This window comes from Cinclus cinclus, chromosome 8 (genome assembly GCF_963662255.1).
Source record: "Cinclus cinclus chromosome 8, bCinCin1.1, whole genome shotgun sequence".
Lineage (NCBI taxonomy): Eukaryota > Metazoa > Chordata > Aves > Passeriformes > Cinclidae > Cinclus > Cinclus cinclus.
Genome location: NC_085053.1, coordinates 22,731,436 through 23,308,151, shown reverse-complemented (window position 1 = coordinate 23,308,151; position 576,716 = coordinate 22,731,436). Strand labels below are relative to the sequence as shown.

Below are 576,716 nucleotides of genomic sequence, written 5' to 3'. Positions count from 1 at the left end.
GAGATCAGAGGGCAGGAAAACTCAAATAAAAATATTAGACTTCTTAACATGATATTTTGCTTTAAGAAGCATTTACTAAGATAGCATGGTAGTAATTAGAATTTGCGCTTTATTCTTCATTTAAACACATTAAAAGAAACACCATCAGAAAATTAAAAAAAAATGAAAAAATGAATTTGTTACATTAAATTGCCACCAGTGGAATTTTGCAATGACCTGGAGAGAGCAATCATTTTACTTTAGGGGCTATAGGGCAAATGAAGGGTTGTTCTCGGAATGGAGCCCTCAGACTGGTCAAGCTTCATTTTGTAAATGAAGGGTCCCTGTAAAATTTCTCTCAAAATGCTCCATCACGCTCTGGCAGAGCTCTTTGCAGTGAATCCTGGAGGTAGAAACACTCACCAACTTTAACCCTGAAGCAGGAACTGCTACTGTGTGAGGTAAAGCAACAAAAGTTACTTGCAGCTTCTCCCCAGAATGAGACTTCTCATTTTCATCCTTTTCTTTCTCCTGAACAAAAAAAACAAAAAAAAAAAAAAAAAAAAAAACAAAAAAAAAAAAAACCCCAAACTGTTTAGTGAAATATTAATAGATACTGGTAAAGAAAAACCTATATGAACTGTTCTATAAATTTCATATCCCAATGCATGCTTTCAAAAATCACATTTTCTGCTGTATTTGTAGACATGCTGAAGGCATAACACTCTTTCTCTGAAATGAAAATGTCAGGACACAGCAGAAGAGGTTCAGAAGAGCCTGGGTATGACAACAGCTTTGATTTCTTCCTCCCTCTCAATTCTGAACAAACACAGCCAGTATTTTCAGCAGGGTTAAGTATGCAGAAGCCAGGCCAGGTTGTGAGCAGACCTAACATCTCATTCATGCATCAAGGAGAAAAAAAAAGAAAAGCATTGTATCCTGAAGTCTTCGAAGTGAAAACGCACTTCAAGGTTGGACTTTGCACAGCCACGTGCTTCTAACTCACTTCAAAAGAAAAAAGCTCACATAATGGTTTTCACTGCAAATACCATCCTATAAGTAAGGCAAGTCCTCACACTCTGAGCTCTCTGTGCATACCTCAGTGAGATACTGGAGCTGAAAACCTCTAAGGACTCTTCTCTCACTTAATTCATTTTGTAAAGGTGTGGAACCATCTGCTTTTATTCCTTGGGGAGCAATTGAATTAATTGCCATGACGAAGATTCCTTGCCTACAAGATTCCTTTGACTACAGAAGAGGAGGAGAGACAAAAGGCTACAATTAAAGTGGGCACACTACATGAGTTACTTCAACTTTTAATCTCCCCTGGTAGCTCCTGTCCCCTCAAACCCAAATCAGGTGTCACTCAGCATGTTCCTCCTGACATGATCTGATGATCCCTGGAATATTGTCTTCCCCATCAGTTTCAGAAGACAAACCCAAGGGTGTGTGGAGAGTAGTACAAATGAGTGGCCAGTCCCAGAGTTCCTGGCTTGGATCCTCAGTAGTGCTGGCATAAGAGCTGACTTTATACCTTGGATCACTACAGCTTCCTAAGAACTGGCTCTAAGACACATTACATGACAGGAATCTCCTGAAATATCACTATGTATTCTTAACTAAAAGATTAAAGCTAAAAGGGTATTTTTGGGACATTCATCCTCACACATTCAATTCCAGACACATCTAAAGAAGAGCAAGGACTGATATTAACCCTAAATTCCCCTTTCTTGAGGAGACTAAGCTCTTGGTCATGGATATCCAGGTGCAAGAACCCAAAGCCTCTGCACAGTCACAAAGATAATGTCTACAAAATCACATGAACCACACCATGGTGTGCAATATCCTCAGCTCTCTTCCACCCTTAGCTCTGTCTATCAAATATAAGTTTGAGTGAATAAAATACATCAGGGAGGCATCCAAGATAGAAAATAATCTGTCTCTATACTGCTGTAAATCTATATATGCTACTGCCCATCTCCCTTTGTGTCCTCTACCTATCAGAGCAGTGACTTGGTTGTGACCAAATCCTGCTTCAGTGACTTATGGTGAGGCTCTCTTACTCACCTCCTTGCAAAGCCCATAGTCACTCTTGAGGGGGTTAATGGATCCCTCCTTTCTTTTCCCATACAGCCAACATCTCACACTGTTCACAGGGGATTTTTCTCCATCCAGTCCTACGGTCTGATATCCCTTTCTCTTCACCTTGTCGATCATTTCCAACAAAGGCTTTGGACAAGTAGCAAGGGAAGGTGTTTGCACAATTGCTGCCCATGTTTAAGATCCCGGTTAATTTCTTGGATTCTTACTTCTGAGTCCTTCAAAATGCCAGGGACTTACCTCACTCTCTCAGGCACTGGTTGGGATGGAAAGAGTATTGGGTCTGATAGAAAGCTCAGGCTACAGACTGGCCGGAAATAAATGAGATGAAAACCTTTCCAGCTCCCTCACCTGGCTGAAAGATACTCCAAAGAACTAGTTTACTAAAATGCACTGCTTCATTCAGTTTCTGCTAATCAATTTACTGGCAGTCCAGACTTTTTTCTGCCTTCCAGTTTTGCCTTTGTTGTTGTGTTTTTAAGAAGTCTGCTAGACATGAGAAACAGTATCTCTCAGCACGCAAGTGTGTAGGGGTGCCAGGCCAGAAAGGGTGAGCTAACCACAAAATGCTCGGCTGATAATTTGTTTAACTGCTCCTGTGGTCAGAAATGTGGTCAGGCTCACAGCATCCAGGAGCTGTTACTCACCTGTCAGCAGGCTCTTGCAGTCCTCTGCAATTGCAGCCCTTGTTGTGTGAGACCCTGTCAGCAAGGGAAACGAAAAGAGCAATATTAAAAAAGCTTTCAAGAGAGAGAGAGAGAGAGAGCAAAGCTGCAGTTGATTCTCATCTGTGGTATATCTCATCTGGGAGTGAATTTAATTTGCTAATAGAAACCCCAATTCCTATGGCAGTAAGGGACCATGCAATTAACATTATTTTGCAGCTGGAGGTTTAATGATTCCATACAGCTTGTCTTCCCTCTTCTGTTACTCCATGCCACGCCTTACAACATCTGAATACATGAGCCAATATCAACAAAACTGGACACATAGGAGAAGTCCTGTATATATTGTGTTCCTACATCTCACTAAATCAGGGCAGAAGAGACACTGCCATCCTGGGAGAATCCTTTCAGTGCAATCTCAGCTCCTACGTACCTGAGACAATATCTGTCTCCTGAGTGGAGTACGAGTGCCCCAACTGCAAAAACACACCGGTCACATCTAATTAAAGACATCAGAGAACACAGTGTCAGGACAGAGTCCCAGGCTAAAGGAGTCCCACATGGTCCCTCAGACAAATGCCCTGAAAACCAGAGCATACTTTCCTGAGGCTCAAATAGTCCTTATAAATGAGCCAGAGTTGAGTCCTTTTCTCTATCCTTAACACTGGAAAATTCAGGGCCAAACACACAAATCAGAGAGAGGAAAAAAGCAGTGCTGGCCATGAGAACAAAGAGCAGAAAGGGGGACTTCAGCATCAGATCTGTGTGAGAGTGTGTTTTACCCTTTCCCTGAGGAAAGAAGAAAACATGAAAAATCAAAGTAAATGCATATTTCCAAGAAAAATGCTATATGATTAAGTGGTATGTTTTGATCACTAGTGGTGGATATTTCATCATCCAGGAAATTACTGTTAAGGGTCACTGTGCACTAATTAAGCTTTTTTTTCTCCAAATCACCTCATCACACCCAACAGCATACACTCTGCCTTTACTCTGGCTTCGTATGTCCAGTTCTAGGCACGCACACACATAGAACTGCTGGAAGGACACCCCATGTGCTGGACAGAGCTCTGCTCCTGCCCACACTGGCTGGAATACGCTGCTCCTCACTGGCACCAGATCACCACCTCACCTCTATCCCAGCAAGAAATGCCTGGCTCTGCTGGTTTCTAAGGCAGCCTTTTAGGGCTGTGAGTTGCCAGATGATGTCTGCACATTTTTGAGAGCCCCTGGGAATCCACAGGTTGATTTTGATGGTCTTTAGGCTGGGCTGTTACGCTCTAGCAGGCAGCTAATGCAGACCAGCCATTCCAGCAGGGAATACTCCAGCACAGGGGGTGTGTTAGTGGGGAGACTGAATCAAAGTGACAAGGAATAGATAGATGGGGAGTGACTTTGGGGGTAATTAGATGCAGCAGTGATGTGGGTTTCAGACTGGTGCTCAGTGCGCCTGTCTGCATGAGGAAATCCTGTTTGGCTTCCACCTGGATTCAGGGGTATCCAGGTTCTGGAGCTGGCAAGTCTGGGCGAATATTTTTCCAGGCTAGACATCAACTCAGATACGTTGATTGCTTACTCTGCTCTGGATACTCTGGACTTAATTTTCAGAACAGCCAATAAGCACAGTCATGGGAACCAGATCCAGTCCTGCTCTGCTGGATTTCAAGCCCATGAGGGACTTACAAGCCTTTTGGTTGACCTGCAGCAAAACTGAGTCCATAAACCTCACCCGGAGTTTCCTGCAAGTGGGCCAGGAAGATGTGGGAATGAAGCTAAGTCTTCAGAGGGGCTTGGCTGGATTTCTGCTGGACTTCCTGCCAGGTACAGCTACAGCACCTCTCAGGCTTCAGATGTTCTGCACCACGGTGTACATATAATATCATCTGGCTTTGCCTTCCCATGCTGTATCTCAGTTAAGCCCAAATATTTATGCCTATTCAGCACTCAGTTTATCCTAAATGGAAAGAACTGCTGCCAGCATGTAAAAGATACATGTAACACGAACAGGGATCTGCCAAACCTGGACACTGGCAAAGCTTTCTGAGACTGCAGAGCAGGGCATATGCCTACAAGCAGGATTTCTGTTTCCTTGCTGCCAAGGGACACATGTCTATCTCAGAGAGTTTATTTGTGGGAAGGAAAAAAAGTGGCCCATAAACATAAAATGTAACAAAAGAAAATGCCGAAAGAAATCTGACAGGCTTTTCTCATACCACTTCGTTTTGTGGAAAAACAGCATCTGTCCACTTAAATTAGACCAAAATACTGAGATGTGTTCCTAATGAACTGGCAAATACATACGCCAAAGGGGTGAGAGTTGAAATCTGGAGAGGATATTAGCTTTTTCCCCCTGATCCGAATATGATCTTTATTATTATTATTTTTGCTTCTTCTTTCAATTTAATTTGGCAATGGACTTATAAAAGAAGTAAGTTTTTTTGTGTTCTCCCTTCTGTGAACTCAGACTGAACACAGCCAAAATTAACTTCTCCCTGGGAGGTGAAGATAGAAGAAAAGGAAACTAATCTTCATTTCCTACCTCCATCTCCCTGACATTATATCCTTTATTTACAAGACCAGCGCATCATCTGCATATAAGAAAGAAAGAAAGAAAATAATGTCTCAAATTGGAATCTGGAAATATTTATTCACTTTATAATGGCATTGCCATAACAAGTTTGATTTTTTTTCATCTACTCCAGATTGCACTTATAGGAATAGTAACCTCTTTAGCCCACCACTGAATTCTGTGATTCATCACTGTAACAAAAGTCTTTTGGAGGGTTCAAAGTATTTCCTTTCTTTTCTGACAATACACACTGGAAAAATACATAAAATAAACAAGGGAAAAAGGAGTTGTTTCTGAGGAGAGGCCAAAGAGGGGAAGAAGAAGTTTGCTGGTCAAAGTAAAGAGTCTGATGAAAAAAAAAAAAAAAAAAAAAAAAAAAACCCCAAAGTGGAATAAGTGGAATAAATAGGCTTTGATGAGTTTTAGACATACACTTTAGAAAGTGTATGCCTTTAGGAAGCAAAACAAATACTTAACTAGCATTTAACTAAAGTACTAACAAGTATCTCTGTTGCACTTAGGACTCTGGTAGGGAGAGATAGGAAAATTTGTAGATTCTGCTGGCAAATGCCCTGACTTCCGAAGTGTAACACTTGTGATTTTATAATGCAACTTCTACAGGTTATCTTTCAGATGTAGACAGTATAAGTCTGTCATATTTTTGTTTATGCTGCAGTTAGATATAAAAGTTGTAAATTTGAGTTGATCACCAACCTTGCCTAAAGCACGTGTGCCCTTCCATGACACTGTTTATCTTCAGTGTTTGGCCAGCTGAGATAACAGGCTGGTGTGTCAAACATGTGACATGTGTTATCTGTACACCATGAACACTTTTGTTGCAGGGACATGTTGACACAGCACTTTTGAGGAATTGTAGACAACATGATGGCTCCACTTATGCTAAGGAACAGGATGAGTGGCCTTATGTTAATGGGTGTGTTTCCCCCCATGCCTAACTCTGTCATCTTGGCTCGCACTGTGGAATGACTCCGATGAATTCAACAACAGAAACGTTAAAAAAGCACAACACTTTGTTTTAGGTATAAGAAGGATTTCATTTTGTTATTGTGGGATCAGAGAGCAAAAGGTAGCCAGTTCTTTTCCACAGAGCACATGTACCCACATGGGAAACTTGCCTTTGGGTTGTTTTTTCAAAAGTGTTATTTTCCTTTGTTAAGAATAAAAACATAGTATTTGAGACTGATAGGTTTGAACACATTTGGAGAGAGAAAAATTAAGAAGTGCTATTATTAAGGTCCTTCTCAATGGCTAGTACAAATCACAGCCTCACTAAATATCACATGTCAAATTCTGTGGTGCCTGTATCCTTGAAAACTGCAGTTTTTCAGGGTTGCACCTTTGCTTAGGGGACTGTAAATCCACTCTGCTCAATCTACCAACACCCTTCGATGTGCAAGGATGTCAGAAAGGACAGATTTTAGCTGGGGAGCTGCATTTTTGAGGTTGCAGGGAGAAATTTAATTTCATAGCAAATAGTTCTTTATGAGCATGTCTACTCCCATGACATGGAAGACAGCACAGAAAGGCAGGAGCTGGTAGGGATCTGAACTGGAAGTTCATTGAGCCCTGTGTGAAGGCATCAGATTAGATCTGCAAGTATGACTGCCACATCTGTGGGATACCAGACAATGGCAGACCTCTCAGCTCCAAAGGCAGCACTGAAACAGGCTGATTTCTGCAGGTAATACTACAGAAAACAACCTGGGTGCAGCTGCCTCCCAGGTTCCCTCCCGTACAAACAATTTCAGGGGAGGTGAGATTGCATGACAAATTCAATTAGAGATGAGCCTGAGGGGAAAAGAAGCTGTCAAAACAGATGATTAAAATGAATGTAGTTTGCAGCCAAGAGGAGTAACTAGCATTAAGTCATGCCCACAAGCAAGGGAAAATAATGTGCTGGAAACTACAAGGTAAAGTGGACTTGTTTTTTTTTATTTCATTGTGTTCCTCCTGTTTCTCCTTTTCCTCCCCTCCCACTCTCTATAATGCTACTGCTTGGCTACACATTAAACACTTTGACAGTCACACAAAATCATCTAACATTTCCATGGCAGTGAAACACTAAAGCATAAACAGTTTATTTCTCATGAAATTTGTAAGGAAAACAAACATTTTACAAGGCTCCGGTTCCCTCTGCCTTTTCCTTCCCTGAAGCCCCCAAAATTATTGCCAGTGTAAAAGACAAGAGAGAAAACAGATCTTAAGTAAACAGAGTCATGAGTGTTATTTACTATCCCCTGGTTATATGCCAAGGAGATATCAACCAAGCAGACATTAGGAAAATATTTATCCAAGCATTAATATATTCTTTGCACATGACACATTGCACATCATTATTTAGCTGGGCTGATAACACGGAAGCTTTACTAACAGCATATTTCTTCCTGTGCTTAGAAGTCTTTAAAGCATTTTTAAGCCTCATAGTAAATCACAGCCCAGTCTGCAGATATATTCTGTATACACATGCAGACTCTACTTCAGCCCTTATAATCACATGGTTGAGTGTCCATATCTTTTCATCCCTGGAACCTGAATGTCATTTCAGTGATTGAAAAAGAAGGGAAGATCAATATCTGCCTTATCCTAAGCTCCTACTAAAATTCCCAGCAGCATCTGCTTCCACTGCTTAATAAGGGCACTGATTGGGTGAATCAGATCAGAAAATGCAAAAACTGAGACAAATCTGGAAAGATTCCTGAACAAATCAAGAGAGCCTTTAAAATGTCTAAAGCACTCTATTGTTTCAGGGCTGGGAGGTCATGGGCTTTTTCTGGTGATCTGTCAATATGTCTCCTCAGGATAAATCCTAAGAAGCCTTATTTTTGGTCTTATTCTCATATTTTTTTATTAAGTTTGGCAGATGAAAATGTTTAGATAGTTCCCATCTGTCCTAGGCAAGAAAATGAATCTCTCACTGTTCTGACTGTTTCTGTATAATAAATATGAATTCCAAAATGTGGAAATTACAGCAAACCTGACTGTATTGACTGAAAATGGAACTAATGGACACAGAATTAGAAGCACAGATTTCTTAACTGTTTAGTCAGCATTAAAGGTGTAGGATCCACTGACCAGAGGACACCATGGACTGAGCTCTGAAGTGGAGGAAGATGAGGGTCAAGGCATGGATGTGGGTGGATTAGGCGGTGGAAATTGCTGAGTTTCCTTACATCAGACCTCACAACAATCCCACCAGGACTCTGAGCCCTTCACTGTGTCATTTTCAGTAACAAGCCTAGGGAGACAAAGGCGTAGATACCAGTGTTCTGTAACTCAGCATTGATCTTTAAAATTTCCTTACCATTTAGCTAAGCCTTTCTCTAATTATTAACAAAATATTAAAATATTCCAGATCTTTCTATACCTGCTTTACATGGAAATCTGGAGCCCGGAGAACTTTAGTGACACAATGAGAGTTGGTGACACTCTCAGGAACAGAAACTGAGTCATAATTCCTCTTGTCCTGTCTGGACTCCCAAGCCCTCATCAAAAAGCTTTCTGCACAAAAGATTTGTGTAGAGATCCATAGGGACTCATAAAGACTAAATCTGCCTTTAAAAATTACTTCTTAGGCATGCAAAGGCATAAAGTTAAAACTTTCTGAGATAAGTTGTAACTTACAGCCACAGCACATGCCTGCCTGCTAATCCATCTTTTCAGTGAAAAATGTCACAAGGAATTGCATTCATTCTCTTTAGAGCAGCAAGATCCACAGGCCACTCAGTCCAGCAGCATCACACTTCCACTTAGTTGGGGATTTATCATGCTCTCTAACAAAGGGTTCACTTAATAATGTTCAAATAATGTACCATGTTAAGAGGAGAAATAAAGAAGGGAATTGTTAACACAGTGAGATTTCCCACACACACTTAAGGGCTTGAAGCCTAGGTCCTGTGACCTCTCTGTGCTATTGGCTGCTGACACGTGCAGTCACTTGCCTCTGGGACCTGGCTTTCCAGCTCTTGACTCATAAGGGAAACTCCAAAAATCTCCAAAATTTCTAAGAACGCTGCATTGAATGAATTGTTCCAATTAGGACTATGTTGGTTTGCAGTTTAGCAGTTGTGGAGCACTCTAGCCACAGGTTTGGCAGAAAGGGAGGGGCAGTGGGGGGGGGGGGAATGTCTGCACATTATTTCACAGTGAGAAACTTAGAAGAGATAAGAACATTTCAGGAATAACTGATAAGATACATCCTGCTGGTGTTTGTTTTTACTTATATTAGTGGATTAGCTGAGCTGAATCAAGGATTCTGGGTGAGGAATGTCTCCAAGATGAATGGGAAGATGACGCTCATGGGAATGATGCTCAAAACAGACTGAGTGTTGCCTATTGGTTCAGTGGCAAGAGTGAGATTTGCTTAAGGAATTGAGGTTTCATCTCAAAATTCCATAGATTTTTTTTTAAACCTAGATAGGATTATTATCTTCAAGCTGTTCTCTTTTGTGGTAAAGTTTCTGCAGCACCTCCCACAAGCCCATACCTTCTGTTTAACACCTTTGTAAACAGTCTGGATTGAGATATTACAAATCAAAGGGACTACACCTTCTCCCAGAAAATGCATTCAATCCAACATCAATAGTCCAGCAAGATTTGTACTTGAACTTGAATTACAGGCAGCAATAAATATATTCCAGCATGGCTAATCCAGTTTGTTTAGAAAGCCCACTCCTATATGCCTTGCTAGTATCTTTCCCATGCTTAAGCTGGCACTAGTTAGTTCTGACTCTTACATAACTCCGGGATATCCATCTCTAGCCTAACTGGTGGAAAATTGGTTGTTGATGCTCAGGAAATAACCGATTTTCCATCCATTATATTGCAGCCTTACTGAGAGTATTATGCTGGTGATACACAAACCACTGATTACAGTTTTTATTTAACAAATAGGTTTTGTCAATCGCCCCAGGCACTGCCTAAAAAAGTTGTGCTTAATGGCTAAGGAGGCCGATTTCTGTGGGGATATTGCTTAAATGGAGCACAGATCTAGAGTACACAACAGTTGCTATTCATCAGGCACTGGGAAAAAAAGCCTGGCAGCAAGCCAGAAATGTAAAGCAGCTCTGAAAGTTGGCAGAGTAGTTTATAATTACTGCTATTAAAGCATACACACACACACACATATATATATATATGCATACACACACACACGTCAGATTTGCTGAGATACAAAATGCTGATACTAACTTCAGGGCAATATTTCTGTGATGATTTCATTCTGTGATTAAGTATTTCGGAAGGAAGATACAAGATATTAATTAAAGCAGAGGATGAATACCTTCTTAATTAGCTGATGAAATGCAATTTGCATGGAAGTGAATTCTTTTTAATAACTGCTGAATGTGCCTGGGGCAATGTTTCAGCACATCTACACTTTTTCCTTTCTGTCATCCTCAAGGAGTTCTAAATAAATATTTGGATACTAATTCTGATCTTGCTCACTGTGGTGGAATTACTGTGGTCTGAGAAATCAGAAAGTGAAATCAGGCCAGCTGATTTGCTCCTTTTTCTTTCCCTACCTCCTGCATAGCAGAGTGGAAAGAAGCAGTCAGACCCATATGAGATATTCTGGGTTTGCACAAAGAAGACAGTAAATGAGATGCTACTACAGGGATTTCCTACACTGACAATATTATCATGTAAATCTTCACATGGGGTTTTTTGTTCACCCTCTAAGTTTTCTGACCATTAAATATTCCCTGATTATATAGCAGTACAGAAAATCTGAAGAAGGATATTCTGGCAGCTATGGAATTGCCATTGTCTGAAAGATATCTTATTCATTTGGGTTTTGCATGGTTTTGGTTTTGGTGACAACTTTGCCTCATGTGACAGCCTGTGAATACTAGTTTAATATGGAGATCCTGAATATTTTACTCTAATATCCACAATCAACATGTGGTCCCAAGGTCATATCTTTTCATCACACTACTCAAACTCTCTTCTGAAGTTGGAATTATTCATTTCCTTGTGGCCTCTTCTATGTCATTTATCACAAAGGAATCCAAGCATTTAGTAAATTTTGATGAAAATGGATTTATTTTCCCAACTTGCTGGTGAGGAGTTAGTTTGGCTGGTGTCACTGCTGCCTTATGGATGGGTAAAGGATAGAAAGACACATTAAATCCCATATTTCTCCCAAACCTGAGAAATTCAAAAGGCCTGTGACTTGATTTTTTCAGCTCACATTGCATCCTGCTTTCTTCAGAACTGCTGGATGAGCTTCTGGCTGTGTGTTCCTCAGCCCCTTCTTACACTTGTACCTTACCAGACCTCTGCATCTGCCACAACAGGCAACTCCAAAACTGCAGAGAAGGCAACTGATGCCTGCTTTACAGGAGACATCTACTGATTCCCCAGGGCCTCCTAAGGAGTACTGGATGTGGACCACTTTCCTGTGCTAAGAAATCCCACACTGAACCTCTGACCTTATGAAGATTTCAGGTTTTTTGCTCTTTCACCACTTCATCCTTCTAATGCAAGTAGTGCCTGGCACCCAGGAGGGAACAAGCCTGTGGTTTTGGAGGACTTTTTGACCTTGCCACTCAAGGCTTTGCTGGCAGAAGAGGCAGATGTATCTTGATGATAACTTATTTCAATCTGCAGAGTGAGACTTTTCCATGTAAGAAAAGGACAAGAGTTTTGGGTTGAAAAGCCAATGTATATAATTAACTGAAATAGTAAAAACTGTCATAGAAAGTGGCTGAATTAATGTTTTCAGGGGTGATTAGCTTCACTATTAAATGGCTAAAAAAAAGAAACAGAGAAACTGGATGGTCTGTATGGGATGGACTTCAGCCCCTTGAACAAAGAGCAGATCAGTCAGTTCCATAAATTGTCACATCAGCCATGCATGTGTATAAAGGCAGTTTGTCCCTGGGACTAAGGTCTCTGCTGATAGCTGAGGATTGGAAAGAGCCAGGTATTACAGGTCCTGTTTTAAGGTTGTATATGGTTTGTATATAAGTATATATGTATATGGTTATGTATATGAGTAAGGTAGTGCAAATTCTTCTTCCTCACAGTCTTTCCAGGGACACACAGAAGTTCAGAACAAAGGAGGAGTTGGAAATGTCAAATTAGCTGTTTCTTTCACCATGCTGTAATTAGACAGGGGAAGCTTTACAGGGAGGCAGGGAGGAAATGGCAAAGGTATTCACAGGCCATAATGTGTCAACTCCAAACAATGGGCCCAAGTTTATGTTTTTCAGATTTTTTGAGATGAATATTTGTGGGTTTTACTAAGCAAAATAATATACTTTTTCCCTGTACGTACATTCTCTTTGGGGTTTTTTTCTTGTTTTCTTTTAGTGCAATAAGACCACTGCTGACACCTGACTTGTTAGATTTCAACCCAAAGTTCAACTACAGTACATAATTTTATAATAACAAGGTCTGGCCCATCCTAGTAATATAGCTGGGCTCCCCCCTCAACCTGTACTAAGCACAGGGTAGGTGAAAGTCTGTTGTTCTCAAGCAATATTGAAGTCTCAAACACAATTTCAGCCTTGCCAGGCAAACTGACAGGGAATTCATAGCTGCAGGCTCATTTAAAAAAAATCTCTTCACTGCAGGCATCAAAGCCTCAGAGCCAAATTTCCCCTGCATGCTCCCACCCTGGCACTGATACGCTCCCAATGCTGCAGAAAGCACAGTCTCTCTCCCAGGCTATACCTCTTCCACAGCCCAAGTACCAAAGGGCAGCCTCTTGACTGGGTTACTAAAGATATTCTGGTTGTCTGTTCTGCTTTATTGCATCAGCAATTTCCTTTCAAAAATCCACCCTTTTCCCTTGGCTTCTTATTTAATTTTCCAAAGAATTTCCACCTTGCTATCAGGAGAAACTTCATACTGAACCCGCCCATGTTCCCTCTCCAGGGCTGCATTCCTCCTTGTTGAGGATGGACAGGTGCTTTCAGATGCACCATAGAGCCACAGAAGGCAGGAAAACCTCTGTCCAGCTGAGGATGGCATATGACATATCCTGGCACATGACCCAGCTCCAGAGTATGATTTTGGAAGGGGAAGGGGAATAATCATACCGGATTTCTAATGAATGTCATCGAAGGCAGGACCTTACACTGACGTCACATGAGGACAACACCACAGGGTTTCTCAGGAAATATCTAATACGGCATAAAGGGAGGAATATGATATTTTTGTGTGATTTGTTTTTAAATTCTGGGGGGAAAAAAAGGGGAGGAGGCAAGGAATCCTATTCAGAACTAGAGAGTTCAACAAATGATTTCTGCAAAGAAAAATGCTATTCTTTTTATGCCAGCACCTTTTAGTTGTAGGACTTAAAAGAGTTTGGGGTTCTTTGTTAACCACTTGGACTAACGCCCAACAGTTGTTTTCATTTATCCTCCACATTCTCAACTGCTCCTATTGAAGTGAGATAAAGTAGCAGAAAGAAAAACAAACGGGGCTTTGTCCCCTCTTTGCCCAGCAGCTTGGGTCAGTGTTTTGTCTTGATCCCTGGAGCTCTGCAGGGGTGCCACACAAGGTGTGCAGGGAGAGAGAGGCAGGAAGGACAGGCTGTGGCTGTGGCTGTGGATGTGGATGTGGATGTGGATGTGGCTGTGGATGTGGATGTGGATGTGGATGTGACTGTGACTGTGGATGTGGCTGTGGCTGTGGATGTGGCTGTGGCTGTGGATGTGACTGTGACTGTGACTGTGACTGTGACTGTGGATGTGGCTGTGGCTGTGGATGTGACTGTGACTGTGGATGTGACTGTGACTGTGACTGTGACTGTGACTGTGACTGTGGATGTGACTGTGGCTGTGACTGTGACTGTGGCTGTGGATGTGACTGTGGCTGTGACTGTGGCTGTGGCTGTGGATGTGACTGTGACTGTGACTGTGACTGTGGCTGTGGCTGTGGATGTGGCTGTGACTGTGGATGTGGCTGTGGCTGTGGATGTGACTGTGACTGTGACTGTGACTGTGACTGTGGATGTGGATGTGGCTGTGGCTGTGACTGTGACTGTGGATGTGGCTGTGGCTGTGACTGTGGATGTGGCTGTGGCTGTGACTGTGGCTGTGGCTGTGACTGTGGCTGTGGATGTGACTGTGACTGTGACTGTGGATGTGGCTGTGGCTGTGACTGTGGATGTGGCTGTGGCTGTGGATGTGGCTGTGGCTGTGGCTGTGGATGTGGCTGTGGCTGTGGCTGTGACTGTGGATGTGACTGTGACTGTGGATGTGGCTGTGACTGTGGCCAGGGGCTCCCAGTGCTCGGCTGCACCTCCTAGCTCTGCTCCAGCCTTCCTGTGATGCTTCTGCCAAGTCACTTCACCTCCCCGCACCTTGGTTCCTCATCTGAGAAAGATAATATTGCTTCTTCTTCCTCATCTTGTAGCTTTTTCTCATCTCTAGCTCTGAGTCTGTAGACAGGAAGATTTTTTAAGCCAGGCTAATTTCTTTCTACCTGTTTCTTGCCCTGCCTAAAACAATGGGGCTTTGGTCCGTAAGAACATTTAGGTAATAGAAAAATTTAGCTAATAGCAAGAGTACTTGTCCAGATCTGCATGTCCTCTGGGTTTGCCTTACCTTCCTCATGGCCAGAACTGTTGGAACAGTTTTAATCACTCTGTGAATATGCTTGACAGCTTTGAATCAAACCCAAACCCAAATTGAAAACTGATTTAAATTGTTATTTCTTTTCAAACCCAGAACTGAACCCACACTCTTACTTTGAAGACTACGTGGGACTCAAAAAAACCCCAACCAACAGAGCAAAACTTTCTTTGTAGCTGGACCAAAACTCAACCAAAAAATGACTGGTTTGAGTCTATAACAGATTTACTTCCTTGATGATTTCAGTTCCCTGTTATTCATCATGTCATGTTATCTGAAGTTATTAGGAAATACACCATTATTTGTGTAAAAATTAATAGTTCCTGAAAGCTTTAAAGTCTTGGCATAAATGGTTACTTGGTAGAAACTTGTTGCAAAAAGTCATGGTCACTTGTAGCCAGTCTTCCATTTAGAAAACTTTGATCAAGTGATTGCAGAGAATGCTCAACTAAACCAAGAAACAAGTTGTAGGTGGAAAGCTCTTACCTGAAACCACCAAAAGAGAGAAAAATAACAAAGGTCAACCTGACAGAAATGGTGTTTGGTTCTGGTTTTCCAGCTCAGTTCTGGCTGCTGACCTGACTAAGTCGCTGTTCTTGGACTTGAATACTTCTCAGTTTTGATCATAAAAAAGGAAAAGAGGTGGTTAGGATGTTGTGTTCCAGATAGTGAGCTGAGCAGAGACAATAAAACTTGGAATTTCTTCCCTCAGTTCAGTAAAACTTTTTGACCAAATCTCATGATCCAGCCCAAACTACACATTATATTTTGTCTTCTGGTTTTCTAAGTTTGACTTTTAAATGAAAAGTCCTGCAAAAAAAAAAAAAAAAAAAAAAAAAAAAAAAGAAGAATCCAAACATTTTACTTTTATTTTCATGAGGTGTTGGTGTTACTTACCAGTAAGTCTGGTGTATTTAGGTATCGTTTCTTTATGGTCTTTGATCTGTGCAACTGCAGAGAGCCACTGTCAGAAGCCAAAATCATTACAGATCATCTCACACAACATAGGTGTGCATGCAGTAGTGCTCTTCTTGACATCTCCTGCTTGCTGCTGTTTTCATAGCCCTAAAATTGAGGCTGTGTTGAGTGAACGGGACAGCCTTAGTTTTGACTGGACACAGAGAGAAAAAGAGACAGAAGAAACAGGCCTGGGAAAAGCCCAGGTATGCCAAGTATCTGCAATTACCTGTCTCTACCCTTCCTTTCACCATCTATGAACAAGTAGTGACGGATGATTGCAATGACTGGAGCTATTAATCTACAGCTCAGATGAATTAAGTCCATTTTAGTGGGGAAAAATGTTCCAAATCATTCAGGGCTAGGCCAGGAAAATTAAGCAAAAGCAGAAGAACCAGGGAGAGGGGAAAACAGCCAAAAATCCTCATATCTTCTTCATTCTTACTCTCACACCTCTAGGGAATGTCTGCAGTCCCATCCCTATGTGAGCCTCTTGCAGCCACTAGAACAAGCATCTGGATGATGGGACAAGACACCAGCAGGTCAGGAGCAGTGAAGCAGATGTGTTCCTGTGAAGATTAACTCCTGAGTAATATTTGAGATTTTTTCCCCTAGATGGGGCTGTCAAACACATTGCCCACCACACAGCAGGTAAAGAGAGGGAACAGCCTTTTTTCTACAGGAAGCACTTCATGGACTGCCCTTTGTGAGCACTGTGTTATGTTTTGTTTTGCTGTGCCAGAAGAGACACTTAGAGTGCATGCGTGCACGGCATGACAACACAAGCTCATTTCCATTTCCATTTCCACTGCTGAAGAGAAGACTGACTGAAGGTGAATCCCTGCTCTGCTGTTGTTCATGGCTCATGTGGAAAAGCAATCAGACAAGATCATTTGAGACACTGTCGTTGGGAAATGGTTTTGTAGAGGCAATAACAGCTGTCTGTTTCCTAAGGAAACCACAGCCTCTGCTGAAAGCATAAAGCCCATCTTCCCCCCACATCCTTTCATCCTGCTCCCACAGCTCCATGGCAGCCAACCCCCTGCTTTGTACAGGGCTGACAGACCAGACCCAAAGTGCTCTGCACACAGTCAAGTGACAGAGATAAGGCAAATGATGCTGGAGCCGATGTCTTCTGTCTCTCTGGCTCCCATCTTTATTTGTTTGTTGCCATGACCTGTAAGCTGTTTCCACTCCACTAAGTGACTGGTGAGTCAACACAACCCACTGTGTGGGGAAGATAAAGGCACCCTGTGATCAAATGCATCCAAACACCTGATAAAATCCCCCATCCCTCTCTCCTCCTCATGGGGGTCTGCAGGCAGTCCCTCCTGCTTATGTGGTCATGTTTGAAACCATCTTCTGTGACACCTATGTGGAGACTGGCTGGCTTGGACTAAGTCCTCTGCAATAATTATCTGTATCTCCCCCTCTTCTGCTTTGAATGGTGAAGATGGGGCAGTGTCTTGGGAAAATAAGCCAAATCGGATCAGGTGATGGTGCAGGATTAGGTGTGGTTCCCCACTGGGTGTCAAATCCCAGCACACCCACTGCTAGCCCATTATATTTTAATGGCAGGAGGATGATAAGTTTATGCTTCAAAGAGAGAAAGAAGGCTGTGGGAGCTTCCTGGATTCCTCTTTAAGGTGAAGAAAGAATCAGCCTTAATTGAAGCCACTTCTTATCTGTTTCCATCATTTTTGTTTCAAGAAAGTGGGAGGTTAAAATGGACAAGAAGAATAGCACAGAACGAGTCTGAGGGAGAAAACAGTTTTCCCCTGTTGCTGCATGTTTGTGATTTTCTTCCTTTACCCTTCATGGATAAAATGACACTAACCTGCCAAAACCTGCGCAGAGTCAAATTCTTATCTCCACCCTCCATTACTGGAGCTTTGTCCTTCACAATTTACCAGACCCTTTGTTCTGTCTTTCATAAAATGATAGAATCATTTAAGTTGGAAAAAACTTTTAAGATCACCAAGTCAAACTGTTCACAACAGTTGTTCGACTTACTTCAAGTGTAAGGAATCTGTACAACCATACAATTAAAAATCATGAAAGCTGACCTTTTCAGCTACCTAGAATAATACAATCTGGCATTTATGTCATTGTGCTAAAAATCAGTCATCATTTTCAGGCTTAGATTGTACCTCAGATAATTTTGCAAGGATGTCAGCTGAGAAGAAAAAGCATTGGCTTTACCAAAAGCAAAAGTAATATCAAAGGAAAGAATTGCATGGATTTATGTTGCACAAGTGTTTTGCCACAGCCAGAGAGGTTTTTTTCACTGAGAGAAGAGGCTCATGTCTTGTTGAGTTTGATGGCATGGGAAACAAAATTACAAAATTAGAGGAGATGGAGCAGCAGTTGTAAAAGTATGTGGTGAGAAGTAAATGTTGGCTTCTCCCCATAACCTTTATTGTGGCCTGCTCACACTTGTTCACACAACAAACTTGTCTCCACTAGGTTTTCACCTCAGGCCAGGTGCCTCATGACAGTGAACCTCGAGGAGGAACACGATGTTTTCCTTCAGTGAAGGCATAGCCTGAACTTCTGTGTTCCCTCCCTGACCTACTACCGGATACAGCAGTCTGGGCAAGAAAAACAGGAGCAAAACCCAAAGAGGCAACAACCTTATGTTTCTGCTGCTAACTAAAGCTTCAAGCTCATCACCACTTTCTGTTTCTATGACAGTAAAGCATGGTTTGACCTTTTTTTTTTTTTTAAGAAAAAATCTTTCCCTTAACATCCAGATACAGATTCATGAACAACTATTATACCCTAAAGGTGCTTGTTTTTATCCTGTCATAAACACAGATGGTGTGATCATGTTACTGTTTCTGGGTTAAGAATTGTTAAACAAGATATTTTTATATCTCTTGTGTCTCCCTCCATCAAACACAGAAACCATGTATTTTATGCTACTTGGAAGAAATGCAAATGTCAGGTCCTGCAGCTCCTGGGATAAAACTTCTGGTATGAGGAAGAGAAACAGGATGGTAAAAAGGTCTGGACAAGGTGGGTTAAATGTGCAATCAGCATAGAGAACTGGAATGCCATCTTGGTGAAAACTGAGGCACCCCTGCACTTCCAAACAAACATAGAATAAACAAAACATGACTTTCAGAAAGGAAGCTGGATAAAGGACAAGTCAGCAAAAATGTAAGAAGGTTTTACTTCTAGCTTGGTTATGAAAAGAAATCAAACTTGTGAGCCTGTCATTGTTGTATGTCGCTGAACATGGCAAGAATTCCATGACAGCATTTCTCAATAATGTTGAGGTCCAACCAAATTTAGTACAGATGTGGAAGAGTGAAGAAATAAGTTCTTGCCTATTTCTTGAACAGAGGTCACTGGCAAATTATTCATAGAGGGCCTGCATGGATATTTCCACCTTACCCACTGGAAAATCCACATTAGTGTGCCACCCTTGAATGACAAACTCATAAGACGTCAATGAAAGTGATGTTCATGGCACAATCTGTTTTCAACACAGATCATGAAGCAAGCTCTCCATGTCAGGGGTTTTCCCTCAATGAAGACACCAAAAAGTTGGCGTAAAGTTCCAGATAAATGGAAATGGGAAAAAGGATGCATGAAAGCAACACAAAGTGAATCCTCCAGATGAGGGAAGAGAAGCACCCAAAAAATTCCCTGAACCAAGTAGAACATGCACAGTGGGGAAAGAGTTATTTCATTGCTACGTACTTGAGATACAGCTGCATCGGGTTTGGTATTGCAAGGAGCAGCTGCATGCATTCACACACCCAGGTTACACACACTGCTTGGAAACACTACAGGTCTTACAAACTCTTCCACTTCCAGAAATAAACTGCTAAGAATGAAGCCACTCCTGACCCTACACCTCCTAATCCAAGATGTGCTTTTGCTCAAATCTCTCTCCCAGAGCAGCTTGACTGATGATGGTTACATGGGGCGGTTCCTTGCAGCTGAAGAGACCTCTCACCAGTTTTGCAGTCACTCCCGAGACTGAAATGGTGATTTGTATGAAGTCTACTTGTTGGACTGAGAAAAACCAACAGGTATGTGCTGCTCAGAATATTGTAGGTGTTGGGTGGGCAGAATCCACAGTGACATGGAAGGGACAAAGGAAAAGGAAAATTAAAATGAAAATGAAAGGGGCAGAGTGTTCTGATATTAAGTTATTCCACTTTATGCTGCTGATGCAATCTGAGCAATTTCCTCTTGGCCTCTGTTTTATGAGCAATCCTACTCAAGCTTTGATAATAAAAGGAACACAGGTGGGTAATTAAAGAGGTGTGAAACACAAATGAGTAGCCAGTTTTCTGCTAGTGCTTTTCACAATGTGCTCTGGAAGGCTCTCCTCATCCAAGTGCTGAGTGATTGAGTGACCTCACAGACTGACCTGGGGACTCATTTTCTTCCAAAACAGAATGAAATTCAAAAGGTTTCTGTAAAAATTTTGCTCTAAAAATTGCTGACAGGTTTGCCATTCCAAGAACTGTTTAGGAACAACACTACCTCATTTGCAATTATGCTTTTCATGGATTGCAGCAGAACACAGAGACAGCCATAGCAGGTCAAAGCAAAAGTGCACCGAGCACAAGCTGCGTTTGACAGTGGATGTTCAGTGAAGAGTGGAATACAGCATGTATGGAGAGATCCTGTCCCTTGCACTGCCCCTCAGCTCCTGGTTTACAGACTCACTGGACAGTCACTGGTTATCCTACCCTGCAAACAGCCTTCCATGGAGCTCTTCTCCACAGCTCAGTGGTAATGTAACATCTACAAACTGCTAAGGACAAGACTCAGAAACCTTCCCTCCAAAAATACAGATCACTCATCAGAAGTATTGTAAGGCCTGCAGCATAACAGCAGGGAAAGCCTTGCTGAAAGCTGAAGTTCTATCTGGTGTGAGAACACTCTTTACACGGGAATAAACTATGCAGTTAACCTTTTGATTTACCTAATCACACAAATGCATGTATTTTAAACACATGCAATATGCTTTAATATATATTAATGTATAAAATTCTATTAATGTGTTTAATTATATAACATATGCTACCTAAATATTGCTTATTCACATAGGTGACAAGAGAGTGATAACTGTTTTAGCTTTTCTGAGAAGGCTGACAACAAAAAATATATTTAATCCATCTCAGACATCAATTTTCTTTCATGTTAATTTTTCTAATATTCAAGCCCAACAAATTTAATTTGAAAGTATTCAGAGTCAGCAACAGAAAACTTTCACTTAGAAAAAACTGGAATTAAATTAACTGAGGATTTTTTTCCTTATTCCTGTTAAACAAGTGGCAATATGCCCATATATGCTTTCTTTCTTAAAAATACCCAGCCTGCTAAGTCAGCCAGAAAATCTTATAGAGGCCAAACACAGAGGATATGAGTCACTATACTGAGTCACAAAAGGAGGTCCTTTGGGCCAGTGCTCTGCCGTTATAGCAACCAGTAGCCAGTGCTCAAGCAAGGTAGAAAAAGCCAACTACTATAATGTTTTCCTTCTGCCCTTCCAGCCCTCAGAAAACAGCAGTTCATGGTCTTCTTAAGCAAAAGCTGCCTTTGGATACATCATGTTTAACAGTCTGTGCTGAAATTCTCCCCTGCTAACTTGCCCAAACCCTTTTGGGGATGTTTACCCTTGAAAATTGTGTGTACAGCCAGGTGAATGACAGGAGCAAGTTGATAGAATACCCTCCAACATCAGCTCCTGGGTTTTATTCTTCATCCCATTACACTCAAATGAATTTCATGATGTCCATACACACCACTATTTAACATCAAGGAGGAGCCTTCCTACTTCTGGAAAGGGCAAGTTTGTTTAGTTCTCTTCCTTAGTCTATTTTAGTCTATGTGAAAACAAATCTAACATCACTGGTGCTTGGCTTAAACCCTCCCTAACCATTTCTCATGTTCATGGGCACCACGGGACACTAGAAAAAGAAAAGAAAATCTGAACATTTAGAGAGCTAGATCCTTAAAGGGGTTTTTTTATAAAAATAAAACTCCATATGCAGCTTCTAAATGACTTATGGAACCAAAAGAATTTATCTCTTCTTATTTTTTGCCTGTACAACTGAACTTCCATGTTCTTTGTATGTTTTACTGGAAATCATGATCCAAACTCTGCTTTGTTTTTTTCCGTTGTTATTTCAGATTTTATATTTTTGGGTTTTTTTCTCTGATGTTTTTTGTTTGTTATCCTGAAAACTACTTCCGGATTCAGCAAAGTTTCTAAGCCACAGGAATAAAGCTACATTGCAAAGCAGGTACCTGGATGTTACTTCTGGTTGCAGTCCCACTTGCTGACATCCTTTCCCAGGAATAAATCTTAAGGCTAGATGATCACAGTCAGCCAAAATTTTGCTTTATGTTCTATCACTTCTGTTCATGCCTTAGGAGTGATGGTTTTAAGAGAGGAAGTCACAGTTGTAATGAAGCCAACCAGGCCACAGTGATACATCCAGAGGAAACACAAGTTCATAGTGCATACCCCTGTTCCCAGGGATCACTCTCAGGACTTCTAAAAATGTATGGTTTTCTGTACTCTGGTCTTTCTTCCTAACCCCAGTCCTGGCAAACTGGCACCTCCTCCATCTCTGGAAAGGTCCCTCTTTTAACAAAATGAGCACAAGAATACTGTTCCTGTGCACGTCCTTCTCATCACCTGAAGTGTGGAAAGCTGGGCAATTACAAAGTGACCCAAATGGCTCCACAGAGAAACATAATCTGAGATTAAATCCATTTAGGAAGCCTGATACCAAACATCCAACTGCAGCACAGTAAAACCAAAATTCCCTACCGACAATCTCTGCTCATAAAAGTGATTTAGATTGGTTCTCCCTCTACATGAGTTCTCTGCTGGCTGTCTGAAACAATTAACAGAGTAAATAAGAGATTGCAATGTTTTTCTTTCCATCCAGGTTTGTGCTTTATATGAGCGAACAGTTAAAGCATATATCTTAAAATGTAAAATCCAGGAACCTCAGAATTCCCTTAGCTGCTGAGTGAAAAAGAACCAGCAAAGCTCACTTGCAGGGAACAGCAACAAAACTCTTGTCATTCTTGCTGGACATGCTCAGTTCAGGGTAGGGACTGTAAACTGAACTCTTCATATCCTCAGCTCCTGTGTGATCATCCCATCTGACCTTACTACTTCAATGTTTTTAATTTTTCAAGGGGAAAAATATGGGAAAGACACCCAGGCCATGGACTTTTCCTGTTTCAGCCTGCCATGTAGGAAATCCTGCTAAGGACACAGGGTCTCTGACTTCTCTACAGGTATGCAGTATCACCCAGATCCACAGCAACATACAGAATCACCATGTGTTTGTTCATGGCTTCTACAGAAATTTAGCAGACAAATTAATGCTAGGAAAAATCCCTAAAACATATACAGGTTGCTTGATATATCAGTTAAACCTCAAAGGGCAAACAGCAGAGACTGTTCTCCCCTCCAGAAGCTCTTGCAAGAAGTGCAGCATCACATTCTTTTGGACACGAGGATCTCTTCACAGCTGACATACAGTTTTGCTGCAGGGGGGAAATCCCAAAATGAGTGACTGCCTTTTAGTGCTGAGAAGAGCACAGGAGGTGCATGCAGGGGACTCAGACATAGACATAGTTGTACTTTATTTCCATTCTATTTGAAAACCAGAGGCTTCCATCACCTAGGAAAGAATCTGAAAAATTGTGGGCACATCCCTGTCACGCAAAGTCTTCACCACCATGAAATCTCCAAGATCTTTATTCTTTGGCAAATGCCCTGGTAAAGTTATTTTGTCAATGGACCACTGTAAACAAAGCTGACTTGCTGTGGAGCAAGATAAATATGAAATGTAAGTTAGGTAGATTTCTGCTGGCTAAACCTGAGTCCTAGGAGAGAAGGGGGAAATGCAGAAAGGAGGACCTGTGTCAGAGCAAAGATGAATATCTTGCATGTGAATATGTCAGATGCTTGAGAATCCAACCTAGGGACTATCAAGTTTCCAGTCACATCATCAGTGTTGACTCTGAAGTAAAAATTAGTAACTTTTTCCATTAAATCCTATTGATCTATTTCTTCAACAAGAAGCTTCTTCATCTAAATCACCAGTTTATTGTGCCTCTGATTGTTTCAGAGGATGTCATGGGAGCCATTGAAGAGTCACTTAAAACACCATTTGTCCACCACACATAGACAAGTTGTGTTTCCATCTGAAGCTTTGCTCTGTGAATTAAATTTTTAAACATAGAGTGGCCTTTGTTTGCAAAATTAAAATAGTATGTATATGTATTTCACATGTTCACAGACTTTTTCAGCAGTATTGCCAGATCACTCTGCCCTTCAGCTATTCAGGCCTGAAATGCAAAGGGAATAGTAACTGATGGAATCCACATACACTAGTTACAGCTTTCTAAATGGGATACAGGTACATGATGTTTTTTGCATCAGTAGGTGTAAATAAGGCTTGACTGTTTGCCTGCACCCTGACAGGTGACTCACTCAGGGCCTACAATAAAATATGCTTTGTATTCCTAACTCCTTGCTGAGGGACAACAAATTAGCACTTCTGCCAGCCTAATTAGCCTAAGATTTTTGCTTTGAGCTTTGAGGTCCTGGTCCATTCTCTGACGGTGAGTGATACCCACAGTGTATTATGAATATGAAAAATAAATGATGAGTCAATCCTGGCAGCAGGGACAGTTGCCTGTTTCTGCACTTCATCATAGGAGGGTATGTGAGGTACTTCACTGTTTGGAAGTGAGTCCTTTCCAGAAAATGTCCCTGAGCATTTGGGATGAGAAGGCAGTTCAAATGAAATATGGTCTGAGAGACAGTCCTCCAAAACCAGCACACAGATCCCTTACAATGCCCTGCTTTCTGGCAGCATTACCACAAAACTTTGACAAAAAAAAAAAATTTCTGGTTATCCTCCACTTAGCAAGCAACAGAACACAGTCCAGTGTATATTTTGGATTTTGAGAGAGACACTGATATCACAGCCTTAGAAAACTGACATTACAGAAAATAGAAATAGTCCCTTCTACTCTAATCCTTCTATCCCAAGATGTCTGAACTACATTATATTATTTTACTGTCCAAAAATATTTAGAAGTGTTTCAGGCATTCCAGTGAGCAACTAGAAATAGACATTCCTTCCCCACATCATCTAATATCTGTGTCCCAAATATAGCATAAAAAAGCAGCCGGGTCATAGAAAAAGTAAGGAAAGGAACAAAAACTGTCTTCTAGTCTAATGGAATTTTATTCTGGAGAGGAATATGTTCAGAAGCCTTCAGATCTGAGAGAGTAAGAGTCCACATCTTTCTTTCAAAGTAACATGTTTTTTTTGATTTTTAAAAAAATCTTACATTCTACAGATATTAAGAGTCAACATGGATATGAAATTGTGAAGTAAAAGATTCCATTTGTCCCTAAAAACCTTGCTTCTCAAATTCTTTCACAAAGAATTAGGTATTTCAAACCAGAATTAACAAATCTCTGAAACTTTCGCTTCTCTGCCTGATATTACAATGTAAAATCTGGTCTCCTGCAAGAAGAGAAGGAGAACATGTCTCTAAGGGGAACTGCAGCTCTTCCACTGATCTAAGAGTCAGTCCCACCAAGAGTACCAGAGCTCAACACAAAAAGAGGGAGAATGTTCACTTTTTCCACTGTTCAGCTTTTCTTAGATTGTTATGCAGATTTTCATTAGGCTTCCAAGTTTGGAGAACTTTCATTATTGTTATAAACTATGCTAGTTAAGTGGATTTTCTAATCCTTTCATGCTAGATGTTTGGCCAAATTCAAGCATAGAATCAGTATGATATCTGACACACAGTCTCATGGGAACCATATCCTGCCACTGAGACAGCAATAGCTGTTGTCATCAGATAGATCCATTCCTCCTCTATGCTTCTACCAGAGCTACCTGTTTTTAATAATGATGATATTTGGGAAAAACATCTGTGTTACCTTGCCATGTGACCAAAGTTCAAGTGAACAAGCCACATGCTGCAAACATTTCTTGGAATTGCAAACTACTGTTCTATTCAGCATCCAGCTGGAGGTCAATATTCCCAAATACTCAGGAGTGTAGGTCAGCAAAAAGCTATCTTTCATCTAGAAAATCTGATTCCTTAGTCAACAAGGCCAGGCAAGATTCATGACCATCTCCCTGCCATGTGTGGGTTAAGAATTCAGATGGCTATGAGGCATCCTCTGCTTAATGAGGAGGATAATTAGTATATGACAGAACCATCACAGCCGAATGCAGAAGTTATTAATTACTCTGATTTTGGCCTGTTTAGTAATATTCCCAGCGAGTTGTGTAATGAATCTACTGTGTAACTGGGGACACAAAGGAGTGTCAGCTCATCCCAACATTAACCAAGGCTTAATATTTTTTGAACTGACTATCTCCAGAACAATGACAAGATTATTCAGCTCATTTAACAGAAAGCAACAACAATCAACACCATTCTGGGAGAATCCAGAACTGTCCAGGACAGAACCGTACAGCAGCTTGCAAATTTCTAATTGACCGCTATTGAAATTCAGAAATGTTCTGTTTCCTAAATTATGACAAAGGGAAGGTCATGATTTAGCATCTGTCCTATTTCTGATCCTCTCTTGGCACTGCCTAGACTTACACTCAGGCAGCATCTCCATGGAGTTTGTTTTCCTTTCAGTCATGTGCAAAGGAACAACAGAAACTCGGGATAGTATTATTGTTATTTCTGCATTCTTCTGCAACTCAATCTTCTTCCTATTTCCAAAGCTCTTTATAAAACAATGGATTTTCCAGTACATTAGGACTTGCCACTAGCCCAAGGATTTTCACTGCTCCTGGCAGCCCGCTGCATTGGCAGAGTTCCCTCTGCATCCTCGACCTGCTGCTGATTGATCCCCGTAATCCAATCCATTTTCAACAAGCCACTTCAGTGCCAATAAAAACAAGGGGCTTTGCTGATTTCTGGTTTCAGCTGCAGCTGTTGGAGCCGCAAAACTAAAAAGAAATATTTTAAGTCTATTTGTAAAAAAAAATCCACTGGTAAAAAAAATTTAAAAAACCCTTTTATTCAGTTAAACTCACGGGGAAAGTAATTACTGCTTCTCTTTATTCATTATATCTTCTTTCTTATTTTATCCCTGTATACCTCTCTTGGTGTGATCATAGTGATCCTTTCAGCAGATAGGTGAGGAAATGTTATGACTGAATTCCTCCAGGGTTTGGTAAATGTAAGAATCAACAGTTTGCATAACATGGCTGCCGCGAGCATTTCATAGACTTTAAATCTTTGGTTTAGAAGAGACTGTTCTAATTCGCCCTTTCTACAAAGCACCAGCCAAGTAAAAATCCCATGTCATTCAAGATTTCTTGCACTATAACTATAATTTTTATCTGAATTGAGAGAAAAAAAAACCCAAAACACTGCAATCCTAGCATCCATACACCAAACTAGAGACAATTCCCAATGCTTTCAGATACATTATTCCAGTTCTGCAATTACCTGCAAAACAGAAGTTCTGCATTTTACTTTTAGACTGACTTTAACAAGTTACAGCTTCCAGTCATGGAATTTAGTAAGCAGTTTTGATTGTGTGGTTGCTGTAAAGCAGTTATTCCATGTTGTTAATACAAGAGAAAATTTAGATAGTTTATAGATCAGATAATCTATTTTGGGAAAATAGATGTTGGCTCAGAGAAGAGCCAAGCCTTTCCCTCCCCTCTGTAAAGAATGTTCTCTTTATTCAGACCGGTGTGGTTCTTCTCATACCTCTCACATCCTTCTATACCTGAATTTCTGCTATTAACATTTATGGCCTCAGTGGTTTGTCTAAGGTGGCTGACACAAATAGGGATTGTGATGGAATCTCCCAAAGCAGTAGTCATCCTTTGAAGACAGCATATTCCACAACCACTTTTAGCACTGTAAGTCATAAAAACAAAACTATCATAGGCTGATCTTCCCTAAAAATAGTAGTGCAGAGAAATCTGCAATGGATAATTGAAAACTATGGAATAATTTGTTAAAGTTATATTTTTTTTTGAAATTATTTGTGAATTACTTAAGTTCACTGCAGTAGTTAGTGGCTTTTGGGGTAATGGTTTAGCTGTCCTTTTGTTTACAACTGTTGTCTGCAATAGCTAATTTTACTATGAAGGCCAAGGAGGCAGTAGAAATAGAAAGTACAGGCCAGAGAATTGTACTGGGAAAACTATGAGAGCCAGCAATTTTATTTTTTTTTTCCATTGAGCCTTATATGCTACATTTGGAACTGCATTGGTTTAATGAAATTTTATTGATTCCAAGGCAAGCGTCCAATGGAAATCTGCCCAGATTCCTGGGGGTCTCTGCTGAGGCTGGAGACCTTCAATGTGCTGATCCTTGGCTGTAACCTTCCCGTTAATGGCTCTGTCCTACAGACAGGGGATCAGGAGAGCCCCAGAGAAGCTGCTCTGTAAAATGAGACATCTCTCATCTCTCAGACAACTGCTGCTGCCATTTGCTCAGAAAATAGAGAGATGGTAATTTCCCACAACACTTGAAGATCTAGGGAACTTCTGGTGCATTAAAAAAAAAAAAAAGGAAAATAGTTTCAGGTCCAATTTATCCAAATATTTGGGGATAGAAGGGGGAAAAATGAAATCCTTAAAAGCTGAAAAGCCCTGTCCCTCAACATCGGCATAGTTCAGAGAAATAATAACCCAAAATATAAAAAAAAATATGTGTTTGGGAAAAGGTAAAAATATGGAGAGCTCGTCACCCAAATACACAAAAAAGACCACCTAAGGCAGTTTTCTTTCAAAGGAGAAGATGTTCACCAATTTGCAGTGAGGAGAAATGGAGCTATCTCTACCAGATATATTAGAGCAGAAGAGAAGGCTATAATATTGCCTACTCAAGTTCACAGTCAAGAAGGTCTTTTAAAACATTGGGAAGCTTTCAAAAGAACACCTGTATCAGTAAAATAGTTAGTTTACAATCCTGAATTACACTCAGTAGATGCCAGCTGTACCCATTCATGAACAGAAATTTATAGTAGAGATCTCAGGTTGCCCAGAGAAATTAATCACCAACAGCCAAGTGCTCTCAAAGCCAGAAACTGCTAAACAAGTTCTGTTGCTTTTAAAAACCAAAAAACTCTCAAGGGCCCAGCCTGAGGGGCTGGGACACTGTTTCCATTTGCATCTTTGGGATCGACCCAAGGCTTAGCTCCCTCTGACCATAAAATGAATGTTTATTGGGCAGGGGAAGGAACTCATCAGGTCACACTGACCTCAACTACACCTCTCTTATATCAAGAATTTCTCTAACCCCCTTCTGAAGCAAGATTAGTGTAATCAGAATGGGAAGAGCAGTGCATAACCAGAATAATGGAAAGAATTTTCAATTTAATTTAATATCTTCTCTTTTAATGAGTTTTAGCATAGGGGACAAGCTTTTGAACAGAAATGGCAGCATGGAGGTTTATGGTTATGCAATATAGTTTTATTGTAGCATGTCCACAAATTTTCATTTCTCTAATGATATCTTCTCCATGCTGGGCTCAGAGGAACTTCTTTCTGCAGACCTCATGAAGTTTAAAGGAAAAACATGAGTTCAATTTCTTGGAGAATTGCTGTTCTCCTAAACTGAATTCTTCTCCTTGAGAAGAGTTTAATCCAGCAGACAGATAAGGGAGAATGTGCTACTGTGGAGAAAGTCACCACAGCAAATTGTCATCACTTAACATGTAATTCTCAGTTCAGATACATGAATCATTATCAGATGAATCAGATACATATCATTAGCTGAGATACAAATTAAGGCTTACCCTTGTCCCCCACCTCCCGTGTAAACAGAAATGTTTTCATGAGATTTTTTCATCCAAGCAGAGCATGTTTCCATGCTAAGGGGTTTTCAAATATTCCTTGCTCTAAGCCTCACAGGAAAAGAAAAAAACAAAAAAAAAAAGCAAGCAAGCAAACAAACAAAAAAAACACAAAACAAAACAAACAAACAAACAAACAAAAAAACCAAACACAACCATTCCATTACAGGGCAGATCCTGTTCTAAGCTAAAACCCCCACCTATTAAAATAAACAGCCACAAAGAAGCAGATCTCCAAAAGATTTTGCTTCCCACATTTACTAGATAAGAGCCCTCTATCAGAAAGCAGAGAACCAGGGGCTGAGTAACATCCAGTAGGAGAACATGTGAGTCTTCATAGCACGGGCTCCTGAGAGCTGGCAAGGGAAATCGCTGAAAGGGTGTTCCTGGGCAGCCCTGTGTCACACAGCTCCCAGAGCAGGGTCAGCAGCCCAGAGCACCAGCCACACTTACTCTGAACTCATACTGCCTCCATTCTCAGATGGGGTCAACTCCCCGCACCTCTGTGACCTTGTAATCTTGTTTTCACCTTGTCTGTGCTTCTTTAAACTCCAGATTTTAAAAAACAGCTGCCCGTTCTGCAGCAGAGGGAGGGAAGTTAAGCAAAGCTGAGGCTGGAGCAGTGAAACAGCCACATGGGCATTACCACTTTGTCCCGCCAAATTTTAAGAGGCAGCACTGTCTAGCAGAGCTTGAGAGAAAGGGCAATGTTCCCACGGCTGATTCAGCAGAGCTGCAGGTTGGGTGGACCAGGAAGCAGGAAGAGAGAAATGTCAGACTAAACACTGAGTGCAAGGCTCTCCTGTGCCTGCACACCGGATTCTGCCCAGTTTCCCGGCAGATCCTGGAGATCTGAAGAAACCCAATTCATTTAAGACCAGGAAGGGAAATACATTACTCTTAAACAATTTATTTTATACCATTGCTGTGGCATAGCCAGCTCCTTGCTGGTGTGGATTCAAAGAAAGCCAACTTTGACAGAAAGCACCTGAAAGTCCCTATATGTTTCATACTATTGCCTAGTGCAAACTGCAGGCCACAGTGCAGCTTGGCTACCAGTGGGGCTTATTCAGAGGTGGAAAAGTGGATGAAATTAACTCAGGAGAGCTACACCAATTAGGTTGGAGATGCCCATTAATCATATCAGTCTGTACCAAAAACCTACAGGTTGTCCTCATAGATGTGATAGATGAGAATAATTAATAAAGGCAGGTGGTTTAGGCATAGACTCAAGGTCCCTACTGTTAGAGCACCACTGTATTCAAGAGTTACTTTAACCCTTGAGATGGAGAAAGACAGTTTCTTTTTCTTCCCAATAAAAATTGTTAGAAAACAATTCCATCACAGGTTTCACAAAACCTGGAAGTTTATGTTCAATATTTGGTCAAGATGTACTATAGGAAAAGCTCACAAACAGTGGTGTAGAAGTTGCTATAAAACTGACAACATTACTTCAGTTCTGGGCCCTACAGTAATGCTTTCAAAAGGGGACTGACCATACAGCATGGCCCATCAGCACTCCATATTTTAGGAAGAAAGTCCAATGGACTTCCTAATTCCTGGTTCAGTGCAGCCTATGATTTCCACATTATTTGTGCTCTGGCAATCACACTTCTTTTCCTCCTGAAACTCACCTCTTCACCTCTGCCTTTATTTTTTTTTATGTTTTCTTCCTTCATACTAATTTCTCCCTCATCTTGTGGTTTTCCTGTAGGTAATGAGCAGTGCACAATCCCCAAAACCAGATCCCACTGTGGTGCAAAGCCAGGATCATGCTTAGCTTCTAGATGGATTAATTAGTCTTATCCAATCACATCACCTATCAGAATACCAGCACTGTACTCAGTATATCTGTGTAGTGTTGCCTCGTATGGTGTGGGTATGTTTAATGGGACCAAAATATTTGACCTCCTAAATGGCCATGGTGGGGATGAATTTCATTCATCTGCCACCTCAGAGAAGTTAATATCATTCACAGCTTCAAATTTCAGTTGTAAAGTAAGAACAGAAGTTGCTTAGGAGAAATTGCTTGAAAAGTAGAAATCAGAGAGAAGGGATGGAGCACAAGAGAAGAGAGCAGAGTCACGAGATGGGGTAGGTTTAGGTATTACTGCCCGTGTTGAAAACAACAGCATAATGGGTGTCACACAATTCAGAGATGAAGCCATTGCTTGAAAATCAGAAGATAATTTATGCAGCCCTACACTGCAAAAATCAATCTTCCACCTTTCCTTGGAAAAAAAAATCCCCACACACTATGATTTATGGCAGAGGAAGGGAATCTTAGATTTTCTTTGACTTCATGCAATACTCCTTCCACATGTCTAATGTACTGCCTGCAGCTATGCTTCTCATGGAAGGTGAGTGTGTGTTTCAGCACTGTCCCTAATAGACTTAGAGAGACTGATGAGTTTTTCTTATGTTATGAGCTTTTTCATTTTTTTAAATTGCTATTTCTTGTTTTTCCCTTTTAATCCATTTATTGCATTTGCTCTTTCCATTTGCGTGCAGTTTAATTTGCATTGATTTAAGATGCTTGGACACTTTTTTGATGATAAATATATCTAATGAAATACCCAGGAAGAATGGCTTAGCTTTGTGGCAGGACCCATGAATGTTCTGAGTTTGACCCCAAGGGCAAGAATAAAGTCCTTAATTGTAGAAAATTGCATCCTTGATCTTTCTACTGTGCTGGCCCACAAAAGGGCAAATGATGACAACTCTGATGATTTTTGTACTGCAAATAAGCCCATATTTGTGGGCATTTATAAAGTATTCTTTCACTGCCATTTTGTCACACACACCAGCAGGATTTGTAATATAGATGCCTGAATGGCCTTCCAGTAGCACTAATAAAAATAACATTTTGCAAATCCTCTCTGTGACTATGAAAGCAGACATGTAATCACTGCTGGTCACTCCTGATCTGGAATGGGTTTGACCTGCTGACCTCGGGGTGAAAGGCTCTGTACTGCATTACCATTCCCAAGGGCTCTCTGACTCTCTCTGAGGTTGCTTTTTTTATTATTTTGCAGTTAACCTCAAGACAGCATCACCAACAATGGATAACATCTGCAAAACACTGGCTATCCGAACATTTTCTTGCTTTGCAACTAATCATTGGCACTCAATGAATCTGAAGGTCAAAAAGGAATTGCATGCCCAAATACTCAGTGAAGAAATAGTGAAATCAGAATGGGGTGGGGGGGGGGAAACCCTTAATAGCTTCTTCCTGACACTGGCATATTTTTTCATTTATTCATATGGTCTTGACATTTCATTTAAAGTAATGGAAGATGTCATGATTAGGGGGAAATCATCCAAATTTTTCCTTTTAGCAAGAAAGAACCCATCAACCAACTGCCCTCAAAAAATAGATGGACATAAAGGAAGTCTTCATTACTTCTGGGTTCTGTCTTTTACCATTCATTCAGATGTTCAGGTACTTCACTCATCCATGCTGATGCCATCCCCTGTAGAATCCTGATGTATAAAATAGTGCCCAACCTTACAGAAGCCTTAACCACACACTAAAAAAAAAAAAATTACAAAATGAAACAGAACTATCCTTTACCTATTACCACTTTCTGTCACTGGCAAACAATATTCAAACAAACCCCTGGATTCTGTGTGGAGGATGTGACCTCCCTGGGGAGTTAGCCACAGCAGGAATCCAAAAAGACCCACTGTCAGTGACACCAGGACGACCATCCAGGACTTACATGGATCTCCATCCACAGCAGATCTGATCTCTGGAAGCCATTATTTTGCCCTGCTAACAATGAGCCTTTATGAATTCTGATTATTTGGGAAGCTCTGCTTATGTACCTCTGTATACAAATGTCAAATCAACCCTTAATGAGCATGAAGTGATTTCACATTGAACTGTCCATCTCATAAGCATCAACATGTCCAAGAAGGGAAACTCATTTGTTTATTCCCAGCAATACTTTGGGATACAGCCTTCACAAGCAGTGGGAATTAGACATGAGGAAGCAGCAAGATGTTTTCCCAATTACATATTCACCCATCAATCATAGCTCACTTTGAAACCTGGCTACTGGCCATTGGTCCCTGCTGGGAAAATGCTGGAAATGCAAGAAAAAGGGGCATTTCTCCTTTTGTGCCAAATTACAGTGTAGAGTTAACTTGAAGCTGTAAGTAGCACAGCCCAGCTCCTCTCTGGCAGATCTCTGAGAGGAGATCCATTGTGGAATTTCACAGCTGGATCTCAACATCTCAGCCTGCTCCATGGTTTGACATTTTGGACATGTTTCACCATTGTTTCCCCAAATTTTTTATCTCCAACTTTATTAAAAGAATAAATTTAAAAGAAATTCCATGCTTTGGAGAGTGTGTTCTGGTAAATTTCTTTTTCCCATTACAACAGGATGCCAAGAAACAGAGAATGAGGCTGGACACATTATTATAGATATGGTATAGAAGAACAAAATAAATTTAGAGAAAACTTCAGCTGATTAAGCCAGCTGGCATTTTCAGGTCCATATTTCTAGGATTTCATAAAACAGTCTGGTTCTTTTGGAGAAGAAGCTGACTCTGTGGTGGTCATTTTTTTTTGTGGTAGCAAAGGCAAAAGCAAATATCACTACCTCTTGAGTGAATGAAACTGCTCCAAGGGACACAAAGCCAAGAGTACTGTGGGGAGACTTGGTGTATGCCCAAGCTCTGATCTCCTTTTTGTCACTGAGGAACCAGGAGGAGACCAGGCCACAAGTCATATGGGAAAATATGACCCCAGGAAGCAGTAAAACCAAAATAGTCAAGACAGAAGAATGTTTCTGTGGAAATAAGGAATACACAATGTGAGGATGACAACTTCTAAAATGGCCCCAAACCAACATTTTAGAGCAGCCAGATGTTGAGTCTGCAGGCAGAGAATCTCTCTAGGGTAAGTCTAACTCATAGGCAGAGACATTTTCCCCTAAATTCCTTGCTTTTCTTTTCCATTTTGAAGGTTTATCATGTCTGACAATGTCTCTTTTTGCACTTACTTGTCACTTAGACACAATGACTTTGGAGCAGGTGAATTTCCACGCTCCATATTTATCATTCAGACATCCACATGGTGCCGGGCTCAGTGGTGAATCTGGGGAAGCATTTTGAAGGAAGATTGAAGGCCAGCCTTAAAAAACCCGTTCTCATATGACAGATATTGATTATTCATCATGCAAACAATTTTCTACTAATGGCAAACACAAGGAATTCTCTGTATTCCTTCCCATATCATTGTCATGTAGACATAAGGAACTCTGAAAATCAATTCCTAGGCTTTCAGGAAAAAGGAGGGGGAAAAAAATAAAGAAATAAAGAAATTGGCATTCAAGTTGATTGTGCTTTCTTCAAAGTCCTGGACCAGCTCTGACCATCTCCTAAAAAATCTGCACTCTCTCAGTGGAATGGAATTTTCCAATATGCCATGGTCATTTTGGCACCCGCTTCTCTGCAGCAGCTATAAATCTCCTGCAGGTCACGGGAGTCTGTAAAAGGAGAAAAGGTTACCCAAGTGTTCTTGGACTGGGCCTGGAGATCAGGAAAGGGACAGAAATGTATGTCTCATCCAAAGAAAACTCCGCCTGACTTTAGACTACTAATAGCTCAGTGGGAAAGTCTGATTAACTGTGCATATCCTTCAGAGGTTTCTGGGATGTAACCTGTTAGACCCTCACCTAGAACACATTTCCTCAGCTTTTGAAGGCTTGCTTGTCTGCAGAGTGTCGGCCAAGCAAAAGAAATGAACATTAGGGAGCAAAGAAACCCAGTGGCAGCTGTGCATCAGGTCCCAATTAAGACATCAAACTAAACCCTTCAGCCCTAGTTCTCAAACATCCATGTATATAATATTTCCCATGAGGCTGGAATTCTCCTGCAAGGGTTTTGCTGGCTTTAATGTATAGCATCAGTGTTCAGTAAGCACTCAGGGCATTCATGTTGCTGTGTGAGACAGCAAGGTATGTTTTGTCACCCCCACACCTCCAAATAAAAGATAAGAACAAGCTGTGTGTTACAACATGACTTGACTTGGACCAAGGGAGCAGGTCCCTACTTTTTAGCATGATGCTGCATTTGTATTCACCACGGAGTCATGCTGGTTCTGAGCATTCTTATGTCCTAAATCTAGCCTCTAATTTTCTAATAGAAATTTACTGCATTGTACATGCAATCAAAGGGAAATTCAACTGCCAGGATCTCTCTCCCCTAAGAAGGGGTGAAGAGGGCAGCTCATTGTATGAGGGGATGAGAAGTCTGTGAGGTAGAAGTCCACTCACTGTGGCTTTGAGTGACAACAGCCTGATTGTGTCTAAGTACAATTATCCTGTGCAATTCCTTTGTGAACTCCAGTTCACTTTGGACCAAATGGCCTCTTCAGTTCTAAGATGAAGTTTATAGGTCAAGACTTCTCCATTGTGGCATCTGATTTCAGCTCAGGTCCCAAAGAATATTGTGCCCTGATGTCAGTGGAAGTCCCATCTGTACATGCCCTGCATTATTGCAGAAAATCTTGTATTCCCTACCATTTTTCTGCAGTCTTTTGGAAGCACAGTCATAGGATCACTGCAGAGTCTCACCACAAGTGCAAAGTGCCTGTCTTACAAGCAGAGTGAAATCATACATTGCTCCCTGCTGAGAGGACCTAAGTCACCCAGCTGTCCTCACCAAAAATTAACTGAATAATCCTTCAGATCACTTAAAATTCCCCTTGCTGTACTTACGAGACAGCCCTGCTGTGAACGGGAGCAGCAGGCCCAGAGTCATCTCCCACTGCTCCACAACACAGAACAGATTTGGTTTGAAAATAACAGCAGTAGGAACATCTATGCTGCCAAATAGCTGAGCTCCATGGTTTTTTGTCAGATCCTGATTCTTCAGTTGTCTGTGGTGCTTTCCCTTGAGATCCCTTCGGGACTGGACTAGCTAAGTCCTTCAGAAAAATCTCAGTACATCTCCAGAAGCAGCTTGTTGCAGCAACCCCTGCCGTTAAGAAAGTAAGAGCATGCTGTCCAGCTCCCTGAACACTCTCCAGGGAAACCTTTCATTCATTCCAAGCCCCAAGACGAAACATCCTTAATAAGAAAAAAACATGGTGACTGTTACTGGCAGCTTTTTTCATGCAGAACTACCTGAAATAATCATATAAAGGAATTATTGTATCTCAAAGTTATTGAGATGTTACACATGGCTCAGAAGGGACCAAGAAATTATTGTGAAGTACTGGACAAGGCCCGGTGACTTTGGAGAAGGATAGATTTGAGCTTGGTGGATGAAAACCACTTTTCTCTCAGCAGTGCCAGGAGCCACTCTTTGGAGTGAAAGCCTTTAGAAGCAGAGATGTAACTGAAGAAAAGCCTAGTAGTACCATGGTTTCATCCATCTTGATGCCCACTACTAGGTTCCCTATCAACAATACTTCTGATGGAGAGCAAATACAGGTTCATGATTGCACAGGCACACAATAGGATGTTTAACCTGGCAGGATTCCATTTGAAGACATAGCTGAAATAACTTGGTTTTAAAACTTGGAACTTAATGAAAGTACTGGAGCCATATAAGTCTAAGTTTCTGCATGTTCTCTAGGACCAGTAAGCCAAATAGCCAAACAGAATGTGCATAATTCCCCTGCTATTGCTGAAAAGGCACTGAAAAGCCTTCCTGGAGGAAGTTAGCTATCCAAAGCTGGGGATGACAAACCAAAATGGTTCTTTCAGAACTAGACTGAGGTTGTGAATGACAAAAGTTCTATGAAAACCTGCACAGTGTTGTAGCCAAAAATGAAGAAGAAACACCCACCAGGATTTGGAGTAGATTGATGTTGAGAGGAAGTCTTAGCACTCCTGGTTTCTGGCTGCAAATTGAAGTGTCGACAGTTGGAATTAACTTTTAAACATAAGCATGATAGCAAAATGTGATCTCTGGGCATAATTGTTCTCCATAATACAAACATGTACTTCTAGGAGCAGCAGAATTAGTGAAGCCTGGTTTCCTACAGATGAACATCTAAGGCTAAATCTCTTTGCTGTCTAACAAGAGTAAGTTTGTACTGTAAATTGTCTGACGTTATGCAGCCTCTGATTTCCATGACATTTCTAGCAGCTTGATATTTTTGGAAGGAGGACTCCACTGTTATACTTGTGGTTAAAATAAATCAGCAGATTTTAGCACTGTTGGGGCAGGCGGGGGGCGGGAGGGGATGACAAAGAAAAACAGACATATGGAGCACGTAATGTCATATTTCTCACTTTCTTAGAAAACCAATCTGAAAAGATAAAGATGGCAGAGCCCTACCACATTATGCTGGAGTGGAATTTTAATTGGTGGGATGAGTGTCAAGAAATTCCCCTTTCTAAAGAATTGCAAGAGAAAGAGCTTATTGCTCTGAGTCATCTCTACACAGACCCTTAAACTACACAACAGGTAACACCTTTGTTGGAGGCAGAATAAGGAAAAGATGAATTACCTCTTAAAATGCAAGTCAGATGATGAGGATAAAGTTTTAGAGTGGATAATTCCTCTTTTCAACATGGGATTCAGGCAAAATTAGTGGTTCTGAGTATGATGTAAGTTTTACCCATCAAGTTACCTCCTGGGATTAAACATATTACAGAATTGGAACAGTTAAGGAAAGACCCCTGCATATACTTTCATAATCTGATTTATATTCTCTTTTATCTCAGACTCCACCTCTTCAAGTCATCTTTTGACAAACCTACTGAGAAGAAAAAAAAGAAAAACAGGTATTGGACCATTTCTGAAATTGTCACCGTAGGACACACGTTAGTAATTTACCTGGCAACACTTTCCTAGGGAGCTCTTTGGTTTGGAGAGAAGAAAACAAAATCCACCTCAAGCAGTATGGGTTTTATCAATAAGTTAACAGTAAGATATATATCAGAGGCTCGTCAACTGGTTTGATGAAAATAGGTTGTGACTTACAGTCCAAACTGAATTTGCATACACTTTTCAAGGATTAAATTTCCTCAACTGAAGGGGGAAAAAAAAACTGAAGGGGGAAAAAATATTCTAAGTGTGATGTGAGCATTTTTAATTGGCCAAGCACAACAATGGCTCCATAAACATATTGATAATATTTATTTCTTTACTTTCACATTTTATGGTATCTGTCTGTGCATGCTGGACATTCACGTGACATTTAGGAGACCTTGCTGTAGGGTTCTGTCTGATTTTTAAGCTTCTTTTCTTTTAAGACTCTGGTCTGGGTGACCTGCTGAATCTCAGGGCCTCTTTTGAGCACTCTTACAATGCAAATGTGGTTGTTGAGCTCCTCCTTCTTGTGGTTCAACTGTTTATCCCCAAGCTCAGTCCTGACCCCAAAACTTCTTAAGCATTTTCTTTCCCTAATCAAAGGAGGGAGTTCAGCTCTGAAAAGAGCAAACTAACACAAAAAGGTTTCACACAGACTTTCTACTCACTGTCACTTTAACCTCAAAACATAAAAGCGATTGCATATTACTAGAAAGGAAAATCACCAGATTGTTTCATCCTTTCCTTGGAAGTCCTTGGAAAAGACAGCCAGTGTGCAAGGGGACAGGGCTAGCAGCAAGACAGCTGCAGGCTGTTTCATTTATCACCCATTTATCACTCAAATGATGCTTTGATCAGCCTCTGAAGGGACCACAAATTCCTGCCAGGAGATTTTATTTCCACAGAAACCATCAGGTCAATTCCCATGTTGCCCAGCCCTCCTGGGCAGCTCCCATGTCACCTGTGTGGGATCACTCCCACTTTTTGGTGTCAGCAGTAGATCATTTATGCCAATGCCATCCTGGTGCCAGCACCTGTGGGATCTGTACACCAAGAGGAGCAGAGGCAAAGCAAAGATCAGGATTCAAGTCAACAGAAAACAAGTGGGCTATGGGTGTTGCACACTTCTTCCAGACTAACATCATTACTCCTGAGTGGAACCCCAATCTACTCCCAAATTGTTTGCTAGGGAATGATTCAGACATAAATGGGCAAAGCCCCATTTTTGCAGGTGGGGGAAGAAAAGGAACAACCAACAGTAAATCACAAGGGGGAAATGAGGTTACGAGGAACTTCTGATAATTTGTTAGTCCAGTTAGTGATTTCCCATCTGACTGGGCCTGCTGTACCTGTCAGTCTAATACTGCTAAAAGCACTGTCAAACACCCTTTGAGCTCTCACCTGAACTGGTCTGGGTCCAGTCTCAGAGCCAGTTCACTCCTTAACAGAAGGAGTAGGAAATAAGGGTGAGGTACTGACTGATCTCTGGATCTCTCTGACCTCTGGCTCAGAGGTAGTGGGAATCTTTCAAGGAAATTCCTGGGAGTGGTCCAGCTCAATTCTTAGACCAAAGACATCCAATTTGGAATCAGCTTTTTTTTTTTTTAAGCCAAATGTGCTTGGTGAAAGGACCATCTTTTCCCTCTCTCTGAGCATCCTGTCTCTTATTCCATGCCACTGCCGCACTTCAAACACTACCAAACACATTCCCAAACATTCTCCCATCTTCTCTCCTCTTGGGAGAAGTTCTCAGTTTTCCAGCTTAACCTTGCTGGCTTGCTATTACCCCAGAAAAATCTTGGGAAAACACAAACAATGCACAGCTTTTTTGATGAGGTGAGATAACGTTATCCTGGTTCCAGGGAGATTTCTGCGAAATGCCCCAGCTGTGTTGGACATCGGTGCAGCCCAGGCAGAAAGTGCTCTGCATTGATTTCTGACACTCCTCTTGGCTGATCTAGGCCTTATCCCATGCAGATGTCCATGAGTTTGCCTATGCTGTGAAGCACAATCCTTCAATTGCCTAAATGCTTATTTACACAATGTTCACAAATCTGTTATGCTGAAAAAGATCGATCCTTTAATTATCAAATAGTCAACCACCTTTATTGGGATCCTGCCCAAGTTTATATAAGAGAACAAAAAAGTTATTATGAAAATTACCACTGATTTTTTTTTTTCTTTTTGCAATGAAACATTTTTGTATCAATGCATAAACCACAAGAATGATCATAATAGTTTCCTGCGGGTGAGCCCTTTCAAGTTGAGCTGTCAGGAGGATGGGTGGGGAGCCCACTTGGAGGAGAAGTGAGAATAAGCCCCTTTCACAACACTCCCTGAGGCAGACAAAGATCAGAATAACTCTGGGACAACTTGCTTCACCCTCCACATGTTGTGGGCAGGTCTCAGCCTTCAGCACACAGAGGCATCAGCCTGTGCTGAGGAAAAGCCATTTTTTAGCAGGCTGACACCTCTGAAAAAGGGAACATGATGTTCTGTGATCTGCAGGTGAGCAGAAAAACATTACACCTGGATTTGTGCTGTTGCCCTGAGTGCTGAATCCTTTGCATAACTTGCAGAAAGTGGTGTTATGTGGGCAATGAGGATACAGGAGAGAGCTGTAAAACAACTGTTTTCTACATGTCTGGGATTCTTAGATGGAAGTCACATAACACAAAACATGAAGCCCTTGTAAAAACAGATATTTTTTTTTTCAGAAAACCTGATTTTGTTGGATTGTATGCACATATAATCCCTTTCTATATTGCAGATGTTAATTTAAAGCATGTAATTAGCAAAACGATAAATTCTTGGGGACAAGGGAAGGAATTGTGCTGGTGAAATGAGATATTTACCCTTCATCTTCCAATGTGATAAATTACTCCCTTCTGATAAAGGCTTTGGATGCTTGGGAATTTGGATAGCCAAGTCACTTCCAGCAGGATCTTCTGCTGGTCTTGCAAAGACTCATCTCCCAGCCATCATAAATGGCTTCTAATCTTGTCTACAACTAACTGCCATTTTTCATTGCAAAACCATATATTTTTTTTTAATATTTGAAAAGAAAAAAGGTTGTATTAAGTGTTCTTATTAAAAACCAGTGGCTGAATTTAGGGTGTTGTGATTTTTTAAAAATTTCAAACATACATTTCAGCTTTGAAGATGTTTCAGCACTGGCACTGTTTCTTCTTTACCTCTGAGATTTTTACAGGGGATCTGGACAGAAATGAACATTTTCTCATGTTTTCTCATAAAAAACAAATGGTAAGTAAAATTCTAAGCCACTACAAGCTGAGGTTCCTGATTTCCAAGTTGTTCATTTTCAGAGGTATGAGTGGAGCTGATGTTAATGATCTGAAATCAAAGCCCACTTTTTCAGATGTCCACATGAACTAACCCATATTTTATAATACCACTGTGACAGTAACATTTGCCCATTATAACTTAGACTAACATTGCACAAATATGTTCAATCTACATTGAAAGAGAGAGATGGGGGTGGGGAAAGTTCATTAAAAATCAAAACAAAATAATGATTTAGAAGCTCAGACAAATCAGAAAGTCTGATGCAAGAAGTGAACACATGACAGAGAAATCAAACTTCATGATTTGGTATTCTAATTTGTGTAGGATCAAGAATTCATTTTGTGTTGCCTGGGGTGCCAGGATGCCAGGATACTTTCTTGTGGTGAAGTTCACAGGTGTTTTGCCTCTCTCTCCCCTCACACACATTACTAAGGTAGCTGAATACGTCTCCAAAATAGGCAGCAGGTACAGAATAGTCTGTCCATCCCTGCTCCTCACATATAGAATGACCTTGAGTGAAAATTCCTGCACTGCCTTCACCACAGCTCCTCAAGGACTTAACAATACCTACAGAAAAGGTAAGTCATGGTGTAGTTATCAGCAGTTTAAAGAAGATCTGAGATCCTTTGATGGAAGAATGACAACTAAACCTTCATTTGAAATAAATTTTCAAACACCTTTTTGCTCACCCTTTTTTTCTACTTCTCTGTTTCCTAAGCTATAAACAAGGTTTCCTTTGTGGTCTGTGTATTAAAAAGGAAAAGTGAAAGGTCCCTTAGTAAAGTCTCTTATCGGCACCATAATTGGCAACATTAATAAACAATGCAAATGCTAAATAATCACAGATCTTTACTCATTCCTTAGATTAAGCATTACCACAACCAAATGTAATTTAAATTATTGCTGCAGAAATAGTTTTGTTCAGGCTTGGGAGGAACAGGAACAGAGATCTGTATTGTTTCCATTCTATTAGACAGAATCTTTCAACCTTTTCCTTCCTCAAGACCCTGAATACTTCTAGTACGGATGAGGAATGTTCAGAACTTTCACACATGGCATCCTGCATCACACAATATTTCTACTGCACAGGCTGAAGATCGCTGACCTATATGGTCTTCCCCTGCATCTATCCATGCACAAGCCCCTGAAGCTGAAGCCAGCACCATGATAAGGAGTGTGATGCTGAGACATCAATTTCTGGTACTGGAAGTGCCATGCTCTTCTCTCTGATGGGTGAAAACGATGCTAGAGAGTGCTTTAGACCTCCAGAGTGGCCCAGAACCTGGAGCTGCAAAGACAGTTCAAGGTTTATCAGTGGGTATTGCTGTATTGCTCTTTTACGGGTAGGGTTTGAGCTTTCAGAGGGGAGCACCACAGGGAAGGTAGCTCTCAGTAGCTGAACGTACTGGGGTTTATTGTATTTGTTCTTCGTCTTTCAGGTCAGCAATGCTGAGCTCTTTTGGGAAATCCTGTCATCTGCAGAAAGTGAGACAAAACCAGAAAATCTCCCTTTCTCTCACTCACCACAGAAGCATGGCAGACATGGTCCAATCCTCTGGCACTGGAGCAGATACTGAAAACTAATTAATTACAACATGATGGGGATTTGCCAGAAAAATCTGTCCCAATTAAAATCTGTCAACACAAATTTGCAAAGGAGTAATGATAATTACAATTGCACATTGGGTGGAGCTAAAAAAACATGTTACCTGTATCCCCTGAACATGACTATACAATTGCTGACTTGCTGTGGTCCCAGTAAATCTGAGATCCTGTTGTGTCATGCGTTTTCTGAAGGGATGATACAGATTGTTCCTGCTCTGAAGAGACGGGGTCTATTCACATTTTACACTGAAGTCTCCCCTCTTAGAGAGATCATCTTCCTGCTCTTGAACAAGCAAACACACCCTCCTTTGCTATGCATCCAACCCTGAAAGGGATTTCATGCCAAGTATATTATGTATAGAAATACTAAAATCACACCTGAGAGATGTGGCACACAGTCTGGCGTGTTTAGGAGAGAGGCTGAGGTTTGTGACAGGGAATGGAAAGTCCCCTCCTTTGGGAGTGCACACACAAGTGACAACACACAAGGTCTAATGTACTACATCATCCAAGCTTCTGCTGTATTGGCTGAATTTCTTCCCACATCATGTTGTCTTGTTGATTATGTAAGTTGCCCAAGCATCTTGATATTTGCATTTCTAAAATCATACATATCACATGTAGTCCTCTTTCACTTATCTCCTGTCAGCATGGCAAGCCAGGCCACTAAGCAATTGAAGGAAAGGTATCTCTAGATGAATTAAGGTGTTATGAGTTCCAGGCCTCCATTTTAAGAACTCCTTTCTGAGTAGAGGAATTCAGGTTTTATGCAGAGCTGAAAACACATCTATAGGATATCCTCTGTTGGAAGGGGCCCACAAGGATCATTGAAGTCCAACTCCCTATTCCTGTTTCTACCTCTGAGTGAGCCCCAAGTACATCTCAGACCTAACCTGTATCCTCCAGAGGAGATGTTTGGCTGCCCCCATCACACCCCTGTTCCCTTTCCCCACTCATTTTTCTGCTGCTCTTCAAGAAACCCTGGGACACGACTTGGAAGAATGCAAGTGTTTCACTGTCAGCTGCAGTCCAGAAACTCACATTTTGGGATTATGAGCCTGCACAATTCCACAGAGCAGCCTAATTGCTGGCATGGAGTCAGGGATAAAACTATCATTGGCATGCACAGAAGCTACGTCAGGCCAAAGCAGGGAGCAAAGCACACTTGAACACTTCACCTGCAAGGTCTTCTGGCCATCAGCAGTTTATGGCAGCACTTCATCCCTGTCTGGTTGCCGTGTGTGAGGCTGGGGTTGGAACTGGCTTTACTCTGACTCACTTTTTCCATATAGTTCCCCTAAAAACAGAGATCTATTACAAAATTAAAGCAAGTTTTCTGTAGATAGAAAACCCAACCAAACAAATCCATGATGAGAAACAAAATAATGCACACATGAATCACTGTGAGGTTGAAACAATGGAAGCTTCCATATCAGCCTAAACAATGGGAAACATTCAGTTTAATTGAGGTATCTCCTTTTAGATACTGCAGGCAAACAGAGGTATCTGGTTATTGTGAGTAATGAGAGGAGGGTGGGGAAGGGCTGGGAGTCTTCATGCACCTCCAGAAAGCATCCAAGAGACAGGATCTCTGCAACAGCCAGTTGCTCAGTGCATGGAGTTGCACTCAGTTGCTCTGCAGGCTGGACAGATGAGTTTACACACAGTTTTCTCGAGCTTGGGCTCCTTCCAAGATCAAAAATTGAATCCACCTGAAGTAGGAAGACTCACAAATCACCTTATCTTGCATGACATGACAGACAGATGTTTTCCTGTTGCACTGAACTGCACAAATGGGACATGTTCTCCTCCGGTCAGGCTCCCAGGTTAACGCCTGGCACAAGGAGATGCTTTCTTGCCTTCCTTTGGGGAAGGCCAAAGGTGAAAAGACCAGAAGGTCCCAAAGGTACTGACAGCATTGAGTCACAGCTAAAATATTCCTTGTGTGGTGTCATTTGGACTTTAAGATAGAGAAGCAGGGACATATCCATTGATAGATGTTCATGTAGCAAGGACTGATGTGCAAAACCCAAAGTCTATCCTGCCATGAGGCTGTACACAAACTGCTTCCCCCTTCCCTGTGATCTGAATTGCTGCACGTAAGAGCACTTTGGAGGCCAGATGAGCACAGCTGTGTTCACAGCAGTTGAGACAGAAGCTTGCACTGAGACATAGCAATGTTTGTAGTTGCTTTTGTGCCCACTTGTCACCTCCCACCTGGACACTGGTCCCCAGCCTGTGGAGCACAGGTAACAGCATTCCATCAGGGCATCCTGCTGCAAAGATGTGTCCAACCTGGTCCCTACAGCACAGCAGTGGCTATCAGGCATCCACTCTCCATCCCCCAATCAGCAAATTGCCTTCTAGAAACTTAAAAATGCACCCAACACAGTAAACCAGAAGGTTTTACAGTGTTCATTTAGGGGAACCTTTTGAGCAGCAGGGATATTCCCATCAGCAAAAGGCAACTCCTCATGTAATAATTCTACAGTTTTATCCTCCTAGCACTGAGCTCTGGTGAGTGATGTTAAATATTTAAATTATTGCTCCCTTTAGCTTCTCCCTCTTCAGAGACTAAACAAGCTCTCTGAATGTGGTGATGCATTTAAATTGCTCTTCTTCCTCATATTTCATCCCACAACAAAATACTATGGAGCACTAGGAGCTTCCTCCCTCACAGAACTCGAGGCAAAGCCTTAGTGATGTTCATGACTTCAAGGTGTTTGGTTTCTTCCAGAGCAGAGCTTTAATTTTGCTCTTTCCAGAGAATTATAGTCAGGACCATAAACTGGCATTATGAGTTATGAAGTCTCAGATGATGAACTAGGTCTCTGAACATGCTTCTAACACTTCTATCAAAACTTTGAACTTGCATTTTATGTTGTCCAGCTTTGTGGGCTCAGTCTAGGCTCTTTCATTGGACAATCAGAATTGCATGAAATATTGTACAGTGCAGTGAAACAGCTGGCACCAGGCCAACTGGAACAAGGATTTGCTGAGTCAATTTGGTATTTCTTCATCTGTTTTCACATGTACAAGAAATCTTTGAATTTCTGCACAGACATGATTTGCATATGCAAATTCAAGTGCCTATCCACTATTGGTTTGAAAGAAGGATGCCTGAACATTGCGGTATATAGCCTTCAAAGAGATAAGAACTAAAGAACTAAGAACTCAAGAACTAAGGCATCCTAAGCCAAGATAGAGGAAGAATTTAGAGAATCTCTCCTCCCTGTGTATATGTTTATAAAACTGTTGGTACAAGCATCTCCCACCAATATGGAACATGGCACTCAGGTAAAATGGCCTCTCTTGCTTGTCTGACTTTCTTCCACAAGGGCACCCCTCAGATCCTGCTGGGCGTGGATGTGGGTTCACAGAAACCTTGGAACAAAACAAGGAGCAAAACACATTCAAGTGGAGAGAGACAAGTGAGGAAACTGATCATCATAGAGATCTTTGCAGAACACCAGGCTGGTGCTACCAGCTTGAACCTAAACTTCATCACCCAAAATTTATTAAACCATCTCATCTTCATCCACAGAGCAGTTCACAACCAAAAGATTAAAACAAAAAACAAAATAACCAAACAACCCTCCCAAAACCCTGTTCCCATAAAATCATTAATGTTTAATTTTTAGACACATGGGAAACATTTTTATAGAAATTATTTCAACTTAAGCATAATTTTTAAGAAGAAATGAGACAGCAAAGGTTGGTTGGTTGAATTAATAGATTTTCTGTTTGAAAAATCCACCTCAGTTCTGAATTCTACATTGAAATTCAATTATGCTTTATAGATTGACATATTGCAGTATTTTTATATTTGTTCAATATTTTCCATTCATATTGGCACAGAGGATTAGCTAATGGTATGTGGAGACTGAATCACCCAATACCTTTAGCCTGCACCCTGTACATTGCATTAACTAAAAGGAAGACACTATCTGAATGGCTAACTTACAAATTTCTAACAAAATGCAGGATTTGGCAAGGTATTGCTGAATATTTTGGAGATGCTCAGGAGAGGACACCTATTAGTTGTACTTTGTTCTAGTTGTGTGATTTTTCACTACTCAGCTAAGTTTAAAATCTTTCCATGACAATCTGTCATCTCTGGAAGCATGTTGTAAATTAATTTGCCAAAGAAAGAGAGTAACAGTTGTGTTTTTTTTAAAAAAATTACAAGTTTCATTAAAGTTCAAGCTGAAATGTCATTTCTAAAAGATCAAAAAAGATAAAACGTGCCGTTCAAGAAATTGCACTATTTGAATACATTTCCTTCTTCCTGAAGAGTGTTTTTTAAATTGATATAAACCAGTTTTACTAACTCCAAATATTACTATTGTTTGCTGAAACAACAGTTTTCCTTATGGATTGATGGCAACAATTTTAAAGCAATTATTTGATTTCTTGAGTGGTTGAAATACAGTAATTATTTTCTGATTCTCATTTATGATAGCAAGCATTCAAGCAGATAGTCAACATTTTCAAGGTCAGATTAGGAGTTGTATTAGCACATTCCTGCTTTCAAGTTAAGCACGTGCTTAAGTGCCTTTCTAGGCTGAGATCTGACACCTGTTTAAATCAAAACACAACTCCACTGAACTCAGTGGTGTTGCATCTGTATGTGAGCAGGATATGTGAGAAGAAAATGAGACCCATATGGCTTTGAAAAAAATCTCAGCAAAATGTTGGACTAGTGCTTTGGATTAAAAGGAGGCCTAAAACTCACAGAATTATTGTTATTTTAGTTGTCAGTGCTGTATTCATCTGGTATTTCCTGGCTGTCTATTATATATTTAAGATAACATAGCCTCATAATTTTATAGCTAAGACTTTGACCCTAAAAGTGAATTATAAATATATTATGCACTCCAGAAATCAAATAATGAGAATTATAGTCCTTTAATCAGGGAAAAGAAGTGATATCATACACTTATCACAGCACAGCTCAAATTTCAAATACTTCACTGTTAGGAACAATCCAGCTGAGAGAACAAATAAGATCTTCAGGACTGAAAATGACATCTGAAAAAACCATGACCATGCTGCCTATAAAGAAAATAATAGAATTCATTCAATTAAGTATTTCTTTCCAGAAAAATTATAGGTCCAATACACACACACACACGAGTACAGCTACACTGTAATCATGAAAGGCAATAACACACGGTAAATGTACCTTGAATTGAGCTCCACAGTCCACATCTAAATTATTATTAGGTAGACTAGCTCAAGCTGTATTTCCATGAGTCCCATACAGAAATACATTCATTGTCACTTGACAGAATTTGTAGATAAATGTCAGTCCTCCCACTGCTTCTATTGCTTGTGTTATACTGTGCTTCCTTGAACTCCTTGTGAAGGCACCCTGAATACATCAATACATCTACAGGCCATTAAATAAAAGTTCATGTTTTCTCCCTGAAAAAGGTCTATTTCTAGCTTGACCTATTCATTCAAGGCCACAAGTAACTGATGCCTAATGATAAAGAGTTGGCCTAGATTCCCAGCAGATACATCTTGGCAGAGATCCACCAGTGTCCACACAGCCGAGGTAAACATCTGTTACTCTCTTTCTTTAAAGATAAGACTGGAAAGTGATACAGAAAACTGTTGATGAAAATTTTCTACTGAAAAGAGCATGGCACTTACAGGTCCCATCTCTTGCCATGAAGGCTTCAACCAAGGAAATGTATAACACAATGTTCATAATTCCCATTCATTTCCCCTTATTTGTTGGAAAGGAAATTGCAAAGTGTCCTCAAGATTACACAAAAAAAAAAAAAAAAAAAAAAAAGAAAAAAAGACAATGGCTTCTGCAGTTCTCTTTCTGGTGTTCCAGCACAACCCTGGGAAGCCCTTCTGATTTATTTATTTTCAGAATGATGCACACTTCAGAAAGAATCAGCAAAGAGTGAATATCATATCTAAAGCTGGAGAGTGACTGTGGTCACTAGGACAGTGCTACACAAGTGTCTTGCAGACCTATTATGGGCAGCAAATATCACTTAGCTAATATGAAATCAGTTGTCTTTTCTTGTGGCTGGGTGATCTGGAGGGGTAAACAGTGATACCCCAGAGTAGATTTCTGTGCAGGTGCACATCGCTGGTGTGTCACTGACTTGTTACCCAGCGGAGTACAACACTACAAACACTAAAGGACAGTAAATGTCATTATTAGAGGCAAAGAGAAAAATGTCAAAAAAGGTTTCTCTGCATACAGAAGATAGATGAACTACAGGGCATTGCAGACGCTGGGAATTACAGACTCAAAGGGAGGGTGGAAACAACTTTATAGAAGAGAAATCCACAGAGGTTGCCACCAGGCTGTGCCTGACTTAGCAAGATCAAAATGACAACAGTTGGAGGTCAGGAATGCATTAGGGGGAGCTGTATTATGCACTCAACCTTTTTCTCATATCCTTTACTAGTTCTCTTCTCTGAGCCACGACTGGAAACAGAATCCTGGAATTGATGGAACTGTGGTCTGGTCCATTGCAGCCATTCTCATGGGACAAAAAAAATCACAGAGCTGCTGGCCTGCAATCTGTCATCTTCTAACAATCATTTGTTGGTTGTAGACACACTCAGAAATGTTCTGATCATTATTAGTTGCTAAGTAGGCTGAATGCCAGCAGCAGGGGAAGAAAGGTCTTGGTGGCAAGCATATAAAGGCAGTTGACAATGTTGTACTGCCATGGGTAAAGAAACTGCTACCCTGACAGTGTGTTGCCCTGGAAAGGCATGAGTGCCGAGCAGCAGCCAGGACAGCCCTGGGGAGAGGAATTCAGTGTGTCTGGAATGAAGGCAACATCCGACTGAACACAAAAGAAAATGCCTACAATACAGTTGTCACTGCTCTTTTGTCTGCCTGAAAAGACAGGACAATTTATAGCTGTCATGGCAAGTGGTCTGGTCAATCCTTCTTGCAATGCCTCTGAGTCTTGGCTGGCACAGAAGGGCATGATGAGATCTCCACAGCTGAGATCCCGGAGTGCTGCCAAATCCTCCTCTGCTTTTCAGAAAATCTAGGCATGTGTCAGTTAACAGCAAATTCAAAGCCATCCCTGATGGCCCACTGTGACACAGCAGAGCTGAAAGCCTCTGAAGAAATCCTATAAACCCCTGCTTAAGGCAGACATCAGCTGTGGGGCACAACGTTGACAACTTTGGCTAGGACAGAACATCCTGAGCTGTCCCAGCCTAAGAGTCACGATAAAGTGCAGTATGAACAGATGTAACAAAATCAGGAAAGCAGGTGCAGGTCAGAATGAGTATTTGCTGTCTTGGGGGATTATAAAACTCAGTCTTGTTTCCTGCCTATAAGGCTACTCCATACTGACTCTCCAGCCTTGCAGAGAAGTCAGGGAATATAAACCACCAGACTCTCTAGGGACCTGCAGATTGAGCAGTGCCAAGGCACAGCTTACTGAAATAAAGGAAGCAGATCCACCATCCTCTCCTGGTAACTCAGAATCCTTATCATGCCATTTTAATAATGGCATTTACTCCTTACCCTTTCATTTCCAGGAACGTCCATCCCCTGAATGCATCATGCTATCAGGAAACCTTCCCATGGAACAGCCTTTGATACCTGTATTTCTGTAATGCTGTGGACTGGAGGTTCACTGGCTATAACGCTGGCCCAGGACAGAGAGGAACAGCTAAATGGGCCTGCAAATGTCTTCTGTGCATGGAACTAAGGACTCAGGAGGAGAGGACAGCCCCAGGCTGTGGTCTCAGTCAGTCAGGGTATGAATACACAGTAACTGCTGGACTCAGCATGGGCTATTAGTCATGTAAAACAAATTTGCTCCTTTTATAGGTTTTTTTTTTTTTCCCTTGATCTTCTCTGAACCGTCTCCAATTTGCCAATATTAAGAACTCAGTGTTTGGTCCCAGTGCCAGACACAGCCACAACAGACTCACAGAATTGTCAAGCTCAGAAAAAACCTTTGAGATCAGAGGAGCTGACTACTTCCTTACTCCCTAAGATGATGCCTTTTGGACAAGCAGCCTCAAAATTTCAGTTGTGAGACTTTTCTTTGCATCCCATTGGATCATTTTATGTGTCAGAACAATCCCTCTAGAAACACCCTTATGCTTCCACCAGACTTGCTTCTGCATGGGTTTATCTTCCCTATGTTTCCTCCTAAATTTTCTCCACAGCCTGCTTCCTTCCTTGCTTGCTTCTTTCCCTCCTGTGTTATTTTCATTTTTAGTAGCACATGTCTGTCTTTACCAGCCATGATCCCATCTCCCAGCTGAAGACTGCAGCAGAATTCACGACCAAGAACACATAATGATATTGAACAATTTTTTGTTTCTTTTAAAACCAGTTCTGCAATTTGAGAACCTGAATCTATACTGATCTATTCAGTGACCGACTAAAAAACCTGCTTGCATATTAAAGATTTTTGTTTTCATTGCTCCCATAGAGAGCATTTCAGCCCAGCAGCAGTACCTTTCTCCAAGACAACTTTGCATTGATTACCTAAGCAGGTTTCATTAAAAGACACTGTGATTTTACACTTCCCTAAAATCCAAATACTCTGATTAAAAAAAAGTACAGGTTTGTCAGACAACATTAACTTCTCATAAACCTGTACTGCTGATTTGCATTATTAAAATAGAAGTAAAAATCCACGAAGAAGGTCCACTTCAGGTATGGCAGGTCTGGAACATATTAGTTGTTGCAGTTGCAACATTTGCAATTCTTTTGTTTGAACTTGAAGATGGACTGTGCTGCTTTCCTCTGTTCTTTCACTGCCTCCCATCAAAGGCTTATGTTTATTAAGCTATTCCCTAAGCAACCTGGGATGTGCAGTAACTTCTTATCTCTGTATGTTCACATTCTCCTAACACAAGTTATTGAGACTGGGTCTTTCTGACCTGACTCCACATATTTTTCTTGGCACAGGATTTATTTTTTAAGGGGATCACTGTTTCAGCCAATTTTTGCATCATTAACCACCTCCTCCTTTCTATTTATTTGTATTTTAACAAGCCACTAATTTCCCAATCAAGGAACAAGGCCAGTTTGGGCTAAAATCCAAATTCAGACAAAAAAAAAAAAAAACAACAGTAGTAATAGAAATAGCTAATGAAGCCACGTTTAGAAGAAATAATGTCAGCATTAAATATCAGTTAGAAGCTGTGAACTGCAGGTAACTGATAAAGGAGGCAAAAGATATCAGGAAAGTTACTGCTAGCAGATTGGAAGCCATAGACAAATGCTTAAGAAAGACTGTGATAACAGAATTTCTAACAATTGTCTGTTACCTGACCACAGAGTGTAAAATTGCTGATAAGAGACAGCTGAGAGAAGAAAAAATATTTAGCAAGTAGTTTAACTCTGGATTTGGAACACTTCAGAAGGAGCACAGCAATATGGAGAAGGAGGATTCACCTAATGTCTGGTCTATGTGCACATGTAAACTCCCAAAGACTCAGCCAAATGTCAGTACATGATTAGCATGTCCTGAAAAGCTAAGAAATTCAAGAGGACTGACATGGTAAACACAGGGAAAGTTTCAGAGAGAAAAAGTGGCTTACCCTGCCAATTTTCATCCAGGGAGCCTGAAATCAGCACAGGCAAAAAATGCAGAAGTTGATAGATGATTCAGCTGAAAGGCAAAGAAAAAACGGAAGTCTGAAAATAAAACTAATGCCAATCAAGAATGCTTTATGGAAAAGAGAGTTTGATAAGCAAACCTGCAATCAGCTGGACAGATGGTTGGCAAAGGCAATGTGCAAACTCTGGGTATGTATTTGGTATTTGACTGTGCACAATGCAACATTCCACATACAAACTGCCATTACAACACATCAATAAAGCCATGTTTTAGGCAAAGCTTAATTATTTGAGATCTGTAGAAGAGTCAAGAAAGGATGCACTGACAAAACAGAAAGAAACTTAATATATCACTTTTACCTGACTAGATCAACAGAGGAACAGACAGCCATGAAGGCAGATGATTCTCTCTTTGTGTGGTCCTGGTACAATACCAAGACCAATTCTTGTGTGAATAATTTATCAATTTGTAGGGGTTTTTTTGGGAGGGTAAAACACAATACCAGAAGTAAAGGGATAGACAAAACCCTTCTTAACAATGAATTTACAGCCTGATTGGTTATCAAAATGTATTGAGACAAGACAACTAGGGAAAAAAAATCTTCACCCAGTGAAAACACCTCAGGTCAATAGACCCTTTCAGGCAGCAGAGAAAGGCATAGTTACAGTCTGTGTCTGAAAGGCAAAGCCAGAAACTGAGAAATAAAAGACACATTTTGAAGGGAGCGGATGATTAATTTTAGGACAAACTACCATGGGAAGTGGTGAATTCTCATATGATTCAGGTCAGCAGAAGGTGGGATCTACCAGTCAGTGACACACGATGGATCTGATTAAACCATCTGCAAACCATTCCAGGCACTGAGATGTGTGCATTGCAGAAGAAGCCCAGTGCTGAGCTGCACCATCTGACCCAGTAACCTGCGATGGGGAAATGTCTCTGGTCAGCTGCATGTGGCAACCTCGCTCTTCCTTTCTCCCTCTCACAGAATGGATTGCTCCCTCCTAAAGTGCCCATCCTGGCAACACAGGAGCTTGAGATGAACAGAGCTTGCTTTGAATTGGAGGGAAATTCATATACATACCTTACCAGCAGGGAAACACATACTTTACAAGGTAAACCGCACCTAAGACTTTTTTCCCTTCCCTCTCTTTTCAAATCAATCAGGCCCTGTAAGTTTGACTCTATATGCACCTTTCTTGCTTTCTGTCAAATTTAAAAAATTCAATTCTAGGTGAATATACAATCTGTCCCATTCAGGACTGGTGCTGGCAAAGCATGGGATGATGGGAAGTTGCTGCTGGCAACATGAAGATGGGCTGCAGCCACAGAAATTCAACAGGATTCCCACATGCTGACAGAGCTTAGATGCCATCAAGAGTTTGGTGATTTGGGCCACTTTGCAGTGAAAGCTTTTCTACAACTCAGTCAGGAAAGAGCAGCCACCGTGAGCCCAGTCAGGGAACCCTCTGCTTGCAAGAGACCACTGGGCCCACCACTGTCACTGTCTTGTCCCTTCTCCTGCCCAAGTTCAGGTCCGCGCTCTGCCCTTGGCCTCCTATTCATTACCTTTCCACAACCCATATTTTGGAAGAGCCTGGTTGACCCACAGACCCTGAATGTGGCTGGGAACCAGTGAGATTCACAGGTCTTAGACCCGCAACTCAAAAACTGAACAGAGAAGATTTTATACTTGCTCATAATTTGGGCTTTGCCAGATCTGAGCACAGAGACCATCAGTTTTCCAGTCTGCCCATTAAATTTCCCATGCCAGCTCCATATTCACAGGAGGAAACAAATGAGAAAGAAGGGATGGGAGAGATGAACTTTGTAACAAGCCGCATGGGTGTACGGAAGCAGGGAGGGGTAAGTAGAGTTTATTTTATCAGCACTACACAGGAAGTCTCAGTCCCAAAAATTGCTCTCATGCCAGCCACCACTCCATGTTATTTCTGGCACCTCTGTAAATTGATTTGCAAAAAAAAAAAAAAAAAAAACCCTTAGGAGTTCCTCGGTATCTCTCAGCTCACATGTTTCACTGCAAAGCAGAACTGCTCCTACCCTGTCAGGCTGCAGCAGTTCTCAGGAGCAGCTAAATACAAAAGGCTGCCCTTGGGCACAGCCTGCTCAGAAAGCTGGGTTTGTCACTGGCTCTGCCCAAACGAGGAACAGAAGCCAGCTCAGGCAGGCATATAGAGGGACTTCACACCTTCTGTACTGGTCTAGTTTAAGATGAATATCCTGAGAAAGACCCTGCTCCTATGTTTCCCTGTGAGAGACCTGTCTCGTTTCATTCTTGCCATATTAAAACTGATTAAGAGACAACAATTTAATATTTTATGGTTTTTTTTAGCTCTTGTCTTCCAAAAAAATAATGATCATGCATTCTGGGGCAAAAGACACATTTTTAAAATTCAGTTGAAAATTTTATTTCAAGAAGGACTTGCAAATCATTCATAGATTTTTCTTGTTCAGAGGGGTTATCTGTTTAATTCACAATCGGATAAATCTGATTTTCAGACACAAAAACTGGTATTCGGGGGTCAGACTCAGGCCCACAGGTTTGACGGACCCGTAGAGGGCACCAGACACTCATTTTTCAGTGAACTGGCCAGGTGCTTATCCTGTCCTCCCCAGTAACTGTGCAGAGGGCTCCGGACACCTGGGATGAGGAGTGGGAGCTGCACGGAAATAGAATATTTGCATTCTAATCTGAACTGTTGGAATGGTGGGTATTTCATTTTCTTGACTCTTCCAAATTAAATATTGAAATAAAATGTTGGCTTGATCTGAAATTACTTTCTCAAGTATCTGATGAAATGGGGAAAAAATCAGCTAAAATATTTTCTTTTCCATTGCAAGATTTCAAACAAGAAATAAAAAATAATCTTTGACATGAAAAGTCTTTTCACAAGGGAAAACGCAAGCATTCAATTTGGAAACAAAAAGAACTGTTTTGACTTCTCTTCCCCCCTCCCCCTTCTACAAGAGAAAATGAAATTAATTTACAGTTTGGTGTCACTGAATCTGCGCTTTTCACCGAAAAGTTCAAAGAGGACACTTCCTCCCCCTCTAGCCGCAGTTGTCTCAAATCAGGGCTCTCCGGAGGAAGTGTTGCAGTGGGCTTTGTAAAGATCACACCCTGAGAATCCCATTTCACTATTTACTCACCGGCAGCGCTAAATGAGAGCTAAATGAACGCGAAGAAAACAAGCCCCGAAAGTGACTCAGTGTCATGTGAGAAGTGTGCTGTCTGCCAGAGCCACAAGTCCTGCTATATTATCACGGTGGTTTATTTAATCTGGGAGTAAACTCTTGATATCATCTAACACATCTGCTCCCATCTTCCTGCCCGTGGATCTCTGTCCTACAGAGAGAGCCTTTTGTGGGTACACCTCCACATCTGATGGGGTAAAGGGGCTCAGGCAGTCCCACCCCAGCAACAGCCTGATACACCCCATGAGACAGGGCACCTGAAGCACCTACCAAGGCTGAAATAGAGCTGCACAAGGGCTTGCACAACAGTGGATGTGGCCAGTTAACAGATGGGGATCTAGGAAGCTGCTCTCAGTAAACCTAAATAAATCTGGGAAAGGGAGGGCAGGCACACCAGACCTGGAAGTAAGATTATGACCAAAATATTGAGGCAATTACTCTCTCTTGATAACTGTCCAAACTGGTATCCTCAATTCCAGACCCTTCAAATCTCTTCAATTTTGAAAACTTTCTTAGTTCAGGCTTCTCTCTTATTTTCACCAACCTTTACTCGTCTCTCATTTTTAAAACAGCTTTTCACTTCTTGCAGCAAGAACGATGCAACATTCACAAGTTCTCAATCCACTTTAGTGGAGTTGGATTAAGCCCAAATTCCTGCAACAACTGGAATTCGGGTGTCTTTCTAAGACCACTTATTTCTTATTGCCTAGGACAGACTTTACTCTGTGTTGCTTCTCTATTTCTCTTCCTTAAGAGATTAGATTATCCTTAAACAATATACTTCCCAATAGTTTTGTGTAGCAAACCCTCTCTGCTTCCTGCATTGTACATGGTTTGCATTCTGTGCACATGGCCTAAGAGATCAGTTGTTCTGCCTCAGGGGGCAATTAATCCCCAGCACTGTAATCTGCACAGAGGCATTTAATCTTTCACAAAAGATGCACCTGAAAGGAACTTTCTGAGAAGCACATGGCTGATAGAAACCACTGAGTAAAGCCAACAGTTTAGCCAGAGGCTGGGAATCTCCTTTCTGCTCTGATCAAGTTTCCCCAGCAATTAAATGCGGAGCCTTCCAACGCAAGTGTTTTTCTAAGGCTGATGAGCAAAAGTCTCAGGGATTCAATTTCAGTACCTTCTCACAGGTCCCTGTGGTGCAACTCAGCTTCTCCCATGAGAGGGTTTGGTTTTGCCCCTGCTGGTTGGGAGAATATTGTCTGGTATTGGACTGACCTTGCCCCAGCCCTCATATAGAAGTCCAGTCCCTATATAGTGGATTTGCAGGGCAGAGACTCTTCCTGTTGCACAAATTTCAAGCAAGCAGATGTCCTAATCTCTCCTTCAGCTCTGGAAGTGTAACTAAGGCCACAGCCATTTGAAAGCACTTTGATGAGGTAATTACAGAGTGATGCATCCTTCATTTTGTCACCTTGTTCTGCACCAAGACATTCTGGATTATTTTTTCAGACTTTTCAACTTCAACTTCTAAGGGAGCCAATACCAAACCTTTTGCCAGGGATTTCTCTGGAACTTGGCTGAAATTCCAAAGCTCTCTATTTCTAGTTTGGCTTCCCAGCTTCTTTTCCATTTAGGCTGTTCCTACCTGTATCCTGGAACAGCTCTACCTTTTTTCTGCATATAGGGTTAGCTGAGGACAATGGGAAACAACACAGGAATCCTAATTTTAAAGTAGTAGTGGACAGGCACTACAGCCTCTTATGGCCTGCACTGCAGTGTCCAGATATGAAGAGAGCAGTCAGATGTGGACCTCATCCTCACCTGCAATACATTATCTGCACACCCAGCAACACTTAACAGCCATTCAAAACTCAGATTTATGATTTGGGAGACTTGTCCAATTTAACTTGCTGGAGAGCTGCTGGCACTCCATGTTGGGAACCACCACACTATGACATCTCTCAAAAGAGACGACTCATCTGCCTTCCATTGCTTTCCCTGTTTCCACTCATTTTGCTTTGGCCTCAGTCAGGAGTTTTCATAATTTTGATCAGCTACAGACTCTCAAGCATGGGTGGAAAGAGAAGGCAGGTAGCCTTGCTTTCCTGATTTATCCATGCTCAACACATCCTTTTGTTCCCAGTCCACCAGAGCCACAGGTTCTGCCTTCAGGCCAGCATGGCCCAGCTGCATCCCCCAGCACCCTCTCATACAGCTCCTCTCCAGTGCTGGCTCGACTGAGTGCAAGGAACAACACTCATCCTTCTCCCAGCCTTGCAATAGAGCCATGGGTCTTTCCAGATGGCTCATGTCCCCATTGCCTGCAAAACTGCCCCACTGAACCTACGCTGGGATAAACCAGCAGCTTTTATCTGCCGGAGTGGAGCTGGGTCTGGTGCCTTCCCTTTGCTTTCCCTCACCTACAGAACTGGTCTGCCAAGAGTGCAGGTGCAGGGATGCCTTCATTGCAAGAGGTGGGGCTCACAGGTCAGCAGCACACATCAAAAGGGCCACATAAAGACCTACATTCAGAGCTGTGCTTTCAAACCCAGGACACAGGCAGATGGACAAAAAAGACATTAAGCAGATAATAAGTTTCAGGCAAACATTTCTTCTGAAAATGGCTCCCTGAAAGCCCATAGACATTTCCTGCCAATAATGAGGTTCCTGCTCTAGGCTAAGGGATGCCTGTAACGCACATCACATATTAATATGCTCAGAATAAGGGGTCTTTAACTCAGCAACCGGTGCTGGACAAGTATAGGATGAGGTCAGTCTTAACTAAACTAAAGTTAAACACTTTTGAAGTGGTATCAGACAAAAGCTCATCTTCTAGGAAAAGTGGAAGGGAAAAAAAAACACTAAGGGAAAAACCAATCTATGAGCCATGAGGTTGAGATAGGTTATTCAGTCACAAGGTCCTACAGCCACATTTCCCCTCCAGTAAAATGGGTTTGAAGTCTGGAATCCCATTAAATATTTGTGAAAATGAGCTCAGCAGGATGGACACAGAAGAGTCACCTTGTCAGACCAGTGTTTTCCATGAATTCCCACCCATCTTCGATTGCTGCTGTAGCTACTTGGACACTGTCAGGGAGTGATTGTTGCTGCATAAGAAGTGTCCCCTTTGATCCATTATTTAATTTATTATCTCTGTCATTGGTTGTTTCTCCTCAGTTTCTCTTCTTTAAACTTTCTTTGTAAAGTATCACTCTCAGGTTTTGTAGGGATGGGAATGAAGTGTGACAGTTCTAAATGGGAATAGACCTTGAGGAAAATAAGAACAGAGAACAAATACAGCAACACTTCTGAAGCTCCCCAGCTGCAAGGATTCCCTGAACCAGGCTTGGCTGCTTTGCATTTAAAAGCTCTTTTTAGATTTTTTTTTTTCCTCATGGACTTGTCCAGTCATTCTTTGAACCCTTGGAGGCTTTTAGCAAGCACAATTTTCCCCAACAAAGCGTTCCAGACCTTCCCTGTGAACTGGGTAGTCTTGAAAAGATCTCCTAATGCCACATTACACTCCTCAAATGTTTAGTAGCTGAATTCCTGGTGGACTCTCTGATAGATCTAATATGCACACTATGAGTAGGATACAGAACCTGTATCCTGAACTCCTGCTGTAAGATATTTCAGGTGAAAATTTACCTAAATGTAATTACTGATGTCTGTATTAGTATTTTTTTAATCATCTGAAGGGAAATTGCCTGTGTTTATAAGAAGAAATATAACTGAATATCCATTATGAACTGATAACATATTTTATAAGTTTGTTGATTTGAATCAACATCAACAGGTATTAGCTACTCTGAGAAAGTTTTAGAGATCCAGTCTGAACCCTGAGAAAATAATAGGACAAATCCAGTTCTAGAAAGCTCCTGCCACAAATTAGGCAACAAAATGAAAGCATAAAGAAAATAAAAGGGAATAAAGAGGACTCAAGTTTATATTTAACTGACTGACCCCTCTCCTCATCCCCCAGCATCGTGAACAGCAAGAAATCAAAAGCTAACATTTAATTGCCTCCAAAATAAAGCAGGGTGGAAGCAAGCTTCAGTCTGAGCTTCAGGCAGAGGCTTCCATGGCTCTTTTATGTTAGTTGCTTTGCTCACTGGTAAACGATACATTCAGGAGCTCCTTCCCAACACATTGTCCTTAGGGATCGCAGGGAAGAAGAATGCCGTGATTTTTATCAGCCCTCCCTCGGCGGCATTGCAACTGTAGGGAAGGATTGGCTTCCCTGGAGAGTCCTGCACCCGGAGTCCAGCCCCGGGTGAGTCAGTGCAAAGGCAGACTGTAAATCACTGCACCCTGTGTTGCACAACTGGCTTCTGGGGAGGCAGGAATACGGCCCCCGGGGAAAAGGAGCAGCCAAACAGCCTGGAAAGTAAAAGTCACCTGCAGGGACCACAATCCCGAAACCCCAAACTGAACTCCGCAAGTTTTTCATCAGCGTTTCCAAAGGAGAGGTTAGCAAACTGTGGATTGAAATGTGAAATCATTGGGCAAACTGACTGAACCACAAAATGAGTAACTTCCTCCGTGAGCTCCCCCCGGAGGGGTCGGGATTGCTTTAAGGTGCACGGCTTCTGTGATGTAAATCGTCTCGAACCCTAAGAGGTTTTGCAGATTTACATGATAAGGAACTGTTTTCTCCCCCAACTTTTAAGCACGACGTGGGGGAGAGATGGAGTGGGTAGGAAAGAAGAAAAGCAGAAGCAGAAAGCTGGAAGGACGCTGTAGGGAAAGAAGATTCTTGCAACACACCGATTGAAGAGATTTCAAGAGATTTCAACTTCACTGATAGAAGAGATTGAAAGTCAGTGGGGTAAAGAGAGCAAGAGAAGAATTTGGGCAGGATTAGTGCAAAAGGGACTGCAAGTGGATATTGCACCTGGAGCTGCTCAGGGCTGCTGCAAATTTACCAATACTTGCTTTCACCCACAGCACTCATCTAAGAGAGCTACTAGGTAGTCATGGAACAAAACAAACATAGTCCTGATTTTCTAAAACATTTCTCCAAATACCAGAAATCATAAGTCCAGGTGATTCTGGAGCTGTTGATAATGTCTTTGGGTTTAAAAGGACTTGGTGGATTTTTCTTCCATGAATTTTGCTCAAATCTTTTGCCAATATACAAACCTTTCACTTCTATAGAATCACATGGCAAGGAGTTCCATTATTTAATCAAATATTTAATTTAGCAGATGTGCTCTTTCACCTAGGAATGGTGTCTTGGCCAGATCCTGCAATGCAGGAGGAGCTGTGGGCATTGTATGAGAGAACTCAGTGATCTTTTGAGTCTGGATAACCAAGAAAAAAGGGCTACAGTGACTTCCAGGGACTGGAAAGTTCAGGGAAGCAGAACAGAAGTTCTTCATGGTGATAAGAGCAAGAGTAGTCTAGGGAGCAGAGCACACAAGTAAAGCTTTTGGAATTGGAGGCCATTTCCAGACACTTCATATATCCATAGAAAGAGATGAATTGGCATGAGACCACATCTACAAATGCAGCAGTGATTTGAGGATGGAGAATAATTTGTGCCTTAGGCTCTCTTCCTACAAAGGAGCAACAAGTCAAGCCTGGGAGCATGGAGTGGCTGAAAGGGTAAGATAAAGACAGGAGATAAACAGATGTGGGGAACTACTAACATTCAATGAGGGGAAAAGGAGAAGAAGGTTGACATAGAAGTGATTTCTCTGTGTCTGAAGGAAATTTTCAATTCTTTCAGGGAACATTTTTCACCTCCTATTCCTCCAGGTCTTGTCACAACAGAAAGCTTCATTCTCTTCATGTTCTCAGTGGTACAACTCCCTCTACATCAGCAAACTTACATTAATGGAAGGCAGCAGAATGAATCTCAGGGCTGGAAGAAGAAAATTCCTTCATCATGGGTCCCTCGGTACAGCATGTGAGAAGGCTCTTTCCTTTTAGCCTTGGAGAGGATATCAAATTGCTTTTAATGTTGCATCTATCAATGCTGGGCCACAAGACGTTTGTTTGCTTCAGGTGTCATGGGAGCTGAAAAATCTTTTTGCAAGGAATGATATTATCCCTCTAAAGCCTTATCTTAAGGAAAACATACGCAATCTTGCAGGGAAGCCTCTCCCAGTTGCATTTTAACTTAACAGGAGGTTCCTTTCCTGACATATCTGTTAGCACAGGAATATCTGCACACACACATCCACACAGCACTTTAGCAACCAAAGAATGCGAAGCCCTCCTCAGATGGGCTGGGGGAGGGAGGCAGCAGGGGGAAGAAGGCTTCCCATGCCATTCCAGCTTTGAGATATCCCTGGAACGAAGGGCTAATCACACAAAAGCCAAATATGTTGGTTCTGAACTGCTGCCAGCTGGAGGCCTCAGTGTCAGCAGGGCCGACCCCACCATCCTCCAGCCACCACCCTGGAGTATCTCGCTGCCCAGTGCTGCAAAAAGGATAACTCATCTGCTGGCCTGAGGATCCTAAATCTTGCTCTGAAAAAAACCTTACTGGGCTTTTTACAGGGCAGTAGAGTGTAGTGCTGTGGGCTATGGCATAGGGAATAGGACAGAGAAAGTAGCTCCTGCCTTGCTGAGGCTGCCCGAGAGGGAAGGAATGGATTATGTACTCTGAGATAGGGACAGAAGAGGTTCAAATTAATAGCAGATTTTGGAAAGTTTTCTAAGTGGTATCTTCAAAGGGTATGTTACTGGTCCTAACTCTGATGGTGTCAAAGAATATTTCAAAGGGGGCATTGTTTGAGCACTTTCAGATGTCGCACCTTTAATGTCTCTGAGCTTCTGCTCCTCCAGTATAAATGGAGTTGCCTGCCTTCCCTGTGATTTACTCTAGAGGGGAAACTTTTACCCTCTGGAAGATTCCCATAGTCCCTGAGATTGTAAGAAGCAGCATAAATAATCATACCAAGAGTGTCTCTTGAAGTCTAAATGTTGTGGTTGTTAAAAATTGAATTCTTAGGTTGTTAGCACAGTTCTGAAATAAACTGCTGAATTCCCTTATGCCATTATTGTCTCTGTTACTGTTTATATTTCCCGGTATTTATTTCTATGGAATAACTTTTTCTCTTTTCAAAACACATTTTCATTTTAAAATGTTCATTGTTTTTACCCATTGCTATCTTATTTCATTCTAAGGAAAACAAAAATTTAAGTAGAAATATGATTGTGGCAAGAAAATCTCTGAAGTCAAGATACAATGAGCTAGTAAAAAGGTAGACGTCACCATCATGTTTCCAGCTCATCTGGGCACAGTTATCTCTGCTTGGGATGGGTTTGTACAGCAGCTTGCTCAGTGCTAGAGCTTGCCTGAGGTTTGTGGGCTTCCCTTTTAGACAAACAGAAGCAGTAATACAAAATCCAGTAGCATTAGTTCAGTCCTATTGCCAAGGACCCCCACTCCTCATCCCTTCCAAACCCTTAAGAGATCGATTGATTACATGCTGGTTTTTGGAAGTCAGCAGTTTTGGATGGTTTTGAACTGGGAGGTCTCTTCTAAAGCAAACATAAATCAACACGTGTATACACCCTCCTGCACACACAGGCCCCATTTCAATAAAACCTACTGAAACAAGAGTCCACTGCTCTCAGAGAATTCACTTCCATAAGAAGATGAAAAGAATGAACAGTGTCAGAGACAAAAGTCATCTCTACTACCAGAGGTCTAAAATTCTGTGGTCATAAGAATGGCATAAAAACATGGCTATAAAGAAAGCATTTGGAAGCAAGGGTGTTTGCATGGCTAATGTGGCTAAAGAAGGAACAGTCAGTGTTAAATGGCAACAGGGATGAAAAAACATAATGAAAATTTTGGCCTTTAGAGGATTTGAAAGGGATTGTGGCATCTCAGGACAAATGCTTCTGCCTTCCCTGCCTCCTACTTGAATACTTTGCTTGAAAACAGGAGGTGGGGTATCAGGCAGAGGGAAATGTGTCATTTACTGGCTATGCTTCCTTCTCCAGCACTCCCACAGCTGCTGTGGTTTTACTCACTGAAAGTAGGAGGAAGGCCCACTGAAGGTAGGAGGAATTCCATAGCCAGTCTGGGAACACCAGCAAGGAATGAAGCAAAGAAACCCTGCCTCTGAACTCAGCCAGTGGGCTATAAGCAGAATTACTGTGGTGACTGCACAACAGCACAGACCACTTCTGTTCCTGCCCAACAGCATCTTACCTTATCCATCAGCCCAGGCTTGGACTGCAACATGACTGGAAACTTCTAGCCACAGTATTTTTCACTTTTGGGTCAGGTTTCTTTTTGGAGTAGCTGGCTGTACACTCAAAAAAACAAAAACAAAACAAAACAAAAACCCCACCCCCCCAAAAAAAAACCTCCCACCTCCCCAAAAAAAACCCAAAAACCCCAACATTTTTTTGCATTTTACATCCCACAGTGGTCTGAATCAGAACAGCATTCTCCAACATTCCAGCCTTTCTCTCAGTGCTGTACTCTGGCACTGATCCCTTTCCTAGAGATACTAAGACAAGACAGCAGTTTGTGACTGGCTCCTCTTTCTGAGGGATTAAAAAGATCTCCATTTCTTTGCATTTTGACAGAACATTTTCCCTCGGACTTTCTAGGTTGATGGTGCAGTCCTAAGGCTAATCACTACTTTAAAAACTGCAACAACAAAACCATATTTTTCTGGCATTCATTTCTAGAAGAAATGAGAAGAGCCCAATTTAATATGCATGACTTCAGTAGGTCCAGTAAAATCTATTCGTTGTATACAACCTAATGCTTTTGTCGTAAATTCAGATTTGTTCATGACCACAACAAAGCCCTTCAATGGTTGAGGAAGATCATTACAGGATCTTCCTTGTTATTACAGCCCAGCAGAGAAAGCGGTTTCAGCACAGCTGACAGAAGTTTCCATCTAACAAACTGTGCAGAAGCGTCACAGGCTTCCAAAAAGTGTATCAACCAGAGATGAATTGGATTAAAGATAATCTGCAATGTGAAATCCTGTTAGAAAAGGGGTTTCCACTACTTCCAGAGTTGAAACTCTCCTGGATTGAAAAAAGGCAGCTGATGTTTGTTTTGACAGCTGTGCGGAGTGAGAGGTGTGTGTGTGCGTGCTGGGGAACAACACATATGGTGACCATGTGACACGACCCACAACCAGATGAAAGAAAACTGTCCAATATCTCCAGCAGTGTGGTTCAAATTCCACTTCAACCAAATTGGCGGGCATGACAAATGCCAGCTAGTCCTTCTTCCCCACATTGATTTAGGAGGCAAAGTACTCCGTTTGATCACCTGCATGCTGTGGTTTTCATCTACTCCTAAAATTTTTGGGACACCAGATAGGGAAAAGCTGCTGGTTGTTAAATCATATCATTGCCTCTCCAGTTCAAGCTTCTTACTCTTCCTCCTCCCTTTTTAAAAATTGTGGTTTTTTTTTCCTTCAAGGCTTATGTCATTGTGTCAGCTCAGGGAAATGAAACTCTGTGGTCCTGCAGAAGAGGAGGGTGATGCAGCACCAGAAAATTCACCATCAGGGGACAGGACAGAAGCCCAGACTGGAGCAGAAGGAATCTGACATAAACAGACAGGTACAGAAAGGGACTGGACAAATTCAGGGAAGATAAATCCATCTCCAGCTATTAACCAAAAATAGTGATCTTTGTTCTCAGATCTTTGCTGTAAAGGACTGAGGGGAAGAATTGCCCAGCCCATGCTGTCTGCATTGCCATTAATTCTGAGTGACAGACAGATGTACAGGCTTAGGACTCTCCCTGACACACCACTGCCATTGGAGATGGGGCTTCTTTAGCAACCACCACTTAACATCCTCCTTGCATCCATACAAATAATTACGGTCTTCTTTTATTTTCATCAATAACACTGAGGACTGCTTCATGCCCATACGGAATTCACAAATATTACTGTGTCCAGAGGAAAAGATGGTTCCTCCTGCCAACCAATCCATGGATGACACAAATGCTGAGACATACCAACACCAATGGCACACACCCTTTTAAAATGTTTTATCTTAGGTCAGCTTTACTACTGAGGAGTCCTTGGTGTGCTTATTCCTTATGCCTGTCTGCCTATGATAGGTCACAATAAATTCATGCTGTTGCATGATGCTTGGGAATGGCAACATCAATCCAAGGGACTGTTCTACTGAGGTGGGAATTTGATGAGTTACAATTCAAACCTTTCTTCTGTAACTGGCCTTGCTTGTGGCACAGAACAGATCTCTTCTCTTCCCACACTTAGGCCGACACAGGCATGTCCCACATTATCCAGGTGCCCAACAAACAGTGGCTGCTCAGGGTCTGGGCTCAGCTGTGGTACATGAGGTATCACACAATAAAGACTCAATGCTGGACAAGTCATTCTGCTCCTGCAGCAACACAGTTTGCATCAGTGGTAACTCTTCACTGAGTTATGAAGCTGGTAAGATTCAATTTGTAGCTTCACTTGAATTTACAAAACTGGCCTAGGAAACTCCTTCAAGCACAGTATCTTTTAATGAAGTTCCAGATGGATTTGCCAGCAGCTCCAGGGAAGGCCTAAGGACTGTTTTGCTTCCCAATCTGTTAATGTAAAATATTGAAATACAACTGTCTTAGCAAGAGAAGGATTTAAAGATGCTCACTAAGAACATACATAGTCCAAGCTGAGGATACACCCACTCTAAATTTGACTGTTAAAGCTTTCTATGAACAAACAATCCAGCAAAACCCTGACTGAGAAGCTGGAGAAGCTTGTTGAGTTATTGTGGAGTGACTTTCCCAGGAGCTGCTCTGTTTGCATGTGTCCCAAAATATTTAGGGCAGAAATCTTAACAGAAGGATCAGTGGATTTAAATGAGATTAATACTGCACACTGATGCTGGTAGAAAATGTCTTGGTTGTTGTGGATTGCCCAGTAGTTAATGCTTCCTCCCTGCCTTGAATGAAATCTTGAGATTTATTTTAATTCTTAAGCTGACTTTTTGAATGACCAGAAAACTACCTAAAATGAGCACCTGGTTTAATTAAAAATTACTTTTGTTGATCTGAAACTTTTTCCTAACCACTTAAGATTGGCATTACCAGAAATTTGTTTATGTAAACCTGTCCACACAAGCTTTACATTAAGTCCATTAGGGGAATAATCACACCTCTAATTCAATCAGGTCGGTGTTGATTGCAAACCAACAACCATTAAGTGGCTGCAAATAGCCTATAGTTCTGTGAAAAATACCTGTTCTGTAGGGAGCTTTGCTAGAAAACAAGAGTAACTGGAAACCTTGAGCAGTGGAAACCTAAGGAAAGGTACTACCATACTCTCTGCTTTTCTGGTCAAACTAAAAATTCCTTCTGCAACTGGTTGCTGAACATCACATTAATAAGATATGCTTGAGAAATAAAGACTGTTCCCGACAGTAAAATGCGGTGTTGGGTGGGGGGGGGGGAGGGAGGGGAAATTACACATTACTCAACTATTTCCTTGCTTCGATTTATTAGATTTTAAATGTGTTCATGTTGTACCCATCAGCCTCTCTGCTGCTATAGAGTCTGTGCCAGAATTATGACAAATGAGATTTTTCTGCTCACTACAAGTTCTATCTGAATTATCTACCATGTTAGAGGTCATGGGTATAACACTTCATTTTTCTCAGTACCATAGATATACTGAATGTGGATGCCAGGTCATGAACCATTTCACAGGCTTGCTATCATGAACTCATGTGAAAAAAAACCGTAATGCACAATTAGGCTTATCTTCAAGAGTTCCCAAGAATGAAGTCCAGTCTATACTGATTTATCTGATCTTTCCTATAAATTGGAATGAGAATAGTGTTGAGGCACAAAAACAGGACTACAGGAACAGTGAGCAGAACCTGGGGAGTGGAACCCTGACAGGTTTTAAAATGATCTGGCCTTTGAAAGAAATGGTCTTCTTCTAAACAATGACTTGATAAATACAAAGCACACGCGGAGATAGCCACTGACTCTCACAGAGGAATCTGCCACCCGTGTAGAGACAGACCTTGAGGGAGAGCTTTCTGCAGCTGTTCTTGACCCTTAGATAGCACTAGAATGACCAAGTTGGGAAAAAGCCCAGTTAATATCTTTCTCTTAAAGACAGTGGTGGTGGAGCTTAGTCAATGTTTAGGCTTACAAATAACTCCAAAGCGCTGAGAAAACAAAGCAAGAACATGAGAAATGTGGGATTATCCCAGATGTTGCACTTTAACTTCAGTTGGCAAAACCACGACCCGAGTAACCTAGTGAGATGGATTGCAGTGCAACTGGATGTATATTATCCATATTATTGGCCTAATATTTCAAGCTGATCTTCTGCTTACAGTTCATGTCAGCACATAGACTGGCTTATTCAACCTCTTGAAAACATCTTGCAGAGATAAAACACATGTGTATATATTATAATCTTTGGTAAGTCAGAGTCTTCTTTTATGAAACAGTGACGTTTACAGGGGGGGGGACTGATCATTTTCAGATGTTTTGCTTAATTCAACTAAGCAGTTAGACAGATAGTAACAACACAAGAACAGTCGTAAACATTTTAGAGCCAGAATCTCTTCATCACCCTGGACCAATCACTGATCTTCAGTCCTGTGGACTACATTTACACTTTGAGTTTCCTTGTCATAAATTGGGATTTGGATGTGCCACCAGTTTTAAAACCTTCTGCAACACTGTCCCTTTGAGGTGCTCATGGGACTTGTGATTAAGTGAGACATCACTTATTTGAGCTAAGCCTTATTCTTCCCCGTACAGTTCTAATTTTTAATAGGTGGGAACCAGAAGTAGAGAAAGGGACCAGGGAAAATGCAAAGCTGAGCAACGAATTAGAGCAGAAACACTAGAGACACAGTCATCTGAACACACGCTGGTTACGTACATTGCCTGGTGAATAAAAGCTTCCAACCCCCTGTAATACAACACCTGAAAAACCACTTGATATCCCAGAAGCTGGCCCCACTATGTAACAGGAGATTGCTTGTAAATTTAGAAAAGAAATTGCCAAGCTACTGAACTACCGTGGGAAACCTGCCAGGGTATCACCTTAAGGAAGGCAGTGCTGGCTACTGGGACTGTGGTTGCCTCTCATTAAATGCACAAACAGTTTCTGGAGTAAGACATTTCTCTGTAGTATTACTCTGGCAGACTGGAATTAAGGAGTCAGAGAGGACAAGACCTGCTCTCAGCTAGCAGGAACGTGACAGCCATTTTCTGGTCCTGCTTTCCCAGCTGCTGTTTGGAAAGGATCACCAGGCTTCCCCTTACAGGGAATGACTTAAAAAAGCAGGTCTTTTGTCCATATATTTTCCCTGTGCAGTTTATGCATGACAGCAAATCAACTATGGAGAATACATTAGTAAATATATTATGATGAGAGAAACTATGAGAATATTTTACTCCTCAGCCTTTGGGGCAAGTCTGCTGACTAGTTTAAATGGCACAGATATGTTGATTTCTAAAGACTGCTACAAGTGGGAAAGTTCAGGTGACACTCAGACACCTCCATCCTGTTGATGACCCTCCAGAATTCCATAGGGAACAGAAAGACAAGGACTCAAGACTGCTACAAAAACCTCTCAGGACAACCATTCTTCCCAGTTGCCCCTAATTACAGTGGAGAAATCTCTGATTTCAAGGCTAGGAAGATGCACCTATTGCACAATCAGGATTTGGCTGGCGGAGATTAGAGTGTGCAAATCTTCACATATAAACGTCATTCCTTTGTGATGAATGTCATTTGATGAATGTCCCAATTTTTTTTTAAGGACTGAAACAAAGATTGCAATTGCTCAGCAGTAAGGTTGCCAAAAGATCCCTTTTGCTCTCTTCAACTAAAAAGATGATTCAGACTTGTATAGTATTTAAATATTTAATGTTGACAAACACTGAGAATCAGCTGCAGAGAGCTACAGAGTAAAATACCAAAAATGAAAGATACTTATTTGCACTTTTCCACAAGGTAAAATGAGCATTTATAGCAGTGACTTTCCTGAGCAATTTTGGGTGGGATAAACTGCACTCTGAAAAGGCCCATTTCTTTCTGAGTTCAAGAACGTATTTCAGAAGAGCTGAGACATTTATCTGCTATTGAAGTTGAATTCTTAAACCATTAGAGGACTGCCAATGCAGTAGGCTTTATCTTGGTTCTTTGCAGGAGGACAAAGTTTTCCTCTAAGGAAAGAGCTATTTCTATTTGGTATTTCAAATATTTTCTAATAAATTATACAGATCTACATGCCCAGGTTTGGAAGGAGCTGCCATGCAAATTCTTTGGTACTCCTGACTGTCCTCAAAAACATTGAGTTTTTATGCTTTATGGACTCTACAGATATTGATGGGAATGCAATTTCTTCTGTTGGCATTCAATGACTCAGCTTAGCTTTGTCCTCATCATCTGAAGCAGCACAGAAATAGCAAAAATAAAGAGAAAGAATTCATTAAACAGACATAAATGCAAAGACAAAGTGTGACAAAGAGCTGGAAATTTGACAACTAAATAGAAGAGGTGGTTCCCAACAGCTTTCAGACACTTTCCTCTCTTTTCCTATACATCCTTTTTCTTCCCTGTACAACCTTTGATCTAAAGCCTTGTGCAGAGCTACAGAAGAAAGGATATTTGCTTGACTGTTCTGCTGTCACCTTGAAGAGACAAGAGAGTCTCTACGAAATGCTGCAATTACTCTGACAGAGCCAGAAGTGCACTGTGCTCACTCCCCAAGTCTAGACATTGCTCTTGAAAAATCTGGAGAGACATCCATCAACATGGCTGCAAACATTTGCATTTGTATAGGACAGCAGAGCCTGAATTTTATCACACATTACAGGATGGATGGTTAAGCTTATTTAAGTGTGGGATGAAAAAACATATTGATTAGTCAAAACAAAAATGTTTAATGTTTTATATTTTATATTTCCTATAGATGACATGAATGTGAGAGAGCAGCTGAGGCTTGTGCAAAATGCAGTGAGAAGCTTTTAAGACTATGTGCTCCAGAAGGTATTCTGTGTTTCTGACACACTAGCCATTTTCCTCGTCTCTCGCTCTCTTCTTTATCACACTGTGATAAATGCTATTGTACAGTTGGATTTTTCTCTGCCAAGAGTCATAAAATGTTGCTTTTCCTTTGTTTCAGGATTTCTTTCCCAGAGATTCTTTCTACTCTTGGGTGAGCATGAATATGTTATGACATGTATTTCCCATTTATTTTGAGACCCAGAATGGGATCTGGATACTGATTACCATGACAACCTGTATACAGTTTTACTAAATGGAATGGATGTTGTGGGGAAGACTCTTGGGTGAGGAGTGCAATGTACACAATGTATTGTGGTACTAAAAGGCTTGAAACTGAACCTTCAAGCTTGTCCTAGAATGAAAGGCAACTACAAGCCCTGTGGGCAGCAGTCTGACAGACACAACTGTTCTCTTAGCATGCACTTTTAAAATGTAGCCCTTCTCTTTGTGTTCACTTAGTGCCTTCCTTCGTTGTGTTATCTTTAAACAGTTTTCTGACTTTTAACATCCCACCTGCACCCTTCCTCATATTCAGTGGGATTCAGCACGGGATTTTCATTAACATGGGTTTTCAGTATGTTGCCACCATGCTAGAGAAGGCATTTCCCAAGAAGCCATAGAGGCAACTTGTTGCTTTCCTTCAAAACATCAATGCATGAAAAAGCTTGATAACAGACTGACAGACTGAGGCTGGTGCCACTTATGATGAGGGAACAAAGAAAGTTTATTTCATCAACTGTATCTGCTGTTGTCTCTCATCTCACTCTTGAGCAGGAACTGCAGCAGTTAGCTTTTCTCCAGGACAAAGGTTTCTGAGAGTCCCAGCAAGACAAACAAAATTATATGTGACCTCTCTCTCCTAGCACCTCTGGCCTTCTGCATAGCATCCTGCACCCACCAGCACACACAAGCCCTCAGAAGTGCTGAAAGCAGACAAACTTGTATAAGCCATGTGGTAGCTGCCTGTAAGCACCAGTGCTTCAAAGGCAGCCAAAGTCACAGCTTTCATTTCTGTTACGCTCACAGTCCACCCTGGAAAATGCTTTTGATTTTGCTACAGGTTTAACCGTGATGGCATACTCCCTTCAGCATCAGTATCAGAATGTCCTGTACTTTCTACTCTTAATGAAATACTGCACACCCAAAGTGAGTGAGTTTTCCACTAGTCCCATCCCAGGACAAGGATGGCATCCTGTGACTCAACATCCTTGCAGGCTGTAAGTGGTCCAAGTGTGGCTTTCTATGTTATAGCTGCTGGGTAATCCAAATTCCTAGCTGTGGCAGGAAATGAACCAGTAGGGATAGCTGAATCTGAAAAAGATGGGTTACTTCAAGACACTTCCCAGTGGGACTCTGAAGGGAGACACTGTCTCTTGCTGAGAAGCAGCCCTGTTTCCTGAGAGGTCTACTTTGAGTCTCATGGCTCCTGGCTACACATAAATTTTGCTGTGAAGCAGAGAGGGTTGGAAAAGTAGGCCACTCCCTCAAAGAAGTCTTGTGCTAGTCTAGAAATATCATTAGATATGAAATCACATTCTTAACTTATGCTGGCAGGTGATTAGGGCAGACCCAGCATGAGGCTGCCAATTGCAATATGTCGGAGTTCGTATGAGTAACTTGGGTAGGTTTCATTTCTTTAACAATGCACTGCAGCCCACGGGTCATGTGTCTGCCAGACTCCAGCATCTGAATCTGCATCCCTGACATCTGAGCAGCCACTGGCTGACATTCGATACTGCTCCACTGAGCTTACTAACTCTCACTACTTGTCCTGCTGAACTTTTCATGGCCACTCCATCCATTACAGCTACCCAAAGGGACAGGAAATCAATGCTGGTATCAAGCAAATGCAAATTCTGAGTCAGCCACATGGAGTAAAAGAATCACAGCTTCCAAATATGACAGCAGGCACAACGTGGAAGCAGAGAATTGTGGTTAACACAGCCTTGACTATTTCTGGGCATTTTACCCAACACAGCAGGAGCGTCTTTAGATGAATGAACTGGGCTCCTGACACTGTGTGTATAAATTTTCAAGTGGGTTTTACTGTCTCCTTTCTCTGGAGGAAACAAGGGCCACGATAGACACACAACATGCACAAACACACACACACACACCCCTCCAAAAAGAATCCATAACGGAAACACACAGAGACACAAGTCCCCAAGATCAGCCTGTTGATGTAAACCATAATAAAAAACACACTCTAGTTTGAGGAAGGTTCTCTGGAGACTTGCATGAAAAAAAGAGTATGACCACTTTCTGTCTAATTTTAAACCTCAATGTCAAATGGATACTCAAGGTCACCTAAGCTGAGCTTTGACAGACGTGATATTTAACTGACTGGAAAGAAAACGGCAGGGCGGGGTGTGGTGGCAATAAAATACCGGCATTCCCTCGTCAGGCCTTCAGAATTGCTCAGTGGTTGTGGTTGGACCATGCACTTTGTGCACCAGCCATCTGGTGGAAGAGTCCTTGGATTTAGGAGGATGTCTCAGATTATTGGTTTCTCCATGCTCCTCCTGGGATCAGGAAAGAAGATGTTGACAGCCCATGGATGCTTTGTGCCAAAATGTAGCGTTTCATTGGTAATGATCATGGTGAAGTCCATCCACAGAGAGCAGAGAAAAGATTTGGAAATTACACTTGGCAGCTCTGTTATCCCACCAGCCCCTTCCCCTTCTCCATTGAGACTGGGTTTTCCTGCTGCTGGGGTTACTGCCAAGGTACAAGGCATAAACTCAACTAATCAAATGATATCCCCATACAGTTGGGCTGCCTTTCTGGCCATGTTTGAATTCAGAAGGTTGAAAACATGTTCTCAGAGTTGTAAAATCCTATTTTTATGGACAGTATTAGCAAATCTCTTTTTAGGCTACTTCCTTAATTGGGATTTTTATTTTTTTTGCCATTTTGCATCCTCAATTAAAATGCTTGTGGAAAACTTAGGAGAAAATGATATTTCTGCTAGAAGTGCCACTGATCTTACAGAATGCTTTACAGCCACCACTGCCACCACAAGGGAAATCAGTGGTGAAATATAGACCCAAAACTGAACCTCCCGAAGTCCAGGCTAGCATACTGTCATGAAGAACTGTCATGTCCTTTCCTCAGGACCAGTCTGATATTCTGTATAACTGCTGTAAAAAGTTTAAAAAAAAAAAAAGGAAAATTCCAACCTCCTTTAAAACTACAAAAGGCTTTTTTTGTTTGTTTGTTTTCAAACCCAGATCAAAAAATTACTCTGTGATTGAAACATTGCATTTTTGTAACCAGCAGTGAAAGCATTCAAATGAGAATATTTCTGTCCTGAATGTCTGTGAATTTACCATCTGCAGAAAGGCAAAGGCTCAGTTGCCTTCACAGTTCACATACCAATGGCCTGCTCCTGCTTCAAACTGAATTCCATTGGATTTCCACCACTGTCCAGTGAGGCTAGTATTGTTCCCTAAATATCTATCCAACATGGAAAAGTCAGTCAAAAATCTACTCAGTACAAAAACAAGTCTCCCCCTGCCCTACAGTGCTAAACATTTACTATATATTAAAGGCTTGCTAAATCCAGAAACCGTGGATTTGAACATTTTCCTCGCTATGAGGGATCACTATGATCTTTTTCCCACCTCAAACCTCACACAGTATGTAGAAGATCTTTGGTCCATAAACTGAAAATTATATTTGTTAACATTTTTAATCTCCTTCCAGCAGGTGGAGGTAGATGTGTGTTAGATTTTCCTTAGGGAAAACAAGTGAGATCTATAGCTCAGAAAGCAATTTTATGTGCATCTAAACAACTGTTTACAACATCTATATCATTCCTTTACCTATGACTCCCCATTGTTTTCTTCTCAAAAGGAGAAGAAGTTGAGGGAATGAAAAGGAAAATTATTTCTGCATTTGGAATGTGAAAATACCTTGTCTCCCTTGAAACTTTAAAAATCCTGTGTGTATGAAATTAAAAACTCATCACAAAGTTGAAAAAGTTCCTATTATCGTTCATTTGTTGCCTCGAACTCAGTTTTTCCCAGAGTCTCAATTTGAAGATGAAAAGTCAGCACTGTGCTGGAAAATGCCTTTTTCCAGAAGCCTTCTGCCTACAAACAAGATCCAAATGTTTGAGGTAAGAGACTGATTATATTGGAAAGCCTGTGTGAAGCTTTCTTTACAGGCTCCTTCCTCCAGCCTCAGCCTTTGCTTGAAACACTGATGAGAAGGAAGAGTTTCAGGAAATATTCTCCAAATGGGCTCCCTTAGACAGCCTTTTCTCAGGGCTTCACCAGAACATTATGTGTCTGGGCACATGCAAAAGAGAAGTCACAAACCTTGTAGGGAGCACACAAGGGGAGCTTTCTCTGAACAGAATTCACTGGATATGGAAGGGCATCTCCACTTATGACTCAGATGCCCAACTCCAAACATTCTTATCCCATGTTGATCAGATAATGATCTTTAAAAAATTGTAGCTGCCATACAAATGGAGAGCAAAGGAAGATGAAGATGCAGATCCCTGGAGGATTTGTGTTCCAACCTGAAGGAATCCCTGGCTTGTCAAAGGGATTAGGGTGAGCCTAACAAGACTCATCCACATCTTCTCATGGAAGTTACTTGGGTTCATTTGGGGCAATGAGTATTTTTCTCATTGAGTTTCATTTGCAGCCCCCTTTTGATAAGGGCTTTCCCTGGAAAACTTCAGTTGTCAGGGTTAATGGCTTAAGCAGTGTTGATAGATTCTGTTTATGTTGGGTGAGGGGGTTCAGGTGGCCCAGTCTAATGTAAGCTTTCTGTTAACTGTAAACAGCAGCTTTTTATGTCAAAGCCGTGTTTCTGCTTTTTGACAAAGCATTAACAGACCTATGAAAAGAAGAACTCAGGGTGAGGACAGTAGGAAGAGCAAAGAGGTTTAATAGGTCATTTCCACTACAAGTTGTGATAAATTGACAAAGGAGTTTGTCTTCTCTGCCCAGGTCCCAGAGAGAGTTCACATTCACCATATTCTGGCTCCTGTTCTGCTCTACCCCAGGAGCTGAAGAGAAATTCATAGTGGTGTCTCTGCCAGCTGGGAGGAAAAGCCTGCTGTCACTGCTTAGATCTCCCCAGTCTTATGGTGAGCTAGGGGAAGTTCTGCCTTTGACCACAGCCTTTTCCTGAGGCACTCATTTAGAAATGGATTGGCTGAAATGGGTCCTGCCTGGGAAAATATTTCCTGTATGGATTCACAGGAAGCTTCCCATGTGTTGTCTGTAAGCAAAGCTATTCCTAGTCTGACAGCTCTGTGATGACATTTGAACTAAATTAAGACTTACTCTATGCCTGTGGTCTGGCATTAGGACGTGACACCTTGGGCGGTATCTTCATTATCTGGTCCCACCCAGAAATGAGACAGATCCAAGACTCTTTGGCTTACAGGGAGGAGGATTGGCCACTGGCCCAATCTAAGAGCGAGTGAAAGTGGAGCTGTATGTACATCACGTGCTGCAGGAACACCAGCTTTCCTCTCACATTCCCAACCTTGGTGACTGGCTGTGCAGAGAGGGAGAATGCTACAAGGCACATGCTTTGCACCAGGAGCCCAGATGAAGTTGTTTCATAGGCCAAAATATTGACTCTTCTGCCCAAGGAACAGCATTCAGTCAAGAAAGGCAGTATGAGCCTAAAGGGTCCTCCTAGGAACAGGAGAGAAAGGCCACTGTGGGAGATGAGATCAACTATATCCAGAACAAATTAGAGGGGGTAGGATGAGGAAGAGGGTCTATAGGAATTATAAGGTAACTTACTGAAATTTGTGTCCTATAAAGAGATCATCCATACTCAAAAAAGCTTGTGATGAAAAGCCAGGTTGTGAGCAACATAATTTACTCTTTTTCCACAGCCGCCAGTAGAGATAAGCATAGTCCTGTTCTAGAGGGAACTATGGAGAATGCGTGGTGCAATCCAAGAACCCCAATACCTTTAACCTGTAAGCATCTCAGAAACTTCAACACACAGGGACCTGACTCAACGGATGATGACTTTCAAATTCTGTTTAAATGCGTAAATTCTGTGATAATATGTAAATAACTTGGATTGGATGTGGCAAAGTAAAAAAGTACTTGGGTCTACTCCAGACTTCCTGTTGTGCTGTAGCAAAGATCTCAGGAGGGAAATGGGAGTTGTGCAGTGTGAGACAGTCTTCATTTACTGGGTGCAGCTACCAGAATTAGGGAAAAATCATAGACAGAAGGGTTTTACTGAGCTTACAAATCACAGACTCACTGACTGTAGAGTAATACTGCTTCCCAGAGAGGTCTTGCCTACACCTGCTCTACCAAAAATGTCCCAAGCCAAGAGTACTCTTGCATCTCTTTCTCTTTGCTGGGATCTTTTCTATTACCTTCAGGATAAGATGGAATTTATCTTTATAACCATTTATTAATGTTGTCAACTGATGAACTGGCAGGAGAACAATCTGGTGGAGCAGTGAGTCTGCTGAGAAACGACCAGTGGGATGCCTGCATGAGACAGCAATGGACTGTAATCAGGCTTGCAACATCTGATTTTGCTTCTCTTATGCTGACAGATTCTTGGCTCAGATCCAGTGACTCACAGAGGGTAAAGGATGGCAGGGAGTATTTTGGCATGGGAATTAGCAGAACATTTCAGGATGTCAGAGAGCCCTCATCTCAGAGGGGCACAAGGTGGTAAAAATGTGGCTTACAAGGTTAAATCATGTTAGAATGAACTTGCTCCTCCAATCCAAAACAGCTGAGAAGTCTGTTATCTCCATTTATTAGTTTAATCCTTTAATCCACCTTGCTGTCCAATCAGATTAATGAAACAAGAATCCCATTTACAGCTTGACCTGTGTTATCACGCTTATAACATGGGAATAAATGTATTTATGAAAGGAGTGTGGAAGTTCCTGGGTGAGGACTGCCATAGTGTTTATTTGAGGGCTTATTTGTCAGACGGCTGAGTAGCTCATTAGTGACCTGAAGAGTAGAGGGCTCGTGGGACTAACCCACCATCACAAGACAAGGTGATTTTCTTGCTATGATGTTGCCTAAAAAATATTGTAATCATCCAAAGGAGAATTTATTGCTTTGCTCAAGTGCTCCTGAACTCATGTTTTTTAATTTTTCTTTTTTTTTAATATATATAATGGTTGGGACTAAACTTTATATATTAAGAAATGGATCTGCTTGCAAGCAGGATCTGTGATAACTATTTAATGGAAACCAGCAAAATGCTTTGCTGGTGTGTCTGTAGGACTTCCTTTAAATTGCTAGAGGTGTTCAGATGAGTTTCCCTGACAAGCACTGACACACTTTTTCTCTTTTCTTGGGCCAGATTCTGGTTCCACATATTACTCTCCAGAGCATTTTGACTTCAATAGTTCTCTCTATATTGAGACTACTTACGGAGAAGGGCCAATGCTGAACCACCCTTAACACCAGGAAGTTTTGGAAGTCAACAGGATTGAAAAAGTAAGTATCACCAGAGAAGAGACTTTTCTGAAAGGAGTCCCATGTTCCATTTCATGCAGTGCCTGAGGTGCTTTTGCCTATCTCAGCATCAAATTAAAATTTGCCCTGTGCTAAAATGTACTAGATAGGGAGGTGCATATGGTTAAGGCATTCATGAGGATTTGGAAGGGCTTTGTTTAATTCTCTGCTCTAAGAGAATTCCCTGCATGACCCTGAGGCTGTCCCTCAACCCTGCGGTGTTTCATTTGTAAAATGGGCAGGGTATCACAGAGTTCCTCCACAGGAATGCAAGGAGAAAGTGTTAGACATTAGATTGTCTCTACTGTCCTGCTGAAGATAAGATACCATGGAAGCAAGAAGAGCTTATCATAAATTGAAACAAAGTTCTGGGAATTCTCTGTGTTTCTTTATTTCCCTCTGCATTAATGGGTGAAGGCACATGAAAGGTGCACTATTTTTTACCAGTCCCTCAAATTTTGCCACTTTTTCTTTGGCCCCAAAGTCCTACTACTACATCTGAAATACTACATGTTAATTCTACCCTGAACCACATTTTTTTAGTCACTCTGTACCCTGTGATCTCTGAACTAACATCTGTCAGGACTGTTGCTTTGGTCAAAGCTACAGGAACATGAGGTAACACACAGCTTTCTCATTCTGAAAACCTGGTATGGAAATGACATGAGCTCACCCACCACTTTTTCACTGAGTAAACAGCCTGCAAATGGAATTTAAAATAAAATTTTAAAAAAAAGGGCTTATGGTTGCAAGGGATCCTGGGAAAAGCTTTAAAAAAGCCATAGTGGTGAACTGTTTCTAGCCAAGTTTTTGGCAGTTGCATTATTGCCCCTGCAGACTTTAGTATTCTGAAACAAGTATTTTGCGGCCCAGGAAATTTCTCACAGAGGCTGATTAGATGACCCTTAGCCTATAAAATCAGAGAATAATTTAGACCCGACGGCACCTTTGGTGGTTTCTGGTTCAGTTCACACCACAAGGCTTTGATGGGTTCTGCCAGGACCTGTCTGGAGGAAAAGGAAAGGTAATATGATGGAGATAGCTCTGGAAACTGTAAATACCAACATCTTTGATGATAAGGATGGTTTTATTGCTTTTACTGTTAGGGAAATTACTAAGGGTCTTCATAAGACATCAGCATCCAGTGGGCTGGAAAAAAGGTATTAACAGTCTTGGCTCTGCTTTGAATCTACATTATTTTGCTATATAGTACTGAATAGAACAATTGTTCTTTTTGAATTGCCTAATGAAAATGCTATTATCCTCTTCAACAGTAGTAACACAGATCTGCGTTCACTGCATAAGAAACTTTCCAGGAGTCAGGGATTCTGACTCCAGCTCTGATCCTGACTTGCTCTGTTACCTCAGACAAATTTACTTCCGTGTCCTCTTTTTCCTCTCATCTGCAGGATGTCCTTTGAAATGTTCTGATGAAGACCTCCATGAGTGAACTTTGAAAATAAAAGTTACTATAATAATTGAGGGTACATTTAGTCCTGCTTGAATAACTGAATGCTTGATTTTAAAATTCAGGATGTTTTCTTTGAAACATAATGTTTTCTTTAGAAAACATAATGTTTTCTTTAGACAAAGTCTGGTGAAAGCTGCCAGAGAAGAAGCATTTTAGTTTTCAGGAGGTATTTACCTGAATTCTAATTGATGGTAGGTACTTGAGGGCAGGCTCTGCTCTTTTGAGGAAGCTGGACACAATATCAACTTACTTAAGTTCTGTTTTGAAGCTAATTCCACACATGGCAACAGGACGATCTCTTGTTAGGCCTGAGTGGGCACAGAAATCCTGAGCAAAGAAATGGGAGATCTCCTCTGCCCCATGTAAATAAATTCTTAGCACTTTCTCTCAGTCCAGGTGGAGGACATTGCTGCAGAGGGACTGCACACCCAGGTCTAGAACATGCTCCTTTTCTAGAACATAAACCAGCCATTTTCAGATGGTGGAAGAACAAAGAAGCAAGACCATAATTGGATCTCACTGTTTGTGGTTTTATTTTCTCCCCTCCCTTTGCTTTCTAATGAGAGTCAGCAATTTGGAGACTTTGTGGACACAGTGTTCACTGGAGGAGCTTTCATTTCATGGTTACCCATTTGTGCTCACTGCCAACTTTACAACTAATTGAAACAAAACTGAGCTTGTAGATTAAATGGCAACCCCTGGGATTTGTTTCTGCAATTACCAGCACTCCTCCTAGACAGATTCTAATTCAATACTAAATTCCTAGACCCACATGCAGAAAACACTGGGAAAAATCCCACTGCCTGGATGACATCAGAGTTAACTCTGTCCAGTCCAATTCAGCTCCTGCAGTCCATGACAACTCTAGGTGAAATCATGGCCTGTTCAAATCTGGGAAATCTGCCACCAGCTTTGTATAGCTAGATGAAGGCTAGGATTTCACCTTGGAAGACTGTAGGAACTCTTTTTTTCTTGACAGCACCACATTTCCAGCTTCACAGCTTGCCTTGCAATGGCTGAAGTTTTACAGAGGGTATTTTCCCTCAGTGTGGTCAAAGCTATTAATGGATTTCATAAAAACACATGCTCAGCTTTGGAGTTTAACCTTTTGTAAGCCCCTTGCAGATACTCTGTACCCAGACTGAATTCCCTGGATGAGAAAAGGGGGCTACAAAATGCAGCATTTGCAACAAAAGGCTTTTTGGAAGCAGTTTCAAGGGGTTAAAAAAGTAACCAGTCACCTCTGAACTATTTTCACTAACAGATATTTGACCTGAAAAGAATTTACAGACCAGGGGATGAACACGTGGTTAAGCAGATTCAAAATGTGGTACCAGGCAAGCAAATGTTGGCTTTTGCTGTATCTTCTCATTGGAAGAGAGAGCTGGAGAGAATGCACACTGACTAGCAAGGATTTCTACTACCGTATCTGTTTCCATGGTGTAAAGCAAAATTTATCTGCCAACTCCCTGACAAACTTTCTCCACTTCTAATTCAATTGAACCTGCTTTCATTCCAGACAGTGCATCTGCAGAGTAAACATGATAGAGCAGAAACCAGCCATATCAGGTTCTGGATCACCTTTTCTTGCCCTCTTTCAGCTCACCAATAAGAATTCAAGCAAATGCTACAAATGAACAAATGCTAAAGTTCTCTAAGTGATGCTACAAGCCAAATAACCCTTGGCTTGGCCCTGGGAAACCGGCAGTTTTCATCCTGAACAGCCAAGGATATAGTAAAATTGGAATAGGAGATACAGGAGAAAATGACTGTTTTGTGTGAGAATGCACTGAGATGCTTGAGGGTAGAAAAGAAAACATGTATGCTCAAGCCCTATAAAACTTGAGGGAGAACTGTGTGAGCAGTGAGGGATGGACAGTGCCTTGTGGATTCCAAGAGGTGTTTGATGCCAGCTGGAATAAGCTGGAGGTCTTAGAGCAGAAGAGGGGGAAGAGGTTTTTACACCCTCACAGAGAGGTTCTTAAACTCTGGAGCTCTCTGCCACATGTCAGCCCTTTACATAGGCTCCAAAGTTAGTTAGAAAAAGGCATAGAAGAAATATCAATAAATCAATTGCAGAGGTACCAAAACACAACAGATACCACTTCTGGCTCAATGTGTCTGAATCATGATTTTCCAGAGGCTGAGAGAGAACACCCTGGGGAACTATGGATATCATCTGTCTTGTCTTTATACTTTTCCCTGGACATCTGCCACAAACTACCAGTGCAGACAGCACCCTTAAAAAACTGGGTATAAGAACACAAAAACTGTCACCCTGGATCCATCTGTACTCAGAACCAGACACTTACTCATGCTACAGGAGGGAGCACAGGAAAGAAATACAGCCTGGCTTCCCTGAACAACTGCCCCCTACACTCAGGGTCTCACCACCTCCAGTGTAAAGACACTCTGAGATGGAGACTTAGAGGTGTTTTCCTTGACAGATTTTAGAACTGACTGAACAGCTCTAGTGAGAAGGAAATGCACCTATGATTTCTCTTGTTACGTGAGTTAAGCTGCCTGAGCATTTCTGCCTTCCTATCTCCTTTCTTAAGATGATCTGACACAATGAAGTGCAATGATAATGGACAGCACAGTGATACCACATTTCTCCACATCTTGTGGAACTAGTCAGGTAGAAGATAATAAAAACTTATTAGCTCTCCCAGGGAGAGAAATCGTGCTCAGCTTAAGCCCTATTAGACATCAGAGAACTCACACAGGGCAGTGTGTATTGGAAAGGTGGCAGTATCTGTTCTGCCCTCACAGGGTAATTAGTTTTCTTGTCAAGTTGGCTGCTGAGATCTGATACCCTTGCCCAATTCAATCCACAGTGTGCTTTCCATATCTTTACTCCAAAGCCCTGTTTATGAAGAAAAAACAATCTTAGTAGCTGCCATGCAAATGTCACATTTTATGAGCAAGACAATTTCTCTAAGAAAGGCTTTTCTTTTTTTTTGCTTTTTTTTCTTTTTTCTTTTTTTTTTTTTTTTTGGCAGGCTTTCAGTTCATGGCCTGGGTCTCCATGCCCCCAGTTCCCCCTCCAAACAGTACAGAAATGGACACTGCAAATTTCTGTCTGAGACCAGCCTTGGCAAAGGAGCCAACAAGAAGAGAAACAGCCTGTGCTCTAATAAGTAAAATATTTATGTCTTGCTTTGGCTAACATACCCTCTTTCAATAAAATATTTTTCCCATGAGGAGTTCTGTGAAAGGGAGGGGGTTCTTTTATTATGTCCTCAAATAATTATTTTCTGCTCCCCTTCAAAAGCCTCAAAATCAAAGGACACTGTACTCTGAAATTTTTTGTTGCCATTCTTGACTTTGTTATCGTTAGTTATTACAACCATTATATTGATTTCAATTACGAGCTCTCAGGAGGCCCTGGCTAATCAGCACCCCATTCCAGGAAAGGCTCTGACAAATCTCTCACAGCATATGCATACACAAAGCTTGTAGTCTACAAAGACCAGCTAAATACACTGTTAACACATTCCCATGCCAGGGAACTGCAGCATGGAAAATGCCAGCAGTTCAGCAACAGCCCTGCAGAGCCCAGGACAGAAGGGAACAAAGCTCTTCACTGGCTCTGGAAATTTCTCGCTGTGTCTCAGGTGACCACTCGGACAGGAGGAGATCTTCAAGAGACTCTCCACTCACAAGAGAGCCATCAATGGCTTCTGCACTTCAGCTCACAGCTCACCTCACAGCCAAACACAGCTCTGACAGCAATTTGTGTGATTTAGGGCATGTCCAAGCTCAGGTGGAGGGTCACTGGCCTGACCTATTTCTGGTCACATCATCTCCAGCTCTCTGCAGTGCAGATGACAAAATCACTCCTGGCAACTGCTCTCTCTCACTAGTGTTATATTACAGATGCTTTTGGTCTGTCCCAGTTACTTGTAACATTCATCTTCCTTATTCAAGGAAGGAGACAGAACTGTACCCACCCAGCTGAGAAAGATGACTCTCAGTTTTGATGAAGCATGATTTTACCTCAGAAAGCTATGTGCAGACAGTAAAATTTCAGTTCTTAGAAAGATGTGCCTATCCACTTAGAAACAAAGCTGGGCTGTCAGTAACCGCAAGACTCATCCTGATCCTCCCCTCAGTTTTGCTGGCAGGGGTTTAACGTGAAGGGAGGGAGCAGACACCTCTGCTGTTGTAGAGATCCCTCCCCCTCAGACTTTTTGCTGACTGCTTACCCTCATTTCAGACCAACCTCACATGCACTTACAAGTCATTCTTTGCCATGTATCTCTGGGGCACAAAGATATGTTTATATGCTGACAATACCTTTGTGTCAATGCAGGAAGCTGAGTCCTTGGAATGAAAACTCATTCTCTTTACCTGCCTTCTTTACAAAGATCCTCTCCCTTACCCTTGAGTTGCCAATCCAGGAACACAACTGGGATTTGAGCTGGCCCTTCTTAGAACCTCAAAAGTATGTACGTGACAGAGCTACTAGAAATGTCTCAAGCTTGAAAAAGGTTTCAGTAGTGACTCTCTTTATTATATTCCAGAGAGTCCAACTCGGTCATAAATCCCTAGTAACCTGCCATTATCATGTTTTTGTGATGGAAACTGATCTACCAGCTCTCAGACCGCGGAACACTGCAGATGCCACTTCATATCTCTTTGAACTAACGACCAAAAAGCAAAGTGCTCTGCTTAAAGGTCCACTTATGACTCTGCAGGCTCACCTGGCCTCTCCTTCTCAGTTACCACCCTCCTAGAAACTGTGGTTTGGTGGGGAGAAGGAGAAGAAACAAATGAAAAAAGCTCAAAAAACTACCCCAGGCTGTTACCTCTTAAGGAAACACAAGAGGAAAAGTCCCATGGATACCAATAGCAAAAACACACACAACCTGGAAGGCAGAGAGAAAAGAAAACCCTATTTGGGATTTTAAAAGAAAAGTCGAGCATGCACACACAATACCCTTTGGCAAAGAAGCCCAAGCTGGAAAATGTTGCAGCTCCAACATGCTGTGCTCGAGAAGGTGTTAATGGTCCAGCCATCCTGTATTATTACACACAAACAGGAGAGGCCCTGCAGAACTGTAGGGGTCTTTTAAGATCCCCGCCCAGATGGAAAGAGCAGAGAGAGTTATGTAGGATTAACACAGGAGGAGAGGAAGGAAAGAGGTGAAGGAAAGTTAATGTCCCAAGTACTACAGCTCTGAGCTATCAAGGCAGGTCTGCTGTCTCACACATTGAAATGGGGATGCTGTGGCTGCCCCCTCTTCCACACCTCAGCCTCTGCTCCATGCACTCACTGCAGCATGCCAGGAATTCCCTCCTCTCTGGGACTCTTGGCCAGAACTGTGATTTAATGACCAGCTTCATTTAGGGTCACCAGTCCCAAACTCCTTTCAACTCCCAGTTGGAGTCAGAGGTTTCAGGCACTTTGTCTGTCGGGGAGGAACCACCCAAGATGTGTTTGCAGCTGATGTCTGTAGCTGTGGTCTCTCCTTACTAGCATCACAGATACGGATGGCTCTTGTGCTTTGAGGAAAGAAATCTTGGAAAGGCCTATGTGTGTTTGCTTAATGACAGCTGAAGAAATCTTCACCCAAGTGTCAACCTGGCCCCACAACCACACACCAAAATCTTGATGTGGCTATGAGCTCCCAGGCACAAAGCTCTGGGTGAAAGCCTGGAGTCCATGTGCTTCTGGTCTGGGAATTTACATGCAGCATGGAAGGTGTGGTGTCTTTCCCTGCCACAAACACAATGGGATACCCGAGGGCTCTTCGCTTGAACAGGAATGCTGCGACAAAATTTCATGTTCAGAAAAAAGATTGGTCATATCCAAGTACAAGCTAAAGCTTTGCAAGAATCAATATTGAGGGCAGAGCCATTATTTGACTGCACAGGACCACAGGGGGAGGTTGATTCTTCAATGTGCAAATGTTTTAATAAATAATGAAATTTTCTAAATCAGCCATAAATTAGATGGGCTAAGGTGAACGAGAAACTTGATGAAGTTCTGCAAGCTAACCTCTAGAAGAGCCAATTTTGACAGCATTGGACACTCATGAATCTCTTCTGCAAAAATAACCAGCTGCTATGGGAGGTGAGTAATGTCCAGAAGAAAATACTGCTAAAAATTCAAGCAGTAAACTGAATTTCTGGAGACACCAGTACTGGCTTTCACATTTGTAGACATGATTCACTGTCATCATCTTTAAAAGAATTCTTAGAAATGTTTGGAGACCATTTTTGACTGGTCTGTGGAAGAATAAGTTCAGAGTTACAATCAGCTGCACACTACTAGCAAAATGCTGGACTGTTGAACTCATGTACAATTTTTCTGTGGATTAGATCAAATTCCTCCTGTAGGAAAAACTATTAGAGCCTCCATTCTGTTTTTACTTCTGAGAGCTTAACACACATGTTACTGACTTCAACCAAGTGATTTCCAACATATACCTGTGAGAATGCAGGATCAAACCACAGTGTGTTATGTTTCAAAATATTTTTTCACAATAAGTTGGTTTAGTGAACTCACTTTTCACCCCTAGAGAGCTGACTGTAATAAGATCACACAGAGAAAGGATATGGAGTTTCACACTAATCTCCAGGAGACAACATGCCATATCCAAAAATTCTCTCTCAAATCAGTAGTACTTCCAGTTGTGGAGCAATACCATCTGTGGAGATAATTTGAAGGAAGCAGAGAGGTCAGAATTTCAACTGTCACATGAAGATTTGGAGTGTACATATCAGGGATATTGTGAGGATGTGTTTGCTCTCAGCTTATGAAATTCTTCAGTCTATGCTTTACCTAAAGCTTCTTTTACCTGTCTTGTGAATATCTGTGGCATTTTTTTATATTGTAGAGGGGGTTTTTTTTATTTTTCTTTTTTTTCCTCTCTTCCTACATGCACTTAGAAAATAAAAAATTCTTTGAAATCATTAGGAAAAAATTGTTCCCTGTGAGGGTGGTGAGACACTGACACAGGTTGTCCAGAGAAGCTGTGGATGCCCCATTCCTAGAAGCGCTCAAGGCCAAGGATGGGACTTTGAAAAACCCAGTCTAGTGGAAGGTGGCAGTGGGGCTGGAACAAGATGATCTTTAAGGTTTCTTCCAACACAAATGGTTTCATGATTCTATGGTTTTCTAATGGGGTAACCTCAAAATCTATCACGACAGCAGAACAGCATTTGATATCTTACTGTGAATAAACCTGCTGTGAGTTTTCCTTTAGCAAAAGAAAGCAGCATGACAGGTTGAATTCAGCATTAGCTAGATGAGATCTGAACTCTATTGCTACAAGGAAATGAGAATCAAAAAAGACACTCTGCTCTCATAAAATCACATTGCACTAATCCCAGTCTAACATTCAAGTTAACAAATCTGTGAAGGGAAATGTTTGTCCCTATCGTCTCTGCATCATTCCAAGATTTAACTGGTGTGTTTAATCCTTCATTTTCAATGCAAACATTTCAAATTCTAGGGGCAAATTCATGGTGTTTGTCAGTTCTAATTAAATTACATACTTTATTTTGTAAATTAAATAGCCTAAAAGGAAATAAACTGCAAAAAATACTCTAACAAATTATTTAGAACTATTTCATATGTATCTAAGAAGAGAGCCAAATATAAATTGACAGTTTAGTGCAAGAGAACTTCAATCTGGGTTTTATTGCAATAACAAAAGTGCATATTTAAAAGCCTTCACACAGAGCATCAATTCAGAAACAAGCCTGAAGACAGTCAGGGAATTAAAAAGAGGATAGTGTTTTGAATTAATCTAGAACATTTTTGTGGATTAGTTTACAAGCACAGAATGCCTCAGGGGCCTAGGGAGAGCACAGAGCACTGAAGTCAGAGGGATCTGTCTTTTTCCTGTTGCTGGTGATTAGTTCATATCTCTTTGACACCATGTTTACAAGCCCCTAATTGCCTCATTAATACCTCATTATTACTTAGAAAGTGAAGAAGCTTTTAGCTTTGAAGCTGCTTTGCTGCACTAGAAGGCAAATATACGGTGAATTTTGAATGTGTTGGTACTAATTAAAGTTGAAGTCTGTTTCCTGTTGCTTGTGGGTGGGTGTTAATGGCTTCAAAGAAAAAAATTAAGCTTCAATTTATATTACTTGCCCCTTAACTTACACACACAGGAATAAGTGCAAGTAAGAAGTCCACTTCTGCAAACTGGATTTACAAAGGGACACAAACCCACAGGTCTATTTTCTTTCATGCTTTTTCAGTGTGAACCACACTCTGTGAAGGCTCGTTCACTATTAGACTGTCTGGAACAGACTGATGCTGGTCAGTTCAGTCCACACAGATCCAGCACATTCCTTCCCACGCTGCCACTCATGGACATGGCCCCATATTCTCCTTTTGCAGCAGAACCTGAAAGCAAAACTGAGTCATCACCATGTAAAATTGCCTTGGGTCTCTCTCTGTCCTGCTCTGCATGGACATCGTTTCCAGGACACCGTGGAAAAGTTTGGTTCAAAGCAAAACTAAAATCAGGCACAAGATATTGTGATTTATCACTTCCAACCACATGCACACGTTTCATAGATATGTATACATTAATAAAAACATACATGTGCACATATGCATAACAACACACAGCATCTCACTGCATCCAGTAAGCACATTCTTCCTGAAATGTGCCGGAGGCTGAGACCTTTGGAAAAAGATCCAGTTTACAAATGACTGCACACAACTGTTTCAATATAGCCAGTGCCCACGATTATGGTTACTGGATTATCATATAAGTGAATAAATGAGATGTTTAGAACCTCATTTGGGCTGTAGAGATGCACTGCCTGATAATGTTTCAAGGAATTTTCTTCCAGACAGAAGACAGAAGAAGCAGACATTAACCACAACAAAATCAATTTCATGGGAATTTTTTTAAGAGAAATGTGCTTTCTTTAATTTAGCTCGCTTTCAGAGGATGCAGTGAATGGAGAAGAGGGTAAAGGAGAAGGAAAAGATGCCCATTTTTGGTAAAAGCATTCCGTTTCTTAACAAGACTTTTGGATGAGAAAAACAGTAAAAAAGTGTCTTTGCTGAAAGCGAATGGAAAACCCTACACAGACTGGAAGATTTGGAAACAAAAATGAAATGTTTTCCATACAAACTAAATTCCCAAAGAGGCATTTTTCACCAGCATTGTTTTTCAGTGGTAGGGGCTGGGGGTGGGCGCAGAAATAAAGCAAGTCTAGAAGGCTGAACATTCCTTGATGAAGGAGTCAGGATTTGGCTGAGAGTCCCCCAGACTCAGGGTTTAGCTCAGGCTGCTCAGAGTCACCAGTGATTAACAGGCCTTGTCACAGGCTCAGGACAGCAGGTCTTGGCTTACCATGAGCACTCCTAAGGCAGAGCTCAGAACAGCTCAGCCTTTCATGTTCCTCTCATACTTCACATCTCCTCTAAGAGGAGGTAAATTGATACAATTCTGACTTCCTTTGATTTCTGCATTAAAAATGTCAATAGCATTAAATTACACACATAGCTTGACATCACCCCTTTACATACATGACTGTAAAGAATACATGTATGAAACAAAATTTGCTTAATGTCGTTGGACAGAAACCCAGTCTAAAATATGGATAAGGAAGGAACCCGCTCCTTCTATGTTATATTTACAGTATCTTTGATTTATATCAAACAATTTTTAAAAGTATTAAAACAAAAATAATTAAGGCAAGCCAAATCCTTTCCTTGCCAGCACGCAAAGCTTGTCTGACTGGACATATTGAGGCTATCAATCGGTGGTGTGTATTTATAACCCAGTGCTCAGACAACTTGGAACGACAAATGCAAACAGCCACAAAGAAGTTACTTTGTTCGCTTGGCACAAACAAATCCCTGAGATGAAAAGCAGCCTGGCGTTTATTTTGGGCCAAGCTTCCTCATCTGACGATCCACAACGTGGCACGGAAAGGGCAGTGTTACCAAAGGACACGAAGCACATGGAGATGCATCATTAGAGCAAACACAGACCAGGGTGCCAGATTTTGTTATTCTTGCTTCTTCCTTCCCAGAATGGATGTCACTTTCCCTCCATTCCTCTCCTCAAAGACACTCAAACACTGTTTTGGAGTTTGGTTGTTTGTTGTTTTTCTTTTTATTTTTTTTTTTTAAGGATCAGGCTTGTCGGCACAGCCTGAAAAGCTCTTAGAGCTATAATTTAAAACTGAATTGTGTTGATTGAAAACACGGCAAGCATATGACTGCAGACATGTCTGAAGACTTCCACATGCATAGTCAAACGAGGACTAGTGAGGACATGGTGGCATTTGCCAGCAATATTAAAGCAAGCTCTGCAGGCACATGATCCCTAACTGTGCCCTAGCAGGCAGCCTGGGAAATACCCATCTGGAGATGTGGTGGATTCCCTTAACTACTGAGCCACTAAGATCTGAGATCTGAAGATCTGAGCGGTCCAAGAAGGCAAGACACTGTGATGGTCAGTCATTCTTGAGAAGCTTCTGAGATCAGAGAGCTCAAATCCAAGACTAGGGGAAGAAACCTCAGTGGGGTCCAGGCTGGTTTGATACTGATACCTCATTTATCCTCCAACATAACCAAATCACAAGAGAAGCAACGGAGGAGAATGGACAGAGCAAAAGAACTACAACAGAGTGTTTAGCCAGTGAACACAGGGCTTCCTGGGAGGAGAGCACAGTGCCTTTTGTAGGAAGGTGGCTGAGAGAATGGCAGCAAGGAGACAGCTAGCAACAGGTAATGAACAGAGGCTGCAGGAGACCAGGGACAGTTCGGTTTTAGCAATGATGGTGCTGTTCCAGTTCAAAGGGAGTATCTTGCCATCTTCCATGGCTCCTTCAGGGGAATATCTGGTCAGGTTTCTAGACATTATCTCCACAGGCAGACATGGACACTGAGCCTTGAGTCACATTGTCCCATGCATGGATAATGGAAGTCCCACTGTTTGATCCTACAGTGTCTTCACTTTTCTCATACCTGCATCCTCTTAAGATATGTCACGGAGCTAAAAGCATGAGAAAGTCTTAATAAAGTTTAAACTTCTGACAACACTCAGGCTTTAAAAGGAGGGTCATAGGTGATTTGGGAGACTTTTCTCTCATTTCACTTAAGAAAAGGATTTCTCACAGCTCTTTAAACACCAGAATAGATATGCATATATTTTTCAGAATACGGATTCAAATCCTTGGCTGCTTTGGCAAAAGGCCATATAAATTCTCATGGATTTGTTACTGCCTGGTATAAATTTACTACTCAGAAAGAATAATATTTCATTTGCATTATCATTGGTGCCTCTAAAGAAGGTGAAAATAGATTTAAGTCTTTCATTGAGTGTCTTGATGAGGGCAGAGAAGGAACATAAAAAGAAGCCAAAAGGACACTTAAAGAATTGATATAAGGCTCCATCAGCTATAATTCAGTTGATAAACTTAGGTCTCCTTTGCAATGAATTACAATGCCAAGAAATTTGTTCTGTAAATTCTGTCCAGAACTTGGCAACACCATTCCTAAAAACAAAGAAAGCAAACTCCTAGGGGACTAGAGCAATACTTTCCATCTGAATAAGCAGAGATTGCTCTTAGTCATGTCGGCTTTTAGGCACTTCCTATTTTACACAGAGGAATAGGGGCTGTAGAGACAGTTCACCAGCACAGGTAGGAGCAGGACCTCAAACTCTTCAGTTTGCAGATTTATGGGCATATGCATGGTTTCACAAAGTTAAATCCATCAAGCCAAAGCCATTTCCTTGGCAGCTCTACTTATTCCATGACTCTTTACTATCTTCACAGCGACCTCATTCTGAGAGGACACTGCAGGGACCTTACCTCCCAGTACCAGTCCCCAAATGAGGTAGGCTTGGGATTCAGAGAGCAGGACCTGGACTTCAGCAGTGGCAGAGATCCAAGTGTGCAGAAAAGTGTGCTTAGCTTTTTGTGACAGTGTAGAGTGACATCAAAGAGTTGCGCTGTTTGCGCTCTGGAGCTTCTCCAAAACTCATGTTCAGACCCAGACTTGCCTCCATTTATCAAACTTACTTAGCTTGAAGAGTCTGACCATGTGGTTACCACCATATTAGCATCTGAGATATTAAGTTTATGCTACTGAACAAATTTATGACTTGAAAGCCTGATCCTTGTCACTGGGGATTCAAGATGTGGACAGATGAAGCAATTTGCTCAGAGTCAAAAAAGAGGATAGGTTACAAAGTTGAGGACTAAAGGAGAACCCCTGAGTCCCATGTTGTTGGCCAGTGCCCAGGAGATCCCTTCTCCTTTCCAGAGATTGAAAGATCAGTGAATTGCTCTCTAAATGCTTCCAGTGGGAGCTCTCCAAAACACAGCAAATGGGATTTTTCACACTTTGACTAATGAAAGCTTGGCACATGGCATGACAAATGAAATCCTCGCTGCCAGCAGTACAGATATATATGAAATGATGTTTATTTCTACAGGGCTTGTGAATAAGCAAGACATTTTCCACCCATGAAAGGCAGTTTCTGTGTGCATGTGTAAGTTAGCAACAACAACAAAAAGTGTGACTGATGATCCCAATGAACATCATCCCAATGAGATTTAAATAGTCATAACTTTTTGCTTCTCAAAAAAAGTCTCTCTTTTTACTTCACCCTACAAACTTCTAGGTTTATTGTAGCTATATTTCTCTGTTCTTGACACAAATATAGACATAATTCATCCTTTTGTTTCATGTTTTGAGAATACTTATCATCACAGAGCTAGGCATGAATAGAGAGATGCAACAAGAAGCTGTTCTCAGAAAGCACAGTGCCTGTAAGATCTACTTCCACATGAAAACAAGGCTACTTTCTAATAAAGGGGGAGAGCTCATTCTTCTTGCCAAATTTTGACATTTCTTTTTCCCTGTTTTCTTGGTATTTTCCACATGACCAGTGCTAACAAGAGGAGAGACTACTCCTAAACTCCTCATGCAGGCTGACTAAAAGTGATGAGACAAACTGGTACTGACCAACATGCACTACAGACACACTTCCAAAACAGTTTTCTCTCTTTGTCTGCTCAGACTGTTTGGAAAAGAGTACACTGAAAAAAAGCCCTGAAAACAGTAACTTCTGTGATAGACTGATAATGGGATCCTAACCATTAAATAAAAGATGACCTGGCCATAGCTTTCCAGGTCACAGCAAACTTGATATACCTAGGACAGCTTAGTAGAGGAGTCCTTGTAGGCCTTTCAGGGACTTGCCATAGTGTGAAATGTTTATTTTTTCTCAAGTCCAAAAGGATTACTGGGACTATTTAAAATTTGTTTCAAAGAAACAACATAATAGCTTTATAGCTCTGCAGTAATCAGAAGATATGTAAGAAGAGATAGGTAAGTTGTGATGTGCTTTAGCACAGCAGAGCATCAGGCTTTATTCGATTAATTCTTCTCTGCAGCCAGTAATGGATATACACAGTGTGAGTTCAAGGCAGGAGTAGCTTCAAAGTACAGGCTGAGTATCACAGATTCAAGTAAGCACAGCTGGATCTCAAATGTATAAGCCACTTTGACTTGCACATGAGGAAGGAAAGAGGACGATTACTATGATCTGAAATGTCAAAGCTTCTTCCACATGATTAACAGCATTTACATGTTCTACTCAAAACAGCAAAAGATGTTTCCAGGCAACAGAAAGAAATGAGTAGGACTCCACAGTACCTATGTGGCTGTACAACATACATATGGACTGCTCTTCACCTGAGATCTCCTAATAGGACAAAATAATGATTTAGACAGAGATCTGGCAGTGTTACAAGAAAATTACAGGTGTTGAAAAAGCTCCCTGACATTTTCTTCATTTTCCTCCTGGGGGAGAGGACAAGGGATACATCATAGATAGAGATGGTTAGTATTCCCTTCTTATAACCACAACCGGATTTCTCATAGAAGGAGGCAGCCAGATTTCTCCTGCAGCAGGTGCCCTAGAAGGCCATGAGCAGGTAGGACATACTGGCTGTAGCATCCCCAGTAGCCCCTTCATCAGGAAACACCATCACAGACTGTGTTGAAATCCAGAGAGAAGACCAGCTCCATTATGACCTTGCAAAAGCATTGCTGCAGTGCTGGCATGAACTTGGAGCCTCATAGTCTCTCAGCACCACTAGCACTAAGGCAGAGTCCTCCTCCTTAGCCTTACTTAGAAGTAATTTCATAACTTTGCAGGCAAATTTGTTATTTACACTTTTTAATGGACTCAGGATGACTTGGCAAGTCTCACCAAGTATTTGCACATTGGTCCAGAGGAGCAATGGCTTTGTGCTGGACTGCTATTAAAAGGCAGTAATGCAGGTGACCTGAACCAAAACAATGGATGGCACAGGATGGATGAAATGAGGTATTACAAAGTGCTACCCCCAACCTCCACCCCTAAATGAGATGAACATCTGGTTGGGATGGAGGAGGTTCACCTGACCCAGCTCTGGCCAGGCTAGATGAGATCCCTTCTAAACCTACTTGCCTAAGATTCATGAAACCAAGTATACACAGTCATATGGCATTCTGAGATTAGGGAAGTTTAGATTCTGGCCAATTTCTATTGTTAAACTCATGAAACACTGAGATAAATAATGGAAAATGTTTCATCTGCTATTTATTTGGGGCACTCTTACCATGTGACATCAGAAAATATCCCATGGTGGAATTTATTAATATAAAAATGGACTCAGTGAGACTTTGTGATCTATTAAACTTCCAGCTAACTAGACTTTTGGTTATCCAATCAACAGATGGCGTTTTTCCGAACTGGTTATGTTGATTCACAGCACTGAAGTAGTTACTGGAAAAAAGGAACTCAAGTTTAATAAGGAGCAGGCCCACACACATGCAGCAAATGTGAGCCATATTTTACCAGCTCCAAAAGAAAAAAAAAACAAAACCAAAAAAACCAACAGTTTTTACACCAAATTACCAAAGTATTGGCACAAGTATTGGCACATTTTGCACATTTATTATGTGTTCCAAGCCACCAGAATAGGAATGCTGCCGGCAAATGAGCTACATCAGACATATACACAAGGTTATTGGATTTGCTTGGAACATTCTGCTCCAGGTTAGACCAAAGATGCAGAGACTCTCTTTCAGAAGTGCTGCCTTGGAGGGCCGGTTTAGCTGCCTTATAATAAAGACTCATCCCCTTAAAAAACCTTCTGAGGTTTCTCATTAATAAAGGCCAATGAACATAATATGATACCCAGGTTGTATAAATCAATGGCAATCTAGAAACCAGGAAAAGAAAATAGAGTGAATAACAATAAAGAGTGGAGCATTTAGAGGGCTCTTGAGCAGCTGAACTCACAATCATTCTGCAAACATAAAAGAGGCTTCAACTGTTTATGAAATTAAGTGAACCTTCTGGAACTGCACAGTGAACTATGTTGAACAGGAAGAAATCTCTTTGCTTATTAGGTCTCAAGGAGGTAATCTGTAGTGCTATGGAAACAGCTACAGCCTTTTCTATGCAGCAGGGAGATTATTTCTGTTCAGCTGTATGAGCTGCTTTCAGATACTTTTTTCACAATCTCTCTGATTTAATGTGCTTTAGGAATGGAACAGCAGTGTTACGCTTCAGGTGCAAAGAGAAGATCTTGAAAAGACAGGCTCCACCATACTTGTGGTAGGACATCAGAGGAGAAGCTTCTGCCTCCATAGGCTAAAATTCAGAATATTTTTGAGAGGAAGGGAAAAAAGGACTGAAAAGCATATAAGGGTGCATTAATAGCACTCACCTATCCCATCATTTTGTGTGTGTGTATGGATATATATATATGAATGCACTAATATATATAAACACACACACATAGCTACACAGATTTTCTTAGAGGTGTGCATAGGTAATAATATAGACACGCACAAGAGCAGACTAAACTTTATACAGAGAGAGAATGCATTCCAGAGTCTGACACTGGGAAAGGTTTTCTTCAGCTATTTACACGCCTAGTCTCAGGCAGGATGTGGTCTGTCATTGCAGAGGCCACAGCACAAGGTGAGACTTTGCAAAATGTAATACAAGCTATTAATGCTGGTTGGTCTGCAAAATTCATACCTTGTTTTTAGAAAGGAGGATGTCAGGATTGAAAGGGGATTTTCTTCAAGAACTAGACTGGTTGTTTTTGCTACACTGAGACAAAAGACACTGAAATGGACACAGAAGGACAAACAGGCAAGAAAAGGTAAGATCAGCTACAGTGACTACATTTTATTGCTTGCAACACACATGAAAATAAAGATGTGAAACATGTGAAACACTGAAACAGTTATGATAATTCAGCAGTTACAGCGTGGCAGCCTTAAGTAGTGGAGGCTTGCTCATCTGACAACTGCATGTTTCAAATCATGAACTGCATGACTGAGTAACGAGTTTTATGTGACTACAACATCAAAATCAATCTTCTGCAGGAAAATCTATTTGCCAGACACATCACAGCACAGGTATCACAGCAAATAACAAGTCATGGCATGACAGCTATCGGTGCAACTGCTTTAGGCTTAATACTTTTTTGAGTCCAGGACAGCTACAGAGAATGCCACCTGAGTATAAGAGTAAAGAAATCTAATTAGCATATTTAATTGAACTTCAGCAGCATGATCTAACATTGAAATGAACCCTGCTCAGAGTGGTTGTACCAGAAACCTCAGGAAGTTCCTTTCAACCTAAACTGTTCTGTGATCTGTAGCACACAAGAAGATTGAATCTCGCCTGCCATCTCTGGCAGAAGACACCTTCAGCTTTGTTCATAGGAAAAGCTGGGTCCTTACTCTTCCAGTTTTGACAGAGGACACAAGTCTGGGGAGAGCCATTGGCCAGCAGAGTTCCTTCCCGCAAAAAGGTTTTAAGAAATGCAGAGACTGAAATCCACCAGGTGCCTTCAAATGAAAGTACACCACAGGGGAGATGGGGAAATACTGCTACATCACAGGCCAACAATATGGTGTTTTTCCTGAGAGGAAGGTGAGTAGAGAGGAGCACATTCTCTTAAAAAAAAAAAAAAGTTATATTTCCCTGCATGCAAATACTAATGCCTTACAAGCTGTTTTCTCTCAGATCTAATAATCTTCTTTACCTGTTGGAAACTCACTGTAATTACAAGTTCCAATGCAAGCTTCTCATTAACAAAGAAATCTACCCTCTATTCCATGGGGTTTTGTTTTACCTCATTAAAGATATTGTTAAAGCCTCCACAAATATTTTTTATACCCACATGGACTCCTTATTGAATCTGGCTGTCTTCACTTCCTGTTTTAGCACAACTCACTTGGTAAGTTGTTGCCTCACCGCACCCTGAAAGTGGTTGCCTTTAAGTGGTTGGTGAAATGATTAATATTTATTTAGTAAGTTTCTTTGAAAATGATACATGACATAAATAACAGCTATAACTATTTATTATGCTTCCAAAAAACATAATACAGCTTTTGTAAGATTAAAAGCCAATTCCCTCAATAATTTTCTTAAAATTTGTTAAACCAAACTAACATAGTCTTCCATTTACAGCTTAGCCCTCTTTTCTCTTCACAGTTTTTAACAGCCAGTATTTTCCATCTGATTACTTCTAATCACACTGTTATACTGCTTTTACAGCCTTGGGCTTTATTACAAAGCTTCTGTGTTACTCCACATAGGCACAAAACGGTAGCAGGTAGGGAGCAATACACATTTTCCAAAGATCAGCACCATTATTTAATGTTTTTCTAAATATTTACTTTAGACGCAGGCTAAATGTTACTTAAGATTTGCTCTAAACTGCTGTGTTTAAAAGTAAAAAATCACGAGGACATATGGAACTCATCTGAAGGAGAAAAAAATGTTACGATTTCACAAAAGAATTAATTTCTTTACTGTTACCAAAGAGTTGCCTTCATAAAACTTGTGGCATGCTTTTGTATCTTAGGTGGAACATTATGACACATATTATGTGGTTTTGTGGTCTCCTCTTCCTACTGCCTGAAGCTCTGGCTGCAGTTTCCCCAACCTGACTGTCCCACCAAATCTGTACACACCCTCATAGTGCTCCCACTGGGATTTCTGTTCCTGTTCCACTCTCTTTTTTTTTTTTTTTTTTTTTTTTTTGCCCCCTTCGTCTTAGTCATCTTACCCACAAGCAGCATAAATCAAGGCGAGGCCGTGTTTTCACAGCTAGACAGTTCTTGCAACATCAGGGCTGAGTTCAGGGAAACGGCTGGAAAACTTTCTATCCACACACACACAAACACACACACACACACACACACACACACACACACACACACACACACACACCTGCCTTTTGGCTCATGGAAGACGAGCACAGTGCCAAAGATGTTTGTTTATTCTTGCCCTGGGTGCTTTGATATGTACGCTATCGATGAGGGCAGTCGCCTCCCTCACAGCACAGCACAGCACAGCACTGAGCAGGGCCTCACATCCTCACAGACCTCCCAGGGTCTTCTCCAGGGCGTGAGATTCTGGGTCACGTCACTCCTGATGTCCCTACCAGCCTCCTGACCAGGCCCCTCTGTTTTCGGGAGATTTGGGAAGGAGCTAGAGAAAGGGTAGACCAAGTCAAAGCCACTAAGCCAGGCAAACATCACTTTGGAAGTGGCACTTGCTGAATGCAAAGGGAGTTTGATCCAGGTGGAGGAAATACAGCTCCATGTTACAGTGTTGTGACAGCATCAAGCCTGTAGCTTTGAAATGGTTTGTGGCAGCTTAGGGAAAAGCAACATGATCCTGTGTCTTGACTCTGCTTAGACCTTGTTGTGTGATGTCTGCTGGGACATGGACTGCACAGCTTTCCTGTTCTGGACCTTCACTTCAGTTCTGGGCACAGCCAGCTACAGTGACCAGGCAGCACCCTGCACTTTTGGGTGGGTGGGCTGGGAGTGTGTGCTGAGACACACTTGGGAGAAAGGTGGGGCTGCTGCAGAGAGAAAGATGCCATGGGCACATGAAGCCAGGCCTTGCCCTCCCCATCCTCGTGGGATTGTGCCATAGCAGCAATGCCAGGGAAGTGAGTTGGTGGGGAAGGCACGTGAGCAACACACACACAGCTGCTGCCACTCCATACCCCAACAGCACAGAGCCACAGGTGACTCCAGGCCACCAGCACCGAGTGTGGCCATGGCTCAGTTGTCTCACTGAACCATCCTGTGCTGCAGCGATGGGACAACCTGCGTGCTGAAAAAACCTTCTGTCCCTCTATCCTTCTCTATCTTTCCCTTATCTGAACCATACCTTTCAGGGTGGAACCAGAAAATGAAATATTTATTTGAAATATTAAAGAACTAGAAACACAATGAGGAAAAACTAGTCCCTTTCTCTGCCTGATTTTTACCTGTCTGGGAGATCTGGGAGGAGAAAGAAGAGGATGAGTGGCAAAGGAGCTGCTGGTTCTGACACTGTGGTGAGGAGGACACTCTCCTGCCAGGAGCAGTGTGCAGGGGATGCACACCCAGCGGTTCCCAAGTGCCTTTCAGCAGCATGTGTGGCTGCTTTGGTCCATCAGTCACCACAGCAACCTCTGTCCCTCACAGTCTCCACGGGCCTTTCTGGAAGCCACATTTATATCCAGGTAGCCCTGAATTTGTCACTGTCCTTGGCAAAACTCTGCTGGCTCCGTGCATTATAATAGAAATGACTGCATTTCATCATGTAAATTTTGTTAGTTTTGGTCCTTGTCAATACAGTGAGCAAGTTCCCAGTTTTGGACAGGGTTTGCAGTCAGGGAGGTGATGGGAAAGCCAGGATACGGATCAGCTCTGATGCATACAGCAGGGTGAGGGTGATACCTGGGGCTGGGCAGTGTCCAGCAGGGAAAATGGGCTATGTCCAGCACCCTGACTCCCATATCCCAGAGCGGATATGGAGAGGCAGGAGCTCTTGCATATGACGGTGACAGGCACCGTCAGCCTGTCCTCTGCTCCGAAACCCTTTAAACAGTGAGTGATGTTGAGTTGGAGCCGCTGAACTCAAACGCCTTCTGCAACCATCTCCACAGAGGGCTCCAGAACCCCAGGGACCCTGATAGCGCTCCCGTCACCAACAATCACCTCAGGTCGTGTTGCTGAGGCTTTTCGGTCCAAGTGGAAGCTGGATCGCTAATGGTGCATGTTTGAAAGCTACACAAGTTTCCTTCCTTCCATCCTCCCGCGAAGCTCAGGAAGCGGGGGTCGCCGTGAGAACAGCTGAGGTACGGGGAACGGCGCTGCCCGCACCATGCCGGGGCCACGTCCTTTTCCTGCCCTCCCCGCCGGGCTCGGAGGGGCCGGGGAGAGCCGGACATGTCCTGACCGCGCGGTCAGCGCCGCCGGCGGGGGCTGAGCGGGGGCGCCCCCCGGGGACCCGGCTGCCCGCGGTTCCTCGGGTCGGACCGATTCTGTCAATTGGCCGAGTCTGGGGACGTCCGAACTCCTCGGTTTCGCGCTGCCGGTATTTAACGCGCGGCGCGCAGGTGCCGCGGGACGGGCGGGCAGCGGGGAAGCGCCGCCGCCCCTCAGCCGGGGCGGCCGCTGGGGCGCCATCGCCCCCTGGCGGCGGGAGGCGCGGGCGGGCCGGGGCGGCTGCGCGGAACTTTCCGCCGGAGCGCGGGTCCGGCCTCCGGAGCGGAGAGCGGGGAGCGCGGAGCGGGGCCGGGCCGCGGGGACCGCCGCCGCCTTCGGCAGGGCGCCGCGGAACCCCCTTCTCTACCGCCGAATTAAAGAAAAAAAAAAAAAAACAACCAAACAAACAGTCCAAAAAATCTTGGGTTTTAAACTTTTTTACTTTCTGGCTGCTCTCTCCCCCTTCCCTCCTCTTTCACCCCCCCCCCCCCCCCCCGCCCCTCTTCTCCCAACCTCCTCCCGAAGCGGCGGGGCGGGAAGGAGCGTCTCCGGTCTGCAACACCAAAGCATGGCGGAGGCTGGCGATGAGAACCGTCCTCCCCAAAGCATCCAGCGCCTCTGACAAGCCCGGAGCCAGAGGGGGTGGGGGTGGGAAAGGGCGGGAGGGGGGAGAGCATGGGAGGGAGGGGGCAGCCAGTCCTTCCCCCTGCACTTGTCAGATGCAGATGGGACTGGCAAAGTTTGTTTGAATAAAAAAAAAAAAAAAAAAGGAAAAAAAAAAAAGGGGGAAGAGCAGGAGGAGGGGGAGGAAAAAAAAAAAAAGATCCTAGAAATCCAAAAAGGCTCATCTGGGAAGGAGAGAGAGGAGACCGAGAGGAAGCGGGATGCAACTCAACCTGACGCTGATTTGCTTCGTCTTCGGGGGGTTCCTGCCCGACGCCGCGGCCCGGCGGGAGCAGATGGACACGGGGCAGTGCGACCTGCCCCGCTCGGTGAGCCGGGCCGGGCCGGGCCGGGGGCGCGCCGGCCGCGGGGGATGCGCGCGTGTCCGCGGGGGCCGCGGGGCGCGGGCGGGACGGGGGCGCGCAGAGGGACGGACCCCCTGCCCCGCGCGCGCGGCCCCGCAGGTGTGGCGGCGCGGCCCCGCGTGTCCCCGCGCGTCCCCGCGGAGGGGCCCGGGGCCGCGGCGGGGCCGGAGGGATGCGGGGGCGAGCGGGGGGTCACGGCGGGACCCAGCCCCGCGCGGGCCTCATGGTCCCCGTGGGCTTTGCTTGCTGCGAGCCCGCGTGGGGCTTGTGAGAGGAGAGGGGGAAGCGAGCGGGACCCCCGCTCCTATTGCCCTGCGGGCAGCCCCGAGGGTGGTGGCATCACTGCCTCTGCCTTTGTGCCCCTCCATCTCTGACCAGCCCCCTCTGTCCTCCCCTCAGCAAGGAGAGCTCAACTCCTTCCTCTGGACCATTCGCCGTGACCCCCCCGCTTATCTCTTCGGCACCATCCACGTGCCCTACACGCGAGTTTGGGACTTCATCCCTGACAACTCCAAGGCCGCCTTCCACGCCAGCTCCAGCGTCTACTTTGAGCTGGACCTCACGGACCCCTACACCATCTCGGGGCTGGCCAGCTGCCAGATGCTGCCTCACGGGGAGAACCTGCAGGACGTGCTGCCCCGGGAGCTGTACCGCCGCCTCAAACGCCACCTGGACTACATCAAGCTGATGCTGCCCCACTGGATGACCCCGGACCAGCGGGGCAAAGGGCTCTATGCCGACTACCTCTTCAACGCCATCGCTGGGAACTGGGAGCGCAAGAGGCCCGTCTGGGTGATGCTCATGGTGAACTCCTTGACGGAGACGGACATCCGCTCCCGAGGGGTGCCGGTGCTCGATCTCTACCTCGCCCAGGAGGCCGAGAGGATGAAGAAGAAGACGGGTGCGGTGGAGCGGGTGGAAGAGCAGTGTCACCCGCTGAACGGGCTCAACTTCTCCCAGGTAAAGAGGCTTCTGGGCGTCGTGTCTTATCCCAGGATACGGGGGCTGTTCTCCTCGCACTCCCATCAATTGATGGGGTGAACCCCAAGCCTGCTGCGGTGGGGTGGTCACTCATGGTCACAGCAGCTTTTGTGTTGGGCTGCCTGTTCTCTGTCCCACCGATCCCTGCTGCCTGCACAAGCCCCATGATGTGCATGGCGAGCACTGCGCGTGTATCATGTGTATAATTTATTTGAGGGGCAAATGTCCAGGGTGTGAATGTATGTGTCTGCTTGCTTGCCACTTGTGAGGGAAACTTCCATGCTTCCCATCCTGTCCTGGAGCTGGGTAAAAAGTGATTTTTTGTTTGTTTGTTTGTTTGTTTTGAAGTAAAGCAGCTCTGTGGTACTTGTCAGGAAGAGGATGAAGCATGAACAATGAAAATAGAAATTTCGACATTGTTCAAATTGATTTGAGTGCATGCAAACTGTCAGTCGTCTTTTTCATGGTCACTCCGGGTCAAAACAAAGTGGCTCATGTTGCCCTTGTACGGGGGGATATTAAGTGTGCAATATGCATGGGTTTATTTCATTTTAGAGCCGGTAAATATCAGCAAACAGAAAAGGATGTAGGTTAAGAAACAAAAGTTATTGGTGTAACTGGACTCTGGAATTCTTTCAATGGATTTAGCTTTAAACAATCAAATACTAAGCCATGAGATCTATTTCATTTCAGTGGATTAATCAGGAACACAGTAACAGCTATTGACTTTACTTTGTGGAACTGTTTATGTGAAATGAGATTTACTAGAAATTGAGGAAATGAATGTGTGTGGAAGAAAACAAATAATCCAGGGGAGATTTAAGATGGTGTCAGTTACTGCTACGATATTTCATTTTTAGTTTCCTTTTCATCATTGGTTTTGGATCAGTCTATTTCCAGCCTTATCTTACTGTCCTACTTTGACCAAAAAAGTTCTTGGTGATGTAGGAATAGGGATTAAAAGACTAATCTTTGGTGTGATTAAAATGTCCTTAGAGTGCCTTCACCCCCTGCTTCCCTGAAGTCCTGTAGGAACTATTTGAAGGGGAAAAGGTCTGGCTTTCACTAACATTTGCTTCATCTGACATTTCAGCTAGGAGTCTTAACTGCACACAGCCTTCAGAGAAGATTTGTTGCATACACTTTTGAATGTGTTTTCTTGTTTATCATCAAAATTAATTAGAAGAAAGCCCCTCAGAACCTTTGCACTATTTTACACGCATCCAAATCAAGGAATTCGTTTTACACTGTTCTGTTTGAAAGATTTAAGTGCCTATACTCTCTGTTGAACCCCTTCTTTAAGGTGAGGTAAAGATAATTAACCATTCCAGTCATCCTGTAGTGTTTGGTTGTATTAGGTCAAAAATGGCAGTCAGAATCAAGCATGTGAAAGCACCTGGTTAAAAATGTACCACTTGGAAGCCTTTTAAATGTGAATCATGCTACATTTTATTTCTTTCTAGAGAGAGTGAGCAACAGAGAAAGGAAAAGGGACAATACAAAACTCGCTGCTGCTTTTAACCATAATTGTTTCTCTGTCCAACTTTTAAACAGAAACAAAAATTTCCCATTCATTTTGCTCCAAAAATAAAGGAACAGTAAAGGAAAAGGATAACAGTAAATAAAAAGGAACAGTAAGGGTATTACTGCTATTGGCAAGCAAAGCACAGTCATTTATGCAAAACATTTGTGCTGATTAAAAGTATACATTCCATTTTAATTGTTAGAATTGACAAAGTTGCTGAAATAGATCAGTGTTCAGGAGGAATTTTCCTAGATTGAAGCTTTTTCTGGGAACAAGGCCACCAGAACAACAGGAGACAAATTAAACAAAACAAACCAGATATTTATTTTCTTGCTTCCTCTAAATTTCTGTGCATCCTGACACCTGGCTAGTTGTTTAACAATAGTAATTTGTAATGTTATCACACCGTCTGGCATTCCTACTGCTTGGTGTATTACTGTGCTAATTTAGTGGAGTGGATTACTATTGCAAGGTTTCACCTCCCAGCTCCAGGTCTTAGAGCCTTCCTTAAGCAACACGTAATTAAAACACACTAAAATGGAAATCAGAAATTGAGCAGCTTTTGTCTTGCAGGGTGTTTGCACAGTTTGATGAGAACATCTGTGATAAATTATAGTCCCAAATCTGCTAAGGGCATCAGTGGTTTTTTTACCTGTTTTCAGCATTACTATAACAGGAACACTGCATATTATTTCTGCATTCAGAATTCAGGTTTTAGGACTGTGCCTTGCAGAATCATGTCAGTGCTTTTTTTTCCCCACGTCCCAAAAGTCCAGTATTTTTGCCCAAAGCAAATTTAAAAAAAAAAAAGACAAGAAAAGCTTTTTTTCGCTACTTCTTTTCCTCAAAGGCAGCTTTGTGCTACTGCAAATATTTAATCTGACTACATACACCAAATCTGTTAATCTGATACCGTGAGGAGGAGGAAATCTAGGAGTGGTCCCGGTGTGGTACTTGGTTTTGATCTGCTCTGAAAGAAAGTGGATACACTTGCATTTTTGACCAGGAACGATCTTTGAAACGTTCTGTTCATGGCTTTGAAATGTTGATTGTCTTAGCTGGATAAAAAGATTAAGGTGGCTCATATAATTAGCTGCTTCCTGGAGAGCCAGCTCCTGCAGGTAGGGCAAGGATTATTGTTTTCTATTGTAAACCCCAAAACTTTATAGTTTGATGCTCTGCTTCCTCTGAAACCCTTGCACAGTGTTTCCTGCTGCTTTTCTACATCATTCCCATCCTCCTGCCTCCCGCTGACCGGCTGCTTTCCTGCTTGGATGCTAGGGGGAAGTGTTATCCCACCTCCTGGGACTCTGGCAGCTGCTGGTCACTCCAAGGCTGGGCCCCGGGTGTGGTAGAGCTGGTGTCAAGGTGTCTGAATCCCAGCAGAAGGCAGTGTTGGGAGCCTGGATGCAGAGGAGTTCATAGCAGGTTTGGGTCAGGTTGAAATTTCACTGCTCCTTTGTATTTTAAGTTTCAGGGTTTTTGTGGAAGGTGTGACAGAAAGAGCTGAGGCAAGTGAAGAAGAGGAAGCAGACAGCTCTGCCTGACAGCACTGATGTTTATGTAGAGAGTGGCCAGGAAAGGGCAAAATCAAATTAGCCAGGTCTGAGATCTGGTGAGGAGCAGATAACATCCCATGCCTTCTTGTGGAATCCTGGCAGAGGCACTGCAGCTACTGCTGTCTGTGAGGACTCATCTAGGTGTCCTCTCAGGGCCAGGTAGAAATAGGGCCAAGCTTTCTCTCTTCTTTGGGATCCTTTTAGGGGGGTCTATGATGGGAAGCTTCCCTCAGGTTGTTGTCAGAGTAAGGAGAATTGTGCTGGTGGCTCCTACAGCTGCTCAGGTCTGTTGCATCCTCCCTGATGGCCCAGGGCTGTCATGGGACCCCCATCACCCTGGAGTGATAGCAGTGTGTCCCCACTGAAGGTCTGTACAGTCAGCAAGGGGAAGGTGTCACTCCTCTACCCAAACTGCTGTTCCCTGGGGAGGTGGGTAGCATCTCTTCCTTGTGTTTGATCCTGTTTCTCAGCTGGATCCCCAGTCCCAGACAGTGTTCATAGCCCTTCCTCCACATTAGAACTAAAATCCCTTTCCCATTCTGAGCTTGCTCTCCTCAGGGACAGTCTGCATTCAGCTCATTGCAGATGCTCTGAATCCCAAGGTTGATAGGGGAAATTTTGTGTCAGGGTCCAGCTTCATGCTGTCCTGTTGGTGGGAAAGGTGTCAGGCTATTGGGGAGCTGCCAACACCCCCTTTTTTACCCTTTGGCTGTTTGGGAAGCCCTTACTCTGGTCTCCTCCAGCTGGTATAATTTCCAACTGCAGGGGGAGATGTTAAATATCAAACCAGTGTTGATTGGATCAGAGACGGCCTCAAAGAAACAAACCTCAGACTGTGCCAGATTAAACTTCACACTTCACCATTCTCCCCCTTTCATTTCTTTGCCGCCTCGTTCTCTGCACAAATAAACCTCATCTCCCCGCTTTCTACCAATGAGACAGCATTCATGGGGCAGGAATGACTTTGTTAACAAAATCAGTCTTCATTTCCCAGATCCTGCTGTTCCATCAAACCCTGGGACGTGGCAGCTTTGATTACTGTGGTGATAGGATTAGAGGGGGGAACAAGTGCTGGTTAATAAAAGGCCAATGGGTGGTCCATCATGTTTGGTCACTGACAGCTCTGCAGCCTCAAAGCTGGACCTTCAGTGGCAAAACAGTAATATACATAGTAATATGCAATATATAGGCAGGGCCACGTCCTGGACTCTATTCAATCTGCCTTGTCCCCTTGAAAAAATGAAACATTTCTGTGATCGCAAAGCTGGGATTCTCCAAGCTGACAGGACCAGTGTAACTGACTTAAAGAGAAATTTACTTGTTTGTCCTAATGAAAGATCCAGGCTCAAACTTTTCTGAACTGACTCACTAGCTGAGTTTTGATAGTCTGTATAGTTTATATGAGAGAGTATTACTGATTTTTAAATTAAAAAAAATGAAATAAAAGTGTTTTTTTCCGAGTAGAAATGGCACCTTCTTGCTTTTATAGAATTTCAGGCTTTGTGAAGAGAGCAGGAGTCATCAAAAACAGCATTACCTGCTTTGATTGCTGAATGTTCTTGAAAGAAATGTTGTTAAAGGGTTTGATTTCACTTAGCTGTACATAGTGCACATAGTTTTCAGCTTGCTGCCTTTTGTTAAACTATCACTCCCTTCACCCCCTTATGCCTCAGGGTAAAAAAAATTCCCCCAGCAAAATTAGCCTCAGGGTAGAAATTAATACAGCAAAAATAGAAATCCTTCCATTAAATTCCCTTTAAATACTAGTGGGAGCTGCTTTATGTCTCCACCAGGGGAACTGTTGAGGATGAAACTATGCGAGTATTTAAACTACAGTAGTGGCAGTAACACCTGGAAGGATCAGCAGCTGACATTTGATAGCTGTACCCACCTGTAGGTGTTGCTCTGTACAGTCAGTGGCTGTGTGCTCCTGCCATACATCCCCTTGGAAGGCTCACCCAGGCATTTGAACGCCTATTAAGAAAACAGCCACTCACTAATGATGGCTCAAGAGGCAGCTGGCAATTCAACTGTTTTATTTATTGTGTGTATAACTGCCAGAAGTGTTTGTACAACAGGTCAGGTATGAGTCCTTCCTTTCTCTGTGACCCTTCACGTCTCCCTTGGTAACATCCAAGCCCAAGGCAGGTGTACCTGCCTTCCATGAGCAGGTCTGGAGGATTCTGCAGGTTGATTTGTTTGCAAAATTATGGGTGCTGCCTGTGATTGGTATTAGGTAGCAATTACACATTTGTAAGATGGGCCTTGAAAGAGAAAAATCCCCAGAAGACAGGCTGAAAGACACTCAAGGGAGTCCCTACTGTACCTGAGGCAGCTTAGCTTTACCAGTGTATAGAAGTCAAATAGCAGAATTGTGCCATTTTGTCCTGTGTGTCTTTGCCGCCTCAGAGATGCTAACCCAGCCAGTACAAAGGCCCCTGTTCAGTAAATGGTATTTTCACAGTGATGATTTTCAATCTGTTTGTTATTTGCTGTCACTCTGTGATGCTGTTGCAGCAGCAGTCAGGATCCTCCTCCAGGCTCAGAGTTCTTTGCTTATAAACAGAATGAACCATTGACCTTAAAAACCTCAACTTCAAGTATAGTGCAACCTACAATCCTCAGAAAATCTTTAACAGCCTCCCTTCAGCTCCCTAGTGAGTAGCAATCCATGTTAAAAAGCCAGCCCACATAATTCAGGCAAGTCAGAGGTTCCTGGATTGCAAAGGCCAGAAATGATCTTAAGCAAGGGCACTCACTCACCTTGCACTCCTGCAGGGAGGAGATCAGTGGCAGGGCTCCTGGCAAAGCATTCTTAGGGACTTCAGAGGGACATACTGTAAAATAACAGGTTTCCCCAGTGCTAGGCTTTACACTGCAAACACTTATTAATCTTTTCACTGCCGTTAGGAGTTGATGAGGCAGGTAAAAGGCAGAAGAAATCACAGTGTTACTGCTTGAGCCATGTGAACTTGGTGTGATTTCTTTCATCTTCTGCTCTTATTAGTGAGGTTCCCTGCCTGCTTGGATGAGTAACTGTAAGCTGGCATCCTCAGAGCACAGTGCTTAGGTTGTAGCACAAAAATTGAGATTTTCAGCAATGATTGGTATTTTAGAGACTTCATTGTTTTTAACTTTCAAGGATCTGAGTTAGAAGAGCCCTGTTTTGCAGGGAAACATATCTGGTTTGTGTTCTCACACTTTCCCAAATCCCTCTTCCAAGCAGACAACCAGTACAGATCTTCATGTCACTAGACTTAAAATCTGCAGAAAGCACTGTGGGTTGATGACAAAATTTCTTAGTATCTTTGTAAAGCTGTCAAATTATTTCTATGTTGCAATAACTAAGACTTTTCTTTCCTGAACATTGCAACAATTTTTGAACTTAATACTCCTTCTGTAACCCCAAAAGCATTATAGTTCCCAGCTTGCTTGAGACACCAGAAATTAAACTGTTGCTTGCAGATCTTAAAACTGTAGATATTAGTGTTTGAACTTAATACCTCAGTTCTTGGGCTGGAATTGGAGCAAGAGTATGCCCTCTGCAGAGTGGGAACAGACATGCAACTAAACTGTAAGACTGGTTGTATCCATCACAACAACTGGTAGTTATGATGTCTCAACACCTCCATGAATTTGTTTTTTCTGGTGTTTAAGAGAACACCACAGCTACCTTATATTATTGTTGCTGTTTATTTGATCTAATTGTCATTTAAAGGCACAGAGAACGAAAAGTGACCTGCTTAATACCTGTCAGAAGCTCAAGCAGGAATTCACACTCATGTCTGCTGCTTTTATCACTAGTTATTCCAATAGCAATCCTTCACATTTGGATTTCCAATATTTTAGAGCTTCTGGTGCAAGTAATTTCAGGACTTCTAGCCCAATATAAATGAAAGTTGCTAAAAACTGTAAATGAAAACCATGTGCTCAGCATTTTGAAGTGGATGTTGTATGACTTGAGGAGGCTCATTAGCAAAAGTATTTTTAGTTTGAGTGAGATCAAAGACCCAAGATTTTCCACTCTGAGGGTCATTTAGCATACTCCTGGACACCCCATTTCTCATCATGCATAGACTCCCATAGGCCAGTTATGCCTGAAGAAATTATCATCCCTGAAATATTGTAATTAGATTTATTATCAGTGGACCACTGCTGATCACCTCTGTCCAGGCACTGCAATAATGCTGAAGGGTTGAAGAGCCTGCAGCTGTCAAAAGTGAATTTTATTCCTGACTTCCTCAAAATCAGGATTGCAGCCCATGCTAGTGGGTAGCAGTGTTAGAAGTGACAGACCAAATCCTGCATATTGTACCCATTCCAGAGAGTCCCTTGAAGCCAGGGAAAACACTGAATCATTCCCAGAAGCTTCTTGTAGCACACAGAGAAGGAATTGTAAAACAAGGAAAAGAAACTAATCTGATTTCTTTTTTTCCTAGGCTCAATTAGTGTGGAAGTTATGAAGACTTCCACATGAATTCCAGTCCAGAAGTTCTTCATGCTTGGGTAATAGGAGCTAGCTAAGATGGGACAAAAAGCTAGGAATTCAGTCATAGGCAGCATATTAGGTGTATCAGCGTAATTCATAATTAAGGAAATAGCAACAAATGCTTTATGTTTCCCCCAGATTTAATTAAACTTGTTTGCTGCTTCTACCCTAATTCTTCCACTGGGGCACTTGTTAGGAGACACAGATATCTCCAATATATAAAACAGAGAAGAAGCTGCCTTCATAGAGCAAAGCAATATTCATCAGACTCCCTTAGTGAGCCAGGGAATGAGAGAAAGGAAACAAATCTTACGGTTATTTTCTAACCTCTTTCCATTTTAATAAAAGTCAAGTTATGAGGAACACAGGCAAAGTATTTCTTTCAAGTAGATGGTTGTGTCTTGAAAGTATCCCCTCAGTATTTTAGAGACCATACTAAATCCAAGGTCTCCATTAGACTCCCTCACTTTTGTTAACAATCACAATGAAGACTGATTATTCTCTGTAAGCTTTCTGCCACCACACAAATTTAACTCTCCTTTGATTTCTTGCAGCCTTTTCCTATTACAGGTGACAGCATAATAGTGATGGGGAATATTTATTTAAATGTGAGACCAAATGCTCACAGTGCAGGAGTTTGCAGAGTCAGCAGAGAGGGAGACGCCAAAGGGTGATTTGAGAAACATGCCCAAATTTTTGAAGATCTTTGTATTCCTGGCATGTACTTGGTTTAGAAATGATTTTAGAAATGATCACCGAGATAAATGTCATGCCAGAAGGAATTGTGATGGGACATCCCATTATGTCTCATTGGTTCTAAAGCACAGGTAAAATCGTCACAGCACTATTAATTGTGAAAATGCTAAGCCTTATACCATGAGAGGAAGTGTCTCTGGGAGTCAAATGGGATGCTAACTTGCAGTTTGCTGTCAAGCTGAGGTAATTCTTTATTTTGGGATATCTTAGAAGCAGGAGAGTTGCAAGTGTGCAAAAAGGGCCTAAAATATTGTTTACATAAGAGTTAATGATACAAAAACCCCTTCTTTTTCATAATGAATTTCTTGATTAAGACAGGAAAAAGCTAGAAAAAACATTCTGAAAAAAATCTCATTATTTTCTTGCTGGAGAAGGTAACTCACTGACAACCAGAACTGAACAAAGACAAGTTTCTAATACAAAGTTATGGCCAAAACAATTCTAATATGGCTGTGCCTTCAAACAACTGGGATGCAGTTCAGGTCCTTCAGCATTTCTCCTTTCCATTTACAGAATACCAGTGAGAAAATACCTCCTCAGTCCATGAGCCCAAGTTATACCATCCTGAAATAATCCAGGTCTTTTGGTGGCAAGATGAAGTTAAGAGGCTCAAGGCCTCTACAGGCATGAAACATGGTCCAGTTTTATGGATCAGCTTTTCCCTGTCTGCAGACTGGCACTGGCCAGCTTTTTACCCAGCTAATTGTGTGAGGCCAGAGAGGATTTTCTTTATTAACTTGAATGACTTGGCTGTGAAATGAGACATGCTGTACAGTATATAACTCAAGCTCGCTTTCAAAGGCATTTTTGTTGAAACTGGGTATCCAGAGAGATCTGAGCCTTTAACATGTATTCATCTGAAACACACTCTAAAAACTTCGTAATTTAAGGTCAGCATTTGCACTGGTTCAGGTTCCAGTAATAGAATAGTGCTTGCTTTTAAAGAAATACTAGATTTATATCTATATGTATAAAGATGGGTTTTTTCCCCTGAAAATGAAACTGACTGCTCTGAGCACTTGCTGTGTGTTAACTGTGGCTGGATAAGCTTGGAATGGCTATACCCTGTAGGGACTTCAGCATATTATGGCTCTGAAGTGGAAAGAAAGCATCATTGATGCACTTGTACATTCTCAAAGCTGGAAGTATTAGTTGTTGAGAATCACTTGTAGTGATACCCTTTTGTATTTTAGGAAGTACAGAGAACTAAAATCTCCCAAAAGGTGTCGTGTTTTGGCACATTTTGGATGGGTTTTGTCATTACTGACAGAGAGATTCCAGTGGAAGATATTCCTAAGAATGCAAAACACAATCACTAAATCCACACAAGATCCCTTATCATACTCTTTCTAAAGTTGTTGCAGATTCATTTGAATTACACTGGAAAGATTTATCTCTTATTAATGGAGCAGTCTTGATTTTTTAAAATTGAGTTGTTGTGCAACACATCAAATAACAATGTCATAACACACCATAAATCAGTTTGTTCACTGAAGGATTCCACATGAGTTAATCTAACATCCTGGACACAGTTCATGAACAGTTAATTTTAGCAGTTCTCTTTGATACATATCAGTTAAGGAAAAGCAACTCCAGCCATTATGGAGTAGAGACAAAACTGGTTAACGGCAAAGCAAGTACAGACAGAGATTGTTCACAGATAAAGCCTTTGGCAGATCATTCAAGGAATCTTTGCTTTATATATAGAACAATTGTAGCTCTAATACCAGAAGTGTAGACATTGTGGGACAAAGAGAAAACACACACACACACACATACACACCAAACCACAGAATAAAACCACACACACCACTTGGTACTTGAGTCTGACAAGAAAGTCAAGCTAAAGTTCACCAACCCTGACGTAGCTACCAAAGAGCTCCGTGGTATGAGATGGGAAGAACCACCCCCAAAAAAGCATTCAGGAATTATTCCTATTGTCAGTGTGGGAGAAACTGAGAGTGTTTGATTTGAAACACAAAGTCATCCGGCCGCCTGCCAAATGCCATTTATCTCAAGGTCACGCAACGTAAATAACCCAAGGGTTAGCTCCAAAGCAGGAGGTAGCTGAATGAGAGTAGGGGAAGGGATTCCTCTCTCTTCCCTGTGGATGTTCAGCATGCTACTGACAACATTTTGAGGCCTGGCACTCCTGGCTAGTCTGGTATATTCAGAGCAGTTTAACACAGCAAAAGCAGAGAATAACAGCTGAATGTAGCATCATGGAAGGGACTGTGGTTTGAGACTAAGCCACTAAGCTGTCGCACATTTTCTGCAAGAATTAATCAGGGACACTAATTAGAAAGGAAAACTTCAGCAGAAAAGAAAAATTCTCTTGGATGCTTAAGTCTGAAAGGATTAATCCGTGTTATGCAGTAGGGACAACTAATGTTTATTTACTGTTCAGCCGAGTGGTCGCATGAATTTTTCTGTTCTTCTAAAACACGAAGAATCACAACCTTCTTGCACTTTTTAAGAGAACAACAAGTTTAGCAACTGTCACACCAATAATCCATCATTATTAGTCAGGGGAGGAAGAGGTGTGTTTTCCCATGAGTGCTTAGACCTGAGGGTGTATCTTGGAATATAACTACGGGAGAATCCGAAAACACTTGGCACCTGTTCCTCTGTTCTCTAGGGCAAAGCTCAGTGTAGTTCCCATTAAAACAAATCAAACAAGTTGACAATCCTTGTACTGAGAACCCAAAACTGAATCTCTTGGAACCAGGCAAGGTGGCTTTCCTCCTGGTTTATGCAGAAAGGAGTTTCATGTAGACAAATAATTTATTAAGAGAATTAGGGAGAAATGTTGGTCAATAATCGTCTAATTTATTTGTGATTTTGATAGGCTTAACAATCAGACTGAGTAGAGTTACTTGTGATTTCATGTTGAATTTTTGATGCCATGAAAAAAAAGTGAACTAAACTCTTTAAGTCAGAAGGAGAGTTTAAAACTAAGTGTTTTGATTCAGCCAGCACCACTTGAGGTGACTCTGCAGAGTCCTATACATCTGTATGGCATGTGCACAGTTCCTTCCAAACAGAAGGGAAGAGAGCTGGGCATGTGGGTAAGGAGCCCTGAGTCTTTGTATGCACAACACCAACAATTTTAGACCTGTAGGCCTTACATAACATGCTGGAAACTGAGGCATGACTTCAGAGGTGAAATACCCCAAATATGTTACTACATCTGGGGCTAAGACTATGATTTTTCCATCTATAAATTTCTCTCACACCTTTCAACTTATTTAGTACTCTTAGAAAAAGAAATATTTGTATGTGGGGGGCTAAAGTTGATGAGATGGTGATGTGAAGGGGACATCTGGAGAAGTCCAGGCTGATTGTGAACTCCATTACCTACAGCTCTTTGGGCAAAGGATTATGAGGGACATCTTTATCCCTTGGTGAATAGAGTGGCTCCACCCCTCTTAGCTATTTGAGCCCCTAATGGAACTGATTTTCTCACATGCAAATGGTCTTGAAAAATGGCATAGAGCATAGACTTGCATCATTAGCAAAGAACCAAGGGCTTGTGTGTTGCAACAACTTTTGTTGAGGGATTGTTGTATTGAAAATCCACTGATTTTGGCACAAGCTGAAGAACTCAGCAGTTCGCTTTGTATGTCCTGCCATCATTCAACAGGCAGACCCTCTAGCTAGACATCGCAGTAGGGCAGCCAGTTGGCTTCTCCCAATCTCCTTAGGTTTCCAGATGTCATAACAAAATGAGAGAGAGAGACTTAGCCATCTTCCATGTGTTTATGCTGGAGCTGCTAGGCAGAGACCAAGCCACAACACTGCACAGCTTTTCAAAAAGGACTTAATAGGCCTCTCTGTAAACAGATCTAAATATTTGCTCCAGTGACATTTATCGCATCACACGTCTGGCGCGAGTGTTTCGTCCTTGTTTTGCTTGCGTGTTTGGATTCTCTTACAAACATTAATGAAGTGCTTGAATACAAATGAATAATCCTCCCCCTTTCTTCCTACCCTGGAGGGGAGGGGAATGGGAGGGCATGAAGTAATAATAGTTCAACCTTCAACCCGTAATTGCTCAGTACATTTTGATGACAGTTTTCTTTCTCACATGCTTTAAAAGACTTTATTCGGCATGTACATCTATGCAGAAGGCATTGCACCTTTCTTCAAAGGCAGTGCAGCTGGAGTTGGAGTGAGGGGCACTTAGCAGGCAGAAGTGTGTCATTTGATGTTTGAGCAGTTGTAGCAAGTTGACTTGCTCCTGGGTTCCTAGCAGGCTGCCAGAATTCTGCCCCATCTACAAGTTTTTTAATAGAGGATATATTTAATATATACTTTCCGAGGTGTCTGGTGCTGAGCTGGACAGAATAATGGACCTTAAGCACCTAAAGTCTAACTCCATTTGACAGTTCATCTACCTTTTGCTGGAGAACTGAGGCCATTCAATAGGTATTTTCCAATTACCTACAGCCTCAGTGACTGGCGACAATGTGTTTCAAAGTAGTCCCTTCTGATCTTTCACTGCCTTTAATAAAGGCCCTAGAAAGTGGTTGTCTTGGTCTTGCTTTTAATATTGTCACTAAAGAAGAAGGAGATCGTGGGGTAAGGAAAGACTGACCAAATCTTGTTTCCATAGATGGTTTCTGTGGACAGAACCTTTAGATTATTCTGTTGTCTAGGCTATGAGAACATAAACCAAATGTATTAAAAGCCTGTTTCCTGATCCTAAGAGGAGTGAAGTTGTGAAACAGATCAAGGAATCATCCCTGAACCTGTTCCAGACTGAGAAAACATTGAGTATCTCATTCCTGTGTGGGAGCAGTTATATTACTGCTCCATTCTCCCTGTGCAGTTCAAAATGTCACAATGTCTTCCATGCACAATAAATTACCATCATCTCCTGCCAGGTGGGACAGTGCTTTGCTCAAGACTTTACTTAGTATCTTTGGTTTCTGCAGCTGGGCTTTTAGGAGCAGTGGTTTGGCTTGCTTGGAAGCCAGTAATAGAAGAAATTTTTTTTAGCCATGAAAGTCCCTTCAGAAATTCCCTGAACTCATGCAGCTAAGCTCTCAGCTCTTCGTTAAGTGCAAAACTGCTGTATTTAAGCTGTGGGACATAAAAGAAGTAATCAATACCCAGAAAGTAATCAAAAGTTCATTCTTCAAATGGTCTTTATGAAAAAAATCATCCCGTACAAGACATCTGTGTGTTTGTTGTGTGCAATAGTACTTAGTGCAGAGGATTTATGTCCCAATAGTCAGGCTTTGGGAGGTCAAGACCAATTACCCGAAGGAAAAAAATGCATGTGGTTCCTTCATCTGAATGATTAGGTATAAAACGGGTTAAAAATTAATACTGTCTTTGGTTTAGCTTGTATATGAAACCATTCAGTCTGCACATACTTGAGTACTATTAGAAAGTGCCTGTCAACTCCATTAATAATCAAATTGCTTATTCAGTGTATGCATTCCTTGCATAAATCCATATCAACTTTGCCTCTTGTAACAGTGTTTGTTTATATGAGCCGGAGCTCTCAATCCTGAGCAGTCTGAAATGCGTCTCAGAAGAATTTCTTCGTCTGCACCTACAGGGACCCAGGCTAATTGCTATTCAGAGGATGCTCTGTGGGCTACTTTTTTGGTGAGGAATTGGGAGTCACAGAATTGTCTGGAAAGGTGTTCTTTTGTCACTTCTGTACATATTGATAGTTCAGGTGGAGTACACTAAAATCGTTACAGTTCTCAGCAGCTGTGAAGTGCACCCTGGAAAAAAAAAAGCTTGGAGAAAGGGATAGAAAAAAGAATTTGCTGATATTTTTGTCATCCTCTTTCTTATGTGCTAGTATTAATGGAGGTTTTTTTTTTTTTAATGATCTTGTAGTCCAGTGCATCCCTTTGCCCTATCGCTCAAGCATTCTGCCTTTTGCTCATTAGTTGGAACACAAATATGGAAGTGTATTTGGAACTTGCTGGAGCCTTAAAAAAACAAAATTAAGGCAAGCTGCCAGATCAAAATCTAATACACAACATATGTTTACGGGGTTATAGTCTCTCGCCATGCTGGCTTTAACAGCACTCCAGTGTGAAGTAGAGTTAATGCCTTCCAAGATCTTTTATCGTCCATCGTGCTTATCAAAACAGTAAAAGTACTGGTTTTATTTCATCAAATGTGCCTTCTCTCTTGTGTCAAGTCCTTTGAAATCCCTGCTACATTTGGGATCAATGAAAAGTATGTTCTTGGTCTTCTTTGCCCAGTTCTCCTCTTCCCAAGACTTTACACACCTCAGGGGTGACCAGGTTCATCCAGCAGTTTGGCAAGCAGCCCTGAATAGCACCCCTGGTTTGAGAGAAGACAATAGTGTTGAACCCCATGTGCCCTGTGCATTTGAAGTGTAACTCATGACACTTTATGAGGAGTCTGTGAAGGGCAAAGGGCTGTCCAAGTGTGAAAGATAGGATTGAAGAGAACGAGGTGTTTTAAGCTGACTTGGGCTACCTCAGCTTGTCCACGTGTAAGAGGTGCCATTGTGTTTGCTCAGATTTAGCCCTTTCTTGGCAGCCTTCTGCACTAGGTAGAGGCTGGCATTTGGTGTGGCCAGTGAGCCCCACTGAGGCTGTGTGGTTCCTTTTGGGCTGTGCCTCACATGCTGCTGGTGTCTCTCATCCCATAGTGCCTCCAACCATCCACAGCACAACGGGACCATTGCCACTGGAGTCTGCTGCAGTGGAGAGCTGCCAGCTCAAGACAAGGACTTGAGTGGCAGTTCAACATGCAGGAGTGGGGTGCAATGGACAGTGGTGCAAGGCAGTGGGAATGGGAAACAGGGACAGCTGTGCCAGACTCCTGTCACCCCCTGTGGCTGCTCTGCCCTCTGTGCAGTACACACTGCCGAGCCCCTTCAGCGACAGCTGGATGCAGCCTGAGTATGCAGAGTCCAGGGAGAATAAACTTCAAGGGTCTGAAAATGTTGTAGGATGGGAAAAAGCCTTGGTGGGTATATGAGTCTCTGAAATAGCAGCAGCCCCTCACTATTTCTTCTGCTCATTCTCTGTATGTGGGATATACCTGTCTGTGATCCATGAAGCATTCTAGGCCAGCTGGACTCCATGAGCTCTACTATTCCAAGCTTATCAGGAGAGCTCTATTAGGAGGAGGCAGGAGTTTTCTGAGCCCTCAGAGACAATCCTGACGTGGCCTTTTGTGTTTCAGTTCTCTGCGTGCAAGATGGGCAAGATAATAGAGTTATTTATTTTTGGAAAATGCTTTTTTTTTTGGTTTTTTAAACAGAAACAGTGCTCATGTAATTCTTTTTGTATTTGAGGAAAGAAACATTCTTTGAAATGTCTCAATTTCAAATTTAAAGAGAAGTTAGAAAAACCCATGAGTCTCATCAGCAAAAAAACAATCTGATGAGTGACCCAGTTGGAAATTTTTGTGCTATTAGTGCATAACAGCACATTAATGATAGAAAAGGCTGAATTAGTAACTTTTTATTGAGATATTATTGTTTTTCCTCACTGAACTGTAGATAGAAACAGAGTTGGAAATCTTGTAGCAGCTTTGGATGAACTTGCCAAGGGAAAAGAAAGTTCTCCTGTGCCTCCTGGGTGGGAGCTCTCTAACACAGTTCCAGGATGCCTGACTGGCAGGTTGTTTGAAATAGGGTGACTTTACCTCTGCAGAATATAGAAAATTCTTTACAAACATCAGGAAAGTAATAGTGCTTTACAGCTTACTTAATATGTAATTGTACCTGATTTGCAGCAGGTCAGACCCCTGCTCACATCAGTAATGTTGTGCTGTTCATGGTCATTGAAGTTCTTAAAGTATGGTTGAATGACATGGGAGGCAGGACATGGCAGTTTCATCTTCTTATTTCATCAAGGAGGTTTCTCTTGGATTGTCTTAGCTTGAAGTTCATTTCAGAAATAAAAATCACATACATGGAAGTCACATAAGCTCTAGTATAAATAATGAGTTTGCATCTCTTGCAGCTCCAGGGCTACATTCTTTGTAGCTCAGATGACCCAGATCTCACCAGACAACCAACTTACCCTTTCACTCGATGAAAAAGATAGAAAAGATGGTCATGGTTTGGACTTTGAGAGTTTATATTTTTCTTTTCTCCTAAGAAATGTCCCCTTTCTATCACTCAGGAGATGAGCTGCCCAGTTAAGCTTTTGAGTCAAAAGTTTAGCCTCCTGCTTGCGATCTTCATTTGGCTTTGCTGTTTGGTTCTAAATAATTTCTGTATCTATTCCCATTCTGTTATGCCTATTTCTGTTTGACTGGTCAGTGCAGAGTAATGTTTAAGAGATTCAGTCAGTAAAGGCCATCTTGGCTGGTTCCTTGGCCACAATGACTTTCAGGACAATGACCTCTCCCCGACAAAGGCTGTTTCCTGTATTTCAGTAATATTCTAGGTCCTAACCACTTGCTCTGTGCAGAAAGCATTTGCTTTGCGCTTTGCTGCTGCCCAAGTGCAGATGTAGGTTTTGGATTATGAGATTTCAAGTTCTGAGAATCAGCATGGGTTTTAATGCTCTTGATGACACAGCCAAATAGTGTTGTTATGATAAAATTCAAAACTCATCTCTGAAGCACCTCTTTCTAGTGTTGCCTCATGCATTCTCAACTAGCAACGTATTCCTTTGTCTAAGTGACTTCCACTGTTGGAACTTTTTCCTAACATATCTAAGGTTTTCCTTTACTGCTTCCAGATGTAGAGCCTTGTTTTACCATTCTTTGACGCCGTAAATATATTTTCTCTGGTTCTAGTACTGCACAGTTATTTGATAGACAAGATCATGCTCTCTCTTTTAGGAGTCATTTATAAAAGAAAGTTTTCATAACTGCAGACAAAAAACAGGCTTCTGCAGAGACTGGATTTCAGGTTTTGTCTTGTTGGTTAACCAGGATTCAAACCCCTTCTGGGACAGTTCCTAGAGACACCTCATGGCTGTCAGGAGCTCTATAGAGTGCATCATGCTCATGTCAAATTAATTTGTTCTAAGCCTCAACATCCAGAGTTATTTGAGAAAGAGTTAAGAGTGAGGCTGCCAACCTGCTAATTAAAAGCTAGAAATATTTTCAAGTTCTTTTCTGATGGAAACAATTAAGCAAATCTGTTCTAAAGTGGAATTACCCCCCAAACCCAACACCAACATGTTGTCTGCCTGAGTATAATTAAAACTATCAAAGGAAATTTTCTATTCCAAGATGAAAGGAATAGTTGGTTAGTTCCTAGATTCCCATACTCCAGTTTATACTCCTATTTTGTAAGTACAGTAGGCAGACCAGACTACATGGATGCAGTTTGTTGCTGGGATTCTTAGCTTCTCAGTCAAAACCACACTAGTCTGTTAAGAAAAGTAACAAAGCAAACCCCATTGCTTCAAACACATGAGGCCAGAGGGAGTTAGATGATAAGCTTTGTGCAAGAGAAAGACAGACTGACTTTTATAGGTTTCAGGTCATCCATTAATGTAGAAATTTAAACAAGCTGAGTCCTGGTCAGATTGTTCACCAGGCAGTAAGTCTTTCTAATGGTAAGTGAGCAAGACCTCAAATTCACTATCTATCAGAACTGGCAAAGTTTGCAACCTTTCTTGTGTTTGATATAAACTCTATGAAAATGATATTTTAAAGAACAGAGGTTTTTAGAGGAATAAAGTTTATATATAAACCAAGTAGTTTTACTGGCAGTTTTACCCAGCTGAATAGAGGTCTTGTGATTACATTGGTCTTATGTGTTTAGATCCAATTATTCAAGATTATACTTACCATTATCTAATCACAATTTCATGTGTATATGTATAAATCAAAATGAAAGGTAGGAGGTGGAAATAGTGTTACCTCCCTTTTTCTCAGCGAAAACTGAATGATGGAAAATGCTGGAAACCATCTTTCCATAGCAAAGGAGAATAGTGTCCTACATACGGTTTGCACAAGGCTTTGCCTGAAATTAGAAGGCCCAAAGAGTCCCTTAAATTCAGGGGTTAGTTCCTAATGAGAGCTGGAGTAAGGAGGTAAAACAGTAACAAGAACAGTTATGGAAAGTATGAATTCAGAGTGTTTTGCTCTTAATGACAAATCCCTATCTTCATGAATTCAGAAACATGAAAGCAATAAAAACTGTTTGTCTGCTTTGCTGATTTTTAAAACATCCAGGTTGAGTAGTAGAGTCTCATTACTGAAGATTAACAACTCCAAGTCAGTAGTAGTACTTCATAAGGATGTTTTTTCCTTAATCGGAACCTAGAAACACCTATAAAGGGTTAGAGTTAGGTGTGTGTGTTATCATGCTTCAGATGAGATTGTTTCTAGGGGTACTTCCACACCTTTTCCATAAATGCCTATGCAGTCTCCTTGCACTGGGCTGTGTATCCAGCTATTACTTCTTTCTATTCTATGGAAAGCATACACTAGGTAGGGTAACATTCAGGTCTTCCAAGCATTAAGGCTTAAAAAAAAGTCACAATGTTTACTTCAGCTCTCCCTTTCTAAATTGCTTTGACAGCCCTGTGCTTTTTTAACTCATTTTGGGGAATATCCAGTCTGCCATTGGAATTATTTGAATTGTACAGAAAGAAAGGAGGGCCTGTTTCCCTCCGAATTCCATATATTGTGTCGCTGGAGCTTTTCATGTTCCATAAACAATGCTCTCTTTTTCTAACCCTCTCCCCCTCCTGCCCATAGCCTGACTTTCTATAATTTTCTTGACATGGACAACTCAGCATTTTTGTGAAAGGCTATGACTGATTTTCTGCAGCTTTACAAACAGGAGCTTGCTGGTGATTTCTAGAGGATCTGGTAGTTTGATGCAAGTGAGACTGGGTCAGGTCTCTGGGACTTCAAACATGTCTCAGCAGTGCATCTAGTTGTGAGTGATTGTTTTCCCTTAGAGCATTCATGATCTCCAATTGGCAAGTCTCCTCTCATAACTAAGGAGACATTTGGAAAAAAAAAATGGCATTTTTAAATATCTTCTTAATCCCTGAAGAACTCTAGCCACACACAAGCAAGTGGCTTCATTTTTCCACACGCTACTCTTTTTTTAGTTAATAATTCAGTTATTATGTGAGTGGAATCTCAGGAGGTACTCCAAGTTGCAGGCACTCTGCCATTCAAGTTCATTTCAAGCTTCTTATGAGTCTTTTAATACTTGAATGGTGTTTCATGGTCTATCTTGGATGACTCATGAAGCTGGATCCCAGGAGAAAAATCACAGTCTAGATAAGCAGCCGTGGTAGATACTGCAAAAGCAGTAGTGCTTGTGTAGCACTTCAGTGGCTTGATGCCTCAGTATATGTTTGTTTCTTTCTTTACCAGGAAGATGGATAATTTCCAATCTTAACAACCATGCATAGGAAGGATGAATAAGCATTATTTGGGAATGGAGTCTGATTGGTCACACCCTTGTCTGGCTGTGCTTGCTGGTGCATTTTGCATAGCATTTCTGGAATACTTTCCTGTTGAAGTCAAAGGGTTATTGCAGCATTTTATTTCAGCCTTATAAAGGCTTTAAAAGAAGTGCCAAGCCCCTGTAGTCTGGAAGCGGCAACACTGACCGTGTGCCATGTCATGGAGAGGGAAAATAACTCCCTTCCAATGTTTGCACTGAACATGAGTGTCACCATGAAGCTCTAGGTTCATCTTAAACTGCCTTGCAGCCTGACAGCTTTGTGGTGGACCTGAGAGGTCTTGGGTTAATGTCATCTAATGCATGCTAATGGGTAGCCTAATTGTAACTGCCATTCCAGCTGTCCCTTGTGGGTTTAACTCATGTAAATGAAAACCACAGGTTTCCAATTTACTCTTAGGCTTGAAATATTATATTCTCCTTAAGTAATGTGTTTTAATTGCAGAAGCAAAATATAATATATATATATATATATATATATATATATATATATATATATATATATAATGGAAAGAGTGGGTGAGAGCATACAGGTTGTATATAAATAGCAGGGCTTCTTCTCTGTTTCTTTTCTTCACTAGTAACCTGTCTTCCTCACCTGGCTGTTGACTTCACAGACAGGAAACAGTTCCCAGCTGATCCCAAGGGGTGAGGCAGCAGGTTGAAATGTGTGGTCACCTCTCCCAGCTCCCATCTGCTGCAAGGTGTGCAGATGGTTGGACACAGCACCCTGAAGCTTGCACATGCCCACTTGATGTTAGTCTGGATTTACACGGATTTACACTAGCAGAGAAGATCAAAACTCAGCTTAAAAATTTGGTGACAGAGACATAAAAAGAAAAAAAGAGAAGAAAGAAAAAATATAAAGAAGTCAGTAGACACTCAGAGGCTGGGAAAGGCTGCCAAACAAGCATTCCTACTCTTGCTTACGATTCTCCACCACATACAACTGGCTGTGTACGTCTGGGAGCAGCCAGCATAGTGATCTATTCATAAAGGGCCAAACTCAGGAGCCGACCTGCAAGGCTTGAGTACACTGACTGCACATGGGGAAGGTGGAGGGAGGGTTCCTAGGGGCTTCTTGGAGTTGTGCAGGACAAAAATCCCCTTCTTTCAGCTAGCTAGAGAGCAGGCACATCGGGGGAAAGAATGGTGTGCTTAGGGCTTTACACTGGGTTTTGAGAGCAAGGACCGATTCTCTAGTTGAGCAGAGAGTGTAATTTCTGTAATCTGAAGCTGTCTGGGTCCTTGTGAGGGTCCTTGTCACTGCTTGGAGCTCCTGCAGGGATGCTCTGATTTAGATGCTGCCCAATGCTCACTACAGGCCTGAAACAGAGACTAGCCAACACAGCAGGGCAATGATTTTGTCTTCCCTGTACTTGACTGGTTGACCTTTGATATGTCCTGTTCCACCAGGTCCTGACAGAGAGAGATACATTCATGGAACACATGAACTGCTGTTTTCTAATGGAGATGCTTTTTATCTATGCCGTTATGGAGAACTGTATTGAAACCCACTCTTTGCTTGATGTGGAGCTTCTGAGTGGGGCAGGACAGAGGTTGTGAAGGAAACAGAATACTTCTCTTCAAAATGAACAGCCATAGGTAGTGTTTTTAGGACAAGGATTTGTGTGTTCTCATTGTGGGTTGCATGCTCCTAGCCTCACCTCGTCCATATACCAGGGCAAAGAGCTTGCAATGCCACATATTTCTGTGTCTCTTCTCAAGTGCAGATGTGAACTCCCATGTATAATCCACACCATTGGAGCTCATTCAGGAAATGTTTCATTTCTCTTGTTATTTGTGGTGTGTAATTGTAATTAGTAAACAGTCACAGGGGCAACACCTTTAATCTTCCTAGTGAGCCATTCCTACAAAGGGCCAGAAAGACACACAGTGAATGACAGGTACTTTTTGCATGTGCTTGAACAGTGTTTCCACTAAGCCTAAGATAGACTGGGCAGTATTGCTGCTCTTGGGTATCCTCTCATTAGTATCCTCTTAACATCTGAAGGAATCTTGGATCAGCATCTGAACATGAAAATCAAATCAAGTCTTTCCACAGAAAACCTACTTGCTTTTAGCTCAGTATTGTCTTTTCCTCTGCTTTTCTTACCATGTGTTTTATGTTGACTTACCTTTGGGAAACAGAGCTGGTTGTGGCACTGAGCAGGTGCTTCTCAGCATTTCAGCTACTGGCTGTTCATATCGAAGTGGCAGCTACTTTTAAAATGTTAGGTTATCACAGGAGTGTGAGTATAATCCTGAGTCAAGGTTTGCTCCTGGTGTATTTAAGAAATAGCCTACGAGGTAGATTTGTGGCAGCCCTAGATGAGTTGCTTCCAATATGCAGGTTCTGTCAGCATTCCTGATTTCCTCTCCCTAAGGTAAGTCAGGCTCTGCCAGGTTTCAGCTTTGGGTGATAGGAAATTCAGAAGTCAGTTGCTAACAGTCACAGCTTGCTCGCATCTGTACACACAGAAACACACATGCTGAGGGACAGCAGAAAAGCAAAGCTCTACAAAAGCAGTTATTTATCTGGTTCTTTGTTTTCCTCCTGCCGCGTGTGAGCACAGCTGGGATTTGTGCTTGGCTGGGGGTTTCCAGGGGGCAGACAGCTCTCCTCTGAGCTGGGGGTCTGGAGCACGGCTCCTCCACAGAGGCAGCTCAGTGTGAGGAGCAGAGCTGCACTGACCTCACACCATGAGAAAACCAGGCTCCCAGTAAGTGATTTGGCTAGGAAAAAATGATAGAAGGACAGAAACTAAAGAAAGCTTCTGAGCGGGGGGTATTTCAGTGGTCTATTTTCCACTGATCATTACAAGATTAACTGCTGGTCATGTTCCCAGTTAGGCACTCTCGGAGCTTTTTTGATCCTGGACAACAGGTTTATTTGCCTAATTTATTGTTGCTCTTAGAATTTTAAACTCAAATATAAATTAAAAGCTTTTGTTCTGTACAAATTTAAAAGCATGTCTGGGATGGGGAGCCAAATATTTGGCTTGGATTCATGCTCTGAGATGTATTTCAAGAGCTTCTGGGCATTACTGGGATGAGTTTGGGACTGGTGTTTGTTTTCTGAATTATTTTGGTGCTTGATGTTTCTGCACTAAGAAGGGTCACTGCCAGCTGTTAAGCAATGAAGAAGAGCAGTGGTTGTAAGGAGCTTATTTAGGCAAGCCAGTTGTTGGAGTGTAGCTTCTAAAAGAGGACAAAGTTAGAAGCTATTTTGTTATCACAGCTGATTTCTGCAACCATTAGGAATAATACTCCAGTTTGGAAAGAAAACTTCCAAAGAGGTAGAGAGTATGCAAAACCTAATGAGTTACAGCTACAAGATCTGCTGATTATCTGTAAGACAACTGAGAATGTATCTGCATCCAAGAAATTGAGAATCCTTCTGTAAGTTTAATATATGTATGGGGAATGCAAGCAAGCTGGCCATCAATACAAGCTAAGATAAAAATATCTCTAGGGAAAAAAAAAACCAGAAAGAGTACAATCCATGCTAAGGGAAAAGAGCATCATAAAGAGTTTCTCAAACTTTATAGAAATGAATCTCTGCTGACTTGAGGTTCAGTGCAGAATGGAAGTGGGCTCCGTTAAATAAGTTTGATTTTAGTGACAGAACCTTAGTGTTTTTTGAGCTATCTCAACACTGAAACATGGAGGACCTTACTTCCTATGTCAAAACTCTTGGATGGAGGTATGAGTTGGTTTGGAACAAGTGCTAGTTTGGAGCTTCCGATTTTCAGCAGTGGTTCATCATTATCCTTGGTGTACTGACTGACCCAGGGCAAGTCACTTAGCCTCTCCAGATTTTGTTTACTGAGGGACACACTGAATTGTGATGGATGGTAATTATATCCCCTCCCTGTAGGGAGATTGTGGGCAAGGAGATCACATCTTCAAATCACTTCCATCCAAGTGCCTCTGCGGTGCTGTGCCTGAAAGATTTGCTAAGCTCTTCAGGGTACCATGCCTTTTCTGCCTTTGAAACTTGTCAAAATACCCTATCCCTCAAAAAAAAAGATACAGTTGGGATGTCAATAATTGGAATATATTGTTCTTGGCCCACAGGGAGTCTGACACAACAGCTCTACCTTAAACACTGCAATCAGCCTGCAAAAGCCAACAAAATCCCACAGACCAAGTGATAACAACTGTTTCACTTTCTTAAATCTCCCAGTAATCTGGGGGATGAGTGAGCTTCATAGCTGAGAATTGCTCCTAAGTACAATTTACTGGGGTTTGTTTTTTAATACCCGCATTTATTACAATTTTTTTTAAAGAAGTCTTTTCACAAGATTTGCCAAAGAACATAAAGGTTTGTTGTAACAGATCAAATCACTTATCCTTATAAATCCACTACCCTCTATCTGCCAGTGATGACTTAGCTCAGCTTGAGAATCAGCTTGTGTAATACAGCTGGGTGCAGGCAGGACTGTCCTGTAGGGCTGAAAGCCTCCATCCTCCCATCCTTCATTCTGACTATGGCAGCCTGGTGTTGGCATCCCCTTCTTCGTGTTGTCAAGGCTCCCTCTGGTTGGGAAAGGCTCAGAGGAAGCAGGTAGACTCCAGAGAGGCTTTGTACTTAAAAACTGTCCTCTGGCCAGGTAAGCAGGACAGAAAATTTGATGTAGAGGTTTTTTTTTGGTTTTTTTTTTTTTTTTTTTGTGGGTCCAGTTTCTTTGGAGGTTGGAGTGATGGGAAAGAAAAATCCAAGGTCTGAGAAGCAATGTGGGGATCAAAAACATGCATAGTAACTGCCAAAAACAATAGGGTCTTGTATTCTGGGTAAAAACAGAGACTACAGACTTCATCAGTGCTCAAAGGCTTTGAGCTCCATTTCCATGTGCATCACTGTCACAGATGCTCCCTGCACTTTCCAGAGATGAAGCTGTGGCAGGTAAAATGAGGTGTCACTCATAGGCTAAAGGACACCTCATGCTTTGGTTCCTAAGGTTTCATAAAGCCTGAAAGTAATTTCTTCCCTAGGATTAGATATTTGGGATTTTTTTTCCTTGCGTGTTACAGATCTATATACTATTATAGAAAATTCAGATTCCTACTGTAGTGAGGCACTGTCTAAAATCCATCTGTCTTGGGACAATCACTTCAAGCCAGTGGGTGAAATATTGTTCTGAGGGGAAAAATCCAGCTGCTCTCTACCCTGAATAGGCCATGTAACCTTGGGACAGCAAGTTGTGCTTGGTTTCCCTTTTCACCCTGTAAAGCTGTAACCATGTGGTACAAGACAGTTGCTTGTTGAAGGAAGGGCTCAGCTTGCCATCGTGGGCAGATGTGGGAGAAGAGGAAGAATTGAAAACCCTCATGTTTTGGATAGGAAAAAATATCCCGGCTGTGATCTACTGTTGCATGCATAGGTCAGGGAAGGATTACCCTGCGGTTAAGGAAGAGGATGGTATCAAGGGACAAGTGCTGTTCCCAGCTCAGCCACAGACTTCCTCTCGGACCCTAACACTTAATTCTTTGTGACTTTGTTTACTCACCTGTCTGATGGGAATAATACCGCCTACATCAGAGGCAAGTTGTGCTACTCTCTGTTGATGCACGTGGTGTTAGTTAGGAACATTAAAATGGTTTGTGATCCATGGATTTTAAAAAAATGCACTGTAAGTGATCAGGGCTGTTACTTGAGATTTTAGTTCCAGACACTGTACCACAAATCAAAATGTCTTCTTTTATTTCTTACTGTGGAGTGTTGTAAAACATCCAGTGGGCAAAATGTTACACTTCAGAAAGCAAATGCAAGTTTTGGGCAGCCCACCTAAAATCTAATTTCATATGTAAGCTTTATGTATGTTCTAGTTTCCACAGATATTTGTCATGCTATTTTAATTTTATATTTACTGGCCAAATTCTCCTCTCAGTTTGTTACTGTTAGATATCCATTGTTCAGTACCATTTGCTTCCATGTTTGGTATTTCAGGTTTTACTTTACATCTCCCTTGGCTTTAGAGAACTTAACTATTCCTGTGCTCATTATTCAGTTGAAATTTGGAAGGAACTTCAGATCCTTTTTTTCTTTTAAGTCTGTTTTTGTTACAGGCTTCAGTAGCTCACTGAAAAATCCTTTAAGGAAGACACCAAACAGGAAGGTGGAAGCTTCAGTTCACTATTCCTTTCTGATCTCAAGCTGTCTGATTTTATTCAGGAGACATTCTATTGTATAAAAGGTATAAGGTTTATGTAGTGTATTAAGGCATGTAAAAAAACTCACAAAACCTTAAGAACAGATTGTCTGGGATCACTAGGAAAGGCTGTAGCTCTGTAGCTTCCACAAGGGCCACCATTTTAAAGATTTGTAGTGGGGAGCAAGGCCCTGTCCTCAACAGAGTGTTAAGTTGCAGCTCCATCAGCCAAGGCTCTCCATCAAGGCATGTCTTACTAGCAGCAAGTGCTTTCTTCTGTGAACTAACAACAGAGACGCCTGGCGGGGAGCAGCCTGGCTCCCAAGGCTACCACAGGGTCACCTCCTGTGAGCCCATGGTGGTCAGACAAGCCCAGAGCTGGGGAGGAAGAGTTGTGTTCCAGCTGAGCTGTCTGGAGGCAGCCTGAATCCAGCAGCCCTGACCAGACTACTGGGATGCCTCACTGGTGTGCTGGAGAAGAGTCAGGTCAGGAATAATAACTGAGGAAGTCACGGGTGCTGTAGTCTCTCTCCCTGCTGGGATGTGGCCACAGCAGCAAGAATTCCCTCTTTACCTCTTCAGGGCTGGCACAGCTCCTCAGCCTGGGGGTCAACATTGTACTGCAAGGTGCCTTTCATTTGGGAAGACACAAAGGAGTTTGGGTATGCTGAATTTACTGGGGAAAAGAAACACCTCTACAGGTTTGTTTAAAAAAAAACCCTAAAACCAAGGATCAAGCCCCTTTCTCACCCTATTATTTCCCTTTCAGAAGAAAGCACATGGAGAGCAAGGATTTGTGATTCAGTGTTAAGAGGCAGCCTTGTACTCCAGGAACAGTGAAAGTACAGCAAGTGTGTGTCACTTGGGCAGGGAAAGCCTTGAACATCCCTGTTTGTTGCATGCTAACAAGCTGTTCGTTTGCCACAAAAAGAGAAAACCCCAGTTCCGTTTCATTTGAGATCAAGGCAAATATCAACCTTGGCAAACTTCATCCCCAGCTTTCATCCAGCTTTAAAGTGAAGAGGGACAGAGTTTTGTATCTAGAGTGTAGGACAAGGAGGAAGCCAAAGGGACAGCTCCACAATTTCTTCTCACAGCTACTCCATGATGAAAGACTGTAATGTCTTTTTCACACTCTGGTCGAAAACTGGATTTCTTTTTAGTACTATACAAATCCTTACTTCTAGACTCAAGACGTTTCATTTTCATTCTTTTTTTATCAGATGTTTTCCTGGATGTAAAACCAGGGTTTCTGGGTTAATGTATTGTCCCTCCCCCATTTTTTTTTTCTAGCTTTGGGGTCTGTAAACAGGGTTCACAACTTTGTCCACTTCTGCAGTTGCAGGGGTCCTTTGCTTATCCTCTGGGATGTTGCTGGAATTTCATACCTCTGATATCTGTAGTCCATGAAAATTAGTCAAAGCTACTTGCGTCCTGCCCTTGTCTGTAAGAGACACTTCCTCAGGAGTGGAGACAGGAAAACGGGGGAGGGATTGGAGGTGATGAGAAGGAGCAGGGGTCCATCCCTGTGGTGCACGTCTGGATGCGGAGGCAGGAGCTGAGGGAAGGGGGAGGCACAGTTTATTGTGCTGAAGGGAAACAGAGAGGACTTTCTGCCGGTGCTTATTGACACAAGGCTCGGCGGTGACTCTGCGCTTCCCTGCCAGCCCCCAGTGACAGCCAGAACAGGCTGGCCCCTTGTTCACTGGCATCTTGAGCAGACAGACTCCTTGTGGAGGGATGGATCCTCCCTGGGGAGCTGGCGAGAGGACAGAAATGCAGGATCCTCTGGCTGACAGTCTTCCTTCAGAGGACTGACATTTTGGGAAGGCTGCAACTATTAAATCATGGGAATCTTCCCCAAGGTCCTGCTTCTGAATTGTCCCTACAGCCAGCTGCTCTAGTGCTCAGAAGTAATAGTTATTTGTGTCTGGGCTGACCTTATGGGACACTTCCAGCTTCAAGCCCATGTTCATGGTCAGTTTGAGTGTCCAGGTTGCCTTCTCTTGGCTGATGCCGTTCCTGGTTGGGAATGATGGGAGTAGATTTACAAGCTCAGCTCAGGCACAAGGCAGAAAGTGGCTCATCCACAATGTACTGATTTTGTGTACAGGCTGAGCCTGTTCCAGGGACCCCAGCCACGGATGCATCATGTCTTTGGTGCGTGCTGTGCCCTGGAAATACAGCCAGAGAGTGCTGTTGTTCATTTAATTGTAATTTAGGTGAGGATTTGTGTTTTTATTCTTGGAAACACCCCCGAAAGAACCCTGTGTGTCCTGGCAATTTATCTTCCCCATCATGAGCAATAAACATGCCATTATAGATTGAGGAAGGGGTGTGAAAATCTTGCTGTGTTTCACATAGGCAAGGAAATCAAAGCACCAAAGGAGTTGATTCTTGCATTATCATAGGAATTTCTTTCAAGTTGATGGCTCCTGCTCAATGTTTGGAAGGCCAGACTGGACTGGTTTGGTTCTAGATGCACCTACATCCTGCCAGAAGGAGGGGAAAAGAGGATATCTGGATAAGCAAGCATAAAATATATAGTGAGATGAGAAGAATGGGGAATTAAGGAAATCAAGATAAATAGGAGAAAATGTTGGAGAAGGCACTTGCTGTGGCACTGACTGTGTGTTCAGGACTGTGTTAATTAATTAGTGCTAAAAGGAACTGATAGAGATGCAGGTGAATGAGATGTACATCAGCTGGAATTTGAAGGAAAGGTTTTGCCATTAAGATTGCTATTCTCCTCTCTTGGCAAGGATGTTTGGAGGTGTGAGGAGCTCTGATTACAGGTCTTTGTGTGTGGAAAGGTTTCTACATTCAGCTCAAAGGACCATTAATCAACAAATCCAATCCCTGTTTATCACAGGTCATGGAGAAGGACAATTTATTATTCCAGCAGGAAAACCCATAGTGGCTGGATGGATGAAGCATATTTTCCAGAGGATTGGCCAGTGTCTCTCTGAAGAGAGAAAAAGATGATCCACGTTTTCTCCTGGGAATTGAATGGCTAATTGCAACTTCCTTTTCAGATTGGTCCCTCTGATGCCCGTTTGGATTTTGCAGACATTAGAAGCTATGGGGCTGCTTCTTTGGGGAACCTCAGGCAGAGGGAGGCAGGCTGAGAGCAGCTGATGGCATGGAGAATTCCCTTGAAGGTTGAAAAATATAGGCAGCTGACTTTCAGGGAGAAATGTTCCTTTACTAAAGGTAAACTTGGGTGTTGCCATCCCTGTGAACTCCAGCTGTGTGGATTAGGAGCAATAAATACGCTGCTCTGCCAAGGTGTGGGCTAACTGAGGGAATGCTCAGTGTTGTTTGCTGACCTTGAGGGAACACAAGCCCATTTAGAGTAGCAGAGTGCTGTAGGTATTTGAGATCTGGGGTGACTGAGGTTTTGTTGTAACCAGCTTGGAGTTCCTAAGTGTGCCAAAATGTCACCCTGAAGCCACAGACATGTGGAGAAAACCCCATTGTACCAAAATCGTGGTTAGACAGGACAGTCGGTGAAGGTCAGCTGAATACAAGGCAAATATTGTGCTTAGGGGAAAAAAAATAATCCATGTTTTCTGGCAGTATGAAACCGAGACCAGGGTGGTTTTTTTATGAAGAGAGCCATTTCCAAACAGGGAAAGGCTGCCAATGGTATGAGAAACTTTTGTGATGTGTAACAGGTGCTCCTCAGACCTGAACAGAGAATGCCACAACTGGGAGGATTTTATCTGCACATTGTGAACTAACAGAAGACAAACATGTTTCTAGGTCTGCAGGATGCAGTGGGAAAATAGATGACTGCACTGGAATAAGCCAAGGGTTTCAGCCACAGGATGTGGGGTATTTATCCAGGGGTCATGCAGTGGGAACATGTAGGAGTTGTGAAATGGACACAGACCTGAAGCTGAAAAAAAAGCTGCAGAGAAAGAAAGTTTAGAGGGTCATCTCTGGGCGTGAGCATCAGGGTCATGACTGTTTTCGTGTGCTGTGTCCTACACACCAAATTTTGGCAAGTTATGGGTGCTTTATGCTCAGCTTGTTGTTTCTTTTTTCCTTGCATAGGGAATATCAGTATTCCTAAGTAACTCTCCTAATAAGCACAGGAAATCAGAATAGTTGCCAAGGAGGTGGAAGATGCAGTGAAATGAAAATTTCAGGAGCGTTTTGAGTTAGAAAATTTGTGCTCAGTGTATTCAACCTAAGCAAAACACTTAAATTTGACAGGACAACATCATTCTTACACAGACAACAATTCCTAATGAAACATGCCAGTCTTCTGGGACTAGCAGGATTGGAACTATTCTAGTTTCAGAACTGTGGATAGGAAAAATAAATTAGAAAAATAACCCCAGTCATTTGGAAATGTACATTTGTCCTGCTTACTTACACTAGGTGAGAATTTGGCTCAGACTACAGGTCATGTCTGGTCTTATGGGGGTGTTTAGGACTGAGAGCCTCAGAGCACGGGACATATTTGAATTGAGGCCACTTGCAGCCTAAGCTTTGAATCCAGTAGTGCTTTGCAGCTGCAGATAAGGATGAGGTCATATGCCAGATTGTGGTCTCCACAATACATTATTACCAGGATAATCACATCTGCAAGAAGGACTGTTAGCATCATGCATTATTGAATTAGATCAGGTACTTGTATTTCTGAAATAAGTCCAAGACTGTGTAATTTGCTGGCTTATTAGTTTCCAGGGTGAGGCTGCCAAGAGACCATTACCAGGAGTTATGAGAATTGACAGGGAAGGCTCAGAGGACAGTTTGAACCCTGTGATGGACAGGCAGAGATTTTGCAGTCAGTGGGCTATCAGTCTAGCTAAAAATGATGGTCTACAGACATCTCATTTCTGGGATATTTCCTATATCTTTTTCTTCCCTTAATGGCCTAATATCCAAATGCAGCTATCTCTGATACTGACATTAAGGATCAAATCTAACTGGTTTAACTGGATGCTATTAATTTAAGACAGTCTTGGTCCTCTGCCTGCATCCACCAACAGACACTGCAGAGGCTCCTCTGTGATCTTGAGGCAGGACATGGTGGCTTTCAGCATGGTACACCTAGATTTGTCCTCACAGCCAGCGCTTGTTCTGGAGCTGGCTCATTTCTAAACAATTGAGAGCATAAAGGAAGTGCAAGACCATATCTGGTGGCCTGTTCCATCTGGACATGGAACACAGAACAAATTTGGTGCTTTTTTAGATTGTGACACTTCAGTCTGGAAAGTAGGGTTTGGGATTTATTCTTCAGCTGGGAGCAAGGAGACTGAAAATGGGATGCCCAAGCTCTATGCAGTTGAAGCAAATTGAACTGACTGTTACAGCTTGAATCTTTTTTAGAGAAGTCTTCAATTCTTTTCTTAATGGCTGATTCCTGGCACTTCTTTCAGGTCGGAACTTCTGAGGTATCCTAAAGAGAGCACTTCAAAATGCCTAGACTCTTTTCAGGAAAGTAGTCCTAAAAGCTATCCCATGGGCTCTGAATGAGTGTCTGGAGCTGCACAAATACATAGTTTTATAATCCACAAAGAACTTTCTGGTCCAACCTTCTGCATAACTGGTGTGCTTTACTCAGGAATTTAGCTCATCACTTTTTTTTTTTTGAGATTTAGCAGAGTGTTTGGAAAGTCTTGATTTGAAAGACTTTGCTAGAAGGAGGATGTATCCTGGTTCCAGTGATGACAGTGACACATTTGATCTTCGCTACTTCCTTCTCCTGGCAAATTGCAATTGTGACATTTGGTCTATCACCAGAGGCTCAAACTATAGGATTTTGGGATCTGTTTTGTGGCCTGGGGGAGGGGTGGCATATGGAACAAATGTTCTTCATTCAGTTGCTCCCCTGGGCTTCAATGCAGGCTCATCACACTAGCAGATCTAGACAAGGGAACATGGTATTTCTAAATTTTGAGACTCAAAAAACTATTACAGTCTGTTTTCCCACTACTATATACAAGAATTTCTGAAACAAAAATAAGATCCTGTCTCTGCCACTTACCCAGAGCCTCAGAGATGCAATCAACCCAGCAGTCATCCCCTCGCCAGAAATAAAAATATCCGTGGTGGGATTTTATTTCCTTCTTCTGGAGACCTGGGATAGCAACACATGATTTGGTGCTGCTGACATCTGGCAGCATCGTTCCTATTTACTGTAAACACGAGTCATCGCCCATGGAGTGTTTTATTGCTTGTGGTTTCCATCTTGTTGTATGCAGCAATTATGCACATGGCGCAATCTTTCCATGTCAATAAAAATGTTTCATTCTCAGCAAGGAGCTTAAGAATGAACCCAGCAATTCTTAGGGGCTACTGTGCCGAGTTAAATGGGATGTGATGGGGAGGGGCATGGCAGGGGGTCGGTGTGGAGGGCAGGGGTGGTTTTTGGGGTCACTTGGTGGGACTCACAGACTCAGGGCAGTGCACAGAAAGTTGTTGTGAGCGTTCACTTATCAAGCCTGGGGCTGAGAAAAGGCCTCACAGCTTTTGTTTGCTTTGCTGGCAAAACGTTGTGCAGCAGGATGCCTTGTGAGTGCTGCTGGAGACTTTCCTTCATGCTAATTTTTGTTTCTGTCTTTCCTTTTTTTTTTTTTTTTTTCCCTGGTTATCCAGGAGTTTGGAGATGTTTTCAGTGAAGGATTCATGAGAGAATCTTCAAAGGGGACCACAGCCAGGGGAAAATCATAGGCATGACTGGAAAAATAGTGTTTTAAATTAGTGTAAAAGCTTGGGGGAAGTCACTTAGGCCTAAATCCACAAGTTGATTTAAGCCCCTTATTGCTGCTTAGGTGCCCCGTGTTCCCTTTGGAGTTGCACATCTAAAGGTCTTTATGATAAAGCACTTCCCACTTCATTCTTCTCTTGGCTTGTTGGGAGATGGAGTCCAATGTTTGCCGGCTTTGGTGGGAGCAGGAGTGCATTTGTCTGGGGCTCCAGACAGCAGGGCTGGTCTTGGCAAGTCACCCCACTCCTCTCTGCAGTGCTGGGGAGGGACAGGCCCTTCTGGTAGGTGACTCATCTCCGCAGAGCAGAGATGTCTGAGATACGGGGCAGGAATCGCTCTCTGGAGGTGCCAGCCCCTCTCCACTGGCTCTCAGTGGAGCTTAGCCAAGGAGTTTAGCCTTGGCGCCTAAGTTTTAGGCAGCCGATGGTATGGGAGGTGAATTTCACCCCCGGGAGCTTTGGGTGGAATTTAAGCTGTCTCAAAATGACAGTTGTGCAAGCAATAATAAACAGTCTGTATGGTTCCACGTCTGGAATCTCCTCATAAACAGGGGCATGCAAATCAATTAGATAAAAATCTGAGCAATTCTGAATTTCTTGCCCAAACTCGAACAGAATCTGCTTTTGGATTTGATAAAAATCCCCTTTGCTCTCCAACCTATATGTAAGTCTGGTTCTGCCCGACAGGCTACCTTCCTATTTCACACAGGGATGGAGATGCCGTAGCCTTGGGTTGCTGTCAGAGTGACCCATCTCTGGACATCCCTAACTTCACCAGGATGGTGAGAGTCAGTGCTGGGAACCTTCTGGGAAGAGCCCAAAGATGTGGCATGATTCCTGACTCAGTGCTGCTGATCGAAGTGCTCCAGATAAGCTGAGATGTAGATAAGCACCACAACTCCCAAGTACCTATCCAAACCGAAGCTTTCAACATTTATCCACCTTGACTGTACACGATTTTGCCCTTAGCAACAGAGATTACACACACTTTTTTCTTCACTACTGTCAGTGGAGGAGCAAGACCCTACTTGAAGACAAGTAAAACACCTTAGGCTTTTAGGTTCCCACACCTTTCTTCCTCCTTTTTCAGAAACTAGTCTGATTATGTATTCATTTCTCATTGTAGTCACTACCTGAGAAACCACAAATTCAGGTAGGAGCACTGGGCAGCTCCTTGTGAAAGGAAGTGCTCCCTGACTCTACCAGAATGGGGAGGGCTTGTGGGGTCTCACTGTCTTCACTTGCCCTCATTTGATGTGCATTGGTTCTATTAACTGCTTACAAAGGGCAGGATTTCATTTATTTGTTGATTATTATTCCCTTCTAAATTTAAATGTTTTTTGTTTGTTCTCTTTCTCTTGATTCCTTGGAGAGAAGAGATGTGACCCCCATTCATTGCTCCCTTTGGTGTATCAAAAATGCTTAGGTGCCTTGTGGCTGTGTCTCACTCATGTACTCAGAGTAAAACCAGTGTTTGACTTAGGGAAAAATTCCTAGGAGTGACAGGAGCCCTTCTTTTCCTCCATTTTATATGTTTGCTAAGCAGGATTGGGTATGGGCCACTCTTCTCTGACCAGTAGGCATTATCACCTAACAAATTACCTGTTCTTCCAAGGATCAGGGTTTCTTCTTTCTGCCTGTACTGCATTGTAATTTTTTTTGTGGCTTCTGGTTTTTCAAATTAGAGATTTTAAGTTGTTATAGATTATGTGGAAGTGTTCTGTGGCTTGTGGCATGTCGAGTTATGTGGAGTCAAGTTTAGTGGACCTTTCTGAATAAATGTTGTTATACATTGGCTGCAAGGGGCTGCATGTGATGAACCAGAGATTTGTGTTTGGGTCCAGGGATTCTCCATTCATTTGGACACATGCAAGTAAATGTTACTGCACTTTCTTTCAAAAACTGCCTTAATCTTTATATTTATGGGGAATTCAAACTGTCCAGAGGTGCTAACTCACCAGGCAGCCTTAGACATTCTTGTTCTCTCATTCCTTATTAATGGGTCAAGCAACTCATTGGCAACCTTATAAGAAGCTTCAGTTCTTACTTAGAAGGTCACTTCTGAAAAGAAGCCTTTCTTTTCCCACCTATCTCTTCCCTCAGCCTTTCCGTTAGGGAGAACTGGGCCAAGAACACTTTTTTTTTCACAGAAAAGTAAAATAAAATTATTTATACTATTGGAAAAATATAGTTTTATTTATTAAGAAGGAAAAAATATGTTGTATGTCTTCTATGTATACATATTATATTGTAAGTACTAAGTTTCCATTCTGCACCCTTCTCCTGCCTTTTTCTTTAGAATAAATATTTTGGTTTCAGCCCCTTTTTTGATGGATTGGACAATTCTGATTTAAAAAAATACTTTAATCCCATGAAGTGTTAATTTTGACAATCCTGGTCCCCTCCACTTTTCATCAAGCAGAATCACAGAATGATTCTAGTTTGAAAGTTTGAAAAGACCTCTAAGATTGAGTCCAGCCATTAATCCAGCACTGCCAAGTCCACCACAAAACCTGTCCCTGAATACCACATTTACATGTCCTTTAAATACCTCCAGGGATGGTGACTCCACCACTTCCCTTTGCAGCTTGTTCAATGCCTGATCACCTTTTCAATGAAGAAACTTTTCCTGATACTGAATTCTGTTTTAAAACATTTCAGATACCTGTACTGGATGCCAGGCACAAAATGCTAACTGGTAAAAATCATGGCATGTGTATACGCAGCAGGTTATTTCCTGAAATTCTCTGAACAGGTATCAGATGGAAAAATCTTGGAGCAGCAGTGATGTGACCTGCATTTGACCATGGTATCTAGAACCCATGGGTCCATATCCTGTGAGGTATGCAAAGGGCTATATTTGTTTTTAAAATATTGAAACAGTTTTCTGATTAAGTGAAAGCTCTTCACTGGCACAATGTGCTGAAATACACATGAACATGAGAGTCTTGGACAAACACCTTGAAAATAATGATACAGAGTGCAGTTGTGTTGTGAAAAGTCAGAAAAAAAAGTCAGGTCTGGTGTTGCTCCAAGCTGGTCCAGTTGAAGTTTGGAAATCTGCAAGATAATTCACAGGACCTCTCTGGATCCTGGTTTCAGTGCTGGACCATTCTCCCTCTGAACAGTTCTGTTTCATAATACCAGTTTCAGCCTATCTTGTGCTTTCTGTGTCCATTGCCTTTTGTAATTTTTTTCCAGGAACCTCTGAAAAGAGCTCAATTCCATCTTCTCTGTAACTCCTTTCTAGACAGTGTTTAGCTCTCTCCCTTTGCCTTTACTCCTGGGTACTTTACTGAGAAATAGTTTAGAAAAACTGACTGAAGCACCTTGTGTTGGTTTGAAAAAAAACCAAAAAGCAACAAAAAACAAAAACCCAAGCACAACTTATTAAACAGTGTTGGCAGTTTTATCAGTAGTTTCCAGGAGAGCAGAGTTAGCCCAATAGTAAATCCTTTCATGAGTCCTTTCCTGCATGTTTTTAGTGCACTTTCCAAACCAAAAAAGATTAAATGCTGCCTAATACTCATCCTAACCAAACAGAAGTTCTGACCTCTTTAAGCTGTGACCTCTAAGGTCAATATTTGCAAAACAAAGCTGTCTGACCAGAGATGTGAGGTGTTGGTAAATGTTAGTGGTCATGCAGACATTGGCCACAACTCTCTGTTGGACACTTTTGGTTTTGGGAAAGTTTGCTTGAGTTGCTGTCTTACAAATGACAACAAAATGTGAGCTTTTGGTGGTCAGCCTTCCCGTTTTCTGGGGACAAACTTACAGAAACCAAACACACATTTGGGTCTCCGTTTGGAAAACATGTATGGCACTCGGTCCTCGTGAGATGGCCCCAGACAGGAGAACCCAGCCAGGGCAGCCAGACACTTGCACAGATGTGGGAGGCTGCTGGGTGGAGATGTTTACCCTCCTGGCATGTGGCATTGCAGTGTGTTTGCATGCTCATGTGTGTCTTTTCTCCAGGCAGACTTTACCCTGCATGCCCCAGGGAAATCAGACGGGAATGTCCCCTCGTGTTTTCCACTGGCTTTCCATGGGGCAGGAGCAAGTGCTTCGTAGGTAAAAAAATGATGAGCATTGAGGAGTGCTGAGGTACTCAGAGAAGCTAAAAATGGCTTCCTCAAGTGCAGCTGGATGGTGGTCAGAAGGATCTATTTTTACTTGCCTTGTGTTTGCACAGAGGCATCCATGCAGGACTTTCTGTTGTTCCTGGAGTCTTTCAAGCATATGGTAAATAGACTTTCAATGGGTTGGAACCTATTGCTTCAGGAAATGTTGTTACAAATTGTTTTTCCACTGCAGTGCATTGAGGGTTTTTCATGCCACCCCCAACATATGCTCTGAAATCCAAGTGGTCTGCAGAAGGGAGTGGCCAGGAGTTTTCAAGGCATTGTGAAACCCATTAGGCCTGCAGAGAAAGTGGTAAAAGCAGCACAAAGCATATCAGAGTGTAGAAAAGCAGGGGCTGTTACTCAGAATGCAGTGAAACCATGTTTCCTTAACTAGATTAGTTTGCATCCTGTGGTATATAAAGAAATAAAAATTACGTAGATTGCAGTAAGCCATGTTTTTCTAACTAAATAGATTGACTTACATTTTGTGGCGGGGGAAAAAAAACTGTCGATTAAGAGACTGGTTTGTTTTTTTCCTTAGTCCCCCTTGACAAGCTGGATTTCTGATGCTTGTGTTGTTTAGTGATAATCTTTGACTTTGGGGCATCTTTTTTGGCTATCTCTTTTCAAATGCTTCCGAGCAGATGTTGCCCATAAACACCTGTGAGAAAGGCACATTTTTCTTCAACCATCACTCTTCAGCCATGACAGCTCCTCTCCATCTCTCTTGAGCCTGAGCCTCACAGGACTCTTTCTATTATGTAGGAAGTCACTTGACCATAAGATCCATTTTTTTCCACATCAAGTGATCTCATCTATTTTGCTGCAAAAACTTTGTTTTGAGGAGCTCCTTCACACAGTGCAGCCTCTGTGATGTCAAGGTCTCATCAAGTTTTCCTCCAAAATTAAAAAAAAATATAATCCAAACCACTAATATGCATGGGCACAATGCCAAGAGTTCCAGTGTGTTTTCCATTTATACGAGCTGGCAGATCACATTCTGTGAGTGAAAACGTGAGAAATTGAGCTGAATACTCAGCACAGCAAATTGTCATAGGTAGAACTGATAATGATGGAAAAGGAGGATAGAGTTGTTTGCATTTGGGAAATGGGCAGATAACTTGAACAAAAAAAATTGTCCTGCTTCATGGAGAACCTTTAAATCCACAGCGCTGGGATAGGACTATAAAGATGACATCACGGCATCAAACTTAAATGTAAAACATTTTTGGGAGAAAATTCTACCTCCTCCTTCTGCTTGACTAAGATACCCTTTGACTTTTGTGGCATCACACCTCTGACCTGGGTTTGGAGCATGGCAGTTAGTGGACTGTTGGAGAATTATACATACTCTATATACATTATGTATGGGGTTTTGTTTTGGATAATAATCTCTGTTAGCTCAGCACTACAGAAATCATGTTTTTTTTCTCTGAAGCAGCTGATACTGCTTGTGACAAGATACTGGATTTAGAGGCACCACTGTTGTGGTATATTTGTCAATTCCATAGGTTAGTAGAAAGAAACCAAAAAAATGTACTCCTCCCCTTCAGTGTGTGCAAACTCAGCAGTAATTACCTTCTGGCAGAATGTGGTGCCTCCACATTGTTCTTTGCATTTTGCTGAAATGCTGTCTTACAGGAGTCAGCGTTACAGAGACAGGGTATGCACCGCACATCAGCATCTGTGGAGCACAGTTTGAGGGGCAGAGACTACTCAGAAGTAATGAAACTCAGAAAAGTGGGTACTTGGCTTATATCTGAAATGAAGAGCAGGCAGAGAAAACCTGGGGCAGCAAGGTATCTCTGTGATGAAGTAATTAAACAAAACAAAGGAATGTATCTACCTTGAAAGCCTGCTCGAGTCAAATCAAAAGCAGATGGAAGGCATTTAGAAGAAACTCAGGCTGGCTGAATTGCATCCAGGCAGATAAAAGACTTTGCTAAAGAATATATCTTCCACTTAACACAGAGAGGAAGTCCTACAACTCATGTGGGCTTCAAGTGATGACATCTGGTTCAAGTATCATGGTCCTCTTCTGAGGAAACAGCACAAAGGGTTGTCACCACCCTGGTGAAACATTCAGAAGGCTGCAGCAGGGCCCAGTCTGTTCTCTTGGAGCAGAAAGCAGAGCCAAGCTCTGATGGCAACAGATGGACAGAGCTGATTTATTTTTTATTTTTTTTTAAGGAAAACAGCTTGTAATTAGAGGCCTTGAACCTCTCACCCATAAAGGATTAGTCCTTCTAGCACTTAGATATGGGGCAGGTATTTCAGCTTATTGAAAAATACTTGTTTTCTTTGAGTTCCATGAAGGAAGATTTGGCCACAGATGTCTTTGAGTCCCTTTTTCTTGGTGTGAAACTGCCTCCTTCAGAAACACATGCAACAAAATAAACCACATTCATGAGGAAATATATTTTCTTTTATGCATTGTTTTTGTGAGACTGTAAATAGTATGTGCCCTCTTGTTGGAGTTGAAGATGAACTCTTCTGAATGTGTGAACCACTTTTGGGTTCACTCTGATTACTAGCAAGTCTCTTTGTTAGAATAGCAAAATTTGTGACAGCTAAAAGATGCTTGTGGATAACCACTTCCAGATTTGAAGTGGCACCTGCTGGTGTTGAAATGTGAGCCAAAATGTACAAACATCACAGTGCAAAATCATAGTACATAAGTCACAAGAAGTACCCGTCAAAAAAATGTCAGTTCTCAAAGATAAAGCATAATGTAATCAAGCCTCCCCCCCATTATTCCTGGCCCTAGTTACTAAGGAGGAAATTTTAAGTACTTGTAAGGCAGTTGGAGGGAGTGTGCTAGTCACCCAAAGAATAAACAGGAAAGTTAATTAAAATAAAATGATTCATTATAAATTATTCTCCCAGCTACACTTGTAATGATGTGAGAAATATTCCAAATACTATTAGAAAAGCACTCCCTCCTCCCCTAGTATTTCTGGCACCTCTAGAAACAGCAAGTGCTGAAACTCCCACGTGAGGGATGTTTCCTGTGAGCTGTACTGCCAGATTGTACCTGTATTTTTGGATAAGTGCTTGAACATTTGCCTGCTTATGAAAAAGAGCCTGGAGCCTGAACTGGAGGGTAGCTGTTACCAGGTGGATCCCCCCATTTCTGTGCTCAGGCCAGTCACAAGAGGTTGTTTGGAAGGAGTGTGAAGCAATGCCTAGAAAAAGGTGAAATGTGAGCAAAGGCAGCTCTTCAGGATGTGGCCCTGGAGAACTGAGATGGGATAGTCACCACCCCTGCTTATTAACTCCTGGAGATAGGAAGAGCCCTTGCATTGATTTCACCTCTGGCTGTTTTAAAGGGCAGTGACTTCTTCCTTACCCACTGGGCTTTCAGCTGCCCCACGGCCCATCACACCAAGGGCTGCTTCCTTATTGTAAAAAACAAAATATACTTCCTCTCCCTGCCCAACAAATCAACCCCTCTTTCCCCCACTCAGTTACTGTCAGGGTCTCCTAAGGTGCTCTGAGTGTGTCTGTCTGACTGTTACACATGTGTTTAATTCACATATTTTCTACTGGAAGGGATGTGAAAGTGTGAGTTTAGAATTTGAAACAGAACGTTTGGGGTTATAAAAATTTAGCTTGGCTCAGAAAGGCTATGTGTAAGCAGAGACTTAATTGACTTCTGCTGCCTCTGATGGGTCTCTGCCAGTCATTCAGGCTGGATCGACGGGCTGTCACACAATTCCTGCACTGGGGGACTTGGACCAGCAGCTCCACAAACTGGGCATTTATTTTAGGCATCCCAAAGAAATCTTAAAACGCCAGCTCCCAGATCCATAGCCTTTCTTGGGACTTCATTTGTGAGAAAGACATTCACCTGCTCTGCCATCATGACTTTGCCAGTGAAAAATTTGCATCTGTTGCCTTGCCTTGCCCTTTATTTCTTTTGCTGCTGTGTCTTGAAATCTCCTCTCTCAAAATGCTAAACAAACACTATACAGCAGTGGCAGAAGTTCCTGAAGAGTGAGCTTACCACAAGCCATCGAAGAAGATGTTTGCAGTACTGCTGGAGGTGGAAAAGAGTGCCTGGTATCTTCACATTGACTTAAGCAACAAAGCAGAAAAGGCTATGAATAATCTTTGTTCAATTCCTGTGGGAAGTTTTATAGCACCCCAGAACTGTTTAGCAGTACCTTTCCAGAGTCCTTTTCTGCTCAAAGTAATCTTTACATCCTCAAGCTCCTCAGACCTTGTGGTCCTGCATTAGTGGTGTCCAGCTCCCAAATCCCTGCCAGCAGGAAGAGTGTAAGAAGTAGTTTCAAGCCAAGCCTGAGGTCTGGTCTGGGCTGTGTTTCTGGAGAGAAATCCCTCCAAGGTTACTGAAGAGTTTTGCCATTCACTGAAACACAGTGTTCATTGAAAAACAATGTTCCACCAAAACACTGAAGGGGAAGTTTTATTCTCTTTTCATTTGTTTAAGACCAGGGATTTGGCTTGGGAATTTTGTTTATTGAAATATCGAAAGAAAGTCTGTCTGGCCCCATCTTTGTAGTATCTGAACTCTTTCCAAGTGTTTGAGGGTGGGGTTGCAAATTCAGTTTTCTCAGGCCCTTCCTAGTTTCTCACCCTAAAAGTGGTATGACAGTATTTTTTACTGCTTTTTCACTGCATAATGGGCTGTGTTTTTAGTCGTGGTAACTCGCACATTGTAGTTACGTGCTGTAAAAAAGCCAGCAGTGTGTTGTTGTAGCAGTGCAACTCCCCAAGATCAGACAGGGATGCTTGGGGAACTGAACTTATCATCTCATAGGAGAAGATGGCAAACAGCCTGGTCTTAGGTTAGGGTGGTTCAGATATATTTATTATCTATTAAAATCTCAAAGTACCTTAATACAGTGTCATAATCTGTTGAAGGGGTGAAATTTTGGTCTCATAATGTGGGAAAAACCAAAATTATTATACAGCACTTGAGAGAATGTATCTTGTGCATGTTAAGAAGCAGCTAGAGGGGAAGCAGAAGGGAGAACTTTACTTAATCTTGAAGTGCAAAAGCTGATGCCAACTTTGGTGAGAGTACAGACGACCAAAAGATGCTCATTTACTTATGGTGGAAAGTACTGTATAATTTTTATTTAGTCTATAAAGTGTTGCTATTTAATTTCTTCTAGTTTTTGGTTTGTCTTTTCAGTTAAAAAGGAACTTCTACTTTCTTTTCTTCTAAAATAGTTTGATTTACAATTATGAATATACAAACCTATTTTTTAGGAGATTTTTTATCATTGATTTTAATTGTAACAGTAACTTTTTCACACTATATGAGTTTTTGGTGAGAAACTGCCCCTTTTCACAGAAATACTTTAGTGAAAATACATTGCCTATCTCCTTTTTGGCTCATCCATGTTTGTTCCATTTAATTTAATATGTAATTTAATGATTACAAGATTTTTTTTATAGATAAGTGAGATGTGGTTTGTTTTAAAGCTACTAGAGGAGTTTGTTACTCAGGTTCTGTGAAATTAATGAGAAAAGTGTTGATTTTGAGAAGTACAAACACCAGCTTCCCTGGACTTTATTTTGACACTCTGTGGGAGAGAGATGTAGCCTTGATTTACTTCTACTGGAAAGGTGCTTATGTTGCACGAAAAGGGCTTCCCAATCCAAAATTAGACAAGAGACAACTGTAGGAAAAGAAAAACCTGCTTGGTCAGGAAATGAAGAGACAATTATTTCTCATTTCACTAGTTTATTAGAGTATTTTAGGTGCATTGTAGCAGGGAGATCCTCTCCTGCTTGCATGAATTCAGGTGAGGTTCCTCAGGGCCCCATGAACCTCTCAGCAAACCTGCATTTGGATGTATGAACACTGGAATGAGCTTGACCTGCAGTTGGCCTGGAATGAGTTAGTGTCTCCAGCTGGAAACCATGTGAAGTGTGATGGTTTCATATGTCTCTGGATATGACCTTAATCCCAGCAGGATTGTTGCATCTGAAGTCAGCATCTGAAGATGCAAATGTTTCCTCCAAACCACCTTCCTGTGCTTCCTGATGCCCATCCAATCACTGTTTAGGTGTAACAACTCTCAGTGGTGTAAATTAGTGGCTTTAATGAAGAACAAAGGTTCAGTTTGATCTAATTTGGTACAATTTGAGTTAGTACAAGTCAGTTTGATTAATATGACTGAATTTTACCAGAGTTAAACTGCCATGGAAGTTGCAGTGATAAATAAGAAGAACGGGTGATTCCACATGTAGAGTTCCCCAGCTCAGAATTTTGGTGAGAGTGGGTAAACCTGACGTGCCCATGGTGGAAGTCTGTAAGTGTGGATTTATGCTGTGTTGCACCACTGGATCCCTTCTGGCCCTGTGCTTAATATCCATGGGATTATGGAACAAAAGCCCATCTACATCTCTAAGTGGAGACAGAGCACATGGTCAGTGTGACCAACTTCAAGGTGTCACAGATCACTGAGATAAGTGAAGCTGCAGGTGGCAGACCTGCAGAGTAATGGCAGCAGGGCTAGGTGGAGCCAGCATAGACTATGTGGGCTAAAAGCAACAGTCCTCAGGAAATTAATCTGTAAATTATTGTTGAAACAGCCCAGGGCAAAGCTGTAGAACAGAAATGGCTGCTGACTTTCTTGGGTAAATGGTAAGAGCTAGAATGAGTAAGTAGAATAAATGCATAGTTTGGAGACCAAAAATTTCTATTTGCTCTGCCTCATAATGAAAGGAGAAGGGGACATCTGATTAAAATAGAAAGGTGATGAAAGAAATGCTGATAAAAAAGTACTTCTTCACAGAGTACATAATTAAAAAGGAGAGCTCATTGCTTCAATATGCCTTGAGATCAAGAACCTAGCAGAAACTAAAAATAAACAAACACAAAATCCCAAACCTGAGATATTTCCATGGATAACAAGAATATCCAGTTTTGACAACAGTTCTGCTTCAGTAGATAAATTCATGTCTGACTCATCAGGGTTAATACTCTGTTCCTCTGACAAGGATACTGGAAGTGCTTACTGCTCACAGCGCTTCTCTGGAAGTGCTGGCATCACCAGGAGCCAGGCACAGAGCAGGGGACATGGCTGACTGCTGAGGTGCTGCAATATCCCCGGGCGATGCTTTTAAGGTGTCTGGCTCTTGTTCTGTCCTCATCAGGAACATTGTTCTGACTGGGGGCCACTGGATCACAGACAAACATTATTGCTTTTGGAAGCTGTTTTCTGGGATAATGAGGTGATAAACAGTCTCCATGAGAAATGCTTAAAGGATGCTAATCTCACCTAGTGAGGAGGGACTGCAGAGCTGTGGCACATACCACATAATTAAATAGCTCATTGCTACAGGATATTGTGAAGGCCAAGAGTACAGATGGATTTGAGAATGGAGTAGACACGTTCGTGGAAGGTAAGTCCATGAGTAGCTCCTGGTCCTGGTGTGACCTCTGGGCACTCCTTGAAGTGATGATTTCCAGACACCAGGAGGATGTGCCATGAAAAGCAACCGTTTTCCATGTGAATCTTTTCTTTTCAGTCAACTTGGAAGACAAAACATATAACTAGACAGATGTAGGTTCTGATACTTCTTTCAGTTTTATCTTTATTACTTAAAAGGACTTAGAAATTCCTGAAGGGCAGATGAATCACATTGGCAAGGGGTTCAGAAATTGGGGAATAGTCTGTAAACTCTGGGAAGCTAGATGGGAATAAGGCAGACATATTATGCTCAAGGAGTACTTAAGCATATGGAATAAGTTACTGGGGAATGGCAAGCAATGTAAAGACATTACACTAAGATTTTAAGATGATACTTTAAGGCGATATGTTCTAAGTTCAAGGGACACCTCCATCTCTCTTTTGAGGAGGGGCTTGGGAGAAGAGCAGTGTTACAGAACACAGTAGGATTAAGAAGATTGCTGGGAAATGGCAGGCAAGTAGTGCTGGATGCCCTTTCCCTGTTCCTAAAGTTTCCACCATCCTCCTGAGAGGAAGAGAAAACAAACGGAGGAATGGCAATGCCCGGGGTTACACAATCAGGTCGGAGGCTGCTGACCTTGCCACTAATGGTTTATGGGCAGCCATAGGCATCCGCTGCTGCCCCTTGTTTTTGTTACACGTGGTATGACAGTTGCCAAATGACTCGGTCCCAATATGCAGGAAATTATTTGAGAGCTATATTAAGCAAGATGAGCCCATGTCTTGATTTGGCTGGAAGCTGAGGCAGATTGAATTAATCTAGGGAAAAACAGAGTGTGTGGGGTCTCAGCAGAACATTTTTCCCCAAGTTTCCTGGGGTCCTCTTCCCTCCCTGGGGTTTCTGTTGTGGACCAGCCTGAGGGTCGTCAGTGAAGGCTGAAGAAAAGGGGGTTTATGGATTCTTGATGCAGGATATTGCAGCACAGCTTAAGGTATATGGTCCAATCTCTGCTACACAGCGAGGACATCTGCAGTGTGAGTGAGTCCTCCTGAAGGAGCACAGCGTGGGCTTCATCCCCCTGGGGTGGCCCTGGGACTGCGATCTCATCCAGCTCCTCTGCCTAAAGCTGGACATGATCATGATGCTTCCCAGCACTCTCCCACCTCAAGCTCCCTCACAAGCTCCTCGGCTGTCACACAGCTCTGCTTTCTCAGCCTCTTTCCCACCAGAAACTGGAATTAGGAGGCGACATGAAGGATCATCCTCTGGGTGGTCGCCACTCAGAAAAAGACAGTCAAAAGTCACATTCTCCAAGAGCAGCCCTTGTCCCTCCTTGTCCCTCCTGGCAGTACATCAGGCAGATCTTCTGCCAGGGGGCAAGCCATGGCATTGGCTCAGACCCAGGAGAGAATACACCCACAAGCCTTGAGTTCTGCTCATGGAGGTTTTCCTTCCATGGTCCCAGCTCTCTGAAGCTGTGCAGGAAAGCTCTCCCTGTGGTTACCTGCCTTTCATACAGTTGTCTTATTGAAGGTGTGTGGGGAATTACTTGCAGCAAGCCTGATTCACAGCCCACAAAATGAGATTGGTTTTGGATCAGACCCCGCAAAGGATTTGTATTGTATTTCAGCACACAGGAACATAAAAGAGCGGAGTTTGGTTATTTGCTCAATAATTAGCAGCGTTGTCCCCTGAGGGGAGATGGATCAGTTCTGCGATGAGTCTCTAACCAGAGTGCCTGACGTTACCCCGCAGCTACCACACAGCAGCCAGGTGTGGGAAAGAGGGATTTTATCAGTGCTACGCACCATGAAGGAGTATTTACTGTGCAAGAAGCTCTGTGAGCTATACAGTTGAGGTGAGGAATGCAGTGTCTGGGCAAACTTGGAGCTCTGGAATTATGTTCAGCATAGCAAGGTGTTTTGCATGGCCTAAATACACAGTGGAAGTTACCTGACAGCAAAGAAATGACATGATAATAGTGAGATACCTCCCAGAAAGAAATGCTAAGAGAAAGCTTTTTAGCTTAAAGACTTACTGAAATATCAGCATTTATTTCCCACCCTTTCATGTTTTCATTAAAGACTCATTTTGCAGATCTAAAAACCAAAAGCTAGTGTCATGCAAATGGAATGGTTCATGCAGAAGGTGGGCAGTGAGGGTGCTGTGCCATGGCTATGGCTCCAGCAAAGCCCTCAAGCTCTTGCTCGACATCCTTCACCATGAAGGATGACAGCATTCCTGCCACTGGAGCTGGGCCTCAGGGAGGAGGATAGTGTTGGCTCCCTCACAGTCAGCAGTTTCTCTCAGTTGGGGCAAGTAAATGACAGTCTGGGTCCTGTGAGCTGTTCAGGAGGTGTGAGATGGATGTCTTCATTCAGAGTGGTATTTAGGGTGTGCTGAGTTCAAGGAAAACCCTTCTTGGGTGCTTTTGTGAATCAGAGCTACCCTGCCTATTTTTATTCTTACCAATTTAATTGACAAGTTTCTTTATAAATGTTGTCCCAGTATTTGGGCTTCTGACATCCACCCTTTCAAATGGTCAATGCAATGACTGAGTGAAACAGTTCCATAGATTTATGTCTTGTAGGGGATTCAATGCAAGCAAAGCATTTCAAAAGTTGGCAATGCTAAAACATGGATGGCTATTGGCATTCCTCTGACTCCAGCTCACAGAGAGCCAGTCCTGTCACCCATTGTCAAAAACATCCCTTAGTTTCAGCATTCATCACCATTTATCTCTTGTAATTGCATTTTCCTGAGTACGACAAATTAAATCAGCAGTGACAGAATATTTACGGCTCAGAAATATTCGGGATGATTCCTAGAGAAGCTGTTTCCAGCTTGGTTATTTATGTCCTTTTATCATGGATTTTATAGTGGGACTGGGGAACTAAACAGCAGAAACCATATGAAACATGCTGAATGATTTCATCCTTGAGCCCAACATAAATTTACTGTAGGCAAGGAGATGCTGGTGAGAGCACACGTGCAGTTTAGGGCATCCATCCCGTGGCCAGTGCTTCACCTCCTGCCATCACTGTGCAAAGAGGTGCAGCCTGGTTGCTGAGCTCACCTGGCACATTTTCTTCATCTGGAGGTTGCCACCAAGCCCTGGAGAGCGGCTGGTGTGGGTGGAAAGGCTGGGCTTGAGTGGCTGAAATGGTTTGATCTGCTCCCTGCTGTCCGTCTCACTCATGCGTGGGCATTGTAGGTGAAACTTGTCAAGGGCTCTGACCACTCGCCACTGGGAGCACCATGGAGCCAGGCTTTTCCTTGTTTCTCACAGTGAAAACTGAAACGGTTAAATTTTTAAAGATTAAAAAAAAATGGAAGAATGCGTGAATGTGTTCAGGAAATTGAGAAGTGAATTTGTCAGGTCTATTTCTGTGGCATCAAATTGTTCAAGACTGACTCGCTTCTTGCAGTGTTCCACTCTTGTCCATAAGACTCTTTGGCTTTGCTGAAATCAAAGATTTTGGTAATTTTCCCTGCTAGAAGTTTTGCCAATATCAGCATACTTCTGAGAAACGCTCTTGTATTGGTATTTTCTCATATAAAACTGTTCCTTATGCAAAACTGACTATTCTCAGTGATAAAATCTTTTTACAGTTCCTATCCTGGTCTCAGCTTTATCCTCCCTGTGATACTGTAAACTTTTATCACATGCTATACATAAATAATAATCATGTGCAGAAGGAGCCTTGATCTCACAGGGGTGTGTCACAATTTAGCCAAGATGATGGTGTGCTGCCAGCTGAACTGCTGACCCTGTCACTGATTGCCAGTGTGCACACATGGCTTAGAAAAGGTTAGAGATAGCGGTGGTCAGTCCTGCAGGATCCCCACGTTTTCTCCATGAGCCACAGGATAGATTGCACATCTGAGAGAGCTGAGGGAAGGAGTGGCTGTTGGGCTGGATCAGCAGCAGGAGGAGCAGTGTTTCTCTGGCCCTCTCCCAGCCTCAGGCAGGGTACCACTGTGGAGACAACCGTGGCTTCTTCCTGCTCCCATCCACGAGGGACAGAATATATAAATCACAGCAACATCAGTGCTGACAGTCCTGTTCAGATTTTCTCCTAGATAGCTTTTATGGACAGAGCTTTCAAAAAGCCCAGATTGCTATTCTTGAGATACTGTAAAGAAATCCTGTGCGGCAAGCAGTGCACATAAAATAAAAAAAATGAAAAGGAGGACCTTTGTTTGCCTTTAATAGTCCGAGTGTTTCCTCAGGCATTGCAGGCAGCCTGCCCTTCCTGTTGGGATGGCTGGCTGCAGCAAAGGAGATAACAGCCTATCTTTTTATAGGATGATACAGAGTGTAGGTGAAGAGCCCAGTTCAAAGTGCAGGCCACTGAGCTCCTATAAATTGTTCCTGACATCCCTGATAAAACCCATGCCCTCCCTTCCTCCCTGCTTCTCCTTTGAGCGAGGGGAAAGGGCTGCTAGTAAAGATACCATTTTTCCACTTCAGTCATTACTTTGATGTTTAAAGCTGTTTAATATTCATTAAAACTGCTCCTAAAATGTAATTGCAAGAATTACAATTCTGTTTTTATGATTGTCTATAAGCATTACAGAGCAGGCAGTTAAAACCTTCTCTGTGATGGTTTGATGATAGGTCCAGCACAGGGCTCTTGTCCCAGAGAAGAGCAGGATCAGGCCTGAGTTTCCCCTGCCCACCAACAGAGGTCAGGTGTATGGGAACAAATGGATTCTTTCCTGGGAAAAAGTAATTTTTGAGTTAATTGAGAGTGTTTGGAAATCTGTGCTGAGTGGTTACATCCCTGCCCTCCCCTCGCATACTCCAGTCCTGGGTAAAGGTCTGTTTTGAAAATTTCTGAAAGAAACATTTAGATTTCTTATTTCAACACAATATTAATTTTGAAATTTGTTGAAGTTGTGTATACATACTTTTCTTTAAAAGGGCTTTGTTTAGGGGATGGAAAATCTGTGAGAGATGAAGTGACACATGAGTTTGAGAATTATGAAACAAAAAGTAGTACTTGACTAAAACTAAGAAAACTAGAAGGGAAAAATAAAAGTCTATGTAAGGCAACCTAAAGCAATATTTCTCATTACTGCTGACAATGAGTTAAAAAAAAAAAAAAGTCAACTATTTGGCCACCTTGGGCTGAGTTGTTGTGTATCTTTGTCAAGCTCTTCCTTCAACTGCAATTACACATCTGTTCCCTGAAGAACATCTCTGAAAATCCTTTCATGCCTCACTATGACAAAGCATCTAAGCATTTCACAATGTTTTCATCAGAGTGTGCTCACAGGGAAGTGCTAATAGCTCTATTTTTTCAATGGGATAATGATGAGAGTCTGATTTATCTCATATAATTCTAGTTATCTAAAAATGAAACATCTCATCTAAGCTACTTGTCTAAAGCCATATTGTGGTTGATTTTCTCCCACTGTTAGATCTTCTCTTCGGGACTGTGGAATGTGGGAGGAAGGCTGGTTCTGCCTTTAGGAGATTTCTGAACCATATTATCAGGGGAGGAAGGAAAGAAAGGAATTGATTTGTTTCTAGTATGGTAGTGGAGTGCTCCAAGTGCCTTCCTTCATACTGCAGCTGTGAGAAATGCTGCTCCTCTGGCCATCTGCTTTCAGTGGATGTGTGGTTGATGAGGCTGGGGAGCCATGAGTGCTGAAAGGGAACCCAGCCTCAAGCCACCCTCTTTGGGAATCTTTTTGGCTGGGAAATGTTTGCTAAGGTGACCAAGAGGCCAGAGAGGCTCAGAGGGGCCTTTTCCTATGGGTGCATTGAGGAGAGAGGTTGCTTACACATGCAAAAGCCTTGAAACATTTAAAATCAGCAATTAGAGCAGGTGACAAGACCTTTCAGGAGGCTATTTCCACCTGTGATGTTAAGCTCCACTGGGATTCCTTGTCGGTCCGACTCCATGCTTCAGGGACTGTCATTCAGCTCCAAATGCACTCCAGGAGCTACAAAAGAGCCACTGTCCTCTGCTTAATCCATGGATTGTATCTCTATTGGTGCCTGGCTGAATTATAGTACACACAGCCCTAACAGAAGCAATTAATGTCAATCAAATGATACCTCCTCCCACACAACATTTGAACTAATACAGCCATCTTAATTGCCCGAGTTCCTTTGCTTTCTAAAGTATGTTCTGCTTCATGATGCTTCTTCTAACACTGGAACTCTGTTGTAGCAAAAAACATAAATTTGCTGTTTCTACCAAAAATAATTTTTCAGCAACAATTCTCTCTCTCCCTGCTCTCTTTGAGTCCTGTAACTTTTTCTCCCTTCCTCCCTGAGCTGTGCACAGACCTGCTGGCTCCAGCCAGGACTAATTTCCTCAGCTGTCCTGGTGAAGCTCTCACGTAAAGCTCCAGCATTTGACAGGGTGATATTGTTCTGGTTGTGATAGTAAAGCTTCTGAGTTGTACAACAGGGTTTGGAAATGCTCTTCCTGAGTCAGGGAGACATCCTGAGAAAGGAGGAGAGAACTGGAATACAAGGAAAGTGCAATTGCTTGGTCACATTAAAACTGAGACAAAAAGTTTCTTTCTAAAGAGCTTTAAAATAGTCCCTAATGTAAAAGCTTAGCAGCTGCAGCAACACAGAGCCTGATTAATTTCCGTTTATTTGCTGCAGCAACACAGAGCCTGAATAATTCCCATGTATTTATGGATGTGCATGCTCACATGTGTATCCTTCTTTCCCAATCTGTTTGCTCCAGTGCTGTAATAAACAGTGCAAGGTCATGAGCTCTCAGTCCAACACTGCTTTGTTTGTCACTCAGGTGTGAAGAGCAGCCCATTGCACTGTGTCAGTCCAAAACAGGCCATCTGATTTAGATTCCAGCTTCTAACAATTAATGCCTGACACACAATTTCAGCACAATATCCAGCTTATGGCTTATTACGTTCATCATCATTCCATGAAGTAGTAGTTATAGCGAGCCAAAATATGTCAGGTACCCATGGCTTTCCCCAGAATTCTTGAGAGGGAGTTAAAAAGAGAATGTTTCTTCTGTGAGCTGGAAAACTGAAGCTTGGAAACCCTTGAATGCACGTGGGCAGTCCGTGAAATCCAGCTTCAATTCTCCTTGCCAAAGTGGCCATAATGGATTTCGGAGAGAAATCAGATTTCCAGCAATGATTTAGGAGAAGAATGGTGTATTCTGTGCGATGGATGGAAACAGGCGGACATCTAGGTGTATGATAGGAATGTAAGATAGGGATCACAAGGGAATTGATTAATTCTTTCAGGCATGGGAATGCAGAAGTTTCTAGGCAAGACATAGGTTTCACAGTATTCAGTGAAAATGAGACTCTTGGCTTAAATTTACACATTAAGTGACATATAAAGGGAGTGCATGCTGGTATCATGGACCAAGTGAGATGCAGATTGAGCATCATGAGTGGGAAACCTGAGAAGAAGGATGTGGACTTGTTCTGCATCTGTTTCCTAAGAGATGTTAACATTCTGACAAAGTGAATTTTCCTGAAAGCTCCTTCTTGGATATATTATTTTTATTTTATGCTTGCTTTCGGAATTTCTAGGAATTCATGAACTACAAAGTCCTGATTTATGGGTGTGCATGTGTTCCATGCTCCCTGAACCTCTTAGATACAGCATTATAATAATTACAAATAATTATATATAATTATAAACTATAGCATTATAATGCTAGTTTTCCCTATGCTTCATACTATGAAATGAAGAATTATTTTACAAGTCCTAACCTTTGGCTTGTATTGATAGTGATCCCATGGTTATAAGGGAAATAATATAGTGTACATAGGTAGGTAGTCACGTTTATATGGTTTTAGTGAAATGGTTGGAAAGCAGAACACTGCTTGCATTTCCCTTCCATGTGGAGGAGCCCAAACATGGTAGCTGCTCTCCTATACAGATTTTAATCTCTCAGTGTCTCAAGGAAAACTTAAGAAGAGCGTATATTCACTTGATAAATGTGTTTGTTAGTATCTCCACAGATGAAAAAGGAAAATAAAATTCTGAAATGACTGGCCCATGCAGTAAGAAAAGAATGAGTGACTTACCAGGGCTAAGTGTTTGTTTTGTCAATGGAAGTGGAGGAAGATTTCAGAGGTGCTGCCACAGTCCTGAGAGTATTAAGGGTGACATAAATAACAGGTATTTTAGAAATAATAATGTGGGCAATCCCAGCAGTGTGTGTAGGGTACAGAGCTCACATCAAGAGTGGGTGATTGGTGTGAGTAGGAAGGATTCTTACCACCCATGTGTACTCTTCATCTTATTGCATCCGTTTTTATTGTGTCTGTAGGTGTAAATAACCTTTGAGTAAGCAACTTCAATTGAGGGGCCTTATGACACCTTAACTCAACTTTACATATTCTGGTAGCTGTGGTAGGATCTACCAATCTCCAGTTTTTCACTACAGAAGATTTTTGAAGAGATTATGTGCCATGCATTGGGTAATAGTTCTTGAATGGATCATTACCATCAGAAAGCGCTCTTGTACCGATACACTGAGAACGAGTGCTGAGCTACAGAAATTCCAGATTCTCTCCTGTATTCTTGTATTCTTGTTGTGCTCTGCAATCTGTCCTAGCAAATACTCACAACCTGCAAACAGGAACATCTGTGGGACCAGAACTCAGCCCTGTTGTATTGAATCTGCAAATTTTGAGGAACATGTTTTCTTTTGCAAGTCACGCATTTTTCAAAATTGATCAGTGCTTTTAGGTCATATTTTGACACTGTCTTAAAAAGTCCAGATACTCAGACGGTACTACTTGCTTTCAGCATATATTGCCCAGATTTTATTGCTTTATTGAGGTAAAAAAATACTTCAGCAAAAGCTGTGTGGTGTTTTTAATTTCAGTTAAATGCATAGTGAAAATCAAGAAGAGAAGAGTGAGAAATTTGAACATCTATTTCTATGGCTTCCATCATCATCAAGCCCAACCTCTTCTCAGTCACTTTATGATTTCTCCTCAGCAATGTTCATGGCAGCAGGGAGGTGTAATCCTTGTTATAGACCAGTAGGCACCATCTAATAATAAAACAATAGAATGATTTAGGTTGGAAGCATCTCTGGAAGTCCTCTATTCCAAATTGCCACTCAAAATGCAGCTTCAAAGTCAAGTTTAACACTGAAGTTAATGTCACTCAGGTTACCAACAAGTCATCTTGGCAAAACCAAGAATTAAACCAATTTATTATATCCTGGTGGGGAACTAGGGTAAGATTACACCTCTAACCTAAATTTTGTAAGTAGTTAAAAAAAAAAGTTTGAAAAGCAGGCCAATCTAATGTAGTTTATGAGTTGGTAACATCATCTGTACATGGGCAAAGGGAGCATTCCATGACAGGAAACCAAATTTTAAAGACCAAGTGCTGGAAAGTTTGTATGGAAAAATGGGCATTTTACTCGGAATGCTTTCAGGAAAAGGTCTGTGATGTGCAACTGAGGTTTTAAGAAAGGCACCCAAATGCTTTTGTTTTATACAGCTGATTACCTAATGCAGAGCTCCAAAATGTCAGGTTTTACTAGCTGACTAATATCTAAAGACCTTGTCTGCTTGTTTTCTCTGCAAACCTTGTTACACTGACAAGAAATACGTTGTCCATATGGGGCGAAGAATGGCATTTAAGTATCGTGTGTTGAAATCCCACTCACTTTTACACATTATGCTTCAAAGCCCTGCTTCCTGGATACAAAAGTGGTTGTGTTCCCAGCAGAAGGTTTACATAGTTTAGCATGAAATAAAAGCACCAGGGTATGAAGCCAGCCATGTATATAAATCATTAAACAATTTAAGCGCAAAGCTGCACAAAACGTCTATTAAATTTAACAGTACTATTAAAAATCCACATTTAAGCTTTCTTTGTTTCTAGCAATGAGGCCTTGAAGGATGGAAAGGTCAGTTAAAAAATCCCCAGCAATAAACAACCAAACCCTAGCCTCTGCTTGGTCTGTAATTTCATAGCAAAGAAGAAATGTCCACGTCCCAATTCTTACCAATTGGTTTGCTCCAATCCTGAGCTACTTTTAAGTTTTCTGCAGTGTAAATGTTCCCTTTATGAAGTGGGCTATAGCCAGTGCCCATGGAAGCCTCTCCTAAGGAGGTGTTATTTTAATATATGAAGGGCAGTCATTTCATTCCATAAAGATAGCTTGTTCCACAGAGGAAATAAACATCACCCTTGACAGATGCAGAGACGCACCATGATCCTCTGCCCCTGATCCTGCCCTGTGGGGGCAGGGGAAAGCCTATAAAGCTGTTCTGTGTTTCCTGCATTATGCTGCATGGGGCTTTCGATGTCTTCCCTGAAAACCAATTCTGTAGTATAACTGTAGCCACCTAGTAATTTTATTTTACTTTTAAATGCCATAGAGTTCAGTGAGAAGCATGGTATTATGTGGAAGGGTGCTAATAGCAAATGGGGAAGGGTCCTGAGTTATGAACATAATCTTCTCTGTGTTCAGTTGTAGTGAACATGCTATGAACTGGCATCAGGCAAGGTGTGAGTGGTTCAAAACCAGCTTACTCATGGCCACTTTATGGGAATTGCATCTCTGTTGGCATAGGAGAGTGCAGGTTAATGGTCTGCAATTCTTGTTTCGCTCAGCTGTTTTCTCTCGCCATCAGTCCCAAACATGTAGGAGTCCAAGATGATTGATAGCAAAAAAAAATTAAATTTAAATTCCCTAGGTTTGAAGCTGTGTTCCCAGCATGTTGTGGGTGATAGCCCATTTTCAAGATGAGCACAATCTGTGTGTTTGATTTAATTATTTTTGGATGTTGTTTTGAGCTAATGGACGACTATTTCTAATGCAAGGTCTAGAGGCCAAAACTCTGTCTTAGCTGCTGGAAGGAAGAGTTCAGATGAAAGGGATGAGAAACCTCCTGCCTTATCTATTCATCCAGTGCTGTATTTGTTATCCAGAAATTCTGGAGAGCTGGCTGCCAAGCTGAGGTGAGGCTTATCCAGAGTTATTCCAACTGCATTTCTCAACGTCATGTTTGTTGTGCTTGGAAGGAGCTGGACCGCTCTGTCGTCTCTCTCTCTCACTCCCTCCTGCTGAACATAGTAGCTATACTATGTTCTTACTGGAGACCTGTGGCACTTCATGGTGAACCAAAGTTGCTTCGTTTTTCCCTCACTTGATGAATGAAGCTGGGGTTGAGGCAGGCAGCGGGAGTGGAAGTAAGGAGAGGAGGAAAATTCGCCTTGAGAAAACCCAGGTTCCCTTAACAAGTGAAAGATGTTATGCTGGGAACAACACATATTGCCGGGACTTTGTTGGCCAAAAGAAGGAAGAATACTCTGTCTGTCTTACAGTGCCTTTCTGCTGAATGCAAATTGTATTGGAAAAATCTGAAAGTGAGCTTAGGTAAAATTCCCTCTCTGTCATTCCAGTAACCTGGATAATGCCATTCTGTCACATGGCATCACTGCTGCTTTGAATGGATGCAAAAGGACACTCTGCTGAAATCCATACTGCTTTCTAAATCAGGCTTATAGTACAGGGAAACACAATTTAAATCTCAGGATAGATCCCCCAGAATTTGAAGAATTTGCTTTTTCATATGCACGATATAATACTTCACATGTAAAACAAATAATAATTTCATCATCAGTAAATACTGTTGTTGGCACTACTTTAGCATTGTAGTGACAGTTCCATGATGAAACAATATGTTATTTATTTCAAGTTTTCATTATTTCTATGATTGATCATATACTTATGCTCCAGCCGTGGTTCTTACCAGTAAAAGTTGCTGTGGAAATGACCTCTCAGATCAGTGCTGTGTGATGCTGTGTCCACCAGTGCCAGGGAATTTCTTAGGGAAGAAGGAGATACCACAAAATTAGTTGTATAACATTTCAATTAAACTTCAGTTTGTTGTTTTGTTTGTTTTTTTTCAAAAGCTTGCAGAAATGGCAACATATACTGTACATTTTCTCTTGCAAATTTTTATTTCCTCTTTGGGTTTTGCTATTCAAAACTTTTTATTTTTATCTAAATTAATTCAAGATGTCACCAATTACTTTTTTTGTATTCCACACAGCAATGTTCCCCAAGACAACAATGGTTAATTCACTGCTTTGCGTTTTTCTTATACATTTTGCTTGTATATATCACATTATTTATTTCAGCAACCACCAGACAATACTGTTGTAAAGGAATTTTGTCATCATGGAGGACTTTTTGTGGGGGTTGGGAAAAATTTTGGGAGAAGCCAACCAGTGTGATTTGGCAGCTCCATTCTACTTGCTTTTATTCTCCCTACACCAGATGGGTTTCTTACTTGCTCCTTCCAGTGGGACTTTTTGTGGGGTAAAATCCTGTATAACGTCAGTGAAGTTATTACAATCTATCTGGCTCTCCCAGATGCAAAGAGATATTAAAAGCCCACGCCTCTAGGGACAAAGAAAATTATAGAATCTGCTAAATAACAACTTGTAAATGCTTTTTTCCTATAGAAATGTGGTAGTTTTGAATAGGGAGTGGAGTTTCCTGGACTAACTCCAAGGGCTGATGCAGGAAGGAGAGTGGTGGTCCTACACAACCAAAATTGGACAGCTCTCAGCCATCACAGCCTGGCCCCTTGGTTAGTCACTTATAACCGTGAAAAATAAGTGCAAGGTGGCTGCAGAAAGATCTGGTTTTGTTCTAGTGGTGCATTGAGAGCACTGTGTGTTTATTTTGTCCTGACATGAGCAACAACACAAGATGTGGGGCACAGTGAAGCAATGCCTGGGAGTTCTGCCACTGATGCTAATGGTGTTGGTCTCTAATACTTTTCCAGCAAAGGTGAGATGATGCATCAGCAAAATGACTGCCCACACTGGGAGAGACACCAGCACCATTCATAGTTGCAGAGACAGTGAAACAGTATTTTGGGGAGGAAAAAAAAAGAAAAAAAACCCTCATTCCTTAATATACAGTCTTATAGAGTAAATATTTATCCACCCATCTAAAGGCAGGAGTAATCACTGCAGTTTTTCCTTCACTCAGAGACTGGAGATTTTTCCTGACTGAAAAAAAACAAAAAACCCAACCCAAAAACGTCCAATTTTGTGTATGTGAAGAAATCAAAGCATTGCCCTTGAAATGGGTTTTTCAGCTGTCTCCTGGGTATTCTGGGGTTAGTTTTCACCACGTGAGGTTCTGAAGTGCATACTCAAAGGTTCAAACACAGGAAAATTGGCTATCACTGCCAGCTCTGTTGGGTGGGGAGAAAAAAGTTTCTTTATAGAAAAAGGGAGAAAAGGAAAGACTTTTTTTTCCTCTTCTTCTTTCAAGGGTCTATATGAGAATGAGCAGGACTTTGACTTTTATTATATCCTGTAATCAAATTTGAGCATCTTACTTGCTTCTTTTCTCAAAGACCACCCTGGCAGCAACAGTCGACACACACACACACACAATTTTGGTATGCATAAACCTATAAATTTCATAACAAAATATAGAAGCTGAGGTTGTAGGAGGACTGCAAGGCAGAAGGTGCTGAAATGTAAAATCTGTGTGTGTTTGAAGGGATGTCATTTATTACATACTTCTGCCTTTAAAAAAAACCAACAACCTTTACTGTTACTACACAGACTGTGTAAATATATATTGCTTAATGCAAGATGGTGTGGTGTAAAGATTTTATTGGCATGCAGTAGCTTAGCTTGAGTAGCAAAGGCCTGAGCAAGCTCTGTATCACCTCAGATGTGTGCCAAGAAAGCATGTTCTTGGCATGAGCAATGAGAACATCCCCGGTGACGCTGCAAAGGTGCAAATCTAATGAGGATAATAACCTGTGTGCTCCAGGGCACCAACCCATTACTGGCTGCATGGGATTAGGGAGGAATTTCTCCTTTGTGTTGTTCTAAAGCCGTTTATTGTGGGGTCCACACACTTCTCCCTGAAGCCTCTGCCACTGGCCACTGTAGGAAGAGGATGAGGAATTTGATTGACTACCTGGAAGGGCCTGATTTGGGAGCTCGTGTGTTCTTCTGCGAATTCTGTAATGATACCTGTTTTATGTGGCTTGGAAAACGTTCTGCTGGGGCACTTCTCTCTGTAATGCCAGCTCTTCTAAAGCTTCTTTCATAAATGCATGGAATGATTTAGGTTGGCAGGGTGCTCTGAGATCTCAGTCCAACACCCTGCTCCAGGCAAGGCTGGCTTCAAAGTCAGTCAGATTGTGCAAGGGACTTGCTCAGTTCAGCTCCGAAAGTCTCCAGGGGCAGGAACTTGGCCACTGCTCTGTCCATTCCTCCATGGGAAATTTCCAGCAGCTTCAGAGAGACTGACACATGTAGAACACCCATCTTGAGCTGCAGAAAGGTGGAGTGTCTCCAGTCACAGAATTTTTTTCTTCCTCCTGCAGTCGAAGGAGAAAAATACAAGTCCTGATGGAGCTCCTTTCATTTAAAGATGAGAAGCTGAGACCACCCTTGGTCTGAATTATTTCTGGCAAGGTCTGTCTCTCTCCACTGAACCTGGGAAGAACACAGATGTCCCCCTCAGATTTAATACCCAAGTACTCAGCAGCAGTGGTTACCTAGAGCAAGCCTCAGCCAAAATATAAAGTCATCCAAGGTAAAGGGAATAGTAATATCATGTTATGAGGTGACCTTGAAAATTTTAAAAAAGTGCCCCAAAACACAGATCAAGTAGTTGCTTTGATTTTTCATGATGCAGAACTATAATTTTGAACAACAGAACCTTAAAGGCAGCAAGTTTCTTGATATGGCTTCATATAAAAAAATCAGGAGGATTTATCCAGTTGAAAAATGGCTTTGGATTTCAACAATGTCAGCTGATATTTGAACTCTGAAATTTTGATGTGGTCTGCCCTTATTACAGCTGGTAGGAAAAAACCAGACTATTAGTGTTTATTTGGAAGTGAGAAATGCATTTCAAATAAGATATTGTGAAAAAATACATCTGTGTTTTAAGTGGAAAGGAAAAAACAGTGGGAGGAAAAAGTAGGAAATTCCATCCAATAGAAAAGCAAGCAAAAAAATCACAAAAAAATTTAAAAAAATTCTGGCAAGAAATCATTGGCAGCTCCTAAAACTCCACTGAATTCTAGACTTCCCTAACAAAATCTGCTTCCCTGGAACTGGATCCGGAAAATGCCTGGACACAAGTGCTCTCCAAACAGAAAACAAAACCCCAGGTGCTGTCACTTGGGGAGAAGAGTCCCCAAGATTTTGGAATGAGATTATTCCAGTACATTCCTCCAATAAAGTGCCGCTCATTTCTTTTTCTACTTTATGATCAGAGGCCTAGTGCTTGTCATAGTCTTTTATATCTCAAAAAGTTCCAGTGAATGTCTTGAGAATGAGTAAGTTTTTGTATTCCAGCCTGAAGGACAATTGAAAAATCACTTTTTCCCCCCATCTAAGAAAATTCCATGGCTTTCATTAGCAAATCCAATTGAAGTCCTTCCTGCAATGCAAACCCTTTGCAGAGGCTCTCATTTTCAGGATGCCAAGGGAATAAATGGAGTGATGGAATCTGGACAGATCTTGCTGCAATTTTGAAAAGTAACTTTCTTCTTCCTTTATCCCCACATATTGCCACAGCAGGGGAAAATTATGGGAGTGAAAAAAATAAAGCCTCTGCAGTGTTAAGGCTTGCTGCTCTGTCAAATAAAATTTTCTATATTTTTCCCTGAATTAAAAAAAGGTTGAAAAAAAGGATTCATGTGCAAGTATGTTGCCCAAATACTCTGCCAGATTAATGTGGGCAACCCACACTGAGTCCAGAGCTGCTGCATTCCTCACTGAGCCCTGGATGGGAAAGGAAGCTCAGAGGAGCAGCAGCTTTGGCTTCCCCAGCCTGGGCTCTTTTGCCTCTCTTCTCTGGAGATGGATGAGCCAGGACCCAGCCAAGGGGGCTGCCCCCTCTCCCCAGAACCAGCGAGAGACCCTGAAAATGGCACAACTAAACACACATTATTTTGCTTTCTTTAGTGTGGGAAAGGGTCTGCTTCTGGAAAGCAGTAGGGAAAGATTGTTTGTCTTCAAAATCCTAGAAAAGAAGATGTTTCAGGAAAAAGGAAGGGGAAAAAAGAGGTTGTGTTTCAATTTGGGTACATTTGTATAATATCCCCTCTGGAGCTGTAGTTTGGTTAACCTCTGTGGGTTGAGCTCCCGGCTACAGAAACCTCTCCTCAGGCTTGCTGGCCAGGGAGCTTCAGGAAACAACCACCACCCTGGTGCTTTGGGAAAGATTTAGGGAGGGAATTTAGTATCTGGAGAAAAAAGGAATGGAACACACCCAAGAAATCATTGCACTAGGATTATTTTTTTTTTTTTAAATTTTCATAGTTAATTTTGCAGGAATAATTTTTAGTTTCCAGTTAACTCTATATGGAATTAACATTCAGTTCCTCTGATTCATCCCCAGGCCACTGCAACTGTGTTTGGCCTTTTGTTTGAAGGGACACGAAATTACGGTCAACAGGGACTTGGTTTTTTAATAGGAGGAGTCTTCAATTCTGTGCTTGCAGATTGTTCTTCAGTTTTCCAGTTTGTCCTGCTGGAGTCTCTGAATGCTGCCAGTGATCCCACTGATGTGTAATGTGTGTGTGTGTGTGTATACAAAACATCAGTTTATGGTCACCAACCAGCTGGTGAAGCTCATTCATATGTGAGATGTCCAGGTCATGTTTGTATCTGGGTTGTGTTTGCAGTCCTGCCACATGGTGGTCCTGGGCAAATCAACCTTCCTCTTGTGGTGAAGACAAAAACAACTTTCTTCCTGAGTTCTACTGAGGAAAATACATTATCAGAGTTAGGAAGATGATAATAATTGCAGTAGCAGTTTAAGTTGGACCACTCTTTGGGGAGTTTTAGGGTAGGTCAGTTGGGGAGTTAATGCTAAATTTTAACACTATGTGGTTTAAATATACAACTGTATGAATATCCAAGCTGTTAATGAGTGGTGTATCTTTTCAGCCCCTTTCCTCTGTACTGTCTGTCAGTTGTCTGGAGCCCCTTATGGAGCAGCAGACAATGTGTTTGGTCCCAGATACTCTCAATATCTGTCTAAATCTTGGACAGTTCATGAGTAAAAAGGGGATCATCAAAACTGGAGTAAAATAACACAGCAGCCATCCAGCATGAAGGGATGGGAGTCTGTGGGTGAGAGAAGCTGAGTTGCTGCTGCTGCTGTTGTGGTTTTTTTTCAAACACAGAGGGCATGTCACTGTTTCTCAGTTGTCATTTGCTAAGTCACACCAATCTGTGGCTCCAGAAAGCTGTGATGCTTTCAGAATAGAAAGGAAATATTTTGTCAATTGCTGAAATTGGCCATATGTTGCAATCATATGTGCAAGAATTAGGAAAACAAGAATGAGGAAGATTTGTGTGTAGCATCAAAGGCAGCATTGGCTCACACTTTGAAGAGCACAAGTGTGGCCCATATTGTTTGTTGAATTTCTCCCAGTTTGTATGCTTGAAAGCTCATGGGCATGTTAAGGGTGTGTTGACACTGTAAGGCACAACGTGTGTCTCGTAGGTTCAATGAGCCTGGTAGGCAGCTGAGATGTCAAAAATAGGTTTATTAGGAGATCCTGAGTACCTGGAGCCATGACAAGGATACATCTTTTAAAAAAAGGAGGGAAAAAAGAGGCAACAACCCCCCCCCCCCCCCCCCCCTAGGAAAGTGTATTTTGAATGAATTGTACAGAATCAGAGCTGATAGTCAGAGCCATGTGGCTATTACAAGTTGTTAAGATTTTTCCCCTGGGCACAGTGTATTTACACATATCCATCCAGGACTATGTTTGTAGATGCTGAACAGAAACCTTATCACTCTTTTTGTTCTGTATCAAGTTGTTATTCTTTGAAGGTTTGACCCACTGGAACGAAATTTCTGCTGGAAGTTATTTTTGGCTGGATTCTCAGTGCTTCTAAGGGTTGATTTTGTGCTGCAGCCATGCTATTTCTTCAGTGATTTTTAGCATATTTTTTTGTCCTGTGTTTGGTTATTTTTCTTCATGAAAGATGTAGGATTTAGTGGCCTTATGCTCCCATCATTTTAATGAAAATGAGCCTAGGGAGTTAAAAGGTAATGAAGAACTACTGTGACAGGTAGATCCAAAGGAAGCACAGTTGGGTAGGACAAAGGAAATTGGGCTATAAAGAGCATTGAATGAGAAGTTCAAGTTGCCTGGGAAAAAAATATCGTACACAAAAAATTGCATTATGATTTGCTAGAAGCTGGCAGAGCGTTTCCAAAACACGATTGAGGTCTTATGCTGGGACGTGTCTGACAATGTTGACTGTTGACTGTAGGCTGATGCAACATCTGTGAGAGTGTGTTAGGAATTCAGGCCCAACATGCACTTCATCTCTCCTTCTACCTAATAATCCATATGTACTGTTTCAAACGTTCCCATTCTTCAAAAGTGATCTGTTACAAAATGCTAGTCTTTGTGCTCACCTGCAGCTCAGGTTTCTCTCCCAAACCCGTATGCTCCTAACCCATAATGGATGAGATGTGCTTGTGTCCATCCAAATGTCAGACATGCTCCAAGGGATGGTTAGTCCTGAACTATCTTTTTGCATATCAGGAACAAAGCAACCTCCCCTTGATTTTTTGCTGAATGATTTGGATCTTGACATAGACAGCTTCTCTTTTTCATAATGCCTCCAGCACAATATGAGATCTTGGGTCTGTGTCCATGATTTGAGGCGCTCAGCTGCTCTCCTGTGTCTTCTCTGGAGAATGGATTTTGTGTTTTGTGATCATGGACACAGACTTCAGAGTTCTCTGTCAGAACTGAGGATCTCAAATTAATGGCGGTGATTGAAAGCATTGACATTTCCTGAAGTTACAGCAAAGGAAACAATGCTTAAAGTGGGAAAAAGAAAGGGCACTCATTGCTTTTGATAATTTTTAAGAAATCATCAGTTTTACTTAAGACTAACAAAAGAGATTTGTATCTAACAGAAGTGGCATTAGTGTGCAGAGCCAGATAATTTACATAATCAGTCTAATTTCAGTATAATTAGCATGCTGTAGTTAGAAACATCATTAGTATAATTAGAACATGTATAAAATTAGCACAAAGGTATTTTAAGTGTAGGGTCTGTTGTACTGTTCATGAACCTGACCTGGTCAGTACAGCGGTTGTCACTCTGCATTTCAGGTGATTTTTGGTGTGTGGTTCATGCACTTGCATGGCAGAGGAACTGATAGAGCTTGGCAGTGGAATTGATACAGCTGGAGTTCTCTGCTGGGAATTCTTTGCTGATGGAGAGTGTGTTGTCAGGCTAATAATTTTCATGAGAGGATGCTCAAGCATATAAATTAGCCCTGTGTGGATTAGCAAGATTTTCCTGCCTGCATCCAGCAGAGAGCACATTTTGGGAATGGCCGTGCTGTATTTCCCTGGGTAAGCTCCTGGAGTCTTTGGTGGGACTGTGTCAGTTTTCACCAGCCAAAGGTGTGGTGACCTTTTGCATTGGTCTGGACATTTGTTACTGGAGAGGTTAAGCTGCATGAAGGCTATTTAATTACAGACCTGCAATGGTTTCTGCATGCTTTCCCTGGAATTCATTGTACATTCAGGAAGGTGTATAAATCAAACAACCAGCACATCAGGCAGGGGGTGGGGGCCGAGCAGGAGGAATTATTGGATGCCCTCATAAAACTTTAAAAGGCTTGAATGTCAAGTTTAAACTCTTGGGGCCTTAAAACTTGAGTCTCAAGGCACTTCTACCTGCTGTTTCATCACATAAGCTTTTCACTGTTCATGAGCTGCAAACCCAAGATGATTATGACTTCTATTTCCCTGCAGTGTATTTAATTTCCCTTTACTGTTGTCATCATACCCATGTCTGAACCACCTTTCATCTCCTCCTACCACTCATCATCCTTTCAGTCGGAGCCAGTGATGCATAGGCTTTTTAAATAGAGTGTTCCTTGTAGGCTCTTATATCAAAATCTGTTTAACCTCTGGTGCTTTCAAGCTTAAGGCAAAATCACTGCACATTAGCAGTTCTAATGCATAACTGCACTCAACAGGAGAGTTAGCAAATCTGCAGTGATACTGCAGCGCAGAGAGGATAAGCCTGCTGCCAGATGTGGCCAGATGTTCAGCTCCATGCTCCTGCCCAAGCCATTGGAGCCCTGTGCTGACCCGATGCTGCTCTTGTGTCCCATGGCTGTGGATATCCACACTAGTTGACCTGTCCATAGGGTGACAGAAGGTCCTAAACTCACCTGGCAGAGTCAGGAAAGCTCTGGGCTCTTCCCTGTCACCATGGACAGACTTTCCAGGCATTTCCTTGCAATGAGGAAACACCAAGTGTCTCATCCTCTGCTGTCCCTGCGTCCCAGGGAGCCCCTTTGCATCCTGTCTCCTTCTTCTTTATCTCTGTGTGAGCTGTCTGTCCCTGGGGTAATCTGAGACACTTGGGCCTCTTCCCTTCTGTAGCATTTAAGAGCAGACACTCTGCATGCCTCATCGAAAATACTTTACATGATACCCTGAGTGACAGGGAGATTTACACTCAGATAAAATAGCAGCATCCACAGCAAAGCAATTAAACTGACAGCTCAGTGTCTCAAATTGAATTTAGAAGAAGTTTAGGACCATGTGAAGTTGAATTTCTCTTTTGAAAAGGTTTGGCTGGAGCAAAGCAACAGCAAGTAACGGTTCCTAATGCCTCTGCCAGAAACCAGCCTGGGAACACTGGGCTGTGTCATCATTTCTGGTTGGCAGCTGGGGTTGCTTCATACTGGGGTTCCTTTATCACCCCACAAACCAAACCCTTCAGTAGCTGCAGAAAAACTGATAGAAAGTGTGCCTGAGGAGGAGACCCTGGACTGTACTCCTGACTCCCCAGTTAGCTCATACATTTTTGAGGTCAAAGCTACAACAATTGTGACAACAGAAGAACTTGTAGATAATGGCTCTGTGTAGTAAGTTCCCCATAAAACATCCACTTAAGGCAAGATGTTTCAGTTAACACTCAAATCCAAGGAGAATCTTATCGCTCCGTGATTGTCTTGCAAGGAAGAAGAATTTTGTGCTGCACAGTGCTCGTTTCTGGGGGTGAATGAGCCTCTTGGCTCAGTTTGAGGCTTCTTGCCCAGATATTTATTCTATCAGTCCAGTTTTATAACAAACTAGGAATAATTCACTCTATTTTCTTTCTTGCAGAGTATCAAAATGCTTTGCTAATGAGAAATGGGCAAATGAATCTAAGGAAATAACTCCACTTTCCCTGAATATTTCCTCATGCCTGGGATCAAACCCAAAGCCAAGTTGAGCCTTACTACTAGGATGGATTCGTGCTTTTCCAGTGTTGTTTTTGATTGCTTCTCACATCCCATCCCAGCCTTAGAGTTTGGGTTTGGATAGAAGCAGCAGTGCTGAAAGGTTATGAAATGGTTGTTTCCGTCATGTCTCTGGCCCAGTCAGCCACAGAAATAGTTTAAAGTTTTGGTGGAGCCTTGAAAATTAATCTTCATCCATGAACTTTGGGGGAAATCTATGGATGGCTTGGGAGAGGCTGCATTCTGAGGCTTTCAAAGCTGACTTTAAAAGCAAAATTATTGCTTTGGAGATAGTGGGAGATAATGGCAAAATATAGGTTATATTTCAGCACTGCTGCTAAGGTGCAAGGAGTAAATGGCTGGAAAAAGATTCCTCTTTTATCTCACCTTTGTGATGAGAAAAGAGAGGGTGCTTTGGTTTAGTAAAACTTCATCAGTTGTTATGATTTGGTTTTGCAGACCTACAGCCAGGGTGGTTGGGGTCTGGCTTCCATTACATCCTAACCAGAAAGTTCATGCAAAAGAGCTTTTGTGCTCAGAAGTCCTCCTGAATTTGTTCTAAATTCAGTTTAATCACAGCAAAACCTAAACTCTTGGTCCTTTAGGGTCTGTCTGTCACTGTTGTTAATGTGTTACAATGTTCTGTGTGGGGTTTGATAGACAAATGAGGGCATTTATCACACAAACACACACAAATGTATATATGTCCATATATATATTGCAGCATCACGAGGTTCTCTTTAGTCTGACCACAGTGGTTTCTCCTTAGCCACAGAAATCCCATGAGTTCACGAGGCAGCTCCTATTTTCATTTGTGTTGGGGTGAAATCAAAATATACTTGGCATGCTTCATATGACAGCAGACAGCATGCCAACACCGTGCCACCAAAGCAGACAGCTCTGCTGGGTTTTGTCTTCTCTGTATTTATCCTGCAGCCTGAAGTGGACCAGGGAGAGCAAAATGAACACGGGGATTATGTGCTGGATGTACGGGATGGGAACAACGCTGAGAAATTTTAAGATCAACCCTTATAAATACACTTACAGTGTGTGCGTGTGTGTGTGTAGAACTAAATTAATAGCAGGCATAACTCTTTTAAAAGTCACTTGACTTTAATTGACATATCATTATAATTGGCAATTATCTTAATTGATATACATGGCATAAATATTGTGCTCTGGAAAACTTCCAGTCCTTCTTTATTAGAGTATTAAGCCACAACACATGCAGATTACATGGAAATACCACTGGAGCATTTGTTAAAAGAAACTCTTTTCTTGTATTTTTATATCCATGTGTATATATGTAAATATGAAGAAAAAAAGTCACGAGGACATACTGAGTATTGTCAATACAGTCTTTTAAACAATTTCAAGTGATTCCACTAAAGGGTTTCTACAAGTTTCACACTCTGCTTTTGTGGAAATCAGCTTTCAAGTCAGCCAGGCTAGAGATTAGATCCAAAGATTTAAAACCCCTATAGATCAAAAGCAGATGCTCTTAGAAGACATTTCAGCCAAGACAAGCCGTCTGGGGACATTGTTACAGCGGGAGAAGACAATTTATCATTAAAACATGAAAGCCTCTGTTCAATAATAACCAGATGTATTAAAAAAAAAAAAAAAAGGAAAGGAAAAGAAAAGAAAAGAAAAAGAGAGAGAAAGAAAAAAATGGGGGTGTCAAGGTCTTGATTCATTTGTCTCCCACTAGAAATCATCTTTATCCCATACTTAGGAAATGAGTGCTGATTCTTTGATGCCAAGACATAATATAAGAAAAACTGAAACATTTCACATTGTAAATCCTTGGCAATTGTCAAGGAAATTTTAATTATATAAAATTCTGTGATGCCTTAGGTAAAGATAAGGAGCAGTCAAGTTAAAGAGCAGTTTCCGTGACTTAAAATAAAAAGGAGGGGAAGATCTGACAGGGGCATTTCAGACCCTTCTGCCTTTCTTTGCACCACTTTTCACTTTTTCCTATCTACACTCCAACCTAATGCAACTTGGCTGCAGTGCTTGTCTCTACCCTAAAACCTCTCCTCCAAACTTTTGAATGCGTCCTTTAAGCCTTCCCACATAGCAGAGGGATTGTTGTCACCCACAGGCATGAAGGGACACACCAGGGCACAGTGGGATGGGATGAGTTGCCTCATCATGCACAGGATAAGGAGGGGAGAGACAGGAAGTAAAACTTTTAGGATCCAATTTTCCCGTCTCATAATCTAACCACTAGAGAGCATCCCTTCCCAGTGAAATGTATAGCTCTGGAGCACAGGAAATGCATCTGCTGCCAGGGTATGGGGAGCAGGAAGACCTCCTCACTATTTTGATTTTACAGGCCATGCTATAAGAGAGTGGGTGTGATCAACAACTGCCGTTATAGTGTATTTGAAATAGTTTCTAGGTCTGTGGTTAGATATTTCAGGCTAAAATTCCCGAGGGAACAAGTACATTTAAGGACTCAGAGCAAGTAATGTGATGTGAGGACACAAGTTCTTGGCCATTGCCACCAAGTGGGTCACAGAGCAATCTGCCTGAGCTTGCCAGCCATCCCACAAAATGAGACACAAACCTCTTTGCTTCTCTCATAGGAATATGGGAGCGAAATGCACTCAACGTGAGAGATGGGAGGGAGCTCATTGAAAAATGTTTTGATTGATGTTTCCGGAAATTGCTCGTGCTTAGACAGAGAAGCTTTTGGGAGAAATATGTTGGTTTTGATAAAGCTCTGGGAAAAGCTACTCTGATTCTGGACAAAATTTTTGATGAGTCAGAAGGAGAGACTTGAACACCCTGCACAAGATCAAAGGGGAACACAAAACTTGTAGGTCTCTTTTGGCGCCTTTTGACGCACACAGATTTAAACTAAGTTGTCTGATTTGTTGGTGATCCTGAAGAATGAGCTCCCCTATCTCTTGACTGTGAAGAAAACCCTTGTCCTGGCCCTGAGGAAACTTCTCAATAAAACTGTTGTCAAAACAAATAGAGAGATTGCCAGACACAGTAAAATGTGACTCTCATGTCACCTGTCATTGACTATCTCACATGTGAGGCTGTGCTGCCATTGGCTTTCTGCCTAAGCTCCTGCCTGTGGTGTCCTTGACAGGGGATTTGGAAGAAAGGACAAACTGATTAGATAGGCAAAGGTGATGATTGGCCCCTCAAGAGGACAGGGAGGATAATTTGGAGAGTGACTCCTGGATCTGTGATCAGAAACCCTGGAGATGTATGACATGGGTGTTTGTATATTTGTACAGCTCTTTGAGTATGGAGCACAAGTCAGGTCACAGTCATGGAGCTCTCTGGTCTGGAGGTGGCTTCTGGGTTCTGGTCAAACCTTGCTGCAAGACTGCAAAACCAGAAGACTTTGTCAGGGGGAAAACATTTTCCAAGGGAAGTATGAGGAAACTCCACCAAGATCTGGAAAGCATATCAGCATGCTTGCCCTTTAGGAACTGGAAGGCTTTAGCAAACTAATTCCATTCCTTTTTCTTTGAATAAGAAAAAAAAGGCTTTGCCATCTTTTAGTCCAACAAGAACAGTTATGGTAGAAAGTACTGAGCTTTCTGGAAAATGCAACTTGGGTGAGCTGGAGAACTGGAAAAAATGAAAAAATTTTTTCACCATGGAAAAAATGAAATTAATTGTATTTTTATTTCTCTCTGTGTGCCAAGCACCATTCATTTCAAACAAATCTGTTTACTGTTCTGAGCTCAGTTTGGCTGATGTAAAGTATCAAGGAAGCATGAGATGGATGCTGTTTTTTAGCTATTCTCTTGGTGTCTCTGGAGCCACATGTGACACTTTGGAGACCTACAGACCCACTGGTGACGAAGGCCCTTTAGTGGCACATTTTCTACATGCAGCTGTTGGCTGAAGGTCTATGGTCTGGTGTGGCAATTTCTGCTGTTTCAAGCGGACTTCACCTCCTTTTCTTCATTTGGGAAGAAATCTCTTTACATCTGCCTTGGAAGTCAAATGTTTACAAGCAGAGTGGACTGAAGCAGAGAAATCAGGTCCAGGGCCAGATTAACAGCACTGCTGTCATCAGAAAGCCGAGTACTGTCGTTCTTGTTCTGACTCACAGCAGAAGATCTGACTTAATTGGATCCAGACCAGATCTGCACAGGGATTTGGAAACCCCAAGAGTTTGGGAATTCACATTTGAGTTCTCAGCATAGGTTGGCAACTATGGAAAAATTGAAGAAAAGGCACTGCTAAGCAGTTGGTGGAGGACAAGATCAAGGAAAAATGAACTTGGAGAATGACAGGTAGAAAGATTCACACTCCTTCTTTTCACAGTGTTGTTCCAGTTGTACGTGTATATCCCACACATGTACAACCTCCCCCGTGATCTTAATCCCTAGCTCTTGGGATCTGGGAGAGGGAGTTCCACTAGCACGTGGGAGCTGGTGTTCCACCACACTGACACTGTGGCTGCTGTCGCTGTGCCTGAACAGAAGCTTGTTTGGGGCAGAACAAGTGGTTCATGTGGCCACAGACACCATTTACACAGTGTGGGAGATCACACACATAAAAGTCTAGTGCAGAAGTGCACAAGCACAGACTCACACAGCCCTCGGGCCTTTTCTGTTAACAATCAGACCCATAAAGCACATAAAAATAAACCTATTTTTACAGCTCTGCACTGCTGTTCGACCAAGCATTTCAAGAAGCAAAGAAAAGTATCCACTGCTCTGGAAATACAAGACTTCATTCCCATCCAGGAGCACAAATTGTACTCAGGAGAGAGTTGTGAAACTGTATTTAAGCTCAGATTTGTATTTAGTTTTGCATATCTTTGATTCACCCTTCTGTAGGAAGCATTTTTAACTTTTAGCATTTGATAGCCCTATAGTTTTGTGAACAAATCATTTCCCAACAGTTTTCCACAGAAACAAATGAGGTTTTTGTATCCCCCTTTTCAGGTGTATATAGATAGAAGAGGCAAGTATGCTGAGGTGCAGAAAACCTTCTCTCCTGCTGTTTCATGGCTGCTCCATGGTGGGGTAAAGAGGGCATGAAAAGATGCTCTCAGTCCTCTTCCACTGTCAGGCAGGGCAGAGTTTAGGGTCTCTGCTGATGGACCATGCTGATGAACCATCCTGATCTCTCAGGCAAGGACTGAGTTTCTCATCTGGCACCAAAACATGCTCACTAGGGAGCTCTTACTTGCATCAAGGGTAGTCTTTTGTGGACTTCAGGGGTGACTCTTGGGTGGAGAGGAGGCTGCTCTCAGACAGGCATCCTCTGAGAAAGAAAAACAAACAGCAAAAGCAATGATGCTCTGTCTTCCAAACAGTCTTACATCATCCAGAGCAAAACATTTTTCATTTTGCTTGGAGATCCAAACCCAAAACAAAGGAGCATTTATAATAATTGATTATAAATGGAGAATTGTTTGTTCTCCTTCTAATTTTTCTTTTCTTTTCTTTTCTTTTCTTTTCTTTTCTTTTTTTTTCTTTTCTTTTCTTTTCTTTTCTTTTCTTTTCTTTTCTTTTCTTTTCTTTTCTTTTCTTTTCTTTTCTTTTCTTTTCTTTTCTTTTCTTTTCTTTTCTTTTCTTTTCTTTTCTTTTCTTTTCTTTTCTTTTCTTTTCTTCCTGCAATTCTTTCAAATAACATCACAAAGCCATTTGCATTTGTCAAGCTAAGTGAGCCACTCATTTTTCCCAATCTTTGCTTGCCTGCAAGGATTTTAAATATTACAACACTTGACATAAAGTAAAGATTTTTGCTGATAAGTGTGCGTAATGGTTCAAAACTGTTCCAGGGAGCAAATCTGGTTTCTCAAAGGTAAATGATACAAAAAGCTGGCCTTTGATTAAATATTCCAATCATTACATGCTAATGATGCATGAAGCTGTGATTTATCAGCCAAAACTGGAAAATGAATATGATTCATTAAGCCTGAACCAAACTTCACTTGATCCTTCCACTCATAATAACTCTTGGCCAACAGCAATTGGTGTCATGCAGCAGAGGACTGTTTGTAGTAGACTTCACACTTTTTATTCTGTTGTGCTCTTGAGGCACGAACTCCACCACCTGAGCATCCATGCAGGAGCAGTGTCCTAAACTGCTTGTAAGGAAACCAGGGGCCGTGAGGGATTTATTTTTCTTGCATACCTATATTAAGCACCAGAGTGCAATCTCAGGGGCTCATTTGGCCTCAACGATCTCTTCCATCTTGAAGATGACAAAGAGTTGTTTAAACTCATGCTGAGCAAGCAGAGAGGTAAGAATTTGTGCTTGACGTTGGCAGGACACGGATTCCCCTCCTCACTGCTGCTTCCATCTCTGTGCTGGGGAGCTGTGGGAAGATGGACTGGTAGCTGATCCCCTTGACTTGGCTTCCTGCCTCCCCTCCCTGTGAGAACAGTGCTGGGTGCCAATCACATGTAATTACTCCTCAGGCTGCAACTTGTTTATTTTCATGCTTGCCAGTGTGAGCTGGGGACACGGGCTGGTCAGGAGAGGTTTGTGCTCTTTGCTATCTCCAAAGAAGGGAGTTTGGTAGTGCTGAAGTGCAGGGCTGCAGCTGGTGTGCCTGCTGCTAGCAAGACATGTTGTCTGTTTTGCTAACATCCTGGGGTTGGTTATCATGTAGTAACAAGGGCTATTAATGAAAAAAGATGTCTGTTTTGTTGCTGATTCCTTGCTATAAAAGCAGTTGGGGAAAGGAGAGGAGATGATGCCAAACTGATTGTTGGTGTAGCTGCAGAGGGGTTTCATCATTATAGAGATACTTGTTCCATTAGATTCAACTCTTAACGTAAATCAGGGTCAGGAAGCAGTTTACTCTGTTCCCCATAGTCTCAAAACCTCAAAAGCACCATGATTAAGTTCCTTCTGACCCACTTTGTACATCCAGCTGAACACCAAAGATGTAAACCAAAATAATTTTCTGCTTCTCACATCATGTTATTTCACACACATGCTAGAGAAATAACAAAATTATTTATAAAGTTTAACCAAAACCAAATCATCAAGCCCGTGAAGCTCTAGAGGGAGACAAGGAGAGAGGGAAGCAGGTATTTTTGGCTGGAGAGGTGAACACAGGTGTGTGGAATTCATGCCCTGGCTGATTATTTGGTCTTGGGGCTTGGGCAGCAGCAGCAGCAGCAGGACTAACCAGCTGCACCACTTCCCAGAGCAGCTGCCCCAGAGGGCTCCCAGCGCTCCCAGTGAAGCCAGAAGTCCAGATATGAGTGCAGAAATGCCAAGGTATTCCATGATACCATCATGCTGCAGGTCTGCTGTGCTTTCTGTCCATGTTTCTGCAGCATGAGGTATCCAAACTGTGCTGGGCACCTGCTGTGTGCTCCACTCTCACAGGACTGAGCCAACAAATATGGCCTTGGGGTGTCACATCAGCTGCAGTTTTTCTGCTTGGAGACTCCAGGGCTGGCCAAAGAGGCCTCTTTGCTGAATCTTGGTGTTTTATGTCAGGGATGATGGATAGCTCTGCTTGAAGGAGTATGTTACACCTGCAGTTCTGGGAAGCTGAGGTGCCACTGCTGCACTAGGGGTGTGATTGACTAATTTGCCTCTGCTTTGATCTAGCAGAAAGCACTTGACACTTTTGGAAAAGGAAGATGGGAAAAGCCCTTTCAGTTGGGCTGTGTTGTGTAAGCGGAGTGCCATGGGCTGTGCTGGCATCCTGCTGCTGATGCAGGCAGAGGGAGGTGAAGAACAGGGCTGAGTCCATCTTCTCAGGTATGGATCAGCATTTGGCCTCTGCAGGTGGAAAAAAAGGTGGGGTGCTAATCCAGGGAGTGTGAAGGATGAGCTCCAGGCTGCAGTTTGGCTCTGGGAAATTGAAGGATTTGAGGCACTGGAGACATGCTGGCAAATCATTGTGTGGCTGGAGAGTTCATGGCAGAACAGATTCAAGGAACACAGGGGCTGGGGAGTGAATTGCTCTCACTGAAACCTGAAAGTGTGCTGGGTGTCCTGTAGCTATGTTATGTGTCCCTTCTCTTTCTGTGTTCCCTCTGCCTAATTCTCTTGGAGCTCAGATTAGGTTCCAGGACAAGAGCTGTGGTCATACAGTATGGCCAATAGTTTTAGGAACAAGACCTTATAAATGGACAGAGCACTACAGACTGTATCATGGAAAGGAACGAGTGCAAGGAAAAGGGTGATTAAACATTTAGGAGTTTTTCCAAGGTCTGCCACAGACTCTCCATCCCTGGGAATTCCTGCATCATCTTGGCCCACCTTCAGAGTTCTGAGTGCAGCCCCAAAGAAGTGCTAATCCTTCCTTTCATCCACTCTTTATTTAAATGATGAAGTCTTCTGAGCATGCATTGTTTTCTCTATGAGTTTGTAGAGTACCTGCCAATAAGTACAATGCCACAGCAAGTTGTGAACAGAGGCTCTGACCTTAGAAGATACTTTGGTGGCAAATTTCTGTACAGCAAGAGCTCCTGCTTACTTTGGTGGTTTGGCTTAGCATACAGTGGTCCAGAAGTAACACTCTTGACACACTTCATATTTTTGCAAAAGAATAAAATAATTCTAAAAGCCTATGTGTCTGCATTTCTAACCTCTCAGACACATTTTAATTTATTGGAGGATACAAATTTTAACCTTGAGCTTCTTTCTCAATACTCATTCATTACTTTACCATTGTAGTTTACATTCCCTGTTGCTAAAACTAACAAAATGTTCATTTTACCAGAATGCCTTCTCCCTGCTGGGCCCCAAATGAAACATTCCTGGGAAGGCAGGAGGCAGTTGCTTTATTCTGTGTTGCGAATTAGCATGTTTGCATAACTTAATGGTCAGTGCATCAGACAGGAATTCCAGAAGAGATCAATCTTCAGCACTGTGTTTGACTTCATGGGCCAAGCATCCTCCTCTCTGTATGGCGTCACTGCTGAAATGTCCTTCTGGTGTGGGCTATCCATCATGGTTTCTGTGAGGAAACCACAGAGAATGGGAATTTGTCAAAGAGTTTACTGAAAGGCAGACTTATCACTGCTCAAAGCAGAGAGCAAGCACTCACACATCCCATTGAGAAAAACAACTCCAGCTTATGAAGAAGACGACTGAATTCTTCCACCTTCTGTAGACACATGTTGAAAAACCATCTCTACCTCCATCTGTAGCTCTCTTATAGTGCTGTAAAACCCCATTTGAGGGATCTGGGCAAACTCCACTCCAGTGCCACCACGTGTGTTGTCTCAGCTGCAGTGTATGAGCTGCTCTGGAGGAGGAAACCACCCATGAGCACATTATTTCCTGTTCTGTGCTCTGCAGAATTTTCTTCTTTGCGAAAACAACTCAGGATTCTTCCCAAATGTACATTTTTTGTGTGTGCTCAGTGTTTCCCTTGCCAAGTTGAGGCCTGATTCAGGCAAAGCAAGATGAAGGGAAAAACTTCCCTAGACCTGCACAAGGGTGAAGGGCTAAAGGATGGTGTGGGCTTGAAAGAATGGAAGGAAAGGTTGTGCTTGTGGAAGCTACATGGTGTAGGAAGTAGCATCACCATTTCTAAAATCTAGGGTGGTGACCAGCTTTCAGCTACCAAGCTCACAGGGTGCTGATTGAAGTCATGGCTCTGTTACCTGACTACTGCCATTTATTTGTGTTAGCAAATTCCTGAGGCAGTCATGGGCCAGGATCCAAATGGCTTAGATGCCATCCAAGCTAAAACCCCCAAAAAAAGCCCTGCCTGGGGAGTGGACAGTCTCTGAGCAAGATTTGTCCACCCTTGTTGCTCATGAGCGCTGTCTTACCCTACGTGGTGAGTTATTGTGAGGTTGGCAACTACTCATGGTTAACACTTGTAGGGAAAATTTGGCTTAGTAATAAAAATGTGAGCACTCTTGGGAACCTAAGTAGGTACCCCACTGATGGAGCTTCATGTTGCTATCTAGATCCACCCAAAAACTCAGGACATATTTCTCATAATATTTTATGGCAGTCTGGGAATATAGAAGGATGGGTTCCTGTAAAGTTGACAGAACAGTTGTAGAATGGCCTCTTTTCTTCCTCCTTAGCAGATTTCTTCAAGATTTTGTTTTTTAAAAATCCTAGAAGTGATTAAACAAACATTTTTTGCAACAGAAATATTTGTCCTGGTTTCTTAGAACTGATAACACCTGTTTTTAAAAAATGCAGCAACATGCAGGATGTTAATATTTTAAACATTTTTGCTAGTTCTGCTTCTTAGAAAATTGGCAGTCTTTTTGCATATTTATCTTATCGCCCATGTGGTGTTTCTCAGACCAAGTCCAGAAAATCTGTTTCTATTCTAACTCATTCTGTTTCATTCTACTGCCACTTCAGTACTTCCTTCCAGCTGGTACCTCTTGCTCTTATCATGCTGTGTTCAGCCACCCCTTCACAGACAACCAAGTTCAAATACCAGCAGTTTATCACTCTCTGGCAATATTTTCTTACTGCTTTTTGCTTTTTTGGGTCTTTTCTTTTGAAGACACAATGGTGGGGTTGGCAGATGGGCAGAAAGCATTCTTGTTTTATTGTTCAAATAAACGTAAAATCATTGTAATATGCTTGAAGATTCTTTTTTAGGTACGTCAAAAAAGAATTTAAGCTATGTATTGAAATCTACGGATAGGCAGGGGTCATGCAAAACTTGTCTTGTCTGCAATCAAGTATTGGAGTTGACAGTCTAAGTTAACAAAATCCTCAAATATCCGGAATGTGTCATTAAAAAACAGATATCTCATTTTCTGAAATACACTGCATAGGACTGATGAGTTGTTTTTAGTATATGGTCGCATTTTTTTCACCTTATGTATTTAGGAAATATGAAGCCAATACATGTGATCAATGCATAAGAGCTCTCCAAGTTCTCCTTTCTAAGAAATTCCCTCCTTTGTTGAAGAAAAGGATTTGTTTAGCTAGATAACCACCAGCTCCTCTCTGCTATATTGCAAATTATGAAGTGTTTTTTGGATGTCTGCTTTCTAAATGAGTGTGCTTGATGCAATAAATGCCCCGATGTAACTGTTGACTTAAGTTGGTGAAATTCTTCATTATAAAAGTACTGTTTTGTAATAACATTAATTCTCCTCATACCTGTTCAGTGGACAATTTTTGGCACTGTAGGCCATGCCACAGTTTAATTTATAAACTATAAACTATGCTATGGCATGCTTTTCATTATTGATTAATTTGAAATTTGTTGCTTGAATTATCTGATGTTGACTCTGGGGTTTTTTTTGGTTGGACAACAGAAGTGTGATGAATAGAAGAATAATGAGTTGAAAATTCAGATTTGTAGTGCAGCAGTATCCATCACAAGTGCATAGAAGCATTTGTAAATGAGAAGGACAGTCCTTGCCCCAAAGGCCTCCAGCAGATCATCTGCTGAGATGATGCATTCCTGTAGAAAAGTATAAGGGAAATGGACTTTTTCCACCACTGTAGTGCCCTTGGTGTCCTGTCAGCCAAACCTCTGTCCAGTTTTATTTTAGGTGAAGGGGAGTTGAAGACAGTCACCAAATGCAGTGACGTGAAGGAGAGACGCTGAGACAATGACTTTGAAAATGTAACCAGGGGTGTGGAAGGCATGGTGGGACAGCTGGAAATGTAAATTAACCCTGTGATACCTGTTATGATCCCATTCTAGGAGGTGACTCTGACTGAACTAAGGTGCAAACAAGACCATATGCTGAAGTCAAGAGTACAGATTTTATTGAACAGTAAATATGAGGTAGAGAGCTGGAAGGAAATAGGAGGAGGGGCAGGGAGTCAGAGGAAAAGAGTCTTTAATAACATCACTTAGAGATATCTCAGTGATTAAGGGAGATCATTCAGTTGAGGTCTGTTGTCTCAGAATTTGGAGAGGGTGGTACTACAGGGTGAATTTTGATACAAATGCCAGAAAGCTGAAGCTGGCAATGTCCTCCTGGGCACTGCTCAGCTTGAGGCTGACTTGTCATGCATAATGTGCAGGTGTGAAGGTATATGTGAAGGTTTACTGACTTTGCACCTTCATCTTGCATGTAAGGATGTGGGATCAGGGTGGATATAGACCTTGCAGTGCCTGTAATGAAAATATTTATCCTAAGAAATTCAACTTGATTAGGAAGCAAAAGTTGGGTTCTTTAGTTGGACAATGCACATTCAAACCAGCACAGACAGCAAAATATTCTCAGTATCTGCTGTTTGGCCAGTAATACAGGAGAAGGTTTGAGCCATTCAACAGTATCTGTCATGAAACTGCTATTTATTCATCTTTATATAATAAAGTTCCATGTGTTTTTGCTATTCTATGAATATACTGGTCTGGCAAAGTTCTTACAGATCCCTCAAAAGGTGACTGTTTTTAGAATTATGTGTTGTTTCTGGTCGTTCTCTTTTTCTAAAATTTAATTTTATTGTATTTTTCAATGCCTAGAAATCAAATGATCTTTCTGTAACTGGCAAGCTGGGGTAAAGCGTACTTAGAAAAAGCTATATCACATGGAATTTTTGGCTTGCTTTCTTAAACTGTGGCAGGACATCCTGATGCTATGAAATTAAATGGAAAAAAAAGTCTTGGAAGAAAAGACTGGGATTAGTATCTTTGTTACTGAATAGGTTTGATGAGTTCCTTCTTTGATAGGAACATCATGATGTTGAAAAGTAGCAAAATCTTTGAAGACCTCTGGTGGATTTCAAAATGAAAATTGAATGCAAAACTCTGGAACGTTTTAAAGAATAGGCACTTCATGTTTATTAAGCCCCCTCCATGACTTACAGGTATTGAGCTTGTCTTTACAACAGAAACATCTGGCTTCTTTGCTTAAATTATTCCAGCAATTCAGGGAAAAAAATAGTACAGAGAGAAAAGGGAAGGAAAGGGAGAAAGATACATTTGTGGAGAGGGACGGTGAATAATGCAGTAATTTCCCTCTAGTTGCACCCTAGATATTGTATGGAATGAGACTGACACAAGAGAGAGGGAAAGGACATCTGGACTATCATTTTTTCAGATTAACAGAAATTTGAGACATGTTACTTGGGAGAGACGTAATTAAGATTTATTTATTTTCTGAATGCTCTGCTCTTTTGTATTGTTTCAGCACACATGGCATTTATATAAATCAATTATAGCCATAATAGTCTATGAACACAGAGTCTCATCCACAGCCCACTGAAGTCCATGGGAGGGCTTTCCATTGACTTCACTGGGCACTGAGTCTGTCTCACTGAGGGCCTTTGATCAGCCACTAACAGCCACTAAATTCCCCCAGTAAAGTCCCTCTGTGTGGGAGAGGTGACAGTTTTCCCTGAACATTTGGAAGGGTGTGGGTGGCTGGCTGGCACTGCAGGAGCCGGAGCTCCTTGGTCTCCTCTCCTCCACTGCAGACTGCCCTGGTTCCTGCTGTCTGGGAGCATCAGGGCAGGTTTGTGTTTTTTGGGCCTGGCAGGTTCTTTTAACGGCTGGGAGGTTGAGAGTCGTAGAGGTCTTGGAATGTGAGTAGACACATATCGCAAAGGAATGGGAGTCACTGGGATAGCTACTGAAGCCTGATTACAGAATCAGAGAATTATTAAGGTCTGAAAAAATCTCCAGGATCACTGGCTCTACCAGTTAACTTAATGCTTCCAGACCCACCACTTAACCATGTCTCTAAGCACCACATCTACACTTTTGTTGACACTTCCAGGGATGGTGACTCTGCCACTTCCCTGCACAGCCTGTTCCACTCTATCACTGAAGAAATTTTTCCTAATATCTAATCTAAACCTCCCTGGTGCACCTTGAGACCATTTCCTCTTGTCCTATAACTTGTTATACCTGGGTGAAGAGACGAACCCACACCTCATTACAACCTCCTTTTGGATAATTGTAGAAAACTATAAGGTCCCCCGAGCCTTCTTTTCTCCAGGATAAACAGTTCCCTCAACTGTTTCTCCTAGGGCTTGTCCTTCAGGCATACAGAGCTCTGCTGGAGAAACCCAGCAGACCACTGGATCTGAAAAGGACCCCTGAGCCACCACTACTCTGAACTGTGGGACCCCTGTTACCTCCAGGGAGGTCTGAGTGACAGAAATGGTTGTGAACCAACACCTCTCAATGTGCTGAAGGCATGCAGCAGTCTGCATGGCAACTCAGCTGACAGCCACAGTTGCTCTAGTGGTGAAAGACCATTCTTTTCTGAATGTGGGATTGTGTGTAAGATAAACAGGGGGACTGGGAAAGCAGTATGACAAAAGTGACATTATCTGCTCAGTTTTAGCCAGCAGGAAAAGCTATCAGCTCATCTCCAGCTCAGCTATGGCCTCTGTAACTTACTGTCATTTTCCCAATAAATATTTCATGAATGTAGAACCAGGGAAAGAGTCTATTGTTTAAGTCAAACAATTCTATACCACATTAAAGATAGAGGTTTATGCTTTATTATCTGTTAATGAAAATATGCCTTCCCAAGAAAAACTTTATTATATTAAAATATGACGGCAAAGGAATCTATCACATATCATATGTAGCAATATACCAGAAAAGAATTGTCACTTTCCAGTGGCTCTCCATCACTACTGAAATCCAAACTTCTTGGAGTTACATGTAAGTTTTTACATTCATAAGTAAAGAGAGAAGGAATAATTAATTTGATTTTGAGCAATTGTCCTCCAAATAAATTCCGTTTCACAGTGCTGGTAGTGACTATTTGGTAAAAGAGAAGAAAACAAAACAAATGAACAAAAAACAAGAAACCAAAAACCAACAACAACAGCAACAAAACAAAAAAAAACCCCAAAACAAACAAACCCCACAAAAACAAAACCAAAAATATTAGAACCAAACCCTGCTCAGGCTCTGGGCTTTTGAGTTCATTTTCTGAAGTAATTTTGTTTTCTGTATCTTGAGCTTGGAACAAACAAACCCAGACTTGTCTAATGTAAAAGATACTGCACTAATATGCTGTTGATCTGCCAAAAATGCCATAATCCAGTGGCTGTTAACATGGGTTAGTGAGACAGTGTTGACTCCAGTGGGCTTTGGAGCAGACCCAGAGACAGTTTCATGTGCTAGTTAATAATCCTACTACAGGGTGGAACCTGATTCCTGGCATTCAGCAGGAATTTCCAAATGTATTTCTCTAGGCTTTGAATCAGACCGATGTGGTGATATTCATCCTATGTTAACAATCTCAGGGTTGGTATCTCATCATCTAGGATCACTTTTTTATCACAGGCTAACAGGGACACCTTTGGAAAGCAGCTCCCATCTCCTTTGGCCCAGTAGGATGGAAGGAGCTGAACTGCAGAGATGAGACAGCCAACTATCAGCTAAATTCAGATCAAATCATTCCTACCTCTCTTGATGCCTATGCAGCTAATTTATGGTTCATGAAGGACTCAGATTAAATACTTGGCACTTGAAGGGCACTGAGATTGTAACAGGGATTCAAAACCAGAACTTTAAATAATTTCAGGTATAATACAAAAAAATTATTAATGCAGTATGTCCTCTATTCAACCAAAAAGCAACTAGCCCCACACACATAAGGAGGAGGACAGGACACAGACAAATCTTTAGCATTTACAAATAGTCTGGAAGTACTGCTATCCCAAGAATTACTTTGATTAGCAGCAGTATCAAATTTGAAATGAGATCAGGACTCACTGCAGAGGACACAGTAAGCAATGTCCTCTAAGGGATTTGAACACCAATAAATAAAGAGTTAGTGTTAGGAGAAACCAAAGTTAGGGACTGCAGAAATTTGCTCTGTTAGTGAGTGAGAGAGCCCAGACCAGAACTCCATTTTCATTGTTGCTGTTGTCTTCTCCTACCTGCCGGACAAGTCAATAATACAGATTTCAACCCAAACTAAAATAATTACTTGAAATAATTAACACAACTTTGAGGAGCAACTTAGACTTGTTTTTGCAGTAGAAATTATTTGTGCTTTTTGTAAGGAGCAACACATTGTGCCACTCTTCTTGAAATCCCTTGAGCTGGTTTTGCCAGCTTGTGTGACTTCTCCCTGGCCTAGAGCCATCCCTTCTGGGGTGTGTGCTCACTTTATCTCACTGGCTGATCAGTCTGGGGCAGGATCAGCCCTTGCACTGGGAACTGCCAGGGAGAACACAGGGTGCCAGAGATGGAATGGTGAAGCTCCCCAGGAGGGTTTTCTCTCTCTGAGTCAGTGCAGAGCCACTAAGTCATCCTTGTTTTTGGGGGTGGCACATTCCCTCTGTGGCCATGAGTAATCTGCTGTTCCTGCTCAATATCAAAAGGATGCAGTGAATTAAAACCAAAACAAAAAACAAAACCAAAAAGCAGGCCTTGGTTTTTTAAAAAAATGTTTGGTTTACTGATAGGTATCTTAAATGAGCAAGGAAAGCCATGATGAAATACAGTGAAATATGTATGCTGGGTGGGGGCTGCTGAAGGTCTGCTCAGCCTCTTTACTCTAAACCCTAGGAATATTCAGGGAAAGCAAGACTGGAATGAAAAATAATGGAGAGTTTGCCTTTTCATGTAGAATGTCATCATTAGGCAGCAGAGCCCATTGCTGTAGGAGGGCAGCTGGAACATGACATGAGCTGGGGGGCTGCAGAGATCAGCGTGGCCACACCAGGCTGTACCCAAGGGCTGTCACACTGCAGTGCTGCTCAGAGCCCTCTGCATTTGCAGACAGAGCACTTCAGCATTGAGCACGATTTTTGGAGAGGGATGAGGGGTGCAGGCTGTCCCAGACTGGGAGGAGGAGGAGGTGCAGGGGTGTTGGAGTAGCCTCCTAAAGCTGTTTGAAGGTCTTCACAAAGATGTCAGCATGAATCTGAGGAAAGCCACAGAGTAAAGCAGTGACCCGTGAGCAATAACAAATTGCAGCTTGGGAGGTTTGAACTTGACATGAGGAAAAACTTTTCACTAGGAAGGTGGAGCAGCACTGGAAGCACTTCTGGTTACCCAGGCTGTTGTGGTGTCTCTGTCCTCGGAGGCTTTCAAGGCTTGGCTAGACAAAGCCGTGGCTGACCTGACCTGCTGTCAGCAATAGTCCTGCTATGAGTGGAAGATTGGACTGGAGTCTTTCAGAGATTGCTTCCAACCAGCATTTCTGTGATCTTATGATGTCCAGTGTGGAATTTCCTTAAAATTATGTCATTAAATTTGAGTCGCTGGAACTTACCAGTCTCCGTTCCAAATCCCTTGTCCTGATTTCCCTTCTGCTGGTTTCTTTTTTCATCTGCACTGCCAAATCACAGCATACACCCTGGCAGGGTTTGTCAGCCGGTGCACTGACCTGAAGAGTATCTTGGTGAAGAAATATTTGCAAAACAAAAGACATGGGTTTGCTTTTTGTGGTGATTGCATCACCTTCTGCAAGTGCATTTTCTGGCCAATAGCCTGAAAAAGCTTTTTTATCCCTCAGTTGCATTGCTTGTGCCAGCTTTACTTGTAGTGAAGTCTTGAAGTACTTCTGGATTTTCATGTGAATCCTTGGTTACCAGCTTCATCCAAAAGAAAGGCAACTCCAGCTTTAACCAACACTTAAAAACCAGAACAGGTTACCTAATACCACTCTGTTATCAAGTCTTGTGACAAGAAGATCAGTGAAATAACAAGAAAAGAAGGAAGATTTGAGGCTCTGCAGGTCTGGCTGCCATCTCTAATTACTACTGCCATGGACATATATCCACAGTAAGCCTCCACCCAAAGCTGAGCCAGACATATTTTACATAATACGAAGAAGATATTTTGAAATATTTAGGCAGATAAGTGAAAAGCAAGTGGCAAACTTCTTTTTTGTTTTTTTTTTTTCCTTTGTCACTGGCTATTTACTTTCTGAGCTGGAATAATTTATTGTTCCTTTTCTGTCCAATAGGAGCGATAAATAAGGGTGGATTTTTCAATGAGTAAAACATACATTTGGAAACATCATTTTAATATCAAAATGAGATTTCCATATGACTTTTCTGAATGAAGCTGTAGCAGTATGTCTTGATCCCTCACTAGGAAAGGAAAAGTGGCCAGAAATTTCAAGATTAAATTGCCTTGTAGTTCATCTTCTTCCTTTGTTTTTTTTTTTTTTATAGAAAAAGTGAATTTATTGAGCATGGAAAAAGACCAGATTGACAGCTCTGGAAAATGAAAGCCTCTCTTAATCCAGCATGCAGATGTGGCACAGTCAGGATTAATGCAGAATGCCTCCCTGAGATCCAAAGGAATCATTGCAAGTAGTTTGGCAGGGACAGGCTCTCTGCCCCAGCCCTCTTCCAGTGGGATTTCAGAGAGCACAAGTTCTGGCCAGAGCTGCAGTACTCAGAACTTAGCAGTGTGTTTGCATTTCTCTGTGCCACTCTCACTGCTGAGCCACCCTGCCAAGGAGAGTGGGGTGTAAGAGGGGGAGGAGAAGGCCAAAACAGGGAGGTCTGTGCTTATTAAGAAGTCATTTAAGTCACCAATTCAATGAAACAGAAATGGATGGATGTCCAGAGTGATGCCTTTGCACCTATATGGATATGGGTGTGGTGCATGGCACTACAGACCCGCAGGGAGTCAGGGAATTCATGCTGTTAAGAGCAGAGCATCCAGCCTATTGCCCAAATTTTCTTCTTCACATAACAGCCTGGGGAGGTCTGTAAGTGGTAGAGAATTGTATTTGCATTTGGGGTATTCAGTCTTTATTGTGCAAGCTTCAGGGACACTCTGTTGTGTGTGGGGAACGTTGTTTTTATTTTGTATTTTTACTCTGAAGTATATGACTTTTTCATCAGGGTGAAAATCTGTCAAATGGCCATTTCAGACTTCCTAGAAATTATGAGGTTCTGGAATCTATTAAAGCATAAATGTCAAAAGAAAATTACTGCAGATTTTGTCTGGCCTTTCTTGTTTTACTCCTTGATGTTAACTTTCCTTGCTTGCTGATGTATGCTTTTTGTGCAGGGGTTACAGGAAAAAAAAACTTAAAAAGATGCTGCAGTTAGTAACTACTTTTGCATGTCTGCAGTCTGCAGGCTCTGTATGTGTATATATGGCTTCCCATCAAGATAAAACCTGCTTAGAAAAATGTTGTGGTTAAAAAAAAAAAAAGGGAGGAAAGAGAGACTGATGCCAGAAAACCAGACCTGAATAATTTTCTTTTTTCCCTGTGAATATTTCTGAATTATACTTGTAATGCACCATAACAACAAACAACATGTTTTCCTAGTGTAAGTAGATTTGCTGTTGAGTAAGTCTGTGCCAAAACTATTTTTGAGCAAGCAGATGTCAAGGCCCTAAACAAGGCCTGAAGTGTGCATGGGCATTATGAGTTGCATTTGCTTTCAGGGACAGAGGACAGAGAGCCTGTTAAATTTGTCTGTGGAAAAATGTCATTTAGGTGACTACGTGGTATTTGGCATGGTATATGTACCAGCCCCTTCCAAAGGTCACCCTGTAATCCTTGATTGTCTTTTCAATCACTTTGTACTCCCAAAATGCAATTGAAATAAAATGCAAAGAAGGGTCAGATGCTCTGCTGGTTAGCATAACTCCTCAGCTTTATTTCTGCTAGCCCTGAGGACCCTGGCTGGAAACTTGGTCCAGAGTAGGTGCCATCAGTGACTGAAATGTGCCAAGGACGAGGAGACAAGTGGCACCAGGAGCAAGTGAGGTGTGTCAGCAGTGTATCTATTCTTCTCAAATGCTAGGAATCACTTCCAGGAGTCATCGGGAGTTACTGGTATATGTCCAATACTGGGAAAGCAGTCTGAGCAGTGAAAATCCCAGAGCTCAACTGCCTTGTGAGCTTTTTTCCCCTCCAGTTTCTCACTGCGTAGATGTGTTCAGTTTATTATGTATGTGAGTATAGCTCTGGGAGGTTCCAAGGTTTTAAAAACTGGAAACCTACAATTAACTTTGGTTAAGGAATTGCAATGGGTTTAGATGTTTTAAGCAGCAAAGAATGAGCTAAGGCCCTTGTGCTGTTCAGCAGGGCTGGAATAAGTCCAGGCGCAGTTTGCTTCTGGGAGGGAAGTTATGACAATAGCATGTCTGGAAGGACAGAACAGCCCCTTGGTTGGGTTTAGCAAAGCCTGGGAGCCTGATGCACATTCCCACAAGTGCTCCCTTGCACTGTGGCAGGGGTGTTGATTATTGTCAGCAGTCTGCAATGCTGTGAGTGAAAATCAGACGTATTTTACAGGGAACACTGGGAAGGTTGGCAGGATACCCTTTTTCCGTGTTTGCAAATACCGTGATGTGAAATTCAGCAGCTTTGTGGCTGCCAAACAGGGCCACAGAGAGTCTGTTAGGGCACATGTGTTTCCAAAACTTACCAGTGCCGAAATACCTCCCAGTAGCTATGTATCAAGGAATAAGGCAATACTTTTCCTGAGTTTAGTGTGGTATAGCACTGAGCTGCACCAGAAGGGAAGTTTATGGAGTTCAGCCTGACCCAAGATCTGCACAAGGGATCACTAAACCTGACTAAAATAACACTGGGGTCCTTACAACGTGAGTTGGGTGAGGCTGCAGTGCTATCACATCTCAGGGCTCTCCTCCATGGGGCCATCACAAGAAAACGCATCTTGTTGCCTAAAACACTGTCCAGAACTTGCTACAGGTTTTATTATTAGCTCACCCATTATGTCATAGTATATGCTTCATGAAATGCTTTGGGGAAAAGGTTTAGTAATTTCAATATGTGTGCAACACCTTCACTGTACTGTGTCTGTCACTGGTCTGTGATCCACCAGCATCCCATGTGGATAATGTTGGCCATAAAAGCCTTGAAGGCCAGAACCTGGCTGCAGATATGCATGAGAGGTTAAAAAAAAAAGTGATATTTTAATTTACTTTAGCTTTATGACTCTTAAAAAGATGTTGAGATTCTCTAAGCATCTCTGAGTCTGGTTAGCTGTGGAAACAAGGTTGATGAGAGATATAATGCTTGATTATTTCTCTGTCTTGGGAAATCTTTATATTTAAAATGCATAATAGTGTTGTTTTTTTTTTCCGTAGAATCTCTGAAGTTCTGGAGAAAGTTGCAATCAAACGTAGAACTAGAATTTTATCCTTTTAGTACTCCTTCTCAGGGGTTCAATTAGCTGGAATTAAAGCAAGTAATTTTTTTGTGGCATTGTTACCAGCACTGAAAATTAAGTAATTTAGGGGTGAACTCCAAAAGAAAATGTTTTTATATTGTCGATTAATTTAACCAAAATTGTGTTTATTTAAAACTCAACATGTCCTTAAGTTGTGTCATTTTAAGAAAGAAAAATGTATAATGATTTATACCTTTGTATAAAAATGTTTTAAATAATTTAGTTTTTCCATTGAAACACCTCAGCAGGTACTCTAAATTTATTTATCTTTTAGGTGTTAATTGAAACAAAGATCATATAAGTAGATCCATACAACATACGCCATGTTCACAGTTTCTCAAATTTCTAGTCAGCAGACAAGGAAACACAAAATTTTTCCTTATTTCCTAGAAACTGTATAAAAGGACAACAAAATTCTTTGATTAGATTTGGGCAGGATGTGACATAAAAGAGGCTTTAATAAAGTCCATGTACCTCTGAAGGCCCAGAGATTGTGAAGTGGAAGCCAGCCACAGTGTCTACATATTGTACACCCTTACTGCAGCTGAGGTGGTTGGGGCACACTGACATCTTCCCCTTGTACAAGTGACCAAGGGAAAGGCACAAATAAGCTGAAATTATGATTGCAAAAGGAAATGTTCCTGAGACATCTGAAGTTGGCTGGAAAGGGACCTGAGTTTCTTCTCATAAGGTGTCAACAGGAGTTAGCAAGAAGATGACAAATCCATATTATGGAAGGGGCAACTTCAGCCTCTGTGAGGTCAAGCAGTGCAAACTGTACAGGTGATTACAGAGCTGTGCAGGCCACTGCCAGGTCCTGGGCCTCTGAATGAAGGAGGGCGACACTCAGAAGGCAGTCTGTGAGAACATAATGACAATAACAGGCCATGTCCTACGTTTGTGAGAGGAAACAAGAAGATTACCTCAGAAAATAAATATTACTTAGGCGATTGACTTAAGAAAGGAAAGTTAATGCCTAGGCATCATGCCTAAATGTAAGAGATTTATCCTTCTCTTAGAACTGTGCTGATTCTGCCAGAAGTTCTGCATTAGTGCATGAGGTTCTCCTGTGGGACTGCTCGACCATCTGGCTCAGCCTATTGTTCCAGGGCTTCCAAGGCCATGTTGAAGTGTGTGACCCACACTCTCTGCAGCTCCGTGTGCAGTTATTTACATGTCTGCATGTGTGCATGTGCTGTTTATTGAGGAGAGCTGAGGTTTATGACATGTCAGCAATGCCCTGCAGGCCGTAGTGAGTGTTCACAAGGCTTCCAGCCAAAGGCACAATGGTTCCCCTTATAAATGAAATCCCCAGTCAATATGTATTTTATTACACTCTCAAAGAATGCATTTTCATCTCCAAATATGGTTCACTTTCACTTACTGTCTGCTGAAACATCTCTTTTCTGTAATTCAGGGGGACTTACAAGACCCATGGCCAGTAGAAGTGCTTTAATGAAATCCATCTTGGGTAGAGAGGGAGAGGCTGTTGCTGGGGGCTTTTTCCCAGTTACAGTGACATGGGCAAGAGTGGGTATGGCTGGAGATCTGTCCTGAAACAGGTCACCATGGGATCTGCAGGCCCTTGTGTGGAAACAGGCTTGGTAAAGGTGAACTTGTCTGGAGCACTGAAAGGTGCTGAGGGGGTGCTGTGTGCTGGTGGGAATTGCACTGAATCTCAAGATGGACCTCATCACTGGGTCAGGATCAGTGCTTTGCTGTCCTTGGGAATAAATGTTAAAGCCAGGGAAGTCTGGAGTGCTGATGTCTCTCCAGGATAATTGCATGTGTTCATAGGCCATGGAATGGTGCAAAAGCTCAGGAAACCCAAGTGAAATGGGCAGTCAAGTGGTGCCAGGGAAGTATGGCTGCTGCTGGGAACACATTTTTCTCCTCACACACACCAGTGACTCTAATAAAGCCCCAACCCATCCTACACCTGTGAGATCCTGGCCATACATATCCAACAAAGAAACATGTTATTTGTTAGCTTTCCTTGGACCTTGTTCTGTGTGCTTAGAGTTCACTCACTGATGCAGAGAGTCTGATGCAGGAGGTGAGGATGTTCAGCACCTCCCTAAGTCGAGACTTCAGCCTGGAAATCCAAAGGCCTTTTCTCTACTGACACAGAGGTGCTTTCAGCCACACATAATTGTTCTTTAATTATGCAGTTTAACTGGAGTCAAGGAGCTGTTACTCCACTGCAAAAGACAAAGTGCTGGGGACATAGCTGCTTATAGAGGATTTATCCCTCCAGGTATAGACTCAGTAGGGTGGCCCTTTGGAGGTTTGCACAAGGCGTGTCCATATTCCTTCAGACCTTCAGGGAGAACTTTTCTTTCAGCTTCAAACCAGTGGGATATGAGCATCATCAAGAGCCAGGGTGTATGAACATCATCCACAGCCAGGATGGAAGTGTGTTAATGATCTGTGTGTGCATGTGCGTGCAGGCTGCGAAAGCATCGCTCCATCATCCCCAGATGGCTGTGAGGGGAGTAACCACAGCTCTGCAGAGATCCTCTTAACGCTGTGGGCTGGGGCTTTACAAGCAAAATAAAACCCCAGTGAAAACAAACAGCCCTTGGGCTAATGATCTGCTGCTCCTGTTTTGTGAATGGGACTGTGGGACCAGGATGCTGGGGAAAGGCAGGGTGGATATGGAGCTGTTTAGTGTGCTCAGTAGCTGGAGCTCTCTCTGCTATCATGGCTCCGTCAAACACAACCTCAGGTTTCAACAGCTGGTTACCCACATCCATTCCAGGGTCTATTTTACTATGTTTTATTTTTATTGTTATTGTTGTTTTGTAACCAGGAGGGCTGCAGTGGCTTCCAGCATGCTACATCTCTGCAGACCTCATAAGCCTCTCCTGTATGAAGTGGGAAAGAAGGAGAAAGACATGTTTGAAATGAAAACAAAATAGAGAAAGAAAGAAAGAAAAAGAGAGTGCTGGTATTTGCTGAGGAATGCTCCCCACAATGCTGAAATTGCATAAGTGCCGTCTTTGTTTCCATCAAAAAATCTGCTTTTTTGGGTTGAAACAAGGCCACCACTAACAAGGCCAGAAAAGAAATTCCTAATGGTTTGAAGTGAAATTAAGATTTTGATGGAGCATTTGATTCTGGGTATGGTTCATGTAGCTGAAGAAACAGAAATGCAGCCCCTCCACATCAGCCAATATATATACAAATGCTGCAGCACAGACCCAGCCAGCCACCCTCACCACACAGCTAATGGGCTTGAAGGGGAACCCTACTCCTCTATGAGCAGGGGAAATGATGAAGTGGCAGACAAAGGAACCCAAAGGGAATGACACCAGGTAATTTGCAGCATTTGGGATGAATTTTATGGTGAGATGGATTGATTACAGGCACTGTTATTGGGCCATACAAATCCTCAATGCTAGTGAACCAGCCCAGATTGAATTTGGCTTAGATAGTGCATTATAGAATCTGAAGTTTGCTTGGACCGTATTTTTCTTTTGATATTTGTTCCCCTCTTGAATTCCTTTGTTTCTTTGGTGAGCTCCTGAAACATTCCCATTTTTCTCTTTTAACATTCAGCACTCTGAGAAGTAGGTAATGAATGATGGGGCAGCCTGTCCCAGGTAGTGTGATGGTTTTCCTGTCCTGTTCCTGTCTCAGAGCACCTTTCTGACATTCTAGGAGAGAAGCAGGTGATACCGCCATGAAATACAAGCGATGTGTCCCACACATTCACTGTTCTGTCTCAATCTCTTCTAGCCGTGGGTCCATTCTGCACCCACCATTCCCCATGGGCAAACCACATCATCCCTCATTAACCCGTAGCTGCTTCTCAGAAATGGAAATGTGCCCCCATCATGGTGTTAGTCCATAAGAACTGGTTCAGACCCCACCCAGCCATCAGACAGGGTTGATGGTGAATATTCAGCATGCAAGTGCAGTGACCTTTTCCCATGTGTTTCTGGCTGGTTTGGGGCAGACAGGCATTGTGAGGACTTCCTGAGTTGGAGGCTACATCTGCAACAGATAGGTCAGGCCACTCTCAACAGTAAAAAAACTAGACAACTTCATCCTGAAGAGTCTCTGAGTAGCCCAGGTCGGCTTTCCCAGCAGCTGCTAGTGAAATTACACCACCTGAAAGCAATGAATTCCAAAAGGAAAGAATGGAGAGAGAGCAGAAAACCACTATCCATAGCTTTCATAAGCACCTCACCTTTTCTTCCTGTAGTAATAGTTCTTTCTGTCCCAAGTAATTGAATTTGACATATTTTAGCCATGCTAACCTTTGGTTTTCAACACATCTCTCATATTGTGGTCAATTATTTTCTAGCAAGGCAAATACCATCTGCAGTTACACCGGGGAAAATAAATCACATGGCCCATCAGTTCCCCTGCTCCAGGCATAAGTTCACAAGAGCTGAGGTCAGGAAGGAATCACACCACTCACAGCAGATGGATGCTTTGACACCTTCTCCTGTAGCATCTGGAAGCAGCAGCAGCTGCTGGAAGCAGGGCGATATCTGGACTGGACCAACTCCTGCTATGATCAAGAACAGGAGGCTTTTCCACTCCTGAATATTGTGCTGACCACTCTGTGTTTCTGCCTTGGGAAACTAAGCCTATGTGACTGGCACTGATAATTTTCATTCTTGGCTGTGCAGGCAGTTGTAGCAAGAGTTAGTCACACTGGAAATGTGTGGTACAGCCAGATTTAAGAACCCAGCAGCCTTACCCAGTCATAGGCAGAGGAGCCAAGACCAGATCTCTGTCACACACACGCGTGCACACACACACACACACACACACACACACACACACACACACACACACACAAAGTGGTTTTAATGAGAGCGTCCCAGAGGGGTTTGCATGGGTAGCAGATGAATGGTGCAATGTGCGTTCCAGTACACAAATTCCCGGGACCATGAAGCCCGAGTGAGGATTTCCTATTGCTTGTCATTTGCCAAGAGAAGTTGTAGATTGTTCCTGGAAGTGTTCAAAGCCAGGCTGGATGGGGATTTGAGCAGCCTGGTCTAGAGGAAGGTGTCCCTCTTCGTGCTATGGGGTGCTGGTACTGAATAATCTTTAAAGTCCCTTCCAACCCAAACCATTCTGTGATTTTATGATTCTAAGCTTTGTGCAAATTTCTGCCTCTGTTTCCTTACCTAATAAAAAGCCTGATGGTTTTTCCATTCTGTTACTCAGTTAATTGAGATCTCTAGTTGAAACCTTCTGAAGTTGGTTTCATTGGGACTTTCCTCCAAGGGTTGCATATTGTGATTTCCTTGGTTTACTGCAGAGAGGAAATATGCCTCTTCCTCTCCCAGCTTTGTGTCCTGACAGGTTGTGCCATGGCCAGGAGGAGCATCATTACATCCTCAGCCACACCAGAGACTTTTCCTCTTGGAGAAGGCCAGGTGGACTGGTGAGGTTCTGCCTGCCTCTAATGGCTGCCCTTAGATGACATTGGCAGATTTCCTTCCCCTTAATCACATAGAAGGGATTTGACAGTCTGTAGTACAGATTTACAAGAATACAAGCTTGCAGGGAATTTTATGGATGAAATAAATCTCTTTAAAGGAATGCCAAGATTCTAGGACACCTGAGACTTGGGGTTTGAGTGTGTACATATTTGTTTGTATATATTTATATGGTTCTCTGTTTCCATGTCTCCCTCTGTGGAATAGTAATGATCCTGCAGATTCCCTGCTCTCATGACCACCATGAAATGTTGATATATTAAACTGCCTGAGCAAGATGCTGATGCCCTCCATCTTCTCCTCTGGGGAAGCTGAAGTTAATGGGGCAGCCAGCTGGTGTGCTGGTGTGAAGCCATTGCTTCCCCACAGAGAGAAGGTTCAGGCCTAACGAGCATCCAGCAGCAGAACACGGATCTAAGAGCTTCTGGGTGGTAATATTAACACTTGGGTAATGGCTTAGAGGAAAGCCCTAAGTCCTCTTGGACCTGGCTTCTGCCTGGTTGAGAAACCGCGGAGCTCGGATGAACATTGTTCCAGCTGGAACAGAGCCTCCAAAATGCTCCGTCCTGGAGAGAGGGACAGGCAAAGGAGGGAAGTGAACACAAACAGGGAAGGCAAGATGGAAATATCGTAAGGCTCAAAGAGAGGCATGAACCTCTTTTGCTCTCTGGATGCTGCTGAGCCACCCCTTTCACCTTCAGCTGTTCTCAGGAAGAAATGGGAGGGAATTCAAAGCTGTGCTTGTGTCTTCCCAAAATTTCCCAAAGGGCATCTCTTCAGTTACAGACACAAAGACACACATGCAGATTTCCAGATCCCTGTCTTGCATGCTTCACATGTTCAGGAATGTCTTTCAGGGTCGAGCTGTCAGCATTTGCAACAAAGCCAGTTAATATTCCTGTTCTTGCCAAGCAGTGTGTGGATATAGCCTGGAGAACACGTTTTTGTTTAAACAGCAAAACAAGCGAATAGGTTTCCCACTCCTTCCCTCCTCCTGTCTGAAATTCAGATGGACTCCTTGTCCTTGGGTATTATTCCTGGCTGAGAGGGAAAGTTTATGAGTCCTTTGTTACTGGTCTTGGCAGCTCATCACACTGTTCCAATACTGCAGCACAGGTCTGGCCAGGGAGCAAAGTGCAAAAGAGGATGGGAATTTGGGAGAACCAAAAAATGCTTCGGGTCAGGAGCAGCATGCCATGAAGGAAGATGGAGACATGTAGGTGTGGTGTACAGATGAGCTCCTTCAAGCCTCCAATTTTTGCCCTGAGCTAGAGAAAGAGGCACAGAGCAGTGAGAAGTCAGCAGTCACTTCATGGAGTGTTTTGCCCGGAAAAATCCTCCTTATAAACCTCATTCCAGGTATATCTATTTTCAAATGTGGAAGTCTCTCCAAAAACCCAAAACAAACAAAAACCCCAAACAAAACCAAGACAGGAGGTAAATTGTCCCCTGGATAGAACTTGAAGTACTATGCCTTAAGCACAGCCAAGGAGAGCCAGGTTTGACCTTGGTGAGGTCTTTTCTAGCACTTGGGTGGGAATAGATTGGATTGGACAAGATGTGGTGCTTCCACCATGAGAGATTTTTCAGGGGAAGTCAGACACAGATTTTCTGTACTTGGTTTGAAGCACTGATCAAGGCTGCTCAAATTCTGCTCTGCCCGTTACAGCTTTTGGTGTTGCTGCAGGAAGTCTGGAGTGAAAATAACCTCTAGACCTTTGTGTGTATGTGAAATGTTTCCTCATCCTGAACACATCTGAAGTCCTAAAAAAAAAAAAAAGTTTATTATTTCCATTCCCTACAATCAGGGCCAGGATTAAGACAGAGGTTGTCAGAGTAAATCCAAATAACCCCATTCTCCTTAGCCTCATGAAAGGTGAAAAGGAAAACAGGGACACTCATTTGCTAGGGGAGCCACAGTAATCATCCAGCCCCATATGCTAGAGATGGTTTAACATGTGCTTTCTTGAGAAGGTACCTGCTCCTAAATTTATTTTTTTTAGTGTTAAATACACAAGACAGTAACTCCCTGACCATTCAGATTAGCTGCATATTTCATGAATAATGCAGACTTGAGACATTTTCTCCCAAAGTGTTTGCCTCTGTAGTCTATGAGTCATCCTGTCTTTAACTGGCATAACCTAAAATCACTCCTGTGAAGAATTCGGCCTGGCTTCCATGCCTGTCATGTACATGGAGTTGCTACTTTGGATAACACAAATGGGAACAGAATTTTGCAATGCAGGGCAATCACTGAGTTTTGGAAATGTTGCCAACAGAGGTCTTAAAGCTTCAGCTTTCTACCACCCAGATCTCTCTTCTGTGTCTTTGGGAAGGATGCCTGACATTCTGAACCTCTGTTTTATAAGGGAGGTTCGCCTGGAAATAATCCTGTGAATTTGTGGGGCTTTCATGCTAATTAATTTTAATACAAGCACCCCTGGGTATTTGCAGAGCTGTAAAAATATGGTCAGATCAAAAGCATTTTCCTTTGGACCAACGCTGAAGACAGCACATGTGGGGTGTGCTCTGTGCAATATATGTCCTTGAATAAGACACATCAGAATAATGAGCAGTAAAAGGAACAGCTTCTCCCCTCCAAATTTCACTCCCATTTATGTGGAATGGTTTCACTTGTGCTCATGAACCAGGGATGGAGAATGAATGATCCTTCCTTCCTTCCTTCCTTCCTTCCTTCCTTCCTTCCTTCCTTCCTTCCTTCCTTCCTTCCTTCCTTCCTTCCTTCCTTCCTTCCTTCCTTCCTTCCTTCCTTCCTTCCTTCCTTCCTTCCTTCCTTCCTCCCTTCCTCCCTCCCTCCCTCCCTCCCTCCCTCTTTCTGGGGAAGGAAGTATTACCTCCTGTCCCATGTCCCTCTTTCTGGGGCAGGACCATGGCATCCAGGACCAGCAGAGATTTGGGATCCATCACTGCATTCAGATTCCCGCTTTCTTCAGCCAGCAGACTAATTTTTTTTTTTTTTTTGTAATGGCCATTGAAGTTTTTATTATTATCATTTAAGTGTGTGTGTGCTACATAATTATGCAATGAATTATTTAATGACATTAATAACAGACCCTATAACACTGCCATCTCGCCTTCCACACCTGGTTGAGAGAAATGAGGCAGGTCCTGGATGGCAGAGGAGGGAAAGAACAGACCTTGCTCTCTTCCTCTTTCTCTTCAAAATCCTGTGTCGCAGACACCTCTGTCTGAGCTTGGATTTTCCACCCTAAATCCCATTAAGCCCCTGATCCCTCTAGCAGGGAGCAGTGGTGACACCGTATCCCAGGGCAGCGGAATGGCAGCTGGGAGCTTCAGGCCTGGGGTGTGGAATCAAAGCTTTCTCTCTGGGTGTAGGTAATCCAAATGGGCACCATTCCCTTTTGTTCACCAATGGGCCAGAGGAGGCCAAAGCTCAGTTATTTTACTGGACAGGGTTTAAAAAGAACTAATAATAGATGTACTAATAACACATCTGGACACTATGTCATGATTTAAGACACTGAATGGGTTTTGAGTGTGGCTCTTGGCCATGTGAAAATTTCTCTGTTGCCTTTCTTTCTTTGAAGGATAGTTTATGCATTTGAAATAAAAATTAAAGTGTTTCCTGCTAGGAAAGAGGAGTGCAGAAACCACAAGAATCCCAGCAACTCATCCTTCCCTTCACTGCAGCAATGGGAGGCTGTCTGTTAAAACCTCAAATCTCACTTGGGGCTGGGAGGAGGACTTAAAGCCATCCCTGGAGAGGGACACATCCATGCTACCACCCCCACTTAGGAGGTTGCTTGAGGCTATTTCTGAATGAAGACCCAAATCCTGCATTACTGGAGCTCCATAAGAATCTGAGGGTGTTGTTCTTGGATTGTTTGTTTTTCCTACACATGGTGATGAGCTTCACCTCCCAGATGAAGGTCACTCCAGCAGCCACATATCATATGTACCCATTTACATTCAGGCCACTTGGGGAAGACAGGTGATGTTAGGCTGAATTTGGAAATGTCTGAAATTAATGTTCCAGGAAATTCAGTTGTTTCATAGACAAGGCTTAGACACTCACTGAAGGAGACCTTACCTCAGTGTGGATGGGGAGTAGGGTGGGATTGACATTTCAGGCTCCTTTGCACTGGTATCCAGGCTTCTTGTCTTCCAAAAATTCCTTGGGAACTGTGAAAGAGTATCTGATGGAAGACTGGCATATTCCATGTCTCCAAAAATCTTTCCATCCCACAAGATGCCCTTAGCCAACACCACTTCCTGACTCCTGATGGGTCCCTGGGTGGGAGGGATGTCTGTCCAGACAGCTATGCTGCACGTGGGTGTATTTGATGTGCTGCCACCAAGTGCCTTCTGATCAGGAGCCAGCTGGGGATCTATAGAGAAGTTTTGGCTTTCTTTTCTAAGGCATCATTATACAAAAGGTCCGCCCAGTGCTAGAGCTGGACCTTGCCTCCAGCTGGATGTAGGAGAAAGGAAAAACACAGGTGATGATGGTGACAAGGCAGACGTTACTTCAGGACAGACTTATCTCCCTGAAATGTGTCAGGGGAGAAGATCTGCTTGTCAGCTACTGCTGTAGTAGAGGCTCGGGCTGGAAGTCTCACTCAGGCTGCAACCAGGCTGGCTGGAGATGATCCATCTGTAAGACAAAGGTGGAAATTCCCCCTCCATCCCAGCTCAATTCAGCTTGGAAGGCATTTTCAGAGGTCTGTAGTCCAGCCTATTAGTGAGAACAGGACAGCTTTGAAGTTACAGCCCCTCTATGTACTCCCAGGAGTGTCTGAGTTTCTTGTGGGCCAAGTGAGCTGTGAGTGTGTGCTAGCTCCGTGTATTTGGAGAACAATGGCTTTGGGAGAGCTTTAATGCGTGGCAGGGCTGGCCAGACCCAGCCCTGTCCAGCATGGCTGTGCATCTGCAAGGAGGTCAATGGGCTGGAGCAGCTGCAGCTGGAAAGGAATAAGTGAGCACAGTGCCCTCCAGGGACTCCAACACAGACAGAAAATGTGGAAGAGCAAAAAAGAAGTCAAGTCAACATGCACAAAATCCACAAAGAGCTGGGGACTAGAAAGAAACCCAGGATTTTAGAGTTGTGGGCCAGGAATTACCCAGTTGGCAAGGTTGCCTCTACAGTGTGGCATGTTCTGGCCATGGTGTTCTTCATGAGCCCTGCCCTGATGATCAGCCTGCCCATGCCCAGCTGCATTTCAACACACAGCTTGATGGCTTCAGTCAGTGGGCCTCCAGGGAGAAGGGAGGCACTTCTGCTGGAAAAATCCCATCTTGTGGTCCAGAAGATTCTTCCTTTTCTTTAGGAAGAGGCTGACAAGATTGAACAAAGAAGATGGGATGCATGGGAGAACATTATCTGGAGCAGTGCTGGTTGGGCTCAGCAGAAGTGGTTCTGACTGACCAGGCATGGGCACATTGCCTTGATCTCCTGTGCCTCAGTTTCCCCATGTCTGAAAATACCACGCAGGTGTGTTCATATTCACTAATGCTGTGCGAGGACCTCACATTTTATGACATTCAGGACCCCTCAGCTCCCCTGAAGTCCCCCTGTTGGCTCTGGGCAGCAGAGGCAGAGGAGAATCTCATAAACCTTGATGTTGGTGTTGACTTACAGTCATTGGTTCAGTTGTCAGATAGACATTAACAGCAATACAGGTGAATTAAGATGAGTTTTTTGGGAGTTTTCCTCCATGACAAATGACTTTGGGCTAGGACCGAGCATGGAGAGGAGAGGGTGCACCAGAAGTGATCAGCATTCCTTCAAGTGGAAAGGAGAGGACACATCTGCTGGTCAGTGCTGTGCTGGCTGTCATGGGGAGGACAAATTGGTACCATTTCCATCAGAATCAGCTTGTTACTTTTCCATAATGGAGACAAACCATTGCAGTGCGCACACTTTGCCAGGCTGGCATGCTTTGTCTTCCAGCATCTCTGCTGGATGCCCTTCCCTCATTCCTGAATGTTTTTGCTGTTCTCCTTATGCACAGGTGACACCTGGAACTAGGAGGGGTGGCAGCAATCAGAAAAGAAAGTCCCTTCTCACTGAAATCTGATAATATTACCAGCCCCACTGATGGCAAACCTTCAATATTACCATAAGAGCAAAGACATCAGGCACCGGTCACCTACAGGGATTTAAAAATGAAAATACAGGTGTTTTCTTTATTTTTCTCTATGCATGTACTGTTTTTCTGCAATGCCTGTTTTTCCCTGGGAGCACTGAACAGCGTTCACAGCAGCCCTTTCTGACGGCTGTGCTGCTGGCAGTGCCCTGAGCAAACCCAGAAACCACCAGCACTGCTGGGTGACCCTGGCTGTGCTTGACCCGGCGGCTCGAGATGTCTTTGGTTAAAGTCTGCTATGTGTTAGCAAGTGACTGTTCAAACACAGATGCTGTCTGTGTCAAGGAGGCCTTTTCTCACAAAGTACAGACAAATATTGATCCTCTATTGAGCCTGGAGAGCAGGCTGGAGCAGCTCAGGGATGTGTGATCGGAGCTGAAAGAGGTCCCACAGCACAGGAATTGAGGATACTAAAGGGCCTCTTATTTGCTGATCGGGCAAAGCTTGACGTGCATTTAATCCCCCTGGCCAGTGTGGTCACGGGGGTTTAGCTTTAACCAATTTCTAATTAAAAGTGTTTACAGATGAGCGCTTTATTTACCCAGCATTAATTATAAAGGGCTTTACTCTAGCGGGGAGCAAACGAGTTTCCTGTCTGCTGCAGCAAACCCCTTGCTGGGAGCTGGCTTTCCCCAGAAGGTCCATAATAAAGTTATTATAACGACAGTCTTTGTGATGAGATCTTGAGCAGATGGGGGCAGGAGAGCTGGGAGTGTTTCCACCACACAGGCACCTACCCTCACAGGTTTAGGAGCCCTCTGTTCCCATGTTTTCTGCCTGGATGTTTGCCAGCCACCATCCAAGGTCTTGCGGGTCCACAAGTCATTAGTTTAAACGCCGATGTAATCAGGTATTAAGTTATACATACCTAAAATGAAAGGAGGAGGATATTGGCTGGTTTAAGATGCTCTCTGTGGTTGGAAAAGGGCTGAGTGCATGGAGGGAACAGCTCTGCAGGTCCGTGCGTGTCCATAATAAACAGCAGCGTGTCTCCCTTGAATGGAGCCAAATGTTAAGTATTATTTAATGTTTATCTGGTTTAATTTCTTGTTATAAACCCAAGATTTTTTCCTCCCTGCCATGCTCATTTTGACAAGATTTGTCTGAAGGAAATAAGCTAGTTGGGAAATTTTCATTGCAGTGCAATTATTATGGTTGGTTCTGAAGAAGAAAAGATCATTGAAAAATATCAGGTTTAAAAAATTATTACTTTTAAAATAATTTTCTATAGTTTTTTGTCCAGATTTTTTTCTATACATCTCTACTAGTAATATTTTATTGTGTGTTTTAACAGCCCATAATTCTATACACATTTCCAGCAAAAAAACCTTCCAGAACTGCTGTTCTTGAGAGATTTTGGTTCCTGGGAATGCAGCCCCTGAGATGTTGACATTTCCCACACAATTTGCTGTTCTGGCAATTCTAGTGGTAGTCACCACTGCGTGCAGATCTGCTAACAGGGTACTTGGGAATAGGTGATAAGGTGGCAAGAGCCAGCTTCAACCTCCTCTCTTCACAGTGATGTTCAGTGGTTCATTAAATAAGGAAATTCCTTGGAATTTTGTCCCTTAGTCAAACTTTTTTGGTGCTATTCTTTAGCAAGTTATTATTTAACTTGTAAAAAAAATACATTTCCTTATAATTCAAATAAGAAACTCCAGGTACTTAGATACAGATGTAGCCAGGGGAAGAGGAGAAGACATAGAGGAAAAAAAACACATTCTATACATGGCTTGTGTACATCTATATTGAATTCAACTTTGTTTTTAAAAAAAAAACTGTCAGGGTAATAAAATAGTTATTCCCATCACTGGTGCAGTGTTGTCAGATGGCTTTTCCTGAAAGCACTGAGGAGCTTGAGACAGAGCCATTCTGGTGAAGAAATGTATGCAATCGTGCACAGGACACACATTTTCAGAGCAGTCTGTAAATCAGACATCTTCTGCCTTGCATTTCTTTCATACCCTACATAGCATTTTGTTCTTGCCACAACCCAGTACACAGCCTTGCAGTGCTTATGTTTAAGCCCTCCCAGTCTTGCTACAAAACATCACCCATGGTAGTAATATGGGAAAAGTAGGAAAGGGACCCAGAGCTGTCGTGAAGAACCTCATAAATCTATGGATCATGGATCATCTGGGCTCCCTATCCATCAGCTGCATTTGCTGTGCTGTGGGCCAGCTCCTCCCTGTGCCTTCTTCTCCCAAGAAGGATGCTTCTGGTGATAATGCCAGCCTGGGTGAGAATGTGGCTCTTCCTTGCTTCCACACATCTCCCTGGGCACACCTGAAGAGGGATGCTGGCCAGTGGTGACAGAGCACTGTGTCCGAGGTGAGCTTTTCTCCAGTCTTTACCTGGCTGTGAATTTGCATTAGGCTGTTATTCAGCTTGGCAATTCTCTGGCATCCTTAGGGTGAAGTTGTGTTCTAGTCTGGTGCCCTGTCTCCAATGAAAGCCCAGTTAATGCCAAATTATACTTAGGGGAAATCTTTACCTTCGGCTACGATACTGTAAATTATTCAGTGCTGCAGAGAAAATTAATGTACGGTCCTTCTAAAAAGACCTACCCCTGTCATAGTAATGCAGACCTTCAAAAGGTTTATTGAGAAGGACTGGGAGATTAATTTCCATTAAATATGCAATTTCCTTATTAAAAAATATTAACTTAAATGGTGCTGTATAATCTAAGTTAAAAATAAAGAGGAATTGCATGAATTCAGGGTATGTGCTCAGTGCAAGAATTGCTGGACTTGAGCAGCTCCAGAGCTGTCATTTTGCATCTATTGCAAGGCCTTCACCATTATCTGAGTTGCAGTGAATTGATCATGTCTCCCCAGAGAATTGCCCATCTGGTGAAATGTGCCCCATGAAGTATACCTCAGGTACTGCTGGCAGCAGCAGACAGCTACCAGGATGGGTTTGGGAGAGGAGTGGTTACCAGTGGGACTGTGCTGAGCACTGATGGCAAGGGAGCTGTTGTGCCTGGCTGGTTTTCCTCTGTGAATACCAAGCACCAGCTCTCCATCCCACATGGAAGGCAGGCACTACTCACTCACAGCTGAGTGAGCTGCCTGGAGCCTCCAGCTGTGACAAGACTCTAGGTGGATGAGCAGAGGTAGCCAGAAGCACCTTTCCTTTAGTCAATCCCTGATGTTTTGTTAGCAATGAAAGATCCTTTATTTTTACCTCTGTAGGAGCCAGGAATATGGGCTTCTTGAAATGGGAGTCGGGCCTCAAGTCCCTGCGGTGAGCAAAACCCCCAAAACTCTCATTCCACCCATCTCAAGTGGCCTTTTTGTAATTTTAATCGGATGTGGAAGGCCATTAGTCCGTTATGAGCCTGTGGTCTTAAAGACTTTCCACACCAATTTGCAGACTGTAAGTAATGGTTTTGTAAGTCCTTGGCTGTGGGACCACAGTGAAAAAAACATTTCACAAACAGGTCCATCATACACCCCAAGTGTCTCCTGAGCCTGGACGCGTTTCCTCAGCTGCCCTTGCTGCGTCCCCTGCTCCCTCTCACTCCATACGTGGTTTCATTTAAAACAATGCTGAAAGATGTGAAAGAAGATACACGGGGCAAGATGTAAACCCCTCCAGTCTGTCAGCATGCCTCAGGGAGAAAAAAGCAACCCCCACGGGCTGTAACCTGAGAGTCAAATTCAGTATCTTCAAAATTAGGGGTTAGCTTTGGGGGGCAGAGAGAGGCTTGGATGGTGATCCAAGGTTTTATTAACAGGCACTCTCCCTGACGATGGCAGCACTGAGATCTTGGCCCCAGCCCACATCAGGCTCCCTCCTTCCACAAAAACAGCTGGAAATTTGAAGAGGTTCATAATGCTTTACATTTTGACCACACTTCTTCAATTCAGACACCACCTAGGCATTAAAAATTGGACCTCTTGACATTCTTGCTCTGAGTAGAGCTACATGGCAAATGGATTTTCCAATTTGTTGAGGTTTTGGGAAGCGAGCAAAAAAATTTTGTTCCATGTTGGAACAAAAAAAAAAAAGGTAGAATTGTTTTTGGGTCATTTGAAACATTTTCAATATATTCAAAGCACTTCATTCAGATTTCAACCCCTTATACTGTAATAGAAAGTAGAGTCTATTTTAAATAAAGTAATTTTGCAGGAAGAAACCAAACTTCTTGGTGAATGCATGGAAACAGACCATTTGAATCTTTAAAAAAATATTTCTCTGAATTTTTCCAGTAAAGAAATATTTTCATAATGACTATGATTTTATTTTTAAACTGTTTTATTAAAACAAGAGCTTTTCTAAAGAAAACTAGAAATCCAGTGGATACCTGGTACAAGCTCTGTGGATTTCTTGACTTCTCAGGTTGTTCCCCTTCTTATTCAATTAACTACCATGGCTAAATGCAATCCCATGGTTTTCCTTTCTTTTTTTTTTTTTTTTTTTCCCCAGGGAAGCATGTTGTATCCAGCACAGTTAGGAACATGTTCTTAGTTTTCCCTTTTTCTGAGGGACAGGCATCAGCCAGTGACTGTTGAGATTCCCTGGTTGGCTTCAGAATATTTTGTGATGAAAGTTAAATGAAAACTGATGCATTTTTATGGAATTTTTCCAATTTTAACCAATTGGTATTTTCTAACAAAGAACATTTTGTCAAAGCCGTTCCTGTCCAGTTTTCCTGCCTCCTACCTCGATTAGGTCATTAAAAACCAGAGACACAGCACCTGCATAACTGGATAACAGCATTTCAATAGTCTAGTACACAGATGAAATCTGAAAAAGATTAGGAGAAAACAGGGGGATGGCTGTTATTTTTGAATGAGGTGGAGGAACACATTCCCAGCCCTGAAGATACAAGATCTGCTCTTTCCCGTGGTGTTTCAGTGGGGGCTGCCACATCCCATCAGAGAAATCACCCAGGTCGATGAAATTTGTGAAGCTGCCCAGTGATGGGTCTGCATTGTGAGTAAAAGCAAATTAGCTGGCAGTGTGTTAGCACATATTTCACTTGTGTAGTGGTGTAATAATGAACCTTGTATCAAAGCCTGCAACACCATCTGAGTTTTATATGCCCCATTTCCTACATGTTCTGAACAGTGGAACCAATTTATAATGTAATGATTTTTCCATACATAATTTCTTTCTTATGATTTCCATAACTCAGGAGTTTTTACTACAAGTACGGCTGAGGCAGCCTCATAAAGGATATGAAAAGAGGGCTGGCTAAAGTGTCTCATAAAAAAGTAGCTCGAGTGATTTGCTAGTGGCTCTCTGTGGGTTTGATTGTGCCTTGGATTTTGGGCCATGCCAGGAACCAGCAACCTGCACTCCCAACCGCTTTGACACCGCCAGCCTTTCACACCAGGCTGATTGCAGGCAGGACACGGGCAAGTGGGAACTGCTGGGCTGCAGGAAAGGGGGATCTTGGCTACCTCTGCTCATTCACTGGCCAACAGGGAGGAATAGAAATTTACTCCTGCTTTAAGCCAATCTGAGGCTGTGTTGATGAAGTGGCTGGGAAAGCTTTGTGCAGAGCCAGAAGTGAGAGTACATGCCCTGCTCTTCTGCTGGACTCCATCTCCTGTCAGAGATAAAAATAAGCTGTAAAAGCTGCTGAGTCTTAAATCGGGGTTGAAGATGCTGTTTGCTCTGTAGCTTTGCTGGGTGCTGTTAATACAGGAGCCAGATTGTCTTTTTTGTGCTACACAAGTGGCTGGGGTGGATGGGAGGTGAGGGTACCTGCTCCTGTTCTCTGATTGACATCCCTTTGTGAGCATCTTGGGGTTGGTGGGTACAAACCCACCAGTTTTAGACAAGTGAGACAATTTAGCTATAAAAGCTCACCTGTTTGTCTCCTTTTATCTATGGAGAGAATAATATAGGAGAAGAAAAGAAAGGGTAAACCTCAAAATTTTCATCTCAGCCATTTCAAGACAAAATCCTTCCAGTTTCCAGTTTAGGTGGAATTTTAAATTAAACAAATTTTAAAAAGGAAAACTTTCAACACTGAAGTACTTCATTTTAGGCTTGAAAAAAAGGTGTAGTTTTACCCCAGTGAAAATTTTGCTTATGTCTTAATTCCTTTGTAGCATCTTGATTAGCTGATGCAGGTCTTTTGCCTGATCTCTCCATCCTTGTGCAAAAGGATGCTGAGGAATTAAGTGGAGGAGGGTAGAAGCAGATAGGGAATAGGGAACACCTGGCCTAAGAAACACCAGTTTTATGAAACTGTGACATTACATTCTTTGATCTCTGTCCTGCACATCTTTGCATATCTTCCACTAAGGTCAGCTTGAGAGTTTGCTTCTCTTCTCCCTTTACTTGACAAGCATCCCTACATATAGTTAGGCTGAAAAAAAAGTTTGAAGTTATTTTTCTGAATAAGTTATTTGAAGTTTGTACAACTTCCCAGGTCCTAGTGACTGTATATCAAAAGTGTACCCTGCCAGGACTGCAATCTGATCATGTCACAGGTAGAAGTTAAGAAACTCTCCATTTAACACACCTGATGATTCAGGTTTTGCCCACACCAACAAGCATCACAGAAAACAAGATTGTGGCAGACACGTACTCATAAATATTGCTTCCTGTTGCTGTCTCCATCTTTTGTTTCCAAAGTTTCCTTCAGAAGAGGGAAGACTTTAATCCAGGTTCTTACTATAAGGTTGTTTGTTCAGTGAAGGAGAAATTACACATTGCTAAGAGCCACCTTTTGGGAATGGATGTGGTCACACAGTGATGGTGATGTGCCCTGGCAGCCAGTGGAGCTCCAGTTTTGCCTGAGCAGATCTGGAGCCCCAACAGACCCTGTGTAATGGGTGAGTAAAAGCACAAGTGCCTTAGAGAAAATACAGGGTCCTAAGTAATGTTCTCTGCTCTGTTTAGAGGTGTGAACAGTGTGCCTGTCTAAATCAGGAATTCTTCCTAATTTACACATCTGTTGGATGCTAATGAGGTTCTTTTCCTAGAAATATATTTATTTTTATCTGGAGAAATCAGTATTGAGGGTTCACGCCACGTGGCTTCTGTCTCAGCTGGATAAATAGCGTGAATCACTTTTCCCTTTCAGAGCCTCTCAGCCACTCAGCTCCAAATACCCATTTAATCTGACTTTATATGTTAATAAATCACTCAGGATAATTAAGCATTAGCTCCACGTGCCAGCAGAGTGCTGGGAGGGCGAATGGGTTGATGCAGTCCTGTGTCTTACAAAACCTTTCACACTAGAACCACTTTTCCTGGGGCATTTAGAGCTCACCACTGCTGTGTTTGCTGGGGCTGAACTGGGATCCTGTGTAAGCTCAGGACTGGCTGATGAGTGAGGATGTATCCCCTGGGATTAACAATAAATAACTGTGGCTGTTTGCAGGATGAAGAGCAGGTCCCTCAATGTCCTGAAGGAGGGAAAGCCCTGGGCTTGAGCTTTGCTGGTCACAGAGGTGCCTGGAAGCCTTGCTGTAGCTCAGGCTTGAGGGCACAGTTGCTCTTTGCTGAACACAGGTGAGGTCTGGACAGCTAATGCTGTGTGTCCAGGTTGTGTTTATGCAGAGCCACGCTGGGGTCATGAGCCTGTGATTCAGAGATTCAGAAGCTCTCCAGCCTGGCACTGTAGGAGTGCTCAGGAGCTGACTGTGTGGGTTTATGTATTTCATAGCTGTCCCAGTCCTGAGTCAAGATGCATTTGCAGAGGCACAGTGAAGGTCTGTAGGATACAGACAGGTTTTTGAGTTACCTGAGCTGCCCTGATGAGGAGATTTCCCTTCTGTATTTTAGGGTGCCAGGAAAGCTGTGCACACCTTGAGCTCTGGCTGTAGCAGCCAGTTCAGTGTCAAACATGGCTTGGCAGTCAGTAGCTCCTGGCCTTCTCTCATCCTGCATCTTTGCCACAGGTATTTGAAAAAGGGCATAACCTACCCTTGAACTCTGCCTTCTCTGTTAATCTTATGTGATGCCCTGTTTAGAATGGGGCAATCGATGAAACATTTTTCAGAGATTCTGTGCACTCTGCTTCATCTCATGTGTCTGAAGACTCAAGCTGTAACTGGCCACAGCAGCCTCTGGATTGGTGTGTCTTACCTCCAGCCCCAAAAGCTGTGGGTGCACAGTTGTAGGTCGCTTTTTAATCTGAAAACTTTTTCTTTGATATTATAACCCCCTTGCTCCTACCCCATGCTCTTTGACTTTTCTGTGAGCAGAGATTTATACCCAGGAAATGGAGAATATGACATTTTGTTTGTGCCTCTGTGTATGTGTAATATCTTTAATATGAAACTAGTTGCCACTTAATTCTACAGGCTAAAGACCTCCATTCAGTGTGTTGTATACAATTTATGAGTCTCAGGTCTCCCAGACACGCATTACAGCCATGTGGCAACACCCAGGTGACTAACATTACTTTTTAATTTAATTTCCTTATATAAATAGCTTCATTAAGGATCAGTTATTTGGGCAAAGAAAATGCTATTAGAATAGGTCAGACTAAGCCACCAAATTTAGGACCCTGCTACTGTTCCTGCTGAGAGCAGCACCAGACCTGGGTGTGTCACCCTCCTGTTCCACTGTTTGCTTTCACCTTCAGACCAGGAATTTCTCCAGCAGAGGTTGTAGACTTAATTCAGATTTAATTCAGTGTGCAAGGTAGGACTGAAGCTTTTATGAGAGCAACACTAGGGAGGATGTTCTTAGTGTGCTAGTCAACATCAGCCCTTTGCCAAATTTCCAATTTGTTCGTTTGTCTCTTTAATAAAAGAAGTTCAGGTGGCTTGTGAAATTCATTCACACAGCACCTAGAAAATCGTTTCCCATCTTTGACTCTCTAGTTTCACGCCTGGAAAGAAATGGAAAACAATTGCTTAAGTCCTTGGGAAGCTGCTTGGGTCTCCTCTAGGCATTGCTATCCTGCTTTCCCTTGTCATGTGGTGTAGTTGGCATAGGACTCATGGGACTCAGGTCCTAGACTTCAAGCATTAAAAAGGAGGGAGAAGCCATGGCAATGAATGAGGAGGTACCTTGTCATTCCCTGTACCCTGATTTGAAACAATTGACTGCATTGCTGCTGTGAAAATACTTGCTCTGTCTGTGAAGGCACATTAGACCAAGTTCCTAACTGATAATGGAAGAATTATTTTCAGGTTCTTATGTTAGGGATGTTTTCCCTGATGCAGCATTAACTTAACCCTTTCTCATGAGCAGAAATACAATTTACATCTCCAATTATCATAAAGATTTTCTGAGGTAGCCAAAAGTTTTCCCCCCCGAGCTGCCACCACACTGCCAGCCTCCAAACTTCTCTCTTCTGCCGAGGCTGTCAAACATTGCCAGAAAGGTGAACATCACTAAGGCTTTGGCATTTCCAGGCTATGTCCACAAAATATCATCAAAAGTGCACTCTGAGAGCAGAGGAAGATGTGAAGGAACTTGGACATTTATAGCTCTGCTCGCTTCCATGACATTGAGTAAATGTTTGCAAGTGGTATAAACACTTTGTCCAGGACATGAGCCAAATCCAAACTGTCTGCAGGTAGGACAGAGCACTCTCAGCAGACACACTGTTCCATCAGTATCTATTATGCAGAAGCATCTGATTTTTATTACTCTCTGGGTTAGTGCATGGGGCTCCCAGGACTATCACCCTGAATGTGTGTGCAAGACGTAGGAATCGCTGTTTCTTAAAACACCGGCCAAATGTAAATCTTACCAAACCCTTTCAAGATGGGTGGTCTTGCCTTGTTGGACACAGGCTTTTGCTTTTCAGCAGGGAAAGGGTTGAGTGATGATTATCTCTTGCTTTTTCCCATTCCTTTTCTTTTCGTGATAAATAAAAAGAGCCCTGCATGAAGTGATTGCTTTTTAATGATGCATGTCCGACGTGAAAGCAGTATCGCTCCTGTTTGAAAAGAACATGTAATGTAACAAGCTGGCTGAGTTTCATTCCCAAATCACCACCATTCCCTCTATCAGCGTAGAAATAAATAAGTTCTCATTGCCTGTGGTGGCTGAGGGGGGCCATACCTTGCTGGATATTACCTCGTTGTTCTCTGTGGGGAGAAAAGGTTTATAAAATAGCAGACACCCTCCCTCCCATTTTTTTTCCTGATTGCCAGACAACCTCCACATAGAAAATATGTGTGATCCCTGAATACATATCAAGTAATTAAATTTCTGTGGGGCTCATAAGGCCATTAATAACTTTGCTTGCCCCCCATGGGGTCTGAGCTTTTGTTTGGGTATTGCTGACCCTAAAGAATAAATTGAGCCATGTAGAGAAGAAAATCCTAGAGGCATCTGGGCCTGTGAAGAAGCTCTGAGTAGGTGTTTTGTGTTGCCTCATGGTTATTTATGGTGGACACCAGTGACCGAGTCATTGGTGACCAGTGACAGTCATTGCCAGTCTGTGGTAAGTGGGGATTAAAATGAGTTAGTAGGAACTGCTGTGGAGGGCTGTGAAATGCAGCAGCCAAAGGGAGGAGGTGAAGGCTACTCAGGGAGGTGGGGATGGTTAATGCAGTATGGATGGTGAGCACATTTATTTTCTCCAGTAATTGCCCTGTGCTGCAGGTGGAAGATAAGCCTGGGCTTGATATGAACCATGAGCTATTTGGAGAGCAGGTCATGGAAGATGTCCATTCAAAGAGGCAGAAATGTGCTGTACCCCTTCATCTTTCACATTCAGTGCACAGCCTCCCAGAAACCAGGATGCTTTCCAGTGCATTATCCAGTCCAGTTTGAAATTACCCAAGCAGTGAACCAGCACTTCCCCTGGCAGCTTGTTAGGATGTTTTCTTCTCCTATCGAACTCATATTTCCCATTTCGTTATTTCAGCTCATTACTTCCTTTTGCCTGGCTGAGGGCAAATGTGCTTCACCATTAAACAGCCCACAGAAATCAGGGTTTCAGTCATGTACCATTAATCCCTAGAGCACAGCATTGCTTGTTCACCCTCTGCTGCATGGTCCAGGAAAGAGTGAATGATTGACACTGGTCGTAAATGCTTATAGTGTTAATTCTTTAATATCTTGCTAATTTTAATTTGCTGTGTTCAGATTGGGAGGGGTGTGGTAACAGTTGCTGGACAGAATACTGCTGCTTATCACTGCTGGAAACATGCCTCTCCTATCATGGTTTGCACAGCCTCAAGGCATGGAACAAAAATGAAGGCTATTTTTGTACAAATAAACACCAAATTGCAGAGAGTTCTGCATCTTTGGTGGCCAAGGAATCTGTATGCTAGAATCTGCTCCGTGAAGTAGGCATAACCTTTCTCATGCCCCTTATTATATGCAAAGGTTTTGCCTGGCTACTTAAATCCAGCCTCATTTTTAGAATGCCTTTATGCACTGCAACCCTTTGGCATTTGAGCCTCAGCCTTTCCCAAGCACTTGGGCAGGTGGAGCATGTGAAGGCCACGGGCTTCCTTACACCAGACAGTGCCTGTCCTCATTTTTGCTCTGCTGGAATATGCTCAAAAGAAGCCCAAAGAAGGTGGCTGTGTTAGATTCACCTGCTCCCTCAAAATAAAACAGACACTGCTTGCCCTAAACAATCCTTTGGCTAATGTATGATGTCCCGTGCTTGTGGGAAAGAGTGGATTGGGCTGAATAGCTCAGGTGTTGATTGAGGTAGAGTTGATGAGCTGGTGGAAGCTGGAACAATCTCATTGCAGCTTTTGTTTTGGACTCGTGTTGGACTGGGCTGCATAGTTCAGTCATGGCATTTCTTCACAAACAGCTCAGTGATGTTTAATTTTCATTTTCACAGTGGTCTATGCCACCCTTGTTGGGCTGATCTTGTCAGCATTGCACTCGAGACATGGCTTTCTGCAGATTCCGAGCCCTGTCAAAACCCCAAACTTGTGCCAACATTTTGAATGTGGTGCTTAGATTTGAGGGTGTTTCCAGGGAGGGCAGTGGTCAGCAGAAAGTTCAACTCATGGTGGTTTGAAGTGAAATTCATTCATCTTGATGAGATGCTCAGTAAGATGAGTACCCCTTACATGAGTGGAGAGAGCCCACTGACAGGTTTACGGAGATGAAAACACGTATGAGTTCATGCCTGGCAAGTTGGATAAAGAAATCATTCTTTCTGTCTCTATTTTTGCTCCCAGTTTGCAACTAATCATAGATTTCCTTTGTATTTTTAAAAATATCCATTTTTAGCCTAATTGCATACAATACATCAAACCCTAAAGTAAGCAAGAACATCTGACTGTCAGCAGTTTCAAGGGGGAGACATGACAGCAAACTGGCCCGGTTATCCAAGCTTATATTTTTAAAAAAAAAAAAAATATGGAAAGTGGTGGGATGTGATGAGAGATGAATTCCATGGGTGATCCTGTACTTTTCTTTCCCTTTGAACAGCATCTTGCAAGCACCAGGGTTAAAGAAAATGTTATTTAAAAACCAGGCAAGGAAAGAAAGACCCACTGGGCAATGCTGCCTTTTAGCTAACTGGGCTGCAAAACTTCAGGAGGTTATTTTGTCATCTGACTGCTTCAACAACAACTGAAGACGACTCTGATTGGAGATGCTGGGGCTTGTTGGAATTTTGCTACCCAGACATTGTGGCCACCGATGAACAGAGCAGAATCCAGGGGAAATCTTCTGTTCCTGAGCCCAGGTGGCAGTAAATTGTACTTAGCAAAGTCTGCAAACCAGATACCTACAAACCCAAGGGGCAAGCCATGAAATATTCATGAAGCCTTTCTTATGAAAGAGGCTTATTCATGTGTGTATATATATATGTATATATATAAAATATATGTGCACACTTTTGAAATCTATTCAAACCAAATAAGACTTTCTTAGTCACCTTGCGTAAAATAGGAAAGCAGATGACTTTGGTTCTCCCTCCATTACACAGTCATCAGGAGACTGAAATAGCTCTGGAAAAGGAGTCTCTGGTGCTCTGCCTTCCAAAGGCATGTGCCTTTCTGGGGCTCTGCTGGTGTTTCAGCAGAGCAGCTGCTCTGGGGGAAATCACTTGCTGCTACCTTGATGTAGTAAATCAATCAGCCTTGGTAATTTATCACCCTCTTTGCAAAAATAATGAGTAACTATTCAAACGTATCGAGGGACAAAGCTTTTCAATACCTTGGGAATGGCAGTGGAGGAGACAGGGCTGTGACCATGCACTTGCTGCCTGTGTCTCTGCTCTTTCCACGTATGCCATGGGAGCGTTGTTCCCATCTCATCCTGTCCTGCCCATGCTAGGGATGTGCTGTAAATCAGACTGGTGACTCCAGGACAGCTGGGAAACCCAACAGAAAATGCATCCCTTGGTAGTGGGCCCAAACCATGCAAAAATCCCAGTTCCTTTGCCAAGAATGTAAACTCAGAGACAGCATCTTCTGCGCCTGCCATGCCTATACTCCATCCGTCAGTAAATACTTCAACTTTTTCACCATCATTAAAGACCTTTCTGGAATCAAGAAAGATGAGAAAGAAGACTTCAAATAATATACTGCAATGTAATCTAAATGATGCAATGTAAATAATAAGATTAGTCTAGGAGTTTTGCTTGGTGCCAGAAAATAGCTTTAATTAGACTCACGCTTGTCTTTTGAAGTAAAATCATTGAATTTAGAAAAGAGCCTTTTATTCTTTTACATATGAAAACATACAAGAATCTTTGTGGTTACATTTGCCAAATTGGCTTTGGCATTCTCTTTTCTGAGAAACTTCTGAGATGCTGAATGCTGTCCATATTACGGTGACAGAAGTAGTAAATTAGGAAGTGAAATCACTGGTGATATTACTTTAATAGGGAAGAAACAGCTTTTTTTTTTCTTTTATGTTTGGTTCCACAGAGAAATTCTGCCCTGCTACCTTTTATTCCCAAAATGCTAGGTACAAAAGTGTACATTTTCTTTCTTGATCACCAGTTTAAAGGCCTATTCTCTCTATTTGGCATCATTCCAGCCTGGCACAGGCTGTCCTTTGCACCTCTGTTAGTGGTGAAGAACTGTGCATGGGGGAGAAGAGAGAAGGAGCTTCTTCTCAGAGAGTTTGGCAGGGCAATTTGCCATGGCCCCACTTAACTGAATTTCTTTTTAATCTGTGTTTCTTTCTGGCCCCTGTCTTCATAGACCTCAGCTGGTAAATACTTGAGGAGTTGTTTTAATGTGTGCTCGCCAGAGACATGTCAAGTTGCTCTCTAATTAATATATAGTAAATTCTGCAGGAAGAAACCATTCCTTGGTGTGTTTGATGCAAGTTCACACAGAATTTTCAGTTCCCATGGGAGCTGCCCTGCTCACTGCAGAGACATCTCGGCTGCGCTGCTCGTTTGGTTCCCCTCCCTAAAGCATGGCCAGGGAGCAGAAAGCTGCCTGCTGCAGTGAGAGGGTGGGCAGAGCTGCCAGCTGGGGTCTCTCCTGGCTCAGGTTAACTGTGTCAAATCTGGCTGATCGCAGAGTCTGCTGGCACAGCTCATGGGGTTTATGCTTTTGTCCTGTTTTTCAGAGAAAGCTCCCTGAAATGGTGCTGTCGGGTCAGGCTTGGTGAGGGTGTGAAGGTCTCGGGCAGGTTTAGGGTGTCATGGTGCTTCCCTGGGTAGGGGAGCAGAGCTGGCTCACAAATGTGCAGTGGAGCCTTGTATCAGTCCTTGGCCCAAGCCGGAAAGGGGTTTTAGTTTGGGCAGAATTATTCCATTTCAAGAAATCCAGAATGCTTGTTCCCAGTGTTTAAAACCACACCTATCCCCAAAGCAAAACCAAATGCTACCAAAGCTCTATCAGATAGAGATGCTTTCCTTGAAGTTTCCATTTCAGTGGGAAGCAATCTCTTCACTTTTACTTTTTGTTGCTGCTGGCAGAAAAAGGGTTAGAATTAAGGATATGCAGCTCCCACAATGTGCAGCCTGACTTGGATGTGTCTACACAGAACTGGAGAATAGCAGGGTCAGGGAAGAGCATAGTAAACTGAATTTGTGAAGTAAATTCTTTGCCTCACCAGATGGGATCAGAGCTTTAAGGATCATGCTTGATGTGGCTTTAGAAGTGAATTTCCTTGCACACCTCCTCATTAGCTGACATCAGGTACTTAGGTAGGGCTCTCAATGGCCATGGTGATTTCCTTTCCCTCCCCAGGTATTCTTCAGTCACATTCCAGTCCACAGGCTTAATATCTTCATCATGTTTTATCTGTGGCCAAGTTTGGCAGCCAAACGTTTGCTCTCACCTGGTTCTTCATTTGTTTCACGTGCACTCCTTTTGCAGAGAAAATATCACTGGCACAAGGAGTGTCTGACATCACCGTGCCTGGGGTCTGTTTATTTATCCCTTCATCACCTAGTAAGTATCTAGGACAAACAATACTGAACTGGAACTGGCATACACACCTTTCATAACCTCTTCATTTTCTTTCAATGCCCCAGCCTTGGGCTGTATTTAACATGAAGCTCTGGGAACTGCATTCATAAACCAGATACTCAGCTGTTGTAAGTTACTGTAGCTCCATTACATACAGTCAGTGATACTGGGCTGATTTATAGTAGCTGACCTGTGCAGGAGCCAAGGAGAACGCATATAAATGGCAGACATTCCAATAACTAAATTAAGCATGGGAAAATGCAGGCTAGCTCCTTGGAAAATTTTCCTAACCAGGTCCGTAAGTGCCTGGAACAGGTACCCAAGCGAACTGTTGGAAAATTTGCCTTTTGTGTGTGTTGCAGTATGGCAGGGATGGAGTGTTTGGAGAGCTAGGAACTACCCAGAAATATATTAACCAGATGCTGCACATGCCTGGGTAAAGCATAGTAATAAAATTACTTCACTGCTGAGAATAGTGCTCATACTGAAACCTGGCCAGTTCATGGGTATTTCTGCCCCAGGTGACATCATTTTCTGTGTGCACCTCTGGGTGCTGTTGGGCAGAGCTGATGACAGCATAAATACAAGATAAAACTTATCAAACAAGGTCTGGGCATGGACCTGGCTGGTTCAGCTCCCAGTGGCCAGAAGCACATGACTAGGCAGATTCACAGACACTGTCCACATCCCCACCTACCCTCTGATGGTGTGCAGCTAACTCAGATGAAGGCCATGCTTGTATTTAAATAAAGCTGGATGGCTTTTTCCTGAGATCTGAGGGTTAAGATACCTGCTCAGCCTCCCAGGCCACGCTGGCACATTGCTCCAGCACTGCACTGTGGGGCTGTGTTCAGCTGCCCATATGTTGCATGCCCATGAGTGGTGGCAGCCCTCTGGCACATCACACAGCTCAGCTGTCATCCCCTGGTGTGACGTAAGGGCAAGCTTGGTTTGTCCATCTCACACATCCTCAGTTGCAGTTTCTGCTGTTGTTTGAAGTGAACACAAATTCAGAACTCACTCCTGCTGAACTCTGTATGTTGTATTCCAACATCACTCAAGTAGATGTTGGAATTGAATGCAGAAAATGGTGTGAGGATGCCTGAAGGTGATTCTTGCCTGGGCACTGCCTCATGACAGCAGCTATTGCTTCCATCAGGATCCTTGCCATAGTCACTACCTTGCTGAATCTTTAAACCATTCAGTGTGGGCCCTCTGCTTGTGTGTCATCATCCATCCTGCCAGGAGGAATTTTGGCGCTGGGAATTTCTCACATCAGTCACTTGTGTGCCTGAAGCGTGTCCCAGGAGTGCTGCAAGGCTATCCTGCTGCTTCTTTACAACCTCCCAGGGTTTCTTGAAGGAGCACAACTTCTTTGGTGCCAGCACTAAACACGCACTGTTAGGAGGAGGACTTGGGGGATTTTGTTCAGTGTTCTTCATTGAAAAGTCTGCTGATGCCCAGACATGGTACAGAGCTCATTCAAAGGGCTGAGCCCACCAGGACTCAGCCTGGCCAGCAGCATGTGCATGCCCAGCCTGTCAGGCTGCTGTGCAGTTAGTAAGTGATGCTGACCAGAAGCACCACGCAGGGGTGTTCACCTGGCCCTGCTCCCCACCAGGGTGAGTTGTTCCAGGGGCACTCCATTTTTATTCTTTCTCTCAGATGGGCAGCGCACAGACAAGTTCTGGAATAACAAATGGTGAAAGAGCACTGGGCTTTTTGAGCTTTAGGAAGTAAGGCAGAGAATAAAACATGGCCCATTAACCTGCCAGAAAAGATACATGGAAGACATAGGAATGACTCCTAAACCACCCTGCTAGAACATGAGAATTTTTTTTCCTAAACTGATTTCCTTATGAATTATTTTTTTACTGCAAAATAACTACCAAGAAAAGTATGTTTTAGTTATTCACAGTGACCTTTTAAACTTCCAAGAGAACTGCATATTTTCTGAGGCCCCATGTAGGGCCTATTAATAATTATGCACTCCCACTGAGCTCCATTGATTAGTTTGGGTCCTATTTCACACTGTAAAATGAAAAAAAAAAAAGTCCCTAGTGTTTGTGTATGTTTTTTTTCTTTTATGTTCAGCTCTCCTCGGCTATAGATCAAGTTTTGCTCTTAGCACAGGTTTCGGCCTATGTTGATGCGTTGTTTTGCTGTGGGCCCCCAAAAATAGGGAGAGAGGCAAGACTGGAAGGCAGAAAAAAGGGAAAAAGGTTTGACCTGTGATCCAGCAGCAACATCAGAGTTCAGCCGGTGGGATAAGGGGCAATGTGAGTGACAAGACCATGCATTAGTATGCTACAGCCCCACTCATGCCTACGCTTTCATTTCTGCTAGCAAACATTTCTTTGTGAATAAATCTACTTTCTTGGCAGTGCTGTGTGAGTGCTTTAGTTTCATTAAAGAGCCTGGAAACACCCCAGTGGTTCAGGCTGAGATATATAATACTGCTAACACAGATTTGTTTCATAACCCACAAACTATTAAAAATATTAGTGTCCTCTCGGGAGCTGCCTTTCAAGATTCCCTTTCTCTTTCTCACTTTCAGAGCTGGGCTAAGACAGCCAGCAATAATGCAAAGCAAGCTCAATTTATTCAGCTAAAAAAAATAGATAACACCATATTTTACTACTTCTGAGCACTTTCTTCATCTGAATGTTGCTTTGTGTTGCACTTCTTATCCAATGTAAACAGCCATAAAGGAGAGTTGCTGAGACAACATGTGGACATTTCAAAAGGTAGACTTTACCCGTCCAAAGGGAGATGACTTTTTGTTAGTAGTGAATTTAGTCTGGGACTTTGTAATGGGATATGTTGGTCCCTTCAAGACTGAGCAGGGAGCTCCAAATCCCTTCAGGACTGAACAGATCTGTGTATGTGTTAGGGATCTTTATTCCACCCTGCTGACAAAGAAAGTAATAACTGAAAGAAAGGTTAATGGTCCCTGGAGGGAACTCGGAAGGTGAGTAGGTCCAACGTCCAAGGTGAGGGCTTTGGGATATAGGGGAGGAAAGGTCTCCTGGGGGCCACAGCCAACAGGGCTATGAGTCTGGGAGCAAGGACAGGAGGCTGGCTCCAAAACCCTCTGTTCTGTCAGCCAAGCTTGCTCAGGAAGATAGAGGTGTCAGCAGTTTCTCCTTGGTGGCAAGACCTCTACCAGTTTTTCTGTCCGTGCCAAAGCTGTGTTGTGGGAGGGAGTCTGGCATGCTGATAGGGACATAAAGAGGAAAAGCACTCCAGGACATATATCAGGGTTTGGTGTTGAGTTTTGCTAATGCACTTTTTGGGGCGTTTGTTTGGGCTTTGCCACTGGACATCCAGGGAGGAGATGAGCCAAGGAGGACAAGGAGGCCAGAACTGTGGGGTGTGGGTGCAACTTTGCTGTCTGGAGCATCTGACAGCATCTGAACTGCAGCACAGTCTGTTAGAGGGGGACAGAAAGGCACATATTTCAGGAACTAACAGCCCAACCTTTAACTTAGAGGTTCAGTTAGGCACTGTGAACATATGTTGTCATCTTGCTCCTCAGAGAGTCAGAATTGGGAGAAAATTGTTTCAAAGAGCTCTTCTTACACAGCTTGTTATTAATGTCCATCACAATGAAACCAAGGTCTCACTGCCATCAGAGCACCCCAGCCCACCATCCCCATCTGGTTTCTGCTGACTGTTCACGTAGCACAGAGTACTTCTATCTAGTTAAGGAAGAGTGGAGGCAAAGCAGGCTCTTTGTTTTACAGAAAGGGGATGAAGCACAAAGAGAAGCAATAACTTGCCCAAAGCCATGCAGGGAGCCACAGACAAAACTGGGAACTGTGATGTAGCTCTCTCTTTCATCCCAGTCAGCATCCTACCCACAAAATAATCTAGTTTAGTTCTGCTGAAAAGGCAAAATATATAAATATTTGCTTAAATCTACCTACTTTGCATAGCAACCTGATTCATGTATAAGTTTTTATATAAGATTGGCAAGTCAGAGCTTGAGAGTTTTTTTTCTGGGTCATTTGAAGAAAGTGTGAAGAAACTTCTGAACTGCCGAATCCAAATCTGAATCAAATTTTCTCCGCTTTGAACTCTGCTTATTGCAGACTGTAATAACATTCATCCACATTTCACAGGGTATCCTTGCAGATGGGAGGAAATACAGTAGCGCTGTTTGACACAGAAGAAATTAGATTTACGTGAAATTCCCTTTCCCTGTGTCCCTCACTTTATTTCCAACAGACCTACAGTTAACAATCAGCAGTGTTTCACTTTCAGACAGTGTGGTTTTCATTACAGAGGCTAAGGGAGTTTAAAATACTCTCGGAGCACACAGCATACACAACATCCTACCCTGTTCCTTTTGATTTCCCTTTGCGGCACTTGCGTTACAGATGCTGTGCAGAACATGTTAGAGGACAGTGCTTTTATTTGCCATCATTACAAGGAGGAAATATATTTAGAGACATCTGTCCAGGCTCTTTGATTTCAGCTGAATGTAAGACATCCTTGATGAAGAGTTGGTTTTGGGGCACGGTTTTGTCAAAGCTTGGCAGGCGTGCACATTGGGGGAGTATGGCACTGCAACAGGCCCCCAGCTAATCGGCAGGTGTGGACAGCACAGCTTCAGCAGGAGGAGGAATTTCAGCTCTCACCTTGTCAGAGTTACCTTTCTCCAATGGGAAGTTCAGCTCTGTGTCGTTTTCATGTGGGGTCAGCTCCAGAGGAACCTCAGTGTGGGGAGTGATTCTGAGCACTGGAGGATTCCCTGTGCACGGTGGCACGGCAGTGCCTTCCCTTTGCCATTGGAAGTATAGGCATCCCTCTTTTGCTACATTCAGAGCCCAAAATAAAGTAGAAAAGTGAAGCATACTTTTCATAGGAGCTAGGGTACTTTAAGAGGTGCTGCTGAGACTGAGCTGAATAGAACTCTGGGCCTTCTTCCAAAGAAATGGAAGAATTTTCATAGACAATACTGGAGTTCTGGAGGAGCTGAGAGGGTTTTCAAGTATAATCCCTGTCTGTTGGCTTTTAGATCCATGCTTGGGTAAAATCTAGGAGCAGTTGTTTTTCTCATGGGAGCTGAGACACGTTCACACACTGCTTTATACCTTGTTTCTAGAACAGCTTCTTACATGATGCCAAGACTTGTAATGGTGAATCAGTGGGGTTTCTGTGGCCATGAAGGGCTTCTTGTGACTCTGCTTCTGCCCACCTGATCTTTAGGCTGCATTACTGTCAGCTGCTCTCAGCCTGATGGAAAAGGGCAAAAAGAAAGATCTTAGAGATAAAGTACTACATAAATGCACTTAAATGCATTTTTTCTTTTTTTTTTTTTTTATTTCTACACAGTTTTAGTGTATATCTCTTTTAAAAGAAAAAGTTATGTCTTCAAGAATTTTTGAAAGTTCTGGAAATATAGGTTTGCATCTTTAATTACCACAGGCAGGAAATACTGGAAGCTTCATAATTCAGACTTTGCAGTGACCAGGGATGATCCAGCTCTTCATAAAGCTGTCTTTTACTCTCTAAAGTGCTAATATCATATATAGTTGCTTATAAAAGCAGGGAAATCCTCCATTAAAATTTAGAACCACATTAAACAGTTTCTAGAACACTTCTTTATAAATAATACATTAAATCCAACACATCAAAGTAGATAAATAAATGTAATATATATAAAGATGGATATATATAAAAGTATATGTATGTAATATATGTGTATTTATGTGCATATATGTGGAAATCAGCAACATTACAGCAAACCAGTATGGGTTGCAGCATTCTCTGGAAAATCCTCATCAGCAGAATGCCAGGCTGCATGATGGATCAGGAAAGTTCCCTGGTGTTCTCTGTGCTAAATGCTCTGCAGTGGAGTGAATTCATTGACTTTAGTGTCAATACCAGTGACCTACTCAACACAGCTCTTTTAAAAAATGCTATCAGAACTTTCCTTGTGATCATCTGAGTGCTTGACAGTATAACCTGTTGGGATTTTCTCTCTTTAACCAAATCTGTCTGCTGTGGATCCATATTGAATACCCATTGGGCAAACCTAATTTTGTTCATTCCAAGAGACTTTGGCGAGTGGCCAAAGGATTAGGGATTTTCCAACAAAAGTGCAATATTTTCCATTAGAAAAATCCCTAACGATTTTCTGGGAAACTCTGGCACTTAGCTTCCCATGTATCTTCTCTTTGTCATCATTGTCAGAAACTAACTGGCATTTCTCACTGACATTTTTAAAAAAGAATATTTATATAGAAACAATGCAAATAAAAATTTGTTGGCAGAAACGAGTGACATTTACAGTATGGTATAACCTTGACATTTTTATGCTACCAGTGGGAATTTTGCCTGTTTGATGACTGATTCTGTCATTCCTCCATCATCCAAGTATACCCGTTCAACTCAATACAACTGCTTAACTAACATCCCCAGTCTCTCTCTGGTGAAACTCTTGTCTGGGAAAGGAGGTAGAATGAATCCCAGTGTTGTGGATAATGAGCAGTGGTGTTGACTGACTGCACTGTGATGAACCTCAGTCAACACCTTGGTGAGAACAGCAAGGTTTGAACTGCTGAGGTGCTACTTTGTATGTAGTTAATTATGTCTTCCCATTCAGAGGAATAATTCATTCATAATCTCTAAAGAATAGTAGCATAGGATGCTATAGGATATTGTTACTGCAGGATTGTCAAAGCCCATCTTTAGAGATTAAACTGCCCTTTATGACAAGGATTAGCACAGGTCAACGAAGAAGTCAAGATCTAGAGGTGGGTGAGAAAAAAGTGTTGGTCCAGAACAATTCAGAAAAGGTCGAGTTGATGTTCCTTGGCAGGTGCTGAAGAACATTATTTTCATGTTGCCTTCAGTAGAGAGAACTGCGTGTTCAGGCACAAATTTCCAGAGGAATTAAGTTTGCTGCTTTTGACTGGCATGTGTTCTGGGAAGAAAAAGATAAATAATTTGCAGGTGTCAAACTAGTTAGGACAGCCAGGTATCCGTCAGAAAGAAGTACCCCTTTCAAGCCAACTTCTAACAAGCCCAACCTCTTGGTCTATAAAGCAACCCACAATTTCTAGTATACTAAATTTTATAGCCCTTAGGAAAAAGAGAAACACAAACACAGGAAGGGAGGAATGCCACAGAAACTGTTTTGTTAGAAAGAGGTTGGATTTCTCTTCCTATGAAGTGTTCTGTATTTTGTTGGTTAGTTTTGACTCTTTTTTTTTTCTCCTTGGGGTAAAACGGCACATGTAGCTGGTTTTGTTTTCTACATGTCAGGTAGTAATTAAAATTAGCAATCTGGTAATCAGTATCTTAGCCTTGGGCACTAGAAACAGATATACTAAATAATGCCAAAAGTTGTTTCAAACCAAAGGAGGCTGATGTGAGGAGCTGTGCTAAGGCAACCCTGCTGAATTCAGTGCATCCAGGTGACTCATGTGGGAGGGGATGAAGCCAAACATTTCAGACAGTTTTTGTCACCTGTTGTCCCTGGCAGAATGTTTTGTGAACTTTGTCATGGCTTGGCCTGAAATAGTATGAGTAGCATCTGATCAAGATCCTGCAATCTGTCCATGGAGATGAACCAAGCCACCAAGCCACACACAGTGCAAGCCACCTTCTGCTGCTCAAGTCAGCTTTCATTTAATTCTTCTGCAGTTCAGCAGAGTTACCGGTAAGGAAGCGCTGGGAAGATTTTGTTTCCTTGAGAGAAAGTCTGATTGTCATTAGCTTCACCTCACTGAGGAGAGAGAGTGGAGGAAGAAGTACAAGCCCCACCTTCCCATCCTGTTCGATATCTTTCTTGAAGAGAAAACAGGGACAGGGAATCAGCCCCAAAACATCTTCAGCAACAGGAATTCACACTAGTCAGCTTCATACATATATCACCTCTGGAGGAAAGCCTACGAAGGGATACAAATTTGATAGTGTCCCTGTATTTCTCCTGCCACTGGATTCATGCAGAGGCTCACAGCACAGGCTCAGTCTGCACAGGCAGTGATGGCTGTCAGGAAAACTGCTGTCACACAGGCACTGTCCCTCCACCCCCTGTAAGCACAGATGTCCTCCCCACTTCTTCCCCAGGAGCCAAGAGCTGGTCCAGCGAGGCCAGCCAGCACTCAAACCAAACTCTGCTTTTTCTACTTCCTGTCTTCCAGTACATGAGAGTGGGCATTGGCTGTGAGGCAACTGTGGTCTTAGCGGATTGTGTTTGTGGTGAGGCACTTGGGATTCCTGATTTCTAGTCCTGGAGCTGCTGTTTGCTCGTTGTGTGGCCTTGGAAGGCTCACTTAGCTCCGCAGCTCAGCAGCTTTTCCTTCTGTTGGATGGGAAAGTGACACCTGCCAAGCCACAGCTGAGATAAACAGAAGTGTCCTGCTGAGGAGTAGAACTTCTTACACTAGCAGCTAAGGGGGAAGACGCTAAAATAAAGTGAATAATAATGTGAACCCTGCAGCAGTTACTCTTTATCCCAGACACAAAGACGGAGTTGTGTTTTGCCAGTTCTTTGAAAAGAAGGTGTACCATCGAATTGCACCAACCACTGAAAGTTCATATATTGGCGTATTTCTTTCAGGGCAGGCATAGGGCTGATCCAACTAATAGAAAAGTGTCACATTAATACAGCGTGAGAATAAAGGCGATGAAGCTCCTTGGCTTCCCCTTCCTGTCTCTGTAGTGCTCAGAGCTGTGCTCAGAAGTTAACCTGCTTGAGACGCTCCTAACTCTGTCCAGAGCTGGTTCTGGTACTGGGGATGTGCATTTTGATGGTGGAGGACTCTTGGATATTGGAGCTGCACATTGTAGTGTTGGGGGAAATGTTACCAGAATCTGGCTTGCTCCCTTACTCATAAAATTTCAGGGAAACTAAACTTTGGTGAGACAACCTCTGAACATCCAGTTTAATCAGAGACATCATGGTTTCCTTGAGATGATGAGAAGGGCTGCATATGCTGAGTTCTGTGCCTGTGTTTCCCCAGCTGTAAAAGCTAGGGTATTTTTTCATTGCTCTAATGAGAAGGGATGAATTACTATAGCTTAGACATTGCCTAAGCCATATCCCTAGAGGGAAACCTCTTTCCCTCTGCATCGCCCCTACAAACCTAGTGTCTGAGCAGCCAAGGGCACCAGAATTCCTGAATTCCTGCTGTGAGTAGCAGATGGTGCTGCTGTTCCCTGAAGTGGACCGAGGGCTGAAGGATCCAGGCTTGTGTTCTGCTTGGCTCCCTCCATGCCTGTGGCAGTGAGATCAGCAGAATGCACCATCAGCTGCTCCAACAGGAGATCTTTGTAAAGTGTGAAGGCATCAAGCTCAAGAAGTATATGGTAAAACAATACCACATGTTGAAATCACAATAGGGGTAAGTCCGTTTTGGCACAGTCTTCCATACGAAATCCCCTTTAATTTCAGTAACGTCACAGTCTCGGTCTCAGGGAACCTACAGCAATATACTCTATGCCATAAATAAATCCACTTGGGGACTAATAAACTAAACTGTTGCTAATTTGTAATGTGCCACTTTTGCAGCAGTATCCAAAATTCATGTGCACTAAGATTCCAGGGCTGGAAAGAATGAGGTGGCTTGTCCCTAACTGCTGCTTAACTTTTTAAGTTACACTGGTGAGTCGGGTGCAGTTTGGCTTTTAGTGAGACCCCTGGGGAAGCAAGGCCATCTTAGCCTACAGTCTTAAAAAAAGGCTGTTTAAATAAAAGCCTACCTATTAAAAAAAATGCAGGGAAATGATGTCTTTGTGACTGAAGCAGGAACACTTGTGCCATTCAGGGATGACTCTCACACTTCTGACTATGACCACTGATAAGCACGAGTGGCTTTGCCTCAGTGTGCTTTACAGGCACAGGTGGACCCTTTCATTTCATGTCTCTGCTTGCTGCTCAGTTCATGGAGTTCTTTCTGTCTGGATGTGAGCAAAGGGGAAGGTGGTAGCTCAGCAGGGCAGGGTGATTCTTTCTGGAGTAGTGGATCACGGCTGGTTATTGTTCACATTGAGGGGGTTCCATTGTGTGCCTCCATTTCACTCTTTCAGTCTGTTGTGTCTTCTTGTTGGGGATGGGTTTAGATTAGGCTCAACCTTTTCCAGACTAAAAGTAATAAACTGGGAAACCCAGGGATGCTGCTTGTCCAGGGAAAATCTGTGAGAGCTGTCAGGAGACTGTTCTGAATTTTCCTCTTTTGTTGGCACCAAAGAAAGTGATGGTCTCTGTTTTTGTCACACTTGGGAGTTGAAAATTCTGCTCTTTCAACTTTCTGGGCTCATATCAACATGAAAGCAAGTGTCAGAGGACTGGGATTTCTCTCAGGACACAACACCTTTTTTCTGCCAGCTCTTTGGGTGGTTCGTGACTAGGAAGACATTCAAAGCAAACTCAGCTGAATATCCTGCTGTTATCACAGAAGCATCAAGCTCCTGTGTAGCTTTGTCTCCTCCTTGGAAACTCTTTCTGGCCAGAATTGGCCCCATTCTCCCATTCTGTAGATAGAATGCAGCATCTCTCCCATTGAAGTGGCAGCCTCTCCAAGGATGAAATTGATAGATCCTCCTGCACAAGGAAAACCAAGAGTAAATAATCAGATACATTGAGACTCTAGTTTGAATACTGTGAAAATAAAAATTTTCCAGTTCTGTCCTGAAGAATTTATGGCTTGTCATGGACTTCCTGTGTGGTTCTGAGTAAGTGGGTTGCAGTATGTCTCTCTTCTGCAAGAATGGACCCCCAGATCATGTTTTCAGCCTCATGTTGTCACCAGAAGGCTGTATGGGACAGCTGAAGTGGCAATGGGCTGGTTCTTGCAGATCGTAACAAGTGCACTGGGCAGAGCCAGTGAAGCCCCTCAGGACAGTATCAGCCAGGCACTGAGAGAAACACTGATAGTGAAGATCATGTAAGCACTGTAGATAAACAAAACTGACAGCATGAACTTCTGCAGTGTTGGTTTTGTTCTGTATCTTCACTAGATAAGAGAGCTTGTGCCCTGTTTTTGTGTCCTTGGTGCTGTGTGTCAGCCCTGAGATTCTACCCCATTTGTGCAGGGAGGGCTTTGCAGCCTCCCCAAAGGCTGAAGGAGATCTCCAGGTCAGACAGTTCTCCAGTGTTAGCAGTTTCTCCAGCTTGCTGTCTGTAAGTTAATAGCTTGCATCTATCTGAAAAACCTTCTTGTATCTTCTATCATGATCAGACTTGATCTTCTCAGAGAGGACCCAACAAATGTTAGGTGGCTCAGCAGATAAACCAGCAGAAGTTTAACTAAGTCCTAATAGGAAGAAGTATTGTTGAGTGTTTATTGCAGGGTCAGGATCTCTCATATTAATCTTTCCTTCAGCATTGGCAACCCACCCAAAAGTAACATCTAGGAGTTCAGGTATATGGGACCTTTGGGAGCTCACTGAATTCCTGCCTGCCTTCAGAGCTCCCTAGCAGGCTGCATGAATGCTCTTAAATGATGATTAAGTCAAGTTACCTCCCAGTGCCATTGTGGCAGGCCAAAGTTCAGCATGTGGAGAGCTATTTACACTTTATCTGACATCTAACTTGCTTCAGCACAGTAATTTCAACTGTGGTATGCATGCTTAGTACAAGACTTCTACCCCATTCTTCCCCAAAATGCCTATAAATGATAGCCAGATTTAATATAGTCCACACATGAAAATAAACTTGAAGTTGTCCACATCAGCATTGAGTTTGTATTAGGAGCTTGCTTTTGAAATATATCCCTCAGTGTTACCCCTGTTGCACCTTGGTGCTTATTGTGGATTCAACAGACATTCCGTCCATGAGACCAGCATAGTACTAAGCCAAAATAAACCTCCTGAAATGTATATAATGTTTATGTCAGGCCCTACCTCTCCCCGATCCATTCCTGTCGGGCCACACTACTTGCCAATTTAGCCAATTCAGACTTTGAATTTTTAGCAGTTTCCCCCCAACCCCTCCTCCATCTCACTCCTTACAAGAAACCCTTTTCACTCAGTTTCCCTGTAGTCCGTGTGAATTGGTGCAGCTCACAGGGATGGGACTTACTCTCTTGATTAGAAGCTGGGAAGTTGGACTGTGAGCTATGGAAAATTGTCATTATTGAGTCTTTTGACTGTTTTTAGCTGACCTAGGCTGACTTGTACCAGCTAAGTCTATTGTAATTTGATTAGCTGTATTTTTGTATTCACTCCTATTTATCTATCAGTTTGTTTTGTCCTAATAACATTATTGTAAGGCCAAAGGATTATATTATTCAGGATGTCTGAATTCATCACATCTTGCAATGTTTTTAATTCCTTCCTCATTAGCAAAGGATCCTGAGTGATTAGCTAGAATGTGGTTGCCATGACCAAAGTAAGACTTCTTTCTCTGACATTATTTGGTGCACTGAGTGGCGGTAGAACTTTTTCCTTTCTTTTATCTTTTCCCTTTCCCTTTCCCTTTCCCTTTCCCTTTCCCTTTCCCTTTCCCTTTCTCCTTCCCCTTCACTATCCCTTCTTCCCCTTCACTATCCCTTTCCTCCCTTTCCTTTTTTTACTTTCCCCTTCCTTACTTGCCCTTTCTTCCCTTTCTTTCTTTTCCCCCCCAGCCCTGCTTCCTGATCCTTGCTTGGCTGAAAAGTCACAGAAGCTGTTTTCTGTCAATTTGTTGATATCTTCTTTCCCTTCTAGCCTGGCACAGAACTTGCTTTTGTTAGTTTTCCTTTGAGGAATACATGTGCATTTCAGCATGAGGTCTGACAACCTTGACCCTCCAGGCATGACTAATTCCCATTTACAAGACCACTACAAAATTCATCAGATCAGAAGTGTCAGGGAGTCAGGAAAAGCCTGGTGTGTAAGGCTGGCTGGAGCTGCTCTCCCTGTGCTGCACGACAAGCTTCGTGCCTTTGGTCAGCCAGGCTTGGCTGGGATGAGGTCGAGGAAAAGTGGTGCTTGGAAAGAGCAGGAGGTGAAGGGACCAAAGGAGAGTTTTGCAAGCAGCCAGGGATGGATTAATTCTGCCCTGCTCGTGGCCAGAACCATGGGTCTGGTGACAGCTAGTTAACCAATGATACAGATTGAAACTTAAGGAGTTTGAGATGTCTCCTGGTGTTTGAGAGCCTTGGGATGGAGACTTCTCTGGGGTTGAGTTTGTAAGTAGGAAAAGAGCAGCAGAAAGCTGACAAGTTTTTTGGAAGTTGCCTTCAAAGTTTCATGTTTATACTGTCTGGGAGTGATGTAGTGGTAATTCCAAAAGTTTGTGGGGTTTATGTGGGTCAGGGGTTTTGTAGTGTCTTTTATACAAGCATGCTGTAATTGAGAAATAAGGTGAGTAGAGTGTCCCAAAGATGTCTCTGGGGTTTTATCCAAACAGCTTCTTCTCAACCAACTCTGGATGATTTCAGCTCTCTGTGAGGCCAGCTCTGAAAGCTCCTCAGAAATCCCACCCAAGGAGACAGAAACATCTAACAGCCTGTGGGTCACTATCTTGACATGTTCAGTCATAGCCCCAAAACCAACACAGAAGAGGAACAAAAACTTGCACAGAAGTGAGCTCAGAAAGAATGGGAGCTCTCCAAGAACAAAAGCTCAGGAGTGAGGAGGCATCCTTGCATCACTAAACTGAGGTTTTTATTTAGTTGCCCAGAGGGAGCTGGAGAAAAGAGTCAGAGGAAAAGAGAGCGTCTAAGGGGAATAAACCCAGGAGAGAAGGCAATACTGAAAATAAATTATCTCAATTTCTGTTGTTGGCTGTAGGAAATAGAGTTTGGTTTTATGGACACACCACTCATACAGATCTAGGCTGGAATGTAGGAGAGATCTATAGAGAGCTGATTCAGCAGCTTTGCCAGCTTTTTCACTTGGAATTGTTCAGTTTTCCCCTTTGGATTTCAGGAAGGGAATTTCAGCATTGCTTGAAACCTTCTCAGTCACACTTCCGAAACCTAAATCTTGTATGAACTATGGTAAGGTATTTTTGTAGAGCTTCTCTTCTAACCTGGAGAGTGCTGAATTCCATGTGAGGCTTGATCCAAGATCCATAGAAATCAGTCTTAGGATTGCCATACATTTACTTAGAAATTGGACCAAAATACAGAAGAATTCCTATTGCTCTGTCCCATTTATGTAGATTTTAGCCCACTCAATTTAAAATAATAATTTATATAATGAGGAACAAGCTGGTTTTGTTGTGCTTTTATTTGTATTTGCAATTTTTTTTTGCTTAACATTCTTCCCTTACTGTTACTGACAAAGAAACGATGGCTATTACTCTTTTATGGTTGTAATGTGTCACGAGGAGGGAAAGTGATTCAAATATTTGCTAAAGGAAGTTTTCTCATTCAGCTTGAAAGTGGAGAGATTGGTGTGAAGGTTGCTCCACTTGAGTACTTGGGAGAAATGAGATGTCCACCATTTGAAGACCCATTCCTGTGCAGTGACTGAGGTTTTAGCCCAGAATGCAGCAATGCCATGACAGCAAATGCCACGCTAATTGAAGACAGCTTCTGTTTGTGATGGGCCCTTCCTGCCCCTGTGCACCACAGCCCTTTGGGATGTGAGTTCATAAGGCTGTAACAAGTGACTCACCTTTGTATTCCTGTCACCCCTTCAAAGAAGAAAACCCTTTGTGTCGCACTCTCATCTTACCCAAGGGGATTTATCCAAACCAACATCAGGAAATCTGATCCACATTTTTTAAACACAAGTTAGTGTGTTACCACTGGCACAAGCCTTCTTTCTTTCTTTCTTTCTTTCTTTCTTTCTTTCTTTCTTTCTTTCTTTCTTTCTTTCTTTCTTTCTTTCTTTCTTTCTTTCTTTCTTTCTTTCTTTCTTTCTTTCTTTCTTCTCCATTACAAGTCACTACTGAGACACATGACAGAGAGCTCTCATGTGAACTTAGTCTGAACAGCAGAACAATTGTAGGGCTGGTTGTGCTAGAAACCTGCTTGACCAGACTTCTAATTCATCCCAAATCCAGCTGAGGCCCAAACAACTTTTCTGTGTAAGGAAGAGCAAGAGGAAGCATCATCTCTCTAGGGTTTGCATCTCAAGGATGAAGTCCTGTATGGATTCCTTGAGGCTTCCCTTCACATCATCTCTGCCCCATCATCTTTTTCCACAGATCTTGCAGAAACACAATTGTTTGCAGAGCAGTACCCTGTCCATCAGATGTTGTAAGAACAGGCAATAAATACATGGAACAAGGAGGTTGCAAAACTAACATGGGGACAAATGTAGTCTCATCCCTTCAGGCTTCCACTGCCTCATACACTTTATTTTCAAGGGTAAAGGAGTATGACTGAAATCATCCACTTACTGCCTGCGGGATGAATGCCCAGTGATGGAAGTGAGAGGCATCCTTTACATATCCTGTACAAATGTGAACACTAGCCCCAGAGCCTCCTGCTCGGCCTTTTACTGAGATGCCCGTGTTGTTTCTTGGTTTGGGTTTAGGGTTTGGATTTTTATTTTCCATCTTAACATACTAACTCAGAATTAATAAACATTTTAGATCATAGTCATGGAGCGGCTCATTTATGGTTAGATCTGACCGTAAGCCTGTGATAAATGGGCTTCAGCTGAAATGCCAGTGCTTGGGAGAGCAGTAGGTGGTGGCTGCCACTTGAATCCTACACCATCCACATGTTCCAGCTGCAGGGGACCTCATTTTTTGGCGTAAGTTTAGTGGGGATTAAGCCTGGCCTCAGAGGCTACATTTAAGAACCCTCACTAAGGAGAAAGGAAAGATGTCTATGTAAACATGAATGAAGGAAGTACCTCCAACACCCAGTAAGAAAGTGTTAAAATTAGTTCTCATTTTGTCCTTTCAGTTGATCTTTGCAGTCCACAGGCAAAGATGGTAGGAGCCCCTTACTTTGTGTTGTAATCAGCTGAGTAGTGCAGTTTGGTGCAAATCCATCAGTTTGAAAGAGTTATTACTGGATTATACCAGTGAACCCCCCCCGCAAAAAAAAAAAAAAAAATACCACCTGTAAACTGCTGGAAAGGCAGATCTTTGAAAACCTCAAGGATACTGATATTTGATTTACACAGCTCAATTTCAACCAAGCCAGTATTGGGCTGAGGTGAGTTTTATTGACAAGAAGCTGCTCTAGTGAAGCAGATTTCAATTGTCCTTGCTGACAGCAAAGTGAGGAAGTGTCTTTGAGCAATGGGCTCTGCTAAAGTGTGGGTGGTGGCATTTCTTGAGTCTCTTCAAGGACATGGTGCTGGGTTTTATGTTCCAAGTCCTTACAATGCTCATCTGACCTTGTAATAATCTTCCTTTAAAAGGGTTGGGTTGTGCTGTACCACTGAGCTGGGAGGGCACAGGATTGTTCCCTGGCTGTGTGTCTAGTTCAGAATATGAACTGCCAAGTGTGCTATTATGAATCTATCATTATTATGAGTTAGCATATTAATCATCAAAGTGATGATACTGGACAGCAAATTATCTAGAATGTAATATTCAGTGATTTAGTGCTTGTTAAACCAACTGCTGGAGGAGCATGAGCACTTCCTGAGCCTGGCATGGCCATTTCCTATTGAGTAAACATACTTTCTACTGTTAGCCTTTCTTAATTCAAGCCATGTAAGTCTTTTGGGAGGTAGAGGGGAATCCACCAACTGTAGATGTGTTAGAGAAAATAGACTGTCATCTGTTGCAGCACTGTCACATTGCTTTCCATTTAACACTGGAAAAAGAAAGAGGCTAAACACTGTTTATTCCTGTTATTTTCCCTTTATTTGTTTTTTTCTTTCCTTGCATGGGTGGGTGGGTTAAGGTTTTTGTCTTGCTTTGTTTTGTAACATTTTTGTGGTCCACATTCTGATGTGCTGCAGCTCACAGTCTGTGAGGCTGTAGCAATGTTTTAATTTCTGCTTGTAACTCAAACAGGTAGTAAGTGGGTAGGTTATAATCTAGGGAGTAGGTGGAAGATAGTGAAACTGCATGTTTGAGAAATTTTTTAAATGTCCACTGACCACAGTTCCTACGTAGGAGGAGATGTCCTTGTCATCCCTATCCTCCTCCCATTTCTGAATAATTTTGCAGAGCAGTTTTGACTAAAGATTTGCTGAACTGAAAGTGCCACAGCCTGGGATGATAATAAAAAAAGATGCATGCTGTTATAAACACTCAATTATTTTCCTTCTTTCTTGTGGAGTTGTTATTAAGCCAGGAGGTTCAGAAGTTCAAAAATATAAAGGAATAATTTGTACAAGAAAAGAAAGGAGTCTATTTCACAAGCTATTGATGCTTCCACTGGGAATTAGCAGTAGCTGTTAGAGTAGCTGGGGTCATACGGAGTGACCATGCATTCTGCTCCCACTTAGGAAACCCCTAATTTTTAACTTTTTCACAGCCACAAGCTTATGTTTCTGGCAGTAAAAAGTGGGGGGAATATTTGAGGAGCTCTTATTAAAAAAATAAGCTTCAAATGATGATTGACTCCCCTTTTATGTCTCTAGAATGGGGCCCATAAATCTCAACAGTTTTCTCTTCAATGGCTACTTGTTCTTTTTGGTTGGTGACAACTTTTATTTTAAGCAAGCTCAGTTCTTAAATTAACCCCTGTGTTGACTCAAGCCTCCTTGTTTGTCTTTGTCCTGCCTCTCACAGATGGAGAAAAGCTTAGCATATGGTAACAGATCCTTTCCCATTTCATGGTGGACATGAAATGGGCTCATCAGTGAGTGCCTGGGAAAGGGAGCATCCAGACTTCAGGAGATTTGCTTCCAAAGAAAGCACTGAGCTCACAGTTACTGAGAGTCCCCTCTCAGTCCTTGACACTGCATTTCTGACAGGCAGATGGGCACTGAGGATTTAACTTATTTAAGCACAAATCCTGAGGTTCACATGTGGGCACTCAGACTTCCAGTCCCACCCAATGTGGATGGGTTCTGTCACTCCCCTTTGGCATTCTTTTAATAGCAACTATAGGGGCACAGCTGTCCAGTGCTCCCTGGATCTTTCCTGTGTTTAGAACAAAATCCAACGTTTGCTACCTAGTAAGGAAACAGGATTCACAGGAATCTCAGGCAGCATCATCCACTGGACTTGCCTGAAGACTCAGGTGAAAAATGGTTTGCTGAGGGCCCCGTGATGTCCATCAACCTCTGAGTCTCCCTCACAGGTATGCAGGCCCTGGGAGCCAGGGACATGAATGTCCCAGTGCCTGCCTGTGTGTGGCCAGCCAAATTTGGAAGCTCTATCTTATATCTTTCTGTCAGTGACCTGTTATACAGTCCTGGGGCCTAATGCTTGTGTCAACAGGAGGTTAGGTTTCATGGCATCCTGAGCTAAGCAGGAATGTCCTGCCTTATATTTGTCTCCCCAGGAGAGCGAGAGGGTGGGAGAAAAGAATTCGGCAGCTACTGGGCAATCTTCTGCCATTTCTTGACAGGTAGTGATATAAATCAGAGCCTTCAATGGGCTCTGCTTAGATCCCTATCAGCCGTGATTAATTCAGTGCTATAGGTGGAAGGATAAACGTGGCTTCCTCTAATCTTAATTGTTTCCACCAGCCTTTGAACTGATGCTTCCATCTGGTAGCATTTAGTTGTGAATACAAAGGGTCAAACTCTGCCCAAGACTGCAGAGTAGGGAGCAGAGCCAGTTCTGAAGAGTGCTGCTGCCAGCCAGGAGTTGGTCTCTTGGTCAGGCAGTATAACAGAGGCAAGGGCACTTGAGTCAGTTCTCAATAGGTGGCTTGCAGTATCATCTGGAAACTTTTAGGTGACAGAGCTTCTAAATTTATTAGAGAAGAGGCTGGCAAAAGTGCCTTAAGATGTCTAGGGCTGGGCTGGAGCCTTCATTCCGTGCTACAGGGACATCTGCTCTGCCATTCCCAATGCTCTTATGAAAAGTCCAAAGAATAGACAATGGGATTGCTTTTCTTGAGCAACTCCCATTGTAATTGAAAGGGATTTTGTGGATCTTTTCAGATCCTACTATCTTCTTGCATCAGGAATCCTTTCCCTCCTCTCAAGACTTTAATGACTCTGGTCTGTAATCTTTTCAAGTCACTGGCTCGTACACTCCATCTACCTTCCAGAGCTCTGCACAGGCTTGGCTTCACTCTGACATTCTTGTGTACAAAGCATTCCCATGATAATAGCTTGAGAAATGCCATGCTGGTTTTGTTCCCTCCTTAACGTCACCATGTACCTGTGGGAAATTCTGAAAAGGGCAACAGTCTTGCTGTGTTTGGTGAAGGGGGCATGTTTTAAAAGCAGAAAGATCGTTGGCAAATGTATCCTGCAAGGAACAGAACCAGCTTATTTCAGCTGACAGCTCTGGAGAAAAAAAAGCATTGCTAAGTTTCAAGTTAGTGTGGGTGGACACTAACAAGAAAAATGTAGAGCTAATAATTTGGAGGGAATAGTTTATTGCTTTTCGGTTAATCCCTTTTCAGTTTCTATCAGCATAGAAAGAGCAGAGCTTGCAGTCATTTGTGCCCAAAGCAAAATGTGATGAAAACAGGAAAACTAAAGTGTAATTTAGCTTCCTAAAAGCAAAGAGGAGAGGTCACCCCATCAGAAAAAAGAGTCAGAATTTGCAATTTAAACAGGACTCCACAGTCTGTGTCTTAGTAATGCTTGTATCCTAATACTTTGAATCCAGTAAGTTCTAGTTACCAGAGCTCAGTAAAGACATGTTTCCTGAGCAGCTTCTTTTGCAATCTATTAAATTTTTGCCTCTCTATATAAACTCTCTGACATTTTTCTCAGATGTGTTCATTGTTTGTGCCTTCACTGAATAATTCCAGAGCTTCACCTCATCTCTAAGTGGCCCAGAACATTTGCTACTCAAAATCCAAGATAAGTTTCTTAAAATTTTATAGTTACATTTCAAATTTGAGGAACAATTACATGGAAAGCATAGATGCTCTTGCACAAAATATGAAATATAAAACGCAAAATTCCCTGCCAAGTGAATTAGTAAAGGATGGTTGGGGCAAGTTAATGTGATCAACTCTCATCTGAAAAAAAATCGGCCTATAAAGCCACCTGAACCTACTCCCCCATCCTACCTGGTTTGTGGAAGGTAAAATGACCAGGAGCAGGGAAGAAATGCAGATCAGCTCTTATCTTCAAAATGAGCTGATCCCCCACAAGTTTTGGAGGATGTAATTTCCTACCCCCTGCACCATCCTCATCTTCTCCTCCAGGGCATGCAGGCAGGATTTCAGGGGGTATCAATCATCAGAACAATGCTAAATTACACTGGGTGAGCCTCTTTGTACTCCTTGGAGTCAGCCTTAGGAAGTGAACTCGAACCTGGAAGCAGTGCTCTGTGCTGTGCTCAGTACCCACACCACTGCTTTGGGATTTCTCCTTGGACCTCTTCCCTTCTGTCCTGAGGTAGAATAACAGACTGCAGCCCTGAGCTCCAGCCCCACTGTCATGATTGTGCAATAGGCTGTTATCCATCCATATTATTCCAGGGCAAGAGCAAGGACATTTGCTTTTGGGATTTGCTTTTTCTCCTTTTGGGGGTCTTTAGGACTTGTCTGAGCTGTGTCCTCATGTTTCTGGGAATCTTCCTGGTGAAGCACAGCTGGAGAAGAGAAAACCTGCTGGACATTTATGGAGTGTCTCAGGGGTTGGCAGTGAGTGCTTGCTTAGTTGTGGGTGTATTTGTAGAGCATCAGAATTAAACAGGCAAGGAAAAAGGAGTGGGAGGAAAGAAGGAGTTTGCTCAACTCGTGTGAGTGCATATAAGGAGTGAGGAGATACAGCTAAAGGGGAAGAAGGTGAACCTGAGGCAGATCTCTATCAGGTATTCTCTCTGCTGTTTATGTGCATAGACCAGAATGGTGACTGAAAACAGTATTAATTACACTTTGTATTATTTGTTTATGTGAGGAAATATCCCCTCTTCAGTAATATATGAAGCTGTATGAAGAATATTCTTCTACATCCTTTCTTAGTTGAAAGAAAAAAGAAAATGAAAAAACGAAAGTGTTACTTGAATGAAGTACTTTCTTCAGAATTTGCCAATTTAAATAAATGTATAGCAGCAGCATCTGGTTCCTGGCTCTGCCAGGAGAGCAAAAATCTGAGAATACTCTTCTTGGTTCTTTAGCAGCATATCCTCACTGGTAGCTGATTTCATAGGTGTTCTCTGACCGGAGTGGAGACTGTTTAGGCTAGGCTTAAAAAAGTGTAAAGCAAAAAGATCTTTTAGTTCCAATGATAATAAAAATATAATAGTTATCTTTTAAGAGACAGCTGTAACCTCCCATAATACATAAACAGGACCATTAGATTGAGGGAGCCAATATATAGTAGAAAATAAAGTGTCTGAATTTATCATTCTGACTTTGAAAGCTAACAGAGAAGTTTGTTGAAAATAATTAATTTTATAATTTTCTTCAGGCTTGATAACTTGACTGTGAATAGATTGCAGTTTCCCTGAAGCTATTTGTTAGCTGAATTTATTTGCTGAAAAATTGATGTAAATATCTCAGTGAATAGTAAGTAATTATTCTTGGCCTCTGCTTAATTTGAAGGCAAGTGCTTGGCTGCAAGTAGATGATATTAGAAATTTGAGCTGCTGTGATTTGATGGGTAGATCACCTTCTTTCCCTGGCTAACTGAATTTTGAGTCATTTTTATGTAGACTGCACCAGGGCTGCAACACTCTTGAGGGAAACACCAGCTTCAGTCCTTTCCATGCTTTGATGCAGCAGCCCTGGGAGAGGGAGGAAGCACAAGGGGTGAGCAGTGCACTGCCCATCCCCTGTGCTTTACAAGGTGTGCACTGGAACCCTGCCCCTGAGGATGTAACTGTGAATTCCCAGGAGGAAAGAGGGGCTGCCCTGGTAAGGCCACCCAGGGACCTCTGTGCTCTGTAGCAGATGGTGTCTCATCATCTGTGCTGGTTTAGGTTTTCTCCAGGTGGGGAAGACCCAAAGAGAGCAGCTGCCTGATCAAGCCCTGTGCTTCTTAACAGACATGGGGTGCTCCATGCCTGGTCACTATGTACCCCAGTGGCAGAAACATCTTGCATAATAAAATTATTTCATCTTGAAATAATGCTAAGATAAAGGAACAAACAACAGTTCAAAACAAGTGCTTATCCCTGATGAGTTCACTTCCTCTTGAAGTTTTCCTTTTCTTATGCTGCTTTGAATTGTAATTTCTATTTTTTTTCCCCCTTTCCCTGCTGGACCTCATAAGGATTCAGCCCCTTTCAGGCTTAGGAAACATTCCCTTTTCTACAGCTGTCAACTCAGTGGTTCTCACGTGGAGACTAGAAAGCTGAGACAGTTGTTGCCCTAAAGTTTTTGTCCTTGGCCAGAGGTTGCAGCTCCAGCTGGCTCCCTGGAAAGCATTCCCCTTCCAGATGGGCTGTGATTTACTCTCCAGGATAGATGTATATTGAAATTGGCACCTGCTTGTGCTGATACCCCAGGCTGGGGGCTGGAAATTCAGGACATAATGATCTATGTCCCCTCCAGCCATTCCTGCTGCAGGAGCAGAAGTCTGGAAAAGGGCCGTGGTGGCATCGTGAGGTGTTAAGCTGGGATGGCTGAAGGAGTTAATCTTCTGCCTCACTGTAATATAATAGAAAGAAAAACATGCCTGTGGGGCTAGTCCATTTTACTATGTAGCTTCAGCTGGTAATTAAAAAGCAACAGTTCAAAATTAAGCAGTAATATGAAAAAAACCCAAATTAAATATACCCAGGACAGGTTGCATTTTTCAGTGGGTGGATGCTTAGCATATCATGAAACTAGACTTTTTTAAAAAAATGTCTCGGGCTGGGTGTCTAAAGCTGGGAGTTCCCCAAACCGCCCCAGAGCTTTACTTTTTTCCATGAGGGTGCCCCTTTCATTGCAGCTCACTCGTCACTGGGGCCAAGTGGTCCACTCCACTCAGGGCACGTTCCCACATTCCTTCTGTTACACTGGAGACAAAAAAAAAAAGAAAAATCAAAACCCCAGAAGGGCCCGGTAACAATTTTACTGGTGAGCCGAGCGCAAACGTGGTTTCAGGTTCTTGGGAAAGATTTCATGTGCCCCCTCTGAAGGTGAAGGGACAATGTGCCCATTTAAGGTGGAGAAAAGTGATCGTGGGTGCTGCCCTTTGGGCGTCCTGCCAGGCTTCCATTTGGGAGTGAAATTGCTGAGCAAAGCAGCAGGCTGAGAGCTCCTCTCTGCGTAGAACAGGCAGAGGGCTGCTCTTCAGAAGAGTGGTGCAACCAAGCACGGGGGTAATTTTGAGGTGAAGGCATGGGGAGCAGGGAGGTGGGTGGGAAGGAGAGAGAGATAGAAGAGGTATTTTCATCCACAAGGTCCCCAACTGGCGGATTTCCAGAAGATGGGAAGTGTTGTCTGAGAAGTGTTCACACTCTGCTCACCTCATTTCTTACATGCTTTCCCAAAGTATCTGCTACCAGACACTTTTGGGGATGTTGGGCTTATCTGGCCTGACTGTTCTTGTTTCAATGACACCTTTGAGCAACGTGCTGCAGACGCTGCAGCACCTCTCCTGGAACACTGCTCTTCTCCAAAAACCTCCTCACAAACTTCCAGTGCCCACAGAGCTCTTGTGTTACATGGAGTGTGTGTGTGTGGGGGGGGGTGTCCCTGACAGTGAGGCAACATTTGGGGTTTCTGAATACAGGGGGTTTGCCCTTGACTAGTAAATGGTGAGGTACCCCCAGGGCAGGATGGCAAAGTGGAGCTGGAAACCAAGCAAGGCTTGATGGGGTGGTGGCACTGGGGGAACCTGTGGGGACCCAGAGATGTGCAGGAGCCAGGCTGGCAGTCAGCCCAGGGCAGCCCCAGATAGACAGCAGGGCCCTGTCCAGTTTGTCCCACTGGAACACTGCCTGCTTGGTTTGGGTGAGAAATTTCTGTCTCTGCCTTCTTCTGTGCCTGTGGGTTTCACATGATCCAGGGCTGCTGCTTTGGTCCTCCAGTGTCACACAGTCCCTCTCCTCTGTCCTCGTGGAGTTGGGTCCATTCACACCTATTGAGCACTCCAGCCTTTTGCCCTCATAATGATCTTTCTGATATATTTTATGGGTTGTTTAAAAATCAAACCCAGTTGCCAGCTCCTCAACCCTGTGAGACCTGTTACTGCTTTGCCAAAAATTAACATGAAGGGTGTAAAGAAAGAAGCCAAAGCAATTTACACCATCGTGTCTGACTTGAATAAAACTAATACAGGATTTTTTTAGGTTACTGGTCAGCATTTCATATGCAATGTTTTGTTATCTAGTATGTCCTTTCTTTAAGTCACATAACTGAATAGCTGAGATGAGTTCTAGGGAAATCACTAGTTCTAAGGAGAAGGAATTTTCTTTAGAACCACTCTGAGTTCAACCTCCCTTCAAGAGAACTCTCTCATGCCAGAAGTATGAACTGATTTTACTGACTGTTTACTTTTTTGTTTACAAGATCTAAGACTCCAGTGCAGAAGTCTAAACAGTGACACTTGGACCTGCAAGCCATCACTGCTGGGCAGGCTGCTGGTTACTGGAACTAGTTGCACTTCACTGTAAAAACATTTGCAGAATTAGACTGCTCAGAGTATAACTCATTTGGTGAAAATATTTAGCCTTTTAGATAGGTTTACTTACCAAAGTAAATCTGCTGAGCTTAGCACAGCTGAGAAACAAGAGTGATGCAGAAGTACTGGATGCAAATAAATCCTGCATACAAAGTCCACACAAGTCCTACATTTAGATTGCAACTTTTACAGAAGTAATTCTGTCCCTTCCAGGGTTTCAGTTCTGATTAAAATGCAAATCTGTCTTCCTGTTGTTTCTTCATTTCTTTCCCTAAGCTTGAATGTGGGCATTGACCAAAGCAGAGTTTATCCTACAGAGTCACTGCTCACTCACACTGTGACTGGTTGGACATCAAGCTGAGCTACTGGCAAAAGAGACCCTGCTGATGATGTGGTGAGGGCATTGAAACTAAAACATCCTTCCATCAGTGTGGTGGTTCACAAAAAGGGAAAGGATGGAAATTCCATATCAAAGCTCTTTCCCCACCCACCCTTTCTTTTATGTTAATCTGGACTCTAAGTACCTTTAGCAAGTAACAGAAATCTCTGCCTTTAGAATAAAAGTTCTCAGATCTTACCCTTGTTCCAATACTGCCTTTGCTACGGCTGCTGCTGATTTCTGATTACATATTTAAGACTTTTATGAGGTTTTTATTGACCTATTTTGAGTGGGTGTGGTATTTATAGTGTATTATAATATAAGTTTTAGAAGTGCTTTCAGGACAGAAATTAATTCCATGTCTTTGTTGCCTTAATGACCTTGTGCAAGAGAAGACATGCATCTAAGAGTCCAACTGTTGTTGTCTTGCCTTTTCTATCACATAACCCACCAAAACCCCAAACAGCTGCTCTCCGGGGTCTCACTGAGCCCTGTGCCTGCCGCAGCCCTACTGAAGCCAGGAACTTGAAGCAGAAGCAATAGTGTAGTAGGGTCAGGCCAGGGAATGTGTGAGCTGCCATCAACCAGGAAACTCTTTGTCTGACTTGGGGAACTTAAGGCTGAGAGAATGGGGTTCTCATGCACTCTTCAGTGTTTGATGTCTAGAAATTTTCTGTTGGTTTCTGATTCAATCAAAACACAGTGAAAATAAAATGTAAAATGGAATTACTTTTGCCTGTGCAAGTTCATCATGGAATATTTGCATAAGGAGAAAAGTCAGGAGGCTAAAGTCAAACTGTGTGAGTCAACTTCAGCTGGAGCTTTGGGCATGTAGGGCTGAAAACTGGGGCCCCAAAGCCCCTGCAGTTTTCCTGGCATCAAGAAAACCAATCTTATTCCTGTGGCTGCACATCAGGAGTGTGAGTGCCCTGCCCTGGGCCGTACCCCTGTGTCACTGTCACAGCTGAGCTGTAGGATGGGTGGTGGTTTGGGGTTTCTCCATGTGCCTCAGTCAGATGCAGACTGGTTTATTAAACTGGTTAATTGGCAGTTTGGAAGTGAGGGGGGAAAGCGAGGTCCGTGGGTCTCCCTGGTCAGTGCCAAGCCGCAGACTGTTAACTACTCCTGCCTTTCAGAAGCAATAACTGCGGATTTGGGGAACATATGGAACTAACTAGCCAAAAGGCTTTTATGAGCAGCTTTAACAGGGGGCACGGTTTGTGAGTAGAAATTCCAGTGGATGAGTTAATAGTTTCACTTTCCTTAGCTGTCCCTTTATAGGAAAAACAACAACAAAGCTGGGCACGTTCCTCCCGCAGCCACGACTGTACAATGCGCCGATGCATCCAGGATTTCGTTTGGATACTGGGGGAGTCCTTTAGTAGCTCCCCCAGGACCTGTTTTTCCAGAGCCATTTCCTGATGCTGACCTCATTAGGTGAGTTTCACAGCTCACTAATTCCTAGCAATAGCACATGAGATTCAAGGAAAGGGGAAACCCGTCTTCTGGAAACCAATGGAACTGAACAGATTTGGGCAAGCACTTTTATTGCTTTTCATTAATCTGGAAAATCAGGGAATTGCATTTTTCTTTCTTCTACTTTTTTTTTTCCCCCAGGTAACTATTTTGACCTGAAACTATATATTTGGTTTTGTCTTTGATTACAGATTAGGATAACTACAAAAGGATAACCCCTGCAGAACTGTATATCTCAATATTTATGTTGCAGTTTGTTTTGAACCAAGTAGGAAAGTGGGTATTTGTTTTCTGGAATTGCAGTCTGGGCACTGACAGGATATAGTCACTCAAACACTTCCACTAATGCTTATTTAGTGTTCGCATTGTGGTGGCACATATCCAAAAGAGAGAGCAAAGGAAAACAACAAGTTGCCTGCTCAAGAGCTGACATCATAGTGTGAAATTTAAGTACTTGTTTTTGTGGTATTGTTATTAATCATGGGTCTGTTCAGGGGTCATCTTATAATTCCAGCTACTGGAGTCCTGTAAATGCAAAGCTTGGCCTGAGAGTTTTCCTAGGGCTTCCTTTCATCTTCAAGTCTCCTGTATAGTAAACGCACCAGAAGAACACAGCTCAAATTTGTCTTAAGCTTAACAAAAAATGCGTTTCTTCTGTTGTAATTCCTGAATTTGTTGTATGTTTTATTAGCAATATATTTCATAGGAACGTTTGGGACCACTCAAACATTTTATCTGTGAAAAAGGTTTCCGTGTCTTATTTTACAGTTGCTTATTAAATGTTCCCACAAAGCTTTTTTTTTCCATTTTCACATTATTTGGAGCTTAGTTAGAAAAATTGAAGAGGTGGACCTGGCAACCTTTCCACTTGATTCCACAGGTGAGACAAATGTACAGAACACGGATAAGGCACAGAGGCTGTGATTTCTCCTCCTTAGCTGTCACATACAGCACTAAGATGGTGCTGGCTTTCAGGAGCCTTCAAATGTCCAGCCTGAAGCTGCTGGCCTGGCACAATAGAACATAATATGTGAATGGTTGTGAAAGTATCTTGGAATAAATGAGATTTTCATCTAGGTTTACTCCCAAACCCAAGTTCAATGAAGAAAATTATTTCTGGTGGAAAGGCTGGAATGTTCCTAAGCCCAGCCCTAGTACACACTTACTCACTTCTCTCTCTTAAAAAAGGTGGCAGTGGTTCTCTAGATCTGTTTCTGTAGATTAGGTTTACTTCCCTAAAAAAAACTACTCTTCCTATTTTAATAAACTCGTATTAAATTATCACATAAAATCAAACCTCCAACCTCACCAATGTGTTTGCAAAACAAAACTGTTCCAAGGACATCTGCTGACACCAACACTTCTGGGCAGTGCCATCCTCAAGATCTTAGGACCCACTGCAGTTGTGTCTGCTTACTTCATGTGTGGTTTGGAGGTTTTATAATGCTTTATCTTTTTGGAGGTGAAAGTTAAAGACCATAAACATTCAAGTTGATTTATATGGGATGTTAGCTTTTGTAACCATTCCTTCTGTTCTAGTGTGACTGCTGGCTCTGTAATCCAGAAGCACAGAGAGAGGGAATACTGTTTGGGTGTCAAGGTGATCAGTAAACTGTTAGTGAAGGTCCTCACTGGTCCAGTCCTTGACAGGTCCAAAGGCTGTGCAAAACATTCCAAACATGTCTGGACCAGTGTTCCCTGGCACTGTGTAGGACTAGTGGGACCCACTCTCACTGACAGTAGAACAGGACTGCCCTGAGGGCTGAACTAGTGACTCCAAACACCCAAATAAAATCTCAGTGTTGGGGGAATGACACCACCCAGATTAAAAGGCTGGTCAGTCACAAACGGTGGGGCCAGAGACGGACATGCAAAAATGTCTTTAAAGCACACCAGGGTGAGGACCATAAATTGTGTGAATAAAAATGCACTTCCCAGGAGCCAAAGTCATAACTTCCCATTGCTTACCAGAGCAAATCCCGTCTGCTCTGTTTATTAGGTGGGACTGTGTATAGGCAGTCACTCTAAGTGTGTTTATTTTGAACTCATCAGTTGTTCAGTAATCTCAGGCAGCTCTGGGAGATTTAACTCAGATAGAGGATTAGTCTGGGGTCGTGGGGTCACTGATATTAAGATAGAGAGAAGGGAAGGAAACAGCGTTGTTTTTGTGGCATTATCTGAACAGTGAGGAAAAATAAATTTCGGTTTTAAGCTGGCTTTAACCTGGCTCTGAAGGAAATGGTCTACAAATCCAGCTAGGAAACAAGCAACTGTGATGAGACCCCACTTCTCTTTAAATTTGTTTTGAATCACCCAACCAAAATCCATTATGGTTATAGCTTGATTAAGCAAGACTTCTCTAGAAATTGGTTAACTACAGTTTTCCTTTAACATATTCCAACTGTTCGAGTTTCTAATTTTCACTTTCTTCCTAAAATAAAATCTTTGGAGTAGATTTTGGGGCAGCAGTTTGAACCCAATGCTGAGCTCCCCACGGTGAAAGCAGAGTGTTGGATGGGTTCAGATGCTGGCCAGCATCACCTCTAGTTCCAAAAGCTGCTCTGAGGCAGAAAGCAGTGACATGAACATCCTGGCACTTAAGAAATCATGGGGAGCCATCTGCCCAAACCTGCAAATAAACTCATTCTCTCTCATTTGGAATATTTGGTATCCTATAAGAAGTGAACTTGTACTGTGAACTTCTCTGCAGGCTGATTTTTGAGGAACACAGACAATTTTCTTCAAGATCTCTAACCCCCTGCAAATGTCACTGAAATAATATAATAGGTTCCAAATTTATTCAGAGGAGAAAGACCCACAGCATTAATGCACAGGACTTGTTTCCCCACAAAACAGGAAAAAAAAAAAAAAGAAAGGAAAAAAGAAAAAAAAAAGGTGGGAAAAGGCATTGAAAGTAAAATAAGTAAGGATTTGTTTATTACCTTCTTAATATTTTATCATAAAACACACAGTCTTGCCCTCAGGGCTTGTTGGTGGTTTGTATATATGTGTGTGTGCCTGTGTGTATGCATATTTTTGTATATAAAAATCCAGTAACATCCATTGTTTAAAAAGTCAAAAATGAGAAGGATTTTGCTAAAAGCATTTTGGGAAAACCTCTGCTCTCATTTTTCCTGTCAATGTTTTTCTAAGCTTTTATTTTTATTAGTCAAAATGTTTAGAATCCCCAGGAAATCCTGGGATGAACCATTTCCTCTTCGAGCTGTAGCCCTTAGGGGAAAACGTAAAAGCTCAGATCCTTTCAAACGTTAGAAATTTTTCAAACTGTGTTTTTTGCATATTTTTTAAATTAGAGAAAAACTGAGTTAGGAAGATGCTTAACTTCAAGCTGTGGTTCTGGGAAAGTTTGATCTCTTTGTAGAAGAGCCTGAAGAGACCCTTAGATCCGGGCAAGGAAATCTTTTAGTCTTGGCTCTTAATGGGGAACCGATTGCTGAACTGAGGTACAACAGGTTCAGTTGAAAGACCATATTTTTTTTATTTTTCCTAAGTAAATTAAAAAATGGCATTTGCTTTTCCTCAACCCAATTTGTGTATGTTATTCAGCATGTAACAGCTTTTTATTGAGGCTGTTAGTGCTCTGAAGATCCGTTGTTATTATTACTGTTATTAACATTAACAATGTTATTATTAATAATTAAATATTCAATACTCGTTATTTTATATACATGAGATTTTGCAACTTCGTTTCCCTCACCTTCAGATAAACTTCAATGGGAATCATAATTTTAAACTAAGAAAAACTTCTATCCTGCGAATACATATGTAAATTGCTGATTTTAAACTCTTCCTAAGTTCACTCCTTGAAGTGGGTTCAGTTGCTAAAATTTAAGAAGGTAAGAATTCAGGTCCCAGACTGCAGCTCAGCAGGGATTACCTTACCCAGATTTTGAGATGATTGTTATTCTCTGGGAAGGATGGGGCACTGCTGTTAAAAATGAGAAAAGCTCAAAAAGTGGTGAAATACGAGACTGAGAGGTGCAGGAGTCTTTTCATGAAAAATGACACATCAATGTAATTTTTCAGAACTCTGGGTTCACAGTCACCACATTCCACTTTATTTTAGGAAAAGTGTGTTTGTTTATTTCTGTAGTTCATTACAAGAGTCTTGACTGCTGTTCTTCTGATTTATTTGTCTAGTTTTTATCAACTTTCTTCAGAAGGTTCTTGGAAAGCAGAGCATGTAGAGCACAGACTTGGTGGTAGTGGTTCAGTAACTGGTATATATTACTCCCACAGTCTGTCTAAAAATCTACAAAGGTTTTTGGTAGTTCATGTGAAATTTAGTGGTTCTATTTTTGTTTGACCCAAAATTACACAGTAAATAGCACTTTTGCTTTTTTGGTGGTTTTTTTTTTTTTTTTTTTTTTTTTTTAGGTTTGGGTTGGGGATACTGGACCAGTCTATTGGGATCTGTGTTGCAGATCTGTATCTCTGTTCTCACTTTTCAAATGGGTGGATGAAGGGGGAAAGACAAAAGGAGGGAGACTAATAATGAATTTCCTAAGGTTTCTGTTACTACAAGTGTGCACAAAGTCCCAGTGCAACACCTTTGACTTCAGGAGTTCAGAAAATTTTTAGTCTTTTCTCAAAATCCTTTCAACTGAGCTGGGGCTTTGTATTTAAGCTAGGGTACAGGAAACAGTGAGAGGCAAAGAAGTTTCCTCATTTAGGGGCATTTCCATTCCAGTGTCTGTCATGCAGCAAATTAAGCAGCACAGAGAGCCCAAGAGTTCTGAGACTGTGACCTCTGAGCAATATGTTTCTGTTGTGAGGTTATCCTCTATGGAGACTATAATAGGGTCTTGCACCTGAGTGCTTTTCCATTTGGGAATACATAAAGACCATCCCATATTGCTGTGGGTCACAATGGGTCAAAGGAATAGACTTCAGGTGCAGGAAAGTCAGTTTTGTCCTTTAGTCCTTGTTGTTTTGATTCCTACTATCTTTAACTTTTTCTTTCTTTTCCTGCCTGTGTTTCTGCAGGTGCTGTTTGCTCTAAACCAAACTCTGCTCCAACACGAAAGCCTCCGAGCAGGGAGTTTGCAGGCCCCTTACACCACTGAGGATCTCATCAAGCACTACAACTGTGGAGACCTGAATGCTGTGATATTCAACCATGACACTTCTCAGGTGGGCAGAATTGTTCCAGATGTGCCAGAGAACTGAGGAAAAATCAGCTGCTTTAATAGCAATATCCCAGTCATCACTTCATATTCTGACTCCTCTTCCCCCTCTTCCTTTTAATTCCCTGTGTTTTCTTTCCACACGTGCCTCATTTGCCTGGTGAGAGAGTGGAATTTCCCTGGTTTTGCTCAGGCTCTGGGGAATCATAGAATGGTTTAGACCATAAAGACCTCCAAGATCATCAAGTTAACTGCTAAGCCAGCACTGACAAGTCTGCAGCTAAACCGTGTGCCCAAGCACCACATCCACACATCTTTTAAATACCTCTAGGGATGGTGACTCCAACACTTCTCTGAGCAGCCTGTTCCAATATTTGACAGCCTTTTTGATGAATAAATTTTTCCTAATATCCAATCCAAACCCCCTCTAGTGCCACTCGGGGCTGTTTCCTCTTGTCCTATTGCTTGTTACTAGGAACAAGGAATGGGCTGCCTGGAAAACTTTCCTAGGGATGTTCTTGAAAGAAGGTTAATTCTGGATGTTTGGGGCTGTTGAATGCAGACCCTCATTAAGGGTGGAGGGGGGATATTTGTAATGTTTGAGCTTATATGTGAAGAGGAAGTGGACCTTATGTAAATACTCTATAAAGTAAATAACCTCTCAAACATGTCATAATTCAATAATTTTGTATGTGTCTCAGCCAGCCGTCCAGGCTCTGTTTATCTTAGTTATCCAAAGCTATTAAAAACTCTCAAGGGAGCAGAAATCTGCTTTCCAGACCAGTTTGATGCATCATGGCAAACTGAGATTCCTCTTTCTCCTTTCTAGTTTATTCTATCAAAACGTGGTCTTTGGATGTCATCTCCAACATCTCCTTTTTTTGATCAATATTCCCAGATTCCAGTCTCAGGTGCAGTGACTCACTTAGGACAAACCTGTGTAAATTTGACAGCAACAGTATTGTATGTGCCTTACCAGTGAAAGAATAAAATCATGATAACAGTCTCCCATTAGCAAATGCAATTCAAGGAGTACTGTGGGATTTCCAGAGAAAACTGAGAATCCACTCAGTCCGTGGATTAGGGCAGAGGTCTCTGAGACATTTTTATCTTGCCATCATTATCTTGGGTTACACAGGGCTCTGTGGGTCACTTGTTCCTCAGCAGAACAGCTGAGCAAGCAAGTGGGACCCCAACAGGGGATAAAACCTCTTTGGTGTCCCAAAATTGACTCAGTCCTAGAAAATGCAGCATTGTTTTAGCGTGGCTGAGCAGGACATACCAGGGTGCTTAAAGTGGGAGCACTGAAGCACAAGAGTGTGTCACACCAAAGATGCCAGAGCTGTTCATTCTGGTCAGCCTTGCCCTGAGAAGTAAGTGGAGAAAGGGAGAAAGCAGCTTGGCTAGGAATACAGCTTTAAAGATGGGGAATATGAGTTGGAAAAGGTAGAGAGTTCGTGACTTTAGAGGATCCTGGAGAAGTCAGTGGTTGTAACTATTCCTGAAATGCTGAGGCACAGCACACACGATAAACAAGGAATTAACAAGCAGGATGTAGTGGAATATTTGCCATAGATTCTTTGAAAGGACTGCTAGTAGTCAAACTGATGAGGACAGTCCTGATGGCTGAATGTCCTGTGTCACCTTTTAATCTCCACCAGTGTAATTTCTCCTAAGTAAAGCCTTTGTCCCTAAGATGAGTTGTGGTCATTCATAGCATTTGCATGGACTCACAGACACATCTGATTTATTGTCCTATAGCAGACCTGTTGATTAGACTTGAGAGGAACTGTTTGCTGTAAACACTTCTTTACTCCTGCAAATCATTGGAGCAAGTATGGGTTTCAAAACAGTGTTAAAGACAGAAGAGAGAAGCCAACAACCAGTCAGGGTTCAAGCACGAGTGTTAGTCATGGTCCCAGAGTGCATGCAGTTGATGGAGATTATAACACTTACAGGCCATGGAAAATTAAAATGCCTCTACATATACTGGTCCCTGCAGATTTCTAAATATTGTGCAGTACTATTGGGTAAAGAGTTTTTTTGTTTGGTAGTGTTTTTATAAACCAGCTCTGTACCATTTATTTTAACTGCAAGCAGAACAAAATAGAAAATTAAAACGTAAAATAAACTCCCTATTCAAGTCAGGTTTTGCCAGTTGGGGTAATTCCAAAGTTTGTTCTGTGTGTTTTCTCGCAAGGATGAAAGAGACTGTCTCTCATAGAGAGTTCTTGCCATTTGGTTACCAAATTAGATTAGCCTGGCTCAAATATTACACATGAAAGATCCCCCATGGGATCTCTCTCTGGAGGCACTAAATGTTGGCACTAAACAGGGATTTATCATGTACTGAGTCTGTTGCAGCTCAGGGCAGGTACCTATGCCAGTCTTGGGAGGCAAGAGTGTCACAGTGATTTTAGAAGGTGTGTCCCTTCTTCCATGATATCCAGCAGCTGGCCCAGCTCTTTAGAGCTCTGAAAGGAGTTGAAGCTGTTACTGTTAACACAGCCTTGAAATGCCCCATGGGACAAAAGATCAGGAATGGGGTTGTAAGAATCAAGACCTGTGTGAATGCTGGAGGCCAGGGAATTCAGGTCCATCCAGTGCAGCTCAGAACTGCAAAAGGATGGGACTAACTCTTTGAGGACTAATTTGGGGTGCTGTTTAAGGTTATTCATGCCTGCTTGTCCCTTGAAGGTAATCAGGAGCTGCAGAATAAAGGTAAGGTAAAGGTAATAGAGGTCCATCAGTTGACTCAGCTCAGAGCTGATGGTTGAGGTGGATGTCATGGACTGGGAAGGAGGTGACGAAGTCCAAGGTCGCTGTGGGGTCAGTGGCAGGGGAGGGAGAGTATTTATGTGGGTGCAGAAACTTGCCAACTGCCTCCAGTGTGACTCTTCAGAGATGAAGCAGCTTCAGTAGCTGTCTACAAAATGCTGAGGTGCCTTTAGAGCAAAAATCATCTTGGAGCAGAAAGGACGGGAAGAGGAGATACCAGCACTGTTGACCTGACATGTTACAGATTAGTTCCTTGAGCCTCTTCAGCCTCCCCAGGAGAGTTTGGGAACTGTGAAGTTTCCTACAGATTCCTGCAGCAGAGTCCTGCAGCATTTGGGAGGGGAGGGCAGAGTCCTTCTGGGACCAAGACTGTGCCAAGGGTGTGCACAGACAGGATGGTGCTGGGAGGAAAGGTGCAAGGAAAGGTACTTCCTAGTCCAAAGCAGGTTTTAGGTCAGAGGACAGTTCCTTTGTCACCCCTGGGTAGGGCCAGGACCACCCCAGGGAGATGCTGCTCACCTTGGGCAGAGAGTCAAAATGATACCGAAGAGAAAGTATTCTAAGCTAAAGATAGAATGGGTGTATTTTCTGCTCTTTCTCCAGACCATTTTTCCCCTCAAAGAAGTCAGTTTCTTTCTCTGCTTTTGTAAATGTTCCCTAAAAGCAAAAATGGATTGGATTTAATCAGTGGTTTTAACTTCTGTAGTCTGTCTGAAGCTCTCACTAGGGAATTGAGGTCAGTGTGTCCAGAACTATTCTAATGCAAAAAAATCTGTTAGTTCAAAATTAGAAAATTATCTGTCTCCAGATGATTATTTTTTTACCTGAGACAGCAAAGAAATTGCCTAATGGCCTGAATCCTCCATGAAGAAAAAGTAGAATGCAGAACAATTTATTGTATAGGGGTTTTTGCACCAGTTACTTCCCATGGTGAGTTTTGAGCTATTCAGTTTTTAAGGACAGTTCTGTAAAGCAAATTCATCTTTGCCAGCATTGAATTAGCTGGTTCTATGATTCCTTGCACTCCTATGTACTTTTAATAAAGAGGAAAATTGAAAATCCAAGGCTAAGATTTTTGTCCCTTAGCCTTTCCCAAAAAATGTAGCTGTGGTCTCCAGCTACTGTCCATCTTCTGTCCCCAGCCATTCTCCTGAGGAGAGGCTTCTGTACCAGCAGAAGATGCTTTTTCCTCTCTCATTGCTGATCTGGCATGTCAGTGACCTGCAGCTTTGCTGATCACTTTGTAGACAGTTCTACTGGCCCAGCTACCCAGGTTCCATATTTATCTACCTGTCCCATTTAGGGTAAACAGCACAGGGCAAGAGTCACACCTGACACTTCCAAAGCATCTTTTATCCAGGGAGCCTTTATGATTTGTGTGTTAGATTGTACTGAGAGCCCGCTGAAGTAATGGAGAATATTTCCATGCCTTCAGCAGATTTTGTATTCATCCCAGCAGGCCCAGTCTTCACTGGATATCAAAGTGAGTTAATCAAGTGAGAGACTAACCCAGTTTACAGGCTTTGTGCTCAGCTCAGCATGAGGATCTTCTCATTGACAACAGGTGTAAGGTCTTGACTTCATCCCACATGGTTAAACAAACTGTGCAGTGAAGTTGTTTGGTGGTCACCACAGTTTGCAGACAGGTCTCAATCTCTTCCAGGTGCTGTGCCTGGAAACAATGATGCCATCCATAACTCGACTTGCCTCTGCAGTTCAAAATGCCATGGGTGGATTGTTGGTGTGCATGGTAGCACACCATGCTTCCCATGGTGGCAACATGTGGGTGTTGCCTTCTGAAAAGCATATGATGATCTTGATAACATGACATTAGAGATTCATAAACTAAGCCCATGTCAGTATCAGCCTCCCTAAATTAAAGAAGAAAATATTTAGTGCCTCACTTCACAAGGCACTGGTTGTTTATAAATCACTAGGTTGTGTTACATACCCCTTTAAAAATGTTATCATCCTTCACTGAAACCTGTTATTTAAGATTTAAGGGGCCTGATAATTCTAATTACATCATTAACTTGCCCCATTGTCATTTTAGATAAAATACAACTGGATTTCTCAAATCAATGAGAACTATCTGTGGAATGCTCCAGCTTCAGTAACTGCAGAAACACACAGCTGAGACCATTAGGTAGAGTGTTGAATGACAAGCAGACCTAATTTGTCCAAGGAATGGAGTTTTATCTAGGGCAGAGGAAGATAAATCCATGAACTGAAGGCACAGCTTTTGTAATGCAGCTCTCTGGAAGCATCTTATCGTTCTAAGCTGTAACAAAGTGCAGGCGAGCTGGCACAGCCTCTCGCCTTCCAGGGAAAATGACTGTGGGTTTTCCAGAAAAGCCAGTGCAAGGCTGTCTCCAGCACCTGGGGAGCCATCCCACGAGTTTCCCACTGTGGGTCCAGGCAGAGGGTCAGTCAGGAGGACACTGGTGCCAGCCCAGTGCTTGGTGACACCAGTGCTCAGTGCTGCCTGTGCCCACAGCCAGCAGAGCCTGTCCCCCACATTCTCCTCTCTGGAGCTGCTGCTGCAGAGGAGCTGCCTTCCCATAGCTCAGAACAGCTCTTGCTCTGCTGCTGTGGGATCATAATTTCTTTCCTTTTGCACCTGAGTTGCAGCTCTGTGTTTTGGTACACTGTGAACATTTGGAAATAAATGAAAAAACAGAAGTGTAGCCAAAATTTTCAGTCTAATTTTCATATTATGTCAGAACAGGATTCCAGATTGGAGCAATATTGTATTTTGGCTTATGTGTTTCAGAAAATTGGTTGCAGATCCAGACTGAGAGTGAAGTCTACTTGTTGATGACAGTGCTGGGGAAAACATTGCAGAGATTGTTTTTTTATTAATAATCTGGAACATGCCCAGATAATTTTCATGCTGCAGGTTTTGAAAATAGGTTATTCTTGCTTGAACATTGTCATGACATCTTTGCATTTGGAGTTGTTTTACCTTGGAAGTTTTTTCCCTCTTCTTTCCATGAAGAAAGCAATGTGAGAGAAGAGAGAGTCATGGAGAAATTGGAACAAGACATTTAAAAGCTAAGATTTTTCTTTCAGACTGCTGCATTATTAGAAAAAGAACATATTCACCTGCAGAAGAGGCCTGATTTACATTAAAACATTTAAGGATTGTTGACTATCTGTAATTCTTAGTAGGGGAATAGACTATAAATGAGTATGAAAGAGTGATTAGTGACAAATATTTGGACTTGAAGGTACTGCTTTCTGTGCAGTGCTCTATGTTTGCTGTAAAGCATTTACTTTCCCTTCTTTTTAAAGAGCCATGTTTATGAAGTGTTTCTTGGAAATACTTGTTGAAGAGAAATAAAAAAGACTTGTTAGTATTTTAAATAGTATCTTGGTTGAATGTAAGAAGTGCTTTTTCTTTCTTCTTGTTTTAGCTAGAAGATATATTTTCTCCTCATTATGACTGTGAGGGAGGGAAAAGTGGGACAAGGGTAGCTTGGTTGGTTTGGCAGGACTTGGCAGAGTTAGAGTTGAACGTTATTGAAAAGACTGTTCTTGGGTGCTCCTGGACACATTTCCTGATCTGATGCTCTTGGTATGCATTAGTAAATGGTGAATACCATAGATCAGTCATCTCCAGTGTAAACTGCTTGAGCTGTCTGATGGTGACTTCAGACCCAGATCTTCTGTCCTCTGAGGGAGCTGATGCTGATAAACCCAAAGGTTTGTAGAGTTCCACCAGCTCGGATGCGAAGAAATCCATTTCAAGGGTAACTTAATCTGTATCATTCCTTATTGTTCTCACTGGTCCTTGTTGCATTTCTAAAGGATTTCTTGGAGATGTTCTCCATCTTTTCATCTGATACTAGACCTCTCAAGTAACCCCACCTTAAGGAAAGTTAAACTCAAAAGCTATCATCCAGTTTGTTTCAGATGCCAGCATAACTAGAAAACTGGTTGAACTGGGAGAAGCCTGGACTTTTTCCAGGACCAAACAGGAAGACAGAGCCACCTTTGCAATGCACTCCTTTGAGGGTCATCTCCAGAGGTCCCATGTCCAACCCAGCTTCTGTTGTGTTATGAACCAGATTTCTGCTCCTTGCTAAGTCATGTGCAAATCATATATTTTGGATCAGACTTGCCTCAGGTTAAAATAATATTGCAAATTTCACATTCAGGCTTTTCCTAAAATCTCACTAAACAGGGATAGAAAGAAACTCATTGAAGAGCCCTGAACAATGCATATCCAAGACAACCAAACCTGAGTTTGTACCCACTACTAACCAGCTGTTCTCCCACTGTGTAAAAGAAGACAAAATGAAAAATACCTTTGGAAAAAGAATTGCAGTTCTTTAATAAACCATCCCCAAACCCAAACCTTCTGGCCCAGTTTTTTCACTTTATTGTCCTGCTTTGCCCTTTGATCAGTATCTTTACTTGGGTGTCATGGCAATATAATAGGTGATGGTTTTAGTATCAGAGCAGAAAAAAATACTCTTTGTCAAAGAAAAGAAAGCATTTGGAAGGGAAATAGAAATACTTGAACTTTTCCATATGTTTGCAAGCTTTTGAAAGCTGGCCTCAAAAAAATCCCAGTGTTAAAAGGGTTTTAAGTGTGGCAGGAGTATCATTAGGTTGTTAAGATTTACCCTCCTCTCCAAAACTCAAACCTTTATTTGCATACACTGCAGGTTTGTCATCCTTAGTCAATTAATGAGCAGGTCCCCATAATCTGGTCCCAAATATACTCCACATAGTTGGGTGAAGCTTACAGAAAGGGGGCCGGGATGATTGTTCTGACTGTGTTTTGTTAAGACTTCTTTAATCAAAACATTCATTCAGATAGAGAGGCCGGCTGCATATTTTGGCATCGTGAGCAAGGGGAGCAGGGACAGGGTTGGGGTGGGAAGGGAGGCCTTGGAGGAGGGGTTGGTGTTCCTTGCTTCTTCTTTTCCTTTTTTTTTCCCAAGTGCTTGGAAAGCAGTTATTTAACCGGTGTGGAAAAACAAATAGAAAACATACACGGAGGTCATGACTTCTCAGGGATTTGTTGAAAGTCCTTTTTAGCAAGGATAGAAGTATCACACCTCCCCCCGCCCCCCAAGCTGTGAGTATGTGAGATGCACAGCCCAGCCCTGTGGCCTTTCTGCCTTTTTTTTTTTTTCTTTTTTTACATGTTTTCTGTTGGCCCAAATGGACAGAGAAGGTGGAACTATGCAGGACACACAGCTGTTGTTTGGCCAGGGGCCACCTGGAAGAACAGCCCTGGCAGGATGGTTTTGGTGCTCCCAGGGAGGGTGTCCATGCAGGTGCAGCGGGGGCTGAAAGTGCAGATGCAGGAGTGTCCAAGGTCTGCAGCCCACCCTGCCTTCAGGCAGCATTGCACTCAGGCCAGCAATGACTCTACAGCTTTTGTGTCACCTGCAGAGCTGGTTTTTAAAGTGTCATTCACTGTCCATAGAGACTTCACTGGCATTCAGCTTGTTTGTCCCCTCCACATCTTCTCCTATTTGTAATTTTCCTGCACTTACAAGTTTAGATGCTCCAGTGGCCCCTAGGTCTGAGGTAACCAGTTTGAAGCTCAAAGACCCCTGTTTTCACTCTCAAATTGCCATGGCATGCTGGGGGTATCCCACTAGCTTTCAATCAGAGAGGCCAGTTACAGAAATCTCACTAACATGAGCTGTGATATAACTGCAATATCTATGGACCATGAGCCCTGATGAGAGATGGGCAAGGATTAGCTCATGGCCAGAAGTGGCTCCCCGGAGCTGGTCCCAATAAATGTTCTTGCTTGTGTTCTTCACTTCCCTTCAAGCAAAAAGTATTTTTACCTTTCCCCTCCTCCAACTCCAGAAAAGGGAAAGGAGTGATGGAACTGAAGTTTACTCCAAAGATGAAAGACTCCTTTTACAGTCCACTCAGACTTCTAATATATTACTTTAAATTTCGGTGCTTAAATGAAAGCCATAATGGGTTAATCACATGCTTAAACTGGAGACTGCTCCTTCCTGGTTTCCCTTTTCCATAACAAGCTGGAAGCTTATCTTCTTGGCTGCTGCCAACTTTGGGCTTTGGGTTGAATCAGTTTAACCCAACACTCCCTCCTTGGCCATTGCAGGTCTCCCTTATGATGGAAGCTTGGGAGTGCTGGAGGAAAACCAGTTGAGTTGGCAGCATCCTTTTCTTTTGTGGCAGCCACATCCTCCTCGTGGAGATGCTTCTTCTCACAGCCCATTCACTTTATACTGTTTCAATCCTTCCTATCAGAGGCTGCAGTAAGAGGATATTGCTTCCCCAGATGCCAGAAGGGTCCATAAATCAGAGGAAAGCAGGTATCTTCCGAGTCCAGAGCAGTATATTTTGCAGCCCTGCAGTAAAAGCCACAATGCCTTGTCAAGGCTGGTTAACAGGAGGGTATCCTCCCTTCATAAAGGAATGATAACTAGAGCTCAGATGTCAGCCTGTGACCCAAGAAGGGCTGGTGTGAATTTAGGGCCGTTCAGTTTGCTGGAGAATCCAGTGGGTTTTGGGATGCTGCTCTGGCTCCCTGGCAGCCCCCATAAGCTGCCTGTCAGTTCTTGAGATCCTTATCTTGCCTAGTGCTGTCGACTGTGTAAAGGTTCCTGACCTGCATGGTGCAGGGAAATCCTTCATAGCAGGATCCCTTACTTGTTTTCTGGCCTCTGCCCACATAAAGCTCATAAACCAGAAGAATAATAAAGCAAACCCCATCTTTATAATGTTTTTTGAAAAATTAATGTAGTTGTCGTGATCTGGGAACAAGTCCCTACTCACAACTGGAGATAAGGATTATGAGTGTGGAGGTGGAGCCCTCTTATCAGGGAGGGATGGATGGGGTTTGTAGTGAGGGGCTGGACTGGAACTCTGGAAGCTGATGGCCATCTCCCTGTCCTGCCATAGTTGTCCCTTTAGACCCGGGGTGTGCTGCCTGCTGTTTTCTCTATTTAGCCTTCTCCGGGGAGAGAAGGAGAAATGTGAAAATAAGGTGTTTGCATTATTAAGAGACCCCCTGCAACTGTTGGTGATGATACTGTACCTGCAGCAATCTGCAGTTTGGCTATTTGTCAGGAGATGAGGCTGGAAATCCTTGAGTCATGTGCTGATTAGGACAGTGAGAGAGAGGAGTCTCAAAAACTGAGAGGATTGACCAAGACACAGGAAGATAATAGTTGGAGAGGTTTTAGGATCACTGTATATTTCATGACAGGGGCTGGCTTCCCATTTCCCTATCTCAGCTTCCTCTTCTCCATCTGCAAGCAGAATTATGGTTGAAGATCACCTCTGCCCACAAGCAGGGGAGGAAAGGCACACATCTCTTTATTCTAGTGTTGATAACATTGTTTTTTGATTGATAGAATATTACGATTTGAATGCACATTCCAGAAATACACTCTCGGCACTGGAACAGAACAAAGATAAACAAGGTTATCAGAGGATTGGGAAACATAGTGCATAGGAGTAGGAATGATAACACTGTTACTCTACATATGACAGTGATTTGATACGTAGAGCTGTTCCACTGCAGTCTATAAATCCAAAATAGGACAAAAAAAGGTGATCAAAGGTGAGGGTGCTTGTGTCTGAAAAAATGATATGCAGATAGATATTCACAACTCTGGCATTGTGCATCTGCCCAGAATATTTGGCCAAATATTACAAACTAGTAAATAAAAAATATGTACTTTTAATGTAGTCCTGTGTCTGTGCATTTTCAGCTGAGCTTTGGCAGTAAGCCATAAATGTGATAAAAACTCTGCACCAATATATTTTGCTTTTCTGTTTTTTTTCTCTTGTTGTTGTCTTTTCTTTCCCTCTACAAACAAAGCTGAAAGCATAGCATAGATCTTGAGTTATGGCTGATGTGTTTTTCTGTGCTAAAGTATCTTGTTAGCTGTTATGCTAATGATTGCAGCAGAATCCAAGCCTCTGTGGAAATTTATGGGAAGAGAGGTTACTGCTGAGCATCATGTTGGACTTTGAATCTTCCTTTGGGTCTCTCCAGAGCCAGACTGAGCCAGTGCCTTGTATGTAACACCAAGGTAGAAAGTCCTGCTGTCCCCATTTTACAGATGGACTTTTGAGAGACAGGAGGAATAAAGCCAAATGCTTCAAAGACACTTAGTGGAGGTTAAGTGTTGAGTTTCCTTTGAAGGTTTAAATCCAAATGACATGCTTGTGATCATGTAAGAGATTTGTATCACCCATGGGAGCACAACCATTTTTTAAGGCTAGTGTCATAACCACTCCACAATCCTTCCTCTTTCTTCTCCCTAAAGCTCCCACTGACTTCAAAGGTGAAGAATTATGGCCCACATCCCACAGCACTGTGAGCTCAGACATGTGTACAGTGTTTTATCCACTCATATATTCCATCAGGGATACTGATTCAAGTAAAACTACACAGACAGTGGGGAGGGGAAGAAATTTTTGCAAGGCTGGGATTTCTTCTTTACTCTCATAGTGCCTTTCTTTAACCTCAAAAGTTTTACTGAGAAATGCAGGGTGTACCTAATGACTGAGTTTGTGGTCCATCTGTATTATCCATAGGAGAACTGTAACCTAAAGGAAATAGGAATAGAAAAAAGGATGAGTGCTACCTTATTAAGTAAAACAAAATATTCTTTATCTTGAACACCTCAATGAGATACATTATTGAGTTTCCACTAGAATTATATATGAGTTTGTTTGGTCCTCAGCAAACTGTACAGCTTGCAGAAATTGGATATAAAGAATCTATTTATCTCTTGTTATGTGTATCCACTAGAAGTGGGCATACCCCAGGTGAGGTGTTTTTCTACTGATCCAGCACTTTCCACTCTCCTAGGTGAACAGCAAAAATAGAAGTTTGGATTTTTCAATAGGAGCATCATCCATTCCATTGTGCATTTAAATACTGGTAGCAATACTCAGTTATTATTATATCAGTCCCTCACCCAGGGGCACAGCAAATGTCTCATCCATTCACTCTCAGCTCAAAAACAACAGATTAATATCATTAAAATGCTAATTTTTTTTTTTTCTCAGAATGAACACACAATAACAGTAGAAGGGGGAAGGTGCATATTTAGCCCATCCTTTTAAAATAAGAGATCTTCTCTTTTCCAAAAAACCCCCAAACTTAAATTCTGGCTCCAGTTAAGAGTTTCCTAATTCCGTGTGACTGTTTCTTGACTTCCTGATCCCTGTCTGGTTTAAGGGTTTCTTAAATCAACAGGGGCAGTTGTCTCCCTGAAGCCAGGCATGGTGTGTGTCACTGACTGTGGAAAGGACCTGGATACAGGGAGGAGCAGAGGTGATTAATGGGGCAAGTGTCACAGCTCAGAGTGTGGTTGCACTACTGTGTAGGGGCATACTTACTGAGTCATTTATCTTCTGTTCTCTGCCACACACATGCTGAAACACATGTGAAGATTTTTTATTTGCCAGGCATCAGAAATGCAGGAATGCGCACAGTGCAGCAGGACCTGTACCTGATGCTGTGCCTCTCCAGGTGATGCCTTCCTTTGTCTTGTTGCTTGGGCAAGCAAAAGAAAGATTGACAAAATCCAGTCCTTGGTTTTAAATTTATCTCTCTGTCATTGGCAAACTTCTTCCCACAAAAGAGAAGGAAAGAAAGGGAAGCCGGGGGGGGGGGGGGGGGGGGCGGGGGGGAAGTCAAGTAAATGGCTCTATTTTGTGTATTGTATTTTAGGTTGGATAAAGAGATGGAACAAACTATAGGTTAAATGTGGATGTAGGATTACAAGTGATGAAGTTGCACAAGGAGGTGAAAGGTGCTTCCCTTACACAGCATCTGTTTTTTGGCTATGTAGACATTCATCACCAGTGGGATGCACAAAGCTGCTTGGTTCCCCAGCATTGCTGCTCTTGCTTTGTGTAGGAGCAGGCTCTGTTCACAGGCAAGGCTGTACCTTCCTTTCCCCAGAGAAACTCAAATGATTCAAAACCAGGTCCCAGCCTTCACTTCAGCCAAAAGCAAGGAAGAGAGACTTCTCTTATGTAGGTGTTTAGCCTTCAGATGCTTCCAGAAAATGTCACCTTCCACTTCAGTGCCTAAAGGCTTCCCTGGCTCCTGCCTGAGAGCCCCAGTATAGAGCAGATGCAAAAGTTTGTGATATCTCCATGGACCAGTTGATTTGCAGCTTTGCATTACAGAGGTTACTGCAATGTAAAACTGCTACTCGTTCTTCAGACTTTATTCCTACAATATAAATCTCTCCCTATTTTTCACCACGAATGGAAAACACTGTGTCCTTTGCTGCTGCGGCCAGCAGCATTTTATCTCTTTGACACCATCAGTCTGCTCCTCTATCCCTTTGAGACAAACACATATTCTTGGCAGACATGGAGGCAACTTCCTTGGGTTTTCACAGGAAACTGGTGTCTCCAATAGGTCTGACTTAATAGGACTTATTTCTTGTTGAGTGCTGGCTCAGGGCTAAACTCAGAACAAGGTGCAAAGTACTTTCATGCTCTGAAGAGTTCACAAGTTACACTGGTGATGCCAAGCCATGCTGGAAAGCCAGCAGGAAGGAATGACTCAGGGTAATGTGACTGAAACCTTAAAGAAGGACATGCTGTGATGAGCACGGTGATTTGGCAAATCAGGCTGAGAAGCAGTTTGGAAAATCAGAGGTCCAGCTGGTCTGTGAGATCCAATGGGTTGGGCCAGGGTTCCTCACATGGAGTTTTATCTCCACCCCTTTGGGATCCCCTGGTTCAGGAGATGTGGTCCCCTTTCCTGTCTCATTCAACTGGGAGCAGCTTTTAGTGTGAATCCAGAGTGAGGTGCAGACTCATCCTGCATAATACATGGTGAGAAATCTCTGCTGCTTGGTCCCTCGCATCTATTAGGAGTGATGCAGATGGGGCTGCAATGAAAAAGCTGTAAGGAGAGTCACTGGGAAGATGGAAATCAGTTTTTCTCCCTAAGACTTGCTGAAAACTTTTGGAGAAGCATTATGAGAAAAGAGAGTGGGAAGAGACAAAAGTTGTGATAAAACCATGTGACCAAGTGGAACGGGAAGAGGTGGGTGGAAAAACAAAAGCTAAAGGCAAGTTTTAGAAAATGAGTACAGGAATTTTGTATAGTAAAAAACAGAGATGGGATTAACCCAAGTAACAGAGTCACTGCACTGAGTGTTTCAGCACAGAGAGTGAGGGATGTTCCCCTCATGGGCTGTGCATACAATGTCATTACCACTGACTCAGATTAACACTGGAAATCCTGGCAGTTTTACATGTACCTAGGGACTCAGAAATCTGAATCTGGGGTTTGCAGCTTAAGCTGCTTTCCAGTGGTGAGGCACAAAAAATCACCAGAATGTGCTTGGGTCCTGTTAGCACTCATGAAACACTGCCCCTTTACAGCTCTTCTCTCTGCAAGGCACGTGGGCTCCCAAGCCCTTGTGGTACACCTGGGACTTTCACTGTGTCAAAACAACTTGTTGTCCTCATAATCAGAGACTTTTGGTTTATCTGTCCATTACAGCTTGGATCTTGGTTCATTCCTGGCTCTGCTACCTTGACCAATGTCCTTGGGGTTTCAGCCTTTCTGCTGTGTCTGTGAACATCTCTCCTCACAAAAGCAGGGACTGAAGGAGCAGTTCTTGTTTGATATATCAGGAATGTTCCAGGGATTTATGTGTTGCAATTCATGGCTTTCTCTGGTGAGACCTAATAGCATGTAAGGATAAGGGGGTTTACTTTGTGTACATCTTCCTGTATCTGCATGTGCTATCCTGTCCTCTTCTTAATTAAACTGTTAGGTTCTTAAAAAGCTACATCTACAAGTCAAATACTACAGTCCTTACTTAGTTCATGGTGACCTCACCTGAGAACAGATCACAGGAATTTGGTATTAAACAGCCAAAGATTTTTTTTTTTAATGAGCAGAGAGTAAAGGTCCAAGTAACTCTCCCAAATGTAACACCTGAAACTATATTTTGATGAAGGGACAGATAAAAATCAAAATTAACTAAAGTAGCCTTTAGTAAAATACTAGTTTCCCTTTTTAAAGGAAAGTATATTCATAGGGAATTTATTTCATTTTTTTTTTTTTTTCTTGAGAGAGAGCTCCTAACAACCTCCCATGCTCCGATCCTCTGCTGGGTTTTTGTGTGATGGGGGTGCTCAGGTGGCCTAAAGAATGCTGGATTAAAACTTGCAGTGTTTTGTGGGTTTCTTGACCAATGCCACCTGGACTACGGCCCCTCTCTCTCTCTCTCTCTCTGTGTTTCAGGTCCCAAACTTCATCAACACAACACTCCCACCCCACGAGCAGGTGACAGCTCAGGAAATAGACAGCTACTTCAGACAGGAGCTCATCTACAAGAGGAATGAGAGGATGGGGAGAAGAGTGATGTCACTTTTAAGGGAGAACAGAGACAAGAGCTTCTTCTTTGCCTTTGGAGCAGGTATGGCATGATTTTTTCTGTTTTACTCTGTTACCATGATTGGAAATGAAGTGTTTGGAATGCTTCAGGTCTCTGGGCGTGCAAGAATATTTCTTATGAGGCTTCCCTTTGAAGCAGAAAGACTTTTGTTTGAGCAGACTCACTTCTAAAATGGAGTGAGTTGTTGTAGGAGGTGGATCTAGGTCCAGCCAGGCTGCACACAGGCTGCACTTACTTTGTTTTCCATTTCTCTGTAGAAATATGAAGCTATAAACACTTTTCATGCTGTTGTGTTTGTTCCCTTTCCAGACCTGTGGGCTACTTGGCCACAGGTGTAGAAAACGGTTCAGGTGCCTTTGAAATTGCAAGCCCAGGTACTGCTGGCAGTCAGTGGCAGAACACAAACCCTTTGGTGACACAAGCACGTGTGTGTGGATTTCAAACCTTCTGGAGTTGCTGAAGTTAAACCTTCTCAATGAGTGACTGAGCTGCTTTGGTGGTGTGTCTGTACAGACTGGCTGGTTTGGGGCTTTGCATAAGTGCATGAGTTGTGTGTTTATCTAAATACCAGCATATTAAACCATTAAGTAAAAAATCCCAAGTGTCCCTCTTCCTGTGCAAGAGCTCTCCCTGAAGCCTGCAGAACAAAGATGTCTGCAGTACTTCTGTGAGCCTGCGACAGTACATGCTACTGTCCTTTCTCTCCCTTTTTTATTTCTTTTCCCTTTTTCCAATGGAATTCACATTTCTGTGTGATAAGAGTATAAATAATAACCATTCAGGCCCCAGCTCAGCAGAATCCTGTGCACCAGCTTAAGTGTCTCTTTGAGCTCCCTCGACTTCAAGGCAGCCTGATATTGCTGTGTTGAGAACCGATCTGCTCCTCCTGCTCCCTCTCCTTGGCAATTTCTCATTTTTGACAGAACTTTGCTTCTCATCCCATGGCTCTTGCTATGAACTTTGGCAACAACTCAACTTTTGCTACTCACTTCAGTGGGAATTTTGATTAAAGACTGCGGGTTTTAGCAGAGACACGTGAATTTTGATGTATTTATTTTTTGAGTGTATCCGGGCTGAATTTTCCCAAGCTTATTTAATCTCAGGCTTGGCTGATATTTCTGGCCAAGGAGTTTTGCTTAACTGTTTTTACAGTAGAAAAATATATCATGATGGTTCATAATTGGACAGGCATTCATAAAAAAAACCTGTCTAACCCAAGGAGAGAGGTTCATTGGAGATTATCAAACATGATGGCTTGGATAACAGTTTCCAGTTTTGGAAATCCCTTAACCAGTACATAAATGGAGCTGAGAGGTTAAACTGGGCATCACTGCCCACTTGTGCTCTACACATTTTTTCAGGGCATCAGCAACAGACCATGAACTAGGTGGGTCATGGATCCAACCCACTGCAGCTATTTGTGCTAATAACAGAAGTGAAAGTTGTGCTAGTAAGAAAAGTGAAATTAAGTCAATGGATGCTAATTCCACTTTACATTCTTTAGAAAGGCACTTTAACTTCTGGGAGGTTTGAGCTTTCTTTCCCTGTCCCCATAAGAGAGCACTTACCTGAAACGCCCAGGGAGCATCCCTTGGGAAGGCTGGCTCATAAAGAGCAAGTCTAATTTTGTCTTTTAGTCCTTTTTCTGGTGATGTTGAAAACTGCCTTTGTTGCTGGGTTGTTTTGTTTCCCCAGCACTGAGCGTGGCAGGACAGAACAGACACACACAGCTGGACTTATTGAAAACTGGGATGTGGGAGATGATGAGGAAAGCTTTTTGTTTTGGGTTCTTTGTTCCAGCAACCCTTTGGCTTTTCTCACCAAATTGGGCCAACCCTGCAGGCTATCCCTACTTTAAGTACAATTAATTCCTGCTTTCTTCTCTGGGGTGTTTTTTTTTTTTATTTTCTTCATGCAGCAAACACTAAGAAAATTATTAATTTTTTTCAATGTCAAAACTTTTATGTGACGAAAGTGCAGGCAAGTTAATTTCCTCTTATGATTCAAATATGTTTGTTTTTTTTTTTCATGAAGGATTTTTGTTTCCTCTTTTCCCCCATGCACTGAGTTAGAAGAGTGGGGCTTACTGACAAATTTTTATTTTGCATCCTTATATCTAGTTCATTAATTTTGAGAGTTTTCTTTGGTATATTGTTGGGTCATGAATTCAAATTGTTTTATAGAACTTTGAGGGTTTGGTTTTGCCTTTTATAAAAGTTAAGGATATTTTTGATGAAAGTTGAGGCTTTCACATATTCCCATGAATACTCAAGTGCAAAATTTTATAAATGCACTTTTGATTAGGATAGGCATGATAGAGTCTGTGGGAGTTTATTTACTCCCAGAACAGTGCAATTTAGGATTCTACATCTCTAAGATGATGAAGTGGAAATAATTTGAAAAAAAATATTCTGGACAGTGTGCTTCAGAAGATATTGCCCTTTATGCCAAGCATGATCTCTGCATTAATCCCTTAATTCTGAGGCTATTAGAACTAATGAATGAATAGTAATTAAATTATATATCTGTATTATGAATTGTTTTCCAAATTTCATAATCTCCATCATAGTTTCTGGGAAAGGCAGAATCGGATAAAACTGTGCTGCCAAATAAAATTAGGAAAATAAGTATTTTCCTAAGTAAGAAAATAAGCCTGTTATGAGAAAAGCACCTTGGAAACACTTCAACAAATGCAGTTTTACAGACCAGGACTGCTCTAGGACTGTGCCCCAAGCCCTGCAGGATGATTCCCCTGGACTCAGAGGTATCCTGTTACTCCCAAATATAACTAGAGCCAAGGGGCTGGGAAATAGGATCTCTCCCAGAAAACAGCCCTCCTGAGGCAGAGCCCTGCCTGTTCCTCTGGTGGCCTTCCTGCAGGGAGCTGTACCTTGTGGATGCTGCTGTCAGGAATTTTACCTGGCTTTTGTACAGCTGCATGCAGCAACTGAGGCTCTGTTGCTCTTTTGGGGCATCATCCTCACTTTAAGATTCCATGGATGGGTAATTCTGTAGCATCTAATATTGAATTTGTATGATAAGCCTGACTAAGGCAGAAGGCACCACACAGGTGTCTTTGCAAATTGCAGTGAGACTTGGCTCAGTGTATCCTGCTTCATGACTGTAGAACCAGAAAAAAACCCACAAAAGACCACAGACAAATCCAGTGAGTGGCTTCAGATTAAAAACAAGGTGATCATATCCTGGCAGCTTGGTGTTGCAGGAGCCTGGTGCCACTGAGCTGGAGGATGCAGGTGTCTGTCAGCAGAAAGTGGTGTGGAAAGAAATCCCTCCTGGGTAGAAAGGTGGCAGAGTACAAAGCCCTGTCTCCACAACAAAAAATGCACTTTACCATCAGAAAAAGCCATAGTTCACCCAGGTGGAGGGAGATGTGGCAACGCCTCTGACCAGATCCAAATAATCTTCCTGTAAGAACAGATTCTACAGCTGGTCCCAGCAGATCTGGAGGCCAGGTCACCACTGGAAACACCCACTCAGCTCTCAGGTGGAAGATGTGGCCATTGAACTGATTGGAATACAGCAGGCAAATTAATTTAGTTGGGCAACTGTGCATGTTTATGGGCTGGTTATTAACTATTTTACACATAGATTTTTTCCCTTCTTCATCCTGTCTTCCTGTTAAAAAGAAGACTGATCAAAATCTTTCAGCTGATGGTCTTTTGGGCATTTGTGGAAAACAGAAATTTTGTGTTTTTTTCTAGAAAAACAAGTCCATTTTTGCAGATGTCAATCAAAATCCCAGGTGCTCGGGTGTCATTGCTGTCCTGTAAACTGGGATTCCCACTAAAAGTTTCACTGTGTGCCACTTAGAGCTGTGCTGGAAAGACCTTGTGGTGCATCGTAGGAGAGCTGGTTCTGAGTCTGGCCTGTAACAGTACAAGGCTGTGAAACATCCAACAGACAAATCCTGGGGACAAAGGAGAGGGCAGGGGACAGGCATTTGAATATCCAAGCCAGCCAAGATAGAACAGTTTTTCATAAAGTGAAACAAAGTTTTATTATGCTTTTGAAAGATGGGGGGGGGGTTTGCTCCAGTCAAAAGTATTAAAACAACAACAAAAAAAATTAGACAATTCTGAAAGGAACTTTTCAGTCTTCTGTCATTCTTAAAAATAAGAAATAAACTTTTCAATAGATTTCAGCCTTTTCCGTCTTCCATGACTTTACTTATTATTTAAATGTGTTGGAGTAATTCAGAAGTTTAATTTATTTCTTTATAAAACACGTAGAAGTGAAAATAGCCATTTATTCTTTACTTTCATTTCTTTCTCTTCTCCAAGAAAAATACAGGCTCTGGATAAAAGAGACGCAGCTCTGTACCCAGTTCTGTAGACTTTGTTCCACTCCTGCCAGCATTTACCATTTTCAGATTTAATATGAAAATCTTACCATACCTGTATTCACAGTAACTGTACCCTAGGAATGAAACAGAAGTTGTTGTTTATGCAGTTAAATGATATTTTTCATTTAATGGGCAGGGTAACATTTCCCTTTGAATGAGTACTAAATAGGGTACTTCCCAGTAAAATTTGGGCATTTGCTTGGGTTTTGTGTTTTGAAATCATGATGGTTTACTTGGAATTATTGATCTGTAGTAACAGTGAAGCGCCTTAAACATCATTTATACAGACAATTTATAAAGGTCCATTTACAGTCAAGAGACACACTGCCAAGAGCACACAGGCTGTTAAAAAGAGTTAATATTTTGGCAGCTAAGACCATACACATGAAGTCAATGTTTAAGAAAAAAACCACTCTGGTTTATTTCATTTTTATGGGCAAATAATTTTCAAGTAACACTTATGATAACAGATGGATAAATTTATGTCTGCAGTTAATTTGAACGATAATTTCCTTAGGATGTTTTACTTGCATTTTTTTTTCTTTCTTTCTTTTATGAGAGCTGTCAGTTTTGTAGCTGAGAGCTGGATTTACTGCTTCAGAAATTCAGATGCTGCTCCAGTTCGCAATGTTTATTAGCAGCCAAATCAGTAGGCTTTAAGGCAGTGGGTTTTGTTTCTTAAAATAATAAATATATCATAGAGAATATTCTTTTACTGAGACAGAGTTGAAATGCAAGTATCATAACATCTCCCACAGCAAGAGGGGAAGCAAATTGTCTCTGGACCACTGTTCTGGTGTGGAGGAAAGCACATGTTAAATCACCCCACCTGTCCCCACAGCATCTGAGAGGTCAGAGAGGACCCAGCTGTTGTCTGTGGTGTGGTGGGAGCCAGGCTGCCCCCAGGTCCTGATGAAGCTGGTGATAACAGAGATCTGTTTGTGTGAAAGTCAGAGCACTCCTGCTCATCTGCAAGCTTAGGTGGCTGAGTTTAGGTATATATTTGTTGATGGATTAGGTTTAACTTTCTGAGATGTTCTGCAAGGAAATAAATACAGGTTCTGCTGCCGATGTCTGTGTGCTGCCATGGAAGCAGAAGAGTCCATCGCAGAGCAGCAACAGCAGAAGTAGAATTTGATCATTTCCATGCTCAGAACAGGTGAATTCCCTGCCCATCCTTCAGAGTTCTCTCAGTCATTACGGGATGGGCAGCATCATCAAGAATGATTCTAATATCATAAATTAGACTGTTAGCAGGAACCATTGAACAGTTTGCGTTGAAAGAAGCCCTTAAAGGTCATCTAATCCAAGCTCTCAAAGAGCAGTTACTTGCTTTCAAAGTAAGTGTTCTCTGGTGGCACTTCATAATGGGGCTCAGAAGTGGGTTACACTTTGTTTTCAGTAGGGAAAGAGAAGTGTACAACTTTTCTGTAGGATGGGGCTGGTACAAGAGCACAACAAGAATATAAAATCTCCTTCCTGTAGTCCTCAGCTCTTTCCCTTTTGTCCTGTCTGCAGAGGATTCCCAAGGGAGTTTCTGCACATGTCATTTTAGATACTTGGTGTATCTAAAGAAGCATACTAAGACAAAAGCATACTGTCTTTTTTTCACCTTCCGCAATGAGCAGGACTTACAAACATCTCCAAGGTGACAAAAGTCTGCAATAGTCTTGTTCACCACTGATATATTCATACTTTTCTCTGAGAACTAAAGCATGTCTGAGGAGATATACAGATGATGTAGCTTGAACATGCCTCATCTACGGGTAGCAAGCTGGCCATATCTGAGCTGGAACATTATGGATGCTGAATTTTGGGGGAATTGGCCAGAGGAGAGGTGGCAGTGGGATTTTGTTGGCAAACCATATTTCTACTCAGTGGTTTGGAAAAGGAAAGGAAGTGATCGATACTATGAGCAACTGAAACTCAATTAAAATCCTGAGAGCCTTTGTGATAGCCATTAACACCTGCCATGGGATCTCACACTGGGGTCCACATGTGTTACTAGGAAGTTTTTTTTCAGGAGGGAAGTACCTTGAAGCCACTGTGCAACTGCACACCGAGGGAGGAGGGACGGGGATTTACAGATGTTGAATATGCAAATAGCTGCTTTGCACTCCTAACTGAGGCAGTATTGAGTGCAATATTGACTCTTCTGTCACTGGGAGCCAACTCATTGGAAGTCTGGACCTCTCTCCATCAGGATTGTGGAGCTCTTTACGATTTTCACTCATCATCTCAGATCCCCTGTAGAACACAAAAGGGAATAAAGGAGGGGGGGGGAAAGAAAAAAGAAAGCACTTGTAGGCTGGAATATAAAGAGACTTTTACCCCCAGGTCATGCGTCCTGATCCAATGCTGATTAGTGGTGCTACTGACATCACCAGTACAGTTCATCAATGGGGTTGTCTCGGTGGAGCAAGAAGTTGGCGACCAGGAGATTGAACTTGGCCAGCCTACAAAAGAGAAGAAAAGGGTGAATTAACGGTTTGCAGATGCTGGAATTCCCTCTGCTCGTGTTTATTTGGGCATCCAGATGCTTGTAGTGAGGTCAGCCTGTTTTTGTGTAGGGACTTCTTTCACTATTAGTTTTTAAGGCAAAATATCACTTTGCTTTTAGAAATAGACGTGCATGCTAATTTTAACCAAAACCATGCAACTGATTCATTTAAAAGTCTTCGTTAAAGAGTCAATGCTTGATTCTCTTTTCAGACACTCTGTTGTAAATCAGGAGATACTCCGCTGGGGAAAAGCTTGTTCCAAGTGTAAATCCAGCCTGCAGCCTTTAAACAAAAAAAACAAAAAAACAAGGGAACTTTTTTAATGTACATTGATCTTGTATAATACTGGGGTTTTGAAGTCCCTGAATATTTGCTTTTCACCTGAAGCCTAAATCAGCAAAGAGCACCTCAGTTAGGGAGGCCAAAGTAAACCTGCCTGTACCACCCTTTTGTGAAAAGGGAACTTCTGTTCTGAAGGCTGATTCCTGCAATTTTGATTTGAGAAACTCCAGTTGTATAACAAGATATTAATTGTAGAAACATAGCATAGTCTGTGCAATGGTAAGAGCTGTGACACCTTGAGAGCTTGAGACCTCTGTCACTTGTACCAATCAAGGGAGGCAAGACACATAGCAGGTAGAAGAAAAGACTCCAGTATTTGAGGTTGCAATTTGTTTTTTCCTCTGGTATGTCATCAACCAAACTATTGAGGTAAGCTGAACAAGCCCTGGACTGTGTTTGGTGGTCTGGTGGAGAATTCATTATGCTCAACAGGGAGTCCTGCCTGGCTGCTGCCCACCTCTGCTTTCATTGTTGCTCTGCTGAAAGTGTGTGCAACCCCAGATCCGGGTCTTTGCCAGTTGTAGATATTCAAACAAAAGCTGAAAGATACTAAAATGGGTCTTGCAAACTTCATTGTGTACATTCACCACCTCTGGTATAATTTTGCCCATGATGAATGGGGAAAGTTGCCTGTATGCTGTAGGATTTGGGTTTAAAGAAGCACATGAGTTAATTTCAGCTCCTCTGGGTCCCTGACATTTTCATATCATATTTATTATTATTCCTGTGCCAAGTTCTACTGTATAAGCCTAATTCTGCCTCTCTGTTCTCAAAGGAAAGAAAACTCTATTGGCCCCTCCTGCCCTGTATTATAGGGATTTTGGCTATATCCTTACTGTATTTCTCTTCAACATCTGAGATGTAAAAAATGTAGACATAATTTGGGAAGTTTTCTGTTCAGAACTAAAGAAGCATGAGAGTCTTAAACACTCTGCTGAACAGGAATGAGCTTAAGCATGGGATGAAATACTTCTTCACCACCCCCCCCCCCCCCCCCCCCCCCACACACACAAGAGCTTGCTGTGGATCCACAGGCCACCCTGTAAGCTCTCAGGAGACCAGGCAGAGCTCCCATATAACTCTAGATTTCATAATGGGAGTGTTGAAATCAATATATGGATGCCAGACAATTCATCACTTCCCATCCCAAAACTCGGCTGAAAATTCCCATCCAGCTCTAACAGTGCTGTTGGGAAGATTTTATAAGAGCAGTGAGGTGAACCCAAGAACTGGCAACCTTCCTCTAACACTGAGATTTCTGTGGGATGCTCCTGTGAACAGCAAGCAGATTACAAAAGATTCAAGGATCTTGTCTTGGCTCGGATACCTTTGTGTGTTGCCTGCACTGATTAAAATATCTCTGCACCCAAGTGTACTTCTAGTCCCCCTACTCTCTGGTGCTGTCCCAGAGCAGAAAGCAATCTGGAAACTCCTTTTCCTTGAATTCAGAGCCTGGAGTGCAAGCAAAGATCCTTCAGTGGTGTTTCAAATTAATGCAAGTTGATGGGGCTGGCCTGAGTTCACGTTCCTTTCTTCTGCCCCTCCTGCCGGGGTGCATACTCCGGAGGGATGTCCCAAGGCATCCTGGACCACCATAGCTGAATTCCCTGCAGCTCCACTCTTGGAGCCTCCAGCTGTTGGAGCAGAAGCTGGAAAGGGAATTTAGTAAAACCAGACATTAAGGAACCAGTTTGTACTGCTTGTGGTGAGGGTGTCTTAGAGGTTCACGCCATTTCTGACCAGTTTTAGAGCCAAGTTGCAGGAAGACTGCATATGGAGAAGAACCAGTGGTAGTCTTGGTGCCTTGGAAAGGCAGGGCACAACTGTTGGCTGGAGTCAGTTGTTTTGCAAAAGTGGATTTGAAACTGAAAGCTTTAGAAAGCCTGGCTGTAATTTATGTGGATTTCTTGAGGATTTTTACTGGTGTGGAAACTGGGACTGGAAATCTCATTAAACTGGGCGTTCTTGTGAGAGTTTCAGGTTTTCTTAGTCATGGTTGTGCCAGGAATATCATCAGAGAAAACTTGCTGAGAAAGGATTTATGGATTTGGGATCAGATCCTATTCTCATGGAATTAATGGTAGTTCTGCAGCTGACATCAAGGTGACAGGCATGTGCACCTGGATGAGACATTATTTATTTGTCATTCCAAGTCTTTAATCTAAGCTGCTACTTTCACATCAATACCCTCTTTATAAGCCTATTAAATCCAAGTTCCATTGTTATTTTCTCTGGTAGATCAGAAGAGATGTGTCAAGGAAAAGAAAATGTATGCGCAGTAAACCTCTGCCCAAAAACAATATTTAAACATCAGAAATGTAAAGTGAAGGTAGAATTACTTAGAGGGGCAGAAGGGAAATAATTAAAGCTCCAGCCGGCAAGACAAGATGTCGTAAACTTCAGTTATTCACCTCTCTTAGACATTCAAAACACAAACTCTGCCACTGTTCAGGCATTTTATAGAGGCCTGCAGAAAGCAACAGAGGTCTCTTGGACAAAATTGCTCTGGTGGCAACTGAAACTGGGCTCATGCCCAAGTCCAATAGCTGAGCTGCCATCTGAAACTGGAAAACGTTCAGGTTCGTGCCTGAATCTCAGCTCCCTTTCTTCTGTCTTCAGTAGAAACCCTGGATCTGGACTGGACTGATGAGGAGTGAGAAGAAACTTCAATCTGTGGAAAAGTGTTGCTGTTTCAAATTGGTTTTTGAAGAGAATATTCACAAAACTGGAAAATATGGTAATTCTTGGCAAAAATGGACTGACTTGCAGGTAGACAAGCCCTTCTTCCTAGAAACGTTTGCCAAAGAGTTCTGAACTGAAATATGGCAAAATATGATTTCAGAACTACCAGGCTTTGCTCCCAGTCAACCTCCAGGCAGGCAGTGGGAATGAAGAGGTAGGTGAATAAACAAAAGGCCAGATCAATCTACCTTGGAACTTCTAGTTTGCAAGAGATAATCAATGAGACCTAACAAATGCTTAGCTTTACATAAAATTTTGCTCATTGCCTGACAATTACTCTGCCAGAGAACTTACAAACACCTTTTTAATCTAAACACAACTTTTTGGTGGAGTTCAGCTTTGGAACTCTTTGTCAGAAAAGTGAAATCTCCAATCATTTTCCTGGAATAATGTTGCAGGACTAAAGCCTACATGACTTGTATTTAAATTAATAACTTAAGTATTTTTTTAGTATTTTTCTGTGCTTTATTATGGGAAATACCTTAAATACTGAGGTTTGCAAACTTTTTAAAATAGCATTTATACACTGAAGGTAAATGGAGAGAAAAATCAAATACCACCACTGGGTTAACTCAGTATGAAATTCAGCACCAGTTTCAGTATTTATACAGAATTCACATTCACTTTGTGTTTTTCCTTGAGGTGTTTGAGGTACAGTGAAACTGCTGTGAGGTTCTTATCACTTAGCAATCTGGTCTGGTTCCAGTTGAAAATTCTGCAGTACCTCTCACTGGGAGGATTGGTTTAAAAGGAACAGAGATCTGCCAAAGAAATAAAGACTTTATTATTGACATCAATGCTATTTTTAATCCGGTTTCCTAAGGAAATGAGGCTTAGGCAATGGCAGTGTTTGTGAGTATGCATGTGTGTGTATATAGGTGTGTGTGACTATGTCCTTCGCCCTCGTAAATTTTTCATCTGTTGGCTGATTATAACCAAACCTGACAGATGGCTGAGTCTCCAAGATACCAAGTTCTTGCATGCATCATGAAAATAAGTGATTGGATAGAAGAAAAAGACATTCATAGTGTGCGTCCACTGAAAGGACACAGCATGAGCTCAACTTTTATTAGACTTCAGAAAATCCCAATGGGAGACAGAGGTGAGCCACATCCCTATAGACAACAGCATTTTTCTTGTTTCTCTGCACATGAGAGGGTTTGGTGTGTAGTAAATAGATCAGACATGGCATGGTTTAAATGTAATGATGATGTTTACAGCAAATAGTTACTATTTAGAATATCTGAGGAACCACATTACCTCTGGGCTTCCCTCTAATGAGGTGCTCATTCTCAAAGCCAGAGCAGTAGCAGGGAGCAAGTTAATAAATGTGACCGAGGCATGGCTCCAGGACTCTATAAACCTAATGAGTCGTGGGCACTCAAACTGTGCAGCCTCACTACTGCTAATTGGCCAAGTGTGCCATCAACCATGCCCAAAAATGTTCTTAAGTGGACAAGGGGTGAAAAGAGCATCAGAAACTCCTGTGAGTCCAGGAGGAAGCCTGGGGCAGCATTCCTCTGTGCAGAGTTCAGGAACACTTTCCCCAGAGCCAAGGTCATTCCCTTGAGAGCTGAAGCAGCTCACTGGCAAGGGGGGAACAAAACTAAGAAACAAAGGAAAGAGTAAAGCATAACCAGGAGGAAAGGGTTTTGCAAGTTTAGCTTTTCCAGCAAGGGGATGGTTGTCACGTAGCAGTTGGAGAAGATGCTCTGAAAACATTGTGATGAGGAGAGTACTTGAAACCTTTCCAAAGAAAAATACAGATGGGGATCAGAAAGGCCAAGCCAGGGTTAGTGCTTAATTTTACTCTTTTTTTTTGCTTGAGATTAAAAATTATGTATTTAGTGTCTTGGTAATAGTGGCAGCTGTTGGCTCCCTCTTGAACTCTAGGTGTCTGAAAGTTCAGTGTGTGTTCTATATAAGACCATCAGTTCCTTTGAAACCCTCAGAAGACAAATCCTCCCACTTACCTCAGATGCATATTTTAAGATGGAAGGAATTGCCCTCTGGAGATATCTTTCCACTGACCACAGGGGAAACCTAAAAAACTGGCCTCCAACAGATGCCTGACTTTCAGATGTGTGGGATTTGCTGAACCCTGAGAGCAGGAGTCAAGAATTCAGGGTGTTCTGTCCTTACCTCTACCTGACCTTGAGCAAGCTGCTTGGTGCACTGAGCACTTTCTGAGCAACGTTTTGCATTGCTGCCAATGGTAGAACATTGTTAGTCCTGAGGCAAATTTGCAAGCAGAAGACTGACACAGGGTTGGTTTCATCATGCCTTGGACAGCATCTTGGTGTGGTCTCCAAGGGGAGAAGGAAGTCCTCTGCCACCAGCTCTGGAAAACTCATCCAGGGTTAGGTTTCTTTGGGGTGGAAGGAGCTGTAACACCCAACCATGTGCAACTTTCTTATCCTGTAGTGTGATGTGGTTGGAGCCCAAGGTTCACAAAACATTTTGTCCACTGTGCAGATGTCCCTGTGAACCCCATGCTCAGACCAATCTCTCCATCTCTGCGGTTGCATGGAAGAGATGGATTTGGACATGCAGAAATGTAAAAGTTTCCATCTTTTCTCTCCTCTTGGCTTGAGAGAACAAAAGCCACTTCAGTACCAGCAGAGTCATTCACAGCCTGGTCTGCCTGAAGACAAAACTGAAGACAGGAGAGCAGGCTCTCATTTCTGTTCATCTTCCTTTTGCTAGGGAAGAAACAAACAGTCGAACCAAAAATAAATATTTTGACATCCCATGTGTCTGATCTTTCACTGTTCTCTTACAGCCAGACCAAATCCATGTAAGCGCTGTCAGTGAGGACTGATTTGGATCTGGAGACTCTCTGAAAAAGCCTTCTGATATCTCCTGGTTTTTTGCATGCAAGACTCAGATGCAAATAAGAAGGCATGTGGGTGGGTTTTCTGTTTTGTTATTTTAGCATTATGGAGATAGTCTCCTCTGTGGGGTCACTCACTGGGTCTGTAGTATTTACTCAGCATTTCTCCGAAACACCAGCATCTTAGAAGTTATCTTCCTGAATTTACATTCCCAGTTCAATCATCTCCCACACAATAAAAGCCCCAGTGTTGGTTTTGTTTTAAGTCCTGCTTTGCACAGCGCTCCCGTCGAAAGGGAGCTCTTGGTCCTGGCGCTTTTGTTTTCCTTCAGCCCTGCCAATCACCCTGCTTGCCTTTGCCCAAAGTTTGTTGTCTTTGCAGTTGGTCCCAGCTTGAGCTACCAGAAGCCTGGCTGAGCTTGATGGGGGATTCTGTCAGCCTAACCCCAGCACACGATCCTCCACCTCCCTGCCTCACAAAGAGCCTTTTCACCGGCCCACCACAGCCCCAAGATTCCATTTCTTGTGCTACAATTAATCTGTATTTATTGCCACTTATCCTAAATGGCTAACAATATCAAGAGTTTAAAAAGTGCTTTTAATGTCAAACTGGGTCAATTAAAACTCTATTTAAAATATTTGCAAAACTCCTCACCTGAAAGTTACCCCCTCAGTCTACTGTTAGCCAAAATGATTTAAATAAATACACGCAGCTTGAGGAGAGTGGCATTTGGTAAAGTTAATCTTGATATTTTAGTAGAATCCAGGATTAATTTCCTTATTCCTATATTCACTTGCCTTTTTATTTAATGAGAGGAGAAAAATTAATGATATTTTAGATGGTTATAAGTATTTGAAAAACTGAAACAATCAATTAAAAACCCTCAAGAGATAGCCTCAAAATTTTTAATGCCAGAAGAAACTGTTAGATTAATTGGTTTGGTCTTCTGGAATTTCATCCTGTTCTTTTGTGGACCCTGACACCATGTGTTTAACTGTGAACTTCAAACCATGGGCCACAAGTACTAATTTTTAACTCCTTCAGTATTGAGTGAGAGCATCAGAAATAAAGAAATAGAACATAAAATAGTAAGAAGTTAAATAATGAAAAAGTGGCTTTTACTTGTATAAGTTGGGTTTTACTGAAGGCTGAAGACCAGAGGAATCTGTTTTTCCCCTTGCAGGAAAGCCCCCAGTTCTGCCTTGAACATTTATATTAAAGCTCAGTTTACAAGACAGTCCTAATAAATGGCATTAAATAAGTGCTGCTGTACTGCCCATGAGGACTCAGAACTTTCACACAGCTCACCCAAGGTTGCAGTTTGTTGGGGCAGTGGCACACATCAGGTGGAGAAGCCCCAAGAGGGACCCCCAGGTATGACTTATCTGGGTTGGATGCAGAAGATGCACAGATTAAGTGAGATCCCAAGGTGAGGGCATTAACTACCTAAACTTTGGTTCACATGAAAGCACTTGGACTTAAACCTCTGTTCCTTAAACACTTACTGTGAGGAGCAACATTAATGAAGGCTGGTTTCTATGGATATAGGTAATTTGCTTGGATTCCCAGCAGTCTAATAAGGTTTGAACTGTAGCTGAGTCATTTCTATTAATTAGGGCATTTGTATTATCTTTATGAGTCTCTGATGTCCCTAAAAAGTCTCACTCGGCAACTTTTATTTCCACTGGAGAGATCAGTGAGTCTCTATCCAGTCATCTGTATTCATAAAATATATAAGAAAGGGCTTTCTTGGAGAGAGCTGCTTTTCTATCTAATAGATTTGAAATTTGCCCGTGGGTTCAGAATATTTCAAGGGAGATCATAAAAACAAAAACATAGACAAAAAGACAGAGCAGGATCCTGTAAGCATCGTGGTTTTTGGAAGCAATGTTAAAATGAAATTGCCATATTTATGTAGTGTAAATATTGCACAACATGAGGATACCAAATGGTTTCGATCATTTCTTTAGTAATTTCTTCCTGTAGAATATTTAATTAAACAAATCTGACTTTCTCAAAGGTTTTGTTTTGGTTTGGTTTTTTTAATTTTTGTATTTTATTGACATGGAAACACATCTTGAAGAATTTCTTTCTTGTAGGAAGCAACATTAAAAAAATTATTTTTTCTTCTTTTGGTCTTTGCCAATAATAAAGAGAGTGTGATTATGTCACTTCGTTGGAAAATAATTATTCTACAATATCAGTCGGAACACAAAGATACTGGCTTGTGGATGTGCTTTTATTGCTCATTAGTTCCTGTTCTATTTGTTATTCTTTTTGATTTTGTTCTTAATCTTAGTCACTGTATGAACAAGCCAAGGGATGCTGACGTCTAATTGCATCCCAAGAATGGCAAACAGCACAAAGCCAACAGCTTGCAAACAAGGCAGACTGAAATATGTTTGCATAAACTTCTCCTTCTCCTTTTTCTAATGCTCTCAAGCAGGAGTGCTGTAAGTTTCCCATTACAGTTTCCATCCCCAGGTTATCATGTCCTGTCAGCCTGGTTGCAGACCTGTGTGACAGAGCCTTGAGTGACCCTGAATAGTTTATTTCTCCTCTTTGGATGTGACAAAAATGTCTTACTTGAAAAGGTCAGGTTTGAGATCTCTTTGAAGACCATTGTCTTTAGCAATGTTGGCTGAGGTCTTGACAAGCTCTTACCCTGGACAAGGACTGCTGCCTTAGACTGATTCTTGTTAAAATCTGTGATTTCCTCAAAAAGCCTTTAAGGAGTTTACATGTGTTGATTTTGGGAGGTTTCTTGCACAGATCTGGGTACCAAAGTGCCCTGGGCAGCTTCAGGGGGAAGTCAGTGATGACAGACTGGGAAGTGTAACAGCAGAGGGGTGACAGCCCTCAAACTTGGTATAGTCAGGGTGGAAACTTGGTTCCAGTTTCCATCAGAGGTACTAGCCTAGCTCTACTCATCTCTGCTAGGAACTCTGCAACTCATAGGCTGTTTTCCCTGGAATTTTGATTGAAGGTGGAAGTTCCTGTGGTTATGTTCCTACTTGGAAAGAGGTGACTTTGGCAAGAGGAGGAAACTTCTGGTAATGTTGCCATTCAGGAAAATATTGTGATATAAACTGAAACTCACTTTTTCCTAGGTATTGGAAAAGGAGCTTGTTCTCCAAGCATGGATCTGTTGGAAAAACACACTTTGCTTGTTACACTGATCAGGAAGAAAAAGACTTGGATTTTAATGATAATTTCTACTAAAATTATGTGTTTAGGATTCTCAGGCCAGGCAGGCTCTCAGCTCCTCGTCTGCTTCCATTGGATATCGAGGACAAAAAAAAAAGAGGCTTTGCCAAAATTTGGCTGAAATGAAGGAGATTCCTGATTGGGTCTCAGCAGGAGGGCAGCAGGGAGGAGACTGGGTACCAGTCCAGTATGGCAGGGGCACAGGTCTTGTATAAACGAAATACAAACACTGTTGTGTTCAAAATCTCTTCCTCGTGGGTGAGAAAGGGAAATGAACACAGGAAAATAAAATCTGAGTCTTAAAAGGCAAGGAGCTGTGCTAAGTGCAGTCTAGTTACAGCCTTGGATCACTGTGACTGTGGGAAAATGTGATGAGACAGTTTACCCAAGCACATTTGCTTTTTTCTTCTTTGTTTTGGGTGGGTTCATTCTATGCTGTTGTGTATAAGCAGGCAGTGATGGATTGTCCCACAGTTCTGTGCACAGTATCGAACAGTGCTGGATTTAATTGTCCTGCATTTATTGTGCAAAAGAAATGAATTATGAGCCACTTTACAGCATCTCCAGTGAAAGTGATTATCAGCACTGCTCCTTGCCAGAGATATAACTCTGTCAAGAAGACTCCCTCCTCTCTTGGGTTCCTTGGAAAAAGCTCGTGAATTTACTGTCTCTTGCCAGTGAAAGCTCAGGGTAAAACACAAAACCAAAAGCTGCCAACAGCTATATATTCAGTTCAGATGTTGTAGGAATTTCTTACTCCATTTTTTTTTCCTTCCTAATCCCCTGGGTGAAAGATCAGTCAGGATTGCTGAAACATGCAGCCGAAATAGTGCAGCAGAACGTGCTCTCAACCAATTGCTCTTTTGATATTGTGGGTGACCTGTGTGGCTGAGAAGACTTGGCTGTTGGCTTCAGTTAGCTTTGTCCAGGGCTCAAGTGAATGCACAGCACAACTGGTTGTGATGCCAGTGAAGGAAACCCTTCATCCCTCTGCACCCAACCATATCCCACAGCTGTTTTCACACTGCTCCTCCCTGCATTGCAGATAACCCCAGGAACAGGTTTAAGCTGAGGTGGATCTATAAAAGGAATGTTATGAGCTCTGCCTGCGAGACCCTGCACAATAACTCATGCGCAGAGGAGTGGGGAGTTTTGGTATTTTCTTTTTCTGTTGAATACTGCAGCATAATAAAGGACAGCAGGATGAATTTCAGGGACTGTAACATTGCCTGTCAGAAAGATATTTGGGGGTGATACTTCCCAGTGTTGCAGAAGAACAGCTGCAGTGGAGATTTTGTGCTGGGGTTTGTTTAGATCTGCAGAATTACTTTCAGTACCTTCAGGAGAGCTGGCACACACTCTGTGGTTTGGGGACCTGTGGGTCCTGTCCCCTCTCTAGTAGGTTTTTCATGCTGATACTTAAACAAGCACAAGATTCCTGTGTTCACAGATATTTTTATGGCTGGGATAACCCAGATAAACAAGTGAATCAGCACATGGATAGAGATAACACTGTGTACTCAACTGTGAAAGCTCTTACAAAAGGTGCCTTTCTGCACTCCTCCCCATGAACAGACTTTGCATGGTTTTATCAACAGGTCTACAACTGCCAGAAAGTCTGTTCTTGAGAAGAGGAAATAAAAGGGAGAGAAAGCTGTAAAAAGCCCCAGACTCTAATGGCACTACCAGGTAGCATGTGCAATTCATTTAACTATGAGTCTCCAAATGTGTTAGCTCATAGCTGTGGTAACACTCATGGCAGCAGTCCCCAGGCTGAAAACTGTCCTGCTAATTAATAACAGCAAAGAACAGAGGTTGTGTGGAGTGTCACAGCAACAGGTCGTGAATTAGGAGAGGAGTACTGGTGATCACGTGTTCTGTAAACAGAGAACTGTGTTTGAAATTATTCCCTGGGTGTGATCATGCATTTTGGATAATCAGGATTCAGATTAGTGATGATTCTATGATTTCTTCCACTGTCATTCAATTGACTTACAGTCCTTTTTAAGTCAGGTGGGTATCAGCTGCAACAGAAAAATCAGGAAAGAGGGCTTGTAAGGTTGCCTTATGTTTTGTGCGCTGAAAAGATTGTCCAAACGTAAAAAGAGTTGCTGAGAAAAGTTGTGCAGTTAAATGGAAGGATGAGCCTTCCACAGTTTAGGAAGTCATGGGTGCCCACTTGTCCATTAAGGACCAGAGTCTCCTGGGAAGAGCTGAAAGATGACCTTGTGACAAGATGGTCCTTCACTCCAGAGTGCCAATGCATGGTGTCTTTTTGTAGGAATATAAGGGGCAGGTTCCCCAGGGGAAAAAAGAAACACAAAATCACAGAACTAACTAGGTTGGAAAAGACCTTTGAGATCACCGAGTCCAGGCTTTGACCTAACACCACCTTGTCAACCAGACCATGGCACTGAGTCCCACATCCAGTCTTTCCTTAAGCCACCTTCCAGTGTCAGTGACTCCACCACCTCCCAGGGCAGCCCGTTCCAGTGCCAAACACAACACAGTAGTATCAGTATTTTATGCCATGAGACTTTATACTTTTTCCTTCATAAATAGGTCTTTGCCTGGTGGTGGCTAGATTCATTTGTGATGTGGAAAACAGAAGCTCAGGTCCATTTCTGATGCCCAGGTTAACACAGGGAAATAGAGTTCATCACTTGCTTTTGGAGTACTTTCTGCAGGAGTGTGGTGATGGCTGGCTGGAGCATGGACAGGAAGAGTTATTCTGGAAGCATTCTCCAATAGCAGATTACACTGCGTTATCTATTGCAGCAAATTTAATTGAGGACTTTGCTCATAGGGTTCAGGACATGCAGTACCAAGGGACAGATTTCCATGTATCCAAAATCTTGAGACAATCTGACTCTTTGATCAAATAGATGTTAAGTGCTCTGTAACCAGAGGCTGAGGGCTGGATTTTCCAAAGGCTTGAACCCTTAGACAGCAGTTTGGAAAACCTGGTTGAATTTCAGTGCAGGCCTGGCTTTAGAGACTTTTTAGATGCTCGTTGAGCACAAAGGGACAGTCTGTCTTGAAAGTTCATGCCTTCATTAGGAGGAACTGAATCCTATTAATTCCCATGTGCTTTATGGTGGGATCAGACCTCTTCAGCGTGTGACCTGTCAGCACCACACTAAAAAGCTCTGCCATGGCAACCAATGGCACGAGGTGGAGAAGGAACATCCTCTTCTCATTGATGGGAGACTTCCTCATAATAGAGAAGGGGAGGGAAAAAAGCTTGATAAGTCAAGTGGCTTGATTGGTAAGGGAGCTTACTCTAAAGTAAACACAATGCCGTATGTGTCCCATTTGCCAGTGAGATCATCAGTTTCTTTGTCAGGGAAGAAAATGTGTTTCCCTTCCAAGTCCAGGGCTACTCAGGCAATTTACATGAACAAATAAAGATGAGGTTTAACAGCACTATATAAATAAAATACAACTCTAAGTGGCCACCAAAGAACTGAGCTGCTCAAATGGAAGAGCACTGGGACATGAGCCAGGTGGCTGTTGTTTGCCATGGCTGCTTACAATTCCCCATCCAAGCATTGCCCAGATGCTTCTTGCTGAGAAGAGGTGATATTTATGGCTGTTGCAAAGCATACTTTGGGAGATAAACAAGCTATGCCACAGATGAACAGCAGGGCAGAGAATGTAGCATCAATCTGTGCCTTAGCCACGGGCTTCGCAGAAAGTATCTGGGCTCTTGTTAGAGCAAGAGTTTGTGCAAGAGTGTGTAAAAGTGTGTAAGGGTGTGAAAGGATGTGTATGAGTGTGTGAGAGAATTTAAAAAAACAAACACCTAGATTGTATGTATAGGATTTGACTGTATGTATCAACTGGAATGAACCTAAGCTGCACCAGAGTGCTTATTTAGAAGTATTATTAAACCAACAAAAATCTTTCAAAAGTTGAGTTATTATAATATAAATATAACTGATGTGGAAGCTGCAAGTTATAACCTCTATTCAGGGCAGAAGTTTGATGGGACTGTCAATGGGAAAGTCAGTGTGATGCTGGAAAGGCCAGTGTTTTGCATCTGGATGCATTTGGTTTGTGGGTTTCACATCTGCTATCCTCAAGCACTGCCATGAATGCATTTCCAAGTGATAGTTACCCTGGGCTGTTGCTCAGCAGGTGGGATGCAGTTGTTCCATGCTGTTGTTGGAAATTTTCTTGATATTAGCTCGTTGTTTGAAATGCTGAGACCTGGATATTCATGGTAGCTGACTCCAGGTACTTCAGCAAATTATATTAGTTATTCAGACATTATAGGATTTCTCCTGAATAAGGCAGGTAGGAAGTAAGGCTGTCCAGAGAAGACTACATCTCTCTTAGGAGATTGGTCTCACTCTCACAGCATCTGTCTCTCTGCATTGACTTTAATGGAGCCTTAGGTGAAGTGCTGTGGATAAATACCTAAGTTAGGCAAAATCTGGGCTGGGAATTGGTACACCCCATGGACCTTATGAGGGGAACAAACCAACATAATTTTTCCTAGTTGACAGATGAGAGACTCCATTAATATGCCCAAAGCAAACCAGAAAATCTGTGGCAGATTTAGGAACTGATCGTGTGTGTGTTCTGTAGTCCAGTTATGGCCTTAACTGTTTCCATGCCATTGCTGCTGCTCACAGATGAGGATTTGCACCCCTCCAAACAAAACACATATTTCTAGCATGTTGTATGATATTTCTGTGTGTGTGTGTGTGTGTGTGTGTATGTCTACATACAAATTAAGATACACCTGCATTTCCTAATGCCACAGTTACCAGGTGTTATTGAACTGTACAATTTCTCACAAAAAAAAAAAGAAGAGTGTTAGGTCCCACACAGCTTTGGCTGGTGTTGGATTGGACATAAATCCACTGAGAATTACTGGAACCGAAGATTTCACTTGGCTCAGGAAGCCTCTGAGCTGCAAAAGGCTGGAGGCTGGGAGGGGATCCGGGGGAAGGATCCCTACAGGGCTGCCCTGGTGCTCTTCTGGTGGGCTCAGCCTATTCCTGATGGCGCCTTCCCATGTACCCAAAATCAGCTACAAGCTGACAACACAACTTAGCCCAGAAAGAGAGAGAAGAGCCTGGGTGGGCTCTTGCAGTGCATCAAGGAATATGAACCCAAACTTCTATTCAACTTCCCAGTAACTGCAGTGCCCTGAATTCTCAAGAATCCAACATTGACAGTCTCGTGGGATATTGTGATGCTGCTAAATTTAAAAGAATAACACTATTTTTAGCATGAACATTTAACAGAGTTCCCACAAATCTTGTTGAGAGGCATGGTTGTGATTATAGATCTGTAACATGTTTGCTGTGATAAAAAACAGACCTGAGTCAGGTGATCTTGTTAGTACAATGTTTGTACACTTGGGTAATAGATGCAGCTGTGGCAAAAAAAAAATAAATAATAAAAAAGAACCCCAGCAGTTCTATTTTTGGTAGTAATTACTCATTTATAAACTGTAGCTAAGTAGGGTAGAGGAGTAGCTAAAATCCTAGGCAAGACCTACAACTCTAGATGTTGGGAAATACTATAAAACGAGAAACATTCCACTCCCAGGACAGATGTCCTTTCCCCTTTGCTGACTCTCCTCAACACCTGCTGCACTTCAGACATATGCTTACCTTCGACTTGGCTTCATTTTGACATAAACATCATTTAAAGTTGAACTTGTGTTCATGGGCTTTGCTGGATAAGATGGATTATAGAGACACAGAGTGGTTTAGGTTGAAAGGAGCCTTGAAGATCATCTTGTCCCAAGCTCCCTTGCCATGGGCAAGGACACCTTTCAATAGACCAGGTTGCTCAGAGCCCCATCCAACATGGCCTTTAACACTTCCAGGGATGGACGTAGATGTACACCTGGAACTTCCTTAAATTGCAATTTTAAATGGTTTCCTGTAAGACTAGTGAGAGAACTGCTGCTGTCAGACTTGCTGATCTCGATTTTATAAGGGGCTGAATGTGCTGGAAGTTTAGCCCCTTCTCAGCCTGGTCACCCTAGAAAATATGTCACGTTTATGCTGTGCATTATTGCCAGGGACCAGGTTCTGAGCCAGTACCTGTGCTGTTGGCTCTGTGGGGCAGTTTGGTGAGACCCAGCATTGGCCCAGGGAATGCTCACAGGGTTCACCATAGCCACGGATCTTGGGATTCTTCATGGCATCTGTTTCCAGCTCAATTTGTTCTGGTTCCTGTTGTCTCCAGTCAGCTGTTTCTGCAGCTTTGTGTGTGTCTGAGCTATCTAAGAAGACTGGGAGCCCTGAGGTATTCTGAGTTTGGGAAACATGGTGAAAAATTACATGAAAAAACCGCATGCTTATTACTTACCTCACCTGTCCAGTCCCCAGTAGGTTTAAGGATTTACAAGGAGCTCTCCCAGGAATAGATATCCTGGCTTTTATGGAGCTGAGTTCAGCAGTTTGTGAGATCAGACAAGGAGCACTAAGTCCTGAATTTGCTTCAGATACTAAATTTAAAGTCTAATGGGGAACTTGGGAGTTTTTAGTAGTTTTATTTTTTTTTCCTTCTAAAAATTATTTTTTGCAAACTGAAAACGAGACCTGATGCATAAAATTTCAGGTAATAATTTTCTCTAGGAAAATTTCATTCATTTAAAATTCAAATTATTTATAGGTAAAAAATTTATTTTATGAAGGAAGTTCAGTTAAGAGTTTTGCATTCCTTTACTGGAATACCAGCATAAGCAGGCTTAGTTTATAACTGTATGGGGTTTTTTTTAATCATAAACTTCAATTTTACAGTATCACATTTGAAAAATTAGTTACAAATCCACATGAAAAGCTATTTTTCATCCTTTTGGGCCTGTGAGATGCTTGGCATCCAGACATCAGTCTGGTTTCTTGGCTCTTCATTATCAGCCACATGGCACTGTTTAGCTGTTCCCTTCTGTGATACATCCAAGACAAGCTCGTGCCTTGGAGAGGTGAAATAGCATGAATTCCCACCATCTTGGAAATGCAGCTTGTTTTTTTAATCTGAACTTGTCTTGACTCTACTGGGCAGTGTCCTCAATGTTTGTGTAAGAAGTTTTTCCATAAATGTACCCACTGCGTGTTTGTCCAGATCACACCGAGAGCTTTCTGCCTCTTTTTTCTCTTTTAAAGATTCATCTGTATTCCACTTGTATGAGCCCTAGTAGGGTGATCTGTGCCTTATCTTTGCTTTAGGATAGCCCTAATCTTGGAGCTGCAAACCTGAGCACCCTCAAGCTGAGAGAAGCTTGAAGCTGAGCTCTAGAGCCAAGTCCTATTTTCACAGGAGGTCCTTGAGGGATGCAATGAGTACTCCAGGTTGTAACTTTACTGTACAATGTCTCCTTGCCCTGGCAGAAGTGTCTGGAACTAAGGCCCAGGTGTGGTTTTGGGGCCATTTGCAGGTGCTCCTTGAGGTGCAGGCTGTGTGGCTGGGGGAGATGCTGATGCCCCCACAGGTCTGTGACTTCCCATTCAGTAAGTTGCTACACCCTCCAACTGCAGGGCTTCTTTTCATCTCCCCTTGTCAATGGCCTGGAGAGATGTACTGGAAGCATCTAAAAGCTTTCTGGGATGAAGCCTGGTAGCTTTGCATCCCACCCTGCAAACAGAGGCTGCAAGCCAAGCTCCACCTGAAGGCGGTGCTGGTCCTCCAGCGGTAGCCTGCCCGTCCATGGAGAGCCCAGTGATGGGACTGGGTGTGAAAGGAGATGGATGGGACTGGTTGGACCAACAGCAAAGTGTCCTGGGGTAGGAAGGGCTCCATGGAGCTGTTGTCTTTTGTTCAGGATGCTCTGGCCCCTCTCCATCAGGCAGTGGTGTGGTGCCAAGGGGATACAGCGCAGGGCCCAGCAGCTTCCATCTGTTGAGACAGAACATGAGAACACACAGTGAAGCCAGCCTCTTCCCCTTCCCATTTCTCCTTCCAAAAAAAAGGCTAATGTAAATAAATTGTCTATTCACATGTGTTTTGGCATCTGAATGGGAACACTTGTCTGTGTGCCCTCACCACCCCTGCTCCCTCCCTCCCTTGGCGCTTTTGCTAAATGAGCTTTTCTTGCTCAGTTGCAGCTCCAGTCAGAGTTCCCTCATTGGCATTTCCCTGCAGGACTGATAACGAGCCCAAGGAGCAGGCTGTAAAGCTGGTGACATAGACCAGCCCCAGTAGTGTCCAGGAGCTAAAAGGTCCCCAGGCCCTGTCTCGTGCAGCAGATAAACACTGGGCAGGGACTGTCCCAGACCTGAATATTGGGCTTTGCACATACCACTCCTTTCTGGTCTCTGTAGGAGCTCAGACCTGTTAAAAACTCCTCCCTGGGTGCCAACAAAAGTATGGCAGCATCTGTGATGTTCCCTGGAGAACCAGACTTGCAGGGAAGCTCTTGAATGTGGCTGTACCTTAACATTACTGATAATAAGTTACTGAAGGGGAAAATAGCATACATTTAATAATAGAATTTCATTAAACAATAATGCAAACAGGTGACTGGAGGAGAAAATACTCATACAAATTCATTTTGACCAGGTCACTCCAACTTCAGGTTGTTTTGAACAGACAAGGAGAAGAGAGGTGGTAGGTCACATGTTGTAAAATGTTTCAAACGCTTCCTGTTGGAAAAATAAATATTCAATAACTACAATGCCCCTTGTTAAAGGAGGAGATGGAAACATATTGTCATCCTCCTCACAATGTGCATTTCCTGTGCTGCATGGTAATCAGCCACCCAGACATCCTTAATCCTCTTGGATTATTTGCGGCTGCACCTGCCTGAACTTTTTCTCTCCTGATTAACATTTGATTAAATCCACTTTTAAAATGCCAGCCTGACTGCAGCACTGGGGAGGGGGGTGCTTGCAGAGTGTGTTTTGCTCTCCATCCTGATTGCATCTGCATTAATTATGCTAAGTGCAGTGACAGGAACAATATTGATGTAACAGAAGTTTATTAGGTTGATGTGGTCATTCAGACAAGAGGGCTGTAAAGGGCTTCATGCGTAGGCTCGGCCTCCCATGAGGAGAAAATGTCATCTCATTATTATTCAGATTGACCTGATTTGGGTAATTTCTTTCTAGGAGCGAGGTAGTTTTGGAATCTCATTAGTTTACTGACATTTGCATGTGTTAATAGAGTTCTTGCTTGTTTTTAATCCCCTCTTCCTTCCTTACCATTGCAAATGAGCGTTTGGTGAAAGTCAGGGATTTGGGCTGTGGGGCTGAAAACTTTCTAGGCTTTGTTTTGGAGCTGCTGTGCTGTCTTCTGTTTGTGGGCCCAGTTGTAGTGGTGCAGGAAGGTGTTTCCTCTCCCCAGGGAGCAGACCCCACTGTATGAGCCTTTGCCAGAGGGGAAGATGTCCCAATGTCATTGTAAGGACACGTGATGTTCATCACATTTGGGATTTTTACCTTCATTGTGCACATCACCGGTGCCTCCAGCCTCTCCGAGCTGGTCTGTCCTGTTGAGTGAAAATCAGGGGGGCAAATCCTGCCAGGAAGAAATGCCTTAACCACACTTGAACATGGATTATGTTCTTATCTCTGGCAGCAGTTGAGGGCTCCCTTTTCACCAGCCTGTGGTGTGGTAGAAGGAGTAACCACAGCTCTGCAGGGCACAGGCACCCTGGGGCCACGGGGGCTTCTCAGGCTGTGCTGGGAACCTCCTCCTGGAGGGAATGGGAAGCCCTGCAGTGGTCTGCAGCAGCGTGCTCTGGGCTTGGCAGGGTTTCCCAATTCCCTCCGAATTCCCGTCACTGCGCTGACGGCTGGATCAGGTGCAGGATCACATCCTGAACAGCAATTACAGTTCACATTTTATGATTCAGCCATAAAATTCCAGCTCTGTGTTACTGCCCTTGCACTGACAGTCACTGGCCCAAACCAGTTAGTGTGCCTTGATGGCCTTTAGTGGAGCGTGCCATGACTCCAGCCTCTCACAGTCTAATATACAACAGATAAGTGCTTGAAAATCCCAGGAAAGAAGAGCTTTAAAGCAAATTTTTTCAGGCCTCGTGAAGATCCTTTTGCCATGGTTGGTTTTATTTTCTTGCTAACAAGTGTTAGTGCACGATTTGCTTCAAGAAGCCACTTACCTGCCAGGCAGCCCGTCATGGGGATGTCAGACAGTGAGCAGATACCTTGTCTTGCTCTGGGATTCATGCAGATCCTGCAGCCCCATTAGCATACAACCAATGCTTTCTCTGGAAATCATACAGCAGCTTTTCTGCCCTGTCAGTTGATGTTTTGAACCTACAATATCAGGAAACGAGAAGAGAAAGATTTTTTTTTTAAATTTATAAACAAATTATTTTTTTCTAAATGAGTAACAAAAATCTCTTTTTACAAATAATTTAGATTTTTTTCCCCCACTCCCCTTTCTTAAAATGAAAAATCCTGTAACTCATTAAACAGAAACTTAGGGGGAGATTCTTGGGGAAGCTTTCATGAGGGGACAGGGAATATCTCTAAAATCTTTTCCTAAAAAATGGCCTACTCTGTAACACCTGTGCCTGGAACTAAAAACGAATATTTGTTTGTTTAAAGAGTGCTTGGAAAAGGTTGGGGTTTGAGGTTTAGTTGTTTGTGTTTTTTTCCTCATAGACTTGTTGTTTCTTTGCTGTAGACTTATTTTCCTTTCTGCAGCTTCTCCCTCACTGCTTCACCACACCACTTGAGTTCCTCCCAACATCTGCTCCACACTCTGAAAAAAGGGGCTGCAGTGGGAGCTGTCCGGATCTAATTTTGTAGGGTGATGGCCAGTTTACTCCTGCAAATCTCCATGGTGTCTCTACATGTGTTTCACCTTTTCCCCAAGAACCCAATGAACTCTCTGGACTTTCTTTTTTTCTCTTTTTTTTTTTCCCCCTCTTTTTTTAAACAATTTTAGATGGGATTTTGACTAGTTTTTTTGTTTTGTTTTTGTTTTTGTTTTTTGGGGGTTTTTTTGTTTGTTTTTTTTTTTTTTGTTTTTTTTTTAAGTTTTCTTGCTTGATGGCTGAAGGCTGAGTGGGTGAACAAAAACACCTGGACCAAAAAAAAATTTTAAAAGTTAACAATAAACCAGATAGGGTTGTTTATTGACCTATGGGTCTCTGGCAAATAGCTGACTGTAGCTGTATTAAATTACCCTCTGCAAGTATCTAATCTTCATTTGTAACTCAGCCTCATAATTTGCTCAGTCTGTACCAGTTCCCTTTCCACAGTTCCCATTTTGAAACACAAGCATTATACTGAGTTTTTTCCTGTGGTGAGATGGTTGATAATAAATTTTATCACCCTTTTACCTCTGAAAGGGACCATTTGTAAAAGGCTTCTTATTTTTGCTGTATTCACCACAGGTATTTTCCTCCTGCGTAGTCAAGCAGTGTGATTTTTGCAGTGGGTAGGGTGTTCAGGGATGTTTCTTTCTCACCAATTATATGAATTATTGAAAAGACAATCAGTATGACATGAGAAACACTATAAGAGAATAAAGCAGGTGGCATGTCACAGCATAATTTCTATGTTTGTTGCACTTGCAACATGAAGGCAGCATCACAGAAGGTTTTCTTGGAGCTGCTCTGGAGTTTACTCATCTTCTGTCACTCAGGGTAGCAGCTTTCAGATTCATTCACGGACCCTTTCTTTACATTTATGAAACAGCTCTAATGAAATGGTAGAAGAGAATGTCAAGGCAAATAAAGAAATTGGTAAGCTCTGCCTTGGTTGGATAGTTGTGTAGTTTCATCACTGTCTGAATTAAAAGTGCTGTCCATGTTCATTTACTCTTTATTGTCCCCAACTTTGAGATGGCCACTGTGGTTTCCTCAGCCTTGAAGGCAAAGAGAGTTCATGATCTGGTGATTTTCAGTAGGATATGACGGGAAACTGCTTCATCAAAAGGCAAAGCCTTGTTCTTCTGTCTGTCTGTCTGTTCTTCACTGCCTGTAGCTGGACTTGTCTGCCAGGGCTGCCCATGGTTGAACTCTCCTTCAGGGGCTGCAAAGCCTGAGGAATCTCACTTTGAAGCATCTAACACATGATGCAAAAATTCAGTGTGAAGAAGCAGCCATAATTCCCACATGCCTGGTGCTGGGATCCCTATGCCCAACTGCAGAAGCTTGTCCTGAAGGGGATGCACCTCCATGGAGAGACAATTTAGTCAACAGGAGATGTAGGAAGGGTTCCTGTGTTTTGGGCAAACCCCCAGGCCATGCCTGCTAAAGGAGGTGTCCAAAACTGCAGGTGTCCATTACTGTGCTGGCTGTGGCACCAGAGGAAAATTCTCCTCATGGGTTTTTTCCGACTCCTTCCAGAATTATTGAAAATCAGTGGAAATGAATGCTGTTATCATCACCACACGCACGAGATGTTGAAAAGTGGGATTTCTCTTCAAGCAGGGAAAAATCCTGCTTTCTCCAAGGAAAGAAATGTGTTTGTACTCTAGGATGAATCAAAAAAAGCAATGCTTAAAAGGTTTTGGAACAAAAATTCCAGCCTGTTCCAAAATGAACCTCAGTGGAAACCTGACTTTGTTTCCCTCTTGACAATGACCAAACACTGCCAAGCACTGAACATAGCAGATTGGCCATCATGCAACAGTATGATCTGTGGAATTATTTTTATACTGATATTAATATTTTAAAATAACATGCCATTCAAAAGTGAGCGCTATTCAGAAAGTAAATGAATGCTATTAGAAATTATGAAAATTCTAACAGCGATGCTAGGATCTCCAACTGATTGAAATTGAATTTTCCCTTTCAATAATTTTGTCACAACCAGCATCATCTGCAAAATGTTTTGGAGCTGTGACAGCATTTCCCAGAAGAAAAATATTGCTTTAAAATTATTTAATTAGGCAGATTCAATGCGCATTGTTAAAATTAATAGCTGTTTAGGTCTGCAAAAGAAAAGCACTGTGGAATTTAATAGCAAATTGTTTTAATGAAGTGCAACTTCTAATCAATAAATTACTGTTATTCTGGTTCAGCATATTTCTCCACGTCCTCCAGCAGCTGAGTACCAGCTGGGCTGGAAATGCTCTCATTGATATAACTGGATGCAGACAGCTAATTTGGGAATGTTTTAACCTACTTTGTACTTGTCTCTACATCTTTACTCTCATTTTCATGTGGTCTCCTGCTACAAACCATCCCCTGGATGATAGGACAGAGTGATCTGACAAACACACTTTCTTTTGTGGGTTTACGAGGCTGAGCAGTGAAAGGATTGTTTTCATTATTAACATCCTGGTGTAGTAAAATACCAAATTTAATACATATGACGATTGTTATATTACTTAATCCACCGTTTGCCTTCTAATTTAGTTTGAGTTTGCCTTGTTATTTGGGATGTTAGAGGAAGGCTACAATTCAGCTATTTGGCACACCCTTCTGTACCATCAGATGTACTTCAGCATCACATGCTGACAGAGCCTCCAGCTGTGAGACCTTGCAGATAGCGATCCCATCAGTCTGTCCTGGCTGACCTGGGCAGGGGAGGCATCTGGTGGCAATTTCATCAGACCTCTCCATCAGTCTGGCAGCTTTTTGTTTCAGGAAAGGCAGGTTCACAAGATGACACCAAGGAAGCACAGAGCTGGAGCTTTTCTGTGGCTTTTGTGCACCTGATGTGGCTCAAAGCTCAGGGAAAGCCACCAGACCCTGTGGTAAAGACCAGAAGTGTGAGCACCGTGTGTGGGGAAGTCAGTTCATGGGTCTTCTGTGATTCTTGGGAGGCTGCTTTCTATTAAAATGGCTTTTATTGTGCTACACTGCCAAACCTGAGAGCAATAGAGATATGTTTTCTTTCATGCTTTAGAGGGTGTGAAAAAGCAGAGCCAGGCATTGCATTGCTCATCCCAGAAGGGCAAGACACTGTCCAGCAGCAGGATATCTAAGTAAGCTTTGCTCTGCATCATCATCATCATCATCATCATCATCAAGATGTATAGAGGCCTTTCCCACCCAAACAAGCTCCAGAGAGTGTTAATTTATCTGTAATGTTCCTCTCAGGGCACTGAGCATCCTCCAGCCTATGCTGAGACAAGCCTGGCTACTCCTGGTAGGATAAATTTCCATGGAATAATCTGTGGTGTTGTAGATCTTGGTGAGGTTGGTGGGGCTTGGTATAATGAGTTGCAAGAAAGGTTTTTAACTGTGTTGATCCTCTGGTTCTCATCATTTTGGAATCAAATAAGCCAGTTGTCTAATTGTAGACAGTCAAATTCTGGATTCATTGAAGGATTGAGCTCCAGGGTGGTGTCCTGGCTACAAACCAATAGGCAGTAGAACATCACTCCAACTCAAATCACATCCAAATATCTTACATGTGTGTGTTCAGGGAGGGAGTGGTTTTTGGTTTTTTTTGTTTGGTTAGATAAAGGAATGTTTAGTAAATAGCTGCTGAGTTCCAGGATAATGTTGTGGTGTTTTCTTTGGTTTTTTCTGTGGGATTTTTTTGTGGTGGACAAAATCATTCCAGTGTCATTTTTGAAAGAAATTCACATTGCAGAAGTGAGGATAGGATGATTAGACTCCCTTTTATTTTAAGGATAAACAGGATTCAGCCCATCAGAGATGAGATGTTTGCATGTGGCCATTCAGTTTGTGTCCCACACATGTGATCAATTTAACCAAGGGAGGATTTAGGCAGGGTGGGGAGGCCAATGTTTCTTCTGACATGTGGAATGTTAAGCCACAAAAATGCAACCACAAAATCAGCAGATTAGAATTCCCATTTGTAAGGAATAAATAATCATTATGGTGAGATAGTCCATGAGGGATTAACACGGCTGCTTCCAATTCTGTTGTTCTGTTGTTCGATCTGCTATGACATTTTTTCCATGCATATATATCCTTTTTTTTTTTTTTTGCTGGTTGGTATTGTAGTTGTCACAGTGATTTATGGGAATGAATGTAACTTTGGGAGGTTTGTCTGTGTACATACCTCTTGTTTTCCTCGTTGCTTGTAATTATGTTATGCACCTGTTGTTCCCCATCAGGGCCCACGTGCTCGGGGAGCTGATGCTCATGTTGCAGTTGGTTTATTCAGTTTTACAACATTTGTTAGTCACATCTGATAGATCTGTCCTGGCTTTGTGCCAAGGAGCTGCCTGGCAGCATAAATCTTCCTTGCATTGAAAAGAAGAGCATGGTATCTATTTCAGGTCCCCACCCACCAGAGCCTCATAAATCTACACAAATGTTCCAAGAAACAGGTTTGATTGTTTAGAATGAGCTAATGCTGCAAAGACCTTCCTAGTCCTGAGTTGAGTCTGGGACTCTGGCTCCCCAGGCTTATAGGGTTAACTCAGATTTATAGGAAATGTCTCCATCACTCTTAAAAAGCAAGCTGAGAGGAGTGAAGGGCATGTTGGCTTCTCAGTCTTCCTGAGGTCTCCCTGAGCACGTCCTGATGCTGAGTACCTGATGTCCTGTTAACTGCCCTGTTAACCTGCCTGGCATGTGCAGGCGTGGCTGCAGCCTCAGAGAGGAAGCCTCCAAACAGGAGTGTTGAAAGCATTCCCTGCCTTTTCTCAAAACTCAGTGTGTGTGTGTGCATCCCTAGTTTTCCTTTTACTCCAAAGGCTTTCAGAAATTTTCCAATCATCCCTCAGTCAAAGATTTACTTGATGGCAGAGTATCTCCACTCTCAGCATTTGACAAATGGGCATTTTTTTTTTCTCTTCTGATATGGTCCATGCAGCTGATGGTGATAATGCCAAACAAGGAGGCTTGGTTGGATCTGTGACTTTTTTAAAGGAAAATATTCTCAGAGTTGTGAACTTTTAAGTAGGTCCTCCACCAGAAATGATACAATTAAGTTATTTATATTTGAAGAACTGGGTCTGCCGTACATTCATTAGGGTTGGGCAAGGGGGTCAGGGGTGGTGAAGCATCCTTGGACTTTGCTATAGCTGTGGGACTGTGTTGTGAGTAACCAGGTGACCACTGTAGGTGACAGAGGGAGCTATTGCTAGATATGATACCGTGTAACATCTTGAGTCTTAAACAGAAGAGAATAATCTTTTCAGAGAACCTGAAGTTTTACGTCTTATGCTGTTGATGCAAAACTCAGCAAAAGAGAACATGCAGTCACAGACTATTGCTGCTTTGGGACAGTTGTGTCAAGAAAGGAGGAAGCTGGTGAACCCTCTTCTCTTTCTATTGACTCCACAGAAAGTTCTGACACATGCACAGAAGATAAGTTCACCAGTGGCTCATTAAAGTTATAATTGAGGTGTAACCCCTGGTTCAGCAATTCCCTGAAGCAGGGAGAGTGGAAAGATATGCTGAGAAATGCTCCTCTGGGACATATGTCTTTTTTTTTCTATTGTTTCTCTAAGTGCCGAGATACTGAGTCAATCATGAGCCAGAGTTACTACTGGGGAAAATGGCTTGCTTGTTGAATTTAAAATATAAAATCCTTTGGGTGTCATTTATATCCCTAAATGTAGTAAAAGAAATGCTGGCTATCTCTGTATACAGTCTCTCCCGTTTACAAAGAGATGTGGTACTGCCTGAAGTCAGAATTGATATAAAATGATCAAAAAAGGTCAAAATTACCCTTGTAAAATTCTCGTAACAATTGCATGACAGAAAACTGGCTGAGTACCTCAGCAATGCTCTCCAACCTGTGATTTCAGAGGTGATTAAATGAAAATGCAGCCTGGCTTGTTTAAGTGTAGAGGGCTCTTTCCTCTGCTTGCAGTTGTTGCTATGTGAGAGACGCTGTGGCTCTGCCTCTGAGGCCATGAGGCCAATTTTTAGGCTCTCTAGTAAAATACTTCATTACTTAAATATGTATTGTCTTTGGGGAGCACGTCTCTCCTCTCCCCTCCCTAACATACTTCATCATAAACTTCTGCAAAAATGTATAAATAAATAAAATAATCCAGGTTCCTTTTTCTTAAACAAGAATTTAATTAAATGGAAGTTAGATCCCTTTGGAATACAGAAAAGCAACTTTAAAGACACTCTAGACATGGGCTTTAAGGATTTCCTTTCCTCTTTTTGCTTAATAGACTCCAATCCTAGGACTGTATTTCTCTGCTTCAATGCTAAAAGACTCCTTAAAAGAAGCAATATTCAAAGGCCTAACCCAGACATTTTATGGGATGTCATACATTTTCAGCTGTTCATAACATAAAAAATAAAATAAAATACTGCAGGTTACTTTATCAAAGAGAAAGTTGATTTGTAATTCCCAGGGTAGAATTATGAAAATACCTTGAGAGCGTTACAGGAACAGACATTTATGAGAAGTAATAAAATTAGCTGACCGCAGTACAAATTTGCTGAATGCTTTTTGGAGGAGAAACTATGTTCCTTCCCCCACTGCCCAGAGAAAATCTGACTAAAACTGTCAGTTTGTGAGGCCTTTTCTGTGACAAATCAGAGTCATTCTTTAGCAGGGTTGTGTTTCTGCAATGTTACTCTGGAAAAATTTAGAGTCGATCTTCCTCCCTTTGAAACATTAGAAAAAGAGGTAATGGTATTGACAGGAGCAGCACTGAGTATTGGCAGGGCTTTGTTTGTGGCAGTGGGGATGTTTCTCAGCTGCCTTCCATCCCCAGGATGATGCTTCACTCGTCAGGTTGCTTTGAGGATGAAGGGGGCAGGATAGAAAGACTTAGGAAGGCATCAAAGACCAAATGTTGGAGGGTCAGCTCCAGAGAAAATCCAGTTCTCCTGTTGAACTGCCTTGAACTGCTGTGTTCAGAGAGGCACTGTAGAGGCTGTCCCACTTTCTTCACCCCCCTGTCCCAGTCCACAACAGGGAGAGACCCTAAGAGTCCATGGGAGTCCCCTGTGGGGCTTCATCCTGTGTGATTCAGGCAGACAGATGTCACAGCACATACCAGAACCAGGTGGGACAGTGGCATCTGCTCCTGCCCTGCAGATAGCCAGTAGTGTGGAGTCCATTAAAATCTGTCTTCATGGCATCTGGAGTCATCTTACGGGCATGGAGGGATCTCTCTCCGCCTACCTTTTGATGAGCTCTTCCAGTAGTTTTCACTTGAAACTGGCTAAATAAATAAATAGATGGAGTAGCTTCTTTCTGTTTGGCATGTGTCTCATCTCACTTCTGACTGAGTCGTGCTTTGCTAAACTTAGGAATCTGTCCATTTCCATAAGTTTTCCTTGTGCACAACTGCTGTCAGTCCATCTCCATATCACACTACATTGACCAACCTACTTAAATCTTCTACTGCAAGACTTGTTTTCTGGTCCTTGAATTATCCTGTTGGTCTAATTTCTATTTGTGATTTCTTAGGAAATCAAGGCTTATTTACTCAAAGTGCATTTGTGTGTCTGCATGGTGTCCCCCGTTCCCCCCCCCCCCCCCCCCCATTAATTTCATAAAGCCAGGAAGAGTCTTAAAGGTCTTTAAGCTGCACTTTACCTGAAGGCACACAGCCAAGAAGAGGAGGGAAATCCTGTTAGTGCACTAATGAAGGAAAAGCAGGAGCATGTGTGCTCAGTTGCTATTAGACATCAAAAAATCCACACTGAAGAGACCTGCCACAGCAAGTTTTCTTGAGTCACATTAACCTTCCAAGAGCTCTACCTGATATCCCCCTTCTGCAAAAGTCTCTCTGGGTGTTGGTGTGTTCCTGCCTGCTTCAAGAGGCAAATCTGTTCAGATAGCTCCATGTCTTCAGAATTCATCATGCTGACAGTCTGTCTCGTGCATGTGGATTTTATTGGCAGCATTTCAAGAACTTCCAAATTATGGATGAAAATGTTGACTAATGTTGGGCTCGCTACCAATCCCTATAATTTTTTTTTTTGCTAGAAAAAGCTCCCATCACATATGGTTCTCCATTTTTACAGCTACTTTTTGACATCTTTCAGTATAGTAAATTTTCAAACTGTTCTAGGTGTTTTCCATTACTGTTACATATTTCTAGTTCCATAAGCAAAATTTAATCTCTCTTGGCTTACAACTGTAAATAGCCATTTTACCAACTAATGCTGAATAATGTCAGAAAGGAAACAACTCTTTTTTGACATTATTATTTTCTCTAATGATGTATTGACTGCCACAAATTATCTTACTCCTTTCGTAAGTATCTCCTCTACTCAGTGAGTAATCTGTAACATATCCTGTTCTTCTTCGAGGATCTATTCCAAACTAGTTATTTCAACCAAAGTCACCTAACCTGTTAAAAGAACTGACTTTAACAAACTTTTCCTTATGTTTCCCCTGTATCCTGAGCACTCTATAATGCTGTAGATGACACTGGAAAAAAAAAAAAAAAAGAGAAGAAAAAGAGTATTTGTGATGCCAAGTGCTTTAACAGCAGAAGGAAACTGAAACTTAAATGCATTTCCTTTTCACATGTCCAGATTTAATCTTCTGATTCCATGCCTAATTTATCGCAGAATCTCTCACTTGTTCAATTAAATTTTTTGAGTGTTTAGCAAAATTACTTTAGTGAGTGAACATACACCTTCAGGATATGTTTCCTGGGCTAAATGTGATTTCCTTTTTGTCTTCCTCTGATTAATCATTTTGGTTGTCCCTCTACCTAAATCTAGTTAATTAACCAACTTTCTTCACATGAAATTTGCTGTATGTCCCATCAATAGCTTTGTTCATAAATCTTATGTTCCCTTATAGTTAATAAGAAACAATATCTCCATGATGGGCTGGAGCTCTGGCTGGAGCAAATTTCCAAATTTGCTTTTTCAAATTCGGTTTTCCAAATTTTTTTGCTCTTTCTCAGAATGATCTTTGCATCTTGGTGGAGAACTTGGACTTCGTCTCTGCAACCCTGCAGTGTAGCCTGTGGCATGTCCAGTGTTTGTGAAGGGTTCAAACACTCAACCCCAAGAGCATGTTCTGATGGATTGCACCCTGAAGGACCACTAAAGTAATTCTTTGGTGGTTAAGAAACAGTTTTGTTAATCTGAAAGGCTTATTCCCCTTGAAATAGAGCCCATTTTTTAAAGGTTTTCCTTGCTCAGATGGAAGAATCATAAGGTATTCTCTAATCTTCATCTGAAACTTTTCCACCTATTCTTCAGTTTTTCTGCCTTTGATGTCTGTGTAACTTAGAATATTTTAGAAATATCAGAAAAGAGAAGCTTGTTTTCTCTTTCATTAGCAAAATTATAGCTAAGGGAAATATCTGAAAAAGTTGCTGTTAAAATTCAGAGGCATCCTTTCTATAAACTGGGGGTGTGTACATACATGTATATAAAATATGTCTCTATACCTATATGTGAATAGTTTGTGTAAAATATATATCCATGCAAAACCACTTGTAGAATAATATTCCCACATTTGTATGGCTCAACCTTGTCAGTTATCTCACCCCTTCCCCCAAAAAAGTCCAAAAGATCAAGTTCTTATTTCCTGCTCTTACTACTCCTTTGCTATTTTGCTCCTTTTTAAAATCATCTAAAGATTTTTCTGCTTGTCTTTCAAACACAAGGCAATAGTAAAGCTTTTCTACAGAACAGCAAAACATAATCCTAACATTTTCAGGCAACCCTGTTGAAGTTCCTAATGTAATAGCGTGCTTGTTCATTTTTTAATATGTTGGGGGTTTTGTTCCACAGTGTCTTTAAATGATTCCCATCAGTTCCAGATTTAAGGTGCTCATTATGTTTTATTCTAGACACACAAAGTCAGTATTTTAGGTAACTTATATTTCCCCTTTGTTCCAGAGAGAATTCCTGAAAGCAATCAGATTCAATTGCAGTGCTACTCAATCAACATAATTATACTAAAAGTAGAACTAGTTCTCTTGCCTAGAAATACTGTTTTGCAATGCCATAGTAATTTGAGTGGAGTTTGAAAAAAATCATGGAAGTATCTTCCTTCTCCCGTGTTTTCTGTATCTCAGAAAATTCAAATATGCCTTAAGATGTATTCAAAGCGAGGAACTTCGATTGTTATTAGTTTATGAAAGAAAATTTCTGAGTATATTGCAGGAGAATATAGAAACCCAAGAAAAAAATATTTAATCTATGATTTGACTGCTGAAAAATAATTTTGCAAATACATTTCAAAATATTTGTCCTGGAGAAACAAAACCAGTTTTCTGCTTTATTTTCTTTTTTAATTGTTTGCTTGTTTAGGTTTTTTAATTCATTTACTAAAATGTTTGTGAACTGGAAAAAGCAGAATCAGTATCTGCACATTTGTCAGGGTACACAATGCACAGTGTATTTTCTCCTAAAAGAAGCAATTGGGATATGACAAATGCTTTTCCTTTTTGGCACTCCTCTTTATTATTTTTATTGATTGACATGAAGGCCAGACTGGTTCCTGGCTCCATTGAGCTTGGTATCACACTATGCTAATTAAGATGTGGCTCCTGTGTTAATATGCTTTTGAAAGACTTAAAGCAGAGTGTGTCAGATTTTGCAATTCATTTCAGTGAAATAATTATTGCTCATTCTGTGGTCACAAGGAAAAGCATTTAAGATATACATATAATCATACATATTGCTTGATCTAGAGGCTGCAGAAGTGAGACCTTAATGCTGTTTATCATCTTGGGGGACATTAAAGTGATGGGAGTGGAAGGGCTGTTTAGGTTACAGCAATCTAATTATACCCAGAGGAGAGAGTACCACAGCATTCAAAACCAGCTGGTAGGAGAAATCTCCTGGTGATCCAAATTACTTCTTTTTCAGTTAAAGAATCAGCATCTTTCATTAGCTGAGCAACCAAACTGTTTTAAATACAGTTCATACCCACTGAAAGTAGGAGAATTTGTATTGGGTAAGTGTGTTCATACTCTTTAGTATTTTAAAAGGGAAAGTCCTTGAGTTTATTTATTTTCTTCTCCTTTTCTGTAGCTGCCAGCAGCACCACGGGTACTGAATTACTCCATCTCAACAGGGGCAGAAGGGGTTTGTGTTGGATCTGCTCAGTGGTGCAAATTTTAGATTGTAGATCACGTTACATGGTGCATCTTAAAATACCCATTCACTATTCTCTCCACAAGCACTTCTTGTTTGTTTATTCTCAAATTCAGCTGTGGTGACGAGGTGGGAAGTCTGAATGAAAGGTGAGAGTGTGGCATAACTGTTTGGTGTTGGATCAGATAGGAGACACTTAAAACACTGGATATTGTGCTCTAATGAAAATAATTAAATACTTTAGATTTCTGGGGGCAACTAAAATAAAGGAGAAATAATGATTTATTGCCTCTAACATGTTTAAAATATTTCTGATTTGTTTCTAAAACTTACAAGACTTCATTTGTAAGTCTAAGTAGCCAAGCTTAGATTTAGCTCTGTTTTCAAATGCTTGCCAGGCTTTCCTTGGGACAACCACTGCATTTTATTGTGTGTGTTTGTACATGTGCATAGATACAGATACAGATTAAATGTCACCAATACCTAGTTCTCCAGGTCATGGCCTGCTTAACAAAATGACTGTTCAATATGGGAGTGCTTTCTTTAGGATAGAGTTTCTGCCTGTTTTCAAGGTAAGACAGAACAGTCAAATATTTATGAATGTTACAACATTCCAGATTTCCTTTCCAAGGCTACTTGAGGCCACTTGAAGAAGTAAATCTGTCGTGGTGATGGAGACAAGCTTCATTTGCACTCTTCCTTTCATCTCTCTCCAAACAAATGGTTCATTCACACTTCCTAGGTCAGTGGTAGCAACCAGGCTTGGTTTCTCCATGGAAGGAGCAGGACTGGTTGTGGTCATTTACACTATGCTGTGTATTACTGAGGAAAGGATTTGCACAATCCAGGCACATGTTATCTTTGCTCCTTTTTTCATGCATTTGATATGCTCAAGAGGACTGATAGTCCCTGAAACCCTGTGTCCACCTGGGAATCATTCAGACTGGGGAGCTGCCTTTCTTGCACAACTGTTCTGCAGATGTTTCTCCATTACAGATTATCCAGAGGCTTTTCCCAAAGGCACTCACAACTACAGCAATGGCTAATGAATGGTGGTTGCCCTGTGTAAGGCCAGATTTGGAGCTGTGACTTAGAGCTGCAAGATGACCTTTTTAGTCTCTTGCCAGTCCTCCCACCTCTATGCCTTTTGCGCTTATATTGGTGTTTTCTTTAGTCCTTAATGAATCTTAGAATCGTTTTGGTAGGAAGAGACCTTTGAGATCAACTAGGATACCTGTTAATCCTTCAGTGCCAAGTCCAGCTCTAAACCATGTCCCCAAGGGCCACATCTACACATCATTTAATACCTTCAGGATGGTAACTCCATCACTGCCCTGGCAGCCTGTGCCAGGGCTTTACAACTCTTTGAGTGAAGAAATTTTTCCAGTATCCAATCTAAACCACCCCTGGCACAATTTGAGGCCATTTGTTCTTGTTCTATTCCTTGCCACTTGGGAGAAGGGCTTGATCTCCACCAGACTTCAACATTCTTACAGGGAACTGTAGGGAGTGATAAGGTAATTTAAGCACTTGTGTGTGTTGAAGTGGTGTTGCAAGTCACTGACCATTCCCCTTGCCTTAAGGAGGCTTCATTCTGCTCTCCATCCCTGTCCTCCAGCTCAAGGGTCTGGATACCTACAGACCAATTGATCTTGCCATTAAAGCCTGGGGCAAGGAAGGCACTGAGTACATCAGCTTTTTCCTTAGTCACTACATTTCCCCTCACACCCAATAAAGGCTGGAGATTCCCCTTAGCCCTCTTGTTGCTGCAAATGTATTTATGGAAAGCTTTTTTAATTGTCTTTTATTGCAGTAGGCGGATTAATTTCTAGTTAGGCTTTAGCACTCCTAATTTACTTTCTGCATAACCTCACAATATTATTGTAGTTCTCCTGAATTGCTTGTCCCTTCTTCCAAAGGTCATAAACTCTTCTTTTTTTCCTGAATTCCAGCCAAAGCTCTCTGTTCAGCCAAGCCAGGTCTTTTTCCCTGCCAGCTCATTCTTTGATGGTGAAGATGGAGTGACAACTCCATGTATTCCAGACATTTTTCTCTTGACCTCCCACAGTGGCTGTCAGGGTCACTTTGACTTTGCTGCAGATGGGGCTCTTTGCCTAGAAATCTCTTTCTAGCCCTAAAAGTTAAGTCCCACAGCTTCTGCTGAGGAAACTTGGCTGGATGGTGGGAAACTCCTGTCAGGGCTGGATGGAAACCTTTCTCCCAGCTGCAGAGAGGCAGCAGGCTGGTCTGTGCCTCCCATTTCAGGCTTGGAGTCCCATCCCTGCTCTTCTGGCTACCCAGGAGGAGTTGATGACTGTCAAGACCAGCCTCACACTGCTGTCCTCCCAGCCATGGGATGTAAGGATCCTTGTGCTGACATAAAAGAGTTGCCTCTGGTCTTGACCAATTGCTCCTCAGATTTTTATGTTCTAGTCAACCATTTATTCCTGTTTTTGACCAGTCCTGTCCAGCCACCCCTGGGTAGTGTGGAGACCTCTGTGGAGGCAGATACGCGCTGGATCTGCTACAGGCAGTGCCTGAATTTCTGTGGATTTGGGGTCTGTAGGGTTTAACCCTTCCTGATAAGTAGCTGTCAGTGTCCCACTCAGTTGTGCTTTCTGGTTCATTGTTAGCTTTTCTCAGCAGGGGCTGCTGCCTCCTTGGGGAGCACTGGAGCTCATCTGGAAGGCACCTGATGTGCCAGGCTGGAGTGCATGGACAGATGGAAAGTTATGATGTGATTTGGGAGCAACCCCTGTTCTCCGGTTGTCTGATGAAATAGTGGGTGGAAAGAGGTTGTGGCTGAAGCCATAAGGAAAACTCCTATGCGTGTCAATCGTGCGAGTTCCACATCCAGTACATTCCTCAGGGAGAAGGTGGCTGGCTGTGTGTCCCATCAGCTGTAATGAGAAGTGAGGAGATAAATGGTGGAGGCAGGGGCTGTGCAAGCTCACCTCCTGGCCTGCCCTCAGTGAAAGCAGTTGAGTCACCTCTCCCTGGAGGTGTCTGATGGATGTTATAGCCAGGACTTGGCACTGAGGAGCAAGCTGGGCCTTGCTGCCCGGGCTGTATCCCCAGCTGAGGCTCAAAGTAATGTCTTAGCCAAATGTTCGCTTGAGCGCACCGTGGTTGCTTAGCTTCTCCTGTGCAAAAGAACTTCCTTCCCTTTGGGGTATTCCCTTGATTTTTAAAAAGTCAAGCAAATATTTAAGAGTGGATTAGAGTCTAGCTCAACATATCCATCATTCACCATCAATTACCCAGGCCATTAGTATGATTACACTCAGCTCAGGACTATTCTGTGTCTGAATGTACCAAGAGCTAGGAGGAACTAAAGGTGGAAATTTATGGCAAGAACCTTTCCCTCCCCCTCCTTATTTAATGGCACACAGGCTTTGACCTGAAGTGTAATTTTCTGCAACATTTAAGGCAGATAAAGTGTCTTTAGCAGCCAAAGGAAAGCTCAAAGGTAACATTATCTAACTAGCAAACAGATGGAGGATTTAACATTCTTGGTAGCTGAAATTTTGGACTCTGGCCAAACCATGCTAATGGATTTTTTAGCAGTCCTTCTTTTCCTATGAAAGTGCTGGACACAGTTTAAAAAAAAAAAAAATCCAAGGGAAATACCTAATGGTGCAGGCAGAAATAAGGAAAGATTCCCATTTGATCACAAGCAGTATGGGGAAAAAGATAAAAGTATTTGTACAAAAAATATGTATGATTCAGTTAAATAAATAAGTTAAATCACCTCAGAAGCCCCAAATCTTTGCCTTGATGGAGAAGACAAGCCTGTTGAGTAGTTGGAGGGATTGTCATTCAGTGTAACTTTGCCTTGCTATGAAAATTGAAGAGAAAGAAGTTGTGCTTTGAAAAGCTGTTGTTCCAACTGAGTTGCAGGAAACAAAACAAAGGCTCCACTCCCTGATGCACAGACACATCCAGCTACTTGTACGCTTGTGGCAAGCTCCAGTGTTGTGTTACTCCCCTGGTTTTGCTGTGTGCCAGAGGGCTTTCCAGATTACCACAGCCATAAGCTTTCTTGTTCCATCACATAGTCTCTCTAGGTTATAAACATGACAGATTGGGCCTTAAAAAAGCTATGTAATGGAGACCACAGAGCTCAGGAGACAAGAACGTGTTTTCCAGGAATTACTGGTGAAGATTCTGTGGTGTGCAGAAGGCAGCTGAGAAGGCAGGGGGCCCTGATGATTTTTGGATTCACCAAGTCCTATAATTTACTGTCAGTGAATCTTCAAAACTCGTTGAACTTGGTGAATTTTTCACAAAATGTCTGTATTTCCTGATCACAGCTTTCATCTCAACACCTGTTGGATTAAGTTTGGCTGATATGCTCAATAAAAAATGTCAGTCTCCCCAGCAGGGAGCTGGCAAACATCATGTGGCTGAACCAATTAGTAATCAATATGAATAAGAAATACTTATAGAGGCGATAGGATTAAACTGCCAGGCAACTCTGCAGAGATCTGGAACCACTCATTTCACAAAGAAAAGAAGCTGGCATTAGAAGGTTTGGAGCCATTTGCTTTGACTAGCCTTGCTCTTTTCTAAGCCAGGGTTTGGGAGCAAATGGATGACATTAACACTCTACACTGATTACAAAACACAGAATAAATCACACAGATGTCTAATTCCACTAGATCTCATTACCACTGGATTGAACTTTTCACTAACTTTCTTGTCTCAAGTGATCTGAGTCAGCACATCAACTCTGACCATCCCAGGATTCGGGTATGCTGGAAACAGCTCTGGTTCCAAACACTGGCACTAGAGAGCATTCTTACAAGTCATTTTCCAACAGGCAAACGCTAAAATATTGCAAAGAGAGAGTTGGAGGCCAGCAGAAACTCCAGCTGAGAGCTAGGAGCTGGTCCAATGCCAGAGCATCCATCTTTCGAAAGTTTAATGAGATGAGTTTCCATCAGGCATTTTCACAGCCGGGCCACCAGCAGTGGCCTTGGACTTGGTGTCTCGCTCCCCATGGTGTCTGGACAGCAGGAGCTGTAGTTCAGACCTCAGTGAGAAAGCTGGATGGTGAAAATTTGTGAGAGCTAATTAAACAAGACAAGATTTTTGCCTGGCAGGGATTCATGCCAAATATACGACATCCCGGGAAACCGTTTCAGGCTTTGCCATAAAGTACTTGTGGAGAGAGAGCAGGACATCTTGCCAGGCTTTGCTTCAAATATAGTACTGCAGCTTTTCCTTTTCATTTTTGGAACTGGTATAGCCATAAATTATCTGCTTAGCTCAAGGTTAAACACAGGACAGTGAGACTGTGAAGTCTCAGAGACAAAAGACCCCAGCATAAGCAGGGAAATGGTCATACATAATGTTATGAGGCCATGCTTCATGTGAGTGTGCAGAGCATCCTCTGAGAGCTCAGGACATCAGTCTCAGGAGAGCTGTATTCCTATTCCTACTCTGCTACTGGCCACCTGTTGGTCCTGGGCCAAGTTTTTAACTTCTTTATGCCTTGGGTAAATGAGGATAGTTCAATTCCTTCCTCTGCTGTAAAATGAAGGAAAAAAAAAATTACAAAATAAGCATAAATGGCACAGTAATGTTTGGAGACTGTGTTAAGGAGGGTGGCAAGGAGCTACATAATGCTGCTTTCCTGCTATGGAGCCCTCCCCACCAGCAAGTCCCACCTCTGATCTGGAGGTTGCAAGGTCTTGGGCAATGACCCCAGCAATGACTGGCAGGAGGTGAAAGGCCAAGTCCTTTCTTCAGATTCAGCCTGGTCCTGGCATACTGACCAAAGAAGAATTTGCAGGAGCATCATCAGCCAAACCCAGGTGAAAGAACAAGCCATTAGTGGGAGTTGGTCTCTGCCCTGACACCCCAGCATGCCTCTGGTGTTGTCTCAGAGGAAGAACAACTGCCTGATGGCTTTAAGTTGAAAGCAGTAGTGGTATGTGAGCAGTAGGTGATGTTCCCTCAGAGCTCCTGGGGTACAGACCAGGATTTTTCCAAACCCAGCCTCTGGCCTGGCGCCTGCAGTCTGGAAGTGGGAAGTGATAGTGTTTGCAATTCAGGTCTATTTTCAATATCTCAACAGATCTGGGACCTAGGGACTTAGGGAAGGAATCACCAAAGCGATTCCTTGGCTCAAAGCTGAGCAAAGATGTAGCTGATACTAAGGATTGTTTCCAGTGTGGTATATAATAACTGAGCTTTCCAGAGAAATGACGCTAATACTAGTACAGACTCTTAGAGTTAGATACTACTAAAGATTGGAGCAGTTAAGGATAAAGCAGTTGTGTTTGTATCATCTGGATATTGTTTCTGTGCAGAACTGTATCACATTCCTCACCTACATTAAGCATTTAGAGATTGCTGTAGATCCTGTCTTTCTCTGTTAGAGAGTTAAGTTACCTTAATTACTATATTTTTAACTTCACTTGTTTCTACATCACATATTATACAACTTAATTAAAGTCAGAGCTAAGAGACTTCCAGAGAAAGAAACTTGAATACTTCTGAGTACTTGAGTACTTCTGGACTGTATTTCAGAGGGAGCGGTGAGCAGGTGTCAGGAAAAGAGATGAGTTCTGAGAATAAAAAAATTAAGAGCATTGGTCTGGAAGAGTAGTAGCCTACAGATGTGTTCGCCGATTCATTGGAAATTAAAAGCAGATAGAGCAGTTTGGGGGAAAAGTTCTGCATCACCAGGTCTGCCTCCATGTACAAACACTTAAGATATTGTTCCCCAGTTCAGGAAGGAGATTTTGGTGTTGCATGCCAGCCCAGTCTCATCCAGCCTGGAATTTAGTCTCTTGTGGGTAGACATCAGTCGTAAACAAATTGGAAAACGTAGACACTTTTCTTGGAAGGAAGCATAGGGATTTTTTTTTTTGTTGTGTGGGGTTTTTTTTCAATACACCACTGACTTCAAAGCTGTGTGGTTTGGGCAATAGCCCAGAATTCTTGGTTTTTTCTTCTCCTTGTTCATCTTATAAAGCATAAATACCATATTTCCTCTACAGGAAAATATATACATGCTTTTTGTATCTGTATGTATAGTACATCTGCAAATGTGTGGATGTGGAATTGTTAGTGTTATTAGTTTTCAGGACCCAGGTATTGGATGCTGAATAAAGCAAAGCAGTGTTACAAAAAAGGAGCTCGTCAATGGAAAGGAAACAAATCCTTGTTGTGGCAGTCCTGTCCTTGCTTCTCACTTCTGCCACTCCAGTGCCGCAGACTGGCAAATCTCTTTCATGCTGTTCATTAACTGCTCTCAGTTGGCACAAGCTACAGATGGAAGCAAACCATGGCAGGGAAAACCAGGTGCTGGTGGAGCTCTTGGCAGCTGGGGAGTAGTTCTTTACTTTGTACATCTGCACTGGCCATCCCGCCGTGTGCTGTCAGGGGATGGTGAGGTCCCTCCTCTCTTTGGTGGTGATTCACAAGCCTTGGGCAGGAGCTGATGTGAGTAATGCTCCAGTAGCACACTTAGCAAAGAGACTCTGTATACTGTGATGTCCTGGCCAAATTCTTTCCTGGAAAATTGGATGAGATGCATTTCCACTGCGATTCCAGATGCACAGAGTATTCCTTGCTGTTGACTGTCATAGACTGCCAGCTAGTCAACGTTAAGGTGTGCTGTCTTTTCTGTGATCAGCTAAGGAATTCCATGAATATATCAACTACAGTAATAATGTTCGGAGACAAGAACAAAAAGGAATCTTGATTTGCTGCTGCACAGTAGTACTGTACTCAGGATCTTTTGATAAAGTGTATGTGTTGTATTTATTAGTTATTGAAAGACAGTCTCGTTCCTCTCTGTGAAAGGAGCATTTTGCAGGCTGCGTATTGAAGTTCCCTGAAATGAGTGGGGGGGAAAAAAAGGGGGTTCTGATCTTTCCTGCAAGACTAGTATTTACTGAAAAGCTCTATGTTCGTAAAAGGACCAATAACCAGACAACTCACTGACTTTCAGCTGAAAACTGAACTGGAAAAGACCATCTTTCCTTCTTTGACTGTGTTGTGTGCTTAGAGAGGGCTGGAGTTGGGCTTTGTCCAAATGGCAGTCAAGTGATCAGAAAGTGGGCTCAGTGAGTGATGGGCAGGGGTGCCCGAGCAGGGTGTAGTGTAACGCACAAGTGCAATGCAAACACTCTCACCGAGCCCTTGCTCTCGAGGCAGACTCCAGATAACGCGTTGACAGCATCAGTCAAAGGAAAATAAAATTGCTGAGGGGCTGTGAAAGGCACTCTCTGTTCCAACAGAACCGTGTATATAACCTCTGCTTTCTGTGAGCAGCCTCAGTGACACGTGAGGGAAGGGATGGGTGATAATACCAACAGAAAATCCCAGCAGCTCTGGTCACAGCAGTAGTGATAGTGAACAGTAGCCTACTACAGCCCATTGCTGTAGGGATTTCCTTAAAAGGTTTTAGTTCAAATCCATCTCTTTCTCACGAGTAAGTTGCATTATCTGTTGTTTCAGGTGAGGTTGTGTGCAGCAGAAATTCTGGTTCAGCTATTGAGTTGTGGGAACTTAGGCCACTTACCAAAACATAAGTGTATTGTAGGTTGCCTGAAGATCTGGAGAAACGATTATTTGTTGTTTCCAAAGTAACTGTGTTACTGACCTGGAATGGGGTTTTCTTGAATAGAAATGCTCCATATTTCTGTTACTTTAGTACAGCACCAAGCGGATATAATAGAACTGTGGCTTTGAGAAACACCCCCAGTGTTAAGTAATACTTTTATTTTCATTTTTTAAATTGTGCAGCTGCACATTAAACAGACTTCTTTGAGAAACTCTGCTTATTTCAATGGGACAGCTTTCTAATTAGCTAACACTTGTTAAGTAAGGGTCGCAGCTTTGGACCTGATTTCTGTCCTTAAACTGCTCTGAGATCTTTGGGGGCTGCACATGAAATAACAGTGCTATGTATAATTTACAGGGTGTTGTCAGTTGAAAGCTTCTCTGTGTTTCATGTATCCAGCACCATTCAGGCCAGCTGGCACTCAGCTCAAGATAATGATGCCATGATAGGAAAGGTAGTCAGAAGTTGCCAAAACTATTAGACAGCACATCTGCCTGTTGGCTGCCAGGATCAGCACTGAGCTGCCAGCATCAGTCTCTTGGGTAGAGATGGAAACACCTTCCAGGGTAATCCATGTGTCACAGCTCTTCAGAGACACAGACAATGACTTCAGGTGGAATCAGGGTATTTCCACTGTGTTTCATCTTGTTCAGGTTACTGTCCATAGTCACAGGAGAAATAATGTGCTAGATGCCCCAAAAGTGATCGAGACTGTGGCAAACCCAAAATGCAGATTTATTCTTAAGGGTGTTTCCTTCAAAACATTTTGATATTTTGATGTCTTCTGCTTGGCTGTTGGCTCTGAGAGCAAAGCAAATGTAAGGCACTGAAGGAGAGCAGGTTTTCATAGAGAAAAATAGCTGTTTTCTGCTTTTATGCTGATAATACAAGTTCTCAGCACTGCTTGTTAGAATAGTACTGCTGGCAGAGTGAGAAACATGGAGAGACAAGAGGGATCATGTTTCAAGGGCCATAAACTGGGGCACACTAAAATAATCCTCTCAGATATGGTCAACTGAATATGAATCCGTGTAATCTTGAACACACTCTACGTGAACTCGGAATTAATCATCAGAAAAAATGAACTCATGAACACAGAGCTAGATGTCAGGAGGAATATTTTGTTCTCATGGTGAAATATCCAAGACCAACTCGTGGCATTGTCCTACAAAGAGTGTCATAAAAACTAACCCAAAAGATGTCATTATGAATTATTTGCTGGGAGCCTGACTGTCCCTTGCTCAGTATATTAACATGCCATGTGGCATTTATTTTCCAAACAGATTAGGAAGTGCGAAGTCTGTCATTAAATAAAGCTCAGCTGGAAATCAGTGATGTTTTCCCCCCTATAGATGCCTTATTCCTTCTAAGACTGATATTTAGCAATCCTTTGAATTCATACTTCAAACAACTTGAAAGGTGAGCTTTGGTTCTAATATTGACAAGTCTGTGAATCTGATGTCTCCAAGTCTGGAAAAAAGAGGTGTCTGCTGCTCTGGTTGGGCTCCTCATCCTGGATGTGGAGTCAGTGATGAGCATTGTGGTGATGGTGGGAAAGACAGAGGTTACAGCATCCTGAAGTTCATTCCAAAGTTCAGTCATCACCAAATTTATCAACATATAGGCACATAATGGGACAAATATGTCCTTCTGGGAGGAAGACAGACATGCTTCTTCTAAGGATGGAGCAGCAGGGGCACAAAGCAGTTACTTAGCAAGGAATCCAAGTGAGTGTTTCCTGAGAGAAGGAGTCCAAGTATCTCATCCACAAAGAAAATATTATCAAATAGAATTTTAATTCCTATTGTTTTCCCCTCAAAAATATGAGAAACTGTGGAACATTACTGTAGGAGTCCCTAACCCTTGGTTCATTGTGACTTCGAATGTCTGGGGCCACAGTACAGACCTCTTATCATCCTCTGTATAATAATAATGGGTGGGTGATGTACAGACTTATCCTTCTTCTTGAGTCCATGATGTACCTCAGAAAGGAAGGAGTGACAGAGGGGAGAGTGAGACTTCTTAATGTGCCTTGGGAATTCATGACAGATCTCAAATCTCTCATGGAATGTTTGTCTTGTTTCAGTCCATTGGGAATTGGCTCTGACACAGTCAAAAACATTTTCAGAATGAGTCCCTTTCATTTTGCTGGCCTCACTACTTCTCTTGTCACTGACCCAAAGCCTTTTGATTTTTTTTTTCTTTTGACATTCTTGAGCTAATTGGCCACAATGAAAAGTGGTTTGTTTCCTGCAGAAACTTGGCTGTGACAAAAAGTGTGGAGGTTGGGAGAAATCTGGGATAGACCAGTGCCAAAGGGCTTATATCATAGCCCAAAATAGTCAGCCAAAATATAGTGTGAGAGCATCATAGGTGGAGTTCAGTTGAATGAAAATTCTGCAGGGTTTGGGCACAAAAATGCCAATGGGGCCAGCAATTAATTTCTTATTTAGTTAGGATTATCTCAGTTTCATCCACTGGAAGGGGCTGATAATTATTTAACTGGAAAATTATGGGCTGGATTCCTTCAAGAAGGCACAGTTTTGCAACAAGAGGCAAGTGGCAAGAGGCCACTCTTTAGGCAAGAGGATCTTGTCTGCTGCTCACCTTCTGCTCACCTGTAATTGAATGTGCTCAGTGCTCTGGCATCTTCAAACCAGCTGGAATTAAGGACCCCACATTGCACAAGAGATGCCTTCTAGGCATTTTTCATTGAATTCAATGAGCTTCTGGTGAGGTTGTGCACAAGGAGAAACTCTAAAGCATTGTAAATGAAAGCAAAGAACTAGACTGGACAGGTTTGCAGCCCCAGAAGCAAATTGAGTGCTGTGAGTTGAAGACAGAAGGAAGCACAGTTTCCTCATGTAGTTTTCTGTAGCATAAGTCTCTGATCAGCTCCCTTGGATTCAATGGGAGTCTTGTTACTTACTTTAAGGGAAGAAGATGGGACTCTGCACAGTTGTATTTTGGCTCTGAAACTCTTGTCTGTGGGTCTGACTTTAACAGCCAGGGAAGGTCCCACCACTGTGTTCAGGCTTTAAGGTACTGCAAGCAGATCTCAAGAAAAAGAGTGATGCCGAGGATCAGGAATTCATCCACATATTAGCAAGACCTGCACTCAGTCTAGGGCAGTGGGGATGATTTATGTCTTGTTTTGTCAGCTGAACCAGATGATTGAAAGGAAAATTATGTTGGGTCAATGGTGAACAAAAACGTTTTCATTCTCTCACCAAAACAAAAACGTGGAAGAAAATTCAGGCTCTGCAAAGTGCTTAATTTAGTGTCAGTGTTTGTGGGTGTTTTGAAATTAAATGTATGCATATTCCATTTCAGTAAATCATTGCTGCATGCTTTGAAATTAAACTGGGATTTTAAAAAAATTTGTTATGTTTTGGAAACAGCAAAGGACGTTATTCCAGTAGTCTTAAATTCCTCATCAGTATTCCTAATGTAATTTGGGAACTATTTTGGCTAGCAAAAAAAATTGGTTTTTGACAGATGAATTACAGAGTCTAGACCATCCCCACCTATGTACATGTAGATACCAGCTCCATCATGAACTCTCAGAGACCCACTGATTTATCTGTAGAGCTGGTGCTTAATACACAGACACTCAGCTTGAGGGAATAGCCAACAGAGATGAGGGAAAGAGAAGGTGGAAATGTTCAGTCTGTCCTTATGGAAGTTTTCCTTTTCAAATTAAAGTCTTAATTGGAGGGATAATTTTTCTTTTAGATAGATTTTTTTTTTCCCCCAATAAAAATTCAGTTACTCCTCTTCCTCTGAACGATTTCTTAATGAACTCTCTTTTGTAATCTTTGGGTCGTTTGCAGTGATGGTTTAAATCAGTATGATTCAGCCAACACTATTTAGCTGCTAACCCATAAAGCTTCAAAACACACAAGCCCTGACTTATCTCAACCAAAACACTGCTTCCCTGGAGCTGGCTGAGGCTGCTGGTGTTGTTAAAGTTGAGCAGGAATCTCCGTGTTCTTCTGTGTTCAAATTTAAACAGTAAGGTGATGACACTTCTCTTTTGCTTTTGTAATTTCTTGGAGTTGTTCTCCTTCCCTTCAGTATGTGTGGTTTAAAAGCAGTCCATCATGTTGCAGACTCTATAAACTGTGGGTTGCTTAATTTGTGTGATTCATAACACAGGAAAATAAAATAAAAAAAAGAGCCATCATCATTCTTGGTATTACATCCAGCTCTTGTTACTCAGAGCATTGACCTTGACCAGCTAATGATAGGTATTTAATATATGTGTGTGTCTGTATATATAGATATAAATATTCATTATGTGAGGTCTGAGATGGTAAGGGAGTGCTGGCAGTGCCAAGTTTTGTTCGATGGTTCAGGCCTCCAGCTGTGCCAAACTCTGGGTTCCCTTAATGTACCATTAAAAAAAAAAAAACAACCAGGCTTTGCTTGAATGTCATCCAGCTTTATTAAGAGAAAGATCAAGCATAATCTTATTAAGCTTGTCACTCACAAACCATAAGGCTGCAGCCTTGGTGTGTCTGTTTGGTTCACATGTGCGAGCAATTTTGCCTCGTGATACTCAAGCAGGGGCTGTTATTCTTTAATGAAGGCTGTGAATAACAGAGCTACAAATTGCAAGCTTGGTGATGTGCTCACACACTCGTGTGTTAACAGAAAGGGGTGAGGGGCGGGGATTGTTTGTTTGGATTTTGACATGTTCCTCAAGCACGCTTGAACCCACACAACCACAATGTTTTTCAAAATCTGTTGTGTATATTTTGAGGTTTCTGAACTTCCATAATAACTTAGTCAGCTTTTGAATGTGACCATGTGTCAGAGTGGACAGCTGTATCAGGAAAACTTCACAGGAGCAATGAATCTCCCTCTTTTTGGTCTCACTAGAAGTCTTCTCCCTGGGCCAATATTATGAGGGGATGTTCAGATAAATTGTGCTTGCCTTCATTGTTGCTCCTTTTCCCCAGTGTTAACAGCTGGGCAGCAGGAGATAACAGTGGAAACCACTAGTGTTTACACCAATGTAAAACCAGAGTACTGCAGTGGGAACTCAAATAAAATATTTTTGCTTGCTCAAAACATGGATGTATATAGAAATTCTGTGTATTTATATTAAAAAAAACCCCTAAATTGAAACTAGTCAGGATGTTTGGCCATGTTGCTGAGAATAGATCTGTGTAGGTGAAACTCACAAAAATAACTAGTAGTAAGTGGAATGTAGAGACATATTTGATAGTCTAATACAGAATAGATTTGTAATAAGAACTTCTCCATAGACATAACATATACTAATTAGTACCTGAGGAATAGAGCTTTCCAAGACTTTTAGTTAGTTAAATTTTATTTTTTTGAGCAAGATATCCTTTGTTCATGGGGAAGGGGGGGCTTGATACAACTGTTTGCATGCCCAGAGTAGCTTACAAATGGAAATATTTGCAGGATGAACCCCATGTCTGCTGGGTTGTTACAGGAATTCATACAGCATCTTTGCAGCTGAGAATCTCTAACTACTGCAGGACTGTGTTCTGTTCTTTTCCCACTACACAGATGGTCTCTCTGACAGATAAGATTTACTGACCCTTGTGGTAGAACATTTGCCATTGCTTGCTGGAAACTCCCCATCCTTCCACCACAGGACCTTTAGCCAAAGGACTGTCTGTCCTTCACAGAGCATTTCTTTCTTCTGTTTTGCTTTTAAAGAAACAAAAAATAATTAAGAAAATGCATGGCCATGGAATCTCCTAATGCTGTCAGTGTCCCCTGGAGGTCCTTTTTCTTTACCAACAATCCTTAGTGTCAAATCTGATCTGATCTGTCATGCCCAGGTAGAGCTGATCCTGGTTTATGACGTTTAGATGCACTAAAATGGGTACTTTCTAGCCCAGTTTTCTATTATTCCATATCTTTGGCATGCTTTGCATTTCAAAAGAGACAGAGCTCCAAATGTGGGTGCTCCAGATGTCTTCCAACACCACGTGTATCTCAGGGTCTTGTAATACCATATTCAGCAGCTTCAGAAATGTCTGTAGTGAGTTTCTGCCTTCCTTTTCTCTGCAGGGGCAAGGATTTGTTGGTGTGATCTGCCCTGTTTTGGGGTTTGCTTCCCAATGACAGGCATGAATCAAGCAGCAAACCTTGGTCTTGGAGTGTAAGGTAGGAAACAAGTCCACATTTGCAACTCCTGGAATGCCACAGCAGCAACATCTGATCCTAATCTGATAGTGTTTTGTGGACTCCTGGGGCTTGTTTCTCCTGCTTTCCCTCTGTGGGAAGGACCTCAGCCTTGGGCCTCAAAGCACTCCTTGAAAAAGCCCCTTGCCTACACTGGCAAGGCTCATTGTGATGCTGCAAAGGAATCCTTAGCTGAATTATAAGGCTGAGGATGGTCTTCTAGGGCAGGTTCCTGCTGTGTGGTCGAACGGATTTGGAGATGTCTGGTGTAACTTGTGAGGTGGCAAATGACCTACGTAGCACAGAGCAGTTTTCATGGAGCAATTAGCTCAACCCTTGCAAGTTGTGCAGCTGTGCCAAACTGCCTTTAGAGCAGCGCCAGCTAAAACCACAGAGCAGCACTACATGTAATTGCCTTTAATCCATGATCAAGGACAAGCTTGGAATCATGCCTGATGCAGTATGTTCCTCTGTATGGCAAAAGGGTTGAGCCCAAACTGGAGACCAGGTTAGATTTGTTGTGCTCAGCAAGGACATGTCTCAGCTAAAACAGAGGAGATCCAGCAAGAGGAGGGGACACACACCTGGGCACAGGTGTATCAGGGTCCAGGAACTCCCTGGAGGATTTGCCCTCAGCTGCTGATGGAGACCATGGAGGGTGTCCAGCCTCCAGGTGTTGTACTGGCTGGGCAGCCTCCAGATGCTACCATCAGTGCTGAGCTGATTAACCTGGAGGAAAAGGCCATTTCCAGGTTGGAGTGACACCTCACCTTATTCACAGCCTCATTTGTGAACTTTCGGGGAGTTTCTCTGCAACAACAGTGACATCCAGTGGCCAGCTGGATTTTTCTGGGGAAAAAACGAACTACAGACTGTCTTAACAATGTGAAGTTTTTTATAGATAACATAATCCTGACTAAGGATGCTCAGTTTTGGTTTCCTTGAAGAGTTTCCTTTTTTAAAAAAGTCTGGTGAAATGGTTTCTGTTTTTCCATGTCTGCAGGGTAGAAAGCATTAGTGCTGTTTGCTCCAGCAAGGAGTTTGTCCTGTGTCCATAAACTCCAGGGGGCTGGCAATTTGCTGAGGAATCACTCTGTGCTAAGACATCACCACGTTTTTCACTTATTAGACATCCACAACCCAAATAAACCACCAGAAAGGGGCTCCTGGAACAGACGAAGAAAGCAATATAGCCTGTAGAATAATTAACTGAGAGGTCAAAACCCGAAAGGACAAGCAAGGATCCGGGTCCTGACAACTGGGAGCTTTGATTTGTGGTTTTCAAACAGAAAATAACAGCTCATCTTGTAGTCTTTTGAAGTAATTTCACAGATTCGACTGACATTGTCCCCAACTAACTTTCCTGGAATGGCTTGATCTCACACTAGAGCAGATTACAGTTTTGTTTAATTCAGTTTAGAGTTGTCTTGTGCAAACTAGGGGAACTGGGGGAAACAGGTTCAAAGCAAACACAGTGAAGTGCAGTTTCACACCAGGCTTGATTGCATTGTGGACACAGTATATTGTAGGAACCAAATGCATCCATGAGAGCCCAAAAAAGGACACACTCAACAGTCTAGCTCACTACTGAGCCTGCAATGATAGACCATGACCCTCACCCCTATTTATTTCCTATAAGAAGCCATTTAGTTCATCCTTACTACCTGCCAGAAGCCTTTGTAAAGTCAAGCAAAGGCACTGCATTTCTTAACACTGTGTGTGTGCTGAGAGCAGCTGAGGTCCCACATGGTCCGGTCCTTGCTGGGTCTCCACAAGTTCCAGTGAGATAGTCTGCTTGCATCTGTCTTCCTGACTGAGGAGCTTTCCAAAGCCCAAAGCTGCCCTGAGCTCAAACTCCACCAAGTCCTTAAGGTGTTTTAGTGTTATTTTCACAATCACCTCTTTTGCAAAGAAGGCAGGAGTTAGGGAATTTAGTTTCTCCCCGATACCTCGACCTTTGCCTGGCTTTGGCAAGCAGGTCCACGTGCATTCTAGACCAACTGGGGATGGCTCAGGGGATTTGTGATGGGATATGAAACACTTCTCTCAGAGGCTGCTTGCCCTGTACTGGCTGTCCAGGGGGCCAGCAGCAGCTTACGAGGAAAGAGCTGATAACTGTGGTTCAGGTGGGAGAGGGTTGTCTACTTCAGCAAGGCTGTCCATGCACTAATAAGGCACCTTGGGTAAAAAAAGAGGCTGCATTTCCTCACCAGTTTCCTCATTGCTTGAGGCGTTGATGACAACTGGCAAAGAATATTAAGACAGTTCATTTCACACCAGGCTGTCTGCACTTGGGGGATCTGATGGTCCCAGAGATTCCTTCAGCACTCTGGGAAGACTCAGAGATGCTGGGTTTTCTCTAGATTTTCATCAGACTCGTCTCCTTCTCTTCTGCTGCTGTGTTTGGGATGGTGAAGTTCCCAAGATTTTGTACATTGACCCTGTCCATTGGCGAGTGTCCCATCTGAGTGCCTCAACAATAGCTCTGTACCCTTAACAGAAGGGCTGCACAGAAAGAGAGATCAGAAACAGAGAGACATGGAGGAGTTCATTATACTTGGGGGCAGCAAAGAAGTAGAAGTCTGTGGGAATCTGTCTGTCCTTCAGATTGAGATGCTCCAAGTATAGAATTGCACGGCAGATCTCAGAGACACCCCAGGGAAACACAAATCTGTGCTCTATTAGCCTGGAGTCAATCTGGAATATCCCCCTCAACTTTTGGCCCCTCATCTCTCCATTCTCCCTCCAGCTACGGTGTGGCCCTTCTCCAGAGCTTGTTCTGTAAGTGCACTTGGGTGAGAGGGGACAGAGGTGATTACATGCAAGAAAAGAATGAAGGGGAGCCATGGGAGGATCGCTGGACGTTGGAAATGCTGCATGCTTTGGCTTTTTATGTGTTATTGCTCTGATTCCCGTGATTGTCCAGAAGTGGCTGAGTCAGTTCCTCACAACTGCATAGAATAACAACATCAAACAAGAGGGAAAATGATTTCTCCATCTGCTTGGAGAACGGGTGGCATGATGTAAGGATTCTATGATGAAAGCCTGCTTTACAAGACCGTTGAACGTGGATTGTGCAAAGTATTTTTTAAGGCATGCTTTGGGCTCAGACACTCCTGCCAAACAGGGGAGGAGGAAAGTTCATTCTCTGCATCTCCAGCTCTCCTTCACAGCTTTTTGCATAATGCTGCAGTTTCCAAGTGCAAAACCATGTCCTGAAGCAGAGAAAAAGCCAACAACCTGGGGTGACAGACTTTTCTGGAAGGTGGGGCCTTTAATAGTCCCTTTCTCTTTGGAAAGCTCACAGAGCTCGTGTTTCAAACCTGAACACCAGCCGCTGTTTTGTTACATCTGGTCTGGTGTGGTAGGGCTGCATGTCTTGTACTCTGGCATGGTATGGCTCACATTATTTCATTCCAGCTGGGTAGACTGGGGTCCTTCAAGCCATTTCCAGAAAATTCCCCTGTTGGATTCCCACAGGCATGAATTTTGTTCACATTATCAGTAAAATTTAAAATCAACAAATTCAGGCTGTCCTAAGATCATACTTATGCCTAGGTGCTGCATATCACCCACCTAATCCATTACCTGGAGTCATTCTGTGATAAGACACTTCACATCAGAGGGGTACTCAGGCTGGTGGAATCTTTAAGATACATCAAGATCCAACTTGCAAAAGCACAAAAGATCTGCACAAATCCAGCATTGATTCCTTGTCAAAGTGCATTCAAGATACTTATTCAAGACCATCCTTACCACTAGAGTGAAATTTCAAGGAAGGAAGTGGTTCAAGAACAAAGAGGAGCAATTGCCTGGCAATGAGAATCATCATGAAGAAGGCTGAAGAACCTCCAGTTTTTAAAGCATGTTATTCATGATGGACAAGGAGCAAAAGGGAATTAAAAATCTGGAGGGTTTATCCACAAAACTGATTCCCCACCATGGTTCTGGAACATCTGTCATGTCAGAAGAGAGTTATGTGGGATGGCATGTGGTTCCCAGTAAATTCCTGCTGTTACCCAGAGACCTCTGGGTCAGACTGGAACGCTGTAGTGGAGAAATCAGCAAACTCATATAAAAATCATTGCCTGGAGTGTTTGCTGTAGCTCCTAACTACAGCCTCATCTTGACAAATTCATCTTTCAGCTTCCAAAATACTCAGCTTTGACCATTGTAGGGTAAGAGGAATGGAGATGCAGTTTTGGAGGCAGCGGGCAAAGGAACCACAAAGTACCCTGACTGTGAAGGGGCAGCTGTCAGCCCTTTGCATTTTTCCCTACACTAATTCTTGTGAAGCCTTCCTACCATAAACACGGTGGTGCTGCCAAAGGGCTTGAGAATCAGCATCGAGGGAGAAGGAGGAACAGAGGCTGCCGCCTCCTGATTGCAGAGCAGCCCAAGGTCTAAATGGCAACAAAACGTTATACATAATGTCTGATTCACTGTGTGGAGAATGTAAAGAATTGAGACCTCCCGACACAGTTTACATTGGCCCTTTTTATGACTAATTGTGCAGAAAATAGCTCTGCTTGTAGTGTGCATGGAAACAGTTCAGATTTCTGCTGTGTGTCAGCTAATGGCTAGCAAGGCTTTTTTAGCATGACTTCAAAGGCTCTGGCAATGGAAGTCCTTTGTGAGGGAATTATCTCCTGCTCCTTTGTACCCCGTTATCCTTCTAAGCCATGGAACAAAGAATTGCGAAACGAATAGACAAAGTAATTTGTAGTAGATCTCTAAACCTAGATAAAGAATATAACATTTGCTTAAAAACATTTTTTCTGCTTCAGTCATCCGAGGTTATAATTTTTCTGTGTAGGAACACCCAAGTTCATCTAAATTTTGAGGGATGCAACCTGATGCTTAGATTATTGATGAGGGTCATGAGGATGTCTGAAACGGAATAGGAGAACTTTAGCTTATGTGGTCAGTTAGAAAATACATGGCTGTCAAGATTTGGCTGAGAAGTGTCTTTCTGTCTGCCTCGGGATATTCCACTAAGAAAGGAAGAAAGTGCATTCTTTCAGCAGTGTGTTTGTGCATGGACATGCTTTAGGGAAACCACGTATATTTTTTTACATAATTTTTAGTTAAACCCAAACTGATGGTTTATTCTTTCTTTCTTCCAGTGAAAAATGAAACCTTGGGGAGATAAGGGAACACATTACATGGATCTGCTTTGTGTACTCCAAAGCACAGCTCTTAATTAAAAATAAAAAAGCAGACCAGGGGTGGAAGGTCTATGATTAATGTTAGCAACTATGCTGTATAATGTGTTCCTCCACTCTCTCCAGATCCTTGTCTCACAAAAACAAGACATGAGTGAAAGGAGAATAGTCTTGGCCTCATCAAAGTTAGTAAGAAACCCCCTCTTAAGTGCAGCAGCCACACTGACCACTCCACTGTGTTTGTGATTGTGTTCAAACTACAAAATTACTATGTTTAGCACTGGGTCTTGTCCCCAGTGAGTAGCTCCCTTTCCCCAGAGGGTGGAAGGATTGCATCCACACCTGGGCATTTTTAATCTTAAACTGTTAGGGATGGCTGCTCTGTATATCTCCATGCCCATGTACAGATTTTCTCTTCAGGTCCCTATGTAGAAAATCTTTTATGTCTGCTTTCTCTCCTTTTCCACTTCCATGGATTTCCCAAGGCAGCTGATGTTCTGACCTCTCCGATCCAGTTTTCATCAGCTGTCAAGATAAATTTGGTTAATACTTCAGGAATGGTTTATTCAGGTTTAGACTGAAGAGGGAATAGTGATGGAAATGCAAGATCATGCCCTTGCCTCTCTAACCTGTCTGATATGTCTCTAGATGCACTAAATTTTCAGTAGTTACACTTTCTTGAGGCTTTTCCCAGGTCAGGAAGAGAAATTTTTAAAATATTTAAGCAGAAGCATATATGAACACACACACACACACACATATATAAAGCTCATTTATTTTATATTTATAAATAAAAATGAAATCCACTGATGTTATAAAGAATATGACAGTTACTGTTTACTCTATTTGCACATATGAGCAGCAGCCAGAGGCAGAATTTGTATGTTTTTCACTGATGCTGAGCTCAATTGTCTCTAATGTGCAGGTTATTTTGTTTTCATCACATGCCATAGGCTGTCGAAGTATTCTATTGTTGTCAATATCTAACAAACGAGTCCTTAACTCAAGTTGTGGGTGACTAGGGAGATTTACTTTATAAAAGGTATTTCCCACATGGAAGATTTTCCTAGATTTTAAAACTGGAAAGGATAATTATGATGGCCTTCACAGCAGGAGACAGGCCAAGAAAATCCTTCCAGGAATTCTTTAACCTTTCATGTTTCACATTACCTACCTACACGGGACCTCTCAAGTGTCACTTTTTTCCTTAAACCTTCCTCTTCCACATCTCTGATCCTGGGGAATTCCTTGCCATGGGATAACATAGATCACTGCTGGGAAATGTCTGTGTTGTGTGGGAAATTATGTCATGCTGAGCATGCATAATTTATGTCATAATTTCATGTTTTCAATCACTAAAGTAGAACATGCTTTCAGGTTGCTTGTGGTGTGAATGAGTTGGCTACAACAGCATTACCATGATGTGAAATGAACAGGTGGATACAAAACCAACCTTAATATGAGAATTCTGACTGGACAGGAAAGTTAAGACAAATATAAGTCAGAAATTTTTAATCAGGTGGAGAGGATGTATTAACAGGGCAAGCTGGTGGTGAGATGGGTGGTAATTTTCCCAGATGCATGGGGGATAATACAAACAGGTAAATTTTAAGCAGAGTCTAAAAGTTAAGGTTTGCAAAGACTTACTCATGCCTTTTCCTAGTAGTTGAAAATATTTCAGTATATGTTGGATTGTGGAATGCAATGAAATTACTATGATGTCCGCATGGATATTTGTAATTAAGATTTTAATTTATTTGGGAATTTGAAGTTGAGGGATTTTAATGGAAAAAACTCCTTCCAGTTAGGAAAGGCAAAATTAAAAGAACAAGCTCTATTGCCATGCTGCCCAGCAGATCACCAGTCCCAGACTGGCAGCCTTCAGCATGGCATCCACACAGAGAGCAGGAATGGAAAGTCCAGGAAATGTTATCTTTTGGTCTTCATCCATCACTTGAAAGGACATGCAGGATCTACAGAGGAGCTGGCATTGTTGACAGACCTACCATTGTGTGGATGAGGAGTCAGAGCTTTTGCATAGTTACTTCTTTCCCTGGGTTTGAAAGAGTTAAAATTGGTTTCTCTTGTGCTGTCATGTTGTCAAAGATTTGCTGGATTCAGGACAATTATTTACATTAAGAAATCTTTTGGCATTTAAGACTCTGGCTCAGGGAAAATGAAGTGGACTCAGAAGCATCTCAGACTCTGATACCTTTGACTTTGGTTCCTCAGTGTCACTTTGCCAGTGACAGAATGGGGACCTTTGTTTGCCTTGGCCACTGCATAAAAAAACAGGATATGATCAAATCCAGTTAATCATTCACAAATGTCTCATTTCTTGACTCTCTGAGGGTGTATAATGCATTTTTGGGACTGTTATTTGCTGCTTTGGCTTTTGTTATAAGCAAGTTAGAAGGGGGAAAATCAAATTTTGAGTTTTCTTAAAAGGAAGTGGAGGAATCCTGGAACACACTAGGGCTCTGCAAATGTACATTTAATCATTTAAAGAAATTTCTTTTGGCTAAAAGCTCTTACCAGTACTTGCAAGTTGCACTCAAAGCCATAGAGCTACATCATTCCAACAACTGAGGCGAGTTAGCGCCCTTGTTGGCAGCAGGAGCAGTGGGGTGCAGGCTGAGCAAATCCTGGGGGTTGGATGCTCTCAAATTCATCAGGACTTTGTGCAGTGTGGTGAAGAATCCCCGGGGAGACTCTGCTGCACCAGAGTCACCCCGGTGCAGCAGACCAGACCACAACCACTGCTGGTGGCTGCACCAGCTCCTTGCACAGCGGTGTCCTTGGAGGGGGTCTCAGGCACATCTTGCCTGACTTGGATTTTTCAGTGCAAGGCATTTGGCTCTGCTGTGGTGCCAGGCAGTCAGACACAGCTCCTGCAAATATTTTCTCTGTGCTTCAGGCAAGCACACGCTCTCCAGGCAGCAGCAGCAGCAAACCAGAGGAGTGAGTTTTTACACCCCACACCGTGGTGGACCTCCCTCCTTGGAGATGCCACAGGGCACAGAGCACATGGAGGCTGGAGCACATTCCTGGTGATTGGTTTGTTCAGGGCTGGCAGTGAGATGCAATGACCTGTGTGTAAATGGGGGTCACCCAGCCCTGCAGAGCTGGAAGTTAATGGATATAATGGATATAATAGAGGAGGATTGTTCTGTCTTCCTCAGTCATGACTGCTGTTGGAGACAGGTTACAGTGCTATATGGACTTTAATAAACCTGTTTGTGGACTTCTTGCTTCCTTACTTTATATATCCAACCCATCCTGCAAACAGTGTGGGACTCTGACAATAAGTGGAAAGCTTTGGCTGGATTACACTGCCTTATTGAGTCTGTGCCCAAAGCCCTTTGAGAGTTCCCATTGACTCCGGTAGGATTTCGTTCAGACTTCAAGTATATGGGACTCCCTTAAGTAAACTCTTTCAAGGCCTGTACACACTGCAATACTTACTGAGCTCCTTGTTACTTCTGTGAATAGGAACGTGACCTTTACACTTCTAACAAAGAGCCCTGAATTACAGGACTAAATCTTCATGCTTTGAGATAAGGTTACCATCCCAGCTCCTCCCAGCCCCGCTGTGCAGGTGGCTGAATGGCTGATGAGGCAATTCTGAACCACTGTGGTTTTAGTCAGACAAGTGCTCAACATGCAGTACAGCAGCTTCAGAGTCTCTTCATTAGCAGATGCCCATGAACAGAGATGGCCAGGGTTCTAAGTTGTTCCATTTCATGAGTCTAAGCCCTGGTAATATCCCTTTGCCACTGCAGGGTCATTCTGATCTCCATGATGGAAATTTATTTAATCAATGTACATACTAAAAATGGTCACAATGGAAGGCAAGACTAGCAACCCATCTAGGTTTCCTATTATCCACCCAATGGCCACGTGAGGGGAGGGAGGGATAAATAAGATGGGAGAAGAAAGTGTTTGGGCTGTATGCTCTCCCTTCCTCTGGTCTAGTTTTTGGTACCCTTGCCCCCCAAAACTGTTGTTCCAACAGGAGAAACTCAAGTGAGTGAGAGTAGTAGTTTGATTGACAGTGCTATTTTCTACCTGTATTTTAGGTCACTTCCTGGGTAACAACACTGTGATTGATGTACTGAGACAAGCAGGATTTGAAGTGGAGCACACCCCTCCTGGACAACCAATTGGAAAGTAAGCAGCTGCCCACAGATTATTAATCACTTTCTCTCCTTTTTTCTCTCCCTTCTTCTGTGACTAAGCAAGATTATTGCATTAGTATAGGAGGTGGGTGAAGAACCTCCCTTTCCCACCCAATTTCCAGACAAAAAGTTCATTGTAAAGCATCCATTGTGTGAGTTTGGAAACATATGGAGCCTGAATGGCTGGTGTTTTTGTGGGTTTTTTCCACTTGGGGACATTATTTATATCACAGCTGCTTCATTATACCAGCTCAGAAGTGCCATGGTTTCTTTAAAGAAACATCTCATTCAGCTCATTTTCCCCCAGAGCTGTTTTTCCTTATGCTCTCCATGGGGTTTTTGTTGCTTCTCCATTGCAGACCTCTCTGTCAGGCTGCTGTTCTTCAGGTGGAATTTCAGTTTTTCCTGAAGGACCACATTTAATGTAGCAGATGCACCTTTGAAAGTGTGTTGGGCAGGTAGAGAGCAATTCAGTATTCCCTCAGCTTCTCCATCTATCTGGTCAAGTAAAGCAAGCAAGAAGGACTGATCAACAGGCTCTTGGCAATTTCATTAGTGTAAAATAAAATATGGCACAGAATTGTCCTTAGCTGGTAAAACAGACTTTCTTCATCCCATAGATTTTTTTTTTTCTTGGCTGTTTAAATGAGGTCTCTGTCTGAAGAAATCACAGACAATAAAAGCATGAGGGCTGGTGAGAGACCTTCTGGCTTTGCAAAATCAGCCTTTCCCCTACATTCTGCAGATAAAATTTGGCCAAGGCTATGCTGTCATAGGATTGTTATCCTCATTAGGAGAAAGTGTTAGCAGCATGCTCCTGTCCCTGGTGAGCAGACATGACATGGTCCAAAACTGAGGTGAGTCTCAATGAGGAGGATTAATGGCAGAGGTAGTAAACCATGTCTGAAAAAGCTGTGTGTAATCTAGTTGGAAAATCTGGCTGATCTAACCTTGTTTGGGAAACATCCGCAGTGATTCATATAGAATATAATATGGTTCAACTGTTCATAAGTGTTCTTTGACAGAGCATTTATCCTAAATGCTTCTTGGAATCTGTTGAGCAATAAAAGCATCGTCTTAAATAACAATAGGGGGAAAAGGAAGAAAAGGCTGTTAAACACCACCAGTATGAGCATATATTCAGAAGAGATTTAAGAAGCACTTTGGCAGGGGGAGAAAAGTCAACATGGTGCAGGGAAGAGCAGTAAACACTGTAACAGTCTGGAGCTGGAAAATTTTTACTGAGACCAACAAAAAAAATAGCAAAACAGAAAAACCAAGCAAACTATAGCAGAACTCCCGAGCTGTACCATTCCTAGGTTTCTGACAAAGAAACTTTCCACTCAGGGAAGCAGACACTTTCTTCAGCAATTTTCATTTAGTTGAAAGTATCATCTTCCCATGAAAAGTGTTTCTACTGGAAATTGTGAAACTATTAATTTATTGGCTGTTGCAAGCCCTTGAGAAGAACTAAAGATGCAGTAGTGTGAGAGAAGTCCAAGAATAGTCTCTGCTCTCTGGTGTTAGGCTATGTCTGTACACATCATCGCAGACTTGAAATAAAGGATGGGGCAGGAAACTTGACTTAAAGCCAGTGCTTAATGTTGACTTATTTACACAGTGGGACACCTCTGTGTGTGCACATTCCTATACTTTGGCAGCAGTGTCTCAGGTTCATGGTGTCTTCCCTAAAATTCTCAGTCTCTGGGGGAAATGCACCCGAAAGCAAGAGGGCTTGGGCTCTGCCTAGATGGATGTGTGTGTCCTCAGTTGCATGGTCCCAAACTGGGTAACTTCTGTTCCCAGCTCCAGAACATTGTCTTGGGCAGGTTCATCTGGACTATAACCCTAATTCCAGTAGGGTCTGCTCTGAACATTGAACATACAGAGCTTTATTAAAGGGTAAATGGTTGTGCAGGAATACTGTATGGAGTCAAGAGAGAACCCATGGTTGCCCCCCACAAGCATTAGATGCTCTGTGAGTTTTCCTGTGGTCTGATAATGAGGTAGATCTGCCAGTTCTAGATGAGAATAAAGAAAGAAAAATAAATTCCATAGAAAAAAGTCCAGCGTTGCCACTAGACTGAATTACTCAAGGTGCAAAAACAGCAGAAAACCATAGAAATTGTAAATAAAAAGCATTTAAATATATTCACAAGAAACAGCTTTCTGCCTTTAGAAATAAAAAAAAAGACTCTCTAAACTGCATATCAGGGACTGTATTGTTATTTCCCTGTAACTGGGGCTGTAGCTATCAGAAGACCTTGGGGCTCCCCCTTAGAAATGAGGAGGCTGGTGCAAACCATTTTTTTTTATAGAACAGCTTGTATTTTATGGTTTCTGGGTGAGCTGCAAAAGACAGTCTAGCCAAACACAGTACAACGTGATGGCACAACTTAGTAGTTGTTGTGTTGTTTATGTTTATGTTCATGTTATGTTGTCATGTTGTTGTAATTGAGCGTCTTAAGGAACCTTGCATTTTTGTTTAGCCTTCTTTTTTTTACTCTTCTCTTTCCTTTTTAAAAGATTAAATAAAAACAGTTGAAAGGGCCAGAAGAGGAACCATTTTGCTACAGTGACTGTAGTAACAAAATATATACGCAGAATAAAAAAATAGAAGCTCAACAAATTTTGAGCTGCTTGGAAAGCAGAAGTTGTTTTGTGGGTTACAGAGGTGCAGGTGTTTTCATCTTGATTCTTGTGGAGCCATACGTGAAGAGGTATTTCTGTCCTGTGCTCAAGCCCAAAAGAGATATTTCTGCTTTTCTTCCAAATAAGTTGTATAAGGGAGTCAAACCCACTGCATTGCATTCTGGCATTGACAGTTGAAAAATTGGATAGTGTTCAGGGAAGATCAGCTGGATTCTAATGTGGAGTTTGGGGGGGGTGGGGGTGGACTGCGCATGGAAAAAATGCAAGGGTTGGAAAAAAAAACTGAAGCAGCTGCATGCTTATGTTTTGGCAAAGGAAATTCAAAAAAAGTGTTGTGGACAGAGTGTATGCAGAAGAATGAAGAGGAACATTTTGAGCTGGCACATAGGAATGTTTGAAAGTATATCAGATTGAATTTGAGGGTGGTTTTGGATTAATATCAGTGATTCCTTGACAGTGATTTGCAGGACAATTTTTCTCAGGTTAAGTAAGAAGCCCCATTATATGAAAGTAACTTTAGCAAAACACTCGTGCTATGTCCTACTTTCTACCTTGCCAAAAAAGCAAATGGTCATTTTCTTTAATGTCTCTGTTCCCAGAACAGTATGATTATTGCTGTTATTGACATGATTAGCAGTCTGATCTTTATTGTTCAACAATAATTCAGCAGCATTACCATAAATAGGTGGAGTATTGTCTGGTATGGTGTTTAAACTCTGCGATCCATTTTGGTTTTAGAAAGGACAAGAGAATCCCTTTTGTAGAAAATAGGTAGCACTGTTCCTATGTATCAGAAAAAGAAAAGCCTTGGGAAGAGTGAAACAGGACAAAGACTAAAGCTGTTAATGCTTTCAGTTGCATACAGACTGGGTAAAGCCAGAAGATTGCTGGCTTTCTCTGTCCGAAATGCTAAGCATGGGTTGTGAAAGGGCTGCTCTTTAAGCCAACCAAAGTGAATACCTAGAGTCTCACATTTCTGATGTCTAGTGACAAGCACAAATTTGAGCCAAATCCTCCCTTTCCTAAGGTAATGGGGAAAAATAAAGTGAGATCTTGTCTGATAAAGGGGTCTGATGGCTCCAGAACCAGTGAACTGGCAAAGAGAAGTTTGTATAAAGTACATTTAGCTGGTGTGAAGCTATTTGGGAACACTGAGTGGGTTTCTGAAATCTCCTGGCTCCTCCTGTTGATCTGCTTGGTGGCCCAGTGTTGACCTTCCTGTGCCTCTTCCAGAATTCCACCAGCTGACTATTGAAAACACCTTCTTTAAAGCTCAATCCCTTTCTGTAAAAGAAACCCTGTTCTATTCATCATGCAGAATAATGCTATAAACACTTGAGAACTTATTCTCACACTGGCGTAATTTGTTCATTTTGTTGCCTGAGGGATGTGTCCTGAATCTGTTTGCGTGACAGCCTTCAGCAACATTCATATTTGTTTCTTATTTTGCTGGCTGTCATCCTTGTCCCCAGAAAAAGGCATTGGAAAATTAGTGGCTGAATCAATATCTCATTGCTTTGTCCTGAGATAAGAAAGGCAACTTTTTTTAACTTTTTTTTTTTTTTTTTGTGGAATTTTGCCAACTGGCTGTCCCTACTCCTCCCTGTCTTCAGAAAACAGAGATGCATGCTTGGGGCTGGGAGAAGGAGGAGATGGGAGAAAGTTTCCCCTTAGATGGATTCCAGTGACTTGAGCAGATAAAGGGCCACAGCTGCTTCACATTTAACTGGAAAAAGCCAAACTGCAAGATCAATCCAGGAAGCACCTGTGTCCACGATGACTCTATTGTTGCTGGGTTCTCAGAATCAGCTCTGACCTTCTGCCATGTGCCAAGCCCTGACGTGCTGCACTCCTTCCATCCTCTTGGCCAGAAGAACATGCAGCAGTGCTCACTTCTATCAGGCTGCTCTCGCCGAGGATGGGATCCTCGGAGATCTTTCTTTCTTTCTTTCTTTGGGAATCAGGGACTTCAGGATGAATCGAAGAATTCGGCACAGGTTTTTATGTCTGCCTGTGTGAAAGTTTGAGAGCTGATTGGAAACTCTCAGGGTTTTGCTGGAGAGATTAATTACCCTTGCACTTCCTGTCCCAGTTGTAGCAATGTGTCTTTACTGTTGTAACTTACTCCTGTCCTCCTGTCTGAAGCAAAGAGCTTCCTCCCTCCCTTCTCCTGTAGCATCCTACAGATGTGATTTTGGCTCTGCTACTCACTGTTGTCTCAGAGTGGAAGTCTCTGCTCCCCTAGGAATGCTCTCTCCTTCCCCATGGAATGAAGGCACACTCCATCCACACAGTGATGCTGCCATTTCACTCCATCAGGATCCCTAACCCTCTCAAGGTGATGGACAGAACTGAGAAAAATATTTGCTGTAACAATCCCAGTTTGGTAAACCCAGTTTAGGAGACCCCAGAAAATTACAGATGCCCTCAGAACTCTCAGGAATCTCTCAGTAGTTGCCAAGTTCCTTGGGATGCCTACACAGCTTCAGCTTTCTGGTGCCTGCTAGTCAGGGTTGTTCCACTCTGCATAGTTGTTAATTTTTGGGATGTGTTAAGGAGAATGTCAAAATTGTTGTGAAGTCATTAAAAGTTCATTTAGAAAATACACAAGTGAAAAAAATATTACAAGAGCTTAAGTTTAATTGGAAACAACTGAATTAATTGAGGGAAAAAGAACTGAGAAAGGTAGATGCTGGATCCTATCTCTTCTGATACAGGGAAAAATGCACCTTTTTTTTTATGTGGGTGGAATAATCTCCCCACTGGGATGCAGCAGTTTTTCTTAAACCTCTTGTAAACGTTTGGATCTTTCACTTGATTGGTGCCTGAGGATGATACTCCCATCACTAGCTCTCTTCCCTGAGAAGAAAAGTGAGTCCATTATTCAGAGGGGTTCTCTGACAGCATCATTTGCAGTAAGAGGTGCATAGGGATTAAAGAGGGTTCATGCATTGGTGAATTTATTGCCTCATCTAACATTGGAGAATATGACTACTCAATGCTTAAAATACTTAGCCATGAAAATATGCACATTACATTTTCATGTTCCTGTGTGCCTTTAAAATACCCTCCTTTGCAATTTAATTGTCTCTCTGTCTACCTTAGAGCCACAAAACCTGAGCCAGGAAAAGTAACTCTTAGGGGGAAAAATGTGGAAGAAGGTCTCCAAAACGTGGTAGAGAAGCAAAGTCAACTTAAAAATTTTCAGCTACAGAAATTTAATTATCCTGTCACTTCCTGAATAGTACATTACTTAGGGACAGTGTATCTGTGTGTGCTTTAGGCCACCTTTAGACACTGAACACCTTCAGAGAGAATGGAATTTTGAAACTTGCTACAAAAAGGAATATGGGAAAGAACAAGATAATTCATGGTGTTGGAGTAAGAATACAGAACAGAACTTCTCAGGAATTTCAAGCTTGACTAGTTCTCCCAGTGGGACATTCACTTTGCTGTATAATCAGATTTTATCCTTGGCAAAAATTCTGGTTTCTTTTGAAAAAATTGTTTCATATTCCATATAATTCTGTTCCTTGGGAGCAGGGCCACTGGGGAAACCTGGGCTTGCTTCTTTTTGCTCAAGGGCAGCTTGCTCGCTGAGCTGTCCTGAAGCCAGTGCTAAGGTTTCTAAGGGTTTTTGCTGATCTGCAGCCTATCAGTTTAAGGAGATCTGTATCTCATACTCCATAAAGTCTCTAATAGTAAACTTACAGAGCCTTGGAGACTTCGAAAGTTCAGAGCTCGTTCTTACCTTTTGTCCTAGCCAAATTTCAGAGTTCTTGTTTCCACAGGAGAAGCTGATTTTTCATCCTCTTTCTGCTTCCAGCCAACTCTAAAGCAGATTTTTTCACCTCAAGTCATGAGTATGAGATGAAAATTTTGGTTTATATTTATTAGAGATAGATCTTATCCAACTTGCACTGAAGTTGTTGGCTTCCATCAGTGCCAGTAGCTTTTAGAGGTCATTGTTAATCTGAGATGGTTGCTGATCCTCTCCCATCTTCAGTTGTGAGGGAGGGTGGAGAACTCAGAGTGTGTTCACACAGTTGTGCAGGTGCCTTCTACAGTCCAAGTAAAAAGACTGGCTTTTCCAGAGCAGTGCTCATGGGCATCTTCAGACAGCTGGCCCAGCTTGCTTGCTGGTGTCTGACTGGTTTTAGATGGCTCATTAAGTTTTAGACGGTTAATCATTTTGTGAGATGTGCCACTAGAGTCACTTAAACCTTTGGAAAAACTGCACCATCCCCTCCCCAGCGCTGAAACAGTGAGGCTGTGTGACTTTGTTCGTGTGTTCAGCCTGCGCTTGCCCTGTGGATCAATGGCCTCCACCCTGGGTGATATCAATCTGGGCTGGAGTGCAGCTGCACTTTGTAACAGCTCAAGGGGCACAAAGGTATCAAGTGGTATTGTGTGGTTGGAGAGATGTCCTTTATCTGAGGAAGTTTGTGGTCTGTTTGCTGTCACTCTGCCTTTGCAGTGCCGCCTTCCCTTACCTTCACTATCACACTGTCGGGCAAAGAGACCTCACACATTAGGACAGAGAGCTTTTCCACATCCAGAGCTGACTTCTTTTCTTTCAGCAGGAGATCTGTGGATTGTGCTGCAATCGATAGAGCTGCTGGATTCAGCATGAGTGTTTTGATTCAGCTTTCAGGGAACTCTTCACAATGCACAAGTTCCTAAAAAAGGAGCAGGAAGAAAGGAAGTCAGTGACTTTTCTCACTGACACTCTCACCTAAATTTCCTTCAGTAACAGCCCCAAACAATCAAGGATACAGTGTTCTACAGAGAATTTTGCTGAGAATACTCTTTCATGAGTGATCAGGTGTTCATAAGAACATTCTTTGGAGTTTAAATGGGGTTAGAAGCCCTCCACAGCACTCTTATGTGACTGCTGACATGACCAAATGACTACCTGTGGGTGGATCTTTTTGTGGCAAGCTGTGAAATTTACTGAAACCTTTTTGAATTGCCCCCACAGGTAGAAAGTCACTCTAATGTACTTATGGGGTGTGGTTTTGTATAATTTCTTGCTCATTTTGGTGCAAAAATAGTCTCACTTTCAACAGCTCATGGTATCTCAGCCAAGCCAGGTGACTTCATGCTGGCCACAACCCAGCTTTGGTTCTGAAATGACTGTGTGGGTGTCCCTTTAGGAGAACATGGTGAAGTCAGGCTGAGATCCATGTTTATCTGTCCCTCCTCCTAGTTAGGTGCTAGTAGAAGGAGGAGGAATGCCAAAAAGAATAAGTTCTTATAGCAGTAAATTACAGATGGTGAATTTATGAAGCACTTGTCACAGTAAATACCTCAGAAGCCAGAATGCATTTTTGTGTCATGATCATTGAATCATTTTTATGAGAAGTCAAAGTAAATTCATATGCAATCTGTATAAGCTTGTAAAGAGTTTAATTCATCCAGGAAATCATGTGTTGGGAATACAGTACCCAGATCCAGATCAGATACACTTCAGAGAAGCGTTTAGGTTTTAAAATCCTTCTGCAAGCTAAACTGATCTCCAGAATCTTTGGAGTTTCACCCTTCTCTGGACCTCATGCTCCATGCAAGTGAACATCATGCCAATGTGTTTCCCATTTCCTGGGGATTAAACTGCTGTGTTTGATGAGTCAGGACTTTCCAAGGAAGCAGCTCAGCCATTCATTCTGTCTCAAGTGGCCTCAGGTGCCTCAGAGGACATGTTTTCTTTTCACAGTGATTCATGATTTCAGAGCAGAGGATCAGCTCTCCCTCTTTTTTTTTTTTCCCACAAAGTTAATTAATAAAACAAATTTCTATTAGTGGGTGGTGAAAGATTTTGGTTTCCCACCTACACTCCCAAATGCTCTGCATTCCAGGAAGAATGAAAAATGGACCTGTGAACAGAAACAGGAGGGAGGAAAAATGGATCGGATGCTGTAGATGGATATAGGTGCAGTGGCTGTCAAGTGGTATGGTGGAAGAACTTCCTGAATAAAGACAATTTCTTGCAATCACGATTGCTAGAAACACACCATTACAGTAATCCTGTTTTGGGATTTATAAGTGAGGTGAAAATTTAGAAAGTTTGGGTCACAGGTAGTGCCTGACAGAAACTGAACTGTCTGGGCCTCCCCAATGACCTATTGCTTAGGCAGGCAGCAACATGTAATGCAGTTGTTCTGCTTGTGAAAATTGGATCTTCTGCCACTGTCAGAGGCTCTTGTTGGTCAGGAGAAGCACCTGGAGGATTCAACCTCTCGTGGCCACTGTGGACCTGGCTATGGCCATCTGTCTGCCTCATGTAGCCCCACCATAGTACAAGACTTTCCATCAGCATCAAGAATTAAGTGTAAATTAACACCCACCATGTTCGTAACTTTTGTCACTTCAGCAAGAAAACATTCAGTTTTACTGGGAGTTAGAGTAGACAGTAGGACTAAATTTGGGATGTTTCCCATTCCTACTGCAGTATGGGACATCAGAGCATTTCACAATTCCATAGTGTCCCTCTCTGCTGGTGGCAGCTTGCAGAGGAAGAGACCCAATTTGGTGCTTTCACTTGTCGGAAAGAGCACACTGAAGTCTTTCTCCATTGATTTGCAGTCAACTCAGGAGTAGTAACATTTTCCTGCTAACCTCTAGCACTTCAGCAAAGTCATAGACACACTCCAAGTGCTTTAGTACCCAGTGCCCTGTCTGGCAACTAGATTTGCATCTCCTGTCATATGGCCCCAGCTTCACATTTCCAAATTACTCTTGCAAAAATAAAGGCAGTCCCAGAAATTCCTCTGTTGGGACAGCACATCCCTGTTTATGTTTGAAGGGCTGACACCAGTTTGGAGTCCCCAGTGATCAAAGTGCACGTTCAGAGATGAACCTTGTGTTGTGTTTGAAGCGAGCACAGCACTTTGAAACAAGGATGAAGCAGGAATAAATCAGGGTGAAGGATGTGGGGCACTACCTACTTTACATGAAATCCCTGCTGGAAAGACATGGCCAGTGTTCCGAAGTTTTCCTTGGAGAGTGCTTGGAAGTTGCACACCAGCCTATTTGTGGAAAGCTGGACAGTTTCCTATTGTCCATGATGTGAAACGCTTCCCAGATAAACACTTTCCCCTTCCACTGAAGAAAAACGATAAAGCCTCAGCAGAGTTGCTGGTTTCTGTTGGCACTGAGCTCTGTTAAAGGCTGTAGTTCATATCCATGCCAGAGTCATTAAGGAAAGATTCCATTATTGAGTGAGACTGGGATAATCTTCAAGGGTTTAATAACGTCGTGCGCCCACATCTTTGCGTCTCTGGGTTCATTATACCCCTGGAATGTAAATCCCAATCCACAGTGGATAAACAAGGTTCACATGGATCTCAAATAGTTTTGTGGTATTGTCTCCTCCTGATTTCTGAAATGGAAAGAAAACATTCCTAGAAATAAACTCACTGGCGTTGTTTAGCCCAGAGAACAGGAGGCTCAAGGGAGACCATATCGCTTTCTGCAGCTACCTGAAAGGGCTTTACTGAAATGTGAGTTGATCTCTTATCCCAATAACAAGCAGTAGGAGAACAAGAAAGGACCTCAAGTTGTGCCAGGGAGGTTAAAATTGGATATTAGGATAAATTTCTTCACAGAAAGGGTTGCCACACATTGGAACAGGCTACCCAGGGAAATGGTGGAGTCACTATCACTAAAGGGATTTAAAGGGCATGTACATGTGGTACTTGGGGACATGGTTTGATGGTGAACATTGCTGTGCTGGGTTAACAGTTGGACTTGATGATCCTAAAGGCCTTTTCCAACCTAAACAATTCTGTGAATCTACAAAGAGAGCAGTAAATCTCTGCTGCTGCAGTGGGTTTAAGTTGTAACACTGTCTGCATTTGTGGCATTTTAAGTAATTTTAAGGAATTATTCCTAACACCCACAGAATCAAGGCATCATATTCCATCACAAGGAAGATACAGAAGTCCCTCCATGAACTTTGGAGAGGAAAAGCTGATTTTTGAAATCGGCAGTGCTAAGAACCAAGGCTGTGTAACACTGGGGTCACAGTGGTGGTGATTTGGTCCAGGTCAGTGGGTGGCTCTCCCTCTGCTTTTCTTGTCCTGGCAGGTGCCAGTCTGAAGGACCTCGTTGTGTCCTCACCTCTTACTCCTCATTCTGGTTTTGTTGGGTGCCTCCATCCTTCCTCCATAGTGCCTCCTAGGCTGAAGACCTTTTCCCAGGAGCAGTGTGTGGTTCCACTTGCTGGCCTACAGTCAGTGAATTCAGCAGACACAGATTCACTTTTTGCCACCATTTTGTCAAAACAAACTTGGCTTTGAGTTTGTGACAAAAAAATCTTTCTTCCTTAGAGGCATGGAGTTTCTTGCTAATGTTAAATGGTAATTTTGCACTTGTATCAAATTTGTATGTAGATTAAGTTTTAGGTGGGAATTGCAGCTTCTGTTGACATTTAGCAGGCACTGAGGTTTTAAATCACTGAGGCAATTTTAGAAACATTTCCCTTAAAGAGAAAGGACATAGACTTGAAAGAAAGCAGAGGTAACAAGGGTTTCATTTGTTTGTTTCACAAATGCAGCCATGAATTTAGGGCAATTTCTATGTATTCAAGCATTCATACGGATTGCAGGCATTGCTGAATGGTCAGCAATTTCCACTCATGTCAGAGGAAGGCATCAAATGAAATCCACAGGCAACCAGAAGTGGTTCAAATTAGATGATGGATTTTGTTTTCTTCCTCTTTCACTACTGGGGTGCACTGTTGCACTTGCCTCCTTCTTTACCTCTCCTGCCTTTCTAAGAAGCCCTGATCAGTCTGTGAACAGCAACCCTGATGAGGTCTATAAGTCCTGTAGCCCTAATTGTTCTGTACTGTGGTGTACAGAAAAGGGCTGAACCTTTCCTCATAAAGCCTGACTCCATCATGCTTCTTTTCATAAGGACATACACTTTTTTTATCTGTGTGCTACTTGGGACAATTCAGTTCCGACTGGCTGTCAGATGAATTCTTACTAGAAAAGGAAGGCAACAGAGGGACAGAGTAGCCTCCCCTTCTGTTCAGAATTAACAGGCTTGTGCACAGTTTTAATTAAAACATCTCACATGGGCATCATTTCAACAGCACTGACCTTCCTGCAGTTTGAGCTGTATTACAGCACCACCTCATGAGAAGTCCTAGTTTGGTCACTCTCAGTGGTCAGCTTTGTGCAGTGGCAAGAAGCTAACATGACTGCTGGAACCTTTGCCAGATGCCAGGCATAATTTTGATGAGTCTCTGACGTCTGTTACGCTTGTTGTATTACATGTTTTTCCGTAGCCAGGCAGTGCTACAAGTACTCAGAAGTGATACCCTCTTAGACAACTGGCACTTAGATAAAGCATTTCAGGGCAAACAAACAAACAGATATGCACATATAATGGAGGTAGGTGAGCCCCTAGAACTCCTGTGCAATGAGGTCTCCAACAGAGTTAGGGAAGGAGGCTGCAGGGGCTGTCACCTTTGTACTGTCTTGTCATTGTCTCACGCCCTTTGCCTCTCAGCTTGCTGAGGTGGAGCTCTTTAATGAATTCATAATTTAGTTCTGGGATTCTTAAATATTCCAATAAAAATAATGATCATGCATAATTTAATTCTGGGATTCTTAAGTGCACAATATAAATAATAATCATAGACATTTCAGTGAAGGAGAGATATTTTCTGGGGTCAGTGCAAGTTTTCCTGTTTTAAGGAAGGAAGACCTGGAGCCTGTTCTTTATAACAGTGAGATTTGCCTGAGTTCATTAAAAATCAGTCTTTCATATGGCCTCACATGCCTCCTAGATATTCAAGGTCTGGTCTCATAAGTTTCAATTAGCAAACTCAAGAACAGACTATAAAACCTTCTTTTCCTCCTTTAGGTTTCAGCAGAAATGCACATGCTTTGTTAATGAAGAATTTTAGTGAAGGATGCCTTTGTCAGACAGAAATGAGCATTTGATACAAGCAGTTTCATCAGCATGACTTGATACAGAGAGAGAACCCTCTGTGATATGAGGCTGATATATAGAGAGACATTATGTGAAATCCATTAGCATTAGAGTTGACAGAACAGCACTAGACATTAAAGCAAGTGGGGTTTGGAGGGAGAACTCTTCTGCCTTCATCACATTTTGAGGGCTCTGTCCATTCATGTGCAGTGAAAATGCCCACAGACAGGCTGAAGTGTTGCCTGAATAGGGACTCTGACAACTGTCTTGTTCTTTTCTTGGAAACACTCAGGCACTGTGATACGGGCAAGGCCAATGGGCTCTGACAATATTTTTGAGAAAGTCAGAGTGTCTCTGTGTTCCTTTTTTTAGCTCAGCAGCCACCAATGACTGAGCAGATCAGATGTTTTGTAGTGTTGGCTGCAGAGAAGAAAAGTGGATTTAGTGTCACAGAAATGTGGAGTCTCTTGCAGACATGGTCTTCTTATGGCTCTTTAGTTCCACACTTAAGCCTGCTGCTGGATTTAAGTGGTCTGTGTCTCTCTCCTTCTGGTGATAGCAGCTTTATGAACCCACGTTATCTGTGTCTTGCAACTGTAAAAGCCTTGGCTGAACAAGGTACTTCAGGAACACAAGTTGCTGTGGTTGCACAGATCTGTGATCCACCCAGTACCTCACTTCAGGCAGGACTCAGCTTCCAGAGCATCAGAGGGAAGTGCAGGAAACAGCACCAGACAAATAGTGAATAATCTGCCCTTATTCAGTCTGAAGTCAGTGAAAATGCTGTAGTCCCTCAAGCTAAGCATTTGGTGCCTTGCTCAGCTGTCTCTGTAGAGAGTTTTTATTTTTAAGATATTATAGAGAATACGGACTTCTGTAGATAGATGTTCTCTCTGGAGGATCCAGCAAAGAAGGGAAACTAATTCCCAGTGAAGACAATCTGGGAGCAGAACTCAGTTTGGACTGTAAATGAGCAAGGTACGAACAGTTGTATATTAGCTGTAATTCTACTGTGGAATCAAATGGAGAAGACAGTTTAGTTTGGTTTTTTGTCAGTCAGCTTCTTAAAATTCATTGCAAATGGCAGTCAAAATCTTATTATAAGACAATAAAACATTTTAGTCAACTTTATGTAGCAAGCCTTGGGGTGCTGCATGGACAGAGTTGTCATCTCAGTGTGAAGACCTCTCTCTCCTCTGTGAAGGACATTTCCAGGTGTCCCAGGACAGCTGCATATCTCTGTGTTCCCATCTTGAACCTGGATGCCTGAGCAGGAAAAAGCCCATCTGGACCTATGGGGTAGGGATTCTATCCAAGGAGCTTTAAGTTCCACTTCCATAAGACAGCGAGGCACCAAAGGTATTTATATGGTGAATGTTTTGCTTAAACTGAACTAGCCAGGCATAAATAGCTTAGCAGTAAATTGGTATGTTGGTAATAAATTGGCTGTGGAGATTTAGGGAATAGAGCCTGAGGTGAGGTTTGTGTACCATGAGCAAAGGAGGTTCTTACTTGCCATTAATGTGGAAAATGGAAACAAGACTGGAGGGTCAACCCATCCTTCCTCTGAGGGCACAGCCCATCCTCTGGGGCTGGAGTGTGCAGCTCTCAGAGTTTTCATGAAAGATGCATAAACAAAGGATTATTCAGTTCAATAACTGAACCAAAAAATCGAGAAGGGAAAATGAGTTCAGAGCAATTTGAAATGGAATATTTTAAGGTTGCTTTTAAAGGCAGGAATTGGGTTTTGTTGGGTTTTGTCATTTTTATGTATTAGTTGGGTTTTTCTTTTTAATTGAGATCAATTTCTGAACAAAAAAGGGCATTTTGTAGCATGTAAGTCTTTGAAAGCAGAAGACTAAAAAAAATTAGGAGCTTTGTTCAGAAAATGCTGAAATGAAGCATTTTGAGTTTTCTGAAAGAATTCATATGAAAGTGTGGAAATGACACATTACAAATGTTACAGCTGCCCTCTCTTTTTTCAGGAAATTCAGCCTCTCAAGTGCAGAAAGTTGCATTTCTTCTCCTGTGCCTTAGACCAGCTGCACTTCTAATGAAATAGAATAGATAACAAAAGTTTTACTTGTTCCTCTCACTTTATAGTTACTCAAAGTGGGAAGGAAAACATTAAGGTCCATGTGAATATCTTCACATCACAAACTTTTCATTTCATTTATGCACAGAGTTATACATATATATGTGTGTATGCTGAGGACTAAATTATCTTTCAAACTAAGGTTACAGTTCTTGAGCAGCAGTGATTCTTCCCAGAGAAATAGTCTGACATGGATTCAGAGCACAGAGATATCATCCAAGTTTGGGGTGGACTGTAATCTAATTTAACTACTTAACCTAATTTGAGTGCTCATGAGATGTAGTTGACTATGGTGCAAAAAAATGAAAAAACAACTTCGTTTCCAAATTCTGTTAAGTTTTAACTTTAGTGTACAGGCCTTAGGCAACTACATGCTAAATAAAATAACCTCATTATAATTAAGCTGATCAGGTGAGTGAATAATCAGGGATATTACAGGAGTAACCAGGGATTTATCTTTTGCTGTCTCTTGAGCCCAAATTCATCCTGAGTAATTTACAGCACTTAGCCTGAAGCAGCTCAGATAAAGTTTAAATATGGGGAAAACCTAACTCTCTGATCACTGCTTTGCAGTTACTCTCTTTTGCAGTAAAATGTATTTATGCTTTTCATCTTGGAGGATGTTATGTCCATGGTGTCACCTGGTTATGTGAGTCTTTGCTCTCAATCCACACTTCCCACCACTGGAAAGAGTCCCTATAAACCATGCTGGGGCAGGTTAGGATTTCTGCCTGTTCTCTGTTCTTTTATTTGTTTCTCTCCCAAGAGCTTTCAAAGTCTGAGCTTCATCCTAGCATGAAAGAGGGGGAAAAAAACCCCAAAAGCCTTTGTGGGACAGGACATTGTGGTGCCCATGTTGTGGGTGTGCATGACTGTCAGAGAGTTGTGTAGGGAAAGCAAAGCCAGGAGCAGATGTCTCCGTGGCCTGTGGCGAGGGGAGCGAGGGTGCGTGCGAGGGGCTGACGAATTCCTGCCTTCACAAAGACACCCCAAGTGGAATTTACAAGAATCCATCCACAATAAAATGCTTTTAACTCTCTGTCTGGCCGTCAGCCGGCTGCGTCCCAGGAACGGTGGCACAAGGATGAAGCTGCCACATCGCACATTCCTTGCTATCACCGCAGTTTCTCTCATGATGAAACAAAATCTCCCCTTGTCTGACAGTTCTGAGAACTGAAGCAAGAAAACCTCAGTGATGTTGCTGTGCTTGGAAGCCCGTGCAAAGCATGGCAGTCTTCTGAGCAAAGCTTTTCCATCGCTCGTGCTGCAAAGTCAGGATGCAAATAACAAATCGGCAGGCTGGGATTTCAGAAGATTCTGCACATATCTGAGGGAACAGAGATGTTACCACAAGATTGCTGAAAAAATTTAGATAGATGATTTAGTTGTCTGGAAGATGTGTATCATCAGCAGAAGCATACAGCAAGGGCAAGTCCCTCCCTGTCCCTGTGGAAGCCCATGGGGAGGCTTGATGGGACTCGATCCAAATGTTGCTGGTGTTGCTCTGGTAGGTCAGGGGCAGAGGTGTTACTGGGGTCTGCCCTGCCTGATCTGTGCAGTTTTAAGCCTGGGAATTATAAAAAATAATACATTGCAGGACATCATGGTGTTAACGTCATTTTTTCTGACCAGATCCACTCAATAACCCTAACAAATCCCAGCAATGAGTCAATTTTCAATGGTCAGTGCCAGCACAGAGTGACACTGCAGAGCACAAGGCAGAGAGAGAAATGCTGAGACAGCCTAATGGAACATCCATCTCAGTCCAACAACTTACATGTTTTGTTTTGTTCTTTTAATTCTTGAAAAGAATTAGAAAAGGATGGAGGATTTCACCAGAAGTGAAAGAAAACCACAGAGGTCTTTGTCTGTGGATTAAGCATTTTCAAGAATTAGCAAGAATAAATGTTTTCCTGTTTTCACTGTTTTCTGTACCTTAGGACCAAGCCACATAGGATATTTGTTGAGACTCCAAAGTTTTCTTATTTGGACTTGATTTTTTCGGAGAACTTGTTTTGCAGGACTGTACATCCCAGGGAAGGAAATTAAGGTCAGAGATGAGAAAAACCCACCTAAGGGCCTGAAATAATTTTCATTTCTCCAAGACCACCCTGTGTGGGAATGATGCATTTAAAAATGGGTGGAACCTCTAAGCCTGGAATTGTATCAAGTTATTCATGAAAAATCTCTGAGATCTTTGTGTGGACCAAGATATTTGGGTGGTACATTCTCACTTTTTCTTCAGAAAAGGCACTGTGGCCTCACAAACTGAAAACTCGCCTTGCTTTTTCCCTGGCTTTAAAAATAACTATGTATCTTGAAAAGCTGTCTCAGCAGTGGTGAAGGAATGGAAAAAAAAGTCCATTATATCCCCATGGTTTCACACAGTGCAGCTGTGCTAACAGAGTACACAGAGACTGAGACCAGGGGAAAGGCACGAAATAGTCCATGAAATGAGTGGTTGAATTTAACAGTAAAGCTTCACGTAATGCAAAGGTCGATTGTCCAAGTATCTGATTGCAGATGGCAGGTTTTTGCCTTAATTTTTTAGGGGAAAAAAATCCAGAATATCAGTAAATTCAAGCTTTTCGTATTAATATTTTTTTACTGAAATCAGTGGGGTAATTATCATTTTATAGGAAATCTTTCTTACATTAAAGTAACATCTTTAAATATTCTTGCAATATATTCAGATGAAATATCCCTATTCTGTTTTGATTTTCCTTCTGATAGACTGTCTGTAGGATGACAGTCATATTTGAAAAGAACAAGTTGATTATTAATTAATTGTATTTTTAGAATATTTGTTGTTTATTTTTATTGTAATTATTATTTTTATATATAATATTGTATAAATATTGGAACTGATTTATTAAATCATTTTAAAACTAACTTTCCTTTCTTATAGAGGAGCAACATGCATCAACGTACAGCTTTCAGAAGTCCCTCTTAGGTCTTGGTGCAATTATTAGCATTTACTAATAAATAAAAAAAAATACTAGTGCAGGCATAATGGAACAAATATCAACCAAATGTAATATGCAGTTGCCACAGTGGATCTATTCCCCCTGACTCAACTCTAACATGCTGGTGGTTAGTTTATAACCCTCTTAAGGTTACAGCATTTTAACGTTTCTCCAGTGTTTATTTATTCTCTTCCCAAAGAATGTTCTGAAATATCAAGTTTACAACCTGTGGCTCATGTGACAGTAGTGGAAACAATTAAGGCAGAAACTTTCAAAGCCACCACTGGGATTTTGATGCCCAAAGTCATTAATTTTAATAAGAAGGGAGCTGCTAGTCGTCTTAAGTGGTTTGTAAAATCTCAACCCATAAAAACACCTCTCTACTGGTTCCAGTTTACAGGGAGCTCAGAGCAAGGTAAACACGTGTAAGAAAAATAGTAGGTGTTAAAAGGTGGAAAGCACGTGTTCAGATATCCCTGAGACCACTCAAGGAACCAAAGAGCAGTCCCAGCCTTGAGCTGGCACAAGGAGGGCTGCTCCTGCCTGCAGCATCTCAGGGAGTTACTGACTGATCAGAGCATGAGGCATGGAGAAGGAAGTCAATGGAAACTGAAATCTTGGCTACAGCTCTGTTCCAATGGCTTCCTGCCATCCACTGGTCTCTGCTGCCATCTCAGCACCCACATGGTGTCTGTAGGTGCTTGGTCCAGGTCCTTCCTACCTGCCTAAACTCTCCTGTCCAACCTCACACTTTGTTATTCTCCAAGCTGCTGAATAGCTGCATTTGGATGTCGATACTTCACTGATCCACCATCATGTTTGGATAAAAATTAAGAACTCTCCACTGTGGCCTTAGAGGTCCCCCCAGTGCAACCCTGTGAGTGCCTCTTCATTTACCTGAGTCTGGAGATGGCTTTGCTTCAGCCATGAGCCTGTGCCACAGCTGAGGAATTCTTAAAGGCTTTGGAGAACACCAAGAACTCTCAAAGGATATTGCTATACTGGGTAAAATTTGCCCTCAACATGAAACATGAAAGAAAATTTTAATGGGGAAAAAGCTTCAGAACCGCAGATCTATCTGTGATATGAAATAGAGCACGGAGTGACTATGAATGAGTTTGGAAAGGACTCACTGGGAGTCTGAATGCTTGGGAAAAGAAGAAAAAAAAATGGATTTTCTTGTATGTTTTATTAATAAAACCATCATGAAGAATTTTAAAATTAGTTTTAGAAAACTTTTTTTTTCTCTATCTCTTGTATGATCTCTGAAGAACTTCACGAATGTTGGCTACAAGTGACAAAGTTACTGTAGTATTTGCCAGTGAATCTCATGGTAACAATAATTAATTATCAGCAGGTATTGGAAGGACTTTTGGATGAAACACAATGCAGTGGAAATAGAGGTGACCATCAAGAGTGGTGTTGTAACAGACTTCAAGAAAGTCAAAAAGAAAAAAGCTTCCATTACTAGTAGATGTGACTTTTTTGGAAGAGAACAAAATGTTCCATAAATGAAACATGTGGTTTCACTTGCGGCACATTTTGTACATTGTCACCAATGAAGTTTAGGATTTTTTATTACTTTTTCATTAAAATGTCTTACTGGTTTCACTCAGGAGGCAAAATCTTTCACGTGGCTTTAATTGTTTCTGTCATAAAAGTCATAGCATTCATGTAATAGAAATAGTTTTGCAGACCACAGCTTCATATTGCCTATTAATTCTCTCCCATTTTCTGTACGTACAACTCATTTGCCCATCCTAGGGACAGGAAAACTTCTTGCAATTAAGGCTCAATATGAACTTCTGCTGAAGTTATGTCAGTCCTGGTTTATTAGATTTTTGTTTCAGCTATCTTAGATCGCAGTAAGTTCACATGGCTACATACCAAAGGAGAGAGTTTATATTGACTTTCTTCTAATATCAGCGGAACTCTAGAAGATGAAAATAAAAGATCTTTTTCTGCATCATTCCAATCATGTACAAGGGTTGGTAATACTTCAAACAGGATTGAAAAGCTCTGGCAGAATTTTTTTCAAGGAGGCTTTGGACAGGTCATTTACGCCTTTTTTCTTCATTACCTGCAGGAGTTCAGGTCTCACATATCCCATCCCAGCTGCCAAGCTTCCATCCTTCTGTCATCAGCCTAGGCTTCCCTGTCCCCAGTCCTGACTGGATGAGGAGACATAATTCTTGTTGCAGTTAAAACAATTGTTTGTTTTCTATAGATGATATCCAAAGCTGGGAAAAAAAAAAAAAAGAAAAAAAGAAGAGATAACTGTCTCATTAATTTAAGATCAGCTTCTCTTCAGGTATCTGTTTTCCTCAAAGAGAGTCATTTGCCATCTCAGACAGAATTTTGTCATTCAACCCTCAGCCCAGGAGAGAAGGCAACATTAACCCCTACCACAGACTCTAATGCCTCTAAGAAGTCATTAAAATGCCAGAAAACAGCAGTAGAGTATCTGTTGCCATTCCCTGTTTTTCAGTTAAGTGTTTACTTGAAAGCTTCCTGGGAAACGCCAGCACTGTTTTTACCTCCTGCCCCAGGGCACAAGCCTTGTGCACCTTCTCAGCAGTCAGGGGCACACACCAAGCAGTGCAGTCTCCGGCTTTCACCTTTGTTTTGGCACCCTTCTTCCTTTACTCATATTTAAACGTTGTGTTTTGCAGTTCAAGAACGACAAAGACAAGCCCAGCCTTGGAGGGACCCTCGGTGACAGCCCTGCCTCCTGTCCAGCTTTCTGAGCAGGTCCCACTGGCATCTCCTTCCCTGAAGCCACAGCAGATGGATGAAGGAGACAGCCTGTCTCCTCACCTCCTGCTGCCTGACAGCATCAGCCAGCTGGAGGAGTTTGGCAGGCAGAAGAAATGGCACAAGAAGCAGCACAAACACCATCGCCAGAGGCAGTTCAATGACCTCTGGGTTCGGATAGAAGACAGGTGAGTCATGGCTGCTGTGGTCCCTGTCCTCTTCCTGCTGGCTCCTAACTCGATGCTCTTTGCAGATCCCAGCTCTTGTTGATTAGACCATAGGAAGGCTAACTGGGAGATGCAGGGAGTGAGATCATGTTTTTGCAGCCTAATGAAGAGCTGGGAGGAAGACAGGCATGCTCATAGGCATGTTTTATCAAAAAGTAAAAAAAGAAAAACAATAGAAAATATTCTGTGCTTGTCCTTTTTCTTCCAATGATTCTTTTCTGTACATCTGTACCAGCAGTTTTCATCCCAAAGGCTTGCCCGTTTTCCAGCCCTACAGAATATTCCTTAGAGTTTTTAAGGTTCTGACTAATCTGACTTTTAACCTGCTTAACTATGTTGTGGGGCTGAAATGTTTTAATATCTCATACTTCATTGAAAATAGCATACTGAGGCAAAATGAAGTAATTAATTAAATCCTCTATGTGAAGAGGATGGAGGTAGGCACTTTTCCATGGCTATTCCAGTCTTGGTCTGAGGTTAAAAACTCCCATTCAGTGTTTGAATAAGAGCCTTCATGTTTGACCAGGGCTTCTCAATGTGTGCTTTTAGGATTCCTGTGCAGTTTATTCTCCCACGTCTAAAGCTCTTAGTGCCTTTATCCAGGCCAAGTCATGGGCAGATAAACAGCCACAATGTTTATTGATCTTCCAACAAGTAAAAGGAAATAAGTAATATGTTGGGAACTGACTGCTCACCTACACATGTAATGATTGTCTGTGAGCATTATGTATTCCCATTTTCACAGCACCTAAATTCCTTTCAAGTCTCTCAGAGGTTTCTCCCTTTGCTAAGGGAAAAAAGCTTCATGTATTTGTGTTTTCAGATTTTTATTATTATTACTATTATTTTTATTCATTATTTTTAATGGAGCAGTTACCTCATATTTTGTAGTTTATTGTTTTCTCAGGGTGCATGATGTAAGGGTTGCTATTAAGGTGATGCATATTAATCTTAATGTAACAAGGCTGTTTCTGAGGTCAGTGCCAGCCTGGTAAGAAGGATTCATGTATTTTCTTTTCAAAGTGTGTTCAGTTGTTGGATCCCCTACACAGAGGATGCTTAAGCATGTACTAGGTGGCATTTGGTTCACCATAGATGATTGCTTCAAATACAAGGGACTTTTCTGTCCTTCTGCCTGGGGGCTGCTGACTTGTGGTGTCCCATGATGTTCCAACATTTCACAGGGGTCTGTGATCCAGTTCCTCATGTGTTGTACAAGTGAGGTGCTTAAATAGATCTGGTGGGAGCCTGGCACTTGGGCACAATCCTCCAACCCCTATCCTTTCTATCCAGAAAGGATATTGGATATTGGCAGTGGAAATGTGCAACTGAGATCTTAAAGTGCTGCTTAGGGATTTTTACACCTTTTTCAGGTTTTATTAAATGTTCTTAGGAAAGGTATATAAGAGGTAGTTCTGAAGGTTAGAGCTAAATTACTTTCTCTGTGCTCCTGTAAGTTTTCATCTGAATCAAAGCCTTTTATCCCTCTATTTCTATTTCATAAGGGTGGAGATTGGGGTGAGGAAACACAAGTTTCCGCTCCCACCACACTGGTGATGAAGCAGACACTGTGTGGTGCCTGCCTTGCTGAAAGATCCCAGGGAGATACTAGTGGGAGATCACAGGCCTAGAAATGAGGAAAGGCTGGAAGAAGGGAAGCCTGCCTTAGTGCTTTTGGATGGTTTTAGTGCTTCTACAGTTCTGGAGTAACTTCTGGTATTTTCCTGGAAACAAAGCTAAACAAAAAATGCAAAACACAAAAAATACGAATTCACTAAATCAGAGACTCACAACCAGCTCTGGTTTCCCCATAAATTGGATGGGGTCTCAACTTTCATAAACCAGCTGCTGCATATTGTGCTTTTGGCAGTTGGGTTTCATCAGCATTAATTGCAAGCTGGACCCTGCACAAAGCAATAAACAGTGAGTTCTCTCCAACTGGTTCCTTTCTGATTGGCAAGAATAGAGCAGAAATATGTGTCTGTGACCAGACCTTGCATGGTGATCGTTTCTGGGAGGAAACAAGCAGGGTGGCTGATCGTACAGGCAGTAGAGTATTAACCTGTGCAGGAAAGAAACATGGACTTCTTTACATTGCCTCAGTAATGTTTCAGCAGTGAGGCTTAGCACTCATTTTTGAAGGGTAATTGGTGTACTAGGGAGTTCTTGCTCTGGCCTGTCCCAAAAATCCATTGTACATTTGCATACGCTTCAGTTGAATGTTCTGTATGGACTGAGGTCTCTGCATTTAATATTAACTTGAGCTATGGCCTGTCCTTCCAAATAGCTGTTCTTCCAGTTCCCTAACTCACCAGTTGTCACCTGAAACTTGAATTGTTCACCTTTGAGACAATGCAGAGGGATTTAGGTCTTTGCTATGGCTTTTGGGGGAAAGCTGCCTAAAGCTCATTGTTTCCATGCAAGGTCCCCAGAACTCAGTTCTTGGAGCTGCCTTTCAACCTGGAAAGTCAAAGAGAAATATACAGGTGGAGGACAAATCCAGGCAAATTTAAACCAGGTTATTGATTCCTGTATGAACCTCATTGAACTGTGAAATGCCTGTGGTTCATACAGCTCTTTTCCAAAGCTTTATTGACCGTGGATTAGAGGACTTTATGAGCCATGAATTGCAGGGCTTTTATGGACTACGCATTTCTAGGCGATTTCATACACTTCCATGGAAATCTTGGGGTGTTTTCTTAAGCTACCAACTCAGAAACAAAGGAAATGAACACAGGAGAACAATCTTAAAGGAACATCAAAGGTCTGAGTCCAACCTATAAAAGCCAGGAAATCCATAATTAATGGTTCCACTAAGACTTCAGCTCTCACAATCATTCGGGTCTGATCCAAGGTTATGGCTACAATCTGAAATGGCCTCATCAAAAATGAGTCATCATTTAATGCCACACATCATTATTAGTATTTGCTTTCAGTTATACCTTGGAGATTGTCCTTTTCTTTTTGTTCTGTCTTAACAGCTGAGGCATTTGAGTTGGCACCCCTGGGTGGACAGTTTAGATTTGTGTGTTGAGGGTTAGTACTGCTGTGGAGGATGAGAAAGCTTCTGCTCTGTCTCCTCCCTGTCTTTGACAGAGCTAAGATTTGCTGATCTCCTGGGTAATCGGCTGCACTGAAGGCTATTAAAAAATAAAAAATGCTGATGAAATGTGTGGTTTCCTCTCCCTTCTGCCTCCTTCCCCCAAAATCTAAACAAACTGAAAAAGTCCTGCCTGACTGCAGTTTCTGTTTGAAATGGCTTGTCAAGAATCAAAATTAAATGGAGATTTCAAGTAGCAAGATTTTTTTTTTTCTTCAACTACTTGATTTTGCAGAAATGTGCAGATCTGAAGTCTGTCCTTGGGAGAAATTCAAACTTAGACAAAACTCAGACCCTGGCTATCTCCCATAGCCAAAATTCAGCTAGGGTAGCAGGGAGGGGAGGCAAAACCCTCAGGCTGCAAGGCTGCAGTTTGGCATACAGAGTGTCATTGTTCCTGTTGACACTGTGTTAGCTAGGCTTCCCCATGTAATATAAATAATTAATTACAGATCATTCACTGGCTTTTCATGACGAGATGCTCAGTTAATTGAAAGAATAGAGAAATGCCTGTGAGGTTTCAGAGTGGTCAGTGAGGAGCAGATCAGGATTACACTTTTGTTGTAGCAGGCAAATGGTTCAAGGCTACCAACAAACCCAGTCCAGGAGAAGAGAGAACCTCTCCCAGGTGCTGGGGGGAGTTATCCTGGGACCTAAGGTGAGGAGGGAGGAAAGATCCTGGGAAAAAGGAGGGAGGGGACCTAATAACTGGGAGGGTGTTGTGGGAGGGGTGAGGTTTGGAAAGAGCAATGGCAGCTAAGGGATGTGAAAGAGAAAAGTACAGTGGTGGGAGGAAAAAAAGAAGAAAGGATGTAATGGGCAAGTTAATTCCCATTGCTAAGGAAGAGATCTGGGTGAAGGTGGTGTTTGGAAAGAGGTTAAGGACACACACACTTCAACAGGAAAGAAATTAATGGAAAGGAGTTGTTCTCAGAAGAGAAAAAAAGGAATTCTAAGTCGCAGATGTAAGCTCAGCCCTGCAGAAGCTGCCATTAGTGGGAAATGAAATTAATTCTTCCTGTAAGTAGAAATGGCAGCTCTCTGATAGCCTGTTGCAGACTATTCAACCTCAGATGAATGCAATAACATCACAAATATCAATTTATTTTGGAAGAAGCAGTTATTTTAGGGGGGAAGAATGTATAGCAGTGATGGATGAAGGGAGACAATACATAATAAACTACACTGAGTTTGCCTGTACAGAGTGAACCTTATCAGTTTGGATGGAATTTAAGCACTTAGCCTGTTATCCTTTCTTTCAAGACAATGCAGTGATGGAAAACAGAACTCTGTCAACTCAGACAAACTTTTAATTCCACTTAACTGCATCTGAAAGGTAAATTTCAGTAAATTAATCCAAATTGCTTCCTTTTCACAACACATGGTGCTGAAATACAGTACTTAACTTCATTAAAGAAAAGACTGCTTTTATTTAGAGGAGACCTAGACACCTTTGAAGTCTAACAGGTAAATTGTGGTCAGATGATTTCCCTCCATATGGTAGCTTTGAGGTTGAAATTTCCATCACTGGGGCCTTGTTTGTTTAAATTACCCTGTCTGCTTCCCTGGTCAGGACACTGCTCAGGGAGTGCCTCCTGATGCTCCTGGGGAGGGGGATCGCTGCCTCTTCCAGCCTGTGCAGCCAAGGAAGCAGTGTCACCTTTGCATTTATTTGCCCTGTGTTCAGCCAGGGATGAGGACACATCTTCAGGACCTCTCCATCTTGTGGTGAACCTGTCTCCCTGTGGGATTGCTCCAGCAGCCAGGAGCAGCAAGAGTGTGGGTGTGTTGGGAGTCCCACCTTCCCTCCATTGTCCCACCTCACTGCTGACTGGGGCTTCACTGGCTTGTGTGGTTTGACTTGACTTCCCCTTGACTTCCCTCCAGCACTTCTGTCTGTTTCCTTCACGTTCTCCCCGCAGGATTTCCTTCCTGGGAATCTTCCCTGATCCCAGTCCCTGTCACTGAGTGTCCCCAGGCTCCAGGGAGTAGCATACAAATATCTGCAGTCATCAGAAGAACCTCAGGGTTCGTCAGTTTGGGTGCAAGAGCTTTCTGTGGCATGGAGTGGTCCCAAAACACCTCCTGGACAAATTCTGTCTCCTGGTTCCTTTGTGGAAGGTGAACCTTTATATTTTGAACTGGCCTAAATTCTGCTTTTAGTTTGCCCAATATTTTTTGAACCCTGGTGGATATACGTGTCCAGAAGAAGACATTTTGGGCAGTGTAGCAGTGCATCAGCTGGTTCTTTCTCCCAGCACTGTCTGCCTCTCTCAGACATGCCATCTTGCTTCTGTGAAGTTATCCTCAGCTCCTCCTGAGCAGAGAGCCAAGTGTAGGGAATACTGCATGTTCCCCTCAGTTTTTTCCTGTTTCTGTTTGATCCCCCTTTAAGGTGAGCAGATGGCTCAATGCCTCCTTTAAACAAGCACTGGCTCTGGCAGTTCTTTCATTGTGCCCCTTGAACAGCCCCAGGTACACGAGCCCTCCAGTGAAAGTAAAATTGGAGCACGGTGTAACTCAGTGCAGTAAAAACAAGAGGTAAATCTCCTGACTGTAACAAATGATATGGTGATGACATATCCTCTCTCCCAAGATGGTTTTTATTGAGGCTTCTTGGATTATCAGGTTGGTCAGAGTGCACAGAATATATTAACTAAAGCTGTGGAACCCAGCTTCAGCACACAGCTCTAATGCATCTCAGTAATGACAGGAAGTCCTGACATTCATGTCCAAACCTGTAGCATCTCTGTGCTAATAGACCTTCCCTGTCAGCCGGCCGTGACTGATAACTACTTTACCCTTGTAAAGTCAAAGAGTTAATTTGTTAACCTCCAGATGGGGCTGGATAGATGTGCAGCCTCACTTTTACCTGCTAAACACACAAAAAGAACCATGTGTTTTACTTTGTTCTGTTATTCTGAATAGTGTGCTGCCACTGTGGGATGAAACAAATGCAGATAAAATTAGAGAAAAACAAGAAAAAGCCTTGCATGTTTACTTCCACTACTGCTTAAGTGTCTCACACCAGTATGACCAATTCATATGAAGCAGTATGCAAATGCTGGTTTAATGAAAGTTATAAATACCTGAAAGTAAAATCATTAAAGTACACAAAAGCCTTTTGGAAATGTAATTTGTGTATAGATTTCAGTTTTGTTTCATTAAACTAAATTCTCTATTGGTAATATGTTAGGTATTTTATTTTAGTGAAATTTAAATCCATCATGAATATTAAATCCATATTTCTGAAGGCGAACGAGTAACATAATTGGAGCACACAAGTTAGGATTTTTGAACCATGAGGTATTTTTCAGCACTGGATATCCAAGAGCACTTTCTGCTCTTTCCTCTTCTATGCTGATTAAGATTGAAAATACAATACAAGATGTTTTATGGAGCCTATGAATAGGTTTATTTTCCTTTCTCATTTTCTAATTCTTATTTGATATGCTTTGAGTAAAGATAGTCTATAATATCTTTTTATATCTGTCCCAGTTTGATGTATTTCTGACTGGGGCTGAACACAGTCCTACTACTGCTAACTTTGTAAAGCTGCCGAAGATCTGTCTAAAGCAGCACAAACAAAATGTTTTCTTAGGATTCAGTTTCAAGAAGCAGCAGCAGCTCAGTTTAGATGATTCCTTCCTCTGTGATCTCTACTTGTGCTGTTTCTCAGACAGTGCAGCCTCATTTCCTCATCCACGGCCAGGACTTCTACAACCTGTTATCTTTACAGTTCCATCTTTCTCCATTTCCTACTTAAATATTCTCTTTCTTCAGTGCTCTTTCTACCTGCCCTTTTAAACTCTGGCTGCACATGCTTGTATGGGCCCTGGAGAAAGGATTAGGGAGGGACCCCTCCTGCATCTCCATCTGCTGCACTCACCTCCACCTCTCTGAGCTCACTTTGCAGGAGGCTTTGATCACATAAACACTGCACTTTGCAGTCCATCCATGCCAGTTAAAGTGGGGTATTTTGGAGCCTGCAGCCTTCAGCTGACTCTCTTTGAGATGGGAACATGTCTCCCTTGTATCTCATATATCCTTGTCACCTGACAGTAATGCAGACTGCAATAAGTGGGAGGCAGAGCTAGGCATCCTTCTTCAATTTTTGACCAGGAGGTGCATCTTCTCCATGTTACTTCATCATCTTTGCTTTTCCTACCATTTTCATACAGGTGTGTGTGTGTACAGCTCTACTGCAGACTGGACGGGCAGCATGGAATCCATTCTTTGCTAAATTCATGGATATCATAAAGCAGTCCAGGCTCTTTCTGCTAATGCTTTTCCTTCTCTTGACAAATTGACAGCCTTGTGGGCAGCCTCTGTGGTGGTGGCCAGTGCCAAGAGCGTTGGGGTGAACTGTGGTCTATACACCTACAATAATAAGTCATTACAAAAACATTTATGCTCATGCATTGGATCAGTTTTCTATTTCTCAGACATCAGAAATGAACTTATTTGGCACTAAGCTGAAGAAAAGGTGCCTGTGGTTACAAATGTAGGATCACATTTCTTTACCTGTAGTTAGTTTTAATGTTAGGATTGAGCTACCATGGTCAAATAGGTCAGTCTTTGTTTAAAGTCTTAAGATTCCCATCCACAACTACTCAGGCATAAAAACAAGTCTTCAGGATTAGATTTATAGTACAAAGTGTCTTCTGTAGAGTGAGGCAGAAAAGGAGGGAGCTTATTTCACTGAAAGAGTTAACTCTGAGTTTGACTGTCTTCTGTGTTAATGCAAGGCTTTTTCGTAGCTATTTTTAGCCTGTTCCAGCAGTGTGTGTCCCACTGTGGTCTGGTATGCAAGAGCTTTGCTGTGAGGTTTGCAAACACTTGTATTTCTGTGCTGTGAGAAGAGAGCATTTGTGTGCTATTGGAGTGTGTGTTCCTGAAAGGAAGGGCAGGCCATGCATGTGATCCATGCACGTTTTTGTTGTGCCTGTGAATAACCATGTACAGCAAATGGGCTCTGGAAGAAAGCTTGTTAGCAGATGTCGTCATGGCCCTTCCAATTTATAAATATGAGCCTTGACATTTATATTTTCCATGTCCAGGGCTTTCACTAGCCAGATGTTCTGAGCATTGGCTTCATGGAATCTTTACAATGATTCCTCATGGCATATTATCTATTGCACACACACACACACACACACGCAAAATAAAAGTTATCTGGCTCTTATCAAACAGATAAGATGGGAAAATACACTCAGTACCCTCAGGTAATTCCTCTAAACATGAACTGCATTTTAACACAGCTCTACAAAACTCTTTATGTTCACTCAGCTGAAAAATCTGTTGTCTGGTTTAACAGGCAGAGAAAATTCAATACCCAGTAGCACATCTACCCTGCAGTTTAGGGTGGGTGAGGAGTGTGGTTTGTGTTAACTCAAGGCTGACTGCAGTTGCAGGCACTAAAAATTGCTGAATGGGCTCATGCCCAGGCTGAGTTGGATTCCTCAAACACATGAATGGGTAGTAAAGTACCTGCATTCCCTGTATTGCAGTTCTGGATACAGAATTTTTTCCTTCAGCGAGGGAAAAAAAATGCCAGAATAAACCTGCTCAAATGCCACAACCCCAAGCTGGATTTTTTATCTGAGTGCCCTACATATCTAGCAGTATCTAAGCCCTGAAAATTACAAATCTGCTGCTCCTCAAAGTTGCATATAATCCATAAAATATAAAAAATTCCATCTTCCAGTGAGTTACTGTAAAGAAAATGTCTTTAAAATTCACTGTCAGTGCTAGTCCAGAGGAAAAAGGTACAGGATACGGGATTTGTTTCTGATTTTGCTGTTCCCCTTCTGACTAGTGAGTTTCATGCCCTGGAAAATGAAGTGAGGAAAAGTATGACAGGGAGTAAGGCCACATTACTATTGTGGTGGGCAGCTGCTTTATGGGAGGGGTTTAACCACAGTTATATTGTGGTATCTAATAAGACAGATTCATTGTGGAGTGAATCAGGAGGAAATTGAATTCCCTTACACTCCCAGGAGCGTGGGGTGTGCTGCGGGCTGGAAACCCAGCAGGATCCCAAAGGGCAGCTTTGGTCTAAGTCCAGTTACTCACTGGGATGAAGGAGAAGTAGGATCTATTTGAATTCATATGGTTTTAATGTTGTAAAAGCCAGATTCCTGCAATTATGAAAATGCCAGGCCAAATTCAGGTTTTGCTCAGATCAACCCTTCACAATTCCTGAATAAATTAACTGAACAAAGTGAGCTTTATACCTGGGGCCTGAGCCCAGGCTGAGAGAGCCAGGCTTAGTGGCTGGGAGCTGCTGGGTGCCAGGGATGCCTCATGTGGCTGAACCATGGAGAGATATGCTGCACACCACGCTCTCAGAAGCTCAGATCTGCAGAGACACCTCAGGGTCTGGACTATGACACCTGGCAGGGAAAGGTTTCTCAGTCCTTGCAGTCCTGCAGGCCAGCAAGCAGCTTTTTGTGAGCCACTGATGGCATCTTCAGGCTTTCAGAGGGTTTGGAAGTTCTTGAGGAAAAGTAGCTTGTGCTGTGACTGCTGTCACCATATTTGCTTTGCCAGCAGCAGGAGGAACACAAACCTTGTGGCCAATGCAGTGCTTCAATGTGCCTGGTAGATGTGCTCTGTGAACCTTTTTTTTTAATTTTTATTTTATATGTGAGTCTATTTGCAAGAAAAAGAGGCCAGTGCTTTTATTCAGTGGTACAAGCTTGAATTCAATACTGCTCCAAATAACAGGCTCGAAGATCTGACCCAGCTTTAATTATTCTTACTAAGGGAGACACTGGAAAAATACAAGCAGCAAGCAAGAAAGGGAGCTCAGTGAATTAGAAAGAAAAATGTGATACAGACTAAGCAAAGAGAAAAACTGTTAAGTGGAGATTGAAAAAGAACAGGGAGAAGGAAAAAGAAAATTTAAATCAAGTGGGAAAATGCAGTATATTCGACATCCATTTAAGCTAGTTTATATTTTGGTTGTTCATTCTGTTCCTTAATACATTGCACAGACATCTCTATAGCTAAAATAATTTTATCTTAGAGAACAGTCTCCGAGAAAATACTTAATTTGACAGGATGTGTTAGGTATTTCCCCACTACCACCTATTCTAAATAATTTTAAAATCTGGAGGTGAAAGTCGATATCTTTTACAGCGTTTAACAAAAAAGTGACAGGGTCAAGTATATACATCTCTACGAATGTATGTGTTCCCCAAGCACATCTAAACATGTATGGTTAATTCTGTGCATCTGCAAAAAATATTTGAGCCATAGGGCCCACACAATGCCAAACAAACACTTGAGTACACAGAGGAAAGGGCAGAGCGAGTCACTCTGGTTCTAATTAATTGAAAGGTTGAGCCTGAGATGTAAAATATGGATTACAGTTTTGACCACCCCAAAAACATAAATTCTTTAGCATGTGGGGCTTTATTGGTGAGAGCAGGCAGTTTGCAAAATAGAGGTAAAAAACAGATATTCTGCTCATGCTTGGGATTTGGTTCAAAACCACCTGGTTGCAGCTTCATCAAATTAACTCCTTATGTGTTGTGTATCAGCAGGTTGCCCAAAAAATCTTCATTGGCTGGGTTTTTCCAATGCTAAGCCCATCTGTGTTTGTGCCCTTGATGTTCTTGCTTACTTTGGCTGCAATAATACAGTCATTATCTGTCCAAGGAGCAGTGGAACAAGTCCATGGTTATTTGAGCTGTGATGATGAGTGCCTTAATCACACACACAAATCAGGTACACAGCCAGATGTGTGCAGTGGGTGGGGGTGAGTTTGGGGATGGTTTGGAGCCCACATCACTATTTAGACTATGGTGAGCACATCCTGGCTCAGATGTCAGTGCAGAGCTGGTGGAACAAAGGGCTCTGAGCTATCCCCTCTTAGCAAGGGCTGGGGTAAAACTGGGATGCATTATCCCAGCTCTGTGATTGCCTCGTCCCATTGCAGAATCACAGGGGATATTCTTAGGATATTAGAGAATCATCAAAGCATTTCTTAGAAGGGCAAAGAAAAGAGCTAATGTTGTCATCCTGTCTCAGGACCACCCAGACACTACTACAAATCACAGGTCTTCAGCTACAATATCTTGAATTACTGTTCACAGGGATTTTAAAGAATTTAATTTCTTTTTTTTACCTTTGTTTGGGTTTTTTTGGGGTTTTTTTGTGGTTTTTTTTTGCTTTTTTTTTGCTTTTTTTGTTTTGTTTTGTTTTGTTTGTAAAGATGACATGTAGTTTCCTGATGGGCTGGTTTTAATAAGGTCAAAAGCTTTGTTGTTGCCATATCAGAGAGGAATATAACATCTTTTAGTCATTAGATGGGAATGGGGTAATTACTCAAAGGGTGTGCTTCAAAGGTTGTTGTTTTTTACAATACTCTTGTGTTTTTACACCTTTCTGCAGTTGTTTGGAAGGGAGCAGCAGGCCTGATTCTGCCACAGCCACAGGTGTGGGTGTAGGATTTGTATTCACTGGGTTTTCCTAAAGGACTTTGGGGTGGGACATTGAGAAGGGCCATGTACAGTCTCTTCTGGGGGTGGGGAAAGCTAAATCTGACCGTGAGGTGCAGGAATCCTTCCCACAGACTGGAAGTTCACCTCAGAAAAAGGTCCTTGGGCTGTGCTGGAGTTGTTTCTCACCTGCTCATTCCCTACCTGCTGGATGCATCCTCCTGTCCACCTTTGCCTCACTGTGTTCCCCAGCCCTGAGGCTGCATTGCTGTGACAGCAAACCCCCCTTTCCCTGTCTCAGACACAGCAGTCCCCACTGCCCCATCCATCCATCCCTGTCCCCTCCTCTGGCCCCACAGCAGATGATCCACTTTGCCTTAAGGATGTGACCCACCTGTGGCTTTAGGATGCCCCTGCTCAGCCTCTCTGCAGGTCAGTGTCTCTCCAGGGCTCAGTTTGTCATCACAGAGATGTTTTGCAGGTGGCCTGAATCATTGGGACCTGCAGATCAGAGCGAGAGCCTGCAAAACACTTCAGGTTGTGTTAATGCTGGTGGTGTCACACCAATGCTCCAAGGTCCTGACTCAGAGCAGAGTCAGGGGAGTCGTAGCAGTAAAGTGATTTAACGAGGTTTTGATGGTTCCTCAGTGGTGACTCGGGGATAAAAACCAAATCTCCTGGCTTCCAGCCCACAGCCCATCCTGAGAGGGCCCCAAAACTGCACCAGAGGAATCTCAGCTGCATTTCAGCATTGAGCCTCCTCCTGCTTACACCACCACGGTCCCCCTGGAGCCCCTGTTCCAAGTGAGCCCCCTTTTCCTCCTTCGTGTCAAACTCCAGAGCCAAGACCCCATGGAAGGGACAGCAGCTGCAGCCCTGCTCTGCCTGGTTTTGGACAGCTGCTGCAGGGTTGCAGAGGGGAGCTGTGTCCCACCAGCAGCTGCTTTTTGCACTACACAATCAGCAGTTTTCCTCTTACCCACCCTGCTGTCCCAACCCAATTTGGGATCCCATCCCTATCAGTCAGAGCCCCCAGTGGGGCCAGAACTTGGTTTGGATTTAGGAGATCTGAATTCCAGAAATAGAGACCTTTAGAAGCAGCTCATCTCCCCAGCCTTGGAGACATGCCTTAGTGGGGAAAGGGCTGTCCTCTGGAAATGTCTTATTCCCTATAAACTGTAGCAGGAAGATGGCTGAATAGCTCTGGCTACAAGCATGCATGACACAGCCACAATTAATGCCACCTTTTAAATCCTACTGAAGTCTGGGTCAGCTGAAGGGCTGCCTGTGTTTCTCTTTAATGGCACATGTGAGTGTCCCATCCTTGTGTGCAGTGTCCTGCTCCCCAGCTGCATTTCAGTACCTGGTGACTGTGGCTCGTGATCATGGCATGCTGCTCACAGCTTTCAGAGCCACTGCCTGGTGAAAATTGTGCTTCCCTTTCCATCTTTTCCTTTGGCATCCTATTCTTTCTCCTGGAGATGAGCCATGGCAGGGGTGGGGGATTAGACCTCTGCCAGGGTATTTGCACAGCCCTTTCCCTCTGCACAGCAGGGAGGTTCACAGGTGCCCATTTCAATGAGGAGAATTGCTCGTGTCAGTCTCCAGAGGAGCCAAAGCACTGAAAAAAGGCAGAATCAGAACTTGACACTGCTCTCAGATGGAGATTGTTCCCATTTGAGTCTCATCAGATGGACAGTGAAGGGCTGTGGAAATGCTCCCGGTGCTGTTGCTGACTCCTCTGTCCATCATGTGGCTGGGGCTGTTCTGCTCACAGGGAGGGTGGTGCCTGCACTGTGGGACGTGACCAGAGATCCAGGCTCCCAGTGACACTGGGGTAACCAAAAAATAGCAGGATGAAGGCTCTTCTTTGGCTCATGCCAGTTCTCTGCTGGCCCCAGACCAGTGTGTGATAGTGCTTACTCACTCAGTCATGCTAAGGCAGTTTATTACACTACTGCAAATAAGCAGTGGCCTTCTCTGGACCAAAAACTGGGTTCCCTAATCAGATCCAGTTGGACTTTTTTTTTTTAATGAACTGAACCTTGTGAAAGCATGAGCATCTTGGCCTTAGTCCCACCAAGGGCTTTAGGATGTGCTGAGTTGTAGGTATGTGAATACTAGTGCAGGAAGAACTTGTGTGCTCACACTCCTGCTCATCTGGGACCACAAGACTCAGCATCCTGTAGGATTTATCCCTCAGGCTGCAAGAACAGTGTCTGTAAGGAAGGTAATGATGAAGAGAGAGATGGGGGGAACAGAGCCTGTGTTAATCTAAAGAATCCCTTCCAGAAACATTAATATGAACATTATGGGAGGTGGGGATTTCATGTTCCCTTTAAGAGTCTACTCTAGTTGTCTTCAAAGTTATATCCTTATCACACTTTTCTAGTGGATTTTTTACCCCCCAATATACTCATGTTAACTTTTGGTTGAGCACCTATTCTTTTCCTTCAAATGTGTGGTCAGATTTCTTGCCAGCCAGCTCGTTTACAGAATGCAACGGGTTGGTCCCAGTGCTTTAAGCAGATGTATTTTTCAAATCTTGATGACTAAATTTTGGTGACATAAATAGGCCTGGTTAGTTCCAAGAATAATTGTCTTCACTTGCAGAACATTATTTCTGATCACCAGAAAAATAATGTGATCGGTCCTTTCACATCTGTTCATTAAATAAAAGGCGGGGGGGAAAGTAGGGCAAATTTTGTTTGAAAAGAAACAGGAAGCATATGCTTAATATCACTTAAGAAAACCCCTAGCCATCATAAGGTTAACATCAAATCACAAATGCAAAACAGTCATTATTGTATTTACTCAAAAATTTTCTTTCACTTTACTAGCTTTTTTAGGTTTTCAATAGAAACATGCATTTTTCAGGTTTCAATCTAGCTTCTTTCATCAGATGCTATTGTAAGAAAGGCTGTCTGAGTCAACATTTGCTTACATTTATTAAAAATAGTTGTCTTGTGTTTACATAGCTCTTTTGATCTAGAAAAATCCCCAAACACTTTGTAAGTAATACTTGAAAGGGCTACCCTGAACAGAACCACGCTGGGACCAAAGCACAGGAGCAGATTAAAAATGGATAGAAATATCATGATAATTGGGTTGGTCCTCACCCCCTCAGTTTTCCATGGAAAACCATCAGTTTTCCATGAGCTTCAGAACAGTTCCTGGGATCATAATGGTCGTTTGGATTTTAAGGGCAAAAAACAGTGCCAATACTGTCTGTCCTCTTGGAGGTTGCCTGTTTTTCATGCACTTTGCAGATACAGAGGCAGTGGTACCTACTGCACCAAGCACAGGGCTGGTGGGATCTCACCTATGCCTACTGTTTGCAGTTTGGAGCATCTCATTCCAGAGAAGACATGGATCAGAGCCAGAGCAGAGGAAAGGATAGAGGGAAAACACTTGAGGACTTTCAAAGAAAGGTGGAAGGAATTGTTTGTTTAAAAAACAGAAAGGTGAGGTGAAACAGGGTTAAATCTTCAAAATATGTGAAAGGCTGCTGAGAAAAGGAATGAACCTGTCAGTGGGGACAGGACAAGTCCTGACCTTACACTGTAGCAAGGGAGATTTGGTGAGATATTAAGCAATAATTCTGGGCATCAAAATGGTGAAATGTCGGAATGAATGACTGGACAGACTCTGGAATTATCAGTGATAATTGCTATAATTATCAGTGTTTTTTTGAGGCTGGATGAGGCATAAATGTCAGGAGGGGTTTAGATCTTGTTCCTGTGTCTGGAGCAGATGGGCCAGAAAGACTTTCCTGGTCCTACCCTGTGTCCTTCTGCTGTGGTGTCCCGTGTGATCAGATGAACCCTGCTTACATGGATGAACTGAGTCATGCTAAAAATCAGTTTGTGAGCTCCCTTCAAAGTCCTCACATGATAAACCAGAGCAGAATTTCCCTCAATGGGTTGCTTGTGTGCTTGTTTTATTTTTCAGCTTTCAAATGCTCCCAAATCGTCAAGGTGCTTCAGCACACCCCCATCTTAGAGCACTTAATTCATGTAATTGCATTCAGTAGAATCTGTGCACAAAGCCTGTGCCTGAGGCCCCATTTTTGGTGAAAGTATTACCCGTTCTAATGATGGCAAGACAATGTATGAGTAATGCACTGATTTGAAAAACTGTCCTATTATCTGATCAAAAGAACAAGCTCATGAATATGATACTGCAGGTCATTTGGCTAAAACGTACCTGGAGTCTTCCAAGTTTTTAAAACAATCTCATACACAGAAGCAAAAAAAGAGAGGTATGAACAGCAAAGCCAGTGGTTGCCTGTTAACCACAGATCATGTGGAATGTTTTATTAAAGATATTTTTATCAGACAAAAGGGCTGAAATACAGAATATCCTGGTCTGGCAAGAGAAGACGTGATAATAATTTAGATTATTATCCCACAGATCTGTGATTCATTTTTATTATTCTCTATGTTCATTTCAGGAACGCTCAAATCCTCCCCAAGGAAGGTTTCTGGTTGAGTTCAGGGGACTCTGCTTCATCCTTAGGGAATGTCCAAGGGTCAGTGAGACCCTATGTGCACATGCAAACGTGCTCAGAGGGAGTTTGCAGAAGTCATCTCCTGACACCACGGCCACCTCTAAGATTAGGTTATAATCCAACCTGGCTGTCCAGGGCCCCTCTGTAATGCCTAGGAAGTGAAAGACCCCGAGCAAGAGTAAGAACCCCTAGAGACCTGCACTGGATTGAGGTGGACCAGCTTCTGGAAAGGTTTCTCTCCCCATTCACTGCAGAAACAGCCTAGTTACAAACTGGGACCAGAGGTTTCACAAGGACTTGTAGCGTTTGGTAAAAGGGATCATTCTCTTTAAATATCTCTAAACTGCCTTGGCAGTGGTTTAAGAAAATGTTTTGTATGGATAAACTGTGATTCATTTTCTATTAGCAAATGCTTTGTACACGTTAGTGGAAACACACTGTTCTTCTCTTGTAAAGTACTCAAGGAGTTTTTGAAAACAAACAACCCCCACCTAACACTATTTATCTTAACAAGAATGCTTTTATACAAATGTAATGTCTTGAAAACAGAAAATAACCTCATTAACTGAGGAGAAGTGGTCAGCAATTCTCAGGTCTTTGAATCAGGGAGAAAATAAACAAAAAAACAACCAAACAGCAACAACAAAAAACCCCATCCCTCCAAAAAAAACAAAACCAAAACACTTATGGAAGTTGACTAGAACACAGAAACATCCTACAGAAGCATAAAATGTTGATTTAAGGCTGCTTTATGAATCCCTTAGATGTAGCTGGCTGATGAGTGGGTTTGTGATGCTTTTACAGATTCCCTGGCCAGCCTGTGTGCACACAACATCTCTGAGGAGTAGAAAGACAGTCTGTGCAAGGGAAGCTTTAAACTCACTGAAGGATCAAGCCCATAGAATGTGTCAAGAGCAGAATACACACAAACTGAAGTCTGAATGGCATTTTGGTGATTTTTTTTTTTTAACTGGAATTTAAAATAAGACCCTCCTTGTAGCTTAAAATTTAATTTAGGGCAAAATGTTGTAGTTCTGTAACATGACAATCAGTACCAAAAGATGAGGACAAACACCTACCCATGCTTACTTTAGGGAAACCAGGTATAGGGGAATAACCAGAGTTGTGATCCCACTGTTAGTGCTGCCAGACCCGTGCACCACATCATCACTCATCAGGATAAATGAGATCTGGATCAGAAATTGAAGCATGACTGCATTTGTGTTGGATTACTCAGAGCATGTAGTATCTCTTCTTGCCAGAACTTTGCTTTAATGGTGCATTGTGTTCACTGTGGGAAGGCTGTTCATGCTGATATTGCTTGTGTTACAGGAGCTTGGCCACACAGTGCCTAGTCCAGTGCCATTCCTGCCAGGCACATTGGAAGCAGCAGCATTAGTTTATCACAAATCAGCTCTCCGTGTTCAGTGACTGCAGCAGTTTTGATGCAATATAGCAGAAATTCTAAAAGCTGGGTGTCTTATATCATCGCTTCATGACATAAACCAACCACACACCATGGGAATCCAGAGATCTTTCTCCAACAGGCCTTGATTTCAGAGTTCTCTGTTCACAGTTTGTTGCTCTGAAGCAAGCACTGCTGCTCAGTATAAGAATCCTAATACTAGCTAGATGGATTATCTGCTCCCATGAAGTAATTCCAGTGTCTTTAATTGAACTGCCTTCTCTTTTTACTCTAATTTGTTGCACATTAGTTAAGATCACTTCTAGCTGCAGAACAGCTATCCCACCCTGAAACTGTGGTGACAGTATAAAGGATGAGGCAAGAAATGAAGTGACTTCTCCCAAAGCTCAGGATGAAGTGCAATGTGCAGGGATTGTCCATGGGATTTGACATTGACCAATGCCCTCTTCAGGGTGGGCTCAATCTTCTCACTTTGTGATTGACTCAGCACATTCAAAGCATCTCAGCTAAAATCTATCTTGCTATTGCTTAGACAGAAAAAGACAAAAGCCTTTAGTCCTTCTAAATTCTGTTTCTGTGCATGAATCTGAAGTAATATGTTATTCCTTTTATCTGATATTATACAAGACACAACCTTTTTCTTCCAAGGTCAAGACCTTGGATACTGTAGCTAAGTATTTATAGGACTGCATAGCTTCTTACCCCAGTAAAAATTATTTGAGGGTCATTTCCAGTGCCTCAAAATCCCCTTTATGAAGGATTTAAAGAATCTGCAGGTATTAGTGTCACATCTTTTTTTTTTTTTCAGGGGAGTTTGCCATTTTTCTCCTCACTTCTCAGCAGAATGTCTTGGGTTTAAGTCCAAAATCCAACCTATGCAGTTTGCATGCTTGGCTGTGCTGCTCCCTGACAACTGGTGGATTATGGATCATCCAGTAATGGATGAAATGGGGGCATTTTAAGAAATGGAGATTACAACTTAAACTTCCAAATCAATTGGAAATGGACCTTTTTGACCTCCAGTGTCATGGGAGTCATGATAAATTCCAACCTTCAAATTCAAATCAAAGTACTAACTCAAGCTACAATCAATAAGCAATCACACTGCTATTGAGGCAAATCCACAGCCAGGGAAACCTAACAGTGACCAAGTCTGGTTTTGGCTTTGTGATTTGATCCAAGATGGCTTAAAGCCAGGAAAAGAAATGAACCTGCTCAGCCTCCCGTGCTCAAGGTTATCAGTTATATAAGGGGATCCTGGTACGTTCTCTAAGGCTTGTGAAACAGGGAAGGGAAGTATTCTGTGCCCTCCTGGACTCAGGATGTGATCTGTGGTGAATAAAGCATGTCACTGAGGCATGGCAAATTTTCAGACCTTGGGTGGGAAGAAGGGACATAATAGCAAGGTCATCTGGGTCAGCACAAGGATGCATTTAACACAGTCTCTGATGCTGGCCAGTAATGGATGCTTAAAAATGGAGCACAGTAAGTCAGATACATTAAGAGCAATCCCTACTTTGGCTATATTTTGTCAGCAGCCAGAAGCTGAGGGACATCCTGGATCAGATCTGTTTCCACATCACCACAGTTATCAGTCTCTGGCTCTCCCCTTGGTGTCTAATGTGTGTGAACAATAATAATAACAACAATAATAATAATAATAACTGGAATTGGAATTGCCATTGTGGTTCCTACCAGGGATACGAGTTCTCCTGTTTAATTCCCTTCTCTTGTGCTTTCTTTTAGCACCACCACGTTGCCTTCCTATATCAGGATAACCAATGGCTACATCACAGTCAAGCCTCCCATCTGGATTTCCAACCAGCTGGATCAGAGGCCACGTCCCGACCGCCCAGCCCAGCCCCAGCCCACGGGCTCAGCCCCAGCCAGCCTCTCATGGCCATCTGTAACATTTCCTCTCTGCATGGCCATAGCTTCTTTTCTCCTGAGCCTACTGCAGCCCTCCTGACCACTTTAGTATTACATGCAATCCCTTGGAGTAGAGAAGAGAGATAATTTATGAACCAATTGTAGTTTAAGACAACAACAGTTACAAGCTGGACCCTCTCAATGACTCAGTAGTGCCTTCTAGCTGATTTTGTCTCTTTGCCCAGATACATTTTGAAACTCTAAAGCTTTATTGTAACACTGACTTACATCTTCTTTTTGTAGAAGGATCTTTATTTCCCATAGTGCTATGGGGTTTTGTAAAATAGACATGTTCATATAAAGAAAAAAAAAAGAAAAAGAAAAAATGTATTTATTCGACTGGTAAACTTATTTTTCTTGTTGTATATGTTAATAACATCCCTATTAATCAGTAGTGATGGTGAAACAGATAAATTAATATTTTCTATATTTGTTTTCTGACAACTCTGCAAATGTCTGAACTGACACCAAATGAATGCTTTCTTTGTTTCTTTAACCATAATATTTTACAGCAACCGTCCAATAAGTAAATTTCTGCTGAACTTCTTTATTTTACTTTTTTTATCTCATTAGCACAGCTTACACTGAATAAAGCAGATCCTGCTCTCTGGGGCTTGTGCCCATTAGAAGAATAAATGCATTCTTAACTTATTAGCCGCCACAATCTAAAATACCAGTTATTTTTACATGATTTAGTAATTCCTTATTCAGAATAATCCTCTACATTCCCCCTGTTTTCTTTAACTAAACTATTTAACATCTTTGGAAATTACCAGTTCCCCTCTTTGCCCTGGGATTAGTTCACCAGCTAACATAAATTAGGACACCTTTTTCTTAATAAAAAAAATTGCTTTTAAAGTCTGGAATAATCCTACTTGGAATTATTTTCTTATCTCCCTCATTTTATATAAGCATAAGGCTAAAACCCTTTCGAGCATAAATGAGAGGAGAACTTGGTCTGTCTCTAGATTATAAAGATGTAGTGTCCTGTTAATCTTTAGAACTCCTTTGTACCAATTGTATTAATTCCCATGGACAACTTGGAGGCAAAAAAAAACATCTACAAATCCCTCTTCCTCTTGCTGCTATGAGCAGATAGAGCTGATATCTCTGTACTGAAATAATTATGTCTTGTCCAAAATCTGCTCAACACCACAGGAATCAAACTAATCTCCCTGTTATGGATTCATACAAAACATTCATCCATTTTTAGACTATGGTACCTGACTTAGATGGAAAAGTCATGACACCTTGCCCTCACTGACAAACGTGCTCCCTGTCCAAACAGCTGTGGAGGAATGAGATTTACAACATCTGTGAGGAAAAACCCCAATGCCATCTTGAAAATTATTATGTTTTAAAAGGTATGTCGATGTTTTTTCACCATCAGAACATCATGAAAAGCATCTTGGATACAAGAGTTTAGAAAATGAGTTTTAGTTGAAATAGTGGGGTTTTTTTTGCTAAGTCATCTACAAACCAAAAATCAAAACTATATGATGAAAACATCTTATTTAAAAAAGGAGTCTCAAAATCAGAAAAATACAATACAATGCCTCTTCCACTTGGAAAAAAGATAATGGTGATAATTATAATAACATTGCTGATAGAATTCTGGCTGAAAAATAACGCTGTAATATTCCCAGCAGCCCTACAGCCTGGTCCCTGGAGCTGCAGGTGATTCCATGCAATCTGCAAGACTCTGCAGTGAGAGAGAGTTCAGAATTCACAGTTTGCTTGTTATTTATACCAGTTATTTATCGAAAGTAAGTTAGAAAGTAACTAGACTACAAAAATCACAGGATTTCAGGATGAAATACTGAGCATTTCCATCATGCATCTCAGCCCATTGCCTTGCAAAGGCCAGGGACAAAATCAGGTAATTTCCTTTTAACTTTGCTCTACTTTTGACAGCAGGTTGTGTAGGTTTCTGGTCAGTTTAAGTGGCTAATAGCCCAGAATGCTATAAGCTTCTCCCCCATCTTTTTTTTTTTTGTTTTGTTTTTTTTTTTAAAGTACAACAGTTGATAAGGCTGAATGGAAAACTTTGAGCTTTGCCCCAAATGTGAGATTCAAACAGACCTCATGCATACTTTCATATTGTGCATTTTGGCTAGCAAAAGATTAGAGATGTTAGTTTTGGACAGAAGCCATTCACCTTGCATAATATTTATTGCACAGAGATGGATATTGGAAACATATTTTGAGAACTTTCATTTTGGTTTTATTTGAGCTGTTACTCTAGAAATGCCTTCATTTAAATATAATGGTTTAAGAGACCTTCAAATTCAACGTTAATGCATTTTTAAAAGATTATTGGATCTCCTGATGTGTTCAAGGCAAAGATGAAAACTGAATTATAATGTCTTATTTACAAGAATGTAACTGGAAATAAGGAAGGTAAATATTAAGAGTGATGATAACTTACATATTAAAAGTGAACAGCCAACAAACCAGAACCCATTGAATTTTATTTGTTGTAATTGGATCATATCCAGAAAATATTCTGTGGTACTATCCCAGGAATAATTCCAGGTGTTGGAAAACCTACAGTAGATATAGGCAAGATCATGTAAAGATAAGGGAGAAAAAAAAGAACAGAAAACAGAAACAACTTCTCCAAGACTGCAAGGAAAACCCAAGAACAGGACCAAGACTAGAAATCACAGTTCTGAAGTTTCCCAATCTGTGGCTTTCTCCATACACCTCTGGGGCTTTTTTTTTTTTTTTAATAATATTAGGAACACACAAATCTCTCCATGCTCCCAGCTGTCATTGTGCTGCACAGAATAGTCACTCTTTTATCACCAGTGAGGTTTTCTGAGTCACTCCTGCACTGGACAATTATATTCAATATTCATTAGCTCAGATACTGTGGTATGTTTGGCTATCACAGGATGTGAATGGCTTGGCTATCAAAGTTTTATATATGTTTTAACATCTTTGCACTTCCTGGATTTTTTTCTGTAATTCTGGGAAATTAATGAATTTTACTGGAACCCTTGTGCTGGTGACCCACATTTGTGCAGTGCAGGTGTCCAAAAAAGGTGTCTCTTGGATTTGGGGTCTACACACCTGATTTTTGCCACCTAGAAGCAGCTCCTTCAGTCACCTGAGCTCTCTCTGGCTCAGGGGGGAGACATGACTTAAAGGTTAAGTAGGTTTCTGTAGATCTTAGCTCAGGAGCCCCACGTGAATGGCTTCAGCACAGGTCTCTAACCAAACACTTCTTTTATTCTCTTGTCTTACCCTAAAGTACCACTTAGGATCGCTTTCTTCAATACAGGACCTGCTTGCAGAGCAGTGCTGGATAATGAACCCTCACTGTGGTTGATAAAATGGGTTGTTTACCAATCAGCTATGGCAGCCCAGAATTAATTAAAACACAGTTGTAGTGGTTAGCACAGACTTACACACACTGTCACAATGGATCATGATTTCTGAATTTCTAATGATTTTCTAAACCACGAGTTTAAAACCTGGACGAGATTTGATACATGCTCTGGAAGCAGCACTGACTACCAGCTTCAGGGGGCTTCAGTTTCCTCTGTGAGTTTCTCAGAAAACTAAAAACTGACTCGACTCTTTCTTCCAAAGGAAAGCGCAGATTCCAATATTATCACAAGATTCCAAGAGCAGGAGATTTAGCAAAAACATTCATGCCTGCCACATATAATAGCAAGCACTGATGATCCTGCTTATCTCTGAGAAACAGAATCAAGAGTCACCCAGTGTCTGGCAGTCCAGGACATCACTTTGGATGAGTCCAAAGCTCAATGGTCGCTGATTCATCTTCTCAGCTACACAGGACACGGACATGGTTCACATTAAATGTAACTGTAGCATTATAAACAAATGTTGAGTATCTGCCAAGATCTTGCCCTGGTGGAATAAATAATCTCCTATCATCAGCAACAAATTTAATCTCTCCTCTTTCAGTGTTTTAATACTTTTCTTGCTTAACTACAGATATTATATTAACATGCACTGCCACTTGAAGAACCAGTCAGTAAGCTGGGACAGAAGGTATTTTATATTTTATGACTGATGTAGTTTCTCTTCAATCCCTCGAGCTGTTGAATAAGGCAGTATGTCTTCTGACAATAATGATGAACATGATTTATGAGAACTATGCTTTCTACAGGTGTCAAAAATCTGCTTTGTTGAACTTCCCTTCCCATTCCTTCAAGCTCCACTGTAATTTAGGATCACCCAAGGTACAGAGTTGTATATTTATCTAAGTACTTCAATATACAGTTGTGGAGAAAGAGAGAGATGGAAAGAAGGAGAACTTAATCTATGTTTAGTGCATTGATTAGTCAAATGATATGACTCAGTCATTACCATATACCACTGTTAGGGAGGAATTTCCCATCATATATTTATGTTAGAGAAACCAAAGTGCCAAAGTTATTATCTCAGCATAAGTGTTACCATGCCAAACTTTGCTTAGTACCGTATTTCTCTATTATATCCAAAAATTATATGGTCTTGTCATATCTCTGAAGTGATCAATGTTCCATGGGGTATGCTAAAACTCAGCTTCAATTTAAGCATGTTTCAGCTTAACTGAAGCAGAAAGATAACTCGCTGAAGTTTGAGATCATAGGGTGAGTGTGTATGGGTGTGTGTGTGTGTACATTTATGTGTGTGTGTGTGTTGTCTGTGCTCTGTCCCAACCCAAATTCAGCCTTTCCTGTGACTAACATTTCAGGAGGCACCTTAATCTAGCTAAAGGCAGAGAGGTCTTTGCAATAAGTAGGCAATACTTTCCTTCTACAGGACTGATTAACCATCCTGCAGATTCATGCTGAATTCACACTGAAATTCAAACTGCATATTTGTCAGTTTTCAATTCAGATGTATTTCAGATATTTTTTCATGTTCTGCCTCCTGCTTTTGTGAACTGTTTTGAAGAGTGTAATAAAAAGATGCTTTCTAATATTATTTTATCAAAATATTTTTGTAGCATAATATATTAATAAAATGTTATTATAAATCCATAGCACAATAATCTTGTGTGTCTTGATTCTTTCCTTTGCACTAAAAGCTAGGGAATCACTGAAAAAAAGGAACATTCTGTCTGTGGGGCTTAGGTATGCTGCTTCTTTTATGCCCAACACCAGCAGGAGATGAGACATGGAGAAAGCAAAACCAAGCTTTTTCCTTTTAACTACTCCCTTCCCTGACCACTAAATCCATTTGCTTGGGTACTGTAAAACAGCACTGCAAGCCCTGGAGCTGTACCAGCAGCACCTGCTCCTGTCACTGGTGTTAGACCTCAAGCACTGGTGCTAGGAAGTGAGGCCAGCAGGGCCAGGAAATGAGCCCTTCCACACAAACCAGATGGAGAGTGTGAAAAAGGCCAGGTGGAGCATCCATGCTCACTCCTGGTGGCTGCAGGAAACTCTTTTCTCCCATTGCTGTCCTTTGAACCACTCTTGTTGGCACTGGCAAAACAAACAAGCAAATAAAACCCATTGAACTGGGTTCCCCCTCCATCGGGGATGGAGCAGAAGCTGCCTCTCCAGTCAAGATACAGTCACAGAGTCACTCATTTTTCTTGGCATATTGCTTTTTCTTGCATCCAAGCCATGCCTTGTAGCTGACACTGCAGACTTCTTGCTGTTCATTGTTTACTTCTTAATTATGTGCTAAATCATTTGGTCTTTCACACACCATTTGGAGAGGACTCCACCAGCAAAGCTGGTTTAGAAATATCCACTGTAGGAATTGCAGTGGGAGGTAAAAACACTGGAGCTGGGTTGAATGAGCTAAACATGGCACAGGAAGGGCCTGTTGCAAAATAGAAGGGTAACTCCTGAAAAACAAAGCTAAAAAGAGTCCATCTATTGAAATACCAACCAGACTGTTAAAGCTGCTTGCCATCCTATCTTTGGAGTCTCAGCCCATCCGGACAGTCTGTGTGGTCCAGCCACAGGCTATTCCTGGCCCTTGCAAATGTATTTGAGGCAGCACATCTGAAGGAAAACACACCATTGCTTGTGCACTGAATCCTCACTGGAGAAGGAATGAGCTGCACCGGATTTGCGGAGGGACTGAACACATCGTGCTAGACTGGGGGAAAGCTGGAGTTCAGCTCAATGTTATGGCAGTTGTCTGCTCCAGACTCATCCCAGAGATGTGTTCATCCAACACACACAAAGGGGCTCCATAACATCTCCAAAGGCTCGACTGGAGCAGAGGGAACCACTGAAAAAATGTATTAAAATATCTGTGCCCAGTTAGATGCACACAGGGGGTGTCCAAAGACAAAAATAACCAGACAGCCACAAGTGTACTGCCAGTACTGGAAACAATAGTAATGGGGGAAATAGTATGTGTTCAGATTGCTAAATAGCTGGATGGTGGGAATACAATTACTGAATAACACTGGGGTCTTAAAATGAAAAACACTGGAAGTATATAAAGCATTGACAATTGTGTATTGACTTTTTTAACATGCAGGTTTTCCCGTTACAAAGAAAAGCAACGAGTCCTGAACACCTGATTCATTTGAACATCAGGTCCCAGTCCTGCAGTCTCAAACATCTTGCTCCAGAGCATGCCAGCACTTCTCTAGCTAAGGCTGCACCTTTGGGTGCAAGCCATCATGCAAAGCACTGCACTTCATTCCACTTTCCACATTTTCATTCCACTTGCATTCCATTTTCCACATTTAACAAGGATACGGTTAAAACAGCAGAACAAATTCCACAGAGCCAAACCTCCACCAGGCTGGCTTTCAGAGGAATGGTAACAATAATAACTGTGACAGGGAGTTCATGTCCACAGCCCTCATTCACACCTGGAGCTCCCTGCCTTCTTGGAATGAAATGCAGCTTGAACAAAGGGACCAAGATAATGTGAAAAAACATCAACAACAGGCAGATAGAGGCAAAGCAAATCAAAGACAGATGTAGGAAGGAGAGTGAGAGTTTTCTGCTTTGTGCTCATCCCTTATCTCCATTGTCCTATGGAATATCAGTTTATTGTCCTAATTATATCAGTTCTCCAGTCCTCCTGCGTGACATATGATGTACCTTTTCTTTCTTCATATGAAAGCCATTGGTTTTCTTTATGAATTGATGGATACACAGCCTCAATCAGCCCTATGTGACTGAATCATTTTGAACAGCAGTGCCCTTTTTCTTTCCTGCAGCTCTCTGCAGCTGTTTGTCTTGGCAAAGGTAGGTTTGTCCCCAGATTCATCCTGTTTGAAGTCCTTTCCACCCACTCATGTTAGCCTGAGCATTCACCTCATTTTTAATAGGAGCATTATCATCTTCAGTTTTGCACTGGTGAAAACAATTCTCAGAAGGCAAAGAGACAGAAGTTCACACCTACCCATCTGTACTGAACAAACTGTCTTCATCCAAACTGGAGGAGGCAAGCACTGCGAGGAATTTGACAAGAATTGTTTCTCTCTTAGCAACGGTCCAGACCTAAAGTGGACACAGATACAATCTGTGACATCATCTCTCAACCAGAAGGATCGTATGAAGAGCCATTAGTTCAGAAAACGTGTGCTCTGCGTGGTGGCTGTGGGCTGAAGGACGGACAAGGCTGGCTGAGTTCTCTGGCTGTGCCTGGGCCAACTGTGGCACACCCATTCCATGTAATAACCTTATCCTGCTGCTGTCTTTTCCTCCAAGCAGCTCATGGACGACCAGGCATTTGTTCTAGACCCTGTTTGTGGCACTGAGTCTGATTTGCCACTGCTGAGTCCCCAGGAGACATCTCGGTGTGCAGGGAGGAAAAGCTGGGCTGCCCATCGCTGAGGGTTTAGTGATGGCACCAGCACCTGGGTCCCTCCTGTGGCTGAGCAGGCCTGTAAAAAGACACATGAAGTGAGCTCATGATGCATGTGAAGAGAGTGGAATTCTGAGCCCTGCTTGGTTTATCTTAAAAATGCCTAACTTTCCCTGGAACCTCACCCTTCCTGGGCCATCTTTATCCAAAAACATTAACACCAAGGGGGGTGGGAGGTGAGGAGAAGGTTAAAGTATTGGTGTTAATGGAAGACACAGACATTAAAAGAGTATCCCATGTTTGGAGCCTCTGTTGCCTGCTGCCAGGAGCAGGTCCTGCTTGAAAGGAAAGTACCTATCTCAGCATGCAGTCAAGAGGAATAATAAAACTCTGGTCATTCAGAGGCAGGAAAGAAGAGAAAAACACTCATAAATGTGCAGGCTTATGTTTCTCTTGAACTTCCAAAATAATTTTCTCTCCCACCCGGAGATTAGTCACAGAAGCAAATGATACCATATCTGGGAAAGAAGTCAGGTGGATGGAAATCATCTTTGGGGAGAAGGAGAGGAGGAAGGGAGCAGACATTTACTTTTCTGCTTTCCTTGCTCATCTTCCTCTTTCTCCAAGACTGAACATACAGATGAAAGAGCTGGGAAAAAGTCAAGTGTTTGGGTCCAACCTAAGGCCAGTGGGGGCTTTAAGTCCATCCTCAGGCCAGTGGGGTTTTTCTATTTCTGTCTGGTGGTTTCATGGAGCTGACTTTGCCACTACATGATCCCCTAGAGCTCCCACTCTGCAAGAAGCTTCATTTCTCCCAGAGGCCTCCATGAAATGATTTTCCACACATTTTTCCAGACTCAAATGAAAAAGAAAAGGCTAAGGGACTAATGAAAGCATGCTCATAAACACCATTCCCTGGGAAAGACTAGCATTTGCTATGGTTTTCAAAATAAAATTCCAGGTCCTCCAAGCACTTCTGAAGCACTGAGTTGGGCTTCACAACACCCAGAGGTTACTGGTAAAGAACAACCTCAGCCCCCTCTTAATAAGGTGGGAAAATGAAGCAGCCAGTGGCTTTTATGACATGCCTGAAATCACGAGGGACATCTATGGGAGCAGGATTCAGAAGGCAGACCTTCCTCTATGGTACACTGTTCTCCAAAGCATGGCTCATTTATTTCAATTAATAGAGCTTTATAAGGGCTCCCCTGCCACCTTTTTTTGGCATGAATTACTGTGAAGACAGTGAATTAAAAGCACCAAAGGGCATCATTTTCTTTTAGTGTTTAAAGAAGCTGTTTCCATAAAAGCAAACTATGTGAAATTCGCCCAAAAAGAGTAAACTTAGGAATAACATAAAGGATTAGAACTGAAAAATAGATGTCTTAAAAATCTCCTTTTAGAAAAGCCTGACCTGGCAGTTCAGCTCTGGAGTGGTCTCTCTGTGTAATACCACTCAAGTGGTTCAACCAGACCTGGTTCCTGTCACAACATTCACTCAAGGGTTGCAGGATTAGGGGCTTCTCCAACCACAAGATGAAATTCTTTAAAAAGTGCAAAGCTAATGCATGCAGCCCACTGTGCCCCCATTTTCTCTCTACAAAAACATGCAGGTAGGATTCAGTTCATGTACCATGCACTGTCTGAAAGCTGTCACCCAAACTTGCCTCCTACAGTGGTGCCACCCAGACTGACTCAGCCCTCACAGAAATATTTCCAGCTTATGTGACTTGCCAGCTATTTTAACAGAGGCTCTTGTGCTTGGTCCCAGTCACTTCCCGTCCTCAGAATGCAGTTATATGTGTAATGTTTGCAAAGGCATTTCAGTTTGTCTCATATAAAGGACAACCAGCTTCAAAATAATTTTAAAACAAAGCCAGAACTCAACAACTGACTCATATCCACTGTTTGCTGTGACCACATAAAATATCCCTGATGTGGCAGGCATGTGGCAGGATGCTTGCAAGACAAACTGTGAACTGGACAAGGTGAAATATGAGCTTTAATCTCCACCCAAAATGCCTCCACTGCTTGACCATTTCAAAAATTACCATTTCATCATCATCATTATCTGCATAACATATTTTGGTCAAAACTGCAGGACTGAGTGATGCTGTGACATTCAGTGAATGTTTTGAACCTTGGATGGCTTGTCTATTTTTTATATCTAGCTGATACCTATATCTCAGGTAAACACTAAGTAGTCCACTATGAGAAAGAAATGTGCAGTTTTTAACTTTAACTTGAAATGACTTCTTCTTACAAAGTGCTTTCATAGCGTAAGTTCAAAATTAAAAAAAAAAAAAAAAAACCACATGGTTTGTACAAAACATGAAACAACTAAATTTTAAATATTTTTAAAGTTCCCAAATATTAATAACACATGTCAATGATAAACAGCTGAAAGGTTTAAATGTCAATAAATGGAAAAAAAACAGTATTTCTGCTCTAAATGAAAGTGTTGCTTACACTACTGATAGCTGAAACTATAGTTTCATTGTTGACCTGCACCTCTTCTCTCTCCTAACAGCATCATTCCTCTTCTCATCCTGGTTTTGAGGTCAGGAACTGAACTTTGATTTGTCCAAATAGACTTTGAGGTCCATGCTTTTGCATGGGGTACCTTTTTTTTTGAGTACTCCTTAATTCAGAGTTTATAAGGCCTTTTACTAAAATAATGTATGGTCTCTATCTAAATCAAACTTCTTGCAACCCTCCCGTACTTCAGAAGTGCTGAAGACCTCAACTCAGTTCTCTGTTTTAGCAAACATTGTTTTGAATAAAATCACTGTGTGAAGAAAAATGTCATTGCAATGTGATAATTTGATGATGATGATGCTGAAGTACTGAACCAAAGCAATAATCTTTGGTCAAACCATAATCACAGCTTTGAAATCCATTGGTTAATCATGGAAACTTCATATTCAGTGTGGTCTGCTGAGCTGTTCTGAGGCATTATGAGAAATGGCCATAAGGAGGATGACAGGAATGTACTTATGCTGTCATTCTCATCGTGTGGTGTGCACACACCACACGTTTTGAAAATCTGGGTTAATGAGTAAGACCCAGCATTTGAAATGAAGTTGCATGCATCCCCTGTTCTCTTTATTGTGAGAAATGAGGCACCATCTCCTCTTTCAGCTCTGTAAATTGTACTCTTTTCACCCATGATTTCTTTCATGACAAGGGTCTGTGGTCACACCTAGAACAACAAACTGGGTGAAAAGACAAGGTGCTGTGCTGCTAACATGTGCTACAGGTGCTGAACAGACTACCTGGCTGGTGCAGAGGCAGCACAGCTATCTCAGAAGGAGGCACCAGTGGGTGGGGGAGCTGTGATGAGGATCTATCAGCTGCAGAACATCTGTCTTGTTTAACTCCGAGGTCTCTGCATACTGACACTGAGCTTTTTTGAGGAGCCATGTGAAGGGCTGTAGGTGGCCACGCTGTCCTCACTGGGGCTGTCAGCTCATTCCATGGCTGACACCAGCAAGGCAGAAGCCGTGGGCCAGCAGTTGTGGGGAAATGGCTAAAACTTCACCCTGGATTCCCTGCAGAGGGTGCAGAGGGTTTTATGCTTGTGTAAGAACAATGTTTTGAAATCCATGGAATGGTCAAATGTGCCAACTCTTCCCACCTTGAAAGAGAGGCAGGCAACATGCACTGTGCACCAGCTCTCAGTGCCTTGCTGTGGAGTTTAAACCCATCCACAGGCATTCCCTGGAATACTTTGGGAGCTGGTCATGCTTCCTCATGCTCCTCCTCTGTGCTGGGACACACAGATGCACCGAGCCAGCTCATCTCTGGAAAGGCAGCACAGGGAACTGCTGCTTGCTTGGGTGGTTGCTGCACAGCTGTTTCAGCTATGACATAACTGCTTTGAAACTTCAAAAGAGATCTATTTCTGAGCTGAAAACATAGGGATTGCTTCATAAAAGCAAGGGTGAGATGTTAGCAGGCCATGGAGCGGGCATTGGACACAGCAGCCCTGCAGAGCACACATAACCTCCTGTCAGCCCTGTCTTCTGCTGACTTTTGCTCCTTAGGGGTCCAATCCTACAATTTTTTCTCAAGCAATAACCTTATCCATGCCAACAGAGCCTGTTATTCCATCTGCTGGTATTCACAGTGGAATGTGTTTGCTTTGGGAGAGATTGTGTGCTTTGCTGGTGGGCTCAGAGGACAGATAAAAGCCAGTGCCCAGCTCTGCAGAGTAGTTTCCAGTGAGGTGAATGAACTCATTAGTAAAAGATTCCTTTAAAAAGTCGGGTGCTATGCAAACCTGATGAGGATTAGACTTTTTGTGGGAGTTCAAGTATGGCCAGATACAGCTCAACTCTGTTTCATGCTATTTCCTGCCCCTGGGAAAACCTTCTGATGCCATCTGGGAAAAGCTGAGAGTGCAAAAGCCATACAGACCAGGCTTGGAGGGGTGGATATCTTACAAAATGCAGAGAATGCCCAGATTTTCAGGTAACTGTGAGGCAACAGGTCACACAGATTCTCTGTGACGCTGGAACTGCATGCAAAATTCTGGCAAAAAAAAAAAAAAGATGGAAATGTTTTGCCACAAAACCTTACTGATATATGCAAGGAAGAAGGGAAGGGATTATATTAAAAACTAACTAACAAACAAGCAAGCAGATTCCTGTCTGGAACTACATCATCAGTCTGCCAGACCCCACTTCTCTTTCACTGCCATGGGAATCCTTCTGTTCCCATGAATGATGACTGAAAGCTTCTTCTTGCAAACAGCTCTCTGAATTCAATGGATGACTTTAGATTAACTTTAAATTTAGAATTTTAACTTATTGATGTTGGCAGCTATAACATGGCCAGGAAAGAGAGGTAGGAGGAAGAAAAGGAGGTGCTATGTTTAAAATAAAGAAAAGTATGCCAGCTGCCAAAATCACGGTCAGTGGAGGGTTGTGGTGGTGGTTCCAGATGATACAACATCCTGAGTATAGATGGACACAGTTTAAAGCCAGAATTGGGGGTGCCAGTATGTATTTAACACTTTAAAATCTTTGTGTTAGGAACCACGTTAGAGACTAAGAGAGCTTGAAAGAAGACTCTGACGTGAGTCATCTCAGTACCTGCTGAAATCCTGGTGCTGGCACTGATCAGCACTCAGATTTCTAAGGGAAGATTCATGAGCCTGGCATCCAGAGCTCTGCTACCAGATGAACAAGTGAAGAAAACCTCACCCAACCAACACAGTCTTCAGGAACAGCACATTTCAAAACCACGCTGGGAAATATTTCCACACCGCTGAAAGCATTTGCTTGGAGGTCTTACTCTGGGTCCATGACTGCTGTCAGGTATTGCAACTCCAAAATAAATGTAATAGTCCTCAGTTAAATCATCCTGCCTCTAGATTAAGGGTTACACTGAGCAGCTCTGTCCTGTAGACTAAATATCCTCTCATAAATGCATTCTGGCATCGGAGATTTCCGTAGGTGGGTGGCTTTGACAGAAATTCATGCTAAGTCCAGAGCCAAACACTGTGAGAAAAGCTATCCCAAACACCCATTGTCCTTTGCAAAAATAACAGAAAATGGATCACTCTCCACCCCAAAACCACAGCGTTCCTCAAGCCTAATTCCCCAGGGCAGCCCAAGTGCTGCTCTTTAAGCGTGTGCTGCTCAAAGACAGGTCAAGGACTGCTGCTGGGAGGGCTGTGGCACCACGGCAGCTTGGGTGCTGTCCCAGGGGCTGCCAGGGAATTTGGGTCCTTGAGGCACAAAGTGAGCAGTGAGAGCTGATGGGGACAGCAAAGCACATGGGTCCCCAGCCCAGGTAATAAGGCTGAAACCCCAGAGCACTGCCCTGAGGGTAGCCTTTAACCTCTGCATCTCTCATTTTTCACTTGTGCTGTAGCAGTCCAAGCAGCAGCAGCACTCCAGCAGAGATATCAGCCTCTGCATTCCCACATGCTCGGGTCTGGCACCAGGGCTGCAGCAGGTCAGGCCCAGATGTGATCTGCAGCATGGCCTGTGACAGGTTATTTATCCTTTAGGCTGTCAGTGACTGGTATAATATTAATTCTCCCTAAAAGTCGTGTGCTTTGTGCAAGGATGGGACTTGGCTGTTGCAAAGAAATTGCTTTAAGTTACAGCAAAAACAGTAAAATAACTCCAAATTTATCCCAAGAAACACACTGCTGATATACAGAAAGACATTATTTGTGTCATGGGCAATTAGATTTGTTTTCCACCTTTTGACAGGAGCATTTCAGCCCAGAGTAAGAATGAAAGACACACAAGCAGCATGATGCCACAGCCAGAAGCACTCCCTTCATCCAGGAAAGAAAGAGCTCTTACATTGTGAAAGGGAGCCTCCTGTTGTCTTCTGATTGGCAGTCTCTGGCCAGCTGAAAAAAAAATAACCCTTCCTTTATGCTTTCAATACTGTGATCTAATGGCTAAATGGATTTGTAGTACAAAGTATAATTTTCTCTTTTGGTTTTGCTCATCACTTAATGGAAAGGCCCCATAACATTCTGCCTACATGCCAAACAGTGGCTGCTCAGCAGAAGTGAAGAACATGTTGTCTTATGGCCCTGCAGTTATATTTTTCAATAATAATAATAATAATAATAATAACAATAATAAACATTAACTATTCTTAGTGGTGGTGTTATTACTATTATTGGTTTATTATTATTATTATCATTATTATCATTATTATTATTATTATTATTATTATTATTGTTATTATTATTTCACTGCAGCTGGCTACCTGCCTGAAGCTGCTGTAGGCTCACACTGGACAGGCAGTTCCCAAAGTCCAGTGGTTGGAAGGCAACATCAGTTTTCACTCAAAGCATGTTTCGTCCCTCCTCACGTTTTGCTGACAGGAGGGTCCCAGCTCCCCAGGGTTCAGGTCCAGACCAGTAATTCTCATTGCACTGGGCAGCAGCACTGCTGCAGGTGACCTGAGAGCAAAGCCACTCTACCCCAAAGGTGCCATGTACCCTTTTGATCACTCCCTTCTTGCTTTGCATTAGGCACTTGTGGCACCCTGGACCTGGCTTCTAGATGACTGATTCTTGCAAGAAATCATGTGTAGCTTTAGGCACGGAGCACTTTGGTGCACTGAGGTCACAGTGAGGGACAAGAGCAGCAAAGACCCTGACAGGGGCTGAGCTCTGCCCTGGGGTGATGGCCACCAAAGGCTGAGGAGCAGCAGCAGCAGCAGGGTATGAATGTAAAATGGAGGAAAGAAGATTTGGGCGCTCTGGGACATCCCCATGAAAACAGAACCTCAAACCTTAACTCACGTACACAAAGGGATTCTATAGGGACAACCTGTAGTGCAGAGTGCAGCTGCCAGGGACTGACACACATCTGGGCACAGAGCAGGCTGGTGGTGGGGACAGACTGGGGGCTTATGAGGACACAGGTCCCAGAGCACCAACCACTTCCACACATGCTCTGCACATGCTCTTCAATTGTTTAGGGCTGTCTTTTTAATTTTCTTCAGCTGTCCCCATTGTAGCAGAAGCCTCCTTGCTCTGAAGGGGCAACTGAATGTTGGAAGTGCAACACCACTGAAAGGGAAGATAGAGAACAGCACTTACCTTGGAAAATTCAACTGACACATCTGGAAAGGGAAGCTGCTTATTACATGTGTTTCATTATGGAAAGAAAATGCCTTTTAAAATCTAAAATCAAGAAATTGGTGGAAAGGTAATTCCTGGAAGTTGGCCGAGTCTGTATCTTCCATCACTGTTCCCCATAAAGAAATGTTCTTGTTTCTTTTCCCCAGTAATCATGGGTTTCAGGCCAGCTTCAGCATGTGCCTGTTGACTTTTTCAGGTGGACTGATGGGTCAGCTGGAACTGAGTTTATGGGCACAACCCTCCCCTGGCCAAGGCTCACCCCCTCAGATGGACCCAGGTCAGCAGCTCCCAGTGAAGTACAAGGGATGGGAGGCACTGAAGTAACCTGTGAGGATCTCCGTGAGGAGGATAAGCCATTTTTACCTAAAACACTGAATTTCTCTGCTTTCACCCACTCTCTGGAAGCAGCTACCTGTGGACAGTGATGGCCATACTTCAACTGGATTCCTAAAACTGGGCTGAGCACCCTGGGAAAAGTTCAGCACCCCAAAGCTTGTCACAGGATGCTGAAACTAAACCCAGCCCTGCTGCTGTCAAATGAAGTTGTTTCCTCCTCTGCTGCTAAAGGGCCCAAGGCAGCAAACACCCTGGGACAGGTCTGCTCATCTGCCCAAAGCCAGGGCTCTGCTTCGGCTTCTCTCTTTATCCACAACTGAAGCCAGCAGCTGTGAAGTAAGACTGCTTCCTTTTTTTAAATTGCAATTATTAAGAAGGAAGTAAAACAATTCATTGTTCTGGGGAGAATATCCCTGGAGTCTAACTACTGAAAAATCAAACAGCATTTGAAAAGCAAGACAATAAGGCTAGCTTGAACTCACAGAGCATTAGAATTGGCCTAGCAGGAACACAAGTGATTCCCTGATAGATGAAACAACAACACTGCAATTACATGAAACAATATGTAAACTGAAAATGCAGTGCCACCCTGCTATTTGTACACCCCGTGTTCCACTGTCATCCTCTTATTGTTAGCCCTTTAAGTATTGTGTCTCTTAGGCTTTTAAATACTTCATTAGCATGATTTGCCAGCAATCTTTTTGTCTTAAAGAAGAATATTTTCTCCCACCAGGACTCTAATTAAGCCAATTTTTAATGTAAGAAATTCAAGCTTCAGTGATATTTGAGGGTTTAAGTGGGAATGTCACAGAGAAGCACCTGATACCAACAGAAAAATAAGAGCTGAAAACCAGATGTAAGGTGAGAAGCATACAAAAATGAATCTTTCCCTGTAGGCAACAGTTTATGGAAAATTTGTAAAGGATGATGAAGGTGAAATGGATTCACTTCTGTGCTCCCACTTACGAAGGACATAGAGACGCTTTAAAAGAATTAATCTCTTCTGGATCATAAAACTAATTTTAACCCCTGAGAAAGAAAAAAGTTTACTTGTTTTGATTGACGTCTTGAGGGGCACTAAATATATATATATATATATATATATATGATCCCATTCACCTGCAGCAGAAGAACATCCTGGCAGAGGGCAGGAGCCTGCAGCCTCCTGGCTCCTGCCTCGTTCCCTTCAAATCTCCTCGCAGAACTCCTACGGCCATAGTGCCATCTAGAGACAGTTACAGAAATTAAAGTGGGCTTGTTCCGAAAACTTTTAGTGTTGTTTGAGGGTTTGTGGGGTCATATCCCAGAAAGGATTATTGCTTGTTATTCTGGCAGCCCTTAATTATAAGCTTGGGCTCCAACGCCAAACCCCACGGAGCCCAGCGCAAAGGCTTCTGCTGGGTTCAGCACAAGCCAGGATTTGTCTTGCCCCACTTCCCCAGGAGGAGGATTTCATCGTGATTTGCTCTTTGTTAACATAGAAGTACCAACAGAGCATCCAGCACAGCAAACAGCTCTGGACACTTGTGTGTGTGTGACTTCAGGGAGAGTGGTGCCCCACAAAATCAACACTACACTGTTGGAATTCTGTCTTTTACTTAAAAGCCAGTGTAGGCAGAGATAGTGAACACCAACACTTCTGTGATTCTATGAGTCTAAGTACTTTGAAGGAGTGAAAAACTGAGTTTCACAGAAGTGCAAATATAAAAATTAGTCACATAGGAGAGAAAAATAGCATGTTGACATTTAAAGCACTGGCCTTGTAAGGAAGATACATCCAGATTTCCAGCAGTATCATGGACACTGCTGAACCTGGGGTTTACAAAAAGCTGACAGTGATCAGCTACACACTCTCCTTATCTCTTTTATTTTATTTCTCACTTTTCAGATCTCTGTATGGCTGCTCTACCTCAGCCATGGCTTTCACTTGTCATAAAAGTAATGAATAATATTAATAAAAAATATTGCAAGTGTCTCTTCACATAAGCATTATTTAAAGATTTTTTTATAGTCCCTGAAGAACAAATTTACAGACAAATTTAAGCTACTGAATAAAAGGCAAATTATTAAAATGTCATAAAGCTAAGGACAGAGAAATTACAGGATATAAAATTCATTATCATCTTGCTACCACTGAAAAACCTCTTCTTAGTCATAAAGCAAGTGGCCACTGATGGCAAAATATCTATATTCCACTCCAGCTGGATGTCCCAGGAGAAAGCTGGATTAAACAGAAGACAGTGAAATACAGACCTCACTCAATGTCTGCCTGAGAGCAAAATATGCATCTTTTGTACATCCCTGAAAGTTTTCTCATTACTCATGGTTATAAATTTCCTTGTTGTGGGGGTTTGAATGGAAAAATATCTTGTTGGTCACTTGAAAAGAAAGGACAGTAACATCATGATGAATATCCCACTGGTAGGCTGGTTTTGCCAAGGAAGAGGGAGAACTGTTCTAGAGCTGGTGTCTTGTCTTACAAAAAGAGGTCCACAATTAAGCACCTCTGCACCTCTGTAGGTCAGAGCACATGGGAACATGGTATAAACACCTGGAGATGTGATGTTTGAGCTTGTGAGCCCCACATGGGTGGACCCTGCTGTCAGATGGACATCTTGGACATACAAAGCTGGGCAGCTGAAGGTGGCTGGACCTGGTAGTGGCAAATCACCCTCCTGAGAGACCTTGGCTGGTAATGCTGGTGTTGTGGAGTCCACAATAAAGCAACAAAAGGCTAAAAGGAGCAGTATTCAACATTTTGCTTTTCAACGTTTTTCTCATTTTGACTACATCTTGCAAGCCATAGCTGAACAAATACTCCTTTTTGAAACATCTCTCACTAAAATTCAATAATACAAACCATCTACTTAGCAGTAACAAAGACTGTAATGAAGACTTTTATCATTTGCTTGGGACTGTGGGGGTTAAAGTGTGATTAAAAACCACTGTCTAAACAGAGGTTTTGGTCTGTCTCTTAGACAGTAATGTGAGTTATTGACCTCCATGTGTACATGCATTGACTTTGCTCCAAAACCCACAAGGCATATTTTACAAATGTAAGAAATCAAGCAAACAATACTTCCCCAGGTGCAGACAGGTGATCCACAAAGAGCAACTCCTAAGTAGAAGCCAAGCTACAGAGCACATGCTGCTGCTCAATCTCCCCTAAACTGAAGAGGAGCTTGAGACCCCCCAGGAGACTCCAGAGCATGACCCAGAGATGGGTCAGAGGGACTGACAGGTCATAGAGAGATCCAGGGATTGTCCTGCTGTGACACGGGGGCTTCTTGGGTTGAATCCTGCATGTTAGGTACAAGGAAGAAGTTTTTTACAACTGAGAGTGGTGGCACACTGGCACAGATTGCTCAGGGAGGCGGTGGATGCCCTGTCCCTTGCAAACATTCAAGGTCAGGCTGGACAGGGCTTTGAGCCACCTGATCTAGTTGAAGATGTTCCTGCTTGTTGCAGGGGCCTTGGATGAGATGACCTTTATAGGTCCCATCTGACCCAAACCATTCTATGATTCTGTGCTGTTCATGAGTCCTACAAGAGGAGGGCTATGAATAAAACAAGCACAATGTACTTGCCCATTACATCCTCTAGGGTGAAGAGCCCAGGGTTGAAGATGAGGGACCTGGAGGGAGTTAAAGCACAGTACAGTGAGAGGGAGACTGTCACTATCCTCTCCCCTGGTGGTCTGAGCCCTGGCAAGAAGAGCTGTCACACTGTCCCTGGTGAGCAGGCAGGCCCCCTGCCCACAGCACTGCTCTCACACCTTCTGCAGCCAGGCAAGGACCTGCTGCAGCCCCCAGAAAGGCTCTGCCTTGCCTCCTCCCCAGCTCCCCTGGGAAAACATCCCCCCAGCGCTACTGGCAGTCAGATCCACAAAAAGGAGCATGGTAAAGAATAAATTCCTGCCACGTAATTTCTCCAGCACAAGGAACTAATGCGGGCCACGGATCTGACACTCTGCCTCTCGTACTGGAGAAGTGAGCAGAGAGCTGTGTTTTAACATTAGCTCCCGAGTATAATTTCCTGTAATTGTAAAGTGGCTTAGAGGTACTTGTGAACTTGGGTGGATGGCTCCTAACGAAGTTGATGAATAACCCAGGACTGACTCAGCTCCTAAACAGACCCAGCACGGAAGGAGGGAATGTGCAGAAAGGTTTTGCCTTCCATTAGCAACACTATCTAAACAACTGACCCTCTCCCTGAGAGATTAGTTCACAGCAGGTGAGCTATAATCTGCTCTGATCGGCAGGCAAGGAAACCATTTATTCCAGCTGCATTACAGCCACAGCTTTTCTTCTTTTCTTTTTTTTCACACACTGTGAGTTCCCAATGAAGGGTTCCAGCTACAAGATCAAACAAATATTTTGCCACTTATTTGCAGAAATGGTTCTGGTCCCAGGTTGGGATGGTAACCAGCTGAAGACTGGGTGGTGGGTAACTTTTTCCCAGCACGGCCATCAGCACTTTCTCATCTGGAAAATGGTCATTTGATAGGGATGAGGTCTTGCTCGGGGGCAAGACCAGCAAATTCCAAAAAATGCTGGGAATTTGTTGTCAATTTATGATGCTAGAGATAATCTACCAAAAATTATTATTTGGAAATTATATGGTATTACCTGTCATCTGAGATAGTTACCAAATGGAGAATATTTTCAGAAAACAGTCACACAATTTCTGGCCTTTTGGTCCATGGGACTCATGGGACACATACAAGATAGAGTTAAAAGATAAGGTTAAATGCCCAGATCTGCTACATATTAGAGCTCATAGACTCACTTGTTACTATGGCACGTGTATGTCCCTAAAACCAGTAAAGCCATCAGTCCTGCAGCCAGTAATCACCCATCTCTTTGTTCCTCTCTTTCTCTCTCCCTTTGGCCAAAACCCAAAAAGGCCATTGCCTTTTCTCCACAGGTATCAACCACACTTTTCTCCTCCACAAATCTGAATAACCAACAAAATCCAATTACACTCAGAGAGAATGTTCTCAACTAAGACTCAGTTTGAAGATGGTAGTTTTTGTTTTGGAGTGGAAAACACCTTGTTTGTTTGAAAGCTTAGCTCTTTGGGCTTAAGGTATTTTTTTTCCTCTCCCACCTACACCTGCAGGCCTGATAAGCGGTATCACCTCTGCCTACACAAATGGCTTTGCTCTCCAATCCTGTTAACTGCAGCAGGGGGGTGTTCACCAGGGATGGTGCCAACCACTGGCCCCAGAAGCTTCTGAAGAGCTTGTGATCCACTGGGGCTCCTGTTTCCCAGGCTGGAGTCAAAGAGACATCTCGTGGCCACAGCTTATACTGCAAAGGAGTTACTTTGTGCATGGAGCATCCCCTGCATGCAGAGGGCCAACAACTGTCTGCGATGACCAGTGCTATGACTCCATTGGGCCAAGCATCAGAGGATGCCAAAATACTGTGCACCTGATTCAGCCTCCAGCTGCTCTCCCTGGGTGCCTTCAGAACATGAGGAAATTTGAAATACAGGCATATGCTGTCTCTGTGCTTTTTGTTCAGACTTGTAAGTATATAACAGAGAAACAGCTTGGCAGGGAATGGCAGAGAGCTACAGCTGAGTCACTGGGAGAAACCAGAGTGAGAAACTGCTCGCTGTCTTCCAGCACAGGATTCAGAGCCACCAGGTGAAGTTTTTGATAGGCATGCTGAAGCAGGGAGATGAGGAAGAGATTCCTCTTGGGCAGTAGAGGATGCAAGGGAGGCTCCTCACTGAAGGAGGCTGGGAATGTATAAAGTCCACCAGGGTTAAAGGAAAACTTGCACAAACATCAGGAAAACAGAGCTCCACTGAAGACAAGTAGCAAAAAAAAGGTGTAGCAGTGCTGGAAATGCCCTGTGCTGCAGTTCTGGGAAAGCACTCAGGAATACAATGTCCTTTCTCCAAGGCATCAGCCCATGGCTGCCACAGGAGTCCTACACAGTGCAGGGCAAGCCCAGGTGTGACCCAACACTTGTGGGTTTTACACTCACTACAGTTCCAGAGAAAACTGGGAGCATCCTAGGAGCATGGAGCAAGTGATCCTGACTTCCCATCTTTGAGAGCTGTGTGGAAGGTGAACAGTGAGAGCACATCAGCAGTGGGGAGCCTCAGCTCTCAGTTTAATATGGGTAAGGTCAGGCTCTGCACTGGGGTTTTTGAGTGAGCTTGGAGATTTTCTCAAGGGAAACACTCCTGGTACTGCACCATCCCTACCTACCCCAAAAACATTGCTTAGTCTTGGCTTGCTATGAGGCATGCCCTCCTGCTCCCTTGCCTGCCGGGACCACATCCTGAAGCCCCCATCTCTGCGTAGGGGAGGCCAGGAGGCTGAGGCTGATGTCTGGGTGTACCTCCTGTACTCCTTGACATCCTCTTCTGTGTGAGGTGAAATAACCCAAAAACATTCACTTTCCAGGGTTGGAAGACCTGGCCTACCACCCACAGCCTTTGGGCTTTTACAAAGATTTGTCCAAGCTGCTCATTCCTTCCTTTAAGGAGTGACAAGGTTGCTCCTGACAAAGAGAAACAGGATGAATGCTGCATGAGTGGTGTCTCAGAACTTAAGAAATAACCACCTCTGACCCACAGCTAGCTAGGAAAGGAGTTTAAATTAATCTTTGTTGGCTCCTGCTAAATGCTTCCTCCATGATTAACACCAGAGGTGATGTTGATAGCAGGATTCATTGTCAAAATAGCTTATAAAACAATTCCATAAAACCGTGTAAATCTTGTGTTGATCTTATTTTTTACAAGGAGCCTTAAAGCCATATATCCCAGCACCATTTACAAGGTTGTTGCAGGTGTGGGAGCAGCCTTAGAAATATAGCTACTACTTAAACTGTGTATTTTACGAGCCTGGGGAAACATCCGTTTGAACTGTAAAAGGAGCTTTCCAGCCCTCTTTGTGCAGAGACCAAGCCATTGCCCATCAGACTTCAGCACCACCTGAGCCACAGCCAAGGTGCAGGGACAGGATTCCTTTGTCAACAAACCTTAGCAAAGTTTTCCAAGATGTTGAACTTTGCCTTCAGGAGGAGCTGGTCTCCCCAGGCCCAGGTGTCACTGCAAACCACTGAGCACCCTAAAACCACTTGCCATTTGCAGCTCCTGTGGGGTTGTTTTGCTGGGGGCTGCAGTCATTCCTCTGGTGAAACTAACAGGCTGTTTACTGCTGCTCTGGAGCACGAAGAAAGAAATGGAAAGGGGAAGAATGAATAGCCCAATCATGTGAATCAGATGACAGAAGGTATTTAAGTAGGCACTACATACCATAATTATGTAATAGCTATTTAATAGACATCAGGGTGAGTTTCCCGGGGATAAAGGAAAAGCCTTTAGAGACATTTCTCCCGTGAGATAAAAAATATCAGAATTTTAACCCCATATTAACACTCAAGATTACATCCCCTCCTCCACATCCTTTGAACTCTCCTTTCAGCTCCCAGTGAAACAGCCCTGAGATTGCTCAAACTACTGTCCTGATCCCTCAGTGACCACAGAATACAGGATTGATTTGGTCCCAAGCTATCACATATCTCTGCTTTTCAGGGTACATGGGCAACCAGCTGCCCCACTGCACCCACAGAACTCTGTGCTGTGCAGCTGGATACGTGGGGTCTACACTTACAACCCTGGGAGGGAAAGGGTTGCACTTGGGTTTGAAGTTCAGGGGCTCTGGGTTTTAGCAAGGATTTTAACTCTGACCTTGGCCAAGCTGCTTATTCCTTCCTCTAAGGACTGACAAGGTTCCTCCATCTACACACAACAACAAGAAATATCAGGGAGCTGCAAGGCACTGCCACCATTGCCACATGGGGCTATGTGAAGTCCTCTGCCCCTCTGCCCTCACCTTCATCCTCCTCATCAGATGCCTGGCCTCACCTTCCCAGCGGATGTGTCTCTGTGCCCTCTTATCTCCTGCTCATATCTTCTGTGTAAGACCAAATATTGACACGGTTCAGGAATGGCCCTTGGCTGTGAGCTCATCTCCTAAACTTCAAGATAGCCCTTGACCTCTCCCCTGAGCCCTGAAACACACTGAATAAATGCAGGAAAGAGTCACAGTGATAAAAGCTGGTCTACAGCAGCTGGAGGGATAAGCCCAGCTCATGATGTCTGCTTTGCAACAGCTCATTTTGGGGACTCTCAGTGACACTGAGTGACAGGCGTTTGGAGAGTGCTGTAGCATCATCCTCTGCTGAAATGAGTTTTTCTCTAGCCCTGCCAAACCTCCAATTCATGATGTTCCTCGGATTTAACACAAAATAGAGAAAATCCTTCCCTATTTTTCTAAAACAGGCCTTCTAACAAGTATCCAAATCCTGAATTTTACACTGTCCTTAACTATGTGCAGTGGCTATGAAGTTTTAGAGTTATACACTAAGCAGCAGAGAATCTGAAAAATATAAAAGCTAAAACCCAAGGCATCAGGATGACTGAATAAACACCACAGTGGAGGGGCCAGGATCATCTGTGGGTTATGAGCTTGTACAGCACTTGACACACTGAATCTCCTAATCAGGGGTTGTGAAGATGCTGTTGTAATAATATAACATCGTATAAAATGTTTTATATATTTAATCTACTAATTAGCCATGATAATAACAAGTAACTTTATAGTTGAATGCATGAATCCTCATTATCTGAATCCATTTTTTATGTGGCTTCACTTGGACTTTATGAAGTGCTGGGCTCATTTAACAACCTTCCCTTCAGCCAGAGCAGTGAGCTGGGATTCTTCCCTATTCCTTGATTATTTATTTCTAGAAAACACTAAGGATTCTAATAGGAGTCTACTCCACACACACCTGGCTGAAACCTGCCTGGTTTGAGTGATTAGGTAGAGACTGATAGACCAGTGTGGTCAGAGTAATCACACAATTCCCCATTTCCTTTGGAAACCAGGCTAAAAATAGGGGCCAGGCAGTAGAAAATGAGACAGGAAGGCAGGAATGAATCTATCAATAGCTCCTGCCCTGCTTCCTGCTCGTTAGTGTCTCTCAGCAGATGTCAAGTAACCTTTAGAAACCCCCTAAAGCAGTGGTCATTTATCAGACATTTCTTCAATTAAGATAAAGGGAATTTGGACCCTGTACAATTATGGGCAACCCAGAAAGGTGGGGGGGAGGGAAGAAAAAAAAAAGGAAAAAAAAAATGACAAATATATTAAAAAAATTTTAAAAGCCCCTTCTCGGTGCATGAATTGTAATTCACAGAAATTTTCTGTTTCTAATACAGCCACAGACCAGCTGTGGACTTTGCACTCCATCTGTAGTTAAATGACCCTATTGCACCGAGCTGACACCCCTTCCCCTTGGTGCTCCCACTGCTCTGACTGCAATCCCCAGCAGAGCAGCAGAGGAAACACGAGCTTTAGCAGCAGCGCTCCTCCCGGGAGCTGAAATGCTTGAACTCTAGGTAAGAACAATCTTCTGCCTTCAAAAACTTGTCAGCAAGATACTACTAGTGGCGGGAGGGAGAGCACAGTGCAGGTTCTAGCTCGGCGTGTCAGGGGTGAGGAAAGGATTTTCCATCCGAGCCTTGGACCAGCCCTCCCTGCAGCGGCAGGAGCGGTGATGTGAGTGCTGCTCACTAGATGGCGAAGGATGCCTTCCTCCCTGCAAAGCTCCGACAGCTGCAAGGAGGGATGGACGAAAGGGCTGCGATCACTGAGGGGACACTAGAGGAGACATCTGGAGCCTGCTAAAGCCACGGGAGAAGGAAGGGTGAGTTATCAAGGTTGAGGAGGTGGTACAGTTCTCCTTGAAGAGATGGTGTCACATATGTGATTTGAAGCAAACCTGTAGGCAAGGCCACAGCTGCCAAAGCTGTGTGGCACCTCCACGCATTCCTCTGCTGTGCCTGGGGTGGTCAGGATTGTAACAGCAGGGACAGAAGTGTGTCAGAGCCAGATTTAAATCCTTCCAATGAGCCTGTGTTTGTTTGACCTGAATAAACCTCATGCTTATGGGAGACCGGGCTGCTCCAGGTACCTTCAAGTCTCAACCACAGCCAAGGAAGCACAAGAAAGGACAGTGCTCTATCTAGGGTGCTCGGCTATAAGCAAACCTTTCACTCTCAAACAAATAAAACAAAACAAAGCAAAGAAACAAACAAACACATAAATTTAAAATACTCAAGTGAGACAAAGCTCTGAGCCAAGCAAGACTGTTTTAAAAGTGTTCAGCTGCACTAGTGAGTCATAAACCAATGCAGCAGCTATGGCAGTGACTTAGAGGAGAGTAATTTCAGCCACATTTTTGCAGCAACTGAATCCCAGGAATGTCCTGCTCTTGCAAATCATCAGTGTTTACAAAGCAAATTCTGCACGATTTTAGCCAGATTCCCTTACACAGCCTCTGCTATTTGCAAACAGCTCCTTCTCAGTGATGCTGGAAACTTCATCCCAGGTGTGCTGAAATTTGTGCCTTCTCTGTCAGCCCAGCCCAATGTGAACCTGTGGCTGAGGCTGCAGACAGGACCAGAGGGTGTGTGTGCTCTCCCAGTGTGAATGTGGTGGTCATGGCACACAGATGCCAGCTCAAGCATCCAAAATGTCCCTTTACATAATGGAGCATCCCCTATTTCTCCCTGTGAGATGCCCTCCTGAAAATGAAAGCCCATCTGCATTAACCTCCAGGCAGCAGCACCAGAAACTTCACACCTGAGTTTACAAATATGAGATAACACACACACACATAGGGATGAGTTGATATGTGCCCAGACATGAATATATAAAGCAGCAAGTAGATTTTTGAACATTGCTCACAACCCTTTGGAATAAAATGAGTCTTGAGGGTAATATTTAGCAGCCTGAATTTTTTATTGCTTCCTCCAGCCCCAGATTCATTATCCCCACACTACATTTTTTGCAGAATATTTCAGAAAGCCAAGGCTGTTCCTGCCCAGATTGCTAGGATATGAAAATACCTGGAAGGTGGTACTGACATTTTTTCTGAATCTCTTTTCTATTTAACAGAAGCAAAGTCACGTTGCTGAGAGACCCCTTAGTAACAGGAAGCAGTTGTCCAGTTTAAAGAACCAGCTAGAAAGCAAACAGCTTTGCCTCCTTTTTAAAGCCCCTCAGGACAATATTTACTTTTCTAAAATATCATTGTGCCATGGCTTTGGGACTTTGCTTGACAAACTTGGGGGTCTCTGAGCAGTTCAAAGTGGGCTTGACCTATAGCTGAGCATGGAAAACAGGAACTGCATATAAATAACTAAATTACAGAGAGATCAATTCTCAGTCAACTCATTAGCAATGCCCGGCGTCTTTAAGTGATAACTCCACTCTCTAAGACCTTTATGTAATTACTTGCACAAGGCACATTTTACCCTTTGGTTCGCAAGTTTCATAAATGAAGGTTAAGTTTACTTAACCACCCAGGATTTACCAGCCATGTTAAAGCATAAAATGCATGTGCTGCCAGGTGTCTCTGCAGAAACTGCCTTGTTGATTCAGAGACTCCAAGGTTAAATGATGGCTCTTGAGTCCAAGTTAGTTTCCCATTGGGGAACAGGAGGATCTGCACTGTAACATTGTACCACAGTTCAGACAGGGTTGATTTAACGAGGCTTTGGAGTTAAGATAGCAGTGATTGTGAAAGCCTGAATGAAAATCAGGGGTTTTGCTATACAGCACACCCATAACAGGAATCTTAAGTGTGGCACACTGCAGTTTGTTACAGAAAGGTAACTACATTTTTTCCCTAGACAGATACCTGCTTCTATCTTTCAATCTACACTATTTGCACACTTGCAAATCTGCAGGATCCAAATTTATACAGCGTTCATATCTCTTATCTGTGGTACCTACAAGTGAATGGTGGGCCAGATTTACAACTGATGTGAATCAGCTCAGTCCTATTAATATTTTTGACAAGTTACACTGGCCAAAGTTAGACTGGGCGGTGTAAGGGTGGTGGGCTTGTACCTCCATGTTTGATTGATTCTTTCATGACAGCATTTTGGATGTTCTGGTTTTTCAGATTTTCCATGCATTCAAGTTTTTCAGACATCACTGGAGCACCCAGTGGCTTAGTGAAGTTGTGTGTGTACCAGGAGAAATTGGGTCAGAGATGTGAAGCCATTGGCTTGTGTAATGCAGAAAACCTGGGAGAGAGCAGCCCATGGGACGTGCATTTTCTTTTCTCCAAACCAAGCTCTTTACCTGACAGCAAAGTTGTCCAGATTCTGCCCCTCAGCCCAGGTGTACTTCACCAGAACAACATGATGGGCCACTCTGCTGACTTCCAAGGAAGGTCCTCAGTATGGATAAGGCTGGATCTACTATTCCATGGAATGCTTCAGCAATCTCTCTCCACTGCTTCCTCTCCTTGAGGTCCTGCACTCCCTCCTTCAGCATATGGACAAAACAGAGAGGTGTTTGCTTGTGGGTCACACACAAGGAACCCAGGCAAGAGCTGAGAACTGGCACGTGCCTCACAAAGCGCAGAACAATCTACTGGGGACCTCTCAAGTCCCATCAGATGATGGGGATGCCTGAAGTCTGCTCACCTGAAGTTTACTCAGATGTTTGGTCACATTCTCATGCACCTGACAGAGGAAAGATGGGTGCATCTGATCTTCCAAATGCTGTTCAGATGAAGTGGCTGGAAAATCCTGGTCAAAAACCTGGTGCTCAAAGCCCTGCCATAGCTTCTCTATCGCTCAGAACAATCCACTGGTGTTACCCAGCTATTACCCTCTGATTCCAGGGTCAGTTCATGAAAGCATTCAGAAATGTAGCTTGTTACTCCTTTGTATGCTGACAAAACGGCGACCTGAAGTCAGTCACCATCACAGCATGAGAAACCTCAGATTTCCTTCTGCTCCAAACCTACAGCAAGTAAAATTCTGTTCAAAATACCACTGCTGTCCTCTTTGTTTTTCCTGAAGTCAAACAGATCAGTGAAAGAAGCCTCCAAAACATTTGCTATTCCACTATCATTGTCCACAGGGTTGACTACACAGGGAAGTCTGCTCCTTAGTGCCCTGACTTATGCCCAAAGATTGATGAATTAGATGTCTGATGGCAAAAAATTATCCATATTTTGTCCTGTGGAATATCCACAAATAGCCAGAAATTCCTATGAATAATACAGAATAGTTTCCAAGGAGCTGCAGAGGTACCACTAAAAGAGAAAATCTATCCCAGGTTTCAAAGCAAAGACAGCTCCAAAGCCCTCACTGAAACTTCTGAGAATCAAGGAAAAGAAACCAGATGATGTTTCATTAATATGTAGAAATTGGCTTTGTGGCTTAGATAGGGATGCTCAGCTCCCAGGAGCTGATGAGTTTCTCAGTAATTTGGGAAGGTAGTTTTTCAGCCAGAGTGCAGTTGAACACTGCAGGATTTGCCCATGGCTGATTTTGGTTCACATTGCCAGCATGAGGTTGGAGCTACAGGTGTCAGTGCACAGATGAAAATGGCTTGAATCAGTTGTGCCTACATCACTGTTAGACCTGAATTCAAATCTGAGTCAGTCCCATGCTGTTAATTTTTTTAAGGCAGAATTTGAGCTGATAACCCTTAATGTGAGCTGGTATAAGTATGGAATGGTCTTGGTTCTTACAGACCAGTAGGATGGGTTTAATTCCCTTTTTACATATTTAGCAATCTACACCCATTCCTATGAATGTGATTATAACCACTGATGAAACACCTCACTCACATCTGAACAGAATGTAGCATCTCTCTACCACTGATTAGCCACAACGGGAACTTGAAGAAGAGTGGGTTGAACTTCCAGCACAGCTAATGGTGGCAGGTTAGAACTTCCACCCTCTACACTTCTGGGTGCTTCTGTGCTTCCTGCTCTTCTTGAGCAGCTGTAATGATCTGGAGGGAGTCACAAGGCACTGTGTGCAAGAAGAGGTAGCATCTTTTACTAGAACACACTGGGTTGGAAAAAGTAGGTTAAGCTTTAAAGCACATGTTCCTTTCTTCAGGTTTTGCCTAATTAAACCCCTTTGCCCATTGCAAATCTGAGTGTGGTTTTAAAGGCAGGATAGAAGTGGTGCAAAGATTTTTAAAAGGGCTCAGCACAATAGGCTATAGATTGCAATAACTAACCATTAGTCTTGGGATAAAATAGCTCAGCCTCTGATCTGACATTTTAGCAGCTAAGAGCTATGGCTAACAGATCCTACTCTGAATTACTCTCTCAAAACCTTATCAAAAGGAAATGGAGCCTTTTGAAATTGCTGGCATCTCTGGAAGACTGGTTTATCAAATTTCCCCTGGATCAAGCATAAAACCTCTGTTTTCCTCTGCTCTTTAACCTCTTATTTAAAATGTCATTTTACTTTGAACTGTCAAAAGAGGCAGCGAGGGAAGCAGCAAGCTCACCAACAGGAGGAGGAGAAAGCAGAAACTTTACCCATCCTTAGTGAGTTTATCCACATATCAATGGCATGCTATACCAATGTGTTTATTTTTATGACTAGAGCATATCCCTTAACCTCAGGGATCCGAACATTTCCCTGGAATGTACAGACGATTCATATCATTTATTCCCCAGCAGCCCTTCCCCACACATGCACACATAAACACACACACTTCTCTCCACATTCTCTTGATCACACTGCTGTACACAACCAGACAGCAGCTTAGCACTGGCACACAGCACACAGGCATCCCCATCCATGCCACCATCCCCATCTATAGCCCTCTGCAGGAAATGCAAATGTACACATCCCTGTATTTAGATGCACACATTTAAAAGACATAGATGAACATTCATGTCTATGGTTTGCGTATGCATCTATTTATAAAAGGTACACATGTGAAAATGCACATATGTGGAAAACCAGGACTGCAAAGGGCACTAGCACATGCCACTGATTCCCATGGCTGCTTAGGATCTTGCTGTGTGGTTTCTACAGCCTAGGGAATGTATTTGGGTGGGATCCAAAGAACTTCCATTAGCCAAACATTTGGATTTCACTTACCTCTGTGTTTGTATCTATGTTAAGGGGAAAACTCCTGCCTGGAGCTAATAACCAAAATGATGGAGCAAATTCCCCCCCAGAAGCCCTACAGCAATTAGGATTCTGTGAAGCCACTGTAGCTTTGCTCTGTTACAGCTCTGTCCCCTTGCCATATTGACTCAGGCTCTAATGAGATGTTACCAAGCACTGAGGTTGCATTCAAGCTCTCATATAAGCAGCCAGCTGAGGATTGGACTCCTTTATCAGTTTGTGCTGCTTACTGTGGGCCAAGGTCTTCAGCTGGTGTAAATCAGCCCAGCTCCACCGAGGCCATGAAAAATGAGGTGCATAAGTTAAGCATCTGTCTCAATGGCTGATGTTTATCTTTGCTCCCATGGCCTCAATCGCACTTAAGATGAACATAAACCCATGAAAACAGTTTAATGGGACATGGGCTTTCTGCTGATCATCTGCATGCAACTGAATTTTACTCCATTTGATTGTTAGATCGAGTTCAACAGATATGCATGTTACAAATAATTTGTCATGCTCTGAGGCGCGTTCCACCCCAGGCCACAAAATGTTCACAGTAATTGAAATATACAGCCAAATTCCAAGCTAGCATAAATCTCTGCTGATGTCAAGCCATATGGAAATCCATATGATTTGAGGGCTGTAAGAAAACCTAACAGCCAACCATGCCTTCTAGTGAGAGACTCACGCAGCTCAATCTGATTATTCTATCACAAAGAAGATTAAGAGGTGGCTTCAGTAGGATGCCCAAGTACAGATGGAAAAAGGAAATACCCAGTATGGAACGGTTCTTTATTCCAGCTGAGAAATGCCACACAAGATTCATTGTTTGGAAAGAAATGCCAGACAAATTTGAATGCATGATAAAGCATAGATTTTTTTTAACGTGGAATCATTGATCAAAGGATAAAGTAGACTCTACCATTAAAAGTCTTCCCACCAAGGTTAGATGCTTGTCCCCACAAAATTCTTTCTTCTAGGATATCTAGGCTGGTTCAATATAGCAGTAACAACATCAGCTGTTGAACTTAATGTTTCCTAAGAGGCTGTGACTCTTTATAAGAAGCCAGTGAATTAAGGTTGAGAAAAGCCACTGTGCTATCAATAGGGCTAAATTTACTACAGATTGATTTATCTTCCACTTGAAAATGCTTATGGGACTGCTAAGTAAAAAATTAGAGCAGAAAGCACTGAACTTAATAAAACACAGAACTGAAGGGCAGACTAATGATCCCTTCTCTTCACAATTATTTATTTACTTCAAAGCCCAGCCAGTTTTCCCTAAAATCAGAACATTATTAGAGCTGTGAAATTAAATTCTTCCAGTTATAACAGAGAAAAAAAAAAAAGATGGGCCCTCTCAAACATGAAAGAAGAAATATTACTGATCACTGAGAAAGAAATATGTATCTTGCTAAATTTGCATTCTTCTGCAGCAAAATCAGTGGTTTTAAAGGATCCCAACTGCCAAGTGCTGTGGTTGCTCCAAGTTTCAGCATTTAGCCTAAGAAAGACCAAGGTGCCAAGCTGATTTTTAAACAAAAGTTTTTTTTAAAAGTCTTTGCACCATCTGTTCTCTAGCAGCAGTGCATTCCTCTGGCTGAGATGTCATCAGCTTCTCATTATCATTCTCAACGATTCTTCGAAGTCAATCAAAATCAGAGACAGAAGAATGGATTTGGGGTGTTTCTGCTGTGTTTGCACACTATGTTGTGCCCAAAGCACATACAGTTTTTTGGTTATTTCCATCCATGGCTCTTTGGCAGCAGAGCTTGTAGTCAGAACCCTAGCTTGTCAAACAGATGATGATTATGTATTATATATAATCACAATGAAAAGGAGATTTGAGATTAAAATCTAAAATTGGGATGGGGTGGGAGTGAAACCAACTCGCTCCAGGCAGCTGTCTAATTTCAGTCATTGGTTCAAAACCCTCCCAGAAGCCACAAGGCAATTCAGGATCTCTAAATTTCTTAGAAAATGGTCCCATGCTGTCACTAAAATCAGTGGGACACTTTGCCGTGCCTCTGCTGGAAACCTGCAAACGTTTTAACCAGGGACATCCCAGTCTGGGGTGCACACACCCTCTTTGAAGTAGGTTACAAAGGGTTAATTAGTCCAAAGAAGAACCAGGGGCTGCCAGGGCCAGGAGGGCACATTTGCCAACTGTGCTTTCACCAGTGGCAATGTCCACAGAGGGAGAAAAGGGTGAAGAAATCCATGCTCCAAGATGCAGAAATAAAAGTAATTTCCCAAAGAAAAAGCAGCAAAATGCAGAAGTGCAGATCTCTCTAACACATTCTTGGCTTCCCTGGGGCTCTGTCCCCACTGGGACAGTAACTGCTGGTGCATCCAGCCACACTGCTCAGATGGGATTTAGGAAATAAACCAGCAGAGATTTGGATTAGACAGCCAGTGCAGAGGTGCAGAGCATTTCCCTGGGATTAGTAATTGCCTAAGGGATCAGCCAATGACACTTCCATGTCAGATAAAGCTCAGGCTGGAGGAAGGCAGGAGCCAAATTCCAGCTAGGGGAAGTGCCACCACCCTAGTGAAAGGCCCTGTCCCTGAGGACATTTTTGTGATATGCACTGACCCCTAGCAGTGATTAATGGTGTTTGGTAGAGCCATGACATGGTGTCCAAATCAGACTCCAGCCCAATCTTATGTACCCTCTGTGATCTGATGATCAGTAAGTCAAGACCAAGTGCAACAGAATGATTTCAGGTCTCTGCTTTTCAACAGGCTCCTTAACTTGCAATGTAATATCTGATGGTTAAATGGTTAAAGCAAAGATTTGGGTTCAGATGAGGCTCTATCATTCTGGAATATTAATGATATCATTGCAATATGGCCACTACATCATCTAGATTCTGTAGAGGTCCCCCACCCTCATGGAGCAAAACCTTGAGACTCTCTAGGCAGAGCTGTACCCCAGGCTGAATGCAAGCAAATGTTCTTAACTTCTGGCTGCTCTATGGCCCTGGCTGTTCTACCCTTAAGAAGGGGGTGGGAGCAGTGATGAGAGGTAATTAACACAGAATAGATATGCACATTTCCCTCAAGATCAAAGCATCAATTTCTTCACTACTTGGTGCAAGAGAAAGGAACAGAAATCTACAGAGCAGAGATTGCCTGCACTTGGCACAGAGATCTCCACACAGATAGATGACAACAGTTTGTAGGACAAATCATGCTTCCTGATCCTACTCTTTAAGCCCTTTATTGATTGGAAGGTGTCAATCCAACAAGTGGTCCATCACATAGATAAGCATGGAATACTTTGTGTGGTTGAGCTGATCCCCTTGGGGATCACTACCTGCATAATAGAACCCAAAATGTTTGTGAAGCTACAGGAAAGGTGCCGTACAAACCCTCTCATAAACCCCTCCGTAAGACAGAAAAGTCAAAGGTTGGAACAACTCATCCCTCTCCCCTCATCAGTTTGTTTCTTATTATTTTGCACACAGGTCACAAGGAGAAAAAAGAAGTGTCTTATTTCAGTAGGAAGGGGGAGGAGAAACACACTTGACCGTACTTTAAAGGAACATCTTTCCTTTCAAAAACAACAATTCAAGTAAATTAATAGGCCTGGCCTGATGAGTATGAGTCATTTTCAGTACAAACTAACCACAAAGAAATCTGGTTTTAAATTTAGAGAAGGCATGAAAAGAAGTTTATAACATAATTAATGCATTTTTTAAATTAGGCAATATTATTGTGAGCAGAAGACTAAGTTTCCAATGTCGGAAAGCAAAATGGAACCCCTGAGTCATGACCCAACAATAGACTTCTTTATTAAACAAATTATTAGAGTTTGAGATCAAAATATTACACCATATAACTATCACAGAAAATAAACTCCACTCTGCATGTGCTTTTACAGCTTTCTACTCCACGGACATTAACAGTTTTATTTTGCCCATTTGCATAGATTAGCACTTGAGAAAAATCTCCTTTACTCTCTTCAGAATTTTTTTTTAAAGCTGTGAGCAGTTGATGTGTCTGTGTCTACCCTTACTCTATTTATCTGCATTTGACACAGATATCTTCCCCAAAACACAAACTGATTTTCTGTGGACATATCCATATTTCCTGTTGGCAGCTGTGGGATTCATGTGGGTGTTCCTGACTTCTAAACACGCACATTCAGTCTCATATGCACTCGGTACTGTAAGTTTTAGTGATTTCTTCAAAAATCACGTAAGAAATGGTACCAGAGTAGAAAATCGTTCTCTCAAGCAGCACTCTAGATTCTGAGTTCACAAGACTCTTTTTTCCCCACAGCCCAGAGAAAACCCAGCTCCTAAGGACAGCTGTAATGTGCATCCCAGATCACAATTGCTTTAGCCACATGCCAAAAGACACGCCAGCTCTTCCCTTCACTGGCTCTGCTCCCACAGCTGGCTCCTCCACGTGGGCTGGGTCACTAAAGCAGCTGGAAAATGAACCCTCCTGCTTTTTTTTGCTTCATGGGCATCACAGCCCAGAACAGCACCCAGCAAACCAGCCTTCCTCAGGCTCAGCACCATAATGATCTTTCTTTCTTTCCTGGCTTTTAGCTTGGGCAGCTTTGGGTATATATCAAAATCATGCACGTTCCTAACAAAGACAACCTTGAAATTTTACAGTTTTACAAAGAAATAGTATCCATATATATGCAATCTTACACACACAACACAGATTTGCAAAGAAACACTCATTATGTATTGTGTCTACACACACACACACTTATGTAAAATTAGGGATAAGATAGAGCATTTTTGTTTGACTCAGACCCAGAATATATTAGAGCTGAAAGATTATGTAGATATCGACCTGAGGCAGGAGTAGTGTGTGATAATTTAGTCCCATGGGTTAATTGACTATGAATGATCTTAAGATCACCAAACAACTTAACCAATGGCTTGAAATATGAGCTTTACATACAAGACACAGCAGTTTGCAAAGTCCTCTTCATTACTGTATGTGTCCTGTTGCGGCAGATTCAGTATTACAATATATATTGTATTATATATATATATTGTGTATATATATATATATATATATATATATATAGCGTATTGACTAGGATGTATTTTACATTGTATTACATATTATGTCAATTTGTGCATAAGCCAAGGTGCCAGCCCACACTGGTGAGCAGCAGACAATATTTGTTCACAGCAAAAACCCAGCAGTGGGGCAGGCATAGCTGGCACTGCAGCCTGCACGGTGCTGCTGAATGGAGTCAAATCATTTCCCCTGGCTGCAGAAGGAGAAGGTGGGGTTACAATGGGGGGTTTCTGGGCTACACACAGGTCACACTTCAAATTTTCTGTATTTCACTCATCGAGGTGTTAAAAGCGACAAGTGACTTTCACCTGTCCTCTGCTCCAAAGGGTGTCTGAGTCTGTAGGAGGGACACAGGTGGGCACTCGAGTGCCCAAACCCAGGGAGCAGCCGGGGGATGGGGTGCAGCCACCCTTCGTCCCCTCCCTCCCCCGTGCTCTCACATTTTGGGCGACCAGCACAAGTGAAGCCGGAGCCTCTTTATTTGGAACCGGCCCCCGTCTCTAAAACAGCTGAACGCGGCTGTATTTAGCCTGGAAACATCGCTTTACTCGCGTTTTTCCTCTCCCCCTTTGCCCGGGCGGGGGCAGGTGCCGGGATGGGGAGACTCGCAGCAGCCGGGCTCGGGGCACGCCATGGGGGGCTCCCAGCGGTACCTTCTCGCAGGGAGAGACCCTCAGGGAAGGTGAAGCACCGGGGATGGGGGAACATCGGGATCGCAGAGCAGCGGGGAGCCCACCCTGCCCACCCCGACGGGCCGGGAGAGGCAGCGAGGGAAGGAGGAGGAGGAGGATTAAGAGGAGCATTTCGGTGAGAGCAGGTGGGAAATCACGGCTGGAGGGTGTCGGGGTCCCGTCCTCTCCTCCCCAGCCCCGTCTCAGCTCCCTCAGCTGCCCACGGTGCGTGCCCGTGTGTGCGCACTCGCCTGCGCACGGATCACTTAAGGATGTGCGTGTCTGTATCTAAATGGTCGCTTCGGTAGTTAGGTACAGCTCAAAGGTCGTTTAGAGGTAAAGAAATATACACATGTATGCATTTAGAATCCACTTCTCTCTATATGGACACACACGTGCAAGCAGACGAATATTTGATAAAGTTTCCCGCAAATGCCATGTATTTATCTATTCACCCACTGTGTCAGTCTAAGATACCTGTAATTATCTGTCATTCGAATATGGCACTTTTGTAATGCAAATTCTCATTTAAGAACGTAATTCCCCTCGATACATACGCCGAATTTAGTTTACATTAAGACGTACCTAATCAATTTACTTCGAAACACGTTCTGTAGTATGTGGAACTGCATATACAATTTCGAGTTACAAATAATGTGACTATAACGTACTTCATGAGTATGAGGTGCATTTCATGGAATGCTTCACAAAGGTATCATGAACTTAATTACGAAACTGTCATCTATATATGCACAGGTGTAAATGTGCTTGTGCTCTGAACTTGTAAACTGTCAGTGGACGAACAGGACGAAGCAGGAGGCAGAAGCCCCGGGCAGCCATAGATATATAAAAAATAAATAAATTAAGTAAAAAAAACCCACAAAACCAAACAAAACAAACAAACAAACAAAACACCGGGGTGTTTTGTTTTTTTTTACGAACACTCTGATTTTGTTTCGGATTCTCCCTGGCTCGGCTCACCAGGAGAAATGTCAGTTCAAAAGTAGGGCCAGCCCTTGGCACATTAGCCCCGGGGTAGGTGAGGATGGCTGCGGGACTAAAAATGTTTTCACCCGCTTATTCTCAGACGGAAAACCCGCTATCTACATAGAAATCTCTGCAGAGAAATTTCAATAAAGATGTAACAACAACAAAACAAAACAAAATAAAGCAAAGGAAATAAATCAAAAATCGCAGCGAAACGGACCCAAACAGCTTCTCCCGGTGGAGCCAGCCCGATCCAAAGCCACTCGTTGTTTTTGGCAAAAGTCAGTGGAGGGAAGGGAGGAAACCTGGCTCGTTTTGGTTTGGATTGGTTAGGGACAAGCGTTTTCCGACATTTTTCGAAGATGATTGCGCATCGGGCAATGTGACTGTGTAAAGAGCCCTTCGGGACGCAGCCCGAGAAGAGCTGCGCGGCTCTGCGCTCCCACGGGAGCGGGAGAGGAGCGGTCGCTGGACGGAGGATGGAGAAGATACAAACGGCGTGCGGGGGTGCTGCTGAATCGAAAGATGGAGGAAGTCTGAGAGATGTTAAAAAATAGTGAGCGGGGGGAAAAAAAGAAATTACGGCAATGACAGTTAGCAGTGGGAAGGGTCGGGGTGTTGAGGGGGGCTTCGAGATGAGACAGATTTCCCCTCGACTACAGCAGCCCTCCGCGGGGAGAGAAAAAAGCACTGTAAAGCAAGAAAGCAGTGCAGGAGAGCCGCAGCTGTGAGCCAGGTGATGGGGCCGGAGCGCTCGGTGGCCGGGAAGAGGCTCGGGACGGCGGCAGGACACAGCCCTCGGCCCCGCAGCCCGGTTCCAGGGACAGCCCGCCCGGCTTGGAGGTTTGTTGCTCGCTAATGATCAACATCTTTTTTTGCTAATTAGAAGTGCCTGGCGATGCCTGAGCGCTCCGCCGGGAAGGCACGGCCACCCGCTCCGCCTGGGACCACCCCGTTCGGGGCATGTCGCGGTGTCACCCCGGGAGCCACCTTTCCGTGTGCACCTGCACCCCTGAGGGGACACGGCAAACAGCCTTCCTTCCTTCCTTCCTTCCTTCCTTCCTTCCTTCCTTCCTTCCTTCCTTCCTTCCTTCCATCCATCCATCCATCCATCCATCCATCCATCCATCACCTGCAGCTACCTCCTGGCACTGCGCCCACGAGCCGGGCGATGCGCTTGAGCAAGCCCCGCAGGATCCGGTTCTTCTGAGCTAATGCTGTGAGATGTTTGTCTTCCCAGCTCGTTTTTGTTTTGTTTTTAATTTTTAATATTTTTTTTTTTTTCTGCGGGGCCGGTGCACTTCCCTCGGCGGGGCGCAGGGGGTGCCGCGGGACCGTGCGGCACCGCGGGACCGACCGGGGCCGAGGATGAACCGGCAGGGCTTCCTCTCGTGGTTTGTCTGCTACTTCACACACACACAAACACACAAACACACACACACACACACATACGCCTTTTTCTTCTTCACCTGTCCCCCGAGGAGCGAGCCCATTTCCCCCACACCCCTTCAAAGGAGCCGGGACCAGCCCCGCAGTCGCTCCCTCCTCTCCGTCTGAGCTCCAGAATTGCCTCTCTGGAAAGGTGGGGGGCAGATGCTGGGATAAATAACTTCAGCTCTGCAGCCAAACTCCCAACAGGCTAAATAAACAAACACTGTCATGTTCCTGCTAGAGCCCCGGCTGTCCCCGCTGCCTCCCCCCGCCCCGCCGCGAGGGACATCCCGCACGGAAAGGCAGATTTATTGTCCCTAATCACCAAATCGTTTAGGTCATTACAAGCCCATTACCGAGGGACAGGCAGGGTGAGGACAAACCTTGGCCACGTCTTATCATAGCCTCTGAAAACCAGAGAATGAAACAAGGGTTCCCCAGAGAGTCCCTCTTTATCCCTCTCCTACAGGGATGTTCTCTGGACGTTTCTCTCACTGCTTTCCTTCGTACTCCTGTGGTCACCTCGAAAGGGATCCAGTACCCCTAAATCTGACATCCTCCATCCTTACCTGAAGCCCTTCCTACATCATTTGCAGACAGGGCAACACATCTTCCCAGTAAAGCTGAGGGGATTGAGACCATTTCATTGGTTTTGGTGTTTTGTTTTGTTTTTTTTGTTTTTTTTTTGTTTTGTTTTGTTTTTTAATACCACCCCTCCTTTTCCCAACTTTTCTCCCTTATTTCTTTTCCCAGTCCCCCTTGCTGACTGATTGTTTTTCATAAAAACACCAGGTATTCAGGGCTGCCTGTGCTGTGGGTAACTCAGGGGCTGCTGTGTTCTTGCTGGCAATGTATCCCACCAGGGAGGAATTTGGGGAAGAGCTTCTTGGATCTGCATCCATTTGGACCCATGCTAAGGATTCAGCTTGGAATGAGGGGGGGAGGGGGGGGGTGACAGCTCCCTTAAAACCGGGACTCCTGTGCCACCCCCGACGTGGCATCCTTCAGCCTCCCTGCTACCTACCCTGAGTTCAAGGGATGTCACCAGCTACACAGAGCAGGGGGAATTGCACAGATCCCTACAGTGGGGCCGGAGAGACCCTTGCTCCCCCCTCACCCCTTTTACCTCCACCCTAGTAATTATGCAACCTCTCCTGACCCTGCTTTCTATCCCTTTTATCCTGGCCTCAGTGCCTGTTCGCCCAAGCAGGCAGGGCTGAGCCGTTGGAGATTGCTCTGAGGTCCTTCCATCTGGCACTTTCTCTCTGTTCCCCCACTCAATAAATAAAATAAGGGTCACCTTTTTTTTTATTTTTTTTTTTTTTTGGATCACACACTAAGGCCCATCACAAATGAGACCCCCGAGGCTTTGATGCCTGTGTTTGGACACAAGCAATTATCTCTAATTATTGTTTTGCTTTTCAGTTTGCCCAACTTTCCAACAGCCTTGAAAAGAAACTTCAAGGAGGGGGCTCAGCAGACTGAATGAGACATTTCTCCATGAAAGCCCCTCCCAGAGCCCCCTCTCGCTTCCATATTGAGAGAAACAAAATCTTCACAAATGTTTAAGTACAATATGGGTTTGCCAAGGGTTTTCTTTTCTTTTTCTCTTTTTTTTTTGAAGATGATTTCTAAAGACACGGGAACATTTGTACAAATAAGGCGCAGATGGGAGTGGGGTGGGGGAGCACACTGGAGCTGAATATCTGGGAAGGGAGGTGAAATGGTTTTCATCTGGGAAGGAAGTGGAGAAGCAAAGATTAAAACCCCCTTAGACTTTCCCACCACTCATAAATAATACATTAAATTGCACTTACTGCTTTCTGCTCACTAAGGAGCACTGGGCAAAGGCCTCAAGTCCTGAAGAAAATTCACAGTCTGGGGCAATGGCAGGATTGGGAGGCAGGAGTGGAGATACAGAACAGTATTTTGGGAAGTTGTTTGGAAGGATGGGAAATGCCTAAAACCAACACGTGAAGTCTGTGCTAACGCATATGGCACACACCTGCATACACACATGCAGCTCTATATTTGTGGGTAAGATGCACCTACATACACACACACACACATACACACACATATATATACACAAAAATATGCAAATTTTGGGCAAAAAATAGCCAACATAAACTCACACCTCTGGGCTCACCCACACAAGGGGGGGGGGAAGGATGTAGATAAACAGGTACTAAAACTTGTAGAAACAACCCCTGCACTGTACATGGATATGGTAAAGTCATTTCAGAGCTGGGATTTTACGTGGGCTGCATTAGAAATCCCCCCAGCTTCTCAAAGTGATGATAATAACAACTCCACCACTCACACTACCACTGCATACCCAAAGCCTGTGATTTTCAGCTGCTAACCCACCATTTATTTAGCAATCCTTCACAGTAACCAGAGCAGGCTACCCAAAACATGTCCAACCTGCTGAGACAAATCTTTTGCTGAAAGGCATTGATCATTTTCTGCAGCTAAAATTCCTCTGCAAATCAATGCCATCCAGTCATTTGTTCTTCACAACCCAGCCTAATGGGCCATCACATCTCCATCCAAGAAAAGGCAAACACAGCCCTGCTCCTTCCCAGACCTAAGTGCACAGGCCAAGGTTGGCAAAGGTGGGGGAACTTTTGTTTATTGCTCCCCTCCTTTGGTGGTAGCACTGCAGAGAAGTGGTGTCATAAATATTTGTCTTTCTGCCTAGCTGTCTGTCAATACACATGTCTAAAATCCACTCTAACTATAAATATATAAACAGAGCTTAGCCTGGACTTGGCAGTGCTGGTTAACAGTTGGACTCAATGATCTTAAAGGTCTTTTCCACCCTAAATGGTTATATGATCCCATGAACTGATAACATGTGTGTATTTGTACACATCATTCTATATATATAACATAGCATTAAATACATATAATTTAGTGAGTGTATCATTATATGCACACATACATCCATATAAATAAACCTAGGCATGAGTGTCTCTTGGGTATTTTATTTTACTACTTGATTAGTAGCAGCAGTAGAAGTAATAGACATATTTCTGTCAGATCTAGACTGGTAACATAAGAGCATATTATCCTTTTAGGAAAGTAATTAGCATCAGGGATCTGGTTCCTTTTGCTACCCTTCTAATTAATTATACTTGGTAATGCCATCATTAAGAAGAGCAGAGTGTTTGTTCTTTTAATCTCTCTGTAAGGGACATGAGTTGGGAACAAGCTGCTTTGCTGTGCTCTTTATTCCACCACTCGGCCCTCCTCTTTTTGTTTTTTTTTCCCAGCCAGGCTTTTTGCAGCAAGAGCCCACATCCCCCTCCGCCCCCCAAACAAAACAAAACACCCTCCCCTCAAAACCCCCCACCAAACTCCTCCCTCAAAAAAAAAAAAAAACCAAACTAGGAAACACAGTGAATTAAAGAAATCTTGACTTAAAAACGACCCATATGTTTGCAAATGCTTTCCAAATGATCCCTTTCTGAACCCATGTGTTGCGCGGGGGGGACACCCCAGCGCAGATTGCGGCTCTGATCTCGGGGGTTTTTCCTGATCTCGGGGGTTTTTCCTGATCTCGGGGTTTTTCCCTGGGCTCGGGTTTTTTTTTTCCTGGGCTCGGGGATTTTTTTTCCCGGGCTCGGGGCTTTTCCTGAGCCCGGGGCTGTGTGCGGCGAGGCGTGTCCCTTGTGCCAGGGGTCGGTGCACTCGCCCCGAGGGCGACAGTCCCCACGGCGGGGCACAGCCACGGGCTCTGCTCTCACACGTGGGGTCCCGGTCCTAAACCGCTAATTGCAGGGGTTCACAGATCCTCCAGCACAGCACAGCACATCGCCAAAACCCGGCTCCTGCCGGCCCGCATCTCCTGGGGACCACACACAAGCACCGCGCAGGGCTTTTGTGCGACAGAGAAAAGGGGACGCATAATGGAAAGGGCGAGAAAGAGAAAAAGAGTTGGTAAACACATTGGCTGTGGTACCTAGAGACCACGGCAGTGCGACAGGTTCCCAAGAGAAGATCAAAAGTTGGCCTTTGGGATAAGCAACTGAGAAAACTCAAGTATGTTTCTATAATGAACTGCACAAAAGCAGCAGAAGGAGGACTGTGCTGCACTCAATGAGCTGCTCAGAATGCACTGATATGTATATTATATAGATATTCCCCTACCTGCCCTGCTGGCCCTGGCACACATAGGTGAGGGTGAGGGCAAAGTACAGCACAGAGATCTGCCACACACATCACACAAGATATAAATAGACCCCTGCAAGTGATTCTCCCCACAGAGAATTGGATTAAAAAAAAAGTCTCGGAGCTCTGCCTTGAGACCTCAAGGTCTCAGATTTACCCTCAGGTGCCTGCAGAGATGTGTGAGTTTAGGGCCAAGGGAACAGTTCTGCATACACAAAATATGTGTGTGTACATCACATATAGCCCAGCAGGTCTGACAAAAAAAAACCAAAAAAATCTGTGTTTAGATATTTATATTATATCTATACATAGTTCTGTGCAAATTGCAAAAATACAGAATTGATCCTGGGTGTTGCAGGCATGAAGAGCTGTGTGTTTATTACTGTGGGACACAGGCTACATTTGCATCTAACAAAAAGTCATGCTGCTCAAAAATACTATATATTTTTTTCTCTTAAAAATGCACAAATGAGAATTTTCTTAAGAGGGTGGGTTGTATTTATAAACTCAAAAACTTCAGCATCCTGGGAGACCATTAATACTCATTTATCTGTCACCTGACATGACATCTGTCATGTCACTGAGCTTTCCATTAAGAAGAACAGGGAGCAGTTATATTAAGTTATGTCCAAGCTATCTTCTTACAAAGAAAAGGCCTCATTTGTTCCAGGAGCTAATATGCTGGTTTCTTTCACTGTTACTCACTGAGGCAGCAAGCATGGATGTGACAGCCAGATGACTGATATGAATGCACATGGACATCTAAGGTCCAAAAGGGACATAATACAGTGTAATCCCAGTTTAACATTATTTTAAAATAAGGGGAAAACACTTAAACTCTTCCTACATAATGATATGAATTTTGCCCTGGATAAGATTACGTGGTTTTCAAGCATGATTAGCCATATGTCTAAACTGAAATGAGACAAAAACAAATCCAGCAACTTTGCAGTGCTGTGTGCTGAGCTCAGCGCTTTTTAGAAAGGACAATACGGAACTCATTCAGCTGAAATGTAGCCATAGCAATTGTTTCATTGAGAGAAATATGTTGTTAGAAATACTACGGGAATATAGCAGCTTTAATTTGTCCAATGCTTTGGAAGGAGGGTGCCTGATGCAACCCAATTTTTCAGCTTATCAGTGTGACTCCAGTGCAGTAAATCTAGATAGAACCTAATCCACACTTGTTTCTTAAAAACTCACTTAGACCATCTCCGATCTCTCCTAATTAATTTATGTTAATAAAATAACCAATATGAATTTATGTAGAAGAAGTATGCCAGTAAAGACTGTAAAGGACGAACCTAAACATACTTGTGTGGGGAGAAGGAAAGGGATGGGAAAGGAAGGGAAAACACCAAACTAAAGCTGTTAGTAGAAATTATTTTTGCCTGTGTGCTTACAGTAGTACACGTCCTCAGACCTCATTGAGAAGGCATACAGGCAACACTAAACTTAATTTCAGGGTATCTTTAGCATTTGCAGAGGAGATTGTGGCTCCTAACTGAAACTTTGCCATAGGGATGAGTGCCTAAGTCATCATCTCCAAACTCAATTTTTCTCTCTGTCTGGAGGAGACAGCTCTGTCTTCACTGACTTCAGAGGGAGTCAAACTACCTGACATCACTCAAGCAGTTTCTGACACATTATGAACTCACAGGTTGCCAGATCAATAATGTCAAGCCTCCTGAGGATGGACCAGCCCCTCTCAGATGGCATTAGGAAGCACCTCAAAGTAGGCTCTGGGAGCTTCATGTTGTGGGTTGAGAACCACAGGAGAGAGAGGACTCCTGAGATTTCACACTGCATACCCTGAGACAAGGACAGTCCTTGCACTTGCTGGTTGTCATCTTCCCATTAACTCTACAGATGAGCTGAGCTGACCTGAATGCCAGTAAGGGTACAAAGTACAGGTTAATAAGCAGCTTGGAAACAGCCCGTGGTGGAGGTACTGTCCCACTTCTGAGACAAGCAGGTTGTGAAGAAGCAGATGTGGGGAGGGGAGGATCACCCTCAAGTCTCACAAATCTTTCTGGGTTAAGGCTGCTGTCATGCCAGTCCTGGAGCCCTCACACACAGCAGTGTCTGTTTATTTACAAAAACAAAAGGACTTTCTCACGCACCTATGCAGAGCCCAGAGTACCAAGAACCTCAAGAGGAATTTTAGGAATGCACCAATTAGCTTGCGAGAGTAATTAGCGTTGACTCATAGCAGCTTAGTGTCTCTTCCTTGTTGCTTCCTGGCTGTGTGATTCAACAGGTGAGTTTGCCCACGCTGAGCTCTTTTTGGCCTCTTGAGCCAGTTTTGCAGCCAATAATTTAAGTAGCCAGGTGTGAGTTACAAGCTGAAAGGGAAGATGGAAGTTACTCTAAGTCCAAGTTACTCCTCCAGAGTCTTTGAATGTTTCAGTTCACCTTGGCTTCCCTGAATGCAGTCCCATCACTTGGATATGGTTTTTCTGTCAGCCTCCCACACTCAGTACAAAACCAAACCCCAGCCCTCTGTGTCCTTTAAATTATTTGCCTTTATTGTACAAGTTCCAAGAACAAAGCTAAAGAAAAACAATGAAAATAAACAAATTTTAAACACAACCACATTTCATGCCCGTTCCTCAAGCCAAGCCCTTTTTATTCTAAAGAACAGGGCCACAAATATGAAGGACAAAAAGTGACAAATGAGTTTCTTGGACAACCAGTAGATCATGCTTCTTGCTTAAGAAAAAGTAGCTCACAGTGCTCTTTTAAAGCCATAGATATAATGAGATTTCATTAATGACTCACAAAGTGCATAGGGAGCTTTAAATGAGAGCTATTTTCTTTGTGTGCAAAATAAACTGATATTAATGGCTGGAGCAGGAACAAGTTGGCAAGGTGTAGGCAGACCACAGTGTGGTCAGCACAAATTATTGTCATTTGCTGGAATAATTGCAGTGGCAACTGTTGCTGTTGCTGCTAAGTAGTGTGGGGGGGGGTTGTTTTGGTTTTTTTTGTTTGTTTGTTTTGTTTGTTTGTTTTTGGTTTTTTTGTTTTGGTTTGGTTTGTTTTTTTTTCCTGCATGTCTTTGTGCTGCACACTATTTATGGCCAGATTCTGCCATTCCTCTGGAGTCAAGGCTGCCCCCTATGAGATCTGGATTATCTATTTTTAAGGATGGACACAACTTCATTTCCCAGCCCTAGTTACAGTCTCTGCCTGAGGCAGGTAGCTCCATTGACAGCAGATTTTGCAGAGTGGTAGGGTGACACTATGGTCTATAGTATTGCTACTGGAAGACTGCAATCCCTAAGTGGGGAGGAGGTGGTGAATGACTGTGAAATATGTCATGCCACATTGGCAGACATGAGGGTTGGGACTGCTTTCAGGCTTCTGCAGAGCTGGTGCCCGTCTCCAGCTTTCTACATCTGCTACATAAGACCTTGGAGTGGGGCAAACCTGTGGCATCATGGTGGATATAAGTGACTTCCACAGCAGAGCAAAAAGCAGAAGCAAAGGGCTAGGACTGAAGCCCTTTCTCCTTTACTGTCCAAAAAAAAAAAAAAAAAAAAAAAAGAAAGAAGAAGAATTGTACAGGAGCAAAAGCTGATCTTCAGAATGGAAGTAAGAGTGCTGGTCTTGACAGAATGGAAGAAAAGCACAGAGCAAACCAAGGACAGGGAATTAATAGACAAGAGTGTGGTTATTTTTCCAGTCACTAGAAGCATCTTAAATATGGTGAACCGGAGAGCTGATTTATTAGCATCCAATTAGCTTATAAGAGCAGAACAAAGAGCTGAAGCTGTGCCTGAAGGGAAAGTGATGCTTTCTAACACAGTCGTCCTTGCACTCCCCCAGTACCTGATAAATAAAATCAAAGAGGGCAGGTGCAGCTTGTGTACAAAAGGGAGAACAAAGAGGTGAACTCCTCTTTGAGCAAGAAAAAGCATGTTTTCCCTGTTACCTTTGACAGCTTTGTGTTCCCAAGTGATTTATAACTTCTGATGTGCTAGGACTCTCCATCACACAATATATCAACCTGAGGATGCCACCTTTGAACAATCCGTGCTCACATTTAAGATCACAGTGATACAATTCTTGTAGGATGGATCTCCAGTTCCTTTGCTTTATGTACCTCCCAACTTCTCCAAACCAAGTTCTGTAAGGGGTGCCAGGTCAGAGCAAGAGTGAAAAAACCCAAGGTCCAAGCCAGGAGGTTTCTGCTATCTCAACTGTGTTGAAAAGGCAAGACCAGAAAGACCTGAATTGTCTCTCAGTTTCAAGGGTCAATGCAGACCTGAATATTTTTTTTGTGTGTCAGAATTTGAAAGTGGACAATGTGTTCCATCTTAACACTTCGGAAATGAAAAGCTGTTTGATAACTACAATGAGGAGGTACTTTAAAATGGTACAGCTTCTAAATATGAATGCCAAGCATTATGGCTGAATCATCCATTATAAGTCACAAAATAGTGGAAGATTCTGAATTTTCATTTCATGCCTCAAAACACACTAAGATCCAGAAAAGTATTGCAGCACATGAAAGTCATATCCAAATGAGACAGAATGGATCAGATCTCTCCTTTTTCTCCAGCTTCTGAAATTCCCTCCTCCATACTCCTTAGAGGATCTGTCTTCAAAACACTGTCATTTGGTCTCCAAATTTGTCTTGGCATGAAAAATAGCATTTAAATAGGAAACAAAACAAGGTTTTGGTTCAAGCTGTGCCTTTGGATCCTGGATCTAGTCCCAGCCCTCAGTTAGGAGTGAGGAGTGAAACATTGATTTTCATGCAAGAGATCTCCAATCTGTGACCCCTCATGAAGAATGGTCAGTTCATTTCAGCAATGATGAATACACCATTGCTCCCTCTTCTCTTGCCTACCTCCCAACCTAACTTCATCTGCATAAATATTAATACTGCAACTCCTAATTAAATCCAGGAATATATTTACCTTCACAGACGAGCTATTTAAGCAACACAAGAGAGGCCTCTTGTTTCTATGAAACTTTGCAGCTTGTAAAATGCAGCAGTTCTATCTGGGGTTATTGCTGCTCAGTAAATAATGGGAAAAGATGAGGAATATTTCTGAAATGGGTCAAGCACACTCCAAACATAAACATGCTAATAGGGAGAGATGTAAGAACAGTGCCAAATGTCAATGATCACCAAGTAGCTCCCGTATATATATTTACTGAATGCAATACTTCTCCACTGAACAGAGTTGACATAATGACATGCTCTTAAAGGAAACTTTCCTGGTTATTTTGTTAGAGGGGTTGTAATATTTTATTTTTTTTCTGAAGTGCAACTAGAAAGTTCCTTCTCTCAGAAGACACGTTCTTTGAATAACAATAATAATTATAATAATTATAATAATATAATAGTAGGATGCAAAAGGCAAACAGTATCTGTTTTTCTCAGAATGGTTTGTATAAAGCAACCAGCTTAGCTGTACTTCTCTCCACACCCAGCACAACAGAGTAGCTTGACTAGTATTGACTGGACTATTATGTTTATGGGAACATCACTGATTCTGAAGTCAAGATAAAATACCCCAACTGCAGCTTCCCTGCCCACAAGAACTTATTACTGTCAGGAGAAAAGTCTAGACTGATGTGACATGAGATCAGATAAATCCATGCTGTCTGCCCCTCATCAACCACGTGCATGCAAGCACTCTGTCTGATAACCTGTTACACTATCTAAGCTACAACCAGCTAAAAACCATTTCCAGAGTGGCCACTCATGTGGAAAAGGACATATTGAATGGGGTTTTGTGGAGTCTGCCTGGACTGGCAGCAACCTGGCAGGTTGCTGCTGGTGAGCTGGATGATGCATGACAAAGCAAACCAGGAGGGCTGTTGTTTCAGTGTGGCTGTGGGCAAAGTTCAGCACCTGTACAGTTTCTCCCTCTCCTCTGTGCCACTGCTCCTGACTGATCAAAAGCCAGTGTGATACACCAAAGAGAAAAACTCAGCCTCACAATGAAATTAATAACCCAGGGTATCTTATGCAAGACACATGAGCTAAGCCTGTCCCACTGCTCACTACCAGGAAGGTCTTCCCTTGTGTTTATCTTCTGCAACTGCTTTTAAAACTGCCACATCCCAAGAGACCAATGGGAAAAAATGCCATGGGATCTATTTGCTTTGGATCCAGTTCAAGTCAAAGCCACAAAGATGGTCCATAACCAACTTTTGATCAGAGCTGATCAAATCCAGAAACAGTCAGACCTTGAGGGGAGATTCTTAAGGAAGGCACAGAGCAGCTTGAATTCAGAGGAGCACAACAGTCACAAAAAAGTGGATCAGAAATCCAGAAAACTTAGGATGAGAAATGGTTGAAAATTAGTGGGTTTGTTCAGCCTAAGAAATGCAAAAAGGCCCCAGTGTGACAGTCCTGAGAGAGAAGAGGGAGGTTATAGACCTTTGTGTCTCCTATGGGAAGGACAGGCAGTCTTGTCCTTGAGCATCGACAGAAGTGGAAAGAACTTTTGAAAGTTGTTCAAAAGACAAGAGAGCACAGGAAGAGTTTACTGATGAAGTTTATTGTACCTCCATCATCAGGGAGTTTTAAGAAGAGGTTTGATGTGCATGTGGCAGGAATGGGTTAGGGCAGACTGTTTAGGTCCTGGATGAGGAGGACAAATACCAGTACCTTCTCAAGGTCCTTTCCCACTCTGTCTTCTAGGATTTGTTAATTGGAGCATATATAAAATTCACTGGACACACTTGCTCAGACACACTCATGATTCAGACTCCAGTCTTGAGACAAGGCCTTACTCTAAGTCTCACAGAAAAAGCTCCAAAGTTCAGTGACTTTGGATTCCAACCCACCTCAATGCACCAAGAGATGGTTTCATAAATCAAAGTGGGGATGTGGAGAATTTCTTATCCTAGTAAATCAAGTAGAGAGTTGTGACTAGGGCTACAAAGAGGACCTTGCTCCACATCTGAACTACCTCCAGGATATTACAACTACACTGTTGGCTGAGGCCTCTTTGCAACTTTACCATGTCAGCAGCTATTGTGGAACAACACGTGAGGGGTTTTTGAGCCGGGAGGCCTTTCAGGGATCTTTATTTTAGCTAAATAGTGACAAAGAGCTTGTGCAGTGCCAGCACTGCCCCACCAGAGTCAAAAGGCCTCTCTGTTTAAACACCAATGGCTCGAGGCCCCAAGATGTGCAGCTCCAGCAAGAAGGACCCGGGAGACGATGGTCTGTTCCTGCCAAGCAGTAACGTGGATGTTTATCCAGAGGAACAGCACACTGTGTGAATGATGGTAGGTTTATTTTGCAGTCAGCGTCACAAATTATGGCGCTTTTCCATCTATTGTCCTATATGCTAAGTAAACATCATAAACCATTCAGTGCTATGTGCTTCTGAAAATCATAATGCAAGAGTTTTGCCATCAAGGAACAATGAAAGGGCAAACAAGGAAGTCAATGCATGTAAGTCAGCTTTGTTTTCCATATGACAGAGTGGTGTATAACTTGTTTTCTCCTCTCATGTCTTTTATGATGTCTTTTTTAAAGCTGCTATGCTGTGTTACGTGGCTCCATTCATAAAATTAAATTCTACAGGGCAGGAAATCATTGCCTTTTCATGATCATATCATCTGAACTCATGCTGCAGGCAACAGGGAGAAATTACTGCTCCCGATGCATATTTAAGGAGTTTCTTCTGCTGCATGGTTCCCACATCAATAAGAAATCCTGTACATGCAGCAAGGCAAAATCCCACTGGGTAGGCTGAAATGGTTTCTGTGTGTGTGTGTCTGTGTGTGTGTCTGTGTGTGTGTGTGGTTTGGTTTCATCTAAAGATGTGCAGATAGAGTTTTCACTCAGCGCGCGGTATTCATTAGTGCAAGGCAGCAAACTTGCCTGGAGATCTGAAGGCCCCAGAAATCAAGCTGTGGGCGGGAAGTGATTGGAAAGGTTTAGAGGGTGATGATTTGATAATTTCCCTAGTCCAGAAGCCTGAAGAGAACACACACATACAGAGTCTGGTCTAGAGGTGCCCCATATCTCAACTGCCCTGGATGCAGGTGCTGCAGGACCATGTATTGGTCCATATGGATGTACTGACATGGAATGGATCAACCTAGGGGCATCCTAGGCAGGGATATCTGCAGACAGGCCCATGTCCCACAGCTGACTACTGAAAACTAGAGAAATAGCTTTTAAATGCAGAGCAGCAGTTTGAAAATGAGGGGTTGAAAGATAACACCCATTCCTATATGATAGTGCAACTCCTTCTGGCTTTGCCTTCATAAATTTACAATGCTCAGATCTTGCTTGGGCGAGGCTGGCAGCCCAGGTGGGACCAGCCTGAAGGTCTGCCTCAGGTTCACCAGTGCAGGTGCAGCACCGCAGCACTGGCACATCCCTGGCAGTGCTGCTGTGCTGATGAAAAGATGACCAAATAACCTCCCACCCCTCTTGTGTAAAGGGGAGCTGGCAGGCACTGCTGTAGCAAACAGTTTGGGGCAGGGCCAGTTTCAGAATGCAACTGAAGAGATTATTTAACACTTGGTACCCTTTCTTAAGACAGCATAATACACTATATAAAAAAAACCCAAACTAACAAGTGCTTTATATTTCAGCTCTGCTTATTTACTATGACTGAGTCAATCTTGTGTGGTTCATACAATGAATTTATCTATACATGCACAACTGAAAATATTAATTCTTAAGAGTCACTATAGGATGAAGCATACTTTAAAAGCCTATATATTATATTTTAAATATGTTTATACATGCACATCTCTCACCATCCTGCAAAGTATTCCCAGAGTTTGCTCTTAATCATTTATCAAGCTGATACAGCTGAGAAAGGAGCTGTAATTATTTAACTTCCTAAGCATTCTCTTGGCTTTTCCTGCTGGTGAATATCCCAGCAGGAAGAGCATGCACATTGCGCCAGTTCTGCCCCAGCACAGGGTACTGACATATCTGACCCTCTTCTACAAAAATCACTTGGGCACTGCACTCACTGAACCCCGCTGGCCCCAAGTGGATGAAGCAAAGTCTTTAATACTTTCCCTGTGACCAGCAAAACATCTGCTAGCCCATGAGTGTTTTGCTGAACTGCTCCGTGAAGCCTTCTGAAAAAAATGTGCATATTAATATAATGACGATGAAACCCCATCCAGCAGGGTTTGAGCTTGTCACCATTTAATCCAGACTTAAAACACCAGGTAACTTAAAGGGAGCAAGATCCAACCCCAAAGGGAAAGATGGAGGAAGGCAGGGGAAAGAGAAGGGAAGCGGGTGAATGTTCTTTGTGCTTGGATGTGGGAATGCAAGGGTGGGGAGGGATGCAGAAATACTTCCCTGGATAGGAAAAATCAAAGAAGGAAGAGTAGAAAGTGAGCAAAGCTTTCCCGCACTTATGCTGTGCCCACCTTTGGTGTAATTATAAAGGGCAAAGCACAGACCTGATAGAAGGAGCTGAAATATTTGTATGATGGAAGACACAGCCCCCAGCTCCCTACAGTCCTTCCCTCCCTTCTTATCTGTGTCATTAGGAGCTGAACAGAATTTTTTTCAGCACTTTTGTCCCTCTGTCTCTCCTGGAAATTCCCCATTGGTGCAGGGCTCTTGGATGGATCCCTTCAGGGCTGGTGTGAGCCCCGCTGCTCCCCACAGCTCTGAGCAGGGGGATTCCTGCAGCTGCTGTCCCTGCCTTCCTGAAACCCAAACACGACGCTGACAGACGGGTTTTAATCACGCAAGGACCGATAACCATCAAACATTGCTAATTTCCAACAAATTATCTAATCCAGATGCTTGCCGGATTTGAGTAAACACTGCACCCAACAGGATCATAAAGCAAATAAGCACAAAGCGGTTTAGAGTTTCAGCTCTCTTCTCCCCTAGCCGGGGACCCTCGAATGGGGAAGAATGCAAATCAGGTGAGCCAGTGCTTGTGCTTGAAACCAGATCGGTTCCCATGGGATCACATAAAAGTTTGTGTCGCCGTCCTTGTGCGGAGCAGGCAGGCAGCCCCCTGCACAGGGCAGCGGCACGGGGGGACACGAGTGGCTTTGGGAAAGCCGGTGCGACAACCGGGATTGCTCGAGATGGTTGAGAACACGGCAGCTGGGAGGCATTGAGGGATGTTGCCGCCACCCGGTGAGTGGAGCAGCTCTGTAAAACCCGGCGGGGACGGTGACTGAGCCGCTCTCGCCCTCCCACGCGGGAGATGCTCGGTCCGTGAGCCCCGGCACAGCTGTCCCGCAGAGCGCACCCCCGGCCGAGAGAGCCCGGCATGCGGATGGAAAAGGGATGGAAAGCGTCTCCGGAGAGGCCGGCATGCGGATGGAAAAGGGATGGAAAGCGTCTCCGGAGAGCCCGGCATGCGGATGGAAAAGGGATGGAAAGCGTCTCCAGCCAGCGTGGTTCGCGGTACAGGCAGCTGCCTGCAAACTGCCTGCCCCGGGAGGGAGGCACGGGACTGTTCTGCTGGTGCCCCGTGCCCAGGGTGACCCTGAAATCGCCCCAAGATCATTCTCTAAAGCAGAGCAGAATTTAAAGCTTCTGTCTTCCTAGAGGAGTGCACCAGCAAATATGAGCAGAGAACCATGTTTTCGGCAGTTTGAATTGATTTGGAAAACGGTTAATAGGTTTAATTCTGCCTCAGGACAAGAGGGAGATCTTATTTCATGTAGGAGTCCTCTCAGACACCAATTTTGCAATGGCTGTGACCTGGAGAGACGCACAAGGGTGTGTGTACACACATACAAAATATATGTATATGCACACAAACACACACAGTTGTATGCTTTATACCCTCCTCCTGCACCAGCCTATTTTCTTTTATTATTCTGCTACAGGATCACACATAAGACATTCCTCTAAAGAACAGACATATTTCCTACTGCCATGCAGTATTTTCTGATGTACACATATGCCTTTTGTACAGTAAGTAAGCAGAGGATATATTTAAACAAACACTGCATACAGCCACAGAACAATCCTGTATGAATGCACATGGCACAGCCATGGTCTGCCAAGTCTGGGGGACTCATGTAAATAAAGGATTTATTTTACAAATTTCCTTACACACAAACACAGACACACCAAACACACTGGAAACATATGGGATGGAAAACATTCTTTTGCATAAGTCTGCAATATTGGATTCAAAGATACAATTACCCGGAGGTTATGTAAGCTTTGAACGAGGAGGGGGAAAATGTAGCATGTCTGAGCAGGCCTTCTGGTGAAAACAGGGAAATGGCACCTCCCCACTTACAGCGTATTGTCTATTCTGTTTCAAATTGGGAAAAAAAAATTGTTTTCCCAATTCCATAAACAACAGCCATCCTTCTTTCAGCAATTCATGGTGGTCCTCGTTCACAAATGTTCATTAAAAAAATAGCCCAAACTATTCGCCTTCCCAGCCTTTTTTGCTCCATGAAGAAATAAACCAGTTGTATTGCCTGTTCCTGAGAATTTTCCATCTTCCCCCTTTGCAATTAAAGCTGATCTTTCCTTGCAGTTTCACTGCCCTCTGCTCCCCTCCACCTCCTTGTCTGTCTAATCTCCCGCTCCCCTCCAAGTGTGTTATTTGGTTTTGGAATTATGTCTATTTACTCGGGGTGGAAGTTGCACAACGGATGTGTTTATGCGAGAAAATTATATCACTGACAAATGCTGATTGGCATGTGGATATTGAGAGAGAAAACTACAGAGGACGTTTTCATCAGCTTGGAATAACACAATGATTGTGTTTTCAGCGGAGCTAATGGATCACATACTCCTGCTCACTCTGATAGATGTTTACACAAAGGACGGCTTCCCAGATGCAGGGGGAAAAAAAAAAGGCAGAAAAGAAAGGCTTAGAATAAGAAAACCCGCCCCGGCAAATGCAGTAATAATAGTAATAATGAGCGATCAGGGATAATCCTTCGGAGGAAGATCATGGGTTTAATTCCTATTTGCACTTAGATCCCTTCACACTGTGCTGCTGGGAAAAGGGGCGTTGAAGTGGATGCAAATGATATGATTGGGTGTAGAGAGGTGAGACAAGGAGGACCCTTTTACTCAGGCTCTGTGCCAGCTGAAGGTGCCACAGTGTGGCTGCTCCCTGATCCCACCGTGGCTGTTCCAGCCCCTGGCTTGAGGAGGAGGATTCCTGATGATGGAGATTTGGGTAGGCAAGAGAACTTGTTTTCTCTTCTGCATGAGCAAAAAAAAGTTGGATTTTTAGCCCAGCAAGATGTTAATGCACATGATCTGCTCACTCTCTGCTCATTCCCACCTCAAAACAAAATTAAGGAAAGCTACAGAAGTGTAGGTGGTCAGGGGAATCAGAGTCCCCTTCCCAGCCCAAAGCCCCTTCATCATGCATGCATTTGACCTTCTCTAGAGCTCACCTATTTCTCATGCAAATATGTCTATCAGGGAACAATGCTCCCAGCCCAGGGAAAACACTTTACACAAGGTTTCATCACTCAGAGCCAGGCTCTGCCCAATGACATCGACAGATAAAAATACACAATTTTCTCAAATGCTTTTGGAAGACAGGACCTGCAAGACCCATTTATCTGTCTCTCTATGTATTTTCCCTTCTCTTTTCTAAGCAAAGACATCACTCATCTCAAAATCAAACAAATGACGTTTTGGAATCCAGACTTTTCATCTACAGCTTGCTCCCAATTTCACATATATTCTTGCCTTTGAGAAATCTAAATCTGCCACATGCTGTCCAGGGAAATGTGGCTGATTTTGCTCTTTATTGCTTTTTGCATGCCTCGGTGTTTAAAGAAGACCCCTCTTTTGAACAGCAGCTTACAATCTGATAATATTTCTCTTTGAAAAGTCAACATACTATCATTGTTTCAAATTCAATTATACAGCCGGTTCTCTCTCTGTGGTATGCAAGCACTATATTTAGGTTATATTAAATTATGTTTTAATAACATACACTGGATTTTTTTATCCATCTCAGCCTTTAAAACTCTTAGTCCCTCCAAAGGAGAGGGGGGAGCAGTTTATTAATGCATCACTTCAGAATTGTTTTTTAATTGGAAACATTTTGCAGAGAAAAGACCATTAATAAAATTCGATTCCAAATCAAACTTCTCTGTGTATGTTATTTTTACTCTGCAGTCAAATGCTTTTATTAGATTTAAAACTTTCACTGTTCTTTTTTATCTCTAGCTGTATAATGTTCTGCAATAAAAAATAAAGGGCCTAGTGACTCCAAAGTCTGGCAAAATAATATACTTTTTTGGATGTCTGTGTATGTTGCCAATTAGTTTTGCTGTAAATACAGACCTCCATCCATCATCAGTCTCTGGGTGGCTATAAGAGATCTAATTTGTTTCAGATGCCTTGTGCTTGCCGAGCTATTCACCAACTCTGCTGACCTGCTGCGAAGACCAAAAGCTGCAGAAGGATGACTGACAAGGGAAACTGGAGAAAGACCTATATACTTAGGGAAGGATCCTGCCTCCTAAATGGGGAAGGAAGCTTTACCCCCCCTCTCCTCCCTTTCTCTCTCCCCTTTTCAGAAGCCTGCAGCTTTGCAAAGGAACTCGGAGGCATAAGACCTGCGCTAGGGAGGCTATGACAGGGTAATGGAAAACTCTCCTCCTCAATCCATTCTCCCACCTCCCCACTCCTCCTTTTACAAGCCATGCTTCAAGCCTCCCGTTCCCTAGGAATTTTATGAATGCCTGAGCCCAGCCAAAATAAACTCGTAAAGAAGAAGTTTCAAAAAGAGGTCACAGACCCATAGAGCAAGTGCGAACTGGTAAATATCCAACCCTGGGCCAAAACGCATCGCCCAGGAGCCCTGTGGCCATCCACAGTTTGCCTACCTAAAGTGTATTTGAGTCTCTAGCTCCCACACCTGGGTCCCACCAGCTTTTTGCCCCTCCTCATGGGCATCCCACAGTCCCCAGGAACTCCCCAGGAGACAGCAGAACTCAAAATGGAAGAATGTAGGGAGACCTTTTCCTCCTGAGACTTTCATGCTGGGGAGGGTCAGACCAGAGCCATGGCCTGGCGGCTCAATGAGAACAACCAGAAACATCCATGTTAATTTTCCACAGACAATGGGATTCCTACTAACTGCATGGTTTGTGTCTGTGTGTGTGTGAAACACATCTAATTTTTTTTTCTATAGAAATTAATTTCTATAGGAAACATTTCTTTTATTTAGAGTGAATTACAAAAAAACCCAAGAAACAAAAAAAACCACAAACAGAAAAGAAGTTTGCCTGATTTAAAAAAATTGCAAATTCCCCTGCTGAGCAGTGAAACCGTCCCAGTGCCTGATGCCAGTGGCAGTTTATTTATCCTCCTATTCTCACCTCTCTCACGGGGTTCAGCAGTGCCATGCTGACACACAGCCCTGGCTGCTCACTTACTGCCATGCACAGCAATTGGATTCTTCCATGCAGCAACACCGGTGTGGGAGCTGATCTGAACTGCTCCCAAAAATTGCACAGCCCAGATCTCTCACCCCAGCCTCGGTTTAGGCACTGGACAAGGAAGATGGTATTTGCAGTCCACACCTCATCTTGGAGAGGCTTGACTTATGGCTCCCAAACGCACAAGAGCAGGGACAGGGTGGGAGCATCCTGAGCCCTCTCCATGAGGTCCTGTAGGAAGCAGCTCAAAAGCTGCTTGGAATAAGGGATGGAATGAGGAGGTTTGGCTTCACTGCATCTGCTCAAGGCTGCTGCAGAGGGGTCCAGGGGGCTGATCACTGATGCACGGTGATTACTAAAGCATTTTACATGGAAAAATTACTAGATTAATAGACGTGGTAGAAACAATTCTTGGAGCTGAGACCAGAATAGCTGAAAAGGAGACAGAGCAAGGCTTCTGCAAAGGACAACAGCTGGGAGAGTGTACTGGTTGCCTTCTCATGCTCCTACTCTTGCTCTCAGGTTCAGGCATTCCTGTGGTGTGGGCTCTTCCACAAAATCTTTTCCACTGCCTGTTTTATAGTTCTGCTCCAGGATTATTTTTGTGAGCTCAGGGATCCAGAGCATTAATGTATGAACATGCACAGATCATCCCCAAGGGATCCAAAACCCATCCCACATGAGGAAGCCCTGAGCAGAGTTTTCCTGAGCAGCAGCAGTTGGTCTCCACCAGCAAGGGGCAGCTCTTTCTGTGGCCACACAAGGAAGAAGACAGGGAAAATGATCTGTCAGAAAATTAATGCAGCAACAAAGAGTGGAGTTTAGGGGTTCTTCCATCAGGAGAAAGGGCTGGGAATGCTTAAATTATAATATTTGGGGGGAAAAATAATGTTTATGTATATGTAATAGCACAGAACCAGCTTTGACTACAAGATGGGTCTATAAACGCCTTATTGTGTCCAAGGCTAAAATGCTAAAATTGCTTTGTGGAGAAGGATGTTGGAGGAGAAAGGCTGAACAGCCAAACTACACCAAGATAGTAGAATAGGTGTTCACCATTTCTCCCAGACGCTCTGTGGCCTTGGCAGACCTGGGGGGCCACAGGAAGAATGGTGTAACCATGGTGGGGGACACTACCAGAGACCCACCTTCACTGGCAGCACAAGCCAAGCTGGGCATCCTGAGGGGACCATCCGAGCCCTCAGCACATGGCCAGGGACTGTGGGGACATCTGGGAATGCTTGTGTCCTAACTCCTGCCAGTGCCACAGACATCTATCCAGATGATGGAGATACATGAGAAAACACAGAGCTGCTTTCCAAAAGGAGCATCCTTGCCCCAGTGCTCAGGGCGGGGAGGGAAGTGAGGGGAGGATCCTTTCTTTGCAATTGTAAGGCACGCTTAGCTTTCGTCATGTTGCGGGGGCAATTACTTTTGCTCAAAACCATATGTAGAGCATCAACAAATGCACATCCTGTGAAGCTGGGCGTGTTGCAAGAGGGATTACAAGGCTGGCAATTTATAGCAGCTGCCTTAGTAGCCTCTTCTTCCACGCATTATTCTGTCAACATTGTATTTTCCTTGGAAAAACATCTACAGTAGTTTAAATCTCTTCACTGAAAACAGATCTGCTACAGGTGCTTTAGAGTTCATCCACGGGATATGAGAAGGTTGAACGTCCCCAAGAAAGGGAAATTTATGTCAGTAATGACTAATTGATTTGCTTGCCTTTAAAATCCCTAATGTATTTTCACATTTTTCCCTGCCTTCTTTTTTACAGTGCTAATAAAAGAAGCTACATCATATATTTGTGTTATATGTGGGTTTATTCTGGGAAATCCTTGCTTTTGCAATGTGTTTATGTTTTCCCTCATTTCCTTTTACCTTTCCTTTATAAAAGGGCTTGTTTTTATAGCAAATCAATAGGTTAAAGGTGAACATTAATGGGGAAAAAAGTGGTTTTGGAAAATATATGGTGAAAACAAGGCAGAACTAGAAACCAAATCTTTGTTCACTGGAAATTAAAGACATGCTTTGCCCATTGAAGTGGGATAAATGCAATATATTGTGGTAAGGCATAGTGAGAACTGCATGCTCTTCTCTGAAGGCTCCCAAACCCACTCCCAATCCCCAAGTCGCAAGAAACATTCTGATCCTCAAAAGGATGAGGAGAGGGGTTAGTGCATCTCTGTTGGGGGTCGTTTATGGAAAAGGTTCCTGCAAGATCCTTTGCAAAAATAAATATTTTTACTAAATCCCAGGAGCAGCTTACAATTCCCCCTGCTCACAATTACAATTTCCCCATTAGGAAACTTCCTTGAAAAACCCACTTTGCCTCAATTGGAATGTGTTTTTTCAACAAAGCTGAAACATTTTTATTTCAGCCTATTTTTTTTACTTTGCTCTGCAATCATTCATCATAGTCCGACAGAGAGTATTCAACAAGACAAAAATGGCAAAGTCACACACAGGAGTCAAATGTGCTGCTCTGAAAGCAACAGCCCATTTAATTTGGGCTGAAATATTGCTTGATTTTGGGGGAGGGATAAAAAAGAAAACAGTGGCGATAGCAAAATTATTCCCTTAAACACAGCAGTCTCCAAGACAGCAGAAAGTGGTTCCACCAAGATTTTTGTTAATGTGGTCACAGTGGACCAGCCTGTCCAGACATCTACCCGGAGATACACACAAAGGTCCTCTCCATGCCCTTCCAAGCCACTGGGAAGTTTTAATTGAATTTAACACATGATTCAGTGGTGGAGACAAAGGCACAAAACTGGGACAGGCATCTTTAAACACTGGAGCAACTTTGGTAAAGTCACCAGCATAGAGAGAGGCACAGGAGAGCTTGAAGAGTTCTGTTGGACCAAATCCCATCACTGCACTGTGCCTCAGCTTTCATCAGTGCTCTGGTGCAAGCCATGGGGAAGCCCTTTAACGGACTGCTTGGAGATTTACAAAGGATGTTGTATCACTATGTTGCTGAAAATACAGGAGCATAACGTGGTTTCCAACTTCATGCTGTTTACAAATAGGCATTACCAAGAAGGCTGCTAATACATCAAAGTAGAAAATTAAGTACCTAATTAGGGCTGTACTCAACCCCACTATACCAAGTCGAGAACAAAATTATTTACAAAACTGCCTGGCAGGACATCAAGTAAGAAATCATGTTGCTTTTAAAATAAATTCATAAATTTATTTCTATGAAGTTAATGTCATTCTGCTTACAAAACTGTCCCTGTTAAACTTGCATTCCAGTTTTAAAACAGGAATACCAAATGATTACTCCATGAATCACTAAAAGACCAGCTAGGAGCAGAGGCATTCCTTTAAATTAGAAGAAGTATAGGAGAGCCTGTGCCTGAGAACACGAGGTCTCCATATGTCTCTATATGTGTCCATACAGGTTCCCACATTCGATTTATAAACACCCTATGGAGCAGGGAACCTAACTTGCAAGCTGACAAAAGCTGTGGAGGTTACAGAATAGATGGCTGCCCATTTCCTTCTGGGATCCTACTGTCAAGATCTTTTGGGATGCAATTTGTCCTAAAATCAATTAATTTTTACAGGGACCACTCCCGCTGAACCTTGTAATATCCATCCTCTGCCACTGTCTGCTGGAGTTATTGCCCTCAGGTCATGGGAGCTTTGGCACACCAAAATTTGTACATGGTGAATGTTGCTGGAAGCTATTATCCCAGGGAGCTCACAGGATCTGACAACTTGGGGATGTTGTTTCCACTGAGAACCAGAAATCACTTTCTGAACTGACTGATGTTTGAAGAGGGGCCATCTGTGCTGCCCAAATTGACGCTGACAACTGTGTTTGATGTCTCTGTCTCAAATGATAAAGAAAAATCACTGTTCCGTTTTCTTAGCTCTGCAGTTCCTAACTTTGTGTCAGTGGAGGATAAGATGGGGAGTGATAGTGTGACATTGCAGTGAAAGTTTGGATAATATACTGAGGAAGAAGAACAACTCTTCTAAATAGGAAAAACAGTGAAACCTTGGAAGAGGCTGTCTAGGGAGGAGGTGATGGTGGGATCTCTTGAAGTTAAGTCAATTAAGAACAGGTAAAACAAACTTCTGACCAAGAGGTTTGGCCAGAGCTTGGGGCAGGAAGTGGGCAAAGATAATTTCTGAAGGTAATTTTCAGCATTATTTCTGTTTCTAGCAATATTCACGTAACCTGTGGTGCTTTAGGTTGAGTGTCTTCACTAGAAGACTAGCTGACTTATCTGCTGCCCAGAACTAATTAATTCAGACCCAAGCAGCTGGGATGGCCAAACCAACCACTGATACCCCACATAATCTCAACTAATGCACAAGAAATGGAACCATATCCAGAGTTCATGGAGGTCAGAAGAAATCTTCTCCAAGAGCAATGGCCTCATGTCATATATAAAATAGCCTAAGCGATGAGAAAGTAGGTCAGAAGCAGAAAATCTAAACAGATTATTTTTAATTGTTGTTTTTTAAGTTTCAATATAAACCAGAATATCAGGTGTATATTGGGGTACAGCTGCAGAATCAATTCTGTGATACAAATTAATATAAATTACTGGTGAGCCACAGTAGTGAGTTTCTTTGGAGTACCTGGCATGAAACCCAGAGATACCTGGATTATCTCTTTCATCCTTGCAACTCTTAATAAAATCGTTGCAAAACCAATTACATAAGCTCTAGATTTTTAAAAGTTGATATTATCTTTGTATCACAAAAGATTCACTGTCTTAGACTAGAACAAGGAGAACCTGCCTTGGTGTAGATTAGTGAAGTCAGTGTCTCAAGATATGTAAGAGATTAAATACAGCTTTGGCAGCCATATATGTTCAGTTCAGTCACCTTCAGCTATCTAAAAATTGAACATGTATTTAAAGAGACTGCTCTAGATCCCCCCTATATTCAGTGGGAAAAGGAGAGCTCTTAATTCCTCCTGTAGCAGATGTCTGGGGAAGTCAGATGAACCATCCCATGGAGACACCACACGCATCATACAGGTTACAGAAGGTTATAGATGATATTAGGCATCTACTATCTACAGCTCTCTCATAGGACAGATGTATCCTGTCCTTAGGAATATTTTAAAGCAAGGGGTTATATTGACCTGTGTAAAAGCCCTTTCTGTCTCTGCACTTTATATCCCTGACTCAGTTTCATGAGAAATTTGTTCTTTGACTTCCCTAAAGAGAGCAAGCCAGAGCTCTGCCTGCTCTGTGTCTGCCACACTGCACAGCTCTTGCTTTAGAGGAAAAAATGTTTTTCCAAGACACCAGAAATCCCTTGTAAAGGAAACATGGGGTTTGGTCAGGTTTTTTGTGTTTCTGACAAATCAAGATATCAGATATGGTTATTATTATTTAATAATGATAATAGCAACAATTTCTCAGATGTAAAAGTAATACAATAATGATAGGCTTCACGGAACATACGAAAAAAAGACTAACAGATATAATCAGTTGCAGAAGGAACTGAATAAAATCTGGGACATGAAAAGCAGAGTAACAACTGTTTGTGGTGAGCTGGGCTTTCATGATGGGGGTATCACAGCAGCAGCATAAAATGGAAACAGGGTCTACTGTAAAGCCGTGTGTCCTCCAGATGGCAACATTGATTGGTATTTCTAGAGGAGTTTGAGAGGAGCAATCTTTTTCTGGGATACGTGGACCAGTCTTCAGTACTGGCTTGAATTAGTGCTGCCCTCAAGACCCTGGCCTCTGGCAGGAAAAGCCAATTCTTTGACAATACTCATGACAGTCAAAACGAGGAGGGAAAGTCAAAATCACTTTGGATAGAGCAGATTTTGGATTCATCAGATCTAAGGAAAAAAATAATTATGATACAACTATCTGGCAAAGGATAAAGAGGTATTTTAATGAATTGATCCCCAAGAAGGCATGATGATCATTAAAGATGAAAAATGACAGTGATCTTAAAGGTGCTTGAGGATCTTCTTCAATCAGGGTATTTGCCTCAGCATTCTGAGTCACCAGGACTGCTGATCCAAAGACCTCTTCCATTTTGCAGCAACACCTTGGTCTCTTCAAGTCTTGAGATGAAGAACTGACAACTGAGAGACATGAGAGCAGCACCTAGCACTGCACTAGCAATGACATTTAGTGGCCTTCTGAGATTTTACACTGAGGATTTTGCAACCCTTCAGAAAAGAGATCGGGGAGATGAATTGTAGTTAAGTCTGAGATTTATATGCATTTGCCACAATTCTAGTCCCCGAGCTGAAGCCAGGAGAAAATAAACTAATAAGACCTTTTGCTTCTATTAGCTATACTAATTTTCTTTCCAGTGCATTGCAAACACACAGTATGAATTCTCCCTTGATTTTGTGACGGCTCTAATCTCTAAAAGTCCTGCTCTTAATCTGATCAGGGTGCAGGGAGAGATGATAATCAAATGCCACATGAGCAGGAGACTCAGGACCAAATGGCAGGCTGGTGTGAACTGGCTCAGTGCTGGTGACTGCTAAGTTGTGTCACTCAGTGGGCTGGCAGCAGAATTCAGGCTCATTTTCTAGGCTGGGGGAGGTGATTAATATTGGCTCAAATCTTCCATATCATTGTCATTTAGAGAGAGGATAAAAACCCCCAAAAGTTCTATCACAGTCTTAGACAATTTGTTTCTTTTTCATTATTTGCTAGTTCATACTGAAAATTTCTTGAGGTTTTCATGACTCATGTGTCCTCTCTAATAATGTTGGCTATTAATGAAGGGTTTCCTGGAAAACAGACAAATTCAAAGTTTCAAAACCCCTGTTTTCCATTGAAGTTTAATTTCTAGAATTTTTTCCACTTTCATCAAGAATGAGACTGAAAAGCAAAAAACATTTTCCATTGAAGTCTGCAGAGAAATTTCCTTTAGTTTCTCAGAGAGTATTTGCGGGGCTTCAAACAGCCTCTACTTTCACCACCACTGCCAGGACTAGAGCCAACATCATCTGCTTCCTTCTTCTGCCTTAAATCAGGCCTAAAAAACCCACTGAATTCCCAGTTTCTGTGCAATTATTTCTCCTTTGATGTCTTTGCATCTATCCAGGCTACTCATGATAGTCATGTTCCAGTTCTCATCTTTTTCAAAGTATATGGAGCTGCCTCCATCCACTTGGCCTTGCTGAAAGACATGAAGTTAATCTTTGTCTGATGGGGGGTAGTTAACTAGGATTACTTTGTCCAGGGAAGAGCTAAGATGATGGACAATGACTTTATTCATCTCTGTAGGTCTCTAAAGCAGGGATACTTTTTCAGTTTCTACTCTGCTTCCCCTACCTTTTCCATACTGAAGTCTCAACAATAGGTCTTGCTGCAGCACAAACAAGAATTCAGCCTATAATTTTTGTTTGCTTGTTTGTAAAGCCAGTACTGTTCTAACTGATGTGGAAAAAAACCTTAAATTAAATACAAAATTCCACAGACTTCTGCACTGAGGTTTTTAGGGGCAGAGCAAAAGTGCAGGACTTTGGTTTCTTTGTCCATCAAAAAAATCTCCAAACTACACATTTTATTTCCCATATAGATTATGGTAAAAAAAAAATTGTTTGAATAAACATGCAGGATTTTTTAAAAATGTATTTGGATAAATTTTTAAAACTCCAAGCCATGTTTTTACAGAACACTGAGGATGGCTGCAGAAAGCTTCCTCATTAATTGCATTTTCATTGAAAATCCCCCTGTCCAGTGTGCTGGCTCAGAGCCATTCTCTTCCATGAGCAGTTTGTCACCAGGGTGGGCCTGAACCACACCACGGGTGACAAGTGGCACCTTTGCCCACTGTCAGCACAATCCATGTACCAGCAGTGGGAGGGCAAGGTTCCTTTCTTCTGCCTGTGTCATACTCACCAAAACTGAGACACCAAGACTTAACACCACAGGACTGCAGATGGGAATGGGTGTGAAAATCCCCCCTTATTTATTCTCTGGTTGACTGAGGCTGACTTTGACATCTGATGTGCTGATGAACCAATATTTGGGTGTTAGAAGGGGATCATTGCTCTTTCAGGAGATGCAGATCACAGCAGACCCTTCTGATGAAGCCACAATGTTAAAATGTTAATCTGATGAATTCTACCTCCATGGCTCTGGTGTAAGAGGTTAGCAAAACACTTTCTGTGCCAAGAAGCTGTAAAATAAGCTTCATTTTAGATGTGATAGGGGAATATCTTCTTACTAATTGTACCAAGGTGTCTGCTGAATTAGCTGAGATATGATGTATCAGCAGTGACTGCAGAGCCTCTGTGTGAAAACATCTAATAGAGTCAAAGAAACCAGCACTGGAAGAGACCCCAGGGCAGATCAGCTATGCCTAAACCTAAACCAGTTTAACCAGTGTCCACTCACACTGTACAAACCCCCCGACTGAAAGGAGAAGAGATGTGATTACATTTGGCCCTATCAACTTCTGCCAGGTCTCACTTCCATCAGTGGCCTCATGCACAGCCCCCAGTTACCATCCATGACTGCATCCAGTGGTGCTGGGATTGATGCAGAAGCAAAGCCAGGACCAAAGCTCCATTATGACTTCACCTTTCCCAGTCTCTTCTAAAATCCATACAGAGAGAAGCACCTGGAAATGCTGTTATATCTATTTTACAGGTGAGTGTGAAATGGCACAATTATCCCAGCAATTGCTCCATGGAGAGAGATATCATGGCCAGTGCTTTCTGCATTTAAAAGAGTGATGAAAGATTCAGACCATGCCTGGTTTCTCCACAGCTCTGGAAACATGCAATCACAAGGTCCTAAGCAAGATCCAAACAGGACTCTGGCTTAAATCCCAACATCATATGGAAAGGAGCAAAAGGAGCAACCTGGTCTGGTGGAAGGTGTCCTTGGCCCAGGCAGAGGGCTGGAACCAGATGATCTTTAATGTCCCTTCCAACCCAAACCATTCTGTGGTTTATGATCCAGTCTGTGACGGAGATGGGAGGGGAGCTCAGATGTCCCAGCTCCCAGGTCTGTGTCACTGCCAGAGGCGCTGAGTTCCTCTTGACATTTTGCTCTGTTACAGCACAGACTGAGTTTTCGTGCTCATATCTTGAAAATGTGAGTCTGGTTTGGAAGTGTGTGTGGCCCTCATCCTTTTGCTCTCTAAATATAGAGTCGTTTCCAATATTCTGAATCTGTCTTACTAGGAGTGATTTTATAACAGTGGATTATACTACAATATGTTCATTTTTTCCCAGGCACCAGTAATAGGAGGTAATTTATATATCCAGTGGAAGCCAGAATTTCTTTTCAGTAATTTCTCCCAGTTATGTTTATCAATAAGTATCTCTCAGCAAAATGCCAAATTTCACAAGCATGTTTGGAAAGTCAAATATGTTTGTGTAATACAAACCTATGTCATGTCAGGAATTAGTTTGACTAATAGGCCTTTAATTAAATCCTTGTGGGGTCTTGGTGTTAATAACAGACTCAGTTTCCAAAAAGTTTAATTTATAAGATAAATTCACAAATATATCCGTCTAATAAATCTTTCCTACATCCAATATTTGTCCTAGAAACAATAACAGGACAGATAATTTATTAGACTATTTCCTATTGCATTATAATGACTACACTTGATACTTTAAATGTATCCTTCAGAGCCCTGGAATGACAGAGGCTATAACTAATGATGATAAAGATTTCCAGGGCTCATTGATCCAGGAGAGACATACTTATTGTAACTTTCAGACCTATATGTAATCACAGAAATATTTCCCCAGAGAACACAAATTACAGATGACTCTAAAACTGCCACTGGGGATAATTTGCAGAAACCACAACAGGAAATGTTTATTTTCTCAACCCTAATAACCCTCTCACAATCCAAATTATTTTGTATTTTTGAGAAAAATGCATTAATTCCCAATTAATTTTTTTCTTGCAACATACATCACAATTATATAAATATCTATGTTTCTCTTTACTGTATTTTTCTTTAGTCAGCTCCTTGATTTCTCACTTAAGTGGGCAGAGTGTAGGAAATGAAATGTGACCTAAAGCATCTCCATTTCTCTTCCCTTCCAGCATGCTTGGAACAGAGATGAGCACAGTATAAAGTCACTTCTACCCTGGCATAATTGCATAGGAATCTTAATAGCAGCTAGGAGAACAAAAGTGCCAGGTCTAAGATGTAGTCCCAGCAACCAGAAATACCATTCTGGTATCTGTAAACATTTTTCAAAGAGTTAGACCTATCCCTAATTTATTGAGCCATCTCTCCTCAAATTCAGAGAAGTCAGAAGAAATACGCTCTTGCTGTCCTTTGCCTACAGCACGTCAGGTGGTAGCATTCTCTTCCTCCAGCTGCACAGGTCACAGGTTTTGCTTCTTTAAAGTCCATTTGTTTTACTTAAAACTGATCAAAATTTATAGCTTTTCAAACCAAACAAGGCAGTTCCAGGTAGATCTAGTGAGAGTCCATATGACTGGCATGGAAACTGCACAGGCCCTCTCCTCACGTGAATCCATGGATAGCTTCACTTAATTCAGGCTGAAGTGGGAGGAAACGGGGTGGGAGAAAACAGCTGAGGAAAGAGATTTGTTATGTTTTGATCAAGCTTGCTGGAAATGCTTGACTTATTTCTAATTGTACTGGGTAGAATTCAGCTCTTTATGGCCTTCTCAGCACTGCTCTCTCACAGTACAAGGTCTATGCAGGCACAGCCTTTAGGATGTGTATCTGAGGTCAGGCAGCTGCTCTGACTCCAAAGGCTACTGAGCAGAAGGCAAGATAGACACCCACTTCCTTGAGAGTTTGAAAAATGAAATGCAGCAAAAAGAAAAAGCCAGCTTGGGTTGCTGGTGATTTTTAGAGGAGAATCTGATTTGCGACCTGTGGTTTGGCTCGCAGCATTGTGTGTGCATGACTTTCCTAGCAGTGCAAATGAGGCACTTTGGAAGTTTGGCTAGTGCTGGCCCTCTCTGGGCAGCTTTCCCCCAGGAGATCTCACATCTCCTTGCACCTCTTCTCCAAAATCCTTTGCGTGGTATTGAAGGCAGAGATCTTTGGGCAAGAGCACAGCCATTCAGCACTGAGTGTTTAGAAAAGCAGGGGACAGAACCTGGTAAAGTTGTTTCCCAGTGACTCAGAAAAATCATCATGTCTGAGGACTTGTACTCATCTCTAATCCAATGAGCAAAGCAGGTGGTTGGCTTTTCACACACAACAGGCAGTAAAACCCCAGCGCAGAGATCAGTGTTACTCTATCACACTTACACATTTCCTGCTTCAAAATGCATCTCTACCCAGGAATGGAGGACCAAAATGAGACCAAGTCCCCTGCAATTGCAAAGGTGACAGAAATGTAAGATACAGAGCATTTCTGCTCCTGTTTCCCTGCTCATACACAGAGGAAGTTGCAAAACATTTCCCCCAAACTTGTAACAAGTTTAAAACAAGCTGCAGAAAAGACCCAAAGCCACAAACTACAACATAAAACAGGAGGAGAGCAGGAAAGCTAACAGGCAGAGAGATGCCTAGGGCTCCCACAAACAGCAAGGGAATTTGTTAGGTGATAATTCCTGGGTGATCCTCAGCAGTGGGCTGTGCTCTGTGCTGTGGCTGGAGGCAAAGAAGAGGTGACAGGTCCCTGACTCTGTCATCTGATGAAAAACTTATGCCTGACCCTGAGCTTGATGATTTAGTGCAGGTTGTGTGAGCAGGACTCCCTGAAGAGGCTCCAGAGAAAATGCTAACACCAGCTGGAGCGCCAGCACAACCTGCTCTGTGTCCTGCCGCTGGCTGGGGCCAATCTCCAGCGCTCCAGAAGAAGGTAAAGAAAACTTTCAGAAGCCAAGTTACGTAACATTTACACAATGTTATAAACTAACACAGCTCTGGTTTGTTTTTTTGTTCCCATGAACATGATATGACTCAATGGAAACTACTCTGCGGGAAATAGGCGGCCCATTCTGAATCCTAAGCTTCCAGAAATAAGACACTCTCCAAAGGATTTGGAAACAGCATACCTGTTGGAGGAATGAACCTAGCTCAAGACCTTGAGCTGAAGAAACCTGGAATTTGGGAACAGTTGGAAAAAAAAAAAAACAACAACCTGCCTCTGATGTGGCTGTTGCAATTGTGGTAGCACTGGACTGGACCCAAACCATGCATCTACGTCAGCTGTGTGTCAATATAACATCATTCATGTTTATTTTGAAACAAAACAGAATAACCCTATAGTGGGAAATGCTTTTTTTCCTTCTTTTTGATTATTTCTTAATGTTTATACCAGCATTCCTTAAAGCCCATTTCAGTTGCTACTTATAATCCTAAAGTGGTGTTTGAAATCTGTCTCTGAATTTCAGGGTGTGAAGCCAAGTCGAATCTCTCGTCTCCCCATCAGCTCTCCTGACAAGGATAAAGAAGGACAAAATGTTATGCAGGCTTGTTGACGGAGGTGAAACTTGGTGGCTGCCAAAGATAGTTTCTGGAAACAGTGCAAACCCTTCACTGAAACCTCACTGGCATGCAAGACAATCTTTGCTTTTTACTAGTAGGCCCAAAACTAACATTTTCATAATAATTTTCCAGTATCAAAGTGATAGTTTTTATCCAAGACAGCTGAATACTACAGAACTGTGTAACAACAATTCAGTGCCAAACATATGCTATGTATATATTTTAACACCTTTGATAATAATAAAAAATGCATGTTCCTAGCAGTTTTCTCAACTTTCATTCAATAACAACATCCTCAAGTTGATGCTTTTTGTTTTCCTTTCATATTATTATGAACCTGTGTTTAATTCTCAGTGCCAGTTTGGCTTTTTAACCTCTCTTTCTACATTCCACTAGTAATGTCTGATTAAGAAATTAGCCTTTCAAGTGCTATAAAAAAATCCAAGAAATACAGTAACACAATACCATGGAAAACTGATATAATCTTTTCAAAACTATAAAAATTGGTCACCCAAAGGAACATCTGCATGGTAAAAATTTTAAACAAACTGGAAGGGAATCAGATAGCTCATAAAGAACCAAGCAGCTAGAAGAGACATTGGTCGTTTACATATTTTGCTGTCATCCTGACTCGGAGAAGACTATCATTTTGAAGCATGTTTCTTCAGTTTTAGTTACCAGCATCTGGAACAAATTCCAGGATGGAACACTGAAAGTTTTTAAAAGGAAACTCTACCTTACAATAATTATTCCTTAAATCATTAATATGGTGAAAGTGCCAGATGTAAAAATATGAACAAAATAAAGTAAAATATGCTCCCAGGTATCACTCAAATCCCTAATGTACATCTGTCTGTTTTCTCAGTTCATTAATATCTGTTGTAGTCTCAGATATTTTCTTTTATGCAAAAAATTTCCACTTGCTTGTTATGTCTTCTGTCTTGCACTGGAGTTATTGCTTTACCTCTCAGGATAACTGTGTGTGTACATTGGGGAACTGTGGTCAACTGTAATACAGGCAAGAGATAACAGGATGTTCATCTTTTATCCAACAGCACGGGATCCTTCTGGTTTGATGGCCGTTCAAGAGAAACATCTTCCTGAAAGAGTGATTTTGTGGTGCCACCAGGGCTTTGCCAGCACGGAGCTCCTCACAGGGCCTGGGTTTCATTCACAGACACAGGACAGGATGCAATGAGACCCAGGTGTCAGGGACTGCTGGGCTTGGGAGAGGACCAGGAACCCAAAGACCAGGCAAATCTGTCCTACCTTTACTCTCTGTTCACACTTTCAAAGCAGCAGGATGAAGGAAGCAGAGGGAGGGCCAACATCACTGCAGATTAATATAAGATCATTCAATGGTCTGTTCTTTTCAGCATGATGATTCAAATCACAAGGCCAAAATCAAATTCCCTTCCCCCTTTTTTTTTACGGGAATGCACTGGACATTCAATGCAGTTCAGCAAAGAGTTGCACTTAACTTACTCAGGAGAACCCAATACATTGAAAACTGCTGGAACACCTAACTAGATCCCACCAAATACCCAGGCATTCATTTGTTTCTACTAATGCACTCCCCTCCACCCCTCCACAGAGAAGATGTCTCCTCAGAGCTCCACTGAGAACTCTCAGCACCACTAAACTTTTTTGCAGATTAATGCTTGTCTGAATGTTACTAATTAGGGCAGGCGACTATATAATGAGATGCTTACAAAGTTTATTCATCACTAAAAATAAATGTTAAGCATCTGGCTTGCAGGCCATTCCCATGTGCCACTCAGGTCTGCGTGCTGTAGAGCCAGATGGAGCTGGAGGGACACCAATCACAGCGCAGAGAGATTACATGTCTTAAAAACATGGTTAACTTAAATAAGCAAATTGCCATCCCTCCATAAATCCCACATCTACCACCAGATGTGTGACAAGATTATTGCACAGGGCTTTCTAGCTTGGGCTCCCCTTCTCCAAGAGGGCAGAGGAGCCATGGCTGCCCATGGCCACAGCTTGCACACAGCCCACTCATCAGCAAAGCCACTCTCTGTTAGTGACCAGCTGAAAAGAAAGTACCAGTGACTCACAAAGCAGAAAACCATGCAATGGGGCTATGCTAAGTAAACTCTCCTTCTGTCCCAGGCAGTGGTGGAAATGACTCATCTCCTTTACAAAGCTTGGGGGAGAGTTTCTCTCTTCCATGTTGACCAAATGTTAAGTGTGTTTCTCAAGAGGGTTTTTGCAGTGAAACCATTGGTGATGTTTGTTTACAAGCCCCAGTTTCATTACTCAGAGTAGCAACAGATCTGAACAATGACACAGTGTTTCCTGAAAGCGTTTTTAGCCTGTGTACAGGCTGACAGAGAAAGTGGGATTGACAGGTGGATACTTTATCTTCTCTTTTTGCCCCTGAGCAATGCTGTGCAAGAAGCAGCACTTTTCTGCTGCCATGGGCTTCACGTTGCCTGGCAAAGCATGATCTGGGACATCCTAGGCTCTGGGGAAAGGGACGTCACTCCTCATCCAAGTGAAGAGGGAGGGAAGGGAAATTACCCAAGCCAACATCAGCAGAGAGAAGGAAATAAGGTGGGTTTTCCCAGAGCTGGCTGAGTCAAACCCTCTAGAAAAGAGGAATATTTTAAATGTATTTCTGGTTTTTAATGGCCTTAAAGCCTGCTTTCAGGTTAGGACCCTCATTTTGCTGAGCACTGCTGAGCACAAATAAAGAAGCTGATTTCTTCTTGTGCTCCAAGAGCCTGCCATCCAAGGAAGCAATGCACAAAGGAGGAACTGATAGAGGGAATTACTTTAAGCACAAAGGTAATTTCTCTGCACCTGAGGTTTGTTCCTAGAAAACAGTACAAGGCGATCAATGCATATTTGGACTTGGAGCACCACAAAATTCTAAGCTTTTGGATCCATGGGGGATTTTTATTTGGTACCTTATATTGCTAAGGCTAATACATAATCAAGTAGGGTACTTCCAGGGATCAAAGTTCACTATGTAGATGAGAGCATCAGCATAAGAAAAATAATCCTTTCCTCTGAAACAAGAAATCCACAAAATCTGAGAGGTCTTTAAACCAGCAGTGAACCTTTTAGTTGCCTATTATCTGAACACTGTTAAGCGTTGAGTTCTGACACATCTACCAGTTCCAAAACATGAAATGACGGGACAGACAGAATAAGACTTTCAACCTGTCTGACCCCCTGAAATGCAAATTTTCTCAGAAACTATGGCACAGAAGCAGCCCACAGTGCTCCAACCTTGGACAACAGTGAGTCCAACCACAAGACACAAAGCTGCAGGACAGATGACTCCTGAGGCTCATGGAGCAGGCTGATGCTGCATGTTCTGGACTTCCTTTCCATCTGCTGCCACCCCCTGCACTCAGAACCCTTGATGTGGGGTGGTGCACACAGAAAGAGCTGCCCCAGGCTGTGGTGGCTGTGATCCCCACACGCCTGTGGGGTGATAAGCAGAGGCACAGCAGAGTGTCAGGAAAGATGGGTTTGTGGTTATGTGGTTCACCCACTGCCAAGAAAATCAATCTCCACCATAACATTTTTGCTTTGTTGGAAGCAAAACCTTTCATATGACTGTGAGGCTCTGAGAGCAGGAGGCAGCTTGGTGCTCTGCTGGTAGAAGCTGGATAGCTGGGGTCCATGAGGATCCGGGCAGGCACATGGACAAAGGACAGGGACAATTTGATCACTGTGTTAGGGCCAGGTTAGACAAAAAAGGATGGATTACGGAAAGTTAGAACAAAACTGGAAAACATTTTGGGAGGTTTAAAGTGGATCAAAGGTGTCCATCTGAAAAGGGAAAGGTGCTTGAACATATTTTGGTTATGGACACCATCTCCAGCTACATGGAATCACTGGAGACTTCTTTCCACATCATCTAGTGCAGGATGAGAAGCCAAGGAAAACCAGACTTGGAAGGCAGAGAACAGACCAGATCATGAGTCTTAAGGGCAAAATAAATGCAGGTGGGAGGACATTTGCCAAATTAAACCCAGGTTTTCCTGCTGTAAAGAGGTTGGGAGAAAGGTTGAACGAATGCCTGAGGAGACAGGTGGAATTCTCATGGCCCACCCAACCAGAAAGGACCAATCTACTTTCATACACAGACCCAGGTTCACAAGAAACTATCCATACGCAGCCTCTATAATGGTTTAGTCCATCTGGAACAAGCCTGAAGACACAACTGAAGAATGGGGTTGGGGGAGGTGAGCTATGGGATGCTGCTTTGGAGTGCTCAGCAGGATTAATCCATGACTCTCCAAGGTAAAATATAGGTTGACAAGGAGGTGAAAGCAAATAAAACTGCTGATGCAAATAAGGACTGGCCAAATGAGAGGTCTATTAATTAACAGACATAATGTACCCAATGTACCCACTTGCCTGTGCTCTATTTTTTCAGTATATTTCCTATATTCAGTATGAGTCTTCTATTTCACCCTGGCAAATGACACATACATGTGTCTCCACAGAGCAGGGTTAGGGTAGGAGTGCTGGCTCAGTAACAACTCCTCATCAGTCCCTCAGGTGGGATGTTCCCTATTCTAGTTTAGAAACATAGAATCATTGAATGGTTTGGACTGGAGGGGACCTCAAAGACCATTTAGCTCCAATTCCTCTAGTCATGGGCAGGAACACATTCCACTAGACCAGGTTGCTCAGAGTCCCATCCAGCCTGGCCTTGAGCTCTTCCAGGGTTAGGGCATCCGCAATTTCTCTGGGCAACCTGTGCTAGTTCCTCACCATTGCCACAGTAAATAATTCCTTCCTAATATCTAATCTAAACCCTCTGCCCTCTTTCATTTTAAAGTCATTATCCTTTATTCTGTCACTACATACTCTTGATAAACTTCCCTCTCCAGCCCATCTCCAAAGCAGGCTCAAGCTAAACCATTTGAGAACAGGCTTAGGACAGAAATGTGTGCCCACATGGGTAACTGCTGCCTGATGCCAGCACTGGGTCCGCTGCTCCATGGTTTTGGGACTAATTAGAAGAACTGACAGGAAGGAGAAAGCATATGATAATTAGAGGCATGATGGCAGGATGGCACCATAGTAAGAAAGTTAAATTGCTCCCAGCAGAAATATTTTGTGGGTGGCATAAAAATATTACTTCTGGATTTTGTCCATTTTATTGGCAGAATCATCAGTTGCTATGACCTGGGAATTTTTGTTCAGGTTGTTTAGCTACGATTTATGGTGTAAATTAACAAAAAAACTCTGAACCAATAAACACACAGTATTATTGGTTTGGTACAGAAAAAAAAATCCTGACGGCACTAAAAGATTTTATCCACTGTGGTTACTGAAGCCCTGAAATAAAGCTTTTGGGCTCTGGCGGTAGGGATGGTTTGATGCTTGACTCTTTCCTTTAAGTCCAAAGGAAAGCAATCTCTCAAACATAGTCTGGGTCTCATGTGCAGTACCTAACAGATGGAAGGGGAATGGGAGAGAGACAGAGCACATTCCACAGCCTGGTGTGTTTAAGGAAAGGGGTATAGCTTTCACTCTCCCGCTGTTAGACAATAATGCGCTGACTGAAAATGTCAAGCTTCAGTTTAAACAAAATAAAAGACTAGAGGGCCCAGGGCAGAGAATTTAAACACATATTAATTAAGGCTGGTAATACCCTGACATTTGCTGGATTTTTAATAAACTGATTAATATTTCTCCTTCATATTTCCGTGACATGAAATCAGTGCAGCACAATTAATTTCAACAAGTTTTGGTCAAAGGGTGCTGAAGGAAAATGAACATGCAGCATCACAGATTTGAATTAGAAGTACTCTCACTCTGAGTGAGTAATGTGGAAACCCACTGCCCTCCGCATGACAAAATTGCAGCTCAGGACTTTGAGAGGAATTTATTTACTTTCAGCAAGTGATTAACTTAAAGAGTAATAATTATACAAAAAGAAGAAGGCAGAGAGAATAAATTATTACAGTGCCCTCAAGAATGGAACAGAATGGAGTGAAAGATCCTCATATGTGGTAGCATAACGCTTACATGTGTGTTAGCATGAAGTCTCAGCTTTGTATGTTCATAATTAAACAACGGGAAAAAAATTTTGGGGAAGATGTTGAAGGTTCAGTTGTTATTGTAGCAATGAGCAGTAGAGTAACATCTCTTTACTAGGTTTTAACTCTTCTGTGGCACTTATGCCAGTGGCTCAGAAGTTACCAGTGCCCAACCAGAGAAGCAACACTTCCACACAACTTGTAATTCAGTGTCATAGGTTGCTGCAAATGTTTCAAATCTCTCTGGGATAGCTCCTTCCCCTTTTGTTAACTACAACAATATTTCTTTATGTGATGAGAGGATTCAGTCATAGCCTGGGTCCCTGTTGTGCAAACTTTGGTTGAAACACCCAAGAAGCAGAGGTCTGGCCCAGGGCCATCTGGGAAGTTTAAGCATGAGTTACAGCTCAGGATAAAACAGCACAGCAATAACACAAGCCACAATGCTGGTAAAAATCGAGATACAGAGCACAACCCCAGTGCTTGAAGAAAAGCAACTGCACCGGCACTGACTCTTGCATCACTTAATGTGTTCCAACACACTTACTCAATCACAGCCATCCTGAAAAAGTCATATGCACATGACCATGCTCTCCTCCTGCTAGTAAGTGAAATTTGTAGACATTGGGGTCTTAGCTTTGCTTGAAGAAACCCTGGGGTGCAGTTACTGTAGAAAGAAATGGACTGAGAATGTACACTCTGTAATAAAGAGAAATTTTTTAGCTTTTAAAATGTTAGTTCTCACACTAAACACATGGCATTCAAATCCTACACATAAGAAAGTTCAAGCAGAGAACAGCTGGACATCCTCTTTTCAGATTTTAGTGAAATTCTAGATTTTGAAAATAAAGTATTCCCATTTCTTCACTATTTTGAACCATCAATCTACAAAATTTTGAAATAAAAACCTGAGAATCATGAAATGTAAATAAACTGCAGATGAACAAAAGTGAAAGATATTTCAAATAAACATTAGAAGGGGATTTTTTCATTTGACTTCAAAGTAACAGAAAGTGGTTTTGTATTAGATTCTGGCTGTTATTATTATGCTTTTGTTATTGCCAGTATTAATAAAATACTTGTATCCACTAAAGCCTAAGAATGTCTACCAGAGACCCATGTGCTGGGTATTTTACTGATGTTTATTTGAAATACTGTGCTTGCCTCGAAAAACTTCCAATTTACTGTTGCACCCTAGAGAAGAGAGAAGAGAGAGAGTAGCTTAGCACAGGAGCTGGATTATCCCAGTCACACAAGATACATCAATCCCCAGTCCATCACCATTAAGGGTAACACAGGAGACCTGAGGTGACCCAGGGAGATCAAAATGCCACTGTGAGCAGTAGACCTGACCTGAAGAGCCTACAGATTAAACAGATGCAGAAATGGCTGAGAGGCGAAGAAAAGAGGCAGGAAAATATTGATTCAGTCTTACAAACCAGGAGGTGAAAAACTTCAGCACTGGGCTAACAGAGCTTGGCATGGTGGAAGTGTCTCCCAAAATCATCCAGATACAGCAGCTCCCTGTTGTCCCAGCTGGTATTAAAACCCCAAGGACATAATTTGCAGATAGCACAACACATGGCAGGGAGGGTGTCTGAGAAGAAAGTGCTCCAAGGGAGTTATTATGGTGTCAAGATGCTCATAAAGGCTGGTACAGTGCTTACACAGGCAGAGAGTGATGGGACAACCTCTCCGACTAAAAGGGGAGAGATTTAGATTTGAAAGAAATCCTTTGCTCAGAGGGTGGTGAGGCACTGGCACAGGTTGCTTGGGGATATTGTGAGTGCCACATTCCTGGAAGTGTTCAAAGCCACAGTGGATGTGACATTGAGCAACCAGATTGAGAAAGTGGCATCCTTGCCCTTGGCAGGGGCTTTGGAATGACAGTATTTAAGGTCTTTTCCAACACAAACCATTCTGTGATGCTATGGTTAACTAGCACGACTCAAGGAGCTGCCAGCACCCTTCTAGGCCATGGTCACCGATTATATGGATGTTCTTCCTGGAACTGGGAAGTTTTGCACCTACAAAAACTGCCTTCTTTGGGGTCTGTGCCAAGGCTTCCTACTACTAGAGAAGGCTGAGGGCTTTGGTACCTGCCTGAGTACCTAGACCCAAGCTCTGACCCCAGCTCTTCCCTGGAAGCTGAGCTCCTTCCCACAGAGCTCGAAGGACAGGAGACCTGTTTGCTTTTATACCCCCAGCACTTCCCACTTGGCATTGTAACGTTACAGATTTCAATTAATACATCAGGCTGGGAGCTGCAGCAGAACAGATCTGCTTTAGGATGCCTCTGGGCAAGGGTTTTCTGCTGTCCAAACCAGTCCTAACTTCTCCACAGCTCCTCTGGAGGCTCTGGAGCTGCTGCCAGAGATTTTCAGAGAACATAATGTCCCAGATGCTGGAGGTAGGGATCACACCCTGTTGTTTTCTGAGGCATATAAGGAAGAAAAGTTTTGAAGTTATGCAGTCATGTTTCCCCTCTTACTCTATAACCTCATCTCTGCATGTGACAAAAGAAGATGGTTCCTCTCTCTACAGCCAAACAGGCATTCCTAGGGCAGAACTTTTGTACAATCACACTCACCACTTAGGTTTCATCCAACCCACACAAGCCCACAGAGGATGTGCAAGAGAGATTCCTTCCAGCCTCTATGGGGCATTACCAGTGTCAATCACGGCACACAGACAGCAGCCCTCCTGTCTCCACTTTAAACTAAGTCTTTAAATATGGGCCAAATATTATGGGTTTGTAAACAGCTGCTTAGGGAAGGAAGTGTTGCAGGAGATTCATTACACTGTGGTCTGACAGCTGATGCTGAAGCACTGCAAAACCCCTGGGGTTTCCAGGAGGAGCTTGGCATGAAGGTGGTGAAGGAACAGTACAGGCTACAGAAGCCATGTCACCCTGGACAGACAGACATGAAATAGAAATTACTGAGGATGGTGATAGCCACAGAAAGAACAGGGATCTGGGAAATAGCCAGCCTAGTTAGAAGAGATCTGGGATGTGGAATAGGTGGGACTACTGGATCCCAAATAAGATGAGTTCAGCTCCTTTACTTCATTTCTAAGACAGTCATCCTTATAACTCGTGCCACTCAAGATACAAGCTCTTTATGATTGATGCTGGTGATTTGGGCATTAGATTTAAAGCTTGCTTTACAGGACTGGTGGTCTGGAGACCCGGATTCTTGTCTCTTGACTATGCTGTGGATTTTCTGAATAACCTTAGTGAGTTGCACAGACACACCTTCCAAGTGTGGCAGCCTGAAGCTCAGTGCACCCACCCATGGTCAGCCCCAGAGCTGGTTGTAGGAATCCCTCCTACAACCTACAGGGCCTGCTTTGTAAACAGGGAAATTTGCCCCTATGCTGTGAGCCTCCATTTCCTAAACTGTTGCTATCATCCCACAAGGTCCTTCCAGGGGCTCGGTTTATTAATGTGCAAAAAGAATAACAAAGGGATGGAAAAAGGAGTCAGATAAAAGCATTCTCTGAAAACTGCATCACCACATAGCCAAGTGGAGCTGTATCAAAGGGGACAGAGGAAACTGTTGTTTCCCCCACCTAACTCCAGTCCTTCACTCACAGCCACCCCAACAGAGACCTGACCAGAAAGAGACTGAGTTGATACTGAAAAACAGAAAATAGTCACTCCTCAGGATTATCTGGGACTACCTCGAATAAAACCCACAGAAAACAGGCTCATAAGTACTTGGTGCTCATTCAGCACAAGTCATCTGATAATCTTGGGGCAGCTTACCACGTCTGGCTAGAAAGCAGCAAGCCCAAACATTTCTGAATAGCAGACTAAGTTAGATGGCTAAATATGGTATTTTTTTATGAACTTGGAGGACCCACTTTGGAGTGCTTGGCCCAGGATTGATTCCTTTTGAGACCTAGGCCTTTGATCTCACTGCTAGACAAAATAATTAAAGGAATTGAAATACAATCAAGGTTTCTTTCCAATTTAAAAAAAAAAAAAAGAAAACATCACACAGAAAAAACCCATCGTGTCTCTTGAGCTTATTCCATCAGCTCCCTTCTTTTAAGCTGACATGTGAAGTTGCTTACATCTTTTATTGGGAGGCAGAAAAATTTGAAGCATCAAGTAATGCTGGGGGATGCACAGCTTAAAACCAGGCAGTATTTTTCCTGTTAAGGACCATTACCTAAAATGCTCTTTTTGTACTGGATGCCTCAGCTGAGGCTTTGAAAGGGGGATTCTGTTTGGAAAGAGGGTTTTCCTTTCTTTGCACACACAGATTTGGTCATTTCAATGATGATTCAATTCTTTTCACCTGCCTGTTTGATGGCTGCACTTTAGTGACATAAGGATGGTCTGCATCCCTCACAAAACACAGGACAATCCAGATCTGGAGCAGGAAGGAGAAGAGGTCCAAATCCTAAGACTGGAGAAGGATTTGATGGGCTCCTGCTATCTCCTGCCACCCAGTCTGAGGTCTCAGGACCAGGTCAGAACAGCCCAGTGGCACTTTTTGTCCTCCTCAGCAAGGGACTAGAGTGGCAGAGTGGTTGAGAGGGTTTCCTATTGGTCCAAAGGTGCCAACTGGAACCTCACTGTTAACTGTCCCAAATTAACCCTGTTAGGAAGGAATATCTGGTAATACTACATTATCAGGGGGCAGGGTGTAAGCTTTGATACAAGAACACTGGTGGGGGGGAGAGGGGGGGGTGCTGGTATAAGATAATCTTTAAGGTCCCTTTGAATCCAAACCATTCCATGATTCTGTGAATTTGGACCAAAGAGCCAAAAGCAGATATGCCATAGTCACTTCAGTTGCCTGTCTGGAGACTTTAGGCTCTTCAAGTAGTCTGCATCACTCATGAGGACTAAAAGAGTCACCTCTAGTTGTGCCAGCAGAAAATTTCAATGCCTACAGAGCAAGGGCTGAGTCAAGCCTCTGCTACTACCAACAATCAAGCCCTGTCTCTGGGCTTAAGCTGTTGTTCAAGAGCCAGTGCCTGGAAGTTTAGTGAAAAACTGCTGTCTTCCTAAAAGGGACCTGTCTTCATCCTTCACACTCATCTTCTATCATGACAGAACTTTCTCCCCCCTGTACCCCCACCTTCACCTTTCCTCATGCCTTTATCTCTTGCTTTCCTTTTTTCCCTTTCATGCTGAGGTCCTGGCAAGGTAGGAAGGCAGAAGACTGGATTTCCTCATCACTGAGCCAGTTAAAATGGCTATTTTGGTGACGATCCCAGCCTTGGATATATTGCCAGCACTGAAGCAAACCCAGCGTGACCACAGAGTCAGTGAGTCCTGGGCTGGCTTTGAAACCCTTTGGAGCAAGCACCCCCCACTCCTTGCAAGCGTTTTGTACAACATTCCTTAATCTTACATTTTGTTCTCTGGGAGTACATTTGTTATTAATCACTGGCTTGCACATTAATACAGTGCTTTATAACAGTTAAACCAGATATTCCATCCTAGCAACTCAAATTAATATTTGTTTGAATAATCTATTTAAGATGATGTCTGGCCAGCAGTGTGGTCTGGCTGGAAGGATTCTGCTCTCCCAAGTGGACATTTTCATTTGCTTTGTTCCATATTTTATTCCTCTGCTCTTATTTTATATAGTCCCCCCAAATCTTCCATTCAAATTGCTTTCTCCAGCAATGGTTCCTCTTGTGTTCAGCCCATGAAGGTCAAAGTACTTTTTTTCATTGCTTGTCCTAATCCTCTGGGACAAATGGCTCTATTGAAACCAAATATTTTTGAGGAACTTATTTTTGTAGCTTTTTGTACTATGTAAGATTTAACTTGAGACACATATTCCTGGTATGAAATATATATATATATATGTTGCATGAAACAAAATATGCTGGTTTCGTGTATCTATGTGCATCTCTATTTATTCTACCACTTTGCAGCGTGGCAGTTACTTAGATGTGTGATTACACTGATATTTTTTCAAGGACTGTCTTCTGCAAAATCAAAGTCTTCCTGTATTAATTAAATTCCAGCGTGATAAAAATAAGGAAGAATCAGACACTGATTTGGAATAGATATAAATGTTCTTCTTTTTTTGAAGATTTTAAGTCTGAAGCCAACCTTATCTCTTAAAAACACAAATGAGCAGCAACCCATGTCCAGTAGTAATTTCTCCACTGAATCATAATCAGAGTCCGGTCCAAAGTCCTTCTGTGTCTTGAGAAAGTACGAAGTTTTCTGGCTTAGGTTGGCCACAGACCTCCTTGGAAAACAAAATTTTCAGAACTGTTCATTTTCAGAATGTTGCATAGGCAAAAATTTGCTTTGACAACACCCCTCTGGAGTACAGGGATCAGTGTAACCTGCCCTGACTTCACACGAGGCTGTGAACGCAACCTGTGCAGTGGGAGTCAACTTTGCCCAGTCAGCTCTGGACCACATCCATAGAGAATAAATGTATGGAAAGAGGTGAAAACACAGCTTTTCCAGACATCAGGCTTTTTCAAAGCCTAAGACACTACATGTGCTCTGGGATATTATGGTTCCTTTTTAGCTGATTATGTTTTCAGAAATCTATTTCCAGCTACTCTGACTACAAAAAGTGTGAATGACTGGTTCCCCATGTGTACTACGGTAAGGATTATATTGTATCATATGAAAATTTACCCTCATCAAAAAACTGTTTTCTGCAGCAGTTTTCACTGAAACTAAAAGATACCCTTTATTTCTCCAGAACAAGTTATTTTTCTCCGGTTACAAAGCAGCTGATAAACAGCAATGACCAGTTTAAAAATTCCCTCCTCAACCAAGGAAATTCAAGGTGGATTTTTTAAAGTATATCCAATTGAGATTAATGGATTCTTTTCTTGAAAAGCTGCATTTAAATTGATAACCACAAAAAAATACTTCCAAGATCAAGTTGTACAAACCATTGCATCACAGAGGATCCCCTTAATTTGAAGTCTTTCCAAAAAAAATGAGAATCACTGATACATGTTTGATTCCTTGCTTGGTTTATAATAGTCAAATAGTTGTTGCTAGAAGAAGCCAGCAGAAGCCAGAGCAGTGATCTGCCTTTGTATTGTTTAAGGATTCCCCTATCCAATTTCAAATATTTATTCCTAGAGACACAGACTATAGCATGTCTCCATCATACATACGTTCACCTCCAGTTACATTAATCCAAGCACACACTGCACAATTGCTGCAATTCATGTGTCCCTTTATGATTATAAAGTAGAAAGCATTAATACATAACCAAAATTGTTGATCACACGACCATCTCTTAAAAAATCCACTGCCATGCTCTCTCTCCCTGGTATTCCAGAGAAAGACAAATCCTGAGTCTGATGAACCTTCCACTCTCCTGACCCCTCATCCACTTCTCTTAGAAGCCAAATCTAGACTATGAAAATCTTCACCCCAAGGATGAAGAATTACGAAGGGGTCTCAGCATCCACAGAATCAAGTGAGAAATCAACCTATTCAAAGTGATCATCCCACAAAAAATTCTGTACATCCATGAAACTTTCACTAAATCAAAAATGCTAATTGCAAAACAGTGGCCTTGCAATTCATATTCCTTGCAATATATTTTCTCCTAAAGGCCAGAAAAGAGGATTAAGAATTAGAAAGATATAGTTACATCTGTGCCAAATTGTAGATATGTAGAAAAGCTACTGTGCTGTAAGACAAACTGGGAGTTTTTACCAGATATTATGGGTTGTTGGATCACTGAACACAGAGCATCTTTACTACAATACAACCAGATTTGACATAAGGATGGCACCTTTAAACCTTTGCAATCTCTTTTTATGTACAGCTGTTAGGAGGATGTGACAATTTTATCATTCTGTTCTTATGTGTAAGACCTTGTCTTTGGTCTTGAGATTAATCCAGGACAAACCTATTCTATCAGCTCACTTCTGAAACTAAGAGTTTCCAGCTAGTCTTTGTAGAAATCTATGGCAATCAAATTTTCTCAGTACCCCATACTTACTTTAAAAGCTCCTTTTGTCCGTGACCTTGGTGGGAAAGCAGTATGCTCCATTACTATTTTTCTTCCATATTTTTAATGTTGAAAAGCAGCTGGTCCTTTATGAATATCCCACTATTTGACTCAAAGACTGAGTGTTTTCGCTCCCCTTAAGAGTTTTGTAACTCCTCTTCTAACCAACACTTCCCTTGACCTCACTCCCACCCTCACTATCGACAGAAGATTTTCAGAAAGGCTGCAATGGGGATTTGAAAAAACAAAATGGTGTATGATTTCCATCCTGCATCACTAGAAGGCAATTCCTAACTCTTAGTGGGGCCAAAACGCACACAGTACCGACTGAACTCATAAAAAACTATTTCTCACTGATTTATGGAACTGAGGGGAGAAGAATGAGAGATTTTTCCTGCAAAACTGAGGGCCTGCTTTATGATGTTTGGGTTTGCTTTTAATAAAACTTTTGGAAAGAAGAAGCGGGAGCAAATGTTTCCTGGTTTTGGTATTATCATTGAAAAGTTCCAGTGTTTGTTAAAACCTCCTCTAACACTAAGGCCTTGCAGCTCCCAATTAAGTCCATGGGAACTGGCAGCCCTTCCAGAAATGGAGTCTCTAAATGCTGGCTTGTGGCAACCAACTCACATCCAGCCAATTCCTGAGTCTTTATCCAGGTTTTACTCAGCCTATACTCAATCAAAGCTCTTGCTTAGGGGCAGTAAATAAGGACTTCAGCAACTGGCCCAAAGGATAGGTTCCACAGCATGCAAGACAACTCTTATTAAGTGTGGGTGTTAGTCAGCAATAAGCCCTCCTCCACCTCTTAAACTTTTGGTGTTCCCACAAGGGAAGCTATTGAAAGCCTGTGCTTTGTAAGTTCAATTCCCTTTGCTGGCTTATAACACAGCTGCTATATATTATCTTATACATTTGACCACAAAGGTGCATTCTATAGGCAAGATTCATCCACTCCTGCCGTCCCTTTTTACTCATTCACCGCTTTTCAGCATAATGTTTGGGGACCCTGTTCTCAGCCACTTGTACACTTCAGCACTTGAAACACACCAAGAGGGACAATCGCTTGACTGATATCTCCATCTCAGTATCTATACCCGTCTCTCTGTTTCTCTAGCTTTCTACCCAAGCCATTGTGTGCACCAATTGTGCTATCATAAAGCGGAGTGTTGGGCTGTTTTGTGACGATGAAGAACCATGCAATCACAAGCTTTATTGCATACCATCCCATCCAGTGACCCCTGTTCTTATCATGAGAGCCCATTCAATGGGAAATTACACCAGACTTCAACGGGGAAAGTGTCCCTCTGTTTCCAGGCTATTCAGGACAAAAGGTGAGAACCACAGAACAAGCCTCTTCTGCTTTAATTGTGAAATGTTTCGAGCAATTGGAGGGGGGGTGGGAGGTGGCAAGGGGGGCCAAGGGGGATGGGGAAAGAGAGGGGGTGGGGGGGAAAGAGAAAAACTCTATTGAGATCAGGTGGTCCCATTTCCCAGAGATAAACAAGTTCAATAATATACTGGTCAACAGAGTTACCCTATCCTCAACAGGCCTTTGTTTTTTAAAAAAGGACTAAAATAACCACTTGGAAATGTTAAACCAAGGCATGGCATTTTAATATGAAAATGGAGGCCTAGGATATTTTTGGTCCCTCTGACAACGATTGCCCTCAATTAGATCACTTATACTCAGCAAATTGGTTGCTGCAAGGGGTTTGTGATCATAAAAATAATCATACATGGCAAGTTCCTTTCAAACCTGAGAGGTTTTTTGCTGTTGTTGGGGGTTTTTCTCTGCTTTTTGCTTATTACCATAGTAACGACAAGTGCATATTTTGACTTGCTTCCAAAATAATATTCAAGAATGTTCTTTTTGTCCATTTTTAAGAGGTATCATTATGAATATTTGAATTATATTTTCCAATTAGGTGAACTGAAGTGTTTTCCAGCAACTCTGTTTATTTCCCCTCGTTTACAGAAAATGGGAAATTTTTATTACACCAAGGATTTTCAAGACAATAGCTACAGAGACTATTTTCCAGTGTTATTTGTAATATCCAATTTAGTGCTAATTTTTAATGGACAGAGTTCCATGGGGATTTGTTTGCAAATTTCATCTACTTGAGTTCCTGCTTCATTTGCTGAAATGCAGTACTTGGAATTGACCCAGTGAGCAGGAACACTCTTGCTCTTTTTAAAACATTGCTGTATACTACAATAAACAGTGACTGGTTATCAAAAATAAAATGTTTGATTGTCTACAGATTTGGAGCACACAATTTTTGACTTGGATGAGCTGTTGATTTATATTCACCACTGACACAGCTTAAACAAACACACATATTTTATTTTAAGCCTTGTGTTTCTTCAGAAGCAAATAGGATGTGCTCAGCTCAGAACAAAAGCAATTTTATTTTTTCATATTTGCCCTGGTAATACACTCTTCAGCCTGGATCCTGAGTGGATAAAAGCCAATCCAACTAGCTAAACCCACAGTTTCACCCTCCTTCAGCAGCAAAGTGTCTGTCACTTGAAAAGGAATCCAAAGCACTTGATTCTTTAAGGGATTGCTTAAGAAAGACTTGATATGCTCCTGTCTCTGGACTCATCTCCAAAATATATGATCTTGAGGTTTTCCTAGCAACAACAATGGCCATTTCATGTGAACTTCATAAACACACAAAAGAAGGAAGCACTTTTAAACCATTTTAGCAGAGCATGCTTCTGGTGGTGCTGTTGTAAACTCCTAGGACTTGCTGCTCAATGGAAACCAACATCTGCAAACTCTCCAAGGTGTAAATGTTAGGGCTTGTTGCAAAATGAAGCTGTACTCTCCACCTCTAACAGCATAAACACAGTTAACCTGCTGAATGCTTCTGCACAGGGATGGAAATAGCCTCACACATTGAACTCACACAAAACCCATTTCCAAAAGGGACTGTAGGTAAAAAAGTTCCTGAAACTCCAAAGGGTCATCCAGGGCCTCTCAACTTCTTCCAGTCTTGGACTCAATATAGGATTGAGTCAGTCTCAAGACCCCCTGGATCTCTCATACAGAAAAGCTGTTTCTACTCATCCTTGTTCATGCCTTGTAGAAGCACCTTGTCCCAAGAAACCCCTAAGATGAAATGTAGCAAAAATATGCAAAGCATAAAGCATTATTTGCATGGCACTGGGGAAAGGAGCAGGAATGCAGGGGGAGATGCAGTGAATGGGAGTTTTTACAATGCCAAAGCATGATGGGCTCTTTGCAAACAAAGGTGAAAGTTTGGGTCTGCCAAGTTTCTCCAGTCTCAGGCTATGGTGGATTAGACCCACAGGCTCTTTCTTTTGTAGGGTTTCAGGCTAAGCAGGCAAACTCAAACACTGTGCTATATCCATCCTCACTTTCACTACACCATGAAAAAAGCAATTAAAAAAAAAAAAAGAAACCAACAAACTGTTCAAACCTGTTTGATCAGAAAGCACTTAAGCAACACAGAAGGAATCCACAGCTTTTGATATTACATTAATACACTAATATCTTAATCCCTTACCAGTGACAGACTACACATTTAAACCCCTAATGGGACCTGGTTTCCAAATTACATTATTTAATGTTTATTCAGTGAATAATCCAAATAGTATTTAACACCACTGAAGAAAAAACACACACACCCCCTGGGTGGATTGTCTGCTTTTCCTTTGCTTCATAATTACCCAACCAAGGGCCCTATTAAATAACTCCATCTTTTATGGTCTTAAAGTGAAATGAACCCTCTATTTGCACATTGCAGAAGAAACACTTCAGGCACACATGCACACTGTAAAATCCTGCTCCACGTCAAAAACTTTCCACCGATCAAGATTGTTTTGATCCATTTGAGGACTTTCTAGCCAGACATATTTAATACCAAGGGGCCTGATCTGGGCTCCATTCTGGAAAGAGAACAAAAGCAAACACCAAGGGAGTATAAAAAAACATAGTAATGGCTTGTCATTAAATCTCTGTGTGTCAAAGAGGGGAAGTTAATTGCCTGTAAGTTTATAATATAATTAAGACACTTTCAATGGGATTTGTGCCACCCAGCTGTGGACACAACTGGCAGGGCTGTAATCACTCAAGCTCCCTTATTACCCAGCAGAAAGGCTCTTTCCCTTCTCTGTGGTGGGAGCTGAGGCATCCTCAAGGGTAAGGGAGGTCTTTGAGAGGTGGGGCTGGTGATGGGCAGCATGAAAACAAGCCATGTTGTGCTGTCACAGAGTGTCCTGATGCTTCCTTGCCTTATCCCCATGGTGCTTTCCCACAAGCTTTGCCCAGTGATATCCCACTGTGGGGAACCCACATGGATGGAATATCCAATTCAGTCCCTTAGGAAAGTCTATCCTTTGGGCAGCTGAATTCACTCATTTCCCTGGAGAAAGGTACTTGGTTCATCTAATGAAGAGAACACAAATCCCTCACTGCCAAAGATGAGCCATTCTGAAGAGACAAGGCATCTTCTTGCCTCCACAAACTCCTCAAGCAGAGAACTCAATCCAGACATACACCTCCAACAACAGATGCTCCTGTTGTGGTTCCCACATTGCCATGCCTCTCCTTCAAACCTGTTTTATATAAAGGCCAGCCCTTTTGTTTTTCTGTCAAACATCTCCAATTGTAACTTTCAATCTTTGCTACAGAAATCAATTCAAGTAGTTCCAGAGGCTGTGAGTTAAAAAGTGTGTGTGGAAGTGAAGACACAAAGGAAACATATTTTTTTGCCCCTTTTGGAGAAAAGAAAAATATGAGGATTCATTTGTAACAGTGATAAAACCAAGGCTAAGATCTTCAGGTATTTATCACAAAGAGCCAATGGTGACCATTACAGCATTTAACTGTTTTCATTTACATAGTTTAAAAAACAGGTCACCCCATGTTTTGACATCAGAGCTCCTAGTAAGCTGTCAACATTTCCATTAAAGAGCCCTGCTTGAGGAGCTGGACATGCTGACAGCTTGGAGAGCATTTGCCTTGCAATAGAAGGCAGATGTTACTGCAGGTTTGGATGCATGGACAGCCATACAGACAGCTCCCAGGAAACCATCAGCTTCTGCTGAGTGGGAAGTTCTGTATCATCTCCTATTGTCCCAGATGACACCCAACCTCTCCTAAAAGAGAACGTGTTCAATACAGGCTGTCCTGGTAACATCCTAAATGCACTCTTGAGTGACTGGGCTGCTCCTCCACCATTAGTCCCCAGCCAGACTGGGAATGAGGGGTCAGTGGAAGACTGCCCAACCCAATCCAAGCACAGGGGACTCTGGAGAGATGCTGATTTAAAGACTGTAAGTGCACAGCCCTTAGAGTGTGCAAAGCCCTTGTTCACAGCATGAGATATTCAACATTCCTAACTCAATAATACAAGGAGATTTTGTTCTCAGAATTAGTGTTCATGTTTTTATGATGTGGTTGGCTGAAAGAATTAGAGGTTATTTCTGCAGACCAAGGCAAGCATCCCCAGTATTTATATTTTTGAGAGGGCTTAGGTGGTATTTTTTTGGACTGTTGACTATAGTTTATGTTACTGGCAGCAAAGAAAAGAAGAAATAGCACCTGATTCTTTTCCTTGTGGAACAGGGAACCTCAGTTATTAATGAGATATATGAGGTGACTCTCATACAAGCCTCACTGTAACAAAGCTCCTCATAATCACTGGTGGATTTCATCCTACCTTTATATGAGGCAGTGCATATTTATCCTTACTACACCAAGAGGGAACTTCAGCAATAATGAAGCAACTCTCCAAGGGTGTCCCAGTGATGCTGGGAACCTGCCTACATCTCATTCCTCCTGGTACAAACTGCTCCTTAAGCAGCATGCTGTTTTGGGGAGTAATGCTGGGAGCCAACACAGAGATGTGTGGACATTGCAAAAGGAAAAGAGAAGTCAAAATGTGTGGCACAGTCTGAGATGTGAATTCACCAGCAGGGTCAGGGAGCTATTTTACTTCCTACCACTGTGAACTCCAGGAATGGAATCAATTAGTATTAGTTTAAAACATCATCTGTTTCAGTTTAACAGAAAGCTTCTGTTCAATGAAATACAGGGTTGGTAAATGAAAAATAAAAGTTGGTCTGATTTTAGTAACTCCTAAGGTACTCTGTTAGGTGTGGCAAAGAGGTGAATCATACACATGCCACAGATGTGTGTAACAAGGCATTTCTCTTGTTTTTCTTCATGTATTCATAGCAGAATAGCCCTCCATGTCCTGCTTGTGCACAAAGCACAAATCTGTGATTAGCAAGGTGGTTTTCCAGCAAATTCACAGATGTAAGACAACATTTCCCTCAGTGATACTCTTGGGTGATAAACCAGCTACTTTGGAATGGATGTTTGCCCATGTAATTAAAAGCATCTTTAAAATTACAACAGAAGAATTTCTTTCCGTGCATCACTTCTGCCTTCAGGGAGATAAATTCTGTGTGCTTGGATCTTTTTAGCACAGACTTTGATGGGCTATGGTAGGAGTATTCACTGGAGAACTACGAAATAAGATTTTTCCAAGGCAATGAACTTATGCCAAGGAATACTGCCCTTTTTTCCCCTTTTTTTTCTTTTTTACGAAAGTTTTTTGAAGTACTGTCATCCATTTTGGTTCCTCAGGGGGACCACTGGCTTGTTTCTGATCTAAGCATCTTACAAGGCCAAGAGCATATATAGGTACTTTATAGGTAAAACAGGAGCCATGTTATTGAAAAGCAGTACTTCCTTGCAGTTATCTTGGCTCTAGAAAAGAAAATCCATTGGCTGCAATTACACCTTTTGTTTCCTACACAGAATTATGAGACCAGAGCTAAGGGACACTACAGAGGCACAGTTTAATGTTACTGTTCCAGCAATTACTACTAAGCTGCTTGAATTTCTCATTCCAACTTGTTATTTTCTGAATGCCCCCTTCCCTCTTTCAATATTCTCTTGTCTTTTCTCTGTTTACTTTTTTGAAAAAAAAATAGCAGAGGAGGGAAGAGGACAAAGGACTTTTTTTTTGTCTCCTGTCTCATACAGATTTTAGTAATAAAGAGACAGAATGAAAGGAAAATCAAGGCAGTGAGAGCAGTTTTTTTCAATTCTCCCATCCAAAAAATGACCAAAGCAACCCTAACCAAATACTTATCTGCAAAGCATCTTCATTTTCCAACCAGTTATTCAAGATTTCATTATTCCCGCAGGTCCCTCAGCTCTGCCTGCCCTGGTTGGCAGAGAAACCCTCTCCTCTCCACATGCTGTTTTCATGGTATGAGTGATGGTACCACTTTCATGGTGATGGTACTGCTTCCTGCACTGCACAGCTCTCCTTTTTTCAGTCTGTTAGTCAATCAATTCTGCTAAGAAACCACCATGCAGACAGCAAGAAGAAAGCAGAGATGAGCAGGATTATTCTCACTTGGGATAACTCATTCCTCAGCTGGATGATGAATTGCTGACAGAGCTGGAGAGGAAAGTCCAGCCCGGCCTCCTGCAGACACCCAGCACAGCACAATGTCAGCAAAAAAGCTGTGGAGAGGTCTAGGGAGGGAGTGGGGGGGTGAGATGAAACAGCTGCTGGGCTTAGAAATAGGTGGAAAATGGCATCACAGCCCACAGTCCACTGCAGTGAGGAAATGCAAAAGTGGAAACTTATAGATGTATTTTTACATGGCAGTAATGATTTTAGCATCTGCATAAGGCACACGAGCCAGGGCTCGGATCCTTTCTCGGTTAAATCACTTAAAGTCCTGCTCTGCCTGAAAGGAATAATCTCCTTGTTTTTATTGCTGTCTTATAAATTTTCCATCCCAATTTACTGACAAAATTAAGTGACACAAGGACTGTCAAATAAATTCTACAGTGGGTTTGTGGAGAGGAAAGAAAGGTTTGAGAAATAAATTCTACAGTGGGTTTGTGGAGAGGAAAGAAAGGTTTGAGCTTACAGAGTCAGGGCAGGGGGGAGCACATTGAAAATGCAAAGCCCAGAAAACAAGGATGGTCATCGGGAAAGTGGCTCTTTGAGGCTTCTAAGACCACAAAACCAGTCCTGAAGCACAACTAGCAACCCCTGTAAGATGTTTGCTACCCCTGTTATGCCCCAGTTGGAGGAAGACCACTGTAAGCAGGGAACTGAGACCTCCAGTGATGAAGCATTAAGAAGCCATTCCCTTTCCAGATGGTGTAACTGATGCTGATTGACCTAAATTATGTCATGCAGCGAACACTATCAACCCGTGCTGTGTGCACCATCTCGGATTGCAAGGGAACAATGGGGAGCAGAGCAGGGGACAATGGAGGCAGCGGGAGGCTGGTCCGTGGCAGGGTCACAAGGTGCAGAGTACAACAGCACAGCAGATATTTCCAGCATGCCTTTTCCTCTGCTCTGGATGTGCCTGGCTTCTGTGCTGCGGGACACAATGGCATCCTCCTGGATTAAAAGTGTTAGGAAGCAACTGGGAAAGCAGGGATTTGGTCTTGCTGTTCTTACTGGTTTTACTGTCACTTTTCTTTTTAATAACATTTTTCATAGATCAGGACCAAGTCTATCCTGGATCTGAACCAACACCACACCAGAGGGATTCTGGATTTGCAGAAGTAGCAGTTTGTATTCCCCATGTTGGCTCATCCAGTTTGACTTTCCCTGAAAAAACCTGACACACATATTCATATGCCTATAGCACAAAAGGCTGAAAAAAAACCCCAACATTTTTTTACAAGGAGTGTTCTTCTTAATTCTCAGTAATTCCCACAGGAAAAAAAAAATAATTTTAAGTTCTTTTTCAGCCTTTCATCTGAATGGGTGGTTGGAGAGAGAAAGAGGAAACAGAGATCTGTATGAGACTAGAGACAGCCTGATCTCTCTAGGGGTGAGGTTATATTTATTTATGTATATTAAGGTCCTGTTATCTTCTTCAGGAACACAAATCTGGAAGATGGAAGGACAGAGGATAAACAACAAAATAAAATAAATTATCTGCTTGGACCTGGATCTAAATGACCAGCATGCCTCTACATTAAATAATTACTATGCAATATATTTTAGATATCTAATACATTTCATTGGAAAGTCTCATATTTAATTTTGACTCATCCACTGGTTGGTTCACTAGATACTGAATATGTAATGGACATAATCAGAATGGAAACAGCATCTGGTTTATTCCAGAAAATAATAAATTTGATGCTTATGATTTCAGAGATCTTATTTTAAATCTCTTTCCTAGAGCAGACCTGGTAAGGGAGGAACCCATGACAGAACAGCTCAAAATTGGGGCATTCACAGATCATAAACCTGGCCCATAAGGAAGAAATCCCCTCTTTTGATATATGTGGCCCTGAATCACCCAGGATGTCAGCACAAATTTTAGCTTCCAACAAGCTAAATATGAAGCCCGATTTTAGATGTAACAGTTTTGTTCTTCATGTCTTACCCCTAGTCTACACACAGATATTGGAGATCTGCTGGTTGCATTCGCTTGAAAAAACCTAACATTGAGAGAAGCAAAGTTAATCCATTTGTCAGCATCTGCTGACCTGTGCACCTGCATTGGAGTTTGTAACAAAATCCCAAAATAGCACCAGGGAGCTGCAGGTTCTGGCAGAAATGGCTTGCAGAGGACATGCTACACTCCCTGAGAATTCCCCTGGGGATGCAACTCCTTGGAGAGATGGATGAGTACCTATACAAGTGTATCCAGATCAGTTTAACCCAGAAATTTCAGGAGATCAGGTTCCCCAAAGGATTCCCTCAGATGTTAAAGTATGTTTTATCATTTTTTTTCCCATTAAAGCCTGCATTTGATTTTTCCTGAAAAAGTCACTGCAGTGCAATTGGTTCTTAGAGAATAAAGCAGCACAAGCACTAAGAGAAAAAGGAAAGAAAAAACAAATCCAAATAACTGAATGAGACAATTTTAAATAACTCCCAAATTGTCACAAGATCACAAAATTCATATTCGAGGCTGAAGAAAGGGGGAGCTACTTTTCTCCAGAAAAAAAGACGTTGTTTTTTCTTTCTATATGTCAGTTTGATTTTTTTCATTTACAAGTGTTACTGAAGACCGCATGCACGTGTAAATATTCATATTCAAAATATTCCTCTTGAAAAAGCAGGGGTGAAAAGGACATTATGGAAATGACACTGGATCAGTACCAGAGGAAAAGGGGGATTCAGACCTATTAAGACATTGATGTGCTTCAAGCCTGATGTTCAGGCTTTCACTTCTTTCCTTTTCCTGGACTCTGACCACTACAGTATGACCTAAAATCTTTTTGAGATGAGCAAACAGTAGCGATGGAATGACTTGAAGACAGAAGAAGTTTAAGGAATTCCTTCTGTCTGACATATCAGAAAGTTCAAGAGTTACCCCTGTCTCAGTGGCTAAGCAACAGAAGTGTCAGGTGTTAAAATATTTTTTTAAAGAAAATGAGAAAGGCAAAAGAACCACCAAAGGCTGGGTGTGAGGCCCAAGATAACTCAAAAAGAATTCACGCACATATTTGACACGCCAGGCTATTTTCCATCAGACCAAAATAGTAAGAGAAATTTTATCTTCTGCTTTTTTTTTTGACTGTTCATCTTAAAAATAATCTCAATCTCAAAATATCAAAATTGTGATAAAAGTTTAGGCTGCATATTTTCATGCATCAGAAAATCCAGGGCAATTTATTTAGTAGCGCGTTTGTCAGAATCACTGACGTTTTGACCAAACCCATCTATGTAAGATAGAACACAGCAAGAACATAAAGGGGCCAGAGTAGAAGCTGGAGTTCTGTAGATTCCCCTTCAAAGGATCTGTGGAAAGTAACTCATATAAACAAGTTCAAATCCAGTAAGATGAAATTTAATATCTATTTTCTGAACTTCTCTTAGAGGCATGTTATGATCCAACATTAACAATGGGTTTAAAGTGAAGAAATTTTTTTTTTCATAAAAGAAAATACTCTAGGAAGTTCTAATGTGTTATTCCATATACGGGAAAAACTTTTTAATTCCATCATACCTTCATATTACTAAAGGTGCCCCTTCTTTTGGGAAAACAGGTAAAGGAGGGCTTTCCATGAAGATGACAAGAAAAAAGCAATAGACTAGACACAAAATTATCTTCTTATCCCATCACTGACATTTCTAGGCCAAAGAAACCCCAAGAAACTTACTTCACAAAAAACACAACACTGATGTAACTATGAAATCTGGCAGAAGAAGTAAGGAGAAGTGTCGAGGCAGAAATTGGTCAAAAAAAAAAAAACTGGGAAAATCGACACCCCAGAAAACTGTCAAGGCAGAAGAGAAAGAATTGGTTCTCTTTGAAAAGCCACATCTTGGAAGAATTTTGAGACCCTTGAGGTTTATAACAGAGAAAAAGATGTTGCCAAAGGAAAAAATTTCAATCCAAATCAATTTCCAGAAATTTTAATCCATGGATATAGGAACTGAAATGAGGAGAGTACCTGCCTGCTTCCAAAATAGCTGGAATTTTATTTTGGAGAAACCAAAACATAAAAAATTATGAGAAAATTTTAAAAAAATAATGTCAGTAATTTTTTTAATAAAATGCTTTGATTTTTCTTTTGGGAGAAACTCTATTTGTCCTTTTAAATATATTTACCCATTAGATTACATGCCCAACACTGAATAAACTAAAACAAAAAATTTAAAACCCCCACATTTTAATTTCCTTTTTTAAAAGGAAGCTTGAGCTAAAAAATGACAACTAAGATCAAAAGGGATTTAGAAACCTCCTTTAGTGGTAAATTTGAAAGTTGAGAACTTCTTTTTCAGAAACAGAATAAAGCCAGACACTTAGTTTAAAATTTTTGCCAGGCAGAAGATCTGTCCTCTATGGAACAGCAAGTGTCACAAAAAAATAATATTCTGATTAAGCTGTCCTACTAAAAATCCAATCTCGTCATTAAACCTGAATCATTAGCAGGCCACCCAAAAAAGAAAAAAAAAAACCAATGGATTTGACTTTTCAGGGATATTTCCTTTATTCCTGGTGGTCCCTGCCATTCCTGGAGTCACATTTTTGCTAAGCAAACAAACTGGCATGAAAAGAAAAGCTTTTCTCATCCATAGATCAATTAGATTAGATCATATCATATCCCAGCTAGTCTGCTGAAATTGCTTTTGGCCAGCCAAGACTGTAGCTGATGACTTTTGGTAACAAAAAATGAAAAAACCCCAAATCAATAAAAGCTTCTCTTTTCTTTTCCTGCCTAAATATATTCAGCCACATGGAAGAGTATACAAATACATACAGCATTATAATTATTTAAAACAAGCTTTTCTACTCCACACCATTTTCCTTAGAGATGCAAGATCTTTTCTATAAAAAGTGTAATTTCTATTTATTTTCCTTGAAATTATTTTCCTTCTATTTATTTTCTTGGAAAATAAAATAGTGGCAATAGGGAAAAAAAAAAAAGGTCTGCCATTAGGAATGTCTTTAATTTTATGTTACTTTTTCCATCTGTATTCTTTCCATAGAAGTAAACCTCAACTCCAAGATGGTTTTTGAGATTTACATGTTTATTTCATTTTGTTTAATATCCTAATCGGTTCACAGTAAATTTGACCACACACACATACAGTGATCCCAGCTGTTTGACTGTGGCAAGCCAAGCCAAAGACATAGGCAAAAATACAACCCTGCTGCTGAAATCTTTGCAAAATTATAAACAAGACCCTTAATATTATAGCTTGGCATCCCACACCAGCAACAGAGATGCTAACACTGTTTACAGGAAAACAAGCTGAAAGCAGCTCCCTGCTCTTTGGTGCTTAAAGGCTTATGGTAAGGGAAAAACTTGCATTTAAACATATATATATATATATTTAACATGTATATATATTTATTTATATATATATTTAAACATGATGTATAGATGTGCTCCTGGTTTTCCCTAATGCTGTGGTTTCCATAAGAAGATCTGAGGGAGCTGTGCTTTCCTGGCAGGTAGAAGAATTACTCAAGTTAATACGGAATGAATTCTTCCTGTCTCTTTTCCCCCTCATTTTTGTGGGGGGCAATTAATTATGTTTTGCCACTCCCTTCATTGTAAAGCCTGAAACAAAAAAAACCCCAAGGGCTAGTTTGCAGCTTTCAGGGCTGCTTCACTTTTCGTGGGAAAACACAGGGAGAAAGCTGAGGCTGTGATCTTCAAAGGCAAAAAATCCTCCAGTTTCACTTGGTCTGTCCTGATTTGTGCCACCCTTTGTTCACCAAAGCCCAGAGCTCAGTGGAAATATCCAGGGAGCCTGGACCAGGTGCATTCCCTGAGCCACTGCCTTTACTTTTTATGACACTGAAAGTCCAACAATAAAGCCAATAAAAATTCAGTGTGCATCCATCAGTTCAGCAAAGAGACAGAACCAGGTGGCCAGATTTAAAAATAAAATGAAAGAAAAATAATATTCAAAAAGCCCTCTTTTCCTCAGAAACAGCCTGACAGTGGTGGGATGGACAAAACTACATCATCTGTGTTCCTAAGCAGCCTGGACTTTCCACAGCACGTGGGTGCTCTTTATGGGAGACCTGGGTGAGGTCACGGGGTGCAGAGATCAAACAAGCCCACGATCAGAGCCAGATCATGACTTGAGGACATGGGGGCATTTTGTGCTGCCTGCAGCTCCCCTTTCTCTGCCAGTAAAGCCAACCACAAGCTGAGCCACGTTGCCCTGTAAAGCTCCTTATCAAGATTTCACATCTGGTCTGCGCATCTTAATTTAATGATGATATAGTAGCATCCCCTCTCCACTGCACAGCACAAATTACCACATTGCTTTCTGAGGACATAAATCTCATTTAGTTTTCTTCCCCTTCAGGGAGTTTAGCAGGCAAGAGCAGGATAAAGATATCCACCTGGATGCATGTAAGGAGCTTCTTATGCAGGCAGTGACTCTGAAAAACACCCATTCCTGAGAAATGCTGCAGTCTTGTGCAATTAATACCTTTCCCTAAACTCCCTGTGCCAGGCTACAGGCAGTGGACTGGGGAGGCTGATGTTCATACCTGGGAATGTGGTCCCTTTTCTGCAGAGCCCCTCAAACCACCTCCCTGTCACTGAGACTTATTTCTGTGAGGTTTTTTGCAATAGGAATGTAGAAGGAAAAGTTCTGGTGGGCCCAGTCCATGGTGGAGGCAGAGCTGAGCTTCTCAGCCACCCCGTGACAACATCTGGTGCTGGCATCTCGATTCCTCCCTCACCCCGAATCCACAGGAAAAACAGATTTCTGGTTACATGAGTTAAATCAATAAAAGGGGAATAAATTCCCAGCTCTGTAACAGGGACAGTGGTGTCCACATTCCCATTCTTTCTCAAAACTTTGTTATTATGGGATGGAGTGTTAAGGATCTGTCAGCATTTCTATTACAAACCTCAGTCTTTAGAGGTTTATAAACGCAGCCATTTAAAATAACACTGCATTAAAAAGTAGGTATGTGAGTTGTCAGCAGTGGTGTTTCTGTTTTCTTTAAGATGGTTTAAAGACGTTTTAGCAGATTATTAGCCTTAGAGAGGTCAAAAATAATCAGAGGTGGTTTTTCAGCTACATTTTTGGCTACCTCTAGATAAATAACGGTTTAATTTGAAAAACACTGAGTACATAATACGGACTGTCTTTAAGCAACAACAATACAAAAAGGGAAAAGCCTCAGTTAATGGCCACACTATTTATGTTTTAGAAACAGCTCCTGCACATGCACTGGGTGTGCTCAGCTTTGAAATCTTTCCCTGTGATGTGGGTAATGGGATAGAACAATAGTTACATGGATGGAGCAGTTGTTCCCATGACCTGGGCTCACCCACATCTCCTCCAGGGGACAAGCCACCCCCAAACAAGGGCTGTCCCCAAGGAAGCCACTCAGGATGGGGTGGCTGGGGGCTTAAGGAAGGAGCACAAGGGCACCTCAAACCCTCTGTCTCAGCCCAGCCTCCAGCAGCCACTGCTGAACAGAGGGACCTGTGATCCCATTTCACAGCCTGGGATGGGCTGGTCCATGAGCTAGTGGGCACTGACAGCACCAGCACCTCCTCCCACATGAGGAAGCCCAAGCCATGGGTGGGCTGAACTCCAGCAGAGTTTACAGAGAACATGGATGAGCTCATCTAGGTGAGCATTTGGATCATCTCATTCTAGGTGAGCAAGGGCCACACTTATGCACGGAACTTAAAGACTACTCTTATGACTGGAAAAGTAATGGATTTGCCTGGCTCCTTCCATGGATGTAAACCAATGGAGGATAAATCCAGGAGACCTCATGGTCTGTGAAAGCAAGTGGGGAAAGACTGGACAGAGAAGGAGAAACTGCCTCAAAAACTGCCTGTGTGCCATTAAATGCTGTTACCAGCAAGAAGTCAAAATGGTGTTTTTAGCTTTCCCTTCATGAAGAAAATTACAGGCCTGAATCTTTGTTACAATAATTGCCCCTGAGATTGGCTTGCAATTATTTTGGGGAGTCTAACCTTCCAAAGTGAAATGACATGAACAGCAGAGCATCCATGGGCCAAGGTAACAGCTTCTAATTATTTCCCATCAACTCTTGATCTTCTTTACCTGATTGTTGCTTCAAAGAGTTACAGCAAAGAGAAGATGGACTCAGCACTCACTATTTATCTCAATGTCTTGGTGGAAGTTTTGGAGCACTTTCAGTGGGCAGAGAGTAGAGACTGGCTGTGCTGCCTGAAACACATTTTTCACTAACAAAGCAATGATTTAGTGCTAAACATATTATATCAACCAGACAAGACACTTGAGTTATTTCCTTTGGTACTTGATTATTAAGAGCCTTGCCAGAATATCTATTTTGAAGATTGTCTATACATAAGAACCTAATGATAATCATGGCTGTAGACTAGTTATACAGAGTAATTATATCAATATAAGCTTCAGAGTCTGAGTCTCTGATCCTGTAATAAATAATCATTTTCAGGGCTGGATAAAAATAAATGTAATCAGGATTAAATGACGAAAAATGTAAAGAATCTGATTTGTTCATTCTTTCTGCTTGCAAAACCCATCACTCCAGAGACATTTGAAGACAGCACCCCAGTCTGTCCTGAGTAAGTGCTACAGCTTCCTGAAGTCTTCTCCTGAGATCCCACTGCTGCAGCACCCATATCCTGAGAGCTGACCAGACCCACCCTGGAAAGGATCAGATGATACTTCCTTCTCCATGATCTCTGAGCACATGCCATGTGCTGCCTGATTTCCATTCCTGAGCTTTTCTCTCCCATGTCTTCTATTCCTTCTATAATTAATCCTCCTCTCACTGGACTGCTATATATTAAAATATATATACATATATATACATAGATCCAGTCAGCCAAGGTTAATTGCTATTTCTATTTATTTATGTATCTGTGTTTCTGTGAGCCTGCAATCAAAAAGGCAACAAAAAGCAATGCCCTGAGCAGCTTGTCCATGGTGGAGCTTGCCTGGCACTGCCAAGACAGGGAGCTGCCCCCTTTCCCACATGGAGATCTTGGCATGACTCAGCTTCAGAAACTTTTTTCTGGCATTGCTCTTCTTTTTTCTTTTCATATGTGCTTTTCTTTGGGACTAGGTTTTGCCTTCTCCTTCCAAAAAAGAAAATTGGAATCCAGCAGTAACAGTAGCAAAAAAGAGCCCCAATCTGTCTTCATTAAAACTTCCCTTTCCCAGAAAAGGCAGTTTTGCCATCTCTAACATTGTCTAACCATGGTCAGAAAGGAGTTTCATGACAATGGAGCAGTATAAAGGAAGATCGTTCAAAAGCAAAAGCCCTAATATTTTGTATTTCAGATGCTTTCATGTCTTTTATTCTGCCTTCTGGAGTCAGAGATCTTTGTATTCAAAGCCCCAAATATTATTTATAGCACTTTATGGAGACAGAGCCATCAGCACCCAGGCTGTCCAGACCTCTTCATCCGATTTTTGTTAGTACTGTACCACAAGCCCATAACATTTAGCAAATGCGAAACCAAGATGAAGAAGCACAACAGAACTGCCTCAAAATGAGCCTGTGCCTTCCCAAGCCCCACACAAGCATCCCGTAGCCTTCCTCCCTCTGAGAAACACAGATTCATTATTTGCCAGAGCTATCTCATATTCATTATTTACCAGGTTGTGCGATCCCTGTATGGTCACCCACAGCATCTTCTCTTACCACCCACCACTGCAGCTGATCTGGTTTTTTGCACTTTACTTCACTGGAAAAGCAGAATTTGACCTGCTGGTTTCATTATGCTGGTACTCGGGTCACTTTGTCACCCTCAACCCAGGGGAGTGACATTAATCCTACGGCACTCTGAGGCAGCCACTGCACAACACAAGCAAAATTATAGGGGTGATCAACTCTGCAAGCAGGGATGAGGCTCTCATGCCTTCACCCCACTGAACTCTGCTCAGCCCTTGGGGGAGATTTTACCTTTTCCCTGTCCCCCTACAACCAGTCACAACTAGCACTGGATCAACCCCAGACCACAAGCCATGAGCCACCTTCTGTAAGCGGATACATTTTGTATTTAATACCACGGTAAATTAAAAAATGGCAGACCACATCAAGCTTTTATTTCGCATACAATAAAAGGGTTTCCTCAGTAATAAAAAAATGGGCAAGGAGAGGGGGAAGAGGCCACCGCACAACAAATTCCTTCCTTACAGTCTGGAGAATTTGCGGGGGCGGGTTCAGGGGGAAATTTGCCAGTTAATAAAATGTTGTGTATGAATTATACATCAGGACTGGCCCTAAACGTGAACCAGACATGGTATGGTGTGCTGGGATCACTGCACTGGCACAGTGAAGGATCACTTCCAGTGCTACAAAGACTCACATACAAGATTTACCTTCAAGGTTTAAGTTCCTTCTGCCTCCAGTTAAACAGTGAAGGACATGTGTAAGTATTCACATGCTGAAGGACTTAGTTTTACAAAGACAGTTTTGTTCTGCAAAGGTTGTCTACACCGCAAGAAATACTAAAACAATAAAAAACAGGACAATTGTTTATCCCCTTGGTTAAAAAAAATACGTGTGCATCCAAATACATTCATCTCTAGATATACTTAGGCTTTGCCCCATTCTTTTTCTGATGTACCAGGCTCTAATAATAAATTTTTGTACCTAAAATTCATGCATATCAGTGGAGGAAAACCCATTGACTTAAAGGGGATGTTGTAGCAGCCCAGGAATCCAGCTCTGCCGATCTTCCAAACTGAAACCAAAACTGATTCTGAAATCACTGCAGAGATGATGCTGCTTTTGTAACAACATCTCTGGCATTATTGATGGCAAATAAAGGATTTATGTATTCTGCATATTCCTCACAGTGCTCAGTGCCTCCCAGTGCCATGACAGTACCACATGCTCCATTGACAGCACGGTACACACAACACTCATCCTGAAATCTTTGGATTGCGGGTATGAAATCCCAGACAGGACACGGCAGACCCATGGATAAGCTTCTAAGCAAACCGAAACAACTCACGTCAAGATGGAAAGCAGTATATTTCTACACCCCAGCTGCCTAACCATTAATCTTTTTCACACTGTATTTATCTGCTGCTCATAACAGTTTGTTTTACAGCGCTTGTTTAGCTCCAGTAGCCTTCCAGACTCGCACAGGGCAGCGAGAACAAGGTATGCGTCTGCCTTGCTCACGCAGCCAAATCTGCTGCTTTGCTGCCCAGCCAGGGCAGCGTGGGCACCACTGCACGTGGGCAGCTTTCTGCCATCCCTGCGTGGCACAGCAGAGCTCTGCATTGGCGCGGTCGTGGTGATTTCCGCGCGGGTTAGCGCAGCAGAGCGAGGACGTTCAGGGCTGTGCTGCACCAACACCACGTCACTCCCCAGCTTCCACACCACATACCTCCCATGCAGCAACCCTGATAAATACTTCAGGGGGGGAAAAGGGAAAAAAAAAAAAAAAAGGGAGGGGGTTGGGGGGTAGGAACAGGATATTTTAATTGACTTGACACTAAATTCCACTCCCTGCATTGAATCAACTGAGCATTAAATTCATGTGTCTATTATGGTATGTGCAGATGTGTCAGGGTACACACGTTAAGTGTTTCCAGTCGCTCTCTGAGTTATTTTCTTGTTGAATAAAAATCATGTGAAACCCATTAAAAGAAAGACCAACAGAATTTGATAACAAGATGCAACAGCTATCTAAGGTTTTTGAACAATCCCAACAATTTCAGGCGAGAAACATAACTTTTCAGCACTTCTTTCTAATATTCACTAGAGGTGAAGTATTTCCTGGAGTGCAGCTGAGGACTTTGAGGAGGCTGTTTTGTTGCTTTGTTTTGTTGGGGTTTTTTTAATGCTACTATATTAATTTAATTTGTTGGGTTGGTTTCTTTTAAAGAGTAACACCAAGGGAAGATGAAAAAAAAAATTTAATGTAAGGTATTTGATAAAGCTGGATTGAAATATTTAGAAAATTAAGATATGTAATTTTTTTCTGACAAATATGTTTAAATTTTCTTCCTTTTTTAAGTTGCAAAATTGAAAGGAAAGGCCCGAAAATGCTTTAAACAAAGTATTTTATGACCAAAAGGAGGACATTTTTTCACATTTTTTGCACATGTGAGAATTAGAGATTTTAATGAGAAAATGCTGAACCTCTTGGAAAACTCTTACAGCAACAGAAGAGAGGATCCACAATGTGGTCATTTCTGTTTAAAAACAAGGCTAAATTCTCTGCTGGCCTGAGCACAGCAGAGCAAAAAGCATTAGATCAGGTGAGGACTTGTCCTCCAGAAAGAAAATCACTTTTTCTTAGAGGTAGAGCATCCTCCAGGCTGGTGTGAATCACCAGGATACAGCAGAGGATGTGGCCTCACGCTTTTTAAACAATTCCCATCAAAATGCCGGCAGGAGCCAGCAGGGCTTCATGGCTTTAAGAATCCCCTTCTCCAGAGTGGGGATTTGTACAGATCAGGCTTTGTACTGGAATGAAAACAGCAAGTCTCTCTCAGGCCACCAAGGTCCCTGAAGTCACTGCATTCATTTGCACAATGTCCAGCACTTCTAAGCAGTTCACCTCTTTCTTTTTAATTAATTTTTTTCATCAAATTTATGGTTATCACTGATGATGGATGAGTGAGATGCTGCAGAAAATAGAGTCTGATACTTCCCTTGAATCCAAAACGATCTACCACAGCAATTTTCATTACTCCACGAAAAAGAGAGCAAGAGAGAGAAGGGAGGGGGGAAAAAAAAAAAGAAAGACATTACTTCTCTGAATTACACGCCACTTTCATAATTCTCCCTGAAGTACCACACAGGGACTGTGTTGAAGGGAGGAAAATGAAAACAGCTGTGGAGGTTTTGGGTTACACTGCAGCTCCGTGCTGCCTTTGGCCCTTGCCCACCAGTGCAGTTTGTTCTAATCCTGGTTGTGAATGTCCGTATTTGTTACCGCTCACTAAGGCAAGTCACTAAGGCCTCTTGGAATAATCAAAACTGTTGTGTGCTTATCTGCTAAGCTTCTCCGACAGTTGCAAAAAGTCATTGAGTCAGCAACGCGCCTAGAGCCCGGGGCTGTCACTCAAAGGGGCTGCCCATGCTGGGACAGCAGCAGTGCCAGAGGGGGCTTGTCCCTGCAGGGACTGCAGGGCTGGGAGCCTTGGCCTCCTCCCTTAGGGCTGGCATTGTCCTCCCACGCCAGAGTTCCTCTTTCTCCTCTTAGGATTTTTTTCCCTTTTAATTTCTGCTACACGAGACTCACAACAAAGAAGGCATCTCCATCAGTAAACCCGCTTCTAAAAATAGATTGCATCATTTTTGGTAGAGGTTTTGGGTCCGAAGGCAGATCTTGATGAGCACAAGGTGATGTGTCTTCAGCAGGCCTGTGACTTAGAGCTGCCAGCCCTTCAATTTCCCACTCTCATCCCTGCCATGCTGACCAAGTATCTCCATCCCTCCATCCTCCACTCTCACTTCAGGTCCACTCTGCTGCCACACTATTTCCCGCTGTTGTGCTCCTATTTTCTCACTAATCCCTGACTTCCTCCACACTCTCCAAATAGTTCTCCTTGGCCTCAATTTTATTAACTTAAGCTGTTTATTCTTCTGCCACTAGGAAGTAATTCTGTGCATTCCCTTTTCCTCCTCCTTGCATCCCTCTGCCCCCACCCTCAACCTCTCTGCATGCTGAGAAACCATTTGCCCCTTTGGAGAGCTGCATGCATTTTGTCCCCAATGCGTTTGGGAGAGAAAAGTCAGGGAGGGAGAAAGACAAGTTCCTGGCAGCTCCCCACTGGAGGACAGAATCTGTTTTTAATTTAGGTAGTTAAAACTCACAGCCCCGCTGGAATCTGGAAGAGGAGCGTGTGTGCGTCTCTGCGTGTGTGGTTATAGGGGCGTTCATTGTGTGTGGATGGGACAGGGTGACATGTTTATGGTGAGTGGGCACTCGCGGGGCTTTTGCCCATGTGGAAATGGTGCATTGTTTGTGGCCTGTGCCTTCCTTACATCCGTGGGAAGCTGCCCAAGCCTGACGTTTCTGTCCACACGGGAAAGCCCAGGAGAGCAGCTGATTGAAGTATTGCCCAGCTCCACCACCATAACCTGAAAGCCTCCTCTGGGAAAGGCAGCTCACAGCACACCTTGAAGGGAAAACATTGACTGGAGAGCAGGAGCTCAGCCATGACCATGAGCATGAGCACCTGTGCTTAAGTACCTCCAATCCTGGCCAAGGAAAACCAGCAGGCAACCCTTTACTACTGGCACATCTCTCTGTAGCAGAAGCATCAGAGAGCTCAGCTGGGTTTTGTGCTTCTCAGGCCCTAAAACCTGAGGACCCCTGCTTTCATATGGAGCACACACACATATCTCCCCATAAAAAAGTCATATATAGAACTACTCATGTATCCATACATAGACACACCTATGCAGACTTCCACGTGCACGCACACGGGGCTATGGAAAGCACTGTGCTGGGGTCCCAGGGCAGTGTGGAAGGGAGGCTGAGCTAATGCCTCTGCCTCTAATGCAGGTCACTTCCTCTCTGGATCCCAGCAGAAGTGACTTATTACAGGAGCTTATAAAATCCCCCTGAAGAATAATTGCAAAATGAAACAAATTGCGTTAAGTGGAGGCCAATAATTTCACCAGGGACACCAGGGCTATTAGACCAGCCAGGAAGGTCCTCCTTTCCCCCCCACCCTCCTCCAGCTGGGACAAGCCCTGTCTAAGGGGCAATGTCATCAAAGCATGTGTTTAAGGGGTGATTAATTGTGTCTCCATCAAAGGGGAGCTGAAATCTGTCTGTCCAGAGCTGCTGGTGGCAATAGGTGTGTAACTCAGCAGTGGGGGGTCATCCCTGAGCAGCCAGACAGACACCCAGAGATCTGCTCCCAGTAATTCTCCATCCATGCAGTCATCAAGTTTTTCCAAGGGATATGAAGCCACCTTTTTGCAGTCTAAACTCACCACTCTATGTTTTACCCAGGCAGGGAGCAGAGGTTATTCATTTGGCTGCTGCTCCTGTGGGATGTCTGGATAATATTCTCATGTCTTCCCCAGTCTCTAAACTACAGCATGCACTTCATCTGCCCACTCCTCTTTGGCCACCTCAGCTCCTTGTTGTTTTTCTTTGGAACTCCTGAACTGCTGAGAGAACAAATTCCCCATAGTGTTGACCAGTATTTTTGGCATCTGCTAAACAGCTGACCCAAGAGGAGATATTCTTCTGAGACCAAAAAAAAAAAAAAAAAAAAAGTAAGGAAAAGAATAACCCAGCACACTCCCTCCCCCTTCTTCCTCCAGAAAAATAAAATAAAATAATCACAGAAGTGATGAAAAATGGGCCATGTGTAAAGAACTGCAGACCCCAGGGGTAGCTCTGGATTGAACTCCCTATTTATACAGTTTTACATTATTATTTACTACAGTAATCAATGTGAAAACACTGCCTACCCTAGCAACCCCTTTGTCATATGGTGTGTATACATCACCTCTGGGAAGCAGGTCACCTCTATAAAGAAAATCAGCCATATTTAACGTGAAACTCTGTAGTTTTTACAATGTTTTTGAAAATGTTTTACAACATGTAGAAATGCTTCCATAAAAGCAGACTTATTAATCCCAGTTTTAAGCTGTCTTTTAAAGTGGAGTTTTCTTACACAAATATTTTCCTTGTCTCCCCACTGCTCCCTGCCCCTCCTTTTAAATAAAGTTATAATAGAAAAAGAGCCAGGTACTCAGACAGGGAAGTCAGCTCAGCACTGTCCACCTCTAATGGACCCCTGATTTCCCCCCAGAAGATGCAGGGAAGGAGGATGGCTGCCATTCCCAGGGGAGATCACTCTCCTGGGCACTATCAGCAATAGGGGATATTTGCAGGATTTAATATGTTTTCTTATGCTTATCCCAAAGACTTATCCCCGGAGACTGAGAGTCTTTGCACCAAAAGTGAAGTTCTCAACAAAGAAGCTTAAATTAGGAAACTAACTGGGCCCCTACTCCTATCATGGAGGGCTTCCCACAACTCAGGTCTGAATTTTCTCTCTGGAGATGCCTGTCCCTTATTAATGCTGGAAGGACTCGAGTAATTAAGTGTGTAATTTAGGAACAAGACGCAAAGCAAAGCCAGACCCTGTTCCTGGAGATGTCTCCCTGCTCTGTACCCACCACCACTCCCTGCTGGAGGCCCAGGAGGGCTGGCTGCTCATCCCACTGTGCCCACAGCTCTGCCACATGCTGTCCCCACCAGTGGGGCTGAGCTACCACAGGTCCAACTGAGAAGGGACATCATCATGTCACTACCAAGCCCAGGTCTGCATGGGGTTCCTGACAGCAGTGCTTCAGCTTCTGGCTGCTCATGGAACTGCAAATTATTCCTTCACTCCTGGAGAGGAACAGAGAGACACCAGGAGCACCCAGCAAAGACACCACAGGTGTGACTGCAGGGTTGCCAGAAATCCCAGGGCAGCCCAGCAGGCCCCTGTCTATGTGCCCTGGGAAGAGGCTGTGGTCCTCCCACAGCCTTCCCACCTGAGTAAAGTGGCAGTCACATGAGCGAAAACCATTTTTGCAAGATCATTCTCAAATCTGACTGGCAGTATCTTTGAGGAAATACACAGAGCAAGAAAATATTATACAAACAACAGCTCAGGATTACTGCTTTAGAGATTACCCATATATTAAAAAATAGTCCATTACATTAGCATTTAAGGTGTTTATCAGGGAGATAAATATAAATTAACTCTCAGGAAAAGAAAAAAGTTGCCCTATCCACCTCCATTGCTAATCCTCACAGCAATTCCCTTGGACTAACAGCCAATTTTACAGAGAGCAAAACTGAGATGTGGAGAACTTGGTAACTTGCCTGAAGTTACACATTTTTAATAAATCCTGACAGCCAGTGTTCAAATGCATCACATCTTTACAATAAGGACTGGATGCTGCAAAGCTTCATTAATGGGGGACAGAATTGCCGGTCCCTGCCATCTGGCTGAACCTATTCACACCATCCCCAGCCTCATCTCTGTAACAAGCTTGACCTCTGTGGTGGGGGGATGCTGTTTATCTTCCCCGCTCTGCGACCCCACTCCACAGCTTCCCTGGCTGCTCCTTCATTGGACCCAGATTTCCACCCTGCCTGCTGTTTTTCCAGCAGTAGCATTTTGGCTCCTGGCAGACTGGAGAGACATTTCTGTCGGCAGCTCAGGAATTCCCTTTGTGTCTTTCCTGAGTTTAGGCTCACCTTGATGCTAGACTCTGACCCCTCTTTAATGCAGAGGAATGTGTGAAAAATTTATTCCCCTTTTCATTAAGAACTCATTTAAATTCACCACAAGGTGACCCGGCTCTCTCCACTGTGGCTATATTGTTCTCTGAGAAGCTATTTTATTTCTGACTTAGAGTTCAGCTGAAAAGTGAGATCTCACTTCCACTGATCCAATAGTTTAATTTTTTAGCATCAATGATGAATAAAATGATGCAGAGACATGTTTGAGTACATTTCTTGCACTCATAAGCAGTTTGACTAGCTATGAGGGAATGCTGCATGTCCCTGGGTGTAGCGTCCTCCTGGGTCGCTTAATTAGCAACTCTGGTAAGCATGGGAATTTGATTTTCCATTAAAAACTTGGAAAAATATTTGCTTTGCTTATTTGTTTTTCACAACACACAAAGCAAAAGCCAAACCCATCATTTCTACTCTGGTTTGTTTTGTTTTCTTGACAAGTGAAAAATCAGCAATCCTAGATTGGAAGCGTTTTGGGAGCTGATCTGGAAAAGGTGCCAATGCAAATAATGTCATCCTTTATGCCAAACAACATCCAGAAGAAAAAAAAAAAAAAAAGAGAGAGAAAGAGAGTGAAGCATTTTTCATCCAAAAAACACTTTGGAAAATCAAAGCTCTGTTGTCAACTCACTTTATCCTCAATCTGATTCTTATTAACGTCCCTTAATCTCCTGTGTGCTCAGCCATCACTGTGCTGTGTGTCACTGTGTGTCACTGTGTCACAGCTGGCTGTGGGCACACTGTGGGGATGAGTAGGGCTGGGGCAGCATGGGCACATCAGGACAGGCAGGGGACCCCATAATCAGCAGCAATATAAGCAGTAGAAAAAGCAATAGCTTGTCACCACTCCTAAGTGAAGGGAAGGTGAAGCAGGGCAGGGAGGAAAAAGGATACAGGGGTTGTAGTGCTCCTCTCTCCCTTATTTAGGTCAAGGCTTTCTTTATCCCATATGCATTAAGAAATGCTCACTAACCTATTCAAAATCACCCCTCTCCAGAGCACTGAGCACAAAATTATCATCCATTTTTTCTCCCAGCACAGAAAGAATGACAGGTAGAGGCACTCATGGTGCTCTTCCCTCCTGTCCACAGCCAATGTGCCCGGCATGCCAGAAACTGGCTACACCATGTGAGCCACAACCAGCTGCATTTTTCCCTATTTGTGTCACTTGTGTATTTGGTTTGCAGAGGTGGGGGAGGGAGGAAAAGTGTCTAATACAATTTATTTTTTAAATTAACCTATTTAAAACTATGGATGCTGATTTTTCAGTAGTCTTCTGGGGGCTGTTACAAAGGGGCCCTGGTTTAAAACTATCTGAAGGGAGTTAACCACAGCCCTTTGCTTGCACATGTGGTATAATGTAAGCTCTTTATTGCTTTTCTTTACTCCCCACCCCCCCCCCCCCCCACACACACACACATTTAAGATACTCAGAGTAGAGCTTTTCTAAATATCTTACAAGTGCATGTGTGTGTGCGCATGCTGGATTTATGGCAGAGAAGGGAACCTACTTCTGCCCTCAATTAACAAAACCCACGAGCACCAAGCTCCACAAAAGATCCCAGGTGGGGGTTGCTGGAGCAGAGTGTGACACAGCCTAGAGGTACTTGGAGATGACAGACACCCCGGTCTTATCAGCGAAAAAGAGCTCACAGCCCAAGATTTGAGGAGAAAGGGAGCCAGTGCACCAGGGAAGGATGCCAAACTGAAGTCTTGTATGTCTCCTCCCAGAAAGGGAGTAGCTGGTCTGACCCTCTGTGTCTAAAGCTCAGTCCTGCAAAGAACCAAGGCTTGGATTCACCTCAAGGTTTTGGGCATGCAACTGAGGCCCACAAGCTGGGAGCAGGGTTACCCTTCTGTTGTCTAAGGACAGAAATCACCTCCCTCAAGTCTTAGAACTCCTCTCCAACATCTCAACATCTGTTGGAGGCTTTTGTGCTTCTCTGCTGCCTGTCCAGCTTTTTGCAAACCCAGCTCATGTCCCCTGCTGCAAGGCAGGGCTTTGGGCTGTGAGCAGGATGAGCCACACTTCATCTATCACAGCCAAAGACAGGGCACTGGGAAAGGAATACCTGGACCAGGCACCGTGGCACCTAGGACAAATGAAGGCTTTGACAATGACATTTGTGATTAAGAGGGGTGAAGAGCTCAGGCCAGCTACTACGTGGTGATGCCAGATTCTGGCTCCTTAACCACAGGGAAGAGACAGAGAGCTGTGCTTTAATCCTCTGATTTTTGCACCTCATTGCCACACCTACCTCTTCCCTGTGACCATCAAGAGCAGACAGGACCCAGAATCACTGGATCGGAGATCAGCTGAACATCTGCACCCTCTCACACCAGCTGCCCTGAGAAGATCTCAATCCTCTCCAGCCACCCCTCCCCTTAGTGTCATCATTTCCACCAATTTTCGACAGCAGCTTTTTCAGATGCCTAGAGGTGTCACACGTTGGGTGGCATCATGACAGCCCCAAGCAGCTGAATCCACCAGCTGAAGATTTAGCTCAAAGTTGGCATCCCAATGCTTAAGATTCCACAAACTGCAAATCCAACCTCATTTTTAACCTTGTGGTTTTTTTGGAGCTCTGATTTGCTGTGCTAATGTGCTTTTAACGTTGTTTTTTCCTTGGTATGCGTGTTATATGAGCACACACGCACCCTGTATACGCAGAAAGTCTATAAAACAGGGCACTCATATAATTTTAAAATAGACAAATCAGTTTAGAGCATTAAAGTAAATCTGGTAAAAGAAAATCTCTCCTGGGTTGACATTTTGTTTGCCAAGTTTTAGCCTGGAATTAATTTTTATGACTGAGTTATAAACCCTCGAAAATAGTGGTTTATAATGGAAATCTTGACAAATCCTTAACACAGGCCCCATTGTAACATATTCTGTACATATCCCATTGATCTATGGTAATAACAAGTTTTATATAAAACATTTTAACCATGGGAGTGACGTGGTTATCTTCAGTCTTCCAGAAATATTTTTCAAATAAATGGGTGGTTTTTTCAACTGGGCAAAATCAAGGAATCGAAAAAAAAAAAAAAAAAGAGGAATAAAGCAAAAAAATCACAGTAATCCAGAACCCATGATGTTTCCTTGGCTGAAAAGCAGCTAGTGACTAAGCAGCAATTCTGCTCTGATATAACTTTCAATACAGGATGGGGTATTAGCCATGACCAACAGCAATTACTTTCTTAGAGGATTAGCTGTAGGCCTGAAACAATAAGCAACTTAAAAAGCAAGCTATTCCATCAGCAGGCAAGATGATAAAACTGGGATACAAAGGATTTGTGTGCTAGGTCCTCAAACCCTCCTTCTGTCCCTCAAGACACTTGGTGCCTTTACCCCAGCAGCTCCTCTGAGCTGAGCTTAGCCCAACCCTGGGATACCTGCATGTCTTACCCAGAAAGCACAACTTTTTAGCTCTTCTGAGGCCAGGGGTATGATATCCATGAGGAAAAGAAGCAGCTGGAGCTCAGCACTTTATCCAGCCTGTGATACTGCAGTGGTGATGATGGTGCTTCAGGGATGGGACAAGGTGAAGGGTAGAGCAGGTGCCTTTTCCCAACACCTTTCACCCTCAAAACCATGTTTGACTACCACCACCATGCTTAATTCACTTCTAGACTCCAAAATGCAGGAGCATCTAGGCAGGCAGCCTCCCTGGGAATGGAGAAAGGCAAACACTAATTTTCAAGGCAATTATATCTGCAAAAATGCTTTAGCCCATTGACTAGAAAATGCTGAGACTACAAATACACAACTCAATCGACAATAAACATTGTACTCCTTTTTTTTTTTATTCCTGATAGTATTGGAAGCTCTGCATCTGAAATATTTTTAAACCATGACTCTTCCCAATATCTGAAAAGTTAACTTCCATCATTATTTAGCATTACATTATTCTAATTAGGTAAGGACATTCAAGTTCACAAACAAGAAACCAAGGGACATAATTATGAGAAACTATGGGGATTTGGGCTTTTTGAATATATTTAGATATTGAACCAGACATGCAATCAAGATGCCAAAAGCTTTTTGTGGACAGGAGTGCTAATACAAAAGTACCTAAAGAAGAAACCCTTATAAGGCCCCTGGAAAGAGCTGAATGGCTTGACTTGGCAAAACAATAATTTGGACTTGTGCCTCCATTGCCCTCAGCAAGCCTGATACTACCTCATTTACATACAAATGAAGGGAAAAATAATAGTATTTTGAGTGTCTATAAATGGGCATGTGCAACTTGATGGACTTAAAGGTCTTTTAATACTAAAAACTGTCCAAAATAAAGCTGCTTTTATGCAGACAGATGCACACACAAGGAGAGAAGTACAGTTGCAACAAGCCTGATCTGCCCTGACTAAAAAAAGCAACTTCCTCTTCACACAGTCATCCCAGAGCATGGGTCTGAATTCCTGCACTTGCATCCAAGGGAGCAAGCCATTTTCATCTCTGATGCATTCCTTTTACTTCCATTGAAACCGATTACCACACTGCCGCTTTAGCATGAACATAAATTTTTCCGACTTAACATGTTGCTTTAGGACTCGGTTCCACTCGACAGTAGACTTCCATATGTGCTGTAATGTTTGTGTTTCTAAGCAATGCCTCGGCAACCACATCAGGGTTGCCGAAAGACGAAAATGAAAAGCCTGCTTTTTAATTTTCTTTTGCTGGTGATCTCAGTTGGAAACTCAAAGTAAAAGAAGGTCATCTATCTTCCCCGGAAGAAATGTAGCCCATACATTTTGTTACATGTTGTTAACACACACCAAAAACGATTTGGTGGCATGCGTCTATTTTAGAAAAATAAATAAATAAATAAATAAATACACTTCACTGGAATTAAGTTGGGAGAAAAAAAAAAATTGCTAATACATGAGAGGCACAGAAAAAGATCTTTTTCTTGTAGAAATGCCAGCAGGTGTTGTCTAGGGATGTTTCTTTCTTCTTAAATGCCAGACTAGTTCCACACAAGCAGGCCTGGCAGCACCCTTTTGCATATTTTGTTGAATGCTTGACAAATTAGCTCCATAAACTTGCGTAAGTTCCATTTTGCAGCCATTAATGAGTAAGAGTTTATTCAGATGCCTTGACCACAGAGGATAACTTCACTTTCCTTTCCCTTTTTTCCTTTTTTTTTTCTTATTTTAAAGACTGAACTCTAAATCTCACTGCAGTCTATTGAGAGGTACAGACATTTTAGGATCATTGTAAAAATCTGGTCTGACCCATACTACAGAATTTTACTCAGCTACTCCTGTAGCACAGCGTAGAATTTATGCTTGACTGAAGACCAGCCCCATTATTTTTCTGGGCTATAATAATCAAGCATTTATGCCTTAGTTCTAGAAAGCATTTAAACACATGCTTAAGTCCCTCCCTAGTCAATAAAAGTACTTAAACAAACACTTTGTTCCTGCCGAAGTCAACTGGATGTTGACACAGCAAGTACCTCGCTGAGCAGAACAGGCTGCTAACGGGGAGCCTCAGGGAGCTGTGTTACTGTACTTTGGAGCTTAGAAACAGGGATGCACTTCTTCATTTTTATAGCAACCAAACAATAGACTTTCCATCCATTGTGAGACTGAAGGATGTTAAGATGTGGTCTTGCCTGGAGCTGGGGTGCAAAGTCAAAAGCAGGTATATGTGTGTATATTTCAATGAAGAACAAATATTCTCAAAAGCTTCATGTCCCTCTTTCGACTGTCCCTCAGCCAGACCACAAGCAAACCTTTTCAATGCTTCTATTGGGAGATATTTATAAGCAAGTCAGCCTCTGCCAGTGCCCAGGTGACCACTTCTCCACATTTCTCCTCACTGCAGATAATCAGATCTGCCAATGGCAAAGGACACCCAAATCCCAAAAACATCTGCTCCTGCAACACCAAATGCTGCAATGACAAGTATTCCCCCAGTCCCCTTTATGTCTGATGTTTGTAGCCCTATGAAGAAGACCACCCTTAAGGAAAGCTCCAGCTCTTTGTCCCACTGCCCACATGGAGGTTCCCCAGCCCTGGAGCAGCATCTCACAGCATGAACCGGCTTCTCTGCACCTCAGTGAGGCTGCAGGATATGCTGGCTGCCTCTGCCTTTCCTCTTCCCCATTTAGAAATTTATTCTAACCTCAGTGAAGTGGTTAGGGGCACTTAAGAGCCAGTTATGGCTCATTAGAGGCTGCACTGGGTTAGTGGGAGGGAGGAAGATGCTGAGAGATGGAATAGCCAGGTTTAGTGGCATTTTCCTCCCTCCCCCCCCCCCCCCCCCCCCCAACGGTATCTGGATTTAAGGGGGCAGCAAGACCTCTGGGAAAGGATCTAAAAAGGAGCAGATGGGTTTTCTTCTGTGGTCCACAGCAACTGAGACATCTCTCCCCTACGAAGCCCAGCGGCGACAGTCCAAACCCCAAATGCTGCTCCCCTCTCCTGATGGCACAGAGGGGGTGGGCTCTGTGCACAGCCCCCAGCACCCACATCTGGGGCAAGCAGGGCTTGCTCTGCCCATGCTGCAGGGCAAAGTCTCACAGAAATGGAAGTTACTGTAATTATAGCTTGCCTGAACATATGGCTTCAGGGATCTTTCCGTGTAAAATGCATGAATATGCATCAAAACTCGATGTCACTGCTTAAGTTACATAATCCTGCACAAACATATATTTAAGAGGGACACGACATCCTCTGTCTTTTAAGGGGCTTTAGCTGTGATTAATTCTCTGAGCTTATTAATCACAACATGTGTTAGTGTTTGATAAATTGCCCAAAAGTTGCATTAGCTAATAAGTATAAGAACAAAATGAAATAGTTTCATCTGTTTTTATAATAAGACAAAGAGCATCATGGGAGCATACACGGTGGTCATGAATAAAAGAGAAACATTCATTTATGATAATTGGTTTCAGCTCCCCGTTTGGCTGGTTCTTGTGACCTAAATGTATCCAGTTGTTTCCTTTCTTTCCCGTTGGTTTTTGGGTCACTCCTAATGGTTTAATTCAACAAAAAATGTCTACCATTTCCTGTAACCTCTGTCTTTTTTCATTCCTCCTTCCAAAATGTTTTTTTTCTGTGCAGCATCTAGAGAAATCTCCCTCTCCCTCTCTCTCTCTCTCTCTCTCCCTCTGTTTCCTTCCAAGTGAACAAAGTCAATATTGTTGACAGAGAAAAGGTTTAACTCCAGGCAAAAGGGGAAAAAAAAAGTAATAGTCATTTATTTGTCTCCACTTCTGAGTTCACAAGGGTTTTTTGTTTGATCCTGGCGGTCAAGACTTTGACACGGAACATGCCCCCTCTGACCATGAACAATTTATGGAGGGAGAAAGAGACAAAAATCCTCATTCATGTTTAAGAAAGCAAAGGAAATGGCTGTAGATTAATATTTGTGCATTTGTAGCAAAATTTCTGATAGGTCTGTAACACATTCAACCACCCTAGTTGAGAAACACAAGAGGCAAAACTTAGCCCTGGAGAGTTGAGTTTTGTTACTCTTGGACACCTTTCAAAACATCAGCCCTCATTCTGCTTTTCTTAGGGCAGCTTTTTCCTCCAGCAGAGAGTGAAAAACGTTGTATGGCATTTGCAAGGAGGCAGCGCATGCTGGCAGGGGTTACCTTGAAGCACAGGCAGGGAGCACTTGCCATGGTCTTCCCATTTGCACTCATGCCTGGTACTCCCTGAACACTGCAAAGTGCTTTTACATCTCCCATTTACCCTGCTCAAATTGACAAGGAATGAATTTTCTAGCATGAGGCCCTGAGTTGGAGGTGGTGGGAGATGTGCAGTACAGCACTGTGATGAAGAAAGGTGTTGGTCGAGATACCCTGTGCCACCACATTAAAACCTTTGGGGTTGAAATTCTCCTTTGCCAGGTGTCTGCCTCCAGCAGAGTGTTCTAGGAAATCACAAGGAGGGTGGGAGAGGGGGAGGCCTGGTAGCTTTCCAACACGAGATTAGAGAAAAGTGCTTATTTGATATAAAAACTCTAACAATTATTTTTTTGGAGTCACTCTCACGCCTCCATCTTCTGGAAAGGAGACTGGAAATTCAGTGTCACCCTGGGAACAGGGATGTGTCTTTTACATCCAAATTTGGCAAAGTGAAAAGCCTTTGAATATGTCCCACTGAAGATTTATTAGCCTTTGGGAGAAAAACCTTGACAGATTCTGTCTGCCTTGATCTCGCTCCATTTTGGGGCTTTTAGGGCTTGCTTCTTGTGGGGGTTGCTCAGGACTTTCCTTGCTATAATTCCCTTCTTGGCTGCTGGATACGACTGTGGCTCTGGGCACCAGAAGAGAGAGCAAGAAAGTCATCCCTGTCATCTCAGGCCCTGGACTCCCACCAAGTCCCTCACTGCCCAAATCAAGCAAAGAGGGAAAGCAACAGGATGGCAAAGCAGGAGAAATGGGGCAAGGACCAGGGGGAAGAAAGGAACAAATACCTGAGGGGAGAGATGGATCCCACAGAGATGCTTGATACGACATCAGGGAATTGGGATGAGGCAGAAAAATGAGCCAGGATAGTCAGGTAATGATACATAATAAAAACATAGATAAAACATAAGCACGAAGAAGGTGATGAAGGCAACAGATTGTTGCCTCAATTGTTACGTTTCAAGGCTTCTGAATTTCAGCTTTTGTTTCTCGTGTAAAACAGCTTGTGCCTGTTATCTTTCCTGGAGTGCCCCAAGCTCTCCACCAAACAGACCAGGAAACCAAACAGCAAAGCATCTCACTGCTACATCAAACACCCACTAGCTGGCAGGCAAAAAGAATGGCAGGAAGACGTAAGGGCAGAGATAGTCAGATTAAAAAACACCATAATTTTGAGCATGCTGATGGTATGCATGAGGTGTAGTGAACTGCAGCAGTAAATCAAAGTCTGCTCTCGAAACTCTCACACAGCTGCTGTCCAGAGACCCTCTGGCTGGAAATAATTTCCCCACAAAATCATGGGTATAACATAAATATTCATGTGATTTTAACTATACAGTATCTAGGAAGGTTTTAACCCTTAGGAATCACTGTTCCTTGCAACCTTGAGCAGCAAAATTTCTAGCTTTCTGTTGCTGAAATCTATTCTTGCCTGTTCCATTGCACACCTTAGAGGCTGAGGGTGTCAGAAAAGAAATTCCAGTTGGAGAAACTCCTGCCGAAGTCATGGGTATCACTAACACCTTATAAAGTGGCAGTACACATTCTTAAACATGCAGTGGGGCTGGGAGGATAAATATGTTCAGGATAAGTTAGGACACATTTGGAGAGGAGAGCTCTATCTGCAGCAGGTAAACACTGAGGTCTAAGCACAAACTGCATCAGGTGCAATTGCTGGAGGATGCTGGAGGACTATTGCTGGCAACTGGGTCCACGACCTCTCCATCAGGGCAGTTTTTCTAATCTCTTCAGAGGCAGCCCACAGGTGAGTTTTTGTCACAACCTGGATCTGGGATGACCAACCCTTAGCTTTTGGGAATCACAACTTGGTGCCATCACTTGCTGCCAAGACTCTTCTGCCTGCGAGAGCAGGACAGCCACTGCCTTTCCTGAAATAGCCCCACCTTGGCTGCTCTGGTTTGGGGATGTATTTGACACAACCCCCATGGTCTCTGCAGCATCACTCAGCACAGATAGAACCTCAGAAAATTTGGCTGCAAATCAATGCACCTCCCCTACCACTACAACAAAGCTTTTGACTGCAGGAAAAACAGCATGAGGAAGGGCCAGAAAACTCCTTACACATCAGAAAATTAAAACCCACTGTCTAGACAAGAGATCAGGAATTATCTTAAATTTCAAGCAGTGATAATTGACCAAGTGGAAGGGGAAGCAAAAAGGAGAGAGCCTTTATTGAAAAAAGGGAGGATTCTTTTTGGGTACATCATACCAAAAAGGAGAAACTACATGATTTTCCTGCCAGTGCTGCTAAAGGATGACTGCAGCAAGTTTTGTTCCTAGTTCTGCCTAGTTCTCCCTTATCATGGAAATCCCATGTGTTTTACTGTGTACAATCCTAGTGCCTAAACTTCTCAAAGGAGACGGGTTTGTTACTGCACAGGACACCTGCTTTGTGTCTGCATGCATGAGTCACAAATGAGCACAGGATTGAAGGGAACTGCAAATCTTAAAACATGACAGGCATCAAAATACTATTGCATCCTCTCAACAGCTTCAGAAAACTGTTTTTCTCTAACCTTATCAAACCAGGGATGACAGTGGAGCCAACTTCTACTGGATAATCACAGAAAAACAACTACACCACAGACTTTCCAACAGAACAGACTGAGTAAAAGCTACTCAGGAAAACTAGAACAGTGCAGAATATACAAACGCATTATGGATAAGATTTAATATCTAATCTGCAGCTACTCCAGAAGCACAAAGATATACCTTGAGCAATACACTCTGGTTCAGTCTATCCCACTTATCTCAAGAACACTTTAAGATGATCTGCATTTTACACAAAAGCAGGCATGACAGCAAACTTGGCATTACAAAGCGCTTCTGTTCCCTGTTTTAGATGATCCCATCTCGTTCTTGAATGGGACCTTTACACATCTCTCAGCAGCACAGAGGTTCTACATAGCTGTTGTTGTTGGGGTTTAGCTGTGAGAAATGACTGGCTTTAAATATTATCAAATTATTTCAATTGCATTCATTAAGCAGCTTCCTTATATCCCCAAACACCCCGAATTAACCATGCAGCTTTAGGAGTACTGGATTTCGTAAAGATGTACTAGGAGTACATCTTTAGAGATGCTGGGGTGAACCTTTCCACTCGCACTGAATTGACCATAAAACAAAAAAAGCTCACTCTCTCCTGAACTACAAATTAGGCTACTGTAAATAAGGCTTGGTCTAGATGTCACACTGCACAGGGCTCTCCACAGTCCCTCATATCTTCAGCTTACACACACTAATAGTGAGTGTATGAAAACAGCTGTGCCATTTTTCTGTCGTTCCATTCAGCCACGTGCTTTTGAAATGGTTCCATTTCATTATATGCCTGAATATGCTGTATGCTTTCCCCTGTTTCTCTGTTGCACCAAATGAAAGATAACTCAAAAAAAAAAAAAGGACAAAAAACAAATCCCGAAAACAAGAGGCTCTTGCATGAACATATGAGCAGGTTCTACCATATTCCTTTTATTTTCCCCATTTATTGACCTCTCCTCTGTCCTACCCAGTTCCCTGAAGGGTGTGTTAACATGCACAGCATGTCACTGCAATTCCACGGGTTGGGATTTAGGCGTGGTTTTGTATATGAGAGTAGGAATTGCTCGCCTTGCAAGCTATGGGGATGACATTCTTCTCATTACGACAGGGCGAGAGACAACCTGCCCTGCTCCCAGCTGCTGGGTGCTCCAGGCACACATTTCCTTCCTTCTGCCAGGGGCTGGGGCTTCTTTCACAGGTGCCAAATGGCAATTTGGGGTGGTTCACCCGACGTTTCCACGTCTAGCATCAGGCTGTGGTTGTCATGACCCTGTGAAGAGCAGCTCTGCCAAAAGGAAGAGGGACAGGATTTATAAAATATCTAACAAAAAACAACTCACAGAAGTGGCACATGAACCACAGCCAGGTCTGCTTCAGCAGGGCAAGGCAGAAAGTGTCACTGCAAAACGCCCTTACAAAGCTGTGACTTTGGCAAGATGAGGTCCTGCAGAGTGGTTGCTCTCCTGGAACTACAGCCCCTCAGAGACTATTAAAATTGAAAAGTCATTCATAGAAAGGAACACCGAAAAATATGCAAGTCTGAGAGAAAACCTCTCCCTCCTTTCAAGGGCCTCCTGTGTGGGATTAGGGGTACCCCCCACTTCACATCCAGCACTGTGTTTCAGGCACAGTGAAACACAGGAGGGACCATCCCACAGCATCCTGAGCCAGCTGCAGGTGCAGCACTAGGTCTACTCAGAAATGGGGTCAGAGTGCAGAGCAAAGTGCTGGCCTGATGTCTTCACAAGATTTGTTTTAAAGGTCTGCAGTTTTTCACACCTCAATCCAGCCAGGCAGGCAGCAATGCCAAAAGATGGCTATGCAAACTCCTCTTGCCTGTCATATGGAGGAACTGGGATTAACACAGCAGAGGATAGCAAAATGCCCCAGAATACCACAGGTAAAGGGTAAGAGATGGAGGTGGCAACCCAGAAATGGTGGTTTTTGCCATCTTACCAACCTTAAATCTACCTTAAAACCATAGTCAAAAGACTAATGATAAAGCAAAAGCCTCTGCCAAAAAAATATAGGCAGGACATTCTTGCCAGAATATATGTTAAAGAAAGACACATAATTATTTTTTAGAGTTGCTGGCACAGTGCTTTCAGGAAACCTTTCTCTTTAAACACTAAAATTAAACAAACACATGAAACACAGGGAGAAATGTAATTACTTTATAGCTTGACTTTGGTCTCTTGCCTCGGGTATCCAGTTCCTTTTCTTAGTGATGTGGAAACTCAAATTCCCCCCTAACAGTGTCATTAATTCCTTGGCCTGGAGAACCCAGCTTTCCTGCTGCATTTTGCATCAGGAAATCCCAGCTGCCCGCACCTTGCTCTGAAAATGGCTCTGCAGGTGACAAAGGAGCTCCTGCCCTGCTCCCAGCACAGGAAGGGGGCAGGAGGGCTCCCCTATCCCCCCTGAAAGGAGAGGATTAAAACAATTGGGTTGCCAAAAAAACAATTAGAGACCCAGGCGAAGATCTAGCTCCTCTGACCTCCAGCCCTCCCCAAACTCCCCTCGCCTGCCAAAAAAAATGACAAGGGGTGTCTATTTCTGCTTGCCTTTTTCCTAAGAAAAACACTTCCCCTTCTCCCTCCTCATGTCCCCCATGGCTCTTCCTCCCGCACACAGTTGGGGCTGGCTAAGGTTCATGCTAAATGAACACCCAGTCCTAAAACACACCCGGGACGGCGTCCAAAGGCTACCAGAGGCTGTCAAGAGACTCCCACTGGTGTGGGCGAGCTCACGTGCCCCCCACTGACCACCCACCCTCAGGCCAAGAGCAGCTTTAATGCTGTGCAGAGAAAACAAACAGGTTTGGGGGAGCACAGGGAGCCCGTGGGAGGAGAAGCATCTCTCCCATGCTTACCTTCCCCCTGCCTTGCTTTGTGGGATGCTGAGGAAATCCTCACCGCTCCTCAGCCTGACCAGGCAGCCATCCTAGCTCCTTCCCCATGCCCAGGCAGCTGCTCCTGAGGAAGGTTTTCTTGGGCACTGCACAGAACATCCCAGCTCTTTTCAGACTGAAGTCTTTCGAGGTCAGTCCTGGAAGCAGACCGTAGCTGCCTGCCCTTTGCAAGTTGTCATGCAATTTAGCAGGAGCCCAGCCGGACTGTGTGAGTTTATATCCACCCCTGTGACACACACACACACACAGAATGTGCCTGGCATCTGAAGCAGCCGATGCTGGATTTATCCCTTCCCTTGTTGCCAGTGACTGACATAAGTGCTGGGAACTCTTGGTGGAAAACTGCTTATGAGCTTTGGGCCTGATCCAAACCCCAGCGAAGACAAAGGAAAGACTTGTGATTGCTTTGGAGCTGGCTTTGGATCAGTCCCATTATCTCTGCCCCGAGAGCAGTGTACAAACAAAGCAGCAAGGACTGGGGCACAGTAAGCCTGTGCCCGGGGGCCCATCTCATCTGAGGAAAAGAGAAGCAGGGAGGTGCATCTAAGCCTTCCTTAAAACATCCATCCAGGGCCCTCCTAGGTGAGGGCTAGCCTTGGGAACTGCACATGATCACAACCCTCACTTGTGGGTGGAGATGCCCTGCTCCAGAGCAGACATCCAGATTTCTCTGCTCAGGATTTGTATCAGCCACACAAAACATCCCAAGCCAGACCTACATCCAGGCTTCAACTGTGCAAATCATCCACCTCGCAGGCTGAGTCTGCTTTTATCTGTCAAACACCATCAGTTTGCACACTCTGACACTAAGGACATTCATGTGTCTCACAGGACACAAGTGTCCCCATGAGCTCTTCCCATTCCACGAGAGACTGAAAGAGTAACACTCTCAGACTCCCTCCCACCTAACAGTCCACAAAAAAACATTTGTTTTGTGAACAATTAAGCAGCAATTAGCATTCTTCCTGGGAAAGAGGCTGCCCTCAGAACTGAAAAATTATTTTACACTGTTTTATTCCACTCCTTCTGGCAGCACTATCTTTCTCTTATTTACTAAAAGAAAGAAAAAAATAAATTTTTAAGTCATGCTTTTCTATTTTGAGGCATTTGATTTGTTGTAACTATACAAGGCCTTTTTCCCACTGGGAGAATAAATGAGAACAATGAATTACACCAAACTTACCTAAGAAAAGTGCAAAACAATTCTCTGTCCTGGGATTACAGAGTTGATGACGCATGACCATCTCTTGTAGAGTTTAAGCTATGCAATTCTGTAGCATAAACTTATTTCCATTGGAGGTAAAGGGGATTTTAACCAACACCTTTCCACTTGTGCCAATCCTTAGTGGGGATACCTTTATACTACACTAGGACTGCTCTCCTTGGGAAACTGGCAAACAGCTTCCTTGCACCCCAAGTTTAAAAACACATTTGAATTCCTACATTTTAACAGAATACCATGTGTCAATGGAATGACAATAAACAGCAATGTGGGTGTCCTTCAAAGGAGAGGAGCAAGAGCCAAAATTAGTTGCCCTTGGCTCTTTGTATAGAGGCTGGGGCTGGGATCTGGCTTGTGTCGGAGGTGGGCTCAGACCCTACAGCAATTACCTGGCTCAGCAGTGGGTGGGAAGGTGTAACAGTGCTCTGCCCTGCCATAGAGCTCACCCCAAACTGTGTTAGCCTAAGGCTGGCACAGCTTATGCTGGGCTCAGACACCCTAATGAGGGTAACTCTGGGGAGCAGAGCAGCCCTGACAAGTTTCAAAGTCTGTTGACATTTTTGTGATGCCAAACTCTGAAAATCACAGCTGTTGTTGAGGGTCAGGTAACCCTGGGCTTGAAACACACAACACTAAGTTATTTTTCAATCCTGGCTTGAAAAATAACTTTGCAAAAGCCTGAGTCTCTAGGATTTCCCACCCCTCATCCAGAGAAGTGGAGAAGAGAGAGTGAGGATTTAAAGGGAAATAAGTTAAACCTCATAGCATGCAAAATGAATTCCCTAACCAGAAGGGTCTTGCCACATCCTCTGAATGGTGTCACGGCTTGAAAACATGCCTTGTTTCTAAGCTCATTTATTTGCTAGGAAAACTCAGCCACTAGTATGTATTAAAGAAATCCCTAGAAAGGCATCTGCAAACAGTTGCACTAAAATTTCAATTGCTGAGTGTAATTCACGGCAGAGCGAAACCCTGGAATCTCTGTGAGTGCAGGGCACAAATAGCTCAAGGAGGTGTTTGGTACGAAGGAAATGGTGATGCTTCTTCCATTTCCCATGAATATCATATGCACTGCTTCAGCCATATGTTGTGTTGAATCTGCCACATTCTTCGGTGGTGGGCACAGATGTGGACAGATCTGACAGATCAGGGTCTCAGGGTCACACAGGAGTAAATTGGGGGCAGATGATTTGAGCGTCACAGCTTATTTTTAGAAAAAAAAAAGGGGGAAAAAAGATTGCTAAGAATCATTTCTACCATGTGTCTGAACAAGAAACGCATTTATCTCACCTAGTAAAAACAAAGAAGAGTTTCTCTCAAGTAAGGAGCTTGTTTTAAGAGGCTAACAAAGATTGTTCTATGCACTCTATAGATCACAGGTGCTGCAGAGAAACATAGACTTTGCCATGTATTTCCGTGCTTCATTAACATGCATTATTTTCAGACAGTCTCCAACAGTGTTTCAGCTTTACAGGCACAGAAGTGAGTCCTTTGACAAATAAGCAAAGTTTCTTCTCAATTGCCTGGCTTACACTGTTCTCTGGTTATTCCTCTGATTAGTGCTATTTTGCTTACAAGCGCACTGTGGGTGATAAAAGACATCAAGGAAATGGAAAACACTTTCCCAAGAATATAAGCACTACTAGGAGATGGAACAGAAAACAAGGAAAAAGGAAATCAATGCTTATTCAAGCCCTGTAGGCCACCAAAATACTGCAAAAAATGTAACAGATTCCTTCATGTCTATTTTTTATGCCCATAAGAGCATATTACACACACATGCTTTCTGCCTCCTGCTGTACAAAGTTTTAAGGCAGAGAGTGAGGATGAGATCACATTTCTTCATGAGTCCCACAAACTGTACTGCCCAACATTCGCTTGTACGAGGTGTCAATCTAAGGCAGAACTCAAACACAAACTGCATTTGCCAAAGAAGGACAAGAAGAGTGTTTCACAGCACTGCCTGCCACAGGATAGGCCTTTCAAAGGCTGCTTTGAGAGGGAAACCAGAAGAAAATGCTGGATTTCACTAGAATGGTGAGGACAAGGTGCTGATGGCAGGAGTGTCCCAGCCAACCCAGTCACGTAAGTCTTTGTGTTGTGGCCATGCCCAGTCACTTGCAGTGGATTTTTCCAGGCCATCAGCTCAAATTACTAATAGCCAGCAAGGGACATTTTAGTTTTATCAAGCAGACATTTATCCTGCTATGAGCAACCCAACACAGGCCTCGGACCTGTTGGAAATTGCTCAGAGAACAATGTGACCCCTTTGCTCCCAAAGCCCAGTGCTCTCTCGAGCCCAAGCCTGAATGGGGTGAAGCCAGTCCGAAAGTAGAGCTGGAGAATTTCCATTTCCTCTTACAAGTCACTGGGGAGTTGTAGGTGCAATCAGTCATGGTTTTTTCCTATGTTTTCCCTGTCTTTTTGGCTAAGAATAAATGGCCTGGATTGATAAAGCCTAAACTCTACTGATTTTCTTGCACCTTGAGGTTTCACACAAGGTGCTTCTGGTTCTTCAGAGGGGTCACACCAGCTGGCAGAAGGATTCAGATGGGATGTAAGCTGTGTGAGGCTGGGCCAAAACTGTGTTAAGTGTAGCTTAGTGATTAAAATGTTGGAATAGGGATCAAAAAGCCCAATGTGTTAAGTAAATATAGACATTTCAGCCCAGGGGGATCATGTCACTTAAATCCTTTTGCCAACTGAGATTCACAGTGCTGAGAAGGTGAGAGGCAGGTGGAAAAGGCAGTATTTTGCTGGCCTGATGCTTTGGGGTCTTCATGAACACACCAGAGCCGTGTTTTGCTCAAACACCTGGCACCAAGCATCATAGCCCAGACAAGACTGCTAGAAGAAAACAGAAGCCAGAGAGAAGATGGGATGCTACAAGAATTGAAGATACTTCAACCTAACTTTTCTTTCTTGTGGAATTTATTTTAGCTTCCTGACCTGGATAAGAGAAGATGCCATACAAAAGGCAGAGGACTAGAGAATATACCCAGGGTGAGAAAAATGAACCACCATTTTCAGATGCAATATGAGTTAATTTCCGATGAACCCAGCCATCTTAACTGAATTTGTCCCTCTAACTTGGTGATTCAGAGCAATTCCCATTAGGGAAACAAAAAAACCAAGCATTTCCCTACTGGAGAGATGTTTACCCCATGCAGGGAGGGCAGAGATCAGGATAGGAACCCATGAATCCCTACCATGCTTTTCAGGGTAGAGCTGCTTCTCGGGAAACATAATTTCAAACCAAGCTAAAATTTGGGAGGAAGTTCGTCCTTTTTTGCTGTTTTTTCTCCCTGACTGCTGGTTTAAATCACTTCTGTGTTCAGTTGCTTTGTGCATTATCAAATAAGCAAAGGCCCCCTAGAAACTCTTGTATCAATCTTTTTTCTTCCGCTTGAAAAACAGGCTACCAGCCTTTAAATGCATCCCCTGCTGGCAGAGAAGAGAGGTAACATTTCATACAGCCTCACCTCCCTCGTATGGTTGTACCTGGTCACTTCTGGACACGTAAAAGCAGCATCACAAAAATACAGGATTTTACAAGGTTTTCTGGTCCGTCCCTCTGAGTGCAGGCAAACATCATGTGACAGATGTCTGACAGATCTGCTTTCAGAGTCCTCCTATGGTAATAGAAGCCATAGTTCCACTCACCTTCCCAACAGAAAGTTTTTCTCCCCTGTCTCTCCAGTTATGATCCAAGCTCCCCATCCTCTCTGCTGTGCTGCCAATCTGCAGAGAGCAAGATTTCCTTGCCCAGTGGGATAACCTGCTATGTACATCCTGTTTTCTTTGTTTTTCTTTCAAGACAGTAAGAGAGGAATAAAGAAGTAGGTGGGAAAGGGGAGAAGAGAAATATAAACCATGACAGGAAAGAAACACAGGACTTGTTTATGGGGGAACAACCAAATGCCTTCCTCCTGCAAATGAGACCATCCAAAGGCTATACTGGCACTCTTAATAGCAGAGGGTGAAAGGGGTAGTTCAACTCCCAACTCTGCCACAAGCTTGCTTGCAGGTCTCGAAAATAAATGTCCATATTTCAGAATGCCTCAGTTTGAGTCAATCTCCTCCTTAAAAAAAAATCTGCTTCATAGGATTGTTCAAAGCTTAAATGAGCATTTGAAGAGCTCTAGCAGAAATGAGATGAAGGGCACTCTCAGAGAGACAAAGCATTATCATCATGAAGTGTAATCTTGATGTTTTTTTATGGGCAAGCATAAGATTCCAGTAATAACCTTTAAAGAAACATCCATTATCTGGAAAATTAGCTTTCAGCTAATGGATTGTTACAGGTCACACTTGGTAAAACTCCATGCACCTTTTCTTCCTTTTTCCCTTAAAAGCACTTGGAAATCATGTGACAGCTGCCTGAGGGGAGCAGCAGAGGCTGGCTGGCTGGCTGATGGCACACAGTGACAAGGAGAGATGAGGAGGAGCATGCTCCCATCACACCAGGTGAACCTCCAGCCTGGCACCATGAACCCCTCAAGATTCCTCCACAGGGCAGAGATCTCACCCAGCCACACCTCACCTGGCCTGCAGGGCTTGCTGGGGCCAGGCACTCTGTATTAGGACTCTGGCTGAGGTAAGGGTCAGGCTTAGACACCTTCTTACTAGGACATTTGGGAAGCAAAAAGCAGGAGGTGGTGTTCTCCTACATAGATTTCTTTCACTTGAGACTCCCTGAAGATGAGGCATGAGCCTCATCATGAGATGAGATGCATGAGCCAAAGTGCCCAGAGTGGGGGATGAAACCTCACCTAGCCAGGCTGAGCCCCTCAGCACCTTTGGTGCATTTACTGCTTGTTTTTTCAGAGACTGTGCTCTCCTAGGTGAGGATCTCTGTGAAGACCACAAGAAGTTCAAATGGGAGTCAAAAGCACCGAATCTCCCTCCAGCCTCAGTAGTTCAGCACCGACCTCCCTCCCAGCTGCTGAGCCTTTGTGGGGAGCAGTCCCTCTCCCAATATCACCTGGAAATGCCCCACTTCACACCATCTTTGCTCCAGGGAAGCCCAGTCCTTGCTGCAGCCACCTCTCTCCTGGCACAGAGTGAGTGGAAGACCCTTCCCCACATCACACAAAGACAGCCGTGCTTTGTGCCCACCAAACACTGACAAGAGACCACAAGCAGTGGCCACCCCTCAGGAAAAAGCACCAAAGCACAAGTCAGATGGTGGTCTCCCTGTGAGTCCTGGAGATCCACCTCTTCTCCTGGAAGAACAAAGAGCTAATTCACTGACACTAGTGTGAAAGCCAAGAAATCGTAGTGGGGCTACTCAGAGAGAAGAGAGCCAAACTCAGCAGCAAATAAAAGGAGAAAAGAAGACCAGAGATGACTATTACTATTTAACAGCTTTGAGGATGTACCTTTACTGAGCAGAAGCAGCACCAGGCTGAGGAGCCCAAGAGCCCAGAGGGCTGAGCTGGCTGTGCTGGGGGACATGGCCAGGCTCCTGCCAGGCTCTGCCATCATCCAGGGCTGCTTGCTGCCCCGGGAAACAGCCTGGCTCAAACAACTGATTTATTTGTTGGGGTGTAGAGCCAGCCCTGATGTTTTGGTATTAATGGCTTTGAAATATCATTTCACAGCCAGGAGTGCATGGCTCAAAGAGCACAGTCCATGATGGGAAAGCGGGAACCTGCATGCCACAGCAACGCAGGTCTGGATCTCAGCTGAAGAATCTTCCATGGTGAAAAAAAATGGATAAAAGGGAAAATATGGGTGTGGTTTGGTTTGGGTTTTTTTGCCTGAATTAAAAGAAATTTGTTCTTTGTTTTAATGGTTTTTGTCATTTTATGCCATTCTGGCCAAAATGTTATGTCATGATTCTAGAAACCAGCCATTTTAAGTTCTTGCTTGCCAAAAGCAAAGGAAGCAAAGGATGTTTTTACAGCTTTTTAAAACCAAAGCCTCACGGGGGGAAAATGAAAATTTTAAATACCATTTTTCCCTGCTATTTACTTTGCTAAAAAATTACTTTCTACTGGGAAAGTGATTAAAATTAAAACCAATTGTTGAGTCACTCATCCAGACAACTCATGAGTTTGCTGTAAACTCAGCAGATAAAAAAATCTCGCTCATACTATGAGAGGTCTTTCCAATTTTCTGAAAGTTTATGGCACTGCAGCAAGGCTGACACTGTTTTTAAACAAGCTGCAAGTAAATCCTGAGTTTGAAGCCAGCTGATAGACAATCCCAGAGGAAACAACGCCACTTTTGTAAAGTGCTATTCTGCTTCCTCCCTCCAAGCTTGGATTTAATGATTTATTTACAATATGAAGAAGTGAAGTATTTTCATTTATTATAAAGACAAGCAAAACTCTGGCTGCAGAGTGAAGGCAGCCTGGTTTCTTCCCAGTTCTGCCAAGGATTACTTGGGTGAACTGGTAACCGATTTGCCTCATAGTCCCAGGCTCTCTGCAGCACTGTCTGGGTGAAGATACCCATCCAAGCTCCTTGGGGAAATCCACACTCACTGTCCAGGTAGAACTGAAGGTCAAAATTAATAATGTTTTCCAAATTGTATCCTTTTTTCAGTTGCAGCATCTCCAAACCCACTGCCTCATAAAACTTTCAAACAGGCAGCGGACAAATGGGGAACTGCAACAAGACCTCATATAAGAAGTGGAGTAATTCCAACTCTGGTTGCAATGTGATCAAGTTTATACCATGGCTGCTGGCTGACACTGGGAAAAGAAAACAGAGGAGAGACACCCAGGACATTTCCATTTGGGTGGGACAGTTTGCTGCTTCATGCAAAACTTCTGAGCCTTGGGGACTTGATCTGAGGTTCTGATGCCTGTTTTGCCCAAGGAGAAGAGAGCTAAATAGCCAATGGTCTTGATATAAAGAATGATTAAGCAGGCCTCTGGCTGGAAAAAAAAGATACCTAAGATGAAATATGAATTGTCTGTAGAAAATCCTGGGGTGGGCAAGATGCCATTGTTCACAATCTCTTCCAACATCAGAATTTGAGTTCTTAGAGCAGGAACATCAAATTAAACTTTCAGAAGTTCAGAGGAAGCAAGTTAAAAGCAAACACAAGTAAATAAGTTGGATGGTTCAAATGCAGCTTGGAGTTAATCTGTGGCTTATCCCAGGATGTACAATTAACAGAAAATGGAGACCAGCACAAGTTCAAGAAAAAAAAAAAAACTTAAAGGATAAAAACACCCCAAGATTTGTTCAAAAAGCTTAAATCCAGGAGGTTGTTGGGGGATGCACAGTGTTTGGAAGTGCCCTGCATGCTTGCCCTGCACCTTTCCTCTTCTGTTTGTACTCACTTGCCACCTCAGCCAGAGACAAGATTCTTTATTAGACAAACATTTGGGGTGTCCACCTCTAGGTATGAGGTCAAAGTCCTGAGATACTCCTTGGAGGCATGCCCAGGCCTCAGCGGCCCTCATGTCTGGAGAGCGTCCCACCACCTCCAGAGAAGCTGCCCAACTCCAGACAAAGGGCAATGGGAGTTAATGTGTTGAAGATGCCCTGTCCCATGCCCTGCTCCGACAGATGTGGACCTGCACAGAGCCAGTCACCAGACTCCTGACTGACAGCTTCACAAACAACAAGCCATTTAAAATCAACTACACCAACTGAACTTTTCCTATAGTAGAAGTATATTTTCTGAGGAAAGGGCAGCAAGAAAATAACTCTGAGTATAAAGACATTCATCCCAAAGCAATACTGTATGCCAGAAAACTCTCTCCACAGGCATGCACATGTCTGCCTCTCCAGGGTCCTTTCAGGTCCTAGACTTCACTGCAAAACCATGCAGGACTACACTGGGGACCACGAGGATTAAGGTTTTCATGGCCTTTGTGCTCATGGGTTGGAGGGAAAACCAGATGATATTAAAGCTTTGACTTGTTCCCAGTTTAGCTTCCTACTGCAGTCAAAAACCAGGATTAGCAGTCTGAATATACAGGCACAATCCTCCAGAAATATCTCAGCTGCAGTTTTTAGCCACAAATTATTATCCCATTGCTACTCAGCTCCAGGTCACAGTGCTTTCCTCAAGACCCCACTCTCCAAGCCACACAAATGACTCCCTAGAACTCAAAGCTGCTTTGGGTATCTCACATTTTGCCAGCACATGGGGAAAGGAGCAGCAGCTTATACATATAACACAGCAAGAGGGCTAGGTCATGGAAGGTGTATAAAATAGTATTAGCAACAACTGGGTAGAAAGGAGCCATGTTGATGTCACTGAGCACAATGAAAAGTGTAATTGGTAACAGCTGACAAACACAGAATTGCATTAAACAGAACATTCGATGCTGGCCCATGGTTTACATCAAATTGTCAATCTCAATATGGCAGTCCCCTAAAAGGATCACTTTTTCTTGTAAACCCTCAGGAAGCATAGCAAATCATGGCAACATGTTTATAGTCTTCAAATGCCACACAAGGAGCCTGATACACATCCTTTATGGTGGGATATACTGGAGGGTGTTTCAGTGAATCCATACTCATTTTCCAAATACGTTTCACAGCTCCCTTAAGCCTTCAGGAATCTCTCAAAGATCAACTTTTAGGTGAAGCTGTGGAGTGGACAATCCTCAAGGCCAAACTCACTCAATAAAAATGAGATGTCTAACCTTATCTCTGTGTTGTTTTCTATCTTCAAGTCTCACAATGAAGGCTGGAAGCAGCAGCAACAACACACAGATCTTTACAGCCTGTCCTGAACTTCGCTGTCTGCTGCTGCCGTATCAACTGCCCTTGGACTTTGGCACTAAACTTGACACCAGCAACCACAGTAGAAGGTCAATGATATTTATGACCAAACAAAAGTTTGGTTTTTTTTCTGTGCTTATTCTGGCTGGAATTCAAGTTATTCCAAGATGGTTTGCGGTTCCTGCACCTATTTACACACCAGATCCCTTGAGGAAGAGGCAGGTTTGTATGGTGCTTGTCACAGCCAAGTCCTGATGCTACCAGAACACTCCGTGGCCTATCCTAAGACAGAGGGGCAGGAGGAGAGAGTGCTGGGTTAAACACAAAGGCACCTTTCACACAGTCAGAACCATTCTGTGTTGGGGAAAATACACCAGGTCTTGCTGCCCTTACAGCAAACCCTGCCATGGTAGGATGTTACACGAGAGGCAGAGCCTACGAAATACATTGTCCTAAGATGTTTGTGCTGTAGATTCTCCGGTGTCTAGTACTCAGGCTGAGCTGAAGCTAAAGGTCTTTCAGGGGAAGTTAAGAGTCTCTTTCCTTTACCCAGCTTCAGGTTTTCATGAATCTGGTAAGTAGCATTCTTAAGGTATTTTTAAGACTTTCAACTAAGTGTCAGTTTTTCCATCAAATCCAACAGGTCAGTGGAAATGAGGACAAACAGACTACATACTGAAATAAGGTAAACAAACTAAAAATTCACACAGTTTAGTTTTCAACTTCAGAAGAACAGATTAATTTACATCAGGAAAAAAACATTTTAAAAACTAAAAAAAGCTGTGTAAAATTATGTTCCCAGTTACCTACTTTGCAGATGACCTGCTATGATATCAGCATATCTTCAAGGTTTCAAGATAAGGAAATACAACACAAGGTAGATCTTTACAGCAGGATGGCAGTACCCTGAGTTCATTCAAAGTCCTGGTTTACTACCACGAGTACTCAGATAGCCTTCCAGAAAACAGCTTTGAGCTAACTTCACTGAAGAGCAAACAAGAAGAAGAGTCAACAAAACTGTTCTCTACGTTTTAAATACCAGGAGGGGAGGAAGCTTTATTGCTTTATGCTACTACATTACACAGATACAACAACAGCTGTCAACAATAATATTATCTGTATTACAGCAGAGATCCCAACTGAGACTAAGGTCTCATTGTGCAGGACACTCGTAAAAAACAATTAGAAATGCACTGCAAGAAACCACCCTAAAGAAACTCAAGACTAAACAGCCAAGAGGGAAAGAATGGGGGGAAATTACGTGACCCTGCTTTTAGAGATGGGAAACTGAGGAACGCCAAGGATAAGTGACTTGCCAGAAGCTGAAATTAAATGTCTGTGGCAGAGCCATAACTGGGTCCAGATTTTCCAAATCCCACTCCAATACCACCCAAATCCAGTAGAAGATATTCCTTTAGTCTTAATAATGCTACAGTTGGATCTCACTTGTAATTGAACTGTAGAAATCAGAAGTGGGTATGTATTTCTTTTTTTTTTTTTTTTCCTTTGGAGCACTCTTACTAAGACCACAGCACATTTTGCTCAGGACTGTGAATTCTTCATTAAATGGCTCCATTGTGTCTAATTTTCTCTGCTTAACATAGAGGCTGCACTTTTAGTTGCTGTGCCAGGCACAAACTTGTTCCAGCAGAACTCAGTAGAACATTTTCCTAATGCTCCTCTACATGCTAAAGGCTAACAAAGCTGCTCCCTCTGAAGCATCCAGAGCAGATATGGGAACATTTAATACAACTTAATACACTCGTTGCTGTGAACAGGAAGCTCCTGAAGAAATGCCACAGCCCTGTAACACAACATGTTGGATGAACACTTAAAACTTTTGTGGTTAACGAGAGTCAACACAATAATTCAGTGTTAGTTGGAATTACCAGAGTTGGATTTCCCATTTTTCAATTCTCCTGTTCCTAAGCCATCTTAGTGGCCTTTATTCATAAAAGACACAGATCTACCCATTTCAAATTGCCCCTTCATGTAAATACTGTCAGGACAAATAAAGTAATTACTGCCAAGCCATCTGAAAATGATCAACACCCTTCACTGTGAAGTAAGCAAAGTAAAGTCCATAACAAGATAGTAATTTGCACCTTTTTTGGGTTTTAATTTGAGGAATAACTCACTTTTTTTGGTGCAAAAGTTAAGTATGGAACATATTATTTAATCCTAATGCAAATCACACCAGCAGGAAATGTCGTAAAGAAAAAAGTAATTTTCTGAAGGAAAAATAAATTATCGACCACGTTAAGAAGGAAAGAAACATTCTCAAATAATTTCTTTCTTTGTTGGTATTGGCTGGCAGAATAATCCTTCCAAGTAAATTGTAATTTCCAAATTAGATTATACATTATGTCATATTAGTTTTATATTAGAAAAACAAACTGACTGAAAGGAAAAATGCCAAAGTCGACTTGCCTGGTAATGTAAAATTTTTGTGTTTCTGCTGTGAAATGCTAATGTTTCTTTTCTTTTTTTAAAAAAAAACGAGTTTTACAGCAAACATAAAACCTAAATTATGGCAAGATATTTACTTTACTTGACCAAGCCCTGTTTGAAAAATAAATAGGAAAAAAAGACCAAGCATTTTCAGGACACCACATAACCATAGCAACAGTTATCTCTGTATATAAATACTGATACTGGCATGGAAACCTTTATGAGTTATACATCAATCAAGAATATAAGCACCTATTGCACTAAAAAATAACTTCTATAGAGAGAACATTAAACCTGCACAGGTCAAGTGATCTGAAGTCAAGAAATGGCGGAATTGAGAAAGGCTGTGTAACTTTTGCATTGCTCCTGTCTATATTACAAAAGTCTTTAAATACACCACACTCTGTGAGGTTTTTTTCATACAATTCTTGCTTCAGGCACTGTCCAGAATGGTTGGTATTTGCTGGATACGTGGTCTGGGACATCAGTCCTATGCAGAACAGCTGAGGGCACTGGGATTCTTTAATTTTAGGGGGAAAAAAGCTGAGGGAAGATGCTTGGCCCAAGCTTTCTTTACAGTGTGTTTCCCAAATTCTTCATCCCAGAGGGACTGCAAGCCTGCTTTTCTACCACTCATCTTGTCTTTCAGAAGATCTTAAAATGCTGCTAAGCAGAGATAACATTTTAGCTTGGACACATGTCAGATAGGGTGTACAGGGATGGGATGACCTAGGAACAAGGTCATATGGCATCAGGGAAGAAAGCAAGGTAGGAACAGGACCATGGGGATGATGAGACTGAAGATGACCCAGCACACAGGACTTGCTGAAAGCAATCATTTGCAAAAGGTTTTGAAGACAACTCGCCAAGGGTAAACATGGAATACATGCTAATCTCTTCATGACTTGTTAAACCATCCCAGAGCGCTCTATAGTCACTACAATCTTGCAGTAAGTTTAGACAGTTAAAAACAAGTTATAAAAACAATCAATCCTGGTTGCTTCAGGAACTAAAATATCACCAGTCTGTTTCTACAAGGAGCTGGCTGCAGGTGATCAGGAAGAGTCCCACCTAAATGGACCAGCTGATGAGTACAAAATGATTTGGTTTTAATTAAAGACACTGGAAGGTTGAGGACATAAAGTGCATCTTCATACATACAAAAACAGAAGAACCTCTAATGGCAAGGAGATGTGAGAAAGGAAGAGAGATTGTGCATCCTAGTCCAGAAGATTGACGGTGCCTACAGACCCTAACAGCAATAACTTTGAAATAGTGGATGTTCATCATCCTGAAATTACTTTTTCTGCTAGAATTTTCCCAAATGACAAGACTACAAATAACTGACTTGACCCTCCATGTGCCCAAAGGAATGTCTGGACCTGGAATCATCTTAGATGTTAAAGGAAATATATATAGATATATTAGACAAAGTATATGGCCTCCAAAGGTCATTTTGAACTCAAGTTTTTAATGAAGCAAAACAGAGATTTAAATAGAAGTTCCAACTTCATCTCAGCGGCAATCTCACTTCTCCCATAATATAATACCATAAACTACAAAAGGGTGGTTTTAACTCTAATATATTTTTATATCATCACAGCTACAGCAACATTCCCATTATAAAATAGACAGATACACAGACATGTCTATTTCACTTCCTGCAAAGGTTATACTTAGAAGCTTTTTATAAAGAGCCAAGAGATTATTAATATGTGTGGTAATGTGGTGATGAACACAAGTACCATGAGGCACAGACCCTTGTAAAGCCCTGAGAAAAGTCATCTCTAAGCTGTGATCCTACACAATTTCTTGCTTCCCTAACAGTTTATAATTTTTTTAAAAGCATTTATAAATCCCCTGGTAATCCTTAGCCAACACTTCTAATTTGAATTTTCATAAAAAACAACATACACGCATAATCTTGGGATTATGTGCAGAACAAAATTATTGATGGTAGTGAAAAGCAAGCAAAGAGCCAGACTCCATGTTATATAGCCCCATTTTTGTATTTGGTCACGTTTGATCATGGGTGTCACAGTACACCTATTCGTATAACTTTTCTTCCCATTTTGGTCTTACTTGCACTAAACCTCTAATGATTTACACAGCCCCATTGGTCTCATTTGATCTGTTTTATATATTGCTTGCATTTAGATGGCTAGAAATGGCACAACCCTGTGACTAGTTCATGTTTCATGAATGGCCACAGATAGATTTATTTCTTCTAAATCTCACCAGGAACGACATACAGACTTTATAGAAGAGTTTCCAAGTTTATTGGTGGGGGTCCATTCTTCCTTGACTTTCCCCACCTCACATTTTGACAGGCAGCCTCTTCACAGAACAAGGAAAAGATGTGCTGGCTTTGTGTTTCTTTTCTTCCATAACATCTTAAAAGAAAGGCAGTTAATTAATGTGTAAATTTGCAATGTGTTTTATTTCTTGACTCCTTACTCCACTGACCCATGGGACTCCCTCTGCCATGACATCACCTGATCCAAGAGTAGCACTAGATATGAGAAAGGATGACATCTGATGGACATTTTAAGTAACTCGTCCATGACAGATACAATATCCCTTCAGTCTTCTATAAAGTGATATTTATTGTATGTGAGCACAAAATTTATTTCTCTCATGTCTTGATACAAAACTATCTGCTACAGATTTCTGAAATTTACCTCTATTATTGGTCTCAGTCAAAGAAAGGACTAAATGGGTCATGACCTGATACAATGGGTCTCACCAATGTGCCCTCTCTCATACAAGAAATCAATATTTGGCTTTGGTGTGAAGCATCTTTTCACATTTTCCCTCCCAGGCCTGACCTCGGATATCCCTTTCACCCATGACTTTCCCAGAGAGGTAAGGTACACATTCTTCAAAACATCTTTTCCATCTCTTCCCCCCCCCCCCCCCCCCCATTTTCAGACGGATCTAACAGGGATTTTGCTGGAGGACCAAAATGCAAGTTGAAGTTCTAAACTCGACAGTCAGAGTACCACCCTTCAGAAAACCTCTTGTGACACAAAATGCAACTGGCCATTAAGGGGGAGGGGAGGTGGGGGGGGGGGGTGGAAGAATAAAAGCAACAATTCTGAAAACCAGCAACTCTCACAATTAACTGGTGCACATAAAACAGCAGTTTCAAGAGAGTTGGACTCCCAGTCAAGAAAGACAAGACACACATACATGTATATATACATAGACAAAGAGTGCTGGAGACCATGTCCAGAACGATATAATTGGTTTGCAGGCACACTTCAATCATTCCTTCATTTTATAGACTACTATTATTTAGCTTAATAGGACCTCAAAGAAAGGAAGGCGGAAGTTAAATGAAGCAATCTCCCACCCGACCCTGATGTATTATACTGGCTTCCTTTATACTGTTTCATTTGTACCTATAGAAACTGTTCTCAATGACACAGGGACCAGGGATTATTATCAATGAAGGACCTGACTTGACCACAGTCATCCATTACCATGAATGCTACTCAACAGCTTCTTCTATTAACAAAATTAAAGGAAATTTAAATTTAAAGGAAAAAATACTTTTTTAACATAGTATTTTTTGCCATTGAACTCCACTGGAAATACATATACTGCAAACATCTGCTTTCATATACAGCCTTCACACACTGATTTCAGAGGAAGCCTGAAAGGCTCCCTTCAAGGTTTTTTTACCTAGGAACACATTATTTAAATGAAGGTCTTTAATGCACCATGTCAGAAGGCCATCTTCATCTCTGTGATTCCAGAGAAGTGGAGGTGCTTCACTGCAAAGAATTTGGCTTCTTGCTTACATAAAATAAACAGTTGCAACGCCTGTGGGTCTCAAAAATAGTAGCAAGGGTTCTTTTTTTAATAATTCTCAGTCTACTGTTTCAATAGCTAGACTATACATTGCATATCCCAGCACATATAATACAGCTGCTTTATGTTGGCCTTCTAGCTGTTCATTATTTTTGCTTTTATAATAAGAAATGTATGGAAACAAATGACCCTTTCAAAATGCCGATCTGTTTAAAGAAATAGCAAACAATCCCAAAGCCACAGAGATTCTTCTACTGGCACAGGAATGGTGGCCAGTCATCATTTCATGCCCCAAATGAGATAACACTTTGAAACAACATTCATTAATGTTTGAAATCCCAGTACAGAGCAATTTAATTCAAATGGCTTTGTTCTTTAGAAGAAACCCAAAGGGGAAGGCGGGAAGGTTAAAAAGATAGCTTAAGTCATATAAACTTTCACCAAAGAACAAATCAAAACATCTGAGGTTCATTCAATAGGGCTGACTGGCCTCAGCAAGAAGACAAACAAAGAAGCATTGTATTGTTCTGCGGAGTGAGGTTTTTCCAGGAACATCCCGTCAGATGCTTTCCAAGTGAACACCATGCAGCTGAGAGTAGGTGGATTTGAAAGAGCACAAGATCAATAAAAGTCCAGCTTTCCCTTTCACAGGAAGTCGACTGTTAAAACAGTAATGTACTTGTCCATAGCATGTAAAACAGAAAGGCCACAGAGAGATTGGGCGTTGGGTTACTGCTCAGTGTGTCTCAATAACACAGCACAGACATTCTGAACATCTTCCCTACCCCACCCTGCAACCTTCATGTGCCAAATAGTCCAAGCCTTTTAAGCAGATTAACCCTGAGAGAAGGCAGAAACCAACCACATTTTCTAAAAGAACAAACAATCCTATTTCCTTCATTAACCTTGTAGAGAACTTCTTAATACCACATTTTGTCACCCTGTCCTTCATTCCAAAGACTCAGAAACATGGAGAATGGAAGATATCAGTAACAAGGAGCATCACTGATGGTGCTCTGACTCATGAGAAAAGAAAGAGGTGGGGAGAGCATCAGCATGAAACCAACCAGATTCTGGTGGGCTTAGACACCTTTATTTATTATAATATTATAGACTTAGAGACTGCTTTATTTTTGCACATGGTTTCTTCTTCAAAGTTATGAGTGGAAAGAGACCTGAACAAAAACCTCATTCACATGACTTTTACATGAATCCATGTTCAGAGCAACAAGACAAGCATGATCCAAGGTCTTGAATGGCTGCTGCATGAGGCGTGATTCAATAGAAGCACTTCTCAAATTAGAAGATATGACTAAAATGGGATGTGACAGTGATCAGTGGGATCCCATCCACAATGAGTAGGGATGAGTTATTTACTCTCATTTCCAGCATATCCTGGGAAACAGTGGAGAAAACAACAAGAACCAGACTGAGAAGAAATTAAAGCAATCAGCACTTCCCAGAGCGCTTGGTGAAGCTTAAGAATTCGTTGCAAGGAATGCTACAAAATATATGTGGGTTCAAAAAGTAATCAGCCAAACTCCTCAGAGAAAAAATCCCACTCCCTTAAGTACAAAACACAACCTTTGTCTGATGTGTGTTTGGGCCTTAAAATGCTGAAGGTCAAAAGAGTGCTACCGGACAAATGTCACCAGAGGCTGGCCCTCTTGCTTTAGTTTTTCTTTGGAGCACCCTGTTGATCACCACCAGTGCCTGAGTTATCATGTTAGAGAGGTCTTTAGCACTACCTAGCACGACCAACCTGACATTATGTGAACCACCACAGCAACAGGCCGTGTGTGTTCCCAGCCTGCAGCATGAGGTAATTTGGATTAATTTAACCCACCCAGAAGGAGGTTTAAAATAAGATGAATTGTCTCATGCTTGCCGGTGGCCAGAATACATAAGCACAAAGTTATCTCACAGGTAGTCACCAGGAGCCAAGGTTCTGCTAAGCCCTGTGGCAGGGACCAATGACTGTGTGTTACAGGGCTCACCTCAGCCCCACAGGACAAGATGTTCCAGTCTGAGCTTCCCACAGATCCCACCCATGTGACAATGTTTCAGTCATAATCTGATCTTTGGGGTGCACCTTCCAGCCAAGAGATCACACGGATATCCCAGCCAATGCTGAGAAGGTTCTGACCTGTTTGTGTCTTGTCTACACAACAGATTTAGGAAGCAAAGACTTTCACAGGGAGATAAAAGCAGAAATCAAGTGGAGCAATTCAGTTTTGCCTTGTTGGCTGGGCAAACCAATCAGCTATCCAGGTTAATTTCCAGTGTAAAGTTTACAGATCCCAGCTCAGGCACCAAGTTTAGCGAGCCCAGTCTCTGGTTTCAAGATGAATTCTCAGCATTGCTGCAGCTTCTCAAAGGCAAATTGCTAGCCTAGCCTTCCAGGTTTGCCACATGAGTAAATGTTCTTGCTTTTGAGGGATTAATCAGAGCTTCAGGGCAACTTTTTTCTTTCTCTGGTAACACTGAGGCAAGGAATCCACACTGACGTCGATAGTCTCCCACAGGAATGCTGCTGTGGGAGCATCTGCAAGTTATTAATAACTAGAAAAGAACAAGACAAAAAGGTTCCAGTTGGTGATGAGGCTCCAATGGCTGCTTCTGGGGTGTCAAGAAGATATTCAGTCTTCTTCTCACTCTTTGCTTGGCTTTTCAGTACATGGACATGAAGAACTGCCTGGAAGCATGAGTAGGAAAGACCAGCAACCCTAGGGAATGGAAATGAGGTGACTGATCCTTTGGCATCAACAGCCAGGTCTGCGAGACCTTGTCTGCAAGTTGCATGGATATTCTTAATGGTAAGGGGAACCAGATGCTCATTAGTCAAAGATGTGGCTAATATTCCACCAACAGCACACTGGCTGAGCTTTTAACCTGTGGGTCTAACTGCAGAATGGCAGTGGGACCCTCTAGCAGGGCTGTGTGGGAGTCAGGGAGTCATTTCAGCACAGATGGATTTGTGCAAATTTCTGGTTAGATTACTTGACTCCTGGGCTCTGCAATTCAGGTTGGATCTGCACCTGGGGGCAACAGAACAGTTCATCTGGCGAACATGGAATCAGACTGACTTCCACCAGAGGAGGAGGTGAGGGCTTGAAATAAAGCTAGAATTTAAAGCAATCAAAAACTTGAGTTTCTCATGGAGATGGATCCTCCAAGGCCTCTGTGGAGGGAATTCCCATTGACTTCAACACACAAGGAGAGCTTAGAGGAGCAGACCCCTGAACCTGGGTCAAAGTAATGAATGAAACCAAGTTCTGCTGCAAACGACATAAATCAGCCACATTCATTCCAAACCAGGCCCTGCAGCATGACCCCTAACCAACCTTTCAGTGAACCTGAGATATGGTTTTCAAATTTGTAATGAAACCTGAAACTAAGTGATTTTCACCTGGTTCTGGCTTTCACAGAAAACATTTTGCAACAAGCTTTATTCCCTAGGTGTGATCCCCTAATTTTTTTGTTAAATCCAACCTGTTCTTTGAACTGACAAAACCAAAAAGCAACCTTGTGACAATTATCTGAAATGCAATAAAATTTGTGTAAGTATATGAGCTCCAAGTGGATGCCTTCCATAGAGTTCCCCAAAGAATTTTCAAGACATGTATTTTCAAAACCACATGCCTTAAAAAAAAATAAAAGGATAACACTTGTGCTAGATGTTCATTTCAAAAGTTTCTGCAACCAGCAGCACCTCTAAGTTGTGTCCTTGAGCAGGGCACAGTAAGGGAAGAAAAAAGTAGCACAGGCATAAATCATCTTGAAAGCTAATCCCACTAGGACAGTGATGGTCTGCAGAAGGGGTTTTGTAGAAAACCCCAAATCTGGGGTAGGCTTTGTGCCATTAATGGGGGAAGCTCTGTTTCAGGTTGTCTGTCAGCAATGACTCCCTAAATGTCCATCCTGAGGAAGGACTGACAGGTCCTGTCCAGTTGAAGCCCATCAACTGGGTATGTCTCTGAGGAGAAAACAAAATGGATCTGTATTTGTCAGCCACCCACAAGTGTGTCATTAAACACATAAAAGAGTCAGGGGACAGAGCACTGAACCAGTGAACAACTCAACTGCAGAGGCAATATTCTGATTGAAAAGGGAAACAATAAAACCCAGCAAAATCCATCTGTCCTAAAAATGCTGCAACAGATCACTGATGCCCCATCTTCAATGCCCCCACAAGATTTCTAGTTCAGATGCGACACAGAGAGTCCCAGACCATCACTTAGTATTTAAGCCAGGTTCTCAGATATTAATTCCCAACTACACAACACATGCAGGTGTCCCATCATCCCTGCAGACCCAGAGAAAGAGGGACTGTAGGGTAGTGGGGAACTGGTTGGACAAAGTCATTGCATTACAGTTCTTACCCTCCACTAACAGATCAAGCCTTGATGGTAGAGCACAAGTGCAAAGGAGGGGACTCAGAAGTGTGTAACTAAACATCCCTTTATAGCTCTGCTCACCTCACAAGCATCACTGGGCAGAATCCCCTCTTTTGACTGGAAATGCAACATGTGATGCTGGAGCCATGTGGGGACAGTGTTACCAGAGCTCAAGGGAGCTCATCTTTTGGACAGTCACCTAAGAGGAAAGATGTTCCAGCATTCCCAGGCCTTTGCATCCCACTTGCTCTGCAAAGATTCGCTCAATAGACACGATCTGATCAACCACCCTTTGATCAGTGCACGTTTTCCTTCACACTGGATTTCTAGACAGGTAGCATTGCCTCACGTTTGATAATACCCTTGTTATAAAGGACACAAACCCATGATTTACTCTGCAAAAAGCATAACGCTCACTGAAAATAGCCTAGGAAGGATATAGCGTCATACCTAACACTACATTAAGTGCAAACTGAGAACCTGATATATTTTAGGAAAATTCAGCACACTCTAGACTAATAAACATTTTACAATATTATTGCACATGTTCATTTCACTTTGTACAAATAATCATTCCCTTCACATCTAATAAGTCTGCTTGACACATTTGTGGCCTTATAAAAACACCTTCAAGGGTCTTGTTTTGAGGCATCAATCATTTATTTATACAAAGCTCAAAGACAATGACTAACAATTCTGATGGTATAAAAGCCTTCAGCTGTGATCTTTGTCTTGCTGTTTGTTATCTCGGAACTCTAAAATTATTAAAAGGGGATTTTATTTTAATTAAAAAAATAAAAAAACAGGATTGCTTTTTTTCTTCTGGCAGCAACATCAAATCAATCAATGTGAAGGAAAGGACCAGACCTATTTGCCTTTTAGTGTGTTTCCAGAGCTGGAAATAGAGTGCAGTTTGGAGCCCATGTTTGCAGTTTTTGCTGTCTGCACAATCACTGGAGGTGCCAGAGGCTGGGGAAGCATGGACTGAAAATCATGCTTCCAGCCATCATCTGTGGGGATGTTTGGAGGTGATTTTACCCACTGTCCTGATACAGAGCTTAGACTGACCCCACTAGAAATAAAAAAAACCCAGCAGATTACGATAGTACTAGAAAAGTGTTTGTCAAAATCCTAAGTGTAAAAGGGCTCATTGTTCTGGTACCCCAAAGCTGGCGCACATTTCTGATCTCACTCTCTATTGTAATTTCACTTGCTTTTTCTTTCATCTACCAGCAAACTCCTCCTGCCCATCCCTGCTGGGCCAGACACTCAAGGAGCAAAAACAAGACCACCATGGCACAGACCCATGAAATCACACTGATTTAGGGTAACAGAGAAGCCTATCTGCAGCAGCAGTTGTTCCATGGTATGTTATGACACAACCTAACACTGGCAGAAGGGAACTGTCACTGACATTTTTGTTGCAAGCCACTAAAATGAGAATGTTTCCATTAAACTCATGATAACTGATCTATGCTCCAAAGTTAACCAAAAGCAGAACCTCCATTCCAGTTATGACCTCAGATACATGTAAATTCAAATGAGGTGCCAAGGAAATATGATAGAAGTAGGAGAATTATAAGCACTTATGTAACAATACAAGCATTCTGAAATTTGGTTTACTATTAAAATAGATGTATAATTGACTGCATTTTACTAGGCCCAGATTATGTTCAAAGCCCACTGAAGCAGATTTGGAGATTTATGGAAACACATGTTAACTAGTTGTACAAGAACAGGTTTTCCCTCAAAGCCAACTCTCCCTCATGCTTTGTTACCATTGCTTTTAATGTCACATGATGCCTGACAGCACAATATAAAAATTAAATGCTAGAAAATAAAACAGCTGCTGATTTTAGGAGAGATCTGAAAAAAATTCATGGCCTCTGTTTAACACACAGCAGTGGGGTCACACTGCTGTTAACTCAGCTTTCACTTTCTCCCAGGCCCAGACAATCTACTCAATTACTCCAGGTACATCTCCAAGGGGTAAGGCAGTAAAACCTCCAAAACAGTTATGCGTTAGGAAGAAATTTCCTCTTATAGATATCCCTTTTTCAGCCTTGGTCCTGTTCCCATCTCCCTGGAGGATGCTGCCATGAGGGAGGCTGGTCCATACTGGTACCAGCTGGGACTGCCCTGGAAGTGCACCAGACCCTCTCCAAGTGGCGCTGGGCTGAAGATCTGAACCTTCAAAACCTCTGGCCTCACTGTGCACTTGAAAAGATATTAAAGGCCATTCTAACTGATTATTATGGATCTGCCGTTCTTAAGGATCTGCTCTCACTGTGTTTACTCAGCCTTCTTTTTTTTTGTGCTTGCACCCACTTCCATTTCTATTGGAAACTTACCAGAAAATGTACAAAACCTGTAAAACATACTAAAACCCATTAAAACTGAGATTAATTTAGTCTTAAAGGTTAGCTCCATTTTCTAACCACTATTTCTGTCTGCAATCTGTCTTCATCAGACACTAATTAATAAGCAGACACAGCTTTGGAAAACTGCCTTTAATCTTAGGAAAGTGTAAATGCTCATGGTTACTAATGCAAAATCTCAGTACACAATTCATCAGGAGATTGCAACATATAATTTTCCTTTATAACAGCTTACTGATTTAGAGGACTAAAAGCACAGGTGAAGCTGAAAAGAAATATTACTTTAGAAGTTTAAAGTATTTTGCTTTTTTTCTCTCTCTCTGCAGTGCCAATGCAGTTGTATTTTCCTAAGACGTTTTCATTTTTTTCCTCAGGCAACAGGATTAGATCCTCCTGTGTTTTATACTAAGAACCTTTGCTTGAAGTCAGGGTTTGTTACTCCTGATTTAGAGTGGTGCAAGTCATTTGGGAATTAACCCTGTCCAGAACTGTGTGCAGAAAGGGGAGGAAGGGGGGGTCTTTTGACAACTAGGAGGTAAAATATTGCTCTCCAAATTATATTTTTAATGATCACTTCCTTTCATAATGATGCAAGATTATATATTGACTGTGAAGAGCTAGTTATGCACCATGACTAAGATACGTTTTCATCAAACATTTATTTCTCATGCCTAGAACTAATTTGTATTTGATTAAAGGTTTTCTACGCGTTTACAGGAAAAGATTATTCACATTGGATTGCTTTTCTCAACAAAACAAAACAAAAAGAGTTTGCAAGTCCTGCCAAAAGAGCGGTTTTAAATACATCTCTTTTTACTCTGTGCATCACAGTAGGGATTTCTTAATCAGTACCATGCTGGCTAGCACAGATACACTGGCAGCTGAGCTAGACCACAACAGCAAATGACTGATGGTGATCCCTCTTTGGAATTGCACCCTTTAGCTGGACATGAAATTGCCATCTGTACTGTAATTGGGTACACCAAGATCTACAGATCCACAGAGTACAAATGAGAAGATATTTTAGGACACGTTTCACTATCAAAAAGTATGGAGGTGGGGGAGCAGTCATTTAATTCTTAAAGACTTACAGTGATGACCATCTCCTCCCCAGCTATTCTGACAGGTACTAACTGTACTCTGCTTTCAGCCTCTTTCCAAGGTTTCTTGGGCAAACAAGCTGTGCTGGTTTTCCCAACCATATCTGATAGGCTGTGTAGGCTGTAACATTTTCTTTCTCCCTTCAAACTGACAAAACTTGGAGCTAAGAAGTGGCTTGTTCAAATCACATCTGCCTGCCCAGGCTGAGCAGAAAGCATTAGTGCTGTCTTTTGCACAGAGCAGATCGCCAAATAATATCTCTGCAGTCAGTCTTAAGGGAGGTTGGGGTAAACCCAAAACACATACACTGCCCTCAGTACCTGACCAAGCACTTGGACTGAGAACCTCCTGCTTTTCATCACTTTCCCCTAGAAACTTGGAAAAGCAGGATTCATCTCCAGTGACTCCAGAGGTGTCTAATCCAAATGAGTCATTTGGGATCCCACACCAGCTGGGGGGGGGGGGGAGGGGGGGTGTTGGGACAGGGGGGAAATATATTCCTCAGAGCAACTTCAGGACTTAGCATAAGAAGGATCACTCTGCAGAGCTGCAGTCTCTTCCCATTGACTGAAGGGGAAATCTAAAATAACTAGGGCCAGGTGCCTCCAACTAAGGTGTCTCTAAACCATTCCTACTGCAAACCCTTCTGTGCCTCAGTTCCTCAGACAATCTTCACAAAGACCAGAAAGGTTTGGAAAATCAGCACATCCAAGGCCATGATGTACCTGCAACCCAAAGGAAGTCACATTTCAGTGGATCCATGCCAAAAACCCAAGAAATGGGCAAGTCCCATCATTTTTCCACCTCTTGCTTTTCCATTTTTTTATTTTCCTCTACTCATTATCTCTATTATCACTCCTGCTCTCTGCTGAAGGAAAGCTGCAATATGTTGAGCACATGGGGAAGGATTCTCTGAAGCAGCATTTAAAAAAAGAAAGAGGAAAAGCTCCTCTGAAAAACGTTTTAGTTATTAAGACACTTGGATTTTCAGTATAAATAAATTTATTCGTGAGAGCACTTAAGACAAGTTCTAAGGTTAACAAACACTGCACTATGCAACTCACAGCTGTGACAAATATTTAAGAAATCCGATACAGCCTGCCTAAAAATTATTCATTTGCAGGCCTCGTTGCTTTTGAAGATCAACTGTTTTATTTGTAATTTTTGACATTTTCCTTCTTTTCCTGTTTGGCCTGTGAATTTGAAAGGGTTGTAAACACGTACTCCAGCTCTCTGCCTGAGGCACTGGGCTGTTGTCAGCATGCCAAAAAGAAAAGGAAGCTGATAGGTCCTTTGGTACATACCGATATGAAGGGCTTGTAAAGATAGTATTTGTTTGGTTTTTTTGATCTGACTTTGAATCTGGCTGTAGTACCTACCCTTCAGGGAAAAGCAACTTTTAAATAAATGCTTCAAGATTGTGCAAACATTTCGGTAGTTTCAGAGTCCTGGTGTTCTGGGTCAGGGAAGGAAGAAAATACATGTCAGTCAATAGAGATGGAAATGATAAAAAAATGGTTAGAGCCACAGCCATAATTTTTTTCCTGGGCTGGGTGACGGGTTCTTTCGACGGCTGCATCACGTGCTGCTTCACTCATGGGCCTTTTGGCCAGCCTAAAAAATGCACTGTGGATTTTATGCATGTGCACACACATACACTTAGAAACAGATTAAAAATACACTGTTCTTTCAAACTCATCACCCATGGATCCCACAATTTGTTAATGCTGCACGATCAAGAAAAAAAATCAAGGTTGCTAGCTTTTCTGTTAGTCCTCTGAGAGTTCTGAAATGGTTATTTCCTTCCATACCTTTGTTTTAGCTACATTTCTGCATTTTTTTTTTTTTAGTCCCTTATTTATTACCTAGCTCCTGAGGGTCCCAGCTCTCGGCACATGAGTTGCTGTTGTTCCCAACAGCTCCCAAACAGGAGCTTAGGGCTGTGGGACCTGATCCTGATGAACAAGAACTAGGCAGAGCCCACTTGCCTTGGAGAGCTCATAAGCTCAAGGGCCAAAGAGCAGGAGGAGAAGCAGAGACAGAAGGAAGTGAAATGGCTCATTCAAGGCCACAGAGCAAACCAGTGATAAATCTGGGAACAAGAGCCACATCTTCTGGACCTATCTTACAGCAGAACAAATCAGCCATTTCTCATTTGCCTCCTGTATTTTCCTATTACTTCCCAACCATAACCTTTCTATCTTCCTGCAAATTGCAAGGTATTCTTACAGGGGAATGTATTTTTCAAGACAAAAGAATGTGCTTCTCATGCCATGGGTGGTTATGGAGCTGGGAGAACAGACCCCATACTTGGACACAAAGCAAGGAATCAGAGCTACTACATGCACCTGGGGAAACACAGCTCCTAAAATAGTCTGTACCAGGCATCAAGACCTTGATTGCACAATTTGATTTTTTTTTTCTTTGTGGATCTAATTTTCTTCTGATGTTTAATACTGAGAAATTGAAAGGGCTTTAACTGTTGGTTTGGTTTGGTCTGTAATAGAAAACAGCACTGGAGCTTAAAACCAGAGGCTAAAAGCATAGGAAACTGAGTTTTGGACAAAATAGTAGGACAAGCTGAAAATCTGGAGGCACAGGGATTCACGAGCAGCTCGTCCCAAAGCACACCTGGTCTCACGGATTTCACCTGGGACTAAGTCCACATTAACAACACACACTTTTCCTTAGGGAAAGCAAGCCCTGAGAGCCCTGGGAAATATTCCATGACAGAAGAACATCACAGGGACTTCTGGTCCCATAAAAATTGCAGCTGAGAAGAACCACAATCTGCAGCAGTGAGGCAGAGACTTGAGGTGGAATAGAGGGTAACCAAGAGGAAAAAAAGGAGGAGAAACAGAGGTGCAACAGTTAATGATTTTTCAAAGGCCAGAGGAGTGGCAGGGTCAGGGTTTCCCAGCCCTAAGACCACAGATCTCCCCTCTCTCCCTTGGCAGAGGAAAACTGCCCTTTTCCCCCTTGTTGGCAGCTTCTGAGCATGAAAACACTGGAGGCCAGGGCAAGGAGAGAAAGGAGGGCAGCTGATAGATCCAGCACATCTTTCCCTGGCTGGGAGGGAAGCACTGGCTGCTGCCAAGGGGTCAGCACATCCTCCAGGGACACACCAGCCCTACAGCAAACTCCGGGGCATTGCTGCCTAGCAGCTGTAAAACCCCCAGCAGCCCAGGTTGTTACACTGCTGCCGGACCACCAGGCCAGCTCCAGGGTGTGTTTGAAGGGAATCTTTCCACGCAATAAAATCCTCAGGCCGTTATTCCTCGGATGCTTGGCAGAGCACTGCTGTCACGTTTTCATGGCAATAGCAGCCTGCGGGAGGTGGGATCCCGAGCGGAGACAGTTATGAGGCTGTTCTGGATTTGTGGCACAAGTCGGGTGGGGTTTTGTTATCCAGCATCTAACAGGGCAGTGTGTCCTCTCCTCAGCCTGTAACTGCCCCATAGAAAGCACTGCTCTGTTCTCTCCCCTCCTCGCCTCTGCTGCCACACATCCATCCCACCAGTGGCTGGGGTTTGGGGGAATTTGTCTCCAAATGGGAACCAGATTGGCAAACGGATTAGCAGGAATAAGATAAAGAATTAAACCCAATCAGCAGGCGACCGCGCTTTTAAAAGGCACAGATGCACACGATTAGCTTGCCGCGTGTGTTCCAGTCAGATCCCAACATCAGAGATGGGCTTGCAGAAAACCTCAAATCCCCAAAGATCATGCTGGGGCCCCAGGACATGTCTTTGCACGGCAAGGGCTAGGCACATGCCCAGAGCCATGCCTGGGAAGCACAGGCTCAGACAGCCCTTTGGTTCCTCATCCTCCCAAATGCATCCCCTTGGTGCCCTCCACAGGGAGAGCATCCCTTTCTGCTCACTCCAGCAGCAGGCAGGCATTTTCATGCCCCCAGCACTGCCTGTGGGACACAGGGTGAAGAGGAGATGAAGAAAAGTTAATCCCAGTCTCACAGTGCCTGAATAAATCCCAGACTCTGTTTGGGGAGGAGGAGCTGGAGAGGAGAAGCAGATTTGTTCCCCTCCCCACCCAGGTCACGGAGTGAGTCAGGGGTTAGGGAACAGGGGTGCTGGTCCAGCTCCACCCGCTCCCCAGGCAAGGCCAAGGAGGGTGAGAAAATTTAGGGAAAGGCTTCCCACCTCCAGCTGGACGAGGTGATGACCGTTTCATCATGTTGAGAAATGCTCCGGTGTCTCCTGGCCTCACGCTTACTTAACATCTATCTGAAAAGTAAATATTGCCAAGAGACAGAACAGCATCTGCACACTATCAAGCTTTCCTGGATCCCAGGCAGTCCTTAGGCTCACCAGCTTCAGGGGATGGTTTTCTATCAGGTTGATGGGGATGGGGGAGATAGCAAGGAAAGAGAAGGAGAAAGGGATTGAGTTCAGTGGAAGGAAAGCTCTGATTTTTGGGAAGCCCTTTTTTGCTGGCAGAGGATCCCCATCAAGTTCTTGTTGCTTTGACATTTGATACAGGTTCATGAGTTCAGTAGGAAAACATGAAACCAGAATGGCCCAAATCCTGACCCCAAACAGGCAAGGAAAGCACTGGCCCAGCCCAGGGAGTACTGTAATTTATCAGACAGACCACCCTATCGTTTCTAGAACAATAAAATAATCTTAATTCTATAGGACTAAATCCCAAGCCCAGCATGGCTCCTTCCAATTGGTGACAGCAGAGTCAAGCTGTGTGGTTTGCAGCCCCATCAGCCTGGGAGTTCTGAGCATTTTGCAAACATTAATTCAAAGGCAAAAGTCATCTGTGAGAGAGGGGACATTTCTTTGACTGCTTCATAGCCAGGGAATCAGAAGCCAAACATCAACCTGAGTTCCTGTGTGTTAAAGCAGGCTTTCTGCTGCTTCTGGGCATCACCTGGGCAAAACCAGATTGCAACCCCCAGAGCTTTGCCCAAGTGATCGGGGCAGATTCACAAGGAGCTGTGTGTGCCCACCCTTTGTCCAGCCCTCTGCCCTGACTGGGATCAAAAGCCACCTGTCTGAAAGGACAACGTCAAAAGAAATGCCCTGGAAGTGGTGTGGAGATTTTCCCCAGCTCTGGAGTAGAATTCCAGCGAAGGAGGGTTTAATCCATCACATTGGGTCACCAGGCAGGTGTGAACAAGGGCAACATTGTGATAAATTGCAGCATTACATCTGACAAACTTGCCACAGCTTTATCATGTTTGAACAGGGTTTATACTTCAGTCTGTCACCTCAGAAGTTACAGGGTTTTGGAACTTCCTTCCATGATGTCTGTGTAGCCTTACATGCTACATGTTTACATGCATGTAGCATCCCATGCTTACATGCATGGGATCATCTCCAGTGGATTTCAGTCCAGTGGTTAATCTCAAACACATCTTTACCCATGGAGGAAGACCATACAGGTTTGTCATACCTGTTGTGATGCTTTCTCCAGTTTTTAATGTTAACAGATTGTATTGGGCATTTTTTAGAGAAACTGAGTCAGATGACTTCATCCTGAATGCGCTCATTACTCCCCACCAAAAAAGGTGGTGCTGACTTGTTCTCCTTTTCTTTCCTCTGGCACAGAGATGAATCACACCTCAAGTTCCTCCAAGGAAAGAGAGCCTCTGTGAGGTTAAGGCTCAGCCACCAGCTGAGGCACCTGAGGTGCCTTTTGTGTGCTAACCCTGGGGCACCAGTCTCCAGGAATTTAGGTCTCTGGTTTTGCTGCTCATGAAACAATTTTCTGGCACTGACAACTGGTATGCTGCAGCAACAGCAAGATTGCACATGGGGTGGTCTAAAGAGATAAGCAAGGCTAGTTTTGAAGGGAGAGAGAACATCAGTTGTAAAATAGGTTTGACTAGAGCGAAAAAAACCCCACAGCAACTCCATTCTCTGGATATTCCCAGAGAGCCTTACGGGCATCTACTTTCTCTCCTGCAGTGAGCTCCCCAGGTAATCAATCCTCTGAGAGCAGCAGGATTGGATCCTGCATTCATGATTTTGCTGCCTCTCCTTCTCACCCAGCCAACCTTCACTCCTGACATGACAACCACAGGGCCCCAAACACAAGCGGTCTTGCCCAAACTGCCCCTTTCCTCCTCTCCACCCCACAGCCACCCTGAGCTCCCAAGCCACTCTCACCCCCAGTGAAAATACTCCACCTCCTGGAGCCCACTCCAGCCCCAGTTGGTCAAATCCAAGAAAAAGGTTTGTTTAAGCCTTTTCCATCATACATTCCACTGCAGACATTGCTTTTAATAAAGGCTGCACCACAATCCTTCTCATAACGGCACGGAGCAATCTAGCAATATCCTCCTGCACTTAGAGAGTGAGTTAATGAAGGAATAGGTTAATTGAAATCGACTTCAGTATGGAGCACAAGCGGTTGAGCTGAAACGTGGCATAAAATAGAAATGAAAAGAAAACCCAGCTTCTCAAGCCTGTAGCTTTCTGGCCATACACGGAAAATAATTATTATTTCTTCTTCGTCTTCTAATATGTTCAACAGTAAAACCACCAATAATATGAAAATAAATTACACCTGGGGCAACCTTATATTGCACTAACAGTCTGGCTCTGATTAGCCTTGCCTTTATCATGCATGCATCGTATTAGTCCGTTTCAAAGAATTCGTGGAGAAATTCATACTTCGACCTTAAAACAGAGAGTAAAAACACAGCTGAATTTAATTACCCGCTGACCGCATGCACTGGGTTAGGTAATAAAATATAGAAGCAGTAAGATATGTAATGCTTTATTAAGCTATCTCAGATACAAGAGCATGCCTGGCAATTATGCCTGAAGGCTACTGAGGGCTACTCAGAATCTCTCGCGGACCACCCAAAGAGAGGAGCTAAACAGAACCTGGTCCTTGCTGCACAGCAAAGACATCCATAAATAATACAGCTATATGCAGGCAAAGTGCTTCCTTGCTCCTATCTGCCTTCAAGTCCATATGTTTATCAAACACACATTGCCCTGGCATCCATGAATTCTTCTCAGCCTTGCTCAAGATGTGTTTTTTTAACGCTTTCCCGGTGCACTCTTAAGCCCAGCTTAGGCCCCAAGTTTATGAACGTTTAAATAAAACAGCTAAAAATTAAATAAAGCCCAGAAATGGCTGGATGGGAAAAGCCAAGCCTGCCTCCCTTCCTTGTTCCTGGAAGGAAACCTTGGATGCAGTTAAAGTGGATGGGTGAGAAAGGAACCAGTTTGCAGAACCACTCCACAGATAAATAAAATATTTAGGAGAGGTGAGAAGGGAGGGAGGGGAAAGAGCAAAAACTATCCTAATTCCTAAATAATTGCCTTAAAGAAATCCAGCAAAAGGCACAAACTGCAAATACTGATCTTCCCATATACATAGTTTCAGGCAGTAATTTTTTAATTAAAAAAACAACCCTTTATTTCTGTTTTATCCAACCTTACACTGCCCATAATATGTAAACTTACCCTTACAGAACAGAAATATACAATGAATAATGAAAAGTTGTGATAAACAAAGGAAAAAAAAAAGCCCATTGAAAGACACATTGCCAGGGAATTGTACTATAAACTGGATAACCCAAGTTTATAAAAAGATTCACATTTTCAGGCCCCCATCCAGGCAAGGGGCCCAGGTTCTGGGTTTCCAAAGGAAAAGACAACTGTCTGTCCTCTTGCTCCTGCATCATCCCCTAACACAGAGTCACAGGGTGCCACCAAGAGCTTGTTACCCCAAATCTCAGCAAAACCTCGAAGGCTGGAGACCAGGCAGCAGGATCAGCAAAGAGGCAGCAGAGCCAAGGGCAAGGTGAAAAAGGGATGAGATTTGCAGAGATCGAGGCAGATTCTCTGGCAGGAGGGGAGCCTGAATCAAAACCTCATGTCCAAACCTTCCTGGTGACCACCCCTTTTTCTCTTCTTCCATTTCCCTTCTCAGTTGTTGTTGGCTTAGACTACAGACAATTTAGGGTAGGAACACTTTTGCGTGTGGCTGTGCCATCCCTGGAGACACCACACTTGGTTGGAGTCTGCAGGCTGTATATAAATATAATCACTGCCATAAGAATCAAATTAGAGAGGGATCCAATATTCACATCTAGTCCCTCTTACTCGTAACCAGCTGAACCCAACTTGCAGATCCCAGAAAATTTCCACCTCTGGCAATCTTCTCCCCTGTGCTTGCCATGTAGGTCTGCTCTCCTCTTTTCCTGTGATGGGAAATCTGTTTCTTTGTGTACTTAGGTTTAGGGTTTAGGTTTTTTTAATTTTTAATAGGGAAATGGGTCCAAAGCAAAATTTCAATAAAATATTTCCAGAAGAAAAAAAATTAAAAAAATAAAAAATTATAAAAAAACCAGCAAAGAATGAAAAAGCAATCCCAAGTTTGGGTCACTTTTTCCTTTCCCACATGCCCTGGCATTTGTTCATTTGTTGCTCCTCTGCTTTTCAAGCCATGTGGCCAGGATCGGAGGCAGACTTTCTTAAACATATTGTGGTGTGAAAGGCTGCTCTGTATGGATTTCTGGCCAGCACTTTCAATGCAAGATGAGTTGGAAATCTCCAAGTAGAGCTAACTCTCAAAGACTTCAACAGCAGTGTTGGAGGGGAAATACAGACCTCTGGAAAGTGGCATATTCCTATCTCCAGGAGCTCGTGAATATCCATGGTAAAGGGGAACTGAGCAGCAGCTCCATCAAAGTGACACCCCTCTGGCTGGATCAGCATTTACATGGATCACAGTTCGCTCTGCAGTTCCTGTTAGCAAAGTTAACTGATAAGTCTCCCACTCCACATTTCCTAACACTGAGCCAAAGGGGCAGAGAGGGACCACTCAAATACCTTGCCTGCAGATGATGGAGATGAGGATCCAGGGGTCTACATCACAAAACTTCCCTGCTCACACTAGAGCTTGGGAGTTTCCTGGGGTGCTATATTTAACATAGGTTTCCTGAAATCTGTCCTTAGCACTTCAGAGCAGGGGGTTTGGAGATAAAAACCAGAACTATATACGCCAGATCAGGAATTCTTGCAGACAACGTCTGCACTGAGCGCCCTCGCAACAGGCAGCAGGGGAGCCCTGCTCATTCACATTCTCTTTATAAACAGTTGTTTATTTTATTATCTTTATTTGAAACAGATTATGCAGCAGAAGACTTCTGGAAAAATCTTTTCCATCTGACTACTATTTTTGGCAACATACGGTACAGGATAGAAATGCGCTTGCTCGCCTTTGTTTATTTGTCTTTATCCTTAAGGCTTTAAATGGGGAGAAAGATATAAGTAATTCAGAGAAACCCTGTGACTGTCAATGTAAAGACAACTAAGGTGCAAAACAGAAGTCTTTACATGTGATCTGTGGATCACACACGCAAGGCAGAATTAATCTTTGAGAATTCATTTTTGCCTCCATCCTATGTATTCTCTGAGCTTTCTGTAGGAAAAGAGCTTGGAAAACCCAACACCAAACCCAACAATCTCCATGACCAGAGCTGAAGGTGTAGCTGCTTCTGCAAGGAGCAGAAAACTGTGATACTCTAATGGGAGCTAAAACAAAGGGTGACAAAGACATCTCAAGAACTGCTCCACTGTGATATTCCTACACCACAAGGGACCACCCTATGGAATTAAAAGCGTTAACAACTTTTTCTAAAGAAATTATCCAAAACAGCTATAGAGAACAATTAAGATAATATTTAGCTGTAAGTGCAGTTAGAAGCCCTGATTCATCTCTGATATAAGAAGTCAGTAAGCCACAAGGATGATGGGCACAGGAAATACACATTTCAAAAGAAGCTGGAAAAATTTAAGAATGACATAATGAAATTAGTTGCAATACCAAAATACAACTGTGCATTACTATGCATTTATCTGCATGTACAAAAAAAATAAAATAAAATAAAATTAAGGGTGGTGATTACTTCATTTGAATTGATCAATTATTTTTCTTAATGCCTCAAACACTGACAGTGGATTAGCTGCAGTTCACAGGTAATTTTCTCAGGTATATTCAATCTTTCCCTTTTGTACCCCTATTCAGCACAAGAACAAAAAATATATTTTAGCAGAATTGTGAAAATATTGCTCACACTAGAAACTTTACTTTGAGAGAGGGAAAAGGACTGAGCTTCTGTCAAAAGCATTTATAGGAAGAAAACTCCAAAACCCTCAGGGCTCTCTTTCCCACGTACAGCTTCTGAACCTGTCCCCATGATGTAGAATTTCTTTATGGAACATGATCACACGCATCCATAAGCCGTCAGCAAGGCTTCCACAAAACCTGCAGTGCCCGTAACGTCTCTATAAAATTTTCACTTAAACATTATTCATTGATCTGCTTGTAAACTTCCCAAACAGCACGTCGCCTAATTAATCATTTTTATACTAGATGCAATTGTGAGTTTAAGCTGCAGAATGGTTTGCTGTGGCTAATCACATCCATGCACTGAGCAAAGATGGAGCTGTTTGACAATTGAATATGAAGGTTTAATTATTCTATTCAGAAACAAAGTTTTCATTAGAGAATCCCAGAGCAGCTGGTTACGGTAATGATGTCCCTAGTGGAATTACAAACAGGATGAAAAGGGTTGGACAATGTTATTTGACTTACAGCATCGCGATGATCATTCTGAAAACCATGAAGAGTTGGACAAGATTCTTTAAGTTTTGTGTTGCTGGTGCCAAAACTCAGCTGGAGTGTGTTTTCACGACACTATCCACTTCCTATTGTTTTGCAAAATGCTTTTTCCACCTTCTGAAAAGGGCTCAGAAAATAATACACCTCAGAGTGAAGATTTTCTGCTAGGAGGAGCTACTGAGCTGAGCACAAACTAGACGCCCTCTGGATCCCTGTTTTCCATGACCGCATGGAAGTCCAGTGCACACAGCTCGGCTTTCTCACCTCCAAACTCTTTTAGGCAACAGAGGAAATAGGAGAAGGTACCAGGACCATTAAAACTACCTAATACAGCACATGTTCCCCTCAGTGGAACCTTACCCATGTCATGGAAACGTGGATATAAACTGTTCAAAGACCTGGGCGCTGGGGCACAAGGAAGTCCTCAGTGTAAGTTGGACTGGCTCCAACCCCACATCACATACTGCCCTAATAACTTTATGTCTCGTTGGGAACAAGAAAAAGAGGAGGGGAACTAGTCCCAGTGTGAGGGAAGAGCCCATTGCACTTTGCTCTGTTCCTTTGCTCTGCCAGGAAGAAGCTGGGATAGGAAGGAAAAGGAACCAAACAAAGCTCCCCAGACAATTACAGTCAGATTCAGGACTCCTGTGAGGCACCATGGCTTTCAGAGGAACCTTCCCAATGCCATCACAAGCACTTTTCAGCATAAAACATTCAGCTCAGCTTGTCCCAGTCTTTCCTTTCACAGTAAAGGTGATAAAAAAATGAAGTTCTAGACCTCTGTAATATGCGTCCATCTTTCCAAAGAATGGGGCAGAGAAAGGAAACAAAGGGTTAGTGCAACAACATAAAATGTCACAAGAGATCCTTTTTTCTGCAGAAAAAGCCCTTTTCTCTGTGTAGCTCCCTCAAGCCATACGTGCTAATGTACAGAATTAAGCCCTAAACTATAACATCTCTATTGAATTCTCTCCTTCCTTGCTGCCCTCCTTTCAGGACTTCCCTAAATAATTCATGCCCCAAATGTAAGCCCACCATAAGAAGAAAAAGTTAAAAAAAAATAAGAAAAAAAAAAGAAGGGGTTAAAAAACCCTCATGAAGACATATATCCTGCTGAGCCACCAGAGAAGCTCCAGGAACATCAAAAACAGAATCAGCTCCAGTGAGTTCTGATGTGGTTTCAATTTTGGATTCTGTCATTGGGAAAGTAATCAGGTCAATCAGAAATGTGGTGGAAATCCAGCTGAGAACATGAATTACTGCACTTCTAGACCACCCAAGACCAGAAAGGGAAAAAAAACCCCAGAACTATATCTTAGTAATACTACAGCTTTTATCATTAGGATTAAAATTAGAGTTGCAGTGGAACTAAGGAAACAATACAGATTCGTAAATGCTTCCCACTGAAATCTTCATTTATTTTTTAACTTGTGTGTCCTACTGCTGTATAAAACTACTGAGAAAGTTCAGTTAGGGCTGAGGGCTGGGGGTCACATCCTCAACGGATGCAAATATGGAACAGCTCCAGTGCTGGGAGGGTTCAGCCCTTTGTTGAATTAAATTCCAACTAGAGACTGAATATTTTTTTTCTCCCTCAGTTTACAGAAAAGTCTATTTGGGGCATTTGTGTAAGTAAGTGGATGTGATTTCTTCTACAAGGATGTTTGGAAATGAGAAACTGAAGCACTGAAGAGGTCTCTCACAAGATTTGTTAGTGTCCCTTTTTTCCTCCATAAGCAGCTGTGAAAATAGTCTAGCTGGAACAAACATGTGGATTAAAATGGAGATATTTCACAAGCGCAACCCTCTGTAGCCAGGCCCCACTCACCATTCCCCTGTCACAAGTCCCTCTGAATTCCCAAGAGCATGACAGAGGAAAAGGGAATGAGTGAAGGAGAAAATTCTTTCTAGGCAATATGAAAGGCTTGGGTAGGGCCCACAAACACCCTCTACCACGTGCAGATTTGCTGTAGCCTCATAAAACAACTGGACTATGCTTCAGGTGAGAAGAAATGGGAATAATTCCTCTCTGCTGTAAAGGAGCCATCTGTGAAACTGGCCCAGTGGAGGCTAAAAATGTTGGAGAATAAGGAATGTGAGATGCCTGAAATGCCAGAGGTAAGTCAAAACCTGTGTCCCAGGGAGCCAGATTTCAGGCATTAACATCAGCCACAGAAGTGTGAGACTGTCACTTTCAATTTGGCCTCCACAAAGAGAAGCCAAGGTATGCAATGCAGACAGCACAGAGCTACATGAGCCAAAACCTGAGTCCACATTTCACCATTTTCAGTTTAACCCAAAGAGAAACCAAAGACTTTTTTTTTTTTTTTTTTTTTGCTGAGTGTGGTCAAGTACTGAAAGAGGTTGACCAAAAAGGTCCCTTTCTGGAGATACTCAACACCCAGGAGGGCAATGTCCAGGGCACTGACTTGATCCCCAGAGGGGGTCCTCAACATTGACTGCTACATGTGAAGGCTTTGCTTTGGTCCTGCCTCTCAAACAGGCTAAAGAGCTCCCTCCTCTTGAAGAAATAGGCAAGAATATTCTGAGGATATAAAATGACCAGCAAACTGCCTCCAGACTGCATGGACGAGTGAAAAAATGCAAATCCTCTGCTCCACAAAATTAGTAACACAGGACCTCAAACACTGCAGCTTCCAGCTACATGCAGCTTGCTGAGCTGCAAAGACTAGAATATGTGGAAAATTTCTCTTTTCTTTTTTTTTGTCTATCTGTTTTTAGGCTGGAGCGTGGGGAACTGAGTAGCAGGGTCATGCTCTTTTCATCCTGTGGTCTGCCTCAATCTAAACACTGGCCACAGTGGAGTCCAAAGCACGTTTTGCTGTGGTAATAAAAAGATTGTGGTCATTTCAATAGCAATTAAGGCCTCATAATCAATTATGTCTTTACCACAGCCATCTTTGCCCTTGAAGCACACACCCAAGTAGTGAGGAATTGATGGACATTTTCATATGGCCTGCATGCCACTCTAGAGGCTTTTCATTTTATTTCTGCCTAGTCAGATTCCAAGAATCTTCCAAAGCCAAAATGTTATAAAGTTGAAACCCTAAGAGGGGACTGCTTTTACTGTCTCATCACTGTCACAGAAAATGAGAGGGAGAAGGCTGCAGTGGTTCAAGCCATTCATGACAGGGATATTCTCATTAAGAGAGGATTATGGCCCTGTGGCCCAGATCAACTTCTAAAGTTGAGGATTGAATCCACGGACTGGGCAAATTCCATTAAGGCACATCACTCTTCTTTCACATGGGTGGTGTATGCACACTACCATCTGAGAGGGCAGTGTGGTCACTTCAGGCAAATGGAACCATGTTCTGTCCATGCTTGGTGCTGAGACAGCAATAGTGCACAGGACCTCCTTGTTCACCCAGCTGTCTATAAAGCACCAAGAAAAAAAATTTAAAAAAAAAATCCTACCACCGGCAGCCCAGTCCCTTGGCAGAGAGAGGATCCTTATTTTTTCACCCATGATGAGGCAGGCAGCAAACAGACCTATACAGACCCCTTGAAACCTCCTACCACAGAAGCAAAGAGGTTTCTTGCTGAACAGATAACATGAGCAATGAGAACCTGATGAAGAGCTCCACTGGTTTCCCTGATTGTATTTGAATCCATGATCTTCTGTCTGAACACTAATGAAAGTAGACAACAGATTATTTCTTGCCACTACAGCAACCTCAGCATATTGGAATTTTGTTTGTATAATATCTCACCATTCTTCTTTTTTTTACCCTAAACTGAACAATCCATTTCCTTCCACCCTTTCAGGGTTGCTGTCAAGGTCTCTTCATGCAGCTGATTTCTCATACCTTGCCCTTGTCTACACAAAAAAAAAAAAAAATTCTCCTTTCAGGTTGTGCTTTGCCAAACACACTTATGCCTTAAAGCTGGCCTCAGCAGCTCTTCAGGCGCAACTCCAAAATTAATAGTTGTCCTTCCAAATAATGCTGTCCTTCCACCATCCCAGGTGGTCAGGAAAGAATTCTAGAGCAACAAGTCCAGAATAGAGCCCTCAAGATCTCCCAGCTGTTGTGTGAAAGCTTAACTATGAAATTATGATAGTCAGTCTCTCAGCATTCTCTCAACACAACCTTACAGTCATGTTAGAGAAGATTCACCTCAGCTTCCCTAGCTCAGTTGCAAGGCAACAAAGCTCCTATTTTCTTTCAAAACCTTTTGAAAATGATAGTCAATATAATAGTCTTAGCCTTAAATTACTGTATATACATACGTATATATATATAAGTATCTAAATAAAATAATCAGAGAAGGAGCAAAAGTTTGCCAGCAGCCTGAGGCTTCCCTCTCTGACCAGACCTACCCATTTCATTTCCAGTAAAATTCCATGGAAGCCACCGCCATCCCACTGGGATGTGCTAGGCTCATATGAACTTGCTAAAATAACATGAGAGATTTGCATGAGTTCTGCTGTAATCTATCACTTCTCACTTTTTTTTTTTTTTTTTAAGTCACTATGGTATCAAAGCAAAATACAACAGTATGGAAACGCAGGGTGACAGACCAGCTTGCTCCTGCTCAGCATCCTCAGTCTGCTGTGCTGGGTCCCCTTAGACTCGGCTCATGTTTGAAATTTCTTGGCCTAAAAAGCCTGTAATATTGACCTTCAGGACTTCTCCTCTGTTGCCCTCTCCCAGATTTGAGGTCTGACTGCCATGAGGATCCTACAGCCAGTGTGAGGCATTGCTTGACTCCCATAAGACAGAATACATCCAGGCTCGAGACCAGCACCCAGGTGGATGCTTTGAGAAGCAACGCTGCTAAAGTTTCTAATTTGAATAAAGAATCATCAAGGCTTAAGAAAGCAAGTTATTAGCATAATGTCTGCAACAACCTTCAGCCTCTCTTTGGTTTCAATTTGTCAGGAAGCAGCTCCAGCAAAGAAGATACACACCATCCACAGTGAAAACAGACTGTTATGTTATTAACAAAAGAGCTTAGAAACAAGCCTGACTCAAGAATCCAATTCTAGACACCCCCGAAATTTTTGTGAACCCCCCTGAGAGACTCACATCCAAGCTGCATGGCTCATAGTCCTTGTTTTTGACCTCTGCTCCCCCATGACGAGCAGCATCCACAAGCAGAACATCGGCCAAGTGCGAAGTGGAGCTGGCTGCCCTCGTGAAGTGCCTCTGCCTAGGACTCTGCCATCTCCTCCCACTCATTCATGCCCTCCATACTGCAGCCTCATCATCCCAGACCTCTAATCACTTCATGTAGACGCTGTCCATAAATTAGGACACATCACAGTGTTATTTGGGCACTGAACAAGATTACTGTGCAATTACACCAACGAGCCACCTTTATCTCCTGGCTTGAAATCATGCCTTTACTTAAAACACTTTAAATCAATAAAATTATACTGTAGCCATAGACAGTACATACAGTTTTGCTTGCTGGAATGACCCCCATTATGTTCAATGGGAGATCTGTTTCTGTCTGATTCAAGCACAGCAAACAGACTTCAAGTAATGGCAAATGTCAAGTGGTTTTAGGAGGAAATAATTATAAATCATTCATGACACCCTGCTATGTCCTAGCTGTTGGTTGGCTTATTCCTCTTGATTAGTGCTAATTTGCATACAACTCAGACCAGTGCAGCAGTGGCAGAAGCTCATCCAGAGAAAAGCAGGTACCCTGAAACACAAAGGCAGATGGATGGACTATGATGGGAAAGATATAAATCGTGAATAACAGAGAAAGCACATAGGGAGTGATCTAACCATCTCTTCCTACTTAATAATCATCAAAGAGACCCAGCAGGAAGCAGAATAAAGGGGAAAAAGACAAACATCCTTCTCCATGTGGTGCATAGGGAAGCTGTGCAGCTCCCTATTGCTGCACATACAGAAGGTTCCTAAGAGTTCTGAGTCCATCTCCAGGACGAAGGTGTGACAACACACCTTTGAGAGCAGCCAGAGCAGAAGACAGGGAGGGAGGGCTGGGCTTCTCTTTGTCCACAGCAGCATAGAAAATGGACACACACAGGTATTGTCCACAGTCTGGCCTGAAGGCATCACCGATTCAGCACTACTCAGTAGCACGAGGAAGCAAGAAAATGGGCTTCTAAGACTGGATGTGATGGAAAAAGTGAGGACCAGCCTCAGGGAGGTTGTGACTGACTGCAGGGCAGCCACAGCGATGGCAGGCAGAGGACCTGCTCCTCAGGAGGTGGCCTGGAGCCCCAGAGCCACATGCATTACATAGGGCAAGAGTGGAGTGGGGCAGAAAGGACATTTCCAAAGCAGATCATGGGGAATCCAGCCCCATCTTGAGTAACTTAATCTCCCTCTGTAGCTTTATTATGCTATCCCAGGAGACAGGAAATTTTCAAGCAGCTCTGAGTCAATGGGGATTGTCTGACACAGTGACAGAGCCCTGATTTAACAGGGTGCTAATTAACTTCATGCATTCCAAGTCTGGCAAATGCAGAGCATCCCTGTTGAACCAGGGCCTACACACAGCACTGAGATAGCTTAAGCCTGGAGAAGTAGGCTGGAAACATCTAACAAGAAGAGGATTTCCCATGATAAATCTTGTACTTCCTGCTTCTGGCTGTGCTGGGTTTACCACACAAATCGTCTTTCTCACAGTCCTTTGGCGCTGCTCATTTCATTCTCAGCTGGGCTCCAGACACACAGAGGTGCAAGGGAAGGAAAATAATGAGACAAAGTTGGGATAGGCAAACATTGTGATGCTGGAGGCTGTTCAAGGCTCTCAGACACTTTGGTGGGTTTACAAACTGGGATAAGATTGTGAACCACTTCTTTTTTCCCAGTAATTTGAAATGCATGCTCTCCCTCGTGTGCCACCAAGGGTGGCTCAATTATTAAATGCACAAACAATTTTTCAATTTTTTTTTTTCTGGGAGTCTCAACTGTGCCCGGGAGAGTGAAGAAACCTGGACCACCTACCATAAGCTGAGTAGGCAGAATACTGCACGTAGTCCACACCCTGTGTTGCCTTCCCATGTTGGAATTTCCACTCTGGTGCCCATCTGCTGTTACAGCATTCCCATAATCAGTCTATGCCACCATTTCCTGTTTTTCAAAACAGACATGATCCTGGAGTTGTAGCACTCCAGGAAGTTCCAGTCTGGAAGTGATTTGGTTTTTTCCTGAAGCTTGGCATTTCACTTCAGGTCCCTTGTTCAGATTGACCACAGATCAAATTAGACCTTTCATCTAAGACTGAGCTTCAGAGTGCCACCAGTAGAAATTCATCTACTGTTTATGCTGCTGCCTGCTCCAAAAGATTTCTCTTTATGCTTTTGTGTATCTACATTCATAGGAATTTCATTCCTTCAACCTGCATCAAGTTCACTTTTTATGATTCCTTTTCTTCCTTTGTAATTCATCCAGTGTTTTTCAACAGCAGTTATTGTCCCTTTGACATTAATTTTCTTCATAAGCACTGCCTCTCTGCTTTCCCCGTGGTTCAGTCCTCTGACCTCTTTAAACATTACCTGTTCTCTAAAACCTGACTCATTCGTATCTCTGTCCAGCACCAAGATGTTAGTGCTCATTGTAATAATGCGTACAGAAGCTTAGTGGTGGGGCTTCTTAAAACAGCTATTTTGTTCCCTGCCTTTAGCATTGTGTTCAGATCTTGGATTTCATCTGCTGATCACCACCACCTTAAGGTCACTTTCAGATATATTGGCTTTCCAGGTCCCCCATCCCTAATAGCACAAGTTAAGATTGCTTACAATTTTAATTTCCTTCCTTTTGACGGCTCTACCCCACTCCTAGTGTGATTTGAACATGAATTGCTTTTTTGGTTTTTAGGCTTCCTCCAAACACCTCTGCTGACCAATTACTGATTAATTTAACCCACATTCACAATATACAGCACTAAAAGTGAGACTAAGTACTTGGACATCCATTAGAAACAGAGAAGAGAAATATATTAGCATCCCCCTGACTGATGCTTATACCCTCACATCTGGTCACTAAGTGCCTCTATAAATCAAAAGTGGTATAAAAGGATGAGGGAAACTGTAGAGTTGCAGCAGGAAAACAGTGTCTCTGCTCCACTGAGAGTTTATCTCAAAGGAGTCCTGACAGCCAAGGAACCAGCAAGGAACCAACAAGCCAGCATCAGCTTTGCTGACTTTCTGCTGGTCCAAACACTTCCTGGCCTTTTCCATGTCATTTTCTCTGTCTGCACCCCTCCAGATGACCCTTCTCTGTTGCTTCCCAAACCTGCAGTGTCAAACACTTCAGCCCTTCTGATACATTCATTGCCTGCAGCATTGCTCTGAAGAACATGAAGAAGCCAAACATGGGGCTGGACATCCCATCAGAACCACCCCGTGAAATATTTCTGACATCATCTGTGACCATGTGGCTCAAATGGAGCTCCAGCAGCTCCATCAGACTATGGAGTAGGCTGCAATAAGAGACTGACTCCCAGTCTCAAACTCTACATTTTGCAGCCCCACGTTATGGCTATAAATTTTTTACCCACATAGATAGCTATAAAGTCCAACTGGGGGCTTACCTCCCCTTCAGTGTAAAATTTTCTGCTTGGTGTATTTTATTAGAAAGAGCAAATGTCTTCACTAATATTCTTTTGATGAGTATTAACACATTTTATGACTGGATTCTGGATTTTCTACTAGTGTAACCCAGATAGGATCTGAACAATTGTACGTCCAGGAGCTTTTTCTTTAATCTGCACTCTATTTCTTAAAGAGGTGGGGCCTTGAACTACAACAAAAATTATTTTTCATTTTCAGCCTTAATTTATACAGGTTCAGGCCAAGTCATATAATTTACAACAAGCATAAAACTCTCTGCCTCAGCTTTTCTGCACACAAGTCTCTTGAAAAATACATGGGTCAAAAATTGAAAACTGTTCTTATTTAGTGAACTTTCTTCTTTTACTTTGTAGAAAGCCCCATTTCTCCTTGATCATTCTGCTATTTTCTCCTGTTCATCTCCACTAAATGTAAGCATTTTTAATTCTCTCCAAGCAGCTGAATACTTCAATTTGCTTCGCTGTTGAATATTTCCCTTTCTGGGTCCCTGTTAGCACCCCAGAGCCATCAATGGCCATCTTTTCCTCATGGAGTTCTTCAACACTACTGTGGAAGTTCAGAAAGAGTGTGATGAGCTTGGGGGTCAGCTGGCTGCCTGACCATGGCTGCAGATCCTTGCAAAGACAGCCCCTGAGTCTCACATGAAGTTGGCAAGTACAAACCCATGAGCAGTTGAGAGCTCTTCGATGACAGCTGAGAATCTCTCAGCTGTCCCAGGAAGTCAGACAGTTAAATCAAGGCTATAAAATAAAGCCAAGAATTGGCCTTAAGATAATAAAAACAAAATAAAAATGAATTATATCAACTAATACAATAATATGAAGGTTTTATTGAAATAGTGACCTAAACCCGTCAGAAATAGCAAGTCTGTTTTATCGTAGTACCACCCACCACAAAAGCACTTTTCCTTTCCACTTGCCCTATCCTGGATCTGTGTTTGCCCAACAGCTGCCTCTGCATTGGGCCTGAACAGCCAGGACACAGGTCATGGAAAGAAGTTCCTTACACCTGTGGCTTTCCTGGGACCTGAGACCAGCAGCATTCTGTTCAGCCTAACAGACAAATCCAGAGCAAGACAGAAAATTGGCCATGGGCAGAAAAGTGTTTGTCAAATGTCACTCAAGTGGCCTGGACAAAGAAGGAAGAGCAGCTAATTGCTCAGACCCCTCTGCAGTCCAAAATCCAAGGGTTTCAGAAAGTTTCACACAGGTTTGCAATTCCTGTGGAGCCTGAGCACAGCAGTGCACAGGGATAGGGAGCCTGGCAGAAGCCACAGGCTGATTTACTGGGCATCATTTCAGGATCAAACTTGTGTGAGAGATCAGCACGGTCCAGGCAAATTTATGGAGAGCTTGTTCTGTCCCCCCACAGGAGCAAAGAGACAGGGAGAAGGAAACTTGCCCACTCCTACTAATTAACCACAGTGCAAACTTCAAAAACGCGCTCCTGACCTCCGCCACAGCGCACACACTTGAGTCATTCCAATAAAACAGGAAATGACATTTTGCCACAACATTACTAAGTCCATATCCCATAAAACCATTCAGGGAAGAGGGGGGGGGAGAAAAAAAGAGAGAAAAGCAAGAATAAAGCCAGCAATTATCTGTTATTAACCCAGTACTCAGTGGTATCACATTGCTCCTAAAAATAATGACAGGGCAACAAAGCTTGTTTGTGTCTCCCATGTCCTTTGTGGGTTCCTCGTTATTCTAATGAGCTGCTGGAAAATGCACTTCAGTTACATCCCCATCGATTATCTCACTGATCACCCTGCTTTCATTTCCACCTGGCACCGAAAGATGTTTTACAATTAACACTTTGATCCTTTATTTTTCTTCTTTGTATTTTTGTTTGGGGTTTTTGTTGCTGTTTTTTTTTTTTCTTGTTTGTTTCTTTTTTTTTTTTCCCTCAGCCAGGGAGAAATGTAGATATACGTGCTTTGGGAGGAGCTGAGAAATCTGGTGGATGAGGCTGCCTCCATATTTTGTACTGGAATTTGGGGTGACCAAGCTGGGCAAGGCTGGTAGAGCCATCCAACATCTTGCATTTGCTCTCGTGACTCCACTCCCCTGCAGCTGGTGCCACAAGAAACCAGAAGCAGTTTAAGAATAGATCAGCATATAATGTCTGCCATGTGGGCTCGGGAGCAAAACAGGGAAGAGATGGAGGAGGGCAGCAGCACAGCCATTGCACGAGCAAACAGGCTGTGGCTTGGTGGGTTTTTTCTGTCTCAGTGACTCACACCACTCATTGTAAGCTGCAGTCTGCCTTCTCTCATGTGGAGAGGAAAAAAATAAAAAGAAAAATCCTATTTGTTTCAACAAGCTCTCCTTGCCACCTTTTATTCCACCCTCCAGAGTAATTATTCAAATTCTTTAAAGCTTCAACAGCTGAGATGGAGCTGGAAAGCAGCACGGCTTCCAATCTCTGCTTCTCCCCTTCCTCTTCTCCTCCTGTGCATCTTTCAGGTCCCCTGGATGGGGAGGATCCATACCCAAGGCCATCCTTGCTTTGGCTGGGAATTTAGGCCATGGTGAGGTACCATCAGTTAAATACTGCCTATTTAAGAGACAGGAATAACTACAACTGCTGGGAAAGGGAGCTGCATGTCAGCCAGCATGAAGGGGACCAGCCATCACAAAGAAACAGAGGTACAGAATAAAGCTACCAGCTAAAGCCAAAGCAGGGAACTTAGACATTTCAAAGGTTTTCTATTAGTCTCTGTTGAAATTTAGACAATTAAATGCATTTTTTGTCGTTTCACCAACAAAAAGTATTTTCTCATGATTGAGCTGCCTTCTCTTCCACAGAAGTGTTATTTCACCTTTTCTACATTTCAAAATAATTTGGAAAAACATATAAAAATAGCTACAAAAAATTCTGTACACTCAAACCCTCCAAGTTTTAGGATGACAGGGGAAGAGAGGGATACAGAAAGCAGATTTTTGTTTAAAAAAAAAGGAAAAATTGATCCAGTCTAGAAAGGGCTTCAAAACAATTTCACCATTACAACTTTTTGTCAGAAAAGAAGATTTTCAGTTGTCTTGAATATTAGAACTCATCATAAAAATATTGAGAAAGGGTATTTGTGCCAAAGTTAAGTCTTTCTCTGCAAACTTGATGATTTATAAGGAAATTTTACTGAACGGGAGAAAAAATTAAAAGAAAACACTTCTGGAATGTCATTACGTGGGTGGTTTTTTTACAGTTACAATATTTGTTATTTCAAACTAATAATGGATGTTGTTTAAAAAATGAACATCAACATGAAATGTTTTTGGTTGTCTAAAGAAAAGCTTAAGAGAGCTTTGAAAGTTTAGCGTAATTGAAAAATCCACATTTGGGCCAATTTGAGGATTTCAGAATCTTGATTCCTTAACATTTTGCTAGGAAAATGCTGATTCTTACAACACTCATGTTTGAGCATAACTTTGCTGCAGTTGTATTTGAATGAGGGTATTTACAAGGGCAAACTCACGCACACATTTGAGTGTTGACAGGATCAGGGCTTCTGGTAACTTGCTGACACTCCGTACAACCTATAATGCTGTACAATGCTCACTTTATGTACACCAGACTTTGACCTTATTCATCAAAATACCCTTCTGACTTTGTTCCAAGGGCTTTTATGTTCTCTGAAAACAATAAAAGTTCCCTTTTATGACATTACAGCTTTAATTCAAAGTGTGATGAGTGAATGTGGTGGTGTTTTCTTTATTAAGGCACAATGAGCTCGTACGCCGCGGCTCAAATTATTTTTTCTCGGGCTTAACATAACCCTGATAGAACAAGCAGCAGATTGGGGTCCAAAGTACAAATCCAGGGCACGCACAAAGGCTCAAACCCCACCTCCCAAAGTGGGTGATGACTTTGACCTCTCCAGCCACAGCCCACGGGGAGCGATTCTTACGCTATGACAACTCCTCCGCACAGGGAAGCGATGGCTCCGCAGCACGTGGAGCTGTTCCACCAGCCCTCAGATCCCACAGCCACGTGAATGCAGGCATCTCCTAATCAGCCTCCTTTCCAGCACGACTTTCTAGAACTCCTGGATGTAATGAAGCCTTTAAAATACAATAGTCTTTAGTCTATGCAACACTGATGCCAAAGTGTCTTTTGGAGAGGGTGATACTGATCCCTAAATTCCTAATGAAAGAAAGAATCAAAAAGAGTTTGGGTCACCATTAACCCCAATCTTGGCTTCTTTCATTTTAGCATAGATTTACTCACAGAGACTATTTATGCTTTTCCCTGAAAAAAAGATGATAATAAAAAAATCATCATTATGAAAAAACTCAGATGTAAGAAGCTGCACAGATGCTCTGGCTCAAATTTTAGGCACACCAACCTCCTCGGCACAAGTCTGAACAATGCTGAGTCAGTTCCAAGGCCAAAGCTGTGTTAGTAATGCCTTACTGGCAACGCTCTTGGACCCACCTTCCTCACAAGCAGCAAAAAGGATGCTTCCACTGGGATAATTTATACCAGTTTCCCTAAGGAAATCCACTGTAACAGCAGAAGTGCTGTTTTGCCAGGATAAGCTATAACATTTATGCAGCATTTGCCAACACACATATATATATACACATATATTTTAAGTTTTTTATGAAAAGCCATTCCTCTCTGCAATGCCGTTCCACCAGAAATTATTCTTTGCACAGATTTGGCTGGAAGTGCCAAGTGCAGATACAAAAGGCATTATTATATGAGACTGGGGACTGGTTCCAAGCTCAGTCAAAGTAATTGAAAATAGGAAATGCTGAAAATCTAATTCATGTACACAATCCAGGAAAATGTTGCAAATACTGCAAGCCATTTCTTTGAACAAGGGAAGTAACCCAGTCCTGAACTAGGTGTTTTAACTGGTGTGACTGGCATAGCTCCACCAAACCAGACATGCTTTATTGGTGTGCATACAGCCCTAAATTTTCCCATTTGGGGGTTTGTTTTGGAATTTGGACAGAGGCTACCTGCTCTCTCTGGGAACTCCTGGAGTACATTTGGCTGTTACCAAAACAAAACAAAAAAAATAAACAAACAAACAAAAACAAACAAACAAACAAAAAAGGAAATTCTAGGCTCCTAGAACCTCATATATGATGAAATGGAACCAACGACAGAGGTGTGATCCCAGAAAACGTATCTTTTTCCATGTGAGAATGACCTTTAGTCCACTGTGAACAAAGTAAAAAAGAGCAAGAGAAAGAATGAGGAGAAAGATGGAAGAGGGCAATCAAGTGGAGGGGACAGATGGTGGGGAATTCAGAAGGAGGGAGGAAGTGGGGAAAAAACTCAAAGGGTGAAAAACCAAGGCAGAATAAGAAATAAGAATCAGAGGTGGAGGAGAGAGAAGGGGAAGGATGGGCAGTGATAAAGGGAGCGGGGTTAAAATGAGCAAACAGGGAAGGCATAAAGAGAAGGGTTGGGGTTAAAGGAGCAATTGCCCTCTGGCAAACATACTGCAGTGTAAATGGAAACACATATGTCAACAAGGAGTGTCCTGAGATGGGCTGGAGAGGAAATAGCTTATGTGATGTGAGCTTCTGCTGGGAACCACCTCAGCCTTTTCCCCCCTTCCCCCACCACCAAATCACTCCTTTCTGCTGACACTCCTTGGTACTGCAGGGTTCTGCCTTTGGGTTCCCCAAGCCCAGCCAGGACTGCACCTGTACCCAGCACTGCTGCTGGCGGGGGTAAGATGTGAGAAGAGAAGCATCCCGTGTGAAGAAACTTTTTCTCTGCTACAGATTCAGTCTCTTTGTCTAATGGGCATTGTGTGCAGCAGTTTCTTCTGCCAGTGGCATAGAGGGAAGTGAAATGACCCTGTAGTTATGGTCAGATTCCCTTCTTAAACCCAGTAGCATATAATGAATCTAGAGTAGAGCTCAACAAAAAGTGTGTCTGGGTCACTGTTTGCTTTGGTGATACCTGATTGCAGTGCAGCCACTTCTGCTGCATATGGGCTCACAACAGCCCATATGAACAGGAATTTCTATGCCAGCATTAGTACAGTCACAAACAGGGCACTGCACCACCTCAAAGACCCAGCAGGACTGCAGAGATAAAATACTGGTACAGTCTAGTCCTTTGGCTGCCACAAAGATACTCTGAGCACCACCAAGGAACTAACAGCAGATCTTTTAGCTGTAAACATTTACTGTGGAGAAGCTGACACATGGGACCTTCCACAGCACTAAACTCCTGTAAGACATGTTTAATACAGAACACATCACGTGTTGTAGGAGGCTGTTCAGCAGCCATTTGTCTTTCTTCACTTGTGCTGTTGTGACTTTCCTCTGAAGTGTTAAGAAACACTTTTCAAATATCCTCCATCACCTTGTCAATACAGATCACTACACTTGCCGACCAGGATCATTAATGACTCCATACAAAGACCTTTTGTCTATTAAAAAAGAATCCTTTAAGAACGCAGAATCTAAATCTTTGCATGAAGTCGTTCTTGAAGACAACAGAGATGAAGAGCTTCCTATAGCTATAAACCCAGAAGATAGATGAAAGTTCAATAACAGACACTGAATCTTTTTGACATTTAAACATTTCCACTCTGAAACACATGACAATCCTTTAAACAACTATGTTGTTCTGTTTTTATAAGGACACTAATTTGCCTGTGTTGTTTAGACTGGTAATACTTGCAATGTATAAACTTTCTTAGCACATGGCAAGTGAAAACAAATAACCTCCATCACATATGCATTTTCCATGTCAAAGGGATGAAGGAAAATTAAGTGGCATTTCTGTAATGGGCTGGCTCTAGACCTTCTTTTTTTTTTTTTTTTTTTTTTCCCAGAATCTGGAGAAACATTAAAAAGCAGAAGCAGAAATTTACATACTGACCCAAAAAATATTTCTGCAGAGAATACTTTCTCCCAGTGAGTTGTGTTGCTGTAGCTATGATGGTCTGAAAATAGAGGGATGAGGTTTCTAAACAATAATCTTTTCCTGGATCAGCTGGTACAGCTAAAGAGAACAAGTTTTGGGCACAGAGAGTTTTCTAAATTCTCTTCACAGGAAGGACACCTTTTCTTGTACAGCCTTGATGCCTTGTACCGCCCCAATCACCAAAGTTTTCCAACAGTTTTCTCCTGGTTTTGTGCTACCAACAACCCAAGCACTTCTGAGATGGTGGCCTAGAAGTTCAGGAGACCTGGATGCAATTCCCTTTTGTCACAAGCTGCCTGTGGGACTTTAGGAAAGCTGTGTGACATCTCTCCATCTCTACACCCATTTTCCCATCACGTATAAAGCACACTAAGACTTGCCCAGTGGGTGAGGGGCAACAGGGAGGCAGAAGTGCAAAAAAAAGCAGGTAAGCCACACTAGTGCAGGTTGATTTTACTTCAGGGAAAGACCATCATCATTGGATTTCTAAGGAAACAGATATATCAGAAACTTCTCTGAAAGAGTAGCTGAACAGCCACTGTATAACCAAGGAGTCTGATAGCCATGAGCAAACTACACAGGTGATTTTTAAACAGCCCATTTTCTGAGCACAAGAGGTTGGTCTCTTTTCAGAAATTCTAAGTGTGTTGTGCTAGAGAACAGTTTCAAAGACAGATGCAGGGAGTTGTTTGTTCAGCATTCTTAATCCAAACAAACAGTTGCATACTCTTACCTTCAACACAAGTCTCTCATCTTAAGGTTCTGGCCAAAAAAAATATTTTCCTAGCTAGTTTGTTATGAAAATGTTTGAATAAAAGAAACAACATCAATAACTTATGTAAAAACTTCAACCTCTAATCAGCTGTGCTTTAATAAGGTTTGAGATAACAGCACATGTGCTTTGCCAAGAGTATAAAATAATCATAAAATATTATAATTGATACACTGTTCTGGTTTATTACATCTCACAAACTAGATAGTTGAATACATGGAAGAAAACATTCTGGACCTCATGTTAGCATATTGTAATAATTAATAGCCATTATTTGGATTTGGAGAAATTCAGTGTGAGGTTTTGTTTGTTGGGGTTTTGGCGGGGGAGGGGATTTATTATTTTTACAGCCTGTACAAATTTGGCCAAAGACTCAAATCTTTCTGAAATTAAATGAACTATTTCTGACACAAAAGATTTGGCCCATAGAGTTTTGAAAACAGAGATGATAAAGCTTCAGTGCTGTTCAAATTAAACTCTCAAAATAGGGAGTAAGAAAAGGGCAGGAAAAAAAAGCACCAAACTGCAAATAAACCCTTGACAATAAGTTACACCGAATTGTTTCCTTTTTGGAAGGTAGTGAGCTGCAAATAATTGCTAATAAAAGGTTCACTGTGTTTGGTGAATACAAATCTTTATTTAGTGGCTGCAGAGCAAGTCTTTTTCTTGCTCTCTTGACAGTTTAACTACACGCCAACAATATTTGCTTAAAGTCTTTGGCTCCATTAATCTCAAACCCTGCTACACAGATTGCCAAAGCTGATGACAAACCCCAGTTAGCATGGATCATCTACTTGCCCATGACAGTATTTTTCCCATGACATTAAAAGGATGTTTTTATCCCCAAAGAGGGCACAAGTCTACTGAATCTGAAGAAGGTTTGAAAGGATAAGTCTATGGCTTAAGGTGACCAATAAAGATGGCTGGGGACTACACGGAAACAAGAAGGAGGAGGAATACCATTGCACTCTAATTGGCTTTTTTGTTTGCTCACAGTTGCTTCTAATATGGACAAATCTCCATAAGAAAACACAAAATTAGCACCTGTTAGGACAACTTAACCTTCAGGGAGAAAAGCAAACATCCTTGGGTTGTCAAGATTTTGAAACAAAGGTTACAAAGGAGGGGATTTTTCTTTTCTGGATGGTTTTAACCCCTTCTTGTCACACAATGCAGCTCATTAACAGAGGTCCAGAACGGACTGTTAGCCACCCTTTCCAGAAATATGGTACATGAATCAGTGCCATTAAACCTGGGACTAAATAACAAAGTAATTATACCCTGAGCATCAGATGGAGAAAGCATGTGCATGTTAAACATGATCAAGGGAAACTGAGGCATGGTAAGAAAAATAATTGCTTATCCTCTGCCCCTCATGACTGACAGGATTAAAGTGAAGCATTCACCAGTTGTCTCAATCCTACAATTTAGAAACAACATCCTGAAAGCACCACTCCTTTGACTTTTTATTTTGAGGTTGCCCTCACTAAAACAGCTGGTGGGATGAAAATGGTGTTGGTCCATCAATGCTTGGACATCCAGAGTTAGGAAATAGGAACAGAGAATTATAAAAGGTGCCTTGTCACTCAAAGTAACCCTGCCATTCAAATCCTTGTGTGACCCAGGTGGGTTCCAGTGCAGAGGTTCTCACTTCCTTTGTCCCACCCCTTCAGCTGTCAGCCTGGCCTGGAAAGTCCCACTTACCATGGATGGACATCCAGTGTGGACTTACATGTGTCTGTAACAGCTTCTGGTGTTCCTGAGCCAACAGTAGCCTTTCTCTGAGCTCTCTCAGACACCCAGACTCCCATGGAATTTATTCCATGGCTATGTTCTCTTTGGTGGGAAGAGGGATGCAGGCATTAGCAATGCCTTTCCTCCAGCCCAGCCCTGCAAGCACCGGGAAGCTGACTGCTCTCCTGTCCCCCGTGCAGACAGGTTTCATAAAAAGGTGCAAGGATGCTTTGTGCCCGCTCACTCTGCAAGTAACACCCACACAAGGTCAGCTGCCTCCCCAGACAGGGACAGCATCCAGCAATGACTTCTCACTCTCTTCTTACTCGAGAAAAAACTTCTCAGAGCCAGAAAATTTACTGCAAACCCAGCAACTAAAAATCAGCTCTGTGTCATTTCTCCTGACTCATCAACAGGTGTTTTGGCCAAAACCACTGCTGTGTTAACCCAGTAACCGAGGCACCTGTTGCAGAAACCTGCTGCCATAGGCAGGCGCCAAAGTGCTGAATATGGAGGGAAATATAAAAGGTCTAATGGAAAAGCCCAGAAGAAAAAGGAAACCAAAAACAACCTAGAAGTACTTCCAAGTGAAATCCGTGGTATTCAGCCACGGCTGTGGACAATACAAGCAGGGTATGTATTATGTATACCTGGCTAACAATAGCAGCACCTCCCTCACCCTGCCCTGGCTCATCCTTATGGATAATGATTTGGTTAAGCTAAAGACTCCAGTAGAACTATTCATACAGAAAAGCATAAAGCCTGCACAGAACTCCACAGGATGGTGAACTCAGGGAGTAAATTGAACTAAAGTGATTGTAAATGAGCTAACATCTTTCACTTAACACTGTCTCCTGTTACTCTCCAACAGAGGTACCAACCTTTCTCTCAGTGGAATCTTCCACTTCTCTGTCAAAACCACAAGCATCTCCCAATTTTTCTACACTTTAACCCCAGAGAGGTTCACACTGTAGCTAACAGCCTCCAAGAGGACTGTAATAAAACCTGAGTGAGTCTTTGTTCTGATTGCAGATTAAAGGGAACAATCTGCAGTACAAATGTAAAGTAGCTTTCCCATGTTTTCTTTCTTCCCCCCCCCTTTTTGAATAATCAGTATCTGCATGTGAAGGTTCAATGTCACCAAACATGAGGTTTGTGTACAAAAGCACAAGATCCTTGACTAAAGCACAGCATACTTAACAGCTCAAAAGCAATTGTTGTAAAACTTGATGGAATTGTGCCTGGCAATCATATTTTATTGTCATTTGTACAGGGAAGCTTCAGGAGTTTTTCTGGGCTTTTTTTTTTTTTTTTTTTTTTTTTTACCTTGGGGAAGTGGTGTATGTTTGATGTAGAAACTCAGTCTCAGGAGTTCATGGCCATATTTACTGTTTTCTCCAGAATGTACATATTTTATATAAAATGCAACCCCAGGTGTTCAGAAGAGAAACACTTTCCATTTATTCAGGTAAGAATATAGCCCAAGGTCGTATAAAAGCCTGTCACTGAAGTTTGCACTGACTGAGGTGCAATAAATAAAGGTCCAGCGTTGACACAGCAGTGAATATTTTTGTGCTGTGTACGAGCTGTCCCTGTAGAGAGGGCTTTCTTACCCAGCTGGTACAGAGAAGGGTCAGTACCTACTGCAGCACCACACATAAAACATTCCCGTTTGGGTGACATTCTCCAGCAGCAACAACCATCAAGGAAACACCTCCCCAGCCTGGGACACGTGCATTGCCCTGCCCGAGGCATAAACAAGGGTGTAGGGGAAGTTGGCTGAAGCTCTGCAGGCCAATGGAAAAAGGAGTCCTTGGAAAGCAGAGTTTTGCTTTCCAGATGGAGTCAAGCACATCTGGGGACGCAGCACCTCTCAGCAGAGGGCTTTTTCCCAAGTCAGTGTGACAGAATTGACACCCTGAAAAGCAGGCTGCACTCATCCTCTTGCCTCTGCTGAATTATGCTTATGAGCATATGGCAATTTTGAATAGGGTTGTTGGGCTTTTCTCTGAGATCCTGAGAATGCTGAGAGCCTTCTCTGGACACCAGCTGTTCATGCACATGAGAGTTGAAAAAACACTATTTCTGGCATTGGGAGCAAAAACACATGTGTTTCTTTGCCTTAGGTGGAAGAACATATACACACAGGTGAACAGCTAAAGTAAACAAATGAAAATATCTGAATGAAGCCATGTCTCTAGAAAGCATGTCCATCTGCCAAGCAATGATTGCAAGCTGGGACTGCCACATCTCCAGGTTGTTCTTTATAAACTCCTTTTTTTCCTCCCTAGAAATGATGATGTGGACCCAACAGCACATCAGAAATCTCAGAACAACCTGTAGCTGAATAAGATAAGTGAATTTTTCCTCTCCAGTGCATACACCCTAATCAATATGATCTGTGTGCATATATTCCATGTACCATAAATCCTGGGGAGCTCTCAAGACATCCAGTCCCTTTCTACATCAATGTTCCTCTCTTTTATCCCTCCTCACACCCAAGCCCTCTCATGGTCAAATTAAAAAAAAAAAATACATTGAGAGATCCTAAATTTCTGTGGCTGTCCATGGGAATAGTGATCCCTCAAGTTTAGTACTACATTCAGGTTGCTGTCATCCCCTGCAACCCTGTGGCCTCTCCCAGAGTGACAAAATAACTCCCCAGCCTAGGAGGGCTCCAATGCAAAGCACAGAGTGAGCATGTGCACACGGACACACATACACACATTTTAATGTGTATGTGCACACATAAATACATAAAAATCCCCAAGACTTTGGGCACAAGGAGGAAGAGGGAAATCCCTCCTTCCATCTGCATCTAAATGGGAAGACCTGTTTTGCACTGGAAGTGAGATTTCAGAAACGTAAGGAATGAATGGCCTGCTTTGTCTGCACAGCTTTGATATATCAGTTCCTTCAGTGACAGACTTGTTAATCTTTCCAATGTTGCTTTTTCAAAAAAGACAAACACAGTGGATAAATGTGAAGGGCCAACCACATCCCCTCCCATAGGAAGTCTCGCCACATGGGCAATTCTTCCAAGTAAAGAAAACAGCCCACTTTATTTACAGGGTAAATCATTTTGACTTATCTTTCAGGGGTTTGCTCATAGCAAGCTGACAGTTTCCCCCTGTTGCACAGTAAATGGCTGACGGGGAAAATGTTTTCCTTCCCACCATGTAGAAACAACCAGCCAGAAGGGGAGGAGGGGTCGAGGACTTCATTTTTCTAATACTCCATTAATGTTCTCCTTGCTGACAATCACTGCAAAGGCCTGAACTCACCACTCCAGGCAGCTCCAGCAAGAAACCTGAATCTCTACAGGGATTTTCAGCTAAGTACATTGACTCAAGTTAGAACTTTTGGTCTTAAAGGGTAAGTTAACCATTAAAATGATTTTCAAGTAAGTACCATTACCATAGGAAAAAGGAGGGGAAAAAAAGCACCAACCTGAAGTTGTTTCTTTTTTTTCCTTCTGTTTAAATCCTTGCTCAAAAAAACCCTAATATCTTTGTTATCTAAAATGACATGACAACAGAGATAGAAAGTTTTAAAAGTTATAATATTATATATTATATAATAAAATATTATATAATTATATAATAATATTATACTATTATATTATTTACTTATATTATAAGAAAAACTTTTTAAAATTTTATAATATTCCCAAGCAGATTGCTAATGTCATTTTATACACAAAAAATATATATTTTTTTTTTAATTGTGATAGACTGATCCATTAATTGGGGGCATTTTTGATATGTACAACCTAAATACAAAACCAAATCTGAATGTAATGCAAATTGCTGTTTTCTTACAGATGAAAGTTTTCAGCTCAGGGATGTGACAATGCCCAATCTTTCCTCTCTGGAAGTCGGTGTGATCTGAGGACATTATCCTGAAGAAGTCATCCCAATTCTCCAGCTCTGATCCAAGTTACAGCAGTTGCTACCCTGATTTTTTTCAGTCCAGCCAACCCTACAAGCACATTTTCCTTGGGCCACATCATATGAGTAACCCACCAGTGTTAAAAAGACTGAAAACCTGCAGGAGTTTTGCATTTCTCACAGTGTCACGAGCACCAGGAGCATCTCCAAGGGACAGTAAAAGTGGAGTAGGGAGTGTATTTGCAGAAGGTGTTCTCATTACAAGAGGGAAGGACAGGATGAGTTAGGCAGCTCAGAGCAATGCTTAGGTAGGTCTGCTTTGGGTTGGAAAGAGGAGAGCATTTCTCCCACCATGCTTTTACATCATTTGTAAATGATCACATTCAGCTAAATTGGGATGAACTGCCAGTGCAAAAGTCAGCCTTGCCAGTTGCAACAGGGATTCCAACAGGATGCAACTCTCTGCTGAAGTGTTTTCCACAACAGCAAGCTAAATAAACTGTCCAGGATGGCAGTCAGTGCTCAAATAACACAGAGAAATCCACCAGGACTGTTAAATGCACTACATACACACACACACACACACAAAGAGAGCAAGAGCAGCATTTTGCAACCCTAATACAGCAGGTTAAGAGGTGTGCATGTTTCACATCCCCAGTAATATCTTATTTAGGAGAGACATCAATCAATGCTAGACCTCAGGCAAAATCCATGCAATTACAATGATTTATACCTTTTGACACTCTGGCCTGCTGACACTGGGAAGACAACGTGCATCGGAGTGTGCTGCAAATATCCACTAACACATTTCTCTGTGTTTTGGGGGTTAGAAATATGAAAACATATGTTCTGATTTATAAACTGCAGGTCAAACATGCAGGTGTTAATGGCTTTTTCCCTGAGATTTTCAGCTCCAGACAGACCTGTGTATGAGCAACCAATTAAGAAATAGAAAATAGCACAGCCATAATGGTGTTCCCATCATCTCATAGTAACCAAATAGCACAGCAAAATTAGAAACACAGACCTTTCCACCAGGACTCAACCTCCAGGTAAGAAAACAACTCGGGATCCTGCACGAATCCAACAAACGCTTCTGCTTTGACCTTAAATGGCATGATTTAAAGTAATAATAAATATTTTAAAGACCTTTCCAATTAAAATGGGTGAAAGTTGAAAGTTTGCACTAGTACAGTTAGTTGAATGATTAAAAGTAACTATAACCTTGCTGGTACTAATGAAGGCTGCACAAAGGTTCACATTGCCTAACAGGCACATTCTTTCCTTTCTTTTTTTTCCCTGCTTTGTTCTAATGTTCCCTTCAGGTCCCATCTGCTCAGGTAAATTTATGATGTTGAGGACTATCCTGAAATATGGGTTCTCTCTACAGTGGGACTAAAAGCCCAGGCAGGCAAATAAAAGCTGACCACAGGACCTGGTATAGTTCAGCTGTCCCCATGCCTGGTCATGGGCACTGTGACAGCCAAGAACAGTGTGGCTTAGGACTTTTCACTCCTTACTCTGCCACTCTACATCAAAAGAGGCATTGCATGAGAAGATCAGTCCAAGGCCGGGATTTATACCCTAATTTTCATCTGTCTTCCCATAAAACACAAGAACAACCACTGTGGGTACTTTCTCAGCCATGAACAGAAAGCAACAGTACCCAAGGGCAGCTCAATCTCCCCATTCCCTAGGGCCAGCTAATTTTGGAGGACTGAGTTGTTCTCTAGCGAGTTTTTCTTTTCTGCCTGGAGAATAAACCCATGTTATTCCAACTGAGATGCCATAGCAAAATGCCTACATTGGCAAAATTCAGGTTTTTGTGCCCGAGTCACAGTGTGTGACACAAACTCCTTTTCCTGAAAGAGCATGATTTCAGTCTTCTGCATTTAACACATCCAGACTCCAGATGGGATCTCCAGTGTCCCTGAGGTTGCATATCAGCCTGCAGCTGCTTTAGGACATCACTGCCCCACAACACAACAGAAGTCAGCCCTGGAAAATGCCCTAAAGGACCATAGAAGCATTGATGTGTTTTCTGGTAAAGGTAAAAGAAGTTTGCCTGGTCCCATTTCCCCCTTGCAGGAGGATTATTGCGAACAGCAGAGCAGGTATTGAAAGCCTTCAGGACTGGAGATCCTACAGCCTCCCTGGTCCCTGCTCCAGAACTGCACCACTCCCTGAATGAAGCCACTTGCCTTAATGTGCAGCATTGCTAAGAAAAGACCAGTGCATCCAGATGTGCAAAATACAGATGACAATTTGAAAATTAGCCTCGTTTTTCTTTGCAACAGGTGGCTTACATCATATGAACACACATAAAACTCTGATACTTATTGGTGTTTTGATGTTTTTTTCAAGGCTGGTTGGTTTTTGGTTTACACAGAAATACTACCCAAAGCTGTCTGAAAAAAGTCCATACACCATTTTTCCTGTTTTAAAGACTACTTTCCCATCAGGTAACATAGCTAATAATTAAGTCAAAGATTTGTGAAGATGACAAGTCAATATTTCCTTGAGACCACAGAATTGTTGAAAATTATTGTTTTAATGGGGATTCAAAGTGGGTTTGCGTCATTATATCAATATATAAATCAGCTACAATTTAAAAAAAAAATTAACTGGCTACATAATTCCCAGCAAGTCTAGCTTTTAGCAACAGCAACAGAAGACTGTCATTTCCAATCCCAGGAAAACATAATATATGTGGTAGAAGCTGCAACCAAAGAAAGCTAAAGAACATCCTTTAAAAACATTCCAAGCATCTTTCTTTTTCATGCCATGAGAGATTTTTTTTCTATTTCTTGTTAGGCACTCTGCTATTTTGCTTATAATTCCTCAGGGACTGGTGACCTCATGAAGAAAAACAACCAGGACAGAATTAGCCCTTATTTATATATTAATAGTTTTACCTCCAGCAGTGGAAGGTACAATTTTGAGTTAAAAATCATAATTTGTGAGTGTTTGGACAGCAGCACTCCTGCTAAGTTGTGGTAGCAGGAATTTCTGGGGAAGGCTGAATTGTGGTTGCCAATCACTGCATTTATTAATGACTGGATTTGGAAATTAAGTGTCTACTCCAAAACTGATGAAAGCCAGGAAGATCCTTTTAATTCCCTGGATTTTATATCAAACCTTAAACATAAAGTAGAGTCATAGCACAGTGGGGGGCACTTGACAGGGAATGCAAGACCATAAATCTCTTCCAACGTAAGCTCCCTCAATAGCATTAGTAATGGGATGGTCCTGGAGGTTTTGGGGAGAAGTGGGTGACCAAAGCTGCCTTCCTCACCACTGCCAGCCCCCCGGCCAAGGTCAGTTTAAAAGGTGGCTGATCCTTGTCCTCACCCTGCCCAGGGAGGGGTCTGGTCCCCTCTGCCCCCCTCCCTTCCCAAAACACCCTTGGTGGGGCTGCAAGCAGGAGCTCCCACCCTGAGGGCTGGCGAGGCGGTGAAAAACGATACGAACTGAATGGCAAAATCAATATTTGGTCAGGCTGAGGGGGGACTATCGATTCTTTTCTCATGATATCCATGTCTCCTGCACTTCCTGCTTCTCCGGGGCACTGGAAACCCAAGTCCCTCCTAGACCAAGGGTGGCCAGGCTTTGACTCTGTAACATCTGTACCTCACAAGAAGTTCACGTGTGGTCTCCCGCCCGATGCTCGTCCACTTGAGTGGCAGCAGGGACATGCTGGCATGAGGGCTGTTGGGTAAGCCAGTAGGAAGCAGGACAGCAGGAGATGCTGAGGGCAGTGACACTGGGTCAGTGCAGGGGAGCACCACATGAATATGATGCCAGCTCCTACTTCGCCCCTCTCCCTCACAGCCATGTGGCTACATCACTGTTTTAACCTCTAACTCCTCATTCAACCCTTCACATCTGTTTTCTCTAGGCCCCCTTTCTGTCCTAAAAGTCTTTTGTCCTGGACAGAGGCAGCCATGAGACCCACACAACAAGGGGATCCACGAATGGTTGTCAATCCTCATATCAAGGAACGAGGGCAAAATGAAATCCCATGCCTAGAGACCCTCATCCTACATCCAGAATTCCACATGCTACAGGAACTGAGGGATGAATAGCAGCATTCATCACGGGTAAATGCAAGCACAGCCAAAACCAAAGCTTGTTCTCCTAAGAAACTTGCTCCCAGTTTCCCTACCACTGAGGCCCTTCTCACAGGTAGCCATGGATAATGGCCAACACAGGGTATGGTGAACCAAGCAGAAAATAAAGTGACACTTCTGTGTCACTAACCACACTCAGGTTAGCATCTCAAAAAATGGCAGTTCTTTTCCAGAGACATGATTATTTAAAGGTCCTTTTTCCTTGGAGAAAGCTGGGGTCTCCCTAGAAGTTACTTTAAGATTGAGAAGTTTGCCAAACCACACACTGCGCTACTTGGTGTTTCCATTTGTTGAGTTGCAATGGTTTTTAATGACTCTGGAAAGCACCCAGGGATGCAATAATAATGAGAAGAGCACAGGAAAGGTTTCCTTCTCTTTCGTAGAAACATTTTCCTCCCAGGTTCAAAAGCAATACTGCTCACAGCAGAGAGGCTATTGTTAGCCAAGGCTTCGAGAAACCTGCCAGGTGTCTTGACCCCAGCATGGAGAGTGACCAGTGAAGCTTTTGACTTCTTGCCTGGGCAAGAGGCCATTTTCTCTGGAGCAGGAACGAGGTGGTGAAACAACTCTCCATGAACACCTGTCCAACATCCATAAACTCAACCCATGCTGCTCAGCAGCCATGCAGACACATCGCAACAGCCAAACACCACAGCACAAGTTGTCTGCTCCAGAGAGTACAGAGGAGGGATTCGCACATCACCAAGTTCACCCAGAGTTTGGTCCTACAAGAAAGCCAAGCCTCCTCAGTCATCTGCCTGTCATACATACAGAGTCCTGGACTGGCTTGGAATATGGAATACTGCTCTTCCACCCAGTCTAGGTCCAAGCAGAAGCAGCCTGGCTGGAGCTGGCTTTTGCCTCACACGGCCTCCAAAGGCATTCCCAGATTTTGTAGAGTCCTGGCCTCTCTCACTGTTCTGCCCTCAGCCAGGATGATCTGATGGAGGTGGAAAAAAACTGAACTCGGTCCTGCTAAAACACAAGGGAAAAGTATTGGACAGCCAAGGACATTATATCAGCCAAAACTGTGCATTAAGGCAAATACAAGCCCAGCAACAAGAGACTCACCCAGGAAAAGCTCAGCCACACTGGGACCAGGGCTAGGCACGTTGCTGGGAGCACCAGGTGGTGGCACTCAGTTGCTGCAGTGCCAGGGACAACAGACAGCTCTGGCTCCCAAAACCTGCCCACAAATGAAATCAGATCAGCAGGCACCTGAAGGAGGGCAGCTCCCTACACTGCTTGCAGGAACACAAACAAACCACGGCTGCAAGTGTCCTTTGCGGGTTGTGTCTGGCAAAAATTGCCTTGCAAGGGCTTGGGAGAGTCCATAGAGAAAGCACTCAGCCCTCAAAAAGACAAATATACAACAGAGTTGGCTAGGTGGTGGCTCCCCTTGCTAAACTTCATGGAAAAACACAACTTGTGCAAACCAAATTCCCTCGCTAACCTCTTCCCCTTGTTGAAATATTAAACAAAAATAACTTCTCTTTTTATCTTTGAGCCAATGGGACAAATTCATCATTAAAGGAACTTCACTGAAGTCAACAGGGATATATCTGGGATGAAGAAATTAATTTGACCTACTGCTTTTTGTGTCCTTATGTTCAAACTAATAACTAAATTGCACAGACTCCTAATCAAGGGGATCAGAGAACCTGGCCAAAGCAGCTTGCTTTCTTCCCCCCAGCTTCGCTATCTGTACTTTTATATTGCTTTTTCTGTAACTTTTGAAAACAGGTATTTTCAGCCAATTTAATCACATAATTTTTTTCATGAGTATACTGTCAAAATTTTAACATAGAGTTCTCATAGAGTATTTGCTCCTAGCAAAGAAAATATGTAAACAAGAAATTTTCTATTTAAAATTTTACCAATTGCCATTTAAAAAAAAAATGGGGTGCTTCAAGCACATGCATTTGTTAAAATTACTCTAGCCACAGGATGCTTAGTCTGATCCAAGGATCTCCCTGGAAGATGCATGGAATGAAGCAAAACAAAGCTGTGGCTACACAAGGAGATCCAAAACTCCGTGTCTCGGCACACTGACAGCTCTTTTCATGGAGCCGGGGCACACAATTCTTGCCAGGCAGAATACAAGGGATTCAGAGAAAGGAAGAGTTGCCGGCAGAGGAGCAGGAAGATGATGAAATATAGAAGCTACCAAAGCCTATGTTAGGCAGAAGATGCATTTTGTGTCTCGTGTTATACTGGCTGCCAGTCGATTACAGTGCAGCCTGTATAAACACGTCATGCGTGCTCTGACAGGGAGTCGGGGTGAAGCAGGGTGTCAGGGTAAAACAGAGGATAATAAAATCACTTTAGATTTATTTCTCTAAATTGGAAACTTCATGCTTACACCTGACTAAATCATCAGCCTGAAACTCTAGCTCGACTCCCACAGAAAAAGTATGAAACCTTATCCCATCTTTGTTTAACAAAGGCCAATCAAGCTCGCCTAATGAATTCTGCAGATGTAGGCAACAGGACGTGTTTGGCCATTTTAATTCTGTGGGGCTTCCTCAGACCTGTCTCCAACATACCCATCTTACCCTTGAAGCAACTGAAGAGCTCTTAGCATCTCAAAGCCAGGCTGCCCACAGCAGCCCACGGGCAGAGCGACCCAAGAGTGTGTTAACAGACCTCAGCCATAGCATTTATAAATTCCGACCAATATTAAGGAGAGCATCACAGGTGGCTGGCGGCAGGGGCTGGAGGATATCAGTGCTCCCCCCTGCCCCTGCCCAGCTTAGCAACAGCAGGGCACCAGCACCTCCACCTCCATCCCACTGCCAGTGAATCTCCTCGCCCACAAAGCGAAAAAAGGACCTTTTTTTTTTTTTTTAAAAAAAAAAAAAGTCTAGCATAAGGAGCTGATTAAAAAACAATAAATCAGTGGTGAAATGTGGATAACAACCTTCTCTGTAAAATCAACATGGACTGTGTTCCTGCAGAGAGCTGTCTGACAGGCCGGTCGAAGCCTGACTGCTTGCAGCCAGATTTTTTTTTCCTTTTTTTTTATTTTTTTTTTTTTTTACAAGCTGGAGGAGTATCTTGGATCGGGGGGAGGCAAGGAGGTCTCTTCCTTTTGTGCGTGGTTCTGCTGTGTTAGAAAATCAATAAATAAGGTCCTGACCTCAGCATAACTTCAGACATCACTCATGACTCCTTTGAATCTCTTCCCCCACAAAAACCCCAATTTTCTTTTTAAGCGTGCACACCAGAGGGAGTGCTGGCAGGGAGGGGATCTCTTGCCTCAAGATGGGGGCAAAAGCCATTTGCACCCATCTTTCCTGACAGGTAGAAATCAAATTAGAAGAGGAACGCACCCGGGGAGGGCAAGGGGAATGGGGTTAGCTGAGGTAGAGTACAGCCCAGCAGGAAATGCCAAAAAAGAAACCATATGGAGCGTGGAGGTGCTATGGATTAATATGAGAATTCCCACTTTTTTTTTTTTTTTTCAGAGGGAAGGGAATAAAAGCTTGAATGCACATTATTTTTCTCCCTTCTTGTTTTAGCACTGGGCTATTTTCTGTTAAATCTCCTCTTTAAAAGATAAAACAAAACAAAACAAGGTTTGCCACACATTTTCCCTCCAGTCGAGTCCTCAGGCTGGCTAAATTGGGTGATTAAAATATAGGAAGGCCTCCAGATTCCCCTCAGGACTGTTTTTTAATATCTGTAAAACTGCCACTTCGTCTTGCCAAGGTAAACACCATCGCATGCAGTTCAAAGGTGAGCAAGCCTAAATGTTTCCCTTTGCCTGAAAGGAATCTGCCTTGGGACCCCGCGGGCCATGCCGGAGGGGGACGCGGCCAGGCTGGACCACGGTGTGGTGGCCGGAGAGGCATCTGTGTACACAGCGCTAACTTCTCCCACACAAATACTAAAAATTTCTCATTAAAAATTATTGCTGTGTCAACATGTGAGGCCGCTCAGCCCCCAAATCTGGAAAAGACGTTCTGGGGGTTTTTTTCTTGCATTTGCTGGGAAAGCGGCGGCAACAGTGGCAAAGGTGGGGGGGGGGGGAGATATGGGATGTGAGACTGGAGTCATCTGCTGCTGACTTTGTATCTCTTCTTTCTCCCTTGTCACTCAAGTTGGGACTTCCAACTGTTCCACTTCATCTATTTTAGTTACTTGCTACCCAGGTCCCCCCCCCCCCCCCCCCCCCCCCCACCTCCTCATTCGCTCCCTATCGCAGAGCTTTATATTTCCCTCACATGGCTGGGCTGGCTGCTTGGCGTTACTTTAAATGGAAATGCAGTTTTAAGCCATCTCTTTTGTCGTGGTGGCTGCAGTGCCTTCAGAGCAAAAGGTTTGCTGTTATCTTGACCTATCTACGCAGATGCAGCCGTAAATCTGAACGTGCTCTACCCATGCACGATCCCTTTCATGGGTGGCCAGGAATTCATAGCAAAACAGCACAAGGACCAAACATTTGATCCAGTGAGACAAAATTCGTATAGCCTCATCAATTCAAGCTCTTGATTCTGCCCTACGACATCGGGCATTTTGCCCCAACACATGAAAATAAAAATTTTAAAATATGCTCTGTTATCAAGCGAGGTGAAGGGAAGTCACCCCAGGGAATGAAAATATGGGATGGGGTGGGGTGGAGAAGGGAGGGCAGGGAGCCAGTTGTGTACTGTAAAACCAAGCAGCCGCCTCTGCAAAGCATCCATCTCCAGGGAAGGCTGGTGGTGGGCAGGTGGCCAGCACACCCCAGCCCTCCACGGGCTCCCGAATCCCTGCTCTCCATGGCACGATGCACGCGGGTTTGTGCTGAGACGACATGAAATACAGCGAGGTGTAATTAACCTGATGTAATGCTATATATCAATAAGTTTAAAAACCAACAACTTGCTTTGAGGTCAGGCACCCACACACGCAACTCAAACAGTGGAGACCTAATCCAAATTTATTGGAGTTTGTAACAGCTGGACTTATGCTTCTAATACCTTTTAAGTGCCTCTTTTAACAGTGAGCCGAGTGTGTCTTTCATTAAGGTGGAGTTGAAAGTATGCTAAGTTCATAAGCATGAAAATAGCCATTTAGTTCTCTCAGAGATTAATTCTGCCTTCAATTTGCTCTCACTGAACCCCATTAATGTCTGGGATTTGGTGTTTAGTGTCCCATTTGCATAATCTCTGTTTATTACAGGGCCTCGATAATGTGAAAGTATTAAAGTATTTCTTTCCTAAAATACAGAGGTATTAATCTTTGAATCCTCCTAGTGTCCTTAATTTGCCATCAAATCCCACAACAGAAACAAATGTGCCTTCTAATCAGCAATCTTTTCTCGTTTATAGGCCCTGATCCAACAAGCTTTTAAGCAAACAATTTACTTTAAGCAATGAGTAGTCGTATTGGAACCAATGGAACAGCTCGTGTGCTGTGATGGATTGGGGCCATAGAAAATTGCCTTGATGAAAATGTCAATGCTCCCAAGAGCTGGTGAAAATATATTTTTATTATAAACACACAGAGGAACTGTTTTGATCTGAACATTATGGGGAACAAGCTTTGAAGCAATGCTTTTCCACGGTCAGACCTAAACAGAAACTGAATACCACCAGGTTGGATGACAGTTTAAAAAGGCAGCCCAGAGGCAGATTGATGTTTGTATATAATGAAATTCAGTATTGATGTGATATGGACACTGTCCAGCCTCTACGACTTGTTAGGGTGACGTACAGAGAATGTGGAGAAGATAAAAATCAAAGGGGCACAAGGAAAATAAGTCTCAGAACTAAGAGAAAACATTGTTTTGAGGAGCTATTTTGCTGCAAATGTTTTGAAGATAATCCACAGCCAAATGTAAAACACAGAAGTGACAATGATGTCAAAGCACCATGCACAAGATATCCATCATGCTTCATTTTAAGTCAGAAAACCAAAGCTGGGCTATTCCCCATACATGTGCTGAAAACTGGAGATGGGTTCAGAGAGCCCTCAAACCATCACTGTCCTCACACCAATTAATGGTGGCACCCTGTGTCCAGGTGGTTTCAGGCAGCCTTCTCCATCTCCCTCAGCTGCAGGGGATTTTGGATCACACCACTCCATAGCCAGATACCAGCAAGGCACAAGAACAGATGTTACATGGCAGCACACAGGACTGCCAGATAAGAAGTGATAACAGACAGCAGCTAAACCCCAGAGAACAGCATGGAGTTAATCCTCAATTCCTGCTACAGCAGACAGGGAATCACCCTTGCTCTTTTGCGAATATCACACGGTCACCTGTTTGCTGGATTGCCATTGTGTTGCCTGCTCTGTGATCACCACCAGGAGCCAACTGCACACGGGTCAGAGGGCTGATGGGAGCCCCAGCTGTCCCCATTCGCCAGCACCTAATGGATAACACAGGTGTCCTCCACCCTGGAGATTCACCTTGCACCATACTCAGCTTGGCAGGAGGGAGAGAGGGCAGGAATCAAGCCAGTAGTACAAAACTGGGAATGAAAATGCAGGTCCTAAAAACATAAGGGAGTCAGGGAGGAGCATTAGCCCTGGTTCAGACATGGCAGGGATCTGCATAAACCAGCCATAAATGGCTTAAACTAGCCCAGCTTTCCTGCCTTTTTTTTTATCCCATTACCTGCAAACTCAGAAAAGTGCATTCACACTGACACACCTTCTGATGTTTTTTCCATGCAGAGAGAGCAAACCACAGACTACACTGGGGAACAAAATTAACCTCTTTCTCCCAGTACTGGAAGAAAACGGTCACTGCTGAAGAAATCAGGAAAATGGACACCAGCAGCAGAAGCCTTTACTAGGGCTTTGCGGAGACCAGGAGCCCTTTCAGAGTTGAGTTAAAACAATAAAAAATATAAAGAAGACAAGAAAAATTCAATGCCGGGCCCATCACTGACTCCACCCCACCATTCTGCTAAACTTCCAGCACAGAGGAAGTGTCAGGAGAAGAATCGGTCTCATCTCATTGTTCCCAACTTCAGCAAGCACACCCACACACAGCACCAGGTTGGACACCCTGTGGACTGCCCCAGCACAGTGTGAGGTGTATTTACACCTAGGAGGACAGAAGTCCCTGGTAAAGAGGTCACAGGGACAGGAGGCAGAGTACCAGCACTGCAACAGAGAAAGAGGGAAGGGGAATTAAGCTGATAAAAGAAGGGATGAGGTAGAAGAGGGAGTTATGTCCCATTAGCACCTCCAAACTGGATGCCTTTGAATGTGGAAAATTGCTGGATCAAGGAGAATCAGGCAAAGAGCCAACAAGGGGCAGGCTATTCACCAGCTTCATCTGCAACAAAGCCACATCCTGACTGCAAATCTTGCAAATCAATTATGCCCACAGGTTGTTGGGTTACAAAGGCGGGGAAGAGGGAGTTTGTTTTGCTTTTCTTAGTAGACCACAAGACCATTTCCTAGCACATTACCCCAAGGATGACAGGCAAGGCCAGGGCTGCCAGGTGCCTGGGAAGAGGCTGCCAAGTCCCAAGGATCACCATTGCTAATTGGCTCCTCTGAAATGAGCGTGACAGAGAGCCACATTTTCTCACCCACAGGTTTCAGGGTTATATTTAACTGGCTGAGGCAGAATTAAATGTCAACTTGGCTGGAAGGAGAAAAAACAAAACAAAACAAACAGCAACAAACAAAGTGAGAACTTGTCATTAAGCCGGAGGGGAGTCAGTGCTAAGTGCACTGCAGACAGTGCCCACACACAGCCTGGCAGGCACCAGCACAGGCAAGAAGGAACCAAGGGGTTTATCCCTTTAAGAGCACAGTTTAAATTCAGGTTGCTTATTTTGATTTGTAAGCAACACAGGGGGTGAGGGAGAAGGGACACACTTTCCCCCTCTGATTTCTGCCCTGGGGACTCCCACCTCTCAGGTTGATTGCAGCCACAGATTTCCATATCCAGCAACAATGATGGCAGAAACTTGCAGCAAAAGAGGACAGGGTGGTGAAAATAGACAGACTCCTCAAACACATCTGGAGCCACTGGAGGAAGTTCAATTCAGCTGGAGCACAAGTCCCTTTGAGGGTGATGAAAGAGGGTAAGAGGAGGAAGGGGAGGGACCATTGCCTCCCCCCCACACAGGACCTGCTCCAAAACAGCCAGCAACACACACATCACTGGCATGGGAAGGGCAGCTCCAGACCTCCATCCTTTTTCTCCATAAACCACAGGTTTGGACTTCCTTGGGTCATGGTACCAGTCAGAGCAAAACCACGAGCAGAGCAACCCCATAACCTGCTGTTTTCACCCCCTGCCTGCTTCTTGCCTGGCTCCAGGCATGCAGGTGTGGGAACAGCTCTTGCCACAATTCTCAACAGCATCCAGCCCCTTCCCCTTTGGAGAGGGCAGTGCTGGCACATCTCAGGCTTCAAAGTCAGTATTGGGCCGTTTGAGACCTCAGGAGCCCCACTCAGATACAGCAAAGGGGATATCTGTCCTCTGCCAAATAGGATGATGCAGGATGTGCAAAAGGCACATCCAACACCTGCTTTGATTGTACCTCACTTGCTTTGGATCAGGAAAGAGGATGGGACTGAGTATATCACCATGTTCACCCTGCAAGCCCTTTGGGTCAGGTTTATGAAGGCAACCCCAGGACTAACAAAAATGAGTCACAGACCTTCCCAGTTATACTGGACAACATGAGCTGAGCCCACTCCAAAGGCAGCCCAGCTGTGTGCTCGATCCAGTGTCATGGACTGAGAAGGGAAGATCAGGATCAAGGTTGGGTAACGAGGGGAGATGTCAAACCATGGGAGATTGGCTGCTTCATGTGCATTAACCACTAAGAAAATTTAAGTAGGGATACAGATATAACCCTAATTTTGCATCACCAGATCTCTTTTCTTTCCTCTCCTCCACCATCATCTATTGCTTAATCCATGTGACCCTTCATCCCCCCATTCCCCAAACAAGAGAAAATGGCAAATTCTAGGAAAATAAAGCCATAAAATCAAAAGCATCCTTTCAAAGCATGGTGTTTCACTTTCCAGACAGAAATGAGGTATCCTGTACCAAGCTGATTTTAAAATCATGCTTTTCCAAGTCAAAATGGTCATTGCAAATGAGATAATTGTTTTGAAGCAGTTTAACTTTGTGAAGAGAATGACAGAGTTAAATATTTTGACACTATTACATCAAAACTCCTTATTCACTGGAAACAGGTTATTTTGACTTTTTAATCTTAACCAGGAACCAAAAATTTCAAAAACCCAACAAAATGTTGACACATCCAAATTTCCTTCAGGCTGGCAGGTCTATTTTCTAACCACCCCTTCTTACATGAAGACGGAAATATTAAGCTTCAGCTCATATTTCTCCAGGCTTATTTTCTTTAGCTCCCATCTTTAAAAACTGAAGACCATAAATAGCCTGGAGTTTTTCCTCCAGACTGCAACACAGACTTTTAAACCAAACATTTGCAACCATCATAGCTGTAATAAGTACAGCGTTTCTTCAAAGGGATTACATTGGACTGTGGTTTTCAGTATTGCCTCGTTGTCTGTTGTGAAATCTCCTCATCATAAATTAATTTGATTCTATTATCTTTCTGATACAATCTGCTTTCTGACAGATCAGTTTTAATCTTGGTTGATTCCTGTTTCTTATTGACAGCTCGGAGCACTGTTAAAGACATGCAAGTTATTAATGTTGACAGGGTTTGTAATGGAATATCTTTTATGCAGCAACGTATCCTTTGTAATGTTTTTATTCCCCCTCCTCTGGCTACTTTAAGAGGCTAAACAGAAAAATCAAACAAGCCATACAGCTTGACTTTCCTGGAACCCTTTCCAGTTCTTTCTGGAACCTCCTTCTACATCCACTGAGGATGTTACGGTATAAGGTGTAATTCATATTGGACAAAACTATTAAAATAATAACATACTGAAGGTTGAGCACAGTGCAATCCAGTTGGAAATCCAAACTGGATCAAACAATTTAAAAGAATGTTGTATTTTTACAAAATTATGTAAGTCTACAGTGCCAACCAACAAGAGAAACAAGGAGGGAAATTAGCAAGACAGCTGATGCCCTACCCAAGTTTGAGAAAATATCTCCCCATGCACCACCAAATAGGACAGAAAAGAAACAAAGACATTTGACCCATTGAGTCAGAGATAGTTGGCTGGCTCACTGGAAATTAGGCTCCTATCTGCTTTCTGTAGTCCTGACCCCCTGTAAGGGAACAAAGCAAGGGAATGTGAACCTCCTCTATCCTGCTTTAACAACTATCCTCAAAACACCCTTCCATTTCACACATGATTCATTTAGCCTTAAACGCCTATTAAATATTTTCTTGAAAACATTATAACTGTGCAAGGAACACAAGAGAAGAATTAAACTGTCACACCTCTCCCTTTGCACCTTCACTGCTGGAGCAAATAAATTCCAGGCACCAAAACTTCAGCAGCAGTGACTGCAGCAGCTATACCAGGGACAGCAGACAAAACACCTCTAAATCGGTGTAATTCTCTATTCAGGCCCCCCTGCAAAAGTGTTTTACAGCCACCCTGGGTTCACACTGCATGAGATACCAGGATTTACGATTGGGATTTAAGCAAATCTGTAACTCCTAATGAATGGGAAAAGGCTTTTGCAGGGAGCATGACCCCCAGCAGCCTCCTCCTGGTTTCCTATCTCTCTTTTCCAAGTGCATTGTGCTGATGCTGCCACAGGCAGCAGAGGGACCAGGTGTCCAGGAATGGCCCAAATAGTCCCAGGATAATGCAGGAAATATTCTAGTATACAGGAAGGGGAAAAAAAAAAAAAAAAAACCTTGACAATCCAAATTTCCACCCTTATTTTGGTATTTTCCCATTGGTCTCTTAGAAGCTGCACCACTGGGAATGCACCTCCCAACAGTATGGCAGGAGAGGATCCCACCTCCTGCCTCACTGACAGGAATTCACTAGACCATGGGCTGCCTCAGTCTGACATGTCCCTACACTGACATTTACTAACAGAATGTTTTCTCTAGATCTGTAGGTTTACTTTGACCAGCTTCCACGTTCTTATCTTTCCTCCAAAGTGATCAGGCCCTATTTCTTGGTATCTTTAGCAGTAGGCTCTCAGAGCTCAGCTGGCTTGCCTTCCAGTAAAATTAATAGTACCTTTCCCCAATTATCTGGAGCCCTTGAGAGCCCTGTGTTATTACTGGAGTGTTTTTCATTAGCTGTGCTGGTTCAAGGCTACAGAAGGATGGAGCTCAGTACAGGAGTCAAACTGTTCTGGACAGAATGAACTAGAAACCTCGTAACACAATTAGAAGTACCCACAGGGTAACATATAACTTTACTGTCAAGCCCTGAAATAACATGGCTAGCTAATGAAATAAAATAAACTTTGTTTTAATTAAAATTAAAAACATTTTATCTCTCTCATTTCAGTCTTAAAACAGGGGCAGTTCAAAAGTCACCATGGAACAAATGAGAAAAACATTTGCAAAGCGAGGGGCAGGGATGAGGGTAACATCACTGGGTATGGAGTGACCTGCACCACAAACCCCTGGCAGCATCTTTGTCTGTAAACAGCCTTCAAGAGATGTTTGTGGAACAGATTCCTAGCAAAGATTTAAACCTAAAAAACACTGGGGTGCTCTCATGGGCCCACCCTACCTCTAGATTCCAGCTGAGCAGAGGGTATTCCCCTAAACCAGGAAGAATGGGATATGAACTGCTCAGGAACCGTGGGGATACAAGTGTGACCCAAACACAAGGGATCAGATCACAGCCTCTGCCTTGTAGCACTCTGGGCTCTCATCCTGGAACAGCAGTTCTTCTCCCTGGAGGGAATTTCATTCCACTTCTTCACCCATTGGCAGTAACTTCCCAGCAGATCTGACAGTACATGACTTTGCTGCTACAACCAGGGTCAAAGACAAACTCTACCCCCACTATTCTCATTTCTCCTGGCCTCTCCCTCTTGTAGCTGATTGTTTAACTGTTCTCCAAATCCTTGGAGGGACACTCTGCAAGAGGGGCACCACTGCTTTCCTCTCAATCTCCATGGTTATTCAGCATAGGAATGAGCCCACCTAGAGATACCCTAGCTGAACATGGTGTGTTACAGAGAATTGATGCACACAAAGGGAGAAAGGGAGAGCTGGTAAAAATAATAATCATATATATATATATGTATAGGTGTATATGTATATATATATATATATATATATATATATCTGTAAAAAAAAAGAGGAATTTTTGCAAAAGGTATTTGGGCAAAAAATATTCCATGCTTGCCCAGTTTGATGAACAGTGGAGGTATGTGGAGAGCTAGACTGCATGAACAGGGTCTGATGAAAACCAGCAATTACTCAGGGGAACCAAATCCTCTTGGTTGAAATCCCAGTTTTCTGTCAGAAATTCTTCAACAGCTTTTGAACAGTTTCATTTTAACCTTCTTTAAAACCAGTTTGGTACCTAGTCCTGCTGTGAAAGAGATTTGAGGAACTTTCTGATCTCTTAATGCTCCATCCACATGTATACCCCCAGCATATCCACTATAGGTATGGATAAATACTCATTCAGAAAATTGAGCCAAAATTAAAGCACCCAAGCCCTTATTTTCACAGCAAGTGCGTCTGAAATCACCTGTCCAAGCCCAACAGCTGGCTCCCTGCTTTTAGATATATCCACCATTTCCCAGAGAAACTGGCAGGATCCATATCTTGTTCTAGTCACCAAATGCAAAGCATGGAAAAAATAAAATCCCATACCAAAGAGGAAGTAACATCCAAAGCCAAGGAATATTAAATAAGTTGAAATAACCTCCCTTGCTTATTGCAAGAGAGCCCACTTGCTCTGGAAGGAATCCAGTGGATGGGCAGCTTTCTTCTAACCACAGTTTAATTAAATTCTTGACCTCAACCATTAGATTCAAGAGCCAAAACCTTGAAGTTAGAGAGAAATCAGTCAGCAACCAGGCAGGGCTGTGGCATGCAACTGTGGTGGGGACTCTGCCAGACTCAGAATTGTAGATTAATTTGCTCTTTCTACCAGATCTAATTGCCAGATGACCTGAGCTCCACAGCAAGCACCAAGGCAATGAAGACACTGCTGCAGTGGTCAATGTATCTGCTGCAAACCACAGCACAAGCAAAGTTCTTTAGGGCTCTTTGATGCCATGGGTACACTGCTTTCTGATTAAAACCAGCTCAAGTTTGCTTACATGTGCTGTAATCACATCCTAGAGACCTGCTTAGCGCAAAGTGTGCCCTCACTATGACAAATATTAGATGTCCGTTAAAAGGAAACAGATTTCCAAAGCCAGAGCAGGAAAGATTAAGGGAAGAGGTGTTAAAGGAAAAGAGCAAAAGAATAGGAACCAAAGTCTCAGAAGCAAACTAAGGATGTAGAGAAATAAGAAGTGATGTAAAAATAACACAGGAGGTCAATCACAAGTGATACAGTTCACTGTTCAAAACATGTATATCTTAAAAACAATCTGAACTTATTCAATCCAATAAAAGCACCAGTTCTCATTACATACTTACTATAGGGAAGTATTATTTCTGTGTTGGCTTACAAATTGTCTCCCTCTCTCAAACTCATCGCAATCTTAACTAATACAAGTAAATCTCTGCACATGAAATATGAGCCACTGGCAGCTCTCAAGCTCGCTTTTCATCCCAAGCCTAATGGGCAAAGCACTGTGATTTCATTTCACAAGCTTTTCCAACTGAGCTCAGAGTCGATCATTTGCCAGAGTTTGACTCTTGCAAACAGCCAGCTGGAGCCACTGAACTTACAGGGTCAAATCCATCAAAGGTGCAACCCCAGCTAACCTGGGACACTTCGGGCCAGACACTGGTTTGTTCCAAAGCATTAAATGTCCCTTGAGACCTGTGATCACAGAACATTGTCATAACACTTAAGAAGCTATGGTATGTTAATTTAAAGTTGTCAAAATAGGCATACAGCCCTGCCTGTGCTTCCCTTGGATGCACACGAGAGGCCACAGAGTCCATTTACAATATGGAGAATGTCCCCAGAGTGCTGCAGCTCCATGAGATAGTGCAGAGGCTGTTCAGCACAGTGGGACAGGCTTTCAGTGGAATCTCTGTCTCTCCAGTACAAGGTTCTTGTGCCTTCAGCAGTGCTACCAGGCTCAGCCACTCATTTAAATGCTTAGAGCAAAACCATGTATTTCCCATCCTAAGTAGCATTGGCACGTGGTGCTCCTCTACAGAAAGACGGTTCTGGTAGTTTAAAGGAATTTCAAACCCACTAACTCTCAGGCTAAAAGCCTATAAAGCTCACTAGATAGTGGGGTTTCCCTACACCCAGGGGAAATGGAAAGATGTTATGTGTATTCAGATACATTTGCTGCTGACTGGTTTCAAACCTGGCCAAGATGAGGTGCAAACACCTCCTGATAGAATTAAAGGCTGCTATAAAAAGTGGAGCAAGTCAGACCCCAAAGCAGTGGGTTCCCATGACTGAAAATCAAGCCTGTAGCACACAATAGCTGACCTCCAGCCAATTTCCCATCTCAAGATTTTCTTTTTTCCCATCTACTGGAAATTTCTTCCTGCAACAAACATGGAGGAAAGCCAAGGCTACAGGATGAGAGATGTGCCAACCCTTGCCCACTCTACAATGGGGCCAAAGATTGGATCCTGGCTGCATGGCATTCTCAAACACCAATCTAGGCACACTGTGGATCATCCCGTGGTAAATATCCCCAGAACCACTGCAGAGGGAACCAGAGCTCTGTGCTAGAACCCTGTGCATACCAAACCAGGAGCATTGCCTTTTACACTCCATCCAGGGATGGAAGGACTTGGTGCTACAGCCCTGCTCCACCCACTCCCATGCTCTTCAGAAAACCCTGAACAGCCCAAACCAAGGCTTGCCAGAGAACCACATCCCCAACTCCTACCTACTGGAGTTTGCTCCATTCCCAGGAGTTCCTTGGCCAAAACCCCACACCTCTCCCAGCACAGTAATGTCTGGAGCCAACCCCTTACCCCACTTTCATATCTTTACCAAAGTGCTGCTGGGAGGAAACACTTCCCACCGAAAACACAGCGAAAGCAGGAACTTTCTGTTAAAAATTTTGTTTTTGACAAAGGCTTTGGTTTCCAAACAGGGGTTAGGGGATAGCAAGGGGGAAATGGGTTGTCAGAGAATTCTCATAGTGCTTTCTTTAAGTGCTTTGTTGGATCTGGATACAAAGAAATAAGAGCAAGCATAAAAAGCATGCTACAAAACATATCAGAAGCATTTCAATCCTTGGGAAAAGTATTTTGGTTCCCATTGCTATTAATTATATATCATAAAATGTCAGGGAAAGCATTGTGGCTACAGCCTGTAAAAATAACATCATCTTGCAACAAAATACTTCATTATTGCTTTCTGCTTAGCTGCCCTAGAACAGCAAGCTATGAGCAAGTGGAAATTTCCAGGAAATGCATTAATTGGGAAATACGGATATGTTGGATTCCTCATCAGAGAAAAAGGCACTTTTATTGAGCAAAGATCATTATTAAAATTCAAGTCATGCAGCTCATATTCTGAATCCAACAGGCAAGAACTTTCCATAGTTACTTACAGTACATTTTCATAGTATTAAGATAATACACAGTTAGTTCTTTTTAAGCCAATTATGCAGAACAAACAACATTATTTGGGTGGATCTAGGAAAGCAAATAATATTTGTTTCCAAAAGAGCTACATGGAGCATCCGTTGACCATTCTGCTAGGTAGGTCTCCAGTTATTCACTTTTCAGTGGAGTTGGCAGGAGCCAGCACTGAAGTAAGGCAGCCTGACTTGTGGCTAGGCCAGTTTTATGCTGAATAATGGGAGAAGGGAAAGTTAAATCCAAATTCAAACCAATACAAGTTTAAAAAGTCAGAAGCCTTAAATTATGTTGGTGTTTCCACTTCAGATGGTCTCAGTCAAAAGAGCAGTGTTCCCTCCACCACACACCCTGTTTGTTCCACAGTTCCTGCAATGGTGTAAGCCCAGGAGAAGAGGGAAGGGAGAGAGCACACCTCACACCCTTTGGACTCAGTGATACCAAAAGCAGCTCTGGATGCGAGTTTGAACTGTCCTAGAGGGGCTCTGATTTACAATTGTTCAGGGCCCTGGCAGCTCTCTGCCAACGGCCACTCTGTGATACTGGTGGAAAGAGGATAAAATCCTCAGCACAGCAGGTCCTTTTTAGCTGCAGGTTTTGTGCCATGAGCATGAGGAGGACGATAAGCAGGAGAAAAAAATATTCAATTTATCCTCAACTTCGGCACACCTGAGCTACCAATTATTCTTGTTTCTCCTGGATTATTTCACCTAAATTCCTAATCCTGTTCTTGAAACACCAGAAGAGAAAAAGAAAAAGTAACTGAAATTCACATTTTACAAAGCTCTGCTGAACTTGGCAGTAGGCTCTGGATGTCCTCAGAGAGCTCAAAATTTAGGGCCTGAATCAATTCCTATTGGAGCTTTTCCATTCATTCAACAGCAGAGAAATTGGGATTGTCAGTAAGAAGACAGGCAGGGGAGGCAACTGCATAGGAAAGAGGACAGCCAGGATGCCTGGGTTGCTTTCTCATCTCCCTTGCCCAAATTCATAGCCCAACAAGCCCCTGCACCTCCTCATAACTGTTCCCCCTTCACCCCGCCTTTGAAGACAGCATTAGACCATTTTAGTTGCTGCAGCTCTGCCCAAAAAAATTTCACCCTTTTCAAAAGAGTTTCCTTCCCCATGATTCATGAGCTCACAGACCAGAGGTGAAGCCTGGGAAAGTCCAGCCCAGAAGGGAACATTTTGGATAGGCATGAATATGTAAAAGCAGGGTGTGGAGACTGCATGGGCTTTGCCAAACCCAGGCTGCCCGGGTGCTAGAAAAACCTCTTCCCTTCCCTGAGATACTTGAGCAGAGCAGGGAGGCAGGAGGCAGCTAAGCATTAACAGCTTGTGCTGCAGGGCTGGGGTCTCCATCGAGGTCAAAGACACTCTTCATTCCTGGAACATCCCCAGTCCCTGGCCTCCCTGGGAACCTGGGAACACAGCCACCTTTGCCCCACCTTCCCTGGCTGTGCCAGGCCCACGCTGGCCACCACCCAGATTTGGGGCCACTAATTCTCATGTTTGAAGTAAAAAAATGGGGAAAGGGAAGAAGAGAAGAACCAAGACATGGAAAGGTCAAGTGCCTTGGCCAAGGTGAAATGGCACATCAGTGGTGGAGCTGGCAGTCGAGCACAGGAGCGCCTGTTTTCTACACCAGTGCTAAAACATCCAGACCACCCTGCTGCCTCCGAGACCACACTGCCTCTGTGAAATGTGTGGAAATTTGCAGGCATTTTCCCTGATTTTTACAGGGATTTTTTGTTGTTGTTGTTCCACACTTGGCTCACAGCTGTTTGCCAAAATCAAATTGCTGAGGTGCTTCTGTCTCTTTAAAACTTCACGAACAGACACTTGGACAAAACCCATCAGTGAATCGCAGCTGGAGTGGGGGTATTTGATTTAGCCATGGCAGACTGAAAGCAAGAAATCCAAACTCTACCTCCAGGCTGATCACAACACACAATCCCCCTAGCATCACCCAAAATTCCTTCACTTGCTGTGAAAGATGCTGGTACCTGGAGAACCAGACTGCTCTCCCAACAAATTAAACAGCATTTTCTGCAATAACTGTTTTACTCCATACTTCCAAATGAAAATAAGTAAGAAAATATTCAGGTGGCCACCTGCTCCATTGCTACCAGGCTCTGCTGCAGGTTGCCATCCATATTTCTGGAGGATTATGACAATTTGCTCAGTTAAGCATCTGCACCTCATCATATTTCCCCCAGCTTGTCACCACTCTGCTCTGCTTGAGAGACACACACAGTCCCAGCATCTTAAAAGCCAGACAGAATCCTCTCCTGTCCCTTCTCAGCACTCATTCCTGATGGATGTGCCACAGATAAGACTTCATTCCTGCCCTCGAGGTCCCTGCCAATCCCAGAGCCTTCCCCTGGACAATACACCTCCTTATAGACCAACCCCCAGGCACATCAGGTGTATCAGAGGAACCGGGAAAGATAGTCAAGGCTTACCCCAGACAGAGGCAATGCTGGAAGCAAAGCACATGGAGATGTTCTGACTATATTTTCCTCCTTAAAAAAACCCGGAGCAAGACACCAACACATCTGCAACCAAATCACATTCTGCAACTTGCCACCAAGGTTCTGAACAGCAAACAAAAGGTTAAACAAACAGACCCTGAGCAATATCTCAGGCTTGACAGGAAAAAAAAAAAAAGAAAAAAAGAAGAGCAAGCTTTCAGTTGCAGCCAGTAACATCCCTCCTTCCCCAGCTGTATGTTCATATTTTTAATGTCAGATTGCAAAAATAATAAAAGAGGGGGAGGGAGGGGGGGAAAAGACAAAGAAAAGCAAACATTTAGCTCACAACTGGATGGGAAATGAACTGGAAGCTCACATTTGTGTATATTTTTCCCTGGTGAAGAGAAGCCAGCTGGTATGTTGGAAGGTCCTGAAAACCTGTCCTGACATCAACAGAAGTGTGAGCAGCAATACCTCTCCCGTGCTGGCTCATGCATTTTCTCCTATCTCACTTCATCTCTCACTAAGCTCGAGTGAGCACACACTATTGCAGATTTATCGCCATCTGAAAAACATTAAATATCTCAGGGTTTCAAATATTTGCAGACAGCTGAAGAAGTGGCTGTGATGGAACTGTCTCTTTCTGGCATAAAGCTATCAATTTTCCATGAAAGTTGAGGCCTGGATTTTTTTATTTTATTTTTTTACCCCTGGTAAAAAACTGTAACAAATGACTCCCCTTTTAGCGAGTGCAAGGAAAGCAGACAGTCATTATTACCAAATGTGTGCAAGCACAAGTAACTAAGGGAAAATAAATCCCATTTGAAGGTTAATTAACTAAGGCAGGGTCACAGCTTGACAATCTGCCCTCAGCAAAGGGGAAGCACAACATCGGAGGGTCTATGAAGCAGAGCCATAATGAATTGTGACTTGAGGCTTGTCTATACAGGGAAATTACTGTGCAGCCAGCTTGAAGCTGGATTTATAGTGCTCACTCCACATTTATAGCATTAGACCCTTTGTGCAGACTAATTAGGAACTAGTTTACCTCATTTACCTTCTGACAAATGCTACTTCACACAGAAGCCCAGAAAAGCAAATTGAGCCCCATCAACTCCTTGGTTTTCAGCCTCACTGCTGGCTTTGCTCAGTGAGTAGCTAGTCTAGGCTGGAGAGTGAGAAAGGGGTGAGAACAGACACGTTCAGCCCCCAGAAGGTGAGCAAGAGCTTGGGCTTGAGCCCAACACCCTTCCGTGCCCCCAGATTTCATAGAAACAAGCCTGCAACAAGAGTCATATCCATCCTTGTAAGAAAGCTGAGGATGAAGCAATGGAGCAACCAGGGTACATTTGGAATCTCAGCATCTCATTCATCTCATTCACTCCACTCCTCACTCCATCCCTGCCTGAGCTGTGGTGCCTCTCACAGCCTCATGTGCCCAGTGGATCAAGAAAAACCATGGAGGTTTAGGCCTGGAGGCTGCAGAGAGTCTGAGCAATGCCTGTGAGGAGAACCACACTTCCAGTGCAAAGCACGAAGGAGTTCTGGTGGAGCAGACCAGGGCTGAGACCAACCTAGATTTCTTCCAAGGAAATTTCTAAGAGCAATCAGCTGGCTCACTTTGACTCTCCCTGGCCTCTTGGCCAAGCTGAAGGGCACCAAGCCAACACCAGGCCACCACAGTGCTGAACAAACACATCCACCACAGGGGTTTTGCACAGGTCGTTCTGCCTTCACCCCTCTGCCGTGCACCAAGCACAGAGGCTGCATGGAGTCAGCGTGCTGCAGAGAGGGGCTGTGCCAGGCACCAGCTGGCACAGGGACAAAGGGCAGAGCTGGCATGGGCAGCACCAGGCCAGGAAAGGTGACAGGATCAGGCTCCCACACACTGATTGACAGCTAAAGTCAAGTCCTTTAAGGCTGCTTCACAGATGTTGGGTCACACATGTGAAGGTAGTCAAGATACCAGGTGCCAAAAAGTGCTGGGGAAGGTCAAATATGCCATCAGCAGTTAAAAATAAACACACTTCTTTTGGCATTTTGGCCTTTTGAGGCACCATACAGACAGGGATGTTAACAGATGTCAGGAGGAGGAGGCGTGGGAAGAGCTGTCATGTGGGACGCTACGGAGATCTAAAGTCAGTTCACCTCCCTGTGCTGCTGTTTCCCTGCAGTAACAGAAGAAAAGTAACCTCCTCTGGGGGAAAATTTTCCAAGTCTTGAGGGGTGGCAGAGGTCTGATAAGAAGGAACCCAAGCCAAGGCTTTCAAGGTGAAACATGGCTGCTTTGAGACCTCATTTCCCCCATAGCAGAGACAATGGGCAAGTTTTAGGGATAACCTCAAGGTGCAGAACACACTTTTAGTCCAGCAGGGTCTCCAGCCCAGTGAAACAGGCCAGCCAGTGGGGGACACACCATACGGTGGGCTAAAAGCTCCCCCTTTTGGGGAGATCCCTTTGGAGACAGCTCCAGCACAGGGAGGAGGTGTCTGGCAGACACATTTCCGTGCTAAAACCAGAGATAAGAGCAGAAATTACTGCCTATTTCTCATCAGCTGAGGCAAGAATGAAAGGGGTTCACTGTGAACATTCACTCCCTCTCTTCCCCTTGGGGCTTGGAAGTCCATCTCCTGTCTGCAGTGAGTTTTTCATTTGTCACTTTATCTCAGTTTTCTTTTCCTGCTTACAAACTGTGGGTTTCAGAAAACTTCTGAGAGAGCTGCTTTACTGAAAAGGAAATGCTTAAAGCCAGCTTGACTACAAGGTGAGCCCTGCTGAAGGCTCAAGTCAGCTGGTGTAAATGCTGTCTTTTCCCCAGTAGTCCAAAACCCAAAGGACGTGGAGATAAAACCATCAGAGAAACTGCTGAAATGAGAAACAGGCACGCAAGGCCACCGAAAGACAGAGCAAACCCCAAGAGGCACCATCTAAGCAAAACCATATGGCCATCTCAGCCGAGCCATCAAGAGATGGATTCTTTTCCTACCCGGCGCCTGCCTGTGCACTCTCCAAGTGCCTCATTGCAGTCCCTTCCAGCATAGAAGCATCCCAAGTGAGCTGCCCAAAGCAATAACGCTGAGCTAAAACGTCCTACATGACCCCTTTATTTCTGTCTCCCCTATCTCGCTTCTGATTTCCCCCCTCCGCTTTTTTATTTTTCATGCCTAAATATTCTTTCACTAGTCACTCCTAACCCACCATCATCTAAAACTTTCTACTTTCACTGACTGGATATTGGGAAAAATTTCTTCACTGGAAGGGTGGTTAAGCATAAAGACAGGCTGTCCAGGGAAGTGGTGGAATCATTGTTCCCGGAAGCGTTCAAAAAACACAAAGATGTTCAGGTGGTGCTTAGGGACGTGGCTTAGTGTTGAACCTGGCAGTGTTATGTTAAAGGTTGGACTCTATGACCTTGAAGGGTCTTTTCCATCCTTGGAAAAAGAATGGCTCTGTGGTTCTCAACCCAAGCACTGAATAATCAAGCACCTCGCAAGACTCCACAATGCTGGCAACACACTACCAGCACATGAGAAATCATCTACAAGACAATATTCCATCATGGCCCATCAGATGAGCTCTTGAACAAGCAATTGAGAGGGAGGACAAACACCAATGAGAAGGGGAATTAAAAAAAAGTCTGTGGGTATATAGTTTTATTTCCAATGGTCCGTTCCAAAGCAGAGATTCACATTCATTGCTGGATGTACAGATTTCATGCCCATGAAAATATAGATGGCCCCTTCTCTATGAAAAACAGCCTGGGGAATAAAATTAGTATAAAGCTACATAGTACAAAATCTGCAGGCTGGTCCTATGAAGTCACTGCCCACCGATGTGTGCATACTGTCATATATTTACCTAATAAAATATAAATAATATTTTATGTAGGAGTCAGTTTATGAGGCCGTATGTATGCAGAAATGGGAGGACCTGTTTTACAGGAGGGAGGGAAGGTTAAAAGACCTGTGTTGTCACACTGATTTACAGGCTGATTTAACTGGTATTTAAATATGATTATTTTGGGGGATGTGGGTGGTCATTCACAAGGGAAGGCCAATATCATTATTTAAGGGGTTTTCATTTCTTTCTTGGGCTCATGGAGTTGTATGAAATCTAAATACACGAAACTGCCAAAAACTCCAAACATCCATTTGGGTACATTTGTATGGTGCCTTTACCCAAAACACCACAAAAAAACAGGTAAGAACCTTTATTCCACAGCCTCTAAGAGCAAGGCTGTGACATCCATGACACAGACAAAACCCTCTGGGGACAGACGTTCAGCAGCCTCCTCCAGCACAAAGAGGAAGGTGGTTTTCACCAATGCTGTCCTGACCATGAGGCTCCTCTCCCTCATGCCCTCACCCACCTCATATTTCTGTGCTGTGAGCACTCATATAGTCTTATTCTTATTTTAAGAACATGAATATATACATCTGAAAACCCAAACCATTAAAAAGTAGTTGGCTCAGACTTTTACTGGAACACGTGCACAAATATGTTGTTTGGATATTTTTACGGCCATTAACTTTTCCATATATAACCCAGACCTCCCATTAGGTGTTGTGAACTGGATCGCCTCTTTACTTGCCAAGTTATATTTCAATTAAATTAAAGTCACCTTTGGTCCTAATGAACCCCCATTGTTTGCCTAATGCCATGATTAATTCCAGCTGCAAGAAATGGTATTAGCCTGGGTGGGTACATGGTTGAAGACTCTGATTCTCATCCAAGATTTATGGATGCTAGAGAAGGCTCCATAACTCATGTTGCTGAGTCTATAACTTTTCAGGCAGTAAACAGAAGCCTGTGCCACAACAGGCCTCCAACTGGTGGATTCACCCTTAATTTGTTCCTGCAGTAGGAACTTGACACAATTCTTCAAGCATGGATAAACTCCTATTTTTCCTCCCCCCAAAGCTCAGCAGAAAGAGAGGCATCCCAGACTCTGCACAGACACCTGGTGACAGACACCCTCACCTGCAGAGCCAGGAGGGACTGAAGCCTGTACTCTCCATCCACACCCTCCAGAAGCAAAGGGTTCCCTTAGAACATGCTAGCACACCAGACTCATTGGACCAAGAAGAGAAAAGCAAACAAGCCCATATTTTGTGCTGTGGTCTGACAAATGCCGGGCTCTGGTTCTAGGGCTAAGTGTTTATTTTGGATCCAAGACTAGCTAACATGGAAGAGTAGTCTTGGAAGTAGAAGCCACAGGCCATTGAAACCCCAGGTCTCTCACATACACGTCCAGCCATGAAGATGCTCAGAGGAAGAGGATGTCTCTCAACACCCTTGCTCAGTGCCACTATAGTGATCCTGGACACACCTAGAGCACATCTAGTGGTCCTCCAGGAGATGCAGACACGAGAGACTTCACTGTGAACCAAAACCCATCCTTGTGCTGAGGTCTCAGCTTTGCCTAAAAGGGGCTGCCTCCGTGTTGTAGCAGACCCGGACTTTAGGCACCCCAGCACTAAAGAGCAAAGGTCCATCTGAGTGCAGAATCTCTTTCTGAACAATTTCCTAAGCCGTAATGATTTGCATGATCAACAGCCACTGCTGAACTTCTCCTTCATCGCTGCATCTAACCCCCTTTGACCCCACTTGCATTTACAGACATCATGGCACCAAATGGCAGAATCCCATCACCTCCCTCCCTCTGGTGTAGCAAAGGCAGGTGCCTGCCAGGCACAGCAGAGTGCTGGAGGAGTTGTGCTAACTCTGGCCACAGCCTCTAAATTCCTACTGTACCATGAGATCCCAAAGAGAGCATCATAGTGACCTACAAAACCCTAGAGTTCTTTTATTTTACAGGTGAACTTAACTATGGCCAGCCCCTTCTTCACTCCCTTCCCCTCCTCCCTTCTGTATTAAGGCCATAGAATTTGCCTGAGTAGTCAAAAACATAAGATTATCAGTCCTTTTATTAGTGCCAGTGGCAACCTGATACCACGTCCCAGGCTGGCCACTTGCTTCACACCTCCTGAGCCAGCATAAGCCTTCCTTATTCATAGCTGCAGAGATTTCCAGAAAAGAAAGGAAAATCAGTGAGTTTCCAGTAAATAAAGTACAGTTTGGACTGTTCAGAGATTTCAAGAACAGGTGGGATACCTCAGCTGTATGAAAATGTCTGCCCTCTCCTCAATAACATCATCATTAGAGAGGGGGAAAAAAAAAAAAAAAAAAAGTGTTCTGTTGCCAGAACCCTGCTTTAGATTTGTGTCTGTGTAAGACAAGACCTGTTGCTTACATCCAAAGCAGTCTTCCCCTGGCAATCAGCCCACAGGATCAAATCTTAGGAGAATTATCACCTATTTAAACCCAGGTATATCAGGAGTTGCTCAATCTAGATGGAGTTTAAGACAGAGATGAGAATAAGGGGTATGATTTCAGAGGGGCCAAGGTAGCAGAAGCAAATATCCCTGAGTCCAAGGTTCAGAACTGTCTTAACTCCACACAGCAGCTCAATACAAAACATTACCATATTCAGTTCCCATGACTTCCCTGGCACCCACCTCACCTAGACCAGCACTGCACTTGAGCAAGAGTGAAGAGGCAGAGCCAAACCATGTTACACAACCCCATAAAGAAATACAGAGGTTCAATATGCTTCAGACAAACCCAAGAATAACCATTACACTGTGGAAAGTATTTGCCACTAAAGCATTTTTCATTAAAAGTGGCATTTCTGAGTGTTCTATCCTGCTGAAAAGCAATACCAGCCTCACATCAGAAAGTCTTTAAGAAAAATTTCCATTGCTATAATTAACTTCTATGTTGAGATTGTATTGTTCCTCTTTCACAGAAAAAATCTCAGCAAAATTTCCATGGTTTAGAGGCAGCCAAAAAGGTGTCCTATTCCATTTTTCAGACAAAAAACTTGTGGTCACAAGGCATCTAGGAGAACTTCAAGTTATATATGGGATGCAGAGCAAACACAGGGTAAACACCTACTCCCCTGAAACCCAAGACAAACCAAAGGAAAGCCCCAGATCATTCTGTGACACAGGAGCAGCTACAGAGTCCTATCTGCTGGCCAGCATTTGCCATGGGACCACAGAAATAATACAAGAGAAGATCCAGGTTTGTACAGCATGTTCCTTCTCCCAGTACACCTTATCTTACAAGCTTTATTATTGACTTACAAAATATGTGAAGAGACTTCAGAATGAAGACAAAACCTTAGGCAAGGAATCTAAAAAGGAACCCAAGCTGCTCAAGCAAACTGTGCCCCTCCCTGCAGCCAGCTTCTCATCCAGCTTGGCTTCAACCCTGCCAGTGCTCCAGCAGTGACAGACCCTCATACATGAACTGGTATTAGTCCCCACAAGACCAAATTCACTTCTTCCAGGCATCAACAGCCCTGACTGAGGCCCTGTGATTCCCCTGATCTCTGTTTTTGGGTTGCTAACACATGCAGATTAACAGATAAGCCACTACAGGAACCTGCCCCACACATTACTGCAAAGTCCTCTGGCTTGTGTGTTGCATTTCAGAGATGTGGAGGGGCAGGCAAGACCCTCCAAGGTAACATCTAGAGCAGAATTTAATTCAGTTACCTGTGCCTTGAGCCCAGTAATTTCCAGATTCTCTGTGCAGCTTGCTCCTCACTACCCAAAACATGAACATGATTGAATTCTATTTTGAATATAGATCTAGTAATAAGATGTTGTTTTTATTCGCACACCCCCAAAATGAGATTAATAATTGCATTTTCTCCTGGCAGTGGAAGTCTACATACTGACAAAATAATAATAATTTCCTCTTTCTGAGGTGAGAATATGTAACTTTCTTCTCTTAATCTCAAGACTTAACTCCAAAGATTCTGGTGCACTGATTGTTGATTTCTCCATCCATGTAAAAAGGTCAAAGTTTTTTCTCCCACTTTTTATACCCCTTGATCAGACTTTACTGAACTTAAAAAAAATAAAGCTGCTGTGAATTAGGTAGCAAGGGGGCAGAAAAAAAGGAGAAAAAAGGAAGTCTAGTTTATGTCCATGAAGACAAAAGAAGAAAAACTGTTCAGCTGTCCCACAATCATGGAAATATGATCAGCTAAACCCCACAACGAGCTCAGAACCAGATGCATCTCATGCACACTACTGCCCAGAGAATCTTTAGGAGACCAGGGAAATGTGAATGCATGTTAGAACAAAAACACACAAGAGTAAAGGTTGCCACCATGATTACATTGGATCCATTGCTCATAAAAGCCTTATTTTGCATTGTTACAGCAGAATTTTCTTACATTTCAGGAAAAATATCAGAAACAAGAAGCCTTGCCATTTAAGCTGCACATTTCCAGGGTACAATGTGGAGCTCACATGCCAGAGAGAGCAGGTCAAGAGACTGTGAAGCAGCTGACCCCGTTCCCAGCAGAAGACATCCTGCCTAAGAACAAGGTATCATCTCAGCTCTCCTGCTTCTAAGCCAAGTGCATCAGGCTGGTGCTCAAACCCCCATCTCCCCCCAGCCTCCACAATACCTGATCTGCTACTGCCTTCCAGCATTCAAGCAAACCCCACTACTGTCCATTTTTGTGGGTGCTGGTTTCCAGGACCAGAAGTGGATGTTGTCAGATACAGGAATTCCCTTTATGAAAACCACATCCTGTTCTGCTGCTGAATCTTGGCTCAGAAAAGCTATCTATAACACATCTGCCCTCACTCTGCCACTTAAAGACCACTGACAAGTACAATTAACACCAGGTCAAACATACCACTCCACATTTTAGAGACTCTGGTTTCAGCTGTTGTAATGAAGCTCTTCGATTGTGCCAATGACTGGTAACAAACACCAGGACAAAAAGCAAGGTCAAGAAATATCTGCAGGACTTTTTTTCCCCTCAAATCAGTGAGGATTTTAGTCTGTATTTTGCTTGCTAGTTGAAAGAAAAGGGATTTGTTAGAATTGCTGTCTCTGTACTAATATGAAACCTGCTAAATAGATATAAATATTTAAATACCTATTTTATATGTAGAATATATATTATACATGGTTAAGTTTTACCCCAACCATCCAAAAACTCAATATAAAGTTGAACCAACTTATCTTAACCCTCACTTATTCAAGGAGGCCAGTCACCCAGGGGAAAAAAAAACAAAAACAAACAAACAAACAACAACAGAAAGAAAAAAAAAAAAAAAATAAAAAAAAACCACCAAACACCACATAAACCATATAATTCCCAAATTTCTTCCAGGCCTGCTTTAGTCCCAGTGATGCATCTTCACTCCTTATCAAATCAAAAAAAAGAACATATTAAAAAAAAGCCCAATTCCTTGTCCAGAGACTCTGATGAACAACAGAGTGAGAATATTCCAGGATATCTCAGCAGAACATAAAGCTAACAGGAGGAGCAGATGTATTCCCCAACTTTTAGCAGCTTCAGTTTGAAACTGATTTTGTGGTTGTGCCATTAGGCACTGCTCAGTCCCAGGACTTGGTCTCACATGCAGGGAACACCCTGTGAAGGCTTTGGGAGGAGCTGCATGGACAGGAACATTAGATGAGTACAGCTGCTGCTCTACTTGTGGTTTAACCCATGAAGAAGGAAGAATTCCCAGAAGTTCTATATGCTGCAAACATCCTTTCCCAAGAGGATAAGAAACAATTTTAACGTGGTTTCACAGAGCCAAAAGACCTGGTTTGTTGGACTGATATTTGGTTATACTCCCAGCTGTACCTTGATCCCCTTCACTGCTCACTCACCACCCCATAAGGAACACCTGTAGCAAATCATCCACTTGTCCTAAAGCAGCATGTCTGGATAAGAAAAACTGAAAAAATGAGTCTTCAAAAGCAGGCTCACATCTTATGAAATGCTCCTTCTGCCACTCTGGATCTCTGCAAGCAAATCGCAGACTCACAGGTGTGGCTCAGTTGGTTTGTTCATTGTGAAACCTCAGATTCTGCAGGTGACTTTCTCCCATCCCACCAGCCTGCACTACTACATGGGACAGCTGACAACACAAATACATCCAGCCCTTTATCTTCAGAAAGCTTTCAAAGACTGCTCTTAAAAGGTCTGCACAATGTAGCAAAACAAAATATTTATTTTCAGAAAAAAATTCCACATTCCCATAAGGGAATTGGAATATTGTTTACAAAACATACATCAAATCAACTTTTTAACCTTCCCTTTGACAATGTAAATCAAACTGCCATCCATGTCACATCTCAGTCCCCAAACCTAGAAGAGGATCACTGCTCATCAGAAAAGGACAAAGTTGCCCTAAGCAGCACCACAGAGAACTTAGCCAGAAGGAATTTTTGAAACACCGAAGGAGAATTGTGCATAGATATGAATAGGACAACACTGCAATAAGCTCCCCATGGGTACAAAAACCCAATAGCAATAAACTTATGACGACAGTCAGCTTCACCTTTAAACTCCTATCTCCAAGAAAAGCAAACAGTTCTTACCTGTGAGCCCATGGCAGATGGTGACACACAGTGACGAGGATAAAGTAGCTGCATAGCTGCTGGAGCTTCTTCCTGAGGAGCAAAGCTTCTCCTTACCTTACAATCCATGTGAAGTTTATAGCCTGGCACTGCTGTCCTGATGGACCACCAATCCCAGCTGCTGGTATATCAGGGAACCTGGGCAGAAGGCAAAACAGAGACTCATCATGAATGGCCAAAATGTTCCTCTCCCTCCATATGCCAACCATCCAATTCCATCCACCAGGAACATCTTTCTAAAGCAAATCCTGGTGGGTACATGGAGCATGGACTGCCCTGGTAATGCAGGCTCAAAAGCTGAAGGCAACTCCCACTGCAAATGGGTAGAAGAATCCAGGGCAGATCCTTCCTTTCCTCAAATGACATGCCAGGTAGAGACACCTCCTGGAGAAGGAGACTGACACTTCAGTCAGACTAAGTTAGCTAACACTTTTCACCTGGGATACTCATAGCTAAGCCCAAAATGGATTTGCTGGCAGTTTTCACCCCTTGCTGTCATATTACTGGCACCTGGCCATAGCCCTGAGCAGTAAAGCAGACAAAAGCAGAGAGAAAATTATGGGATGAACTCTTGGAGCAGCCATATGCTCATCTAGAGTTTCAGACCCTTCATTTGCAAATCACTTCTGGCTGACACTATGGCAACTGGGCCACAAGAGTCTTCCTTCTCCAAGGGGAGAGACAAATTAGCCCCATTCTCATTGCTTATTTTTTCATGCTCAGCACTAAAAGCTTTATCCAGACTACAATTATTCCATCATTGACTTATAGCAGAGGCAGGTTTGGAGGATCATCAGAAAAAGGAATGTCTCTTCAGCAGCATCTCTCAACTGCTATGGTTTAAAGAAATATATATATATACACAGATGTCAGAGTTCTCAGAAGATAACAGAAGGAATTCTGAGCATTCAATATGAGTGCAATTTAAAATCCTCCAGTTAAACTACAGATATTTTGCCAAAGTTTATTTTAAAAAGTGAAAGGCTCATTCCACCACAATGCAACTCTTTCCATCCCATGTACTTAAAGAAGAAACAATGATTGTTCTCTAAAAATGTTTTAGAAACGCTTTTATCAAAAAGACTAGGAAAGAGGGCCTAATCTTTTTAAATCATTTTTTCTCCTCTTCTACCTCCTTTACCTTTCCCCTACCATTTTAGTACAGAAAAAAAAGGAAATGCCACTTAAACACGAAGTTCAGCTCATGCTTTTTCATTCCATCAAAAATAGATTTAGAAAGTAAGTAAAACACCTTTTCCCTCAGGGAAAAAAAATCAAGATTTTAGAAAAAAAATTAAAAACCCTTCAATAAACTTCCCTTACTGAGTTTTAACCTGGTGCTCCCTCCAATTAGGGCTACATGTTTAAAGTCCTTCTAACAGAGGCATAACAAACCTGTATTAAGCTTGTTTATTGTTACTTGCTAGCACAAAAGTTTCTTCTTTCCAGCTAAAACACCAACCTGCAATCACAGGCTCGGAAAGAGCTAGATCCGAGGTCAGAAGCCTTAATCCCAA

The 576,716-nt window shown here is 42.6% G+C and overlaps 1 protein-coding gene across 1 annotated transcript; it reads left to right on the top strand.

Annotated features, from left to right (window-relative positions):
- Positions 1-100,980: 100,980 nt before the first annotated feature.
- TRABD2B (TraB domain containing 2B) lies at positions 100,981-364,412 on the top strand. Its single transcript, XM_062497531.1, has 7 exons — positions 100,981-101,409; positions 101,845-102,405; positions 247,066-247,212; positions 262,231-262,405; positions 324,226-324,316; positions 344,652-344,921; positions 364,190-364,412. Exons 1-7 carry the CDS (start codon positions 101,302-101,304, stop codon positions 364,410-364,412), a joined length of 1,575 nt encoding a protein of 524 aa, XP_062353515.1. The 5' UTR covers positions 100,981-101,301.
- Positions 364,413-576,716: the final 212,304 nt, after the last annotated feature.

Bases quoted from the DNA above. Each gene is read 5' to 3' on its own strand.
- TRABD2B (XM_062497531.1), top strand. From the start codon at position 101,302: ATGCAACTCAACCTGACGCTGATTTGCTTCGTCTTCGGGGGGTTCCTG. The intron at 102,406-247,065 runs GTAAAGAGGCTT...GTGTTTCTGCAG, and splicing joins ACGGGCTCAACTTCTCCCAG to GTGCTGTTTGCTCTAAACCA. The intron at 262,406-324,225 runs GTATGGCATGAT...CCTGTATTTTAG, and splicing joins CTTCTTTGCCTTTGGAGCAG to GTCACTTCCTGGGTAACAAC.